General features: G+C 37.1%; 11 protein-coding genes, 3 long non-coding RNA genes and 1 other non-coding gene across 34 annotated transcripts; 8 read left to right on the forward strand and 7 right to left on the reverse strand.

Annotated features, from left to right (window-relative positions):
* Positions 1-3,929: 3,929 nt before the first annotated feature.
* Positions 3,930-59,113, forward strand: pde5ab (phosphodiesterase 5A, cGMP-specific, b). 4 transcript variants are annotated; one of them, XM_052560197.1, is made up of 21 exons: positions 3,930-4,110; positions 27,750-28,395; positions 30,204-30,293; positions 30,394-30,465; positions 30,557-30,646; positions 30,745-30,882; positions 36,212-36,279; positions 40,252-40,360; positions 40,585-40,669; positions 42,310-42,485; positions 43,009-43,068; positions 44,337-44,483; positions 50,871-50,996; positions 51,719-51,813; positions 51,909-51,996; positions 52,877-52,977; positions 53,148-53,225; positions 53,314-53,377; positions 57,053-57,127; positions 57,261-57,344; positions 57,854-59,113. In XM_052560197.1, the coding sequence occupies exons 1-21, from the start codon at positions 4,106-4,108 to the stop codon at positions 57,965-57,967; spliced, it is 2,511 nt and encodes an 836-aa protein (XP_052416157.1). In that variant the 5' UTR covers positions 3,930-4,105; the 3' UTR covers positions 57,968-59,113. The 4 variants fall into 4 exon arrangements, with proteins under 4 accessions (XP_052416157.1, XP_052416158.1, XP_052416155.1 ...); XM_052560198.1 differs by lacking the exon at positions 3,930-4,110 and adding an exon at positions 12,885-13,029; XM_052560195.1 differs by lacking the exon at positions 3,930-4,110 and adding an exon at positions 25,568-25,763.
* Positions 59,114-61,092: 1,979 nt separating this feature from the next.
* mad2l1 (MAD2 mitotic arrest deficient-like 1 (yeast)) lies at positions 61,093-70,068 on the reverse strand. Its single transcript, XM_052560223.1, has 5 exons — positions 69,837-70,068; positions 66,176-66,322; positions 65,178-65,298; positions 64,351-64,454; positions 61,093-61,430 (listed from the first exon to the last, which is right to left on the reverse strand). The coding sequence occupies exons 1-5, from the start codon at positions 69,898-69,900 to the stop codon at positions 61,258-61,260; spliced, it is 609 nt and encodes a 202-aa protein (XP_052416183.1). The 5' UTR covers positions 69,901-70,068; the 3' UTR covers positions 61,093-61,257.
* Positions 70,069-86,116: 16,048 nt separating this feature from the next.
* On the forward strand, positions 86,117-99,839 carry arsj (arylsulfatase family, member J). Its single transcript, XM_052560216.1, has 2 exons — positions 86,117-86,851; positions 98,108-99,839. The coding sequence occupies exons 1-2, from the start codon at positions 86,523-86,525 to the stop codon at positions 99,483-99,485; spliced, it is 1,707 nt and encodes a 568-aa protein (XP_052416176.1). The 5' UTR covers positions 86,117-86,522; the 3' UTR covers positions 99,486-99,839.
* A 9,535-nt stretch (positions 99,840-109,374) lies between these two features.
* On the forward strand, positions 109,375-213,521 carry camk2d1 (calcium/calmodulin-dependent protein kinase (CaM kinase) II delta 1). Of its 9 annotated transcripts, none has more exons than XM_052560208.1 (21): positions 109,375-109,669; positions 110,208-110,302; positions 145,515-145,574; positions 147,503-147,557; positions 165,783-165,848; positions 176,663-176,735; positions 180,412-180,514; positions 181,520-181,603; positions 184,584-184,678; positions 185,422-185,544; positions 186,143-186,226; positions 186,655-186,697; positions 187,429-187,463; positions 196,281-196,340; positions 198,252-198,296; positions 199,532-199,580; positions 200,934-201,239; positions 207,748-207,823; positions 207,940-208,034; positions 210,248-210,476; positions 212,253-213,521. In XM_052560208.1, the coding sequence occupies exons 1-21, from the start codon at positions 109,608-109,610 to the stop codon at positions 212,254-212,256; spliced, it is 1,842 nt and encodes a 613-aa protein (XP_052416168.1). In that variant the 5' UTR covers positions 109,375-109,607; the 3' UTR covers positions 212,257-213,521. The 9 variants fall into 9 exon arrangements, with proteins under 9 accessions (XP_052416168.1, XP_052416167.1, XP_052416169.1 ...); XM_052560207.1 differs by having other exon boundaries at positions 109,377-109,669; positions 210,248-210,481; XM_052560209.1 differs by lacking the exon at positions 198,252-198,296 and having other exon boundaries at positions 109,377-109,669; positions 210,248-210,481.
* On the forward strand, positions 123,225-123,291 carry LOC127962767 (small nucleolar RNA SNORD19). The gene has a single exon (XR_008154639.1). It is a non-coding gene; the product is annotated as a small nucleolar RNA SNORD19 (small nucleolar RNA).
* LOC127961191 (uncharacterized) lies at positions 154,861-161,864 on the reverse strand. The gene is made up of 3 exons (XM_052560193.1): positions 161,735-161,864; positions 155,084-161,612; positions 154,861-154,961 (listed from the first exon to the last, which is right to left on the reverse strand). The coding sequence occupies exon 2, from the start codon at positions 161,410-161,412 to the stop codon at positions 155,710-155,712; it is 5,703 nt and encodes a 1,900-aa protein (XP_052416153.1). The 5' UTR covers positions 161,413-161,612; positions 161,735-161,864; the 3' UTR covers positions 154,861-154,961; positions 155,084-155,709.
* A 959-nt stretch (positions 213,522-214,480) lies between the features above and the next one.
* ank2b (ankyrin 2b, neuronal) lies at positions 214,481-397,068 on the reverse strand. 3 transcript variants are annotated; one of them, XM_052560180.1, is made up of 52 exons: positions 318,859-319,032; positions 308,053-308,154; positions 298,589-298,687; positions 293,574-293,672; positions 293,380-293,478; positions 292,933-293,118; positions 287,954-287,977; positions 285,865-285,963; positions 285,387-285,485; positions 283,977-284,075; positions 282,986-283,183; positions 282,799-282,897; positions 280,345-280,443; positions 279,934-280,032; positions 279,413-279,610; positions 277,016-277,114; positions 275,623-275,724; positions 275,278-275,475; positions 274,440-274,538; positions 274,253-274,351; positions 273,960-274,058; positions 273,664-273,762; positions 273,484-273,556; positions 273,224-273,277; positions 271,108-271,249; positions 270,306-270,317; positions 269,999-270,086; positions 269,657-269,754; positions 268,067-268,102; positions 262,128-262,352; positions 259,285-259,383; positions 258,084-258,238; positions 257,768-257,979; positions 257,136-257,343; positions 256,712-256,808; positions 256,264-256,492; positions 254,712-254,837; positions 254,507-254,629; positions 253,940-253,972; positions 253,401-253,422; positions 248,186-250,660; positions 245,696-247,237; positions 245,034-245,111; positions 244,403-244,534; positions 233,259-233,408; positions 232,920-233,100; positions 232,753-232,828; positions 219,483-219,566; positions 219,027-219,191; positions 217,971-218,159; positions 217,682-217,773; positions 214,481-215,882 (listed from the first exon to the last, which is right to left on the reverse strand). In XM_052560180.1, exons 1-52 carry the CDS (start codon positions 319,000-319,002, stop codon positions 215,663-215,665), a joined length of 9,954 nt encoding a protein of 3,317 aa, XP_052416140.1. In that variant the 5' UTR covers positions 319,003-319,032; the 3' UTR covers positions 214,481-215,662. The 3 variants fall into 3 exon arrangements, with proteins under 3 accessions (XP_052416140.1, XP_052416139.1, XP_052416141.1); XM_052560179.1 differs by lacking the exons at positions 259,285-259,383; positions 268,067-268,102; positions 270,306-270,317; ... (1 more) ...; positions 287,954-287,977; positions 318,859-319,032 and adding an exon at positions 396,732-397,068 and having other exon boundaries at positions 245,696-250,660; positions 275,623-275,721; XM_052560181.1 differs by lacking the exons at positions 245,696-247,237; positions 248,186-250,660; positions 253,940-253,972; ... (3 more) ...; positions 273,224-273,277; positions 287,954-287,977 and having other exon boundaries at positions 233,259-233,405; positions 275,623-275,721; positions 318,859-319,020.
* Positions 314,910-316,471, forward strand: LOC127961213 (uncharacterized). The gene is made up of 2 exons (XR_008154398.1): positions 314,910-315,994; positions 316,128-316,471. It is a non-coding gene; the product is annotated as an uncharacterized LOC127961213 (long non-coding RNA).
* LOC127961209 (uncharacterized) lies at positions 355,665-356,191 on the forward strand. The gene is made up of 2 exons (XR_008154393.1): positions 355,665-355,976; positions 356,123-356,191. It is a non-coding gene; the product is annotated as an uncharacterized LOC127961209 (long non-coding RNA).
* Positions 397,069-400,133: 3,065 nt separating the features above from the next.
* nsmaf (neutral sphingomyelinase (N-SMase) activation associated factor) lies at positions 400,134-424,962 on the reverse strand. Its single transcript, XM_052560194.1, has 31 exons — positions 424,820-424,962; positions 423,247-423,336; positions 422,328-422,406; positions 422,192-422,256; positions 422,030-422,066; positions 421,891-421,941; positions 421,703-421,774; positions 421,565-421,612; positions 421,415-421,467; positions 420,049-420,178; positions 419,875-419,946; positions 419,612-419,720; positions 418,447-418,623; positions 418,283-418,362; positions 418,105-418,195; positions 417,542-417,605; positions 417,401-417,452; positions 417,134-417,254; positions 416,448-416,579; positions 414,966-415,008; positions 414,659-414,819; positions 413,420-413,528; positions 413,256-413,314; positions 413,050-413,114; positions 408,074-408,141; positions 407,818-407,941; positions 407,380-407,463; positions 405,205-405,355; positions 405,021-405,123; positions 404,790-404,899; positions 400,134-403,632 (listed from the first exon to the last, which is right to left on the reverse strand). The coding sequence occupies exons 1-31, from the start codon at positions 424,855-424,857 to the stop codon at positions 403,538-403,540; spliced, it is 2,733 nt and encodes a 910-aa protein (XP_052416154.1). The 5' UTR covers positions 424,858-424,962; the 3' UTR covers positions 400,134-403,537.
* A 5,225-nt stretch (positions 424,963-430,187) lies between these two features.
* ggh (gamma-glutamyl hydrolase (conjugase, folylpolygammaglutamyl hydrolase)) lies at positions 430,188-433,777 on the forward strand. The gene is made up of 9 exons (XM_052560219.1): positions 430,188-430,355; positions 430,444-430,552; positions 430,799-430,849; positions 430,973-431,057; positions 431,467-431,605; positions 431,859-431,965; positions 432,616-432,706; positions 432,812-432,946; positions 433,095-433,777. The coding sequence occupies exons 1-9, from the start codon at positions 430,208-430,210 to the stop codon at positions 433,214-433,216; spliced, it is 987 nt and encodes a 328-aa protein (XP_052416179.1). The 5' UTR covers positions 430,188-430,207; the 3' UTR covers positions 433,217-433,777.
* unm_hu7910 (un-named hu7910) lies at positions 433,560-481,083 on the reverse strand. 7 transcript variants are annotated; one of them, XM_052560206.1, is made up of 17 exons: positions 480,912-481,080; positions 471,221-471,370; positions 469,309-469,380; positions 443,999-444,055; positions 440,016-440,051; positions 439,705-439,917; positions 439,359-439,444; positions 439,140-439,226; positions 438,875-439,025; positions 438,604-438,740; positions 438,422-438,520; positions 438,236-438,325; positions 438,013-438,150; positions 436,892-437,027; positions 435,039-435,130; positions 434,627-434,760; positions 433,560-434,370 (listed from the first exon to the last, which is right to left on the reverse strand). In XM_052560206.1, the coding sequence occupies exons 1-17, from the start codon at positions 480,949-480,951 to the stop codon at positions 434,220-434,222; spliced, it is 1,869 nt and encodes a 622-aa protein (XP_052416166.1). In that variant the 5' UTR covers positions 480,952-481,080; the 3' UTR covers positions 433,560-434,219. The 7 variants fall into 7 exon arrangements, with proteins under 7 accessions (XP_052416166.1, XP_052416162.1, XP_052416161.1 ...); XM_052560202.1 differs by lacking the exons at positions 433,560-434,370; positions 434,627-434,760; positions 435,039-435,130; ... (9 more) ...; positions 440,016-440,051; positions 443,999-444,055 and adding exons at positions 444,562-448,642; positions 448,703-449,208; positions 449,753-449,791; positions 468,415-468,507 and having other exon boundaries at positions 480,912-481,083; XM_052560201.1 differs by lacking the exons at positions 433,560-434,370; positions 434,627-434,760; positions 435,039-435,130; ... (9 more) ...; positions 440,016-440,051; positions 443,999-444,055 and adding exons at positions 444,562-449,208; positions 449,753-449,791; positions 468,415-468,507; positions 473,107-473,174 and having other exon boundaries at positions 480,912-481,061.
* Positions 481,084-482,503: 1,420 nt separating this feature from the next.
* On the reverse strand, positions 482,504-503,071 carry sdcbp (syndecan binding protein (syntenin)). The gene is made up of 9 exons (XM_052560221.1): positions 502,620-503,071; positions 502,116-502,199; positions 501,910-501,997; positions 501,663-501,769; positions 496,064-496,225; positions 495,632-495,807; positions 484,181-484,352; positions 483,954-484,045; positions 482,504-483,814 (listed from the first exon to the last, which is right to left on the reverse strand). The coding sequence occupies exons 2-9, from the start codon at positions 502,164-502,166 to the stop codon at positions 483,760-483,762; spliced, it is 903 nt and encodes a 300-aa protein (XP_052416181.1). The 5' UTR covers positions 502,167-502,199; positions 502,620-503,071; the 3' UTR covers positions 482,504-483,759.
* A 766-nt stretch (positions 503,072-503,837) lies between these two features.
* On the reverse strand, positions 503,838-520,556 carry LOC127961200 (cytochrome P450 7A1). The gene is made up of 6 exons (XM_052560217.1): positions 520,350-520,556; positions 519,474-519,714; positions 516,927-517,519; positions 506,332-506,456; positions 504,745-504,923; positions 503,838-504,328 (listed from the first exon to the last, which is right to left on the reverse strand). Exons 1-6 carry the CDS (start codon positions 520,532-520,534, stop codon positions 504,020-504,022), a joined length of 1,632 nt encoding a protein of 543 aa, XP_052416177.1. The 5' UTR covers positions 520,535-520,556; the 3' UTR covers positions 503,838-504,019.
* Positions 520,557-540,679: 20,123 nt separating this feature from the next.
* On the forward strand, positions 540,680-543,866 carry LOC127961211 (uncharacterized). Its single transcript, XR_008154397.1, has 3 exons — positions 540,680-541,456; positions 541,606-541,697; positions 542,561-543,866. It is a non-coding gene; the product is annotated as an uncharacterized LOC127961211 (long non-coding RNA).
* The last annotated feature ends 9,295 nt before the right edge of the window (positions 543,867-553,161 follow it).

Here is a 553,161-nt window from a genome sequence, read left to right on the forward strand (position 1 = left end):
GTGTTCAAGTGAGGATGAAGACCACAAGTGTGTTAAACTTATATATATATATCTATATCTATCTATCTATCTATCTATCTATCTATCTATATATCTATATATATATATATATATATATATATATATATATATATATATATATATATTTTTTTTTTTACGTACAAAAACACTGTTTTGCTATGACGATTAAACAAAATTTTCTCATTACATATAACAAAAATATGTTTTGAATTATGTACAACTAATGAAAGCATGAAAACAGGTTTTGAAAGAGTGACTAGTACAACTGTGATCAGTTTAGATTTTGAACTGTACATACATGTATTACTTATGTGTACGTCCAGTGTCTGTTTTTTGTCAATAAATAAATACTTATGGTGCACAGCAGCATCCAACGCCATAATCCTAATAAACAATAATTCAGTTAGCCAAGAATAGTTGACATCACATACATAAAAATCGAACATACAGAGCACCACATAGTGATGTACCTATCATATTCTGCATGTGCTTGTTTCATCTGAGCATGGTCTCACTCAAAAGGCACCTGAAAATTTGCTTCACAGAAACCTGGTCCTTTTTCAAAAAAGGGCAAACAATATTTGGAATTGTATTTGGAAAATACATTGGCAAAAGTGTCATTGCTCTCCTCAGTAACCTGCTTCATTTTGTCATTTCTTGCCCTGACCATTTCCATCTCCTACTGGTCAGTCAATAAAAGTGAGCAACCACCAACAGATTGCCTCCTGTCAATTCTGATGTTATATAAGTTAATAATTTAAACATAGCCTATATTGAACTCTAAAAGTATATTGAACTGCAGTAGACTTAATGGTTTTCTTCTAAATGTTCCTATAATGGAGTTGATAGTTGAACATTGTAGAGCAGGCTTAGACTACTGGAGGTTTAACATTCTAACTAATAATGAAATCTGGTTGGAGCACACAAATAAGGAGATTTAATAATTTTCTTCCCTCAAATCTTAAACATGCACACACCACAAGAAATTCTGGTGCATTACACTCTGCTAGATATTATTAACAATATAGATCATCAATGACATTTTTGCGACTAATATTTACATACGTCAGCTTTCTACATTCACTCGGTTCGGTCAAAACTGAGATGATTTCAACCCAGCACTTCTCTTGTCCTTATGGTTGCTCTACGTTTTCAAAACCTTATACAGACAGTTGTGTTATTGCAAGACTACCACAAGGAATTTCATCCATCTCCACTATACAACACTGTACAGTAGCTTGTTTTGTGTTCATGCATCGGCTACTTTGAAAATACTTGTGTAATCAATCAATCAATCAATCTTACTCCTAGTAGTAGCAGAGGTAGGTGTAAAGTGAAAAGTTAAGATTTGCTCAGAAATGATTTGTTTTTAACTATTTAACTATTACTGTAGACTTGAACTGTAATGTTTATGGTCTTTTCGGGCAGGATAAGCAATATCAATCACAAAGCTCAGTGTCGTAGAATAGCCTACCACACTGTAAACAGTAATTGAATACAAAATATATTTTATGCAGTAAAATATTACATATTGTAACAATATAAAAATTTCACAATCACAGGAAGAAGGAGGCGGGAACCAGCGGACACTTAAATACATCTTTAATACTAAAATAAACACAAAACAACGTGACAGCCTCACAAAATCAACCAAACACAAAAATAAATCCAAGCCTGGTCCTCTCTCGTCATTCACTGTCGTCGCTCCTCTTTTGTATCCTTTCTATCTCCTCCGTGGGACTTGAGACGGTGAGTGGAGCAGGTGTCGCTCATTTCCCAATCACTCCACCAGCCTCGCTCTGTTCCCATGGCTCTCGGCCCTGCCCCACTCGTCACACATATGAACTGGGATTATTAAAATGAATTGAACCATTTGACATTTTGCTTGGAAGGACAGTGTAATGCTTGGAAATATTTCACGTCCATTAGTTAAAATGCCTGCCATCCAATAATCGCTAGATGTTTTGTGCTACTTTTAATCAAAAATAAATGATCAGTTTTCAAATTCTGTGAAATTTTATCATAAAAATACAAACTATAAATGTGTTTTTTCAGCCACAGAAAGACATGAAAACCCAAAATGTCACGTAAAGTCACAATTACCTCACAGGAAAGTAGTTGTACATAAACTTTAAAGATTAAAAAAAAAAAAAACTGTAGAGAAGCATTGCATGGCATTATTATATTTAATGTCATGGGAATGTGTATGGAGACTTCAGATATAAAAACGTGGACTTTTTAGGAAATGTACTAACCTGTCAGCCTCTGCCGAAGGCCTCTGTTAACCACATGGTTAATTATGTTGGCATGGACATAATTTGAAATGACAGTACGTTACGTTGCATTTTGCTTACATTCTTCTGACAACTCTTTGTTTAGTCCCATGGTCACATCTTTGGCGGGGTCCATGTATACCTTTTTGATTACTATGAGGGTTTTTCTCTCTCTTCAAGTCAAGTCCCGCTCCATGTTTGCACTTTACAAATTCTCATACACAGCTCTCATATGGTAATTCTAATCACTAGGTGAAAGTAAATAATTGCACTCTCCTGATTAAAAGCACCTACAGCAAATATAATATTATATAATATAAATATTTATATCTTACCAATACACAATAATCAGGCAGGTTGAAAATCTATAGATTTACTAAATACTTAAGTCAACATCAAGATCAGTTGGATTAAATGAGCAGAACAAAAATTGTAAAATGCATGTTTTAAATATAACTAAAACTGGATGGAAAGCATTCATTTTTAACTGACGAATCAGTTTTTTTTTTTTTTTTTTTTTTTTTTACTTTGCCTCTATTATCAGAGAATTGTACACACAAAATGCTAAATGCCCCACATCTCAAAATTAAGTGCTGCATTCAAAATATCACAATCACATCTCAAAGCAATAATTTAGCAAACACCTTTGGCATAATATTAATTCCTGTTAGATTTTTGTCTGTTACATGAAGTTTCTGCTAATTTGAAGCAGTGTGGATTCATTGAACATATTTTGTGCTAAGTGAATGGAAAATGATCTACAGTTTAGCCCACATTGTGTGAAGAGTTTTAAAAAAGTCACTCAAGTATTAATAAATGGGTCCTTGTGGTTGTAATAAATAAATAAATAAATAGTAAAATGACATGACACACTGTATGAAAAATTTGTACACTTTTAAAAATAAAGGTGCTTAAAAGGTTCTTCTCAGCGATTTCTTTGGTTCCACAAAGCTTTCTTTGTCACAAAGTACCTTTTGTGAAACAAAATGTTTCTTTAGATGTTAAAGGTTTTTATGAAACCATCAAAAAAAAAAAAAAAAATAAAAAAAAAATGATTTGGCATCGTAAAGCACCTTATTTATACTTTTGGATTCCAGAGAAAATGAATGTTAGTGTCCAAATCAGAGGGTGCTTCTTCATAATGAGAAGGCCTGCAAGGTAGATCTGCTCTCCAGAGACGGGCCTTTTCTCTACCCCAGAGTCTAGTTACCTGGGTTTGTTAAACTCAGTGGTACAAGTAGTTCCCTGGTGGATCCCAGTTGCTTCAAGCCCTTGAGAGCACTTAATGAAAGGGCATGTTTTTGTGTGTCGGACAAGTGAACATGAACCCTTTCCCTGCCATATTTCACCTGAGCATCATGGCATGAGACAAACAGAGAGCCATACACAAGCCGCAATAGTTTAGCAATGCTTTTACATAAACATATTAAATCAATGCCAGTGAATTTCTCAAACACAGGCTGGAAACGTACATGCAAACACACCTGAATGTGATCTTGTGGGACTGGTTATATCTAGTTGGAGTGGGATTCATAAAACAGAGAGAGAGAGAGAGAGAGAGATGGAGAGAGAGAGAGAGAGAGAGAGGGCAGGCAAAGTTTCTCGGGTATAACAGCAAGGGAGTAATGTAATGTTCTACAAGCTCTCTACATCTAACTCCAATCCCAAAAAAGGACATAAATAAAAGCCAGTCTGCTAGAAGCCTCTGTTAAAGAGGGAAAGTTTGAAGAGGAGAAAGAGGGAGAGCGAGGGAAAGGAAGGAGAAAAAAGGATACTGTTTTCATTGGAGACATTTAATCTGAGGATTCAACATGGGGTGAGTTGAAAATGTGAGATTGCGTACTAATCTAACTGTGACAGAAGTAAATCATGTATATGTTATGGATCAAGCTAATGTGAGTAATATATCAGCATGGAGGAGGTCCTAGAACGGTGAGGTGATTGATATACCTCTTGACATCAGGATGTGGTGTGTTTGAGTGGGTGTGTGTTGTTCCTCCCTTTTAGTTCACTAGGCCTTCTATAAAAGCTGTAGGTTATGTAACAACATAATGAAACAAATATATATTTTATTCTGTTTATGACTTTCTTAGAATCATACGAAGGATATAAAAACTGTCAAGCCTTTTTGTTTATTTTTTACAGATTTATGGTCTTTTGATTTACACTCACTGTAAGTTGTGTCATAATTATGGGGCTCTGTTCAATTGTACTGAGCTCATATATTTCACTAACAGTGTTCGTCAAACCCAAAAGCTATTTTAGGACTGTCTTTTTTTTCCTTCTTTTTTTCTTTTTTACAAATCTTCTAGTTTTCAGACAAGTTCAAAGCACAGATATGCAGCTCATAAAACGAAACTGCCCTGACATCACTTTTGAAAACTGGGTCAATAATTTTAGTCCGACATAAAACAGCTATTCGAGTCTACTAGACTAGTTTGGAAGTGAACACTCAGTTACTATTTATTGTATCTATATTTACTCACATCGTTCCAAACTGGGTGTCTCTTGACATAAAACAGGTCATACTTACAGTACCTGCGGATGTGATAAATACTGGGTGAACTTTTCTTAAAAATATGCCATATATATTTGATAAGCTAACTGGAAAGTAGTTGATACGCTAAGGAAATGTGTTAAAGAAATATTCACTCTCATTCTGGTTAACTCCAGTTAGAGCTTTATAAGAATTCTCTATGGCCATGTTTTGAATGAGAATTCTACTAGGTGTGTACATGTTTATTTTGTGATTTGCATTAGCCTTTGTTACATACAAACAGATACTTTCCAAATGGCACGTGTGTCTTCTCAATTAAAAAAATTGTGAGGTTGCCGTAGACAAAACTGTCAGGAAAAAGATCATGCATCTCTCAGATCCCTTCAGAGGAAAAACAGTTTCCTCTGTTAGTATTTGGAGATCCCCTTGTGGTATGGCAGATGTTTAAGAATTTTATTTATTCTCTTATTTGGGACTACTTGTATAAGTCACAAATTCCACAGGGGATAGAGCTGCAGTGCCAAGTTCTCATTGTGTTGATCTTAAATTTCCATTTCTAGGCAAGAGTTATTCCAAAGCCCTCTGACTAAAAATAACTCTGAAGGGATGAGCAAACACTTTGCTGAGAGCAGATTTGTTGATGGAAGTCAGAAAATTATTGAATTCTGAACTTCCAAATATTTCTCTTTCATGTGAATTGTGTATGGTATTAATGTATGTTTTTCAAAATGTTTCTTAGATCTATCTATCTATCTATCTATCTATCTATCTATCTATCTATCTATCTATCTATCTATCTATCTATCTATCTATCTATCTATCTATCTATCTGAATATATTGTGGTACCAATACAGTGGAACTTAAAAATAGGTCACAGGTTCAACATTATTTATTTTAACATCTGCGTGCTCTTGCGTTTTGGAGGTATGATTTATTATGGCCCTTGAAAAGAACAATCTAGAGAGGCTCTCTCATTAACCACTTGATCAACTGCCTGGCATGTATTTTGCCTTACATTTTGCTTTGACCTTTAAAATGTATTCCAATTAATTGTAGCATAATATTGAACACTTGAAATAATGCATTATAGTATATTGCCACTTCACAATTTTTAAGATAATCACTTAAAGCAGGACTTTCCACATGATGGAACTTTGATGGGTTTATCTGCTTCTCGTATCAACTGAAGTAATAAAGAAAGAAAATGACACAGCTGTCACAGTGGATCTTCTCTTATTTCTCTTTACACACATCTGGCAGTGTCCTCTGATTTGTCAACCAGTACTGACAACAGTATCAATCCTACTTGTACAGCAGTCTGGCTCATTATATACCTGGCCTAGAAATATGATATTTTTGACATCTTGTAATGATAATGTTGATGATTCATATTTTCTTCTCCGTCTGGCATATGATGACTGTCACTTTCAATAATTTGGTTCTTTTTCAAAAGCTCATAGGGAACACATTAATTAATTAATTATTTTTTGGGGTGGAAAACATAGCCTGCTCAATTGTGACTTTTCCTACATCCCCTCAAAAATTACTAATAACCAGGTGGATGACAGTATAATGTCAGTGTGTGTGTGTGTGTGTGTGTGTGTGTGTGTGTGTGTGTTTGGTAAAGGTTAACACAATTTAAAGACTGATATTACTGTTTTTCAACTGCACACATTTTCAAAACTTTACCCACATTTCCAATAGTTGCACACGCAAAATGTCTCACAGCTCTTGCAAAATAAAGCAATGCATTCAGACTATCACAAACATATCTCAAAAGCAAACAATTGCAAAAGCCTTTGTCATAATATAAATTTTTTCTTACGATTGCTTAGACACAATTATAAAAACAAGGTTAATTTAGTCAAAACACTACACACAATTAACAGATCAACACACAAAAAGTATCAGAACATCTCAGATCTTTTGCAAAATGAAGCACTTCATTTTAAACTTTACAATAATTTAACAAAACTTTAATACTTTAATAATTTTGGTATCATATGGCACACACATGGTTCATACAGTTGGATTCTGTTTAAACCACTTAGGCACTGCTGGGCACCATCTTAAACACTTTTAACAATCCTATTTTTGATGCAGTTTTTTGTTGTTGTTGTTGTTTTATATATTGTTAAAGTACGAGAATATATTGGCCAAACACAATACATGACACTAGTGTCGCACATTTATGAAAATATTTATTTCTCACCACATTGTAAAATCTTTCAGTTCATCATTGTAATTAGGCTGTATTTTGCACTGAAAATCTGAACATATTACAAATACAATATACAGTATTACATAAACTTTTGTGTAGATGAGAAACACCTTAGCATCATCTCTTCATATACAGTAGATGGGTATGGCCTCTTCATCCATATCACATTCAGTCTCTTCCCATGAAAAAAGCGAGATATGAATATTCTCAAATGGCAAATCCATCTTTACAGACTCTGCATCTATTAGGTCACAGGCCTCCTCCTTTGCTTGAATGAGGGGTATAACATGTGGTCAGAGATCATAAACCTTCCACTGCCATGCAGAAGGGGTAAAGGAAAGAAAGGGAGAGTGTTGTGAGAGGTACTGGAATATTGGGACCAGACACCTAGTCTGTCCACTGCTTAGTCTGTCTAAAACGTATGTGGTCAGTGTTGTGAGGACCTATTTTGGCATGCCTGTGGAGGACCCCATGCTGCGTGATTGCAGCATATATTGTGAAGTTACCACCACGTTGACCCGGACATTCAAAAGAGCTCTCTGGCCAAAGATAATTCTCCCTATTCCTCTTTCTGCACCACTGCCTTTCATTTTTGTCAACAAAAAATGTTTGTTCCCTCAATTGCTAAAGCACAATTTCTGAAACCTTGCTCCATTTTCTGAAAACATTAAACACAAAACCTCATCTTCAAGCACTATTCACAAAACCTGACTCATCTCGTAAAATGAATCTTTCACCTCAAAACAGTTTTACCTGTGTTCAAACTCACTGCTCTCAAATCATAAACAAAGTGATCAAAATGAAATATACAGTCAAGCAATAAATAAATAATACACCAAAAAAATAGAAAACACGTTGTTCAAAACATATAGATCTCAGTGAGATATACATTTTTAATCTCAAAACAAATTTCATATTTTTCCGTCATTGTCTTTTGATGAAAAAAAACATGTTCTATCATAGTAGCTTAAAACTGATTAGAAATTACTACTCTGCTTTGATCTTTGCTATTTTTGTTCTTCCTCCTCCTTGTACCCCTATTTTTAGAGTACTGAACCTTGCATCTCACAAACTGTGATAGTGTAATTTTTGTTCTTTGTTGATATGAACCTGCAACCAGTCAAAATCTATTGAGCAGACTCTTAACAAATAGAAAGCACAATGTTCAGGGCCACACAATTTGTTCATTGTACATTATACAGCCTACATGCACTGTACTACAGTATACAATACTAAAAGCGACAAAAATCAAAGGAGTAAACGTGTGATCAATGTGCTTCTTGTTTTTGGGCTGGGTATGGCCAGAGCACTCTGTCGACATCACAACCAATATTATCCCTCTTGATGCAACGTTGGAAGAAGCGTCTTGTGTGCCGTATCCAGCCCTGACATGATTCCTCACCTATATCGCCACAGGCTTAATGGCTTGCAGCAGATTTACTCTGGTGTAGGGTTGTCTATCCTATACTTCCCATCTCCAAGAGGAGCAAAACTCCTCAATCGGATTCAGGAAAGGCGAGTATGGAGGGAGGTACAAGTTCATAAACTGCTCATTGATGATAAACCATTCCCTTACCTGAGCAACTCAGTGGAAACTGACATCGTCCCACACTATCACATATGTGGGAATGGGAGTCTCATTTAGCTCTTGACCCTGCTGCTCAAAGAAAAAAAAATCTCTTAGATTGGCAATAAATCTTAGAAGGTGCTGGGTGTTATATGGACCGAGTGTAACATGGTGATGTAGAACACCTTGGTTGCTGAAAGCAGCACAGATTGTGGCATTTCCACCTCGTTGACCAGGGACTTGGCCCGCTGTCCAATAATGTTTCAGCCTCACCTTCTCTTTGTTAGACTGGAGCCTGCTTCATTGACAAAGATGAAGTCATGGGATCTGTCCAAGTATTCTAAGTCAAATATTGTCTGTGTAGATACTGTATTTAGAATTTTCTAAGTCATACAGATAGTACAATTAGGCCTACTGTATGCTCTTCTGATTCACATAGATTGTATGTACTGAAAAATAATGTCATTCACATAATATGTGTTAGTACTGTAGACATTCTGGATTACAGAAAATGTTTCTGAATGTACACTTACTTGCACATACTGAGCTCTCAGTTGTTTCACCCTTGGTGAGTTGCACTCAAAAGGTACTCTATTGTTTCATTCACATCCTGTTACAATGGAGGACACAGTCAATTGTGGAAATGCTCACAATGTTGATTCCCTTGAAGTGTGTGTTGTCTTGTATCACTCGTTCCTGGATTTCTCTGCGTCGTATTACATCATCTTGAAGGACCATGTCCACTATAACGTCCTCTTGGTTCTGACTGGATATAGCTGTCCTTCCACCTGCATGTGGCAGCCTTGCAATTCTACGAAAAGTATGTGCAGTTACAAAACATATTCATGCAGCACTATACATAAAGTGATGAACTTTACAAATGTCTATTGAAACAGCTGCATATAGTTTAGTACAGTAAATTTGCAATTACAAAAATACATTAATATACTGTACCTGTTCTCTTCTCTGAATGTCCTTATGGTGAACACAGAAAATCAGCTTAAATTGGGTTGCACTCGAAGTCCTGCTTCCCTTATTGTCAGTCCATAGACAAGAACATGGTCTATGACTGTTGCTCGAATTTCTTCAGATATTTCCACTCTTTGTTTTCCGCTTCCTCTTCGTCCTCCTCTTCCTTACCCTCCTCTTTCTCTTCATTGACCTCCTCCTCTTCCTCTTTCTTGCCCTCCACCTCCTTCTCACCCACCACTCACATCATTTCTTCTATCCATTCTCAGACTTTCTCCTTCCCATCTTCAACAACCTGTTTGCTCTCTGAACTGATTTATATTGGTTGTGTCACATCATTTAAAAATCAATTTTGAGTTGTTGTGTTCAATCAATGACATGTGTTCTCTATTTGTATTTGATTGTTGCCACTTGTGTTTACCAGTATGGATGACATGTGCATTAGAGTGCAGAATGTGTTTTGAGAATGAGAATGTGTTTAGAGAAAAGTCTAAGTGAGATCTCCAAATTGTGTTTTACCATGTGAAATGGTTTAAGGTATTGACAACAGACTGCACAATTAGCTAAATGAGTTCAAGCAACTGAGAACATTGTTCAACAAGTGGGTTTTAGTGTTTTAGCAATTGAGAAAAACGTTAACTTTTTATAGTGCTTATACCTTGATTGTTGAGTTTACAGTTAAGCATCTAAGTGTCTGCACACCCGATGGCCTGTTTGATCATTAGGTTCATGGTATTTTGAAAAGCAGTGTCTTGAAATGGCAAAGAAGTGACATTATGTTAGATTTCTGCGACTAATATAGATAAGTGTGTTTAGAGTTTTGCAAAACAATGTGTATAGTGTTTTGCAAAAAGTGTAAGGCTGAGAATGTGCTTATAGTTGTGAAGATCTGGGATGAGGTTTTGCTCTCTGAGAGTAAGGTTTCACTAGCTGTGTATTATTTTTCATTCTAGTGTGTGAGCATTTGTAAAAAAGAAAAAAAATGTTGAATAGAGAATTGTCTGTTGTGATTTGCAAAAAAGTATTTTATGAAATTTAAAACTGAGTCAAAGGCTGAGATTTAGTGTATGGGTTTGCTGATATGGTGTGGTTTGGTGTTTGAGTCAGGTTTCAGAAAATGTGTGACAAATAAAAATTTAGTTTGTAAGGAGTTGAAAAAAACCCAGTAAACTTTAAGTACTCATTATCCTTAGACAAAGACTGGACTGATTCTTCCATTAACTGACCAAGTGCACACGGTTATCAGCCAATATGTGTTACGGCACATCACAGTAAGAGAAGCGATAAACTTTAAGGTGCAAAAAGACAAAAAAACAAAATGCAGTTCTGTAAATCTATAATTATTTTGTTTCCAGATAAGACTGCTGATGTTCCCAACCATGGATCCAAATCACTGTCTAATTTCAGTCAACCATGTGTCTGAATAACAAATATACATAATTTATTACATTAGCCTAATATAGCTTTGTAATGTGTTAGTCTGTCTTTGATAAATAAATAAATAAAAACGTAAATAAATAAATAAATAAATAAAAACAGCATGAAACAACACTCATGTGGTGGTACCCTTTGTTTGTGTGTGGAAAGAAGTGTGACAAAATCTTGGACACTGCCTCAGGGAAATCAAGAGTGTTTTCACACACTGAAATTAGCTCTTCTGTTCTTTCCATCAACAATTTCCCCTGAATTAACTGCTTGCACAGAGGAATAGATATATATATACCTGTACATCATTAGAGTGGAAAAACATAGTAAACTTCAACCTCCTTAAATATTTGTTTCTATTCTGTCTACATGGTTTTGTGGTATTGTGACAACATGCTAATGTCAAGAAGTGTCATTTGCCAGAAGAAACTGGCATTGCAGGTGCAGTATACATGAAGGGCATGCTCAGTGAAAAAAAACAAAATAAACAAAATAAAAACAAAAATAAAACTATATTAAGTAGTCCATACAACTCGTGTTCTGTGATCCAAGTCTTCTGCAGCTATGCAGTGTTGTGTGCAGAAGCAAACTAATGTTAAGGTCATTACTCGCAAAACTATACTTTAAATCATATATGTCAATATACCACCAATTGCACAGGTATTGTATGTATCAGGACAAAACATCATTGATATCAAACTTGACATCCATGTTTGATTTGAGCATGTCAGTAATAAAACATTATCACACAAGTTTTTTTTTTAGTGTTCTTTGACTAGCTAATCAAACCATGAAATCTGCATTATATTCAGCATCAATCTATGACCCAAGTTTTATAAAATGGGGTTCACATAGAGGTAACCGATAATGCATACAGTGTGTTTGGACCAACAAATGTGTTCCAGATGTACTTCTATTGTTAGCAAAGACCTACTTTTCACCCTATTTTACAGCTGTTTAAACTGAGGGGATAGTTATAAATCATGATGATAATTGTGGATTTGACAAGCATCAAGACTGATTGGATGTGTAATGTATTTCCATAGCAGCCAGCAAACTCTCAAAAACAGTCTAATGTATGTTGTTCCCATTGGAAGCAATATAGGGGCTTAATAATAGTAAGAACTGCTGTAGTGTGTCATGGATTTATGTTTTTAAATTGCTCCATTATCTAAAAGTATAATTTGTATTTATACTTAGTATTAGAGTATTTGCTACATATTATGGTTTACATTGTACTTATTAAAATATACAGTTTTTATTATTATTTTAAGTATTTTAGAGGAGTATGTGCTAGACCATAATATATATATATATATATATATATATATATATATATATATATATATATTTTTTTTTTTTTTTTTTTTTTTTTTTTTTTCTTAAAAACTTGTGATAGAGATATGACAACAGGTTTTGCATCATCACTCATGGGAAACAAATATATTTGCAATTCATATTTAACATATGCATACGATTTCCAGATGGACAGAGCTGTTTTATATTCTTAATGGTGTGCCAGCAAATAATTCAATGTCATTACAGATGAGCTCATTATGCAGTGGTAATTTACATAATGTATTTTTTAATGTTAATTGAAGATGCAAATGTATTCCAGTTAAGTTAGCACATGAGATTTGCTTGACCAGTTTAACTGTTATTAATTTAAGGAGCTTTCTGCAACAGGTAGACCACAGCTCAACTCAGCTCAGGCTCTCCTGACATCCTGTTATATTTCTCATAAAACAACCTGAATGTAAGGGTAAGCCCTCCCCCTTGCACACTTTCCTTTGTGTTTATTCCAGATCTTGCTAGACCTTCGTGATGTTTACCAGGGATAGCTCTGTAGTTTGTCAAGCTCAGAAAGAAAGACTCAACCCCCTGAAACCCCCTCCACTACCTCCCAAAATATTTAACAATATTCAACCAGAGCTCAGAACTGTTCACTGGGGATGTTTTCTACTGCAGCAGATTTTCTCCGAAATACCCTGCTTGTGACCCCTTCACGGTCCTAGAGAAGATGTGATGTAAAGGAGAATTCTGTGCATGCTGGAGGTAACTATGCCTGCAGAGCATAACTAAAATCTTGATGTGCATGCCATGGCATGAAAACTTGAAAACAGTGATCATGTAGTGCATGCATTTATAATAAGAATTGTAAAGGAATAGTTCACCCAAAACAAATATTTTTCCCCATTTTGTTTTAAACTTATTTACATTTATTTCTTGTTTATGTATTTATTTGAGTAATTAGTTTACCTTTACTGTATGTAAAAAAAAAATAAAATAAAATAAAAATAAAAAAATAAATTTTAAAACAATGTTAAAAATTTTCTTTTGTAATTTGCCTTATGTTACACAAAATAAATTTTTGACGTTTCCATTTTTGGGTAAACTATCCCCATAACTGTCATTGGTCATTGGATCATTGGTCTCATGTATTGCAAAAAGGTGCAAATTAACTTCTAAAACAACTTTCAAGGGTCTGCTATTTTAAAAGATTTTAAGATTTGAACATTTTGACAAAACATTAAAACATTTTGTGATATATCTATGATATTGTACGATGATGCATTGATGTCACACACAAGATGTTATGTTGACATATTTTCTCGTTAAATTGACATCTTTCCTCATAATAACAAGATGTTTTCACATTAAAATGACGTCTTTTCTTGTAATAGTAAGATTCTTTTTCGTTAAAATGACATATTTTCTCGTAAAAACAATGTTTTCTCATTAAAACAACATATTTTCTTGTAAAAACGATGTTTTCTCATTAAAACAACATATTTTCCTCATAATAAAGATGTTTTATGTTATGTCATAAAAACGATATAATTATGCCATTAAAATGACATACAGTAGGTGGACAACCAGAATGTAAATTGCAGATGCAAACTGTTGCCTTAATTTTATTTGTTGCATCCATACAATATTTTTTAGAGTGTGAAATATAAATTCTCACAGAATGTACAGTATAGCCTATTCATTACCAATATATTGAAATATATATCTCTTTATGTTTTCTAAATCCCAAAACGGATTTATACATCAGTAAATTATCCATCTATGAACATGTTTTATAGGCTATTTTAGATTTGACAAAATACACATGCGTTACAGACGTTTGAAGACATTATATTTTCTAAACTTTCTGTGCTTTACAATGCACAAACCAGAAGAAACAATATCTACAGAGAAGGGTTAGCAATTCTGAAAACATAAAATATAAATTTTATTTAAATTTTCGTTTTTGTGTTTCAGAGGAAAAATCAGTGTTAAGGCATCTCTCCATTACGGACCGTTTTGAAAGCAGAACTTATGCAAACGCATATAAAATGCTTTAAAAACTTTAACAGAGATAAGGTTTTTCTAGTTATTAGTCGTTCATTTGCCATTATTCAACTAATCGCAGGTTTATATTAAATTTACCTCTATAATACATAATGAGCCTATATTCCGCGCTCAAGCATATGCATTAAGTTTGCCACAAAGCACAGGCAGAAGTAGCTTAATAATTGTTAAAAGGAGACATTTTAATTATTTATTAATAAACAAATTTTCCCTTTCGATACTTCACTCATACTGCGTATGGGGAAAAGCTCCTTTTTTCCTCGATACTGAAGCCTTTTTTCAATAACGCAGTGCAACTGCACTGCCATTGGTTTAATCTGTAAACTTTTTTAAACCAATGACAGCGCTGCGTAGCTGCGCGAGCCTGTGGCAATGCAGCGTGCCAAGGCCCGCCAGAATGGGCTGTGGCGAATGGCTATATAAGCAGGCAATCGCCAGAGGAAATCAGATCTTACTCCTTCAGCGACGACTTCACTTCGCTGGATCTTTGCTGAACGCCTTCGCCTGGAACGAGCTCTTGCCGTCGATGAGGCACCACAGCGGACCAGCTGAGACCGCCGACCGCCTGCAGCGCCGGCATTCTCGCAGACAGCTGCTCTTAGCGCCGATCTCGCGCCTCCGCTTCCCGCTTCAAGCCGCTTCTCAGCGATCTCCTGCCGCCATCCGGTGATCACAAAAGAGCTTTTTCCAGTGGTTTTCACCGCTCTAAAAGAGCGTTTCTAACGCCGTTTTAACGGCGGCGGCCATGCCGCGCCACAGCTGTGGCACATGCAGAGCCCCTCTGCATGATGACGACGGCCATGGTGAGTGTGTTTTCTGCCTGGGAAAACCCCACGCTGAGGCTGCACTCACTGAGACTTCATGCTGCTTTTGTGAGAGCATGAGTCTCGCCTCTCTGCACTCGCGGATTGCTTTCTTTAATGAAAGAAATGAATCAATCTTTTCCTGGCAAGCCGGCCAGGAAAAGACAGCGGGGAAGAGGGGCTCAGCGCCCGGATTTGGGTGAGCTCACGCCGGCTCAGCGCCTGCGTGCCTCACCCTCTCCAATGAGAGAGCCGTCCCCAGTCCTCTTCTCACGCCCAGAGCAGCGTCCCTCGGCTGAAGCGAGCAACCTTGTCTCTTTTGGCGGATCAGAGGATGAGCCGCTTGATGACTCCATGTCACTCGCGGCTTCTGAAACGGAGGACTGGGCCGGTGATTCTGACCCCGCCCACTTGCCGTCACTGGAGCCTATTGACGCCAGAGCTGGGATGGATGCCGAGCTTCTCCGCATCCTTTCCAAGGCCGTTGAGGAACTCCATCTGGAGTGGACCCCCCCTGAAGAGCCGACACGCAGCAGGCTGGACGAGTGGTACCTGCCAGGACGCCGCCAGACCAGCCACGGCCCAGGCCATTGGACGATCCATGGCCAACCTAGTTGTGCTGGAGCGCCACCTCTGGCTCAACCTAACAGAGATTAAGGAGAGCGACAAAGAGGCCTTTCTCGATGCCCCAGTCTCTCCATCCGGTCTCTTTGGGCCAGCCATAGAAGGTTTTACAGAGCACTTCACTGCAGCACAGAAGTCGTCCCAAGCCATGCGACACTTCCTGCCCAAGCGCTTAGACTCAGTCAATATGAGGGCGGTCATATCACCAGAGCGCACTCTGGTACTTAAGCAGCTCACAGCCTCTGTCAGGAACAAAGCCTGTTTCCATCTGAAGTTCTTTCAGAGGATGCTAGGGCTGATGGCTTCCGCCTCCCCAGTTTTACAGCTCGGCCTCCTACGAATGCGGCCCCTGCAATACTGGCTGAAACTCCGGGTCCCACCTCAAGCTTGGCAGCACGGCCGCTTTCGCATCAGGGTCAACCAGGCCTGTCTAGCAGCCCTGGAGCCTTGGATGAACCCTGTTGGTCAGTCGTGGAGTACCCCTACAGGCGGTTTCCAGAAGGATGGTGCTCTCAACAGATGCGTCCAACCGTGGTTGGGGTGCTCTGTGCGAGGGCAGACCAGCCTTCGCCCAATGATTCTAAGGTCATTTAAACCCAAGCATGGCTACGTACCTAAAGTGCTCTCGATGCCATTCAGAGCACAAGTAATTTCCCTCTCAGCTCTGCCTCCGTTGTCAGGTGAGCAGGAGCTGAATTTACTCTGCCCAGTGAGGGCTTTGAGGATATACGTTGAGCAGTCACAGCCGTTCAGGCAATCTGACCAGCTTTTTGTCTGCTTTGGTGGCCGCACCAAGGGGTCTTCGGTCTCAAAGCAACGCCTCTCGCATTGGATAGTTGAAGCTATCGCTCTATGTTACTCCTCTATGGGCCTTGAGTGCCCCATAGGAGTTAGAGCCCACTCTACTAGAGGGATGGCCTCTTCATGGGCCTGGTCTAGTGGTGTCTCTATCAAGGACATCTGTGAGGCGGCCAGCTGGTCCTCGCCGTCCACTTTTGTCAGATTCTATAACTTGGATATCCCGACCCTACATGCTTGGGTTCTTTCAGTTTGATATGACGGCCTCTAGCAGACTCCGTCATCATACCACCTCCAGGGAGCTAGCTCCCTCTTAGCAGTGTACCGTCAAGGGTTCGATGGCTCCGGCTCTCTCACTTATCCTCTGGACCCCAGGGTGTTCAAGATAAGTCTTATCGTTCCCTACCATGGCACGGCGCGGTTGAATTCGTTCCCCATATGCAGTATGAGTGAAGTATCGAAAGGGAACGTACTCGGTTACGAATGTAACCTCAGTTCCCTGAGATACGGAACGAGTACTGCGTTATATGCCGTGCCACGAGGCTGCGGGTTCAGTGTCGTCGCTTCAGTCGTACGACCTGATTTCCTCTGGCGATTGCCTGCTTATATAGCCATTCACCCCGCCCATTCTGGCGGGCTTTGGCACGCTGCATCGCTAGGCGTCGCTAGGCCCTTTTTAGGGGGGCTTCAGCCCCCCTAAACTTATGCCCAGCCCCCCTAAAAAATTATTTGATTAATTAGTGATCGCTTCAGTCCCCTTTAAAAACTCATTTGAGACGGTGGCAAGCTGCATCAAGTTCTGGCTCCTCCCCTGATCTGAGTCTGCATCGATTCAGCGCGTTTTTCAATCCACAGGGGCGCCGAGCAGAGCGAACATCAGAGAGTACAAGGTGTGTGTGTGTGTGTGTGTGCGTGCGTGTGCGCGTGTGTGCGTGTGTGTGTGCGTGCGTGTGTGTGTTCTCGCATCCAATACCAGTACGTCTTCGCTGCGTTCACTTTCAGCCTTTATCACAGTGTGACAGATGTTTTTTCTTCCAACAAAAATGAAGCGATTAACACCCATGAAAACATACTTTAGAAAACGATCATGATTTATTTTAATTTACTTTTTGAAATTGAAAACATATTATTGTGTATTTCGGCATTACATTATGCAGCCATGCAAAATAAATTATTAACGACACACATCATTGTCTGAAAGTACTAAATGGCACAGAGAGAGAAACATCATGTGGAGTTATTTTGTTTTCTATTATTAAACATAAATTTTGTATTACGTAATAATTAATCATTAGTGTATCATGATACATATATTAGAGTAAGAGTAAAGGGATCTGTGATTTTTTTTTAAAAAAAATTTAAGTAATTGATTTATAGAAGTGGCAAATTGATAATGATGTAATTTTTAATAAATATAAATAAATATAGAACAGATTAAACATATTGCCAATAGACAATTACATTAATACATGTTTTGTCTATATTCTTAATGAATATTAGCTGGTTAGTTAAATGATTTGAAATGAAATAAATGTTCAGGGGCTGACTTGATGTATAACCAACCGTATTGTTGATTATAAAGGCTAAAAAGCTAAAAATTAATAATAATAATAATAATAATAATAATAAAATATAATAATTTATATTTCATTGTAGATGGATATACAACATTTTTTTTGTCGTGCGGGAGTAGGTCTGCAAATGAGCAACAGTCAGGTGAGAATAGAACAGACAGCCTCACACACACACACACACACAATACCACTGTGTTCCCAAGATTCATTGCAGTCATTGAACCCTTATGTTGTTTTAATTTTCTGCCAATTTCCACGTACATTTCATAAGAAAAAGCAGTGGTATCATCAAAGGATAAACATGAATGTCCTAATACTGAATCAGGAAGTCTTTATTGTAAAAAAAAATAAATAAAAAAATAAAAAAATCTACATTCCCAATTCAAAATTTTCCAGTGACTGGTCACATCTAAAAAAGTGTATTAGTTTTTTTTACAGTGTTATATATGGCTCAGTCAGTACTCCTACTCCCATATATGAAATACAGGGAATACAATGGAATAGTGGATTGCAATAAGGTTAGTAGTATACAACCCTACCCTAATAGTAAAATAATATTTTTTAATCATACCCTTATTGGGGGCTGAGCCCCCCTAAAATCAAAATCTTAGAATCGCCCCTGGTCATTGGTTTAAAAAAGTTTACAGATTAAACCAATGGCAGTGCAGTTGCACTGTGTTACTGAAAAAAGGCTTCAGTATCGAGGAAAAAAGGAGCTTTTCCCCATACGCAGTATGAGTGAGGTATCTCAGGGAACCGAGGTTATGTTCGTAACCGAGTACGCTTTCTTGTCGGCTGCAAGATGAAATTCACAGTGCTGACTCTCTCCACATGGACGCACCTTTAGAGAGAAATGCAACCTTTACAGATTACATAATTCTTTAGTTTTGAATTGATTCGTTGAAAAGTAGATGTTTCAAGCTTTCTGTAGATATATTTCTCATGTATGTGAGACACCCCAATTTTCAGTTACTTAATTATCAAAAATTCGAGTGATCGACAGGGCGCCTCCCTGTCATGCATGCACATTAATAATTTTCACACAAACAATTGAATATGAATAATAATTCCCATTTTGCATATGCATTACAAAGTAAATAATTTTTTACATGCAATTATCCAAAATAAAACCAAACAAGATTTTTAATGAAGATAAAATATGTAGACAAATCACAATAAATGCTGCGAGTCGCACATCACGCACGCCACGCAAATCTTGCACTCTGATGAACGTGAGGACATTTTATTAATCAGTCAATTCTTTAGAGTTTCAAGGATTTAGCTAAATCTGCAGGTTTAATCTATTAATATCTTGTTTTAATTAGGCCTAATGGGAGCAAAATTATACAGTGCATCACGTTTTACAAAAAAAAAAAAGGAAATAATTTATAAAACGCAACAATTTCTTAATCAGTGTACAGACAAATATCTTTTTCCCAAGAAGTTATCTGTCAAAATAAAGGACAGGTAACAAATAACAAAGTAGTGTGTGACAAAAATGCACTCTGTTTTATTAAAGGAATTTTAAAATATAAATTAAAATATAGGCCTAATATGTGAGAATATTGACATTTTGCATATTAATCCATGTAGCCTAGCTCACTAAAATAGGCTACCACTTTTAATGCTCCGATGCAAAGTAAACCACAATTTCTTTAGAATAATATAACACATAATTCATATTATATTAATAATACTGCACACTTAATTATATGTTTCATATCTAAAATATGGTTTAATACTGTGTAGCTTAAGCTGCGTTTCCACCGCAGGAACTTTGGACTAGTACTCGTGTGTTTCCACCACAGGAACCAGGAACTAAATAAAATTCTGGGTAAAAAAATGCCCCCCAGAAAGTCCCTGCTGGCGAGGTGGTACTTTTTCAAAGTTCCTGAACTTTTGGGGGTGGGACTTGGGCGCTAAACGTGCTGATTAGCTCATGCAGCAATGTGATCTCAACCACCATTTATTCGGATAATTTTCAAAATATTACTGTTATTTTGTCATGAAATGTAATTTTAAAAGTATTTCAGGTGAGAATGTAGTTATTTAAAACTCAAATCTGTGGTTTATTCAAATGTTTTTTGCCGATTTCGGAGATGGTGAGCTACAAGCGATCAGCGGGAGCTCAGTGCTCATGTATCCACCGAGAGCAGACTCACCTCGGCTAGACCTTCTGACATTCACTGCTGGCTCTGATGTCTCTTTAGTGGTTAAACATAAAATAGAATTAGTTTTGGGTAAATCTATCAGGTTATCTTTGGGCTGTATTCAATTTATCTAAATGTTAAAATGAAAGTAAAAAAGGTAAAATTTGGCAAATTGATGTAAAATTTCGTTTCATTGTAATGGCTGTATAAATACACATTATTACAGTATTGTTCAAAATAATAGCAGTACAATGTGACTAACCAGAATAATCAAGGTTTTTAGTATATTTTTTATTGCTACGTGGCAAACAAGTTACCAGTAGGTTCAGTAGATTGTCAGAAAACAAACAAGACCCAGCATTCATGATATGCACGCTCTTAAGGCTGTGCAATTGGGCAATTAGTTAAAAGGGGTGTGTTCAAAAAAATAGCAGTGTCTACCTTTGACTGTACAAACTCAAAACTATTTTGTACAAACATTTTTTTTTTCTGGGATTTAGCAATCCTGTGAATCACTAAACTAATATTTAGTTGTATGACCACAGTTTTTTAAAACTGCTTGACATCTGTGTGGCATGGAGTCAACCAACTTGTGGCACCTCTCAGCTGTTATTCCACTCCATGATTCTTTAACAACATTCCACAATTCATTCACATTTTCTTGGTTTTGCTTCAGAAACAGCATTTTTGATATCACCCCACAAGTTCTCAATTGGATTAAGGTCTGGAGATTGGGCTGGCCACTCCATAACATTAATTTTGTTGGTTTGGAACCAAGACTTTGCCCGTTTACTAGTGTGTTTTGGGTCATTGTCTTGTTGAAACAACCATTTCAAGGGCATGTCCTCTTCAGCATAGGGCAACATGACCTCTTCAAGTATTTAAACATATGCAAACTGATCCATGATCCCTGGTATGCGATAAATAGGCCCAACACCATAGTAGGAGAAACATGCCCATATCATGATGCTTGCACCTCCATGCTTCACTGTCTTCACTGTGTACTGTGGCTTGAATTCAGAGTTTGGGGGTCGTCTCACAAACTGCCTGTGGCCCTTGGACCCAAAAAGAACAATTTTACTCTCATCAGTCCACAAAATGTTCCTCCATTTCTCTTTAGGCCAGTTGATGTGTTCTTTGGCAAATTGTAACCTCTTCTGCACATGCCTTTTTTTTAACAGAGGGACTTTGCGGGGGATTCTTGAAAATAGATTAGCTTCACACAGACGTCTTCTAACTGTCACAGTACTTACAGGTAACTCCAGACTGTCTTTGATCATCCTGGAGGTGATCATTGGCTGAGCCTTTGCCATTCTGGTTATTCTTCTATCCATTTTGATGGTTGTCTTCCGTTTTCTTCCACGTCTCTCTGGTTTTGCTCTCCGTTTTAAGGCATTGGAGATCATTTTAGCTGAACAGCCTATCATTTTTTGCACCTCTTTATAGGTTTTCCCCTCTCTAATCAACTTTTTAATCAAAGTACGCTGTTCTTCTGAACAATGTCTTGAACGACCCATTTTCCTCAGCTTTCAAATGCATGTTCAACAAGTGTTGGCTTCATCCTTAAATAGGGGCCACCTGATTCACACCTGTTTCTTCACAAAATTGATGACCTCAGTGATTGAATGCCACACTGCTATTTTTTTGAACACACCCCTTTCAACTAATTCAACTAATTGCCCAATTGCACAGCCTTAAGAGCGTGCATATCATGAATGCTGGGTCTCATTTGTTTTCTGAGAATCTACTGAACCTACTGGTAACTTGTTTGCCACGTAGCAATAAAAAAATATACGAAAAACCTTGATTATTCTGGTTAGTCACATTGTACTGCTATTATTTTGAACAATACTGTATGTTTAAATGAAAATGAAAGGAGGCAGTGGTATTTGATATCCTATTTAGTTTTATTGTAAATATAAAGAGAGGAAAATTGCTGTAGCCAAAGCGAGCTGACTGATGTTATCAAGTACACTGCTGTTTGCAGAATTACCGGATTTGCGTCGTCGCGGACATCACACTCCCGAGTTGAATTCTTGCGTCGTCGCGGACATCACACTCCCGAGTCGAATTCACAAAGTCTGAACTATGTACATCCAAAATCAGCATACTTTGTATTGAGAAACGTGTGCAGACCTACTTCACCAGTCTATTTGCCTAATCTTCCCTTAGATCAAGGTGGAAACACAGAAAGCAACAGGTCTGGGGGGAAAAAGTTCCTGGGAAAAAAAGTTCCTGTTACAAATGTTCCGGGTAATTTCGGTGGAAATGCAGCACTAGAGAAAATATAAGCACAGGCTCGTAGGCTTGACATTTATCCTGCTTAAATTTGTTCTAAGAAATGCTTAAAGGGGGGGGTGAAATGCTCGTTTTCACTCAATATCCTGTTAATCTTGAGTATCTATAGAGTAGTACTGCATCCTTCATAACTCCAAAAATTATTTAGTTTTATTATATTCATAAGAGGAAGATTGTACCGATTTTTCCCGGAAAAACACGAGTGCCTGGAGGCGTGACATGTGGGCGGAGCTAAAGAATCACGAGCGCCAGTAGGCTTTTGCGTTGAGAGTGTTTGGAAGCTGTGACAGCTGTGAAGGCTGAAACTGAACGAGAGCAGCAGCAGCAACGACTCGCTCCGAGCGGGGCTCGAACCCGGGTCTCCGATGGAAGGGGATGCACTAACAAGGAGGCAGAGATATTTTAAGCAGTTTTACTCACCGTCTGTGGTTCCAACACACAATCGTGACCCTTTTTCGTTGGGATTGCATCATCCTTAAGAAATAAACGATACGCAAATCCGTCGTCAAACTGGGCTTTGTTTGTAAAACAAGCATTTTAGAAATGCAGGGAACAAACACAAACACTTGCACAACTCCGTTGATGCTCTGTAAAAATAAACTCCATCCACTGGTCCCTTAATGCTGGTCCCTTAATCCCTTAAGTGCCCTCAGGACCCATATAAGGAAATTCCGCTCCATCTAACGTCACACAGAGCCATACTCGAAAAAAACTTTCCGAAACTTGTGACAAACCGGAAGGAGTATTTTTGGAACAGAAATACTCCTTCAAACGTACAACTTAATTTTTGAAACTTTGTCCATGTTTAGCATGGGAATCCAACTCTTTAACAGTGTAAAAAAACTCAGTATGCATGAAATAGCATTCCACCCCCCTTTAATAAGTACTAAACTTTCATCTGTGAATGTTAAATATTTTAACTACAGTGTTTTTCTTTAATTTTCCCCAACTGCAGCCGACAAATGTAACACATCGGCTAGGCAAAGCTGTCGGCTATTTGCGAAAATGTGCTTTGATGCGCTTTTTGATAATTTGTGGTTAAAGTGCCACTCAGCAATCAAAAGCTGCAAATACACTTTGCAGATATCACCATCTTCTTCATGTGCTTACTTGCATCTATACCATCAGGATATCATAAAAAAAGCTCTCTAGTGAAAGGCTTGATAAAACGCAAGCATCTGAACACTGTCCAGTATAATGGTATCATTCAAAGACAATCAAATGCAAGGACATTTCTGACAATATGTGTTTAGTGGGATTTTTCATGTAACTTTCATTTCTTGCATCCAGTGCACGTCCACTTGTGTCTCTGCAGTAGGCCTATTACATTGGTTTGACCCCACATTCAACCCCATTCTCTCTGTCTCTATTAAACCTGCTGTTAATAAATGATTTTACTGCCATATTTGTCTTGTTGATCGCTACACGGGACAAACTAAGCACTCAAAATTGTTTCCATTGGAAGACTGCATAGGACTTCTCTCCATCCAACGCTATCCACCATTGCACTGACTTTTGGGTTTACAATAGCAGCTGAGCTGTTTAATGTAGTGCATGGAATTATGTGAAGAAATAGAGTGTTGTTTGACTTATGACTGAAAGGTGAACCGAGTAGTTTAGTTTAGAGTGACTTGAGTGACCACATCTGGACAGTGTTTCAGCCCAGCTAGCTGACTTTGTGTGTTCATGCACATATAGTTGGGGACACTGTGACAAATGATGCTTGAAGTTTGTGAATGTTGCATGTGGTGTTGTAAAGGGGGGCAACAGGAATCCCACCATAAGCCCAGCATGTCCTGACATAAGTTCTAAGTCCCATCTTCTGTGTAAAGATAGTAGGAAGTGCCTGCCAAATGCAGCCACTGATAAATGAACTGAAAAAGAAAATATAAAAAGAAGAAGAAGAAGAAGAAAATATAAAAAATGTTTTATTGAAACATTGTCCAATACCGTTCACTCTCACTGACATACAGTCTCTCCAGAGACTGCCATTAGCTCAGCCAGGCCACCATGTATACAATGGAATCACATTTGTACCCAAGAGAGCACATATGCCTTCAGTGGTATCTCCCTCTCCCAGGAGAGAAGGAGGCACCATCTGCTGGTAAGGCTACACCATTGTGTACAGAGATGGTGTAGTGCTTAGGGGTGGGTCAGGGCTATTCAATATTAGGCAATAGGTTAGCAAAAGAGTTCAAAGGGACGAATTTCTGGTAAGGACTCTGAATTTTGTTATTTTAATAAAATCCAATGGTTTTGACATTTGCAATTTTTTAATATTTGTGCTTGACTGTACATACTGCATGCCCATTACGCAAATTGCATTTTACATAATATAGTGAACATTCAATTGCCATTAAAATGTATTTATTTATTTATTTATTTATTTATTTTTCAGTTGAAATTCAGCTTATAAAACAGTTAAATGTATAACAATTGTAAATGATAACAATGAAATATTATGTTGATTAAAATACTTTCAAATGTAGCTTGAACCATGCTACAATCACTAATTGACATGTCATGCGAACTACCCATATGGTATCCTTGGCATATTGATTCACTTGATGGAGTGGTTATGAGGAGAGTATTTCCTAATATCAAATGGCAGTAAAACATATATAATTGATACATTTTACATACAAGCGCCAAATGAATAAAAAAAAGTGATGTGATGTGACAGGATACTCATAATGTACCAAAATAGCTACAACTGTTACAAGTGTTATAATTACCTTGAGGTCTGATATTAAGGTATCTATCCAAATAACAAGCTTTAAGAGTTTTGTTTAACATTGCTTTGTGATAGACTTTCTTTTAATGTGTAAAGCCGCGTTCTCTGTGTGTGTGTGTGTGTGTGTGTGTGTAGGGAGAGAGAGAGAGAGAGAGAGATCCAGAGCGAGAGCGTGAGAGAGAGAGAGAGAGAGAGAGAGAGAGAGAGAGAGAGAGAGAGAGAGAGAGAGAGAGAGAGAGAGAGTAGTGCAGCCCGTGTAGACGCCGGTGGTGGTTGTGGTGGAAGTGTCTTTGTGACTGAACATCAGAATAGAGCAGGCGGATGATATCCACCGGCTGATCTGTGGAGGCAGAATGGAGTTCTATCCTCCAGAAAAAGAAGGGATGATGGAGGCTTGGCTTGACGACAACCTAGAGTTCGCACATTCTTATTTTGTACGAAAGGCTTCTCGGTAAGTTCAACGGCTAGTTCAGTTGAAAGACATGTAGTCCTGTAATGAGGCTGTATACCCGCTTGCTGCAGCTGCGCAACGCAGCGTTCCATTTCCTTATCATCGCCAAATAATTTCAACCTTATCTTTAGCTGCTTTAAAGTTTGCGTTGTTTGTAAAGGAAAGTGTAAGTATTTATTGCCTTTTTTTTCTTGTGAACTCCGATGGAAACATAATTTGGAACTCGTTTGTTAGAGGAATTAATCATATCTTAGGTTGTGTCTAGCAATTTCACAATGTAGCTACGGGTGTTTTTATGTGACATATTCCCGTCGTTGATATACACTACTCTGATGTATAGCTACTCATTGCTTACACTGTTTAATCAATAACAACCAACAAACAAAGGTGTGAACTTTTATATATTGAAGTGATTGATATATTGATGGATTTGATGTTCTTTATGCACTTTAATGCAGAGCTTTAAACAAATAATTTGCCTTAACTATGATATCAGATTAATTAACACACCTCCATGTCCAGACAACTATGTGCTCAGAAAATTATGTCCAGTACTGGTGAAATTTTGAGGAAGAAGATCAGACATAACACATAATGAAAAAAAAGCAACCTGCTTTCATTAGAACACATATATTTTCCAGTTCTGCAGTTTCATATGAATGTGTATGATTTGATTCATACAAAAGTGTAAACGTTTAAAAAAAAAAAAAAAAAAAAAAAAAAAAAACCCAAAAGAAATGTTGGGTGTAAGCAGATCATACAAAAATTTATGAATCATAGGAATTCATACAAATTTGCCATCTATATTGCCAAAATACAAAAGTAGTTTAGAATTAGATTGAGACTGTTGAAATTTTTTACAAATTCTATCAAACCTTGTGCTGTTCCTGGCTGTGTGTCTGCCCTTTGGGAATCCCCAAAATTAACTGATTAATTTTTACGTTTTATTTGCTTTTACTCAATTATATTTTTCTTTAACACCTGGCCAGCTGTTTGTTTGCTTGTTTAATTAATGATTAATGTATTCATTTATTACCACTGAAAAAAACAACCCATGCAAATCCTATACTATTTGATTGGTCAGAACAAATTAAGACTTCTTAGCATGAGCAACTTTAGATGAATTTACTAACTTTAGGAAATGGTTGGATGGTGTCTCTTCAAAGGGAATGTTGTTTATTTAAACTATTCTAGCCAAGGACATTTTAGGTTGGGTCCACTGAGACTATGGTGGTTTGAATATCCTACCCCAATAATAAACATTTTATTGAAAACATTTGTTACAGGCTATTTTAATGCTTTAATTGTAGTGTTAGTTTAATAAAAGCCACTACATCAGTGTTGTTTTGACAGATTTGGAAATAATCTATCAGCAAATGTTATGATTGTGGGTTGTTATATGCTCCAGTGTTTTCCATTTGAGCTGCTTAACTCAATGTCTCGTTCAACTTTCAATGAAAACTTCGAGAAAGTTACGTAGAACCTTTGCAACAGTTCATTATATAGATAGGTCCAGTCTAGCAAACTGCTCATAAAACCTTGAAATAACTGAGGTGAACTGTGACAGTTTTCTACACTGCTGTTTTATCTTGCTGGTCAACTGTTTGTGGATGAGATTTTCCAGCTGAGTAGCAGAGACATTATAAGAGGAAGCCATATGGCAGCTCTAGGAATGGAAGTTCCACCTTAAAATGATTGCGTTTGTTTACTGTATAATATGCATGCAAATTCATTTGACCAGCATGAAAGGTATAGAAAATCTTATGAGGGCAGATTTTAGAAGCCGAACTTGTATGAGTGTTATACCTACCTAGGAAATAGCTGCTTGGTTGTATTACCAAGATAAATACCTAATGAGCTTTGTGACTAGGTGTATTCAGATTAGGCAGTTACTGAGATTTAGTTTTGAATTGGAATTGTTGCTTTTTTAGGTCAAGAGCTTGCTGAGCTAATGTTTTTGGTTAATGTTTTTTTTTTTTTTTTAAGGGAAATGGTAAACGCATGGTTTGCTGAACGTGTCCACTCCATTCAGCCATCTCGGGAAGCATCAAAAGCTCTGCCTGAACCTTTATCGGCCATCCATCCACTGGGTCCAACTGATGCACCTTCTCCAAGTCCAGCTCCATCCACCCCTACACGAAAGATCTCTGCATCTGAGTTTGATAGGCCACTTCGCCCCATTGTTGTGAAAGACGCTGAGGGTTCGCTTACTTTTCTTAGTGATACAGAAAGGGTGCAAATGCCACTTCCTCCTCCCCAGCGGCCTGGCTCAGGCAGTGGGACAGATGAGGGTGGAGGCATTATGGACTCAGGAGTTCGTGAAAACGGGGACCGCTGTGCTCGTCTGTTGGAGCTTGTACGTGATGTTTCAAGTCACTTGGACCTTACTGTCCTCTGCCACAGGATCTTCTTACACACTCACGAGTTGATAGCAGCAGATCGCTATTCGTTGTTCTTGGTTGGAGAGGACAGTTCAAACAGGAAGTTCCTTGTTAGCCGGCTATTTGATGTCGCAGAAGGATCCACTCTTGAGGAGGCTTCCAACAGTGGTATTCGCCTAGAATGGAACAAAGGAATTGTGGGGTATGTGGCAGCCACTGGACAGCCTCTGAACATCAAGAATGCATATGAGGTGAGGCTCTGTCATTTCACCTGCTGTTTGCCATTTCAGTGTTTTATTCCTTAAAGACTATACATTAGAAAGCCTACATTTGTTGATATTGTGAACATTTGACCCACGTGAAATAAAAAATTGTGACATTTTAAATACATCAAATCAAAATAAATACAAATTGAAAAAAGATAAGTAGAAATTACTGGTCATGAGATGGGCTAGTTGTTAAACGACAACTAAGACAAATTTGTGTTTCTTCCATCAGACTGTATCATCACCTTTTGATCTTATAATAAAACATTGGATAGAGAAATGTTTGGATTTACCTGCATATCTCAATAATTAGATAGAATTTCTGACAGCAGTTTTATTAAAACATTCTCCTCTTATCGGATTCCTCTGTGTTACCTTGTGCATAAGGTGTCATTTGCATAAGGACCACTTTGGTTTCAGAGGCTGAAATAAAATTTACTCCTTTATAATACCCTCCAGTACTAATAAAAGTATTTCCTCAGAAATGCAATTTAGGCTATATCTCTTAAGGCCTTTGATTAGATTTAAATGTTATGCAATTCAGTTGCTAACCAACAGTTTGTATAATGATGGCTGGTATTTTTAGCTCTTTGTAATTTAGTTTAGTCGTGTTTCTACAGAGAGAGGGAAAGGAAAAAGAGGTAAAGAGAAAGATAGTGTGAAAGAGAAAGAATAATAGAATAAAATGAAGATCTTAATTTTTAACAGTATGTATCTTAAAACGCTAAAATTAAGGTTAAGATTAACCATGTTTGACAATGAAATTAAAGTGTTTAATGGTTTTGTTGTAAGACACTGTTTCATATAAAGTGTCAGTGTTTTCGCATATCACAACAGGGTAAAATTAAAAAAAGAACACTAGGTCCTCATGGTGCCATTAAACGCCATCTGTCTCTCAATCAAACATATTTGTTTACTTAAAGTTTGTAATTTCTGTGTCAATAACGGTGCAAAACAGAACTGCAGTTGCTCGGGTGTTGCACACACACACCTAGATGTTCACAATTGGAAATCTGTCATGTGTGCTCAGGAACACAGTTGTTTTTGAGCCACAAGAAATGAAGAATAAAATGGCGTCATGACAGTGATGATAGGCTGGTGGTATCACAACAACAGACACAAAGTCCCAAGGCATTCTAATCAGGCATACCCTACCCTGCGACCTGAGCTAAACACTGAAAAACAAATTCAACATATTTGATAAATTGATTATTTATGTATTTATTTATGGTAAACCATTACTTATCTGAATATTGAATAAATAAGCTTTCCATATTAGGATCGGACAGTATTTTCCGAGATAGAACTGTTTGAAAATCTGGAATCTGAGGGTGAAAAAAAAAAAAAAAAAAAATATCTGAGAAAATTCCCTTTGAAATTGTCCAAATGAATTATTAGCAATGCATATTACTAATCAAAAATTAAGTTTTAATATATTTACGGTAGGAAATTTACAAAATATCTTCATAGAACATTTTTCTTTCTTTAATATCCTAATGATTTTTGGCATAAAAGAAAAATCGATAATTTTTGGCTATTGCTAAAAATATACCCCAGTGACTTAAAAAGGTTTTGTGGTACAGGGTCACATTTATGACTAAGTTGTATTTCTAGGGTGCATAGGATGGATTTTTTATTTGTATTTTTTTAAATTGAACTATGTAAAAAAAAAAAAAAAAAAAACTACATTGTCTAACGAAATGGGCAGCTGATTTTTTAAATAGTGATATTACGGCAAGTTATAATTAGCTGGATAAATGGGAATTGTGGTTGATTTATTTCCTCTCCTTCAGGATCCACGTTTTAATGCAGAGGTGGACCAAATTACAGGATATAAGACTCAGAGCATCTTGTGTTTACCCATCAAAAATCACAGAGATGAGGTGAGAGATGAAGTTAAACATAAAAAGTGCCTGAACTGAACTGAATATTTGCAACATTTGCTATTAAAACTTAACTGCTACATTTTATTAATGCTTAAAGGTTGTCGGAGTAGCACAAGCAATCAATAAAAGGTGTGGAGAGAACAGTGCCTTCACAGAACAGGATGAGAGGGTGAAACATTTGCACATTTCAGTTTATACTGTAGTTATTTTATATTTTCTGTCATTTTATTATAATAATTTGTCATTTTTCATCTCAACAGGACTTTTCCTCGTACCTGGCTTTCTCTGGTATAGTACTACACAATGCACAACTCTATGAGACATCACAGCTGGAGAACAGGCGAAACCAGGTATTTTTCCACATTTTAGTAGAAATAAATTTTGTATAGGCATGTCTGAACAGTAACTTGGCTATAAGCAGTGATCATGGTTTGGGGTGTTTTTTTAGGTGTTGTTGGATCTGGCTAGTCTGATCTTTGAAGAGCAGCAGTCTTTGGAGGTCTTACTGAGGAAAACCGTGGCTACCATCTTGTCTTTCATGCAGGCCCAAGAATGCACTGTCTTCATTTCTGACAGGGAAACAGCTGTAAGACCAAAATATCTCATCACATTTATTTCCAAAACACCAAAAACTTTTAAAGAACTCTTATGATCATAAAACATGGAAATATCAAGCATGTTTTGCATTTCTTTGCTATGACCAAGATATTGCCTATCCAAAATATCCCTTTAGGATACTTGAAAACAATTTAAGCTTGGGCTTTAAACAGCATGCCTTTTTGACATCTGGATTTTTAGCCTAAAGCAAAAGATTTGCTTGTAGTTGAGACTAAATGTTCTAAAAGAGAATTAAATATATCAGCTTTTATCAGTGGAGGCATAGTGAGAACATTGAGGCCGCAGCAAGCAATATTTTTGAAAGAGGGTCTCTACGGTGTTTGGAGGGGAGTGGGTTTATATCAAAGATTCAGGACGAGATGAGCAGATACTGGTTCTGCTGATACTACCAAACAAAAGAATATTGTTCGCAATATTCCAAAACAATGGCTCAAAAAACAAAACACTGAGAACCACTGAGCTATGGGTTGTTTAGAAGATAAAATTTTTTTGGTTAATTTAGAAAAACACATTTTAATTAGATTAATTACATAACATTATGGTGTATCTCTGTAGGCCTAACTAATGTCTAAAGTGCAATTTATTATTTTACATTTTACCTCAATACGATTACAATTTATTTGTTAATAGTTCGCCAATGCTAATGTACTACATTTAGGCATTTTAAAAGAGAGGCTGAGGATATTTACATAGCTGAGTGCGAGAGTTAAGAAACACTTTATAGCAGACTCGCTAGCAGAGAACTTCACTCAAATTGCTTCCTTATTTGCCACAGCCAAAGAAATATGGCAACAAATACACATGCACCTCATATACCGAAAACACCTGATATAAAAAAAATAAAAATAAAAAAAATTCTGAAGGAACTACCAGTGCTTTCTGAATACATGTGCATCTCAGTAAATTAAAATGTAATGGAACAGTTCATTTATTTCAGTAATTCAACTCAAATTGTGAAACTTATGTATTAAATAATTGCTTTAATTACTGCCTCAATTCAGCGTGGCATGGAGGTGATCAGTTTGTGGCACTACTGAGGTGGTATGGAAGCTCAGGTTTCTTTGACAATGCCCTTCAGCTCATCTGCATTTTTTGGTCTCTTGTTTCTCATTTTTCTCTTGACAATCAGGTCTGGTGAGTTTGCTGGCTAGTCAAGCACACCAACAGGCAGATGCCAAATCCTGCTGGAAAATGAAATCAGCATCTTCAAAAAGCTGGCTAATAAGTTCTTGGTAAACGGGTGCAGTGCCTTTGGTTTTCAAAACACAATGGACCAACACCAGCAGATGACATTGCACCCCAAATCATCACAGACTGTGGAAACTTAACACTGGACTTCAAGCAACTTGGGCTATGAGCTTCTCCACCTTTCCGCCAGACTCCTTCAGCTTGTTTTCCAAGTGAAATACAAAACTTGCTCTCATCTGAAAAGAGGAGCTTTGACCACTGGGCAACAGTCCAGTTCTTCTTCTCCTTAGCCCAGGTTAGACACCTCTGACGTTGTCTGTGGTTCAGAAAATTCCTTGACACGTCTGTGTGGTCTTGATGCCTTGACCCCAGCCTCAGTCCATTCCTTGTGAACTTGGCCATAGCCAGGCGTTGAAAATTAGTGTGGTCCAGGGGGTTTCTATAATAACCCCCTTATTATAGAATTGTGCTTTAATAACCCCTATAAATACAACTAATTATATACACTAACACTTGAAAAGAGACAGAAATGTAGATGTTTTTGGAGGGATGCCCATTTTTAAATCATACCCCATTTTATTGTTAATATTGTGAAAAGGTTCAATATTGAAGACACCTGGTGACACATTCTGAACAGCTTATTAACTCAAAACACCTGCAAAGGCCTTTAAATGGTCTCTCAGTCTAGTTATGTAGGCTACTGCTTACTTGACGACCATTGACACCTTGCACAAGGAGGGCAAGACACAAAAGGTCAATGCAAAAGAGGCTGGCTGTTCACAGAGCTCTGTGTCCAAGCACTTTAATAGAGAATCGAAGGGAAGGAAAATGTGTGGTAGAAAAAAAGTGTACAAGCAATAGGTATAACCGCACCCTGGAGAGTATTGTGAAACAAAACCCATTCAAAAATGTGGGGGAGATTCACAAAGAGTGGACTGCAGCTGGAGTCAGTGCTTCAAGAACCACTACACACAGACATATGCAAGACATGGGTTTCAGCTGTTGCATTCCTTGTGTCATGCCACTCTTGAACAATAGACAGCATCAGAAGCGTCTTGCTTCAAAAAGGACTGGACTGCTGCTGAGTGGTCCAAAGTTATGTTCTCTGATTAAAGTAAATTTTGCATTTCCTTTGGAAATCAGGGTCCCAGAGTCTGGAGGAAGAGAGGAGAGGCACACAATCCACGTTGCTTGAGGTCCAATGTAAAGTTTCCACACTCAGTGATGGTTTGGGGTGACATGTCATGTGCTGGTGTTGGTCCACTGTGTTTTCTGAGGTCAAGGTCAACACAGCCGTATACCCGGAAGTTTAAGAGCACTTCATGCTTCCTGCTGCTGACCAACTTTATGGAGATGCAGATTTCATTTTCCAACAGGACTTGGCACCTGCACACAGTGCCAAAGCTACCAGTACCTGGTTTAAGGACCATGGTATCCCTGTTCTTAATTGGCCAGCAAACTTACCTGACCTTAACCCCATAAAAAATTTACGGGGTATTGTAAAGAGGAAGATGCGATATGCCAGACTTTAGAATACAGAAGAGCTGAAGGCCACTATCAGAGCAACCTGGGCTCTCATAACACCTGAGCAGTGCCACAGACTGAGCGACTCCACATTGCTGCAGTAATACAGGCAAAAGGAGCCCCAACTAAGTATTGAGTGCTATACATGCTCATACTTTTCATGTTCATACTTTTCAGTTGGCCAAGATTTCTAAAAATCTTATCTTTTTATTGGTCTTAAAGGTGCAGTAGGTAACTTTTGTAAAAATATATTTTTTACATGTTTGTTAAACCTGTCATTATGTCTTGACAGTAGAATATGAGACAGATAATCTGGGAACAAATCAAGCTCCTCTGGCTCCTCCCAGTGGTCCTATTGCCATTTGCAGAAATTCATCCACTCCCGGTAAAAAACAACCAATCAGAGCTGCGGTCCGTAACTTTGTTTGTGTTCAAAATGTAGAAAAATATATATAATAAGCGAGTACACCATGAATCCATTTTCCAAACCGTGTTTTTAGCTTGTCCTGAATCACTAGGGTGCACCTGTAATAAGTGTTTATATTCGGACTATTTTAGATTGCTTCGGGGGTACAGCGGGGGAGTAACCCAAGTACCTTTGTGATTCTTCTGTGTGTAATGAATGAATATAACATACAAGTTTCACTTTTTGAATGGAATTAGTTAAATAAATCAACTTTTTGATGATATTACAATTTTGTGAAATGAATTTAATACATTTCAATATATTGCCACTTTGCAAATACTGTACCAAGAAAACATTACGTATTCTGGAAAAATGCACTTCTGTTAAGATAAAAGAGAAATCTACAGTATTACATGAAAAGCTGGGAAAACCTTTCGGTGGAATCACAAAGAAGTGTAGATGAGTCATGTTTTTTTTTTTTTTAACTAATGAACCCTTCCTTCCCTTTGAGCAATCAGGAAAAGCTCTCATTCAGTAGTGTTCCACCTCACTGGGCATGTGTGTTTTTAAAGGTGTACTGACTGTATGTGCAATGTTCCCTATATTTGGCTTTGCAAACAACCCAAAATCACTGCTCTACGAATGTGCACCTATTTGTTAGGTTGGTTCATGAGTATTGCGCTTCATGTGTTAATTAAAACACCATGAATGCCTGATTGTCTGAATTATTTACAATTATTTCATTTGCAATGATGTTGAGGTAGAATCATTAATATGAATGTGGTAAAATTTTGTTTATAGTCAAAGCAGACAGGGGCATAGAATTACCATTACCAGTAACTAGAGGTGCTCCGATCACGATCGGCCGATCGTTATGCGTATCTCATCAGTAAAGCCGGTTTTCTAATCAGCAGTTAATTCCATCAGGTGCGTGATTTCACATAGAGCAGCTGTTACTACACAGAGCCGTTGTTAATAGAGAAGATGCGCAAATCACGTTAATTTTCAGCGTTTATTGGCCCATCTTCTCTATTAACAACGGCTCTGTGTAGTAACAGCTGCTCTATGTGAAATCACGCACCTGATGGAATTAACCGCTGATTAGAAAACCGGCTTTACTGAGGAGATACGCATTAACGATCGGCCGATCGTGATCGGAGCACCCCTACCAGTAACATTGGAACATTACCTTCAATTACCTAGTCCAGTTTATTATGTATTACAAAAGGTCAGACATTATAGGCCACATTTAGGCTACGCAAGTGAACCCAATTAAAGTTTCTAGTTATTAGTGTTAATGGAGAATGTCCATAGTCCATATTTGTCAACATTTCCAAAATACGAAGGAACTGCATTCTACATTTTTATATTTAAGTTGTCTAGATAGTTGAGCTGTTGTGATGAAGGTAGTATCATGTAGAAAGACTTGATCTCTTCAGAGAGAGTTCCGTTTTTTAGATGTGTATCATAATTCAAAGGTTATTTGTTGACCTAGAAACCTAGTTCTCCATACTCTGTTCATAAAAAAAGCTCTGGTTTTCCTCAACTTGACACACAGTTTTTATAGTCTTTGGAAGTAGTCCAGATATAAAGTAGAAAGACAGCTTGTTAATTTTATGAATTCATTATCCAGGTCACAGTGATAGCGAGTGTTATGGAAAGAGATTAACCATTGTGAAAAACTGAGTTCAGCAGTCTTCCTAACCATGGCAGTTTTCACCTCTTGAAGTGCATTTGAATGGCACCTTAATTTATTAAGAAACTGTCCTCCTAGTATCTTCAAATTTGGAAAGAGTAGCTGTTGCAAAGGAAAGACAAGTTAGTTGAGAAACCCATATTCTAAGTCTGTTATGATATCTGGAATGTGGAAATGAACCTTGTTTATTGCACAGAACCACTGTGAACATTTTTGTTATGACTGCTTGCAAAATGCTTTTCATACTGAACTTTGCTCCATAACTGTATACTTGTCATGAGCTGGAAATTCTAACCCTTTCAGAAATGCACAAACACAGGCACATTAAACTATGTGACTGCAGATATTCAATGTTAAGTTTACACAGGCAGCCAGACACTAATAGCATTAAAAAGCCTCAGAAATACTGGCTAAACCTCCTCAAAGTTTACCTCTGTGAGTGAAACTGCAGAGTAAGTAATTGCTGTTCTGCTTGTGTTACAGAACACTTTCTCCAGTGTGTTTCACATGGAATATGAGGAGCTTGCAGGATCCATGGACTTCCCAAACAGGTGGGGTTATCATAAAAAAGAAGATGTAATGTAAAAAGAAAATGCAAGACAAAGTCCCTTAGCTTGTAAAAACAAAAATATGTTTATAGTTCTGAATTTACAATAGGAGTCTATGGGACAAGGTGCTGCACTACAATAAATGTTAAAATGTACACTATTTCAAAACCACAAGTTTAAAGAATAGAATTGAATAGAATAGAAAGAAAAAAGAATAGAATTGTTTCATCAAATTATTTCCATAGATTCTTACATTACCAGTGTCATCACATTCAAATAAAATGTGATAAAAAGTTTAAAATAACTGGGCTAAAATGTATATATCAAAAATTATGACTGCAGAAATATGTCAATTCAGTACACACATTATCCCACGGGTCACAATTTTTATGGACCATAAAACAATTTTTCACACACTTTTTCAAAAAAAATTAAAAAAATTAAAAAAATTTTTTGGATTAAACAGTTTAAGTTGTATTGAATGTGGAACCTTACATTTACTGTTCTATAGCTCATCTAATTGAAGAAAAATAATTTAGTTTTGATAGTTGAATAATAGTACAGTGTTGAATAAAGTTATTGATTGGTTATGTAGTATGCAAAAACCTTAAAAATTTTAGATTTTAATATGCATTTTACTAGGTTAAACATCTTTTTATTTGAAAATTCAGCAATGTTTTTAGTCATAATCTTAATAAACTAGAGTAAAAGAGTAGGTTTACAAGTGGCACGACCAATCAAATCCAACCTGGTTTAGATCAGGTTCAGCAGGTTTCAGTGTATCGACTCAGAGTTTGATGCAGAGTTTGTGATTAACTCTGGAGCGTGTGCACCTGCAAGTGTTACAAGTGCAGCAAACATGGAGAGCATTGGTTTGATTTACTCCTTGCGATAACTGGCACAATTTACTTCTCTGCTGAAGATTAAAAGATGTTGCTATTTAAGTGCATTTACAAGGAAGGAATAAACACTTAAGCACAAGTTTAAGAAGGCAGCAGAAAGAAAATATCTAACGATGCAAATGAATCAGCTGAACTTAGTAATTTATATTGTGACGTTTTTTTTTTTTTACTCTAAACTGCTTTAATAAAAAGCATGAAAAAAGTGGGAGTGGCTTTATTGCATCAGATAAATGTCACTTTGTTCACAGCTAATTTTTTGTTCCAATTGGGGTTTGTGATCTCTTACCCAGAAAAAGCCCTGCTCCAGAGTAGGGTAGCTGTGTAACATAAATTACCATGGCAATGAAACTCGGTCAAAACCAACCCCTTTTTTGAGCCCGAAAAAAAAATCAGAGTTTGCTAAAGCTAAATATTATGGTGGCCGTGAGGTGACATGTATGGTTCACTCAGTTTTGTCGTGGCTTCGACATAACTCGTGGGAATGTGATAATATGTCGTGGCTATGAGATATAAATTTGAGGGAAATCATATTAACTAGTGGGAACATGATATTGTGGCGAGGCCACAAGATCATTTTGTCAATGGTAACGAAATCCTTATGTTGTGGCCTCGAGATGTTATGTTGAGGGAACGACATCCATTTCTCGTGACCATGCGTTTAATGCATAAACAAACCTGTGTGACCGTAAATTCTCGATTTGCCAATAAAGCTTTGATTTTATGAATGCAGTTTAAATTGAAAATATATATTTAATTCTATTTTGGCTACATAATAGACCATAATTATAAATACTATAGTGTTTTGTTGGGGAATTATTATTCACATAGTTTCACTTATAAATGAAAAACCAACACACTCATTTATCATCACACATGGGCATAAATAAAATCATAAAGTCAAAACTTTATTAGCATAATTTTCCGTAATTTGTTTAAAAAATATATGGTAGGCTAGAAATGCTAGCGTAAAACATTAACTATGCAAAGAGATACACAAATTGAAAGGGGAAATAAGCATCTATAACAATAAATATAAAAATATAGCCATAATGGGCCCTGTTTTAACTATCTAAATGCAAAGTGTAAAGCACACGGCGCAGGTGCACTCAGGGCATGTCCAATTCCACTTTTGCTATTTTAACGATGGATAAACGGTTGGCGCGCCCAGGTGAATGGTCTAAATGGGTTGTCTCTATTCTCTTGATGAGTAATGGGTGTTTTTTGGGCGTACCATGCAATAAACCAATCAGAGTCTCATCTTCCATTCCCTTTAAGAGCCAGTTGCGCTCATGACGGATTTGCTATTTACACGGCTGAATTTAGCAAGCGCAAGGACAGAAATCCGAAATGAAAACAGAGCTGCTCGTGTGCAAGCAAATACTGTATTTTCCGGACTATAAGTCGCACTTTTTTTCATAGTTTGGCTGGTCCTGCTACTTATAGTCAGGTGTCACTTATTTATCAAAATTAATTTGAAATGAACCAAGAGAAATGAACCAAGAGAAAACATTACCATCTACAGCCGCAAGAGGGCGCCTCAGTGCTCCCGTAGCCTTTCCCTGAAAACATAGAGCGCCCTCTCGTGGCTGTAGAAGGTAATGTTTTCTCTTGGTTCTTGGCTGTAAATATATTGCGACTTATAGTCCAGTGAGACTTACACTCTTTGAGTAACAAAGAAATAACATTGCGCCAGACTTCAGACCAGGTTTGAGCTGGTCTATGGCGCAGTCTATTTTCAGCTCCTTAAAATGGCATTGCGCCTTGAATGCGCATGAAAACACCTCTTTTTTAGACCGGCACGCCCATGGGCTCAAAAATGAGCGAAAATGGATTAGCTAATTAAACGACGTGACACTGGATGGGAAAATGTCATAGCAACCTGGGATTACGGGAAATGGATGTTGTTCCCTCAACATAACATCTCAAGACCACAAAATAAGGATTTCGTAACCTCGACAAAATGATCTTGTGGACATGACATATATCACGTTCCCACAAGTTAATATGATGTTACCTAAAATTAATATGTCACGGCCACAACATATTATCATGTTCCCACAAGTTATTATGTCATGTCCATGACAAAACTAAGCGAACTGAACATGTCACCTTACAGGCACCATAAAATGCAAACTTCCCTGTGTAAAAACCAAAACTAGCTTCATGCAACAGGCCTCAGCTGTCAGTTTTGATGTGCATAAATCATCGGCCGTTATATATCTTGCAGCCCTAACATAAATGTATATAGCTACAGCTACTTGAGAATGGATTATGGTAAATAGGACAGGACATTTCTAGAACATAGCTTTGACTTTGAGATATAGGACATTTTTTCCCAGTGTTTTTGTTTTATTCCACCACATTAGCCTTACACTTACATGCACATTTTTATATTTATTTTGGATTTTTAAGTCAAATGCTTTTTATCGTTCATATTAAAAAGACATTGTAGTATTTGAAATATTTAATCTAAAAGAATTTTGCATTGTGAGTTATTGACTAGCGTGCCAAGCGTAAGAAAATATGCAGCTTAAGTATTTGAGTCTTTTTTTTTAGAATAGTCAGATTGGAATGCCTGCTGGGAACCTAATTATTCTTGGGTATTGGTAAGAATTATATTCCACCATATTTCTGATCTTCTTTCACAAATGTGTTTTGATTGAAACCTTAAGTCTTGTGGGTAAACACAAGACAAAGTAGGTATGGATGTGTTGTGGAGGCAGTCAGATGGTGTGACCTCAAAATATGAAGGAAGTGCAAAATGTGTAACTTTGGCAGCATGGATTCAACAAATTCTCTCTTTGAATGAGGTGTAAAATTGTAAGGGTTAAAACATACTATATTTTTATATTTTAATGACCACTTATTGTCATATCAACTCATAATCACGCCATAGCCATATGGGTTAGGAAAAACATTAGAATAAGTAAACTGAGAAAGAAATTAAAAATACAATTTTATTTTGAGTGAACTATTCATTTATCAAGATTTCTGTTTAGTACTTGAGTTGTGTAGTATTAGTGTAGGAAAATTCTTAACAGGAGTGCTAAAATCTTTTCCCTATCTTTTACAGAGAATGCGATGTCAATAAGATAAACTATATGTATGCCCAGTATGTCAAGAACACTATGGAGACACTGAACATTGCAGATGTCACCAAAGACCAGCAATTTCCATGGACAGTAAGTACTCAGGGGAAAGCTGGACAGTAAAGTCAATTGGCATAGGGTCATCCCGCTCTGGGATCCCGATGTTTCTGGGATTTCACAGAGCTCTTATTCATTCAGACATTAACCTCCCCCATTTTGCATCATGAACTGCACCTTTTCCCAAAGCTGCTTTAAACTGAATTTATTTGACCATCTCTTCATTGCATTTCTTTTTTTCTTTTATTTCTTTTTAAAAGAGTGAAAATCTACAATCCTCAAACAGTCAAATTAAAAGTCTACTGTGCACGCCAATAAGGAATGGGAAAAAAGACAAAGTAATAGGTATGTGTGTTTTCTTTATTTCATTTCAACAATATGAGCTGAACAATTTTTTTTGTCTTTTTGTGTAGAGGTATGATACTATAGTGGTTACATTTAAGATTTATACCTGACAGAAAAACAACAACAACAACAACAAAATAAATAAATAAATTAATTAATTAATTAATTTAAAAATCTTACATAAAAGAGATCCAAACCATTTCTAGGGATCAGAACAAACCCTGTAACAAACACCCAAAACACCACACAGATTTTATTCAAAATTCATAAAATATATTTTACATAGCATAAATGTGATAATAGTAAATTTCAAAACAAAAAGTCCATCTCCTATTTTATAATTTCTCATGCATTTTTAATTGACATCAAGTTGCTAAACAATGGTGCTGTTCAAATTCAAGTGCACAGATCAGTATAAGTCCTATAATGAAAGTCTGAATTGATTAGAATAATTTAGGTGGTCATTTTCAGGGTTTGAAGGGTTAATATTTTCTATTGTATGCTCCCTGAGTCATTCATGTTAAAAATAAATCCAAGGCTTTCTGTTTTTTAATCGATTACTTTATCATTTTTATCAGCCTCTACACCAAACAATAGTAAATAGAAATAACAGTGAATACAAATTAAAGGTATAATTCACCCAAAAATGAAAATTTGATGTTTATTTGCTTAACCACAGGACTTCCAAGATGTAGGTGACTTTGTTTCTTCAGTAGAACACAAACAAAATAATTTAACTCAAACCGTTGAAGTCTGTGAGTCATATAATGGAAGTGAATAGGAATCAATGCTTTGAGAGTAAAAAAAAAACAACAAAACAAAACAATTAAACCCATTGGCTCTTGACGATACATTAATGTGTAAAGACACAAAAACGATCGGTCTGTGCAAGAAACTGAACAGTATTTATATAGTTTTTTACCTCTGATTCACCACAAATTCTGACATGTCCTGAGTGCATTCATGTCGTCTTTTTGAGTCTTTTTACTTCCGTTATATGACTGACAGACTTGCAGATAAACATCACATTTTAATTTTTGCATGAACTATCCCTTTAAGTTGAGACTAAGCTGATAGACCAAGTTGATAAACCATGTAATGATCTCAAATCTGTTCACCCTCATTTTTTTCTAAACCCATATTAATGTATTGATTTCTTTCATGGAACATGAGAAGTGAATTTATAATGAAGCTCCTGGACACTTTTTTTCATATAATAAAAGTAAATGGGGTCACACATTATTTTAAGGTTTAATTCTGACTATTAAAAAAACATTGTCTACAACCTTTGCCTCAATAAACTCTTAATTTGCTAATTATTAATAGGAAAGTATTTCAGTTTAACAATTTGCGTAGGATTAGGGATGTAGCATATGGTCATGCAGAATATGTTCTTTATAAGTATTAATAAACTGTCAATATGTTAATAATATGCATGCTAATAAGCAGCTAGTTAATTGTGAGAATTGGTCCCTATACTAAAGTGTTACCATAAATGGAAAATAGATTGAAAAGTACAGTACAGAAACTTTTTGGATACAATATATACATAATTAAATGATCCCTGTTCTACTTTAATAATGAGTATACAAAAATGTTAACGCTCTTGTGGTCTTTTTTTTTTTGACCTCTAAATGCAGGTGTCTGCCAGTTGGTCAATAAGATGGATGAAGCTTCAGGCCAGGTAAAAGCCTTTAATAGGAATGATGAGCAGTTTCTAGAGGCCTTTGCTATATTTTGCGGACTGGGAATCCAGAACACACAGATGTACGAAGCAGTGGAAAGAGCAATGGCTAAGCAAGAGGTCACACTTGAGGTCAGTGTGATTTCATACATTTACTAATTTAAAAAATGCTATAGCAAAATAAATTATGGCAGCTAACATCAACGTAAGTAGTCAAATCTATTTTTTAGCATTTTATTTTTCCCCTTTAAATAAATGCTCTTTTTGGACTGAGGAAGATATTTTGCGTTTTACTTTTTGTAGTATTTTAAACTCATATTTTAAAAGATTTTAAACCCCTTTAATCTGCTGCTACTGATAGGCTCCCCACTCGTCTATTTTATTTTATCCCACCCTTCTGGAGCTGTCACAGTCAGAAGCGCTGGTGGAATGCTGTCCCCTGCAGCTGACACAATGCCTGCACTTCACATTGTCATAATCCTCACTTTACATGCTCCATCACCCAGCACTATTATATATATAAGACTTTAAACAGTGTGTACCATTGTCAGCTGATCTCATTTGAGTATGTTTTATTCTGCATTCAGTATGATCTTAGAACAGAAACTTCACAAACCCATTAATTTAATGTGGGCTGTGTGTGAATATTATGCAGGTCCTCTCTTATCATGCCTCAGCTGCAGAGGAAGAGACGCGGGCGCTCCAGGTAACTGCGGTAAATTGCAATTTCTCATCATTTCATATCGAAATAGACCATCATCATCTTGAATGTGTAATTTAAACCACAATGTTGGAATATCAATTTATGAAAAAGATATTTCAAATCTGATTGGATAAGCCATAGGTTATTATAGGTATTTGGAAAGTGCAAAATGCTGAGAAGTATCTTAAAATTAGCAACCCTACTAAGTTAACTACATTTTCATTAGCACAAATTGACAAACATCTTACTGAGAATCAACATTTATTTCATATGTTGGAAAGTTAAATTCATTTAAGATAACATACGAGCACATAACAGAGTAACATATGTGTATCTTGTAGCCTGGAAAGCTGTATTTTTAAAGTAGTTTGCCAAACTCCCAAACTCAGTTGTGTTTTGTATTGTATCATATCATATCACTTTTAAAAACACTTTGTGTTGTTGACGAAAACCTCAAATCCATGCTAAAATTGCTGTCTTTCATAGCTTATTGCTTCAGTTGAGTCTTATTCTTCATAGCGTTCGTAAAGAAAACAGAAATTTCCTATCTTTAGATAGCCTCTGGGATTTTCCCAGAGAGCACAGGTTGCTTGGATACAGCACTTTCAGCTGTCGATATGGAAAGCCTGCTCTGATTAGGCCTGTGAGAGTAATCAGGCAATTAAGACATGGACAGAGGCAGAATTTCTGCTTCAATTGAGAGTAATTTGTTTGCTAATTACACCAATTACTCTTATGAAAGCTAAGGTCAGCATGCAGATTTACCATTGTTTGCATAATTCACAAGGCATGTATAAACACCTGAACATATGCTTAATTTTGTGTATGATGGAATAGGACATTAACCAATAATACCTGAATTGTAGTTAATAATAAACAGATGTAAAAAATATGTTATCTCTGCAGGTGATTGTGGTTTCTTTTTCTCTACTTAAGTAGATAAAAACAACAGGAGAGAGGAAGAGAGTCACTATTTACGTGCCTTGCATTATCTGTTGAACCATTTTCAGCAACAGAAGACAAATCAAGTGCAGCACGAGTGCTCTTCCTGTGCACTGCAAACTATGCTGATCGCAGCTCATTGATTATTTATGCCTGACAGTCAGTGATATCTTTCCTTTTAGTTTGGTTGTCTGTTGAGCGAGTGAAGTAGTGTGATTGTTCAGATGTGTGTGTGTATGTTTACAGATTAAGACAGCAACTGATTGTTTGTGGAAAAAAAAAAATCATTTTTGAGTTTCAAGGTGTAATGTAAATATCTGCCTGTACTAACTTCACAGGCGGCTACGATTCCCTCTGCTCAATCTCTCAGACTGCTGGACTTCAGCTTCAGTGATTTTGACCTGACAGATGCTGAGACGACCCAAGCAACCATCCGTATGTTTGTGGACCTTAAGCTTGTGCAGAATTTTCAGATGAAGTACAAGGTATCTGCTTAGACTTTGTTTATTAGTAGTAGTGTTATACATTATTTCTTATTCTTGGGGTTCAGTGTTTGTACAGACCCATAAGCCTCATTACAACACTAAAGCTCTTAACTCGTCTCAAGTTTGTCTTGAATAATACCTCCAAGTCATGTTTTAATGTGGGGAGGTATTTCTTGGACTAATTTCACTGGATGAAAAACAGATGGATAGACTTATGCTGAATATGAACAGCCATATAGGGATCCAAATATCAAAAAGACTTGGGCGTTGGGGATGAGCTTATTTGACCTGGGTCAAGTAGAACCCACCTAGCAAGCACCCATTACACTCTAAAGAACTGCATTATGGACTAAATAACCTCTCTGAACACCGTAACCACTTCAGAGCAACTTGGCAACCACTGACAAAAGCGTTATGTCATGGTGCATTTCTACAAAAAATAAAAAACAAAACCCCGTGAACTCATTGCATTAGTTTTACCATTGCAGTGTGTTTTAGTTTATAAACCTTTGCCAGATTTACTGTAACAAAATCACTCAGACACTGCTAGTAAATTTCACAAATTATTACAAAGAAACTAAGCAAGTAACACATTGAACTAAAAACTTTTTGAAGTGTAAAGACTGAAACACTATTTCCTTGTAAAAATTGTAATCTTGTAATCTTTGCTCTATTTTCAACTTCAGTTTTTTATATGTAATAACTGTGTTTTCGAACACCTAACCCCACAACTCGTGCCTAACAATTCCCCTCTAAAATCACTGCAATCCACTGATTAAGCCATGATGCCTAAGCAACCACATAAGAGTGCTAAAATCAGGAAACCTTAGCAATCACAATACATAGCCACCATTCTCTGGCAACTACCCACAACACCTGAGGGATAATCCACCCAGAAATGAAAATCTTTTACTCGTAATCTTTCTTTCTTTTGTGGAATGTAAAATACAATATTTTGAAGAACTAAATAGTTTTGGTTTCCACTGACTTATATTGTATGGACAAAAAAATAAAACCTGAGTCAATGGGAACCGAAACTGTTTGGTTACCAATATTCTTTCAAATATATTTTGTATGTGTTCCACAGAAGACATGATGGTGAGTAAATGATGGCAGAATTTTTGGGTGGAATAGCCCTTAAACATATGTAAATATTAAAAAAAAAATGATATATATATAATTATAATTATAATTATATATATATATATTTTTTTTTTCTCTCTCTATTATAATAGTATTTGAAGCCAAAAGTTGAGCAAAAGCAATCTTTTTGCTCAACTATAAATAAATGTTGCAAATAACTCCGTGGAATCCATTCAATAAACCCTCACAAAGAAGAAAATGAAGAACAGTCCTCTTTCTCATGCAGTTTGAACTGTAATTACCAGATCAGGTTCAGCTGTCTATTAAAGCAAAACATCAGGCTTCACTGTGTGTTTGACCGGCTGCAACAAGCTCCTTTTATGGCCTTCAGTTTTAGGCAAGTCATCTTCCTGGCAGGACATGAAGTCTCCTTTTTTTATTGGTTTTCTGGGTGTGACTTACCCCTGACTGAGTGAATGAAAGCAGGTCTACTAGAGGCCACCACAGTGCAGACTGATCAATCACAGGCTACTCTGATAATATAGATATCATATGTCAACAGAACAAAGCACACATGCATACATTCCACCAGACTGACATTTTATTGGAGAAATTAATCATGTTACCTGTGTGAAGTTTACTTAGTTTATCAGGACTGTGTAAATAATTTGTGACTTAAAAGTATCTAGTCTAATCAAACTTTTAAAGTTTAAACGTACACCGGTTCACATGTTTTAAACCTAAATAAATGAAATGCACTTTTGGCATGAATGTCAGTGCCACTGTGTCACTAGTTGTCAGTGGCCTAGAATGATCTGTTTTGTTGATATTACATGATCTCCTAAATTTATCTTGGTAACCCTCATATTTTTGGATGCTTTTGATTCCAGGGTAAATTAATCTTAGTTTTTAAATACCTTTGTGTATAGGATACTTTTAGAAATAAGAAATAAAAGCCCTCTGATGGACTAGCCATCTGTGTCCCTCTCCTGTGGCCAGAGACGCTGGGATAGGCTTGAATGGACGGCTGGATGAAAATAATCATAACATAATTATCAAAAAGCATTGACTCTGGCAAGAATCATTTTTCCATGATGATGTCCAACAACAAATATATCAACAAAATAAAACAAAAATGAAATAATGGAATGTAAAATAAATAAATAAATAAATAAAATACTTAAAAATGTACTTAATAAAATATTGGGATTCAAGTGAACATGAAATAACAACCTATGTTACTTTATTATTCACAACCCATTTCAATGTGGATAGATATCTAAAAAAAAAAAAAAAAAAAAAAAAATGTTGGCATTATTACCAGATTGAAACAACGCTTAAAAGTGAGTTTGGTAAAAAGAGGTAAATAACAATTTAGATATAGTTTAAAATTAACCCTTTGCCCATGTGACCTTACCTTTTGTTGAATGATTAAAGATTGAATAGTACATCAGACTAGGAATTTGAATTTAAAAAGTAAATTGGGCTAATTCTGATATCTTCATGACTTTAGATACATCTCAGTCTAAATCCCACCTTAACATCCTGTTTTATTCAGAGCGATTCAGTTTAATTCAATAATAATAGATGAGTAATTACCTTTCCATTTTTAAGGACCAGAAAAGATTCCACAAATTCTACAGCATTGTTATTTTAGTAGTAGTGTAATTTATTGTCCTCGAAAGGAAATTTGTTGTGGACTACATGTTGCTGCATATACATACAAGAAATAAAATAATTAAAAAGTTAAATTAAGACTTACAAATTTAAAATAAATAAGATAAGCTGTTATTCTGCATTCGTACAGATACAGGCGCAAAATAATTCTTATACCTATTAAATTTATACATAGGGACTCTATATCTTCTACTGGAGGGGAGCATTTCATACTGTGAATGCAAGAAGTGAGTTTGGTCCCCCATGATTTTCTGTATCTGATTCAGAATGCAATTCTCATATAAATGTTAAAGATTCAAATAATCTTCATGTCCAACAGTTTTTTGCGCTGTCAACACCAGGTGTGCTAATTTAGATTTAAGCTGTATAGTTAGGTTTCCAAACCATACTGCGACACCATACCTAACTATGCTTTCTAAAAAAGCTTTGTAAAACAACATCATGATTTTCTTATTAAATCCATAAAAACGTAATCTACATAAGAAGTACAGTTTCGGTCAAGAATGACCACTTGGCAATGGTCACCTATACATTTTGGATCAAATATAATATCCTCCATTTTCTTTATATTTAATATTAAATCATTTTTTTATCACACCAGTCGACAAACTGGCTTATTTCGGACTGGTAGATGTTTCCTATATTATCATCTCCATAAACAAGACTTACGATGGCTGTGTGTCGTAGTTTTTTTGAATGCTTACTTGAACATTCATTTGTAAAAAGTGTAAAAATAATTGGTGAACTGACACAGCCTTGTGGAACACCTGTGCTAATATTCTTTAGTTGTGAAAGACAATTGTTTACTTTTACACACTGAGTTCTATCAGTTAAAAAAATATGTACCACTTTATGATAGCTGGGTTTACAATGAACTGCTCCATCTTTGAGATTAACAAGGGCGGTTGAATTAAGTGATACATTGATCATAATTAATTAATTTAACAGGACTCAAAATTAAATCACACAGAAATAAATGGATTTGTATTTTATTCATTTTAAACACTTGTAAAAATAGCCTGCTTATTCAGTCGAGTCCGTTTCTGTTTATTTGTAGCCACAGTAACCTATACGTCACATTAAGAATGAATGATAATCTTTCTATTTTTCTAAAAGCTCCCGAACAAAAAAAAAAACATTATTATATTTTTATGATCTAAACTTATGATGTTTTTGAGCTAAACTCTCGAAACAAGACTTATGACAGATAATATAAGTTACTAAATGAATACATGATTGTGATAGAGATTATTGTGATTATAATACACATCGGATCAAATTATTACAAACACACGCTGCCGACTGAAAGTGAGTTTGTTAATGTTTATCGTGCATAGTCTTTTACATCGTTTTTAAATATTACTGCCTTGTATGGTGATCATAATCCACATCAGATCAAGTTATTTTAAACACTCGCTGCTGACTAAGAGTGAGTTTTGATATCAACTTATTTTAAAAAGTAATGTTAAAGCTTTTATTTTTCTGAAATGATCTGCAGCGCTGAGCTCTCCAGATGCGGAGAAACTCTGCCTTTGTTCATAACCACTCCTCTACCCCAGCTGGCCCGCTTTGGCCCAAAGTTTTCGTCGGGCCAAAAAACCCCGGCCGTTGGCCCCGGGGAAGCCACAAAGAGGCACGATCAAGCCCTGGAAGTGACAGTGGAAACGTGACTGGCCCTGGCACGTACTAGCACGCCCGGTTTAAGTTTGACAGTGGAAACACGGCTATTGACAGACATACTTAGCCTAACATTCTTTTGATCACCCCCACTAAGACTGCAGTCAGACCTTTTCCATTAAGGGACAATATTTGCCCCCTTAATTTGATTTACAGGTGCATTTTTACTGTTATAAAGTAAAAGTTTTTCGAGTCTTATTAATTGTATGTCATGTTTTATGTCATATTCTTGACATTCCTTTAAGTGTATTATTAATATAATAAAGTTATAAATGATGGCGAAACTAAGTGATAAATGTAGATTTAAAAATCGATCGTCTGTAGGTGGCGGCAAGTCACTGTCTAATGAGCAAGGTGAAGCATTAATTCCTTCATTCAGTAATGAAGCAAATATTTGTAGTTATGAAAGGTGTATTAATCAGTACTGACTCTCTGAATCATTCAAAGCTGCAGATTCGTTCACTAACGAAACACAGCTGTTGCTTGGAGACCAACACCAGTTCTGTTGTGGCTTTCATTGGAACTATTATTTTGTTATCAAATATAACAAACAATATTGACAATATTATGTTTAAAATGTAGGCTACATTTAAAATGTAAAATTGGACACTTAATATTGCCTTTTTTGTTATATAAAATCATTGCAACATATGCAGTCTTGGATATTCAGGGAAAATTGTATTCTCGTAGGTTCCAGAGCGAAATTAGAACGTAACAGTGTTCGCTTTATAAAATTTCTAATCATCTTTTATATTTTATAATCATGCACTACTGTAAGTGTGTTTTATGTTTCAGAAATGTGATAGTGCCGCCACCTCATGTGCACATATTCATTGCAATCAGTGCGGCCTGTTCAGATTAAATTTTTTGTAATACAGATTACATTTTACACAGTCAATTTAAATAATTTGTATCATAGCCTGTGCCATAGAGCGTGAGCCCCAGGAAGGCACATTTTTGTTCATTATTTTTTTTCCTGTCCATATTGGATCATACAAAGTCCAGTTCATTTGATAAATAATGGTTTAGCTTCAAATACATTGCAAATATGGAAACATTTGGATTTGTGCTAATCGAGAGTGGAATGTGAGCCAATATTTTCAGTTTCACTTTAAATTAGATTTAGGCTTATTTATAGCTATTCTAGTCTTGTCTGCTTTCCTGTGAATAATAGGTTATATTTTATTAATAAACTGTTAACCATATTTAGTTTTTTCTCGTATTCCGTCTTTGTCCATTAGCATCCTTTTATCATTTTCTGTAGACTGACGCTATTCTATTGGGGAGAAACATTGCATTATGGCTATCTGCTTTATTAATAGTAATGCTGTCTGTTAATAAAGCAGATAGCCATAATGCAATGTTATTAATAGTAATGCTATTAATAAGGTTATTAATATTGCAATTAATATTGCCTAATAGTGTTTATTAGGCCTAATACCGAATTGTGCCACCAATGGCACTGTTATAGTACATTAAGCCATATTAAGTGTTTTAGAATGTCCCAAATCCGTGCCTTAAACTATAAGCAAAGCTGACTGTATTAATTAAAATAAAACTCCATGAATTGCTCCATTGTGCACGTACAAGCTGTATGAACCTCTAATTTACAAGCTGCACAGTAAACAAGAAATGTTTGTCCGAACTCAAACGGTTTTGCAAGAGAACACAAAGTTTTTTGTAAGGGAATGCAAAATAACTTTGCAAGAGAACACAAATGTTGTGTGAGGGAACACAAATATCTTTGCGAGAGAAAATGTTTTTTTTATTTACATTGCACCCTAATTTTCTTTTTTCTTTTTTTTCACAACCATGTTCCTTTATGGGCTCTGTAAATTTCTGGATTTTAGATTAATTAATAATATATATTTTTTTATTTAATCCTGAAGCACTAAATTTTATACAGGCTAATCTTTATACCTATAAAAATAACTGTTATCCTTGTTTCAGAGTCTGTGTCAGTGGATCTTAAGCGTAAAGAAGAACTACAGGAAGAATGTGGTCTACCACAACTGGCGACATGCCTTCAACACTTCCCAGTGCATGTTTGCTGTGCTGAAGTCTGGGCGGTTTCAGGTCAGTGACTCTGATAACAAACACAGCACAGGCAAGGGTCACATCAGCATTGTGGCATCTGGCATACAAACTGATTTCAGTCTAGCATAGCATAAATCAGTAACCATACTAAATCCTATTAACATATAGCGTGTTTGTCATGTAACTAAACAGTAACTAGGATATAAGCTTGCTTATCTTTATATTAAGGTGTACAATTCTGGATCAAAGGCTCCTAGCACAAGTAGTAATGATTAAAAACAATTATTAAAAAGATTATTGTACAGCATTTTATGTGTTATTCTTTTTATTTTGTAGTAATTGCTCTTTTGAAAATGTCAAAAAACTTTAGGCAGTTTATAGTTATAAGCAAAAATGCAACTAGCAGAACAGTTTTATTATGCGTTCCACTATAAATGTCTTCTGTTGTTTACAGTGGTCGTTAATCATTTGCATTTATATACTTGTTTTAGACTGATGGAAAAGGCATGCTTTCTTTGAAATAGTAAAAGTCTATCAGGAACAGTCTGTTGAGTTATTAACTAGTTAAGTCTTGTTTTGACATGCCAGGTAAAATCTAATTGGATTTATTTTGCCTGTTTAACGGAAAGTAATAACAGTTATTCAGATTTACATATGACTGTGTTTGTTTTATCATGGCTATATTTTGCAGTGCTTTTCATTGCATTAACCAATCACATAGAAGAATGATAATTTTGTAAAGCTGTGTTTTCACTTTACAGAGTAATCTGAGCGATCTGGAGGTTTTAGCTTTAATGATTGCAACACTGAGCCATGATTTGGACCACAGAGGTGTCAACAACTCCTACATCAAAAGGTTTGTATTGACTTTAGGTTGGTGTATCAGCTTGTGTTAGCAACATGATGGATGTAAAAATGAGAATGATGCAGCATATTTGACTGCTTTCACAGAAGTGACCATCCCTTGGCCCAGCTGTACTGCCACTCCACAATGGAGCACCATCATTTTGACCAGTGTCTTATGATACTCAACAGTCCAGTGAGTATATGAGAGTTTTAAACATCTCATTAATCTAATTGAGAGTAATTCACTCCTGCACTGTAAATCCAGAGAAGCTTTTAAAAGTAATGTCTTATTTAACAGGTAATAACAATCTGTATCTTAGGAAACAATTAGCTGTTCAAATCGCATTTACACAGGGAGTAATTACTCTCATTCACATACAGCAAACTGAATAAGAAAGCCTGGGACCATGATTTTCTCATTGTCAAGGGGCTTGATGTTGTTATTTCAACATGCTGACCTTATCCCATGGTTGCCTGGCTTTGCCTGAAATATACTGTAGCATTTGTTGAAATAAAGCTTCTCTATTAGCCCATACTTAAGGTTGGTGATTTAAACAATCTTTTAATATATATATATAAAATGGCATATAACATATACACGGTAAAGATATGCTACCTCAAATTATGAATCTTTTTGATGGGATGTGCAGTTACTTGTACACTGTCAAATGATGAAATGTGTGAAGATATTTGAAGGAGGTACTTGGGAATTCTAAAAATGTCTTCACACTATTTTAACAATTTTATATTAAAATAGGAAGGATCTTTCGGTAACCCCAAATATTTCATTACTGCACCCCCCCCCCTTTATTTTAAGTGTATACTGTGTGAATATTTAAAGAACACAATTTAAAAATCACACATAGTCGGTTTAGTTATTACAAAATTGTGTTATATATTTTACCAGCTTTTTTTTTATAAATAAGAAACCCCTCATTTTACATAAAATACCCTCAAATAAATAACCATGTAAGGTTTTCATTATAACTGCATTCATCCGCTTCCATATATCTTGACATAATAATATAGACAAAAGGTTGTTTTCTTTCATTCCTACTGTCTCTCTCTCTCAGGGTAATCAGATTCTGAGCGGTCTGTCTCTGGATGAGTACAAGGCAACATTGAAGATGATTGAGAAGGCTATTTTGGCCACTGACCTGGCTCTCTACATGAAGTAGGTACCAGATGTCATATACAGCGGAGTCAAAGTTGCTTTTAGAAACCTACAAAATGTATTTATACATTTGTACTTGTATTTAGCTATTTAATGAGCTATATACAGTAGCTAATTAGTTTCTATCGGTTTCTTGTTATTTGTTCATAATGCTGTCTTTGTTTTTACAGGAAAAGAACAGAATTCTTTGAGCTGGCTAAGAACAGTCAGTTTGTATGGGAAGACGATTATCACAGAGATCTGCTAAAGTGAGTGTCAAACATTCAGGAAAGAGGAATGTGTTTATGTTTGAGTCAGTTGTATATATTTCTTTATGATGTTTTTTGTCTTCTGTAGGTCGATGCTGATGACAGCATGTGATATCTCTGCTATTACAAAACCCTGGCCAGTACAGAAGAAGGTAAACATGCAAGGATAAATATGATTACATTTACAGTAAAAGCCCACTTTCAAAGCTCACACATATAAAATCAGCACAGAAGCACAAGGACTTACAATTGCTTGTGAAATGTTTATCCATAATATAAGCGTTATTGTGTTCAGTGAATAGTGATTTGTAGAAACTTTGCCATTATGTAACTTTATTAATGTAAAGTATTTAACTTATTTTGTTCCTTTATATAGACAATGTTTCTAACCTTAAATTGGTTTAACACATTCCATCCAGTTGTTTTCCAAATTAAAAGCACATTGTATGCACTCCTATTCCTCTACTCTTGCTTCCATAGTTTATGATATCATCGCCACCGTCTCTCTTCCATTAATTTTCTCTCTCTTCAGTAATTAACAAGCTTGTTTGCCGATTTGCAGAGGGTGGAGGTGTTGCTGCAGTCCTATTCAGTTTAACCTAAATTACCATAGTTTGGACCTTCACACTCTCATAAAACATAACAAAGAACATGTTGCGTTAACAATTATGCAAACTCATGACCTATAGACAGACATATTATTTACTGTATGGAAAACAGGCTATAGTAAATAAAAATGAAGTACCTTGTTACTATGAATCTTTTCAGAAATAAGATATTGATATGCACATATTCACATACTACAGTTAAAACATACAGCACATATTGAGCATTCACACTATTACATTTTAAATGCAGCCAGATGTCCATCGCAAAACTTCTCGGTATCATATACAGGTGCATCTCAATAAATTAGACTGTTGTGGAAAAGTTCATTTATTCCAGTAATTCAACTCAAATTGTGAAACTTGTGTATTAAATAAATTCAGTGCATTCTTTTAATTGAATGCTCACATTTTAATTTTGACCATTTCACACGTGAGTTTAAAATATTCTAGCTGAAAATCAGGCGTGAGTTTTTTGTTTTTTTTTAGATCACCTTATTGTTTCCATGGTGACGCATCATGCTTGTCATGTGACACAACACAGCCACAATAGATTTGTGTGACACATGGATCGCTTTAATTTAGTTTTTCCTGTTTTATTTAAAATTTTCCCAAAACATGCTCACAATATTATGAAATATCTGATATTCTGATTCTGAAATTTGCGCAAGTAAACATATTTGGTAGTTTAAACACTTTTATATTGACTGTGTTAGTTGATCTATACCAGATGATAGGCGCCGCCATGTTAGTTTGTGCTGAATCCGAGCTCTGGGATTTACAACATTTAAATTCATCCTCTCCTCCCGCGGTAAACTGGGAGAAGAGCAGAGTAAATTTCAGTTACCTACACAATCTGTATATGATATCAATTAAAACATGTTGTCAGATTATATTTGTAAGGATCATTATTGCCATTTCCAAAGACATCAGCGTATATTTTACAAACTGTAAATGTAAGTTTTTGCTAGTACGCATGTGAAACTTTAAATGAGCATTAAATGGTTGAAAATACTGAATATGTGCGATAATATGACAAGCACTCAGCGTGTCCGAATCAGGTTCTGCGCCAGTCAAAGCGCGAAAGCAGATTTAAATTTAGCAGTTGATGACGTGATGCACTGAAAGTTCTAATCACACCGGTGTGATCGTACACTTCAGGGACCAGCCAAGACTGATCACACCGCTGTGTGTAATCCTTTAGTGTAATCCTGTGTGTAATCCGCTGCTGATCAAAAGGGTTAACAAAAACCCACCAATTTACTGTCTCAACAAATTAGAATATGGTGATATGCCAATCGACTCAAAACATCTGCAAAGGTTTCCTGAACCTTCAAAATGGTCTCTGACTTTGGTTCACTAGGCTACACAATCATGGGGAAGACTGCTGATCTGACAGTTGTCCAGAAGACAATCATTGACACTTTTCACAGGGAGGGTAAGCCACAAACATTAATTGCCAAAGAAGCTGGCTGTTCACAGAGTGCTTTATCCAAGCATTTTAACAGAAAGTTGAGTGGAAGGAAAGAGTGTGGAAGAAAAAGATGCAAAGCAACCGAGAGAACCGCAGCCTTATGAGGATTGTCAAGCAAAATCTATTCAAGAATTTGAGTGAACTTCACAAGGAATGGACTGAGCCTGGGGTCAAGGCATACAGACGTGCCAAGGAATTTGTCTACAGTTGTCGTATTCCTCTTGTTAGGTCACTCCTGAACCACAGAAAATGTCAGAGGTGTCTTACCTGGGCTAAGGAGAAGAAGAACTGGACTGTTGCCCAGTGGTCCAAAGTCATCTTTTCAGACGTTTTGTATTTAAAGCTGCAGTAGGTAACTTTTGTAAAAATATATTTTTTACATATTTGTTAAACCTGTCATTATGTCCTGGCAGTAGAATATGAGACCGATAATCTGTGAAAAAATCAAGCTCCTCTGGCTCCTCCCAGTGGTCCTATTGCCTTTTGCAGTTACGGTTAAGAACCAACCAATCAGAGCTGCGGCCCGTAACTTTGTTTGTTTTCAAAATGTAGAAAAATTTATATAATAAGCGAGTATACCATGAATCCATTTTCCAAACCGTGTTTTTAGCTTGTCCTGAATCACTAGGGTGCACCTATAATAAGTGTTTATATTCGGACTATTTCAGATTGCTTCCGTGGTACCGGGGCGGAGTAACCCAGTACCTTTGTGATTCTTCATTGACATAAACAGATAGAAGTAGCTCCGGCTACAATGTTCTTCCGCAAGATGCAAGCATTTCTGTTTATTAACCGCTAGAGCGGCAAAAGTTCCCTACCGCAGCTTTAATTTGGAAACCAAGGTCCTAGAGAGTCTGGAGGGAGGGTGCAGAAGATAATAGCCCAAGTTGTTTTAAGTCCAGTGTTCAGTTTCCACAGTCTGTGATGATTTTGGGTGCAATTTCATCTGCTGGTGTTGGTCCATTGTGTTTTTTGAAAACCAAAGTCACTGCACCCATTTACCATACAGTTTGAGCACTTCATGCTTCCTTCTGCTGACCAGCTTTTTAAAAATGCTGATTTCATTTTCCAGCAGAACTTTTGCTGCCCACACTGCCAAAAGCACCTAAAGCAGGTTAAATGACCATGGTGTTTGTGTGCTTGACTGGTCAGCAAACTCACCAGACCTGAACCTGGAGAGAATATATGGGGTATTATGTTAAGATGAAGAAAAAAGACCAAAAAAATGCAGATGAGCTGAAGGCCACTGTAAAAGAAACCTGGGCTTCCATACCACCTCAGCAGTGCCACAAACTGATCACCTCCATGGCACAGTGAACTGAGGCAGTAATTTAAGCAAAAGGAGCCTTTACCAAGTACTGAGTACATGTACAGTAAGTGAACATACTTTCCAGAAGGCCAACATTTCACTAAAAATGTTTTTATTGGTTTTATGAAGTATTCTAATTTGTTGACATTAATTGGTGGGTTTTTATTAATTGTGAGCCAAAATCATCACAATTAAAAGAACCAAAGACTTAAACTACTTCAGTCTGTGTGCATTGAATTTATTTAATACACAAGTTTCACAATTTGATCTTTTCCACGACATTCTAATTTATTGAGATGCGCCTGTATAACAAATCCCTAACCCTAAATATTGCAGATGGCATTAATAAGCAAATCTGTGAGGGTGTAAAATATTGACAATTTTGTTCAATAAAAGGAAGAACCCATTCAGTAATTTCCATTTATTTATGTTTCAACAGATAGCAGAATTGGTTGCCACAGAGTTCTTTGAACAAGGTGATAAGGAGCGGCGAGAGCTAAACATTGAACCTATTGTAAGCTCTTTACTTACTCTATGGAAAAAAAATGTATTATAAGTTTTAGAAGACTGGGGCACTTTAGAACCAGGTCATTAACTCTCTGGAGGATGGGATAAAATTACTAACCATGTGACTTGATTCTTCCAAGGATCTGATGAACAGGGAGAAACAGGATAAAATTCCCAGCATGCAAGTGTCTTTTATTGATGCCATTTGTACACAGTTATACGAGGTAAATAATATTTTCTTTTGTCATTTATATTTAATATCGGTGCTAATTTTAAGTATCTCAACCATCCAAAAAAACACCTTGGCTTAACCAATGGTGTGGCCCTACCGGTTTGGTGTCTGATGTGAAATGCAAATTACACAAGTTTTAGTTTTAACGTACATTTAGTTTCATGCCATACTGATTCATTTTTTTTATTATTATATCACTAACTGCTTTTTTGTGGATCATCATTGGTTGGGTGTGTGTATTATAAATACCTCAACCTGTGTGGGTGTTTTAACTCATGTACTCATCTTCATGTCATTCTAAACTTGTATTCATCTCTTATATTTTGAAATATGACTGATGAAATTTTGTCTGGAACACAACATTCTTTAAAATCTGAGTAAATGATGACAGATTTTTTTTTTTTTTTTTGGGGGGGGGGGGGGGTTATCTATTCGACTTCATCAGTGATAACTGTTTATTGATTGTCCTTCTGCTCTCTTGCCACGTGCTTGTGTGAACAGGCGCTGACAGGTTTCTCAGAGTACTGCTCCCCCCTGCTGGAAGGTTGTAGAACGAACAGGCAGAATTGGAAGCTGCTTGCCGAGCGAGGAGAGGAAGCTTTGCTTAATGGATGACTGTAACTTTTCTTTTGAAATGCAGACGTCCTTGGGCTATTCATATCTTTCCCTGCCCCTTTCCCATGGACTAAAGGATTACAAGACCCTGGTTTGATGATATTCACATGACTGCTCTGGCCATTCCACGAAGCATAATGTAGAAGGTTAAAAGTGCAAGGTTGGGTTAGATGCATCAGAATAAAGTCTATTTTTAAATAGAGACTGCTGTGCTGTTAAAGACTTGATGAAGAAAAGAGGGAAAGATTGATTTACCTGTGCAACCCAGCTGATAAAAAAAATAAATAACTATGACCAAATTATCTTACTAAAAGAATGTCCCAGGTTCTTTCCAAAGCATTAAAAAAAAAAAAATTAATTTCAAAATGTTTGCTAGATTGTAAAAACAAAAATGACATTTAGACCACATTAACAAACTCACAATCAAAGAGGTAAAGCATTCCAAAGACAGAAGCATACAGGTTGTATTTTTGTAACTAATTATAAAGCTGTTAAAAGTTGTAAAACTGTAGCATTGTCTAAATAATATATCTTTCTTTACTGTTCTAGACGTATTAATTTCTGTGTTAGCAGTGTAATTCCTGTGGGTGGAGTTGCTCCATGTAAACAACACTTGATTTCTGGTAACCATAAACGTGGCTGGAGTTGAGATATGAGGTATAAGACTACACAGATAAGCTTAGCTAGCAGTTCTAGCATTTTAGTTTGGTGTGTATCATGTAATGTTTACCTTGTAGTTATACATTTGAAAAGCATGAATTTGAACATTTATTGTGGTGCAGTGCCTTCCCTCATGGATTTCCTAATTTCAATCTACCTGTTTTACTCTAAGCACGATTGTTTCCTGTTTTTATAACATTTCAAAACTATTTTATTTTATAACCAACAGTATACCAGCTTGTATTGAGCCCAGAACATTCCTTATTTATTGTTGTCTTTTTTTTGTACAGCTCACTCACTGAATTACTGAAATACGCACATATACAAAATATTTATCTACATTGCTCTGCTAAAGCTGACATAAAAGGAACACATAAACACGTGTTTCACTGTTTAACCTCATCCCATGTCACTTTGTGTTACACCATTATACTATGTTGTAGATTTTATTTTTCACCTACATTGCATATAAAGAAATCAATAGCCTGTGTTATGTGAACTTATTCATCATCTGTTACACCAATGTGTTAAATTCACAACACAAAAACTGCTTGTTTTTGGAGTGTAATGGAAATAAGATGTCTTTAGAAATGTAAAGATCAAAGTGCTGTCACTGTGTGTCCATTTGGCATGTTCAAAAAGAAACCGGTTCCACACCTGACATTAACGATGCACCTTTTTTCCCTGTCTATTAAAAGGATTTTATAGTTGACCAGTTAACAAATTGGATGGAAAAGTGTACCTTTTTAGGTCTGGTCATTGTTTTGCCTTGTTTATTTTTGTATTTCACTTAAATATTCCTGTAGTGTACATAATGAAAATAGCTGCAAGCAGCAATTAAAGAACCAAGCACAACAGAGAGCTAAAATAAAGAGCTGCATTTAATTACTCAGTAAAGACCTACCTTCCTGCAGACTTACTGCGTCCACACAAAACCAGACCATTCCCTATGTGAGATATATATATTTTACTCTTGTCTCAAGAAATATCTGCATCCAATTGAAACCGCTAAACCAACACAAAATGATTTAGTATATACGCAGGACCAGTATGTGGCGCTGTAATTCTGCCACAGAGATAAAATAAAAATGGAGAAGACATGGATCATGTACATAAACTTTGCATGCAGTATTCAAGTTCAGTATACAAATTAGTAACCATGCTTTAAAAGAAATGTTTGGTCTATCAGATAACGTTGGCTACATTTTTTGCCAGCATTGTCTAAAGATGATCAGAGCAGATTTTTTGAAAATCTGACAAAAAGTCTAGGATAAGAAGAGTAGATGAATTCGCTAAACTCAAAATAGGGAAACATTTTGACCCATAGAAATGTCCATTTTGGTATGCATTTAACTCCGTAAGAGCAGGGGAATCTTGCCTTTACACTTTATGGTTAAAAGGTTATTAGCAAAAAATATGAGTGCATTGGTTGTGCTAGAGAGTTTGAGATCGAGACTCCAAATATGTCGTGGTTAATATTGAGACCATCCTCTATCTGTGTGCCAGATTTCACAACTTTCCCGCAAGCAGTTATATGGGCTTCCATGGACTTCCAGAGTGGAGGACGAAAAAAAAAAAAGAAAACTAACAGATACAGTAGGTGCTTGGGCGCAAATAATATTTCTCATAAATACAAATATTCCATGTAGAAAATATGATCATAAAATCTTTATAAGTTTATAATTAAAATTGCGTTATAAGTTTAAAAATCTGAAAAACCTTTTTAAAAATAGTTTTATCTACAAGCATAACACATACTAATCCAATTCTCCAACTAGATTACTTGCTGTAAAAGGGAAAGACTGCCCTTCCACCTCTTCTCACGCTAATGAGCCCAGCAGGTTTTTCTCTGATGTGCCTTCAACCAAGCCATCGGCAATAGAAGACTTTGATGTCCAAAGAATGACAGGTTCAAAGCAGAATGTGCCACCCTGTTTCAAATGAAACACATTTACATACTTTATTCTGCTCAAAATTTTAATAATGGAGACGCTACTCCCCTTTATTTGTGATACACACTTTTCGATGTTGGAAATTAATGCAACACTGCCATTCAAAATAAAAAACTTCACTAAATATAAGAGCTTACACCATGCATGTGGTTTGAGTAAATTAAGTTCTCATATGGCTTAAAAAATAATAAATAAAAAAAAAACATTACATAGCATGTATGTTTTCATTTGTAATTATCAGTGATCATTCTCCATACAGTAGTGAGAATCATCATGTAGTTATAGTTTTAGAACCAATATTGCCTTAACACCGATGCGGTACCAATAATGCAGTAGTAAAACTACTTATGCAACATATTAAAGGAAAGTCTTTTGAATTTGTGTTGAAATACAGACCCAGATGTGTTCTTGACAGGTTCTGTGCAAGTCACATAAGGAAATGTAAACTTAGATTTTGTCGCCATCTAGAGAATAGCTACTGAAAAATATCAAAGAAACATCAGTAATACAATCTTGGAAACAAGAAATTTATTTTCTGTATTAGGAAATGCATTCTTTAAAATGACAACAAATAAGAAATTACATTATAGAGATATATACACAAGGCTGCAAAGTTGAACACAACAACAAAACACACAAAAACAGAACAGAACACAAAACACAAAAAAAAAAGAGAAATCACATGGAATTTGTCCTCTTGTAGGCCACCATACTGTTAACCTTATGAATAGTAGTAGTAAAGGAACGCAAGCGGACCTCTTCTGATTGGTCAATTAGTTGAGGCCCAGATTCCTCCCATTGCTCAGGTACCTCAAGATCTTTGTCTGTGTAGATCAGAAGGTCGAAAGCACCTGAGTTATAAGAGACAAAAGTTATGTCACATGTAAGAGGAGGGAAAGAATAGTCAAAAAAAAAAAAAAAAGTTGTGTACCCTGCAAACACATCAGCTTCATAAAGTTTAGTTTGCTAGAATTCAGCTTTACATGAGTACTGAGTATGGAGACCAAGCAGTTATTGCTGTTAATCTGATTTAGTGGGACACATGGGAGCACAATAACTTAATATTGTTAAACTGTCTACTTAATTTAATGAACTGAATAGAAATGTTCTAAAGCAGTGACTAAGTTATGCTACTTAACTGGACTATACAAAGATTGAAAAAACAAATGCAATTTTGTCATTTTTTTACTCCAATGATCCCAGTTTGCAAATCATTAATGTTTTTGTGGTATTGTAATTAAGTAAATATAAAAACAAACATTTAAATTCACTACTGTGATTTGCAAGATGCGGAACAAAACTTTCAATTTCAGGACTGACTCTCCCACAAATTGTGGGACTATGGAAGCATATCTATAGCTAAATTCAATTTGAAATGCAAAATGGCAATGCAATATGTAAAATGGCAATGTTTTAAATTTACATTTTCGCCTACATATGTGCCACACTTAGTTCCTAATGAAAGTGAAAATTAATTTCATAATTTAAATTTGTGATTTTCTAAACTTGTTTTAATATGCAAATTAAAAACATTTTAAATTTGCAAAATTAAAATGTATTACCCAAATTGATTAGATATGTTTAAGATGTCCTAGCAAAAACAGTAGCAAAATAATATTTTAAATGCTGTTTTTCCTAAATGCATTTAGACTTAGGGGTAGGACACTGGGGACTGCATTTTCATGATACCGCATGATAGCTGTAGCAAAATGCAGTGAGATTTTCAGAATGCATTCTTAGCCAAATGTGCAGCAAAAGGGTAATTTAAATGTCTTTTATTTTTCTTAAATAAATATATTGACACTTACATATATGATGTTTCAATTGCATTTTCAAATACCTTGATATAATTTCATTGTGGATTTGAAAATGCATTCCGAGCTGATCATGTCCCCTACCTGTCAATCATTAAATCATGGCGGGGCATGGCAAGTGGAATAGGTCAATATTCACCGTTAACCAAGCGCTTTTCAGCTGCCTGAACATGTCACAGTTCATACTCCGATGGTTTGTGAAGTCAGAAAAGTTATAAAGTTGTCTGTGGTATATTTTCACTGCAAAAACAATGCTGCAAAAATAACCACATCAAAGAAATATATTTATTTTTTTATTTTAGGCCACAAATATCAGAAAAGTCATGCCAAATCTGGAGGAACTGAATTAACACTGTATAATGATGAAAATGCAATCCCGAGTGTCCTACCTTTAAGTCTAAATTTATTTATGAAAAACAGCATTTCAATGATAATTAAATTATTTTGCTACAGTTTTTGCTTGTACATTAAACATATTGCTGAGGTCGCCACTGGCAACTAGACCAGTGTATTTACATGTTATAAATTAAATTTGCATGCAATGCCTTTTTTCCTGATTGTTTTGCAAATCACATCTTTTGTTATGTTTGCTTATTAAACTGAGATGATGCGCATCGGTTTTAGTGGAAAAAAAGTTTCAAACAGTCCCCATCTCTGCCGCACAGCAACGCTGCCGCACACCTTATAAACTCAGTTGTGCAGTGTGAGGGAGAACGAAATAATGGAGACGTGCAAAGTGAAAGTAACATCTATATCATTCACAATATATCTTATATTATCTTATGTCATATAATTTGAAGAGCACCGGCCATCCAGTAATCACAAAAAGATTTGTGCTTTGTTAATAAATACAGTTTCGGAGCTCTTTAATGCGGCAGGCACAGCTGCTTTAAAGCCTCAGTTCAAGCGGCAAGTGAATCCATTTCTCTTTACTACTTTAGCACACTGAACTAAATCTGTGTATAATTTGATTGTGGACAGCCTAAGGCACACCTGTGCAATAATCATGCTGTCTAATCAGCATCTTGATACGCTACACTTCGTCTTAGATCTTTGAGTTCAGCTTATGAAAAATGGGGCAAAAACAAAAGTTGCATTTATAATTTTATTCAGTGTAAAAAGTCACCTCGTCAAATAACATTTCAGTGCTGATTCTACTCGTTTGGTCCTTTGAATTATTTGAATGGTCCTGTAGATGAGGCCACAAGCTCGTACAGTGCTCTCAGGACCATTCCGTCCATGAGATTTCTTTTCCCAGTTTATATAGTTAATAGCTTAGGGCCATTCGCGCGATTTCAGGGTGCTTTCAAACTAGCACTTTTGGTGCACACCAGGGTTTGATTGATGTCAGAGTTCGGTTCATTTGGATGATGTGAACGCTGTCTTCCAAACTCACGTGCATACCCGCGAACCCTACCAGAGTCCGCTTAAAAAGGGTTGTCTGGGTTATGGTTCAGGTCAAATAAATGACGTATTATTTGATAAAAATTTGTTTTTGTGTGTTTTACACACTTTCCTCATGAGCATAACTGACGCACTGCAAGCAGAAAGCTGTAGGTCTCATTTCTTTTCGCCTTTAGTGTTCTTTAGAGCAATCGCAGTACATTTGCAAGACATAAGTGCCATTATGTACCAAAGCTTTGTAAATAAAATGAAAAAACAAATGTATAAAAGTATAAAGAGCAATGTTATGCATTTGACACCTTCTCTCGCACTGCCGTTATTAAGCAATGGGGTAAACAGCTGCTGGCTTAATGACAAATTTTGCTACACATATGCTTCCATACGGGACAGGCAAGTCACCCTAGAACAGAGTATGCAGTTCTGTAGAAGACTTTCATACTAAATACTATTTTTTATAAAATATTATTTCATACAAAATGTATAGCACAGTATTACAATGACCTTGCGGTGTGACTCTCTATGGATCTAATGATAACAAGTGTAGTTTACTTACAGGCAGTTTCTAACAATGGCAAGAAGGTGACTGTGGCAGTGATCTGTCTGATAACAGAACGGATTTCCTCTTGGATAGCTTTTATGGACTTCTCCCTGGGTGCGCTGAAAAAGCCAAGGTATACGGTTTTTTATGCACATTCATATTTGCATTGGACAGGTAAAATACTAAATCACTTTTAGCTTCTCATCATTTGATCACAGAATGTGCTAAAATGTAAAAATTTATTATTAAACCTTACACACAAATTACAGCCCCTTTCACACTGTGATTCCGGAAAATACATGGGTAATGCGTCCCGACAATTGTTCCCGGGTCGCTTGATTTTTCTCCTTTCACACTTCCAGTAATTACCCGGAATATGTGCGTGCATTCACACACAACCCGTAAAGGTCCTATAAAGCCAGTAAAAATCAGGATGCGACATGTAATGTATGAGTCGAAAACGCTAGGCACATTAACTTTCACTTAAGCTAATGAACAATCTCAGCATCAGCGCAGAAAGTGAGGAATTAACTGATCTCTGCTTCGTTATAGTTTGCACCTATTTTTTTTCACCGCAAATGTTGATCTGCCTTCAAAACACCTGGTAAAAAAGTTGTGCAATAACGTGCGTCATCACTACGACACAGCCTTTACAGCATTAGTTCTGGCTTTTGTTCACACAGACCTCATTCCGGGACTGAAGCCCGCAATGTTACTAGGTCCCCCACCCAGGATCAGTCCCGGGACATGTTTGCGTTCACACATAAGGCAACCCGGAAATGTTCCGGCAATTCTCCAGGTCCAACTTGCAGTGTGAAAGGGGTAAAAGTTTGATTACGTACCTGCTCTCCTTTGCTGTCTTGTCACAATCTATATCAAACTGCCATCGCTCCAGCACCTCATTAGTCTCCAGACAAGTGATGACCACCACCAGCTTCTGAACTGTGCAATCGAACAACCATTCTGCAACAAAGAGGATAAACAATGCTAAAGAACTAGGGCGGTTCAGATTTCCAATTGTAGTCATGACTGTATATCTCTTTTCTACTTAAAGACTGAAAACTCAGCCAATTCAACTGTGTTTCTTCAGCTCAAATAAAAAAAAAAACAAAAAAAAAAATTATATATAGATTTTTTTCCCCCTGGTCCAGTTAACATGCGTGAGTGTTCTACTGTTGAAGTAATTGTAATATGCCGAAAATGGCTGAAAATTCGCTCACCCTCATGTCTTTTTTCTTCATCAGAACAGATTTTGAGAAATGTAGCTTAACATACAGCTTTTAACTTCAGAAGACTTAAACTGATGGACTGGAGTCATGCAGAGTTCTTGTAGATTTTTGTAATGTTTTACCAGCTGTTTGGATTCTCATTCTGGCGGCACCCATACATGACAGAGTATCCATTGGTGAGCAAGTGATGTAATGATAAAATTAACTAATCTGTTCCGATAAAAAAAAAAAAAAAAAAAAACTAATCTATTAATCTTATATGCCATTTTCAGCAAATTTTCATTTCTGGGTGATTTATTTACTTTTTAACGCCATGCCAGCATCAAGGTTTCATTTCTGGGTGAACTCTCTTTAACAAGGCAACTGAATAAATGTAAATGGGCTCTTTTAACTGTAAGGTGGGACTATCATAAATTCTACACACATTAAGTGTTGTGATACCTTGATTAAAATGGCAATTGAGCAATATATTTAGCTTTACAGTTTGCCATTTATATACATTTAAGTATTTCCGAGTGCACCTATTAAGTTTTACTACTCCTACTACACTGCATGTTAATGAAACAAACTAACTGTTCAACAAAGATGTGGTACTTTTACTGAAAAACAACCTTTGAGTTGTGAGATGACATTGGTGAGGTAGTTCTTCAGCTTTGCATCTGTGGTCAGTTGAAGGCTCATATCATATTGTGTAACTCTGGTGAAGGTTTCTGCTGGGTAGATTCCTCGCTGGTACAAGATGCTGTTGATACCAAACGCTACAAACAACAAACAAAAGGACCCATTTCATTTATTTTCTAGAAAAAAAAAAAAAAGGCACAGCACACCACTGCATACCAAAATGTATTTCATTTTCCAAATGAAATGCTCTGTAAGAGCCATCGAAGGAATCAACAATTGATAATGCTAACATAATTGTAAACAAAAATGTAAAAAAAAAAAAGCCTTCTGTGCTATATTCTCTACACAAATTTCTAAGGCTTAACTTATTGACTTTGTCTACTATTACATGACTTCTGTCATATGATTGACAGTTTATGTTATACCGTTTTTCACCCATTTCCACCGACTGATTTTTCAAATATTAAATGCAAGTAGGGATGTCAAATTTCGATTATTTCCATGATCGATCGTCGTTTAAATTAACGATCAATTAATCGATTAATCGTTAACCATAATACTGCAAAATGCGTCTATTGCAGGCACGCAGTCAGCGGTATGACAGGATGTGCAAAAGCCACACACACAAAACGCTTTCTCACTTGAATTAAAGAGGTTTTAGTCTGAATAAAATGAAGCTAGTAGCAGGATTATAAAATGAATAGATGCGATTATGATCATTTGATAAAATGAAGAGAGCGCGCCATACTTTTGAGGTCATTTTACTTTGTTGACAGTTTCCAATCCCGCACGGAGAACGCTGAACGCGCCTCTTTAAATGGTTTTGTGGTGCTCGTTGTTGTATTTTAAAGCACAATTGCAATGTTTTCAACTGACATTATTGTATAAAATTATCCGAAATGTGGAGCGCGTGTGACTGCGCTGCACATTAAGTGAACTACATCGGCGCTGCTGCACCAAAACACACTGTTGCTCACATTAATTTGATCCTGCTGGATTCTGTCCTAGAAAATGTCAGATTTTTAAAAATCCGGCATACAGCGCATTAGATCGTGACAGTGCATGCGTGCAGACGAGGATGATCGAGCGCGGCTTTGGCTAGATTTATTTGGAGGTTATTGCTCATGTCTCATTCGGCACAAATCGAAATGTTTCCATATTCGCAATGTATTTGAATGTTAAACTATTATTTATAATGTAAACTAGGCTTGTACTTAACACGCATTCGCATATAGACGGAAAAGATGATCCTCTTCATATGAGCAAAAACGTCCTTGGCATAACAGCAGAGTGGACCGGTATACTACGGTCTATTTAAACTGACCAGTGTAAGTTAACCTTTTAATGTTTAGTTGACTATTTTATTTTGATAGTGAACAGACTGCGATGTAAGTTTGAATCGCTAGAATATACGTGTGCAGCAGGCTCCAGCGCGATCGAAACAGCTGAGAAATTAAAAAAAAATATATATTTTCCGCAAAAGTGTTTACTTTCATTTGTGCACTCACAATAAAAACAGAAGATTTGTGCTCTTGTAAAATAAAGCAAACAAACAGAATGCGTTGTCATCCTTTTTTTTTTTTTTTTGTGAATTTATGGTGCGCCCACACTTCTGTTTTAAATCCGTTAATCTTAATTATTTAAGTCGGATATATTTCGCATAGCCTTTAAAAAAAAAAAAAAAAAAAAAAAAAAAACATGAAAACAAATTGTTATTTTTATGTTGGGCCTATTACTTAGTAGGCTATACATTTTCCTTAAAGCATCCCATTTTGTCGCAGGGCTTAGAACCTGTGCCCTAGTCAGGTCCATGCAGAAACTTGTGAACGATGCTCGGCGTCACGGTTTAGTGACAGCAGTGAATGCTCCAGGAATGTGTCGGTCACAGCGCCTATTAATCGCCGTTTTGAATCCAGCAATTATTTATTTAGAAATTATAAGATCTGATTATGACAAGTGTGGTATAAAAGCTTTGTTTATTAGAGGAATGATAGGTTAACTGGAAAATGTTAGATCGCGACCATGCTTTTGGACCCCATAGTCTTCATTTACGCGGCTTTGTTCTGGTTTGCCGGTTGGTCGCGAATTTCCACAAATTCAGTACATTTAGGCACTGTTTCTTTTCCTAAATCTTCATAGTCTAACCCTCTAATTTCCCAGGTTTATTTTATTATCTTTCGCTTTTAATAACTGTTTTCGCATCTCTTACTGTGGTAAACATGGGAAGGGAAATTAAAGATTTCATGAATTAAGAATTCGTTCGATTTATTAATTTGTTCCCTTATTTCACTTAAATCATGGGTTATTTAGGGAACACAATTAATGAAACATGGACAATTGCCACATTAATAATTCGTAGGAATGAATTAACAAGTTGTAGGAATGAATAGACTACCTGTCCTGTCACTGTGTCCCGCAGCCCTGCAAAGCGCACGATATAAAACAGTCATCTGATGAAATGATTAGTAACTACATTTCTATTGCTTTTAATGTTGAAGAACTTTTATGTTGTTTCTATTTTAATGTACTTTAAAGTTTAAATCACATTAAAAGCTTAATTTGTACTAGGGGTGCTCCGATCACGATCGGCCGATCGTTAATGCGCATCTCGTCAGTAAAGCCGGTTTTCTAATCAGCGGTTAATTCCATCAGGTGCGTGATTTCACATAGAGCAGCTGTTACTACACAGAGCCGTTGTTAACTGAGAAGATGGGCCAATAAACGCTGAAAATTAACGTGATTTGCGCATCTTCTCTATTAACAACGGCCCTGTGTAGTAACAGCTGCTCTATGAGAAATCACGCACCTGATGGAATTAACTGCTGATTAGAAAACCGGCTTTACTGACGAGATGCGCATAACGATCGGCCGATCGTGATCGGAGCACCCCTAATTTGTACATTGTGAATGAATGATGATGCTTTTATATATCGTCACCGTCACTCACAGCCGCTCGCACGTGTTGAGTGCGCATGAGCCGCACGCAGCCCAACATTGAATCGGTTAACCGACCATCGACAGCCTTAATCGATTGCATCTCTTATCGACAATTAATCGATCATCGATTAATCGTTGACATCCCTAAATGCAAGAATAATTTTTATATTGTTAGCAATATTTCAAGATGAACACTTGCAGAAAGTGCTCACTTTAAAATTCTCGTGACATTATAAGTTATTCTGAAGCAGAAAAAAAAGGTTCAGCTTATGAGCTACAGAATCCTAAAAAACATGATAATCAACTAATATATATATATATATATATATATATATATATATATATATATATATATATATATACACACATACATGCACACAATAAACGACACCGTTTAATATTTACTTTTTAATATGCATTTAATATGTCCTTTTAAAGCCATGCATTTGAGATTAAAACAGCAAAGCCTTGTCATAAGAAATAAACCCTAACAAAAGTCCGAGTCTTTAAAGAAACGCTTCAGACACCACGAGATTCTTTTCAAAACTGAATTTAGAAAGTTCTGATCAGTCTTGAAGAAGAAAAAATAGCTTATTAACATTAACTTTTTGAGACTAACGTTAACGTTAAACAGTTTATACAACAACCCCAGGTTAGACATCCACGATGCCATGAAACTTATTTATCTGCCCAGAATCCATTAACTGTACTTACAGAAAAACTCAGCAACGAGTTCTGCACTCCCCTTCAGCGTGATTCCTTTCAGTGTCTTAGACATCTTGTATGTTGTTTAATTTTGGTTAATGTTAGTTTCTGTGTGCCTTCGCTCCCTCCTCGCTTGCTGCCGTTGTTTCTTAACCGCCGACCAGTTTGAATCTGGACGCTGCGTCTGACGCAGGCGCATACGTCATCGAGACGATCCCGGAACTTCTTCTTCTTCTTCTTCTTCTTTCGGGTTTAATGGCGGTTGGCAACTAATCTCAAAGGTGCATTACCGCCACCTACTAGACTGGAGTGTGGGTATTAGAATGACATAAAAAAGAGGTGAAGAAAAATTTAATTAGTAAATAAAAGAAGTAAAAACTTATATAAGATCTTTACAAAAGAAAATTCCTTCCTATTAAATTCTTTCACTTAACCCAGTGTTTTTCAAAAACAAAATTAGTAAATTGTGTATACTCCCAGATGCTTTCCCTAATAAATGCTCAAGTGTCATGCTTTGTTCATCCATCTGTGCCTTTAATTCTGCCCGATCTTCTTCATATTTTTTGCAGTCTAACAATATATGCTTCACTGTCTCTTGCACATTACACTCAGTGCATAATCCAGTGTGATGTTTTCCTATTCTATGCAATGTTGTATTTAAACCAGTGTGACCAATTCTAAGACGTGCGACTAACATCTCCTCCCTAGGGCTTCTGCCCTTCCTCATTCTTGTGACTACTTGATTTTGTATGCTGTATAGATGACGTCCTGTATCCGCTGTATCCCAATATTCTTGCCATATATTAAGAGAATGTTGCTTTATGATGGTTTTGACCTCTGCTCTGCTTATTGGTACTTGTACATCTACTATTTCATGCTTTATAGAATTTTTTGCTAGCATATCCACAACTTCATTTCCTTCCACCCCCACATGAGCAGGAACCCAAAGGAAGGAGACAACCGCTCCCTTATTATGAAGTGTGAGAAGCAAGTGAAGTATTCGATAAATGAGGTCTTGTCTACATGACGCTCTCCCAGATTGAATGCTTAATAATGCTGATAAACTGTCTGAGGCTATAATAACACCTTGACTCTGATGATTTTTCCCCACCCACTCTAATGCCAGTAAAATTGCTATCAACTCCACAGTGTAAACTGACAGGTAGTCTGTAGTCCTCTTTTTGACTACTACTTCATACCGAGGAATATAAAATGCTGCACCAGTACGGCCTGTTTCCGGCTGCTTTGATCCATCCGTGAAAATGAATACTTCCTCCTGATACTGCTCTACATAGTTTTGAACTATTATCCACTGTGGCATTATTTTTGAGTTTTCTTTTAGTATTTGTTGTAAGCTTACATTTACAGATGGTTTTATAAATTTCCAGGGTGGTATATTTGATATTGCCACAGTGGGTCCTATTTGCAACTGACTGAGACCTGCATTTTGAGCCTTAGCATCCCCCACCCATCCGAAACTGTAAAAATTACTTTTATTATGCTCTGCGCATTCTTGCAAGACAGTTTTTGTGGGGTGCACCATACTATGTCCTTGTAAATTAGTCCAATATGCCAACATCATCTTGACCCTCCTAATACGCAGCGGCATCTCTCCTGCTTCCACCTGTAAAGCGGTAACTGGTGATGTTTTAAATGCCCTAGTACAAATCCGAAGTGCCTGTGCCTGCTCCACATCGAGCTTTTTAAGGTTAGATTCCGATGCCGACATATACGCTAAGGAACCATAGTCAGAGGCAGTTCTCATGAGAGCCTGATAAATGTTTATTAGCGAAGCTCTACTTGCTCCCCAGTCTCGCCCTGATAGACATCTCAACACGTTGTTGATCTTCTTGCACTTATTTCTGACCTTATCAATATGCTGACACCAAGTCAACCTCTCATCAAAGAGAACTCCTAGAAACCTCACCACCTTAACCTGTTCCAAATCCTGTCCATACAATTTCAGTGGCACTACTTTGTGGCGCTTAGAGAAGCATATAACTTTAGTTTTTGGGATTGAGAGTTTAAATCCCCATTTATAAGTCCATTGTTCAACTTTCTCTATTGCATTTTGCATTTTCTTTCTAAGATATTCTACATTTCGACCTCTAACCCAGAGTGCTCCATCGTCTGCATAAAGTGACTTACCTATATTTCCATTTACCTGATCAAAAATGTCATTTATCATAATATTAAACAGTATGGGGCTGCACACACTACCTTGTGGGGTACCATTTTCCACTATATGCCTACTTGAATACTCTGTACCAACCTTAACTTCTATTGTTCTTCTGTCCAGGAAATCTAATACCCAACCAAATAACTTACCTTTTATTCCTAATTTGACAAGTTTTATAAGAAGTCCATCCTTCCACAGCATATCATATGCTTTTTCGACGTCAAAAAACACAGCAATTACACTTTCCTTATTAGTTTGTGCTTTCCTTACTTCTGCTTCTAAGCACAAAACAGAATCCATTGTTCCCCTACCCTTACGAAATCCAGACTGATATGTTGAAACGAGACCCTTACTTTCCATATAGTAACTTAACCTATCTGTTACCATCCTTTCCATGACTTTCCCTAATTGTGATGTTAACGCTATAGGTCTGTAACTTGACGGTTCTAAGGCATTCTTACCAGGTTTGAGTATTGGGACTATCACTGCCTGTTTCCATTCAAGTGGGATTCTACCTTCATTCCATATCATATTGATCAGTCTTAATACTACCTCCAGTGATCCTTCTCTCATATGCTCTAGCATGCTATAACATATAGCATCTTTCCCTGGTGTTGTTTGTCGTGCACTTAGGATAGCCCTTTTTAATTCAAACATATTAAAAGGCAGGTCCATATCTCCTCCTGGTGCAAATCTACTGTCTTTCATTCCAGGATTTTCCAACAATGTCTGCTTCCTATACTGGTTATCTATTGCGGACAAATTTCCAGAACTGTGGATTTTCACAAAAGTTTCTACCAAAAGCTCTGCTTTTTCTGCATTACTAACTGCATTCTTATTATTGCTACATAACACTGGCATTTCGACCTTTCTACCTAATCCACTCATTCTTCTGATTGTTCTCCATATGTCTGACAACTGAGTTTCACTTCCAATTTTATTGCAATACTGTCTCCAATACACACGTTTGACTGACCTTATTGTTTTCCTAACTACTGCTTGTGCCTTTTTGTAGCTAATTAAAGTTTCCAGTGTGTGATGAGCTTTAAGCTGCCTAAATGCTTTATTTCTTTTTTTAACTGCTATTCTACAGCTCTCATCCCACCACGGCACACTTCGGAACTTCTTCTTCTTCTTCTTCTTCTTGCTTTTTTACGGCGGATCACAGACAAATGTGCGCATTACCGCCACCTATCTTGAAACGGACCGTTGACACTTCCTATTTTATAAACTCTCAACCAACATAAATTCTCCTTATTTACCCGCACCGAGGCTTCATAGAGTTTCATCCGGCGCTACGTGTTCAGCTCCTCCGTCCACTCTCAGCCCCCATGACAGAAAAAAAAAACTTATTTAAAAACGCTTATTTAACCCAGTATTTCCCAAAACTTCTACCATTAATTTTATTATACTCCTGACTTTAATACTTTACTCCTAATTGTAAACTTAACTCCTATATCATTTAATTCCTTCTTCAACTCTTTCCTTTCTACATTATATCTCCTGCAGTGCATTACTACATGCTCAACTCTTTCACTAACTTCACATGCCTCACAACATAAACCTGTTGGATTCTTACCTATTAAATGCAACTATTCAATCTTGTATGCCCCAATCTTAATCTTGTAATCATATTCTCCTCATATCTCCTCCTACCTGATATTCTTCCTTTACCCACTATTGACTGTATTTGATGCATAGCCTATGTCTACCTTTTATTTCATTATCCCAATATTGCTGCCATATTTTCAGAATATTCTTTTTAAGAATTGACTTAATTTCTGACCTACTAAATAAAATCTGTATATCTATTTTTTCTCGTTCTATTGCCTTTTTGGCTAATGCATCAGCCTCCTCATTACCTCTCAATCCAATATGAGCTGGAACCCACAAAAACTGTACCTCTAAACTAGCTTGTTTGACTGAATATAATTCTTGAATTATCTCTATTACCATATCCTGTCTTGTTTCTGATTTCATCTCCTTCAAACTTATTAGAGCTGAACTACAATCTGAAAATATTACTGCCTTGGCTATTTTAACTTCCCTAATCCACCTTATTGCCATAATTATTGCAAATATCTCTCCAGTATACACCGATAAACAATCAGTTATCCTTTTATTCTTATACACTTTAACCTTTGGAATAATGAATGCAGAACCCACATGATCAGTTTTTGAATCTTTTGATGCATCTGTAAAAATGTGCATATATTCCCCATATCTTGACCCACTATATTCCCTTACATTATATACTTCTGTTTCATATGAACCTTCCTTTTGTCTTTTTTCTAATAAACTTAAATCTACTTCTGGTTGGGGCATAACCCATAATGATAATGGAGATAAAGGAATTATTGGAACACATCCAGCCTCCTCCAATCTCATATCTCTAACTAATTTCCCCACACTCCTTCCAAAACTATTACTCTTTCTCTTCTCATGTTCCCAGCTCATTACTTTTCTTGTTGGATGGTCCTCTCTCTGTCCTCTCAAATTTGCCCAATAAGATGCCATTAATTGCTGTCTTCTTATCTTCGAAGGCATTTCACCCATCTCTACCTTAAGAGCTGAAACTGGAGAAGTTGGATATGCTCCGCAGGCCGCAGCAAATTCTTAGTGCTTGAGATTGAATTCTTTCTATTTTAGTCAAATGAGATTTATTTGCAGAACCATATACCATACAACCATAATCCATTATAGATCTTATCATATATATATATATATATATATATATATATATATATATATATATATATATATATATATATATATATATATATATTTATATATATATATATATCGTTTTTAAAGCCAATATATCTGCTCCCCATTCCTGACCTGAAATACATCTCATTACATTCACAACTCGCTTACATCTTCCCACCATTTTTTTCAATATGCTTTCTCCAATTTAATCTATTATCAAAACAAACTCCTTGAAATCTTACTGTACTTACACTCTCTAATTCTTTTTTATATAATTTTAACTTAACATCCATATTCCTCTTCATTTTAGTAAAAACTATTACTTTTGTCTTTTCCACTGAAAACTTAAAACCATTTTCCCCTGACCACTTTTCTAGTTCATTTAGCGCATATTGCATTTTCTTTAGGTTATACTCTATATTCTTTCCTCTAAACCAGATAGCCCCATCATCAGCAAACAATGATTTCCCCATACTTCTATCAATCCTTGAAAAAAACATCAATAATGATAATAAATAAAAGTGGACTTATTACACTGCCCTGAGGTGTATCATTATCAATTATTCCACTTGAAGATATAGCTCCACCCATCTTTACTCTAATACTTCTTCCAATTAAAAACTCTTTAATCCAATTATACATTCTTCCTTTTATACTCATCTTCTGTAACTTTATCAGTAACCCCTCTTTCCACAACATATCATTGGCCTTTTCTATATCAAAGAAAACAGCAATGACACTTTCCTTATTTATAAATGGCTTTCTTATTTCATCTTCTAATAATACTATTGGATCCATAGTCCCTCTACCACACCTGAACCCACTTTGATAAGAAGAAAACCAGTTAATTTTTTCAAGATGATAAGTCAATCTATCAGTTAACATTCTCTCAATTACATACATAAATGAGAAGTTAAAGCTCTCATTTTCTTACTCTGTTCAGTCAAATTTTCTGAGCTATTTTGGTTAGTAAATGCCTTTAAAAACATTTCCACTTAATCTCCATCCTCCACTGCTATTTCTCCCTCCATACTTTAAACTGGATATACATTACTCTTTTGAATCCCTTTCATTTTCTTAATCATGCCCCATACCTCTTCTACTAGTATTCTTCCCTATTTCATCACAATAAGCCATCCAATACTCTTTCTTAACTTTCCTTACAATCTTCCTTACCTCAGCTTGTGCTTTTTATACTCTTTTAAATCTTGGAAATTATTTGTTTTCTTAACTATGCTAAATGCTTTCCTTTTCCTTCTTATTGCACTTGCACATTCTTCATTCCATCACGGAACTATCTTATTCTTCCTACCTCCTTTCCTCTTTGGTATACATTTGCTGCTGCTTGAATGGCATAAACAATATCATCACTTATCATTTCTACGGATCTATCTGTTTATATTATAACATTCTTTAATCCCTCTTCACTCAGACTCATGAATTCTTCCCAATTCGCTTTATCAAACCCCCATCTATCAATATTTCCTTGATTCACCTTACTTCCTCTCGCATTTACATTAACATATATCATTATTGGATAGTGATCACTCCCAATAGTATCTTGTCGCAATATTTCCCACTCAACACTCCCTGCAATTGAATCAGACACCATTGTTAGATCTAGCACAGACTCTTTACCTGAAGCCACATCTATTCTTGTACTACCCCCATCACTCAGACATACATTTATTTGAAATAGAAATCTCTTATAAAATTATGTCTTTATCATCATATACTAAATAAAAGTATTAATTTCTATAATTTATTAAATATATATATAATGTGTTGCAAAAGCTTTTTATTTCACATAAAAATTTACTCATCTGTTTTAAATATTGATAATCAGCAAATCGGCATTTTAAGAATGATTTCTGATTAATGTGGCACTGAAGACTGGCGGAATGATGCTGGAAATCCACCTTTGATCACAGGAATACATTACATTTAAAATATATTCAAATGGAAAACAGTTATTTTAAATAGAATAAATATTTAAAAATATTACTGCTTTTGCTGTACTTTGGATCAAATAAATGCAGGCTTGTTGAGCATAAGAGACTTCTTTCAAAACATTTAAAATCTATTTGGCTAGTAGGCTATATAGACTGCAGTAATGTTATATCGTAATGTTTATATATATGTGTGTGTGTGTGTGTGTGTGTGTGTGTGAGAGATTTCTGTCCCCCTCACGTCTGAAAAGATGACTACGCCCCTGTATAAGAGCAACCCATGTGTATTAAAATAATACTTTTATAAATCTATCTATCTATCTGTCTATCTGTCTGTCTGTCTGTCTGTTTGTCTTTTTTCTTTTGTTTTGCATCCATTTTTGACCTCAAGCATATAAATGCACAACATTATCACGTTACTTGATAATTTTCTGAGTTTTACTTCCACACATGTTGCCCTTTAACAGCTGGCCAGCCAGTTTTATTTTTAAATTAAAAAAAAATCGCTGCTGTTCTTATTTACCCTTTTCAATTGCTACCTTCTCTTACCTATCAGTGTAATAACACGGCTGCAGGAGATTAAATTGTATATAATTTGCTTATGTCAGGGAGACACAATCAATATGAGACTCCTAGACCTACCTGGAGAGGTAATAAATCAAGATTAGTAACAGCGCCACCTATTGGTTACACGTGATAAGCCAATAAATCCTATTAGCTACTAGTTGTTGTGTTTATTGTTTTCAAGCCATTTTGCCTAAAATAATCTTAAAACGGTCTTAATTACTCATTCCTGCCGTTCGTCTGAAGCTTGCTTCTGTAGTGCTTGGCCCCGTTATTGCTGCTTGCTATATTTTTATATGATTTTGTTAATATATTTGGGAGGACAAGACCTTGAGTTTTCAGGGAGGTGGGGAATTTGCCTCCTACTGGTAGGTGCCGTCACTACACCATTATCACTGTAAAAGTCCATTCATTCATTTTTTTGTTATTATTATTTTTTTTATTTAGGCTATTTATTTATTTATTGTGATTTCAATTTAACAAATGCTGTATTTTCTGTATGTTGCTTGCCATTTCTTTGATCAGCCAAAACCAATATATTTTCACAAAGATAATGACCGCAGGAGGCCATGAAGTGGCAACCCAAAACAGTTCCTAAACTATTAACTGTGCAAAAGTAATCACAATGACTTAAAGGACATGTCACATAAGCTGTTATATATGCTCTATATAATTGTGTATGTGACAAATAAAAATCTTGAATCTTGTTGTTCTTTTCCTAATTTTGACAAATTAATTTGCACCAATCATTTTAGCATTTGATTGGACACACTGCTTTTGACATTAACAACAAATGGTATGAAAAACATTTTCAATGCAAAAGGACTTTTGCAAAAAAATATTCTCTATGATTTTAGTGCTGTGGATTGTCCTCATTTAACATTTATCTAAATGTACTAATTAAGAAAAGAAATGGGCCGTGAGCTTTTTGTCTCTCACATTTTTTTTTACCCTTTTAAAAGAAGCTTTATTCAATAAAAGAAATGCTTCAACTGACATTGCACATGGCCTGTGGAATTGTGTCATATTTCTTGCTGCTTTCAACCACTTAGCAACGGATGTTTATCCATCCATACTGCTGTGCAATGCTGAAATACGACTCCGATCATCTGTCATCCTGCTTGTCATCTGCCTGCTTCCTGCCTCCACTATCCTGGTTGTGGCTAGAATGTATACAGCAAAAACCAGAAACTAAAAATAAATGGAATTTTTCTACCTATTAGATTGTGTTTTATTAATGTCTTCACACCTACCCCAACCCTAAACCTACCCCTTACAATAATGCAAAAATAGTAATTATTGTGGACAGTGTGAGAAAAAATACACTTCATTGATGTGTGCATACCCAGTAGTTTTTTTACTTTATGCCTTCTAGCTTCAGCCCACTATCCCTTCTCCACAGATGTGCAGCTGTTTAGCTTCCACTATAAACTGATTTTGGATTCTGAGTTCATAACTGCCTCATAACTGCCTACAAACACTCTTTTATGAAACACAGCCTTAGACTAGAATCAGCCTTAAATCTATGAACGTAAAAATCCTACAACCTACTGTAGCTTAAAGTAAGTGCTCATTTGCAAGAAACACTTCAAGGATAAGTTCAGTTTACTACGTACATTTGCTAACATCAATGCAAAAAATATTGCTGATTAATTTAGAAAAATTGTAAACTGTGAGACTTGACACAACCAGTTATATTCGCAATTATGAGCTTCATTAACACATTTTGAGAACTGCTTACTCATCCTTAAAACAAAACTGATTAATATAAATATGTTTTTTTATATCTTTTAAAGTCATCATGAAATTCATGCTGGCAGAACTTTATCTTCCATAAAATAAATAAATAAATAATAAAACATTTACTTCGGTGATGTCTTATGAACTTATCATCCAACCAACAGTTAATGAGCTAACATTCAGTAAGAAGCAAAACAGAGTTAAAAGATCTCTTCAAATCTAGCTGAAAGACAGCTACTATATAACTACATAGTGCTCATTCATCTAATCTAGACCCAAGGCCCAGTGATTTCAGCACACCAACGCCACTAGCCAGATCTGCTAGCACTTCTGCTATAAATAGTGTGTTACCGGCTAACAGTGAGCCTTCTTTGTGCATGCATTGCATGTTTTGAAACCAAGCGGACCTTATTGGGGAAAAAGTAGGCTGATTTTGACATATGCCACGTGCCAGAGCGGAAAGCATCAGCTTTTTCAGCTGTGTCCAAGCACTCTGGCAAACACATACCTCTTGAGCCTTGTTTGTTTGTATTACCACATATTCCACGTGGTGCTAAAATATAAGTGCACTGTAGATGTTCTACCTAATAAAAATGATGCAACCTCCTGTTCTGCTACAAAGGTATTTTATAGAGCTTCTCTCTGATTTGATTTATTTATTCTGTTTTGAAAGTCACAGTTTGAGCTAGGGAAGCACAACAGGGTCTCTGTGAGGCACCAGGGACAGTGGGGAGGGTGCTGGGGGTGGAGAAAACGGATTCCTCCCTCAGGGGACTTGATGTGTTTTCGGAAGCCCAGTAAGTGGAGCTGGATATGTCCACTGAGACACTAGTGTCCACATGGGATGCAAGGGGAGTTGTGGTACTTAGGTTGTCCATATGTTACGGTTTTCCGGTCACTTAGAGCCTGACAGTTAGGTATTCTGGGAGTTTATTAGGATTAACTTTTTTTTTATTATTTATTTCCTTTACAGAATTTCAGTTATGAGCTGATGTAGTGGATAGGTTCAGCCTTAGTTGATCTCTGATGCATAATACAGGTTTGTAGGACCAGAATGTCGCTTGGTAAAGTATTTAAAGAGAGGCTGAGAGGCAAGGACTGACTTCTGACCCCTAAGATCATAACTCCTAAGTCACATGATACTAACTTACATGTGTTTAGTATAAACTGCATTAAATATTTTGACATTGAAATATATATGTGTCAGCAAGATCTTTACAGCTACTTACAGGCTGAAGTATTTGATGTTAATGTGTAACTGATGTGAGATTTTGCTTATCATATTTGCCTCCTAAAAACAATTTAACAACCTCAAACTGGTCTTGTTTTTTTTTAGATTTTTCTGATTATTCTTGAAAGTAAATCATAGCAGAAACCAATGCAGAGCTGAGCAGTGTCTTATTCCCTACTAAGGGAACCAGGGTTATGTCACTGCCGTTTTCACAGGTTTACTCAAAGCAGCACCAGGAGCTGAACTATGGGAACACTATACCAGCACCCTTGTTGCAGCCACTAAAACAAGTAAACAGTTGATCAGATTTATGGCACAGCTCACATATGATTGTTGCAAATCTGTAAATCCATCACAGCACAAATCCTGTGCACAGTGACAAACCCTCCTCTTTTGTCCAGGGAGCTGAAGGCCAACAACAAAACTATAATGAGAGGCCCCATTTAACCTTCTAGGACTAAAGACAAGTCACTAAAAGGAACATAAGCTCAACAGATGGGTCTCAGCCATCTTCTCCCATGCGTGAAATAAGAAACAATACAAAAAAGAAACACCATCAGCTGCATGTTCAGTAGCAATTGCAGCCAAGAACACATTAACTGCGGGCCGCACCCACAGCAAATCCCATGATCTGGCGTAAACCACCCTCTTTCTTTGGCATCAGAAAAAGCCGGCTGCAGAAGAGAAGGAGACACTTCCTTTAAAACTCCTTTCTTTAACAGGGAATGCAATTCCTTTCACAAAGTCTTCTCGAGTCTTCTAATGAGGCCTGTAGTGTGTGTGTGTGTGTGTGTGTGTGTGTGTGTGTGTGTCTGTTATATCTTCAAGACCAGTTCTCATTTGAGGCTGCTATACAGCTAAGATGCACACTCCTGCTGAGGCCACACTGAGGGAAGCTCCACAGCAGTCTTCTCTCCAATAGTCAAAGCATGAAAGTGTGGAAACTTATCCCTAAATGGAAGAATGTACAGTCTGACTCAACATTCGGGGCACTACATGCACTATGGGGGTTGGGGGTTGGGGTTGGTGGGGGTACAGCCTGTTGTAACACTACCATGTTGTAGTCGTGTGAAATCTAGGAACATCTCCTGTGAGTTGATGTTGTGTGGAGCTTGAGCAAGACACAGTCATTCAAAAACCCCATTTGGACTGTTGTCTTCTGGAATATGGTGGAAAGGAAGTATTTAGAGTCTGAACTTATATGAGGGCATAACTTGCACCGTAGGGGCACAATCTGTTGTAACCACACCATTGTAGTCGTGTGACGCAACTCCTGTGTTACAAAGACTTGATTTAATAGAACATGAGCCAGAAAAACCCGTGTTTCCACCACATTTTACATTTTGACTCATTTTGACTTAGAACTTTGTCATATCTCATTTGTGTTTCCTTTTATTTCTCCCTAAATAATTTTAGGAGAAACATCTGAGACAGGGATGATAATAAAATAAGAGATACATCACGATAGCAGCTACTGCAAGTTGAGATTAGAAAGACCAACCTCTGAGTGCTAAAATGTTCATAATGAAGTCTTGAAAGAGATTACAGCAAGACAATAAAGAGATCTGTACCATGGTTCTCAGTTCTTACTATATTTCTCTCAGAATCTTCTCATGTCTCATTTATTTCTTTAGTTTATCCAAAAAGTTACACCGATCACACTAAAACAAGAGCTATATCTGAGAATCACTTCTAAAACTTCCGAGCTTAAGAAAAGCAACATCTGGGCAATATTTTTTTTCTTTTGGGGGGACCATGAAGGTTGGTGTTCACTAGATGATAAACAGGGAAAAACAAGCCAAAACAATCCTAAATCTAAGGGACTGAAGCCTTATATAGGGACCAGAATATCACAGATGCCAGAGCCTGTGTGGGTGAAGGGACAAACATAAGCCGCTAGACCATACACACATCACATACTTTTGAACTTCCTGGAATCTCAAGAATCACAAGCTTGTCAGTCGTTCATGGTTCAGTGACTAAGAAACACACAAGCACACATATGCACTTAGTTAAAGGAACTTTATGCAGGTAAAAACATATGCACATTCAAATATGGCAGTGTCAACATGTCAAAAGGATTCACAATGTGTGACATCCTTGTAGACTAAAGAACTAAAATTCTGTGAATAATGCTGTTGTGCATTACTCTACACTCTGCCTCTACCTCTTAGATATAATACAATATGAAGTCTCTGTTTTCCTTTGATATGCAATAATACTAAAATAACATATGAGAAATTTAATGTGCGTACAATCTACTTCAAATTCTGGGTTCATATTAGAGTAATACTTCTTGAGATAACTTTCAAAGTCTATGTTGGTTTTGTGAAGGATGATATTTCAGTATGCTAGAACATTTCATGATATTGTCAAAACAGCCCTTGTATGGAATTTTTATGAAACAAAATGTATGTACTAATTTATTTTGCATATCTGAAAATTGCATATCTCAATACTTTTTAGTTATAGAGCCTTGATATCATTAGTGGTAGCAATCACTACCATCTAGTTGAATCCAGTAGTTTCTAAAAATAGATTATGCACTTAGTAAAAGAGATTGTTCATTGATGTAATAACAACTGATTGTAATAAATATTCTGTAACAAGACTGTATTTGGCATATGGACATTTGTATACATTAGTAGGAGCCAGAAGTAGCACCCCCCCCCCCCCCCAATAAAACTTAATATTCTTCCCCTAAACAATTATTTCTTACTGCAATTTCTATTATTATTATTCTTTTTATTATTCTTTTTGCTTGCTAAATTAAGATATTAGGCTGCTTCTAGGTAACACTTCTTTGGAATAATATGTGTTATGAACAATATAAAAGCATTTAACTGTCCTCTAGGTGTGCCTTTCCACCTGTATTCTTAGTATGCCATGGTAATGCAAAGAACTGCTTTTAAAATTTTATATGAAACATACTTTTTTCTTTGCTACAGCACCAATAAATATGGAATTTTGGCTTTAGACCGCTTCAAGCTGCTGCGGTATGATATGACAGTGACGGCGCCAGTGTTGACATGGTGTTATGTCTGGCTGGTGTAATGGCACACATCTACAACCACGAATTCATCAAAGCACTAACATAAAGATTTCATCAATGAAATGCATGTCTGACTTCGTCAAAATACGATAACAAAAAGTATTTTTTTAGGATCTGTCATGTCCAGACATGTTGAACACACAGCACATGTCTAATGCAGGTAAGGGACGTCAAAGAAGCCAGTGTTTAATCTGCAAACATTAGTATTTCTCAACTTAATGAGTTAAGCAATCCCCTGCCATTAAGGAGCCCAAGATATAGAGAGCAAAGACTTGGGATCTTTTGACAAAAAAAAAAAAAAAAAAAAAAAAAAAATTACTACAATTATAATAACAAAAGTACAAATTCTAAATGCCAGATAACTAGATACTGTAAAATAGGATTTGATGCAAGTAAAGTTTGTTTTTAGGTATAAAAGATTTAATGTTAAAACACATACTGTTATTTGCCATCAGCCAGTCTTGTAAAATCCTTTGCACTCTTTATGAGCTCATGATTAAAATGTTTACTCTTACACCGTGTCGAGAAAAGTCAAGAAAGACTTTATACACGGTGTAAGAGTAAACATTTTAACATTCTCTTTGTGGTGGGCTGCAGGTAGTGTTATTATCCTAGAAAAGTTAGGCTCATTTCAATATTTGGATAATTATGAAGAATATTTCGAACAAATCAATCCTCTCCACTAGATCTTTAAACAATTGCTACGTCTTCACTGGAGATATAGGGGGGAAACAATCATCTTGATCCAGTTTACACTCTGCAATATGCTAAAAAAATATTACTGGTCTTCATGAAGTTGTTGGAGCTTCACAAGGTGAACAACTAAGAGGGGAATATACTAAGAATCAATTGCAGCCACTGACAAGCTTTTTCAATCGCATATGCTGTGTGCAATGATTTTGATTTATGCAAATCAGTTAACATCACAAACGCGGCCAAAATTTTGCACTGCACATAATTTCCATGGTGCAGTTCCCCATCTTGCAGGTTTGGTTCTGAGTGCTAGGGACTTTTCTCAGACTTGCATCACAAAATCCAGAAACCCGAAACAGCTCTTTAAAATGGCAAAAGTGTGCTCATCTGGATATGGTTATACTCTTCTCCAGCAACTGATGATTTATTGCTGGTATGATTAACAGAAAATGTCTCTTTTAAATACACTTCTTTCTGTTTTAGCAACATTGCTTGTGTCTTGAATACACTTTGAATAAATTGCAATCAACAGTAAGCCCGTTTTACATAGAAAGGGACTTAGTTACAGGACCTAAATTTTGCCCTAAAATAACATAAGTGCTCCAAATATTTAATGTTTAAATCACCCCTGAATCTAGAAAATGAAACTGTACTACATAAAGCACCTTAGTTTATTGCATGGACATGTAGTTTAAAACAATAAGCCCATCGAGATTCCTCCTTTTCTTTCAAAGCAAGCCAAGGATGAAATAGATTCCTTCCTGAGGATACATTAGCTTTCATGAGTAATGCAATGGGAGAATTCTTTTCATTGTTCTTTTATGAAAATAAAAAGTATGTGGAAAACACACATTATAACATCTGAATGCACTTGACAGAAGGAAAAGATTTATTTTTTAAGTAATACAATAGAACTGCACAAGTAATGTAATATATGAGCACAGCACAGACTGGCTGGAATAGTGAAGTGCAGGAAATACCCTGCATAAAACTTGAGTATCAAGGGGAATATGAAATCAACTAAACATTTTTAAGTAGACTATTAGCACATAAAGTTAACAAAGGTACCATAAAGTTGTATTTAAAGGACACCCATATCAGTGCCACTATCAAAAAACTACTATGTAATACTAATACTATGTACATTACCATAAAAAATTAAATAAGGTACAGCTTTTATGGCTCCACTGACAGCTATTTTTGTGATAATAACAGAAGCCATAACACTTTATATTCATTTTTTCATGCCATGAACGAAGTTAGAAAATAGAATCATTGTTGGGCTGAGCAGATGTTTGGATATAAGCAGATGTTAGATGTAAGTTTAGGACTTGCTAGAGGAAGAGAGGACATTTTCCATAATCCTAGAATGGGCAACCATTCACACCAGAATAGTTAAATGTATACATCAGCATTAAATAATTATAATAATAAAAAAAAAAAAAAAAAAAAACTTAGGCTACTCCCCATAATCTTTGATGGGATAGACTATTATTTTCACATTTGTGGGTTGAACTGAGTAGAAATAGGCCTTATCAACAATAAGTAGAGCCAAAGTCTATAATGACCTGAAAGAAACCTGATTATTACTTTTCGAGTTTTGGAAAGAAGTAAAGGCAAACTAACAGTCTGTATAGTCATAATTACATAGTTTGTATGGTAAGTCAGACAGTATAGGTTGATAATCAGTACTTGTGTATATTCTACACATTAAAATAGTATGTGTGTAGGCATTAGGTGTTGTCCTACTACGGGCTACTACATCATCTCTTGTGTCTCTGAGAGGCAGTCCATAAAGCGTTTTGGGAAGTCCCATTCATTTTGATGAATCGGTTCGTTTAAATGAACCCGTTTAAAGATGATTCACTGATTCGTTTGCAAGACGTTAAAAGAGTTCCCAGACGCATCGTGCTATTTTGTGTTAATTTTGTTTAATAATAATTATATACTGCTGTTTATCTCCAAGTTTGAATTATTTTACATAAATCAACGTGATTTCAGTTGTAAAGGTATCCCTATCTTGGTCCCTAACAACAATCTGGTGATTTGTATAGGTGAATCGGTTCAATTGAATCATTACAAAACTCGGCTCCAAAGAACGATTCATTCGCGAATCGGACGCGAGTATATGGCACTGAAGAGTAACTCCAACGAAAGATAAGGTCTGTCATAGAAGACAGACGGATCGACCGCTGATAACGTATAATAATGACGGAGTGATGCTCAGAACTTACTGCGATCCGAGTTTGCATATACATAGATTTAGGTTTTTAGATTTTTTTTTATTTATTATATATTTTTTTATTACTAACCTGTTATATTTGGACAGTTGTTTTAATTAAAATAGATGTTCTCCGCACGACAACATTCGACACGTTTGCAAAAATATGGCTAAGTTCTTAAAAACAGGGTTGGTCGATTTGCGAACCTAATTTCCAAGCGCGTCTGTTTCCCCAGTCCGAGGGATATCCCTCCTGGAACATGACATGCAGCGGTTTTATTTTGGGCTGTGAAAAGAGTAAGACAGAGTTATCCTCTGTTTTGATTTTCGTTTTAACTTTACATTTAATTAGAGCGAATGGTTTTAGGTGCAATGTGCGGACGAATGGGAAGAAGTACGTTTCTTTTGACGCTTTTGACTACTTTTAGCGGCATTGTCAATTCAACATACGGAACATGGAAGAGCGGCTTTCATTCGAATCGTGTGAACAACTTGGAAAAGCCGTCATCTCAGCCTCACATCATCTTTATTATGGTCGATGACCAAGGATTTCGAGACGTGGGGTATCATGGGTCTGAAATAAAGACCCCAACACTGGACAGACTCGCTGCAGCAGGAGTCAAACTGGAGAATTACTATGTGCAGCCTCTGTGTAGCCCCTCAAGGAGCCAGCTGATGACCGGCAGGTGGGATATAACCTAAAGCATTCATATGAATATGTTTACGTCTCTACCAGATATAATTGCCCCCAAAAGGTTTTGTACACTTAAGAAACACTTTAAAATCAAATACATTCCATTAGATAACAAAGTATCAATGCGGGTGTCTTAGGTAATCACATTATAGTTTGATAACATGAAAGTGTTACAATACTTGTTGTCGTTATTTTGAACAGAAATCTATATAAAATAACCTTCTTTTGGGGAAAGTTTGTTCTTTGTACATTTTAAATAAATGTCACTTGATGTTTGATATTTTCATTGTTATGTAATGTAATACATGTACACATTTAGCAAGTGTGGCTTAAGTCTAGTCTTTACTTCATAGACAGATATGTAATGCTGTAACGATGTCATAACTAAACAATCTATTAATTTTTGGACAATTGTACTGCCGCAGAATAGCATCTGTGAACAGTATGTAAATTTTATGGGATACTCAGATGGGACAAGATTGTGTTTTTGTGTGCATCTTTTTCCACCGATAGTGTTAAAAGCCTGACACCAGAGTTCCCATTGTAGTGAAACATCTGGTCCACGCCTCAGGAAACAGGAAGGTTGCTATGAATCTCTTTTGGCAATTTGCTTTGCAAGTAATGAATGAATCAGCCCCTCCCCACATTCATTTACAATGAATATGCTGAACAGAATGGCTTTGTGGCTCTCTGTAACTGGGATTTGGGGTAATATATATATCACTGCAGTGCTTATGACTGTTGTGTGGTTGCCCTAGAAAATTCTGAACACATAGAATATATATATGAGATCAACATCACAAACGTCAAAAGCTCTTTGTGTAGGTCCTGCAGTTATAACACCAGTAGATAAATCCACCCATAGCTGCTACACTGTACCAGATGTTTACCATATTTCGAGGTCCCAGAACTTGATGTTTTCACATTTTATTTTAAAATTAAGCACACTACTTTTGAAAACCACAGTTTGACCTCTTTAGGATGATTTAATTTTAGGGAGAAGCACAAAGATCAGGGTTGCCAGGTTTTCACAGCAAAACCCACCCAATTCCCACTAAAAAATAGCCCAAAATTAGCCCAGTAACTTTTCAGGAACAAACCCCACGTTCCAGGTGGTAATTACATTTTCAGCTGGTTTTAGTAGTTATATGATTAAACTTTTAAACTGTTATTCTTTTTATACCCTCTATATTTGCTTAATCTTGAAATGCTCTTCAACAAAATAAGGTTTTTACCAAATAAGATTACATTACAGAAAAAGTTGTTTATGTTGGCATCTTTTAAGGGTCTAAATGTAATTGAGAGGGAAAAACATTGGTCATGTTTTTGTTGAAAAGCTTTATGCTTCTCTGATGGGTGCCTAAATTTGATGCCTTTTGATCTTAAGTCCAAAAACACCACATCTGCCCATATAAATAGCAAGCTTGGTTCTTCTTGCTAGCGTTTACCCTTTTAAGGTGTTCACTACACTGATAAAATAAATTATCATAAACTTCCAAGAACTTCCATGTTACATGTTTTGTCTTTATATGTAATATTTTATGTGATAGTTTAGGTAGCATTTTATAAAATATTATTTAAAACTGCTTATACAAAGTGTGCACAAATGACCCCACCTGTATGGGACAGTCCAGCTGTAGCTAAAAAACAAATTAGATAAAACCTAATTAAATTTTGGTCTTCAACAAGCTGCCATATCAGCACTACATCAGAATGAATAGGACTGTGCCATATGTTTGGGCCTTATATGACACACCCAATTCAGTTCATGAGCACTCTACTAACAAGCTGATGATTAATGAGAGAATCAGATTGTTTAGATAAGGGACTCATTGAAAATGTGTAGTTTTGTGAAGCTCCAACATTTGGAAACAATGCCCTAATGGACAAGCCTAAATGGTTAGTTGGCTTGTTAACTGTATACTCTTAAATCATAAAAAATAATAAAACTCCTGTGGTGACTTGGACTGTTAACAATTGTCAAAAAAAAACAAAGGCACAAAAATGGGGCCTGCCATGTGCACTATGTCCATTCAAGTCTTCTAAACCCTCTTTGTGTAAGTAATATAAGAAATATTGTGCATGTAAAATGTGCTCTAGTTCTACTTTGAGTGTTAATGAGATCTTATGAGAGAAGAACAAATTATACTTCTGAGTCAGATATTGTACATCTTGTGGTTAATTCCCAAAACTGAACTTTTCTTCTGTAGTTCAACTCACTGACTAGAAGAAAGGAAGAAAGAAGATCAACAACATGTTTGTAAAATTATGAGGTTCAGTAAATGATGAGGGAATTGTTTTGGGGGAACTCACCCCTTACAGTGAATTATATGAGAATCAAAAATCATAGGATGGCTCTACTGATATCAGACAAAAAGGGCTTGAGATTGTTAGTTACTGGGTTACTGAAAAGAGAAAGAGGGTGTAATTAATGGCTGGGGTAGTGGGAATGAGGGAACATGTTTCAATGCTCTGTGGTCTGAATTTGATTAGCTGTAGAGAGGAGTATGTCCCACTTATTGGAAGCAGATGTGGGAGGGATGTTGGAGCAAGCAGAACATGGGTCGTAAAGGCTTCCAGCACTGCCTAGTTGAAGATTTTTTTTAGTTTTTTTTGATGGATTTGGTGACCAATGTTTTGTGGGACATATTAGTTTTAGTTTAATATTAGTTATATGCTACATTATCTAAATTTGAAAGGTTACACTGGCTGCGTATACAAACCAGAATGAGATTGGACCTGTGGTGTAGTGGGTAGTTCATAAGTGCTGTTGTTTCATGGGTATGGAGGTTTAGGCATTATCCTATTCCCTCCTCTTTGTCTTCACTTGACTTGTCATATTAAAGCATCACAAGCACATTAATAAATATGCTGGTCAATATATTGTATATTCACAATATTAAAAACATTAGGAATATGCTATTTGGCCATTTAGATTCCTACAGACTCATATACTGTGTCCTTACCAAACATGATGCAATAAAGTCGACTACAAATGGTGCAAAATGCTGCAGCCAGGCTTTTAACTGGAACCAACAGAAGGGCGCACATTTCCCCGGTTTTATCTTCATTACATTGGCTTCCAGTCAAATTCAGCTTCCAGTCAAATTCAAATTTTAGTCTTGACTTTTAGAGCCCTGCATGGACAGGCCCCCCAGTACATTACTGACCTGCTGACCCCTTACTCCTCCTCCCGCGCTCTTCGGTCTTCTGGTCAGAACCTTCTAACGGTCCCCAAAACCCGCTTTAAAACTCGGGGAGACCGGTCTTTCCAAGCAGTCGCCCCTAGACTCTGGAACGCCCTGCCCCTGTCACTGCGAGTGGACGTTTCTGTTGATTCTTTTAAAAAGCAGCTGAAGACACTTTTATTTAAACAAGCTTTTAGTTGATTGGGCTTTTATGTTTTATGTTTTTAATATTTTGTGGTTTTAATTTTTATTCTCTTAGTTTTATTGTTCTTTTATTGCACTTTGTAAAGCACTTTGTGATTTATATCTGTGAAAGGTGCTATATAAATAAAATTTACTTACTTACTTACTTACTAAAGTAACAGTCAATAAACAGTAACACTTACATAGCTTAACTTCTATTTCTGTGGCATCAGGCTGTCAAGTTCCACAATTGACAATTTAATAATATTATGATAATCAAAATGATCTGTCTCTCCTTGAACAATCAAGGGCATAATTAAAGGATAGTGTACCCCAAAAAGTAAATTCTGTCATCAATTCAAAAAAAGTCATAAAGATGTTGTAAAACAAATCCATATGAACGAAGGAATGAATTAATGAATGAATGAGCAGTTTACTTGAAACCCTGTGAAGAGATATGACTGCTTTAAATGATGAGCAGATCTAATTTAGGATTTCATTTACATCTAATCAATGATAAAAACACTCTTTCATTTACATCTAATCAATGATAAACACATTGATTAACACACACACACACACACACACACACACACACACATAAACACACAGCACATTAAATGGATGATAGGGATTTATTTTACAATAACTTTATAAAGTTTTATGTGATTGGACCTTCAGTGGAGGTACAGTAAAACTTTCAGGGTCAATTAAAAATAGAACAGTTGAATTTGAGGCAGATGTAAAATATTAAAAGCTAATATTTAGTTGCAGATCCCTTGCATGCAATCAGAGCAGTGAGTCTGCAACCCATAGATATCACCAGACTCTTGGTCTTATGTTTTGAAATGCTTCTCCCCAGCCTTTAATGCAGCCAATAACAACTGTTGCTTGTTTTGGGAGTTTCTATCTATAGTCTCCTCTTCAGCTGGTGAAATTAATGTTCAATCGGATTTAAATCTAGAGATTGATTTGGGCAATCTAAGACTTTACATTCCTTTGCCCTGATAAAGACCTTGACTGAACTGGCAGGGTGCTTTGTGTCATTGTCCTGTTCTAATATGAAGTGCTTTCTAATGAGTTTGGTGGCATTTTCTTGAATATTGGTAGCCAAAATGATTTTGTACCCTTCCGAATTCATTCTGCCACTGTCATCATAAATTAAGTCATCATTAAAATTAAGAAGTCCTGTTCTAGAGACAACCATGCATGCCCATGCCATGACACCACCTCCACCAATCTTTACAGATGAGGTTGTATGCCTAGGATCATTTGCAGTTCCTTTTTTTCTCCACACTTTTGCTTTCCAATCACTTAGATAAAGGTTAATCTTTGTCCCATTGGTCCATGATCTCAGTTCCAAAACTCTACTGGCTCACATTTGTGGAGAATCTTGCCTTCACCCCAGCTTTCTAGTGATTGTTGGTGACATTTCTCGAGTGAGAACACGTGTTTACCTCTCTTCCTCTGAGGAGGTTAAGGCGGTCAGCAAGGGCTGCTGGGCGGGAGCAGTCCCAACCCTACCATGTTCCAGCCCCTCGTGCTTGGGGTGTCACTTCTTGTACTCCGCAGAGTCTAGAGTCAGAGTGGCACTCTGAGGCCGAAGGCTTCTAGTGGAAGGTGGTTCTGCTTACCATCATTCTCACTGGATAGCCTTCGTCATAAAGGATTCGAATTCTTTAGGGCCAGTTCCCTCTGGGGAAGAGCAGTGTACACCGCATTACATGGTGCCGATCTCTCCTCAGTGCCCTCATGAGATGGATCATCCCCTGCCAGCCCGGCCCCTTCAGAGCACCGAGCTAGCTGCTCTAGGTGCACCAGAGGCCAGTCTCGCAAGACCGGTTTCCTTCCAAGTGTGCTTCACTGGGTCTTGCCCGAGCAGACTCTGGACCTTTCCCACCCTGGTTGGCCCCGTTGCAGAGTATGGGTCCTAATGCTGGTACTTCATTGTTCCTCATCATAGGAAGTTCCTGAGGTTTGCTTTTGGGAGAAAAAGCCTACCAATACTGGTTCTTCCTTTGGCACTCTCTTCCCACACTTTCAAGACTCAACCACATCAGCGATTAGATGATATTAACTCAATCCGAGCGGATGGTGGTGTTGGATTCAACCACGATGCAGGCACATATGTCTCCTGCACGGATCGAGTCAATCCTTACCACAGTCACGAGAGTCAGAGAAGGCCTGTCACCCACAGTCATGCAGTTCCAGACTGCTGGGTCTGATGGCAGCTGTGACCAATATGAAAACCCTAGGCCTGCTGTACATGAGATCCCTACAGTGGTGACTCAAGACCAAGGGGTTCTTCCTGAGGGGAAACATGGAGATCCCACGTGCCTTAGACATGTGGAGGAAACCTTGGTTCTTGTCTCAGGGCCTGGTGTTGGGTGCTCCTTGTCGCTGTGTAATGGTAGCGACGAACGCGTCCCTCACCGGTTGGGGTACGGTCATGAGTGGCCACCCTGCCCATGGTCTGTGGAGTGGTCACCATCTGACATGACATATAAACTGCCTGGAGATGCTGGCCATGCTTCGAGCACTAAAACACTTTCTCCCAGACCTAAGAGGTCACCATGTGTTGGTGTGCACAGACAACACAGCGGTGGTCTCTTATATCAACCACCAAGGGGGTATGCACTTACGCCGTTTGTACAAACTAGCGTACCAGATCATTGTGTGGTCCCTGGGCAAACTCCTCTTGTTGAAAGCAGTTCACATTCCTGGGCATCTAAATATGGGAGCAGACATCTTGTTGAGGCAGGGGCCGAGTCCCGGGGAATGGAGGCTTTACACCGAGATGGTGAAGCAGAGTTGGAGACCTTTTGGCCAGGCTCAGGTGGATCTGTTTTTTAACTCGACTGATATCGCACTATCACCTCTGTTTTTCTCTGACTCATCCAGCTCCCCTGGATGCCATAGTACAGATGTAGCCTCTGTTCCTAGAAGCTAATGCTAAACGGTGGATCAGGATGTTATCCTAAAACCTTGAGTCCTCTGATCTCCCCTCTCTTGGGGGTCAAGACTCACTCCTTCTGAAGTTTGGCTAATTCCTGATTATTTGTCAGGCTCCAGACTCCTTCTCTCGCTTTAGCTGTGCTCTTCCACACTAGGCAGAGATTTGAAAGTCTGGCTGCGTGGGCATAGACTTTCCCAAAGCATCCTCTTACGCAGCTCGAGTTCCTGAAGAGGAATGTCTCAGGTTACGCATATAAACATGGTTCCTCAATTACTGCTATATTATTTTAAACATCTATAAAAGTACCGATCTGAGTCATTGCCAGAATTGGCCAGGACTCTACAGCCAGATCCGGGTGGGTTACTGTGAACAGGAATTGGGCATTAATGGATTAATCTCTCCAGAATCTCTTTGATGTAAAGCAGGAAATTCTTAAATTCTTACATTCTTGAGTACCAGGTTACACCATGTATGGTTAAGGTAATTTTGATGGAATTATTATTTGTATAAAGTAATAAATAATTATTACTGTACTTTTGTTTTCGCTTATGTTTTTAAATTAAAGACAGAGCATGGCAAGCATAAGAACAAATGCTTTGTTTTTCGTACTTACATAACCTTTGTCCAAATGTAAGGTTAGACATGGAGTAGAATAAACACTCAAAGGATGTAAAATGGAAAAACTGCCATTATTTGCAAGAATGTATACAAAGACCTGTCATGAAATAAAAACACTGAACACTCTAAAACACTTCTCAAATTTGTGTGATTTAAACATTCACTCTCTTAAAATTCCTTAGAAAAGGAATTAGATTCCTTGTTGACACAATAAGAGTAAGGATATTATATGAAGCTGAACAATAGTCAGATAATTTAGCCTTGAACCAATTCAATGAAACATTTATGTTGATAATGTGTGACTGCAGAATAATCTTTAGTACTTTGGCAAATCTGAATTGCCAAATCACAGTTTTTAGATTTCCAGTTTTAGATTATAAAACTCTAGAGGAGGCAAGCAGATGAGAGATTAAAGTGGGATGTTTTCCTCAAGAAAACAAGTAAGCTTTATTCTGACAACTCCTCTTATGATTTTAACATGGTAATGGATATGGTATTTGTTCTTGACAGAATAGAGCTGCTATTCTGCTTCTGCTGAATTGCTGCTACTGTTGGTAATTGCTGTTGTTGTAGTTATTTAAGACATACTGTTGCTGCACAAATAGCATATAAAATAGCCTGTAGCAGATCTCAAAAGAAGAAGTTTCAGAAGAACTCTAAAAGTGCACTGCAAAATACTCAAGTGGATGCTAACCTGCAATTTAGCAGTAAGCTCATTGGTTGCATATGTAACATGAACCAATCAGCTTGTGCCAAGTCATTTAATGCTGTGATTATAATCACTTTTTTTAAGAACCCATCAGCCTGTTTCAATTATTTTTTTTAAATAACTAGTCATTTAAGCTAGACATTTAAGTCATACTTTTGCCCTAAATTGACCTCTCTGCTGTTTAGAACAAGACATTTGATTTGACTAGATTTTCATGAAATTATATTAAAACCAAAATATCATATAACCTGATATAGCATTGTTTAATATGACAGGAAACTTTTACCATAAAATTTAAGCTCTAGAAGAGGTTGCAAACTCTTTTCTTGTCCTTTTCTATGTCCTTTAAACAGTGTGTGTACTGTTTGGTACTGTGCTTGTAAAATGAAGAAACAAGTCAAGTCAAGTCACCTTTATTTATATAGCGCTTTAAACAAAATACATTGCTTCAAAGCAACTGAACATCATTCATTAGGAAAACAGTGTGTCAATAATGCAAAATAATAGTTAAAGGCAGTTCATCATTGAATTCATTGATGTCATCTCTGTTCAGTTTAAATAGTGTCTGTGCATTTATTTGCAATCAAGTCAACGATATCGCTGTAGATGAAGTGACCCCAACTAAGCAAGCCAGAGGCGACAGCGGCAAGGAACCGATACTCCATCGGTGACAGCATGGAGAAAAAAAAAATGGAGGAAAAAACCTAAATATTAGCGTAGATGCCAAGTATGTTTGTGTTTATCCAGGTGTAATAAACACTTTTTTCTCACTTCTGCTGACAAAGTTTCCTTACTTTAGCAAAGGAAAAACAGATTTATCTTGGCTTATATCGAAATCCTGTGACATTTTTCTTTACAAATCCTTGTTTTGTGCTTCTAATTCATGAACGGCATTTTGTTTTGTTTTGTCGCTGTGTTCGTCATTAATCACACAAGGCTGACGTCTTACGTCATCTGCTAGAATGGCTTCCACGTATGACGGTCAAAAAAAAAAAAAACAATTTTTATATATATATATTAGGGGTGTAACGATACGCGTATTCGTATTGAACCGTTCGGTACGACGCTTTCGGTTCGGTACGCGGTACGCATTATGTATACCGAACGGTTCGTTGGAGTAATTAATTATATTTGAAAAAAAAAAAAAAAGAGAGAGAAAGAAATATAATGATATGCGTTCAACAAGGTAGCCCAATAACCCAAACAACGTAACAGGCAACGCCCCTGACACTCCCGAAGAAGAAAAAAACACCATCTTATATGTTTATGTTAGGCTACTCAGCAGGCGCTCGCTCACTCAGTACGCGCTGAAGGCTCGTTGCAAAATAGCCAATGCGTTTAACAGACTAGAAATGAGAAGATCCTCCAATAACCAACAGGTCTGGTGTTTGGGTGCACTTTGGATTCCCTTTAAGCTATAATGGTGATGGCAAGAGAGTGGTGGATAAAAAAACAACGGTATGTCGCATCTGCAACATGACAGGGTACACCAGCGGGATTACAAAAAAAAAAAAAAAAAAACCAGCGGGAATATCTGGGATATATGCGTCAGTACTATCTGGGAAAAGACGAAAAAAAGGAGAAACATGCACGCAGCAAACTATCCCTGCAGCATTTAGACACTATAGCTTACAGGGAATCCAACCCAAACACCAGACCTGTTGGTTATTTTAGGATCTTATATTTCTGGTCTGTTAAATGCATTAGACATTTTGCAACGAGCCTTCAGCGCGTGCTGAGTGAGCGAGCGCCTTAGGGGCCGTTCACATATCGTGCCTAAAAACGCGTGGAAAACGCTAAGCGCGTCTTTCTCCTCCTTTCCAAAGCGCTCGGGCAGAAGCGCTCATGAGGCGTCTGTCTTTGCTAAGCAACAATGACGTGCTCTCTCCATGAGACGCGGAAATTTCAGCGAAGGATAAATGGATTTGCAGCTCTAAAAATCGCTTGCAGTAGCTCTGCTACTGAATTTATTTCAAAATTGCAATCCATATACAACTATGATCAGCTGTTCCTTCATCTTGGCTGAGCTCTCAACGTTGTTACGGGAAAGGATGAAGCTGATTGGTTGGTTCTTGTCACATGACCCGCGGTGCGCTTGCGGCATTCTGAAAAGTTGAGATGTTTTTACATTTTGCTGTATCTAAAACGTATCGAACCGAACCGAACCGAACCGTGACATCAGTGTATCGTATCGAACCGAACCGTGAATTTTGTGAACCGTTACACCCCTAATATATATATATATATATATATATATATATATATATATATATATATATATATATTAGGGGTGTAACGATACGCGTATTCGTATTGAACCGTTCGGTACGACGCTTTCGGTTCGGTACGCGGTACGCATTATGTATACCGAACGGTTCGTTGGAGTAATTAATTATATTTGAAAAAAAAAAAAAAAGAGAGAGAGAAATATAATGATATGCGTTCAACAAGGTAGCCCAATAACCCAAACAACTGTAACAGGCAACGCCCCTGACACTCCCGAAGAAGAAAAAAACACCATCTTATATGTTTATGTTAGGCTACTCAGCAGGCGCTCGCTCACTCAGTACGCGCTGAAGGCTCGTTGCAAAATAGCCAATGCGTTTAACAGACTAGAAATGAGAAGATCCTCCAATAACCAACAGGTCTGGTGTTTGGGTGCACTTTGGATTCCCTTTAAGCTATAATGGTGATGGCAAGAGAGTGGTGGATAAAAAAACAACGGTATGTCGCATCTGCAACATGACAGGGTACACCAGCGGGATTACAAAAAAAAAAAAAAAGGAGAAACATGCACGCAGCAAACTATCCCTGCAGCATTTAGACACTATAGCTTACAGGGAATCCAACCCAAACACCAGACCTGTTGGTTATTTTAGGATCTTATATTTCTGGTCTGTTAAATGCATTCGACATTTTGCAACGAGCCTTCAGCGCGTGCTGAGTGAGCGAGCGCCTTAGGGGCCGTTCACATATCGCGCCTAAAAACGCGTGGAAAACGCTAAGCGCGTCTTTCTCCTCCTTTCCAAAGCGCTCGGGCAGAAGCGCTCATGAGGTGTCTGTCTTTGCTAAGCAACAATGACGTGCTCTCTCCATGAGACGCGGAAATTTCAGCGAAGGATAAATGAATTTGCAGCTCTAAAAATCGCTTGCAGTAGCTCTGCTACTAAATTTATTTCAAAATTGCAATCCATATACAACTATGATCAGCTGATCCTTCATCTTGGCTGAGCTCTCAACGTTGTTACGGGAAAGGATGAAGCTGATTGGTTGGTTCTTGTCACATGACCCGCGGTGCGCTTGCGGCATTCTGAAAAGTTGAGATGTTTTTACATTTTGCTGTATCTAAAACGTATCGAACCGAACCGAACCGAACCGTGACATCAGTGTATCGTATCGAACCGAACCGTGAATTTTGTGAACCGTTACACCCCTAATATATATATATAAATATATATATATATATATATATATATATATATAATATATATATAAGTAATAGGTCATCTAAACTGAGGACCAAATACTGTATATGTTTTATCCAATGCTTATTATTAATTGTTACTAACTGTTGTTGTATTTTTAATGTCTTAGATATCAAATCCACACTGGCCTCCAGCATTCCATCATCCGACCCAGTCAGCCAAATTGCCTCCCTTTGGAGAACGTCACCCTTCCTCAGAAACTGAAGAACGCTGGGTACTCTACTCATATGGTGGGGAAGTGGCACCTTGGCTTCTATAAACGGGGCTGTATGCCTACACAGCGTGGCTTTGATACCTTCTTTGGCTCTTTGTTGGGTAGTGGCGACTACTACAGTCATTACAAATGTGACAGCCCAGGAATGTGTGGGTACGATCTTCATGAGGGGGAAGAAGCTGCCTGGGAGCAGGACCATGGCATCTATTCGACCATCATGTATACTCAAAAGGCAATAAACATCCTGGCATCTCACAATCCTAAACGACCCATCTTCCTTTACTTGGCCTACCAGGCTGTACACTCACCCTTGCAGGTTCCTGCCCGCTACCTTGAACGCTATAAGTCAATCCCAAACTTGCATCGCCGTAAGTATGCTGCAATGGTCAGCTGCTTGGATGAGGCAGTACGCAATCTAACTCTCGCTCTCAAGCAGTATGGCTATTATGACAACATGGTTATGGTGTACTCCTCAGACAATGGAGGTCAACCAATGGCAGGAGGCAGCAACTGGCCACTAAGAGGCAGTAAAGGATCCTACTGGGAAGGAGGAATACGAGCGGTAGGGTTTGTACACAGCCCTTTACTGGTCAAAAAGGGAACTAGAAGCAGGGCTCTAATCCATATTACTGATTGGTACCCAACACTGGTGATGCTTGGTGAAGGTACTTTAGATGAAAACCAGAACCTCGATGGTTATGATGTCTGGGAAGCGATCAGTGAGGGACGTCGCTCACCTCGACTGGATATTCTACACAACATAGACCCTGTTTATACCAAAGCCAAGAATGGCTCTTGGAAAGCAGGCTATGGAATCTGGAACACGGCCATCCAGGCAGCACTCCGTGTAGGTGACTGGAAGCTCCTGACTGGTGTGCCAGGATATAGTGACTGGATTCCACCACAGACTTTCTCCAAACTGCTGTTGGCCAATCGTTGGCACAATGAACGTGTGAACTGGGATCGAGGCAAATCTATATGGCTCTTCAACATTACAGCGGATCCATATGAACGAGTGGACCTTTCTCTACGATACCCACATGTGGTGAAGAAGATGCTAATCAGGCTTCTACGGTACAACAAGACAGCTGTGCCATGCCGCTACCCTCCCAAAGACTATCGATCCAATCCTCAGTATAATGGGGGGGTCTGGGGTCCCTGGTACACAAATGATGACGAAGATGAGGATGATAACCTTCTTTCATATGATTTGGAACAGATGAAGAGTTGGAGGAAAAAGAAACGAAGAGGAAAATTCAAAAGAAAGACCTGAAGTCTATAGAAGTTTATGTTAATGTATGCTTCCATTTTGACTTTTGTGTTAAATTTTGTGGCATGAACTCAGGGATGACTGTAATCTTTAACTTCCAGCACAGTCATTTTCACTGATGTATAGATTTACCTCCAATTTCAATTTAAAAGTCAGTAGTGTGTAATTTAAATATTTTCTATTCCAGTTCAATGTGCAGAGAACTATAGTTGATTCATTCAACTTTTGTCTCAAACAATGCTGCAAGTTTGGGTAAGGACAACTAGTTGCAGAAAAAGTGGAAAGAAATTATTGTTTTTGCAACTGTGGTGCTAAAACAAACAAATTAAATAAAAAATTGCATGATGAGGAAGGAAACCACTTGAATTACTACTGTACATCTTACAGCTTGAATAAAAAAAATGGGATTGCATAGGAAAGTTCAATAAAATTGGTTATTGGCAAAATGTCTATTCTATTACAGTATATATGTTTTATTTTATGCTTTACCTGGTCTGGCACCATTGAAACTTTAATGTAAGATCAATACATGTTTTTCGTAATCTCCTGTTTTCTTTTAATTTGCTGTGTGTCACATTTCAAGTATCATTATGCTTAACCTAGCACTAATACTTTAGTATTTACTGTTTTACAGTAGATACTGTATTCAAAGTCAAAATCAAAGTCACCTTTATTTATATAGCACTTTAAACAAAATACATTTCGTCAAAGCAACTGAACAACATTCATTAGGAAAACAGTGTGTCAATAATGCAAAATGATAGTTAAAGGCAGTTCATCATTGAATTCAGTGATGTCATCTCTGTTCAGTTAAATAGTGTCTGTGCATTTATCACATAAATACACACATATTCACACACATATATTCACCCATAGGTACACATATTAAAATACATGCAAGCAGTCATTATTTTCCTTTTGCAATAGTTCGAAAAAATGAAGAATTCCGCTCATTTGAATGACAAGTGAATACTAAACTTTTTTTTTTTCTGCAAAATGGATTGTCCTCAGCAAGGATTTTAGAAGTCTGAACATAAAAAAATACAATAATGAGATGAATATGGTCTCAAAATATTGGTAAAACTTTATAAATAACATTTATTTATAAATCACTGTCAAACATTACATAATGCTTAACAGATCATTAGTTAATATATATTCACATAGCTGGAAATGTAAGATAATGTTCTTGTTAATGTTTACTAATGAACATACGAAACATTTCCTATAATGATTAACATATGTTGATTTAATGTAAATTTAAATGCTTACAGATCTTAGTAAACTTTCAGCTTACATGAGCTTTGTTTGATGGTCTTTGTTTGTTGTGTAGACCTCTATTCACACCTCTTTACTAATAATTTATTAATCCTTTGTACCTTAATGAGCAGTTATTTCAATGGCAAAAAAAAAAGTGTCCGGAAATACCTGAATTTACCCTATTCACACATCTTTACTAATGATTTATTAATCCTTTGTACCTTAATGAGCAGTTATCTCAATGGCAAAAAAAAAAAAGTGTCCCGAAAGACCTGAATTTACCCTATTCACACATCTTTACTAATGATTTATTAATCATTTGGTCAGGTTTTTAAAGTTCTAAAGTTGAAACTATTCATAATTTGTAAATGTTTATAAATAATTAATCATTTATTATATTTATGGGCATTGGACCTTTAGCTACTGTAACACGGTTTGTGTAAAGGCTGGCTGGTTAAATTTAGCTAAATGCTTGTTAAAGACTACAACAGATTATAATTTTGGTGCATTTTTTTTCTTATTGTCTCAACACTCGTAATAGTAAACTACACTTGTGTATATCATTGAACAGAATATTACATGAATCATACATAAACGGGGAAAAAAATAATTCATACTTTATATAATTTAAACAAAATATTTGTTAATTCATCAAAATAATATAATATATAAAGACTGAACTGTGTTCCCTTATACAAACCTGATTCCAAAAAAACTGGGACACTGTACAAATTGTGAATAAAAACAGAACGCAATGATGTGGAAGTTTCAAATTTCAATATTTTATTCAGAATACAACATACATAAGATGACATATCAAATGTTTAAACTGAGAAAATGTATATTTTTAAGGGGAAAATAAGTTGCTTTTAAATTTCATGGCATCAACACGTCTCAAAAAAGTTGCCACAAGGCCATGTTTACCACTGTGTGGCATCCCCTCTTATTTTTATAACAGTCTGCAAACGTCTGGGGACTGAGGAGATAAGTTGCTCTAGTTTAGGAATATGAATGTTGTCCCATTTTTGTCTAATACAGGCTTTTAGTTGCTCAACTGTCTTAGGTCTTCTTTGTCCCATCTTCCTCTTTATGATGCACAAGATGTTTTGACTGATCTAGACTGCAACCTGCCATGTTGTGATTTCCGTTACAGTAGCATTCCTGTATGTGATGTAGTGCTGTCTAAGGGCCCAAAGATCACAGACATCCAGTATGTTTTTCCGGCCTTGACCCTTACGCACAGATATTGTTCCAGATTCTCTGAATCTTTGGATGATATTATGCACTATAGATGATGATAACTTCAAACTCTTTACAATTTTTCTCTGAGAAACTTCTTTCTGATATAGCTCCACTATATTTCACCACAGCATTGGGGGAATTGGTGATCCTCTGCCCATCTTGACTTCTGAGAGACATTGCCACTCTGAAAGGCTCTTTTTAAACCAAATCATGTTGCCAATTGACCTAATAAGTTGCAAATTGGTCCTCCAGCTGTTCCTTATATGTTCATTTAACTTTTCTGTCCTCTTATTGCTACCTGTCCCAACTTTTTTGGAATGTGTAGCTCTCATGAAATGCAAAATGAGCCAATATTTGGCATGACATTTCAAAATCTCTCACTTTCAACATTTGACATGTTATATATATTCTATTGTGAATAAAATAGACGTTTATGAGATTTGTAAATTATTCCATTCCTTTTTTACTCACCATTTGTACAGTGTCCCAACTTTTTTGGAATCGGGTTTGTAGTAATCAAATTGAACCCTCTACACTGTTGACTCCTTAACCAACCCTTAAACCTACCCATACCACCAAACCTGTCCCTAACCACACCCGTATCACACCTCATTAGCAGCAAGTGTTGTGCATTAACACAAGCTTTTAAACATTTTATAACATTTGTTAAAATCATTAGTAGACTTTCAATTAGATCTTGATCATATGGGATTGAAAGTTTCATTGACATTTGCAAGCATTTTAAATTACATGAAATAATGATTTGTTAAACATTATGTAATGTTTAATAAGTTAATTAGTACAAGCACATTATCTCAAGTTCCTAACTCTTTGAATATATACATTAACTAATGATCCATTTAGCATTATATAATGTTTGTTAATGATATATTAGTGAAAGTTATAACAGTGTAACAAGTTATAAAAGTGTTACCAAAATATTTAAGAAAGAAAGAAAGAACATCCTTTTACATCCTTGCACACTTACAAAAGCAACGAGGAGATTTTGTTATTAACTTTGTTTCAATACCTGTGGCATTGCAATGGCTTACCCTGCCAAAAGTTAAATCTCTTTGGTCCAAAATCACTTTCCACATAGCTGTGTGATAAGCAACACATACATATTGTATATTACTGTGCCATGTCACACAGCTCGTTCATTGTGCATGGTTTAATAACTCGTTACTTGAATCTTGTTGCATTGTGCCTGTTTAGGACATAACACTTTCCTGCAGTCCATGTTTTACTGAGATTGTTACAGTGGCTTTCAGCTGTGTGGTTATGTCAATCAATAAGCCAGATGCATTTGAAGCTCAGAACATTCCAATAAATAGAAAAAAAAATGAACATGAGTTTTATTGTTTGGTGCTACCCTAGAGCGTAACAAAATGACGCAGCTGGATTATGTAATCTGGACCATTTCCTTGAGAACAATCCGATGTCCCTGGCCAATACTCCACAGCTGTCTTCATAAAACTCATGTGAAACAAAGCTGGAACAGATTACAATTCCCCACATTTAATGTACCAAATAACTAGCAGAATGACACTCTACCAGCTTCATATGTCAACAGGAGGTATTAAGCTTGCCTGCAGGGCTGGATTTCATGGCAGTGCTTTGCATTCCTTAAGGCTGAGCTATTCCATTTTTTTTTTTTTTTTTGTATATATGCTGTTGGTTGGTTCACATTTGTCCATGCTTCTCCTGGCCTGTTATACCTTGTTAGAGGAGGCCCTTTCTGTATTGCATAATGTGCCCACATTAAAAATCCTAGGCATAGTTCTACGTTTTAATAATACCTGCCACAATATTTACTCATGGAAATGGAATAATTAATTATTAACTGGCAAAGCTCTCAGTTGACTTGGAAAATGTTCCACACACAAAATGCTAATGGGCCATAGTTACTGGAAGATAACGTTAATTGCAAAATGCTTGGCTGATATATGTTGGTCTGTGCTATGTATTGATATTGATATACATAAACATGTATTATGTGTATTTCTCTCTATGTAAAAGTCATTCACCTTTATATATTGCAAACATAACTTTGATAAAGTTTGTTGGCTTGCATATTTGTATAAATTCCTGTTTCCTGTAATGGCCAGTGTTAGCCAAGCATTTCTGGAACTCTTTGGCAACTGACAAAGGTTCGGCAGGTTCATATTTTTTACTCTGTATCTTCTTTATCCCTGTCTTTTCTCTCTAAGTTGCTATTTTTATTTTTGTCTCTTTCACTCAAAATCTATTACTACCTCTCAATCTTTTGGTTTCCCATCAAATTTTTTGTAAAAACATGCATGTGCAAATATTAGTATATATGCTTTATGGCCATATATAACTTGCACTCCTCCTCCGACTCTGAACCCAAACACAAGAAATTGCATACAGCAAAATAGGCTATATAATTCATGAAGCCTTTAGACTAATAGTAGCCTCATTTAAAAGAAGACACTTGGGAACTTGTTGGCACAGATTCTAAATTAATTACAATCGTAAACAGAAATAGTTATTATAAAGGCTTAAATGTGTTGTAAAGGTTTTAGAAAAATGATTGTCACAAAATATTTTACTGATATTTAATAAATAAAATTGGCCTTGTTGCAGTCTAAACCATATGCTGCTAAAGACAAGGCTTTACTATGTTCTTTAAAATCTGAGAATGTGAGAATGATACATCTAAATCTTTCAATTTCAGTACTTTTCATTGATCAAATATCTCACTGCTTGGTCTCTTTGTCTCACTGCCTTTGTCTTTTTGACTTTGCATCAAAGCCTTACTTAAAAAAAGAAAAGAAAAGAATCATTCCAGTGATCTTACTTGGATTTATCGCTCAAAATCAATAAGCCCTTTTTCACATGACATCAGGCAACTTTCTTCTTGACTCAAGAGAATTATGTTTATTTATGACAGCATAGTAAAATGCTGGAGCCAACAGAACAGTTCACTCAGTCTCTTGTCATAAATTTGTCTAGAGAATGACTAGAGCATCTACTCATCGACATAAAAGAGTGATCAGTGAGATTTGTCATTTGCAATCATAGAAACAGTTTTTTTTTGTTTTTTTTTCAAAAGGAGCCTGACAACATCCAGTGCTCCACACAGAGATCTGATCTGGAATAACATGAAGAAACAGAACAAACTGAGACAGACTCAATCCAGAAGAACTGTTGCAATGATGCTCCAAGAAACCTACTTGCGTAATGTTAAAAGTTTTAGGCACTTGTGAAAAAATGCTGTAAACTGAGGATGCTGTCAAAAATTATCTCACACATAGATTTTCTTTATAATTTATCTTCTATTACTCAAATGAAATCAACATTTGGAGTGACCATCCTTTGTGTTTAAAGCAGCTTTTGCCCTAGGTGCACTTGCCCATAGTTTTTCAGGTTGCTTTGCAGGTAGGTTTCCAGAAGCATCTTGGAGATTTTTGTTGTTGTTGTTGTTGTTGCTCAAACTCACTATATTACAACAGTAAAGTGTTTGAAATAACACGGTTATTATTTTATAGTAGGGGTGAGTGGGACATGAACTAACTTGGGGTCAGTTGTAACACATATGGTTTAAACATTTCCACACATGCTAGCGTAAAATGCTATCAACACTATATAAAGAATTTTTCTTTTACAAAAAATCAATAATCTTTTGAAGAAGAGCCGTAGCAAAATTAAATTTCTGGCTAAAGTAAGTTTTCCATCTAAGTGTTTGTTTATTTAAAAGGAGACAATTCTGCTATTATTATTTTATCTCCAATCTGTTATCTAGAAGTTTAGTTTCTTTAATTCTTTATAGCGGATGACAGATTAGGGTTGGAGCAAAACTGTGCAGAGCTGTGGCCCTCCAGGAATTGAGTTTGAGACCAATGCTTTAACATATCTGTTTGATATAAAGTCTGCTTTGTATAGTTAGCCTAATTTATTACCTTTACTATGATGGCCAATATGTTCCAAGTAATAAAAAAGAAATCATGCCAAAATTTCATATCCATAAAAAAATGAAATAATTTTAAAATAAATAAAAATGAGTTCAAAATAATATACTTTTTATGTGTCTCCTGTTCTGTAAGAGCTGTGTGTGAAGGGAGGGGAGTGTTGTGTTCATCTATGCTTTTTTTTCCCTAAATGTCTGAATGTGTTTCTTCATCTATTTGCTCATGTTGTTTTGAACTATGCTGTACATTTGTTTTGTAATCAGGACTTCCCCAAGTAACTAAACGGGACACATTGTAATGTATATATATATATATATATATATATATATATATATATATATATATATATATATATATATATATATATGTATATATATATATATATATATATATATATATGTATATATATATATATATATATATATATATGTATATATATATATATATATATATATATATATATATATATTTACTATAATAATTACTAAATGTAAAACTAAATTAAAAAAATCTAATAAATATTAAAATAAATTGAATAAATCTAATGAAATATAAAATATATATCTAGTAAAAAACAAACAAACAAAAAAAAAAATATATATACACACACACACACACACACACACACACACATACTGTATATATCAGATAACATTTTAAGCTGTCATATGGTCATGTTACAACATGCCCATCAGTTACTATGTTCCTCACCTATGGGAAATGTTGTCACATTTTAACCCATTTTTTAGGGCAAATAAAGAAAAAAAGTATACACTGTAATTATAAATGTTGATTTATACAAATTGAGAATGCCAAAAAATGATACTCTAAATGATAAAGGCTATGTTGATTAGTACCGCATTAAAAATATACTTTATTCTTATGAATATACCCAAGATGGCATGAAGAACTTGGATAAATTTTTATCATAATCGTATTTATTGTCTTCATTAGATTTTTGCTCTGCTTTTAACCCATCCAAGTGCCCACACACAGCAGTGAGTAGTGAACACACATACAGACACACACCTGGAGCAGTGGGCAGCCAGTGTTGCAGAGAGCAGTTGGGGGTTCGGTGCCTCGCTCAAGGGTCTCACCTCAGTCGTGGTATTGAAGGTGGAGAGCACTGGTCATTCACACTCCCACCTACAATCCCTGCCAGATCCAAGACTCAAACCTGCGACCTTTGGCTTTCAAGTCCAACTCTAACCGTTAAGCCACGACTGTCCCCAGGTACGGAAGGTTCAGCTATAGGTGAATGGTTTTTATAAGATATTTCCTGGAATGTCATATGATTTTTATTATTATTATTATTTTATTTTTTTTGACAGGACATCATCCATTCAATTTACGTCTTTAATGAGATTAATGCATTGCATGGGTAAAACACCTGTGAAGAATCAGTATGAAAAATAATTTTATATTCATATGTAAGAGAAAGTAAACCATTTCCACCTCTGAAATGTATTTCCTTATGCTGAGGTCATCTATAGGCTATGTGGGCTATTGGTTAGTGTTGGAACTGGAATCCAAACAGCCAGTTAGACTACTTGAGATCATCCTCTGCATCATTGTCTGGTTTGGGAACTGCAGTGTCTCTGACCCCCCAGAGAGACTCCTCTCAGAGAATTCATCAGCAAACACAGCATCTGCAGTGCATCTAGAATTATTGCTGACCCCTCACACCCATCCCATGAATGTAACCCGCTGCCATCTGGAAAAGGGTTTAAGAGTATCTATAACGCCACTACCAGACACTCTAACAGCTTTTTCCTGTCAGGCTGTTAAAGTCTCTGTCACTCCCTCCTACCCCACATCCCCACCCCTTCTGAACAGTTTAACTCTTAGTTTACATTACACTCATTACAAAAATCAAATACAGCCCAGTGTGCTCTTTTAATTTGAAGGAATTTTCTGTACTGATTTTTACAGATAGTATTTTACACATATTTTAAAAGCATTGCATTGTATAGTGTTTTATTTGTACGTTTAACAGAAAACAATTTACTGGTCATTTTCTGCCAAGACATTATCTGTTTTTCTACAGATGTTTGTTGTTGTTGTTTATCAATTAAACATTTATGTTGACATACTATTTATTATTACATCAACTTAATATTGTGAATTTTAAACTTCTTTTAGAATGTATTTTTCTTTTTTTTCTTTTTTTTTTACTGTTTATTTATTTATTTAATTTAATTGTATTGGTGACGTTAAATATTGGGCAGTGGATTTCTATTTGCAGTTTTCTGTAATTCACTACAAGAGACCACTGACAAAAGTAGTGTGCGTGTACTTCAAAGTAAATTCACTTTCATTAAACAACCCTACAATAAATATTCAGGTGTTTAAAGAGAGACAAATAGACCTTATCTGAAATGCCAAGAGAGGGAAAGGAGCTTTTTATCATCACATTGATTTTTAAGACAGTAGTAGATGAGGAAGAAACGCTCCACAGGATTTACAAGATTAGTAATTTAAGAGGATAATTGGTCATCCCGTTAACTCAAGGTGACAGTGCTTAAGGATGAACAGTACTGTATGATGCTTCATTTTAGACTAGCGTTATCAGTCTATCAACAAGTCTACCGTCACACATTTGCTAATTTCCTGCGATTAAAATAGTCTATACACCGTGGTCTTTCCAGACACTCGTACACGCGTGTTTGTGCCGCCAGAGGGAGCTCTTACACTAGATTCAACAGCCGCTGTTACAGCAGGAAGCGAGATGTGAGCGTGTGTGTGTGTACTGTTGGGAAACTCGATTCACTCGGTCAAACGAAATGATTCTTCTTTCTATGTGAATCATCAAACAATTACAGATTTGCAGTTCTTTTTTAGTAGTAAATGAATAAAGTTAAATAACCTAGGCTACTATTGTTTATCATAGGCAATATCTTTGTAATAGGTTTTGGTAGTTCACAGTTACATTTCAATTCATTCCAAATGTCATTTATATACAAGTCTTGATATAAATGTGTTTTTTAAAACTTGATTGTAACACAAAATGTTATTTATGATATTACATCGAGAAGTGAATAAGAGATAATTAAGACTGCAGTGTTACTAATTTCAGACACATTTTATGTTGGCTGTATAAATTATAATGCAACCTTTAGAATAATAGGCTATTATAAAATAATGAAAAGTATAAGCAATATATATATATATATATATATATATATATATATATATATATATATATATATATATATATATATATATTATGCTGGTTTCATCGTATAGCCTCCGTAATTTTGGTATTCTTTCTATGTATATGACGGACAAAATGAGCTCGCCATTTATTCTTAAATCTATTCCATCCTCTACGCGTTTGTGACTAGAAACACTGGCGTGTAACCTAATGAAAGTCCCCCAAAACTCGAATGATTCACATACACCCTCTAATCGGTTCTATTGAATCGTTAAAAAGAACCGGTTTAAAAGAACACGTTCGCGAATCGGACATCTCTTGATCACAAGAGGTGCGGCGCTTCAACTTCAAATAGGTGTCAAAACAGTGCCAGTCACCATCTCACACCTGCAAGAGCATTTGTAGTGACAGACTTGGACATTTTCATTTCTTTCCAGAGTTGAAACATTTACTTTCGCTCTGCAGTGAGGATATACAGGAAGAGGTAACCGCAGATTTCACTTTTGCGCTCAGATTGTTCTTCCCGTCGCTCTCAGCATGGCTTCAACAACCTGCACCAGGTTTACCGACGAATATCAGCTGTATGAAGAACTGGGGAAGTAAGTATTAGTTATGCACACGCTTCCAATAACAATCTGAAACATTTTTTTTTTTTAGAAAAGTGCAGGCTGACAGTGTTAGCCCTTACCTGATTCTGTAACCTTACCTGCGGTCGCAAGTCTCTTCTCGGCTTCTTTCATGTGCTGTTTTGACGATAATACTGTTCTATTTGTATTATTCTTTTCCTGTTTTCGGCGGGAATAGCAAACAGCGGAATTCCCCTATTTAAAACGCCATGCTTATTTACTTAAAGAACGGAGTTTCGTTGATGTTGAGAAGCATGTTCTTAAACATCGCATATTCTAGAATATTCAGTGGGGATATTCAAGACAAGGTTGTAAAAATGCTTAACTTTTTTTTTTCTTTAAAAAAAGGCAGAGGGGGATAGGAGTAGAATTTTCACAGTTATGAACAGGACAGTTCTGCATTATCAGAAATATACACACAAAAGAAAACAAATAAATGAAAATAAACGTAATATAGTGTAAATAAATGAAACAAAGTTGATTATATGTGTATGTGCTTTCTGATTTCCAGAGGAGCCTTTTCTGTGGTTAGAAGATGTATGAAAATCTCTACTGGTCAGGAATATGCTGCCAAAATCATCAACACCAAAAAGCTGTCTGCCAGAGGTGAGTTCTCTCTGTTGAGAATATCATATGGTGAACATAAGAACGACTGCTTCAGCTGAGTATGGTGTTGAACTTGAACTTTCATTAAGCGTGTTATTGTGGTGATACTGTAACCACAGTTAGGTCATTGCTTTTGAATACATGTACAAAACCACAGCTGTTCTTGGCCATATAGCGTAAATAACGTAGTTGCTAGAGCAAACATTACTATTGCTACTGTTTATTTTTAGGGTTAAGTAGAACGAACCCCTAACCCTAAGTATTAAAGGGGTCATGAAATGCATTTTAAAATGCATAATGTCTCCTGAGGTGTTCTTATTATGTTTGAAGGATTTTTAAATCAAAGTTGTTAACAACTCAGAAATAATAATTTGTATATAATAAAATAATTAAGTAATATTCCAAATTTAGAAAATAAAAGGCGATTCCTACCCTGATTTAAACAATCTGTTTAAATGTGCAGGTCTCCTTTAAGACCTCATTGCAAATGTCCACTGATTGGGTAATATCTCTGCATATGAAATAATTGTCACATGTGGAACTCATTTACTCTGTTTTTACTATCAAAGCTGCTGAGATGAACTAATCCTTAAATGTGCTGTTTAAAGCATTAAATTTAGACCCCCATTGCAGTACTAAGCATTGTGGTCTATCAAAGCCTTATCTTTCGAGCATAGGAATGCAGTAACCTCACGATTTCTGCAATCTCATAAATGCTTTCATCATAACAGTGCAGACACAATGTAAATAAAGTATTCAATATGCTAAGTAGACATTGCCATTGGTTTTACTGAGAGTTTTGGCCAGAGTGCAAAGCTCTATGTCAATAATAAACTTGTGCTATGTGATTGACAGATCCACTGCTTATAAAGGGAGTGTTTATTGATCACTCTCTGTACTTTTACAGACTTTTAAATTAAATGTTCCCTTCTGGTGGAATGAAATCCCCAACTCAATCCGAGCAGCTGAGTACTTAGCCATCTTCAAGAATCGCCTTAAAACCCATCTCTTCCATCTTTATTTGACCCTCTAACTTTAACACTCACTATTTTAATTCTATTCTTTAAAAAATCTAACTACCTTTCTAATCTTTTTGTATTCTATTTTCTTTTAATTTATTATGCAATTGTATATGTATGTGTGTGTATGTGTAAAGACCTCTAACTAGCTTGCTCTATTCTTTTATTTTTATTTTTTTATTCTATCTGTTTTCTTTTTATTTATTATATTATTTAAAATCCCATGCTACGTGTACTGTGTTAACCTAACTGAGACTTGTTATAGCACTTATATATCATTGCTCTTTTTGTTGTTTTTGATTGCTTCCACTGTCTTCATCTGTAAGTCGCTTTGGATAAAAGTGTCTGCTAAATGAATAAATGTAAATGCAATGTAAATGTTTCATACATAAAATGCCACAGTGATTTTATATATATATATATATATATATATATATATATATATATATATATATATATATATATATATATTCGATTTCGATTATCTCCCCATTAATTGACTACTAACAATTTATACATGTTGATTTACATATCTGAATGAAAAAAAAACATGAATTCCTTAACATTGCAATATATGTTTATTGCTCTTAAAATTACAAAATAAAAGACTGACTAAGAATGCATTACTTTGCACTTGTATAGAGATAGCATTCAATAAAACCTTGAAGCCTTGAAAACACATAGCTTACTGAAACAAGCTTACTGAACACATAGGGCCTAGTTTATTGAAAATTTTTTTTTTTATTGATGTCTATCATTCAATAAAAAAGGTCACCCAAAATACTTGTTTAGAGCAATTGAAAGAATACAGTAACCAATGTAAACTTGAGGGCTTTAAGCTAATACAGAGAGTGCTTTTCCAAAAAAATAAATAAAATAAAATAACTAGAAAACTCCACGTGAGAATGCTCCACGTGATACTTTGGCGTTCCACCCTTTTTCTATCGTGTCTAATGATTTTGGTTAATATGCATGAGGGAGGGAGGGAGGGAGAGAGAGAGAGAGAGAGCGCAAGACAGCACTCGTGTAGTTTGAAGACTGTGAGTCTGCGAGCGCGCGTGAAACTTTGGTGTTTCGCCATTTTTCTATCGTGTTTAATGATTTTGATTAATATGCACAAGGGAGAGAGAGAGCAAGAAGTGCTCGTGTTGTTTGAAGACTGTGAGTGCGCGCAGCCGGGGCTCTCTCTCTCGTATGCGACTACGCGCCCTGTCAGGCTCGGCAGTCATTCTATTCTACATCACTCACCGATCAAATAAGGCTTTGACAGCCGCCAAAAAAAAGATCAATGCAGAAAAACGTCATTTGCAAACGTCATTTGCAAACGTTTTTAGAGAAATAAAAACAGGTCGACGAATCGATGCGCATATTTTGCGTCAACGTATTTTTTGTGTCGACATCATCGATGACCTCGACGCGTTGTCCCAGCCCTAATATATATATATATATATATATATATATATATATATATATATATATATTTGTTAGACAGCCTAGAAGTATTCCTGATGTATTTCAATTAAATGTTCCCTCCTGGTGGAATGAGCTGCCTTGCCTACTCTGTTTTCTTTTCATTTATTATACAATATTAATAAAAAAATACCTCTAACAATAGCTTGATTTATTCTTTTTCTTTTCTATCTGTTTTCTTTTTAAAAGCCCTAGCTACGTGTACTGTGTTTAAGCTAACTGAGACTTGTTATAGCACTTGTATATCATTGTTCTCTTATTGTTTTTGTTTGCTTCCATTGTCCTCATTTGGATAAAAGCATCTGCAAAATGACTAAATGTAAATGTAGATTTAATGTCATAGAATAGATATCAATATATCTTGAGCTTCTGTTAACCACAGACCTTATTTCAGATATTAACAACCCATTGACTTCAGGACGATGGATCCAGAAGTGCTAAAATGCTTACGTGTTTCCATTTTTTTACCTACAAAAAAGTAATCTCTGCAGCATTTTTTTTTACTGTAAAGGTCTTTCTGTAAAAGTCTGTCTGCAAAGCCTGAGTTGAATTGGGATTGGTTGATCAAAGAATTCATAGTGAAATGTACCCGAACAAACAAATATTACTCTACTGAGACAATCGCGTAGTTGAAAATAAACAGCCACGCCACTTTACAGCCTAGCATTACCTTCCAAAGGATCCTAATGTTATTATTAGTACAGTGATCCTGTTGTGCTTCTCCTGCCTGTCACTTCACTAATGCATCAGTGGCTGGGATAAAGAGACTATGATGGGGAAGCAGGTGTTGATCTGTCTCTGTGTCGACAGTCTCGTGCTGATTTAACCATCTTTATTACGTAATAAAATCCTGGATGTAGAAAGTCAGCAGCATGGCTTCATTTAAAGCTGTTTTTAGCAATGTAAATGTTTCATACATAAAATGCCACAGTGATTTTATATATATATATATATATATATATATATATATATATATATATATATATATATATATATATATATATATATATATATATATATATTCGATTTCGATTATCTCCCCATTAATTGACTACTAACAATTTATACATGTTGATTTACATATCTGAATGAAAAAAAAACATGAATTCCTTAACATTGCAATATATGTTTATTGCTCTTAAAATTACAAAATAAAAGACTGACTAAGAATGCATTACTTTGCACTTGTATAGAGATAGCATTCAATAAAACCTTGAAGCCTTGAAAACACATAGCTTACTGAAACAAGCTTACTGAACACATAGGGCCTAGTTTATTGAAAAATTTTTTTTTTATTGATGTCTATCATTCAATAAAAAAGGTCACCCAAAATACTTGTTTAGAGCAATTGAAAGAATACAGTAACCAATGTAAACTTGAGGGCTTTAAGCTAATACAGAGAGTGCTTTTCCAAAAAAATAAATAAAATAAAATAACTAGAAAACTCCACGTGAGAATGCTCCACGTGATACTTTGGCGTTCCACCCTTTTTCTATCGTGTCTAATGATTTTGGTTAATATGCATGAGGGAGGGAGGGAGGGAGAGAGAGAGAGAGAGAGCGCAAGACAGCACTCGTGTAGTTTGAAGACTGTGAGTCTGCGAGCGCGCGTGAAACTTTGGTGTTTCGCCATTTTTCTATCGTGTTTAATGATTTTGATTAATATGCACAAGGGAGAGAGAGAGCAAGAAGTGCTCGTGTTGTTTGAAGACTGTGAGTGCGCGCAGCCGGGGCTCTCTCTCTCGTATGCGACTACGCGCCCTGTCAGGCTCGGCAGTCATTCTATTCTACATCACTCACCGATCAAATAAGGCTTTGACAGCCGCCAAAAAAAAGATCAATGCAGAAAAACCCCTGGATTGGTTATATAACGTGGGACAGAATGTTGATCCTGCCATCGCGTATATTCAGCGCACATAAAGTTAACGTTTTGCAAACGTTTTTAGAGAAATAAAAACAGGTCGACGAATCGATGCGCATATTTTGCGTCAACGTATTTTTTGTGTCGACATCATCGATGACCTCGACGCGTTGTCCCAGCCCTAATATATATATATATATATATATATATATATATATATATATATATATATATATATATATATATATTTGTTAGACAGCCTAGAAGTATTCCTGATGTATTTCAATTAAATGTTCCCTCCTGGTGGAATGAGCTGCCTTGCCTACTCTGTTTTCTTTTCATTTATTATACAATATTAATAAAAAAATACCTCTAACAATAGCTTGATTTATTCTTTTTCTTTTCTATCTGTTTTCTTTTTAAAAGCCCTAGCTACGTGTACTGTGTTTAAGCTAACTGAGACTTGTTATAGCACTTGTATATCATTGTTCTCTTATTGTTTTTGTTTGCTTCCATTGTCCTCATTTGGATAAAAGCATCTGCAAAATGACTAAATGTAAATGTAGATTTAATGTCATAGAATAGATATCAATATATCTTGAGCTTCTGTTAACCACAGACCTTATTTCAGATATTAACAACCCATTGACTTCAGGACGATGGATCCAGAAGTGCTAAAATGCTTACGTGTTTCCATTTTTTTACCTACAAAAAAGTAATCTCTGCAGCATTTTTTTTTACTGTAAAGGTCTTTCTGTAAAAGTCTGTCTGCAAAGCCTGAGTTGAATTGGGATTGGTTGATCAAAGAATTCATAGTGAAATGTACCCGAACAAACAAATATTACTCTACTGAGACAATCGCGTAGTTGAAAATAAACAGCCACGCCACTTTACAGCCTAGCATTACCTTCCAAAGGATCCTAATGTTATTATTAGTACAGTGATCCTGTTGTGCTTCTCCTGCCTGTCACTTCACTAATGCATCAGTGGCTGGGATAAAGAGACTATGATGGGGAAGCAGGTGTTGATCTGTCTCTGTGTCGACAGTCTCGTGCTGATTTAACCATCTTTATTACGTAATAAAATCCTGGATGTAGAAAGTCAGCAGCATGGCTTCATTTAAAGCTGTTTTTAGCTGTTTTTATTATTTTTCTAATTAATCAGACTAGCGATTTGAAATAATAATAAAAATTGGTTGACAAAAACAGTGACAAAAATATCATAGAAACTCTGAAGTAAGCCAGTAAATAACCACCTAGCAACCGCCCATAAAATTCTAGCAACTGCATAGCAAACAAAAACCAGTCCAAACATAACTGCATAACAACGCCCATAATACTGTTCCATTGTGGCTGTGAGCTTTGCATGGGCAAGTACCAGAAGATATAAAATCCTGGTGCAGCCTTCGAGCCGTAGGACATGTATTAAGAGACGGAAACTAAAGCTCTTGGTCATACAGTTTTATACAATTTAGACAGTTTATACATTCCTTAAATACTGTCATTTTTGAATCTCGCCAAAAATGTTCTGTTCTCAATTTCTGTCATTTTGAAATTGTAAATCTTTTGGAGTATATAGCATGTCTACCAGGGTTGCATTTCCCATAGCAACTATGGTCACAAATTCCATTATTTATGAAGTTCAGCTGAACTTGTGACCATAGTTAGCTAACAATACTTTTGGGAAACGCACTCCAGATTACCACTACTGATTTAAACTGCTCAGTAAAATTTGATCATATAGCCTCATCAAATCACAATATGGACTAATATCTGTAAATATTAAGCCGGAACAGTCTATTTAAATATGAATCCTGCATGTACTGTGTGTCTCTGTTAATGAATGGAGCAGAAGTGCGTCTCCCTTTATCACACACACTGAAGCGCAAGTGACGCTCCGTTGATTTCAGCGTCTGCTGTCTCACTAAATAAGGACTTGAACACATGAACAACATCTCCAGAACTGCTCTGACAGTCACTTCATGAGCATTTGACCGTTTGATTTGAGTAAAACTAGCGTCACATCACATAAAAATTGATGAAAGAACTGTGAAAATAAAAGTCCGGTTAAAGACTATTGTTTAATTATTTAGCAGAATGTACATAGCCTACTACAAAAAAAAAAAAAAAAAAAAAAAAACCTTGAATGTTTAATGTGCATCTCAGAAAATGCTTTTTTTAAAACCCCAACTGAATGGCACTTAAATGCACTTAATTCATGTCAACTTTATTGTCATTGTTCACAGAACAAGTACAGACAGAGAAACAATGGGTACTAATTAAATGTTTATTTTTTATAGTATAGTTTTTTGTTATTATTTTATTATGGTTTCCAGTATTCTTTAGACTGTAGCGTTGCTTTAATCATGAGCAAGTTGGCCTATTTTTATTTTTTTATTACTTGTAGTAGACTTGAAAGGTAGCCTACCTTTAGAAACTTGTGACATCACTTGCCACCCACTGTAAAGCAGGCCCATTTCTTGCGTCTTTGGTCCTTCATGGGTCAACCTGTCAATAGCATAATAGACAAGGGGTGTTGTGGAAGCCTTGTGTTTCATGTCTGGCTGAGCTTTCAGAGGCAGCTGTTTGCTGAGTGCAAGCGTGGGATGGCTATAGTGTCCCAGTATTGACTCATACTCATACCAATGGAAATAAATAAATAAATCATTCCTTTGTGCATGAGACCCCGGTTACTGTGAAGGGTACAAAGAAGTGTACAGAGAATCTAACAGTAAAAGCTGAAAGTTGACATACAGGAGAAAATGTTGGAGTGGGGTAGTTGGATGTGAAATTTTCCTCAAAAAACATCAAAATGTAAAATTTTTATACCATAAAAACTTATTTTATTATTATTATAATTTTTTATGTACAAAAAAAATTTCATAGAGAATTGGACCTGAAAGTTAAGACTCCCCTTTTAGATACAATGCAAAACTCTGAACTTCAATGAACATCAATATATATATATATATATGTATATATATATATATATATATATATATATATATATGTAGTGGTGGGCATTGGGCATTTCAACAATATTACACTAGTGCAAATGTGATACTCATCTTATACAACAGTTCTTTAAGAACTTATTCTCTGGTGCTATTGGAAAAATAAAAGTAATAGATGATATTAATTATTATTTAAACATACTACTACTGCTTATTATACTACCATACTAAAAATATGCAATGCACTATGGATTAATGAGCTGCTGGGTTCATGAATATTGACAGTAATAAATGAGCACCAGCCAATGAGATTGCCATTCGCGCATTAGTTCTGCCCACTACCGGTAAAACCTGCATATCTTCTGCTTGTTCTAAAAAGCTGAATAATTCTAAATGAACTCCATTATTTTGACAGGAAAATACAAATAATATAGTTTACATGTAGCACATCGATTCAGCATGGTAAGACTCTCGATCTCTCTCTTTGCATGTGTGAGAAACAGCGCAAAGCGACGGCGAGTTGTGCACCTTCACAGAGTTTACAGTGCATCAAATACAGGTCATCCCTGTTGCTTGTGCACCTTTTCCTACTCTCAACTTTAAATTTAATATGCTTTGATACAGCACTCTGTGAACAGCCACCCTTTTCAGTAATGACCTTTTGTGACTTACCCTCTTTGTGGAGAGTGTCTATGATTGTCTTCTGGGCAGCAATCAGATGTATTTTCCATTATTGTGGTTTCATAGGAAAAGAGATACCCAGAATTTATACTGTAGGAATAATTAATGAAACTCAAATGTAAATATTGTAATATTTTGAGATACTGGATTTTTTACTTTCATGAGCTGTAAGTGCTAATAATCAAAAATGTTATTCGTGATTTAAAAAAAAAGAAAAAAAGATATCTAATTAGTATGTTGTATATATCGGGTAAGATATGTGAGCATGTGTGTCTGTTCACTGTTTAAATGTGTGTCAGAGAGAGAGAGAGCTAGATAGAGAGCAAGCGAAGCCCATTTAATTTCCATCATCCGCTGAAGGTCACCGCTGAATAGGGATTCCCTCTTCTTGACTTTGGGGTTGCACTCTGAATATTAAAGGATCTTGAGTTGGAAGCCTCTCACCACAGGGATTTATTGGCAAGTTGATTCTGAATTAATCTCTCCCCCTTTCTTTTTTATCCTTCACAGGTAGTGGCCCATGTATACTCATGTAATATTGAGTGTTAAAAGAAATGAAAGAAAAAGCAGTGAGCTCATTTGATTCCATTAATTCTACTTAGGCTTTGACAATTCCAATGGATGTGTCTCTATAAAAGTGAATATTCACGGTATCATGTGTGCTTGTGTGATCTTAACATCCAAAAGTTATTAAGAAACAAAAGAAATTCCTAATTCTTTAATTTGGTTGAAATCCATTGGTCTGTCAGCAATGGGTAGAATATAAAATGCCAATTGTACAATATGGGTTTGTTAGATCAATAATTTATACTGTACTGGCATATTCATTTCTAGTGTAATTTATAAACTTTTTCCCCCTGTCAATAATAACACGTTCAGAACATTTGTATCAGTGAAAGGGGCTCCCTGGTCTGGAGTATTTTATATAATTTGTAGTCTCATTACAGGGGATCTTTAAGAAGTGATTTTGGGAAAACAGTGGAGAATTAATGGATAGAAATAGCAAGGTTAAAACCGAAGTGCCATTAGCTGACTAAGATATTGACAAATATAATTCAGGATTCTACAAGAGATTACAAAGCTTTGTAAAGAGAATGATCACATAAAGCAAGAGCTTTATAACATAAAGAATTAGCCATCAACAACATATTGATGCTATATGGAAGAAACAACTGATCTTTATAAGACCACACACTCCAAAATCAGAAGTAAAAAGAAAACATATCAAGGCTTAGGATATTAAATTAAAGAATTTCAATGATTGCTAAGAAAGGTCTGGATGTGGTCTTTTGGTTTTTGCTTGTGCCTGGCCATTTTAAAGTGCCCCTATTATGCCATTTCCAATATTGCCTTTCATGCAGTGTGTAATGTATCGGGATGGGTATCGTTAAGGTTTTAATGGTATTACTACTCTTACCGATACTGCTTAATGGTCCAGTACTTTAACGGTATTCTTATCGGTACTTTGTGTTGTGTTACTTTGTGTTGTGTTAGGCAGTCGAAAACTTTGCATTTCTCTGTCTGCACATAATGGACTTTTTGAAAGATGCTTTGACAGATTGCTTTTGTTTCCGCCCTTACATGCAAATATTGGTTGCACTTATGACAACGAGCGTTGTCTGCATCAACTCTAGTGAAGTATAACCACACTTTGTAATGTTTTGCTCTCTCCACCATCGTCACTCTTTGTATTAAGGGGGAGTTTTCATACTGTAAGGGGCCGTACATATCACGTCTAAAAACGCGTGGAAAACGCTAGGCGCGCCACTTTCTGATTTTCCCAAAATGACCTGTGGTGCGCTTGCAGCATTCTGAAAAGTCATGATGTTTTTATCTGAATGTGGTACGGACGCACCTGAAAAAGACGAGCGCATCACACTGCGTGCGCATCGCGACCGCGTCGCTTCCATTATGAGTGCGCATACCGCGCGCCTACATTTGAAATAATGAACTTGAGCACGCAAAATTGCGATATGTGAACGGCCCCTTATGCGTGTGTGTGCGCCACGCTCGTTCTTGTTGTGTGTGTGTGACTGACAGACAGTCTCTGCGGCGCGCATGAGAGATCTCGCAGATCTCACAGACAAACATCTTAATAATATTTCAAATTAGAAATGTTTGGTAAGATAAATTGTGCACGAAAAAAATTATTAAGCAAATCTCTTCGCCATTGTCACTCTTTATTATTAAGTGGGAGTTTTCATACTGTGTGTGTGCACTGTGCTCGTTGTGGTGTGTGTGTGACTGACAGACAGCCTCCGCGGCGTGCATGAGAGATCTCACAGATCTCACAGCCAAACGTCTTAATATGATCGCACATTAGAAATGTTTGGTGAGATAAAAATGTGCACGATAACATTATTAAGCAAAAATACATAGTACATATTTTTTTTCCCTCCAGTACCGAAAGCAGATCTTACTGATACTACGGTCTTTCATAATTTAGCCCCGGGGCCATTTTAATACCGGGTCATTATCGTATCTATATCTAGATATGAACTTTCAAGATATTACTATCTATTAAAAACAATACACCCCCCCCCCCGTTCCAATGTCTATGCACACTGTACAGAGACAGGGGATAAATTAGAAAGAAAGAAAAAGAGTGTGGGAGATAATGCGGCCGGTGGCAGTGCAGAATCTGACTTGGTGCCAAAAGATAAATCATCTTCCATAATTTGGAAGTATTTTGGATTCAGAAAAGACGATATGAACCAGAGTGACGTGTTGTGCAGGTCGTGCTTAGCAAAAGAACACGTAGTCATATCGTATTGTATCGATATCGAGATATCTGGCATGAAAATCGAGATATGAAATTTTGCCCATATCGTTCAGCCCTAATGTGAATGTAAATGGTCTGCAAAATAGTAAAGCTGAAAGTGCAGGGTAAAAAAGTTATTGCCTCCAAAAATAAAGAATTGACTCTGTACAGCCTATTACAAGTCGTTAGTACGGCTACACGCCACAAGGTAACACATTTGCATAATTCGCATCTATGTTGGTCAGCTGCAAACAACTTGACCCCGCCCACAAACACGTCCTTCTACTGACGACTGCTTCTCTAATCTCTGGGAGTTCAACACAGGATTCACAAAACGCTTGCTGTTGAAAGATGGATTAGTATCCTGTTTATTTGGACCAGCTGCTGACCACTGAATCACAACTTGCAAGTATGATAAATAATAGATGTGTCAATCTATGTGTTCAAAAGAGTTTCAAAATATAAAATACAAAAATATTGAAATAGGCATATGATTTCCTACACTGCTGTACGCTATAGACTAATCGCAACAGACTAGGCCATCAATTGCTATTAAATGCATATTTTGAAAAAAAAAATAAAAATTTTTTTTTGACCTTGTATGCATGTAATGTTATTGTAGGAGACTCCCAAAACAATATTAGGAACCATAAAAATTGCATAATAGGGACACTTTAAGTCTATTTTATTGATTTAGAAGGATGAAACACCCCACAATCCTTTCATGGCTGCATTTTTTTCTGAAAATGCACTGGTATAATAGGAGCACGGGTGATTATTGTCCTCCAACCTACTGTATGTGCTATATGGTCACCAAAGAGTCCAACTTTATGGACCACTCTTAATAGGGCACACATTTTACGAATCAATTAAATTCTGATTCACATAGTCTTGATTAGTTTTGGTTTCAGTTGGTTTATATTCAACATCAGTTGATTTGGATATGTATCGGGCACATTGCATGTCTATTATAGATGTCAACAATTTTTCCGACAGATTTATTTAAACATACAATAAATTTGACTGACCAATTTGGTTAAAAATATGCAATCCAATGCAATTATTAAGAAAAATGCTGCTCTCCAGATTAGTTTTTGCTAACTATCAAATTATGGCTATTGAATGTATTTTCTTAGGTAAATGTAATGTTATGTTACATATTGTTTGCAAGCTGATTTACTGACATCTTTGGGATGTTATTAAGAATTAATTTGTCTTCATTTTGATGAGCCGATATAGATTTGACATGTACTTCACCTGATATAACCAAGCAAATCTATATCAGATCTACTCAAGATCTTGTGAATTAGAATAAAATAATTTTGTGACGTCTGTGTAAATATTTAAAGCCCTTGTTAGAGACACATCTACACATCTGTTGTGGCCAGTGGGTTGTGTGATACCGATGTCAGCAGCCAGATTTGATACATTTGTGGCAAACAACAGATAATGTAAGGCTTAAAAAATACGTATTATGCACCACATTAAAAGGACAATGTAAATGCTACGAATATGGATGCTGATATTTGAAAACTTTTGTGTAATTGTGCCTCAAATTCAACCAGATAATGGAGAGATATGTCCAAGAGGGTTTTGTAAGTCGAGGAGCTGGTAGTTTGATAGTAGCCAGACATTTGATGATCAACATTAAACATGGTCCACTTATTAGCTAATTTCGGCCATGAACCACCCACTTAGACTGAGAGGGGCTGTTTGACTAGCATTTTAAGTCATGGTTCATTTTCTCGTGATGTTTAGGGGAGTTTAAAGGCAGACATGGAACCAAATAATGTGGAATATGAATGTGTGCTCAAATATTTCTCATTTACTTGCAGTGTCTGAACAGAATGTATTTCAAAGCTAGTTTACACCAAAATGTCTTATGTCATGATAGCACCTGTAGGCTAATGGATCATATTTGAAAATAAATGTGATGATGATTATGAGTATGAGAGTATGTTTAATCTTTTGACTGAGGTTTAGATTACTTTTCAAACATATGGCGATCCAGCAGCAAAAATGCGTGCACAAAACAGAAACAGCAGATTGGCTGAATGAAAATTCAATTCACAGGTGGAGATTATGGAAAGAGTAGTGATGTAGCTTTTCCTTGGTTACCGCTGTAAACAAAGCAGCACTGCGCTTAGAAACATTACATTAATATGCATTGATTATAGAGAGGTAAGATGAAAAGAAAATACAATCTAAACCTTTCTAAAGACAGTCAGATCCCCTCAGCAATACATTTATAGAAAACCCCAAATCAGTATTTAGGACTCTCTTCCAATGTTTTGTATGTCATGAACAGTGGAGTTGCTCTGCTTGCTACAGTATTTTCCCAACTTTGCATCCATCTCCAGTGCCTCTGGCCTCTGCTAGCAGCCATTTAAAGACTTGTTTCCACACAAATTACATTTTGGAAAATGTTTGCAATGCAGTTTGTGCAAGTCTTGAACAGAGTTCAGCTGGGGGGGAAAAAAAAAAAAACGTCTGGTTTCCGATTGTGTAAGTTCTAGGGGTTCACCTCTTTACAGACAAAAACATTTATCCACTTGTACTTAATTTTATTTAAACAGATTTCAAAAATGGTTATACAAACTTAGTGTCATACACACACAGGCCAAGTCTTACATAACAGTGATTAGCTACCCAGAGAGAAAACAACAGCTTACACGTGCTTCGAGCACACATAAAGACAAAATCGGAAAAGCCCCACAATTTTTTGTGTTTGGGCAACCGTCCATTCTTCCAATGAATTCACCACTGTCATGCTGCAGATACATCAAACATTTCATCAAGCGTTTCACAAATGTTTGTGTTGGTCAAATTTTACCAGAGGCTTTCCAGCAGCACAGTGTGTCTAAAATTAGCTCAAGGCAAACCATGAGAGACAATCCCATGTTTACCCGGTTTGAAATAAAATTATGATGCATTTCTGCCATGATTCTGCCATTACTTCCCACACATTTTCCCACTTTTGTCTTTCAGTGTTAGCCTTAGGTTAGCTTCTTTTCGTGCCTTGAACATGTCTGTTTATATCCAAGAGGTTGACTTTCTCAGGAGCATTGCCAATATATCAGAGCAAATGTCATTGTTATGTAACCCAAGACTCTCCATTCACAAATTTATCATACGATTTATTGTGGATGCTGTCCCTCAGTTAAGATCTGATTTGGCTAGAAATCTCTATTAGGTTTCTTAAAATCATTGTTATGCTTTTCCAGAGAATTACCATTTGAACGTGTGAACAGGACCTTTTTAAAAATACTGGTAAATCTTTTGGCAATTTTTCTGGCATTACTGGTACTTCCAGATCATGTATGAGGTTTGGATGTGCTGAAGTGAGGTCTGGGCCAATCATAAAGATTATGTGATTATTATGTGTTGTTTACACTAGAGAGCTGTTAACACAGAACACATTGTTGTTTAATGTGCTGCATTTTAATAGTTTTTTTTATGTAAACATCCCAGACAAATGTCTTTGACTGTTGTGCCATGTTTCCCTGCTTTTTCAGCATCTTGTTCATGAGCTTTCAGAATCAGAACATTCTGTGTGATCTGTCCCTTAATGCTGTCAAAAAAAAAAAAAAAAAAAAAAAAAAACATAGATCTTTTCACATATCTTTTCTAACATCATAGGGTTTTCTGGTATTTTGGTGCTGGTGTGTGAATTGCATGTTAAAGGTACAATTTGTAAGATATTTACAGTAAAATATCCAAAAATTACTAGGCTAATGTTATATATTTTGTCCAGCTGATTATTAACAATATCTGTAATGTTTTCAACTACTTGTAAATCATGAGAAAATTCCCATTCTAAATAGTGACACAGGCAGTGCAGTCGCATGTCAATGGCTGCATCCGAAAACTTAGGCAGGTGACTTGCTGCCTTGCTGTCTAATCAGGCAATGACTTTGCAGGCAGCGTTTTTGCCCTAAGGCACCTCATGAAATGGATTTCGGACAGGCTTCTGAGGCTGAGTAATGGTTTACTGATCTACAGCAAAATATAGAGAGCTTTGGTGATAACTGAGTAGATATTTCATTACTGCTATATTAATTTCTCACTAGAAATTACATAAAAAGTGGAGAAGGTTGTTCAGAAACATACATTTAAACACAAACTGACCACCGACCGCAACTTTCAGACGCCATCTTTTTTTTTTGGCTTAACTCTCACAGAATGGAACGCACAGGACTGTGGGATATCGAAGGCAGCGAAGGATACATCTATGTTGCCTTCAAAAATCGGCCCGATGAAGACATCTCAAGAGACAGGAAATGAAGCTGACATTGATTTCGGACGTGCCTTGATGCCTTATCAGGTGCATACCGCCACCTACTGTATCGGAGTATGTAGCATGGCTATAAATCTAATGACATTAGTTACCCTTTGTTACTGCCTTTACTGGTGCGAGGATGCGTCTGATCCATAGTCTGATCGTGTCTTTGCAGTGACTTTGTATGTATTCTACTCGCGAAAACCGTTGAACTAGCGTTAAATGCATGATTTATGTTTCCGTCTGATTTGATAGCCATCAGTGGTTGGGTAGAAGCCAACAAATCCCATCATTCCACACTCCTTCTTAGTGTCATCAAACCACGCAATTGTTATTGTTTTGATAGTGCGCCCTCTCGTGGCAGGTCCTACAACCTGTACTTTTAACTGTAAAAAAGATGTTAAGCCATTGCTTATCTGAACAGCAATGCCTACCGTAATTTGTATTATTCGAATAGAGATTGTTGATGGGTATAATGCAACATTTTTTAAATATTATTTTATATATTGATTTTGATCTTGGTTACATACATAACCCATCAGGGAACGGAGATGTTATTTTGTGACAACATATTGGGGTCTCACTTGGGAACACAATCATCTCTGAGTTTAAGAGAAAACACCAATGAGAATTCGGCTAGTGGATTTTGCATACTGAACCACTTCCTGTGCACATAGGTATATAAGGCGACAGCGTGCATCAACTCATTAGGTTTTGGGCTGAGGAGATGTGAACGTGTTCCAGCAACAGCGAATAGTTCAAGGTTGTGGCAAAGGGACATAACGTCTCCATTCCCTCCATCAGTGAATGAGGGTTACTTAACCGAGACATTCCCTATCTGTCAGCCACTACGAGTTATGTGGTGGCGACCTATTGGGGTCTATGAAAAACTCCACAACTTAAACACTGTCACAACCCTGTGGCACTACAATTGTTGACAAGCCATAGAAATGGTAAACGGAGCTAAACCATGTTTCCCTTTGTTTATGTGCCACAACATAAAATGGCCCCACCCCCTTTGTTGCATGGTCCTGGGTGGCAGAGTTAAAAAATTTCAGGGTTTGTGATGTCACTAACCAAGGAAGTATGCTCTTTGAAATCTATGACCCCCTTAACAATGTGAGGTTTTGTTTTTTTCTCTTCCAAATGCTTGACAAAGGCATAATTTTATTGACAGACGGGTTCTTTCAAATGCTCACATGCAAATTGCGTTCATTGTGAAACTGCTCATGACTGAGCATATTCTGACCTACAGCTCAGAAAATGCATAGGTCTATATTAATTTAACAAGTTACTTGTTTTTTGATGCTACAGATATATTCTTCTTCTCATGTTGGTTTTTTTGCAGTGCTGGGATATATCCTGGCAAAATACAACCTTCCAGTTCCATTAGTTTTATTAATAAGCAATATTGGAAGGAAGTCAGGACTGTACATTATCCCTTATTATTATTTCTGGATATATCCGGAATATTCTGGATAAATACATTATTTATTTGTACACCATTTTTTGGATTTCATCACCGGCCTGAATGGATTTGAGTGATACTTTTTTGCTACTCACATAACTTGGACAGAAATTGGATTAAATAGATACTAGTTAGATAGTGATAATGTTGATATTTAAATAAGATCGATTGCTAAACAGCATTATACAGTATAAGGCAAACTATGCTATAGTGCTAAATGAGAACCTATTCATAAGCAATGGTTGTGTGTGTGCCCTCAGATGCACATTTTTTTGTTATGCAGTTAGCTGAAGTTTTTGTCACCTGAAACGAGAAACCTTAAATAAGAAAAGAAAAAGAAATAGTAGGTGAGACTGGCCTTACTAGAACAAAGACATTGACAGGTTTTAGGTTGTGATATTAGAATGGTTCTCGTTTGTCAGTTTATAAGCAAATATTTGAGAAATGTCAGGGTCATATATCACAATGAAAAGGAGTTTTGAATTCAGATTGGGTTTCCTCCAACTGCCACTAATCATTCTCAGAGAAACTGAGTAGAGTGCTGTAACTATAGACTAACCACCATTATCAGCTAAAAATGTCTATATTTGCATCATTTAAACAAAAGCTACTTTACCACACCACTGTCTCCTCTGTGCTACATACAAACTTCTATCTAGGTAATCCATGGACAATTTACCCATCACAGAATACTGTCCAAACAGGCTCTTCACTGCATCTATTCTGTCTGTCATGTACAATATTTGATGTAATGTGGATCCCTGCAGACTTACAGACATGGTTCCTCTAGTAATTACACCTGTCTGAATGTCTTCCCATGTTAAAAGAGATAGGAGAGCTCAAGAAGACAACATAATGAAGTGCACTGTTTAGAGACCACAATAATGAGGCAGATTTACAGGCTGTTCTTTTACTGTCATACTTGCAGAATAACATATAAAAGGGTTCATGTTGGTGTTGACAACTATGGTTGTAATATCAGTTTTCAGAAGCATTGCGAGGCATTTTAATTGGTCTAGAGGCCTATTAGCAGTAAAGACAGTTCATACTAATGACTGATTTTTGAGCAGTCTTAGCATCAGATGGGTTTTTAAGTTCTACTTTTTATTTAAGTTTATTTAGCCTTAATTAAAAAGTAGAACTTAAAAACCCACCTAATGCTTTCACTACTCAAAACATAATACAAATGGAGGGAAAAAAGCTTAAAGCATCATCATTTTGGGATTATTCTGGATAATGTAAGTAATACATAATTTAATGCTTGTCTAAATTCCATTAATTAAAATTAGCATAAGCATGATTCAAATATCAATATAAATAACCAACAGTAAAAGTGAATTTGATGTTTTTCAGCAATAAAAAAGTAAAATCATTGTAAAATCACTGTAAAATTACTGCACAGATTCAAGTGACTTGTTAAAATGAATGATGTTCCATAAATTATAAAATCTAATCTAATTAGCTATGCTGTTTACTGTTTTAGTGATTTGTCTCAGGATAGTTTGGTATGTTTATGGTTTGTCAGTGTTAATATAATTTATCTTAGCGGACTAGATCTGCTACACATTTTGCTGTTGTTATTGCTTCTGTATAGAGTTGTTCCTGGCAATACATAAGATGAGCTTGTAGTCATGGCTCTGTTGCTCATATAGAATACATGGAATTACCTGTAGCAGGTCTAGACAGGTGGAACTAGTGGATGTGAAGGGTTTAAGAGAAACTGATTTGAAAAGTAATGTTGTTCTAATGTATGTGTTAACATAAGTTTAACTTTGGTTCGTCCTCCTGATCCGCCCACTGCTGCTCACTGGCGATAGAGGAGGGTGAGTTGATATGACACTGGTGGTTCACATGCCACTGCTTTGCTGGATGCTGCTGCATTTGCTGTGCGGGAGTAAGGGCGGTGGCAGCAGGCCGCTCTCGGCGATGAGCAGGCTGAGGCGCTGCCGTCGGCAGCTGGGTGGAGGCAGCAGCTGCACACAGGATGTGCATGATGGTCTCTGTCTGCTTTTGGGCAACAGAGAACTGCTGGGCAAAGTTATCCACCGTGTCGTCAAAAAGGCCGGTCTGGGACACAGTGGCGTTCAAGAATTGTGTCTTGCCGTTTCCCACATTTTGGCCAGACACAGCCAGAGATGGCACTCCTGGAACACCATAGTGTACATCACACGACCGAGAGACCCCGGGGTAACCTTCGTCACTTGTAGCATGAGGTCTGTTGCGGTACAGAATTCTTTGAGAACTTCCGGGTTGTGACCATCCTCATGTAAGTCCCTCAGTGCCTCAGCGTGGTGCACTTGCAACAACGCCATAGTGTGTAAAGCAGAGGCAGCTTCTCCACAGGTCATATAAGCACTGCCGATTAGATATAAGCACATATAAGCACTGCCGATCTTAATGTCCAGACACGTGAGTGGTTCAGTGATAGTGACCATGACTCGGTGCCAGGTAACGACCGCATCCAGAAAAGGCATCTTTAAAAAAGACATTCCACCCATGAATGCTCTTTTAGAGAAATTTCTATTTTAGTGTGATGATGCACACAGGGGATAGTGCAGCCTGCTGTGTGCAACATAATCGACACAGGAAAACCTCAGCTGGACCACCAACTCGAGAGTCCCCAAAGAGCGTGCTTGACTCGTCTTGGAAACTCAAAGCAGGAGATCAGGAGCAGAACGATAGAAACGCTGGGCTCCGAAGCAAAATCTGAATATGAGGTGCACCTGCTGCCTACTTATACTCACTTTGTGATCAGTGGCAGCTGGATAAAATAATCTCATGCCTATGTGCATTGGTTTGTTTAGTTTACACTCAAAGTAGATTGGTCTATCTAAGCGATATCCCAATTTGTCGGTCATCCAAAGTGACGTTGAGAGTGAACGACTGAAAGGGAACTATTAAAAATCTTTGATTGCACAGAAAAGTATTATAATACTAAATGCTCCCATGCAGAATGATGTGTTTGAAACTAAACAGAGCCACAACACGCAGCCTGCACAGCCCTCTAAATCCACATCGAAAAGTTACTAAAAAGGGAAGAGGCATTGATAATGTATTTAATTTGTATGTTCGTTTATTGAGCCTTTTCTTTTAATAGTTTTAAACCTCAGTTACTGTGCACACTTGAAGAGAGTTTCATCATTATGACTGTAGTAACCGAACGCAACATGCAGATTTGACTGCTGAATGGAGGATGTGAACTTGAATTTAATGACTTAAATATTTGTCTATACATCACATTTAACTATGGAACAGCTACAGAACACTTGAAATATACTGCACAAAAACTTTTTGGTGCTTTATCATGTTTTTGTGCCTTACGTGCTAATTCAAATTATGCTAATGTGAAAACAGTGTAACTGGTGCCCACTCTGCCCAGTGCATTCTCAGATTGGCGCTAAACTCACAGCACATTCAAAAAGAAAGTTCACTGCATTGCCAATGGAGCCATTCTGGGATGTGAAAAAAAAAAACAAACAAAAAAAAAAACAGATCACAAGCTGATCGCATGAACAAAGTTTGCACTTGGTTTTGTCAACACTTTAGTTCAAAATCCCATTCCTAGTCTAAACTTCAACACAAATAGAATAGAATAGAATAGAATAAGATTGACTGATGTGATGCTCTAATAAATGTAAACAATATTGTCTGAAATTGTTCATTTTAAATAGATTCAGTGTCCAATAATGAATTTGAAAATTTACACATTATAATTCATTGTCTTATAAGTGACTATAAATTAATAGAAATGTAATGCAGATTAAATCTATTGCCTTTATTTTTGACACCTTTGATTTGTTATAACACTTCAGGGATACCCTACCCCAAAATGAAAATGTTGTCATTAATCACTTAGCCCCATTCAAACTCGTAAAAGCTTTGTTCGTCTTCGGGAACACAATTTAAGATATTTTGGATGAAAACTGCAAGGCTTGTGACTGTCCCATTGACTGCCACGTAAATTACACTGTCAAGGTCCAGAAAAGTATGAAAGACATTGTCAGAATAGTCAATTTGCCATCAGTGGTTCAACCATTATATTATGAAGCAATGAGAATAATTTTTGTACACAAAAAAAAACGAAAATAACAACTTTATTCAACAATTTATCTCCTCTGTGTCTCTCCACATCATTGCAGCACCATTTTGGAGAATATGAGCTGAATGCATACAGTGTACGCTGCCCTTGTTTCCTTGTGGCGCGGCTGACACAGACAGAAGCGTGTAAGTGTTCAGCTCATTTTCTCCAAAATGGTGCTACAGTTACAGTTTTTACAGCTACGTTAAAACCATTACATTACATTATTAATTTGTTCCTCTTCGGGAACTCGAGCTGCGTCGGGCGCTTTTGGGGAACGCCTTTGGCAAGAACAACTCTGAATATCGTGTGCAATCAGTTCAATGGAAGAGCGTGACGTCATGGACGGGGTGACGTAGCGACCAGGAAGCTACAAAGGAACGTGCCATGCAGCTAGCTTCAGCTTCGCGTCTTTCAGCAAGCGCTCTGTGTGTGCATGTTCATAAGTCTGTCTTGTAAGTCTTATTTACTGTTGTCTGTCCAGTATTATTAGACTAAGATGCCTAAGTCTAAAGCGAAGACCAGACATTTGAAGGGTGAAACCAAATCGCCCTATAAACTGTGTGTTCCTCCATGCCAGCGCTACATCATGGCTGGAGACACACATGATTTATGCTTGGTTTGCCTGGGGTCGAAGCACGCTGAGTCGGCTCTCGAGAAAACGATTGCCAATGCGGACGCTTCGATCCCGGAGGGCTCTCTTCGAGGAGGGAGCCTACGCTAGCGTTCCCCGAGGCTCTGGCCCCGCTTCTGCTGAGGCAGAGCGGCTGCTGCACTCGTGGGGTTCGCAGGTGGATCTGGCAGAGGGAATGGAGACGGGCCAGTCCTTATCTCCTTCCTCATCTGCTAGATCCGGCGCCCAAACCCTGGGATCGGAAGCATGCTCGTCGGTTTCTTCCCCCCAGGGCGAGGGGTCGACACTCCACCTCTCTTCGTCTGATGAGGTGGATATGGAGACAGTTGGTAGGGATTCGCCACCCCTTTCGCCCCAGTATGAGGAGCTGCTGGAGGTGGTTACTCGCGCAGTCGAGAAGTTAAAGATAGACTGGCCCCCAGAGAAAAAACATGAATCGCAGAGAAGTAAACTCGATGAGTGGTATCTCAGGCCCAGACAACCACCTCCAGCCCGGAGCCTTCCCTTTTTTCCCGACCTCCACGATGAAATAGCGAGGTCGTGGAAACACCCATATTCCACCCGTCTCTTCGGCCCTGATTCGCAGTATTATGGGAATGTGACAGGGCTCGATGAGCGTGGATACAGAGTGATGCCACGGGTCGAACAGACGCTTGCGGGCTATCTGTCACCCGGTTCTGCGTCGTCTCTGAAGGCTCCGGCTTTGCCTACAAAATAACATAGAGCAACATCAGCGTTAGTGGGCAAGGGCTATGTGGCAGCAGGTCAGGCAGGGGCGTGCCTTCACACCATGGCCGTCCTTCAAGCATATCAGGCCGACCTGCTGAGAGATGTAGACGGGGGAGAGGGGATCAAGTCCGACGATATTGCAGAGCTTAGACGGACCGCTGATCTCTCCCTCTGAGTCGGGGGCTCCTAGAATTAAATCTGATCTTCGTACAGTTATCGAAGCTAGGAAGTCCTCGACGAAGAGGTCCTGATGCCAGTACTCCAGTGACCTCGAGGGTAGCCCCTACGGGGTCAGAGCGGTATCCACCTCATTATACGGTGCCCGCCTCTCCCCGGTGCCCTCTGGAGGCCGGTCTGCCAACCCTGCCAGTGTTTCAGGGCGCAGCGGTCTCCCGCGAGCGTCCCTTCCAGTTATTTCCGCCCGTGAGCGTAGCGGAGCTGGGAAGCTCACCTCCCCTTCGGGGGCCTCTTAAACCAGAGATCAGTCTCGAGAGACTGATTCCCTTAGTACATTATCGAGCAGCGTGGAAACTACTGCCAAATGTATCTCAATGGGTCCTGCACACAGTAGAAAGAGGCTATGCTATTCAATTCGGCCGTCCACCGCCGAGATTCAATGGGGTTACACCGACAGTCGTCGGCCCCCAGTAGGCTCTGGTTATGGAAGTGAATACCCTATTAAGGAAGGAGGCCATCGAGGTGGTCCCTCCTCTAGACAGGGAATCCGGGTTCTACAGCCGGTATTTCATAGTTCCAAAGAAGAATGGGGGGGTTGCGTCCGATCTTAGACCTACGAACATGACGCTATGAACGAGACGCTGCGTCGTCGAGCCATACTCCCGGCACCCCTGCCTGCACTTGCTTCCCTACTCGAAGCTGAAGCCAGCTGCGTGGCACGTGCCTTTATAGCTTCCTGGTCGCTACGTCACCCCGTCCGTGACGTCACGCTCTTCCATTGTACTGATTGCACACGATATTCAGAGTTGTTCTTGCCAAAGGCGTTCCCCAAAAGCTCGACGCAGCGTCTCGTTCCCTCGAGGAAACTAGGGACGTTTTCTTTACTTTCATTAATACTCAGGCTACGAACTTTCATCTTGGCACATCAGTGAATTTAACATCCAAAATGAACTTAAATTACCAAATTACTTTATGTCTTAAATCAGCTCGTTCCTCCATTACACTAGTTATTCACTCAGTGAAAATGACCTAAAAACACTAACACCAGTTAGACAGTATTTAATTTTGTAGCTTTGGAATGCATTTCAATATGTAGAAATGTGGCAAAATGCTGTCTTAAATTTTATATAATGTTAAGTAACCTAGGTATTGAGAACTGTTGCAAGCAAACAGACAAAATTTATAATGAATAATGTTTAAGTAAACTTGACTGGAAGAGATTCTCAGAAGTTCTTTGTTTCCATTTGAATATAATTAAAACCTTGAGAGATGCTTTATTTTCCCTTTCATCCATATATACAAATATTTGCATTTTTTTCTATATTTATATAGTAGAAAAAAGTTCTGAATCACACTTGTGAGAGATATGTTATCTGCCCATTGTTTTTGGAAGCCAATCTCTTATCATCTTAAAATAAAGACCCTGTTCTATGTGCAGTTATTATGCAAATGTAACAGGAGATGTCCATGTGGTTTTTTTTTTTGTTTTTTTTTTTACGTGAATGGAGATCTGAACTTTGAATACGTCTGTAATTGGCTACTGTGCATGTAAAATTTATGATTACCTACTAAGCAAAAGCAACTTTAAAAAACTCATGAATGGATAATTCTGTTACTTTACAGAAACCTTGAAACTTCTGTTGGTGTGCTGTCAACATTTGAATCATATCTATTTCATGTTTCATTGTCATTTCTTAATGATTTCCTGAGGCAAGTGAATCTTAATTATTTTTGCATGCTGGATGATAAAACAGGTGAAAAACTATTACATTGAAAAAGGAATGCAAGTCATAGCTATGGCCAGAATAGCATACACTTGATAGTATTGTACACTAAAACAAGTAGAATTAAAATGTTGAGCTAAACATGGGACATGAAAACACATGCTTTCTGTTTGCCCATGGCTTCACTAAAACTGATAATAATTGCAGTTATATTTCAACTCAATACGTCATTCAGTTATCTTTAGCTTTCACCTTTAAGAAACAAACAACAAAAAACACCCATTTTTTAAATAGAATCAACATGCCCTCTAGCATCTAGTGAAGAATGAGAGGAATTTTTGTTTGTTGTTCATCAACAAGTCAGAACATTTAAAGATAGACAAAAAATGTGTATGAAGTATACATCAAAGGGGGACGAGGCCTAGTCACATTCATGCTAATCCAACTCAACAAATTTCCTCATGGTTGCTATGGAGACTGCACTGGATTCCTTTGGGGGTTTGGATGACGTAATCCCAGATTCTACACACCAAAACACGCACACACACTCACTCTTTGGCTTTCATCGTAAAACAGAGCTCTCATTCAGAAAGCCTTTGCCTGGAACAATGGATTTGATGGCACAAATGTCACACACATCATCTTGTACTAGAAGCGTTGCTCTCAGACTTTGGTCATGTCTTACAATATGTATTGGAAAGGAAATCTATTTATTTGAAGCAAAAGTCAGAAAATATGTCGCATTATAAATACAAAAGTCATTCCTACCATGTAGCACATGTCATCAATATACAATATGTGTAGCAATATTAAATATTAAACTGACAGATATTTTAAAGAAGGAAATCATCCGTTACCTTTTATCATAATATCACACAACAGTATATATTTTTAAATAATTATTGTAAATTCTTTGTTTTGTTGTATTACTCCATTTCATCAAATTCAATCCTGTTCAATAAAAACTTACGGAAGTTCTAAGCGGCCATGCATTATAATTTTTTTTCCTTTTTGTTTTCTCGTTATAACGACTTAATTTTCTCGTTATATCGACATAACGAAAATCGTTTTCTCGTTATAACGACTTATTTTTCTCGTTATCTCGACATAATGAAGTTCGTTTTCTCGTTATAACGAGTTATTTTTCTCTTTATCTCGACATAACGAAAGTTTGTTTTCTCGTTATAACGACATGGCAGTTTTACTGTTGCTATAGTAACGAACTCAACTTTGACAGGCATCTGATGGACAACCATGCAGGTGCTCTTACTGTAGCCTATATTTCAGCAAATTTAGCTTTGCCTAGGTAATAACGTCTACAATACTGTATATAAATAAAGGCTGATCAATCACTGTTGATTTTTCCAGAGACAGTACAACGAACGTTTTGTTTTTGTAATTAACATGTTTAAATGGCAACACCGCGAAATTAGAGCTGCTTGGATTAAACTCACTTTTCATTTTCCCTTTATTTGAAATAAAATTATATATACTTTGTAATGTGTAGTAGTCATTATATGATGTGGCAGATATCATGTGTGTTACAAGCTTCTGTTTGAAAAGAGCGTCCATGTGTAGGACAACGTGTAGTGTGTGTGTGTGTGTTCCATATGTGTGTGTAGAAAAAAACGATTAGCTACAACTTTATAGAACAAAACTTAATTAAATTAGCCTATGGATTTTACATATACATCACATTTCTCATCAATATGGTTAACAATAAAGATTAGTAATAAGGAAAAGAAGCACATCAGCCTACATCGTTAAATCCCGTCCTACTGTAGATAAACAGAATACAGTGATGTCAACCTTGGTTTTGATAAGCAGTTATTTTATGACACAGAACGCGTTGGTGAAACTCATGCATCTAGCAGGAACTTAATACACAAAATATTCATATTGATTCAAGCATTTAACATTTATGAATTAATTAAATGTCAGTAATGAAGACTGCACAAATTATAGCAATCACGAGGAAGGTCCGCGTACAGTAAAGTGGATAGTGTAGAACACCCCATCAGTTATATTCAGGTCTATAGTGCCGCTAGATTAATCAGAAAGCACTTCATATTTTATCAGGACAGTGATCCAAAACACCCTGCCAGTTCAGTCCAGGAGTTTATCATGGCAAAGCAATGGAAAGTCTTAGATTGCCCAAGTAAATCTCCAGATTTAAATCCATAAATTTCCAGATGAAGAGTAGACTAAAGGCAGAAACTCCCTAAAATAAGCAACAGTTATATATATATATATAACCGAAAGCCTCGTACCGAACGGTTCAATACGAATACGCGTATTCTTACACCCCTAATATATATATATATATATATATATATATATATATATATATATATATATATATATATATATATATATATATATATATATATATATATATATATGGTACGAGGCTTTCGGTTCGGTACGCGGTACGCATTATGTATACCGAACGGTTCGTTGGACTAATTAATTATATTTGAAAAAAAAAAAAGAGAAATATAACAATATGCGTTCAACAAGGTAGCCCAATAACCCAAACGACGTAACAGGCAATGCCCCTGACACTCCCGAAGAAGAAAAAAACACCAACTTATAGTTATATGTTTATGTTAGGCTACTCAGTCAGGCGCTCGCTCACTCAGTACGCGCTGAAGGCTCGTTGCAAAATAGCCAATGCGTTTAACAGACCAGAAAAAGAAGATCCTCCAATAACCAACAGGTCTGGTGTTTGGGTGCACTTTGGATTCCCTGTAAGCTATAATGGTGATGGCAGTGAATGAACAGCGCTCTCTTCCACCCTCAATACCCATGGCTGAAGTGCCCTTGAGCAAGGCACTGAACCCCCAGTTGTTTCCTTGGCGCGGGATATATAGCTGCCCACTGCTCTGGGTGTGTGTTCACATCTCAATGCTGTGTGTGTGTACTTGTATGGGTTAAAATGCAGAGCACTAATTCTGAGTATGGGTTACCATACTTGGCAAATATCATGACTTTCACTTTCATATGGCATTGAAAGTATAAAAGTCACTAGCTTTTATAAAGTAACACTGTCAAACAGTGTAACCCGCAGGTAAAGTCACAGCCCCCCCTCATTCCATAGACTTAAAACAGAGACCCCTTAGTGCTATGACTTTTCTGGGTTGTAATTGAGAAAGTGGAAAGTTATGATAGAGAATGCAATGCCTTCGCCCTATAATTGGATATGATCATATGATTGAATGCGATTGGTTTGTGCGATAAATCTTGTTTTTGTGCGAGCTCTCAAGCTGAATGATGAAAATGATGGCATTATTGACTAATTGGGGAAGTCATGGCCTAATGGTTAGAGAGTCAGACTCATCCGAAAATTTCGGGGTTTGTGTCCCATACCGGCAGGGATTGTAGGTGGGGGTAGTGAATGTAAAGTGCTCCCTCCCACTTTCAATTCTATGACTGAGGTGCCCTTGAGCAAGGCACCAAACCCCCAACTGCTCCCCACGTGCTTTCTGGTCAATGTATCCCTGCCTCTGCTTAATTGTTTTTATCCCCCCCTCAAAGTGATCGGTGCTACTACACTAGTGGCTAGAGGGATCACAAAACTTGATTAAAGTCAATTTTATTTTAAAATGCGCTACTTTGGCTGGCTCTGATATAGCTGCCGGACAGCCTCTCTGTATTCACCACTCAATGTGAGTGTCCCTCAATGTCCCGCCCACGGCGCTATCTGATTGGTTACACCTCACGAGTAATAGCCTATCAACACTTGCAAGATGGTTGAAGCCGGTCCGCTGTGCAGTGGAGTTGCTAACTTGGTGAGTTTTTTGCTAGATTTAGCAACTTTTTAACAAAAAAGCGACTAGCGACAAATCTTGCGACTTTTTGGACAATCATTATTTAGTCTCTGAGACTCTTTGGTGCTGCCGCACGAGCGTGAGGTCTCTCTTTCCCAGCACGAGCCTCTCTCTATGCATCTGCTGTGTTCAGCGAGCGCAGAGAGGAGCAGCACTTTCAGTAAAAAAAAAAAAAGATATTCTGTTGTTTCTAACTCTATTTTACAAGCAAGTATAGCCGACATCAGTGAGCTCTGCACAACCACTGACTTTATCGTGTGTATTTGATTTCATTAGTGCAGATTAATGTTTGAGAGCTGGTTAATGCTGCACAAAGTGACTGGTGCATGCCATCGTATGTTAGTGGTGGAGGGGCGAGGGGAAGGACCTGGGGATGTGGGATCTGGGGGGGGGGGGGGGTGTTCATAGTTCAGTGTTGCCAGGGGCAGAAGAGGGATGGGGGGGCAAGTTCAGGAGCGAATTCAGTTTCCTGACAGCCTGATGGATGAAGCTGTCCTTCAGTCTGCTGGTCCTGGCCTGGAGACTCTGCATTCTCCTCCCTGATGGCAGCAGACTGAAGCAGCTATGTGACGGGTGGGTGAGATCACCTGCAATGCAGAGGGCTTTGCGAGTGAGACAGGTTCCGTAAATGACCTGGAGGGAGGGGAGAGAGACATCAATGATCTTCTCAGCTGCTCTCTCTATGTGTTCTAGAGTGCGTTGTAGAGTTTGTAAATGAGCTGTTGAGGGTTGATTGTGTTGAATGTTAAACTGAAGTCTGTGAACAACATTCTGATGTATGAGTCCTTTTTGTCCAGATGTGTGAGTGCTGAGTGGACGGCAGTGGCGATGGCATCATCGGACGACCGGTTGGACCGGTATGCAAACTGGAAGGGGTCCAGGGATGGGGGGAAGGGCAGACTTGATGTGGGGCATGACTAGCCATCCAAAGCACTTCATGAGGATGGGAGTAAGTGCAACAGGACGGTAGCCATTGAAGCAAAAGGAGATGGCTTCTTCGTGGCCTGGAATGATGATGGCAGTTTTGAAACATGTGGGAACAACAGCCTGACTAAGTGAGATGTTGAAAATGTCTGTGAAGACATAAGTGAGTTCTGTTGCACAGTCTCTAAGTACATGCCCAGGGATGTTGTCAGGACGCGGAGCTTTGCATGCATTGATCCTGCTGAAGAATCTCCTCACGCTGTCTGTGGTCAGCGACATCACCTGGTCATCAGGAGGAGGTGGAGTCTTCTATGCAGTGTTGCTGTTTTGTAGCTTAAAGTGAGCGAAGAAGGTGTTCAGCTCATTCAACAGGGAGGTGGTGTCTGGCATTGTCATGTTGGAAAAGGCAAGGTCTTTCCTGAAAGAGACAACGTCTGGATGGGACCAAATGTTGTTCTAGAACTTGGATATACCTTTCAGGATTGGTGGTGCCTTTCCAGATGTGTAAGCTGCCCATGCCACACGCACTCATGTAACCCCATACCATCAAAGATGCAGGCTTCTGAACTGAGTGCTGATAACAACTTGGGTTGTCCTTGTCCTCTTTAGTCCGGATGACATGGCATCCCAGTTTTCCAAAAAGAACTTCAATTTTGATTAGTTTGACCACAGAACAGTTTTCCACTTTGCAACAGTCCATTTTAAATGAGCCTTGGTCCAGAGAAAACGCCTGCGCTTCTGGATCATGTGTAGATATGGCTTCTTTTTTGACCTATAGAGTTTTAGCCGGCAACGCCGAATGGCACAGTGTTTTTTGTTCACCGACAGTGTTTTCTGGAAGTATTCCTGAGGCCATGTTGTGTTTCCGTTACAGTAGCATTCCTGTATGTGATGCAATGCCATCTAAGGGCCCGAAGATCAGGGGCATCCAGTATGGTTTTCCAGCCTAGACCCTTACGCACAGAGATTGTTATTTATTTATTTTTTTTGCAATTTTTCTCTGAGAAACTCCTTTCTGATATTGCTCCACTATTTTTTTGCCGCAGCATTGGGGGAATTGGTGATCCTTTGCCCATCTTGACTTCTGAGAGACACTGCCACTCTGAGAGGCTCTTTGTATACACAATCATGTTGCCAATTTACCTAAAAAGTTGCAAATTGGTCCTCTAGCTGTACTTATATGTACATTTAACTTTTCCGGCCTCTTATTGCTACCTGTCCCAACTTTTTTGTGTAGCAGCTCTCATAGAATACAAAATGAGCTACAAAATGTCTCACTTTCAACATTTGATATGCTATCTACATTCTATTGTGGATAAAATATAAGTTTATGAGATTTGTAAATTATTCCATTAATCTTTTACTCATAATTTGTACAGTGTCCCAACTTTTTTTTTGAATCGGGTTTGTATTCTAACTATTCAAATAAGCATTTGCGGTGAAAAACAATGTAGGGTCTGAGTCTTTAGCTCATTTGAATAGGGCCGGAGTTATCAGATGCACATTTGCATTTACAGACACGGGGGAGGTTGCCAAAAAAAGAGGATTAAAAAAAGAACCATAGATTCATAAACAGATAGCGGTAGTTTGACTAATAGATTGACATTGCCTAGGGAACATCCAGAGAGACAGTAAATGAAAGATGGACAGCTTGCTAGAGAATCAAAACTAATGAGAATTCACCATAGTTGTAAGTAATATGAAAAAAAAAAATATGGCATATGATTCAATTCTTGGTATCTAAAGAAAATCTAAAGTTTTCAAGAAACGAACACTGGAATAGTAGAAATAGGTTCCAGCATCTACAGGTCCTTGCTGTGTGTAGATTTCTTCAGTGCAGTCTATAAAGTACTAAGTCTGTTTGTCCAGCCACTTTAACATGTTAACAGCCAGTGGTTTTCTTTTATACTTTTAGCAAACTGAAATTTCCACATCCCCCTTTTGTCTTCGACCCCATAAAATGAGGTTACTGCCCTGCCTACACAAGTTGTGTCTGTATAAAGCAGTCTAACACTTTGTCCTTATGAGGTGTAACAAGACTATTTCCAGCATCAAGTCATTTTTCTTCCACACTAATGTTATTTTTTTCCCCTCATTAAGTGTTTTCTTTTGTCCCTTTAATGTGTAATGTAAGTAAATTTTAACACATCAACACTACCATCGTTTTGTTAGGGATGCCCACATCCTTTTACTGATATTTTTTTTTTCTAAAAGAACACATTTGAGTTAATTGATTAACTGATGATTCACATAAACATAAAAATCTTAAATTTTATAATTTTAATTCACCCACATGTCGCTCTAAACCCATATGGTTTTCTTGCTATTACTGGTTGCTCTTTTTCATGCAGTTGCAATGAATGTGGTCTGCTTCTTTTACGGAGCTTTTTTATGACTTGTGAGGATTTTCCTACTTACATGATTCAGTTGTGTTCATGCAAAACAAACACACACACAAACACACAAAATATGATTCTTACCTGGTCTCATGGTAAAACCGTACCTGGGGGCACTTTTTTGCGAGACGTGAAATACGTACCAATAAGCACATATTACTGCAGTTAAAAAGAACACTAGAGTCAGCGAAACTGACACCTTTTAGTCATTTTCACACAAATTTACAGAGTTTTAATAAAGTGTTATTTTCACACAATTTCTTGAAACATATTATGTTATGACTTCAAAACAATTTTAATATGCTGAGAGATTAAAAAAAAAAACTGATGCTTTTGAATGTTAGCATCACACATATCCAGCTTCATATCTAAGGGTTTTCATAGACAGTAGGTTTGTTCGGTAGCTCACGGAGTAACGAGACATACTTGAGAGGTGAGGGACTCCGATTTGAATCCTGTGTAACTATAGTTCGACAAAATAGTTCAGATCTGCATATAAGGAAGTTAAAATGGTACGGATGCATCAACAAATTCATTTTGCATTTGTTAACACTATCGGGTTTGATGTAGGGCATATTTCTAAAATGATAGAGCATTAACTTTTAGCGACAGTCCCCGGATATTTGAATTCTTAACCGCTGCAATATGTACTTTACCTGTAGCAAAAACGCAGCAATATGTACCTATATCAAAGTAATAAAAAGTTCCCAGAGGTACGTATTTTTATGAGACCAAATTGCTTAACCCATTTATATCTAAAACTAGGACAATTTAACATTAATAAAAAAGAAAAGAAAATATAGGCATAAGTTTCTGAAATAAATACAGTTGTTCATTAATGATTGTCACATGACTGCTGTATGTTTATTTCAAATTTACAAAATGAGGTCAATATAACAATATAGTTTGAAATATTTATCATTACATTCTGCATGTTTCACAAACACAAAGCTGTCTCTGGGGCAGTTACCTAAGGTACAAAGCTAAAAGCTATTTATCCCTAAATATTATATTAAAAGTGCATATTAGTACTTAAAATGTACATATTTACATACAAAAGTGTACCTTTTGAAAGGGTATTTCTTTCTCATTTTGTTCCACCACTCTATTTCAAGTTTCTCTTTCACCTCTTTTGCACTAATTTGCTTCTTATGCAAACTTTGTACCTGCCAAGCTGCTTCCTCTGTTGACCTCTGTTTACTTCTGTTAATGTGATATTTGAATAGATTAAACTTGCATTAGCTGGAGAGAACGATGGCTGTGGATATCTGCCTTATACAGTAACACCACATCAAAATAATGAATACAATTTATATCTGTTTTTAATGTACTTTATTTACTTGCTTTTTATACTGTTTTTACAAATAGTGTTTTAGGAGTTTTTGAAAACAATAATTCCTTTGCAGTTTTGTCGGGTGTCAATACTATTGCAGATATTGCACACAATTCAAACTAAAACAGGATTATATTTCATTATATTTCGTTTTCTGCAGTACTCTGAGCTCCATCTACTATTTTCCATTTCATAATTTTTCAATTACAAAAAATCTATTTAAAAAAAAAAATATCCATTTGGACATGATAATGACTTATTCACCTATTTTTATTTATTTGTTCTTCTTGCACTATGCATGTCAGCGGACAGTTGACTTGATATGACAACTTTGAAAATAGCTGCCCCATTTCTGGCATTTGCTCAAATTCTGTCAGATGGGAACTGACTGAACTGGGTCAATGCAACACTTAAAATATGCAAAAACTAGATTTGAATGAAAAACTCTCCATCTGGGACATTTAATGAAGAACATGGAATTTGGCCAAACTTTTCTAGTAATGAGGATAGGACAACATTTATAACACTTGTCCAGAATGAGTTACAGGCAATTACGTTACATGAACATGAAGCCACAAACAGAGATGGGCATTTTAACTCTCATTGCTATTGCAAGCAATGTTTAAACCCGTTTTGTCATAGGTTTCCCATCTTCCTTTTAGACATGTACCTGATTAGACAGACTCTAGACTGCATGCTGTGCCTCATTAATGGCTCAAGCGGTTGAGATTATGGCGGCAAAAGCACATCTTATTGGAGCTCTGGGATTAAGACTTCAGAGACAAACAATCTTATTGGCTAAAGAGCATCTAAAGGGATTGATGAATTCCATTTCCAACACCCATCCTACTGCTGCCATCTCCCTGTGAGCAAAGTGCTCAACTTACCTGAGGCCAAAAATATCAAAGTATTTTGTGTTAATAGTGGTGTACAGTATGGATCAAGAATATAACATTTTAAATTAAAATGCAGTCAAATTATAAACACAGGGCACATTCTTTCATATTCTTTACCGTTTTTTTTTGTATATAATTTTTTTTTTCTCAATAGCTAAAATGCATTGGGCAAAACTGAATTTGTATTGACTTCTGTTTCACTGACTGTGTGAATACAATGCAAGTTCAGTTTTGTTAAAATGTTTTCATTACTTTCACATGAAATGATGCCATCTTCCAAAATCTGGGAACTCTTCTGTAAATCATACTCTGTCACTCGCAAAACACTTTATATTTGTACCATTTTTTTTTCCCAAAAACTATAACACACTGCTTTTAAAACTGATCAAATATCCTTCAAAATAGAATTATGTCAATCATACAACACTAATTATATTGAAATATACTGTACAGAACACCTAGTATAACATTTACATTAAAAACAGTAATAATAATTCCAAACACAGCTTTTTGTAATGTCAGCTGAAAACCTGTCTACCATCATTTTGTAAAAGGGTACAACTTCTAAATAATTTTGTTTGGAAACATAAATAAGACAGGGCAGTACATTTTAAATATGAGGATTTTTTTCTAAACTAAATTTTTTTCCAACTAAACTACTAAATGGAAGAATTAAAATAATAATAATAATAACGATAACATATCTGCATTTCTTGTTACATATGTTTCATTAAAGTCAGTCGATTGGAATGGTGTTATTCATATTCCATAAAGACTGATTTATGTGAAATTTGCAAATATAAAAGGTCATCAATTATGCAATGCTCCATGTTGTTAGTGTTTTTAGGTTAGTGTGTTATGAGTGACAGTGTGTGCCTTCTGAGTGTAAATTGATGCCAGTGTAATGGTTAAATGAACAAACTTATTTTGAGTCATGTATGAAGTATTTTGGTGGTTTGAGTGGGTTTTGGAAATGAGGTTGACTGTTTGCCAATATGTATGTTGGTAATTCATAGTGTATGAAAAGTTCTTAAAAGATTGGTGCTATTGAGTATTATTATATATTACTTTACCACATTCACAAACAGCACTCTTTGTCTATATCAGTTACATTTGCAGTGTATTGATTCCGGTTTATCAGGTAAGCCGCAAGGTTTTCATCTCAAAGCCCCCGGCAATCACAGGCCCCAGGCTGCTGGTCCCATTAGCCTGGACCATAATCCCCCCATAGTGGTATCTTACACATTTATACAGTTAGACACATATATACACCAGAATGTTCTATCTTTATTTCCATCTTCCACCTTTCCTTGATTTGCACAACAGAACACAGTGGTTTTAAAAATGTCAGTATGTGAAACTTCACATTGACCAGAACTTCTGCACTTTCAAAAGACATTCTACTTCCTTTCTACAATACTATTCACTCTTTTACTGTATAATTTCTTGTCCTCTGTCAGTGTGAGTAAAAATACAATATAATTCCACAAATTTTACTTTTACACAAAACAGATGTCTTAATATGCTATATGATTGATAATACATAAAAAAATCTAATTATAATATATGCTTTCATTTTTTGTTTTGTTTTATCTACAATATTTGCATACAATTCACCCCCAAAAAGCTTTTAAGACTTTTTATGAAGTAAAAATTAAATATTACATTTCATCATTAGATTATAATGACTGATTGTTTTTGTTTGTTTGTTTTTATATCATTTGTATATTTTGTCTAATCACTTGACGTCAGAGGAATCAGCAGAGACAACATTTATTCCCTTTTTTGGTTTTCCTCATTTAAACCAGCAGGGCAGAGTTCAGATTCAAAACATTTATGTCCTGTTATATTTACTGCATTTCTATTGCTTAACAAACATTTACCTTTTACGTCATTCAGCAAAAACTTTTATCCAAAGACAAGTTAAACAGTGAAGTGCTTCCATAAGTGTCAGTGTTTTTATTTTTAACAAACAAACATGTTTTTTATTTTTTTTGTAGATCACCAAAAACTGGAACGAGAGGCCCGAATTTGTCGTCTACTCAAGCATCCCAACATTGGTAAGTGCGGATACTCACTCAACATTCTCCAGTGAAGGTTCACTTGGTATGGCCTAAAACTGCCACTTTTTTATGAGCTGTTTTATTTACAGCATTTAAAATATAATAAGAATTAAAACCAGATGTGACATGACAATGTTCAAGCTTCACAGTAATTTTTCTGTCCTCAGTGAAAGCAAAAATGACCTAGCTGTCTGGTGAGAGTGACTTTGGTGCGAGTGAGAAATCCCGGTGTGGATCCAGGGCAGAAAAGTGATTACAGAATACTGTTAGCATGGATTGAAAGCCTGCAGAAGCCCATGAGGACAAAGAGCCAGTGGCTCAGACCATTTAGCTTCAACTCCCTGTACACTTCCTTGGCTTGCGAGGCTACCAGATGTTTCAATGAAGCAACCGACAAAACGCTCTTATCAATTGTTTTAGCTAGTTTGGAGAAAACATTATTTATATAGCATCGCTACATTGCATTGCAAGAGTATCGAGTATGGATTTTCACTCTGGTTTGAGCATGGTACTCTGTTTTAAGTTACATTAAGACAATTAAATTTATTTTATAGTCCTCACATTCATGGATTTTTTTTTTGTGCTGAGTGATTCATCCTAATTAGGTCATGCAAATCTGACCTCTAGCTGTTAAGGTGGTAACAGCTAAAAATGGCTGTGCTTTTCTGCCCACACTCAACCACCACCTAGCCAGCTGCAAGATTACAAGCGTGGGTGAATTCTAGCAGTAATTATGGCTATAACACAAAGCTACAGATAAGCTGAAAAATTTAGCATCACATTCCCGCCCCCGTATGTTCATCCATTACATGAGAACACTAAGCCATTGAACATATTCAATCTGTTTTTGTTCCAGAGTTAACATCAGACAGAAAGTATGTTGTGCAAAAAACAGAATACAATGAAAATCAAAAAAATCTACTCTTTTTGAAACAAAAATGACAGCAATGCACAATTAATATGTCAATGTTTGTGATTCCAAATTTAAAGTAATAACATGTTAGGGCATTTGCGGTCAACAGTCAGACTTTCATTATTATGACATCTAACATAAAACCCAGTGGCTTTCCTAAACTAACAGAGGGATTTCTCCTCTCCAAAGCAACTATCAGCTGGAAAGCCATTCTCTTTCTGTTACTATGGCAACAGGTTTGAGCAACCATCTGTATCATAGATGAGAGAAGATGCATGAGATATTTATACAGAGGGGATTCCTCCCCATCTCTTTTGCCCCCCATGCAATACATCCTTATTTCTAAATCGAAAGGTCAAGGCTTTCTATTCATTTGATAAATTACATGAGGAATTCCCTCTTCTCACTTTAATCAAGTAGCTGTCATGACCTCTTCGGTTTCATTACAAGATTTTCACTTTTCATTTTGATGTGTAGCAAGACTGAGTTATTGTTAATAATGATGTGCAAAGGTCTGAATAATGCATACCTAGACAGCATTTTTAGGCACCGTAGGCGTGTTGTTTATGTGAAGGATGTTCCAGTAAGCAACAAAAGATGTCTACCATTTAAATACCTATTTTTATCCATTTTAAGGTAGCCCTTTATGTATCCACCGTTTAACGTATGAGCGGGTGACATCTCTGTAGTAATGTGTTTTGCTGTGTTAAACTGGTTGGCATCCCACCACCAGAGTATTTTCACTGTTCAAGAAAATCACTTGACAGTGCCTTATAGAATGTGTCTGTATATCAAGGAGGGATAGAAGAAATTATTTTAACAGAAAGCTTCAGCTTTAATGGATCTGCTCTTTCTTCATCATTGACAATGAAAGGAAACAGAAGTAGAAATAATTCTAATTTGTGGAGTAATGAGTCTGTGAAAATCTCACTCCCTCTTTCTAATGAGTATGAAAGTGAGCTGCTCCATGCAATCTAATCAGTGTCTATCTCTCTCTATGCTTTCTCGACAGTGAGGCTCCATGACAGCATTTCAGAGGAGGGTGTTCACTACCTCGTCTTTGATTTGTGAGTGATTTTTTTGTGTGTGTGTGTGTGTGTGTGTCTCTATCTGTATGAGGTCATGTCTCCGGTTCTCCTATTAAACAAGTGTGACTGTTAATGAGAGCTCCTCCACACCAAACAAATGAGACTGAACCCAGATCAGAAAAGAGCCACAGTAAGTGAGCTACTTACACTGTAGATTGCCATGATTGCGATATACTAACATTGGACATAAACTAACATTCAAATGCTTGGGATACATGTGTGTATGTGTATGTGTATGTGTATGTGTATGTGTATGTGTGTGTGTGTGTGTGTGTGTGTTAATAAGATTTAAGAACCTGTGCCATTTTACAAAGATAAGCTGACTGAAATCATATATATATATATGTGTATGTGTGTGTGTGTGTGTGTGTGTGTGTGTATGTGTGTGTGTGTAAAATAGTATCAGTTTAGAGAGTAAACTGAAAAATTTTACTAGACAATGGTGATTATATTGCGAAGGTTATCATTATTTGCTAGACACCATTGTCTAGCAAATAAGATTTAACTGATTGAAAATCAAATGTTACAAAAGATTTTATTTCAAACAAATGTTGTTCTTTTTTTCCTTTTTTTTCTACTCTACTAAAAAATAAATAATAAAAAAATATTAAGCATTAAAAACATTTTTTTTAATTTATGGTAATAAGAATCAGTTTTAATAACTGAGCAAAAATAATTATTGAGCAGAAATTCAGTATATTAGAATTAATTCTGAAGAATCATGTGACTCTGTATACTGGAGTAATTATTCTGAAAATTCAGATTTACGAAACAGAAGCAAGACAGAACTACAAACTAAAAGTAACATTGCAAATGTACAGACTAAATGCATTACAGTATAATGCAACATTTATACAACAGTCTGTGTCTTCTGGTTTGACTGGCTAACAAGGCATGCCATTTTTTCACAAAAATTACCTAGACTTTACATTTAATTGACAGTGCAGTTGAATTACAATAGTAATATATTATCGGTCTTGGGGTTAATAATAATATAGAAAATTTGTCATTTTAGTGTTTGCATGGCATGATGATATACTGCATCTGGTCATGTAAAATGGCCTCTTTTTACTTGCTTGTGATGCAAACATGCAGAAGAATTGTTGGAGTTAATGACTCCCATGAGGAAGATGGCCATACCATTTATGAAGAGTAGGCAACAGGCAGTGTGGGTGAAGGCATCCGTTGACTTTGTCCAAAGATGAATCATCAGACACATATTACTTTTTCCATGGCTCAGTATTTCAGCTCACTTTGAGGTTGTATTACTGAGACAGTCTACTTATTAGGCAGCATCACAACTTAAAATATACTCATGTGACTGAATTGAAACTTCCATAAAGGCAACTGATGGATTAATACTCACTCAGTGCTCTCATGGTCATGCAAATAGTGTTATTCACATGATAGACTTGACTAAAAATCACTAAGTAAGTTTTGACTTTGATTTTTTAAATATTAAAGTAATATATGTTTGAAAACTGTCCATTAAAATGGGAGTAACTAAGGCAGATTTTATTTTCCTGGATGACATGTATTCACAATTTATTTTAATTTATTGCAAACTAGAGGTAAATTATTATTATTGAATTATTTTATTTAAACAAACATGAAACATTAATAGCCTGTACATTATATACTGCCGTTGTAACTGCAGACAACAGGGTTTACACAGCCATCATTTGAGAAAAATGTATACAAAGTGATCAGCTAACTAACTGACTACATATAAGGGCTGCACGATAAATCACATGCGATATTTAATGCACATTTTGTCGGTAAGTCCGGTTCTGTAATCAGCTGTAAAGCTCCATTTAGTTCATGTTTTCATATGGAGCAGCATTTACTACACAGAGCCATTGTTCACTGACAAGCTATGCAAAACACGCGCCAACATTTGATTGTGGTTTTGCGCAGCTTGTCACTGAAGAACGACTATTGTTGCTGTTTGATTAATATAAAAGAAAGTGCTGTCACTTTAAAAGAATGAACTGAATCAGTGCCACTGATCCAGTACATTCAGTGGCTATGTCTGCTATAGGATACTTTAATTTGTGTGAGAATTTGTCCATTTAAACACAATATTTCAGAGAGAGCTTTTTATTTGTGAGTGTTTTTGAGGCGCGAGTTTGTGCACTTTGGATGAGCGCACACACAAATCTTCTCACGGCGCACACAAGTTTGTGTCCTCTGACTCTTAAATTTTTAAAACTGGCAAAGCTTACATGAGTTTAGTTTAACCACAGATATCAGTGTGTGCTGTTCAGGTCTCGCACGCACACCTCAGCACCCGGGTGATGACGGAATAAATGCTCATATTCAAGCATACGGCTTTCACATTGAACGAGAGTGAATGGTTTGTCCACAATGTTATTTGATTTTTTTTCATCACTGTTGTTGTAATGTATTGGGAAGCCAGAATGCGCATTCATCAACAAACGTATATTAGCCGAACCCTGTTTTGTTTTACATGTTATTTTTATCAAACCGTATTACATAGGCGTTGTCAGAATTAAATTGAACCATGGTCCCAGCGCATGCCAAACTGTCTGTGGCAAACCATACAATTCGAATTCCATACACACACACACACACATACATACATATACATACATATATCTTATAAACATACATAAAAACCTCTTATACATACACACTGTACATGTCCACTCAAACCGTGTATACTCACAAATTCTTGAAGTCATATACACACAGTGGGTACACACAGCACCGCATATTGACAGAAACACAGAGAAGTTTGTTGACATTTTTGCACATTTATTAAAAATATATATAGTGACGGGGGGAGCAAAAGACAGACACAGTGGGCGTGGCATCAGCCTCAGAGAGGCTTTTATTGATAGAAAAATTAATGCACGGGGAAGAGACCGGTCTCCCAAGGAGAGGCGCGTTGGGCTTTTAAACAGCGGTGGTGATGAGGCTCCATTTCCCTCAGGTGTGCCCCATCACAGGCCGCCAGCCCTGACTCGTCCAGCGCCCCTCCTCTCACACACCCACTCCAGTCGGGAGCCTGGTGAAGGGGGGGGGGGGCGATTTAGGACGGGGTGCCGATGACAATCAGGGAGGAGGCAGCTGACTCATCACATTCCCCCTCCCAAGCGACAACCCCGTCATTAGGGCGCTGCCCACACGGGAGTGCTACCATCCTCAGCCAGGCTCCAAACGGTCGGAGTTGGAGGGGATTCCTCTCCGGGCAGTTCTCCCTCTCGCAGCGCGCCGGAACAGGGACAGAGAAACCGGGTTTTAGTGATGGCCTCAACCAACCAACCACAGGGTAAAATGACAATAACAGAGAAGTCACTTACCCCTTTGGTGGCTGGGAGGCTGTCCCCGGTTTTCCTCTGTCCCAGTCCGGGTTCTTACAAACATTTGGAAGCGAGAGGGAGTGACATCACCAGATGTTTCCCAACTGCGGTGTCTAGGCTCCGCCTTGCCCGCATTCTACACCACTGTGACGGGAGGAGCACAAGACAGACACAGTGGGCATGGCGTCAGGCCTCGGAGAGGCTTTTATTGAAAGAAAAAATCTAATGAAACAGGTGGATAAATGGTGGCCAAAGGGGAAAAGTGTCCAAAACAACAGGGAATCTGGTGTCCTCGTCGTGCTGCGGGATTCGTGTGGGTCGGGCAGTGTTCATGGAGGAAGGGTCCAGGTAAGGGGCGGAGTCCGGCAGCCCACGCGCTACCCTCTTCGGTCCGGGGCCCGAGGGGCGGTGACTTCCTCTAGCGGCCGCATCACTCTCGTTGGGCGCAGCACTGGCAGGGGGTGGACGGCCTGGGAATCCTGGCCAATCGGCTGTGTAAACGGGTGCGGTTCCCATCCGGATCGCAGGTCCGGCAGCTCACGTCTTGGTGGCGCGGGAGTCCCTCAATGCACCCTTCCTGGACCCCCGAGGACACCAGTGTGTGTATATATATATATATATATATATATCCCACATATGTCTCTATTAAAGGAACACTCCACTATCAACCCTCTGTGCACACCTTCGCAATATAATCACCATTGTCTAGTAAAATTTTTCAGTTTACTCTCTAAACTGATACTATTTTACACACACACACACATACATACACACACACACACACACACACAATCATATATATATATATATATATATATATATGATTCCAGTCAGCTTATCTTTGTAAAATGGCACAGGTTCTTAAATCTTCGCTTCTTTATCTGTCAGTCAAGCATTATATTATGGTATTAAGCACTATTTAATGATAGAACTTTAGTGATTAGAACTAAAACTTGGTAAACATGTATTAATGCAAATTTGTCTTTTTAACTGAATTTAAGACTAGTGGTGATGCTAAAGATATTGTTGGTCATTCAGGGTATCTGTAAAAAAAAAATAATAATAGTAATAGATCATTTTAATTATAATTAAAAGATAATACTACTACTAATTCTACTACCATACTAACAATATACACTATGGATTGATGAGCTGCTGGGGTCATGAATATTAATCAGGTTGTCTGTGTTCGGTCAAACTAATTTGCTGAAATAAAAAAAGGGATGTAACAGATAAGCCCCAGCCAATGAAATTGACATTTGCGCATTAACTCCACCCACTACTGAAGAAACCGGCTTATCTTCTGCTTGTTCTAAAAAGCTGAATAATTTAAAATGAACTCTGTTATTTTGACAGGAAAATACAACAAAGAATATAGTTTACATCGATATAGCGCATCGATTCAGAGTGGTAACACTCTCTCTCTTTCTCTCGCTCTCTCTGTCTTCTCATGTGTGGGAAACAGCGCTATCAGCAAAGCGACAGCGAGTTGTGCTCCTTTACACAGAGTTTACAGAGCGACAAATACAGGTGTACTGTGCGTCCATTGAGATTGAAAATTTTAAAAGTACAGATCGCTTCATGGAGAGCAAAACTCTGAAGCACTCAGTGTTCAGCGAGTGAAAATGTGCTAATCTTATAATACCCTCGAACACACACTGGCAAGTAAAATACTAACGATAGACATAATTTAGTCGCCCAGAGTAAAATTTAGTCGCATATGCGAGTGATTTACTCACAATTTATAGGGTTGACTATTTTGAAAATAGATTCATTTCCCCACTCCCCTAGAGTTAAACAGTTGAGTTTTACCATTTTCAAATCCATTTAACCAATCTCCAGGTCTGTAGATGTAGCTTAGCATATATTATTAAATCAAATTACACCATCAGCATCTTGCTCAAAAATGACCAAAGAGTTTCAATATTTTTCCTATTTAAAACTCAACTCTTCTGTAGTTACATTTGTGTACTTAGACCGACGGAAAATGAAAAATTGCTATTTTCTAGGCCGATATAGCTATAAACTGTACTGTCATTCCGGTGTAATAATCAAGGAACTTTGCTGCCATACCATGGGTGCAGCAGGCGCAATGATATTATGCAGCACCTGAAAAAGTCCCCAGCTGACTTCCAACGGTAGCCTATTTTTAGGTGCTGCGTAATTTCATTCCGCCTGCTGCACCCGTGTTAAGGCAGCAAAGTTCTTTGATTAAAACTCAACTGTTTAACTCTAGAGGAGTTGAAAAATTTGCTTATTTTTAAAAATAGTTGAGTGTTCCTTTAAGATACTTGACAGTGAAATAATTTAACTAATTAAAACATTAATTAATTGCTTTTTCCCTTAACATTAACATAATCAAGAGCTAAGCAAATGTGGTAATACAATAACCTATTTGTCGGATATCTTATAGTTCTTTGTTGAATGATTAACAAGCAATATATATGATAAATTATGAAATTATTTAAAAAGAGTGCACCCCTAATCTTGACACATGCCAATAAGAAGTTATCTCAAAATTGTTAATTAAGAATTTTATTGGGTTCCATATTCTTGAAAATATGTTTTATCTATCAAATATCTTATATCGTAGCTCTTCTAGGGGTAACAAATAACTTTGGTCTCTTATCCAAACTTCAAATACAGGCACAGATTCAGACTTCCATTTCTATAAAATTGGATTCTTTTTTTTTTCTAAGATCATGCATAAAGAAACCGCTTATGACACACATTTACTTCCTAAATCCGAGGTTTCTCCAAAATACCCAATTTTGGCTCAGGTGCCAAATCAATTTTATATGCTTCTGAAATAAATCTGAATAATTTGACAGAATGGTCAAATTTTATTACATGTCCAAAATAAATGAGACATTGCCTTCTGAAATTTTACATTTGTTACATATTGAGGATACATTTGGGGGAATCTTATGTAGTTTGGTCTTCGAATAATGAACTTTGAATTGAATCACACTATGCCTTGTGGTAAAAGAGCATTCATGAATTTATTAAGACACTCTTTCCCATGACTCATCAGACAATTTTATACAGAGTTCCTTTTCCCATTCTTACCTAATATGATCAGTGTTTACGTTTACATTATACTGTATTAAAGGGACACTGAGTAGGAATTACTCCCATCTAGTGGTGAAATTGTATTTTGCATTCAAACTAATTTTGCTCTCCAGCGCCTCGCTTTTTCAAATGCGCGTTGCATCTACGGTAGGCAATATGTACTAAAAAGCTTTGACAGGATGTATTCTAATAGCACTTCGTCGAGTTTTCCTTCAGGTGAACAGGTGTGTTATTTCAAACAAACTGCAACATGACAACTAACAAACGAATGTTACAGTATGAATTACTGACTGTGGAAAACATGAAATATTGTAATTAGTAGTTATGTCTAATTTATTCGTTATATTTTCTGAATTATATGCATTGTTAGATATAAAAAAAATATTATAATATAGACTGTAACACTGACTTACCTGTCGAGAAGAAAACTGGCCACTTCAGCGTCTCTTTTGAAATCTTTATCAAGCATTAGCTCTTTCCACCTAGAAAAAGCTTCCCCGACATTAACTCTTGTTTTCTGTAATCTACGGTCACGTTTCCTTTTACGTTCTATTTTTGACTGTTTTGGCGACGATGTTTTCTTCTCCTGTGGCGCGGCATATGTATGGTCCATAATAAGAATGCAATCCAGACTTTTAAACTTGCCGGTGCAGTTTCAAGCGCCTCTCACTGCTCTGCACCTGCGTTTCTGGCTCTGACCGAAAACGCGCTGTGGAAATGCGTTGGCTTAGTACTTTTTGTCCCTCTCTGCTATTATAGTTTTGCAAGATGGCGGAACTACATGGAAGCCTCCGTCAACCTACCCGTCCCATGTATATAAAGATAATAAATTCTTCATTTACAAGGATTAGTTTAAACATTGGCATAGGTATTTGTACACTGTGGCAGGCCCCCCGTAGAAGAATGAGACTTTTACTGATGGTTTTATGATGTTTAATCCTTCTTTTTGAACTATAAACCATACACCATATCACCAACGTAAGAGCTGAAATGCATACAAAACATGTGACCGATTAGCTAACATTGTTTACATACTGCTGTCTTACATTGATGCAAAAACGAACACATTATCAAGCAAAATGATCATATCTCATATTATTTAAATACCTTTTGCCTCTTTGGAGGGGCTGCAAATATGAATTTAATGTTCATCACTGCTCCGTGTTGAAGTTACTACCGTATTTGGGCTAACAAGCTGTATACTGAAACTGCGCTAACCAGGGTGCGCGCGCTTCCCAAAGGAAGAGGGAATGCGTGTAACTTAAAACCGGAAGTCAACCATTTCACTATATAAATTTCAAAATAAAAGACTTTTCTATAACAAAATATACTAATGGTTATTTACACTCCCACCAAAATTATGAATGATTTGTTATATCAAGATAACAACAACGAAGAATTTTCAACAGGAATAACCATTTCTCGTATCTCATGAACATTCTAATATCAGAATTAGCTTTTGCACAGGACGCTCTACACTAGTGAGCTTATTACTGCGTTGACCTTTGTTGTTCAGTCTCCTGTCTCCAAAGGAGATTTTCACTCTTCGCACGAGTCCGTCCTTGCTGCTAATGGTCTCCAGGACTCTGGCGAGTCTCCATTCACCTCTGGGTGACAGTTCGTCAATGTCCAACACAATGTCACCTTCTCTTAGATTTCTTTTTGGTGAGTGCCAGCGCTGTCTGGCAATAATGTTTTGCAGATACTCACGCCTCCATCTGCACCAGAACTGCTCAGTCAAAAACTGCACACGACGGCCATCTCTTTGCTCCATAGAGGTCCTCTTTTGAGAAGACACCAGGTGGGGGCAGTGTTGTGCTGGATTTCATGTGGAGCAGATGGTTAGGGGTAAGCGGCTCCAAGCTGTCAGGGCTGTTAAGATTGTCTACAGTCAGTGGGCGACTGTTTACTATGGCCATAGCTTCATAAAATAAAGTCCTTAGTGAAGCATCATTTAATCTACCATGTGCAAGTGACAGAGTAGTATTCAAAACACTTCTGACAGTCCTTATCTGGCGTTCCCACGCTCCACCTGCGTGACTGGAGTGAGGTGCGTTCATCACAAAGTCGCACTGCTTTTGGGACAGATAAGTACTCAGTCTTTGAGTGTCCAGTTCACTTAGGGCAGTTTTAAACTCATTCTTTGCGCCAACAAAGTTTGTTCCCTGATCACACTGGATTTGTCGAATTTCACCTCTGATAGAAATGAAACACCTTAGTGCATTAATGAATGTGTCAGTGGATAGGTCTTCTAACAGCTCGATGTGAATGGCGCGAGAGCAAAAACAAGTGAACAAAAGTCCATACCTTTTATGTTGTTTTCGGCCTTCTGTAGTTACAAAAGGGCCGAAACAGTCCATACCGCAATATGTGAAGGGTGGAGAGGGCTCCAAGCGTTCTGCTGGCAGGTCGCTCATTCTCTGACCCTCCGGAGCCTTGCGAAGTCTACGACAAATGATACACTGGCGGATGAAAGAAGCAACGGTTCTGCTCATCCCGGGGATCCAGTAGCCGCTGGATCTGATTTCGTTTGTGGTGAAGCCTTTTCCTTGGTGTTTTACTTTGTCGTGACAGTGAGCTATTATGAGTTTAGTCACGTGATGTTCTTTTGGAATCACGATAGGGTGTTTGAAAGAGTCTTTGCTAGATGAAAGTCTCCCTCCGACCTTGATGAGACCATCCGTGTCCCTGAAAATGTCTAAGTGGAACAGTTTGTTGTGGTGTGGGAGCTGATTGCCTTTGTTTAATAGCTTTATCTCCTTTCCATACGTGTGTTTTTGTACATCCTGAATGATGACATGTACTGCACTTTCTTGTTCACTCACTGTAGCCGGCGCATCTGATTTAACTTTCTTGGCCCTTCTTATGAGACGTGCTACAGCTTTGACTGCTTTGGACCATGACGAGAACTTGGACAAACGTTCTGCAAGGCTGAATGTCTCTGTAACATTGGTTAACATTGCCTGTGTTTTTCTGACTTCTGGATCACCAAGAGACAATTCTAGCTCTAAACTTTGTGGTGTGGGCAGGTCTCTCTCCCAGAGAAAGGAGGGGCCTGTGAACCAGTTAGACGAGAGAAGCTCAGTGACGGATTTACCCCTAGATGCACTATCGGCTGGATTCTCTTCAGATGGCACGTAAAACCATTGCTGAGGGTTTGTACTTTGGCGAATCTTTTGGACCCTATTCGCTACAAAAGTGTGGAAACGCCGTACCTCATTGTTTACATATCCCAAAACTACTCTTGAATCAGTCCAGAAATACTCTTTGATTTGAGCATAGCAGAGTTCATCTCTCAACATGTTACTAACTGAGACTGAAACTACAGCTGCAGTTAGCTCGAGTCTGGGGATTGTAGTTAGCTTGGTAGGAGAAACACGGGCTTTGGCTATTACTAATGAACAGTGGATCTCCTCTTTAACGTTTTTGGCTCTTAAATAGGTGCATTGTCCATAACCACTCGTACTCGCATCAGAAAAGTGGTGCAACTCTATTTCTTTAAGTTCTCCGAAACTAGCAGGAAAGTAACAGCGAGTTATGTTTACCTTGTCTAAGTTGGCAAAGTCACGTTGCCAGCTCTCCCACCTTGGCCTCAGTGCTTCTGGCAGAGAGTCGTCCCAGTTGATACCTTGATGACACATTTCCTGCAAGATCCTTTTTCCATGAAGCACGAATGGCGCCAGGAAGCCAAGGGGGTCGTAGATGGATGCAACAGTAGATAAAATACCTCGACGTGTTGCTGGTTGGTCCTTTAAAGTGTTATCAAATCTGAAACAGTCTCTTTCAACGTTCCATTTGATGCCTAAGGCCCTTTCTTGTGGCATGTCTTTGAATGTCAAGTCCTTTATTTTTATCTCTATTGCACGTTCAGATGGTGGGATGCTTTGTAGAACAGCAGGGCTGTTTGAGATAAATTTGTGTAGACGGAGCCCTCCTTGCTTGCATATCTCTGTGGCCTCTTGTGCGAGCTGTATTGCCTTTTCAACTGTATCTGTGCTTGTGACTCCATCGTCCACATAAAAGTCCCTTTCCATGAACTCAGATCCTGCAGGGTGTGTGTGACAGTGTTCTTTAGCCAAATACCTTAAACCATAATTTGCGCACCCTGGAGATGATGTCGCACCGAAAAGATGTACCTTCATCCTGTATACCTGTGGCTGAGTCTCTGTGTTGCCGTTTTTCCACCACAGAAAACTCAGGTAATCTCTGTCGCAACTCTGAACGTGAAACTGGTGAAACATCTTCTCTATATCGCACATTAAAGCAACAGGATGTTGTCTGAACCGAAGGAGGATGCCGGTTAGATTGTTAATCAGGTCTGGCCCTTGGAGAAGATAATCATTTAGACTTGTACCATTGTGTTTGGCTGAACAATCGAACACAACACGTAGTTTATTGGGCTTTTTGGGGTGATAAATCCCGTGATGGGGAATGTACCATCGCTCACCTTGTTTTCCTTCATTGTGTACTTCTTCGACATCATTCCTTTCGGTCATGTCTTTCATGTAAGCTATATAGTCTCTTTTATAACTTTCATCTTTGTTGAACTTTCGCTTTAAGTGTTCGAGTCGGATTTCAGCAAGCTTTCGGTTGTTGGGCAAGTGTGGCCTTTGTCTGAAAGGAAGAGGCATCTCATAGTGTCCTTGTTCGTTTTTCCTTATTCCTCCCTTGAGTTTGTCCAAAAAGATGAGATCCTCTTGTGAGACTGTGTTGTCACTTGCCGTTGTGTCCTTAAAATCTGACTCTAGCACATTAATCACGTCCATGGGAGTTACAATGGGTAATTCCTTTATTGTGATTCGATGACACAAACTTAACTGAGTTTCATTGAGCTCTGGTGCGGAGCCTCCAACGATACTCCACCCTAGGTCCGTGCGGATAGCATATGGCTCCTCACCTTCTCCTAGTAGAACTTGTCTTGGAGCTAAAGTTCTGGGACAGTTAAATCCTATAAGGAGTCCAACATCACAACTCAGAAGAGGTGGTATCTTATCAGCAATTTCTGTCAGGTGGGGCCATTGCTTTGCTGTGTCACTAGTGGGTATGTTGTCATAGTTAACTGGGATAAAATCTTTGGTATATGAGGGGGGTAGGTCGATGCAAATGTCTGAGTCATAACCCCTCACACGCATTCCAGTTACTCTGTGACTCTTAACAATAGAGTGAACACCCAGCATGGTAGTTAGCTTTAACTTTACGGGGTGCGTGTCCGCTCGTAGCTGTTTGCTTAATTCTTCACAGACAAATGTGCTGTCACTCTGTGTGTCTAGTAGTGCGTAAACTAATTGCTCTTTGGACGGGCTCTGAACCGTAGACACCCACACAGGAACAATCATGGATGTGCTACTTGACTGACCCACCTTAGATATGTTGAGAGCTGTGACTGCCGCAGTCTCATTTGGAGTGCTTGGAGTGGTGTTTCCATAGCTTTGAGACCTTTCATATGCCTTGTAATTGTCATTGTGCAGACAAGTGGGATGCCTTCCTTCGCAAATGTCACAAGTGTGACGATGGCGACAATCTTTGACATTATGACCCACCTTTAAGCATCCATAGCACAGTTTATTGTCCTTAACATATGTGCGTTTCTCTTCTAAGGGATGATCTAAAAAGTTAGAGCATTTTGACAGCTGATGGGTTTCATCTTTGCAAAACATGCAGGGTACCTTTACCTTTGTATAACTTGTCCTTGCCTTGTTGTTTTGTACCGTGGCTTGCGTTGTGAAGACTTGTGTGGATCTGTTTGGTTTTGAGTCTTTTGTGGACCTTTTCTCGTTAGATGCGTTGCATGAGTGTAGAGCATATGACGAAGTGATCGGGTTGCATGCGATCTCCGCTTCGACTGCCACAAATTGTGCAAAGTCTTTAAAAGAGGGAAAATCCTTGCCGTCCATAAGTGTAACTGTGACATGTCGATTCCAGCGGGCTGCCAGCCAGTCAGGAACTTTCTGTAGTAACTTTTGATTTTCCTCACAGTCACTTAGTATTTCTAGGCCTTTTACGTATGGTGTGGCTTGGAGACATGCATTTAAAAAGTCTGAAAATGTTCTTAATCCTTCAGCGTCTTTCGAGCTTATTTTAGGCCATTTTGACAGTTTGTCTCTGAAAGCTCTCTGGACGATAAAGGGCGGTCCATAACGTTGGTCAAGTTTTTGCCATGCGTCCTTGTATGCCTCTTCATCGCTGCGAAAGAATGTGCCCTCAAGACAATTTTTAGCTGGGCCTGTGACATACCTTTTAAGCAAGTGCAGCTTATCAGCAGGTGAGATGTCTTTGCAGTCGACAAGTGAAGAGAATGAAGCCTTCCATTCAATGTAGTTAATTGGATCTCCGCTGAACACTGTAAGCATTGGCACTGGGATTCTGTTTATAGCTATACTGTTTTGAATTGCTTGGGCCAACTGAGAAATGTCTGTGAGAGGCGTTTGAGTTACAATTTGAGGGTTTGGGTTGTTCACCGTGTGACTTGACATATGGATAGACACATTGTTTTGTGGCATTAACGGAGGTAAGCCACTAGAGGGAGCTGGCGCTTCATGAACAGATTGGTGGTCAACAGAGAAAGGAATATTGTTTGGTTGTATTTGCTGACTGTCCACGTCCATGTTCATTTCTCTGTCGTAGATCTCAAGTTTTGCGCGAGCAGCTTGCATTTCCTTTTCTGCCTTTAAACGCTCAAGTTCGGATTCTATATCTTTCATTTTTTTCCTTTGTTTAATTTCCTCCTGCACAATCTTATATTCTGCTTCCTTTACAGCTAACTCCGCCGCTGCATCAATCCTTTTGACTGCGATGCTTGAAGTGTCAGACTGCTTACTGACGCTAGACTGAGAAGCGGTGCCGTAGATGGAGTGGGCATACTGATGTGACAGTAGCTGATGAAGGCGCTGCCTTTCTCTACTTACATCGAAATCACCGTCTATTGCTGTTATACGTTCATTAAGTATTTTCATAATGTCCTTAGTTACTGCTTCACAAGAGTCCATTTTGCGTCTTGTTTCAGAGGATGGCATAGTACGCTCCCTTATTTCACTGTACACCTTCATCATGTCATTCAAACCCTTTTCAATATCATCGGCCATTACACACAACTCGTGCTCTGATAAGTCAGTTTTTAAGCTTTCTCTGGATGTTCTGATTAGCCCTTTCCATTGTTCGTAGAGACTCATCAACTTTCTGTCCTTTTTCATCATTTCGTCTTTTTGGTAGGCTAGCATTTTCTCCGTTAGCACACTAGGCCGCTCTGAACGCCTGGGTAACGATAACTCGGTCGCAGCCTCCATTTTAAGAAGTTCGGCTAAATGTTTTTCTTTACGTTCAATATCTTCCTTCAATTCCTGTCTTGACATGCTCTCTACATCTCCTTGATGTAATAAAACTCTCATTTCATTGATTTCAGTTTGTAGCTTACGTGTTTGCTCTTCGATACCGTCCATTTTCCGTGTCGTTGTAGCTTACTGACTGTGCAATTACCGTTGTTCTTTACGTAGCACGTGCCGTTCGATGTAGCTCGCTGAGGAGAAGCTCTTACTGTGGCAGGCCCCCCGTAGAAGAATGAGACTTTTACTGATGGTTTTATGATGTTTAATCCTTCTTTTTGAACTATAAACCATACACCATATCACCAACGTAAGAGCTGAAATGCATACAAAACATGTGACCGATTAGCTAACATTGTTTACATACTGCTGTCTTACATTGATGCAAAAACGAACACATTATCAAGCAAAATGATCATATCTCATATTATTTAAATACCTTTTGCCTCTTTGGAGGGGCTGCAAATATGAATTTAATGTTCATCACTGCTCCGTGTTGAAGTTACTACCGTATTTGGGCTAACAAGCTGTATACTGAAACTGCGCTAACCAGGGTGCGCGCGCTTCCCAAAGGAAGAGGGAATGCGTGTAACTTAAAACCGGAAGTCAACCATTTCACTATATAAATTTCAAAATAAAAGACTTTTCTATAACAAAATATACTAATGGTTATTTACATACACCATTGAGGGCATATTTATGAATAAAAATATTGATTTTAGATAATAAAATACCTAAAAAGTTACTTATTGTCCCTTTAAAACATAAAAGATAAAAATGTGATTACATATAATTTACTGAGTTTGATGTATAGCCATGCTTCAAAACCAGTGCAATTTTTCCTAGTAAAATCTCTAATTTATAAATACCAGAAAAAATCTGTAGATAAAGCATCAATGAAATGTGCAGGTAGATGGAACACCTGCTAGGCTTTACTGCCGGTTGCACCTTCTCCGGTGCCCACAGTTAGCTGCAGGGTCATCAGCCAGGAACCACAATTCACCATTTCGCTTTTTTAATCCTGGGATGTCTCCTAGGGGTATTGTGAGTTCAATGAGCAACATGTATTTTACCTTGGAAGACCACACCACTATATCAGGGCGGATAGATGAATCAGTTGGTTGTCAAGGGCGACTTTCATATTCCACTACTGGTCAGGGGAAAACGGCCTAGGTGCTTCTCTTGGGTCTGATGTTTCTTCTCCCCCAATCTTCATAAACAAAGCTGATGTGGTTGTGGTTCTCTGCTGGTTTTACTCCTTTGCTGCCCTGTCACTGCCCCTCTAGCACCTCGGCTGGCTTTCTCAGGACCAGGTCGTTGCTCCATTTGTAGCATCCCTGGGAGAGTGCAATCTTACAGCATGACGAGATGTGCTGTCAGCTTGCATTAGGGGTATTGCAGAGTGTGCAGCCTTCCTCACTCCCGAACCAATGGTGAAGTTTCTTTTGATCAAGGAAGTGTGTCATAGGCAGATGAGGAAGCTGAGCCTTGCCTGCGGGATCTGACCAGGTGATGTTTCGTTTGACAACTCCCTCCCAGGTTGTCCAGCTTCCTTGCCGGCCCTGCGACACGGCCTTGATCCTGTAGCGCTCCTCCTCCATTCTTGTCACCTCCACCACCACCATCACATTCCTCTCTTTGTGATTGGCCTTGGACCAGAACGGTGTCGATTCTCCCCACCCTAGCCCTGCTCTAACTTTCTGAACTCTGCCGACAATTTCTTAATGTTGTAAACGACTGACGGCTTGGTCAACCTCAGTTTGGGCATTCCAAAGAACCTTGAGGATTGCATTGCTTAGAACATGGTCAACGAACTCTCTCAACTCAGGAACAAGCCTAGTCTTTTTCTGCTTGTAGCCCAAACTGATGGATTGAAACAGTACCTAGAAGATGTTCCTTATGAAGAGGCCCATTTCAGAGAGGCACGATGGTAGCCCCAACCAATTTTGGATGAATGCGCTTTCTTTTCCATCCATCTTACTTGCTGTGGATGAGGGGATCTCACTCATTTTCAGTGGCCAAATCACCCTCCTGTACAGTGTAAATTGGAAGCACCAGACCTTACACTTCCCTGGGAGTTGGCTTTTGTCGATCTTTGCTATGCCTTCTGAGAGCTGTTTCATCACAGTTCTCCCCATGTTTTAGTCTGTATGCGCTACTGTGTACTGTCTTCACAGGCTTTTAAAGGGTTGCTCGGAGAGGAGAGCGATTTTTCTCTCCCCCCACAACGAAAGAGGTGCTGTCAATTCTGACTCCTCTTCTGAGAGACAGGCTCCATGATTAAGATTGCTTGATCTTTATTCGTGCCCATGACATCAACTTGTCCATTCTTTTCAGCAGTCTTGATGTGCATGTTGCTGTCTGAAGGAGGCTGTTGATGTTGTCCATCTACGTCCTCAATGGGGGTAATCTCTGCCCAGATGGTAACTTAATCCCTCCAACCATCTGTCTTGCTCCGATGAGGATTACCTCAAAGGCTACCATGAACAGGATGGGAGAAATAGCACAACCCATTGCAATTCCTACTTCTAAGCTTTGCTCTCCAAGATTTCACCACCGGGTGGCAGCAGTTAGGCAACATCTGCAGGTCATTGAAGTAGGATGCCACCATGTTCTTTATGCAGGACGGCATATAGAAGAACTCCATGACCTTGTTTATAAACTGGTGTGAGACGTGCAGGTTTGTCTTTTCCCACTTGGCCTTCTGGATCTGGTCCCAGATCATTGTAGCATGATCTACGCACCCTGAGAAGCCTGGGACTCCTGCCTTCTGGCAGTTGATGTCGATGTAGCCATTTTAAAGCAGGTAGGTGGTAGCACCAAGTACAGAGAAGAAGCTGTTCAAGTTACTCCCTGGTGGTTTCGAGCCTCCCACTCTTTTTCTCCTCCAGCAGCTGTCTGGCATGTTTAAAGGGATCTTTGAAGAAGCTCACTCGTTCTTTCTGATTCCATTTGCTGCACTTGCAGATACGTTCAGCCCTTTGAAGCCTGGACAGTCTTTGCCTGTCCTCCTACCACAAAGCTTTCAGACCCTCTTTCTCTTCCACTGTTGCCTTCCTGCAGTTCTTTCATAGTTGTTGGTGCCTTCACACTAACTGGTCAATCTCCTTTTCACTCAATGTTTGCCATGCCTCTGATCTCGCTTGATTTTGGTCATTTGAGCTTTCCTCTTCTAGTTGATTTCTTTGTCTCTGCTTTTGCCTCTGTCCTATGTGATTTGGTGGCGACTGGGTCTTGGTACTCACGTGGGGGCTCTCCCTCCAATAGAGTCCTTCTTCCTCTGTGACATCTTTGCCTACAGATCCCCTGTAAAGACCTTGTCTCAGATGACCGCCGGGACAAGTCCACAAGAAACAGATGATTCTTCTGCACAATCTGACTTTGCGGCAGCCTGGAATTGAACTGCTGGTTTCGTCTGGTCAGAGGAGAACTGGCCCCCCAACTGAGCCTGGTTTCTCCCAAGGTTTATACCTTGATACCGGTAATCTGTCACATTGCCATATCGTTTTCAAACAAAAAGTATCCAATATTTTCTTTTCTTTTATGTAATCACAGACTCTAGTTTTTAACAAACTAGAATGTATAATAAAAAGTAAAATTCTATAATAGGACTTGTGTACTGATGAGTAAAACAAATATTCTCAAGCTGATGGGTTTAAACACAGCCAGATGTCTATTATGTTGAATTTTCTCAAATAGTTATGTAAAGTGGCTGCAGATTCACTTTTTGTGGTGCAACTAGGCCGTTCATCTTTAACTGGGTCAATAACACTGGCCAGCTTTGTGATTAAAATGTGTGATTGAATTTGTTTGGCAAAGATGAACCCTGATGACCAACACTCATCATTCAATGGACGACAATTATTTGTCTTGAACAACAATTATTTGGCGCTTAGACGAAAGCGGCTTTCTCCATGCAAATCGGTCAGAAGTAAATTATTTAAGATACTAGCGGATTTTTAAATAATGAATTAATAAATCTGAAAACAATGTTTGCTATAGCATTCTGAACTGCTATAATACATTTTGCTGCTGTGTTGTCAAGGTAACATTCTAATTCAAAAGAAAGTGGCAATGACATATGTGTTCATGTAAGTATAAATTACCCTTTAGAGTACTCACTTTAAGTGCTTTGCCCTTCAGAGTGAGGACGGCAGGGTGATGCTCAGTTTTGATAGAATTTGCCACAAGTTATTTGTGTCCAGTGTAGAGACACCCTTGTAGGTTAGAGTTTTATTTATGTTATTTATTGATTGATTGATTTTTAAAATTCTATTATCTCTCTCTCTCTCTCTCTCTCTCTCTCTCTCTGTGTGTGTGTGTGTGTGTGTGTAAAGACAAGAGATGTATACTTAATACACTCTTGCATTCTCATCATTCATAATGTCATAACAAGAAGAACATGTAAATCAGACCTTCCTGTTTATTAAAGGTGCTGCAATTAGACTGTTTGATGTGTTAACTCTGAATGTGAACTTTTTTTTTAGAGTCACAGGAGGGGAGCTGTTTGAAGATATTGTTGCCAGAGAGTACTACAGTGAGGCCGATGCCAGGTTAGTGCTTGTATCCAAATGTAAACCCCTTTAAAACCCACTCATTAGAATGCATGAATTAAACATCTCAATTAGCTTAAATAGACAACACACTAAACTATAATATAAAGCATATCATATAGGCCTATAATATATGAAGCTCTATAGACAAGTCTGTCAGTCATCAGAGAAAATAATTTTGTGGTATTTTTTCAACAATAATGGACTTACAGTGAAAGTTTATGGGGCAAGGCACTTCATCATTACAGTATAACTGCTTCTACACCTGCCATTCCCTCCTCCCACCAAATGAGGGAGCCATCACCAGAATACTAATTTATGGGTTTACTTCACACCTGAATCTCATCCCCTCACTTTATTAGACTTATTTTATAGCCCAGCCTTGCACTGCTTCTTTGCAAAGTTTTGTTTATTGTTTATGTTGACAATTCTGAATGTTCTTTTTTTTTTACTTGTATGTAGTGTTATGTTGAGCCTATGTTGAGTATGGGCTGCATTACAATTCACAGTTTTGGCTGCTCTCTGTTTATAACCAATTTCTAACCCTGTTAAATATACTGCAAATGCATCTTTCTTAATACAGCATTGAGTTGCTGTGAAAATGACATTAGATCAGTAACATGTTGAAAAATTATTCTGTCTAGCAAAGTAAAATGCCGAAGAAAAAAAAAGTTTAGAGACCTACAGCTCAAACACATAGAGCAAAAGGGTTTAATTTATGAATTATATTATTAATTTAAATTTACATTTTACATTTTACATTTAATCATTAAGCAGACGCTTTTATCCAAAGCGACTTACAAATGAGAACAATAGAAGTAACCAGGTCAACAAGAGAACAACAACAGTATACAATTTATATTATTAAATTATATTATTATTCATATAATTAAATGCATGCTTTTAAACACTCCAGAAAACCTTGCCCTATAGACCTCCATTGTAAGTGCATTATTGTAAACACGTTTTTAGCTTATTTTTACAAACTGACCATAAATACAAACTATTTTCTGTGGTAAGAGATTAATATGGTTGTTTTTTTTCAGTCAGTTATGGGGGCAATCATATCTGTAACCTTACCATAGAACCAGTGAATGAGCAAATTTTTTTACAATTGCTCATGTATCATAAAAAAAAATATGTTTTCCAATGTATTTATACTTGCAATGTCTGTCTGTAGGTTGTTGTTGTTGTTTTGCTTAATTCACATTCTTTTCTTTCTATGCTGCTTAATTGCTGAGAGTGTTATCTTAATTTGGGTTGTTTAGGTTGTCTTTTTGTGTGCTTCTGTGATATCTTTGTTATTATTTTTAAAAGAATAGTTCACCCAGAAATGAAAATTGTCATCCTTTAACACCCATACATCGTTCCAACCCCATTTGACTCTTCTATGTAATGCAGAATGAGAAACTAATACTTTTTCTGTGTTCTTTTCTTTGAAATTACAATGAACAAAGACTAAAGCATTCAGTCTGCACAAAGGACATAAATGCATCATAAAAGTATCATAAATGTAGTCCAGATGACTCAATATCCTACTTTATCTGAAAAAATACAACCACCAAGGTGGTTATTTACTCCTCCATTCTTCTCAGCCATTCATGTGAGATCATACAGTAACATGAATAAGTTTTAAATACTTTGAAAATATCTGGATTTTTGGGCTGTTTAATTTAACTCAGAATTATAGACAAACAGAATCTAATAAAACTAATAACACAAAAAGTAGTACCTTTCACATTATATGGAGTAATACATAGTAATTGTGTACAGTACAGGCCTTGAGGCAGTAAAGCAGCACTAAATCATGATGTTCCTACAGCCATTCTTGCCAGTTGAGTTGAGGTTTTGGTGTGGATGAGCAGTGCCATTTTTCCTTTGAATAATAACATTTTTCTCAATTGTCCACAGAACATTTTCCCAGAAGCACAATGGAACATCCAGTTGTTCTTGGGAAAACAACACATGTATTTTTGGCAGCAGTGGTTTCCACTGTGTTGTACTGAACAACATTTTTGTTCAGTGCTTTTTTTCTCTTACAGTGGGACATGTGTCATGACTTCCAGAGTTTTCTGGAGGTCTTTTCTTGTTATGCTGTGGTTCTTTCAGAATTGTCCGTTGTGCTCTTAAAGTGATCTTTGCAGGGAGAGTAACAATAGTCTAAAATGTACCATGTTTGTAGACACAGTATCTTACCGTGTATTCAATACTCACCTTTAGCAATGCTTTATATGCACTGCACAATTTTCAAACCCGTTGGATCGCCGTTGTTTTCACACTGCGTGACTATCTGGGGTAGCATTCAGTTGCTGCTGTGTTCACTCTGCACGATGGATCGGCGATGGGGGTTTCACACTGCATGACTTCACAATAGGAAGAATCACAGACAGCTCTGTCTGGTCCGCAAACTACAAGTTTCACAAGAAAATAACAGGAGAACCCACGTGCATCAGACTGGAGTTCACAAGCGAGACCGGAATTTAATACAAATATATATAGCCTGCAAATTGTCTGTGAGCTGATCACCAGCTACAAGGAGAAAAAGAAAAACAGATTATGCAGGAGGGAGATGCAGGGAACAGGGATTGGGTGTTCTGTAAAGAGAGTTGTGGCTGGTCAAGCAAATGTTTGTGCATGTTTCTGTATGATATAATTGTTCATATATCTGTTAAAATACTGATATTCTGGTCTATAAGTCCTCCCCGAACTTCCCTCTGTCCTGTATCTTGGTCTCTCATTGGCTGTAGGTCATCACCGTTTTCAGTCGGAAAACATTGCACACAGCACGATTTTGAATCAGCGACAGCTGCAGATATTTACCATGTCAAATATTTTGTGGGCGTCTGCGACGTGTCGTCGATTCCCTCAGATCGCATCTTTTGATAATTCATTAATCATTGACACTTGTGTGAACAAGCACCGATTTGCCTCCAATTTCGGGCATTTGTTGGTGATTCCACAAAACCTGTCGGCAAGTGAGCATCTTCCTGAGAAGAACATATTTGTCAGTGAAAAGACTTTGCATGCTCTTTTTTTAAAAGGGCATGGTACCTGTGCAACCCATACTTCCCAATTTCATTTGCATAATGACCAATTTTTTTAATGAGTAATCAATGCAGAAATCCACATATTTTCAAAGGGTTCTCTCAAACTTTTAACTGTCACTGTGTAAGACACACACACATTCCTCCTTTTCATTTCACAGAAGAAAGGAATAAGAAAGAAAGTCAACAGGGATTGCAAGCAGGGTTGGGCAAAGATACATCAAAATGTATTTTAAAACAAAATACCAAATACCTTAATTTTAAGTGTTTCAAAATAAACTACAAAATACAGCATACCACACCATGTATCAAAATAAACTTCTGTATTTCTGTATAAAATAAAATAAAATAAAATAAAAAAACCTTGCATGAAGGGTGCATGAAATTTCTTTGCAAAACTTCCATTAGTTTGCCTATTTGACTAGTTGATAAAGTAAACATGCTTGATAGCAACAGCTTTTCTCTGCTCGAGTCCTGCAATAAATCTGACATACTGTATGCAACCAGATCAAATATTCACATATCCCTGTGATTTCCCATTTGAAGGTTAGTTTTCAAATAACCAGCAGTTTAATGTTTAACAGTTTAACAGTTAATATATTCCTGTATGTGTCAGGCAAGCAATGGTATGCAAAATCATGTTCCTTCTGAATAGCAACTTCAGTTAATGTACAATATTCAGCAATCAAATATTTATCAAGCATTGGACACCTATTTGGAAGTTGAAAACAAACATTTTAGCATTTCAGCAATTATTAAAATTATTTAATTATTGTTTTGATTTTAAATCCAGAAACATAATCAGAAAGTAGCAGCAGAACTTGTCAATGAGTATTAACCAAACTCCAACCACTGAATCTGTCAAGAGACATAGAAGTATAGAGGAAAGATACACATTAATAGTGTAGTAAAAAAAGTCTGGACAAACTACTGAATAGGCACCAATCAGATGCTGCCTTTTTTTTGATATCATCATGTGGACTTCTTACAAAGTATATTACCGTATTTTAAACTTACATAAATACGAAACACTAAAGTTTGATACAAAATATAAAGCCATTTTCATTAACTCTATCAAATACAAATGAGAAAATTCTATTTTATAATTTAAATACATGTATCATAAATAATGCCCATCCCTGGTTGCTACGCTATGAGGTTAAGCTAAAACTGGCAAAATTTTCATTTCTGGGTGAAATATTGATGTCTTGATCTTTAGTCTTTGTTTAGAATTATAACAAAAATAACACCATTTTCAACAGCCTAGTGCTCACTGGAGTACAGTATTTGCTCCTGCCCATGCTAAATTTGCTTTCTGGTTGCATTGTTTGTTTACCAGCTGCATTTATTTTCTGACTGTGCTTGCTGAACTGTTCAAACACTCTTCTTTGGCTTCCTCGCTTTGTCTCTCTTTCTCACAGTCATTGCATACAGCAGATTCTAGAGAGTGTTAATCATTGTCACCTAAATGGCATTGTACATCGAGACTTGAAGGTTAGTATAACAGGCTTAAGCCTCCAACCTGCTGGCAATGTTCTTTAAACCAACTATAAACCGTGGGTTCGCATTGTGGAAGCCTCCTCTGCTCACCCCAACCTGGTCCCATAAAACACAGCTACACACCAAGATATTTATGTGGCAATGGGCTGAGGGGTAACAACACAAATTATGACCTCAGAGCAAAGTTTGTGCATGTAGCACCTCATATGTGCATAGTCAGGGCTTTGTGTTTGACTCTATAGGACTGTCTTTATGTGGGTTGATGGTGACTGTGCCCTTTTTGATTGAAATGCAAAACGGGTATCAAAACCCATAACCCATAAGCACACAGTCACCCAAGCAAACACCGCTTCTGGATTGAGATTTGGAGAGCAAGGCAAGAGAGGTAATGATGACGATGGATGGGCTATATATATAGTTTTTTTACTAATGTATAACTACATTTGATAGCAATTAAAATATTTCAAAACAAAAGTTTGTTACTTCACAGTAGGGGTGGGCAGTAATTCATCTATTCATTGTCACAGTTTGGATGTGCAGACATAAACACAATGAATGCAAATAAGGTTCTAACTGAGGCTATGTCACTACAATCTTTTTTTTTCCTCGTCTGAAGAAATATCTGCGTCCACATGAAGCCACAAAATGATGTAATATACATGCCAGACCAGAATGTGGCGCTGTAATTCTGCCACAGAGATACACTAAAAACAGAGAAGACTTGGACTATGCGCATAAACCTTGCGCGCAGTTTACAAACGAACATGAAACAATACATTTATGAATCTGTGTTAATGTTTGTTAATATAAAGACAATTGGGTAACACTTTAGAATAAGGTTCCATTAGTTAATGTTAGTTAACTACTTTAGTTAACATGAGCTAAACAAGAAAAATCCTTCTACAGCATTTATAAATCTTAGTTGATGTTAATTTTAACATTTACTAATGCATTATTCAAATCAAAAGTTGTGCTTGTTAACATTAGTTAATGCACTGTGAATTAGCATGACCTAACAATGAATAACTCTATTTTCATTAACTTACATTAACAAATATGAAGATATACAGTAATAAATGTATTGTTTATTGTTTGTTCATGTTAATTAATGAATCAATTAACATTAACTAATCGACCATTATTCTAAAGTGTTACCGACAATTGTTCAGTGTTTGTTCATGTTTTTGTTGCTGTTATGTGACGTAGCGGTGTTTGACTAGGGGTGAGACGTGGGCTGATGGCATTGTTTCACTCCCCCAAAACGCCGGATCCGTGTGGACGAAATGGCTATACAATACAAACTTAATGCGTATTTAGGGAAATGCATCTCCGTGTGGACGGGACCCCAGTCTTTACTAGATAATCCACAAAATGTACAACAACAAAAACCGGAGAATGCAAACCTGACATATACACTGATTAGGCGGGATAATGAACTGAAGAAAACAGGAAGTGCTTATACTGGAACTCAGACAGGGGACAAATGAGTTGAATAGGACACGTGAATAGGATTATTTTTTTTTTTCTAATATCTCATTCAAGATTCAAGATTTTTATTTGTCACATACATGGTTATATGGAGAGCATATGACCAGCAGTGAAATGTAAGTCAGGCCCGCTCTATATATATATATATATGCAGGACAGTATACTGTATATTCAAACAAATCAGAAAAAATAAACATCAACAAAAATTATAATTAGGTTATCCAGTAAATACACATTGTATACGAGTAAAAGTCTGGGGAATTTTTTTTTTGGATAGCCTATTGCTTATATTTGGGAAAATACTGACAATAGTTTAGCTCACAGACAAGTAAGTTTTTTTTTTCAGGGTTGGAGCTTAACTCTGCAGGACATCAGCACTCCAGGCCCAACGTTGCCTGATGACCATCTTTTAACTCCTCCCCCGCCTACAGCCAGCAGATCTCATCAGCTGTAGCATACCTAGTATAGGTCATTTCGAAAAAGCTTTATGTAAACAAAAACTCTGACAGTCATATTGATCTGTTCAAAATGTATATTTCAAATGCTCTGAGAATTTGGATAAATACATCTGCCAGTTGCATGAATGTAAACATTTGCAATATATATATATATATATATATATATATATATATATATATATATATACATACAGTATTGTTCAAAATAATAGCAGTACAATGTGACTAACCAGAATAATCAAGGTTTTTAGTATATTTTTTATTGCTACGTGGCAAACAAGTTACCAGTAGGTTCAGTAGATTGTCAGAAAACAAACAAGACCCAGCATTCATGATATGCACGCTCTTAAGGCTGTGCAATTGGGCAATTAGTTGAAAGGGGTGTGTTCAAAAAAATAGCAGTGTCTACCTTTGACTGTACAAACTCAAAACTATTTTGTACAAACATTTTTTTTTTCTGGGATTTAGCAATCCTGTGAATCACTAAACTAATATTTAGTTGTATGACCACAGTTTTTTAAAACTGCTTGACATCTGTGTGGCATGAAGTCAACCAACTTGTGGCACCTCTCAGCTGTTATTCCACTCCATGATTCTTTAACAACATTCCACAATTCATTCACATTTCTTGGTTTTGCTTCAGAAACAGCATTTTTGATATCACCCCACAAGTTCTCAATTGGATTAAGGTCTGGAGATTGGGCTGGCCACTCCATAACATTAATTTTGTTGGTTTGGAACCAAGACTTTGCCCGTTTACTAGTGTGTTTTGGGTCATTGTCTTGTTGAAACAACCATTTCAAGGGCATGTCCTCTTCAGCATAGGGCAACATGACCTCTTCAAGTATTTTAACATATGCAAACTGATCCATGATCCCTGGTATGCGATAAATAGGCCCAACACCATAGTAGGAGAAACATGCCCATATCATGATGCTTGCACCTCCATGCTTCACTGTCTTCACTGTGTACTGTGGCTTGAATTCAGAGTTTGGGGGTCGTCTCACAAACTGCCTGTGGCCCTTGGACCCAAAAAGAACAATTTTACTCTCATCAGTCCACAAAATGTTCCTCCATTTCTCTTTAGGCCAGTTGATGTGTTCTTTGGCAAATTGTAACCTCTTCTGCACATGCCTTTTTTTTAACAGAGGGACTTTGCGGGGGATTCTTGAAAATAGATTAGCTTTACACAGACGTCTTCTAACTGTCACAGTACTTACAGGTAACTCCAGACTGTCTTTGATCATCCTGGAGGTGATCATTGGCTGAGCCTTTGCCATTCTGGTTATTATTCTATCCATTTTGATGGTTGTCTTCCGTTTTCTTCCACGTCTCTCTGGTTTTGCTCTCCATTTTAAGGCATTGGAGATCATTTTAGCTGAACAGCCTATCATTTTTTGCACCTCTTTATAGGTTTTCCCCTCTCTAATCAACTTTTTAATCAAAGTACGCTGTTCTTCTGAACAATGTCTTGAACGACCCATTTTCCTCAGCTTTCAAATGCATGTTCAACAAGTGTTGGCTTCATCCTTAAATAGGGGCCACCTGATTCACACCTGTTTCTTCACAAAATTGATGACCTCAGTGATTGAATGCCACACTGCTATTTTTTTGAACACACCCCTTTCAACTAATTCAACTAATTGCCCAATTGCACAGCCTTAAGAGCGTGCATATCATGAATGCTGGGTCTCATTTGTTTTCTGAGAATCTACTGAACCTACTGGTAACTTGTTTGCCACGTAGCAATAAAAAAATATACGAAAAACCTTGATTATTCTGGTTAGTCACATTGTACTGCTATTATTTTGAACAATACTGTACACCTGAGGGAACCAATCACAAAGAGTAACTACAAAGAATTAACATAATAAGGAACAGAGGAGAATAAATATTTAAGTAAACAAAGAAGGGAATGCATAACTGGATCTTAAATGTGTCTAAATAAATACTGCTAATACCCTAATATCCCATCCTTTGATTTACAAACCAATTGACCCTCCCCGAAACTGCCCTGCTCCCTCTTCTGTTGCCATGTCTGACAAACTATGCCACTCTCACACTACTGACAACACGCTGACAGACAATTCAAAGCAAAATGTAAATTTCTGGCATGAAACAAGGTCTCGGCTTTCAAATTGTTACTTTTAAAAATGTTAAGAATTCAAACAGTAAGTACCATTTTGTGGCTCTTTAATGTGTCGTGAAAGATCACTATATTGCTTCAGCTCAAACGGCATGTGAATCGATCATCTTTTCATATTTACTTAAAGCAGAAAATAAATATTTTATTTCAACCTCAGAAAGACATACTCAATATAAACTATTTTCCAAGTTTAAGTGCACTGAAGTTAATGTACAGTGCATCTGGAAAGTATTCACAGCACTTCACTGTTTCCACATTTCCACATTTTGTTATGTTACAGCTTTATTCCAAAATGGATTAAATTCATTATTTTCCTCATTAAGTATTCACAGCCTTTGTCATGATACACAACATATAGCTCAGGTGCATTCTGTTTCCAATGATCATCCATTAGATTTTTCTACAACCTGATTGGAGTCCAAACATGGTAAGATTTTGTAAGGCACACACTTGTCTAAATAAGGTCCCATAGTTAATAGTGCAGATCAGAAGAAAAGCCAAGTCGTTAGGTCAAAAGAACTGCCTGTAGAGATCAGAGACAGGCAGTGGCAAGGAACAGATCTGGGGAAGAGTTCAGAAAACAAATCTGCTGCATAGAAGGTTTATAAAAAGAATGTAGCTTCCATTATCCATAATGGAAGTTTGGAATGATAGGAATCTTCTTAGAGCTGGCCTCCTGGCCAAACTGAACAGTTAATGAAAAAGGGCTTTGGTTAGAGTGGTGACTAAGAACCTGATGTTCACTCTAGTTGAGCTGCATGATTGTATATGCAGATGGGAGAAACATCACTGCAAAACTCCAATAATCTGGTCTTTATGGTGGTGTGGCCAATCTCAATTCTCTCGTTAGTGAAGAAACATTAAAACCCACTTGAAATTTGCAACAAAGAACTCTAAGACAAGAAACATGATTATCTGGTCTGATGAACCTCAATTCCAAGCATCAAATCTAGAGGAAACCAGCAAACATCCCATCGGCTAATCACCTGGCCAATACCATCTCTACAGTGAACCATGGTAGTGGTTTTTCAGCTACAGGAACTGGGAGACTAGTCAGGATCAAGGGAAAGATGAATGCAGCATTGTACAGTGACGTCCTTGATGAGAACCTGCTCCAGAACGCTTTGGACCTTAGACTGGGGCGAAGGTTCACTGTGAATGTCCTTAAGACTTTAACCTGATTGAACATCTCAAGAGAGATCTGAAAATGCCTGTGCACTGATGCTCCCCATCCAACCTGATGGAGAGGTCCTACAAAGGAGAATGAGAGAAACTACATAAAAATAGGTCTGAAAAGTTTGTAGCATCAAACTCAAAAAGACTTTTGACTATTTGGTACCAAAGGTGCTTCCACAAAGTACTCAGCAAAGGCTGTGAATACTTATGTATGTGTGTGTTTTATATAAATTTGCAAAGATTTCAAACAAGCTTTCACATTGTCATTATGGGGTATGGTTTGTAGAATTGGGTAAAATTATGAATTTAATCCATTTTGGAATAAGGCTGTAATATAACAAACGTGCAGGCCTGTGAATACTTTTCTGATGCACTGGGCTCTCTTGTCTGATCTGTGTTTCGGAGAAAATAGCAGATTTGGTGTTATGATTGGCCAGATCTCCTGTCAATCAAGCACTTTGCAAAGGGTCAGTTGTAGTTTTGAGTCAGTGAATCAGTTCTGTTGAACTGTCCTTTTCAATGAATTTAACAATTCCAATGTTTAATAAAATATGTTGTTAATGCAGTGTTTTCCAACCCTGTTCCTGGAAGCTCACCATAACACTATACCCAATCAAACAACTTATTATGAGAAGAGACTCCAAGACCTGAAATGGATAGGTAAAAAAGAGACATCCAAAATGTCTGTTGGTGTCCCTCAAAGTTGGGAAATACTGTATAAATATTCCATGCATAGAAATTATTTTCTTCATTATTTTACTAGGATTTTACAGTACAATGTATTTTTTTTTTGTTCAGTAGTTAATGTACTTTTGAAAATATCACCCAGCCCTACTGCAAAGTGTCACTCATAATCATGCAACACTGAGACTTTAATTAATGAGAAGATCATTTGGGTCAGGTTCATCACCTCTAAGCCAATGCTCCCTTACTCTCAATGCTGTGCACAGATAGTGAGTTTGTGCTTGTCACTAACCCACATCCCCTGGTGTTTGCATGCAGTCATTGCATTCAGCAGATCCTTGAGGCTGTTCTCCACTGCCACCAGATGGGAGTGGTCCATCGTGACCTTAAGGTGAGTAGTGACGCAGAGGGTCTTAAACGCCAAGTCCTACTTCTTTGTCCTCTTATACAAATCCAGTATCTTGTGTGGCCTTTACTAAGGACTACACATGGCTTATGATATTAAGATTATACAAGTGCTTAGTAACATATGAAGTCTATGTTTGTCTTGGAGTTGAGAATCAAGTGATCAGTGGTATAAAAAAAGAAAAAGAAACCTACACAGGTTTAGGTGGAAATGGTGTTTTCTGTCCATCTTTAAACCAAATCCACCACAAGCTCCTGTCAGTGCTAATTTGCCAATCAAATGAGCCAGGTGCAACCAGGAGATTGTTTTCCTTCTTATTATCTTCACGTGAATTTGCATAAGCCTGAATTCTGCTCAGTGATTGGCTGCTGCCATAGTTACCATGGTGAACAGTGACTTTGAACCATAAAAAAGAACACAGAACAAAACAAAAACAGAAGATACAAAACAGTAATATATACTGTATATTTAAAAATATGTTTTGTGTAATATAATTTGAAATATTGAAACTCATAGGCCAAGAGTCTGGCATCATACCTCAATTTCGCTCCTATTAGCAAGCCTTAAATAATATGTACTTATTAAAGAAAGAGTTCACCCAAAAATTTAAATGTAATTTACTCACCCTCATGTCATTCTAAACCATTTGAATGTGCAGTCTGTATATTGACCACAGCCTGTCAAGGTCTAAAATGCTCTATAAATTGTTGAATAGAGGCCGGCTACAAGACAGATATTTGAATATGAAGATGCACAAAGTGCCAAGTTATTTGGAACAACATGAGTGATACAAAGCTAACAAGCGATATATTGTCTTCCATGTTAATTAAAATTTTCTTGATCCTTACCAGGCATGTCAAGGGACAAATTTGGATCAAACAGCATACAGTTTTGTATGTGTTTCTCCTTCCCTGTTTAGGAATGTCACTTGAAAGCGTGTTAGCAAAAAGGAGGTCTATCTTATCTTGTTATGACTTGTCCAAAAATTTAAAGAATGAGCTTTTTGAAGTTTGCACTCAGAAAGTCATGTAATTGAATTTTATTGAAGTTATATATGGTTTATATATATATATATAGCCCCTAAAAAGATTGTGTAACAGCCATTTACAAAAAGCAATATCATATAATTATGAGGACAAATTGTTAGTCATGTAGGGCAGACCTTATGAAATGGGGAAGGTTTTACTATGCTAATATGTAGGGCAACAAAAGAACACTTGCAATAATGCACTACCAAATTCTGTTGTTCAAATTATTCTTAGGGGAACCATAGATCTGCTGTTTAAATCTACTCAATTTGTTATTATCTTTCTCTTGCGCGTACTTCTCTAACAAAGGACAACATCCAGCTATTCTTTATTTTATCTTGACACCTCTGTTATTAGCTTCCGCAGTCCTTAAGTTTCCTCCCTTGCCTCGGGCATTCAATGCTGAAACTTGAGTACAATACATGTAGCTTCTGTCTCTGTAAAGAACAGCACTTCTTAGCTGTGGTTTTTGCGGAGTCAAGATCTGATTCTAGTTTGCTAAGTTTGGAAAGACCAGACACTGATATTACAATTCGTTCTGGCCACCCATAATTAGTCCCGTGAATAATTTTGCTGTTGTCACCAATTTTGGCTGCACAATTGGTGACAATGGCACACCTCATCAGCAATGCTTTGTGTAAATTTAAAACTAAGTGTTGCCTGTCCTGCTATCACCACTTATTTATTTTAAAGATGTTTGTGGAAGTGACATGTAATTAAAAAAATATATAGTAGCAATGGAGCAGCAGGGTGCTTTTGAAGACCTATCATCTTGTATAGTGTAGTTCCAACTCAAACACAGTTGAACCAGCTAATCAATGTTTTTAGGATTACTTATAAAAAATAAAAAATAAACCTTTGTGTGTTGGAGTAGGGTTGAAACTGATGTCCGAAAGGAGGTTGCCTTCCAGGCGCTTGTGTGTTAGCTGAAAAGATTTACGGATGTAGGATTGGTTTCAAGTTGGCAAAACCAAATCAATCTATTCAGTCTTTGTTTGTACCATGACACTGGTCCTCAACTTCCTCTGTAAGCTTTGATTTTGAGTTCATGAATAACTGTGGAGCAAGTGTGCATGAAAAATGTTGTATCTCAGTGGGGTATTTTCCTGGTTAAATCAGTAGCAAACAATCACTTGCTGTGAAACATAATGAAACAGCAAGCCATGGAGCTCCTTGTCAATCATTTACAAGGCCACCAAACCCTAGCCTAGCATAATGTCAGGGCAACTCATTCTCACTCCCAACTTGTCACATACTGACATTTGGTCAGGATCCCTCTCTATCACTTTCTAACCATTTAGCATCAGATGTGCAGGGTGCTCCCTTGCTTCGAATAAGAAACCTTTGTTGTCATACACAAACGTGATGGACATGGGAATATCGTTATGATGAAATTACATATTACTGTAAATAATTTTTTTTAGCAAAATATACCTATATTTTATGATGTTGAGAAGTGGGTAGGTTTAGGGTAGGATTGGGGTTTGGGTTGTTTGTAAGGTATGGGAAAGCAATGACTGCATGACAGTTTCAGTTGCACTAGCATGTTAGCACCTTGATCATTCCAAGGCATAAAGTGAATGCTGAAACAACTAACTGCACCTGACAAATAGTCTTGTGTCCTTTGCTAATGCCCTGGTTTTAAAATAGTCACAAGAAATTGAGTTTTTAGTAAAGTTTTGACTTCTCTTTCTAGACTCCCCGGACATAAGAGTCCTAATAAATGTATAGATTATTGGATATTCAGGTCTAAACCAAATTAAATATATTTAAATAATAAAAAAAACAATACAAATATAATTACTATAAATAATACATTTATGTCAGTAATTGCATATTTAACGAATGTATTACAAGGCTCATATGAAAGGGGTTGTCTGAAGTTCTTCAGTTTGTTCAGTTCTGTCTATGGTTTATAATTAATTTATAAATTGTCTTTCTTTCTTTCTTTTATAACAAAAGTAACAAACATAATTTGTCATGTGTAGATTTAAATATCATATATTTATTTCATCCAGTCTTAATGGTTTATGCAGAGACTGCTTGTGACCTATAACATTTTATGTACAAATTATGCTTTTTGCAAAGAAATGTAAATATCATTCACATGCATATTATAACATTTATGAGAAATATATATATAAAAATAAAATGAAAATCACTTAAACACAAAACGTCATTTTTTCCCCAGACATTTCTAATGCAACATCATTTGTTTCTAACAATTACATCACAGTTACAACATTGTAGTTTGTGTGATTATTCATTTTTAAATGAGTTTTAATGAACTGTTTTTGCTCAGTCAAAACATTGTTCAATGCTGCATAACCCAGGAGGCTGCACTGATGTTTTTCAAAAGACTTGGTTCAAAGTATGTTTTATCAGAGGTTGTCTATTTAAATCATAATTTTAAATCAATTTTTAGAAATCTGGGGGAAAAGTAATTATCTTTCTTTTCCTAAAACATGGTATTCCTGTACATTTTCTAAAAACTCTCAATTTTGACCCAATTCTTCTACGAGACATCAGTTCATTGATGATGAGTGATGTCATTTGTTCTCTATTATACATAAAATTGTATTATACATTTTTTCAATATATTTTGAAACTACTGTTTTGCCTGTTACCCAAAGCCAGAGAATCTTCTCTTGGCCAGCAAACTGAAGGGCGCAGCAGTGAAACTGGCTGATTTTGGGCTGGCTATCGAGGTGCAAGGAGACCAACAAGCGTGGTTTGGTTAGTATTCACCAAATTTTACTGGTTTAAAAATTGTATATACTAGTACTGTGATGAAAAGACAAAATGTGCTGTGACATAATCAGAGAATGTTAAAATGCTTAAAATTTTTCCAATTAAGATTCCTATGGTTATAGGAATATGGTTATATGCTTATATCTTTATTCTGAAAAATGGATGTGAACCTAGTCCGCTTCTATTTAATATTCATGTATTCCTATAATCAGCATATTCCAAATAAAGGAAGACATGCTATTTTTTTCCTGCTTTTCTCTTCTAGTAGTATTGAATTTAATCTAATTATATTATGCAAAAATGTCAGTAATAGTTTTTTTATTTTTTTGTCTTCAGACTTTGATGTTCATACTTTTCGGTGTAATTTTTTTATATTTTGTGATGTCAGTGGATGTTATGGGATAGTCTGTAGAGAAAGTGTTTTTATAATAATAATAATAATAATTATTATTATTATTATTATTATTATTATTATTATTACTGTCAAATTATGTATGATGAATTTTTTTTTTTTTTGAACTTTAATGACTTGTATCATTCAGACACTTCAAGACGTGTTAGTCATTGGTCTTTTCTTAATAATCTAAATAGTTTTTGCCTCTTCACTAAAATTAATTTAATTACATAAAGGATGATGATGATTATTATTATTATTATTATTGTTGTTAGCGTAAGTTGTATGTGGGGGAACAGGGGGGTGTGATTAGTCTTACTTTTGGACGAACCCTGATGGTGTTAGCATTTAATTACAATGATCTCAAGGGCTTTACACTCAGCTCCAGTTTTCCTCTTTGGCTGCTCTCTCATTATGGGCTTTTTGCCTCTGAGGGCTTGATGGGACGTCAGGGACTGAAGTTATTTTAGAATTAGGCTGCAATCCAAAGACAAAAATGCCTTAAGTAAATTCTTAAGAGAGAATTTAGGGGGGAGCTCATTTTGTAGACTGTTAAAAAAAAATGGTTTAATTGAGGTCTGTGCTATATTTTGTAGGGTTTGCTGGAACTCCAGGTTATCTGTCTCCTGAGGTGCTGAGGAAGGAGCCTTATGGCAAACCAGTGGACATGTGGGCTTGTGGTAGGTTGCTAATTACAAGCATTATGTGGATATTTTCTGCTGCCAATTAGATTGTATTTCTGTACATAATGTTCATAACATAACAGATCCTTTTGCTTAATAGTCAGAGTTGTACTTTTGTTTTGTTGTTTTCACTAAATAATGATATGTGAATTGGCAAAAGAAAATCAATGAATATACATTTATGTACATTAAGTACATTAGAGTACAGCATACTTGAATTTATAATTATAACTGAAGAGTTACAGTTTTTTTTTATTTTTATTTTTTATTCAGTTTAATTTTGTTGGCATTATGGTGATCATAATGGGCCAGCTGTCTAAATAAAATACTTTTTTCATCTGATTTGCAGATTTAAAGCTTGCCATAAGCCTCTTGCAGTGAATATTTGATAAAGTGTGAAATTAAATCTAGAATAATATGAGAGTGCATGAAATCATGAGTAACCAGATAGCAAATTATGTTTTCTATACTTGCTGTAATGGCAAACTAATTCTGTAATTTAATGAGCAAACAATTGCATTAAAAGGAGCCCGGTTTCAACCTGTGTCTGCACTTAAATTTGTTTAGATATTGAAAAAAACAGCTTTTTTTGAATTTCCCAGTAGAATCATGCTTGAAAAAATACTTTCATTAAATTTAACGTACAGAGTATTTTTGATCATGATTATTTATATGGTTAGTATATGGTTAAATCATGAATGAACTGTGATTAACCACATTATTTTAGAAAGCTGAATTAATTTTCACTAGCCACACTCAGGTCTGATTACTGCCAGACCTGTTGAATCAAAATATCACTTAAATACAAAGTGAAGCATGCTTAAAGAGTAACATATCATGCCGTGATCTAAAGAAATTCAAGAACAGATTAGAAACCAAATATTTGACAAATATCAGTCTGGAAAGGATTATAAAACCATTTTTAAGGTTGTGGGACTCCAGTGAACCACGGTCAGAGCCATTTTCCACAAATGGAGAAAACTTGGAACAGTGATGAACCTTCACAGGAGTAGCCGGCCTACCAAATTTACTCCCAAGAGCGCAACAATGACTCATCCAGGGGGTCATAAAAGAACCCAGAACAACATCTAAAGAACTGCAGGCCTAACTAGCCTCAATTAAGATCTGTGTTCATGATTTAACAATAAGAAAGAGACTGGGCAAAAACAGCATCCAGGTGAGATTTCAAAGGGCAAAAGCCACTGCTGACCAAAAAGAACACAAAGGCTTGTCTCACATTTACAGCCTGGAATTGAACTACCGGTTTCGTCTGGTCAGAGGAGGACTGGCCCCACAACTGAGCCTGGTTTCTCCCAAGGTTTTTTCTCCATTCTGTCACTGATGGAGTTTCTGTTCCTTGCCGCTGTCGCCTCTGGCTTGCTTAGTTGGGCTACAGCGATATCGTTGACTTGATTGCAAATAAATGCACAGACACTATTTAACTGAACAGAGATGACATCACTGAATTCAATGATGAACTGCCTTTAACTGTCATTTTGCATTATTGACACACTGTTTTCCTAATAAATGTTGTTCAGTTGCTTTGACACAATGTATTTTTTTAAGCGCTATATAAATAAAGGTGACTTGACTTGACTTGACATTTTTTAAAGAAATATCTTAATTATCCCCAAGACACTTTGAGCAAGTATTCTGTGGACTGATGTGACAAAAGTTTAACTTTTTGGTAGGTATGTGTCCCATTACATCTGGTGTAAAACCAACACAGCATTTAAAAAAAAGAACATCATACCAACAGTCAAACGTGGTGGTAGTGTGATGTTCTGGGGCTGATTTGCAGCTTGAGGACCAGGATGACTTCCTAAAGGAAAATGTCTGGCCATCAGTTTGTGATCAGGTTTTTTGTGACCTCAAGCGCACTTGGGTTATGCTGCAGGACAGTGATCCCAAACACACCAGCAAGTCCACCTCTGAATGGTTCAACAAAAACAAAATTAAGGTTCTGGAGTAGCCAAGTCAAAGTCTGGATTAAGGGTGCTTTCGCACTAGCACTTTTGGTGCGCACCTGATTGATGCCAGATTTTGGTCCATTTGGATGATGTGAATGCTGTCTTCCGAACTCAGGTGCGCATCCGTGAATCCTACCCGAGTCCACTTAAAAACGGTGGTCTGGGGTAGGGTTTATGGGAACACTGGTACGGTTCGATGATGATGTGAACCCAATCATACCAAATCGCGGAAGTGAACTGCTATTAATGACGTATTATTTGATGAAAATATGTGCTTGTGTGTGTGTTTCAATCACTTTCCTGACAAGCGTAATTGACACGCAGCAAGCAGAGAGCTGTATATCTCAATTCTGTTCACCTTCAGCGTTCTCTAGAGCATTTGCAGTACATTCGTAAGACAGTCGCAAGTGCCGTTATGTACCGAAGCTTTGTAAACAAAACAAACAGTTCAAAAATTTAAATACATAAAAGTGCAGAGAGTAATGCTATGCATTTGCCGCCTTCTCCTGCACCATCGTTACTAAGCAACGGGGTAAACAGCTGCAGATTTGATGATGCAAGCGAACTGCGGTTCGGATCCATATTAAATAATATAAACACAGTCCAAAGGACCAGTCAAGCGAACCAAGTGTGAAAGCACCCTTAAATCGGATTGAGATGCAGTGGAATGAGATTAAACATTCCATTCAAGAAAACCCTCCAAAAAATGAAAACAATTCTGCAAATAAGAGTGGGCCAAAATTTCTCCACAGTGAAAGAGTCGTTGCCAGTTATCGCAAATGCTTGATTGCAGTTGTTGCTGGAAAGGGTGGCACAACCGGTTATTAGATTTAGGGGACAATTACTTTTTCACGTAGTGCCAGGACGGTTTGGGCAGCTTTTTTTCCCTTAATAAATTAAATCATGAATCTTTTTAAGTGTGACAAATATGCAAAAAATATAAAACAGGAAGGGGGCAAAAACATTTCCACACCACTGTACATATTTTTTTTTTCTTTCTTGAATAGGTGTTATTCTGTACATCCTTCTTGTGGGTTACCCTCCTTTCTGGGATGAAGACCAACATCGACTTTACCAGCAGATCAAAGCTGGTGCATATGATGTAAGATTTCATACACAGATTTACTGTATAAGTTACTTAACAATACCATACTTGATTCTTAAAAAAATGCTGAATTTGCTTCATTTATTTTTCTTACAATACTATATTGTCCTGACATATTTACAATTACAATTTTCCTCATTTAACTATTTATTTGATACCCTCTGACAGCTAATAAAGAGAAAGAAACACAGATGTAGTAACTCAACGCATATCAAAATTTTGTGTAATATATTTGGTGTTAGGCAAATCATACTTTTCCATCAGAGAGTGAAGGAGAAAGTAACAGCAAGTGAGCAATCCATTGGCTTCTGTCCGTTTTGGCTTAGATGCTCAGCTATTGACCACGAGTCTAAACACCTTCCATGCATTGCCTCATTTGGCTTCTTTGGACCTGATCTTCTGAAAGGCTCTGTTAGTGTTAGTTAGATCTGTTAATGATAGGACAGTCAGAATTTTTATTCATACAGAACAGTATAATATAATGCAGCAGCATCACTTTAGACAAATCTTTGGTTTTCAGTAATGTTTTTGCATTGGACATTTTTGTCTCTCTTATCTCACACACTCAGTTCAGTCCATGGCGCTCTGTCATAGCTGATGATCCGAATCACTTGTGAAACATACTGTGGCTCCCCAGATCCAGGAATGAAAACCACTGTCCAGTGTGCTATTATAGCACAGCCCAAGGGTCTGTTGAATCTGTGAGCGTTTGTGTGCATGTGTGTGTGTTCCTTCCCTAGTTTCCCTCTCCTGAGTGGGACACAGTGACACCAGAAGCCAAAGATCTGATCAACAAGATGCTGACTATAAACCCTGCCAAACGCATCACAGCAGCTGAGGCCCTCAAACACCCCTGGATCTGTGTATGTGTACTCACTTTCTCATACACACACACATTTGCAGTCTATCTAAAAGTGGATGTGGACTGCATGGATTTCTAACGTGTTTTTTTTTTTTTTTTCACATCTTGACCCTTAAAATATGGTTAGGGAGTTACAGACATTCATTAACACACACACACACACACATTTCTATCTACACTGTATTTACATACTGTCACCAGTGTTGGGGAACATCACTTAAAAAAAATAATGCATTATATTATATTTGATTACTCCTAATAAAAGTTGTTTATTCCATTTTAATTGTTTAAGCCAGTTATCTTTATTATTATTTAAATTAATTAATAATGAAGTAATAATTCAAATTATTTTAGCACTCTCTATGCACAGTTACTTTAGTTCTGTGTTTAGATTCTGCTAAGATAAATTAAAAGTGGTACAACTGTTAAATGAATGTGCACCAAATTTTTGTTCCCGAAGGTTCCCGATTTTTGTCCTTTTCTTTAATTGATTCTAAATATTGTGCAGGGTTTGTATGCTTTTTCCCTCCTGCAAAGATAGATTTCAAGAATAGATCTGAAACCGTTTTTGATTTATTGTTTACCTGTCTGTATCACAGCAACGTTCCACAGTGGCATCCATGATGCACAGACAGGAGACAGTGGAATGCCTGAAGAAATTCAATGCCAGGAGGAAGCTTAAAGTAAGGAACAGAAACACAGAGTCATGTAAATGCACAAACACGCAGCATTCTAAGTGAAAACATATTTAATGCAGACTCATAACCACAAGCAGCACTTTTTAGCACTTCATGGGGCTGTTACCTATTATAAATTGATTTGAATCAAAAGAGTTGGATGGAGGCTAAAGGTTGAATTTCTATTAAAGGATATAAAGATAATTGTTATATTTAGAATTGTGTGCATTAAATGCAAAAAGGGCAGGGACATTGAATAAAAAAGTAATGTAAATTTTGTTTCATATTGACTTTAGTCTATGTAGATTTTTAACCTGAATTACGTAATTTAAAAGGCTTACCTAGATTAATCGTTATCCACTAGCACTGACTAATATTTTACACAGCCACCAAGACTCATGATTAAGTTGATCTTTCTTTCTGGACTGTTTTAGGGTGCTATCCTTACTACAATGCTTGCTACACGGAACTTCTCAAGTAAGAAACTCTTTTTACTTTGCATTTGCTTTTTAATAGTTGTTCTTTGAATCATATCAAAAGGTTGAAGTTATGCTCTTTTTATATTTGAGACGATGTTAAGCATCTTAGATAATGTCGAAGATTTTAACATTTTCATTGCAGAAGGACTGTAAAATCAGTGGGTTTAAGGTCAGAATGGCCTTGTCAAATTATTAAACTGTAAAAAGTTAAGATTAAATTTAATAAAATGTTAGTGTGCAAATAAAATTTTAATAGCCCATAGTAAATGGGCTATTTCAGTGTCATGTTTGTATTTTCGTGCTATTCGTGTGGTGTCCAAAGCACCTGCAAAATTCCACAATTATCTCATGGTTAACATGGTTAAAATAGAGATCACAATGCATATCAAAATAATCCAAATTTATCTTATTTGTATTATTAAATTGTACAGCCCTTTAACAAAGTGTTTCAAAAGTAGCATTTCACTGTATAGTAAATATTTTTTGTCTTATTACAAACTCAGGGTCTTATTGACACAAAATATTTAAATACCTTCTTAATCACATTTCATTACATTATGCAGATATTTGATTATGATTCATTCACGGGGTTTGATTTTGAGGCCGATGGGTCATGATTGCGTGAAACACAGTGATTGAAACTATCATATTACATACTATTTTAGACATTAAAACCCTAATCCTGTCCCACTTTATGTTCAAAATTATTCTTTTCATTTCACTCAACAGGCAAGAATCCATACAAGAAACCTGATGGTGTTAAGGTAGGTAACTGTATGTAAGCTAAGTATTAAACTTTGAAACATCTATATGAGCCATGGACATGAACTGTTATTTTTGTCTAGCAAATGACAAAAAAAGGTGACAAAAAATATCAAGAATATTGATTAGGTGACATGCCTTTTACCCAGTTGTATTTAGTAACTGATTTGTGGCAGGTAAATGGACTTGAACCATAGATGGACATTCCCACTACGTGTATGAATTGATGCTGTACCCTTGGACCTACACTAAATATATAACACAGAGCTGTTTTGTTTGATTCCTGGTCAGAAACTGCACATGCATGTTTGTTTAGCGTGTTTAATGAGTGAGCATGTGCATACATAAGTACTCTTTTGGGTCATGGCTTTAGAAAGCATTACTTGAGGATGGCTCAGCTCCAGTGGGGACATAGAGACATATTTTTTTTTAGCTTGAGTATGTACTGTAGGACTATGTATATAATGTAAATCTGTCCTATAATCCTGTAGCACCTTTTTTTATAAACAATGCTCATTGCCTTTTTATAAACCATTCTCATTGTCTACATACTTGTTTGCTTTCAGTATTCACATTATTTAAATAATAATAATAATAATAATAATAATAATTTTAAAAAAGATTATGTGAAAGCAGCAACTGTGCTGAATGAGTTTTGGAATGGTGTTTTAAGTTATAGGCTGTATCCAAACTTTATTCAAGATTACTATATAGTGTCTGAAAGTATCAAAGCAGGCCAGTGTTGGAAGAACTTGTGTCAAATGATTTTTAGGGGATTATCGAAAATTGCCAGCTAAAGTTGGGAATGTTTATAATAGTTGCAAGTTACAGTTATAAGTTCATTATGCAGTAATGTGAAAATCTGTATGTTATGGGAGATATGAAATCTTTTTTTTTTTGTTAAATGGTATGACATGTTTTGTTACATTTATAAAAGTTTTGATTACATCAGTAAGCAGTACTTTCACACTGGCAGCATTTGTCACGCACAGCTGAACCGGGGCTTGTGTGTATTCGGCTTTTCAGGTGTTCTCTGTCGTGTGCTTTGATATGGACAGCATGTTGTGATGCGGCCGTGTTCCACTCTGTCAAACACATATCATGCACAACATGCTGTACATATAGTTTAGATGATAAAAACTAATCTTAAAGTTAATAAATGCCTCTAGTTTTAATTATTTAAAAAGTCATTTGAAGTTTGGGTAAACTCCTGATTTTAATAGTTTCAGGTGAAATTGTATAGAACACTCTGAACTATGCTTAAAGTTGTCATATGATGCGATGTAAATTTTTATTTTCTCTTTGGAGTGTTACAAGCTCTTGCTGCATACAGAAGGTCTGTAAAGTTGCAAAGAATGAAGCCTCAAATCCAAAAAAATATTCTTTATAAAAGTTAAGTCAACCACACCCTCCTAAAATGGCTCGTTCTAACGTGCTCTTACATGTCTACATCACAATGTGGGAAGATTTGCATAATGCTACCCAAATGTTCATGCAAAGAAGGAAGTCGTAATTGTATTCTCGCTGTTGCCAATGCTGCCATGTTGTGGAGGCGCTGTGTGTTTCGTAGTAAAAGCAAAACTTTTTTGTTTGGCCTTCTAAAAGAGGACACAACTAGAAATCAGTGATTAAGTTGTATTTGCAACACTGTTCCGGAACAGTTCAACCCAAATATTTAGATGTGTGCAGCGCATTTTATGGAGGATGAGGATTCCTGAGAGAGTAGCCTACAATGCCGGTGTCTGTTTCTATAAAGCAGGGCAATTCCTACTTTGAAAGGACAGTCTGGTGCTTCTAACTCACAGTTTATAAGTGCACTTTCATATTTAAAGAATTTGCCACTGACTTTTCAAAAGCGAGTTTTGAGCAGAGTAGAGTAGCGCTTGCTGTTTGTCGTTTTGTCTGTATAAGTCGTTTCTCTGTATAAGTAATTATAATTGGTAATTATGTGCCAACTGAATGCAACAAATGGCTTGTTTATAATAAGTATTATTTGTTTGGTCTCATCGCACCAGTACATGGCATCAGAGTATGGTAAGGGGCGTAACATTTCCATCACACACTTGAGGAATTCAGCCAATCACAATGCACTGGATAGCTTTTCAGAAAGATGAGATTTGTTAAAATCAACGCGTTTCAGAAAGGACGGGCATAGAGGAGCAACAATAATGTACATTACATGGAAAATGTGTTTTTTGAACGTTAAATCGCATAAACACATAACATTACACCAAATACACAAAATAATGTTATTTTTAGCAGCGTCATATGATCCCTTTTAGTGTTGTCATGGTTTCAAAATTTCAGTATTCAGTACCGATACCAGTGAAAATCCATGGTTCTCAGTACCAATTTCGGTACCTATCAAATTCTACTAAATATTCTAGTAATATTTCTAGCACAATGCCTTTATGAAAAATTAACTTTTATTTTGACAGGTTACTTGCTTGTGAAGTGACTCAGAACAGTTCTGGTGATGCTGTTTATGTATTTATTTCCTCATTGAGACAGCAGATGCTGAAATTACTGCAAGCGTTACACGTTTCAGTCTATGTAGTAAACAAACCCGCATGTCTCTGCGATTCATTCATTCACACAGAGACGTGCAGAACATGCAGGATTCATATTTCAAATAAATTTTGTGGCTTAACATTTACAGATACTGGTCCAAATGGAGATTTGATTTGATTAATTTATGCTTACTTTGACAAATTCCGTGACTCTCCATATTAGTCAAAGTCAAAGTCACCTTTATTTATATAGCGCTTTAAACAAAATACATTGCGTCAAAGCAACTGAACAACATTCATTAGGAAAACTCAATAATGCAAAATGATAGTTAAAGGCAGTTTTTCATTGAATTCAGTAATGTCATCTCTGTTCAGTTAAATAGTGTCTGTGCATTTATTTGCAATCAAGTCAACGATATCGCTGTAGATGAAGTGACCCCAACTAAGCAAGCTAGAGGCGACAGCGGCAAGGAACCAAAACTCCATCGGTGACAGAATGGAAAAAAAACCTTGGGAGAAACCAGGCTCAGTTGGGGGGCCAGTTCTCCTCTGACCAGACGAAACCAGTAGTTCAATTCCAGGCTGCAGCAAAGTCAGAATTGTGCAGAAGAATCATCTGTTTCCTGTAGTCTTGTCCCGGTGGTCCTCTGAGACAAGGTCTTTACAGGGGATCTGTATCTGGGGCTTTAGTTGTCCTGGTCTCCGCTGTCTTTCAAGGCTGTAGAGGTCCTTTCTGGGTGCTGATCCACCATCTGGTCCGGATCCGGGTGACTGCAGTGACCCTCTGATCTGGATACAGACTGGATCTGGTGGCTACGGTGACCTCGAAATAAGAGAGAAACAGACAAATATTAGCATAGATGCCATTCTTCTACTGATGTAGCAAGTACATAGGGTGTTATGGGAAGTGTTTCCGGTTCCGGTTTACCTAATTAATGCAGCCTAACAATCCTTTAATGGATTTGGATATTAAAAGCATATTAGTATGTTATGTGTAAGCCAGGTTAAAGAGATGGGTCTAGATTTAAACTGCAAGAGTGTATCTGCCTCCCAAACAATGTTAGGTAGGTTATTCCAGAGGCAATAGGCAATATTATCCAATTGCCTGAGTTTTGAGAACGTAGCGGACGTAGAGGATTATAATGTAAAAGGAGCTCATTCAAATACTGAGGTGCTTAACCATTTAGGGCTTTATAAGTAATAAGCAATATTTTAAAATCTATACGATGTTTAATAGGGAGCCAGTGCAGCGTTGACAGGACCGGGCTAATATGGTCATTCTTCCTGCTGCATTTTGGACTAGCTGTAGTTTGTTTACTAAGCGTGCAGAACAACCACCCAAATAAAGCATTACAATAATCTAACCTTGAGGTCATAAATGCGTGGATTAACATTTCTGCATTTGCCATTGAGAGCATAGGCCATAATTTAGATATATTTTTGAGATGGAAAAATGCAGTTTTACAAATAGAAACGTGGCTTTCTAAGGAAAGATTATGATCAAATGGCACACCTAGGTTCCTAACTGATGACGAAGAATTGACAGAGCAACCATCAAGTCTTAGACAGTGTTCTAGGTTATTACAAGCGGAGTTTTTAGGTCCTATAATTAACACCTCTGTTTTTTCAGAATTTAGCAGTAAGAAATTACTCGTCATCCAGTTTTTTATATCGACTATGCATTCCATTAGTTTTTCAAATTGGTGTGTTTCACCTGGCCGCGAATAAATATAGAGCTGAGTATCATCAGCATAACAGTGAAAGCTAACACCATGTTTCCTAATGATATCTCCCAAGGGTAACATATAAAGCATGAAGAGTAGCGGCCCTAGTACTGAGCCTTGAGGTACTCCATACTGCACTTGTGATCGATATGATACATCTTCATTCACTGCTACGAACTGATGGCGGTCATATAAGTACTATTAAAACCATGCTAATGCACTTCCACTGATGCCAATAAAGTGTTCAAGTCTATGCAAAAGAATGTTGTGGTCAATTGTGTCATACGCAGCACTAAGATCCAATAAAACTAATAGAGAGATACACCCACGAACAGATGATAAGAGTAGGTCATTTGTAACTCTAAGGAGAGCAGTCTCAGTACTATGATACGGTCTAAATCCTGACTGGAAATCCTCACATATACCAAATGTACATATTAAAGTGTACATTTCATTTTCATGACTGGATTTTGAGATTCCGTCTGCGTTTTCTGCTTTGTGGAAATCATACTGCTTCACGGAAATTAAGTACTCATTCATTACAGCTTCTATACTCATCCTTAATTGCTCCATATTTAACATACTGTACCAAAGTTTGGGGTAATGTATGCACCAGTTATACAGAAAGGCTGTTCTTACTTCAGAAGAAAGCAATAAGAATTGTGACTCACAAAGGTTTATGAGACCACACAAATAAACTGTTTTTTTTTTTTTTTTATTACCTTGAAATTTAAATATTTGGTCAAATTTAGAATATTACAAATTATGTGGAGAGTGAAAAATAATTTGGTGCCAATACATATTCTAAACAAATGTAAGTTAATCATAGACCGTAACAACAGAAGAAAAGGAAATTTTTGTGTACCATATTCAAGCACCTCACAAAAAAAGAGGGTTTCTTGTAATTGGGATCAGTTTATGGAATTCTGTGAACATTGTTCAAAAATCATGTAACACGATTGTTCAATTAAAAAAAAAAAAAATTATAAAAAAATTTGAAATTGTTCGTTTTTTAGATGTGAAGTAATATTGACATAAAAAAAAAAATCTGTTCAAAAATCAGAGCCATCTGTTCAGTGCCAGATCAGATTATTGAAAACAAGGGGCATGAAATTATAAGACTATGTCTTCTTCAGCATTAAATGTTATTTTGTTGTGGATGTTATTTTTTGTAGTGTCTGTAATAACTTGACTTGAACTTTAATCAATAGAAAGAAAAGTAGAAAAGTAATGGATCTAATACTGAGCCCTGTTTCACTCCATATTTTACTTGTGTTCTATCAGATACTGTGTCATCAATGCAAATAGCAATTGAATAGGGAGGACATGAACAATGCTAATCTCTGCCCACAAAAGAAATGGTCAGTTTATATACAAAATAATGTCATAGTTTACAGCAGTGGTTCCCAACCATGTTTCCATGTTTCTAGAGCTCATCTAACACTGTACATGCTTAATAAATTGACACTGCAGTTGACACCCTTCGGGTGGGACTGTTGTCTGAAGCCTAGTTCATTTGCTAATGATGCACACACTGCCCTCTGACGCACTTTGTCACTAGAAGACCCACAAAAGGTTGCATTAACACCATCACTCCTCAAGTTTCTAATTTTCTGGAAGACATTTTTTTCAAGCCATGGTTTTTGACAAGCTTTTGGATGGTTATTTAGATTATTTAGATTTCATGTTTTATCAACCCACATCAAGTTTATCTTTTTTTCACTGAGGAACTTGATAGCTTTCCGTAAGTGTGTGCTACTGTATGCTCCTATGAGTGAAAACACACATGTATTAAGTGCGTTGAGTGATTTGACTTTAAACATGTTAAAGCAGTGCTTAACAACTGTTCAAACTGCAAACACTATGATAATATCAAGATTAAAGTGCTTCACTCAAGGCTGGCCTTCTTATGGAGAAAAGGAGAACAATCAGTCATCCCCCATCAGCACATGCTGAATATCTGCTTTGTCGGACAAACCCATTTCACGTGTAGGCGTTTTTAATGATGAGCTGATGATCTGAATTAGATGTGCTTGATTAGGGAGGTATGCAAAATGTGCAGCGTTGGGGGTCCAGTTGTTCTGCAGTTGCTGGGGCACTGCAAAAGCTACGTAGAATTGTAGGGATCTAATGTTGTGTTTGAGGCTATGGAGGAAGACAGACAGATTTTTCCCTTTTTTTGTCATTCTCACCAGAATGCAGCATATTTATCCAGTGGAATTTGCATGTGCCCAAGCCTGAATGATTGTGATGCAATCTCCTTCAGGCTTGATTTTCTCTCTACTGCTGCTTCAGACTCTTCACTGCCAGGCAGGTGTTCTTCCTCCAAGTAGTCAGAAAATGCACAAGCCCGCCCACCCAGAGGAGCAGTCTAAATTAGACAAACTCTCCTTGGCTGGCAAAAAGGTCACTGGCATTTTTTTTTTATGATCTCCTGGAGGTCTTTAAAGTCTACACATTACTGATCATGCTTCAGACTTTACAATTTTCAGTTTGTTGGAGCAAGGGTATACTGAAATCCCCACAGTTGAAGAGATGTTCAAAGAGAGACAGCCCCCTCAGAAAGACTGGGGTTTGCGGACTCACGCAGTGGCACATTTGTACCCACTCAGGCGTATAGACCTGAGGTCAAAAGCTACAGCTCCTCAACCATAGGTCCCAGAGGGCTGATCTTGGTCAGATGGCTCAAAAACAGACTGAGGATTATGTCAAACAGCAGAAGAGTATTTGCCTTTCCCCTCACTGTCCTCTGGATTCTGTTTTGTCAGTGCTGTCATGTTTCACATTTCAGGAAACAGTTTATTGACCGTGCATCTTAAAAAATGGTCTTAACACTTGTACTCCACACAATAAATGAAGTTATTTATTTGAAAAAGTAACATGATATTTTATTGTAGTTTCAAAATAATTGTTTTACTTAATCTGATTATGTAACACACATTATTTGTAATGTGTATAAACTGTAATACTTAGGCCTGGGCTTTGAACAGACTAGTCAAGTACTTTCCCAATAGTCTTTATATATATATATATATATATATATATATGTATGTATGTATGTATGTATATATGTATATATATATATATATATATGTATGTATGTATGTATGTATGTATGTATGTATATATATATATATATATATATATATATATATATATTATTTTTTATTATTATTATTATTTTTTTTACAAAGCTAGCTGCATTCACATGGGTATTTCCAATTTATATTTCCAATTTTATGAAATAGCCAAAACTTTTAATTATAAGAGAAGGTCCACATATATAGCGCAAAAATATACTGTATAAAATGGGATACAGTCTCTTCCCAATGAAACATGGCAAAGCTGAAACAAAAATAGACAAAGTTTAAATGTTTTTTTCTGTTTTATACAGTATGCTTTGATAAAAGCCTTTCCTTTTCATGAGAGGATAAGATTAATGTTGTCACAGATTTTTTTCTCCAGAATTAGTACAATGAGAAATGCATCATCTGGTAGCATGGTGATAATAAGGATTTATTTTTATGATTTACTACATCTAACTGCAGAAAAGGAAGCCTAACTCTACAGAAGTTGCAATGGTGAGACATTCTAGTTATAATAATCTCATTATATGTATATTTCTCTTTTTGCCATTACTATAGTTATCTTCTTTATAGCTATTCTAGATGTAGACTAAAAACCTTTTCAGTTGTATACTGTTCTGGATTATTATTATTATTATTATTATTATTATTATTATTATTATTATTATTATTATTATTTATTTTTTGAACATCCAAGATTTTAATATCATAAGGACCCAAAGGCATGATTCCTGTAAAAATTTATTACATGTCTGTTTCATGTGCTTTATGGTTTTCTTCACTGATCCCAAAAGTAAAATAGGGGTAGGTTTTATTGGCTTAAGAAGAATGAAAGTCATATTGACATGATTGTTACTGGAACATTATATTCAGGGTTACTTTAAATTCAGTTATAGATTATAGTCTCTGTAGTCTGTAGGGAACGCTGTATGTATTTGATAAGAATGTGTTTTTCTTTTTCTTTGTCTTCTTACATGACACATGTATAGTCCATCAAAAAATTAATGACTGCCTCAAAAGAAGAGGATTTTGAGAGGTTTGGTAGGATAATTTGATGCCAATGAAAAGTCTTTTCCGCTTCATACTGTTTAATGATCTAGCTGTTTCCCTGGGAATCTGTGAATTACATTAACTCCTCTACAAGATTATTCTGTTGCAAACTTGAGAAGTCTTAAAACTTTTATGCCTGTTAGACTTTAATGGCTTTTATATAACTTGTCATTTCCACAGCATAATTCAGACAGAATTGTAAATTCCATTTTGTATAAATTACCGTTTCCAATGAAAAATCTAATTATTTGAAGGCCCAATTTTTCTTAAGTTGAGGAATAGTTAATAGTGATTATTATCAAATATGCAAATTAATTATTCCTTAAATATCCATGGAACGCAAACTGTGTAATATCGGTTTGATTTCTAGATTTTAGATTAACAAAATTTGACGTTTCCCTTGCTGTTCTAAAGCTTTGCTTGTCTGCCTTGTCCCCTCCCACCTATAGATCAACAACAAAACCAACGTAATCACCAGCCCTAAAGATCCTGCTCCCTCTCCAGCTCTGGTATTTTGTTTGTATGACTGTTTGTCAGTTGCTCTTTCTTACCACTGGCTTCACATTTCTCTCTTTTTCTTTCATCGTTGGCATGCCCTTTCTTTTTAAAATCAATTCAGCACCTTCTTCTATGTGAAATCCTAATAATTAGCAATATTCTGAAATTGTGGGTATGTATTCTGCATTGATATATCAATGCAGAGAGAGACTAATTCCAAAGTAAGTATTTAAAATAATGGTAACATTTACTGTGACAAAAATGTGTAGTGTGGACTAGAGTGCTAAATGAATTATTGTTTTATTTTGTTTGTATTACAACATTCAAGTTAATGTATATAAATAATCAGATATATTTATATTTTATTACATATAGAACAGTTATATTTAATAATTCTATGTTTTTATGAAGGCTATACTTTAATGGATGATTTTTATTTTATTTATTTTTTATCCTAAAATGCTTAATCAAATATATCCATTGTTTTAATTAGTCTATACATATGCGAGTTCTGTGTATTCATTAGTCAGTAATCAGTAAATATTAACACTGTGTGTTCAAAGAACACCTGAGTGGGGTACTAAATAAATAGACTGCTCCATTGTAAAGCTGTTGTGTACAGGGTATAATATATTTACAGACAAGATTTTTTCCTGTTTGCAAATTTCTCATGCTGATAGTTTTGTTTATAGCTTAGTAAGGGTTATGTGCTGGTTACTGATTACCCCACTATAAGAAAAGTTTTCATGTTCTTAAAATTGACCCCATAGAGTGTATTTTTGGGAAGTTCACTTCATGCTGTGCTCAAGGCCTCTCCATGTAACCTTTGGCCGGTGCTTGTGTGTTTGCTAACTGACTATTCTTTCCTTGAGCATACATGAGCTAACCATGTTTTTAAAGGGTGCATCATTGTGTGTTAAAGAGTTAGTTCACCCAAAAATGAAAATTACACCATGTTTTACTCACCCTCAAGGCATCCTAGGTGTATATGACTTTCTTCTTTCAGACGAATCCAATCGGAGTTATATTACATCTTGTCCTGGCTCTTCCAAGCATTAGAATGGGCGTAGGCGGGTGTTTTTGTTCAACAGTCCAAAAGTAGTTAAATAAAGTGTGTGCATCCATCATAAAAGATCCATCACATGGCTCTGGGGTAAATAAAGGCCTCCTGTAGCGAATTGATGCCTTAAAAAAAAAAAATTCATATGTAAAATGATATAATGCGTGTAATGCATGTTTTAATATGAATGGATTCAACATATGTTTTACATTGATCCCACGTATGAAAAATATGCAATAACAAAAAATTAGCAACACTTGAAACAAACCCCAGAGACTGAATGAAGGTTTTGAAAGATTGGCTTGTGTTCTTCCTGATACGTTCTTGTGTTACTGCATGCTTTGGCTGGGTATGCTGTACTTTTGCTCTAGTGAAAATGTACTGTAGTAATTATTACCCATATTTCCATCTCATAATTACATGACCAATTGTCTAAACCAGTATGCTCATCTTCTTTTCTAAAGTTCACCAAGCTTTGTTAGAAAAAGTTACTTTAAGATATTTGAATCCTGACTTAATTTCAACATCGTCATTCATTTCTGTCAGCTGAACTTGTGATTTATGTAATTTTTGCTAATTAAAATCCAAATATTTTTCAGTAAATACTTTCCATGAATATGGTTAAACATTAGATGCATTATCTTGCACATAATTTACATGGGAATTTTTTAAGATAAACTGCTATCTACCATTATAAATTTACCTGAGCACATTCAGGACAGTAACATCTAGGTTATCACGACTCAGCGTGTAATGCTTGGTGTCCTTTAACTCTTTAACTCACTATTACTTATTCTGACACCCTTTATCTCTTGTTATTTTGTTTTATCTTCCTTTCTCTCCTTGCACACCTCTATGTCAGGAGCCTCAAACTACTGTTATCCACAATCCCACTGATGGAAATAAGGTATTAAGTGTTCAATGAGGATCAAGTGTTTTTTTTTATTTTTATTTTAAGATACAAGGGATATCATGAGTTATTTTGAACTTAATGTCTGTAGTGCATCTGATGCATGCTGTCTGTTATCTCGGAGGTAATAATTCAGTTTGTAAAGATACAGCCTAGCAAGCAAGATGGATGGAAGGTTTAAAGTCTGAAATGTTAAGCTTGTTTACCCTCATTTCATTCTTTTGCAGAATACAAAAGATGATATTCAGAAAAATATTTAAACAATTTTTCCATATAATGAAAGTAAGTGAGGTCCAAATATTGCTAGAAGAATTGAAAAGGAATACATTAAAAAAGGATAATATTACTTAATTTAACAGTGTCAGACAAGCACACTCTGTCTACAGTAACACAAACAATTGTACTTTTTAGATTATTATTTAATTCATTGATTGATATTCAGTGCATTTTTAAGAACAACTCTTGTGTTATTAGTTATCAGAGAGTGACTCTCTATAATTGTGACTTTGTGCCTAGTTGCAAGCACGTTTTTGGTTTAAAAAATGTAAAGGGTACACTTTTTTCAGTGTATGAACAACATTTATAGCATGCTGTTGATAACCAGAGTATAAAACTAGAAACTTTCAGAGTTCACAAACTTATTTTTGGCACTGTATGTTTGCTAGGGCAGCATACTGTATACAGTACAGTACTTGTCAGTGACAAATTGTTATCATTATATTGTGTTTATCCCTGCATGTTTCAGCAGATGTTTTCTTCAGATGTTTCTCTAGTTTCTCAATAGTTTAGTTCACTTTGCACGGTGGAAATAAGTGCTGTTCTTGTTTGGTTAGGAAATAGAACACATGATGTTGAAATTGTATACTCAAACTTCTTGGTCAATCATCACATCAAAATTGCACAGTTTCTGTTTTATCAAGAACAAGTTTAATTAAATGCATCAAGTAAGTTATTCTGCAATGAGAAATAAGTTTTGAAGCTTCTGGAAAAGGCGGTTTGCTGGCCAAACCAGTGTTTATCTAACTAACCCAAAGCACCTCTATCAATACAGCGAGGTCAATTAACCACTTCACACCACAGACTGGTTTCAGCTTCTTTTTACAACAATTTCTGACTGCTTTAATAATCATTCAACTTGAGCCTATTTAAAATTCTAATTATTAGTAAATTACTTTTTAAATTATTCAATTATATGCTTGTTTGTTTATGTGTGTATTTTTGTTGCCTTCCAGGAATCATCAGAGAGTGCCAACACCACTATGGAAGATGAAGACATTAAAGGTAGAGTTGAACCTTCATTTGTACAATAAGCTCTACATATTAATTTATATTTATATTCATACTCACCAGTTTAGTAAAAAAAAACAAAAAAACAACAACAACAACGAGTAGTTCTCAGACAGGAAACGTTTTGTGCTTCAGATTTACAGGATTCTTAAGAAATCTTTTATTTGAAAACACTACTGTTGAACTGTTCTGCTTCAGGCCTAAAGTACCACCATAGGGGGATGCCCACTCCACCCCCATAGACCCCACCAGTTTTTAGATTAGTGGTCTATAATTGTGGGTTTTCAGTAGAGAATTCTTTAACTACTACTCTCATGTACCGTGTCATGCTATTAAAGTGGAAACATGCAGAATGAACATCGCTGACCACCTGTTTCCTGCATGTGTACTTTATTATTAGTTTTGCCCGCTGTACCCAACTCGGTGGTCATGGTTGGTGAATATCTATTGAGATGAAGCTTCTTATTTTAAGCTTTCTTTTCACATGCCTGCTAACTTTCTGTTCCTCTTTTTTTTGCTGTTATGAGCTTTGAAGGTAGAACAATGATTATGTCTCTTTATTGCAGGTGTGTGATCTTGTGTAATCATGTGTAGATTAGGTTGTGTGATGTAAATGCGGGTGGTGCAGTGACAGTTTGTGTGTGTTTTTGTGCCATGATTTTTAATAGCATTTAATGGTATTTTAATTTGTTATATATTTTCAAGTTGTGTGAGGTTGAGTCTCATTACACCTGTATATAACTACATTTTTTAATGTATTTTAATACCCAATATTTTTCTTTGCTTAAAGAAACCTAGTTTCAGTAGGATCTTTAAGATTTGTACATACACATCCCCCTTACTGCTTATATGAACTACAAAAATGATTAAATTGGTTCTTGTGTATTTTGCAAACTGAACAACATTATGTCAATAACTGTGAAGAATGGTGTTTTTTTGATAGTTTTTTTTTTGTTTAAAACATTTAAAAAAATCACAAACATAGAACTCACATAAGTCCGCAAAGAGTGAAAGATGAATACGTTTAAAATGGAGATATTCCTGTACCATCTGTCTTTCCTTTGCTGTTTCATTAATGTCTTTGTTTTCAGGGGATGCCCTGCAAACAATATGTCAATCTGTTATTCACCTTATGTCATTTCTACTCATTTTATCCTTTTTCTCCTCTTTTTACAACCTTACCCTTGCTTTTTTACCCTAACACTATCAATCCGTGTCTTAATTTATTTGCTTTCCTGTCCACCAATCTGTCCACAAAATCATTCATCTGTCTTTCTATCCATCCTCCCATCCTGTCCTTGATGTTCTTCCCATATTAATATACCCTCCAAATGGCACATTTACTAGGACCAGTATACCACCTGCCTACCGCTTCTCCTAGAATATACAAGCGCGAACAGTTTAATTCCCAGCAGTCTTGTTCTTCCACTTCCTCCTCTGTCTCATCCTGCTGGTACCTTCCAAACATGTGGCCTGAAGAAGTCTGCTGTGACCGCATTCTCAAAGCCCTCCTGGCACTCTACCTGCTTGTTTTTCTATTTGCCTTTTTGGCCTTCGTCTACGTCAACTCAACATCCGATTGTGGCCAGTGCATTAATCCCAAGGCTGCTCCCAAACGGTCTCCGCTAATCCAGAGCCACATCACCATTCAGTGTAAGTGACAGGGGAGGGAGACAGGAAGTCAATACACAGTTTTAAAATGGTGTACACTGATAGCCGAACCTTTAGACATGATTGCAAATGAGTAAAAATGACTTCATGTGTTTTTTTTGTTTGTTTGTTAGTTTTTTTTTCTGGAATTTGCACACACAAGACCTCAGCTGTTGTTAGTGAAGCCAAGCAATAGCTTATTTTTAGATGCTGGGTCTGGCTTTCTATTGAACTCTGTAACAGTATTTAATGTTGTGTGATTCAGTCTGTAATTTATTTACATTTTGTCAGGTCATATATATCCGGAAGAATATGTTCTGTAAAAGTAATTTCGAGATCAAGGAGTAGCTAAACATGCAGCTCCAAAAATAGTGCAATATTCATTTTGTCTTTAGAGATATTTTGTCTTCATAAAACATTTTTTTCTTGACTTCCAAAAACAAGTCTGTTGAAAACATTGATCATGGCACTCTACGTTTATGAAATTAAATTTATTTGTGAGTGAGCCTGCCCTGTGCTTAATTTGAACGAGATCCTGTCAGATTTTGGATTTTTGTGTTCGTATTTGTTTTTAAAGAGCCGGCATTAACAAGGGCATTCGATTGTGACATAAGAGACAGAGCAAGTATGTAGATGTATTAGGAGGTTGTGTCCTCAACATATTTTTGACCAATCAGATTTCATAAGTTCAAAATCGCTCTCAGTGATTGGTGCTTACTGCTTATTTTGTGAGCAACGGAACATTTAGAGAGAGGGTATGCATGTACAAGATAATATACTTAACAGCACAGTGGACCGGTGCTCATGCTGAATGGCACAGATTATATATGGACTATTTAAATTGACCAGTGTATCTTTTTATTTGATTGGTTGACTGTATTTTATTTTGATAATGAACAGACCGCGATGTCAAATTTCAATTGCTGAAAATATGTGCAATCCATTTTTGACCCAGGGTTTGAAAACCTGATCCCTAGGCTAGTTAGGTCTATGCAGAAACTTGTGAACAATACTCTTATGGCTGTGGCAATACAATTTTAGTGACATCATTGAATGTTTTGGGAAAACCGAAGTTTAATTTAAAATAAAATTAAATGTATGCATTTTGCAGACGCTTTTATCCAAAGCGACTTACAGTGCATTCAGGCTATCAATTTTTACCTATCATGTGTTCCCGGGGAATCGAAACCCCAACCTTGCGCTTGTTCGCTTGCTAACGCAATGCTCTACCAGTTGAGCTACAGGAACACTGTAGCTGTGTTGTGATATCAGTCACAGCGCCTTTTCATTGCTGTTTTTGATCCGGCAATTATCCATTTACAAATTAAGCACTGAGTCTGTCCAACATTATACAACAGAACCAAGCAAACAATGAAATGACTCAAAAATTGTGGTGGTTGCTGGTTAAGACAAAATCTTAAAGGGGTAATCAACTCAAAAATGAAAATTGTATCATTTACTCAACCTAAGGTTGTTCTAAAAGTGTATGAATGTTCTTTATTCTTTGTTAAAACTGGTTTGTTAACCAACATTCTTCAACATATGTTTTATTAACATTCCACATCCACATAATAAAGAAATGCATATGTTTAGAATAACAAGTGGTTGAGTAAATTATGACAGTATTTAAAAATTTGAATAGACTATCACTTTAACATTAAAGATCCCAGATTAAAAACTGCCATTGACGGTGAGCTACAAAGCTTACAAAGATGCTGTATTGTTGATCAGTAATAAGCATTCTGCTCTTTTGGTTTGTTTCTTTATTTTTGGGCTGCAGAAACCATGACTATTAAACCACTGACCACAAAGGCATTTACCACTAAACAAGAGAGCATTTAATTCTTACTATGTATCAGGTTTGTAAAAAAAAATTAAAAAAATACTTAATGTATCATTTTGTGACTAAACAAAAATAAATTAGTCACATGAATCTTATTTATCTTGCTTACAATCAATTACATTATGTTTCTGTGCTGTCATTGGTTGTCTTAGCATTGTGTTGCTCTTTCTTCTCATTTGCATTAGTCAAATCAACACCTCTCATTGAAATCAACTGATTTTCAGTGGCTCTTGAAACCACTGGGCAAACCTTACCATGAGAAAGATATAAATTTGTATGATTTGTTAACCTGGTTGGACACAGTGAGTATACTTACTCTCTATAACATTTCATTTTCTTTCTTGTCATATTTAGAGTTTGAAAAGATTCAGTGAGTGTGAATTTGGTGCTGTTATTTTGTCACTGTCACTGAAGCAGTGAAGCATCACTGCAAACATCTGGGGTTGTTCTTCATTTTGATTGTAAAGTGTCCCTTGAGGTGCTGGTTTAATAAGACGTTCAAGGCTATTGTGATGCATTAGTGCCCTCTAGTGCCAATTAAAATAAATGCACAGTCAAAAAAGAAAAAAGGTTCATGTCAGAAAGCACAATCCCGCTGTCTGACTGGAATTTTACAGGTTTTTTTTTTTTCTGTTCAGCTTAGAAGATCTAAAATAACTGGATAACCTATTCTTGAGCATTTCCATTCAATGGCAGTTGTTAGGCTGGCACAAGACTTCATAGGAAACTGCCATCTTTTCTCATGCGTGCTTTTTTGTGCTGCCAGGTTTTTTAAGCCAATCATTCTGACTAATCACTCTAGAGCTGCATGAAAATGACGTCAATGCTGATGACTCCACAAGAACACATAATCCCGAACCATTTACTAGCGCCTGTCTTGAGCTAAGGACTAAAACAGATAGGGCAACATAGCTATTCTTTGTGCTTTTAAGAGCCCTACAAAAATACTATAATATAATGAAATTGTGATTATTTTGAATTGTGATTGTTTTCTGACTGTCAGTGGAGAAAGAATGTTTTTCAGCCCAAAAATGCAGCACTATTCACCCCCTAACTATTCCAGTCTATGATATAATAACATCGGTTCAAAATCACACTCTGCGTGGCAGTAACAAACACTACATATGTTCTGCTATGGCTGTGATTTTGTCACTTCACTCAACATTTTGTCTTTTTGTGAGGAAGGAGCCATGTCACAGAAAACACAGTGTCTGATTGGGACATCCTTGAGATGTGGGGGTGTATGTGAATGAGTTTGCTTTTGTGTGGGTTCATTCATGCATGTGCTGATGTTCACATATATAGCATATTGTTCATGCATTGTGACAAGTACTTTACTAAAAACAAAATGGCAAGTAATTCAATAGTTTACATATGCTGATAAAAATATGGTTTGAGGACAGTCTTGTTTGTGAATTTTTAAATGTGCACTTTGTTGTTGCATGCAGCTTGATATCTATTCATTTCATATTATACAAACTATATTTAGACAGAAAAAAAAGATGATTTTGTTGACAGTTTTCCTGGTTTTGGAGAAAGATTCTGTTTGTGCTCCTAGACAGCATGGCCTAACTGGATTTATTTATTTTTTTCTGATAATTGTTATATCTTTTTTGATTTGGTCCTGAAATGTTGCATCTGTGTTACCTTGCACTTCTGAAGTTTGTATTAATTTGTCTTGTTTTCTAAAAATAGTAGTTAAGCATGTTGAGTTGCAATCCTTTATGTACACACTAAGCCCCTGGTTTGGTTTAAGAAGGCTTATTTTAACCTTAGATGCAAAGAGTTGGACAACAACAAACTGCCCAAAGACTGTTTGGAGTCTGCTAGGAAAAAAACCCCCTTTGTGTTATAATGGCTGTATTCCATATCTGAGCGTTATAGTGACATTAGGCTGAGCAGTTGCAGCAGCAGTGGCACCAGTTGTAGGTACTTGGACTTGGGATGGTACTTCTGCAAATGAAGAGCAATACTTGAACATGCACTATGAGATGTCAATTATGTATATGTACTGTGTGCCTTTGAGAGGTTATCACTTAGACGTTGGGTTGAGGAGTGGTGCCCTGTGGAACCAGCTGTCTGCATCCTTTACAGTCTAACTTAGTTGTAAAGGCAGGAGTCTGTGGTCATTACAGTCATAATATTATTAGCTTTTCTGTCTCTTCCTGACCAGTATTGCCTTGATGTTGAGGCATACAAAAAGTCAGCCTGCCTTGAGCTCATCTCAGCCCGTGTGCCTAGACAGGAGGAGTTAGGCAGGGGATGGCAGGTCATTCCATGAAAGATTATGCAGATGAAGTAAAGCAGCTTTTATGTCACTTCATTCCCTACAGTACTTCTCCAGCAGATGTTTAGCAGATTGTCCTGCACACTCTGCAAGGCCATTAGAGAGTAGTAGTGAGGGCTACTCCAAATGTGCTCGAAATCCTGTGTATGTACAAAATTAAAAGAAAAGAAAAAATTATTGCAACATTCTGAACTTGCATTTATTGAAGCTCATAGTTGAGAAAAGATTCTCACTCAGATATGTGCATTTTGGTCACACAGGTCACTGAATTCCTGTACCCCAGTTTACTTTTTCATCATAGAATGAGGTTTACTTGTTGATCAGATACAGTAATGTTGCATTTAGCTCCTGTGTCAACTTTCTTTTTAGTTGCCAGATCCATGTTTTAGTTGCAGTGCTGTTAATATTTCACTTTTCTGAGTGACATCATCCACGGTTTCACAATAGTAGGTTTCATCAGGTGCTTCAAGAGATGTGTCCAGTTCATTCACCCAGTTGAATCTGGTATCTATTAATTTCATATTATACAAACTATATTTAGACAGAAAATAACATTTATAATTTAAGGTTAATGCATTATGATTTCTGTGATGCGGAGTGATTCCCAGAATCCAGTCATGACAGTGAATTTACAGTAGCTAGCTATTCTGCAGATGTCACATAAAATGTGTGATTTTATGGGTTGATGAATAAATAAAAAACAAAGCTGTAAAATAATGACAAACGCACTGCTATATAAATATGTAGGCTAATCTGTTTGTTTTGCATGTCTCTCTGTGAAAGAGCGGCGTTGTCATGTATTACATACTCAAGTATATGCCTGCGTGGTTTAAAGTGGCAGGTTTAACAGTGCCTGCTGTCTAACTATCTGAGGACATGAACACAAACAATGAGAGAACAATTAATAATCATTTCATTATTTTATTAGTGAAAACCACTGTCAAAAACAAATTAATTGACACTCAAAGCTGTCCAAATAAAAGTCTGCTTTTTAACTCAAAGAAATTGACAGAAATTACGATTGTACTATGATGTAGCCTACTTCTAAAATAATAATAATAATAATTTACATAAACATTAGGGAATATAATTTTTTCACTCATTTTAATTTAGTAAATCTCTTTTGTGTAGCCCTTTGTGAAAACAAAATTTTAAAACATCAATTAAATTGTTAAATTTGTATGCATTTTCATTCCCACCATTTTTGATAGTATATTTGTATTAAATCATATACTGTACAGAGTCCAGCAAAATTAAGTCAAACCAGAATTTATGAATTTGTATCAATTAATGATAAATATAAGTTATTAAACTAATAAATAATCAATGGTAAAATTTTCTTGTTTTTGATTAATGAAATTCGAATAAACACATGCTTTCAAATATTTATTCTACCGCCCCCCCCCCCCCAAAAAAAAAAACTTGTTTTGATTGTTTAATACCGTATACCGTGAAACCATATAACCGTGGTATTTAAGTAAATACTCCACTTTATCCATGTGCCGTTTATATTCTCTCCCTTATAATATATGGTGGTATTATTTTACCGGAAATTATTTATTACTGAGTAAAGTGATTCAGACCAATTTGGATATTTTTGCTAACTGTATGATGCATTTATTGAGAAGAACTGTCTCAAAACAATGAAGAAATTGCTAATAACTTCAGGCATTGCTAGTTTATATTATATGTTAGGCTGTAGTTGCAGTTTAGAATAAAACTGCTGGTTTTGTCTGTCCACAGGAGAAAGGCACACTATTTTGACACACTATTTCCTGGTTTATTACTATAAAGCTGTTTTGGCATGATCTGCATTGTAAAAAGCACTTTTTTTGTAAATTGTAATTATTTATGATTATTTTATTGGATTTACAATACAAGTATCAATAAAAAGTTAATTAATTAACATGGTACTATACACATTCTTACTGGCAACCTAAAAATGCAACACCCTGTTTTATACAATACGAGGTACCTGGGGTCCATTTTTCTGTTCATCAAGATATCCTTGGCTTGGAAAAGGTTGAATCAATAAACTGCTTTCTAAAGGTATACATAAGACAGTACAGTTCTCCACATAATTAAACTCACGTGTTTAAGTGATTCACTTTTCTTTTACATTGATATGGTTGAACATACAATAAATATTTGATTTGCATTGATGGCTGGCCAGTACCTTTCAGACATATTTGTGAATCTTTTTGATTAATTTTAAAGTACAGACTCATAAGTCTCACTGGATAATCTAACATCACAATCTTTTATGGTTTAAAATTAATGTATTTCACAGTCTGTTTGTTCACCAGCTAAAGGATAATGTTTACAGTCTTCTGCGCAGTTCTTCACTGTTTTTTTTTTTTTTTAATTTTATATTTGGCCAGCACGGAAACAGGAGATAATTAAAGTCACAGAGCTGCTGATCGAAGCCATAAATAATGGAGATTTTGAAGCATACACGTGAGTGTTTTTTATTATTATTATTATTTATTTCATGCAGGTATTAAAAAAAATATACTCTGATAAACAATGCCTCTTTTTGTCTTTAATGTTTCATATTATGTTGTATTTTACAGGAAAATTTGTGACCCTGGATTGACATCTTTTGAACCTGAAGCTTTGGGAAACCTAGTCGAGGGGACAGAGTTCCACAGGTTCTACTTTGAAAACTGTAAGACATGACACAATGTTACAGTACGTTCTGATGCCATGCTATAGCTTAATGTAGTGGTTTTCAACCTGTGGGCCGTGACCCCCTAGTGGGTCGCTGTGATATTGCAGGTGGGAAGGCAATTACTTTTAAATTAAATAATAATATTCTTAATATATGTAAAAATGTCTAAGTCATAACATAACATCATTTCTTATATGTATAATTACCGTATTTTCCGGACTATAAGTCGCACCTTTTTTCATAGTTTGGCTGGTCCTGCGACTTATAGTCAGGTGCAACTTATTTATCAAAATTAATTTGACATGAACCAAGAGAAATGAACTAACAGAAAAAATTACCATCTACAGCCACGAGAGGGCGCTCTATGCTGCCAGAGACGCTGCTCAGTGCTCCTGTAGTCGACACTAAGCAGCATATAGCGCCCTCTCGCGGCTGTAGACGGTAATGCTTTCTCTTGGTTCTTGGGTCTAAATAAATGCGACTTATAGTCCGGTGCGACTTATATATGTTTTTTTCCTCGTCATGACGGATTTTTGGACTGATGCGATTTATACTCAGGTGCGACTTATAGTCCGAAAAATACGGTAAATGACAAAAAAGAAATACTAAACTGTTTGTTACTGTGCTTCCACTATTTGAGCACGCTGATTGGTTTAAGAATAAACCACCAATTTATCTTAGATATTTTTGCTGCATATGGTACAGAACAACAAATTCAAACATGCATAAATGGCTTTCAGCATGTCCCTCCTGACTGCTTGCTCCGCTGACTGCCGCTGACTGCCGCTGCTGAGCTCTGCCTGGATCTTTTCCCATTTTGATGAGCGGTGCCAGCCTGAGATATTTTCTGTTAATTTCCAGTCCATTCTAGGGCTGTGTGATTAATTGAAATCACCATAAAATAACGATTTGTGTGTGATTTTCTAAATTGCTTTATAGCACCATTTTCCACGGCCCTGACCTCCCGCAGTATGCTATCTGATCCAATCAGAATGCAGCATGCCTAGCACGAGAACAGAACAGACTGGCATATACCTAACTCCAGGTTCACACACTGTCTGTGATGCACCTTTTCCGAGCCCATTTTAACGGATCAGAGCATTCACACTGCACACGGTAAAAGGCTAGAAATAAAAACGTGCAAAAATAATTAATATCTAGCACATGAGCATAGAGAGAGTTGTGAGTGCACAGAACGCAGTTTGAGTGAGAGGAGACACGTTTTAAATGCTTGCACTCTCTCCGCGTGACAGCAGCGTGTATCTGAGCAAGCACGTCTGGTTTTATGACAGAGCAAAGGAAATCTGTGTGCAAACAGAGAGATTCGCGCTCAGGCATTATTTTAATGTGCTTTCGTGTTACAATATCTTGTTGCTGCTTCTGCACCGCTCACACATATTGTATACACACTGCAAATGGAATATGTGTGAACAAATCTATTTCAACACCTGAGGCACCACTACAATTAATGAGCTCTATGAACAATGCGTGGCAAAAAAGAAACAAAAAGTCCCTGTACACAGGATGTATTTATTTATATTTTTTGCCATAAGTCTATAAATTTTGTTACACCTTTACTATAGTGATTATTTTGACTATTTTGTCTGTTTTAGAGACGTTACAACTTTTTGATAAGTCTCTAATTGGTTTTCTTTTGGAAATATGCTTCAAATTCATCCGGAATACATTTAGCATATATGTGTGTGCCAAAACAGTTAACAATCTAGCTTCTGAGTGCTAAATTATTAACTTAATAATAGTGGGGTCAGTTTTTTTGCAGTGGGCCGCTCAAACATATGTGTTTGGTTGTGTGGGCCGCGAATTGAAAAAGGTTGGGAACCACTGGCTTAATGTTAGGATTAGTGCAAACTAAAGTTCACAAGAACAGTGAAAAAAATATTGTTGTAAGATTCACTTAAAAAAAATTTTGCTAGTCAATTTTACAAATTAAAAAGAAAGTGAATTACACTAATTACAGTATTATAGTATTTGACTTATAGTAAATGTAAAATTTAGAAATGGAAATTCAAATGTGTTTGGAGTGATATGAAGATGAGTTTCTAAAATCTAGTGCATTTTACAAGTGTTGTGACTAAAGTGGATATGTCCTTTAGTTTAATTAAATGCATCCACATCCATACATATTGTTTTATAATGGGTGAAAGTGCCTTGAATGACACAAGCATAAGTAGTATTGTCCTCTGCTCTAGCTCTCTCCAAAGGCCACAAACCCATCCACACCATCTTGCTGAACCCTCATGTACACCTGATCGGAGAGGATGCTGCATGCATCGCTTATATAAGGCTCACCCAATACATGGATGTCAACAATATGCCTCGCACCATGCAGTCTGAAGAAACACGTGTCTGGCACCGTCGTGATGGCAAATGGCAGAACATCCACTTCCACCGGTCTGGCTCACCAACTGTGCCCACCAAGTGAGGTTTGTGTGCGTGCATGGTCCCAAACATCTCTGTTAGAGAGACCTGTTTGTCCAGGCTAGTAAATGATGATTCATGTTGGTCTGGTTCTGGACTAGCTTTTAAAGAAAAACAAGTATGCGTTGTATTCTGTGTTACAGCAGAAGGGAACTACACTGTAAAAACAATGATTCCAAAAGGAGATTTTCACAACAGGTGGTTCTATTGTAAACCATTTTGGGTTCCCCAAAGAACCCTCAGTGAAAGTGAAGATTTTAAAGGGATTGTTCATCCAAAAGTGAAAATTGCTCAAGTTGATATTGTTCTAGTGCCCTCCTTTGTTTTACGGACCACAAAAGGAGAATCTGTTCGCGCTCGTCCATATAAAGGCAGTGGATAGTGACCAGCATCAAGTTTTATAAAAATGTCACAAAAAAGCATTTCTCTAAAAGAGCGAAACGGGTGATTGCATCTTTTTAAAGATGTCTTATAACTAGGGGTGTAAGAAAATATTGATACACGTATCGCGATATTTTGTTTGGCGATACTGTATCAATTCTCAAAAACGTAATATCAATATTAAAAAAAAAAAAATCATACAAGATTCATGTCAGTTGTTTCGTTTTGAGTGTAACAATAAAAACTTCATTATCATCGGGAAGAAGGAGGTGGGAACCGGCGGACAACCAAAATAGACTTTAATAATAAAATAAAGACAAAACAGTACAAACAAAATCAAAACACAAAATAAATCCCAGGCCTGGTCTCTCTTGTCCTTCACTGTCGTCGCTCCTCTTTTATATCCTTCCATCTCCTCCGCTGGACTCGGTGGGTCGAGCGGGTGTCGCTCATTTCTCAATCACTCCACTGGCCTCGCCCCGTTCCCATGACTCGTCACATACCCCCATCACCCCTCGCAGGCCAGGAGGTACTCCCGAGACTGTGCTCTACAGCCCCCCTCTTCCTCCGGGGGGAAGCTCATGGTGACCTGCGGGAACCTAGTGGTAGGACAGGTGAGGCGAGAGGAAAGGAGATGGAAGGATGAGGAGCGACAGAGATGAGAGAGGGGAGAGAGGAGAAAAAAAAAATTCCGGTTCCCAGACGCACTGCCGCTTGGGTGATCTCCTCCACGGTGCCTGCCGGTGGCACTGGACAACCCTCGGCGGACAGCACGACACTCCTCCGCTGCCAGGTGGACGGCGACGGCTCCTCCAGTTTTGGGCAGCCAGCCGGAGTCACCGTTCCCTGCTCCTCCGGATTCCTTCACGGAGGCAGCAGGCTCCGGCCCCCTGGCGAACGGCTCCGACTCCTCCGCTCCCTCACGGACAGTAGCTCCCAAAGCTGCAAGAGATCTTTATCAGCGCATCCCTCCTTCTCCAGGGCTTCAGCACCAAGTAACAATATTAAAACTTCATAATCATCTGGCAGAAGGAGGCGGGAACAAACTTTAATAATCAAATAAGCTATTTTTTGAATAATGAGAAAGTTTTCAGTTCTAAAACTTTCAGAAGCCAATTATGATTTCGCAACTAACCCTGTAATAACTAGAGTACCCTTTTTCCAATATTTAGAACCTTTTCTGTAATTGATCAAAACCTTTTTAAGAGTTAAAGAATTAAAACATTTTTTTTTTAAGAGTTAAAGTGACAATTAGTGGATTTTTTTGTTTTGATACAGACCTATCCCTTAAAAAGTCACACTGCATAACTTTGTCAGTGTATAAAAATAATATTAATAATAATGATGATAATGATGATGATACTTATGATGAGGTCATTTCTTCTTTTTTTTCAGTTAATAAAGTCTCCAGAGCACAGCCTTTCCTGTCAACTGAGCTTCAACAAGTGTCTGGCCCAACTCAATCATGATCTTCATAGTTTGGTCTACTGTACAGAGTCTTGTTTACATTTACTGTTGGACTAATAGAATATAAAAGGTTGGAAAATCATTTCAGATCAGGATGTGGTGTGTTTGTATGCGAGTACATGTACATGTATTGAGTATGCAGTTTACACACTATACTCATTTAGATGAAAAGCATGTTCTTTCTTAGTACTTTAATCTTTTTTAAAGGGTTACATTTTTGTATGACAAAATATTCGGAGCCATTTGTTAGTAATCTGTGGTGTATGGGTACAGGGGTACTGTGTATCAGAATATAATTAATCAAAGTTTTTATTTTAATTTTTTATTTTATTTGTTAAGATCCAAAATGTACTTATTTCTTAAAATGACAAATATGAGCTTGCTTATGTTTTTCAGTGATGTACATTTTGTGAAGTAATGTGAAGTGCTATTTCTGCTTTACAATTTGGAGTATTACCCGTTTAATTTTAGCACAATACTGTAGGAAGCATTGTGCTATTTTCTTGGATAACCCAAAATTCTGAGAAGGGAAAAGTTTTAGTTTTATTTTATTTATTTTATTTTATTTTTTTGCTCATACAGTTATCGTGCACCTGAATATATGAAAAAAAAAGATTGTAGTAACACAAACTTCACTACAACAGATAAACTCAGATGCTTATTCTATAAAAAAAAGAAATCCAAATGGCTTGCAAAGCCAGATACGTTTTTCCTTTATTTTCAATCATTTGTGTGAAATTTAGTTTTGTTGTGGTAACTTGTGTGCAATTTCAAATGTGTCTGCTTCTCAGTGGAATTTGTGGTACTCTTTGAGGAAAATCTAACTGGTTGGTTTCTCATTTTTATCTTTTATGAATAATGCATGACATTTCACTCTTAGTCATCTCTGATAAAGATCCAAAACCTTCCTCCCCTTTTCTTTTGGGAGTCTGTCTTGAAATACCTTGACTGAAGATCTCGTGCGGAATAAATTAATCAAAGTCAATGTTGTGTACACATAATTCACTACATACTATTACTTACACAATACAAAGAATGTAACATTATGACAATTTTTATTCCAGTTTGAGTCAAGTTCATTATGATAATATATTAAGTTACAGTACAACATTATATAATAGGGATATTACTAGAGGAATTGATATAATAGATTTCTAAAATGTGAAACGTCTAATAAAATGTGTGATTTCTGCAAAATACTTGTGTTGACATCCATTTGATTTTATGCTTTTCAAAAATCAATTCCATCTAAACTATCAAACAACAAAATGAGCTTTGTGTAAGAATTTTAAGTATATAGTAAGCTTTATTATTAAAGTAATATTTTATTGAAACTAAAGCCTTTATGATTCCACAAACATCTGTGGTATACAGTTGATTACCTAGATACATAACCAGAACTTCATGTGCCTCGAATGATGATTTGGGCAGATTTGCAGATCTAATTGTGTAGAGATTTGTTATTGTACTGTACAATTTTGTAACTGACACAAGCTGCTTAAATTGAATTACCCATATATTTTTTTAAATAGAGTAAATCTCCTTTTTTTTTTTTTTTTTTTACTTAAATCTCACTTTACAGTACAAAGTAACATACCAGCCTGGATGGGATTAAATAATCCAGAGTTTGCCCAAACCATTTCTGAATCCTTGAATGTGTGCATGCTATGTTTCATTACAAAGAACGCTATACATACCTTATGAATATGGACATTCTTGGTCATGCCATTATCTAAAAAACCTGATGCTTTTCAACAGTATTAAATTAGAACACTTGGCTGCTTTTCCTATAGGATTTGCTCAAATTCATATATACAAAAACACATTATTTAAATATTTGACTAAAGACCGTTATATCTACAATTTATATGTCTACAAAATTCAGGCATAATTCATTTAAGTGCGTCTTTGATTCAAACTTATGAGAAACATAAATTTGTAAAGTACAGTATAACCAAACTTTTAAATCATAGTGTATGTTCTCAAAACATTTACAAAATTTAAGTTCAATTGTTAAAATAAATTGAATCAAAGATCAATTAAGGCAATATTTTCCTGTCTCCTATGAAATGTCTTTATTCAGCCAAACATAAAAAATATAAAATTACTTGAATTCGTCATATTTTTCCTAATAGAAGATAAAGTAACAATGAGAATAAAGTTTCATTTTTTTTATTATTATTATTGTTATTTTACATCATTGTAACAGCAGAGGGGAAAAAAATCAAAACAGGCAAATTTTTTATCACTTTCCCTCCCTGTTCTACTGTAAGCACCTAGAGGAGCATCACAAATAGGGAAGATACAAGTCAAGCACACAAGCACAGTTTTGAAGGGGAACTCAGATTATCGGTGAATTCAGTCATATTAAAAAAAATAGACTGCACAGAACAGAAAATGGGATTAATGTAACATTCATTCAAAAATAACAAATAAAAAAATTCAATAAACAAACATAAATGCATCGTCACAGAGGGGATCTGAGAATACGCTCATATTCTGTACATAGGTTAGACAGTGAAAACAAATAGGCCAATGACACAAAAAAACTGGATGTGTAGATAATGACAGCATTATTTAACTTAAAACTGATAAATTCTCGCGTAATCTGTGTAAAAACCTTTCAGAAGCATTCTGGGATTAAGAAAGTCTACAGCATGATATTTATTTGTTGCTTTCAATCATTTCAATCATAGCCAGTATAAATACATAGCAAGTTATATCAGATAGCTGATTGCTTGCGCATTGATTAACTGTGGTTACAAACTCACATGCCCCAAAGATATTTTGATGATATTTAATCAGGTCTGTTGTGAGATTTTAAGCAAGTAATCTGACATGTTTTTAATTGCAGCAGTCCATTGACGCAGTTGTACAGCAGTTACAGGAGACAAAAGAGTATATATGACAGTGTTTTAAAACATTTTCAAAGTCCATTATTTACAAATGTCTTGAGCTCAGCATCCAAACTGACCCATATTAATTTTTTTATTATTATGTTTAGTTCTGCTTCTACAGTACCACAGCAACCAAAATGACACGCACACACAAAACATCTATGTTTCATACAAATCACTCAGCAATTCAGGTAACACTATCTTTGGTCACAAAAAGAAAAAAAAAATTCAGAAAAATCAGAAAAAAAACACATTCAGCTACAATGCGGTTACAATGTTTCCATTATTTGCCATGAATGAAAAGATCAAGCAATAAATAATATAAGGGGATCTGGTAAGCAAGTGAAGAATTATTTTGTGTTATTAGAAAGGGCTACAGACATAAATATGCAGAAATGTGTATTAAATGCCTGCCACAACCAAACACACATAGGGCAGGAGTTATTGTTTGTCCTGCTCTATGTCTGAATCTTGTCCTACATCAGGCTCTTCGGTCACCTCTGGAGTACAGTAGCGTTGAAGCAGCTGATGCAGGTGCTGCTGTAGGTCATCAGGTCGCAGGGAATCGGGGGTGTCCTCCAGTCGTTCCAGATGGGTTTGTTTGGCTTGGCCATCCTTCACTATTGTGCTTTTCTGAGTGCGCGTCTTATGCATCCGGGTCCTGAGAAATCAACAATGGCAGAGTCACAATTGGTGTAAAAAGATGTGAACATCTTTGAAAATTAATTAATAGTTCATTATATTTTAACCTTGTTAGCCATTCTTTTGAGTAACAGTTTAGTTACACTCTTCGGACATTAAAAATATATAACTGCAAATGATTAATCACTTAGCCATATTAACCAGTTTTACTTTAGCAGCTGTTTACCTTCGATTTATCTTTAATTAATTTATACATGAATTCAGGTCAAAATAGAGGATATAGACAGCATTTTTTGCATGTTGCGAAAAAAGAAAAGAAACTGGTGCAGTAAAAACAAAAAAAAAAAAAAACACATTGAATGCATACATAAAAACTGTTCAAATCTGATGTTCTAGAAAATCTATCAGCATGCAAAAAGTAATGGAGGTGGAGCTTGGCAGTGGCTCAAGTGAGTATGAGAATATGTCAGTAAAATAACACTGTAGCTTAGAAGGATACAAAGCAGGTTAGATTTTATCACAAACATGCCCCTGCAATGACATTTTTATCAGCATAACCTCATATTTTAAACAACAAATCCTTTTTTAAATCATCAATAAACTGTGAAAACAGTCTGTCATGTTAAAGGAAAACCCCACCGTTTTTCCATATTCGACTATGTTCTTCCCTCAATTTAGACTAGTTGATAGGTACCTCTCCCATCTCAGTGTGTGCACTCAGTCGCTTAAAGGTTGAACTGCAGCAAAGTGCTCTTCCGCCATACAGTACATTATAGTTTTCATGTTTTTATTCGCTTAGAAAATCGCCACATTTTATTCATTTTATTTAAACAGGCAAGTGTTTGGTGGCTTCTAAATTTACCCTGTTTGGATCCTAAGGAATGAATGGTGCTAAACACTAGCACAGTGGCGCCCCCCGCTGCAGTGACTGAGTGCACGAGACGGGAGAGGTGCATTCAGCTCGTCGAAGTTGAAGGAAGAACATAGTGGAGTTTGGAAAAACGGTGGCATTTTCCTTTAAAGTGATCCTGTTATGCTTTTTTACATAACAACTTCCTTTTTAGTGTGTAATGTTGCTGTTTGTGTATGAAAAAGTTTTGCAATGCACAAAGTCTACTCTAAAGGAAGTTATTCACTATCAATAATGGCGCTGTTCCACTGTATGGTATGGCTCTGTAATGTTACAGTAATCGGTAATGTTACAGGTTTCGGTTACAGTAATGTAACCCCTCACTTTTGGGGGGGTTTCCACTGGGTAGAGTACTGGTACCTGGTATCTTTTTTAGTACCACCTCGGTTGAGGTCCCAAGTGAACCGTACTGTTACCAAAACATGACATAAACTCTGCTGATCATGGATTGGCCGGAGAGAATCGTCACTACCTGCATCACTGAACTTGTGACACAAACAGAACCGCTAGATTAAAATCAGCACAGCCACCAAAGGATCGACTTGGCCTGACAACCAAAAAGTGGCTGTTTCATTGCCTTTTGAGGAAGTACAGATGTTCCTCTCGTTGATAGCAGAGGAGTGGATCCAGCAAGAGCTTGATGGGTCGACGCAGAATTAAAACGTTTTTCAGGAGTCATGGCAGTAGAGGCGGCGCAACTATAACAATGTGAATAATCTTCTCTAATGTGATACTACACTGAAGTGGAAATGCAAACTGAGCCGAGCCGAGCAGAGGGGCAATGTTTGCCATCTTTAAAACATTAATTTTGTTGTAACACTTGGTGGGTTAGGTATTAGTTTGCTCTTTTATTATCACACCATTCTCCTAAACAGCTACACGTTAAACGGACATGCCAATGTCCAGACCTTCTGACCACTGATCCATCCTCTTTGACCATCTCTCTCTCAACTAAATGAGGCAGATGCACTTTTCCAAAGCTTCCTACATAGCTTAAAGCCTAGATATATGAGAAAGAAATTACTGATCCAAGAAGAGAATGCAAACAAGACATTTAGTACCTCTTTAACAGTGAGCTAGTGTTGAAAATAAAGATATATTGCATACATAATATTAACTATGATCAATAAAGTATTTGGATACCATCCATAAACTGTTTAAATGTCACTGCATTAGACAAGACGCAAATATATAGACCTTTTCAAAGTCGTCTTTGGCTGTTGGGAGATCTGATGAGAGTGAAGGGTCTCCAATTTGTTTTTCCATTCGTTCACCTTGCACTACCATAGTTTTGATGACTTTGCTAACCTTCCGACCTTGGACAGGCTCTTCCTCGAACTCAGAAGATGTCGCCCCAATGTAAGATAAAGGTTCAGAGAAAGTTACCTAAAATGCATAGAAGAGATGTTAATGATTAGCATTACTTTAACAGAGGAGACCTATACTATATGCGTGGTAATGAATTAGCAGTTTTTAACTAGGGTTTTCTTTCTTCTGCTGAACACAATTATAGAAATTAACTTAAAGAATTTTCATAACCAAACAATTTTAGTTCACATTGACTTCCATTATATTTTTGTACATACAGTAAAAGTGAATAAGACCTAAAACTCTTTAGTGACCAACAATCTTCAAAATAACTTTTTTGTGTGTTACAAAAAAATACAGAATGTCATACAGGTTTGGAACGACACAAGGTTGAGGAAATGCTGACAATATGAATTTTTATGTGGCCTATCCCTTTAAGAAGGTCTATAATGTAAATGCATTTACTTCAATTAGGTCCAATATTCAAATCTGTATAGTTTTTGCAACACAGAGATGCACATGTTGAGCACACATCCCTTTACTCACTCAAATTACTGGCAAGTTTGTAGTTAAATTGTTCGTACAGAAATTTAAATTGCAATAATGTATGTACCTGTATAATGAGTGGTTTCCTACAATATGACAGAAAAATGTCATCTGATTACTGAACCGCTGCACTGGAGCAGCTCTAAATGAGAACTGATGAGTCATTAAATGAGCCATTAAATGAAAGAAAATTAAAGACTGAATATGACAGAACAATGGAAATAACAGTGAAAGTAACAGAATCACATCATATTTGAACAAAAAATTAAGCATGGAAATTACTAAACAAAATGTCTATTCATTAAACAAATATGACTGATATACATGTTTAAAATGGTTGATTGATTCATATTATCATATTACAGTATTGTTTTTACAAATCCAAATGAGGTTTCACACCTCTGTCTGCTCTCCCCCGCTCTGCACCACTGTCCTCTTCACAACTTTAGAGAAACCGTCAGCCTCATCCACAGTGACAGCTTCCTGCTGTGGACCCTCCAGCATCACTTCCTCTCTCTCTACTCCATCTGCTGACACATACTTACGGATGACTTTCCTTGTTATCTGTGTGAAGAAAAAGACGTAAGGATGGAAATGATCAAGGTTATCATATACACTTTAAACATAAGTTATACCGTCTGTGTTACCATCTTCAAGCATTTTAAGAAAAAAAAAATAACGAAAATGGTTTTTGTGTGTTTGCCATTGGAAGCATATTCTCTTCAAAATGACTGCGGTCACTCTGTTTGTGTGAAGCTTAAGGCTAAGACTAAAGGCCCGTTCAAGAACGATTACCGTATAAGCATCCACACTAGCAGACAATATCACAGAAAATATGAAAGTTAAAGCATTTACCTTTTTGACCACCATGTTCCCATACTCATCAGTGTATTTCTCTTCTGTCACAGTCTGAGGAGGGATTTCAGGCATCTCGTCACCCTAAAAGATATAATAAAAATACATACATGTAACAAAATTAACTAATGTGCTTGTAAAAGATGTTTTGATTGAACATATTACTGACAAAGAAATGTGTTCTGATTCACTGATTCATTAATGAGTTTTTCTGTATGAAGATAACGGAAACCGATTCCAAACATATTTAAATTGATATACAGTGAAATTGTTTAACTTTTTACTTAGTATATATTCACTTATAATTCATATAATAATAATAATTATTATTTATTTATTTTTATTTTGAGCTGTTGTTGTTGTTGTTTAAAACTATGAGATTGAAAATGTCAGTGGAAAGTCCTAAGACAAATACTTTTTATGTAAATATATATAATTGTACCAACAAATGAAAACAATTTTGTTCAATATAACACCAAAATATGGAAATTGGGGTCCCAAGACACAAGCGCGCACACCCAAAACAGGTACCTGAATTACAACTCTGCGCCGCACCACCCTGGTGGTCAACACCTCCTCCTCTGAACTATCAGACAGCAAACCTAGTTCTTCAGCTATTTCCTAAGAGTAGCAGAGATGCATTGTGGTTGCATGTCTTAAGTACTGTTGTATATCTCGTATATTTTCATGTCACACCATGCAAAGCCTGTACTCTGGAAGTTATTTTTACATGCTGTCAAGAAGAATATTGCTGCTTGTCCTATATCACATTATATCCAACACTCTAAGTTACTTTAGTGTATGCATTGGGGTGCATACATATAAACTATGTTCATAATTTTTTATCAAAACACCAAATATTAGTTTGCTGGTATTAAAATGCTTTAAAATGTTCCATTAGGGCTCGAGTGAGTTTGTTAGAATAGGCCAGGGAGAGACAACCTTCAGAAACTGAGCGCATACATCATGCTAGATTGCTTACCCTCCCTAGAGAGTCATCATCGTCATCATATTCTGCTCCCTCTATTGTAGGTAGCTCTTCGGCAAATGAATGATCACCTGTATAATCATAAGGGAAATCCTTCTCCTCACCAACCTCACTAGTGTATTCATCCTCTGGCTCAAGAACTATGGGTAGGTCCTCACTGGCCCAGGATAAGGGCCGCTCATCCTTTTTCAATTGTGTTTCCTCTCTAAGTTTAGAAATGCCTGTAAGATATTCTGGGCTCACAGATAAAGATGGAAGTTCCTCAACATGGTAAATTGTTTGAGGAACATCTACAATTTCTGATGATTCGACCTCTGGCTCAGATGTATCAGAAAACGTTTGTCTGCAATCAAAAAACTCAGCCTCTGACTCAATGCTATCTGCATGAACAGGTCTTGGCATGGCTTTAAGATTAAGACTGTAAAGTGGAGAGTCTAAAACTGCAGTGGCATCTAACTGCATCTGGTCACCTGTCACCTCCTGAGTCACTTCCAGAGTACAAGGTGACATAGCAGCTACAAGTGTAAAAGTTCCAGGAAAAACTAAACTTAATTCAGGATTATCACCACTTAAAGATGGTGATGCCTGTTCAAATTTAGAAACTACACATTTAAAATCTGACGAAAGCTGGACAGTCCCTGTAGAACAAGATATTCTCTTGCCTAGAAATTCATGGGACTCTGGAGAATTCCCTTGGTCAGAAGAGGATGAGTTAAATACAGGTAAAATGGGAACGCCTGTTGATGGTGTTTTCAGAGATCTTGAAGGCAAATTTTTATAATCACTTGATTCAAGACCCAAACTTAATGCAGAGGAATCAATTCGATTTAGTTCAACTCTTCTGTGAGAGTCTTTAAGATGAAACTGAAAAGAATTTACTTCTTGCAATCCACTTAATGCTTTAGTTTCTTCAGGTGATGAATCATGAATGGATTTGTGGGCCTCCAAATCAAAGACAGGCTGAGATCTGTTGTGCTCAGGTATGTTGGAGACACATGTGGCTAAATATGGCTCATTTGATGATTCACTGTTCATCAAGGATGCTGTTAAATTTAAACTTTTTGAAACTGATGGTGTATCTCCTTTTCTTAGACTTGAATCTTTCACTTGAGGCACGAAATTAATTTCCACTGAGACACTGTCCTGTGCAAAATGATAGGAAACAAAACAATGTTTCTCCCTATTTGTATGAATACATAAAGCATATTCAACAGATTTTGCATTCCAATGCTTGGAAACACTGAAAAAATGTACATGCCTTAACATCAATACGGACATCGCTTAATACTAAGATTCAAACATGCAGTTGAAAATAAGTCTCATTACAAACAATGCAGTCTTAAAATGACATAAAAATAATTATGGTGAATTAGTAAACATTCTCAAAACTGACTATTCTCTTGTAAGCCACACATTCCTCAAGAGTTGTCCATTTAGTCTTGATTTGTTAGTAGATCAAGAAATGTGAAAATCTGTTTTAGGGCATATCTGACACTACATTCCTCTTGGTTCATACATTGTTATGAACGCACAAGATTCACATCTGCATGCTGATCTTCTTACCATTTCTTTGTCATCCTTAGGGGCGAGTTTTCGTAAATCATGTCCTAGATCTTCTTTTTGTTGCTGTGGACTTTCCATGTGTCCTTTTTCATCTATTTTATGGATTTTGCTAGTTACTTCATTTGCAGATTCACTTGTTGCTGTTAATATGTCCTGTTCTTCACAGTAAGTAACTGTCTTTGTTACACTTTGTGTGTCCTTTTGTGTTTGCTCAGATGCCATATCGTGAGATGCATTTGGTTGTAGTCCATCATCAAATGAATGCTCAATCTTAGTTTCAGAAACAGACGGAAGCTCCTCTATTTCACTTGGAGTCTCGATTTGTTCCATGCATTGTTCAAATGTCACTAGATTCAGCAAAGCAGGATCATTTTTGAGGACAGGTAAATTTTCCTTGATCTCATCAATGTCAGAAAATGAAAAATCATTCAAATTCTCATAAATCTCATCTTCAGGTTCAATTATCACTGATTCAGGAGATTCGGGTTGATAAAATCTCTCACAAACTAAAGGTTCTGGAGTAATAGTTTCTGTTAGTTTTGTGTCTAATGTTGCTGCTTCGGGTGATGGGTTTCGTACATCCGTTTCAAGACAGAACATCGATGTATATGATTCTGGTGAAGTGGCTCTCCTATCTGAAGAGTTCATTAGACGTGCATCTAAACTTGTACAATAAAACAAAGATTCAGTGGATAATGCTTGATTTTTTACAAATAAATCAAATGTTTCTGTTTCAGGATGTGTTTGCAGAGAATGGGCATCAAAAGTTGAGGATTTTTCACTATAAGATATAGCACGGTTGGAAATGTCATAATTTTGTTGCTCAGCACATTCATTATTTGCCTTCTTTTTACATCCAGCATACTCAAACACACCTGGCTTTGGACAGAATGTTTCACCTCTATATTGAGGATCATACAAATGGGAGATTAATGCTAAGGGAACAGCTTTGTACACAAGTTTATATTGAGACACCATTCTAAAAGTTTTGTTTAATGGCAGATATGTCCCAATGTTGGATAGCCCTTGGCCAAGTAATTTTTGGCTTTGATCATCAGTCTGATTATTTTTTATTTCTAAAAGACATTGATCCACAGGAGATGTTTCACCTGACGCAGGAGATAAAGGTCTATTTTTAGTCCATGTAACATCCTCAGATGCAAAGCTTGCCATGTCAGATTCTACATCAGATACAATTGATTCTAGGGAGGATGATCTGTATGTGGTTTTTGTGGCAAAATTTACATACACTGATGAGTTAAAGTCATAAATAGGTGAGTCTGGTGATAACGGTCTTTTTTCATTCAAGGATATGATTGATTCAGGGGAGGAGAGTCTCTGTTCGGTAACTTGAGATGCAATTACCCAAAGTTCAATGTCAATGTCTGATGTAAGTGACTCAGGTGACTCTGATTGGTGTCTGTAATCACTTAGTGAGCCAGCGGAAACTGGTCTAGGTTCAGTTTCTGATATTATTGATTCAGGAGAGTTAGGTCTTTGCCCTGTTCTAAAAAAATCTGATGAATATAATTCATTTTCATCACTCAAAGAGACTGAGGAATTTGATATAGAATCTGATTCTGGTATGAAAAATGTGAATGTGGATGGTGTGAACTCAGGAATAGGCGAATCAGGGGACAGTGATCTGTTTGCTGTTACCAATGTCATTGATTCTGGTGAGGATGTTCTAAGATCCATCAGAGAGTCATCAAATATATCTGTCTGCATTTCTATTTCTGATAATATTGTCTGATTAGATGTTGACCTATATCCTGTTACCATTGTTGGTTCAAAGTCTGAAGCATAATACTGAAGTATTGGAGAATCTGGCATGGGTATAGGTGAATCAGGGGAGAGAGATCTGCCTTCATTTATAAATTGTGGTGAACATTCTGAGGTTAAAACATTAAGTTCATCCTCTGACAGTCCAGATTTAGGGGATGAGGACATATAACCTGATAAAGACCTATAATCTGGAACTGATTCAAATAGTGCTGGGAAATACTGTGGCACAGGTGATTCAGGTGAGAGCAATTTAAAGTCATTAACTATGGTGTCAGAGTCTGTTGAGGATGCCCTAAAATAAGCCAAATGAGATTGAATCTCACCTGAAGTGGGTTCATTCTCTGATACTAAATCCACTGAAGGAAGCATATACTCACATTTTGATACACTAATCTCTAGGTCATAACCAACATCTGATGTCATAGACTCAGGCGAGGATGACCCATGTCCTGTTATTGGCCTTTGTTCAATGAATAATTCTGAGTAATGTGGTATAGGTGAGTCAGGACATCTACATTCATTCAGGGACGCAACTGACTGTGGAGAAGAGCCTCTGATAAACAGGTCCTCAAAAGAAGTTTCAAATTCTGTAGTCCCTGAGCACATTGATTGAGGTGAACAGGATCCACATCCTAATACTGGCAAAGTAATCCCAGAGAATAACACACTGAACTGAGGTATAGGTGAGTCAGAGGAAAGTGGTATACCCCCAGTTTCTGCTATTATAGACTGGGGAGAGTCAGGTCTTTGTTCTGAAATAAAGTCAGTTTGATCAAATGTATTTTCATCATCCACACAGTCCATTTCTGGGGAAGTTGAACAGGAGCCTGTCACTGGAATGGTAAATGATTGTGTGGATACTGTGAAGTCAGGAAAAGGTGAATCGGGGGGGACTGCGCTGTTTTCATCAGTTGATGCAATTGACTCCAAAGAAGATCTTCTAAGATCAATCACCAAGTCATCAAATACATCGGTCTGCATATAATTACCTAATAGCATTGATTCAGGGGATATTGATGTGTAACCTGTTACCATTGTTGGTTCGAAATGAGAGTTACAATATTGAAATATTGGAGAATCAGGGGATAAAGATCCAAAGTCAGGTCTTTCGTCATTTATAGATTCTGTTGATTCTGGAGAAGAAACTATGGTGAAAACATTTAATTCCCATTCATCTTCTGATAATGCAGATTCAGGGGATGAGGACCTATAATCTGTTACAAAAATTGATTCAAAGACTGCTGGAAAATACTGTGGTGTAGGAGATTCTGGAGATAGGGGTCTACATTCATTCATAGACCAATCTGACTGTGGAGAAGACCCTCTAATGTCTTTTAAAAGCATGGCAGCGTCAGGTGACATGGGTCTCCATTCAGGCAATGAGTCTGGAGAAAGTGGTCTTTTGTCAGTATCTGATAAAATTGAATCAGGGGAATCTGGTCGATATTCTACAGCTACCAAATCTTCAATGCAAGGTTCACATTCTGTATTCTCTGAGCACAGTGACTGAGGTGAACATGATCTAGGTCTTGTTACTGGGAAAGTACTCAGTGGGAATAATGTCATGAATTGAGGCACAGGTGAGTCAGGGGACAGTGGTCTAATCTCAATCTCTGATATTATAGACTGAGGAGAGTCAGATCTTTGCTCTGAATAAAGGTCGGACTGACACAATTCGGTTTCAGCATCCATAGTGACTGATTCTGGAGTGGATGGTCGAGAGCCTGTAAATGGCATGCTAAATGTGTGGGTGGCTATTGTGAAATCAGGAATTGGTGAATCAGGGAATAGAGGTCTGTTTTCATTAAGTGATGTGATTGACTCTGATGAGGACCTTCTAAGATCAGTCACTATGTCATCAAATAAATCGTTCTGTACATCTGTGTTTGATAGCATTGATTCGGGGGATAGTGATATATAACTTGATGCCATTGTTGGTTCAAAAATAAAGGCATTATACTGATTTATTGGAGAATCAGGGGACAAAGATCTAAATTCAAACCTTTCATCATTTATAGATTCTGTTGAATCTAGAGAAGAATCTAGGGTGAAAACATTTAATTCCCATTCCTCTTCTGATAATGTAGATTCAGGGGATGAGGACCTATTGGTTTTAAAAGAAATTGATTCAAAGACTGCTGGAAAATACTGTGTTATAGGTGAGTCTCGAGAAAGGGGTCTACATTCATTCATGGACCCATTTGACTGTGGAGAAGACCCTCTAATATCTTTCAAAAGCATGACAGAGTCAGGTGACATCGGTCTCCATTCAGGCAAGGAGTCTGGAGAAAGTGGTCTTTTGTCAGTATCTGATAAAACTGAATCAGGGGAATCTGGTCGATATTCTATGGTTAGCAATTCTTCAAGGTAAGGTTCATATTCTGTATTCTCTGAGCACAGTGACTGAGGTGAACATGACCTAGGTCCTGTTATTGGTAAAGTACTCTGGGGGAATAATGTCATGAATTGAGGCACAGGTGAGTCAGGAGACAGTGGTCTTATCTCAATCTCTGATATTATAGACTGAGGAGAGTCAGATCTTTGCTCTAGATAAAGTGTGGACTGACACAATTCGTTTTCAACATCCAAAGAGACTGATTCTGGAGTGGATGGTCGAGAGCCTGTAAATGGCATGATACATGTGTGTGTGGCTATTGTGAACTCAGGAATAGGTGAATCAGGGGACAGAGGTCTGTTTTCTTTAAGTGATGTGATTGACTCTGATGAGGACCTTCTAAGATCAGTCACTATTTTATCAAATAAATCATTCTGTACATCTGTGTCTGATATCATTGATTCGGGGGACAGTGATGTGTAACTTGATGCCATTGTTGGTTCAAAAATAAAGGCATTATACTGATTTATTGGAGAATCAGGGGACAGAGATCTAAATTCAAACCTTTCATCATTTATAGATTCTTTTGAATCTAGAGAAGAATCTAGGGTGAAAACATTTAATTCCCATTCCTCTTCTGATAATGCAGATTCAGGGGATGAGGACCTATTGGTTTTAAAAGAAATTGATTCAAAGACTGCTGGAAAAAACTGTGTTATAGGCGAGTCTGGAGAAAGGGGTCTAAATTCATTCATGGACCCATTTGACTGTGGAGAAGACCCTCTAATGTCTTTCAAAAGCATGGCAGAGTCAGGTAACATCGGTCTCCATTCAGGCAAGGAGTCTGGAGAAAGTGGTCTTTTGTCAGTATCTGATAAAACTGAATCAGGGGAATCTGGTCGATAGTCTACGGTTAGCAATTCTTCAAGGTAAGGTTCATATTCTGTATTCTCTGAGCACAGTGACTGAGGTGAACATGATCTAGGTCTTGTTACTGGTAAAGTACTCTGAGGGAATAATGTCATGAATTGAGGCACAGGTGAGTCAGGGGACAGTGGTCTAATCTCAATCTCTGATATTATAGACTGAGGAGAGTCAGATCTTTGCTCTAGATAAAGTGTGGACTGACACAATTCGGTTTCAGCATCCATAGTGACTGATTCTGGAGTGGATGGTTGAGAGCCTGTAAATGGCATGCTAAATGTGTGGGTGGCTATTGTGAAATCAGGAATAGGTGAATCAGGGAATAGAGTTCTGTTTTCTTTAAGTGATGTGATTGACTCTGATGAGGACCTTCTAAGATCAGTCACTATGTCATCAAATAAATCGTTCTGTACATCTGTGTTTGATAGCATTGATACGGGGGATAGTGATATATAACTTGATGCCATTGTTGGTTCAAAAATAAAGGCATTATACTGATTTATTGGAGAATCAGGGGACAAAGATCTAAATTCAAACCTTTCATCATTTGTAGAATCTGTTGAATCTAGAGAAGAATCTAGGGTGAAAACATTTAATTCCCATTCCTCTTCTGATAATGTAGATTCAGGGGATGAGGATCTATTGGTTTTAAAAGAAATTGATTCAAAGACTGCTGGAAAATACTGTGTTACAGGCGAGTCTGGAGAAAGGGGTCTACATTCATTCATGGACCCATTTGACTGTGGAGAAGACCCTCTAATATCTTTCAAAAGCATGGCAGAGTCAGGTGACATCGGTCTTGATTCAGGCAAGGAGTCTGGAGAAAGTGGTCTTTTGTCAGTATCTGATAAAACTGAATCAGGGGAATCTGGTCGATATTCTATGGTTAGTAATTCTTCAATGCAAGGTTCATATTCTGTATTCTCTGAGCACAGTGACTGAGGTGAACATGATCTAGGTCTTGTTACTGGTAAAGTACTCTGAGGGAATAATGTCATGAATTGAGGCACAGGTGAGTCAGGGGACAGTGGTCTAATCTCAATCTCTGATATTATAGACTGAGGAGAGTCAGATCTTTGCTCTAGATAAAGTGTGGACTGACACAATTCGGTTTCAGCATCCATAGTGACTGATTCTGGAGTGGATGGTTGAGAGCCTGTAAATGGCATGCTAAATGTGTGGGTGGCTATTGTGAAATCAGGAATAGGTGAATCAGGGAATAGAGTTCTGTTTTCATTAAGTGATGTGATTGACTCTGATGAGGACCTTCTAAGATCAGTCACTATGTCATCAAATAAATCGTTCTGTACATCTGTGTTTGATAGCATTGATTCGGGGGACAGTGATATATAACTTGATGCCATTGTTGGTTCAAAAATAAAGGCATTATACTGATTTATTGGAGAATCAGGGGACAAAGATCTAAATTCAAACCTTTCATCATTTGTAGAATCTGTTGAATCTAGAGAAGAATCTAGGGTGAAAACATTTAATTCCCATTCCTCTTCTGATAATGTAGATTCAGGGGATGAGGATCTATTGGTTTTAAAAGAAATTGATTCAAAGACTGCTGGAAAATACTGTGTTACAGGCGAGTCTGGAGAAAGGGGTCTACATTCATTCATGGACCCATTTGACTGTGGAGAAGACCCTCTAATATCTTTCAAAAGCATGGCAGAGTCAGGTGACATCGGTCTTGATTCAGGCAAGGAGTCTGGAGAAAGTGGTCTTTTGTCAGTATCTGATAAAACTGAATCAGGGGAATCTGGTCGATATTCTATGGTTAGTAATTCTTCAATGCAAGGTTCATATTCTGTATTCTCTGAGCACAGTGACTGAGGTGAACATGATCTAGGTCTTGTTACTGGTAAAGTACTCTGAGGGAATAATGTCATGAATTGAGGCACAGGTGAGTCAGGAGACAGTGGTCTAATCTCAATCTCTGATATTATAGACTGAGGAGAGTCAGATCTTTGCTCTAGATAAAGTGTGGACTGACACAATTCGTTTTCAACATCCAAAGAGACTGATTCTGGAGTGGATGGTCGAGAGCCTGTAAATGGCATGATACATATGTGTGTGGCTATTGTGAACTCAGGAATAGGTGAATCAGGGGACAGAGGTCTGTTTTCTTTAAGTGATGTGATTGACTCTGATGATGACCTTCTAAGATCAGTCACTATTTTATCAAATAAATCATTCTGTACATCTGTGTCTGATAGCATTGATTCGGGGGACAGTGATGTGTAACTTGATTTCATTGTTGGTTCAAAAATAAAGGCATTATACTGATTTATTGGAGAATCAGGGGACAGAGATCTAAATTCAAACCTTTCATCATTTATAGATTCTGTTGATTTTAGAGAAGAATCTAGGGTGAAAATATTTAATTCCCATTCCTCTTCTGATAATGCAGATTCAGGGGATGAGGACCTATTAGTTTTAAAAGAAATTGATTCAAAGTCTGCTGGAAAATACTGTGTTATAGGCGATTCTGGAGAAAGGGGTCTACATTCATTCATGGACCCATTTGACAGTGGAGAAGACCCTCTAATGTCTTTCAAAAGCATTTCAGAGTCAGGTGACATCGGTCTCCATTCAGGCAAGGAGTCTGGAGAAAGTGGTCTTTTGTCAGTATCTGATAAAACTGAATCAGGGGAATCTGGTCGATATTCTATGGTTAGCAATTCTTCAAGGTAAGGTTCATATTCTGTATTCTCTGAGCACAGTGACTGAGGTGAACATGATCTTGTTACTGGCAAAGTACTCTGAGGGAATAATGTCATAAATTGAGGCACAGGTGAGTCAGGAGACAGTGGTCTTTTCTCAATTTCTGATATTACAGACTGAGGAGAATCAAACCTTTCCTCTGGATGAAGGTCATATTTCCACCATTCATTTTCAACATCCAAAGTGACTGATTCTGAAGAGGATGGTCGAGAGCCTGTAAATGGCATGACAAATGTGTGTTTGGCCATTGTGAACTCAGGAATGGGTGAATCAGGGGACAGAGGTCTGTTTCTATTAAGTGATGTGATTGACTCCAATGAGGACTTTCTAACATCAATCATCATCTCATCAAATAAATCGATCTGTATATTTGTCTCTGATACTACTGATTCAGGGGGTGAGGATCTGTATATTATTTGCTGACCATGTAAAGTTGTTGAAGCATCTCCAGTGTTGTCCAAAACAACAAGCTTGGAGCCGCCTTTGTAGTGTGGATCAAATATTTTGGCAATACGATTGCTGAGTATAGCTTTCGACATAAAAGTATCTTTTGTTTTTGGCAATTCTCTTACACTTTGTTCTTCAGTGTATACTGATTCAGAGGGCTCAGTGGCTAATATTTGAGTGCATGTTTTCTCTATTGGCTCACTTTCAAAAGTAACACTTTCCATTACAGCCATGGACAATGGAGCATATTCAGGCTCTAAAATTAATGATTCTGTGGATTGAGATCTTGGCTCACAGATCAAGGGCTCACAATGCGAAAATATAAAATCAGATGTGTCTAATTCAGGAGACAAGTCTCTTTGGCTCCCAAATTGGATGACATTAAAGTTTAATGTGGTTCTATATACAGGCACAGGTGAATCAGGTGAAAGGGGTCTATGTTCATTTATCGATGTAAATGATTCAGGAGATGATATTCTGGTTTCAGGCAATACTCCTGATATTGGTTTGTTTTCATTATCTGAGAGGCCTGACTCAAATGAATCAGATCTATACAGTTTAGTGGGCATGAAACATTCCCACACTGTTTGAGTAAAGCTGGGAAGAGGAGAATCAGGGGAAAGGCATCTCTGGTTATTGAGAGATGCAACTGATTCAGGGGATGATGGGCGACTTCCAGCTAGACACTCTAATGATACCAGATCACAGTCTATGTCTGAAAGCTCAGATTTTAGTGATGGTGATCTGTATCCTGTCATGAGTGCTAAATAGCAATTTTGCACTTCTGTTTCAAAACATGGAACTGGGGAATCAGGGGGAAGTAGTCTATATTCATTTACAGATACTGTTGATTCTGGAGACAATGGTCTTAATTCAGTCAAAAATCCATAAGGAGATGGAGTATAGCTTTCAAAACTTTTTTCAGTTGAGTGTTCACTATCTAAAATGTCAGAACCGATGGACATAGGAGACCAAGATCTATTTGATTCAGATGATGTTTGGCAGAAAATCACAGAACCAGGTGAAATAGGTCTTTCTGTGTCATCAGTCATCTCCAAATAATATGCTCCAAGTGAATCTTCTGTATATCCTGTAAGAGGAACCGTTTTTTCGCCAGTTGCATGCAATGTTGTGTATTCTTCAGCATGCATTGTGAATTCAGGTGTGTAATATTCAAAATTTGGCAAAGGCGTAGCTGGCCTAAAATCAGGCAATGGAGAGTCAACAGAGAGAAGAGTCCAGTCATTCACTGAAGTTACAGATTCAGGTGAAGATGTTCTTAATTCAGCCATTAATATGAATGAGTCTGGTGAAGACGGTTTATATTCAAATGGTACTGGTGAGTCTAAAGGCAAAGAATCCACTGATTCTGGTGATGATCTATATTCAGATGAACTCATTCCAAAGTTATCAAAATATTCAAACTCTAAATCTGGTGACAATGATCTTAGCTCAACTGGGAATGTTAAAGATACAGGTGTAAGAGGTCTACACTCCACAGCTTCAGCTGATATTGAGGTGGTATATTCCATTTTTGTGCATTCAGCATCTATTGGTTTGGTTAGAGTGATTGGATTGGCTATTTCAACCCTATCTTCTGAACAACCTGAATCAGTTATTGGAAGTGATAACATATGTGGCTGCTTAGTTACTGAATCAAGTGACATTTGATTGAGTGTAGAAGGGGTAATCTTCTCTGAAATGTCTGTTCCACTTACAAGTGCAAAAGACATGCTATGTTGTTGAAGAGGACCAGAAATTATTTGAGTTATGCTTTTTACTCTGTCAGTGGACAATTCTGTGATTCCAAACTGATTAACATCACTATCTTTGGAAAGATCTGAAGATTCTTGTACACAGACAGGTGTTGTGTTACAATTCCCTTCATCCACAGAAGAAATCTCATTTTCAGGGAACCTATACGTCTCTACAATTACACTATTTTCACATAGCTCAGGTAAGACATAACTTTCACCAAAAAGGGTTCTATAGAATCTGTCAGAAACTTCCTCAACGTGGCGCAGAATATACTCCTCACTCTCACTTTGTATCTTTGGTATTGAAACCTCACATTTATTTGATGAGGTAGATGCAACTTCGGTCTTTTCATTTGATGGGGATTTAAAGAAATGTATTGCACTGGAAACTGGTGAGGTTATATAATCTTCAGAATCTTGCTTGAGTTCCACAGACAACTCATTGAAATCTGGCTCTGCATTCTCAGATTCCAACAGGGTGTGCCCAAAATCTGACAAGGTTGTCTGTCTTTGTCTCAGCTTGGACTCTTCAGTTGAACTAATAGCTGGGGCATTCTGTTCATCATCCTGTTGGGTGGATACTGGGATCAACTGACCCCCAGTAGCTCCTAACTCTTGGAGACGATCGTTCAAAGTTTCATGTGTATTGTCTGAAGGTTCGTTGAAAATAGTACCACCTTTGCAAACATGAGACTGCAGTTTCCAGGGAACAGCTTTGTACAGGGTAAAGAAGGGACTTACTTTTTTGATAGTGCCTGGGAATTGTTGCCTTAGTCCAACCATATCAACAGAACTATGTGTTGAGGTTCCGACCACCCTGACAAATAGAGAATCACATTTAAATAATTTATTACAGTATATATTTAATACATTTTTAATGGTGTAGGTCAAGAATAGAATTAACGTACTCTGAACCCATCTCTTTGTCTGCCAGCAACCTCTCTTTTTTGGTATCATCAAGGGATGGTACATTGCAGGAGAGATCCTCAACAGATGCCACCAGAGGACCAAGTTCTGATCCTTTTTGCCTGACTTCTGTTCGCCGACCTGGCCAGGGGCTGTCCATGTCCTCCTGCAGGGCTGAAAAACCTGCAAGGCCAACAAAGTTTCAGTTGAAATGTTGTAAAATTACTGTGAAAGTGAAGAGATTTATCATCTGCTGGAAAAGTGATAAATAATATCATGTGCCTTTCTAAAAAAAAAAAAAAAGGCCAACCTAATAGGTGTCAAGTCATTAACATCCATACCTTCACTATGATCCAATGATATGGTTTGCTCAATTTCTGCATAGGTGTGTGATGATTGGTCTTCACTGGACTGGATGATTTTTGTTTCGATCAGATGAACAATGTCCATACGATTTATTTTTGTAAGTGTCTTCATCAAAGTGGCCTCTGCTAATAAGGAGATAAATGTATATTTTTTGTCCACTAGAATGCAACAGTCAACCAGACAATGTTGTTGATCCTCCATATTTGGCAGACCCTGCTACCACAATGACATAATATTGTTTCCTTTTAATAATCACATAACACTGGGCATTACTTTATTGCCCCAAGTCAAATGAGCCCAATGTCTCTATGATGTATTGGTGGTGAAATATATTTCATATTACATGTCTGATGTCTAATTTTTCACCCAATTTTCAACCAAATATTATAAGTCTGATAACTTAAAGGTGCCACAGAATGCAAACAATATTTTAAATTGTTATCTGATGTCCCCAGAGTGTGAAAGTGAAGTTTCATCTTATAATACCCCATGGAAATTTTTTTATAGTTTGCTGAAATTGCCACTTTTAGGGCCCTATCATACACCCGGCACAATGTGCAGCATGGTGCGGTGCAAGTGTTTTTGCTATTTTCATCCCGACACAGTTCTAACTTTCCCATCCTGTGCCACATTGTTTAAATAGCAAATGCATTTGCACCCATTTGTGCGTTTAGGGGCGTGCTGGTCTGAAAATGAGGTGTGCTCAGGTGCATTGCTATTTTGATGAACTGAAAACAGACTGCGCCATAGACTCAAACCTGGTCTATAGTCTGCTGCAATGTTTTTTCTTTGTTATTTAAAGAGAACGTTAGTATAGGCGTTCTGTGGTAAGGTTAGGTTGGAGATAAGGTTATGGGGGTGTTGGGAGGGGTTTAGCAGATGGAGGGGTTGTGTGGAGTTTCAGAGGAGGGCAGGGTGATTTGAGTTCAGGGCTCTCACAGCCTGGGGGAAAAAGCTGTTGAGCAGTCTGGCAGAGTGGGCTCTGATGCTCCGGTACCATCTTCCTGATGGTAGGAGCTGGAAGAGACTATGGGAGGGATGGGTGGGGGCCTTCACCATACTGTTGGCTTTGCTGGAGCATTGTGTATGGAAAATGTCCAGGATGGATGGGAGAGGGGCACCGATGATCTTTTCTGCTGGTCAGCATGCTCTCTATTGTGCCCCTGTAGAATGTGGTGAGGGTGGGTGGAGGCAGACTTGCTCTTTTCAGCCAGCTGAGAAAGTGTATGCACTGTTGTGCCTTCTTGGAGAGTGACATGGTGTTGGTGGTCCAGGTTAAATCTTCTGTGATGTGCATAACCCGGAATTGTGCTGCTGACTCTCTCCACAGTCAAGCTGTGGAGTCAGTGGGGGGTGGTCAACAGAGTTTCTCCTTAAGTCCATCACAACCTCCTTTGTTCTACTCACTCTGTGCTACCTTCTCAGGGACAGTTTATTAGTGCCATGCCATTTAGTCAGCTGTGCCACTTCCTCTCTGTAATGCAATTCATCGGTGTTCTGCCATGTAAATAGCAAATCCTTCATGGCACAAGTGCAACTGGCTCTTAAACTAAATGGGAGATGAGACTCTGTTTGGTTTATTGCACGTTACACCCCAAAAACACCCATTTCTCATTAACCCTCTGGAGTTCAACGCAGATTTGCGTTTTGTGGAATCTTCTCCTGATAACCCCGAAAATAACTTAAATTAAACTTTCAGTTTTGATCATACAGATAAGAGCAATACATCAATCGAATCTGTAAAGGGTATACTTTTATTTGTATTCACACATAATAACAACAAAACATTGTGCATTTATGAAATAAAGAAAACAAACAGGGTGCATTGTCTGCCGCCTTGGTTCTGCATGATCTTCAATTAGAAACACATAATTAAAATTAATATTATTATATATTATTATATTAAAGTATTATCAAAAACAAAAATTATGTTATAAAGTAATCCATATGAAAACAATGCGATGTCCAGTCTTTTACGTCTCCCTTAAAGGGGGGGGGGGGGGGGGGGGGTGAAATGCTATTTCATGCATACTGAGTTTTTTACACTGTTAAAGAGTTGGATTCCCATGCTAAACATGGACAAAGTTTCAAAAATTAAGTTGTACGTTTGAAGGAGTATTTTTGTTCCCAAAATACTCCTTCCGGTTTGTCACAAGTTTCGGAAAGTTTTTTTCGAGTATGGCTCTGTGTGATGTTAGATGGAGCGGCATTTCCTTATATGGGTCCTAAGGGCACGTCTGCCGGAAGAGCGTGCGCTCCCGTATAGCAGAGCAGAGACGAGACATCCACTGATCAGAGTGAGAGCGTCGCGAAAAGTCACAAAAGAAGTGTGTTTTTTGTTGCCAGGGCAAGACAACCCTGCACAGATTACCAAAAAAAAAAAAACAGCATTAAGGGACCAGTGGATGGAGTTTATTTTTACAGAGCATCAACGGAGTTGTGCAAGTGTTTTTGTTTGTTCCCTGCATTTCGAAGATGCTTGTTTTACAAACAAGGCCCAGTTTGATGACGGATTTGCGTATCATTTATTTCTTAAGGATGATGCAATCCCAACGAAAAAGGGTCACGATCGTGTGTTGGAACCGCAGGCGGTGAGTAAAACTGCTTAAAATATCTTTTTTTTCTCACAGTAATGTCACAACTTCCAAACGCTCTCAACGCAAAAGCCTACTGGCGCTCGTGATTCTTTAGCTCCGCCCACACATCACGCCTCCAGCCGGTCGTGTTTTTCCGGGAAAAATCGGTACAGACTATCTTTCTCTTATGAATATAATAAAACTAAAGACTTTTTGGAGTTATGAAGGATGCAGTACTACTCTATAGGTACTCAAGATTAACAGGATATTGAGTGAAAACGAGCATTTCACCCCCCCCCCCCTTTAATTATATCTTATGCGACCACACCCATGCGCTGAGCATGCTATTGATATTATAATAGACAACATGAAGCTTGCAAAATATGTAAATACCCACATGACAGCAACCAAAGCAGTGAGACTGTTCAAGTGTTTTTTTTTTTTTTTTTACTGTCCATTCATGATCATCAGCTGGAGTGCCCATGAACCTCTATAGAGGACACTCCACTCAGCACTCTGGCATTTCGTATTTCCATTTCCCACTCCATTCCCCAGAATCACATGCTTAAGACTAATCACCTCCAGGTGTTCCCCATTACCACTCCACCGTGTTTGTGTTCGGACTCTCATTAAGGGCAAAGTCTTGTTTAGCCTGTCTGACATTTCAGAGCGTTTTTCCCTGTGTTTGTTCCTTCCATGTCTGACCTTTGGTTTGTTTATACCGACTCTGATTCTCTGCTGCCTGCCCCATTCTCTGTGTGCTACTGTTACTGATCCTGGATATATCTGACATACCTGATGCGTTTCTGATTACTGCCTGTCTGACCATCCTTATAATAAAGTTTTGCGTATGGATTGTCTCTGGCTCATTGTTACAGTCCGCTTCGTGCTGAGAGGATTAAGAAAACAAGAAAACATGCTGAGAGGAATAAGATTTGGATTACCTTAAGAATTAAGAATTATTGAGACACTGTTTTCCAAATGAATGTTGTTCAGTGCTTTGACGTAATGTATTTTGTTTAAAGCACTATATAAATAAAGGTGATTGATTGATTGATTGGTTTTGCACATTTTACTATTTAGACTTTTTCCAAACTATAACTGACTAAATCTATAATCAAGTGAAACATTATGAAGTTTCACATCATCCAAATGTTTCATGATGCCAGGAGTTTTTTTTATTTATATTATTATTATTATTTTATGTCCTTTAGTGCACATAAACAATATACACTTTGGAAATGCTAGGTATGTGATGTTCATTTATATATTTCAACGTGACACGATACCAGTCAAAAGCTTTTGAACAGTAAGATTTTTTTTGTTTTTGTAAATAATTGAACTTCTGCTCACCGAGCCTGCATTTATTTGATCCAAAATACATGCATTTGCTGAAGCAGTAATATTGTGAAATATTTTTACTATTTAAAATAACTGCTTTTTCTTGTCAATTTGTCCCATATTGTCATAAATATACATACTGACTTCAACTTGGACCACTAAATAAATAGACTACTAATGGGGAATTTAAAATGGGGAAACCACTCATTGCATCACACCATCTCCTGATTACATTATTAATTGTGTACATGGTTATAAGTATAACAGTTTATATTTCATTAATTTAGGGAAATGAACAATGTGTCTAAGACCTCAAGAGACTATTTGGCCAACCAGCTTATTCCTGCTTAAATAGCAAAATGTTATTGATAGTTTAAAAAAAAAACATTGATGGACTAGCATTACTCAACATTGTTTAATGATTTTAATGGAACCGGAATCAGAACTGGAACCATTAGGCAGAACCAGAACTGGAAAATTTCTAATGATTCCCAACCCTACTTAGGGTATGAGCCAAAACACTGTTTTTTTTGTGTGTGTGTGTGTGTGTGTGTGTGTGTGTGTGTGTGTGTGTGTGTGTGTGTGTGTGTGTGTTTGTCCCACTTTAGTGTGTTTACAACACAGATAAATGAAACCTGACCAAAAAGAAGAAATAATCTCATGAAAGAGAAATTCATCTTACTCCAAATACTCCTGTTAACCTTGTAATTGCTATTAGGCTACATTGATTTATGTAATTTATATGTAGGCCTATATTTAAAATACTGTTAAATATATACAGCCTATTTAGTTCCCCTCACACTACAACAAGTATTTTAAATTCAATGGTATTCAGAACAAAACAATAATGAAAACAGTAATTATAAAAGAATACATTAAACTATAAAATAAAACACAAATTAGGCTATAGTGGCATTCATTATAAACAGTATAAATGTCAAGCAAAACTGAAATGTCATTGGGCTCATGAGCCTGTCTCACACCACAAGAATCCAAATGTTTCCATTTTTGTGATATTTGTAGGGGACAGCAGGGGTGAAAGTACAATTTTTCAGAAAATATAATTTTAAAAGATAATGTTGTAGACAGAGATATATTTCTGCTGTGGCCAGTAACTCAAAAGTGTGGTCTAATAATACCAGGTGGTATCTTGTAGAAATGTAGAAAGACTTCAGTATAATTTCACTTTGAACATAAGTGGCACATTGTTACTTTCGACCCCATCGGTTGGGACGAAAGTAATACACAGGTGGGTCAAAAGTAACACAACAATATTAGCTAGATTTTTTTCTGTTACTCTTATTTTTATTAAGTAAACCTGACTATGACCTTGTTAATATGTAACTGCAAACATATTTTGACCTTTATTTTTGCAAAAAAATATTAAATTACATTTTTATTTTAAATTTAAGTTTCATCAAATGTCTCAAAACCCGACTGTAAAAACTTGATTTTTTTTCAGTATATTTTTATAAAACATTTTTTCATTAGAATTAACAATATAATAATTAAATTATATTAGCATAATATAAATCCTAAACATAATGTAACAGTAGGCCAATTCATGTTTCCATTGATTTTTTTTATGCGCGAAAATGTGCATTAAAACATCTGTAAACACTGCAAATTCATAGGTGGAGGTGTAAAGGCTAAGATATGGCTAAAACCTAAACATAACTAAGGTAAATATGAGGTAGGAGCTGCCCAGATGTTCCTCTATGTCCAGAAATGCCCTCTCATAAACATCTGGATAAAACCATACCTCCGTCTGTCTTTCTGAACCTCACTCAGACATATACTTTTGGTATAATATGACATTAACATTTTAATAAATGATGCAAGACACAGAAATAGCATGTACCGGAACAAAATAAATACTTTATGTCACTGTAGCGGGACAAAAGTAACAACTGCTACTTTCGTCCCGCCAGAAACTCCTGACATTTAAACCTGATTTACTTTTATACTAAAAAACTTTGATAATGCAAACTTTAGGATGTGTTAAAGCACTAAATAACCTGTAGATTGATCATTACGGTGACACATGAAACAACAAAAACAACACAACACAACTAATTAAAAAAAATTACCGCTTCAATAATTTACTTTTTGTTGTCGAAAACAGTTTTACGGACCTAACTGCGGGAAATGATGACGAAATCACGTGATATTTCTCAGCTCTGTGAAGGGTTGCGTGTTGAACATGCTGGCTAGCTTGGCATGCAAATGTAGTAATAGGCTCAGAGAAAATCGCTTTGTTACTTTTGTCCCACGTTACTTTCGACCCCGCTCTCCCCTAACATTTGTTTACATAACTATTATTCATTATGTAGCCTAAACATGGCTTTATACTTCACTCATGTTCTAATATCCATGTAAAATCCTGCACGTACGCAAAAATGTTTGTTTGGGTGCAGCACGCTGACCTTTTAAAATAAACAGTAACTTTTATGTTTGGTTAACTACATTTTAGTTTGATGATGAATGGCTGAAATGTTAGGCAATGGTAGAACTAATGTTGTTTGTATGTGCATAAGGGGACTGTGTGATCAAATGGATTAAATTAATTAAAATATAAAGAAAATAAATAAAAATCATTAAGAGAAAACTAGCGTAGCCTATACTTGCACAGTGTTTTTTCTCCTTTTTTTAATCTGTTATTTATATTATAGCCCATTATATATTTTGTGAGATCCTATTTGATTCCTATTTATTTTATTCCTTTTATAGACTTAATTTCAGATTTTCTTCTTTCACAGATGGTCAGAGGAAAAAAAAAATGCACAAAATTCTGTCATTCTACAATTCTTAACCATATTTACAATGCAGTGCACAAGTTCAGGTAATTCAGAAATTTGCGTACATGAGCTGAGACCAGACATGAGATTTGATCGTAGCCACCGCTCATGTCCATTCTGATAAATTTCAAGTTTTGCACTGAAACGACCTTGACCTTAGTCAAAAGTTTTTGAACATTAAGATTTTTTTATGTTTTTAAAGAAATCTCTCCTGCTCATCAAACCTGCATTTATTTAATCCGAAATACAGCAAAAACAATCCAATTTGAAAAAATTTGTATAATATTTTTGCTATTTGAAATAAAAAAAATCTATATTTCTATTAAAATGAGTTATTATTATTATTATTATTATTATTATTATTATCATCATCATCATCATCATCATCATCATCATTATTATCTTAATACACTGATGACTGGAGTAATGATGCAGAAAATTCAGCTTTGATCACAGGAATAAACTGCATTTTAAAATACATTCAAATAGAAAGCAGTTCTTTTAAATTGTAAAAATATTTCACATTACTCTGTTTTTGCTGTATTTTGGATACAAAATAAATGCTGGCTTGGTGAAAAGAAGAGACTTCAAAAAATAATAAAAATCTTAATGTTCAAAAACTTTTGACTGGTGGTTTTATAATATTTATTTGTAAAATTGTACATGTAATTATTTTTTGTAAAATAGTAAATATAAAAATACCCAACGAAAAAATGGATGCCTTTTTCATTCATCTTTAAGTATGTGGAGGACCTGGACACATTTCATATCAAGTTGTGATGAACAAGGCCTGAAGGTTAATGTCATGTTACTTATATAATCTCTCAATGCAATCTTTATTTAGTCTAAGTATGTGTAGCCTACTGCATATGGGGAACTGTTGATTCTATCATTCAAATGTTAACACTTTATGATAAGTGGAATCAATTTTTAGAAAAATAATGGTGAAATCACATGAGGTGACGTATTTTATATGCACGTGGCTTTCGTTTATGTCACACTTGCACGTGGGCGGGGTTGTGTCAAGGATGGGCATGACTTCTGACATCACACTTGGATGTAGGCGGGGTTGGATGTCCACCGCAGGCTGCAGCGACCCCTACTTGCACAAATGGGCTGGACTTTACCCCGCTATGTCGTCATAGTATTGAGAAATCTGGAACTGCTCATGTGGAGAGACTGTTTATGAATTATTGGGATTATAAAACAATGATTGGCTGGATTTTTACCATTATAGGCTGGTTGTTTTCACACACTGCGGCCACACACCTGTTCAAACAGCTTATAAAATAGATTTTTGCATTCTGTGGCACCTTTAAAAATAAGTTATATTACATATTTCCTCATTTAGTAAATCAGTTTAAAACAATGGTGAGTTAAGTGTCAGAATACGGAAGAAAAAATAAAATAAATCTACGGTACAGAATATTGTCCTCTCTATTTCCATGATATTGAAACATACAGTTGCATGTTTCTTGCAAAATATTTATTTAACATGAGTTGTTTTTTGGCACTTCTGTACAGCGTGGATGAAGATGATAGTTACCCCATGGTTGCTGGTGCTCTTTGTATCAGAGCAGATTTGTCATGCTGCACCAAATAGTCATACGATATTCCGACAAAGACTATATCAGAAAAAAAAGTCATCAGAGCAGGTATCAAATCTGCCACTGTGGTTTGGATCTTGTTTTGACACAGGCTCTGTTGCTTTTCCTTTTTGATTACAGACTGTCTGGAGTTAGATTTTTTAATGATTCCACAAAGGTCAAAAGGTGTTTCTGTTTAGAAAGTTCCATGTTCATTACGAAATAGCTGATAATTTCAAATTCAGTGCTGTTTTGGGTGCTGGGTTGTTTTTTAACCAAAAATGTCCTTTCCTTGTATAAAGTTTATTGAATTAAAATTACAAACTTGATTCCAAAAAAGTTGGGACATTACAATAAATAACCACTGGATAAAAATTAATGCAATGATGTGGAAGTTTCACATTTCAATATTTTATTCAGAATACAAAATAGATGACATAAAAACGTTAAACTGAGAAAATGTATTATTTAAGGAAAAAAATAAGTTGATTTTAAATTTCATGGCATCAACACATCTCAAAAAAAGTTGGGTCAAGGCCATGTTTATCACTGTGTGGCATCCCGTCTTCTTTTTATAACAGTCTGCAAACATCTGGGGACTGAGGAGACAAGTTGCTCAAGTTTAGGAATAGGAATGTTGTCCCATTCTTGTCTAATACAGGCTTCTAGTTGCTCAACTGTCTTAGGTCTTCTTTGTCACATCTTCCTCTTTGTGACGTGACAAATGTTTTCTATGAGTGAAAGATCTGGACTGCAGGCTGGCCATTTCAGTACCTGGATCCTTCTTCTATTCTAGCGATGATGTTGTAATTGATTCAGTATGTGGTCTGGCATTGTCATGTTGGAAAATGCAAATCTTCCCTGAAAGAGACGACATCTGGATGGGAGCATATGTTGTTCTAGAACTTGGATATACTTTTCAGCATTGTTGGTGCCTATCCAGATGTGTAAGCTGCCCATGCCACACGTACTCATGCAACCCCATACCATCAGAGATGCAGGCTTCAAATTTTTGTTTCGTCTGGCCACAAAACAGTTTTTCACTTTTCCACAGTCCACTTTAACCCTTTCGCACGTGAGTTTAAAATATTCTAGCTTAGCCCTCGGTGTGAGTTTTTTTAGACGACCGTTATTTTTGAATGTATCACCTTATTGTTTCCATGGTGACGCATCATGCTTGTCATGTGACACAACACAGCCGCAATAGATCTGTATGACACATGGATCGCTTTTGTTTCATTTTTCCTGTTTTATTACAAATGTTCCCAAAACATGCTCACTATATTATGAAATATCAGATTTCCCGATTCTGAAATATGTGCAAGTAAATATATTTGGTAGTTTAAACACTTTTATATCGACCGTGTTAGTTGATCTATACCAGGTGATGGGCGCCGCCATGTTAGTTTGCGCTGAATCCGATCTATGGGATTTACAACATGCAAATTCATCCTCTCCTCCCGAAAACACATAAAAGTAAGTCCGCGGTAAACTGAGAGAAGAGCAGAGTAAACTTCAGTTACCTACACAATCTGTATATGATATTAATAAAAACATGTCGGCAGATTATATTTGTATGGATCATTCTTGCCTTTTCCACAGACATCAGTGTATATTTTACAAACTGTAAATGTATGTTTTTGCTAGCACTCATGTGTATTTAAATGTCTGAAACTTTAAATATGCATTAAATGGTTGAAAATACTCAATTTGAAGCGCGAAAGTGGATTTAAATTTAGCAGTTAATGACGTGTTGCACTGAAAGTTCTAATCACACCGGTGTGATCATATGCTTTAGGGACCAGCCAAGACTGACCACACCGGTGTGATCGTAAGCGTCAAAGGCTTAAATGAGCCTTGGCCCAGAGAAAATGCCTGCGCTTCTGGATCATGTTAAGATATGGCTTTTTGAGTATAGAGTTTTAGCCGGCAACGGCGAATGGCACAGTGGATTGTGTTCACCCGACAATGTTTTCTGGAAGTATTCCTGAGCCCATGTTGTGATTTCCATAACAGTAGCATTCCTGTATGTGATGCAGTGCCGTCTAAGGGCCCGAAGATCATGGGCATCCAGTGGTTTTCCAGCCTTGACTTTTACTCACAGAGATTGTTCCAGATTCTCTGAAACTTTGGATGATATTATGCACTGTAGATGATGATAACTTCAATGCAATGCAATTTTTCTCTAAAAACTCCTTTCTGATATTGCTCCACTATTTTTCGCTGCAGCATTGGGGGAATTGGTGATCCTCTGCCCATCTTGACTTCTGAGAGACACTGCCACTCCGAGAGGCTCTTTTTATACCCAATCATGTTGCCAATTGACCTACAGTAATAAGTTGCAAATTGGTCCTCCAGCTGTTTCTTATATGTATAATTAACTTTTCCGGCCTCTTATTGCTACCTGTCCCAACTTTTTTGGAATGTGTAGCTCTCATGAAATCCAAAATGCGCCAATATTTGGTATGACATTTCAAAATGTCTCACTTTCAACATTTGATATGTTATCTATATTCTATTGTAAATAAAATATAAGTTTATGAGATTTGTAAATTATTCCATATCTTTTTTACTCACAATTTATACAGTGTCACAAGGTTTTTGGAATCGGGTTTGTAATTCTGTCTTTTAAGCAGTTGCTGCTGAATTAATTACAGAAAAGAATTCAGAAAGGATGCTACACATTGGTGCTGGCTTAGTGGAAAGCTTAATTATTTAAATTAACTGATCTACAATTTAATAATGTTTACTACCTCGTGAATAGAGTAATGCAAATATAGATATAAACTAAAGGAAAACACATGATCAGTTATCTTACCTGTAGCATTTTTACCCTCCCTTTCTTTCCATAGCCTTATGAGGGCATGGCTTTGGTCTTGTAGAGAATTTGGGTTCTCATTTCTTATCTGATTGATCTGTACCTCACTGAATTCAAGCTCTCGAGCCAATTCTGATTGAACAAAAACACATTGGTAATAAATCATGTATTCAATTCAGACCAACAAAGTATTATGAAACAAAAGTGTCCTAACTGCAAGGCATGTGTTGAAATAAGTTTACAATAATAAAATGTAGGCATGACAATTATTGCAAACAAATGCAACTACAATGAAAAAATTAATCCAACATCTTAAACAATTCTACTGTTTTAACTACAATGTCTTTTCTATTATTGCTGGGTGACTCTTGAACCGTATGATTAGGTATTGTACTACATACTGACCTTTAAAAAAAATGTCAGTATGGAGCAGTGGTGCCCAGATGTTTTGAAACCATAGGCACTTGTTTAAAGTTTATATAAATACTTTCTGTCTAACTTTTGTATATTTATACATACTGTATTGCTCTGTCAACATCTAAGCTCTCTGCTCGCAAGTCACTATACCCAAATTAGCGTAATGACAGCATCTCGGAAAGCTGGTTAATTGATATTTTAAAAAGCCGCTTACCTGACCAGCTGAAACCAAGGTGATCTGCTATTATAGCCAGACGCCCCTCTTTCCTGTCAGCCTCATCCTGTGGATCTACTGCAAATTCCAGCAAAGCAGCAAAAGCCACATAAGCACATAAATATAACACTATTTTTATTTTATTTATTTTTTTATCATTTAATGTTAAGATAAATAAGGTCACTGGCTTTCTCATGTAAAAAAATATGTCAATTCATATTTTTAACTATAGTTTTTAAACCAACATTTCTGACTAATTTCAACTTCCAAGCAGTGAGCAAACACTAGCTAAACTATCACTCATGAATAAATACTATGAATAACTCTCCTAAGATTTGCTAACATTGTAAATGTTAAGCATCTCACAGCATCTCACAACTCACGTTTTAAATTTAACCAGTTCTGTCATAATTTATATTACTGGCTAAAAAACAAACAAACAAAAAACACTATAAATACTAACCAATGCATTTGGTTTTATATAAATGTTGAAATTTAAGTCAGATAAAAAGAAAATAGACAGTCACAAACATAACCCATACATCATAGAAACACCACAAAGAGTTGAAGCATTAGTTACAACACAGAGAAGCAGCACTTTTATCACTGAGGTTCTGAGGCAGATGAGAAAGAGATAATGGGCCCCAAGAGATGGGGGATACCTTGACTTAGGACTTTATCAGCAGGGATTCGTTCCATCTGGGTCTCAACAGGGTTGTCCCATCTGGGCTCAATGACCAAGGAATCCTCAGGGAAAGGCATTTGCATGTCAATTAAAGGTTCACTCTCTATTACTGAGGCATTAATGGTGCTTCTTTCATCATCAGACAAGGCAGCAGCCACATGTTTGTCTTTCTCTGCCTGAGCCAAACTCTCCACTACCTTAGCTGCTTCTTGACTAATCTCTTCAAAAAACGCAATGGACTGTTTGTTTGTGTCCCTTGGCTGACACTTTTTTTGTTTTGCTGGTGTGGAAGTTTGAACTGGCTGACCAGGCTTTCCCCTGACTGGTAATCTTGATGGAAGAGTCTTAGTTGTGCTGGATAGGTGAGTGCTTGTTGGACGATTCTGGTCCTTTTTGGCTGGTTTCTTGGTGGAATCACTTTCACAGAAGCTCTTGGCTTTGGAAGACTTTGTTAAACTGGAGGTTAAGAATGGGCTTGTGTCCGTCTCAGATTTTCGCCTTGATTGAGGTTTTATGGGCAACTTTGACTTTTTGCCCTTAGCAGGTTCAACACATTCAGACCTGACGGAGCTTGCCTTAACAGGGATTCGGGACTTTGGTTCCTCTTCCTCTTTGGAGGTGGACATATCTTTTCTAGCCTTAGATGATTGAGATGCTGCAGTGTAACTTTTAGAGACAGCTTTACTTTGGGATTCTGTCTTTTCAGGGGTTTTGGTTTGTTCTATAACTGAGTGGGGATCTTTTGGTGAGGAATCTGAGGACTCCTGATCTTGTTGGGAATGAGCTGATCTAGAAACTGTTGACACTGCTTTTTGGACATTGACTATTACAGTGTCAGAGGAACCAGGATCAGATACTAAATGTCCCTCACTCATAAATTTGTCTGATTTAACCTCTAACATTGTTGGGTCCTTCTCTAAGATTTTGGTTGAGGCAGAGTCATCCAATTTAATGGGGGTTTTAGCCATTGAAATATCTGACTTTGTACCTGCAGCCAGATCATCCCCAGCATGAGAATGTACAAATAAATCTTTAGCCTCTTTAAGGAGGTCTTCATCCTCCTCTGCTTTTATTTGCAAAGACAGGTTGCAACCAATCTCATTCTCAGCATCATTTGATGCTCTAACAGGTTCATTACCTTCATCTTCTGCTATGCCCTCTACAATGGGTTGCTCTATTTGGTAAAATGCAAACCCTTCCTCCTCGTAACTCCTTTTTGTCATGTCTATTGCACCACTTCTTGTCATCTCAAAAAGTTTTCCTTCCTGGAAAAGGAAAGGATTCTGTTCACTTGTTGGTGTACCATCCTCAGTGGGTGTCCTTGCTGGTGTTGTGTCTGGAGTCGCCCCTTGGGAATGCCGATCTACAGCCAGACCCAAGATTTTTTGCTCTTCCTCTTTGAGTCTTGCTGCAAATGCATCATCATCTTCTCGCATTGAATTCCAGGCGTCTGTCTCTGCTTTTGCTGTAACTCCTCTAGATTCAGTCTTAGGAGGTTCCTGCTCAGCATCATCTTCCTCTGTGTCATCATAAATACATATTTCTGGTTTAAATGTTTCTTTTTTTTCCCCAATAATAATTGGAATAGTATCAGTGTCTAAGCTGTCACTACAAATATCAACATAAAATGTCCCTGGATTCCTCATGTAATCCCCTTTAATCTCATCTGTTACATTAGACTCTTCCTGACTATTTTGATAATTATCTGCCGCCTCCTGCTGTTCATGACTGTACATTTCTTGATTTCCTTTTGATCTTTTTAAGCTTTGCTCTTTTTGTTCATCAGTTATATTTTTGCTATTAGATGCGGTTTTGTTTAGCTGTACTAACTCTGAATCAATATAATTTTTGTCCTTAAATTTCTCACTATGACATTCTTGAAGGTTTGGCATTATGGTATGCTTTTCTGAGACAGACAGAGGTCTCCTCATTGCTGATTCAGCTGAAGAAGCTGCACTGTGGGCCACGGTTTGTTGAATGTCGTCAGATGTTTGTGGGCTCTTATGAATACCTGCTGGAAAAGGAGAGGGAGGTTGTACTTTAATGATCGGTTCAACAGACCGTGCTATCTCTGAGGCTTGTTTGAGTTCACTAAACCCAACATCATTCACAGAGGATCTTTCATTTTTGGATGTATGTTCAAACAATTTGAAGCTTTCATCTCTTGCATCAGACGCTACCAAGGTCTGAAAGGATTCACTATCTTTTCTATTGTCCTTTTTGTCTTTTTCATCTTGCTCCATTTCATCAAATGTTTTTATTTTGGCAGCCATTTTAAACATCTCTTCCTCTGGAGTAATTTTCCTCTGTGTCAGGCCAAACTTCAACTCAGCATCTTCTACTGTCTCCTCAGGAATTACTGATGGCCTAAAGGGAACAATCAGGACCATGGGGTCTGGGGTTTTGGGATTGACCTCATAACTTACCTCTTCAGAACTTGGTGTGTCAGGTGAGAGAGGACTCTTACCCGAACTTGTCATCAGGGAAGTCTGCTCACAACCGTCATCGTCAGCATTACCCTCCTGTTCTTTGAGCATTCTACTATGCAAACTGTCTGGGGGGATTTCAGGGGCTTTGGAGGATGTCAGGGGCCCTGTGGTCACACTGGGTTGTTCTACTGTAGGGGGAAAAACCAGGTTGGTTTTCATCTCTATGGGGCTGCTTTCTAAAGAGTCACGGCATGGGGATTCTTTTGTTGGACTAGGCTCAATAGAGTCTGGGGTTTTATGGGAAGAGTCGTCTTCCATCAGTGGACTATCCTCTAAAGAGTCCTTGTGGCTAATAGTAAAAGAATCATCAGCTACTGGACTAAGGTTCTCTGAATCTTGGTGTCTAAGCGGTAGCACTAAACCACCATGATCCTGTGTAGCTGCCCTTGAGGCCAGAGAGTCAGCAGAGGTAGGTATTAATTGACCATCAAAGGATTCCTCATCGCTCAAAAAACACTCTAGTGTTTCAGATGTTCTTTTCGTCAGTTTTCGAGATTTAGATGGTTTGGATGACACAGAAACAATGTCCTTATCCACAGAAGTTTGTTCACCCTCAAAGTTCAGCCCCCTATTTCCAAGAGGAATAGACACAGACTCACTTTTTGTTGGTTCATCCACTGCTTTGCTCAATGCTGGATGAACTGTAGTTTCAGATGCCTGTTCATTGGTTGTCTTCATCTCAGTAGAAAAGGAAACAGATATTTTACTTGTCTTGACTTTAGGAGTGACTGCTACTGATTTTGAGGTCTTTGCAAGTATAGACTGAGCTGGTTTTTTCGGTGATAATGAGAGGCTCTCAGGGCTTGTTTCTGGAGTCTCAGCCATGCCCTCATGTTTGTAACTTTCCTCAGAACTCAATGGGGCTTCCACTTCAGCAAGGCTTGCATTGGGCGAGTCAACCAATGCTGCATGTCTAATGCTGTCAGAGCTGTCATCAAATGCAATGTTCTCTGTACCGTTGTCAGGTAAAAGATCTCTGCACTGATCTGACGAATTTTGAGGAATTGTTGTTGCCATGCTTGAGTGAGTAAAAGGACCTGCTGACACTATTCCAGAAACCACAGCCTTACCACTCTTTTCCTGTGGACATTGATGACCCCTTTGACTTGCTTCTGTATCTTTTTCAGTGTCTTCAGATTTTTTTATGTGTGGACAAGTTTTGACTTCTTTTTCTTCATGGTGATCTTCAGGCTTTAAAACATCAAGAGACACGTCTTCATGTGAGGGTGCTTGGGCAAAACATTGTGACTTTGTGAGGATAGCCTCTGGTTTACTCACTGTAGTGTTTTCTGTTTTGGAAGGACCTGTGTGCTCAAAGAGCCCAGCCTTTCTTTTTGAGGGGTCTTGGCCAGTTTGAAATGCTCTCATTAGTTCTCTTACAGACATGGTTTCTTCTAGTCTCACAGGCTCAGAGCCTGTTGACCTAGCAGGAGACTGTTTCTGGGGTGAAGAAGTCTGTTTTTTCATGCCTGATGTTTTCTGATCTTTCACAACAGAAGATGCTTTGGATTCTGTTGCTTTATATGGAGGTTTTTGGCCTGTTTGTTTTTTCTGACCTTTTTGTTCTTCCTCTACTTTCTTTTGAAGAGCCTTAACTTTCTCTTTGATGGAACCGATTGGTGTCTCCTCAACCACTGGTGAAACAGGAGACTTTTTCTGATCTCCAGGGACGGGTAGAAAGGCATGCCCTTCGGAAGACTTCCCAGTGCTTTTACTAACAATACTTTCTTTTGTGCTAGATGAGTGGGTTTCATCTGTGTGTCCTTGAGGTCCTTTTCTTCTTATTGGCTTTTTTACATCTGTTGTATGGGCCTTAGTGTCTTTTGCCACTGTTGGGACTATTTTCCGACCACCTCTGCGCAGAACAACCTCAGTGAACCTTTGCTGTGATGGAGACTCTTGGGATTCAGGCTTAGATGTATCAGACACATCCAATAAGTATTCCTTAATTTCACCCCTGGGACCAGTCTCTATGCCAGGCCTGTCCCTAGCACCCTTTGGTCTCTGTGATCCTCTGTTGACTCGAACTTCCTTTAGAAGTGATTCTTGAGATTCAAATGCAGCCATCATTTTTGCCTCTTCGATTTCACTTTCTGTTAGTAGAACCCAGCCCTCATCCTTCCTATATGGGTGGCTGTCTGTTTTTGCAGACTCTTCCTTGTCACATGTTCCACTTCTCAGAATTTCACTAACTTTTTCCAAATCCTCTTTGACTTTTTCCATTATCTCAAAAGGCTCTGCTGACACCTCCTCCACCCCCTTATCTAAATAATCCCCTTGCATGGGACCTGCTTTCTCTGAGGAATCAGTAGTCAGAATAACAGTCATTTTGATAAGGTCTTGTTTCATCTCTGACACTTCAGAGAGTAAATCTGGACTTGCTAGGGCAGGGGAGTCTCGGATTAGTTGTGTTTTCAGGAATGATGTTTCAGTTGTTTCAGTGTCTTCATCATCTTCCATTTGGGTGACATTTAAGGAGCAAATTAACCAAAATTTAAATTAAAGGGACAGAGATTGGAAAAGGAGATAAGGGATAAATTCAAGTTTCAAGGACCAGAAGGCTTCAAGATGACAAAAAACTAAGTGGATTGTGGGATAATGAGTGGTGGAGAGTCTACTGGACTCATGGGAAAATAACAACTGCAAAGCAAATACTAACCAAATCTTAAAGACAACAGAAGTATAAGCAAGTAACTTGCTTATTCACATTTGGTTCAACAGCACACTCACACACAAACAAAAAACAAACTAACGCAATATTTCCAAAAGGGACACAAAAATAAGCCAACCCAAACACTTGTACATGTACTGAAGAACAGTGACACAAAGTAGACATTGCTCATGTAGAACTCATGACTACAGAAGAAAGAAAAAGAGAGAAAGAGAGAATGCAACTTACTAACTTGTTTTTTTTTTTTTTTTTTTCAAGAAAGCCAGTGATATGCAACTAAAATGCAATGACAAATAAATAAATAAATAAATAAATGTGTTTTTAGAATGTGGAAATAAATGCATTTGAAAAACAACATAAGCTATATTCTTTTAATCATAATTGAAAGTGTTTATATATATTAGTAGTGGCAATGATGAATAGTGTTAAACAAAGAGCAGTTATGAAAAATCATTCACACACACAAGACAGCATTCAAAATACTCTGTTTAAGCTGTTATTTCCTTAGTAAACTAACATGTTAGTGTATACTAAGGTAAATGTTGAAATAAATCTGGATTCTAAGTTTTACTTATACCTAAACATTAACCTCATGTATACTATACTTATAGGTCACATTACATAGTGTGGTGATTTGATATTGTCTAAAGCAATAGTAAGAAAACTGTACAATTTTAATATCCAACTGATAAAGCAACACATCTAATAAATAAATGCATACAAACTGTGCAATGACTAGTTTAGCTACAGGTTTATATCATATGCTCACTTCAGTGTTTTGTACATTCTTACAGCATATCAATAGAGGGAAGAGTATTGCTAGGCTGGCTTATTTTTTTTTTTTTAAAGGCACTAAAAAGGTACTAATGAGGGTGACTCATACAGATTTAGATGGAAATCATAATTTGCTTTGCAGATTGTTATTGTGCAATGGAAGGGAATAGGGCTCTAAAACAATGTTGAAAACATAAACATCACCACAGTATGAATGAAATTCACATTGTACATAAAAAGTGACTATTTAAAACCCCTCCTTCTATCATGATCCATAAACCGATCAGAATGATTCTTACATGAAAAAGAAAGCTACACTCACTATCACCTTAAATAGGAAAATGGGAAACCACAGCTCTGCACATGTTTCCCCCTTATTCAACATACTAGATTAGGGTCATGAGCTTGTTAGAAGAGAGCCGAACTATACTGTGTGAGATAAGAGAAACATACAAAACATGTAGAGCAATGGTTCCCCAGACCCAAAAGAATAGTTCACCAAAAATAAAAAAATAATCCACAAGTAATCCATACAACTCCAGCCCATCAATAAATGTCTAGTAAAGTGAATATCTGCATGTTTTTTAAAAATAAGTCCCTAATTAAGACATTTTTGACGTTTTTACTTGTTTAACCACCTCTATACATAATATTGCTTTCTCTAGTTAAAAAAGACATTTCGTCTAAATCAGGAGAGAAATACCCAAAGATCAAGAACAGTTTAGAAGCAAAATCAGTCCAAAGCAATTCAAAACAAATATGTCACTGGATTTTGATGTGAGAAGACAACAATGGATGGGCTTTTTGAATGGAGGAAGTGTTATTATTGTTTATGGACTCGTATTTTGACCAGAAGCAATGGTTTGAAGTTAAAATGCCTTAACAAAGGGTAGATTTGATTCTTACATGCATGCAGCTTTTTACTTCACAAGACCTTAAATGATGGACTAGAGTTGATGCAAGTGATGCAATGTTAAATTTTGACATGTTCAATTTTGGGGTGAACTATTCATTTAAAAACCACTGGTTGAGTAGTCATTATAAAATGGGTGCTTTTGTGTCTCAAATGGGTATATTAATTAACATAGGACAATGCAATTAATTACCACTTAAAGATAGATGTTAGATAGAATGTTTAAAAGGACACTACATAACTTTTGTGCTCTAGAGGTTAATAAACAAAATAATTGCATCTTGTGAAAAACACTGTAGCCAGAGCTACTTTGCATACTGTGCTACTCCTTAGCATCCTGCTCGGTCTAAAATAGTACCAATACAAACATTATAGGTGTACCTTAGTGAGTCAGAAAAAGACAAAAACATGTTTGGGTAGATTTATTCATAATCTACCTAAAGTCATATAAAGTAAACAAAAAAATTGTGAACAAAAAAGTTACATAGTGTACCTTTAAAGTCTTATAGAAATTGACTGTTAAAATGTGCTTTTTCAATAGCAAAAGGAACCCATTTTATATATTTTATATAGACTCTTTATGTTTATAATGTAATATAATGTGAAAGAAATCTGAGAATCATTACCCTGAAGCTAACATTAATTTTAATTTAACTGAGAAAAGTATTTTACAACAGGCAAATAGTTAACTCACTCAGACACAAATAATTGTTTTTGGAATGTTAATACCATGCTTTGTAAGTTATTTTACAGTGGTGACATTCTCAGTTAGTAAGTTAAGTGGAAAGGTGCCCCGTGCAAGAAAAAAATAGTTTAGTTAAACTAGACTTCTTACATTTCTCAAGTGTCCGGCTTGTCTGTTAAAAACAACAACAACAACAAAAAAAACAGGTGAAGAAAATTCAGTTGTATACATGCTATGCATTAACAGACATACATATTTTTAGCTTAAAACTGCTAATTTACTTTCTGATTTCATGCTATTTGACCCCACATAAGTTGTCTGGATGCTGACATTATATCTACTGTATCACTGCTGGTGCAGCAAACAATATATAGCTATGAGAAAATGTGTGTAAACCTGTTATAATGATATGTATTTTATGCATCAAGCCATTGCTACTAAAAACAAGCAAACAATCAAAATAATAATAATAATTTAAGGGGCCATACATGAGATCCTAAGGGTTTCAAAACATTTTCTAAGTAATACTGTTCACACAACAGCTTTTGTCTGTGCACTAACAAAATGCTGTTAGTACTACTCATAATACTGTAATTAAAGCCAGTGAGACTGCAGACTGGAGTTTTAAACTGAGATAATGGAGGAAAGCAAAAGACATTTTGTCAATTAAAGTGCAAAATTGCAGTTACCTCCTCATCAGGTTCTTGTTCTGAATCTGATTCCTTTGAGGAGCAAAAAGCAGCAAAAGAGGCAGAGAGCGCCGGGAAGATAGAAAGGACAGAAGTACAAGAGAGACAGAAGGGGACAGAGAGAGCAGGCAAAGCAGTTACCAAAGCAACAGAACATATCTGAAGCCAGCCAGTGAGGTGTGACAAGGGTTAAGTACAACAGAAATGCATGAAAGCATTTATCAATTTTAACCCCAGTACACTGCAATATTAAACAAGGAAATAAAATAAAGAAATAGAAGGAAAATGTGGCACTAATGATGAGGCTTTCCAAATAACCACAGCAATGATATGTGTAATAGTCTAATTAAATGCTGTGGTGCTTCATCTATGTCTGATAATGTTACTCACTTATATAAAGCTATGTAGATATTGTGGCCTGAAACAATCATATAACAGCAACAAAATGAATGTAATGCATGCAAACCTGCCATAAAAGCTGACAAAACACAAAATAAATGGAAATTTCAGTGGACAATGCACTTTGCAGCTCTGTAATGTCAGTAATAGCAAAGGCCATTAACTTACCTTTGAGTAAACTGGCAGGGTGATGTTTAAATTGCATATTGCACTATGAGTCAAAGTCCTGTAAGATCTTGGTTCTTTTGTGAAGGACAAACGTCCACAAGGCTCTTGAGCGTTGTCTCGTATCTACAAGTGATTTACCAAGTGTGCAGTTAAACCAGTGTATGAATCAAATTCTTATTCTTCAGATGTATCATAGTTGACTTACTTTGATAAAAAGAGCCAGTCGATTCTCTTTAAAGGCATAGAAGCTGAAGACATGATGCTGGCCACTTTTTGTTAGAGGAACCAGGTTTCCAAAACAGTCTACATAGATTGGTTTACCTTCTAATACCTAGAATGCAACATAACATAACGATAACAGTCTCTTTGTTAAAAAAGCATTCAAACGTGTGTATGTGTGGTTGGTAAATAATTTCCTAAATGCTGATGGTAATCAATTTTGGAGAGAATGTATAATATTCTTTTTATAGAAATCATTACTAAATTATATACTGCAAGAGCAGGATGATCACGAACCATGTGACTAAGAAAATAACATGTTGATTAATTTGAGGGGAGGAGAACAAAGTTAGGATAGCTACATCCTAAACTAAAGAGAGTGTCTAAATAACTGCTCAGAACCAGAACCAGCCATCTACTGTAGTTGTCTAGTCTAATTTAAACTTTGCCCCAAAGCTTAAGTTTCCCACTCATTTACAAAATGGTTTGTTCAGGTCAGGTCTGTGAAATAGATATTTTTCAAGTCTGTACAAAGCCATTTTTTATCTGTCTTTCCTTCTTTCTTTCAGCTTGTTAGACGTGTGTTAAAATTCACATGTACTAGAATGAATAAAATATATATTTTTTTAATAAACTACAGTCTTAAAAGAGTACAGTATTTAAAGAAAATGTTTATTGTGCTCTGTGCTTACAAGTTAATGTCTTAATCTTTTTATCTTACTAATAAATAGTGATTTTACTGTACTATTATTCTAGGTGGTCAACAAAAGTAATATACTTTCAGAGTTGATAATTATGGGAAGTTCAACTGATTGCAAGATGATTCATTTGATCAGCTGTAAGACAATAAATTTGTTATTATCTCAAATTCTCTGTAATTTAAATGTTCCCTTATAAATATGAGATGGGCTTGAAGCTGCTGTAAACCAGTATTCATTAAAAAAAAAATATAAAAAAATAGACAGTTTATTCTGTCAAGTTGCATCAAGTTACTAAACACTTTACAGTTTTTTTTTTCAGTTAACACTGCAGCTGTGAAAAAAGTTGAATTCCAGTTCCAAACAACAATTCCAATTAGTTTATTAATTAATGTAAGCATTCATGGTATACTATTTTGTAAGGAACACCTCTTTATTTGTGGTAAAAAAAAGAAAGAAAGAAAAAATCACTGCAAATAGTCTAAAAATTATAAATAATAATAATAATATTCACATGTAGTTTCTCAGAATGCTCCAAATGGTCAGAACCAGCTGATAATTACTTCCCTTCTGGTAATAACTTCCACCTTCATTTAATGTGTGTGGTCTCTTGAAGCTTGTCGATCAAATAAACCAGCCACATTTTTTACAAAAATAATGTGGTTAAAAGGTATGTGTAATTGAAATTACTTCATTAAAAATAAAACTCCCAAACAATTACTATTTAAGGCAAATTGGTTGGGAAATACTAGTTTAGACAATACAATACCGAGAAATATCTACCTGGGCTACACTGAAGTATATTAAAAAGAATCCAGTGTAGCAATACCCATGACTGACCTCCACATCTCGGCTACGTGCCACTTCTGTGAAGTTCTCTTGCTGCTCCAAAGTTTTGTCCATTTTATCGTCAGTCATACAGAAACAGCGCAATCGAGCCTCGATAGGGTCATGTGTTTTGGCAAAGATGACGAATTTGGCCATGTAAGGTACACAGATGATCTCACGATACACCTGAGTGGCGAAGTTCACCGACTCCTGAACCTGCCTGCAGTCTATAAGCCAGAATCTAATGAAGAAAATATAGGAGATATTGGTGCAATTTAATCAATTAATTCATTAGTTTATTGACTGTTTGTTTGATTGTGGGCTTCACTGAGGATTAGGTTTTAACGGGAAAATGTGTAATTCAAAAACAAGGAATACTTTCAAATCAAAAATACATAATAGTATGCATTTAACATAAACTGAGTAATGCTCTACCAGGCAATGCTTGTAGATAAAATACCTGGCAGACACATTTGTCGTGAAAGACACACAGTCACTGGTGAATGTTAATGGTGTAGTCCCAGTGATATCCTCCCACTGAGCAGGAGTGGTCCCACCTAAACATGCAAAAAAATGGTCTTTGGTTACAAAATTCAAATATGTTTATAAATTAAGCAACAATGTTTGTACAACAATAACAACAATGGCATATTATAAACATTTATAACCAGAAAATGGTAATTATTTTTATTTCAAATCAGAAGTACACCATTAAGCTCAGTGCAAGTAGATTATTATAGGCTCTACATGACTTAACATATGCAACTAGTTGTACACTGTGCTACAGTGTTACGCTTAACCTTTAATACACTTTCGATGCATATTGTGCTACAGAATGAAGAGCATTTTGTTTGGTTTCTGTACATTCCTGTGTACTTTCTTACCTGTGATGCTGCATAGCAAACGTAATGTAGGAACATCTCCACCTCCAAAGCCGCCATGGATTGGGTCAGCGGAGCTCTTTGGGATAGGGATGGTCATGGTTATGGGTTTATGGAATTTCCTCCTCCGTGGTTCCAGAGTGACTATAGGGCTGAATGTGGCTTTATTGCCCAAATTCTTCCTCACTACATCAATACTCATTGGTTGAGCCTGGCCAAAAAGCAAAGGCAATAATGATACAAACTATCATAATAAACCCGAACAAAAATTACAATTCTGTCATCATTTTCTCACGTTGTCCAAAAGAGTATATGTAATACATTTTATCAAACTAAATATTTCTTTCTGAACCTACTTTTTGTAATGTACTCTGTTTGATGACTTTAAATGATCTTTTCAGAGTAATTTCTCCAAATTTGATGTGTAATTAATTAGATTAATTAATCACCACATCATGTAATTAATTAGATTAAAAATTGTAATCGCTTACCAGCCCTAAACATTACCATTATTATGTTATAGCTAAATGAACAGCAATTACTGACAAATAAAGGAAAATAAAATAAAACTAAAATACAGCTGTGTGCACTATGATTCTACACTTTAATATTTTTTTATTTAATCTCCATGCTACCTGTAGGCCAACACGGATGCGTTTAGTGAGAGCTCCCTCTGGGAAGACAGCCTGTACTTGAGGGACCACAGTGCTACTCAGAATACCACCTTCTGGACCAATCAGATTACTGTCTTGCTTAATTCGTGACACCACAGCAAAATACTGTGGAAAGTCTCGAGTGATAATGCGACAGATTCGCTTTTTCTCCAACTCTTCTGGTGGGTCTAGCCCTAAAAAAAACAAAAAAAAAAAAAAATGTTGTACATAATGTATAGAGCAGCCAATAAGACATGCAATGCTATGCTTATATGTAGATGATGTGTTTTTTTCTTACCCTCATCCATGCCGTTGAGGATCTGGTTGAGCTCTTCTTCTGTGTACTCACAATGATGCTCTTTCCAACTCTCTCCCGTTTCACTGCGTAAGATCACCAGCTCCCTCTCTTTTCCTCTTAGAGCCGCAAAGTGAGGGATCTCCACAATCACCGGCCTAACACCCAGCAGGAAGTTAAAGAATGTTATTCATAAAAACGTGTAAGTGTGTGCGTTCATGTGTTTTGAATTCTATGTACAAAGTCTATATATCTACCATATTATCTACAGTTAAGCTAATAATTTTAGCTCTGAAATCACTGTAACAAATGATCTTGAGAGGCTTGCTGTTTTAATGTAATGCATTTGGTATAAAAACATTCAGGAATGGGAATTAGATATTTCCGATTACATTTACTTTTCACTAATTCAGTAATAGTAACTGCAAAGATTAAAATCAACTGGAGCCAGTAAAGTTTATATCATGCAGGTTATGCATTAATAATGTGTATTGTATTGTATATTATGAAAAGCAACTGGACTTGGCTTTCAATTCGTTTTAACTTAATTGCTGAAACACCTTGATATGCCCAGATATCTCTTGATGCAAGTCTAAATACTTCATTAAAATTCTACTGGACATGCCTACTAGACTGAGGCCTAATGAGTAAAAAAAATAATAATAATCACAAATATACAAAAAGTATTTGCCACATATAGCAATATTCATATTATATTGATACCTAAAAATGCACACAACCACTGAAATTCATGCTGCAACAAAAGTAGCTCAGCAAATGGCATAAAAAAAAGGATGAGCACATAAAGCTGGGTACAAACATTCATCTAAAGGAGCTAAAGGAAACACATGATTTACAACACATTTCACTACAAATAGTATGACAATCACTACAAATAGTGTGATTTTGGAATGTTTTGATCATGAATTCCCAAACCTGTGAGATTTTGATAGCGATGTATGTAAGTATATCCACAATTTGTTAATCAGTTTCAACAAGTTTGGAAACACTCATGAGTAATCAAGACTAAAATGAAAAAAAAAAAAAAAAAAAAAAAATGACACTAAGGTTCACATATGGTACCATACACTACTATAAAGAGACACTTTACAAGCAGAATACAACCAAATACAACACAATTTAAAAGAAGATAAAGTGGGGTGTGGGACTGGCATCCATCGGTTGTTTTATGTGTTACTCCTACCCCAGAAATTTTGTCCCTGGTGGGCCCAGTTGCAGAATGCGGCTAACCAAACTCTCACCCTCATTCAGAGGGGGTGGGGCAGTAGGGAGGTGGAGCTTACTGTCATCCAATAGCAGCAGTGAGAAAAGAGAGCATAAATGGGATATTGTCGAGTTTCCTGTGTAGATCCATTTCCATTTAGAATAGAGAAGTCAGAAGAGCTTTTCCTTATGGTTATCAGAAAAGAACTGTAAAATCTCTAGTTTTTGTAATACATATGATTATTTTGACAAATTCTGCATGATTTATTGTCAAATGCTGGAATTTTTTAATAAAATAAATCAGCAAATAAATCAGCAATATTATTTTGTTGTTGATATAAATGTAATAAGCAACTAATATTATAGTTATCTCCTAGTTTAGTTTCTTAAAAACCATGCTAAAAGCCTGTTCCATGCAAACTCATTGGAACTCCAATGACTCATGGGAGCATTAAAACAGAAACATCATTATTACAAATATTTTCAAAAGTTCATTTTCCTAGAAAATCTGAAATGTTCCAAATATTAATTACTATATTATTTAACTATTTGCTTACATCAAACACGTTCATGCTAGTCTCCAGTTGGGATTTTGTTTGCATTCAAATATATATTTGACCCCTGACCCTGGACTAAATTTATACATACTGAATAAATAAGCTTTCCATTGATGTATGGTTTATTAGGATAGGACAATATTTGGAAGATATACTGTAAAACTATTTTAATATCTAGAGTCTGAGGGTCCTAAAAAAACTAAAATAAAGTCCTTAGCAATGCATATTAGGTTTTGATATATTTATGGTAGGAAATTTACAAAAAATATATTTGTAGAAAATGACCTTTATTTAATATCCTAATGATTTTGACATAAAAGAAAAATCTGTAATTTTGACCCATACAGTGTATTGTTGGCTAGTGCTAATTCTACAAATATACCTGTGCTACATATAACTGGTTTTGTGGTCCAGGGTTACATATATGTACTGTATAGGTATATTTCTTAATTAGGTTTATTATTACAATATGTTTTTGCCTATAAATGTATAAATTTTTTTACACTAGATTTTCACATACAAATTTGAGTCTGTAACCCTGTCTTAAATAACAAAGGGGGCGCTTGTGAGAACACATTTAATTGAAACAATTTCCCCATTAAACCATGTGCCCCTATGGTACATGAAGGGTCCCCTGATATTAAGTCAAGCTTGTACGTTCTCTCAGTTTCAGAATGGCTAAATTGAAAAACAGTTTTCGACCACTGATGCATAGTAAAAGGCTTCTTCTTTATTGTCCTTGATGGCAAGCAACTGTGTGCTGGGTAACAAGTGAACACAGCTACATCGTAACCTTCCCAACACCCCATGTAACCTGTTTAGTAAATTTATATATTTTCTGTTCCATTTTTCCCACTGTCTGCAGACCAGAGCATTAAGGAAATGCTCTTCCTCCCAAATGGGAGAAGGAAAGAAAGCTACTGAGACCACATCCTGCCCAAAGGAAGGTTCATATGTGTAGAATACATCACATGAACGAACACTAGAATATGAAGATGCAGATGCCATCTTTTTGCGACACTGAGGAATTTCAGTTGATGCAACGACAGTGCATGGGTATTCTTTAGCGACTAGCTGTTGAGTGTAAGTTGGTTGTGCACTTGCTGAGGTGTATTATTGAACTAAATAAGTGCACTTTGTAATGTCCAATATGGTTTCACACTACAAATGGCTGTCCCCTCAAATAAGGCTCTATATAAGGATGTGGAGCAATATCAGACACAGCCCTGTAATTGCAATATATGTAGATTTTCATTAATTAATTGTTAGTCAGCCAGGGAAAAACATATAAAATCATGAAGCAATTTAAGAAAGATAAATTTTTGCTGGTACATTACATTTCACTGCAAGCCATTTAGCAAAATAAATAAATAATAAAAAATTAACAAAGCTTAAGGTGTTGCAACCTTTGTAAATACAGAAATGCAGGAGCAACACCAGCCATTTTGATAGGAGATGAATAATAAAGCAGCAAACAAGTCCATAACAACATTGTACAATATTTCATCAAAGCACTGTTAAAGTTGGAAAAAGTTTTTTTTTTTTTTATATATATACTGCCAACAACATTTTATCTAATTTGGAATTAAAACTAATGTATAGTTCAGTCATAAATCTCTCCTGGGTAGCTGACTGCATCTTTAAGTTGGCAACACAGTAAATCAATATCTATTTCCTTTCTAGTCTTTATTTATTTCCACCCCAACTTGGTCCAAGCCTTTAGCCCTCCTCCACCCCAGCACCACCTTTCTAGATCTGCTTCAGGGGTTCCCCTTATTTTACACTGAAACAGTAACATGTACCCATTGCAATTCTAAGTATGTTTCAGTATTAAGTAAAAGTGGAAATGTATACATTAAAGCTGAAATATAGATTTTAATTAAATGTGTATTTTTTTAAATCAATCAATTTTGTTCGAGGGGTATACTCATAAACAAATATTTTATCACGTTTGCTGAAAAAACATTTTAATTTTTACTTTAGTCTATTACCCACCCCTAAATGTCACTTAAAACAAGAAAAGTGTGATGGGTCATTTAACATGTAGATTAGACTGCCTTTTGAGATCTTTTATACAGAAATGTTTCCAGTGTAGACCAGTGCACCAGACTACTTTCAGAATTGATTAAAAATTAGCATGTTATTTTATGATAATTTAATAGTCAATATAAAAAGATAACCTGTTCAGATTTTAAATCGTACACATTATTTTGTGTCTAAATTGAACTAACAGTTCGATCTACCAAACAAAACAATAGCTGCTTACCCAAGGAATTGAGCTCCAGAGGGTCCAACCTCAATTAGCCTGCTAGCTAGACCGTCACCCTCAACCATGGGGGGCATGGTGGCCAGTCGGTGCCTTTTCACGAGTCTACAGGTGACTCGAGTAGGGGCACTGCATTTCCGTGGTGGAATGATCAGCCGTAGACCATTGTGGCGGCATCCACGCATGGCACCTCCACGGGCATCCACCATGAAGCTGACTAGAAAACTGCATTGAGGATGTACAATGTTAAAATGCATTTTAAAAAGGCACCATATCTTCAGATGAAGTAAGAGTTTAGTAATGTTTAATAAAGAACCACTTTAATGAAAACCATATTCATGTCATGAAATCACAAGTCACTTCAAAGGGTGATCATGATATTCCAGCCTGGTATTATTTAGTAGGTATTAGTATGTAACATTTACAGGTACAAATATATTTTTGTATGTTTGAATAGATACTGAAATGTACAATAGAGATGGACTCACAACATCTAAAATGTAAACATTATTTGTGTATTTACCTATAAAAACTGTAATATTTAAATAATAATTACTATATTATTTAACTATTTGCTTACATCAAACACGTTCATGCTAGTCTAAAAGTTTAAAACTAAACATAACAACTGTTTATAAAAAGAATATATACATTTAAATTATAAATATAAATGTAATATTTGTATCCTATGGCAAACACATGTAAGTCATAGTTAAACAATTCCAAAAATCGTATTAATTTTTATGCTTTAAAATGACGGATTTATTAAGATACATTTTGAATCAAGTTAAACTAATAAATTAAATGAGCAACTGGCATAAACAATTTCAACTGAAATCATAACCTCCATGATCATAAGTACAATATCAAGCATTAACTCCATTAATTTTATATTCATAAATAATGGTTTGTAAATATGTATGCCTATACAGTTTTCATGTGTAGTTAGCAACATTTTCAGATACAATCAATATGTTTATATTGTACATTTTATTGTCTATGCAAACGCAAGTAAATGTATGTGTGGTAGAACGTCACGGTTTCGTAAGTAGCCCTCGTTCCTTGATGGAGGGAACGTAGAAGTTATGTCGTGACAAGATATGGGGATTCACTTGGGAGCCCCAATCATGTCTGACTTTAAGAGAAAACGCCATTGAAATTTGGCTAGTGGATTTTGCATACATGAGCCACTCCCTGTGCATACAGGTATAAATAGACGACTGGTGCATTCACTCCTAAGGTTTTATGCTGAGGAGCAGAGAACTTGTCCCTGGCCACCAGCAATGGTTCAAGGTTGTGGCATGGTGACATAACGTCTCCATTCCCTCCATCAGGGAAGAAGGTTACGTATGTAAGAGACTGACAGAATGATCTGTCAAAGGAAGACACAGGTTCACAGAGAGGGAGACCTTACTGTGGAGAATACACATATATGATTGTCCAAAAAGAATCAAGCAATATGGACACCTAACAAGTAAAGGGGCTGCTAATGCAAGCTAACACTAATACTGGGCCTGGCGTCAGACTGCTCTGCCCAGTCGGACTGCCAAGGGTGCAGGAGGATACTGAACCAGGGTTCGCCATGTGGGGAACTTAACTGGAGGAGGAAAAAAAGGCACTCACATCCCCAGGTGAGGGGGAATGGCGTAGCAAGCATGACAACAGCTGGCTTTCCCTACCACTTACTTGTTACCCAACATACAGGAAGAAACTGGCTCAACACAGTGGCTGTAAAATCTCACTAAGGTGTTCAGACTAAGGTAGCTCTGCAGATGTCTGCAAGAGAGGCGCAATGTGCCAATGCATAGGAGGAGGCAACACTCTGTGTGGAGTGAGCCCTCACCCCCAGGGACATGGCTTGCCTTGGGATTGACATCCATTGATCACCGTAGCAGACAGAGAGCTGCTCAGAGCTTCTAAAGCTCCAGGTGCGGTCCACGAATATGCACCATGATCTTAAGGGACACAGCAACGCCCAAGGCTGGATCTGCCTCCACCAAGAGCAGTGCTTGCAAGTTCATCCAAAAAGGTGTGGTGTGAACCTTGGGCATGTATCCAGGCCAGGGTCTCAGGACAACTTAAGAGTAGGCCAGCCTGAACACAAGGCACTCTCCGCTTACCAAAAATGCTTGGATGTCCCCGACCCTCTTGATTGAAGTGAGCACGGACAGCACTGTTTTAGCAGATTGGAATTTATGGTTGACCGAAATGGCCCTCTGAAGTCCAGCAATATGATCCCAGGAGAGCACCCGTGGTTGCCTAGGAGGGGGTGTAAAACCTCTGCCTCATTTCGGCTGGAGGGACCGCCTCAATTGCATCCTTTGTCAGGAAGATTTAACCTTCTGGCACCCCCTAAGAACCTGACGATGAGATTGTGCTTTCCCAGGGAATGGCTTTCCACTGCAATGTTATGTGCTGTGATAGCAGCCACATACATTTTCAAGGTGGAGGATGACAGTCTATGCTCAACTTTCTTGTAGAAAAGAAGGCACTACTCCAGTCGTTCATCTTCGGTTGTCTTCTCGGCAAGAAGAACCACAAATCACAAACAGACTCCATGGCAGGCAAGTTTGTGAAATGTGGTGTAATCATAGACAACCCTGCCAGTTGATGGTCGCAGTGTTGTCCATACGGACCAACATGTGCTTGCCAATTGGCAATGGCCAAGACCACCACACCGCCAGCAACTCAAGGCAGTTGATGTGCCAAAAGAAGTCGAGGCCCTGTCCAGAACCTCGATGCTGGCTTCCCCTTGCATGTAGCACAACAGGCCGCACTGGAGGCATGCATTGTGACAATAATATGCCAAGACACTTGTTCTAAGGGCACCCTGGCCCATATAAAGACAAGGTCCATCCAGGGGATGAATGAGTGGTGTGAAGGTCACACAAACAGTACCGCGCCACCATGCCCACCTCATGACTCGGGAGTGTAACCAGTGCTGAAGTGGTCTCATATGAAGCAGTCTAAATGGCATGACTGCAGCTGGGGATGCCATATGCCCCAGGAGCCCCTGATAGTGTTTCAGTGGTACCACTGTCCTGCCTCTGAAGGAACTCAAGCAGTTCAGCATGGAACGGGCATGCTCACTGGCAAGACATGCCGTCATTATCACAGAGTCTAACTCCACACTGAGAAAAGAGAATCTCTTCCCAGGAGCCAAACCCAAATACCCAACTGGCTGAGGTGCCAGAGCACCAGGTGCCTGTGATCGCACAACTGTTCTCACGTGCACGGGCCATGCTCGAGATCATGCTGAGGATACCGATGCCCAATTCCCGTAACGGGACAAGGGCGCCTTCCAAAACTTTTTTAGAGACACAGGGGACAGAGAAAGTGTCCAGGAAGAATAAAAACATGAAAAGTAAGAGTCCTTCAGGTTAACCAGTGCAAACCAGTCTTGGTGTTGGTTGCATCTAATAATGCACTTCTGTGTCAGCACCTTGAACGGGAGCTTGTGAAGGATTCAATTCAAGACTCACAGATCCAAGATTGGCTGAAGGCCACCGACCTCCTTTGGTATGATGAAGTAGGTGGTGTAAAACCCCTGCCTCATCTCGGCTGGAGGTACCACACCCTTTGCCAATAGGTCAGAAATCTCCTTGCATGATTCATGTGCATCTCGCTGAGGTTTTTCCACGATTTATAGGGTGGCTGGCAGACGGGGGGTGCCGCACTCCTGTGAGAGGCTTGACTCACTGGCCTAACTGTTACTTCAGCATGGGGTGGAGCAGCATTGAAGGATGTAGGAGGATGCAGGAGGGCACCCACGGCAACGAGCAGAAAGGGGTCTGGGCAAGAAGTGTTTAATGGCCTCTATCTGCTTCTCTACTGCAGAGAACTGCTGGGCACAGCCATCAGAACAGCTGCTGCGAGAGGAATGAGAGGTCAGTGGGGACTGGCCCAGCAGTGAGTCTCTCACTGTAACCCTCAGATGGCCCGGAGCACTAGCCGATGGTTCTCTTTTGTGGCAGAGAAGCCAGGGAGGGTAGTGACAGAGAGAGCCCATACCATCCCTGGTGAAGAGAGAGAGGCGCAATTGTAGTGCTACCATGGTCGTACGCTTACGTTGAACACATGAACCATCCAAAAACACAGCTTTAGCATGCTGGATGCCTAGACATTGATTGTGGCTGTCGATGAAGGATAGGAAACGACCACAACCAAGAGGACATGGATGGAACGGCATCTTTAAAAAGATGTGAGTCATCCATGATTTGCTCTTTTAACTGAAGTGCCCAGGGGAATCGCTGCAGACAGGGGCACAGCTGTTCGCACCATCACAACAACCAGAACAGCTTCCAGACAGAATGATTAAATGGTTTTGTGGAGATCAAACACGTTCATCGACTCAGCTCTGAAGCAAAAATCTGAAGAGTGGATGCACCTGTTACCTATTTATATCTGTATGCATGGGGAGTTGCTCGGGTATGTAAAATACACTAGCCAAATTTCATTGGCATTTCCTCTTAAAGTCAGAGATGATTGGGGCTCCAAAGTGAATCCCCATAAGTCGACACAACATAACTTGTAGTGACCGTGAGACAGGGAACTACATTTACTACAGAACTACAAAACAACACTATGTAAAATACATACAAATACCCATGAGATACCGGTGGATATTAAAATACATAAACATTGTCACAACAACATATATCAGTGTTTGATTTTCATGCAAACACACACACAACACTTGCACAAATTGTCTGGAAATGTGTATATGCAATCCCAGAGACACAACATGCATAGCAAACATGTTTATGTATATGAAAATTCTATTTGTGTAAAGGATACATAACTATATATATGCGAGAATTTAAATTCTTATGCAATCAATTTTGTGCTAGTTATGGTAATGCACTTAATTCACTTTCAGTAATTAACTTGGTTAATCTGGATCTTTGTACACCAACACAAACATTCTTATTCTTTAAAATCAATCCTTAAAGAATGCAGGTCATGATTAAACAAATTATCAGAGACTATTATATACTATATATATATATAAACAATATAATGATAATAATAATAATAATAATAATAATAATATGCTACAGTAATGGTGTAATATTACATTATACTTGGTACGTTTTGACTGTCACAAAATTCATGATTAAACAGATTAAAAACAAATGAGAAACAGACAAATACTGTGTTAGTCTCAAAAAAATGTTTGTGAAATGACAAATAACATTCAATGACTTCAAACTTGCAGTGCCTTTTAGCATATTTAGGCAGTAAATATGTGTGTGTGTGTGTGTGTGTGTGTGTGTGTGTACACACACCAGCGTTTCCCACAGACTTACACTCTATGTGTGGCAGCACTTCTCTGGGGGGAAAAATATATGTATATACTGTAAATGTAAAACAGCAGATGGGTTTACTAAAAGTGAAAATGTATTCTTTGCCAACAGGAAGCACTTTTGAAGTGGCAGAAATAGCAGTTTCCATGGTAAAGGCTGTAATCAAAACAGTACTGCACTCACATGAAAGCTAATTTCAGTCATTATAGGAAAAGTAAATCGAGGGAACGCAATAGTAATCGTGTGCACGTTTTAGTACATTGAGGGAACGAATTAGTAAATAGTGCACACGATTTAGCCTAATATTTTTTCCTGCATGTCATGTGTGGGGCTCCGTAAAGAAAAAAAAATGACATCAAAAATTTTCTGAAGACAATCAGTTTGACTTTGAAATATGCGGTGCTCATGTATATACAATTCAGTCAAAGTCTTTTGGCAGTCAGTGTTGATATTGCGGCAGGCCGCCACAAATAAACTAATGCATGGGAAACCCTGCACACACACACATGCCTATTACAAATTGTAATAATCCAAAAGGCATAGCAAGAAGATAGCAGACTTGATGATTCCTGTGCAGAATGCACACTGAAAGGAGCAGAAGAGGTCTGAGGTCAAATGACACGCTGGAGTCACCTGCTATTGTCATGGTCATGACATGGAGAACAATGGCTGAAGACCAAAATACCATCCATCAGAGAGAAAAGGTCAGAAAGAGAGAATGAAGTTTGAAAAACTTACAGTAAGTGAGAAGTGACATAGTAACTTTGCATTTTCAAGACCACAATCCTACAAGTTTCTGGTTGTTAAAAATGTGTAGAGATTATGTATAAATATTATTTAAAAATATGCCATTACAAAAGAAGAAAAACACAATGAAAATGAAAAAAATGAACTCAGTTGCACACATTTAACAGGCTCTTCAAATATGCTTCATTCTTTGTTAATATTTTTCAAAGATTTGTTTTCGCTAATCATGGATTCTAAATGCATTGCCACAGATTTCGCTTATGCTTCTCTGTTTTTCATTTGGTGTTTTGACACAAACCTCTCGTGGGGGTGGGCTTAACAGTGATCTACTCTGATTGGATAGTGAGCTTTTGATGGACAGGTGCTCCTTGACCTGGAAGTACAGACGCGGCTAGTGATGGGCATTTCGGCTCTTTTTCGTGAGCTGGCTCGTTTGACTCAGCTCACTGAAAAGAGCCGGCTCTTTTGGCTCACAAACGGCTCTTTAAAAAACAATGTTTTGACTATGATATGTGTGAAACAATTCTAATTAAATTATTAAATGAAATCATTCTCACAATTTCTCGGCGGGAGTAGGTGGCTGCAGTAAGGGGAGGGGTCAAAAGAGACCTTTTAAGTTGGACACTTCCTGAATCTCGCTGCAATGGAGTAGACGCAGATGAAGTGGATGTAATCGAAATACCACTGTTTTGTCATCATGTGCATCAATTCCTGTGTTCCGCTGAACACAAAGGAGGAAATTTAGAAGAATATTTCCAAACAAGCAGGTTTCTGCCACCATTTCACGTCCATAGTATTTTTCCATACTATACAAGTCAAATCTGTTTTTTTGCAATTTCTTCCTTTGTTTTAAGCCAGACCCTGACACTTCTCAGATGAAACCACACAAAGATGAGGCATAATGGATAAACAGTCCATTTAGATATATATGTGTGCATTTATATTTTTAATGGATTGATTTATTAATTCACACAAACATACAATAGAATAAAGTGAAAATTATAACAAGGAAGAATTCTAATTAAGAGAAAAATTTAATAAATAAAAAAACAATGTCATGAACATGATGCTATGTCTTCAGTCAGTTATTTCCCATCATGCTTTTGAATACACTGTTAAGCCCACCCCCACGAGAGGTTTGTGTCAAAACACCAAACGAAAAACTGCGAAGCATAAGCAAAATCTGTGGCAATGCATTCAGAATCCACGATTAGCGAAAACAAGTCTTTGAAAAACATTAACAAAGAATGAAGCATATTTGAAAAGCCTGTTAAAAATGTGTGACTGAGTTCATTCTTTTCATTTTCGTTGTATTTTTCTTCTTTTGTATTGGCATATTTTTGATAGTTTCTGAAAAAGTTCAGTTTTATAAAGTTACGTTCATTTTTTTTTAAGCAAATATAATTCCATGGAGTAACAGTACTTGTGTGTGTGATTAATGTGTTTGATGGGGAGCATGAAGTTTTTTTTCCGTACCCGGAATGAGCAGGACTTGAGGAAAGTGCTATGTTGTCCAAGTTTTCCGTTTCCCAGCTATATGAGTCCTTTTCATTTTCTCTTGCAAGTGAAGACACCTGGAGTGGATAAAGACATCAGACATCTTTGTTAAAATTTGGGCTTTATCTACTAATACACACAAGAAAAGGAAGCCAGAATCTTTAAAAACTGAATATTTATATAAAAAAGCTGACTAATCATATCATTATTCCTATCAATTCTTGAAGGCCACCACAGGGTATCACAAATGAAGGCCTTCATATAAAATATTATTTTATAGAAAAGAAAAAATGCATGCACCAAAAAAATCCTCGACTTTACCTGGTTGCTGTATATCATATCCTCCATCATCCCATAGTGTCTTGCGGGGTAGTAACTTTGGTGAGTGGGTGTGTAGGACCTGTCCAAACTAAAGAAAAAGATTTCATAGATTGTCGTCTTTTACCTTTCTTTAAATACCACTTTATACAATACAGATTGTGTCAAAGTCATGTTAGTATCATTACTGATAAAAATCTCTCCATTCAAGGAGCACCTGATTCTAAAATACACTGTATTGGAACAAAAATTGTGGGATCATCTTTAATATAATCACTGATATGTAGAGAGTGCAGAGTTCCTCACATACCTTTGTAAGCGACTATGTCAGCATTAGCAGAAAGAAGAATACATGAGTTATAATTAAATTTATACATTAAAATATAAAAGCATTTAAAATTATACATTGTTATGTTTGAGTTATATTAAGGAACTGTGAGTATTCTGAAAGAAAGAGAGAACTGGATATGAAAAGTGACATTTAGCCAATTTTATGTTTGACAAATTTTACTATAAGAAAAATAGCAGGTTTTCGAAACAAGTATAAATATATAGTTCATACATGAAACTCTAAATGGTGCTGGCTGACTGTGTGTTAAAATTACTGATGATATTCAGAGAGTTCATTTGACATAAGCTGATTGGTTCATGCTGCATATGCAGCCAATGAGCTTACTGCTTTGTATTTAAATGCCTGGCTAGTATTCACTGGAGATTATTGCAGCATGCTTTTAGAGTTCCCCAAAACCCTCCACCTTCCCCAGCTCCACCTGTATACAGCAGATCTGCTAAGGGTTATTTTATATGCTATTTGTGCAGCAGCAGTATGTCTTAAATACTCATGGCACCATATAGCCATATGCATTGGCAGTAGCAAGTTCCTGTACTTGCTTGTAGCAGCAGCAATAATCTACAACTAAAGCAATAACCAATAGCAGCAGCAATTTAGCAGCAGCGTAGCAGATCTGTTCTGCCAAATACATTAACATTGTCATTAAGTCCAAATACATTAACATTGTCATATCCATCACCACGCTAAAATGTTCAGAGAGTTGTCATGATTGAACTCTGTTTATCAACTTGTATTTCATTAAGTATCAAAACTAATGTACCTGTCTGATCGGCCTCCTTCTAAACTGAAGCGCAAGTAGTTCATGCCATCCAGGTACTGCCCAGGTAGAGAGTCGTCTCCCAGCTCTCTCAAATCCTCTGCTCTCAAATATTCTCCACCATCACCTGTCATGGTGTCATCACCTGTTGACAGAACGATGGTTATTACTGTATTCCCATATATCTACAATTTACAATCACATTTAAAGCATTTTATATACATATATAATAAAAGAATCACTTGTTTAAAACGTTAGAGACCTTGAGAGAGAGAGAAAAAACCTGGACCCACATAAATGCACAAAACCTTTACTTTACAGATTCTTTATTCTTTCCATTTATATCTGTCAATGAGTGCATATATTAGCAAAGCCTCTATGATTTGGTACGACAGCAATCTACAGTGAAGCAGTTCTAGGGCAATAACATCAAGGGTAGACTAAATAAAGCAGCTCTGCCACAGTATGGCCAGCAGGGGCAGTGTCTCTAGCCTGTGCTGTAAGCCAATGAGCTGACATACTGTAGACCGACATTGGTGTTTGGCTTTCAGTTGCATATTGGCTCCCTAGAGTGTGGAACAATGGGAAAAACAACACAAATAGTATGCAATATAATTAACTATTAAAAAAAAAAAACTGTCTTGTTTTAGATAGTCAGATCTCTCAGATCTTATATGTGTTCAAACTTCCACACTTTTAATTTCACCCTTAAAAATCTAAACATTTGTGTTTTGTGGTTTTTAGGTAATGTCTCTTAGCTTCAAAATCATTTGCTGCATATGGCAGTGTACACCAAAAGGTTGACAAAACACTTTTTAATACATATATACAATATTAAAATGTACAGTCATCATGGGAAAAAAGGATGAAACTGGAATGTCTCAAAGCACAGTTAAATAAAATAAAAATTAATTTAAATAAAATGTGAAAAAATATATATTGAAATACAATAAAAAGTAATAAAAACTATATATATATATATATATATATATATATATATATATATATATATATATATATATATATATATATATATATATATAATTAGTAGTAGTAGTAGTAGTGACAACAATAAAATAATAATGATAACAAAAAATTACTAAATTACAAAAAGTTTAAAACATGAACAGAAACTCTACTAGTGTGATACTAAATTAACTGCTAAGTAACACCTGCTTCTGCCTAGCCATAGTCATCTTACTGGGATATTGATGTGTTTAATTAGGTTGGCTTTGCCAAGATATGACAATCTAAAAGGTGATATTTATAAATTTAATGCCAAAAAAATACCAACCATGCCTTTATTGTGTCAGTATGTAGGCTACACATTTTACAATTTCCACATATTATACAACTTCCAACTGGGAATTATTTGACCTTTTTAAAGAAGAAGCTGCTATTTTCAAATTATAAAAATACACAAATGTTTAGTAGACTGCTTATTAAAGCTGCGGTAGGGAACTTTTGACGCTCTAGCGGTTAATAAACAGAACTGCTTGCATCTTGCAGAAGAACATCGTAGCCGGAACTACTTCTCTCTGTTTATGTCTATGAAGAATCACAAAGGTAGGCTACTGGGTTACTCCGCCGCGGTATCCCCGAAAGCAATCTAAAATAGTCCGAATATAAACACTTATTATAGGTGCACCCTAGTGATTCAGGACAAGCCAAAAACACGGTTTGGAAAATGATTGGTTATTTTTTACCGGGAGCGATGGAGTTTCTGCAAAAGGCAATAGGACCACTGGGAGGAGCCAGAGGAGCTTGATTTTTTCACAGATTATCCGTCTCATATTCTACTGTCAGGACATAATGACAGGTTTAATAAATATGTAAAAAATATTTTTTTACAAAAGTTCCCTACAGCACCTTTAACTTACTGGCTGCACTACAATTCCAATAAATTACTGCAACAATAAAACATTAGATATAATGCATAGCATTATGTTTCATGAAAAATAATAAACCACTACAAAATTTAGACAGTCATTAAGTAATATGGATTTAAAGTTGCCAATTCCATCATGCCACACTATTGTTAATATCACTAAAACCCACAAGATCATTAAGAAAGGTTGAGCTTTTACACCACATCAATCCATGCTCTGCCACTCTATACCTTCAAAATCAATAGAGTCATCAGACATAGCCCCATCATCTACATGTCTTGGAACTGCAGGAAATTCCATGTAAATATACATTAGAAACCCAATCACACTAGATTACACACATCTGAATATCATATTACAAGTGAAAACTTCAGACTTGCCAACATACTTCAGGAAGTATTCTGGGATTGAGTGACTGATTGACTGACTGATTAAATAAAGCAGTTTAATAAAAAAATAAAGCGATAAAATATAAGTTTTCCACACTCACCCTCTTCGTCAGACACATCAAGGACTTCTGTCATGGTCTCTGGCACATTAAGCTTGTGTTTCTCTGTCACTGTCTACATAGAAACAAATGTGTTTGTTGTTGTTGTTGTTGTTGGTTAAAATCCGCAATACATATATTTTTATGACCTTCATATAAATGCACAAGCTTGGGTTAACTTACTGTTGTTGTAGTTATAATTTCCTCTGTGACTACCCTCAGAGTGTCAACCACAGAGATGTAACCAAGGCGACGTGCGATGGCAAGAGCGGTGTTTCCATTCTACACAGTAGAGGACATAACATCAACAACGATATTAGACATTTGCTTTCTTTTTCTTTGAGGCTTTTTTTCTCCATTCCAGGGGAATATGTATTACAAACGTCTAAATGGTCCATTTTATGCTGATTTTATTGAATAATGTTTAAATGGAGTACACGTTTGCATTTTTGTGTGTGACTGTGATTATATTTACTCACCACAGTGATGGCATTGGGCTTGGCTCCATGCTGGAGTAAGACATTAATGATGTGTGTGTTGCCTTGTTGTGCAGCCTGGTGTAGAGGTGTGTAACCATTCTGACAAGAATACAAATGTTATATTTCACAATATGCCTATAACACATTGCTATCTTTTGTCTAATTAATATATAGGTATATTACACGCTTTTTATGTGGATATCAATGTATACTGTGGTTATATAGCTATTTTTTATTTAAATATAAAATGGTCTTTATATTATTATTTAAAAAATTCATAGATTAAGAAATACCTTTGTTTTAGCATTGACACTTGCCCCACTCTTCAACAGAAAATTAACCATCTTTGCATTTCCATAGTGACAGGCAACAATAAGAGGTGTGTATCCCAACTGAAATAAAGATCATTTTGTCAGCATCAGTAATAGTTATTGGGGAAAATTTTATTTTTATTTTGGGATACAATAATAATTTTCTTACTTTGGTTTGTTGGTCAATGTTGGCACCGTGCTTAACTAAAATCTCACCAGCACCTACTTTATCTTCTTGGGCAGCAAGATGAAGGGATGTAAGTCCACTCTGAGAAAACATTACAAATAATAAATAAATAAACAAACAAATCAATAAATGATCAAATCAAACCAGAGACCTTAACAAAAACAGAGCTGGAGTTCATCATCACAAAAAATCTGAAATTAAGAGCGAAATAATAGTCTTGGACCTGGCTATTCTTAAAGAAATACAGGGCTTATAAGTGAACAAAGAGTCATGCACAATACACATCCATCAAGAGGTCAGATTAAATGGAAGAACGGCTCCTAATAGGTACAACATTTCTTACCTCTTCTTCCATTTTCTTTTGTCATGTAAAACCACAGTTTTACATACATGACCACTGAGTTATATAGAACTATTAAAAACCACATAATTTTTGCATTGCGTTGTCTCATTGTTATTTGTTATATTTGTTTTTTATTATATATATATATATATATATATATATATATATATATATATATATATATATATATATATTTGCTCTTCTGTAATGTAAATTATTCCACTTGATTCATTTGATTTTGTATCTTTGTCTTATTTCAAATTTAATTTGCTTTATTGTGATAATGTTTCAAAGTATGGAAAAACACAAAAGACCCCATAGCTAATTTTATCATATTTTAAAGTGATGGAGAGCATATTTAATTATCATTCAATGTTTTTAAACTGCCTAATGCAATTTTGCAAAAAATGTCTTTTTTACAGTGTTTACATTTATTTGATATTTGAAGAGATTTGAAGTATTTTCATAATCATTCACCTTAGTGGTTGCACTGACATTAGCTCCTCTTTGCAGAAGCAGAGCTGCCATCTCACTGTGTCCCTCTTGGGAAGCCAGATGGAGCGGCATCACACCCTGTTTGGTCTGGATGTTGGTCTCAGCTCCATACTGTAGGAGTGTTGTAGCTATTTCCATTTGATTCTTTTTTGCTGCTATATGAAGGGGAGTGTATCCATTCTACATGAACAGAGAAAAGACACAGAGGACAGTTATAGGCTGGTGAAGCTACAGAGAGTTTGTAACAGAAAAAAAAGAAATGTTAAATTAAATTTAAAAGAAAAAAAAAAAGCATGTCATATATATTTTAAGATGACATCATCTCACCTTGGCTGTGGCATGGGGAGATGCGCCTTTGTCCAAAAGCAGGAGCGCCACCTTCTGGTTATCATAGTGAGCAGCGACATGTAGAGGAGTAAGACCATTCTGCTGGGATGATGGCCAGTGCAACATGATTAAGGGAGAACTGTTAGCATTGCAAAAAGCATTAAATCAAACCTGATGACACATGGAATATTTGATGAAAAAGCAGTGTTAACAGGGATTGTTACAGCGTGGTAAGTTTGAAGGTAAAGTTATCGTCTAGATTAGAGTGCAAGCTCGAGAGAAATCAAAACCTGGTTCCTTATTAAAGAAAAAAGGAAGAAAACAAATTGTTTCTTTTTCTTAACAAAATGTTATCAGTAATGAAACAATGCTTACCAGTACTCTTGCAGTCAACATAGCCTCAATGTATTTCTTTTAAACAACATTCCAAAAATTCTATGAATTAGGCTAAAACCAACCAGTCATGTAAATATTTATATATATATTAGAGGTGGGCATAGATTAATTTTTTTAATCTAGATTAATCTCACTGTGATCTTGAAATTAATCTAGATTAATCTATGGCTCATTCGAATTCTGCCGAAGGCATTCAGAATATGTGTTACCCAAATAAAATTGACAAACAGTAAGTCTTTGAGAAGGGGTTTATCAAGTTATGTGGTGCATTAGAAAAGGGGCTCATCTCCTGTTTACAAAATGAATCACAGTTTGTAGGTGTCAAGGTACAGAAACCAAATAATAGCACTGGATAGACTTCAATGTAAAAATGAAATATAGGCTACAATCAAACCTACATTTATTCAGCAACCTTCAACATTTCTCACATTATTACAGTTTTGCTATATATATCAAAAATTATATCTGGTTTCTGAATGATTTTTGGTTTGACTGTTAAAACTACAAAGAAATTCAGTCAAGAGCAGTGAGTGATTTTCTTTCTTTTCTTTTCTTGGATTAACATTACAGCAGCCAGTGGCTAAATAGGGCGCGGTCCCTTTAAGAGACGATGAACGCATCTAATATAATACACATCCCATTTTTGGCCTCAGCCAGTCGGTTATATAAAATATCAAGGTGAAAGTCATCATAGCTTGCTTAGTAGAGACCCAGCTCCCAACCCAACTTTGAGAATAGATTAACGGCGATATTTTTTTTATCGCCCGATAAGAGTCTCGCGTTAACACAGCACGTTAACGGCGATAACGGCCCACCACTAATATATATATATATATATATATATATATATATACATACATACATACATACATACATACATACATATATATATATATATATATAATACTGCACACTTAATCATTTTGTCTTAATCTTAATATTTGCAACAGTGTTTTAAAAACAGATTGTCAGTTCAGTTCAGTTTGCTTGGGCCTACCTTCCCAGCACAGTCAGGGGGTGCCCGCCGCTGTAGAAGTAGTTTTGCCACATCCAGGCTACCATATTTTGATGCCACGTGTAAAGGCGTGAACCCTTTCTGCAAATATTTAATTGCAAAATACAGATAAGTCAACTGATCCTTGTCAAACATATTAAACTAACTATATGTATATTACATTATACACAATACTAATATACTGTAAGCCAAGCATAAATATATTCTAAAGAAAATCATTAAAAGCTAAAGCATGTCTTGAGGCACAATGAAGCCTATTAGAATACAGGTAAAATAACTGTATAATTCAAGCAATTAAAGAAAAAATACCCATGTATGAGTTTTTATGTTTTTATATACATTGCATAAGCAATGTAGCCTGGTAATACCAGACTCTGCTACTTCACTTTGCTTCGTAGACAGAGTTTGGAATGGCATAATAGAGAAGTGTTTTCTCTCTCGCTAGGGGGCGCTTGTCTGAAGTTTAAAATTATTGGTTACCGTAAGCCAATCAGATACATTTAGTTATGACGTATGTTATGCGCCTGTACAGCCGCATCAAAGCACAGACATCATGCATCAAACTCAAATCTATGATTGAACTTCCACTGTAAACCTGTTGTAAACATGATGATGCGAGCGAAATACCGGAGTGAACATGGCTGTAAACGACTTTTGCAGATTATGCGAAGTTAATCTACGGATCTACGTCACGGCTCTCAGCCCGCCCTCTGTTCGTTGATTGGCCCGGCTGTTTCCAGACCGGTGGCAAACAGAAAGCTCTGACGCTGAGGCAATTTACTTTTCTGAATATCAATAGGCTTACATGCGCAAGCACAAAATCTGCTATTCATTTTATACAACAGTGCATCTATACACAGTGTTTCATTCCTTGAACGAATCAGGTGAGCCAGTGATTCAACGCCCCATTCAGATGGACACTTTCCCTGCATCCCATTTGCATATTATCCAGCCTGTCTGCCCTGAATAGTATTAAAAATTACTTATATCACATAGAATTTTGGAATGGATATTATGCACATTGGGACACAGGCTTGTTACGTTTCTAATTGAATTAACCATTTTGAACAAGTAATTTGATTTGAATGATTCAATAAATCATTTATCAAAACAAGGGCTTGCTGCCACCTACTGGTGGTTTTATTGTCATCATTATTTTTCCATGAAGGCTTAAACCAGCCCAATAGCAGCCAAAGTTTCAACACTAAAGCTCATTTAGAAAAATATTGTTTAGTTATCAATATTGACCAAAATTCCTCCATTTGAGGCCCAAGGGAAAAAAAAGTTTATAAATAATATTTCATTTACTAAGGCAAATTCTTCACTAAATAAAATCCTTTTTAAAAGATATACACATTTTGCAATTATTATGTAAGGGATAATGTACAGAATAAACCCCGACATGGTGATCAGGTCTTGTACCAGTCTGAAGGGGTTTATTCTGTGAGAACAACCAGCTGGATGTACATTATCCCACTTATTATATAGCTATTTGCTACATAAGTAAATAATTAGACACAAAATATTTGAAATATTTTAACACAAAGCTTCCGCGAAGACAGCAGCTGCGACCAAGCGGCAAATTCAATCTAAACGGAGATTTAAGGTGCAGTCAAATCACGTATTACACAACATTTCACCACAAAATAATTAAGGCAATAAAAGAATTAAGACAAAAATGTTTTAAAACCTTACCAGTTTGTTAGTTATCTTATAATCTAAAACAATCGTAGCAAAATGGCAGCAGCTGCGTTCGTATTAAACTAGAGCCACTCCGCAATACCAGGATGACATAATTAAACAATTGTACATCATTTTGAATCAAGTTTTAATATTTTATTAGCGAAACAAACGCAAAGCTTCCACCAAGAAAAAAATATTTCAAGCAAGAGTACAGCGCCGACTGCTGTTACCCAGATGAGCCTGTGTTATTAGCTTTTACAAGTTGTTATCGAGGGATAGCATACTTCAGAATGTCAATTGCTGGTATAAATAGTTTTGGTAACACTTTAGAATAAGGTTCCATTAGTTAATGTTAGTTAATGTATTAATTAACATGAACAAACAATGAATAATACATTTATTACTGTATTTATTCATCTTCGTTAATGTTAGTTAATGAAAATACAGTTATTCATTGTTAGTTCATGGTAATTCACAGTGCATTAACTAATGTTAACAAGCACAACTTTTGATTTAAATAATGCATTAGTAAATGTTGAAATTAACATGAACTAAGACTTATAAATGCTGTAGAAGGATTGTTCTTGCTTAGTTCATGTTAATGAAAGTAGTTAACTAACATTAACTAATGGAACCTTATTCTAAAGTGTTACCATATTTTTTTCATCAGGGAGGTAAAATCTGGCTATCACTCACCTTGGTAGCTAAAGAGTGAGAAGCGCCAGCCTCCAACAGCACTGAAGTAACGTCCAGATGCCCCTCGCGTGCAGCGATATGAAGGGGGGTGTAACCATTAATGGTTGCTGCATCTGGGTGAGCCATGTGTTGTAGCAGGAGCTGGACAATCTCTGTCTTACCCAGACGAGATGCAATGTGAAGTGGAGTCTGATCTTCCTGATGGGTGAGAAGTGTGATATTGGTACATAGGTTCATATAGGCACATTTTGAGAACAATGTGTTAAAGTTTTAAGTTTAATTTCAGCAATTTCTTAATCTGTTGTCATTACATTGTATTATACATGGGCTAAGCATCTGCATTTTATCAGCCTCTGACCACCTTGCTCTCACAGACCCCTAAAAGCTTATAGTAGTAACCCACTACTTTTGGCATTGTAATACAGTTGGAATACCTATTCCCCCTCAAATAAAACCGAAGGATTGGATAAATATTAATATTACGTGAACACATGCAGTGTTGAAGTATGCCTTTGTCTTACCCTTGCTCTTGCATCCACCATGGCTCCATTTCTCAGAAGACAGCGAACAACTTCCATCTGTCCAGCACGGGCAGCCATGTGCAAAGCAGTCTCTCCACGCTTAGAATACAGATAGAGTACGATATTTCATGCTCTAGACCAGAGATTTTGTAACCTTTTTTCTTAGCTTAACCGCCAGGGTTTAAATAATTGAAACACAAAGCCAGTTTCAAAAGGTGGGCATAGGTATCTTAAATTATTCTACCTTTAAGCCATGAAAAGGCATTTCTAGAATGCTTTGCACCAAAGTTAAATTTAATTAAGTATGCTGATGGATATTAATAAACTATATATATTTATGCATAGTTTATTAAGCGCTATGTGTAAGTCAAGTTTGAGCACATTTAAGGTTCCATGATGGAAGACACTCACTATATTGCTGACATCAGGGGAGGCTCCATTCTGCAGTAGTAAAAGAGCAATGTTGAGGTGACCCATGAAGGCTGCCACATGGATTGGTGTGAGACCAGACTAGACAGAGAGAGAGAGAGAGAGAGAGAGAGAGAGAGAGAGATGAAGAGATGACAATGACATCAACCTAATTATCTATATCAAATAATTAATCAACACACATAATCTACTAACTGTTTCTATCAAATAAGCACAACATCCACATATGAATATGAAGTATATACTGGTATTGTCATACAATTAACAAAAAGCATTAACAAAGGTAACTAACACCAGCTTGCTCTGTTCTTTTTCTATTAGATCTGTTTTCTTTTTATTTATTTTATATTGCTATGTGTACTGCATTAGGCTGAGACTTGTCATAGCACTTGCATATTGTTCTGTTGTTGATTTTGATTGCTTCCATTGTCCTCATTTGTAAGTCAGTTTGGATAAAAGCATCTATTAAATGACTCAATGTAAATGTATTGTGATTATATTGATATACAGTATTGATCAATAAAATGAATAGACCCAAAACAGATCTATTGTGTTCTGAATCTATGTTGTACTACGCTGACTGTACAGAAATAATTAATGGACTTGATCTGAATTTGCTAAAATATGTTGAACAAAGCTAAAACAAAACATTTATTATTAACTTTCAGTTATGTGAACCCTTGTTCCCTGAGTAGAGGTAAGAAGTTGCATCAGTAGCTGACACTACGGAAACAATTGGTCAGTCAAAAAATGGTGATTTTGTCCAAATTTGCAGTAAGCCATAAATCTATTTCCTATTTGAACATGTAGAAACAGGATGGCATACGTAAAAAAAAAAAAAAAAAACATCAGGATATATTTGACAGAAGTCTCCATGCTGGCAGATGGACAGAGAGAGGTGTCAGGTGCTCTTTCACTGAAGCCTGTGACACAGGGATCTGAATGGCCACGTGTCTGTCTGATCCTGAATGAGCTGATACGATCACCTGAGAATGTGTTAGAGGGATAGAGCCTGCAACGTCTCTAACTGTGTCATAAGGGGTATAAAAAATGTTGGACTGGATATTGAGGCCAGCGTGAACGATCAGGCACCGCTTGAAGGAAATACAATGCCGCAGGCATATGGAGAGATGGACATAACTCCTAAGGGGTCGGTGGGCTGCACTCCTTTTCCTTACCAACAGGTCAGGGATGATTTTCTTGAATTAAAGACCAGGAAGACTTATCAGCCAGGTCAATTCCCAATGCATGGTTGTTGGACACACACCCCAGACTTTCGGAGGTAGAGGGAAGACAATATCAAAACTCTTCTGCTCCTCCTTATGACACTGGAGAAAATTGCAAGAACAACTTGCAGACATTACAAGCTCTCAAGTGTGTAAAGGAATGAACAGCTTGAACATAGTTGAGTGCTGCTTTGCCTTGGAATTTCTTGATGACAGCGCTGACCATGTTACAGAAAAGCACAGACAGAGATACTGGACAGAGGCATTCAGCAAAAAGGTCTTCTCATTTCCTTCTAATCTCTGTGAGATTTAGCCACAAATGCCTTTTTGTTGCAAAAAAAAAAAAAAAAAAAAAAACCTGCAATGGAGAGACTGACTGTGCAAACCATGTGATTTGTGACTTGAAGCACCAGATCTGTGGCACACAGGCGATTAGAGTTTAGAGTTCAGACAAGCACCTTTGAACATATCCTTAAAGACGTCCTCTTAGCACAACTGTAGTACCGCCATGGCCAGCAGTACGTCTTTCCCTAATCAGGATTAGATGGAATGGTAGGATTTGTTTTCAAAGATAGGACCAATGACTGTGTTAAATTTCCTACAAAAAGGAAATAACCTTTGAAATATCCATATACCCTTGCTCCACTAACTCATGATGGTGGTAAAGTTAGAAGTAGCCAGATTAGTGATACGATCTCAAAGCAGCTGCTTTGAAGACCTTGATGACTCATCTTGGAAATCTAGAATGTGGATGCAAATTAAAAACCGAGCAGAAAGCACTCATCCAACTCGGACTGCTCTTCCTGCTGGTCAGTATCTAGCCAGTTCATATTAAGCCTGTCCAAAAGCACATGAAACCACCTAAGTAGGTTCTTGAAAGGTAAAAAAAAAGCCACCACAGAAACAGATTGATTCTGATCTTCCATCTGTCCTTAAAAATAAAGTGAGTAGGGAGCGAAGCACTTTAACTCAAAAGTTGTCACAGTGCACAAATTAAGAAATGCCACCAACGCTAGTGCCTTCTGAGTGAACCTATAAAAGGGAACTGCAGAGCTTTCTGAGAAATTCTGCACAGATTCTATGCAGGCTTATAATTAAGATTATGGCAAATAACTAAACTGAATAAATAACTGAAACGTTATTATTATATCAAATGAGACAAAATTCCTCCATGTTGTTCATGTGGTAGTGGTAGTCTCTGTGCCCATACCTCAGTGATAGCTTGAATGAATGCTCCATACTTGATCAAGAGCTCCATCACTTTGACTCTGTTTTTCTTACAGGCAATGTGCAGAGGAGTGAAACCATTCTAAAAAGAAGCAAACAAGCAAGACAGTGTAAGATTCTTAAAAGCTTTATAGAAGAAACAGGACCCACAATAATAAGAATGCATGTACCAATGCTCGGGCATTCGGGTTGGCTCTCTTGTCTAATAGAAGTTTGGTAACTCTGTAGTGACCACAGTGGGCGGCAACATGGAGGGCTGTCAGGTAGTCCAGTGTGACATCATCAACAGGTGCCTTGTGCTGCAGCAGGTGTTTGACACACTCCACATGGTCACCCTGCGCTGCCATGTGGAGTGGAGATAAACCGTTCTAGACACAAAAGTAAATTGAAAAAGAAAGTAAGAGAAAACTCTATCATTGACACATCACATATTAGTCTGTATGTGTTTGGTGGTTAAACATTTGTAAAATTCGAAAAGTGGTATGTGATGGGTTGAGCTGTAGTGTTACGTAATGTATTAAATTATTGAGTAACTTTTACTCACAGTAACTAACAAGGTTTTTCAGCATTTAGAATTTAATTGAAAAAAGTTTCTGAAATTAATACAAATATGATTACATTTAAACAATTTAAGAATGTATTTCATGTTTACTATGATTTACCAATCCATGTTATCAGAAACACAACACCATATCATTAGATAATATTAATAATTTTTTTATACGCCTAACAAAATTAGCATTTATTTCATTTATGTTATTGTGTTGATTTTTTTTGAAACTGCTATTTCTTTAAATTTCCCTTTTCTGATAATTTTCTTTACCAAATGATCTTGCTACTCCTAAACTTTTTCTTGTATTAGCTGGTTGACACCATCTCTAACAGTGCTTACCTACTTCTAAAATACAGATTATTATTATTCCTAAATTACATATTACTAAATATTGTTTGGTAGTGTATCTTTGGACATGTTGCAGTGTATGCAAAACAGCATGTTATGTGAAGGGAAAGACTTTCAAAGCTATAACAGACAATACAGTAACATAAAGCTTTACCCTTTACCTTCAACAACACATTACAGTTAACGTCCAGAATTTCTATTTATTATTACACAAAAACAATAGCATATTTTATTATAAAATTCATCATTTCGATAACTACCTTGGTTCTGGCCAGCATGGGGGCTCCTCTCTCCAATAAGAGCTCCACTGCTGTGTCATGGCCACTTCTTGCTGCGCAGTGTAAAGGTGTGAGGCCATCCTGCAACATAGACATTCTCACCTTAAGGTCTCATCAGTAATTTCATTACAAAACACTTTGGAACCTGAAAAACCTCACAAATGTGACGTTATCTACATGTACTGTACATTCTCCTTAACCCGTACACTTTCAACCATAGTCTCTCTCCTGTGTCTTTTATACTACTGCAGAATAGTGTATTCGTCATTGCTTATAGGACATAAAAAGCACTGCTGAAATCAGTAACATCAGAGCATGAAAGGGGTGTGTGTGTGTGTGTGTGTGTGTGTGTGCGTGTGTGTGTGTGTGTGTGTGTGTGTGAAGGATGATACATCAGACACTGCAGGAGGGAGACTGCAGAAGAAAGGGACAGAACACAACCAGCTGGACTCCACACTGCAGTCAAAATCTGAAGAAGAACACAGCCGGTCATGGCTTTAATCAGACCACACACACACACACACAGACAGCTACAGTGACTCATCATCACTGGTGACTGCAGAAAGGAATTGTGGTTTCCCCTAATATTACAATTCAGGCAAAAATAAATCTTTGTGCATTTGAATATATAAATACACATTATATTTGCAGCATTTTAATATTTTGACAAATTAAAGTCTATGAAGTTTAACTGAATTATGTAATTATAATGGGATTATAACAATGCATGTAACAAAGGCTTTAAAGACTTCTGACTGCTTATTAGATCATCTGACTGCTTTCGGATTGAGACTTTCAATTATTGAAGATTCCAGTAGGCCCTTCTGTGATGATTTTGTATGTTTTCCCTGTGTTTGCAAGGGTTTCCTTCAGGTGCTCTTGTTTTCTGCACAAGTCAAAGACATGTAGGGAACTGGCAACACTCATTTTCTTATAGATTCAGAGTGTAAATGTGTTTGTCTGTGTTAGCCCTGTTGTGAACTGGTCATTCATTTTCTGCATTTGGCCCAAGACAGTAGTTAGCAAATACAATGTTTATTTTAATAATTTATGTTATATTAGTTATTTTCAACAAGAAAGGTCATCCTGTGTAAATTGTGCCAAAATAATTTGCTGCTAATACTGCTGTGGTGCAGACAGGAGCAGTCAAAGTAGAGAGAGAGTTTCTTAATTTCAATAGGCAATTTTTACTGTTTATTAAGTAGTTTGATATAAAGCTGATTACACTTTTAAGAGCAACTAAAAAAAAATTGATCTAAGCATGGCATTCCTTTTTCTATTGCTAACTGACATTTGGCTTATATCAGACACATAAAAATGCTAGCCATAAGCCATCTCACCTATGTGTATACAGTATGTACAAAACAAAAGTGCTAACACATTGTTACTAACCCTTGTTTTGGCATCAATCTGAGACCCTCTGTCCAACAGCAGATGAACCATATTAGTGTTTCCCCTCTTAGATGCAACGTGTAGTGGCGTGATCCCATTCTGTAAAGACAAAAGAAACAAATATAATATATGTTGTCTTTAGAAATTAATGGAGCTGAGAATCATCTTTTTATATTTTATGGATTTCGTAAATACTACTCTAGAATCACAAGCATTGTCTAAAACTTGGACTGCACATCATTCTGTAACTACATAATTTCAGATAGTTGTTAACTTTGGTTCAGATATGAACTTTCAGTTTCATAAATGCAGAAAACTAAATTAAAATTAATGACCATTTAGCCCTTTTTAAATTATTTATTCTTAATTTTTGTATTGTATCTTTTTGTGGTATTATGAAGTAGCTTTAATAGTAAATGTACAAGTGCTTAAGGCAGTCAAGCTTATGTACATGCATGTAAAAGCTGTAAACACTCACCCTTGCAGTGAAGTCCACAGCAGCCCCTCTATTGAGGAGGAGTGTTGCAACATTTACATTTCCATAGTGAGCAGCGATATGCAGGGGTGTAAATCCACTCTACAAAAAGAATCAAAAAAGGGGATGGGGCACAAGAAAAAATAAAATATAAAACATGAGATTTTAGACAACATTCCTACAATGCTTTAGATCCAAGCTGTCAATAAACACAGATCTGAAAACAGCTAACCTCGCCTATACAACCATGTTAATTCACAATTAAAAGGCTGGTTTCAGATCTGCAATTAGTGGCATCTTCAACTCCAAACAAAAACTGCATCCCTGACTTTATCTTGTTTGTATAGACTATATTAGCATGCAGCAATCACATAAAGTACAAAATGGACAATTATGAATATGGATTGAGCTCATTGTTGCCTCAAAGGCACCTTTGGTCCCATGTGAAGAAGTCTGAAAAGAAACCTTAAACATGAATTTTGACAACTAAAACATACATAAACATACACATATAAACTTTAAGAGAGGTCAAACTCCTAGACATAGGCATGCAAACAAATAAATATACTAAAATGACAAATAAATTAACTTAAAATAACAAGAAGCTGTTGACAGAACATAAAAGACACAACATTTCAGATGACATACTGTAATAAAAACAAGGGAGACATAATCGAACAAGACTAAAGAAAACATAAAATTATCAAAAAACAAAAGTGCAGTATGCAGATAATATCAGTAATAAAATCATGTCTGGACTATAAGAAGGTAAAGATTGTAGAGGAGTTTAAATATGTGAAATTCTTGCCTTACCTTCCCATTCTGAAAGTCACGGTCCGATTTAATGTGAAAACATCATTTACAAAAGTGTGAAGAATATATTGACTGTGTGAAACACGTTCAAAGCTGGTGCAAAATCAAATATGCGATGCAGCATGCTGTGCAGTGGATAATTACATTAAAACCTAATAAAAACTTTGCAAACAGCAAATTTCCTGCAAAGGTTAAAGAAATCCGATAATTTCGAAGTACATAATTATATAGACCACTAACTACAAAAAAATCATTCTGAACATACTTTTGTAACATGTATTATATTGCATTGAGCTGTTAGCATTCATACATCCAGCTGTGTATCACATAATAATCATTCCATCAATAATAATAATAATAATATAAATAATATTCAGAATCATATCAAAACATCATAACTGACAATGCTAACACAACAACAGTTTAAGAATGTACTGTATATGCCACCTGCAAACATTCAAACACTATTTCTAGTGGATGTATGGATGTTGAAAAAGAATGATTAATCAGACTTAGCACAGCGCATATATATGTATTATTAAAGAGCTTAATGCAATCACACTAAGGTGTGCTGGAAGTCAAGTAATTGTTGTTGAAAGGCAAATTCATGCCACTGGGGTCTATTTGACCTTAAGGTGAGAGTAATGATTTTTTTTTTTTCATTTGAGTAAAGCCATGTGACTGGCTTCCCTAGGCTTGTGTATATTTTAGTAAAGGCAGCTACAAAGCCAATATAAGACAGTGTTGTGCACTAAATTTTATATTTTAGGTATATATATATATATATATATATATATATATATATATATATATATATATAGTTTCAACTCAACTGAGAATGCATCACTTTTGCATTAACAGTGATGTTAAAGTGCCCTTCCAGCTTAAGTTATAGACTGTATATACTGTATATAGACTGTAAGTTATAGAGCTAATAGATGTTAGGAGGATAGACATTGTCTGCATTGACCTTATCTATATCTGATTATAATAGCTAAAATTAAACATCAGCAGCAATCATGGCACTACACATACCATAATATTCTCAATCAATAAGTTTACAAATAAAACTGAAATTTCTGATGTGACATATGCAAAGGTGTTTGGATGATGCTGTGAATGAGACTAACCAGCCATGCAAAGGTTTAAAGGAACTAAAAATGCTGAGTAAACAAACAGAAAAGCTCAATTCTGCATGACAATAAGAGGACCAAAAATGAATACAATAAATCAATAGTTTTTATTTGCCAAAAAAAAGGAACTAGATAAATATCTCTACCTCAGTTGTCCTATTGACCATCATCTGTTGCAGCAAAAACAGGGAAGGAAATAGCCTGGTTATATTTCATTCAAACACATTTGGGGTTGATAGCGGCAGCATGCAAATTGTGCCAGAGAAGCAAGAGGTCTTCATTTTTCTTGGAGTGACCATATCTATTACCCAGCCTGCCACTAGAAACCCAAGCTTAAAGGTAAATACTCTTGTAAATACTGTGGTGCTCTTGGCTCATGAATTTGCTTTTGTGTGGTACAGCATATCAATAGTTATCAAAAGACAGGACAACAGGCAAAACAGACAAAATCACACATTAACACGTCACACTTATAATTTAACATTAATTAATTTAATGTTCTATATTTACAGGAATTTGTATGAAATATTGTAAATTAGACTAGACTAAAATTATCTTATGTTTCTCAAAAGTTGATAATAGCAATACATAAAAATTAACATTTCATATGGCATTTATGCCGACAAATGTCTAAAATTATTTTGAAATGAATCACTTTTTTTGGTTTGAAACTAAAACTAAAATTAAACTGGCACATTTTTAATTATCAGAGACATTCTTAATGTTGCATGCTTTCTTTGAACTAAAATTAAAACCACACTTACAGTATAAACCGTTGGCTTTTTTTTTTTAAGAAAAATAAATACCTCTATTATCATTTCCAAAAAAAAAAAAAGAATGAAATCATTCAGTCTCAAACACATACCACACACAACAGACATGCATGCACACTTTCACACAAATGAAGGCTACATGTATTTTGCAAGTGCATGCTGTTTCTGCCTATTTACAGTCAGTTATGGTAAGTGAATGTTTCTACGACTGATCAAATAAAGTAATGTGTAAGAAGGTAAAATAGTGAAACCCGGATAGCGTTGGGATGGAAACACAGGATGCAGGCACATTTATACTGGAGAGAGAAACAGAGAAATGCAGAGAGACAAACACAGACAAAAGATTTCATCTGGCACAATAATGGAAGACACTAAAATCATCCTCGAATCACAGCAAGTCACATACAAACATAACCATAAACAAGACAGTTTTACAAGATGCTGAATCTGTAATGTTCTGTTAGTAGCAACATGCAAGGTAAGTATAGGAATCTTAAGATATGAAATTAATCTGATGATTGTTTCAATTGGTGCTTACAATATACCTAAAATACAAAAACTACTACTTTTTAACATCAGAGTTTTTAATTAAACCAAATTTTATTATGACAAAATCAATGTGAATGTGTTACTTCCAATTCGATCATTGAACAAGTCATTAGCAGTGTTGGGTGTAAATAGTTACTAAGAAATTATTTAATGTAATTTAATTGTTTTTTCCTTGAAAAAGTAAAGTAAAGGATTACTCTTATTTTATTTCTGTCGTTTAATTACAGTTCTTTTTCAGTCAGGTCGGATGACCAACGAATTGTGATCTTGCCTAGAGTGTAAACTAAATGAGCCAATGCACATTGGCATGCGATTATTGCATCCAACTGCCACTGATCACAGTGTGAGTATAAGTAGGCAGCAGATGCAGCACAAATTCAAGTTTTCGCTGAGGTGCTGAGCTGGTGACTCGGCCGTTCAGCAGTGGTACTGGGGCTGTGGCAACAGGATGTGACATCTCTGTTCCCTCCTTCAGGGAACGAGGGTTACCATACATAATCCAGATGTTACTGATCACAGAGTGAGTATAAGTAGGCAGCCGATGCAGTGCATATTCAGCTTTTCGCTTAGGAGTCGAGCAATTCTGTTCCAGAACTTCTGCTTATCGAGAGAGAATCTACAGTTTGAGTTCAAGCACACTCTACATTAGGCTGCACTACCCACTGTGGGTGTTGCAGGCAGCCATCTCCACTGTGTGCTTCAGCACATTAAAAGAGCATTCAAGGGTGGAACATCTTTCTAAATATGTGTCTTTCCATCTGTGTTTTTCTGGATGCAGTCGTTACCTGGCGCCAGATGATGGTCACGATTGCTGCCTCTCGTGTCTGGGCATTAAGCACACTGAGGTGGCTTTCATGGATGAGGCATGCTCCCATTAGGGGAGAATGACCGTCTCGGAGTTGCGGAGCAGACTCTGTTTCCTGCCGAAGTGCCTGTGCCACTGCTTAGATCTAGGGTTCCCTCTGGAGGCAGCTGGGGGCACCCTACTTCTGTCACTGGCCGGACTGGTCTCATGGTGAGAGTGAGGAAATACCCTCTGAGGAAACTAACCTCCAAGGGCTCCTCCTTTCACTGGCACTTTTAAGCCAGTGGAGTTGTCGAGAGAGCAGGCTGGACCCTCCAAAGGGGTACCACCAGTGTTTCCCAAGGCTACCCCCAACGATCGGATGTCAATCGCTACATCGGAAGGTGAGCCAGAATTTTCTGGGAAGGAAAATTCAGATCTGGAAATGATGGCTATGCTTTCCCGGGCCACTGAGAGTGTTGGGCTTGAGTGGAATTCCACCGCTTCCTGAACCCTCAAAGTTGGTCGATTGGTTTCTCAGGGTGGCTCGCACTGGCTCTCAGGGCCCCACCCCTGTGCCTTTCTTCCTGGAGGTGCATGATGAGCTCACTGGGTCATGGATGTCACCTATCACTGCCAGAAACAGCCCCAGTGCCTCATCCTCCCTCACCACTCTCAATGGTGGCGCAGCACAGGGGTACACAGAAGTCCCCCAGGGGCAGCAGTCGGTTGCAATGAAATTCTGTCCAACTTGGAGGGGCAATCCATTGCTCCCCTCCCTGGCACTTGGCAGCTCTGATTGCAGTGCTATGGTACTTACATGCTATGGCTTTGATGCAGGTGCACCAGGCCAAGGCACTGAGGGACTTGCACGAGGGTTGGCACGCCCCTCTGAAGTTCTCAAAGAATTCTGCACCACAAAGGACTTACGCAACAAGCAACTAAGTTTACGTTGCGGTCTCTGGGTCATGCGATGTCAACTATGGTGGTCCAGGAGTGCCATCCGTGGCTGTATCTGGCCGACATGCATGAGACATGATTTTTGAACATCCCCGTGTCCCAGATGCCTTTTTGGCGACATGGTGGATCACTTTGCCCAGCAGTTCTCCGCTGCCCAAAACTAAGTCCATCAGGTTCATCCTGCCCCGGTGTGCAGCTACTGCCTCCATGTAGCCGCCAGCAGCAGCACCTCAGCCTGCTCATCGCCAAAGGGTGGCCACCTGCCACTGATATTACTGATACACCAGATACCCCTTTCTTGTGTGCAGAGATCGCAGTCCTGCTGGCGAATGATGTACCTGTGGCCCTTTGTTAGGCATCCCAATTCATTAGTCGTCGTGATGTTGAGAGTGACCAATTGAAAGGGAAAGTCTTGGTTACGTATGGTAACACTCATTCCCTGAAGGAGGGAACAGAGATGTCACATCCCGTTGCCACAGCACCAGTACCACTGCTGAACAGCCGAGTCACTGGCTCAGCACTTCAGCGAAAATCGGAATTTGTGCTGCATCTGCTGCCTACTTATACTCACACTGTGATCAGTGGCAGTTGGATGCAATAATCGCATGCCAATTTGCATTGGCTCGTTTAGTTTACACTTGAAATGGATTGGTCTCTCTAGGTGAGATCCCAACTTCTCTATCATCTGATGTGATGTCTCCGGTCCCTTCTTCAGGGAGCAAGGGTTACCATACATAACGGATACGTTACTTCTTATGTACTTACTGTAATACTGTGTATATACTGTAGTACATTTATATACAATACAATAGTGAATTTAACATCAAAATGTAATGTCTAACCAAAAAGCATGCTTTTTACGTACACTTCTCACTTTAAATACCTTGGTTAGTTTATAAGCATAATGGAATCATTTCTCATTATGAACTAGTTGGTTATTAACATTATATTAATAATATATTGGCTGTTTATTATCACTTAAAAAGCATATATTAATGTCTTACCTGCAAAACCTTATTCTAAATTGTTAATCCTACCCAATTCTTATCCAATAATTAAACTTTACAACTACTTTACTAAGCACCAACAAGCCGATGCCAGGAGTATATTGAGACAAAAGTCATAGTTTATAGTGAGAAATTGACCTTAATTTAAAGTGTGATAACAATAATTGATGTAGTTATCTATTATTTATTTGAAAGAAGTAAATGAACCGTTTAATGTCTATCCTTGTATCATTTACTTGTCAAGGTTGATATATGATTTAAAAAGTAATTAGTAATAAGTAATACAATATTTTTTGGAGAGAGTAATTTGTACAGTAATCTAATTACACTGTTGAATATGTAATCAGTAACTAGTTATTAATTACTTTTTTAGAGTAACTTACCCAACACTGGTCATTATTCTAATTTAAATTTCAACTGTATTCACATGCAAAGCATGCAAAATTACGGACCCGACAACTCGCATTGAAACATGCTGCTTTAAATTTAGTGTTATTTTTTTATTTTATTATTATTTTTTTTTTCAATTTAGCTGAGGGATTGGTCAAATGTCTTGTCACAGACATTTTTTTTTTTTTTTTTTTGCAGAGCCCCCGTCCCCTGAGAAGCTGCAAAGTTTGTGAAAAAATGTGTATGCAGCAGAATCCTGATAGCTCCATTCAAATGGAAGTCAACAGATGTAATACCTTTAAACAGCTAAACTTTTAAAGTTTAGATGGTAGATTTGTAGTGCTAGAATGATAGATGTGTAGATAGATGTAGTTGTATTTGTATTATTTGACAGTACACAGTCTGTATTTAAAATAATGCAATTTAGACTGCTAGCACAAGACTGCCGTTAAGAACCGTTACCAGAACAAATATTGTGTCCCAACACCAATGCAGAGATTGGTAAAACCCATCAAGGACACCCTCAGTGTTATCATTCATTATGACATTATTCATCATACAAATAAACCTTATTTTTAGCTTGGATTTCAATATATATTTCCTTACATTTCCTTCCATCCTTGAACGTACTACCCTCAGTCCTATGTTCCGCCCATATTTACCTTAGACTGCACATCAGCATTGTGGTCATTTTGGAGCAGCAGGGCAGCAGATTTTGTGTCGTCCTTGCGGGCTGCAATGTGCAAGGCAGGCAGACGTACTTTGCCCTTTGTGTCATTCTCTAAAAGGATGGACACCACCTGATTATGGCCTTGTTGCAGTGCAATAGCTAGAGGTGTGAAGCCATCCTGAAAAAAGAGAAAAACTAATATTTCAAATAATGCACTTAACCTTGCATTATGCCAATAATCCTGACACAAAAGCATTTGGATGTTATCTGGATATATTTTAAAGATAAGCCTATGGTGTAATTTAGGTTTAGGGGTTAGTATTTATTACAGCATATGGACAATGGTCATTTTGGCATAAGCAAAGAAATCTTTAGGATCATTTTAATATTTTATTTTATCATCATTCTATACAATTTTAGAAGCACTTGAACTTTTTACCTCTGTTGCAGTGCTCTGGTTTCCACCATTCTCCAAAAGGTAGCGCACCACATCTAAATGGTTTTCTTGAGACGCCATGTAAAGGGGAGTGAATCCATTCTATAAGAGATTTTAATATTTTTTATTGTATTTATTTATTTATTCTTTTCCTTTGCTTGAACGTTTGCTCACATAAATGTCAAACTTGTACCTACCTGAGATTGTGAATTAATGTCTGCTCCCCTCTTGACAAGGATCTTTACAACCTCTCCTTGTCCTGCTAGTGAAGCGATGTGGAGAGCTGTATTTCCTTTCTGTAAGACAAAAAACATAATCATAATTTACTCAAACATTTCGCATTCCACAAATGATATTAAGGATCTGCCCCAAAACCGAATACCTTATTCAGAAAGCCATGGATAATAACTTCAAAAAATGTTAAAAAATTCTTATAAATAATAGAACAAAAACTATTTGCTTAATACAGTCCTTCCTTGTTCCTGCTGGACAACAAAGCTCGGTCATGTTTTAGATAAGCTTCTGAATTTGCAATGCAATATTGAGTGTGCAATGTTAGTAAAACAAAATTAGTGCAGCATAATCAGCCGTTTTGCCATTTCTTTATATTGTGCATCTATCAGAAATCAAGAAAAACATCAACATACTATACAGTACATATTTTCTATTATTTGATATGTCTTATTGAAAGTTTAAAACCTTCCAAGAGAGACATATGATAGAATGTTTCTCTATCCATTTAATTAGCCGTGTGGCGCTTGTCTGGCATACAACCGGTTTAACAAATTGCAGTAAACTGTCTCAGTTACAAAGTAGTGTGCTTATGATTACAATTACATCAAGCAGCAATAATGAACTGTTTTTGCACAGCTAAAACTATTGCAAGCGGCTGACAGCAGATGTCTTGCCAATTCACTTTCACTTTCATGTATAAATGGCTGCATCCACTCTTAAATGCTGTAAATATAAATACAAATACAAATACAAATGAAAGACTGAATCATTTCAAAAGATCTAGTCTTCGCATCTGTTTGTTTCAGGTTTGAATCAGGTCTCCTGTGATGGAGTAGAATTGGCCAGTTGGTGCTGTGTGTGCCGTACCTACTTAAGGCTGTACCTTGAACTACCCATCCATATTTGAATTCAAGGGAAGTACTTTTGAAACAGAAATACATACATACATAGTACGTACATGAATAGATGAATGCTCCTTTGACCATTATTTACCTTAAATAGTGAAGTATATGTGGAGGGTTGAAAAATTATCTGGCCATCATATGCAGTGACATTTGAAAGAAAACTCAAAAAGCAGTTGAACTTTTAAGCTATTTTTGAAGCATTCTTTAGGAAGCTTCTACACAAAATTCCATAAATGATGTATGGAATGTATGTGAACAGAGCTTTTCATGAGTACATGTCTAGTAGCCTGGAGGAGCCTTAGTGGTCCTGCCTTTCAGTTCTTGTCATACTGAATGAAGTACTATGGCAGTCTGTCAGAGAAGGAAAGCACAGCCTCAAAATTTCTATATTTAAAATGACAACATTTTTGTTTTAATACAATATCTCACAAAAGTGAGTCCACCCCTCACATTTCAGTTACCATTTTAGTATATTTTCTCAGGGTACAATACTATAATAATAAAACTTGGATATATTTTAGAGTAGTCAATGTCCTTCTAGTATAGCAGTATAAACTTACTATCCTCTAAAAAATAACATAGAGCAGTTATTGCCAATATAGCTGGGAACAAAAGTGAGTACAACCTAAGTGACAACAAAGCTGCATTTCCTATTCATTATGTTAAGTTTTTTTTTTTTTTTTTTTTTTGTCTGCTTGATAGGACCATACATATTTGTGTATCTTGTATTAGAGCAGTTAAAATTTGGTGCTTTGAGTACATTTCTCTCATACTGACCACTGGATGCTCAACATGGCACCTCATGGCAAAGAAATCTCTGAGGATGTTAGAATTAGAAATGTTGCTCTCCACAAAGATGGCCTTGGCTATAGGAAGATCGGTTACACCCTGAAACTGAGTTACAATACAGTGGACAGGGACATACAGAGGTTTTCCTTTATGGGTTCCACTTGGAACAAGCCTTGCAAGGGTCGATCAAAGAGACTGAGTCCTTGTGCTGTGCATCAGGTGCAGAAGCTGGCTTCAAATATAGATGCATGAGTGCTGTAAGCATGGCTTTAGAGGTTGCAGAAGTGGAAGGTCAGAAGCTCCATTCAGAAACTGGGCAGAAAGTGACGTGACATTCAACCAAGTATGGTGACCCATACTCAGAATTCGTGCTCTGCATTTAACCCAGCAGAAGTGCACACACACAGAGCAGTGAACACACACACACACACACACACACACACTGTGAACACACACCCGGAGCAAAATGGCAGTTTTCCAAAATGATAACAACCTCAAACACCGCCAAGATCACAACTGCCTTGCCGAGGAAGCTGAAGGTTAAGGTCATGGTGTGGCCAAGTATGACTCCACACCTGAATCCTATTGAGCAGAAGGTGGAGAAGCAACATGTGTCTAACATCCAGTAGCTCTGTGATGTCACTATGGATCCCAGCAACAACCTGTGTAGTTCTGGTGAATTCCATGCCCAGGAGGATTAAAGCAGTGCTAGATAACAATTGTGCTCACACAAAATATTGACACTTTGGACACAGTTTTGACATGTTCACTTAAGGTGTACTCACTATCTCTCTATTAGTGCTATTGGACCAACATTATTGACCACAACATTCTTTTGCATAGACTAGAAAACTTTGCTGGCATTAATGGAAGTGCATTAGCATGATTTAAATCATACTAATATGACCATCATCAATTTGGGGCAGTGAATGAAGAGGTATCATATCGATCAAAAGTGCAGTATGGAGTACTTCCAATGACTCAACTTCAGTGTGGAAAGGGTTGAGAGCCATGACAAACTACAAGACACCATCCCCCTGCACTGAGGCAAATCAATGACTTGCTAAACGACCTGAATGAGTTTTAATGTAGATTTGAAACCACCCACACCCATTCTGACCATCTTCCTACACAACTATTAACACCTCCTGCAACCCCCCTCTTACTGGACAAAACAGGTCCGTGTATGATGCAGTCAACATGGGATTGCACTTCATCATGGAACATCTGGACAAAACAGGGACTTATGGGTGGATCCTGTTTGTGGACTTTAGTTCAGCTTTCAACACCATCACGCCAACAGCCCTCCAGACCAAACTGACCAAGCTCTCTGTTCCTAGCTCTATCTTTCAGTGGATCACCAGCTTTTGACAGATAGGCAACAGCTAGTGAGACTGGGGAAATAAATGTCCAACAGCTGCTCCACCAACACTGGTGCCCCTCAGGGATGTGTTCTCTCCCCACTGCTCTTCTTCCTCTACACCAACGACTGTACCTCAAAATACCCCTCTGTCAAGCTCCTGAAGTTTGCAGACGACACTACAGTCATCGGTCTCATCCAGGACAGTGACAAGTCTGCTTACACACAAGAGGTTGAGCAGCTGACTGTCTGGTCCAGTCTTAACAACCTGGAGCTGAACACTATCAAAACAGTGGAGATTCAGGAGAAACCGTGGAATGATCGTGGACTTCAGGAGAAACCCCCCTGCACTCCCCCCACTCAGCAACATAGACAACACTGTGGCTGCAGTGGAGTCATTCAGATTCCTGGGAACCACCATCTCTCAGGACCTGAAGTGGGACAATTACATTGACTCCATTGTTAGAAAGGCCCAACAAAGATTGTACTTCCTTCGCCAGCTGAGGAAGTTTAGCCTGCCACAGGAGCTGCTGAAACAGTTCTACTCAGCCATCATTGAGTCTGTTCTGTGCACTTCAATAACTGTTTGGTTTGGTTCAGCTACAAAATCAGACATCAGAAGACTATTTGGAGCAGTTTGGACTGCTGAAAGGATTATTAGTGCTCCCCTGCCCACCCTTTAAGAACTGTATACATCCAGAGTGAGGAAAAGGGCTCAGAAAATCACTCTGGATCCCTCACATCCAAGTTACCCCATCTTTGAACTTGGCGCTTCCAGGACAGTTAGACACTAGAACAATTTCTTCCCCAAGGCAATCTACCTCATGAACAGTTAAATGTTCCCCACTTATGCAATAAAAATGTACCATATCATTATATTTATTTGTTACCCCTCCATCCTAGTACATCCCTGCATCTTATTTAATTCTATTCCAATTATCATATATAGCACAACTGTTTATACAATTAATTATTTATTTTTTTCCTCTGTGTGTTGTTGTGTACTGGAAGCTTATGTCACTAAAATAAATTCCTTGCATGTGCAAGCATACTTGGCAATAAAGCTCTTTCTGATTCTGATTCTGAATAATGGCTGTATGTTAAGTTATTTTCAGAGGATAGAAAAACTATACTGCTATACAAGTAGCACACTGACTACTCTAAAATATATCCAAGTTTCATTTCTATAGTATTGTCCCTTTAGAAGATATACTAATATGGTTGCTGAAATGTGAGGGGTATACTCACATTTTTTAGATATTGTACATGCTTAAAGGGTTAGTTCACCCAAAAATGAAAATTATGTCATTAATGACTCATGTCGTTCCAAACCCGTAAGACCTCCATTCATCTTCGGAACCCAGTTTAAGATATTTAAGATTGTATGTACGGAATACTGTCCGTGTCCAGAAAGGTAAAAAAAACATCATCAAAGTAGTCCATGTGACATCAGAGCGTCAGTTAGAATTTGTTGAAGAATCGAAAATACATTTTGGTCCAAAAATAACAAAAATAACCACTTTATTCAGCATTGTCTTCTCTTCCGAGTCTCTAGTGAGCGCGTTCACAACACTGCAGTGACGCTGCTGACGTATGACGCTGCTGACATTTTATCTTTGTTATCAGGTGCACGAGAAAACATGTCAGCAGTGTCATACGTAAGCAGCATCGTGAACACACTCACAACAGACCCGGAAGAGAAGACCATGCTGAATAAAATCGGAAATGTGTATTTTTTTAAACAAAATGTATTTTCGATGCTTCAACAAATTCTAACTGACCCTCTGATGTCACATGGACTACTTTGATTATGTTTTTATTACCTTTCTGGATATGGACAGTATACCGTACATACATTTTCAATGGAGGGACAGAAAGTTCTCGGACTAAATGTATCATTTGTATTTTTATTGAGAAACTCTACCTTGGTTGCAGAATCAACTGAAGACCCCCTGTCCAGCAGCTCCTGGACCAGGTCCACATGTCCTTCCTTTGCTGCCAAGTGCAAAGCATTGAGTCCATTCTGTTGAGGTCAGAGACAGTAGTTAGAAATGCATTCACTATTAAAACAAACATAAAATGAAAGCATCCTAAAAACAATGTACAGGGTAAAGAAGACTCAAGTATAGTGTTTTCTGTCTTTGAGATTACAAACTTAAAATATGCAAGTGTTAAAGAGAGTTAAATGTACCAGGAGTTGTGTAATGTCAGGTTTATCCTATTAAATACAATGTGCAGCAATTTCAGTCTCAAAAAAGCCAAGTACAGTCTCCAAAACGTTTAATAAAGAGGTAATAACAAAATGAGTGTCGCAAAAGACTTTAGAAAAGACAATCTTAAAATCACACTGATATGTGCTTCCTCATCCTCCTTACCATTACAGTTACTAGTTACCTTTTAGAAAAAAAAAGATATCCAGAACTTAGATATATTATATATTACAGGTGCATCTCAATAAATTAAATAAAAACCCTCCAATTCACTATCTCAACCAATAAGAATACTTCGTAAGACCAATAATAAAAAAAATAAAAAAAATATTGAATTGTTGGCCTACTTGAAAGTATGCTAATTTACTGTACATGTACTCAATACTTGGTTGGGGCTACTTTTGCTTTAATTACTGCCTCAATTCGGTGTGGCATGGAGGTGGTCAGTTTGTGGCACTGCTGAGGTGGTATGGAAGCCCAGGTCTCTTTGACAGTGACCTTCAGCTCATCTGCATTTTTTGGTCTCTTGTTTCCCATTTTCCTCTTGACAATACCCCATATATTCTCTATGGAGTTTGCTGGCCAGTTAAGTCATTTAACCAACTTTTGGTGCTTTTGGCAGTGTGGGCAGATGCCAAATCCTGCTGGAAAATGAAATCAGCATCTTCAAAAAGTTGGTCAGCAGAAGGAAGCATTAAGTGCTCCAAAATTTCTTGGTAAATGGTTGCAGTGACTTAGGTTTTTAAAAAACACAATGGACCAACACCAGCAGATGACATTGCACCCCAAATCATCACAGACTGTGGAAACTTAACACTGGACTTCAAGCAACTATGAGCTTCTCCACCCTTCCTTCAGACTCTAGGACCTTGGTTTCCAAATTTAATACAGAACTTGGTCTCATCTGAAAAGAGGACTTTGGACCACTAGGCAACAGTCCAGTTCTTCTTCTCCTTAGCCCAGGTAAGATGCCTCTGACATTGTCTGTGGTTCAGGAGTGGCTTAACAAGAGGAATATGACAACTGTAACCAAATTCCTTGACACGTCTGTATGCCTTCAACCCAGCCTCAGTCCATTCCTTGTGTAGTTCACTCAAATTCTTGAATTTATTTTGCTTGACACTCCTCATAAGGCTGCCGGTCTCCAGCCCAGATGGTGGATCAGCACCTAGAGAGGACCTGTACAGCCCTGAATGTCAGTGGAGACCAGGACAACTAGATGAGCCCCTAGACAGATCCACAGTCAATACCTTGTGTCCTAGACCAAAGGAAACATACTTCTTTTGCACAATCTGACTCTGCTGCAGCCTGGAATTGAACTGCTGGTTTCATCTGGTCAGAGGAGAACTGGCCCCCCAACTGAGCCTGGTTTCTCCCAAGGTTTTTTCTACATTCTGTCACCGATGGAGTTTTGGTTCCTTGCTGCTTAGTTAGGGATACTTAATTTCCAGCGATATCATCGACTTGATTGAAAAGATACTATTAAAACTGAACTGAGCTGGATGATGACATCACTGAATTCAAAGATGAACTGCTTTTTTGCATTATTGACACACTATTTTCCTATTTAATGCTGTTCAGTTGCTTTGTCACAATCTGCATTGTTAAAAGTGCTATATAAATAAAGGTGACTTGACTAGATACTAGTACTTTTTAAATTTGCATTTTTGCCCAGTATGGTAATCATATGTTGAATATTAATTAGCCAGCAACATATAGGAGAGAGATTAGACATAAACTAAAACTTAGAGACGGATGCACTTTTCTTTTGAGGAAACCACGTAGAAAAAAATAATTTGTACATAAGCACATAGAAAAGTATTTTTGTCAGCTTTGTAAACACAGTAATTTCGTAAACTTAGTAGCCTAAGGCCGATGACACACTGGATGCGTGGCGCAAGCGTCTCAGCCGCGTGGCGTGTCGGTTTTTAATTCGGCTCCCATGTTAACAGGTTAGAGCATACAGACCGCCTGCGTGAGACGCGCGTCTCAGGCGCGGCTCGAGCCGCGCGGTAAACGCTTGCTTGCTAGAAATAGAACCGACGCCTATTTTTACCGCGACACGCGCGCGTGTTGGAAGCTTTTCCAGGCTAAATATAATAGGAAAATGTGTTTAAATGTCATTTTGTACACAAATACATATGAATTCCTGATATTTTGATATTTGAAAGTCTATAGGTTGACATAAATTCAGATATAAATGTAATAAAAAAATAATAATAATAATTATCGATTTTCAAATATTGCACCTGTCAAACATAATCTATTTCGCCTTCAATACTGTTGACGGTGTCCTTTATCAGTAGGCGCGTAGGTGTAGGTGTGTAGAAAAAAGTATATATTGTTGTAATGAAGACATGAGCCTGGTCTGTCAACGGTCTTCCTCTACAGCAGCAGCGCGCTAGCGAATTCATATGTATTTGTGTACAAAATGACATTTAAACACATTTTCCTATTATATTTTGCTTGGAAAAGCTTCCAACACGCGCGCGTGTCGCGGTAAAAATAGGCGTCGGTTCTATTTCTAGCAAGCAAGCGTTTGCGCCACGCATCCAGTGTGTCGCCGGCCTAATGCATTTGTTTTTCATTGTACGAGTGACCTCTGGTGACAGGATGGAGAAAAGACACCAGTTTTATTATCTATTTTTTTCCCTCTTTTTCTTCCAGTAAAAACAATAAATATCATATCAGGGCTGTACGTTAACTTTTTTGCATATACCAGTGGTATATAGAATGTTTTTACATTATAGTATATTAGGAACAATCAAAGCTGACTTTCAAACAATTTTTTTGGCATCCTTCAGTCACACAATCCTTCAGAAATCCTTTTAACAATCTTATTTTCTACCAAATAAACCCCATTTATTTTCATCATCACCATTATTATTATTATTATTAATGTTGAAAAGAGCTGATAATATTTTTAGGGGGAATAAATCGAAAGAACTGCATTGTTTTTACATTTGTTAGAGTTATCTCTATTTGTCACATTTATATTATTTACATCAAGCTTTTGAATGGTATAGTATTGTATATTGTTATTGAAACTTCATAATGTTTCACTTGATTATACATTTAGTCAGTAATTATAGTTTGGAAAAAGTATTTGGAAAAAGTCTAACTAGTAAAATGTTTACACTTTATGTGAAAACTAGTACAAATAAATAAAAAGAGACTTACTCATGTTTATGATCTCTGCTGAATAAAGTGCTTCATTCTTTTTTCTGAGGAAATCCATTTCTCAAATCCTCAACCACATCACATCTTTTTGGGGTGAATTATGTCTTAGTCCTCTCATCGTGAAGCAAACAGTAAAATAAAATAAAAACTTGGAGAACAGTCTCGCTGCCTTTTCTTCTGTGTGGGCGTATTCAAGCCGCGCGCTTCAGTTTGAATCTGAATAGCGCGTTCAGCACGGGGTCGTGGTCACATTAAATATAATGAAGGGAGATATGAAAAACAGACATTGCGTTGTTTTCATATGGATTACTTTATCTCAGAATATTTGTTTTCAAGTAGACATTCCAGGCTTTCTATAGATATCTCTCTCATGTCTCTTCGTTGAGTATTCACGGAGTTACAGTTCATTTTAATGAAATGTTTGTACATGACGATCAGCGGAGACAAAGACTGTAGACAGCGCACCTTGTTTGTTATCTTTATTTTATAAGTGCACAAAGGTTTTTTGTTATTTTGTCTGTATCCAAAAAAAACTAGACCCTTTACAGATTCGATTGATGTATTGCTCTTATCTGTACGATTAAAACTGAGAGTGTAATTTAAGTTCTTTTCGGGGTTATCAGGAGAAAATGACTCAAAACGCATATATGCGTTAATCGACTCGAAAGGGTTAATGTTCTGTACAGGGTACACAAAATCCAAACCTTATGCGTTTCAGACAAACATTTATTTAGAAAAAAAAACAGGTTTGCTGTACTTGTAGGGCTGCACAATTTGGCCAAAATTATGTTTTCAGCAATACAACTAATAATGATTTTGTTAATTATCTCTAAAGAAAAACATTACACAAAATAAGGAATATTACTTTTGTAATAACACTATTTTGCTATAATATACAAAACTTTGTGTTTAATAATAAATATGCTAAAAAATATAGTTTATAATTTTTACCCAAATTAGGGTTTTGTGAGCAAAAATTAGTACTCAGTTGTAATTTCCTTTTCATTCATACTCGTCGCTGGAGGGCACCATCACGCAGAGATTCCACAAGTGATACTTGTGGCGTTCCAGGAACATCACTTATATGGACAAAGACCTTTATTGTTTTCGATATAATACCAATACTTTTAATGTATTCAGTGTCTTCAATATCGATACAATACTTCTAAACTGAACTTTTAAATTATGAAAGTTAATTTGTTAAATTATTAAATTATTAAGAGTACAATGTGTAATAATACCTACTTAACTTTATATTTGAAATGTATTTTAACATTCAATATGCATTAATTGCAACTTATTAGGTGTTTTTGTTTGCACATGGTTAAAATACGTCTACTGTACTACAAATCCTATAGTTAAACAATGGTCACTTTAGGAAAACATTGTCATAAGGGACTGCCAGTAATATGCTGTTGCATGCATAAAATGCAACCTTTTTATTCGGAGAGTGTATGATTTATATTAACAATAGACAATAGAACATGAGCAATATGAACTTTTACAATTCAAAATTAAATAAATATGCTGCACAAACAATACCTCCTCCTCCTGCTGGAGCAGGGGGAAAAATTGCTTGGGGCACACACCAGGCTGTTCTGGGTACTGGCAAGCCTCACCAACTACCCGGACGACATGCGTTCTACGATGCCAGTTTGAACATTGTGTACAGAGCAAAGTTGTCCAAGGATGGTCCCTGACCAAATTTCGCCACCTTTGTGGTGGACACTGGCGAAAAATGGATCTCCTTGCCACTCCTGACCCAGAGCCCAGCCCACCATCTCCCCGCTGTGCAGAGTTTAAGCCCAAAACAAGCGCAATACCGAGGAACTGAGTGGAAAATCACCCTGGTTTTAGTTCAGAGAAGAGCTATGCTTGCCCTCAGACCACCATCACTGCGGTGCAAGCCCCACGGGACTGCCATCCTCCAACGTCACCATGGTCAGATTCTCTAACCTCCGCCTCCAGCCTCCTCGGCCTGTACTCCGCCTCGCCCCAAAGACCCAACCGCTCCACCTCAGCTCCTAGCTTCCTTGCCTCCACCGTAAACCATTCATCCACCAGCTCCACCGAGCTCCTTAGTCCCTCCGCCTCTGCATTGGTTGGGTGTCGACCCACCATCTCCTCTGGACTCTCCTCTTGCTGCGCCTCGTCACTCCATCGTACCATCTTTATTGGGCTCCTTCCTCACACCAGCTCCACATTGATCCTCAATCACCTGAGCCCTTGGTTCCACCCTGGCCCCCCGGATCCTCGGTGTACCCCTGGCTCGTTGGCTCTCCATCTCCGCCTCAGGCTCATACTCCACCTGCTCCATTGGTCAGCGGCCATTCCTCCTTCATTGTTCCTCCCTCCAACGGCTCCACCATGGGTTGACATCATGGATGTGGCCTGGGTCCGGTTGGACTCCTCCTGCTCCAAGCTCCTCCTGTTACCTGCCTGGCTCCTCCTTCCATCGTTTCCTCACTTGACTTTGTATGCCAGTCCCCTCCTGAAAATAATTTCCTACATCTGAACCTCCTACCTAGTTCCTACCCACTCCCCTCCCCATGTTGTTATTACAGTGCGAGGTAGCTCCCTCTGGGAGGAGGGAGTAATGTCACACCCCTTAGCTCAATATATTGTGTTTTCCCTCCACATATTTTCCTTGTCTCTGTTAATTAGTTATTATATGCACCTGTGTTTTCCCACAGGTGCATAGAATGTTCCTGGCTCTTTGAGTCTTCGTGTAGTGTGACAGTTACGTCTTAATACCTGCGTATAAACAATGAGACCAGGCTGAGAAATCTAACTGCATACACCTCGCTTTCAACAACCTAATTTGGAAAGCACAGTATGCTTTTATAATGTCATTATTAATAGAAACACTACCTGTCAAAGGTTTGGACATGTCTTGGTTTTTTTATTATAATTTTACATATTCTATATTAATAGAAAATCAATAAAACTACAAAATGACACAAATGTAATTTGTGTAAATGCAATGGAAATACTGTAAGTGATGAATGTGTAGTGAAATAAAATGAATAAACAGTTTTTAGAAAGACGAAAAAAAAAATCAACACTTTTCCCATATGCTCCTCTCAATCACATCAAGCCAAATTATGAGTACTTCTTGAATATATCACGTAACAAATGCTGTAAACTGTTCTCTAGACTCAGGGGGTGGCTCAATTACAACTTGTCTTATGCAACCCTGTGAAATTACTGCTTGTTACAAGCCCAAGTATGGGCTGTTATTGTACATTTAAATGTGAACATGCTAGATTAAACAGAACCGTCTGTTTTCATTTTATTTAAAGGGACTTCATGTAGAATTCAGAACCCCTTGTTTTGAGTGACACCGGTAGCCGTTCAGTGAGTTGCAGCCAGCAACTAATTTGCTAATTTAAAGATGTTCACACATTGGCAACAAAAAAGTTATTATCATTTATTATATACAAATTCTTGCACATAGACCCATTAAAATGAACGGGATAAAAAAACAAAAACTATAAAATATAAAATATACTCTTTAAATGTTCAATGGAATATGTCACACAATTTTTTTTTTTTTAACATGGTTTGTCATTGTTTATTTCTTGTTCAAGCTGGTCTACATACAATAGTTGATCAGGTTAACTACTTTGGTGGGGTCAAGGTCAACCTGACAGACAATTCTCTAGACAACCTAAGATCAGCAACAACACCATGCACATCTACTATGCTACCCCAAATAAACAGCATGCTTGTCAAAGGGGAAAAAGCCAAAGAACATTCGATACTGGAGACGGAATGGTCATGTGCCTGCTGTTTACCACACTAGGCACACACTGTTGCCATAGCAGAGCTGTTAATAAGCTAACATCCTTTGCACGAGGTAGGCACTTGATAATAGAGCTCCTAAAATAGCAACAAATTCTCTGAGTGCATGATGAAGCACCAAGAAATCAGTGGCATGAAAAAGTGTCAAAATTTGGTCTCTTAAAATAATAAACTCAGCAAATAAATAAAAGAAACAGAATATAGAATATAAATATATGAAATGTTGCAACCCACCAGTAGATGGCAATGTCTTAAACCAATCATTGAAACAAACCAGCTGATTCATTCATGAACGAAACACCACTCTTACCTTGTTCCACATGGGATAAATCTGCCTCTAAAATACACTTTGGTGTGAGGATAATCCTGATTCCTATATTGAAGTGTCTTTCCAAACTTAATTTATTAAAACTGACAACTTCAAAGGGCCCTTTGATGGGTACAACTGATGGACTCTTAACTTCCATGAATCATGCAACATGATTTACAAAGGTTTGCGGTAATTTACCCACATTTGTGCCCCCCGCCCCCCAAAAAAATCAACTTAACCCATTATGTGCTTCACGTGGTTGAGATTATTACTACCAAAAGGCACTGTAGAGAACAGAGAAATGTTTCCAATTGTATTATGCTTTTTTGCCTTCTTATGCTAATTTGTGCTGCTCTTTGTAGATTGAATTGGTCATTATGAAAAAGATATGGCTGTTTCTGTGGTACTTTTTTTTTTTTTTTTTTTTTTTTTTGGCACATAGATCACCCCACAAAACTTTCCCCTTCCATTGGCACTTTTTTGGAACTGCACTCTCATTGATAATTTGAAAATTAGGGGATGAGCCCTTGAGAATGGAATGCAGCATGTTGCAGGTAGAAAAAACTTTTCTGTCTGGAAAATAGAATAAAAAGAGTCAAAACGTACTGAATAATGTTGTGTCTATAAAATTGACAATTAGTATAATTAGGTTATTGCTTATTGAACTGCTGTGCTGTATAAAAGTAATATCACACTTGCAATCCTGCTGATATTTTGATTATATTGCGTAACTTTATTATGTTAAGAATTTAGATTCAATTACAAAGTGCATGCCAAAATATGCATACATTAGGGGTATAATCAAAATTATCTATTATTAGCCTATTTGTTTCCATTTGTTATTAATAAATCATTTATTTATTCCATCTGCCCTAATCCCAGGAAAACATGTATGTGTTAAATAGGCTGAATATGAGCACCAATCCAGCCCCAATGATTTTCCTCTTAAAGCCTGAAAGAAAAAAGTTATAATAATACAACTATTTAAAAAGGTCATATGTTGTTGCTAAAAATTGCATTTGATGTTGCTATTAATGCATTTAACGAAGTCTGCCTCAGTTTCTTACATTCCATGCAATTGACAACATAATGATGACTAACTCCATGTAGCCTATTAAGAATGCCTGTTTGTCCCGTATTTTACAGTATATCACAAGATATAGTTTAGTGATATCACACAAGCAAGAATATTGTTTTTCCACAGAATACCTGCACGACTGCATATTTTATATTGATTTTAGAAAATGGTTCACTATACAAATTAATATTGTGTTTTAGACACAGTCTTGTCAGTATTATGCTTTTGCTCAATTTTGTCAATAAAATGTGTAATGTGTAATTTTTCTAGCAACACAGCAAAAACTGTTTTGTTACTGAATGAATCCACGTTTTAGAACAAATTGAGTGAGTCAATGATTCAGTGATCCATTCATTAAGACAACCAGTTGCTTTTTTTCTTGAATTAATTAGCTCTTTGTATTTGAATATGTTGAATGATTGACTTATGGTTTTTTCCACTGTGAAGAGCTAACCCATGCATATGCCCTAATCCCTTTGAAGTGCTTGAGCTTTGAAGCGATGAAGGGTGTAGGGGACCAAAAAAACTGTTCCTTAGAACACACTTCTGCATCATCTTGCAGAACCAATTGAAGAGGCGCCGTTGCCACACAATGCATCTTGCGTAAAGAATCATGGGAGTGTCCATCACTTTTACTTAAATCCTTCATTCTGAAGTACACTTACAAGTTGCCAGTTTTACCAGAATTCTAAAGCACCCCTCAAAACCTCCAACAAAACCATTCAGGAGCTGAACATGTTCCATTTTGTTAGAAATTCCAGTATGAAACCTATACACATATACAAAGATTTTAAAGAGACTCCTACCTGATTACAAGTGCTGATGTCTACTCCACCCTTCAAATATTCCAGAACCTTGTCAAGATTTCCTGCTCTTGCTGCTCGAAGGAAACTGGTATTGCTGTCCGACTAGAAAAAAGATAAGAAAAAGAAAAATAGGAAAATCACATTATATGTACAGGTTAACATCTTTATTTACTTTTATTAATTTACCAGTTGCTTTATTCTAAAACAACATACAAATTCAGAATACAAGTGATTCATCTAAGTGCTTAGAAATATGTCCTTAAAGGTTTCAAATATTTTACAGGATAGTACAATCTAGAACAGGGATAAGGGATAAGGGATATAAGAAAGTGAAAACATTTTTTATATAAAAAAAAAATATCTAGCAGTATACAGTTAAGTGCTCACAAAAGAGATGAGTTTTCAGCTGTTTGTCAAATATTGTCAGCATTTTAATATATCTTATCTCTGAATTATTAGTCTGTAGTAACTTTCTAAACATTAACACACTTTAATTAATTCAGTGAGTGAGTTTATGAGCAAAAACAGTACATGCATTGTGCATTTAATTAAAAACAATTATATATGTGTGTGTGTGTGTGCGTGCGTGTGTGTGTGTGTGTGTGTGTGTGTGTGTGTGTGTGTGTGTGTGTGTGTGTGTGTGTGTGTGTGTGTGTGTGTGTGTGTGTGTGTGTGTGTGTGTGACCTGTGCTGGCAAAATGAGTCACAATGAGCAAACTGTCAAAATGATTTTCACATTCTCAATTTAAAAACCTTCAAAATGAAAAATGATTTATTGGAATTGGACAAAATATGTTTCAAAAGTCAGTTCTGAGGAAAATCACCTAGCATTGCCTTTATGTGTGCAATTTTTATGTCAGTCATCGGCAGCGTGAGAAGCGAGCAGAAAAAAGGTAGGCAACTCATCTCAGAAAATATACAAAAAAAAACATAATTTTACATGTTTATTTGCTATTTGGGACACTGGGATTGGTAGACGAGGGCTTAATGAACAAATTGTGAAAACCTGAAATTCGACCAAAATCGACTTTATACACACCCCTACTTTCTATATACTCAAAAGTATCCACTTTCCTATAACCCAAAATAAATAATTAAATAATAAAAACATAAGTGAAGAAACCATTTTTTTTTCTTTTTTCTGAATGTGCTCATTTTATACTTCTTTCCTCTGCAGTGTCCTGTTCTGAGTGTGATGCAACCTGTTTGTGTTTGTAAAGTGTCACTTCTCCAGGGGCTACAGCAGGCGTCAGTCTGTCTGGTTCCTACAGTACAGTGTGTTTGTGCCTGTTTGTGATCTCTATATATAGGAGGCATCTTAGGATAACACTCTGGAGAGTTAGGTCTGTGCTCAGGGAGATTGTGCTTTATGAGAAATGTAGCTACCTTAGTAACACCTTAATTCAAAATATAAATCAAAATGTTTAATTTAATGACAAAATGACCTTGTAGAATTCATACATTAGACAATCAAGTAAATACTGCATATTGTGTAATTAATTTGATACATGTCATATAATGGTACAATGTGAAATAGTATTAGACATTTAAACTAATGCCTATAATTTAAAAAAGGTTTGTATATTTTGAATCATTTTAATCATCAATTATAAGTGCTAAACAATAAAATTTTAAAAACTTGTTAAAATAATATGACATTTTTAAGTCAGTGGATCACTAGTTGGGTATTTGAGCATAAAACATTCATTCAGCGAGTGCTTCTCTGCTTTAATCCATACACTGTGTGAAGGATTTATGAATAATTCATTATCCCATGACAAGTAAAGCTAGAAACATTGTCATCCCAGCCCAGTAACCAAGGAGACTGGCAGTTATGCCCTTCTCTGAAACCACACAACACAAACTCGTCTGTCAAGACGGATAATTAATTTAAAATAATTTCCCACATTTTAAGATGCATTTCCTGAACACACACACACACACACAAAGAAGGCCAGATTAGATTAGCATGATCCAGCTAGTGTACCAATATGGCCATACTATGGCATAACTAGTGAAACTAGGTAACCAGCCTTATATAGTGACACTAGTGAATTAAGAAACTATTGCTGGTTGAGTTAAATAAAGAGCTAGGTTGGGCCACCTGTTTTGACGATCTCTAATGAAAAACATCTCTAAAACCATCAAAACAAACAAGGCTAATTAACTTGCAGGTATCTGCCTATTAGCATGTTTCTAATTGTTATCATTAGCAGTGTTGTGGGTAACGCGTTACAAAGTAACGCGTTAGAGTACTCTAATTACTTTTTTCCTGAAATGTGTAACTTAACGCGTTAGTTTCGTGCGTTAGTAATCAGTAACTTCGTTATTTTTTAAAAAAAGTAATCCGTTATTTTAAGGAAAGGAAAATCCCGACTGCAGCCTGCTTTTTGTCAGACAGTATGCCTAGCTCTACTGTGCCACCTGCGGATGTATCAGCGGAGCCGAAGATCTGTGATCGTAAAGTCAATGGCTGTGATGCGTCTGTGCCCTGCGCCTGACCCTGTGTGTGGGTGTGTGTGTGTGTGTGTGTGTGTGTGTTTTTTTTTTTTCGAACTCCCGGCAAGATGGCAGAGAGGACAGCGTTTGGTTTATGGAAGTACGCACATTATTTTCAATTTGTCAACGAAAAAGAAAAGAACATAACGGTAAAATGCACACTCTGCGTTGGTGAAAAGCTTCTGTCGACCGCCAAAAATTCTACCTCAAATTTAACGCTACGTTCTAATCACTACTTTGAAGAGTAAATGTAAGAGGACTGTGTTAAAGCGAATTTAGGCTTGTGACTGTGAGTGACACTTTAATAATAATTAGTTCGGCTATTAAGCGATTTGTCATTTGCCTGTGTGGGCGGTGAAGGATTTAATTCGGTTTGTTATCATTTTTGTTTGACAGGCAGCTGTTAATTTCTGTTAGATCATTGGCTGGCTGATTGTTCATCATTTCTAAATGGATTTAAATCTGCAAGCCTGTTTAAGGTTGTGTTTACAAGTAAGCATAATTGTACTTTGATAACTGCATTATTTAAAGTTAAAGAAAAATCAGGAGTTTTCTTGTGGTGCTCATAATATACAGTAGCCTAGGCTACCCGGGCTGGGTAGGTGCAAATTTTGATTAATAATATGTTCTTTGATAATAAATAAATAAAATGCCATGTGGAATAGCCTATTGCTGACTGTCTTTCCTGTTATTGTTATTCTGCAGTGTTTATATAGTCGGATGACTGACGTTTTCATTGTCGGGAGTCACGACTTCTAGGTGCATTTAAAGGGGCCGGGGGCTGTGTCTGTCGTGTGTGAGCCGCTGCAAACGGCTTTTAATTTTTGGTAACGCATGAGTACTCTAACGCGTTACTTTTATGAATAGGTAACGCTGTATCATAACTGATTACTTTTAATTGATGGTAACGTTGTAACCTAACTAACTACTTTTCAAAGTAACTATACCCAACACTGATCATTAGTACAAATCTATAATTTACAAAACCTGGTGAAGGATATATATTTGATCCAGAAATAACCCTTTTGAGTCACTGCCTCAGAAAGATATTTTCTAGTGAAGTGTGTACTGCCATAAGAATGGAGACATTGTCATTAGGATATGTCCCCAAAACCTTCAAACTGGCTGTTATTAAGCCTCTCATCAAAAAACCACAACTTGACCCCAAATAACTAGTTAGTTATAGACCAATCTCGAATCTCCCTTTTCTGTCCAAGATACTAGAAAAGGTGGTATCCTCAGAATTATATTCCTTCTTAGAGAAAAATGGTATATGTGAGGATTTCCAGTCAGGATTTAGACCGTATCATAGTACTGAGACTGCTCTCCTTAGAGTTACAAATTATCTGCTCTTATCATCTGATCGTGGGTGTATCTCTCTATTAGTTTTATTGGATCTTAGTGCTGCGTTTGACACAATTGACCACAACATTCTTGTGCATAGACTTGAACACTTTAACGGCATTAATGGAAGTGCATTAGCATGGTTTAAATCGTACTTATATGACCGCCATCAGTTCGTAGCAGTGAATGAAGATGTATCATATCGATCACAAGTGCAGTATGGAGTACCTCAAGGCTCAGTACTAGGGCCGCTACTCTTCACGCTTCATATGTTACCCTTGGGAGATCTCATCAGGAAACATGGTGTAAGCTTTCACTGTTATGCTGATGATACTCAGCTCTATATTTCTTCACGGCCCGGTGAAACACACCAATTTGAAAAACTAATGGAATGCATAGTTGATATAAAAAACTGGATGACGAGTAATTTCTTACTGCTAAAGTCTGAAAAAACAGAGGTGTTCATTATAGGACCTAAAAACTCTGCTTGTAATAACCTAGAACACTGTCTAAGACTTGATGGTTGCTCTGTCAATTCTTCGTCATCAGTTAGGAACCTAGGTGTGCTATTTAATCGCAATCTTTCCTTAGAAAGCCATGTTTCTAGCATTTGTAAAACTGCATTTTTCCATCTCAAAAATATATCTAAATTACGGCCTATGCTCTCAATGTCAAATGCAGAAATGTTAATCCATGCATTTATAACCTCAAGATAAGATATTTTAATGCTTTATTGGGTGGTTGTTCTGCACGCTTAATAAACAAACTACAGCTAGTCCAAAATGCAGCAGCAAGAGTTCTTACTAGAACCAGGAAGTATGACCATATTAGCCCGGTCCTGTCAACACTGCACTGGCTCCCTATCAAACATCGTATAGATTTAAAAATATTGCATATTACTAATAAAGCACTGAATGGTTTAGCACCTCAGTATTTAAATGAGCTCATTTTACATTATAATCCTCTACGTCCGCTACGTTCTCAAAACTCAGGCAGTTTGATAATACCTAGAATATCAAAATCAACTGCGGGCGGCAGATCCTTTTCCTATTTGGTGCCTAAACTCTGGAATAACCTACCTAACATTGTTTGGGACGCAGACACACTCTTGCAGTTTAAATCTAGATTAAAGACCCATCTCTTTAACCTGGTTTACACATAATATACTAATATGCTTTTAATATCCAAATCCGTTAAAGGATTTTTAGGCTGCATTAATTAGGTGAACCGGAACCGGGAACACTTCCCATAACACCCTATGTACTTGCTACATCATTAGAAGAATGGCATCTACGCTAATATTTGTCTGTTTCTCTCTTATTCCGAGGTCACCATAGCCACCAGATCCAGTCTGTATCCAGATCAGAGGGTCACTGCAGTCACCCGGATCCAGTACGTATCCAGACCAGATGGTGGATCAGCACCTAGAAAGGACCTCTACTGCCCTGAAAGACCAGGACAACTAGAGCCCCAGATACAGATCCCCTGTAAAGACCTTGTCTCAGAGGAGCACCAGGACAAGACCACAGGAAACAGATGATTCTTCTGCACAATCTGACTTTGCTGCAGCCTGGAATTGAACTACTGGTTTTGTCTGTTCAGAGGAGAACTGGCCCCCCAACTGAGCCTGGTTTCTCCCAAGGTTTTTTTCCTCCATTCTGTCACCGATGGAGTTTCGTTTCTTTGCCGCTGTTGCCTCTGGCTTGCTTAGTTGGGGTCACTTCATCTACAGCGATATCGTTGACTTGATTGCAAATAAATGCACTATGTTAGTAAACTATTTAACTGAACAGAGATGACATCACTGAATTCAATAATGAACTGCCTTTAACTATCATTTTGCATTATTGACACACTGTTTTCCTAATGAATGTTGTTCAGTTGCTTTGACGCAATGTATTTTGTTTAAAGCGCTATATAAATAAAGGTGACTTGACATTGGACAAAAAAAAAACAATGTACCAACATACATAATTAAACGTTATATATATGTACAGGATTGAAGAATATAAATTGTTTTAGATGCACTGCAAGCCATGCAATTTCAGAACAAACATTCATACAACACATAAAAAGAAACAAATGAGCATCTGCTTTAATGTCAACTGAAAATATCCAACCCAGAGTTTACAAAAACATATCTGTACTTAGTGTAAGAGAACTGTTTCTGTTCCTGGGTTCTCTTAAGCCGCATTCAGACTGCACGGTTTTATCCCAGTTTTTGGCTCGCCGACAGGTTTTGAGAAATTCGCCGACAAATGCCTGAAATCACAGGCAAATCAGTGCTCATCCACGCGCGTGACAATCACACAATGTGAATGAGCAAAGATGCAATCTGAGAGAATCGCTGACAAGTCGCCCATGCCCATGAGATATTTGGCATGCTAAATCGTGTGAAAAGTGTTCTGACTGAAAGCTACATAGTCGATGACCGACAGCCATGAGAGAGCAAGATACAGAGCAGCTGGGAGTTTGGTGAGTAGTTATAGACCACAATATCAGCAAGCATGATATAAGAACACACAATCCTTTTTCCCCAACCATTTCGTCCTCCATAATCTTCTTTTCTTTTTCTTGTTTTCGCTACAAATCAGTGCACAGGCAATTCTTACTGCAAGCTTCTTGCGGGCTACCATTTTTAATAATAATCACAGTTTCACATGAGAACTCCGGTCTTGCACGCGTGATATCGCATTGTTTTTCTTGTCACATCTTGCGTGTGTTGGGTTGTGAAAAGTAGTTTGCATGCCAGACAGAGTTGTCAGCAATTCTTCCTATTGTAAAGTCATGCAGTGTGAACACAGCAGTGACTGAATGCTGGCCAATATAGTCATGCAGTGTGAAAAGAACAGTGACCCGACTACTTTGAAAATCGTGCAGTCTGAAGTCGGCTTTATTTGTTCATTTTCCTGTCCTCGTTTAGTTTAATTAGTCATTCAATACACCTGTGTTTGTTAATTATCGCTAGCATTTAGACCAGACTGCCAGACTGTTCCTGGTCCTCGCTGCTCTAACCAGCTGTGCATTCTACAAAGCCAGTTTAAACATCTTGTGCAGAGCGATGTCGTCCAAAGATTGTCCTAAAGCAAATTTTGTCACCTTTGTGGAGAGGACACTGACGAGAAATGGATCTCCATTCCCCGCCTGTTCCCAGAAGAATGTCGCCAGTTGCACTGCCAACCCAGTGCCCAGCCCATCATCTCCCTGAGACACCTGCAACCGACGAGCCATTGCCACACAGATGAATAGAGCTGAGGATCACCGTGGAGCCGGAGTGATGTCAGTCAAGATGCGAGAGCCTGCAATGGAGCACGCCACGAGGGAGAATGTAATGGACAGACAGAGCACGGAGAGGATCTCCGCCCACTGCACCATGGCTGAGGGTGAGGGGGGGACCTTCTAGACTAGGTCCTGGTCTCAAGTTAAGGCTGGAGGACCACAAATGTGCACCCACCCTCTCCTGCCTCCTCTACCGCTGTCGTCAGCACGTCAGCACCATCAGCACGGTGTTGGCTCCACGGGACTGCCATTCTCCAGCGTCGATGGGGCTGGAGTTTCCCTTGACTCTGCCTCCAGCCTCTAAGACCAGGACTCCACCTTGACCAGTGGACACGTATGCTCGACCAAGGCTCCTAGCTCCCTCCTTTCCGCCATGGCCCGGCAGTCCACTAGCTCCACCAGGCTCCCTCGTCCCTCTGGCTCCACCTTGGTCTAGCATCGACCATCCTGTGCCTCATCCCTAAATCCCTCCAGCTCCTTCATCCCTTCGGCTTCTCTTCAGTCCTCTGTAGCTCCAGCTCCAGCATGGCCTTTCAAATCCAATCGTCCGCATCAGTCGGTGGCAACCTCTGCTCCGCCTTGGCCCCCCAGATCCTCCCCTACACCCTGGCTCATCGGCTCTCCATCTCCACCCTGGGGCTCCTCCACCACCTGCCCCACTGCCATGGCTCCTCCCTCTGTTAGCACCACAGTGGGACACCATCATGGCTGTGTCCTGGGTCCAGCTGGACTCCTCCTGCTCCAAGTCCTTCCTGTTTCCTCCCTGGTTCCTCCCTCCATCTGATCTGCACTGGCACCTCCTGTTTCACCTTGTATAAAGGTATACATAAATCTACTTGACATGACAACAGCTGTAATATTCAGTGTTAATAGGTAAAGGTCTGATGATTGCACACATAAAAAATAACATTTAGTATGGATAATTGCAACTGTGCTATTTTACTTTTTTTCAGCCACTGGCTTAAGGGTTAGAGAAGAAAAAACAACCTGGCTTAGACAGACTTGCAGAACTGATTTGATAGTTTTTCTGCAGTGCTCAAGGACACAGGAAGTCAAGAGGGTAGAGTTGTGTACAACAGCAGTTTTGAATACTGCAGCCAAAGTACTTTATTAGTCATGCTCAGCTTGATGCAGGAAACTAATGTCACAGTTCGCAGGTCAAGACGCACAAAAATTCAATACTATAAATGCACAATAGCACACACACCGATTTACAAAAATAAAACAAAAACAGCTGTCATTCAAGGCCAGATGACCCAAATGAACACTAATAAAGATATAGAAAAACAACAATAAACATGTTTCTCTCTCCTTGTACTGAGTGCTTATCATGCATTGTTTCATGATATTCATACAGGGTTTGCACACCATTTTCTGTTATGATGTCAAGTTTATTCATACAGTGCTTTTCATATTACACACTGTTCCAACACAGCATAATAGAAATTACATTGAGGACTTTATGTCCACATTGAGCACTTTAATGTGGACTAAACCAACTGTTGGTTTACATTTTTGAATAACCAAAGATCGGGTAAGTCTAAGTTGGGTTGAAACAATTTTTTTTTAGAGTGTAGCACTGTCTCTGTTGTCTCTCCTGGAGGAGCTTTCTTGGGAGATCCAAAATTGAGTATATATACTTTCCCAAGTTTGGGCCAATGTACATCCCTGGCTGGAAATTTGTCCTCTGAGTTATGAATTTACACTGACCGTATAAGCCAGTAGTCTTAATCTTATCAGCTGTTTGCTTGTTTTGGTGACCACAACAAGGGACAACAGGGTTGTTGCTGCTACAAACAAAGGACATTGTATGATGTGTGTGGGTTAACTAAGCACACTTTTTTTTAAATAAATATTTTAATATATAAATAAATATGATTTTTTTTTGTTTTTTTATTATACAAGGGCTTGACTTGATGTAGCTTCAAGTGAATCTATGAAAGAAAATGTCTTGGTTAAGTGTATAATCCTAGTTACCAGAGTAGGGAACAAAATGCTGCACAGCTGCCATATTTACATATTACTGCTACAATTCCTGTGTAGAAAAATTGAAGAAGTATGGACCTAAGATGTGGCTAGACAAAAAAGAAAAAAAAAACTAAATTTTTTGCATTGGGATGAATAAAAGTGCATCATGTGAAGCTTTCTGCTGGAATTCTGTGGGTGTACAGTCTGTGCAGACTACTCACCCACAAGATTAAAACAAGCATTTAATTCACCTACTGCTTATATCTGTGTCTGGCTCAATCTCAACCCCCCACCCCCCTCAATTCTTCATAAATTAAGTAGATACAGCAGATCCAACTATAGCTGTTTATAAATTCAATCTCTGTAACTATCACTAATTGCTTTTGAAATATTGCACAAAACGCAGTCTGTGCAACAGAGATTTAGCCAACATCTGTGGCCTCAGCTAACCAATAGCTGTATTTGACTCCACAAAATACCTAGCATACTTATCTACTTTAACTTGACATCACAGTTTTGATCCCACTCACATTCATATAAAAGGTCATGCCAGGATTATAGCTGCCATGGAAACAGCCTTTTTAAAACCTTACAGCACAAAGAACAAAAACCCATGTAGCCTGCTAAGCAGACTATGCTACTGCAGGTGAAAACAGTGTTGATGACTTTATTCAAAAACTGACATCAGAGCCAAAACAAAGTAGTCAATAATTTTGTCAATGAGATGTATTTTAACATTTGACTAATTGCTTAACTAATTATTGTTATTATTATCATTAATATTATTATTATTATTATTATTATATGAAATTCTGTATCTCTCTTTTAACAAAATTAAAAATCTTGCCATCCATACTTATCTTCAAAGCCCCAGAGGTTTATAATGCTGCTTCCTTGACCCAATCCACAAAGCAAGCCAAATAAGTTGAATGTCAATAGCTTAATAACTACACACTCGTGAAATATTAATATAATACATAGTGTTATCAAAATACAAATTAATCACATTGCCTAAAATAACTCTCAGATAAATTTTCACATATTTTAAATACCATTTAGGCATGGTTGGGAGCAGCTGTAGTTTACTAACATCTTGAAATTATGAACACTTGAATGAATCAAAAAATTTGAGTTTTACAAACTATTTACACAAATTCATTCTGCTAGTGTTTTATGAATGAGCCTCAATGTATTCAGAAATTATTTCTGCTCACGTTTCAATAGTAAGGCCTAAAGAATCTGAATATGGCAAACATAACTGCATATTGAAAACACATACAGCAAAATAAACCAATAGGGGACACCATATACATTAATTTAAATGTATGCATTTAGCAGATGCTTTTATCCAAAGCGACTTACATTGCATTCAGGCTAACAATTTTCTCCTCTAACGTGTTCCCTGGGATTTGAACCCCCAACCTTGCACTTGCTAACGCAGTACTCTACCACTTGAGCTACAGGAACACACATTTATAAGCTGCTGAAGTTTTGCTACTGGTCAAGAAGAATCTGAAATGTCACATTCCGCTTTGTAGCAAAATCTATTATGAACATCAAGGTGCTAATTCTGCACTTCTGAAGATCCAGATTTATCAAACAACTTCATGTCTGCTCAATAATAGAATAGAAACATTTTGAAAAAATCTATCTCACTTAAACTGCATATGAGACAGGTACCTAAGCAAATATGTCTAAAAAAATATTAAATCTTACCAGGGAGTCCATGCTTTCACTTTGACCTGATTCAATGTTTGTAAGCATATCATCTTGTGGAGGATTTTCTACAGTATGTGCCTTGCGCATTGCTGCATTGCCCATGGTGGATATAAATGATGGAAAAAGAAATCCTGAAACCATCAAATAAGTCTATTCCTTTGGGTTCCCATTTCAGAGCACAACAGAGAAGCACCACACTGTCCTACCAGTTAATCTATCACTTAGACAACTAGTGCCTTCCATAACCAGTGGAGATTTTCCGCAGTTAACTGCTGGGTGCTAATGCTTCTCCTTCATTGCTAATTTGAGCCCTGGCTATTTTTACACCCACAAGCCAAGCTATGCATTTCAGTGGTGGCATGTTTGGGATTTGGGAACAGGGAGAATGACATGGCCAAAACAGGGAGGTAAGGTGGGAGATTGCAGGGTCTCCTTCTCAGTGCCCAGTGCTCCAATGGCCACCAAGGATCATGTTAACAGAAGTGCCTCTATCCAATGAGCATTAAACAAACATGTTGGTTTCAGTATTCATGATGTCAGAGGTGTGGGTGGGGGGTAAAGAACATTCAAGGTTATTTGCTCAAATTACTGTAAACTATTCAGTATTACTTGTTTATACAACTTTGGTAAAATAAATAACATTGCACTTACATATGTGCTTGCTAGTGTCATGTTTACAATTTTAATAAAAATTTCAAAACCAGTATGTGTGTATTGATTAATGTATTGATTTAACCGTTGTGATCAATGACACAATTCATTTGACATTCATTGTCCTTTGAGTTGCCATTTCTTGGTGTGTGTTTAAAAGAAATGGTTGGAACTTGTGTGCATTTGTGAATGCATGACATGTTTAACACAGAGGCAAATGTCCTTGTTCTCCTTTGAGCTGACATTTAAGGAGCTCAACAACAGACCTTCTCTACACAATGAACGAACTGTTTTGGTAAAAATATTTCCCATTCAATGAAATATTTGAACATGGAGCTCATTCAACAAAGAGCCAATTTGAAGGTCCATCCACTTTAGCTAACCACGAACCACATTTTCAGTATGGTGTAAAGAGACATTATCAGACTGTCGTTGCTATCAAAATACTCTACATAAAATTTTCATTCTGGTCCCTACATCAAGCGACCATATGGCTTCAAAAGACATTCTTCTTAAAAATATTTACAAGAACCTTTATCCGTTTGTGACCATCTTTACTTCCTCATTCTTTGGCAGTTAAATTATCTATTTAGAAGACTTAAATCTTGATATTTGAGTAAAGATTTGCTCTAAGCTTCAGAAATCCCAGATGAAGTTTCTAATGCAAACCACCAATTACAAAGACCCCACCGATCATGCACCATGTCTCTCCACTAAGCAAACATTACGTTCCTGCACTGATAGAGGATTTTATTTCAATTTTCCCCTTGCTGCATCCAAACTAGAGGACATAATCTTTTGGTCTGGACAGACAACAAACTCCTTTAATCTCTCGTAAACCATATGGCCAGGGGGAGTGCGGTGGAGCAAAAGAGCTACTCAGTCCTGCTGTGGGGAACATAACCACTTTATGCACAACAGGCAGAATACTTAAGAACCACTTACATAAATTTACCATAATGCATTAAACTCAACTCACAGTTTCTTCCAAAAATAACCTAGTTCTGTTGTGTTTTGCCCATACATTAGTCATCGCCACAATGCCGAGGTATTGTAGGTGGCTGTAAAGTTTTGCTGCCAGGTTGCTAAGGTTCTTATTTAACACGGCTTTATGTGGTTGCTTGGGTAGTTCTAGGTGGTTGTCTCCCTTTAAATCTCTATGATATACTGGTCCTAGATATACAGTACCTGTTCTGTTTGTGTTGGTCTACAGTACGTGACCCCACCCCACCCCCATCCCCTTTATTTTCCTTACTTACTTTTCCTTACTTTTCTAGGCACTCAAAGTGCTTTACATTGTCAGGGGGTATCTCCTCATCCACCACCATTGTACAGCATCCACCTGGATGATGCGACGGCAGCCATATAGCGCCAGAAAGCCCACCACACACCAGCTTATCGGTGGAGAGGAGACAGTAGCAGATATGGGGATTGATCGGAAGCCATGATGATAGGAGGCCAATGGGTGATTTTAGCCAGGATGCCGAGGTCACACCACTACTCTTTTCAAAAGACATTCTGGGATTTTCAAGGACCACAGAGAGTCAGGACCTCGGTTTAACGTCTCCTCCTAAGGACGATGCTTGTTGACAGTATAGTGTCCCCATCACTACACTGGGGTGCTAGGATCTACATCACCACACTCACTAGCACCACTTCCAGCAGCAACCTAGTTTTCCCAGGAGGTCTCCCATCAAGGTACTGACCAGGCTCAGCCCTTCTTAGCTTCAGTGGGAAACCAGTCTTGGGCTCCAGGGTGATATGGCTGCTTGTGCAAAGAAGTCATAAAGTCATAGAGACATAGAATGTTTAACAAGGATTCCCAACTTGGACAAAAAGGGGGGTGGGGGATTGAATAATCACAGTTTTTCTGTTCAATCAATGATATTTAATTTTAATATCATTCCTTTTTAACGTGATGCTGTAGCATTACAATCCATCGTTGGATTGCTGTTTGACAGGACCCAAAAAAGCCTGTGCAAACTCTGGCCTAATATGAACAGAAAGATATGTATTTAATAACCCTAATAGCACTGGCATCATTTAGAGACATAATTGTTTAAAATGTCACAAGCACAACACTGATAGGAATTAATGGCAGTGAACTTTCAATAGAAATTTGATGTCAGTGAATCTCCCTATAACACACACACACAAATCAAACAAATAAAGTGTCTGGGGCTATGTTTCCATAGCAACTCAGACATCTCCACTGCAACACATAAAACACTAAACCAATGAATGCCCTTGATGTTGCTATAAAGCAGAAAGCCTGAACTGATGATGCACATTATTACCTCTGGACAAAGATAAATGCATATTCTAATCTCTTCTGCAATGTTATGTAGGTCAATCATTTTGCATAGTTTCAAGCAGTACTATTTAAGATGAATAATGTCACATTTTTAACCATGAGAGAGTGTTTAGAATTAATTAAATGAACAGAAAACATGAAATACAGTATTTTATTTTTTTATTGATTTTGACTAAATTATTCAGTCATGCTTTGTTAGAACATTTAGAGTATCTTCATTTGGATGTTTTTTTACACCCAGGTTAGAGAGTACTCTGGTTAAAATCTCTATTGTGAAAGCGGTCTTCAAAAAAGTGCTATAATGTTCTAATGGTGAGTAAATTACAACAGAATTACATTTTTGGATGAACTATTATTTTTATTCTAACTAAAATGACTGGATATAATATTATAGAGTACTTTGAGAGCACACTGAAAAAAAGTCAATTTTGTCTCCTTTCTTGTTTTGTCTGGATGTTGGTGATTTGTCTGTATTGGTCTCTGAGCGAGACAGCTGTCACCTGAGAGTTCATTTAATTTATAAATTGCATACGCTTGATCAAATATCCTACAGCTCAGTGAACATCACATTAAAAAAAACAACCACCACACAGTTAGTTAATCACACTTAGTGGACCCAGGTCATTTTGCAATTATACAAAAAAAAAAAAAAAAAAAAAAAAAAGGATTATAAATTACCTGCACTGTGATGTACTGTATTATGCCACCACCATCAACCCACAAAATACAAATAAAATCTGCACATTCTCAAAAATGATAGTATGCAGTATGCTAAACAGTTGAATTAAACTAACAGAAAAAAAATGAATTAGTAATGTTCTTCTGCCATGTTCCTATATTTTCCTGAAGATTGTCTAGTAACAGTAAGGTAATGGGTGTGATTCCCAGGAATTTATTTATTTATTTATTGGTGGGTAATAATACAACACTGTCCTATTTATTTTAAAGTATACTGAGGTAAATATTTAGTGTTGGTATGTCCAGCTTTTTTATATGTATTTCAGATTATTTGTTTTTATAATTTTCCTCCTGCACCACCACCACAAACTTGATTTAAAATCTAAACTAGTATCTGAAAAAAAAATAATAATAAATAAACTAACTTCCAAGACATCAGATAATAATAACAAAAAATAATGTCCCAGATATCATGATGACAAAATTATAGACCAGCATATAATTTAATGATAATAAAATGTGCATATCCTCTCACTTACTAAGTTATAGGCCATTGATGGAAACATTCTTGTTGAGATAAAACCAGTCAGGAGACTTTAGGTGTATTCAACTTTGGCTGCAGGTAGATGTAATGGATTGGAGAGATTTCACACCTGCGGTCAGGAGAGGAATTGAACACTGTGTGGTAAGTCTGGATGTGCTAACATACACTCACAAAAAAGGGAACAAAAGCTGTCAGTGGGGCAGTATCTTTTCAAAAGGTACACCATATTTATTCATACGGGCTGCATTGTACCTTTCAGGTAGATATTTGTACCTAGATTGTACATTAGTACATTTTGAAAGGTTCCTGTCCCAATAATAGCTTTTGCACCTTTTTATGAGAGTGTACCAGTTCTAAGGTTAAAGGTTAAGGTTAGGGTGTAGGTTAGGGCAGTTTAGCATTTTTTGCATGTCTCCTGAATCAAATACACCTGACTCCAAGTCATGGAATTGGTGTGTTAGAGAAAGGAGACATGCAAAATGTGCAGTGTTGGGGTGCCTCCAGGACCAGGGTTGGGAGTATTTGTTTTCATCATTTTGTAGACGGATGTTAACTTCAAACCCTGCAGTTTATTTTGAGCAACATTAGGCAAAAACTACAGAGTGTTTCACACCATTTCACTTTCCTTAGCAATGTGAAGTATTGTATAATCGATTATGCTGATTACAACTGCTAAAAAAAAAACACTAATCCTTTTTACGACTTGTCTGACTTGTTTATGACGCAGACCAATTACTATTGGTATATTTCATTAAGACTGATCTCCTGTACAGAAAAGCATTGCTTGCCAAACATTTCAAGGATCAAGGATTACAACCATGTAATAGAAAATTGATTGCTGGTCCTAACACAAACAGCAGTTCTGGACATAAAGCTTGCCCACTGCTTATAAATGTTTTGTTGTATCTGATAGGTTGTTATACAAATGGCCATGTTTTACAGCATAAAAACCTCATTGTAAAAAAGACAGATTCTCAAGGGCCAGTCATTCAAAGACACTGACAAATACACACAAACACGCACACAAAGATGCATAAACAGACACTCCTCTGTGCTATCATATTCAGAATGCATGATAGATACACCCAAACACACATTGCTTCTGAGTGCCAAGTCTGCGCTATTAGACTGCAGCTCTGACTACAGGACTGAGACATCCTTAATTTCTCTTTGCCCTATGCAGATAAAGCCTTTTGGTTTCTCACACAACAACACAGCACTGTATGGATACTGTTAAGATGCAAAAACATAAAGATATGTTTCATAGACATGTGTTACATTAATAAATAGGTCATGATTATTACTAGATGCCGTGCATTAAAATGCCAGAAAAGTATGAAACATAAGGACATCCATATGTCCGATACATGAACTACAGTATTAATAAATATAAAAGATAATCACACATGGTTTTGGGTGCAACATCAACCTGAAAAGGTAAAAATAAAAAGGATTTTAAAGATCTGAGAGATGACAACTGTAGTGGACATCATGCATCAGTGGATTTACTCCTAAATAGTGTCAAATAAAAAAAGCCATTTATTAAAAGTAATGACAATAAACAACAATAAATAAATAAGAGTGCATCCTCATATCCTGCTGTAATGCTAGTGTTCTTTCTCAGGTAGGTGCATCTTGAGCCAGACTTGAATGCTGATGGATGGTTAATGGATGGTTGGATGAAAGGGTGGAGGAGGTTTTTTGAGGGCCAGTGTCCCCGGTGCTCTGGTGGAAGTAAGGTGAGATGGAAAATGCCAACGCCTGCATTACCTTACACCTGCGCTCGGCTCTTTCACGCGAGCGCCTTCTTTTCTCACGGGCTTTCTCCAACGCTTTCAAATCGGGAGCCTGTTCCATCTCCACTCGGGCCTTTTTGATGCTCGCTGCAGCATGCGCCATAGCAACAGTCCCTCAATATTAGTAGCAATACGCAGAAATCGAAGGAGGAATGATGTTAGCAATCAAGAAACAGATCTTAGGTGATTTTGAAGCCCAAGGGCAGATGAGTAACACCCACTGTCACAGCTCTGGAAGTATGCAGGGAGGTAGAGAGAGAAAAGGGAGAACAGAGAGAAGCAGTGACGCTCAACTCCTCCCACGTCAGGTTTAAATAGACAAGCAGTAGCAAGCAGCATCCTCCTTCTCCCTCTCTCCGGGAAACTACATTTAAGGTGTGAGTGTATGTGTGAGGGAGAGAGAGAAAGAGAGAGCGCTATAAAAGGGGTGGGGGAACTATATGAGCTTAGATAAAATAATCAGAGGTAAACAGGAAGATGGAAATAGGGCAGACCCATCCCCCCCATGTCTCCTCAAGCTGCCGTTGGCCGCTTAGCTTTGGATTGTGGCACAATCAGTCATTAGACAACACGCCTTCCTGACCAATCACATCTTTTCAGGGGTCTCTGGGCAGGGTGGTAGGGATGGAAGGGTGTGGCTACTATACTGTATCTCTCACTGTTGCTGAAGACGAGAAAATGGGTGCAGCCATGCGAGAAAAACAGGAGGGGGAGATAAAAGATTAAAGACACCTCTCATTCTTCTGCAATTCCCATCCCCTCGGCGTTCCCATCTCCCTCCCAATCGTCAAAAGAGGAATTGGTGCAGTCCGCCTCTGTGTGGTAATACTAGCTGATTTATACACTCATATATGCTGCTTTCTTTCACTGAGCTGTTTTCAAATCCATATACTCGTATTGCTGATTACTGTACAATGAAACAATGGCAAAATTTTGGCAGAAGACAATATACCAGAGAAACGTTCAAAAATAAGGAATAAATATATATATATATATATATATATATATATATATATATATATATATATATTTTTTTTTTTTTTTTTTTTTTTTTTTTTTTTTAAACATAATAGGAGATACATACATATCTGTTATGTCCCATTGGTTTCTGAGTGTTTGACTAAAAAATAAACAATAATAACAATATACAGTATTATTATTATTATTATAGTCTATGATATAATATTTCTATCGGGTGGACTGTACACAAAAAAACATGGCAAATTCGAATTTTGTACATTAATTATTGCAGTAAAACTATTTATTTAAAAAGGATATATACATTATATATATATATATATATATATATATATATATATATATATATATATATATATATATATATATATATATATATATATATACACTGAAGGTGTAGTAAACAGAATTAATAAAAGTTAGCTATGTGAAATACTTTGCTAATTGCAAAACCCTCAGAGGACCTCGGATGATGCCAACCCTGAAACAACATAAAGTACCAAATTTTGCAAGTTGATTGCAACATATAGTTTTCATTGTCTGTTTGATTACGTGATTAACTGAATTTTACTGTATATTGCTGCCATATTTACATCAATTTGACATGGTCACCACTGACAAGCTACAACTAAATATATTGTAGAAACTTATTTACTGTAAAGCTGCTTTGCAACAATATGTATCGTGAAAACCACTATACAAATAAACTTAAATTGAATTACATGGAACAGCATAGTGCTAACAGTGGAGCATGTTTTTTTTTTATTTTTTTCAAGAAAACAGTATATAAATAGTAAACTATGAGTATATTGTAAACTTCACTAGAAAACTATAAAACTAGCAGCACACTTGTAATATGACTGAAAGACCAAAGAAAGAATTAGATCTAAACTGCACTTAAAGTATGGGCTACTGTTACACTTAAAGTACACTGAAAAGGTACTGAAACAGTACACATAATAGTATGCTACTGCATGATTTTTTTTTCTCTGTCTAGTGATGATATGGCAACTACTGTGGTAAATACTTAAATTTAGGCATGCTTGCATGTAAACTTTTAAAGCATGCATGTTTTAACTAGCCTCACATTAAGTGTTATCCCTTATATACAACAACAGAAACAGAAACATAGATTTCTGAAAACTTTTGTACCAACTAGCCTGGTAACACAACACCACTGGCTCAGCTATTACTAATCATTCTCCAAAAATATGACAATCGTCAGTAAATCTTATTGCACAACAAATAGTGTTACACCTAAGCAAATTTCCAACAGTAACAAACAGACCACTATGCCTTATTGCTATGTTCATGTGGAAGTGTTTCATGTTAAGCACATGAATATACAATAGCTCAGAGTAGCAGTTCAGTTCAGAGCATTGGCTATTTAGTTGTTTACTGTACATACTTTAACGTGGCGCCATCTGCTGGTTATCTATTCTCTAGTCTTGAGCCATCATCTACAACCTCCTTTTTAACAGAAGTTGAACTAAAGTGTTTCAACAGTTCCCAAGAGTCTTCTGCAGTAATAGTGTACTTACTGCTTAAGGATTTCATTTAGAATTTAAAAGATGTTCCAAGTACAACCATCCAACAAGGCTTATATTATCAAAGCAGGATTGTGATTTTATTTTTCTTCTTTTAAAGTTTGTACTTAACACAGGAACTCACAGCAATATGTGGCCAGTTATATTTCAGAGCAGAGAAAAACTAAATTTCAGTGACTACTGAAGATTTTACTTTTTTCCATGACAGGTTTTCCATGTATTGTTGGCACATTTATTTAAAAGATGATACTAGAAGGTATTAATTAAGTGAAAACATCTGCATTAGTAGAGACGGCAACAATGACAGTGCTTTACATTGTGTCTGGGTGTGAGCTACACAAACACATAGCAAGACACACCAGTATAACTAAACATTTTGCCCCACACAAACAATCACAAGCTATATTTTTCTGAAGCAAATTTAAGCAAGGCTCTTTGACAAATTTCAAATTACAAAATCAGACTGGGAGAAAAATAAGCATGACATCAAGCAAGTCCTTAAACAAGATGAGGATTTTCAATGTTTTTTTGTTGTTTTTTTTGTTTCTTTGTTTTTCAAAATCTTGCAAAATGAAGCACTAATTCCTGTTAGATTTTGGTGTGTTATGTTTTGCAAAAGGTGTTTTATGAAATTAGTCAAAGGCAGTTAGTGTATGGTTTTGCAGATTTGGTGTGTGGTTCGGTGTTTGAGTGTCAGGTTTCAGGAACTGTGTGACAAGTAAAGATTTTGTGTGTAAGTAGTTGAAAAAAAAAAAAAAAACTACAAAAACAAACAAAAAATAAGTTAGGCATTGGTCTCGAGCTGGTAAAATCAAGATTCCTCACACGAGTATGTAAATTAGAGTATATTTCTGTAGCTCAAACAATAGTGAATGGTACTATCAAACCCAAGATGTTTCGAGGGAATACATGACTGAATAAAAAGAATAAAAAGTGTCTGCCATAATGAAATTAATGAAAAAAAAAGAAAATTAATAAATAAAAAAAACAATAAAAATTTTATTAAGATATATATTTTTTTAAAGTACATAAGCTTTTAATTAGTGTCTTCAAATCATCATTCACAACACTACTACATGAAAATTGTTTCTTAGAATGGAGTTATTAAAAGTACAAATGTCAGTACCAAAAGAGGAAGCATTGTCATTATAACTTGATCTGTAATAAAAGTTATTAGTGGATGATTATTTTAAGCAAACATTATTATGGTAAATAATTACATCCTTTAATGTGATATCAGGATTTAGAGAGGGTAGATGACAGATCTGTAAGTCTCTGTGTGTCTGTGTAAAGTGAGAGTGTATTTGTATGTATTTGAGTGTTTTCAAGTGAGTCAGTAGGCGTACAGGGGTGACGCACAGATTACACTAGTGATGCCATCTGTTTGGTTTTTCGTACACACGCTCACACACATGCAGAAATCCTTGGCAGGCCTAACAGCAACCTCACACAAACCTTGCTTTAGTCATGGCCACATTTGGCAATAGATGGTTTTCTGTATGCATCATCCGTTTTTGACAAAAAAAAAAAAAAACTCATTGAAAAAATTGTTGGTCCTTTTTGTTGACAAAAAGTAACACTGCACCTACATGTCAACTTACTCTCTAATTAGAGTATTAATAGACTTAATATCTGCAAACTCTTTATTATGATAACTGATAATTTCCCAAAAGACATTCTACTCACTATAAGTAACTTTTCAAGTATATGTCAACTTATTCTAAATCTAACCATCCCAGTCTCCTTATACACTACTAGCACTCTAATGAGAGTTAGTAAGTAGATGAGAGTTAGTAAATATGTAGTAAATATGTAGATGCAATAGTATAGTGAACAGAATGTGTTAAAGGGACCATCAAAATAAGGTGAAACCAAAAACTGTACATCTACCAAAATATTACCTATACAAAGAACTTGCTGCAGTTTCCAACAGTAATGAAAACTAGAGGCAGTCAAAATAACTTTTATTCCTTTTCACATAAATTGTAATTGCAACAGCAGATTATTAATGAATGAATACTTGAATACGTTTTGTGTGACTCCTTGCATAATACTATGTTATGTTCTCAAAACACATTCATCATAGTGCATAATTTGTAAACTAAAACATTTTAATGTTTGCATCACATATCCAGGTTTCCAGCTAGCAGGGAACATTTTCAGAACTTAGCTTATTGGCTATTATGGGCAAGGTTCTCTAAAAGTTATGAACAAAAATTGTCCATGCAGTAACGTAAATTAACCAACCATGCTAATACCTTAATGAAATTTATACATAAATACGATTTTAGTGCATAGGAAGTTTATTCTGTAACCTTTCTATTTCAAGTTTCTCCCAAAATATCATACAAGATATTACTTAAGTATATGCAAATTCATCTACTATTACACACTTAATAATTTACAAGTACCTGCAGTTATTGCATGTGATGCAATATGGTGTAACAAATTTCTATGGCACTGAGCATGTCTTTTTTTTTTCACTGTGTGCCATGAAGATCTCTAAATGTGATTATGGACCAATTGTAGAAATTCAATATGACATTTAAAAAAAATAAACAATGACATGTAAAAAAAATAAACAACAATAATACTACAAAGTGCCATTTTCCAGTGTGTTTTCTCTGCAACATTCCCTGCTACTTTACAAATCATAATGGAAAACAGTTTGGAATAGGTGGGATACATAGAATTTGTAAGCTGTTTAAAAAAAAAAAAACTAGGGATTTTAATTATATTGGCAAATAGTGACTATTCTGGTGTTATCACATCTGTTCAAGATGATGTTATCACATCTGTTAAAAAATCATATTTAACATTTACAATACAAAATACTACTACAGAAGTTATTTCAATCTAAAGTCATCTGGGCACTTCAGTTGGGCATTGTCAGGATTCTGTACTGTCTGTGTCATGTTTTGCCTGTTTCTGTTCATTTTTGTCCTTATTTGGTCATGTTCATGTCCTTGTTTAGTTTGATTATTAGTAATCCCATACAGCTTTGTTTTCCCCGATTATCCTGTGTATTTAAGTCCTAGTCTGTGCAGTCTGTCGTGTCTTCTATGTGTTTGTGTCTTGGATTTAATAAAATGCTATTTTGTGTATTCCACAGCTCTGTGTTCCTTCAAGCAGCAATCGTGACACAAGACCAGACTGCAACAGTTACACCTGTGTATTTCCTTCATTTTTGTTTCCGTTTTCTCCTTAGTGTCCTTTGTTTGTGTTGTGTCCATGGATTCCTGGAGCAGGGGAAGAGATCGTTAGAGAGCCATACCAGTCTGTTCCTGGTGCTTGCCAACCTCTCCAGCTACCCAGATTCTATGATGCCAGTTTAAACTCTGTGTACAGAGCGCCGCCGTCCGAGGAAGGCCCTTGAGTGAATTTCGCTGCATTTGTGGAGTGGAGTGTAACCCTGGACCCAGTGCCCAGCCCACCATCTCCATGTTGCACGGAGCGCATACCAAAGCCCACCGTTGACACAGAGCCTAAGCCTGCCACTACTGATGAGCCATCGCCGCACAGAGTAACATTTCTGAGAATTGCTGCTGAGCCGGAGCCACTGAACTAGTCAGACCAGGTGCAAGAGCCGGCAACCACGCCCGCCACGAAGTAGAGTGCTGTGGACTGTGAGAGTGTGGAGGGGAGCTCTGCCCCCGGTAACCATGGTTGAGGGTGAGGTGCCACACTGGAGAAGAGAAGGTTCCTGTTCCAGAGTTAAGCGCAAAGAAGGCTCCCATTCCAGAGTTAAGCCCTGAGTGGGCTTAACACTAGAACTACCAAGGCAGTCATTTTGACCGTTTTAAAGATTTGCAATGTAATAACTTTGTTGAAATAAAACCCATATAACTACAGTTCCATGACTTTTCTTAAATTAATGTAAATTTTATTTTAACATTGTTATTTTATTAAAATTACAAAACACAAAAGAGTTCTGAGTATTTCTACCTTGAATGGCCATAGCGGTCAATTTGACCGCACATATTACAGGCGTTGTATCTCCTCAGCGCTTTTTCCCGCCGTTAAAGATGTGCGTAGCTGTTGCCTAGCAACCTTTCTCTGGCAGTTTTGTATGCTTTTGCTAAGCTAAAACTTAGCTTTACCGTCAAAATGGCAACAAGAAAGAAAATGACTGTCACTGAGGTTTTAACCTTGCTTGAGAACATTGATGATGCAGAGTCTGATGGAGGAGCAGAGAGCGATGTCTCTTGGTCTCTTGACAGTTCGTCTGACACTGATTCTGAGAGTGATTCAGAGTTTATTATCTGTCCTAATATAACAGAACTATTTATTCATTCTAGATTTCATTAGAGGCGGCATAAAATTGTTTCCGATTCGTGTGGTCCAAACATTTCTGATAATGCTAAAGCATTGTAAACTCCAAAAGTCAAAATGTATTGAATAAAGACAGATGTAATCATTTCCAAAATTCACAATATGTTTTTATCTAACGAAATATCCTGCTTAATTTTATATTTGTTGACATTTTGACTTTCAAAAACAACATTTTAACTGCGGTGAAAAACTTTGATCTCCAGCTTGCCGGATGCAAATTGCGGAAAGCAAATTGTGGCATGCACTTTTGTGGTAGGTCTAGTAGCTCTTACACAATAATATCACGAAGATATTATATTATGTATGCTTAAATTACCCCACATTTTTCATAAAACATGACCATAGAAGCTTTGAAGTAAATATAACATGACAAAAATGACATTCACTGCTGTCTGGTATGAACAGTCAAAATGACCGCTATTGGCAGTTCTAGTAGTTATAGAATTCCAGTGCTAGTGTTAACCAGCTCCGCTTTGGTCTGACATCTACCATACTGTGCCATGGGACTCCACTCCTTCTGCTACGGATCGTCTATTTGGCTCCAACAGGCTCCATCCCTTCGGCTCCTCCTTAGTTCTCTGTTGCTCCGGCTCCAGCGTGACCTTTCAGATCCCTGCCTCCAAGTCTCCATGTGCCTGCAGACACCATCTGTTCTGCCATGGCCCCCCATATTCTCCCCATCACACTAACTCATCAGCTCTCTATCTCCACCTTGGGCTCCTCTGCTACCTGCTCTCCCGCCATTGGTCGGCCCCCTGGAGTCTATGGCCATTCCTCCATCGTGGGCCACCATCATGGTTGTGGCCTGGGTCCCGCCCAGCTCCCTCCCATGTGTCCGTCCTCCTGATGAGCCGCCTTCCAAGTTCCCACCCGTCACACCCCCACCCTCCCCATGTTGTTTCTATGGCACAAGGATGTGCCTTCCGGTAGGGGGAGTAATGTCCATCTGTGTTGTGTTTTGCCTGTTTATGTTCCTGTTTGTTCTTATTTGGTCATGTTCCTGTCCTCTTTCGTTTGATTATTAGTCATCCCATACACCTGTGTTTTCCCAATTTTCCTGTGTATTTAAGTCCTAGTCTGTGCAGTCTGTCTCTGTCGGGTCTACTATGTTGGTTAAAAGTGCCACTCCTCATTTCTAGTTCCTGAGTTTGATTCACCCGTGTCTTGGATCTAAGAAAAGACTATTTTGTATATTCCACAGCTCAGTGTTCCTTCCGGAAGCGTTTGTGATAGGCCCTTTGGCCCTTGTCTTTTAATAAATTAATGCTATTTTAGGAATTGCTGATAATGTATATTTTCACTATTGTTTAAAATATTTTATACTTCTGTCTGCAATGAAACCTTTACTATGAGCACTTTTTAGAGATAGTGGCTGCCAACAAAAATGTATGACATTAAAATTCTTAAATCTGCATGAAACATGTATTATGTTGTTGTTATTAATCATAACAGTGAAAGACCTCTTCTTTTAACCCGTTATACAAACTCCATGCATGAGCGTGGTTTTAGTTGCCATTTTCTGCATGTCTCAAAATTGTTTTGTTTTTGTTTTGCAATGTACACATGCTCTTTTAAATTGATTATGTACAGATCCTTTGAAACATTTTGGCATTTCTAAATTCTATGTGTAAAACATTATGCACTCTGTGCATGTTAGCACTATATTGTACAGTTGTCAGTTATGTTCTATGAATATTAAGAAAACTTTCTGCAACAAAGTGTAACACAAAACTGTAGTAACACTGCTGATGTTTATTTTGTCTTTTGGATATACTAATGTATGTTTTACCAGTTTTGACACGTTTTATTTATTTATTAAATGTTATTAATAAATATAACGTCCTTATTACATTTTACATTTTAACTTAAGATGACATTTAATTTTTTTTATTTTGCAATGTATGTTTTTACCACTGTACATCATTAATGTATTAAATGTAGAAATACACAAGCAAAATAAATAGTTGTCTACACTACGCTGCTTGCATACAGATAACTGGCTTTCTTATTCCAAAACCAGCAGGACTGTCTTGGTCAACCATCTTCACCTGAAAGTCTGTGCTAGTGAATCAGATTCACCATCTCTATTTTTTCCTGAGAAAAGCATTGCTTCTCTGGTCTAGCACTACCAACATAAACCAGCCCGGACCAATCTGGAATTCATGCTGTCGTATACTGTATTTTATTCAGTGGTATTGTATTTTTGTATTTCTATTCATCTGTATTTTTCATCTCTATTACATCTGGCAGAAAAAAATCTGCTCACTTAGAAAAGTAACAGTGCACTTCCCCATAACAAATTTACATGTATAACAAAAATGCTGGTGGAAGAGTTAAGAGTTAGAAGTTTAACCCTTAATGTTAGCAGTTTGTTCAAATTGTTATGAGTAATAGTAGCAACAACCACCAGCAGTTAATGTTTTAACAGAATGAAGCACTCACAGATTGTGTTTGAGCATTGGAATAGTAAAACAAAGCTTTTAGTAGTTATAATTATGCCAACAAGAAATAAGTTGTGTGATGACTGTAAACTGAATTGACTGGTCCGATACTTGTTTCTTTAACTTGTAATGCAAGGATTACATGTTTCATGTAGACAGACAAATACACGTTCAGCTTTACTTTTTGTGCAGCTGATGTTTCATAGACAGTGCAAACTTCTAATTAACATGATCCTGTCATCATTTATTCACAATTATCCTTCCCTTCCAAACCCATACAACTTTATACACAACTGTCACTGGGACAGTACCTTTTCAAAAGAAATTACAGGGTAATATTAGTACCTTAGAGGTATGTATTAGTAGTTTAGCACCACCGCAGTGACAGCTTTTTGTAAATTTTTTCTGAGAGTGCATTTGAGGGTGAGTAAATGATGACAGAATGTTCATTACTGGGTGAACTATCCCTTTATTGTTGTTAAAAAAAACAATGAATGTGCTGACTGGTTAACATTTAGATGCAGTTATTTGGACACAGACAATAAATGAAATAACTATTATTGTGGGCCAGCAGGTTAAAGGCTGCAGATGATGATAAAGCCTTACCTGAACTGTTGCTCTGGTCACCATTCCAACACTCATGGGTGTTTTTGGGAGGTTTCAATGAGGTATATCCAAAACCAGGAATAATGAATAAAGAAAATCCCAGAATATTGAAATACAAATAGAGAACAAGGAGTTTAAGTCTAGTGAAGAACGGCCACTGTGGATAGATGGATTACTGAGCACCAGGCTAGAGGTATTAGTGCACTGTGATTACACACACACAAGCACACACACAAGCACTGAGATGGTGGCAGGAAAAAAATGCTTAAAGGATTAAGTGGCTAGAAATAGTGGAGTCTTCAACTGACCCAGAATCAGATCTTAGTACAGGTATGCGACAGAAAAGCCCTCAGGGAAACACATGCTAATACACACACTGTCTGCAAAGACGATGTCCAGTGTCCAAACTTTCAGTGCAGAGGAGCGTATCCACACCATTTTCTCCTATTCTCTCCACAAGAGAGGGGCGACAGTATTTGCTTCTTGTCTAAAACTGGTTCAGATTAAACTTGGACAAACCCGTTAATCAAAAAAGACAAATCCACTGCAGTGGATTTGTGTGGTTTATGGGCATTAAATCTTACCAACCCTGAGCCACAATCTCTTTCAGTGATATTATGTCCTATTATGAAACAATAGTTGGTTTGACCGAGAGAAGAGAGAAAGAAAAAAGAAAAGAAGGCAAAGCACATTTTTATTTATTTTATTTGCATGTGTGAAATCTCTCTTTTATGAACATGATGATGTTTGTTTTGGTTTTTAATGCACATATGAACGTCCATCTGTACCGGTGTTAAGGCGATAACAAAGATCAGAGTCTTGCGAAACAACAACAGCAATATATTAGGTGGGCCTGTCAATTTTACACATTACAGCACAAAATAATAATAAATAAATAAATAATGCTGTTTTAAAAATAACAACAGTTAGAAGTATGGAGTCATTCACAGAGGTTTTTCTTTTCTTTTTTTGCAATATTGTTTTATTTTTTGCAACCAAAGACAACAGGATCTATCAAAGTGGAGCTTCATACAGCATATTAAAATTAATGATAATAAGAATGAAAAGCTAAAAGCTAAAGCTAGAAATGATGCAGTGGCCAAACACATCTGTCACCTTATCTCACCCAGTTCTTCTGGAATTGTATTATGTATTGTGATAATGGAAATGAATAAATAAACCCACACTGACACAGATAGAACATGCAAACTCCACACACAAAGGCCACCCATCACTGCAAGGGCTTCGAGAAGAATTGCTAAATAAAGTTGTTATTTTGGTTTTGCACACAAAAGGTTTACTCGAAGCTTCATAAAATTACAGTTCAACCACTGATGTAACATGGACTATTTTAATGGTGTCCATACTACATTTCTGTGCCTTGAGTGGCAGCACCCTTGCTGTCTATGCAGGGTCAGAAAGCCCTCAGATTTTATCAAACATACCTTAATTTATGTTTCGAAGATGAACAAGTCTTGAGGTTTTGTAATGATATGAGGGTGAGTAATTATTGATACAAATGACATTTTGGGGTGAACTATCCCTTTAAATGTGTTGAGCTCAATATTAGATCATTTCTTGTGGTGTACAGTATCTCCTGCTTTAAACTGTCAACTTGAGATTTGATTCCATGGCAAAAGATTTTTCTTTGTCATTTCTCATAACCCACACACAAAGAGAATTCCTCAACAATGCCATGTTACAGCATCTTTCCCTAAGAAACAAGCATACTGTGTATTTGATGGGCTCAATAATACCACTGTCATTATTCACACTGAAAAAAAACAACAACTTGATTTTAAACTCATTTCAATTATTTATTTATTATTTTGCAAAACAGTTCTGTAATAAGAGGGATGTTTATTAAGGTCTCTAAAGAGAGTCAATTTTAAAGTGCTGTGGGGAAAACCAATAGAAATGCTATACAGAGATCCTCCTACAGATTCTATTAGCCAGTGCCGTTTTGCAAACTTGGAACAAAATCAATAACAGCCCAGGGGACAAAGTGTGCTGTCGAACAGAGCAGAGCCTTATGCAACCTTTTACAGCTTGTTTCCAACTCCATTCCAACTAGCTACATGATGGATACATTAAACAATATATGCAATAAAATCTATTTTGTCATACTGAACAATTCAAGACTTACAGTATTAGCATTATGAATGTGTATAATGTTCCGAAATGCTCTGAGCTGTTGTGCATGGAACATAGCAGTTTACAGATGGTATTCACTGAAAACCATGACTGACAGCTGTGTTCAGCAGCTTGGGCATACTGCTGTGAAGGTATCAAAAAAACATAAGGGTCTGTAAATTAATTTTGTTTTGGGGTAACTATATTCCTTGCTTAAAAATATATACAAATAAAACAGACATGTTTGTTTTAAACATCAGGCAGGGGGATCACCAATACTTAGAGAAAGCTAATCACCATCTGAAAAGTATTCATACACATTTGAAGAAAAACAATCGGCAAAATGTCATCTGCTCCACCACACAGGTCAGTTCTCTTCCTAACCATCAGATACGAATAGTAATGCAACATAATCCCCTTTCTCAGATGAATAATTGATAAAGCCCTAAGGGGATGTATTGGTCCATTATTCAGCCTGAAGCTCACCAAAGCGTGGTTCATTAAATGAGGATATGATTTCCATATTTTCAGTTTTGGACTGAGACAGTAGTTTGACTTTTTATACTCTCTTTTAGGTGGCAATAAGGAATAACTACAACATGAACAAAAGATATATGTCTGCTTTAAAGATTATTGACAACAAAACTATAAACTGAGATAATATAAATATACAATAAAATGTGTTCTATGTTAAGATTTTTAAAGTTACATTTGTATTGTTTGTACATTTAAAAACTTGTATAACCTAATGTTCAAGGCCAAGTCAAAACTCTACCCATACTGTACTTTAATAAATCTTTGCAATGCTTGATAATATTAATATTCAAATTGCTTGTTGCTGAACATGCAATTCTAAAGATACAGTGGGTTAAATAGTACAATGCAATGTTAATAATGTATTTTCAATATATTCTTGTTTTAAAGTAGCCTAAAATATTAACTAGACTCGCAACACCCACTGCTATGGTTTTCTGGTAGTAACCAGGGAATCGCCACTACTTCACTATTTATATACGGTGTTGTTTTTCTACATTTTTTGTTTGATTAATCACGGATTCCTTCTTACATCATAACCCAAGATTACCCATATGCATTTATGTACATGCATCAAAAAAGGTGCTGACTGAAGACATGCTACAGTATATAGAGAATATGTATAACATGTAGTGTAGTGTAGCACGTGTAGAATATAGTATAACCATATAGTTGGTTAACGATGCTGTTAGGAAATGCACCAGCGACTGCTTCTCAGCTTGTTGTTGCTATGCGGTTGCTAGGGGAACTTATGAATGAATTTGAATTTATAAACGTATGTATTCTCATATTATCAAAAATCAAAAGACTACATACATAAACAGGTCATGTTGCAGGTTTTCTAATCAGATATTAAGTAAAAATCACAAAAAATAAAAAATAAAATTGCAAATAGCAATGGCAAATTTAATTACTTTGGTGTCCAACTAGGTTTGAATTTTGACATAGACTTTATTCTCACACTATACCAGCTTTAAAAAACAGTGTGTCAATCTTTATATAATCTCATGAAGCAGGGATGAATTATCAACTGAAAGGCTTGTAGTATGCAATAGAAAGCAATGCTCTATAAGGGGAAAAAATGATCCATGAGCAAAAATGTATTAACTAATGTGGAGACATTGTGTGGCACTGTTGAACAAAAAAAGACTATATAAAGGGAATGGAAAAGACATGAGTGGAGAAATGATATTCCCAAACATTAGGAGAATGTTTCCAGGATCTTAGTCAAAGATTCCAGTCTGACACTATCTTCACTGTTTCAGCTTCAATAGCTCTTTCTTAGAGAACCGAAAGCTCATAATCGATCCTTTCTTTAGCAGTAAATAGAGACTCTGTTCATCATACACTCTCTCTTCCACCCATCCCCAAAATCTACATTTTAGTTCCTCTAAATTTTAGTTCATCATTTTCTCCTTTTTTCTTCTTCCCTCTCACATTTGAACACAACACTGACCTTGTGATTATCTTTACAAATCTATTATATTTTGTTTTATTTTTATTATTTTTATTTATTTACTGGTGTCGCTCTAATCGCTACCACAAAAGTGGTTTATACAACTTGAGTCATATTCAAGATTATTAAAAAAATATATACTTATATGTTTAATGGAACAACAACATGTGTCAGTAGAACTGTTCATTTACTATTCGTTTAAGTTAAAGTATCACATTTAAGGCACATAATAAATAAAAATGGATTATTATTGCTTAATTCTACTGTGACTGTTGCACAATGTTCACAATGTGCTTTGTCTTTGTGTTATCTGGGTGGCGACGAGGGAATGACTCTGGGATAAAGCAGAACTTAAACTGTAACAATCGGATTAGGAGGACAAAAGATTTGGCTGAAACAGTGAGGGGAGCAGCGGGGTTTGATGGGTAACTGGATTTCCCTCTGTCTACAAGATTCTGTAGTCAAAGAAATGGGCTTTCCAGGCCACAGGTACGTAGTAAGAGAACAGCTGGAAAAGGAGGAATATTGATGGTAAATTTAAAATGAATGAATTTATAATGATTCTTAGTTTCACTGAAATTACTGAGACAAGAACAGACAGGGAGAGGATGTCAGAGAAAACAAGACCAATGTAAATAAAGAGGAAATGCATGTAATTGGCAGTGTCGCCATGCATTTCATCAAATGCACTGTCATGCTTTTCTTGCATAGTTATTGTTTATGTCTGATGTAAACAAATCGTTATAATATTAAACCATTCTTTCTTTGTATGAACATTCTTATTTTGTGAAAGGATTATATGGCATATCAGTTTCAATAATAAACAGCATGGGTGAGTAGTTACAGAGCAACCTATTGGCTAGGCAGTTAAAGGGTTAGTTCTCCCCCAAATTAAAATGATGTAATTAATTACTCAACCTCATGTCGTTCCAAACCCGTATGACCTTCGTTCGTCTTAAGAACACAAATTAAGATATTTTTGATTAAATAGGAGGGTGTCTGTCTCCATGTAACAACAGTGGCTCAACTTCAGTTTTGCAATGCTATGAGAATTTTTTTTTTTAGCGCAAAGAAAACAAAATAATATAATTTACTCAACCATTCCTCCCCCCAAGTTACGTCTTCTGCCATTTTGGAGAGTCCCCAAGAATGTATTGGACGATTTAATCAAAAACAACTTAATTTGTGTTCTGAAGATGAAAGGTCTTAAGCGTTTGGGGCGAGTAATTAATGACATATATTAAAATATATTTAAAAATATTAAAATATATGGCATAAAATTAATAATAATAATAAAAAAACTGGTTATTGTATAAAAATAAGTGAAAAGTGAAAGAGAAATCACATAAAACCATATTGTTTTGAAGCAATCTTGGACTATATTGAACTATATACTTGGATTTGTGTTTGTATTTATCAGTTTTCTTTCTGTTTATTTCTTTATCAGCTTTTAAGGCAGTCCTGGCCTAATGGTTAGAGAGTTGGATGTGTAACCCAAAGGTTGTGGGTTTGAGTCTCAGGTCTGGCAGGAATTTTCAGTTGGGGGAGTGAATAAACACTCCCAACTGCTCCCAGGGTCCTGCTCACAGCTCCGGGGGTGTGTTCACAGTGTGTGTTTGTTTGTTCACTACTCACTGCTGTGTGTGTACACTTGGATGGGTGAAATGCAGAGCACAAATTTTGAGTATGGAACACCATACTTGATCACACGCCACGTCCTTTCCTTTATGTGAAGATATGAAGCAGCAGCACACTTGATTAATGCCTTACACATATATAGACACTTATTGTATATTAGCACAAACACAAAATTACAACCCTCAACCCTACTGATGCGCAGTTTCTCTGGCCATTTCCAGCCCCCATCTGTCATTGCATTTCGCTTCATGTAACACCCACCACTGACCAAAAAAGCAATCTAAGTGAGAGGAAGTGTATTCAGCCAGAACAAACAACAAACTTTTACAAACGATTAAGTACAAACCACAGTAATTCTACTGACAGTTTTATTATAACTTGCAAAGACTGCATGCATGAATATATGTTTATTATTCTGAATAGTTAAAGATTTTAGTTATTCTGCTTAATGAGCGGAAAATACAATACAACCAACATAAAACTAGACAACAATTTTTTCAACAAAATATGAGTAGTGCATGTCTGCAAAATTCACTGTAATGATGCAAAGGTTTTGTGTGTGATCGGCAAGGTGTTGCTATGCAGATTTATCATAGGTTTCTAGGGATATAAGGTTTTACTGTCTGGTTCAAGTAAAAAAAGCCCAAACCAATGTTGAAGACATAATAGATTTGTCTTATTGCCTAATATATGTTTGGAATTTTCTTTGATTCAACAGATTGGGTTCTGATTAGAAAAGTAAAAATAGTTCAACAAGCCAAGATTTGAGATATCATTCATATAATGTTCATAGCAATACAAGTTGCACAGTTAAGAGTCTATTCAAATCACTCCTTCAATTCATGCCACTAACATTCTCACCATGAAAACAGCAATTTACAAGAAAATACCACAATTGCCAAGGTTCAGAAGCAGTGAGTGCTAAACATAGCCCTCTTTTCAAATTCCCTTAAGCACGGGTTAGTCTGAAACATAAGGAGTGCCTCAAAACCACAGGTACCATGGGAACAAGATGAAGAGAAAATGAAGTTTGATGATAAAGCAAGAGTGAGAGACAGAGTGAGGGTGAGATCGTTGTTCGTTGTGCTTTACTGCTTGAAAATACTTATTACAAAAATTAAAAAGTGAATCTGTTTTTACAGAATATGTAAAAAAAATTATGAAAAAGATTAAATGGAAAAACAGCAATTTGCAATTAGATAGATTAATAATAGATTATATAATCAGTCTTTAACTGGGTACAAATTTGCATTTTGCAAACAGCTGGACAGGGCACAATGGAATGAAATGTGATACATTTTAACACGGTGGCTAAAACATGGAACTCATGCTTTGAGACAAAAAAGCTGTTAGATGTGACACAACAGCCTGGGTGGTTCATTTAAAATGAATTACCCTAATGTCGTTCCAAACCCATTAGACCTTTGTTTATCTTCGGAACATAAAAATATATTTTCTTATAAAATCCGAGAGCTTTCTGACACTTTCTGAACAGACACACTAAAATGTTTCCAGGCCCAGACACAAAAGAAAATAATTGCTGAATTATATTTATTTATCATTATCATTATCTTTTTTTATTACTTTTTTCTTTATGCACAAATAGTATTTTTTTCCCCTGACCTTCTATTTCCTGTCCCCATTTACTCTCTCCTACATAAATAAATAAATAAATGAAGTCTGGCAAAAAAAATAAAATAAAATAAATAGAATTCAATTAAATCAATTAAAATCATGTAGGATTTAACACAATAAAAACTCATTAACTCGTCTAATCACCCCACTGTGCCCCTTAGCGTAAAACTGTATTAATAATTAAAAATCATTATTAAAAATGAATGCTGCTTCACATGTCATTTAAAGATTTTTTTTTTTTTTTTCAGGATGTTGTTATCTATTTATTCACTGACAGACATGTTTGATTTTTAAGAGATTTGGCATTACATTCCAAATTATGATTTACTTTACAAATTAATCGTTTTACAACTTGTAACTTATTGTAAATTAATCGCTCTGTACCAATGATTTATTCTAAATATTACTGATATCAGTTACTACAGTTATGTTTACCACTGAACAATGCAATGATGCCTTCCTACTTTTTATCAGTCAATAAAATCTGTCTCTGCAAAAAATACCATTGCCTCCACTGACTAAATTCATGCCCACTGAGGCATTTGTAAATAAATCCTTCATTTTAAACACACATTAAAGGTTCTGCTATCACTACTCATCAAGGTCTCTTGTCTACATCCACATCTTTTTATGTCTTTTTATACAAAAGAGCTGTTCTTCTCAGGCAGGGGATTAAAGGGTGGGGTTTTATTATGCCTCTTTCTCTTTCTCTCTCTGTTTCTGCTCTTATATCTAGTCTTGTATCTGGTTTAAAAACAACCATTCATTAATATCTCTACACTTACAATAAGCACCTTGATTTCTCAGTCTTTCTCTCATTTCTTACCCCTTCGTGTTTTATTGTCTAATCCTGTCTTCCACCCCCACCTCTCTTCAACCTACTAGATTATGGAACCATCCCCACAGAGTGACTGTTGTCTTGGTAACGGGCCCCACCCAGTCTAATTCAGAGGTGGCATCATGTACACTGAAAAATCAGGAAGAGACTTATTCCTCGTCTTACTCAATATAATTTATCCCTAAATTCACTGTACATTCACAAACAACATAACTTGATATATACAATAGCATGTTATTTTGTTAAAATTATATATATATTACATATAATTCTCAAGCTTTTATTTTACCTCTTAATTAATTGAAGTGCATATTTCAAAAGATAAAGATGCCATAATATAAAAGTGGAAATCTGCAATTAATAATGCATAAGATAAGTGTTATGAATACAACAGTTCCTTTTTTAGATTATTATTAGACTAATCATTCTATGCCCCCCCCCAAAAAAAGTCAATAGCAAAGGGGAAGCTTATTATTCCTACATATACAGTACACAAATTCAGTATTCTCATACAATAATAAAGTTAATACATTTTGCATTTCACAAAAACAACATTATGTCAACACTGGACCTTTTAATAAAAAGGTTACATCTCATGCTCAAGGACCCTTTTTTCAACCCCTTGTTGCTGTGGTAACAGCTGAATGTCATTTCAGGAAGCGTTTCCCATCTATGAAGCCGTTCGGCATCCAGGAGACACCCCAGGCATTGAAGCAGAGACAGTATGTGTTGATCTATGGATTTTCACTGGTAAACACACCATCTTGCATCATCTTTTACATGACAGAGACATTCTCATTGTTTGGTCTGCGAAGCTGCCTTTAGGCATAACATAAATTAATTCACAGAAGCTCTAAGCAGGTAGTGGTTGACAGTGCAGGGCTCTGGTGTAGTCCTGGAAAGCCAGTTTCCTTCAGATTTTAGCACCAATACCAAGGTTACCCATTTGTCTGTTATCTGATTGCAATTCTAAACACATTATGTACTGTAGCTTGCTGGGTTGTGTTTGGTTAGGGTTAAATCTAAACTCAGCAGGACATTGGTAGTCGTCCACAGACACCCTAAACATAGAAATCTTCTACATTGATAATGCTAACATGATTAGCTAATGATAACATTAAAATATATTTAGTTGAACTTCTTTTAATTGCATCAAGTAATAAAAACTGGACAAGTAAGTATAATATGAGGCAGCTTGTAATTCAAGAGGGATATTTGATACAAAATTACTGATTTGCTGATTTTGTGTCATTTGTTTTTTAAAAGACGTGTCCAGTTAAAATGTAGGTCTTACATTATAGAAAAGAAACAACACATTTCTGCATTTGATGGGGTTAGGGTTATTTGATGTGCATTGCAATGAGCCTTTGAGGAAATATTAGTGGCGCTTGCCTATGCAAAACTTGCTGCCAGGATGCTAAAGTGTCTTAGGAAGATTTATGTGGTTAATTTGTTTTTTGAGTTTGCACAGAGGCTCCATTTTTAAGTTTATGGCATTTCTTTCACTGGGAAAATCATAAATTCAGATGCTTTGGAAAGCAATAGCCAGACTTTCCTCAACAATCTGCACAATTTGATAACTTAGGGCTGCTTGATTTTGATAATATGTCATAATTGTCATCTATTCCCTTTAAATTGTGATTATTAATTATGATTATCACAAATTACATTGAATGAAGTTTATACCATTGTTTGGTGCAACTGCATGCCGTATTTTTATATGAAAATAAACAAGCTGAAAATACTTGAACTGAAAAACTTTGTGCTTTTCTATAGTATTAAGCCTCAAATGTATGTACAGTATACATAGGATTGGTTTCTTTTTTAAATTATAAAAATATGAATGGTATTAAAATGTTATACTAAAACTAAATTTGGGAAAAATCCTTAAGATAACCTTTAGAAAGAAAAAACGCATCTTAAGCACATGAATAAGTAGACCTTGAACAATTAATTGGCGCTTTGAACAATTACGTAATTGTGTCATCCATAATTGTAATCACGATTAGAAATTTAATTAATTGTGCAGCCCTATGATAACTGATAATTGTATCACTCATGTTCATACTGTAACACACACATACGACAAGAATGATGTGTTGTATTTATTATGTAGGCTCAAGGGTTTTCAAACCCCACTAATTCCAACAATGGTCCACATTAATAGCGATACTCACTACAAAGCACCACTAATTATATTACAGTGTAGTTTTTTTTTTTTTTGTCAGGATGCTTCTGGAAGAATGAGGTAATGCTCATAGGGGAATGGTCTTTGTTTGCAGAGTTGCATTTCTCATCTATCAAACCTGAGCTTTACGGGCTTTGTGCACATTCATCAGAATATGAGAACACCTTCCTCAGCAGCATCCTCATCATCTTTGAAAGCATGTGACTCCGTTGAGTGCTCTATATTAAAGTTTCAATAACTCCCTGTGGATATTACCAATGATGACAAATAACCTCAGATAAAAGACCCCATACAGAGAAAGTGCTACATAAAGATAAAGACAGTAATTGTCCAGGTAACTGAGACAATGTGTTGATCACCTTCATGAACTCTACCAAATGGAGTATACTTTGAAAGACTACTCATTTGATTTCACGCATACGCTAGGATAGTAAAGGGCAGCCTGACAACAGGCCCATCCCACCTTGACTTTGGTCTGTTAGGACACAAAGAGGCAAACTCAGACACGGCTAACATTTACTCTTTAGTCCACAGCAGCATTTCAAGAGGAAGATAAGCTAAAGTCACAATCATATGCCCCAACATCCTGTGAAAAGTCCTGGTGGTGAGAAAATGCTCAACCTTGAGGATGATATCCCAATGGTGCAATGCCAAAACTCTATGAGTGGGCCAGCACCAATCAATCTTAGACGTAGGCCTAATTTATGTTTCAGATGCCCTCAAGTCTTAACCTAGTTAGCATCCTTACACCTATTGACCAGAAGAACGCGAAACTAATATTAGAAACTCAATCTTGATTAATATTTATTTTCTGGTGTTTTGCACGCGAATGGAAGATGGTGTGATGGGGAGGGGCACACTGATTTTCTACTACAGTCTCAGCTTGTACAATGGGGGGATGGTATGAAGTGCTTGTGCTAGAGTATGTCTATTAAACACTGATGTATGCACCAGGATGCCTGAACATGGGGGCAGAGCCCGATTTTTACATCTTTGTGGGTTTGCTCTCCAAGCAAACTGTAGCGAGAAGCTAAACTGAAGTCTTTACAAAGGCAGTTTGAAAAATCCACCCTCCAGCAATCTCCAGCGCGACACTAAGGGGGAGAAATTCAAATGATGCAGTAGGCTTCTCTCTTGGTGATGAAGAATTAGTTCACACACTCATGGGTTTTTGTAATAACAGTTTATTGAATTATACATTGCTTATCTGCTGTATGCAAATGTTGAACAAAACATTAAATTATGCTACAAATGTTGTACTACCTTCGCCAGCTGAGGAAGTTTAACCTGCCGCAGGAGCTGCTGAAACAGTTCTATTCAGCCATCATTGAGTCTGTCCTGTGTACTTCAATAACTGTCTGGTTTGGTTCAGCTACAAAATCGGACATCAGAAGACTACAGAGAATGGTTCGGACTGCTGAAAGGATTATTGGTGCTCCCCTGCCCAGCCTTCAAGAACTGTATACATCCAGAGTGAGGAAAATGGCTCAGAAAATCACTCTGGATCCCTCTCATCCAAGTTACCCCATCTTTGAACTTTTTGCCATCTGGCTGGCACTTCAGAGCGGCAAATACCAGGACAGTCAGGCACAAGAACAGTTTCGTCCACCAGGCAATCTACCTTATGAACAGTTAAATGTTTCCCACTTACGGAATAAAAATGAGCAATATCTTTATATTTATTTGTTACCCCTACATCCTAGTACATCCCTGCATCTTACTCAATTCCATTATCATCTATACCATCTATACCATATATAACTGTTTATACAAATAATTTATTTGCAATCTTGTGTTTTTATTTGTTTTTTGTCTATGTGTTCTGGTCTCTGTGCACTGGAAGCTTTTGTCACTAAAACAAATTCCTTGTATGCGCAAGCATACTTGGCAATAAAGCTCTTTCTGATTCTGGTTCTAAATGGTTTCATAAAGAACCCTTAACATCTGAAGAACCTTTACGTTTCAAACCAAAGGTTCATTGTTGCAAAAGAAGGTTGTTCAAATTATAAAAAGTTGAAAAATAGATGGTTCTTTAAAGAAACTTTGACTGAATGGTTATTTTGGAATCAGAAATGGTTCTGTGAAGAACCTTTTAAGCACCTTTGTTTTTAACAGTGTATGTATTTCACACTTTCAGTCTGATGTAGTAAAATGCAATTTTATCGGAAGAGTTGAATCATGTAGACAACAGGTTAAGTAAAAAATATTAAAATGCAACAGCACATGAATATAGCAAAATGCTCTTCTTAATGGTTATTTTTCTAGCTGGCTGATGAGCTTATGGACACTGAATGGTTATTTTGACGTCAATGCATATATGTTCACAAGCGTTCACATACAACGTTTACAAGCTTTACATGTTTTCCGCAGTCGTAAATACTGAATGAGCTTTTACATGAGACACTTCAAGTAAGTTGTACTGTAGGCTCTCTTATAAAATAACCTACCTTTTGATGTTAATTCATGGACATTTTGTACTATAGTAGTAAAGAGAAAGATTAAATGGGTTCACTTGCTACTTGAACTGAGGCACTAAAGCAACCGCACCTGCCGCATTACAGAGTGCCAAAACTGTATGTATTGTTTGTATTTCGTTATGAATTTTGAATAATTTTAAAGCTGATGCTTTGTTTATTAAAAAGGAACAAAGCACAAAGGTTTTTGCGATTACTGGATGGCAAGTGAGCATCAAATAATGAAGTTCACGCATTAACAGAACACAGCATAGACCTAAAATTTTATTAAGAAAAAGCCATATAATTAATTATTATAAATGAGAATTGTTAACAATAATGCCAATATCCACACAGCTGCCAGCTTTACCTGTTGTAGTTTGTTGCATGAAATAGATGCTGCTTTTCCTCATGTTCACTTCTTACAGCATGTCTCTGTCATGTCGTTCTCTCTCGCGCTGCACAACAAAGCTGGGTTTATCAGGTATGTTAGCGCTGCTGCACAAGCAAAGATGAGGATGGTCTGAAACTCTTTTTTTCCACTAAAACTTTTATGCGCATCGTCTTTAATACACAGTTTAATAAAATACAGTTTAATACACTAAAAAATGTATTACATCCAAATTTTTAAGTTATAATATGTTAATACATAGGCCTAGTTGCCAATGGCGACTTCAGCAAAAACTTCACTCGCAATTTAATATTTTTGGGCGCAAATGCAACCATTTTAGTCGCAGTTTTGAGCCCTGTATTGTGAGTGTGTAAAGTGATAAACTATCTGTAAACTATACAACTGAAAATGAGTGCAGTATTATTAAATCAATTATAATTAAATAACAGCTGAACTGAAAAGGTAGCTAAAGGGGTAGATAGATAGAAAGCTGTTTGTTTAAGGTATTAGGACATCAGCGTCAATTCTTAGAGCATGAGTACATCTGCAATTGTACAATTCACAGGACATTTCGGCACAAATGTATTTCAAGTTTCATGTACTGTATGAATTAAATTACAAATATTTTAAGATATTTTAAGAGATGTTTTATTTGTGTGCTTTACAAGGGTTCCATAAGCTATTTCAATGGTTTTCAAAAAGTGGCGAGAACAAAGTTGACTTGTGGTGGGGGACATGTACCACCCATTCTATACACAAATTATGCTTGTACCATAAACTGTTTTTCCCTTTATTTATATTTTAATTAGAATATATTTAAATATATTTTGTAATAGCAATTTATTGAATTATGCATGGCATATCTGCTGTATGTAAATGTAAAACATTAAATAAAAAAATCCTTACTGTTTAAGTCCCACCCTCATCTGGTTTGATTCAAACAAAAATAGACAGGTCTATAACTATTTCACTCGCCCACACAGAATTCACAAACCCCTTGCATGTAAATTTCTATCTTTTTTCTTTTTTGTTTTCATTTTATTTTCCAGTGGTGGGGGTGGGTTCATTGCACTACAGAAAATCAGTCAAATACTCATTAGTACAGTCAGCAGAAAAACAGATGCCTGCTCAACAAATCCCTGCTTGGATTAAACTTCAATCACCCTGCATCCTCCTTCACCACCCCATCCACCACCGCCCAAGTGGGGCTGGGATAGAAGGGGAGACATATCAATAATGCAAACATAATTGAACTTGCATGGTCCCTTATTGCCTTCCTGAGTTCCACCTAGAAAGCTAAACCACATTGTTTAATTGCTGCTAATTCAGCTCAAAGTCAGTGTTCCAGTAGCATATTACAAAACAAATTTGAAAAAGTGGTGAAAAATTCCTGTGAATATACTTAAGCTATATCAGAAGTACCCTAATATTTTCACCCATTATTTATATTTCTTTTTAGTCGGTTTATATTATTAGATGAGGTACAAAGATTACATTTTTATCTAAAGATTGAATTTTACATTTTTACACTTAGTTTTGGTTGTTGATGTTAAACTTCAAGCAGCACTAAAAGGTTTGTGCAATAAATAATTGCCAGCTGAGCATTCAAAACCAAATTATGGATGCTTTTAAATCAAAATTGTTAATACTGTAATCAACCACAACCATATTTGTTCATATGTATTTTATGGTGATATTATATTTTAATGTTTGATTGTAGTGTTATTTTATTGTTGTTGGTAATGTTGCCACTGTTTTGGATAAATATTTGATGACTAATTTAAAATATGGGTTCTGAAGAAAAACTATTTTTGAACCATTGTCTTAATTAATTATATGTCCCTATATCTTATAAGCTTTCTCTTATCATATGAGGTGTACCAATATTATGAAGTTATGTGGGATTTTACAAATCTCTAGTTGCTTTGCTTGTTTTTATTAGAACTGTTGGTGGAGGTCAAAGTCTGTGTAAAGCTATGTTAAAATATGTGTTCAGAGTTTGTCACACAATAGAAAAAGGTGTTATTAACCACCCAGACACTCTTGAGAGACAAAACTCTTGGAAAAATAAGCAGGACTCTCTGCTCTCAAACACTGTGGGCGTGTCCACTGTCTGCATTGAAACCACGCCCACTCGCGGGAAACCTGCCTTCTTTCTCAACAGTCAAAGATCACTAAAACCTTAATGGATTTTTCATATCATTGTTTTTGGGAAATTTAAATAATGAGACTGAGCTGTTTTGTATATTGTTGCAACCAGGTAATATGCATTTGCGTAAATGGAAGGCACAGCTAGCTAGCAAAATGTAGACTGTAGTAAAGAATGGTGACAGTAACTCGAGAGTGAACAGGAGAAACAGTGACGTAATACACAGTAGTTATTATAGTGTTGGGGCGGGGAAGTCATGGCCTAGTGGTTCGAGAGTTTGACTCCTAAAACTAAGGTTGTGGGTTTGAGTCTCGGGCTGGCAAATGACTGACCACTGCTCTTGATGTGTGTTCACAGTGTGTTCACTGCTGTGTGTGTGTGCACTTCAGATGGGTTAAATGCAGAGCACGAATTCTGAGTATGGGTCATTATACTCGGCTGTATGTCGCGTCACTCACTTTTTTTCATTGGGTAATCGAGCCACTGTTTTAGCCCCGCCCAAAAAAATCATGAACATATAATTGTGAAAAACTGTTTAACAGTTTAACTCCACAATTCAGTACTTAATACTTCGGAGTCTTTTTAATGTGTTTCAGCAATACATTTCTAACATTTATAATAGGTTTAGAAATTGTTGTTTTTATTAAAATGTAAATTATGTTTTGGTCTCCTAAATCTCACAAACATCCTTTTCCTTTTTTAAATAATTTTTAATAGCCATTATATAATATGTTTATTAAGGACCATCAATTAGCGCACACAAGGTAGGCTGTACTACCCTTGTGGAGACAAACAAAGACATGCATGCACACACATCCACATAGGGTTCCATAAAAATCCTGTGGTAAACCATGATGTTGTTTCTTATATTGCACATATATGTGTAGAGCCTACTCAAGCATACACACAAAGGGCAGCGGACCCGCCCCACACTCAACGTCAGACACATGGAACAAAGGTGTTCCACATCAAGAGATGCTTAATGCTTTAGATATTATTACACTCACAATAGTCTTAATTCTACACTATTAAACACCCTAAATATGTGCTGTATGTTGCATTTTTGACATTTTTTTTTGTATAGATCTTTTTGGGGGGGGCGAGGGGGGTATATTCATTGGGTAGTAGGCTAATACAACATCTATACTGTATCATTTAGAATTTTATTGTGTTATTATTATTTTTTTTATTTATTTTTTTTACGTGTGATAAAAGATTTTGAACTTGATTAAATGGAACATACCCATGGAGGAAACAAAAGAAAAAAAATGGAAAGGGTGGGCACCTGTCAGTCCAAAACACTGTAATCAGCAGATTAATAGAAATATAAAATTCTTGTATAGACTTCTCATGTTGTGAAGTGGGAGGAGATTTTATGAAATAACAAATAACAATAAAAATGAGAAGAAACCTGCTAAGCACTTCTCCTGAACAAACACGCCCATCTTCATCTCAACACAGATTACTCATAAAAACAAAACCATAAGCATGCCTTGAAAAATCAAGGATCCAACCCACGGCAAAAAACAAATACAAAACATAAACATGCACAAGACTTGCCACCTGTCTCTCAGCCAACCTCTTGAGAATGATATCAGGGTTGCACATTTAAGCTGCAGTTACAAAGAAAACCAACACCTTTACTTTGTTTTTCAAATCAACAATACTTGCTCAGGTAGATCACCAACAACTACAGCTCACTCAATTCCAAACTGTACTTATGATATACATATATCAAATAAACTGTATTTAACTGTAAATACTGGAATTTTAGCATAAACAGAATCAAGAACTTTCACAAATATTTAGATCCTCTGATACTACGTCTAGTGAAGCCCATGTTTACCTTTTTTGGCCGCCTCCTCCTTCCTCCAAGCCCATTGAGTTTGTCTGTAGCCTCCATCCTGAGATGGGACTGAGTGTCTTCATTCATTACGCTCTGAAAGGAGTCAGCGTATCACTCTTGTTGGCTTTTCTGAAAAGTTAAGTACTCAATAAGTCCTTGGTTCAACCATCCAAAGAAGATCCCCTCCACTCTCTGTAGTCTCCTAGTTCACAGTGATGGTAGTAACAAATAAAGAGCAAGGGACTGGAAAGGGGGAGTGGCCAAAAGAGGGAGAGAGAGAGAGAGAGAGAGCGACAGAAGCTGGCCGCTAAAATAAAGAGGGTGATGGGTTTGGAGGGAGGAGGGAAGCACAATGGTATCACCATGGTAACATCTCCCACCAGTGTTTATTGGGAAGCACAGCCAGTCCCCGTTGCCACCCATGTGTGTGTGTGTGTATATGTGTGTGTGTGTGTGTGTGTGTCTATTTTTTTATATCTTAATGGCTACAAATGGAATAACAGGCTTGAAAAAGGTAAAGGGTGAATGTCAATTTTGAATGTTAAACTATATGTATAATAGTATACAGTCTTTGTTGTGCTGTGTTAAAATGAAACATTATATTTCCTTTAACTAAAAGTGAATACGTTTTTCATTACAGTTAGGTGAATATTATAGTTATTCAATAAAGAATTACTATTTAGAATAAGAAGAACTACAAAAAGTACAAATGTGCAGATCCATTAAACAAAAACATACCCACAATAGCAAACAGTAAAACCGTGAAGGCAAGATATTGTCAAAATAACCTTAGTAAACTGTGAAATGAGCTCTGTGTGATCTTTACACAGAAGAGATGCTGCTCATGTTAATGATTGCCCCTGGTCATGTCCCATTGCAACACAGCTGACAGAACATCATTACAAATCACAGCTGCTGCTTTAACAACAGTAGTGCTGAGGAGGTTATTATACTATTATTCTAAAGTGATATTAAAATAGACATAAAATTAAGCAGTCTTATTAGTTAACAAAAACATAACACTTTTGCCAATTTAGTTTTTATCAAATATTTTTTTTTTTTAAATCATATCCCCCTCAGCCCTCCCGATGAGGGTTCGACGCCATTGGCAGCCAGGGGAAGGCTGGTGCTCTAATAAGGAAGCTAAGGACAGCAGTCTCTAGCATCAGTACTAGAGTGGTTCTTGAGGCCAGGCCTTAGGTCTGCATGCACAGCTCTTAGCTGGCCACCGTTATTCTTATTTTGACTTTGTTTTCAATTTGAATTAAGATCTACCATACTGGGAAATGGGAATTGATAAAAAATAAAAACCATATCAAATTGTCTGTAAACTTCGAGCGCCAACTTCCCGCTCTCTCTCGTGATACCAGTAAGGAAGTGACTAAAACTGCAATTCATCAACTAACCGCTTGAGGCTGGCTGCAGAAGGGAGTCAGTCCCATAGACTCCCCATGTTAAAATGCCCAACTTTACAGCAGAAAAGACATGTTTACAGCCTGGTGCTAAAAATTATTTTGGTCTAAAAAGCAAATTTTGCCCTTCAAGACAACTGTGAGGGGGGTTGAATTTTTTTATAACTCATCCGTTTAAATTATATTAAGACTTAAAGTTCTGCATAATTAAGGGTGTGGTCACTTGAGTGACAGGTGGATTGCCATTGCTGACACTGCCGTCATGCTAAGTGGGCGTGTCTTCAGCAAGTAGCTCCCGCCTTTTTTCCCAATTTTTGATTGTCCTGGAGAGTCACGCGGTGACGCACTGCCAAGATGGCAACGGCTCGCTCTGCACACTTTAGGCTTCAAAGACACACTTCAGGAGTCCACAGGTGACGTCACGGACACTACGTCCATGTTTTTATACAGTCTATGGTAAACTTAGAACAATCAGTCAACTAGACACATTCTCTGTTATAGATAAATAGAATAAAGTCATTTTTATAAAGTGAAAATTTATTTAAGCAATGAGGGCTAAAACATTTATATTTGCCTTTCATTTAAACGCTGAATGAATGCTGAAAGGAGATTGATATTGACAGACAAACAGTAGACTGCACAAGATTCGATATACAGGAATTTAATTGCCACGCTTCTAAAAGTTTCCAACAAAGTGACTTTGTTGTGTCCGCCATACCAGTCAGACCACCTGAATTTTCTGGCACCCAAAGGTTGTTAGTATCATGCTTGGGATTACAGACAGATGGGAAGGTGGATGAGAGTGTGTGTACATCCACATCATAACCACATCAAAGACAAATTTTCAGTGATGACAATTTTTAGACTACCAAACATCTTGCCTTTCTATCTAAAACAAAGTAATGTTGTGGCAGGCTCAAATGTAATAAAACATTTGAAACTGTATTTGAAATTTGTATTGTATATGACAGAGCAGATTTTCTAGCAAACCACAAAATATATAATGCATGCATTAAAAAATGTTGGTATATTAGGAATGAATTAGTGCTTTCAAATGATTGATCACATCCAAAATAAACGTTTTTGTTTACTTAATATATGTGTGTGCATTGTGTATATTTATTATGTACAGTATATATAAATACATACACATACAGTATATATTTTGAAAATATTTACACGTTTTATACATTTCAATATTTATATTCTTATATTTTATATATAAATATATATTAAATATATAAACATATTATATTTTTATTAAATATATACATGTGTTTGCATTTATATATACATAATAAATATACATCGTAAACAGACATATATTATGTAAACAAAAAACTTTTATTTTGGATGTGATTAATAGCAATTAATCATTTGAAGGCACTAGAATGTACTAATAACAGTTACTAAAGTAGGCTAAATGAGGCCTCAATAATTGTGTAACTTCTCTTCAATTAATATAGTGCAGCTGTCATGCACTCAGACACACATGCTCCCCAAGGTTTAGTACTATTACGTGTGCATCAGTGAGCCTATTCATCGATTTCTATGGGCTCAATACTGAAAAGCAATAAAAGATAAAGTGCAGTCCCCACTGCATTCAAACAGTATCTAAATGAGTAACTGCATACTTAATGTGTTTCAACAGAATCAGTGTAAATTGATGTGATCACTGCTCTGCATGTTCAAAAAAGCGGATGTAAGAAATGGAGATCAAAAACAGACAATATATATATATCACATCAGCATTTTTTCAGTAAAACATCTTAACATTCCTAAATAATGATAAATTAAATTACATAGGACAAAGTATTTTTTATTAAAACTAAGTGACTTTACGCTTGAAACATAAACATATTTTAAGCATAAACTCACTTAATTTGTATAATTTAGTTGGTTCTTGAACAGCTATTAACAACACCGCACATCAGAAACCCTCTACTTCAGGTCAGACTGTTTTCAAGAGGTCTGATTAAAGACCTTAGGGTAACAACAGAGTGAACAATGTGAAAAGTTTGTGTATAGCACAACACAAACAAATAAAGATGCAGCTTCACCTCCCCCAGCTTACTCGACAGAACGAACCCCATGTTTCCCTTCCCCCTTTCTCCCCCACAATCAAATCAGCTAAACCAAATGGGTTTAGGGGGCTGACCAAACTGGACTACCAGCCATTAGCGGCTTATGAGGTTGACCCAACAACTAACTGGCTACCATGTTTGTAGCTGACACAGAAAAGGTGTATTTCTTGCTGAATATTTTGTTACCCTTTTTAAAAGTATTTGTTTGTTTGTTACAAATGTTGTTTAATAATTGAATGTTTATTTGAGTATTGTATATGTTTAACAATTGCCAATAGTGACACCTACTGGTGAAAATATGTAGCATTGTACGTATGTAGGTCACGTGGTTTGATAAGCTGCATTGAGCATTGGGAAAGCACGAGGTGATCACGAACGGAGAAGTGTAAGATCGTAAGAAGTAAAAGATTAATAAGATTGTTTGTTAAGAAGATCTCTAATGTCTCCTGAATCCTGATTGGAAAGCACACGGTATGTTTGTTTGTGTTTTGGTTAATTTTGTGTATAATTTAAGGTATTTTGTGTATTAGTATGTTTAAGCCATATGATTAATCTACAATGTAATGTAAAATGACTTCATCACAAATGTAATTGCAATTTTATTTTTTATTCTTTAGTTTTTCACGGTTCTCAGATGTTTGTGATGACAAGGGGACAGACATTAAAACTGAAAATCTGAATCTGAAGGCATCAGTTGAAGCGTGTTTATTTTCTAATCACGGAGAAAAACTTCAGGAGCCGTTATAGTGAAAAACGTGCATTCACGTCCTCTAAAGTGCAAGAATTCATCGTGAAAAATTAAGAGTTGCCAGCCCTCGTGGTGATCCAGTTGACCCGGTGGAAAATAGCAGCCGTCAGTGGAGGTGAAGATGTCGTCATTCAGGGAGCAACGCGATTTCGTCGTATTGAAACTCCATCTTGCTTTTCGCGTGACTGAATTCCTTTCTGTGTAGAAGAGCAGCGCAAGAAGTAATTTTGCAGTGACAACCGATAGCCACAAGGCGGCGACATTGCAAAGTTTGGACAATTCAGTCATCAATAAGAGTTGATACCCTTGGATTTAGAGGTCAGACTGTATTTTTTCAGCTTGAAAAATTAATTTCTTGGTTGATGTTGCATTAACATTTATTCTAATTGAAATTGTATGCAAATGGTTGAAAAAAGTTTTTGCATTTAATACTTTTCTGAGTTGAGATTAATGTGTAACTTGTTTAATAATTGACATTGTACAATTTCAATGTGTTAGTACAGCTGGCTATTAGAGTTTAAGGCTGAATAATTTTGTGGTTTAAACCAAGTTACCAACATGGATGTAAATAGATCAGACAGTGTCTTAGACCAAGTCATTCAAGCTCTTGAAGATGAAAAAGCGCAATTAGAGGGGAAATTAGAAACTGAAATTGATGTCTCAGAAAGACAAAAATATGAAGAACGCCTTGCAGAAATTAATGCAGATTTGCAAGCTAATAAGACAAAACTTCAAGGGTCATCATCACAAGTTGAGCAAGAAGTTAGGCGTTCAGAAAGAGAAAGACGTCCAACAGAAAAAATGCTTGAGTTAAGACGTGATGAGTTAGCAAAAAGAGAAAGGAAGTTTATGTTCACATACTTAAACTTTAAAGCTGAAGCTCAGTTTATCAGATCTAAACTGAAAGAACAATGCTCTAAAACCGAGTTAGGTGATATGATAGTGACTGCAGAAAAACGTGAAGCAGAGTTAAAACAAACCTATGAGAGTATTCGTGCAATGAACGTCCCATCTCAAGATATAAGAAGGAAAATGGATAGCTGCACTTCAGTAACTAGTGAAGTAACTGTACTGTTGAAAAGACGTTGCGCAGAAGTTGACACTAAAGAGTTTGATGCGGAGGCTGTAAAAGAAACACTCCTCCAGTTACTGCAAAGAGATGACGCCAAGTCAATTTATGGATCAACTGTGTCGAGAGCTGAAAAAGAAAGTCAGCAGGGAAGTCATATGTCAGTAAAAAGAGCGGAAGCAGCGGCACGCTTAGCTGCAAAACGTGCTGAACTAAATTGAGAAAAAGAAATCTCAGCTCAAAGAAAAGAGGTGCTAGCCCAACAGGAGAGGTTAAAAATGCTGGAGGAACAAAGGGATCTTGAAGTCATGGAAGCTGAATATAGTGTGTACGCAGAAGAGGAATCAAGATTGAACGCTGAAATAAGAGAAACAAACGAAAAATGTGCTTTGCCTCCATGTCAGCATCCGCTGCAACACAATAGCCATTCATGCACCAAGGTTTCAACCTTTCAACCTTTAGCTCAACCGTGCTCTGAAAAAAAGCTAGAGACTAAAGTAGATGAGGTTGTATTAGTGAAAGCACTAACAGAATCCCTGGCAATGACCAAACTTCCAGCTCCAGAGCCATTCACCTTTACAGGTGACCCACTCAAGTTCATTGAATGGCGCACTTGTTTTAAAGCTTTAATTGAAACAAACTGCACAACTTCAGCACATAGGCTCTTCTATCTAAAAAAGTACATAAGTGGAGATGCTCTTAGTGTACTAGAGGGAACATTTTATAGGAGTGATGAAGATGCATACACGCAAGCTTGGGATGCCCTGAATAAACGCTATGGACACCCTTTTGTAGTTCAAAGAGCATTTAGGACAAAGCTGAGTAACTGGCCAAAAATAGGACCTAAAGAATCACTGAAATTGAGGGAGTTTAGTGATTTCCTTATCTCCTGTAAAAATGCAATGCCTCATGTACATGGTTTGGGAGTTTTGGACGATTGTGAAGAGAACCAGAAATTGCTTCAGAAACTTCCTGACTTTATAACAACTCGCTGGAATAGGCATGTCAGTAAAGCACTCGATGATGAAAAGCCATACCCAAGTTTCGCTGAGTTTTCAGACTTTGTGGCAGAAGAGGCACTTATTGCATGTAATCCTGTTTCCTCTCTACATGCTTTAAAACATGCAGATGAAAGGTTTGGAAAGGAGCAAAAACGTTTCAAAGCCAGTTCTCTGATGCAAAATGTTAAACCCATTGCAAAGAACTTTAATGCATTGGAAAGAGAAACCAGTACCAAACTCAACCCTTCTGCTACTCGAGATAAAAGACAACTAGAATGTATCTGCTGTCAGCAAAATCACGTCATATACAAATGTGAAAAGTTTGCGGCAATGCCTCTTGAGGAGAAGAAAAGGTTTGTCATCAACAACAAGATGTGCTTTGGTTGTCTGAGAGTCGGCCATATCTCCAAAAACTGTAGAAAGCGAGCAACTTGCAACATCTGCAGGCAAAGTCATCCCTCTCCACTTCATGAAGAACGTTTTCAAGGAGGAAAACCAGAAGCTTCATCTGACGAAAGGGCTTCCATTGGCTTATGTAGTGTGGGAATGGACAACTATAATCGCACTTCAATGATAGTTCCAGTATGGCTCTCTTGTGCAACAAAGGACAGCCCAGAAATTCTAGCCTACGCATTGCTGGACACGCAGAGCAGTAATACATTCATCAATCAGGACATCTGAGACAAACTTCAAGTACACACAGAACCTGTGAAATTAAAGCTGTCCACAATGACTGATCGCGCTACGATAGAGGATTGTCAGAGAGTAGATGGGCTAAGAGTGAGAGGCTATAGTTTGCAAGAGTACATTGAGTTGCCACCAGTTTACACTCAAGACTACATTCCCTTGGAACGAGATAGCATTCCTACTTGCAAAAAAGCTCAGAAATGGACCCACCTGCTCAGTGTTGCAGACAAAATGCCAGATCTATTGGATTGTCCTGTAGGGCTTCTAATTGGCTATGATTGTCCAAGAGCTCTAAAGCCAACCCAAGTGATATCAGGGAATGATAACGAGCCTTACGCAGTTAAAACAGACTTAGGGTGGAGTATAGTGGGATCCATAGCTCCCAATAGTTGCTCTAGAGATGTAACAGGGTTCTGTCATCGCATATGGGTGAAGGAACTCCCAGCTATAACACCTGCCTCTATAATCAGGACATTAGAAGCTGACTTCCGGGATACAGATTCAAAAGAGAGGACAATATCTCAGGAGGACATTCAATTTCTTCAACAGTTGGATGAAAGGGTTCAACACAACAGAGAAGGACATGTGGAAATGCCCTTACCTTTCAGAAAGCGTCCTCAGTTGCCGAACAATAAGAAGCTTGCTGTGGTTCGTTTGAGATATTTGAAAAGGAAAATGGAGAGAAGTCCTAAGTACAGAAAGGACTATGTGAGATTTATGGACAGTGTCTTTAGAGATGGAGATGCTGAAGAAGCAACTACCACTGGAAAAGAAGACAGTACATGGTACATCCCACACCACGGGGTGTACCACCCAAGAAAACCAGAGAAAATAAGAGTGGTATTTGACTGCTCAGCCAAATTTGAAGGCACATCTCTAAATGACCACTTACTCACAGGGCCAGACTTAACAAATACTCTGACTGGAGTGCTGTGTAGATTTGGTGAGCATCAGATTGCTATTGTTTGCGATGTGGAGAAGATGTTCAATCGCTTTCATGTCAATCTAGATGATCGTGATTTCCTGAGATTCCTATGGTGGGAAGAAGGGAACACTGAAAAGGAACCCAAGGAATATTGCATGCGAGTTCACATTTTTGGAGCAGCATCCTCTCCAGGGTGTGCGAACTATGGCATGAAATATCTAGCCAGCAAATATGAGAAGGACTACCCACTGGCAGCAAGCTTCATTCGCAAAAACTTCTATGTGGATGATGGTCTTGTCAGCATTGATTCCAATGAGAAAGCCAACAAGTTGATTAATGAAGCGAGAGATGTTTTGGCCAAAGGAAAACTGCGCTTACACAAGTTTGTGTCCAATAGCAGAGAAGTTTTGAATGCAATTCCAGAGAGTGAACGTGCCAGTGTAGTAAAGGATGTTGATCTGAACTACAATGAGCTTCCAATGCAGAGTGTACTGGGAGTAAAGTGGAACATAGAGACTGATACATTCTCATTTAAAGTCGACCTTACTGAAAAGGCTGCTACTCGAAGGGGAATTCTATCAGTGGTTGCAAGTGTGTACGACCCATTAGGTTTTCTTGCTCCCTACGTCTTTGTTGGAAAAAGAGTGCTCCAAGAGATCTGTAAACGAGGAGTAGGATGGGATGAACCTCTTCCCTCTGATCTGAAGCCAAAGTGGGATACATGGCTCCATGACTTGGAAAATCTCCAAAGGATTCGAATACCAAGATGCTTCATTCCTGAAAATATGGGCAAAATCCAGAAAATTGAACTGCATCATTTTTCAGATGCCAGCAGTGAAGGTTATGGACAGTGTTCATATATCAGGACTGTTGCTGATGAGCAAGTGCATTGTGCGCTGGTCATGGGAAAGGCCAGAGTAGCCCCTACAAAGGTTTTCAGAATACCACGCCTTGAGCTGACTGCAGCCACAGTTTCAGCATCAGTAAGTCATCTTCTTAGAGAAGAGCTAGATCTGGAGATAAATGAGTTTTTCTGGACGGATTCCCAGATAGTATTAGGGTATATCAAGAACGAAGCCAGACGCTTTCATTTTTTTTGTGGCTAATCGTGTCCAGAAAATAAGAGACTCTACAGATCCAAAGCAGTGGTTATATGTGGAAACCAATCAAAATCCAGCAAACTGTACATCTAGGGGTTCCAAGGTGGCAGACCTAATTGACTCAAGTTGGTTGAAAGGCCCAAAGTTTCTATGGGAAAAAGAAATTGTTACTCATAAAACTTCACCAAAGCTTCTTGTAGGTGACCCTGAGGTAAAGGTCCTGAAAACAGATGCCTGTGTAAGAGACAACTTTCTTGAAAGACTAACAAGGTTCTCAGATTGGAATACAGCAATCAATGCTATAGCTAGAATCAAAAGACTTGTGAAAAGAGACAGATCAGGGTTCATTAGTGTAGAGGAGAGAGAGAAAGCGCTTTTGTGCTCATCAAGGCAGCACAACAAGAAGCCTTTGAAGAAGAACTGAAATGTCTCAGTCAAAACCCTGCTAAGCTACCAAAGAATAACAGGTTATACCAACTTGATCCTGTTCTCCAGAATGAACTGCTCAGGGTTGGAGGACGGTTAAGAAAGTCTAACGCAGCATTGGAGTTGAAACATCCAATAATTCTTCCTAAGGAAGGCATTGTCACACAGCTGATACTTGACCATTGCCACAAGAAAATTCAACATCAAGGTCGAGGTCAAACCTTAAATGAGCTCAGATCCAGTGGATATTGGATAATGGGTGCAAGCAATGTAGTGGCCAAATACATCAAAAATTGTGTTACATGCAGAAAGCTGCGCAGACCAGTTGAAGAACAGCGCATGGCTGACCTTCCAGCTGACAGAGTAGAACCATCACCCCCATTCTTGTATTGTGGTATTGACTGTTTTGGTCCCTTCTACACGAAACAAGGTCGGAAAGAATTCAAACGGTATGGTCTGTTGTTTACGTGCCTGAGCTCCAGGGCTGTACATTTAGAAATGTTAGAAGATCTCACTACTGATGCATTTCTGAATGCTTTAAGATGTTTCATAGCAATCAGAGGAGCCGTGCGACGGATCAGATCCGACCAAGGCACAAATTTCGTGGGAGCAAGGAATGAGCTGGAGAAAGGTTTGAAGGATCTAGACCAAGAGAGGATCTCTACCTATCTTGCAAGCAAACAGTGTGATTTCCTTATGAATGTTCCTGAAGCAAGCCACATGGGGGGTGTGTGGGAACGCCAGATAAGAACAGTAAGGAGTGTGATGAATGCTGTTCTGGCACAAGCTAAAGGTAGACTGGATGACACCTCATTAAGGACATTCTTCTACGAGGCAATGTTAATCGTGAATAATCGTCCGCTTACCACTAACACAATAAATGACCCAGAGAGTCTTGAGCCCTTGACTCCTAATCATCTGCTTACGATGAAGACATCAGTGCCTCTGCCTCCTCCTGGCAAATTTATTTGTGAAGATCTGTACGCTAGGAAAAGGTGGAGAAGAGTGCAATACTTGTCAGAGCAGTTTTGGAGCAGGTGGCGTAAAGAATACCTGGCCAACTTAAGCCTCAGACAACAATGGCACAAACCTAGAAGAAATGTTCAAATTGGAGATGTAGTTATTGTCAAAGAGGACAATGTTCACAGAAATGAATGGAGGTTAGCTAGAGTTGTTGAGACAAGTGCAGATGATGATGGGCTTGTAAGAAAGGTTAAACTCCAAATGGGACAAAGTAAGTTAGGTATAAAGGGTGAGAGATTGACACAAATAACTCTTTTGGAACGTCCAATTCAAAAAATAGTGGTAATAGTTGAGAACAATTCCTAAACTACGAGTATACACACAGTTGTCTTAACATACAGAATAGTGTTGTTCAAAGAAAATGAAAATAACTCTTATGTTGAAAGTGTTGAAAGAAGAATGAAAGTTAACTGACAGCTTATAGGAAAATTACAGGCTTAATTGATTTCAGTTAAAAGGTAGTAATTTCATAAATCCTTGTAATTTTGGTGGCAGTGTAGCTGACACAGAAAAGGTGTATTTCTTGCTGAATATTTTGTTACCCTTTTTAAAAGTATTTGTTTGTTTGTTACAAATGTTGTTTAATAATTGAATGTTTATTTGAGTATTGTATATGTTTAACAATTGCCAATAGTGACACCTACTGGTGAAACTATGTAGCATTGTACGTATGTAGGTCACATGGTTTGATAAGCTGCATTGAGCATTGGGAAAGCACGAGGTGATCACGAACGGAGAAGTGTAAGATCGTAAGAAGTAAAAGATTAATAAGATTGTTTGTTAAGAAGATCTCTAATGTCTCCTGAATCCTGATTGGAAAGCACACGGTATGTTTGTTTGTGTTTTGGTTAATTTTGTGTATAATTTAAGATATTTTGTGTATTAGTATGTTTAAGCCATATGATTAATCTACAATGTAATTTAAAATGACTTCATCACAAATGTAATTGCAATTTTATTTTTTATTCTTTAGTTTTTCACGGTTCTCAGATGTTTGTGATGACAAGGGGACAGACATTAAAACTGAAAATCTGAATCTGAAGGCATCAGTTGAAGCGTGTTTATTTTCTAATCATGGAGAAAAACTTCAGGAGCCGTTATAATGTTCAAAAAAGCGATTATAATTTTGCTTTTAAGAACTGGTATCTCCAGCAAGATGGTCTACAAATTTAGTAGTCCAGCTAGTTAACTACACTAAATAGCTAATGAGGAGCTTGTTTCAAACACAGCTACATTACCACAGTAAGGTGATTTCAGTTATAATTTCCAGTGAGGAAAAGTGCCATTTGAATGCATTGGACTGGAGTGAAGGACCAATCTACAATAGGATTCTTTGTTAATATTGCACTGATGTCTTATATGACCTATAACCAGACCAAAATGGAAAAGTTAATTGCATTTTCTGTGCTGAAAACATTTTCAGACATTTTCAAAATCTGTGCTTGGATAAATGAAAGATGGTATGAGACAGACTGTGTATGTGTATATGTATGAGCATGTGTCTGGGCACCTTGATCCCTGCTGGAAAACTTTCAGGCCCGGGGAAAATGTGTTGCCATAGAGACACATCTAGGTGAATATCCATAGCAACTGCAGCTGAAATCCAGAGTCAATATCATAATATGAGCAATATTAGGGAAATATGATGGGGGAGCAAAGCAGAGTGTGTTTTAAGAGAAGATTTAGTAGCCTAAATGGTTAAACATTTTTTAGTTAAATCTCAAAATTGTCCTATTGGTTGACTGTCCCAAGCATTGTTCAATAGTTTTTTTATATAAATGAAAAAAAGCAAAAGTTACTTTTTTTGTCCTTTGGTGTGACACCCATAAATTATATATATATTTTTAAATTAAAAACGTCTCCAGGTTACATATGTAAACCTAGTTCCCTGTGGGAATGAGATGATGCGTCGAAATGCTATGGAAACGGCTCGAGCGTGACCACGCTCTGAATCATATGTGTAATCAGTCCAATGGAAGGGCGAGACGTCATAGGCAGGTGTCACTACATTACCACAGGAAGCTATAAAAGCACATGATGTGGAACCGGTGTCAACTTCTAGGAATGAAGCAAGTGCTCACAGGGATGAAGGAGGTATGGCCCTGAGATGCATTGTCTCATTCCATCCAGGAACTAGAGTTACATATGTATCCTGGAGATTTTCCCCTTCAGGAACTCGAGCTGCGTCGAAAAAGCTATGTGAACGAGAATGCCCACACCGCCAGACTTGCAAATCCCTGTCTAGTGTGGAAGATCACAGCTAGGATAAGAGAACAGAAGAGCCAGGAGTGGCTCGCATATACAGGCCACGGAATCTGATGATCGGGTCGACTGATCCTTGACCCCCAAGGAGAGGGGAGATCAGAAGACTCAAGGCTATGGAATAGTGTCCCAATCCACCACTTATCATAACCTTCTCTGACCAGAGGCCTTGACCTCAGTGACCATGTAAGAAACATGTAAGAAGAGGGTGTCTTCCCACTGAATGGCCACCAAGAAGGGCATGGTAGGCCGCAGTGGCCGCCACAAAGACTTCTAGGCAGGAGTGGGTCAAAATTGCGGATAAATAGGCCTGCAGGAACTCCTGAACTGTACCAACCAGGCAGTAGATTGGGTCAAGCTGGCAGTCTTCCGTGCATACAGTTTTCTCATTGAGGGAGCTCTGGATTGGAGGATGGTCTTAACAACCTTGGTTGAGAAACCGAAAGCTACAACTTCCACAAATCTGTGCGGGGTGGAATATCCTGCCCTGCACCTGTGAGAGGAGATCCCTCCTATGGGAATCTCCCATGGAGAGCCATCGGGAAGGGAAATCAGGACCAAGACTCAATAATACTATTTCAGAAATGTTTCAGTGTGCAGACTTCACTTCTTTATTTGTCTAAATCAGGACCGAGAACCATACTCGTCTGGACAGAACGGGGCTACTAGCAGCAGATTGACCAAGTCCTGGCGCTCTCTCTCTCCAGAATTCACGAGAGCAGAGCAATTGGGGGAAAGGTGTACAGACGAAGCCTCGGCTGTGTTTTAGTGCCCTAAGCATGGCCAGCATCACCATGCAGTTTATATGTCATGTCAGATGGCAACTACTCCATAGACCGCGGGCAAGGTGGCCACTTATGAATGCACCCCATCTGGTGAGGGACACATCTCTCACTAGCGTTATGTGAGGACAAGGAGGACCTATCACCGGGCACTGAGATAGAAACCAAGTTTTCCTACACATATCTAAGGCACGTAGGCACCTCTGCGTGACCTTGAGCATGCAAATTAGGTTTCCCCTCAGGGTGAACCCCTTGGTCTTGAGCCACCACTGTAGGTGTCTCATGTACAGCAATCCAAGAGCTACCACAATGCAGCTTATTTCTGTAATCTAAAACCTGTGGAATGTTCACCATCTATTCGCATGTCAAAATTTTCATTAAAAACGTATCTGTATTCTTTATGTTTTGACGGTATTTATATTTTTACATGTTTTCAAAGTTTTGATCCAGTGTGCTAATTTACGAGCTATCACTCAGAGGGGGGGAGAGACCACAGCGCAGGCTTCCAAGCCTTGAGAACAAGCTCTAGATCTAGGGAATGCACATGGAGATAGGAAGTGCTGTCTTCAACCCGTCCACCAGATCATATGCGATCCCCGCAAACTAGCCGTCGTTACTCAGCAGTAGAGGTACCAGAATCAAAAGATCACAGGCACCTTTTAACCTCTTAACAGCGGCAAAAGCACAATCAGCCACTCATTATAATATTAGACATAAAATGCTTGTATAACTGTGCATCTGTGAGCTCATTGATGCCCTCCATATCAATCTCCTCGGAGAAAGACAGGCGGAGCGTCTCACCCTCATCTACGTTGGGAAGGATTGTAGGACGGGCTTCTGAAATCCCGAGAGCAGGCACTGGATTTGGATGTTGGGGAACAAGATAGGGATTTGCCTGTCTTAACCCTAGGGAATGATCCCTCCTCAAAGAGAACCCTCTGAGAGCGAAGCAGTGGCAGTAACAAAAACACTCACAACTTTTTTGAGGGCAGCCAGCTCCCTTGAGAGCTGACTCTGTGTGCTTCACTTCAAGCAGACAACACACGTGTAACCACACCAGTCCAGGACCTACATATCCAGCATCTTCACCTCCAAGACCATCTGAGAACAGCCACCTGAACAGCTGCTGCAACAATCAGTTTGCATAACCAAAGAATTTCTGTCAGAAACAGTGTCAGGGAAGCTCATCTGCATGCTCGTCAGCCTCATCTGGGTCTCGACCTGACTGCAGTTCATCGTCATAACCGACTTGAGTGGGCAAATGCTCACATTCGATGGCATCTGGCACTTTGGAGAGGGGTTCTCTTCATGGATAAAACCCGGTTTTCACTCACCAGACATATCACCAATTGAGCATGTTTGGGATGCTCTGGATCATCATATAAGACAGCGTGTTCCAGTTATTGCCAATATCCAGCAACTTCGCACAGCCATTGAAGAGGTGTGGACCAAATGGTGGTCACATCAGATACTGACTGGTTTTCAGACCCCCCAATAAAGTAAAACTGCACATTTTAGAGTGGCCTTTTACTGTGACCAGCCTAAGGCACACCTGAGCAATTATCATGCTGTCTAATCAGCATCTTGATACGCCACACCTGTGAGGTCGATGGATAATCTCGGCAAAGGAGAAGTGCTTACTAACACAGATTTAGACAGATTTGTGAACAATATTTGAGAGAAACAGGCCTTTTGTTTACATAGAAAAAGTCTTAGATCTTTGAGTGCAGCTTGTGAAAAATGGGGGCAAAAACTAAATTGTTGCATTTACAATTTTATTAAATATAAATCATATTTAGCCTTGCCACACATGCAGCGTGGGGGGGGGGTAGAAGAGTTTCAGTAACATACTGATTGACTAAGTCAATTTTGTTGATGAAAATTATTTTTTGTTTTGTACATTGATATTGTTTGTATCAAAATTAAACTTTTTCTCCTTTGACATAATCAAAATTAAATAGAAATCCCTTAATATCTTCCATTTCTGTTCTGTAAGAGTGACGTAATGTCCTAGGCTATGAACAAATATAAAAAAAAAACTCTTGAGCATTGCAATAGGGAACATACAATATCACTCAAATTAAATTGGTATAATTTTCAGCATTTGGAATAGATGACAGCAAAATTTGTCTGATTGTCAACATTTGTCTTGAAATTGTCCAAAAAGTCATGGGGAAAAAAATATGTTAGTTATCATTTCTATTAAATAAATAGCACTATATGAAAATAAGTGTCTAACAATAAAGATAAATGTCTCTCATGCTATATATGTATTACTAAGGGTTCTTTTACCCTTAATTTTTGCTGCCACACCATAGTACAAATTAATGGTACAGTTAAATAAATAAATTAAAATAAATTAAAAAAAAAAACCTGTGAAAGAATTGACAGTCTGTCAGTGACCTCAAAGATCAGACTTCACACTACATAAATATATGCATTTCTTTTTCAAAAAAAGTATTTTACAAAAAAAAAAGAAATAATAATAATAATAATAATAAAAATTGTAATTACTGCCTATTTGTCACATACTCATATATTTGTTGAGTACTTTCAAAATTATTTGAGAATGTCCCATTTTATCTATAAATATCAACCACTGTTAGGAAAAAAATATTCTTGCTTTTACAACCAAAATTATTGTTGAACTCCCACAAATAACATTAATGAATCATGGCCTTTCTGTCCAAACAGTAAGCACATGATTTCCTCCAAATCTAATTAATTCAATATTTCACAAACAGAGTCAGTGGGTGTGTGTCTGCATTAATGTGTTGTATGCAAGTCTACTTAAAATCCACAAGAGGGCAGCACTACCTTTGCTTTCTGCTTAAATCGTTATTTCAATGTTCCTTCTATGACCTTGCTCACAAAAATAAGCATTTAGCTTTGTTTTATGCAAACATTTACAATAAGACAGTGGATCTGAAGTGTAGCACTAATGGTCTCTCAAATAAATGTATTAGTGGACATTCCCTTGCAAAATAAGAGCATAAGTAAATAAATAAATAAATAAATAAATAAATACTTTGAATCGAATAATTACCTTTTTAAAAGTCTACTCCACAGATATCCCTGAAATAAATGCTACTACTACTACTACTACTACTACTGCTACTACTACTACTACTAATAATAATAATAAAAATACAGTCTTCAAATCAAGCAGAGGTAGAATAGAAGACATGAGAGTACTTTGGGAGGTTGAATATCAGCCGGCATCAATATAAGATGTCATCTGGTAATTCAATGACAGTCATTTTGAGTGAACTGTTCTTGTAAAGAGGCTTATGTTCCCCTCTTTCATTTCAGTACCCATATAATCCTTTGTGTAATTAATATTCCTGAAATACACATTATTATCCCTTTAAATTCATGTTTATTTTGGTCACACGCAGCATAATTATACAATTTAGTACTGATAATATTAATGTACTTATTTTTACTTACAATAGGGTTGGTTTTATTAGGTTTGCTGGTCTAGATTAATGCCTTGGTAACACATACATCACTTTTTAAGACTAAATCAATGCAATTCAGGTTGATTCAGTGCAGTTTAACCTAGCACTTCTACAGGCATGGGAATGAGTCTCAAAAATCTGACAGCAATATCTAGGTTTTTGACAAATATTATTATTTTCTTACTTATGGCACAGGAAAAATAACACAAGAAGCACAGCAGCAATGTTGAACAGTGATTAAAAAAAAAGAAAAAAATGGTGCCTGCATTTGGCATTCTGCTAATAGAATATGTACTGTATGTGTATGTTTAAAAATGTGATCACAAAATGATCCTGTCTATTTCCCATAAATAGAATTTCTGGACTGCATATCCTATTTCTAATTTCTTCCTGTTACTTATACTCACTAACATAGCAAAAAGCTAATCTTATCACCCTTGGGTAAGATCAGGTGTTTTCAGAGAAAGTGATAGGTCTGACTATCACAAGTGGGTGGGAATGGTCGGACTGAATGCAGGGGTGGGGGGTACTACATGTTCATCTGTATTTTAAAGAAAAATAGTATCCATATTTTCCACCAATTGTCAGCTGTCTCTCCAATGCACATTACTGATTATGACCTATGTTTACAAAAAACTTTTTTAAGTAACACTCACAGTATGTTGCAATGTGCAAAGAAAATCCTTCACATGATTTCATTATTTCCTTATGAGATACAAAATTTATATTTCATAGATATTTACATACAAAAAATGAATGTAAATAATAACATTTTAAAAACTGAAACGCATGACTAGAGCAAACAACATTCTTACATGGATCTCATGAAGTGATGAAATCTCAGATCATTATTTAGTTCTGTGTAAACTTCATATGGCCAAAATTGTAAATTCTACTTCTTGTTACAAGTATCGAAGAACCATCACTTCTACCACAAAAGACTGCTTTTTAAGTTATCTTCCTGATGTATCCGAATTCCTTAGCATATCCAAAACCTCAAAACAACTTGATGATGTAACAGAAACTATGGACTCTCTCTTTTCTAGCACTTTAAATACAGTTGCTCCTTTACGCTTAAGAAAGGTTAAGGAAAACAGTTTGACACCATGGTATAATGAGCATACTCGCACCCTAAAGAGAGCAGCCCGAAAAATGGAGCGCAGCTGGAGGAAAACAAAACTAGAAGTATTTCGTATTGCTTGGCGGGAAAGTAGCATATCCTACAGAAAAGCGTTAAAAACTGCTAGATCTGATTACTTTTCTTCTCTTTTAGAAGAAAACAAACATAACCCCAGGTATTTATTCAATACAGTGGCTAAATTAACGAAAAATAAAGCCTCAACAAGTGTTGACATTTCCCAACACCACAGCAGTAATGACTTTATGAACTACTTTACTTCTAAAATCGATACTATTAGAGATAAAATTGCAACCATTCAGCCGTCAGCTACAGTTTTGCATCAGACAGTGCACTATAGACCCCCTGAGGAACAGTTCCACTCATTTCTCTACTATAGGAGAGGAAGAATTGTATAAACTTGTTAAATCATCTAAACTTACAACATGTATGTTAGACCCTATACCATCTAAGCTCTTAAAAGAGGTGCTTCCAGAAGTCATAGGTCCTCTTCTGACTATTATTAATTCCTCATTGTCATTAGGATATGTCCCCAAAACCTTCAAACTGGCTGTTATTAAGCCTCTCATAAAAAAGCCACAACTTGACCCCAGAGAACTAGTTAATTATAGACCAATCTCGAATCTCCCTTTTCTGTCCAAGATACTAGAAAAGGTGGTATCCTCACAATTATATTCCTTCTTAGAGAAAAATGGTATATGTGAGGATTTCCAGTCAGGATTTAGACCGTATCATAGTACTGAAACTGCTCTCCTTAGAGTTACAAATGATCTGCTCTTATCATCTGATCGTGGGTGTATCTCTCTATTAGTTTTATTGGATCTTAGTGCTGCGTTTGACACAATTGACCACAACATTCTTTTGCATAGACTTGAACACTTTGTTGGCATCAGTGGAAGTGCATTAGCATGGTTTAAATCGTACTTATATGACCGCCATCAGTTCGTAGCAGTGAATGAAGATGTATCATATCGATCACAAGTGCAGTATGGAGTACCTCAAGGCTCAGTTCTAGGGCCGCTACTCTTCACGCTTTATATGTTACCCTTGGGAGATATCATCAGGAAACATGGTGTTAGCTTTCACTGTTATGCTGATGATACGCAGCTCTATATTTCCTCGCAGCCCGGTGAAACACACCAATTTGAAAAACTAATGGAATGCATAGTCGATATAAAAAATTGGATGACGAGTAATTTCTTACTGCTAAATTCAGAAAAAACAGAGGTGTTAATCATAGGGCCTAAAAACTCTACTTGTAATAACCTAGAACACTGTCTAAGACTTGATGGTTGCTCTGTCAATTCTTCGTCATCAGTTAGGAACCTAGGTGTGCTACTTGATCGCAATCTTTCCTTAGAAAGCCACGTTTCTAGCATTTGTAAAACTGCATTTTTCCATCTCAAAAATATATCTAAATTACGGCCTATGCTCTCAATGTCAAATGCAGAAATGTTAATCCATGCATTTATGACTTCAAGGTTAGACTATTGTAATGCTTTATTGGGTGGTTGTTCTGCACGCTTGGTAAACAAACTACAGCTAGTCCAAAATGCAGCAGCAAGAGTTCTTACTAGAACCAGGAAGTATGACCATATTAGCCCGGTCCTGTCCACACTGCACTGGCTCCCTATCAAACATCGTATAGATTTTAAAATATTGCTTATTACTTATAAAGCCCTGAATGGTTTAGCACCTCAGTATTTGAATGAGCTCCTTTTACATTATACTCCTCTACGTCCGCTACGTTCTCAAAACTCAGGCAATTTGATAATACCTAGAATATCAAAATCAACTGCGGGCGGCAGATCCTTTTCCTATTTGGCGCCTAAACTCTGGAATAACCTACCTAACATTGTTCGGGAGGCAGACACACTCTTGCAGTTTAAATCTAGATTAAAGACCCATCTCTTTAACCTGGCATACACATAACATACTAATATGCTTTTAATATCCAAATCCGTTAAAGGATTTTTAGGCTGCATTAATTAGGTAAACTGGAACCGGAACACTTCACATAACACCGTACTTTCTACATCATTAGAAGAATGGCATCTACGCTAATATTTGTCTGTTTCTCTCTTGTTCCGAGGTCACCGTGGCCACCAGATCCAGTCTGTTTCCAGATCAGAGGGTCACTGCAGTCACCCGGATCCAGTACGTATCCAGACCAGATGGTGGATCAGCACCTAGAAAGGACCTCTACATCCCTGAAAGACAGCGGAGACCAGGACAACTAGAGCCCCAGATACAGATCCCCTGTAAAGACCTTGTCTCAGAGAAGCACCAGGACAAGACCACAGGAAACAGATGATTCTTCTGCACAATCTGACTTTGCTGCAGCCTGGAATTGAACTATTGGTTTCGTCTGGTCAGAGGAGAACTGGCCCCCCAACTGAGCCTGGTTTCTCCCAAGGTTTTTTTCTCCATTCTGTCACCGATGGAGTTTCGGTTCCTTGCCGCTGTCGCCTCTGGCTTGCTTAGTTGGGGTCACTTCATCTACAGCGATATCATTGACTTGATTGCAAATTAAAACAGACACTATTTCAACTGAACAGAGATTACATAACTGAATTCAATGATGAACTGCCTTTAACTATCATTTTGCATTATTGAGACACTGTTTTCCAAATGAATGTTGTTCAGTGCTTTGGCGCAATGTATTTTGTTTAAAGCACTATATAAATAAAGGTGATTGATTGATTGATGAAGCTGTTTAAATGTGCAGAGCTAGAATCTAGACTAAGGAGGGTGACTTTCAAAGATGCTTGTCTCAAATCAAAATAAATACATCTGTGTTTTTCGCTTTAATCTTTGCCACAGGTCATTAGCTGAGTTCTAATCAAATCATGTGTTCCATGTTTTGTTACTAACAAAGGAATTTAATGGACAAAGTTTTGGCTGACTCCAGTAAGACCACCACACACTTACAAAAATAAAGAAATATAGCCTAAAGTAGCAATCAGTGGGGTTCAAGCACCAACTGGCCCTTGAGGACGAGCCAGTTAAAATGTATCCTTTCAAAAATGCAATGTCCATCTTGAATTTTCCTTGATATTTAGGGTTTGATGAAACAGGTTACAACAGCACACATGTATTAAAAGGAGGAATGAACTTTCAAAGAAACTCCCACCTACTATTAGACTGTAAGAGAAGTCCAAAAATGTCTAATATTTTTGACTATCGTAAGCTATGTGATGGATTATTAATGTTAAACAAAAATTTAGATGAAGTGCATTTCAAGTTTCAAGTTATCATAAGCAGAAGTTATCAATTCAATAATTATTTAACTTAAAGCCATTTATTTTTCTATTCTTTATTTCTATACTATGTGTGTTATTCTGTAAGCTGCTATTTAAACCACAACAAAAAAAGAAAAAAAAAAAACATTACAACCTCAAGAGTGTACACAGCTTTCGTGTATGTACTTTTATTTCTTTCATAACACATAAAACTGCTTTCTAGATTACAAAAAGGCAGTTGTTGACTGGTGCACTATGCTTATATTTTGTCAGGACCACTGTTGTCAAAGTTGATTGACAATTAGCATGCAGTTTGGATTGGCGGTATGGTTCTGTTCTGGGCAAGAACTCCCTGCACATCCATGCAGTCTAGCATGGATGAGAGCAAGGAGAGCGGTTATAGCCCCCCAGAACATAGCTGAATGGATTAAAAAAAAAGGGTAAAACACAATTGTTTAACTCTAGGGGAGTTGGAAAATGAGCCTATTTTCATATAAATGCATATTCCTAATACAACTACAGCTTAAAAGGGACCTATTATGCAAAAAATACTTTTATAAGGGATTTGAACTAGGAGTGTCGCGATATACCGGTATGGACGATAACCGTGATATTCAAAGCAACAATTATCGATATTGCGTTAATTATGTGTGACAATATACCCCAATATTTAAAATGAACAGTTCTCTTATGATAACACCACATGTTAATACTCGAGGACCAGTACCTGGTTGAGCTCCCAAATGGCAGTATTGTGCTTAACGCTGACATCTGTCACTCGTCATAGAATGGGAAACGTTATATTAACCTGTTAACAATGTTTTTCTGTGTTTATAAATTTAAATAAAGGGTGATTATTTTAATAAGTACTGCATTTTCTTTACTCGTCTTATTTTTGTATTTGCAATCAATACGACCTGTGCATAGTAACACTTTAGTTCTTTGTTCAAATCTATTAACAATTACATGATTAAAACTGATCTTGAAAAACTGAAGGACCACCATAGGCTGTGTGTAAGGCTGGGGAAGGCTGGCCATGTATGGGGACTTGGGGCAAAAATGCCACTTTATTGGACAAAAAATGCCCCTGCACAAACAAATATAACCTATTAGCCTGCATCTATTTCTAACAAAGTGAATATGGAAAGAAAGGAAGATCTTCTCATGTTGCGCCGTATTTTATTTTAGGCATTTTTAACGTTTGGACAATTCTGTTGAGTAATGAATGCAATGGCATAAGAGAAGGGTTCAGATAAGTCCTCGCTGAAACTCATCAGTTTTTTTGAGCATGTTCGCTGACTGAATTCCGGACTCTTTCGAAATTCCATCATCATAAACAACAAATCGCAGATGTATGTACAAAGAGATTCATTTCACAGTTTATACAGCTTTAGTGATTTTAACAACAGTTGTGTTTTGTTTTTTGAGAAAATCGGCAAAAAAATTATACTATAGGAATAACTTGAATCTTGAGAGTGCTTAAACTCGCAATAGATCAATGTTAGTGATAATGTCACTCTCTATATATAATTTATTCGCTGTTGGAATAATCGTGGAAAGGAAACATTCTATAATTATAAATTTCTGATGTTATTATTAAATTGTAATCTCGTTAAATACAAATTATGTCCCATTAAAAAAAAAAGTAATTCCCCTACATGACACCCATGTCTGGTTCTTGCCAAAAAAGACGTGTTTATAATGTTTAATACACAGTGGCGGACCAAGGATGTTTTTCATAGCGGTGGCCAGGGAGGGGCCAGCAACCAGTCTGGGATGGCACAGAAATCTTCATTATTTCAATATAAAAATGTTGATTATAATGTACTGGATTGTTTTAGTGCCTAAAACACAACTGAGTACAATTTATTTCTACTTAACTGTAATTGAGATATTGTTAAATTAGATCAAGTAATACTAGGTGAATATGTAAATATTTTTGTATAATATTCCTCACCTTCAGGTAATTTAATAAAGGGGCTCACTAAAAAGTGGCAGAATATAAAATGAGTTCCCTATCTGTCGGTCACTACGAGTTATGTCGACCGAAAATGGGGTCTCACTTGGGAGGCCAATCATCTCTGAATTTAAGAGAAAACGCCAATGAAAATTGGCTAGTGGATTAACATACCTGAGCCACTCCCGTGCCGACGGGTATAAATAGGGCGACAGGTGCATCCACTCATTAGATTTTTGCTTCGGTGCCGAGTGGTTGTATGAAAGCTGTTATACTCCACAAAGCCATTCATCTGCTGTGTCGGGAAGCTGTTCTGGTTGGCGGTACGGCGCAAACAGCGGTGTCCCTTTCAGCGATTCCCCTGGGCGCTTCAACTAAGAGAGCAGATTTCCTAAAAGAGCAAATCGCGGACGATTCGCGTCTTTTTCAAGACGCCGTTTCGTCCGCGTCCTTCTGGATGCGGCCGTTTCCTGTTCTCTGACAACGACCACGTTGGCTCTCTTCCTTGTCTGGGCATTCAGCACACTGAAGGCGCGTTCGTGGATGGTTCATGCACGCACTGCGTGTGTGACCATGGCAACGCTGTGATCGCGTCTCCCCTTTCTTAAAGGGAAAGGAGCAGACCCCTCTGTCACTACCCGTTCTGGTTTTTCTGTCTCGTCGGTGTGGAGCGCGACTCACAACCGCGTTTTACTCTGGTTCCTTTCTTCCCGGATGTGCATGGGGAAATGATGTAGTCATGGATGGCCCCTTTTACGGCTGGAAGCAGCTCATTTCGTTCCTCCGTCCTCACTACCCTCGATGGCAGGGCAGCTAGGGGTGCGTTGACATTCCCCAGCAGGAGAGTGCGATTGCGGTGCACTTGTGTCCGCAAAACGCCGCCACTGGGAGGGATAGTCCGCGCCTCTCACCCAAGGCCTGTAAGCTGTCGGCCGCACTCGCTATCAAGGCTTACAGTGCTGCGTGCCAAGCTGTCTCTGCTTTGCATGCCATGGCTATCCTGCAAACCCAACAAGCCAAGGCTTTAACAAATGCACAAGGGTAGGACCAACCCGAGGTTGATGCAGGAGCTGCGCATGGCGACTGACCTCCCCCTTCCGGGTGACGGAAGTCACTACGCAGTCCCTCGGGTAGGCGATGTCCACTCTGGTGGTCCAGTAGTGCCGTTTCAGGTTCAGCCTGGTCTGTATGAGAGACATTGACAAAGTGCATTTTCTCGATGCTCCCATGTCTCAGGCTGTCCTGTGTGGCAAACGCTGTCAGGGGCTGTGCCCAGTAGTTCCTGACAGAACAACAGCAGACTGAGGCCATACAGCACATCTCGCCACGACGTGATCCTCCGGTTGCCACCATTCCGTCGCAGGCGGTGCCTCAGCCTGCTCGTCGCCGTGGGAGCCCCCCTGCGTCCTCCACACCAGCTCCGCCCCGTGCTGAGAGTTCTTCGAGGCCAGCGTGTCGAGCCCCGCGCAGGAGAGCGGCGCCCCCCGTGTCACTCCCGGCTGCGAAGTCCTCGAGGAAGTCGACTAAGAGGCCCTGACACGGGCAACTCGGAGATGCGGAGAACTGCTCTTCAGGAGATGGCGAAGACAGCGCCACTCCTTCCCCCGGAGGAGGGCCGGGTGGAGAATCTTCAGGTTCTGTTCCGCCGCTGGTCAAACGGCCAGTGGCACCCACATTTTCATTAAAAGAGCAATTTCTCCTTCCTCCAAGTTGCAAGGCTCGTGGGCTGACACAGCTTCCTCATTCTCACCCACGACGCCCCTTTTCGCCAGCGGCCAAGAGGTCGTGGTTCGGAGACGCAAAGCCTCTCCACGCATCTCTGGCCAGTTCCTCCGGGAACACGGGGAGTGTGGTTGTGATGACCCAGGACGCATTGCCTTCTGGGCCTTCCGGCACGACTCCCCATCGCTGCACCACTGCGGGTATGTCGACTGTCCCTTTGGTGCCACTTGTACGGAGTTTGGGAGCGTGGCTTGCGCTGCCCAACCCGTCACGTTGGCTCATCCGGACGGTCCGACTCGGCTATGCGATTCAGTTCGCGGAGGGCGCCCTTGCCCCACTCTGGGAAGTGGGCATCAGGATCCTCAACTATCTCGACGACTGGCTCATTATGGCCCGGTCCCGAGAAGAGTTGTGCGATCACAGGGACTTCGTGCTCCGGCACCTCAGTCAGTTGGGGCTTCAGGTCAACCGGGAGAAGAGCAAGCTCTCCCCTGTGCAGAGAATCTCTTATCTCGGTATGGAGTTAGACTCGGTGAGTATGATGGCGCGTCTCACCAGCGAGCGTGCCCAGTCAGTGCTGAACTGCCTGAGTTCCTTCAGAGGCAGGACAGTGGTACCACTGAAACATTTTCAGAGGCTCCTGGGGCATATGGCATCCGCAGCCGCAGTCACGCCGCTCGGGTTGCTTCATATGAGACCACTTCAGCACTGGTTACACTCCCGAGTCCCGAGATGGGCATGGCGCCGCGGTACACATCGTGTCACCGTCACACTGATGTGTCGCCGCCTATTCAGCCCCTGGTCGGACCTTGCTTTCTACGGGCCGGCGTGCCCTTAGAACAAATGTCCCGGCACGTTGTTGTCACAACAGATGCCTCCAACTCGGGCTGGGCCACGACATGCAACGGGCAGGCAGCTTCAGGGTCCTGGACAGGACCTCGACTGCTTTGGCACATCAACTGCCTGGAGTTGCTGGCAGTGCATCTAGCTATGCGACAGTTTCGTCCGCTAGTGCTGGACAAGCACGTGTTGGTCTGCACGGACAACACTGCGGCTGTTTCGTACATCAACTGACAGGGCGGTCTATGATCACGTCGCATGTCTCAACTCGACCGCCATCTCCTCCTCTGGAGTCAGACGTGGCTCAATTCACTGCGCGCTGTCCACATCCCGGGGGAGCTCAATCGTGCAGCCGACGCGCTCTCACGACAGCTCACTTTCCCCGGGGAATGGCGACTCCATCCCCAGACGGTCCAGCTGATCTGGAGTCGATTCGGGGAAGCCCAGGTAGACCTGTTTGCTTCCCACGAGTCTTCCCACTGCCAGCTGTACTATTCCCTGTCCCAGGCCCCCCTGGGCACAGATGCACTGGCACACAGCTGGCCTCAGGCTTTACGCAAGTATGCGTTTCCCCCAGTGAGCCTGCTCGCACAGACACTGTGCAAGGTTAGGGAGGACGAGGAACAGGTCCTGTTGGTTGCGCCTTACTGGCCCACCCGGACCGGGTTTTCGGAACTCATGCTCCTCATGACAGCCCCTCCCTGGCGCATCCCCCTGAGGAGAGACCTTCTCTCTCAGGGGCTTGGCACCATTTGGCACCCGTGTCCAGATCTCTGGAACCTCCACGTGTGGCTTCTAGACGGGACGCGGCAGACCTAAGTGATCTGCCCCCAGCGGTGGTAGACACTATCACTCAGGCTAGAGCCCCTTCTACGAGGCAGGCCTATGGTCTGAAGTGGAGTCTGTTCACGAATTGGTGTTCTTCTCACCGAGAAGACCCCCGGAGATGCCCGGTCAGAGTCGTGCTTTCTTTCCTGCAAGAAAGGCTGGATCGTGGGCTGTCACCCTCCACCCTGAAGGTGTATGTGGCTGCTATTGCAGCCCATCACGATGCAGTGCACGGCCGGTCCCTGGGGAGGCATGACCTGATCGTTAGGTTCCTGAGGGGTGCCAGAAGGTTACATCCTCCTAGGACACCCCTGATTCCCTCCTGGGACCTCTCTATTGTCCTGGCGGGACTTCAGAGGGGTCCCTTTGAGCCGCTGGATTCGGTCGAGCTGAAGTTCCTGTCTCTCAAGACAGCGCTCCTGATCGCGCTCACTTCCATCAAGAGGGTCGGGGACCTCCAAGCATTTTCGGTAAGTGAAGAGTGCCTTGTGTTCGGGCCGGCCTACTCTCACGTTGTCCTGAGACCCCGGCCTGGATACGTGCCCAAGGTTCCCACCACTCCCTTCCGAGACCAGGTGGTGAACCTGCAAGCGCTGCCCCTGGAGGAGGCAAATCCAGCCTTGTCGTTGCTGTGTCCCGTAAGAGCGCTTCGCATATACGTGGACCGCACCCAGAGCTTCAGAAGCTCTGAGCAGCTCCTGGTCTGCTTTGGAGGTCAGCAGAAGGGGAAGGCTGTCTCTAAGCAGAGGTTGGCCCACTGGATAGTGGACGCCATCGCCTTGGCTTGCCATTCCCAAGGTGAGCCGTGCCCCCTGGGGGTGAGGGCCCACTCCACACGGAGTGTGGCCTCCTCCTATGCGTTGGCGCACGGCACCTCTCTGGCAGACATCTGTCGAGCTGCGGGCTGGGTGACACCTAACACCTTTGCGAGGTTTTACAACCTCCGTGTAGAGCCAGTTTCTTCCCGTGTGTTGGGTAACAGGTAATTGGCGGGAAGGGCTGGCTGGGTGTCTTGCTTGCTCCGCCATTCCCCCTAACACGGGGATGTGAGCGCCTTCTTCAACCAGTAGAGTTCCCCGGTTGGCGTACCCTGGTCGAGCATCCTCCAGCACCCTCGGCGTCAGACTTGGCGGAGCAGTCTGTCGCCAGGCCCAGTACTGGCGTTAGCATGCCCGGAGCCGGTCAGCCCCTGTACTGGGCTAGGTGTCCATATGGCTGGGTTCCCTATGGGTAATCCCATATGTGTATTCTTCCACGGTAAGGTTTCCCTCTTGGCAAACCCGTGTCTTCCCTTGACAGACCGTTCTGTCAGTCTCTTCTGGCAGCCGTTCCATCCCTACTCCAAGGTAGGACCTGCCTCAGAGACCCTTTCCTTATGTAGTACTGCCCCCTGGGTCAGTCCATATCAGTATATCCACATGTCACCTCCCTACGGGTAGGATGTGGTCTCCGTAGCGACCTTTCCTAAGGCTCGCTTCCCCATTATCTTGCCAGCTGAAAGAACAAATAGGGAAGATTTAAAGCAATCTTTCACTGAAGGTTGAAATCCCTTCCATTTACTTTATGTGGGCGGAACAGCAGCATGGCCTTCTCCAGCAGCGATGTACTCACCCTTTGGCCCCTTCGGTACCAAGGTCAGTAAATTTGCGCTGGGGCTTTGGGAAGGTTACGACCTTAAGTGTAGCTTTTGTGGCACGCCAGGGCTTGTCAACAATTGCAGCGCCACAGGGTTGTGACGAGGTTCAGGTTGTGGCGTTTTCCATAGGACCCCATTTTCGGTCGACATAACTCGTAGTGACCGACAGATAGGGAACGTCTCGGTTACGTACGTAACCCTCGTTCCCTGATGGAGGGAACGGAGACGTTATGTCCCCATGCCACAACCTTGAACCATTCGCTGTTGCCGGGACACGTTCTCGGCTCCTCAGCGTAAAACCTAATGAGTGGATGCACCTGTCGCCCTATTTATACCCGTCGGCACGGGAGTGGCTCAGGTATGTTAATCCACTAGCCAATTTTCATTGGCGTTTTCTCTTAAATTCAGAGATGATTGGCCTCCCAAGTGAGACCCCATTTTCGGTCGACATAACGTCTCCGTTCCCTCCATCAGGGAATGAGGGTTACGTATGTAACCGAGACGTTATTTTATCCATTTAAATGTTTTCATTTTCGCATATTTTCTAGTATAAGTGCACTGTGCTCACATTTATTTGTGCATTAAATTACAAATAAAAAATACATATCATGTTGTGCCTTATATGGTAATCTCGAATTGCAGAATATATTTTAGTACATGCATTTGAGAGACGTTCTTGTGTGCTGTATATGCAGTTTTAATTGCCTTTTTGGTGATTTCATGACTTAGCTGATGACAGAACGAGGTATGTAGCCTATGCTCAAAGTTTCTTGTGTGGGTTATTTATGATGAAGTCATATAGAGCGGGTGCCACATATCTGCGTACTGTTGAAGAGTGTGCGTTGTGAGCACAGTAAAATGGCTGATGGGACAGGGAAGTGTTTTTTTCTGACAAATAGTCTAACAATATCTCATCAGACCACAGTTCACAGTAGTTCTACTGAAGCTCATTTTGCTGTTGTAGCTTTTCTGCGCTCGTTTGCCTGACGCTGAGGTGAAGCTTAAGTGCATGTCTGAAAATTCTCCCGTGTGATGTGGTCACAGCCTAAAGAGTGCTATGAAAACTGCAAAGGAGTGGCCATGCTTTCGTTAGTGGTGGACACCCTGTTAATACATTTGGTTACTTTTAGCCTTACCCTGGAATCTGTTCACCCTCCGCCTATGTGGACCACATAGCTACATTAAACTCTGGAAAATGTTAAGTTGGTTGCAGTGCCATTCAATTAATGCCTCATCTGCGGTCATTCTTCAATATGGTTCAATAGTTAACATTAGTTAATTACATTAGTTAACATATATAAATAGCAAATATTAATGAACAATATTACTACAACATTTTTTAATCTTAGTTCATGTTAATTTCAGCATTTACTAATGCATTATTAAAACCCCAAGTTGTGTTTGTAAACAATATTGCACTGTGAACTAATATGAACAACGAACGACTCTTTTTATTAACATTAACAATGATTAATAAATTGTGTAATAAATGTATTGTTCATTGTTCATTCATGTTAGTTAATACATTAATGTTAACAAATGACATTGTAAAGTGTTACCATTAATATTTATTCATCATACTGTTGAACTTCACAGTATTTTCTCTCTTGTTATTTCATAGAAAACACTTTCAAAGAAGACGGAGAAAGCCAGAGTCTTGTGCCCTGCGTTTATCACTATTTTTCCCCAAGGTTTCTATAGATATCATAATATATCGATATTGTAAATTCTTATGTCCACAATATCCATGATATGAAAAATCGAATATCACGACAGCCCTATTTTGAACAGTTGTGTGGCTGCGGTGTGTAAAAGAGAACAACCAGCCTTTAATGGTAAAAATCACAATAAATCATAAACAGTCTCTCAGTCCAGATTTCTCCCTAGGAACACATCACCACAGAGAAAAAGTCCCACCAATTTCTGACGCTTTCTGCCCTATAAGCATAGACACAGGCCTGAGAGAGATGCAGCAGTTCGACCTTACTGGAAATATACTGTCAGCACCAAAGAGGCATTACAAGTGTTGTGTTTCGGGATGCACCAATGAACAAAGGGGCATAATAGATCCAATTTAAGACTAGCATGTTCCTAATCCACTCTACAGTTTAAAGGGGTCACTGAATGCAAAATTAATTTTTCAAATGTAGTTTGAATTGAAATATGTCTTGGCAGTGTGTACACAACCACTCTAAAATGTAAAAAATCCTCCCAGTGGATTTTTTAAATCCCATTAAATTATAACCCCTTTCTCAGATCAAGCTGATATTAGATTCGATGTAGAAAACGCGCACGAAATCGCGGAATCCAGTCATGAAAATGGAATTTACAGTTTAAAGTGGAATGTCACGGAATTTGTCAAATCTTGAATAAATTAATCAAAAGTCTGCCATTGCACTCACATAAAATCACGATATGAACTAATATCTGTAAAAATTAAGCCGAAAAAGTCTATTTAAATATGAATCCTGCATGTTCTGCGTGTCTGTGTTAACGAATGGCACAGAAGCACGTCTTCGTCTATTACACACACAGAAGCGCGTGTAACGCTCGCGGTGATTTCAGCAGATTTCAGTCGTCTCACTAGTATTTAGGACGTAAACACATGAAGAACATCTCCAGAACTGCACTGAGAGTCACTTCATGAGCATTTGACCATTTGATTTGAGTAAAGCTAGCGTCATATATCACATCATAGACTGTAGTATCACATACACAGAACTGTAAAGGTACGGTAACCCGTCAAAATAAAAGTCTGGTTTAATGTAATGACAACTATTTGCCAGAAATCTATTACTATTGTTCAGCAGAATGTACATAGCCCACTTCTACTACTATTAAAATGAAACAAACATAATTTTTTTAAGGAATAATCACACAACATTTCTTCTATGTTTTATTTTAAATAAAAATCCCCTTTGTTTACCAAAATATAAAGTTTGCTTAATTTCAATAATTAAAAGATAAATTAAATGAATGTTTTATGCCTGCATTTGATAACCAAAAAAATTTTAATTTCAAAGGGAAAAAAAAACATTCCATAAGGCTATTTTAAGACAAAAAATTAACAAATTAAGTTGTTTTTATGCTTTTAAATAATTACACATGCTAAATAACAGAATTAGGTAACAATAAAACATATGATGAACAAAAAATTTTCCTGTAAAGATATTGAGATATATATCATATATGGAGATATATCTAAATATATCGAGATATATGCTTTACTCCATAACGCCCAGCCCTAGGTCTGTGTACTTTTGCATCTATTCGTTTTATTTATTTATTTTTTTAACCCAGAAATGAAATATGGAAAATGCGGTTTCTTCTTGAATGGTTCAAACACTGATGAACAGAATAAGCAGACACAAACTTATTTTCATTATTCAAAATTCATATTTCATTAAAAGTAGTAAAAATTATATAAAGCTTGTTTTTTTTAGCGTCTCTATACAGACGCTAGCCCCATCTCACTCTACTGACGTAGCTACCATAACTGCTTTATAAGAACTTTTAGCTTCAATATTTTTTATGATCTTAAACATACTGGTTAAAAAAATGAAATAAAAAATGTATAGCCTGAATGCACTGTAAGTCGCTTTGGATAAAACTGTCAGCTAAATGCACAAATGTAAATTATCTTAAAGTGCCCCTATTATGCAATTTCTAAGAATCCTAGTATTTTTTTGGGAGTCTTCTACAATAGGTTTACATGCATGCAAGGTCAAACAACCCCTTTAGTTTTCTCAGAATATGCCTCTAGTTCTCATCTGAACATGTGAGAGAAGCATCAGTAAATTTGGCCAAAGAAAACTTGACAAATTGACATTTTTCTATATTAATTTGTGCATTTTTTCAAATGTTCATTTAAACGGCAAAAAATTAACAATTAAAATTTACACAAATTTGAAAATAAATCAATATTTTGCGTTTCGGGCAGCATTTGTGTGTACAGTTCTAATTTCAATTTTGGTTTTCAGCATAGCATTTAAAAATACAATAACCATTCTTTTTTTGTTCTTTTTTCCCATCTTGGTTAAACAACGAAAAAGGAATGGACGCAACCGTACAGTATTTTTGAGTATTTTTCAATGAGTATTTTTTTATGAATCTTTGCAAATCACCTTTCCTAATAATGTGCTAGTAAGCAAGTTCTGCAGTTAAATGCAACTAAAGTTAACAGTCTCATGCGAACAGATTGTCATTCCACAGAAGAGAGGGGCAGGGTGAGCAGAGCTCATTAGCATTTGAAGGGACGTGCAACGAAACAGCCTGCTGTGAACAGCATGTTATAGACTTCACATTTACATTTAGCCATTTAGCAGACACTTTTATCAAAGCAATCTACAAATGAGGATATATATGAGGAATATACACACACACACACACACAAGAAGTATACAGAATAGAAATAAAAATTTAAAGCTAGTTTTTTTTTTTTTTTTTTTTTTAATAAAGAAGACATGTAGATCAAGTAGAATTGAGAGAGTACAGAAAATGCGAGAGTTAAAGAGTCAAATAAAGATGTAACAGATATTTTTAGTCATTTCCTGAAGATGACTAAGGACTCAGATTGAGTTGGGCAAGTCATTCCACCAGGAGGGAACAGTTAATGAAAAATTTTGTGAAAGTGGAGGGCGCATAACTCTGAAGTAATGAATTTAGGTTAAGGGGTGCAGAGTCAGTGGTGGTTTTGTAGGAAAACAATAATGCCTTAAAAGGTTACTCCACCCCAAAATGAAAGTTTTGTCATTAATCACTTACCCCCATGTTGTTCCAAACCTGTAAAAGCTTAATTCATCTTAATGGTTAAATATATACATTTGTTTTTCTTTTTATTATTTCCACGTAGAGATGACTATGGAGCCATAGAGAGGACCCCATGCATGGTTCACACAGTACAGCTTGTAGTAAACATGGTCCAGAAGGAACCCCCAATCCGAAGGCTGTCAGAGAAAGTGAGGCACTTGGTGAATAGCTACTACAGAAGTGTGCTCTGGTTCTGGTAAAAGACTGTCCCACCAGGTGGTCAAGTTGCTTTGCTATGATTTAGCACTGTCTTAAAGCCAAGGAGCACCTCACAGCTGTGACTGAGTCCATGGGCTGGGACAGCCTGCAGCCCAGTGAGTGGCAGAAGAGCGGGATGCTGAAAGTCCCTTGAAAGTTACACTGAATCACTTTCCCTTGTTGTGCCTACAAACATTACATTATTTAGATTTATTTTGTCCTCACATTCTTTCTTGTAACTCCTCCCTCTCAGTGACACAGCTGACTGAAAAGCTCATTATGCAGCTAATTATGCAGGCCTTTGTCTTCTCAGGTGTAAATCACAAGCCTAAGTAGTAGTTAATGGCTGCCATGAACAGACATGCAAGAAGCATATGTATGTACATACATACACACACACACACACACACATAATCAACCTTTCCCCTCCATGCCAAAAAAAAAAAAAATCTCAAATTGTTGATTCTGATTTGGTTGTGAAGAGCTGACTTTGTTTTATTCATGAAGAAATATATTCAGGTAAGTTCAAGCCAATCAAACAGAGACACTCTATCTGTGCCGGGCACCAAAGAAAAGAAAATCTGATGTCAAAAATATAGCCAAAGAGTAATGTGTACTGGACAGTTTAGTTTTTCTGTTGTTTGTGACAACCAGTCTTAAAATAACACATCCAGGAGGATATAATTTATCTAGTTGCTGTTGAGACTGCTGGTTATTTGGTTCAGTAGTTCACATAATACAGTATAGTTGATTTGCACAAACGTTCTTAAATACCACGCAAAAAAATTCTACAAAATGTATGCAAAAATGCATGTGAGGCTATAACTCCACACCGGTTTGGCGTATAGAGACAAAACTTGGTGTGTTATAACAAGCATGACCTGAGACTACCTGCAGTGTTTCAACGCATTGCCACCTATTGGTCAGGAGATATTTTTTTTGCTTATAACTTCTGAATGGTTTGGCCAAAACTGGTCTCTTTAGATTCGGCAAAACACGTCAAATCGCATTATATCCAATTTTCCCAATGTCGGCTATTTTAGGCATCGGCCATTCAGAATTTTGTTCTAAAATGCTGTATTTTTGAATGCCTTAGCGTATCGTTACAAAAATAATTACAAAAATAATTGACTCAATGCCCTGATGGTACTCAAAAAGTTTGAGCGCAGCGCCACCTTGTGATCAAATGTTATGATGAAATATCTAAAAAATGCTTTTGCTTACATTAACCTATTGTAATGTAACTGATGTTGATAGGTTCCATGGATCATGCCGACAACATCAATACCAATTTTACCATAATTAACTGAACTTCCTGTCCTTCATTTTGATTCATGTTGAAAACCTACTTTTATAATCGAATTTTGAAGCACTTCGTTTGGCCCAGATTAAGTCTGATGTAGCAAAATAAAGCAGGACTTGTAGTACTTGCCAATTTTCAGTTAAACCTAACCAAGTAATTTCACGTGCACCACTTGTTCCTATACATGTGATGGGGGAAACTTTCGAGAACGTTATTGTCGATTGCGTTGGTCCTTTGCCTAAGACCAGAGCTGGTAACCATTGTTTGTTAACAATAATGTGTGCGGCGATAAATTTTCCGGAGGCGGTCCCGTTGCGGAAAATAACTGCTCCTGAAATTACTTGTGCACTCATGAAATTCTTTACAACGTTTAGGTTATCGAAAATTGTACAAACTGATAAGGGTAAAAAAATTCTCTCAAAACCCTCTGCACAAGTGTTAAAGACTTTGAAAATTTTCCATAGTGTCGCAAGTGCGTACCATCCAGAAAGTCAAGGGGCGTTAGAACGATTTCATCAGACACTGAAATTGATGCTTCGTAAACACTGTATATAGACTAGCAAGGATTTGGATGAGGGCACACCATTAGTTTTATTGCTGTTAGGGAAGCAGTACAGGATAGTCGGGTTTAGTGCTGCTGACCTAGTGTTTGGACATACTGTGGGGCATGGGCGTAGGTTTAGGGGGGACGCTAGGTACTAGTCCCTATAAATATTTTGAGATGACAAATTTGTCCCCAAAAAATATTTAGCAAGCTCCTTTGAACTGCTATTTGTATCTTTGCACTGCTATTTGGATCTATTCTAACGGCCAGGACGACGACAGTACAAGAAACGCCGGAATTTGATTGGCGGCGGGGTATCTGACAAGCTACATGCGCGGGCCGGGACTACTTTTGTGCTTGCACTAGCAGCGAGCGGGTGGTTTGTTCGCGCGCGCATGTTGACGACGCTGACGGTAAGTTACAAGGACTGTCTCTCTGCCACATATAAAGGCCAGAGTAAAAACATTTTAATATTCCGGGGGGTTTTTTGCCCCTTTTTGTACTTTGTAGATGCCACCCAAGAAGAAGAAAGGGGACATATGAAGCTTTTTCATTAAGCAGAGTCAGAGTGTAAGTAGGCAAAATAACTAACTACCCACAAAAAAACTAGCAGTAGTTACTGACCAGGCTTTCAAATGCATATTCTGTGGAAAAGAGTATTAACTGGTGATAGTATTACCCAGACAGAATGCTACGTTAGCAAGTAACTGAATGTCAATTAGCCTGTAAGTTACCTTAACTTAGAATCTTGAAGTCAACATAAACGTGAGTGTACTGGAGGGTAAATAGTGTTTATAATAGAAAAAGGTTATTATATTTATTTATTTAGATTTGTTTCCTTGTGGCAGAGTATTTTTTGTTAGTGTGAATACTAATTTACATAATAATTTATCTTAATAAAACGTTTGGTTGTTCAGCATTACACAGTCTCAGATTTTAATTTTTTGAAAGTGCATTTTTGAGATTATACAGTTATATGAAATCACCATTAAATCACTGGTATCTTACAACAAAATAATTCCGGGGGGGGGGGGGGGGGTGTTATGGGGTTATGATGGGGGTTATGGGGGTGTCCCCACCAAGGCTGAGACCAAACCTACGCCCATGCTGGGGGGGTCCATTAAAGGTGCTTAAAGAAGACATGTTATCTCCTGAGACTAATGCTAAAACGACTGTGCTGCAGTATGTGAACAAATTTTGTGAACGTTTGCATTGTGCTTGTAAAATGGCAAAATGAATCGCCATTGAAAGCACAAGTCACTATGAAAGATCACTTTGATCGTAAATCTGTGTCACGCCACTTCAAAGAAGGAGACCAAGTGCTAGTTTTTTTGCCAGTTGTTGGTTCAACTACGTAATTCGAACACCTGATCACAGAAAGAAGTTTCGTGTATGTCATGTCAATATGTTAAAGGCGTATTGTGCTAGAGAGTCATCACAAAATGCTGTGGGTTTAAATGAGTTAAATTCTCATTCGCCTATTGTTACACTTACTTGTGAGATTGTTGCTGATGCTCCTGATGATGATGATGACGGGGTGGTAGTTTGACATACAACTCAGCAATGTGCCAGACTTAAGAATTCAGAGGTTTTGGCTGATTTATCCTCTTCCTCATCTCGTCTACCTGATTTTCAGAGATTTGACATTGAACAGTCAATTCTGTGGCTGTGCCGTACACCCGGAAACTCCAAAACAGGCCCCACGGGCGGAAGTGAAGATAAATGGACGTCCGGTCTTCGCCCTCCTGGACTCTGGCAGCGAGATCACCCTCATCAGGCTGACCGTCCTTCCTCCACGGCCCGAACCCAAAGCCAGACTGCCCATCACTTGCGTCCATGGCGAAACCAGGGAAGTGCCAGCGCGGCGCGTCACCATCACCATGCCACCTGGCTGATAGAAGTCGGGATCATCAGGGATCTGCAAGTTCCAGTCCTCCTCGGCAGGGATTGGCCTGGATTTGACCACCTCCACTAGCCAGCCTGTCAGCCCCACCGGGATCCGCCCACAGCATTAGGCGGCAAAGAAGCCCCGAAGGCACCCCGTGCTGCTGGCCTCGGACAGCCCCAGAGAGGTTGAGACATCCCATCATAACACTAACCACTACTTTGACCTCTTCAAGCAGATAACTGGGGCTGGGGCCTTCGCCAGGGAGCAGCATGAGGAATACAGCCTGAAACACTGCTGGGCCCAAGTGAGGATAGCCACTTGGAAGGAGCTCCAGCCGGCACTTCATCCAATGCCTCACTTTGTTGTGAGAAACGGCCTGCTTTACTGTGTCGTGCAGCGAAAGGGGGAGGAAAAATCCTGCTGGTAGTCCCGTGGACCAAGACAAAAGCGGTGATAGAGCTGGCATGCCCATCCCATGGCAGGCCACCTGGGAGCCCAGAACACCGTCCAGCGCATACGCGACCGCTTCCACTGGCCAGGCCTGGAGGCTGAAGTCAAACACTTCGGTCAAGCCTGTCCTGCCTGTTAGTGGACGTCTTCATGCACCCCTCCCCCCAGCCTGCTGATTCCGCTGCCAATCATCGAGGTGCCCTTAGAGCGGATTGGGATGGACCTAGTAAGGGCCGCTGCTGAAGTCTGCCCAGGGACACAACACACATCCTGGTCATCCTGGACTACGCCACACGCTACCCTAAGACCATTCCCCTCCGTAAGGCCACTGCAAAAGCCATCGCCTAGGAGCTTTTCCTGCTGAGTAGTCGGGTCAGCTTACCATCCCAGATACTGACTGACCAGAGCACCCCCTTCATGTCCTGGGTGCAACAGCCCGCCGTCCACCGGTCCACGGTGGAGCATGTCTGGGAGATGCGGGAGAGGATCCACAGGGTTATGCCCATCGTCCGGGAGCACCTTGCCAAGGCCCAACAAGCCCAGCAATGGCATTATAATAGGGTGGCCCAGCCACGGGAGTTTCAGCCAGGAGATCATGTCATGGACCTAGTCCCCACCACCGCCTGCAAATTCTTGGCCAGCTAGCAAGGTACACCTACACCATCACCGAAAGGATCGGCCCTGTCACCTACCGAGTCCGGCAGCCCAGAAGACGGAGGGAAAATCAAATATACTACGTGAATCTCCTGAAGCACTGGGTCGGGACCAGGCCCCAGCTCTCTGCCCTCGCTCATCTACCTGCTGTGGCTGTTGACATGGACCCCCACCTCTCAGCCACCCAAAAGTCAGAGCTGCAACATCTGGTCAGTCAGTTCACCGATGTGTTCTCTCCCCAGCCTGGGCGGACCCACGTACTCAAGCACCATATCCACACAGCCCCCGGAGTGATCATCCCGCAGTGGCCCTATCATGTTCGGGAGGCTTGGCGACACGCCATCAAGGAAGGGGTTCAGGAGATGCTGAGGTTAGGGACCATCATGCAGCCCCTGGTACAGCCCCATCATCATGTTTCCAAAGCCCGACGGCACCTTCCGCTTCTTCAATGACTTCTGCCGCTTAAACGAAGTCTCGGAGTTCGACAGCTACCCGATGCAGTGGGTTGATGAGCTGTTGGATCGCCTGGGAAGGGCCTGGCTCATCTTGACCCTAGACCTCACCAAGGACTACTGGCAGGTCCCATTAACTGAGCAGGCTAAGCCGAAGACAGCGTTCTCGACCCCTAGTGGCCACATGCAGTACCGCATCCTTCCCTTCGGCCTGCATGGGGCCCCCGCTACCTTCCAACATCTGATGGATGTCTTCCACCGGAGAAGAAGGTGGCTGCTATCCTCTCCACGCCGCGGCCCGCCACCAAGGGGTTTGGCGGGATATTAGCGCTGCTTTATCCTTAACTTCTCCTCCTTAGCCTCTCCGCTGACAGACCTGACCAGGAAGGGCCAACCAGAGAAGGTCCCGTGGAACCCGGAGACGGAGAGCATGTTCCAGCGGGTAAAAGCAGCCCTCACGTAGGAGCCCATGCTCAGAGCACCTGACTTCAACCGCCCTTTCCTGTTGCAAACGGGTGCATCCGATACCGGGTTGGGGGCCGTCCTTTCCCAGGTCCTCGATGGCGAGGAACACCCAGCAATTTATATCAGCTGAAAGCTGACCTTAGTGGAGCGACAGTTATTCTCTCCTCGGCCACCAGTTCACCCTGATCACTGACCACGCCCCTCTACAGTGGATGGCCCGAGCGAAGAACACAAATGCCAGGGTGCTTAGTGGTTCCTCGCGCTCCAGGACTTCCACTTCAACATACAACACTGGGCGAGGACGGCCAATGCAAACGCCGATGGTCTCTCAAGGATATGGTCAGCTTTCACGGGTCTGTCAGGCTCCACTCCCCGCCCTCCCCCAATCTCCACACTTCTCCACAGGGTCAGGACGTTGCTTGGGGGTAGTGTGACACGTGTCCCGAGCTCTCATCAGTGTCACATGCACCTACTCATTACAGGCTGAGCAGTCACACCTGTGCCCCATCAAGCTCTGGCTTCATAAGCTGCACCGACGAATACAGAGGTGAGAGATGTCTCCAAAGACTCGGCTAATGTATCGCTGTTATTTTCCCCAGACAGCAGTGTGTGACTGCCAGCCCTTACTATACACGGACCCACACAGCACTGCGCATGGAGAGAGAGGAAGAGAGAGAGAAGGCCAAGCACCGAGCACCGGAAAACCTCTCACGTTGGCTATTTCCCCCACATTCTGGTTAATAAAATCCACCCTTCGGGGAACTCACCTTTATCCTTGTGTCGTGTACTTCTTCACCCCTTCACAATATATATATATATATATATATATATATATACATATATATATATATATATATATATATATATATATAACCCCTCTCACCCAGGTCCTCTCTGACACTCCTCGCACTCGCTCCAAGCAGGGCTCAAACCCGGGTCTTCAGCATGGGAGGCGGACACACTAACAAGGAGGCTAAATGGCTACAGCCACTAGCGTCTGTCGCTAGTGCGTCTCTTGAGATCGGGGAGTGAGGTTTACCTGCACAGCACTACTCGCTGGCCTCCGTTACACTCACCCCCCTAAACCTCACTCCCGTACGGGTCACGGCACCAATGTAACCCCTCTCACCCGGGTCCTCTCTGACGCTCCTCGCACTCACTCCGAGCGGGGCTCAAACCCGGGTCTTCGGCATGGGAGGAGGACGCACTAACAAAGAGGCTAAATGGCTACAGCCACTAGCGTCTGTCGCTAGTGCGTTTCTTGAGATTGGGGAGTGAGAATCATATATATATCAGTCTGGTGAGTAAACTAAAATATGTACTAGCCAATGGCGATTCAATTGCCAAGGTGTCCGTAGAGGGTTGCAACCTATCTAGTAGTCATTATTAGGGCCTGAGCACAAAAATGACACAAACTGAAATGTTTTCTTTATGATGAGAGGAACGTTCCCCTGAAATTTTAATGAAGATAAAAGCAACTTTGTCCGAACCATGGCATGCATTTTTCTACTGACCTACTTTCCATTGCAACTTGTAACAAAGAATTTCCCAGTGGTTTTATTTAAAAAAGGAGCTTTAAATACAACCTTATTAGAGCTAAGGATAATGACCTGTATTGTTGTACATTTATGTATTCTTGATTTGGGTGTGTACAGTGGTTTTACATTTAAAAGTGTTGTAAATCTAGTTCAAGTAAATATTAGCATGCCACAGTCAACAGGTAATTTCACAACAACAAATATGTGGCTAGTAAAAATGCTGTGTGGCTAGTAACTTTGCAAAAAAGTTAATGTCAAGCCCTGCTTAACAAGACTGATATTATCAGAGAGAAAATTATAACCATGCAGCTGTCTGCTGCAGAATTACAGTGCATTATAGATCCCATGAGAAACAATTTAATTCTTTCTTTTTTATAGGAGAGGAATAATAGTATTAACTTTTTTAATCATATAAACCAAAAACATGTAGGCCTATGTTAGACTATACAGGTGCTGGTCATATAATTAGAATATCATCAAAAAGTTGATTTATTTTATTAATTCCATTCAAAAAGTGAAACTATTATATTCATTCATTACACATAGACTGATATATTTCACATGTTTATTTCTTTTAATTTTGATGATTATAACTGACAACTAAGGAAAATCCCAAAATCAGTATCTCAGAAAATTAGAATATTACTTAATACAAAGAAAGGATTTTTAGAAATCTTGGCAACTGAAAAGTATGAACATGAAAAGTATAAGCATGTACAGTAATCAATACTTAGTTGGGGCTCATTTTGCCTGAATTATTGCAGAAATGCTTCATGGCACGGAGTCGATCAGTCCATGGCACAGGTTTATGAGAGCTCAGGTTGCTCTGATAGTGGCCTTCAGCTCTTCTTTATTCTGGGGTCTGGCATATTGCATCTTCCTCTTCACAATACACAAAAAAAAAAAATCACAAAAAGGTCAGAGTTTCCTGGCCAATTAAGAACAGGGATACCATGGTCCTTAATCCAGGTACTGGTACAGTACCTTTGGCACTGTGTGCAGGTGCCAAGTCCTGTTGGAAAATGAAATCTGCATCTCCAACAAGATGGTCAGCAGCAGGAAGCATGAAGTGCTCTAAAACTTCCTGGTACACGGCTGCGTTGACCTTTCTGACTCAGTTAGCATGGTAATGTTTTTTTCTGAATTTTGTGAAGTGGTTGTGTACTCTGTTTCAAAAGTGTACACAAATGCATTTGTTGTGTTAACTATTCAGATTGTTTACATGACTTTGATTAGAAAATATCTGTTCTGATCTGTTACCACACACGGATGGCATTTATAATGTCAAAATTCACTGCATAATTCTAGAAACTTAATTTCATAATCAGAAAAAAAGTGAATGGGATAATTATGCATTCTGGGACAAATGACTAAAGTCGTTTGTTCCTCTGTCTCATTGGCACTGGTGACAAACTGAATCCGTTGTCAAGTTAGTCAGTGGGAAAGAATTTTCACAAAACAGCAGAAACAGAAGAGCCAAGAAGTCTTGACCTACGAAATGGTTTTACAGCTAAGAAGACAAGGCTGCATCTTTGTTCCGGAAAGGAACCAACAAGGAGCCATTCACAAACACACATGCATATGTACTGTACAGCACTGCTCATGAATGCTTCCTTCTAACAAGACAAATGCACCTCGTCTGTGAACTTTATAAGTGGGCTGTAAACAATCATGTGAAAAATTTGAGATATTCCCGACTAACAATAGGATGGATTAAATAATTGCCTAAATCCCAAACTAATCTGTTTCCCCTTCATGGTAAATATTTTTTAGTCTAGAAATTAAAGCAGCTATTCAGATGACCTGCAGGTGAACTACAAAAGGATCAAAATCTTGCACTGAAAAATTACTTAATTATTTTCATAGCAGGTTAACGCTCATGGAGAATGAGAAATCTAGCAGAAAATGTATGCTGCTCTTTTCTATAGTGAATTGACCTTGTGAGAGATAAATGATTTGACAAACACAGGGGTTCACTGAGAGGCTTTTTTGCTGTTAAGGCCATTTTGTTCATCAAGTTTGAAAGCTGACTAAACTGTGATTGGCTAGTTAATGGAGTTTAGTTTGTTCTGTTCTCAAACGCAGGCAGTAATCTAAAAAAAATCCCTTGATTTATTTTACACTTTTGTCATTTACACAGTTTTCTTCAATTAACAAAAATACAGTGTGAATAAAGCTTGTGTTTGAGCAGTTTTCATTCACAAGATCCATATTAAGTGATTTTTTGAAACTGTATAAGGCAGAATGTTTTGTCATAAATATTTGATGCATATTTATATATATATATATATGAGATATATTTATTTGTTTCCGGAGTGAATCTCCTAATGTAAAAAAAAAAAAAAAAAAAAAGAGTTTTAAGAATTTTTTTTTTTTCTGTTTGCATCTGCAAAGCATCTGTTAAACATTTTTTGTTTAATTTTGTTTTGTTATGTCAGTGGTTTTGACACATTAACCATCCATCTTTACACTTGGTACCCTTGTAATTTTACTTTTTCATCTTCACCATTATATTTGTCAAAAAAAAAATAACGATACAAAAGCTACTGGTTTCTGATTAGGTATGATAAGTATGACAAACGTATAAACCTATTTTGTTGAACTGACAGAGCACCATTCCTTGAAAAGCAGCTGGTGTAACGTAACTGTTGTCTTAAGGTCAGTTCTACAATAAGTTTTGATGGTAACGTCCATCTAGAGGGCAAAACAATGCTTTCCTCCACTGCCCACCAGATTTGTACTAAATAATAATGTACTAAGATACTTATAAGACTAAATTCAATATACACTTTATTGCTTAATTGCACATTAAGCTTTTTCCATTAGAAAACCACTATAAAGAAAACGTTAATATCGCTTAATGCATTAAAGCTGTACGTTCATATTCTGGGCTCTCTGCTTGCCTGTATATAATATGCATAATCAAGGTGTATAAAATGAATTTGAACTTGTAAAATCACTGCCTTATAAAGCCACATTAACCATAGAGTAGAAAATGACTACACATGATGTTGGCTAGACAAGACCGTGTCCCAATTCACTTTCACTGTATGGTAAAAGTGCAGCCTAAACATTCTGCCTAAAAGAAGTAAAAAAAAAAGAAAGAAAGGAAAACACATGTGGATGATAAAATGATGACAGAAAAAGATTGAAAAAATGACTTTAACCAATTTAAATAGAAAAAATAATATATAAGTAGAAAATTTTTGGTGTAGATCTTTCAAACATCTTATGTATCTATGGATATTCATGTGCCATCACTTTGTTTGTTTGTTTGTTTGTGTGTGTAACAGTGCCTTTGACAGACAGCCCTGCCAAACAATCTGCTACCATGGTGCGAAGCACAGGCTCCTCCTTATGAGACTATAATGACTGTGCCATCACCTGCTGAAACCCACATGACTCACAGATCAGCACAGATTTAACCCTTTAAATAAAAGACACAAACAACATCCAACTTGACACCTAAGACAGCATCTCTAAATTGATGAGGCATGTGCATCACTAAATATTTCTTAAATTCTGAAACTACTAAGAGATTAGGAACCTGTAATCTACTACTAATAAACTACTAATATATGTAAATATAAATACATTCTTTAATATTAATTCAATACATTTTGACAAAGGCATTTTCATAAACAGATATTTTTAGAAAATGCACATTGTCCTGCTATCCCAATTTGACCAACGACCAATGGCAGTTGTCCATCATGAAAAGCTGCACTGCTGTTGGATTTACCTATATAATAAATTGGACGTTTGTAATAATGTTTGCAGTTCTTTATAATGTGAACATTACACGCCTCTAATAGTGTCATGTCATTTCTCCCATTATGTACAGTATGACTACGGTGTGCCATAAACGTCCCAGGACAAATGGGTGTCATTATTTAAATAATTAAATTGTTATTTGTTGGGTCAACAAACTGAATGCTGAATCGAGATAACTTCAGCGCCAACATATAATAACATTCAAAATGCACAAAATCCACATTCTGTAACAACCATTACAGAACGTATTGCATTTGAATTTGCACAGCATTTGTAAAGTCAATACAACTTGCATGTCGTCTACCTTTGGAGGCTGATCGTGTGCTGTTGGAGACCGGAGGTCTACTCCGTACGATGATGCTGGAGAAGCCATGTTCCTCTCGGTGCACCTTCAAGAGCGGGACACACCACTGCAGTAATTTCTTCTGAGCACTTTCAGAGCAGTCTCAAAATGCCACAAATATCCCCTCCATCTGTTCAGCTGATACGGTGACCTACAGTAACAGTGTTACAGGGACAGTGGGCGCTAATTGCGACACGTAATCTTCCGTCGCCGGTGCTTTGGTTTGTTATTGAGTGCGCCCTTCCACACCCTCAGTGCAACAGTTTAGTCACCAAATCACAGCGTGCGCACGCACACACACACACTAGGAGATAACTCACACTGGGTGGACAGCAGTTGCAGACATTTCAATGTCATTCTTAAATAGCAAAATATCACAAAGCTATGGAAACTCATGCAAGTGTCAACTTTTAGTGAATATTTCATAGGTTTATTTATATCTATCGCTATCAGTACAGAAAGAAAGCTTAAAGTCTTGGCCACAAAACAACTTAACATTTCCAACCGTCAAACTGACCATGCTCACCACGAATGTATGCCACTGTAGTTAGTTTGTTTACAGCTAGAACAATTAAAATATTTTACTATAATAATAATAATAATAATAATCTTAGAGTGACATTTTAGCTTTTAGTGACATGAAAGATTTGCACAAAATATAATAATTTAAGAGGGCTTTCAATTATAGTACTTTGGAAACGTGTAGTTATACTTTTTACTTTAACTACTTTCTACTTAGAAGGTTTGAAGAATATGTGAAATGTAATTTGCACATGTCCATAGTTGTGATAAACATCTGTGGAAATTACATCTGTGGAAATTACGACATTATGGAAAACAGACTCCAGGTGTAACACTGTGGGCATCCTGACTTTGCAATGTAAGACATGTTCCTGGATAAACATCTTTTGATAATCCTAGATCAACATTATTGTCCAAAAATATAGACTTAACCCAATCCCTACCACTAAACCTATCTATAATTTATTCCTAAAATTGCTGATTAACTAGGGTGTAGAAGCACCTAACCCTGATTGTAAGCCTAAATCAGATATTTCCTGAAAAGTTATATCTCAGTTCTGATTGGTTGATTGGAATGTTCTTCCAGTATCAACAAGGATGTTGATCCAGGAACATGTTGTACTTGTTGTAGCATGGATTTGAAATCTACTTAAACAGTTTAATTACAATGTAATGTAGTTTGAATAAGTGTAGTCATAATTATTTTTAGGCACAAATCTTGTTCCAGCTCTCTGTTACACAGTATTGCAGTCATTTTCAGGATGCTGAGAGATCAATCAATCAATCAATCACCTTTATTTATATAGTGCTTTAAACAAAATACATTGCGTCAAAGCACTGAACAACATTCATTTGGAAAACAGTGTCTCAATAATGCAAAATGATAGTTAAAGGCAGTTCATCATTGAATTCAGTTATGTCATCTCTGTTCAGTTGAAATAGTGTCTGTTTTTATTTGCAATCAAGTCAATGATATCGCTGTAGATGAAGTGACCCCAACTAAGCAAGCCAGAGGCGACAGCGGCAAGGAACCGAAACTCCATCGGTGACAGAATGGAGAAAAAAAAACCTTGGGAGAAACCAGGCTCAGTTGGGGGGGTCAGTTCTCCTCTGACCAGACGAAAACCAGTAGTTCAATTCCAGGCTGCAGCAAAGTCAGCTTGTGCAGAAGAATCATCTATTTCCTGTGGTCTTGTCCTGGTGCTCCTCTGAGACAAGGTCTGCCACATGTTTTGTCCTGTGAGGTCATTATAATATGCAAGTCACCTTTAGCACTTCAGATTGCATTAAATAATAATAATAATTAATTATAATAATCTTGGGGAAAAACAGGTTCAGTCAGGGTACCAGATTATTAAATCCATAATCTATAATTTTAACCTGCATTGTAGGAATTAACTGAATTAATAGCAAATAATGACATTCATCTAATGTCCTGGCAAGCACAATGGAAAAAGTCACTACTTGTCCGTTGTGTAACTTACTGCCCTGTTTGACCTCTGGACAAATATAAACCTCATATAGCAGGTGTGGAGAAGGACTGTCACATTTCTTAAATGTGTTAACCACTTGACCAGGGGACGCCAGACTTGGTCCTGGAGGGCTGGAGTCCTGCAGAGCTTAGCTTCAACCCTAAATAAACACACCTGAACCAGCTAATACAACTAGTATGCACATTGGTATGCAGGGTAAATGTCTAGACACCGGCCCTCCACACTTAAGATCATTGACCCCTGCACTTGACCCTTCCTTCCCATTTTCCTGACAATTGTCCAGCTGTTATATTATTGGAATAAAGTGACTAAGGCTGGTTGACTAGTCAATCAAACATTTGTATTGCCATTCAAAAGAATTAAGATTAAGTTCACACAAGAATACCAAAGTGATAATTCACCATTAACACTTCTGTCTAAATTCTTTTTGTCTTAATTTTGAAAAATAGAGTACATTATATGCCTACACATTGATCTCAGTTTAAAGAGTGATTGAAATACTGTAACACTGAACATAACCTTTTTGAAATGCAGTGTTTATGGCTTATGTACATACTAACAATAAGTTTCTTGCGTATATTTGATCCTTACTGATGTTAAAAAAAAAAAAAAAAAAAAAAACTCCAGTCACTATTTTAAAGTCTCTTGGACTCCAAAGAACCACAGTGACAGACATTATCTCTAAATGGAAAACCATAAGAAACCTTCCAAAATACCTCCAAGAACACAGTGACAAATCACCCAGGAAGTCACAAAAGACCCAAGGACAACATTGAAAGAACTACAGTCCTCTGCGGCGTCAATAAATGTCACCATTCATCACTCCACTATCTGAAATACATTGGCCAAAAATGGCATTCATGAAGAGTTACGAAGAGAAAAACAACGCTAACCAAAAAGCAGATTAAGGTTGTTCTGAATTTTGCCAAAACAAACCTTGATGATCCTCAAACATTTTTGTGAGACTGTATTGTGGACTGATTAGTTGAAAACAGAACAGATTACAATGGCATAAACAGTCACTACAGTCAAGCAAAGTGGAAGGAGTGTGCTGGTGTGGGGATGCTTTGCTGCTTCAAATCCTTGGCAACTTGTAATATTTAAAAATAATATGAATTGTGTTGTTGTATGTTGAAGCTCAAATGCGACTAGACTAAGTGGCAAGACAATGATCCTAAGCATAGGAGTGAGTAAACCTCTGAATGGCTCAAACCATTAGGGTGTAGGAATGGCATGGTCAAAGTCTTGAACCCAACTGAGATTCTGGACCTAAAATGGGCAGTTCACGCTAAACCCCCAAGTGTAAGACACCCCAACCCCTCAAGTGTAAAAAGCTGTTTTTTGACAAATTTATTTTAAGAGCTTCATAACGCTAAATAAATGGGCACACCAAAGGAGAGTTTTGAACAAGGCAAACATATAATCAGACTAAGGATAGTTTTAATTTGTATCTTTGCATATTTAGTCATGTTACTATTTAAAAAAATAAAACAAACAAAAAACAAAGAGAAAAGGTTTTAAACTAAATAACTGTCCAGTATAACATAAACGGAAAAACAAACATTTGTGCATTTGTAAAGACATTTTGAATTTCCAGCAGTTTTCTTCCAAGAGGCAATAAAATACATATTATAAAAAAAATTAAAAAGAAAAAAGAAATTATAATAATAAAAACACATTAAAACCTAAAAAATACAGAACAGGAAAAGAGTCCACTACATAAACCTATATACTAAAACATGTAGTCCACACATAAAATGCCACTTTGTGTAGAATTATTCATCCAAAAATGAAAAATGCTGTTATAATTTACTCACAATCTTGTGGTTCCACAGCTGTTCGCATTTCTTTCTTCACTGAACATAAAATATATTTTCTATAACACTGGAGCCAAACAACATTTGACCTTTGAATTTTTGAATTTCATTGTAAAATATGTAGAAATCATATATATATATATATATATATATATATATATATATATATATATATATATATATATATATAAATAAATGATTTTACCAAAATATCTTAAATTTATGTTCCAAAGCATAAAGAAAGTTATACATGCTTGGAAAAAAACATAAATGATGACAGTTTTCATTTTTGAAAGAACAATCCCTTTAATAACCTGTGAGCTCATTGAGGTTTTACATAATATTGCATAATCTTGTGATTTTGATTTAATTTCTTTTTTTTTATACATAACACAAAGTGTTCTTCACTGAAGAGCAATTTTTCAAGGCATTGTTGAAACATAAATAAGTGTATGAAATATAAAATTTGTATATACACAAATGCATCCATAAACTTAAGACATAACACTACAGTTTATTATATTGCAGAATGTTTCACTCAAATATATTGTCATGCATAACTTGTATGTAATAATTTTTGGGTATATATTTTAGCTAGAGATGCAAGCATATTTAAAGAGTGGGCATTAAAAGAAATGCTCATGTTCAAACTATTAAAAACTAAGGCACATAAAAGAAAAAAAGATCCCCATCGAATATTTATTTATCGCTCAAAAAGACTGCAGCAAACCTTCAGTACATCAAACATATACTATATATAACTACTTAATACTTCTGAACATTCCTCAGTCACCCGTAATAAAGGTGTCTAGAACTGATCTCATAATTTTGTACAATTTGCGAGCATGATGTATTATGAATTTTTAATAAGTATGATTTGGCGGTTACATTCAAAAGCAATAATAGTAAGGACAATCATAATAACTGATTGTCTTTCATGAACCATATGAATTGTTGCTGTTTTATGCACATTTTGAAAGAGATTTGACATGCCAAATGTTATACATGTATAATATTTAAAATAAAAAGAGAAAAAAAAAATTATATATATATATATATATATATATATATATTTCACTGAGCCAAATAGGACATCCATATCTTTTGTTAAAATTCCAGTTACTAAACAGAGCTAGCTTTCAAAAAAAAAAAAAAAAAAAAAAAAAAAACTAAACAATAAATGTAAAACTGTTGTGGTGAGGTGTTTTTAAAACTCTGCTATTTGTATAACCAACCTTATTCTAAAACTTTGACCAAATGTACAGTGGGGAAAATATTTATTTGATGCCCTGCTGATTTTGCAAGTTTGCCCACTTGAAAAAAGAAATGAAGGGTCTGTAATTTTTATGGTACATTTATTTTTAAATAGTAGAGACAGAAACGAAAAAATAAAAAATAAATCCAGACAAAAACACATTATATAAAGGTTAGAGATTGATTTGCATTTCAGTAAGTGAAATAAGTATTTGATCACATACCAACCAGCAGGAATTCTGACTCCAACAGATTGGTTATGTGCCCATGCGGAACAGAGATTAGTCCGGTCACTTTAAGAAGTTACTCCTAATGTCAGCTCATTAGGTGTATAAAACCATCTGTATCTTGCCTCTACCACCACCATGGGCAAGACAAAAGAGCTGTCAAAGGATGTCAGATACAAGATTGTAGATCTGCACGAGGCTTGAATGGGCTACAAGACCAGAAATCCAAACCAATCGGCCTTGGTCTGGAGCTCCGTCCAAGATCTTGCCTCATGGGGAAAGGATGATCATGAGAAAGGTGAGGGATCAGCCCTGAACTACACGCAAAGAGGTTGTTAATAATCTTAAAACAGTTGGGACCACAGTCACCAAGCAAACCATTGGTAACACATTACAATGCAATGGACTGAAATCCTCCACCATCCACAAAGTCCCTCTGCTCAAGGTGGCACATGTACAGGCCAGTTTAAAGTTTGCCAGTGAACATCTAAATTATTCAGAGAAGGCTTGGGAGAAAGTGCTGTGGTCAGATGAGACAAAAATTAAGCTCTCTGGCATTAACTCGGCTCGCCGTGTTTGGAGGGAGTGAAATGCCAACTATGACCAAAATAACACCATCCCTTTAGTCAAGGACAGAGGTGGAAACATTATGCTTTGGGGTGGTTTTTCTGCTAAGGGTACAGAATGACTTCACTGTATTGGGGGGCAAATGGACGTGGCTGTGTACTGTAAGATCTTGGATGAGAAACTCCTTCCCTCAGCCAGAACACTGAAGATGGGTCATGGATAAGTCTTGAATGATTACAATGACCCAAAACATACCACCAAGGAAATAAATGAGTGGCTCAAGTAGAAGCACATTAAGGTCATGGAGTGGCCTAGCCAGTCTCCAGACTGCAAACCTATAGAAAATCTGTGGAAGGAGCTGAGAATTTGAATTGCCAAACAACAGCCAAGAAAGCTTAAGGAATTAGAGAGAATCTCTAAAGAGGAGTGGATCAGATGTGTGCAAACCTGATGACCAATTACAAAAAAATGTCTGTGCTTGCCAACAAGGGTTTCAGAACCAAGTACTAAGTCATGTTTTGCTTGGGGATCAAATACTTATTGCACTGAAATGCAAATCAATTTCTAACCTTTATATAACTTATATAAAATATTGTATTATATATAACTATTTAATATAATTATATAGTTTAATTTCTGGAATTTTTGGTTGTTATTCTGTCTCTATACGTTAAAATAAACCTACCATAAAAAGTACAGACAATATACAATATCAACAGGGGATAAAATAAATATTTTCCCCACTGTATCAAACACATTGTCAAGATTTCTATTTTAGAGGTTTTTTGGTACGGTTAAATTGTCCCATGAAATCACATGGTGAAAATTGACCTTGGTCCGAATGGTCTGAAAAATGAATTGTTTTATCGAACATAGAAATGTTACTGTTAATACTCTGGTTTCCAAAGAATGATCTGTTTGTCCACACCACCTGTGATGATAGTACTGCATTGTCCATTCATCCACATACACGTTACTGCACCTGCATTAAAGATACTCAATCAGGTTAATACGAAGGGCTGAACCAAAATCTGGAATGTTAAAGAGTGCTACATACAACATTTTTTACTAAACAAAAATTTAGCATTTTGACTAAATTCTTAAGGGGGTCACACACCGGACGAGAAGCACAGCACCACATCGAGTCTTTAAAATTCAAACATTGTTTTCTATGAGTATGCACACCGGTGGCACCATTCAGCATCTGTCTGTGGTGCCCAGCTACGACTCAGGATGCCGTTCAAATTCCTGCCGCGCCACAGAGCGCCATCTGCATTATTTTATATTAAATAAGCTCAGAATTGAGCTCGCGCATATAGAATGTGCGCGTGCGGTATGTGATACCTCACGATGTCCTAGACGCGGCGCTGTGGGGCACTACGCTTCTCGTCTCGAGTGAGACCACCTTAAGCCACTATCCTTAATACAAAAAGCTATCCAAAATGCAGACAATTAAGAGAATGTTCAGAGAGAGAGATTTCAATATTTAAAAAAAGCGAAAAATACCTCAGTGTAATCAAAATGAACATACAATATTTAGTAAGTAAAATATTTATGTATTTTATTTATATAGAGTATTGCATTGTTTGCTTAGTAATAAACTAATGTCCAACAATTGGAATTTGTTTTAAGTCAAAAATCTTGTACATCTCACATGGAGTGTGGGTGGCTGAGTTTCTGGCAATACAGAGCATTTAAAGGGATCGTTCACCCAAAAATGAAAATTCTGTCATAATTACTCATCCTCAAACCCGTAAGATCATTGCTGACTATGGAAGGTCAGAGAGCTCTCGGCATCCTCAAAAATATCTTAATTTGTGTTCCGAAGATGAACAAAGGTTTTACAGGTTTGGAACGACATGAGGGGGGAGTAAATAATGACAGAATTGTAATTTTCGGGTGAACTATCCTTTTCAAATGATTAAAGTCACTCCATTTCAGTTAGGATGCCTTGTTCACCCCAACATGAGTTACAATGACAGTTGCTCAGACAAATGGGGGGGGGGGGGGCTTCCCAAAGGCAACTATGGTAACAAATTCCATCATTACCAACAGAGTTCAATAGAAATTGTTACCATAGTCGACTAGAGATGCTTTTGGGAAACGCACTCCTGGTAAGACTCCCTGGTGTGTGTTTACCTGAGTGAGCAGGTATTTTGTGGACGACTTTACTGCTAAGGAGGTCCCATACACTGAGATCTCCTGACATCCCTCCAGATAACACAGTGTTACCATCCCAACAGAAACACCTAAAAGGAGGAAAGTGATCTTTGGCTTAGAAAATAAAGGAAGTGGTACATGTTGATAAAATAGCTCCTTAACATAAAACACAGTCCAATATATATATATATATCAGTGTGTTCGGTTCACCTCTGCTCTTCCTCTGAATGTACAGTAGCGATGAGCATGCCTGTCTGCACATCTGTAACCACCAAACACGAATCCTCCCCAACACTCAGAATATGTCTGCTGTCTGAACACAGAAACAAAATTATACAAAATTAGCCCTAAAAAAAAAAATATTTTTACATTAATATGAAAGACACACACTCACCAGGACTGAAGGCCACCTGATGAATCTTTCCAGAATGGCAGGTCAGTTGATTTAGTGGGACAGGGTTGTCAATGTCCCAAAGAGTTAGTGTTCCTTCTTTAGTACCCGTTGCCAAAAGTGTGCCACCTGGGCCAAGATCTAAAGTATTAACCTGTAAATATTTATTTACAATATATAAACTACATAAATGTTACATTTTTCACAAAATAATATAAATGCACTTTTCTTCATTAGGGCACAAATATATCAGTGCACTCATACTGTAAATGTACAAGTTAACAACCATTGCTTAGTGAGAGAACTATTATATATGCCACATTTTATATTTACAACTTATTACAATTATTATATTGTAATAAGTGATTATAATGTTTTTTTTTTTACTAATTACTTTAATAAAAATAAAATTAATTCATCACTTATTTTTATTTTGTGCACAACCCTACATGAATTGCATTATTAAAAAAATTTAACTCTCCAAAAATTGTGGCATGGAAATCATTTAGACACTTTGTATAACATGGTGGAAAGAACAGCAAATAGTAACTTTTTACATACTAAATATGTCAGGCTCAACCAGTTAACTTTGTTACCCAAGATCTTATAATGTAAGAAAATATAATACACAATCAGAGCAGCTGATTCCATCTTCAAGAATCACTAAAAACACATCTCATCCATCTTTTTTCCATCTAGCATTTTCGAGTTCTGTTCTTAAAAAAAAAAAATATATATATAATTTTGGACTTGCACTGTATTCATTTACTAACTGCCTGTTTTTTATATAGTGTTTTTTATATCACTGGCTTCTCCAATCTTTTTGTATTCTATCGGTTTTCTTTTTATTTATTATAAAATTAACAAAAGCAAAAAAAGGCCTCCAACACTAGCTTACTCTACCTTTTTTCTATTCTATCTTTTTTCTTTTTATTATATAATAATAAAAAAACATTGCTATGTGTACTGCATTAAGCGAACTGAGACTTGTTATTGCACTTGCATATCATTAACTACATTAACATGGACAACAGTACTCTAATTATTTACCTTATTCTTTCTGAATAACACAATATTATGATTAAGGTGTTTACATGAGTAGCTTTTAGAATATTCCTTTCATAGTGCCTCTGTCACTGAATACTTTCAATGTACCTTTTTCATGCTATGAGTAAACAGACGATGGCGTTGTTGAAACCATCCTTTTTGTTTGCTGTCAAAAGGTTGAACACTGCCATGTGTGTATCCTGTCCATAATGTGGCAAAAAGTCCTACAAGATGGTAATATGATTAAGGTGCGTACATGTCTGTACTGCACTTCAATAATGTGATTACCTTGATTTGTGTTTACTTCGTGTATGATTTTAGCCAATTTAAGGTAATCAAAAATCTTTTTACATAGTAAATTCTTAATCCGAGTATTGTGACTTTGTTAAAATGAGAATATTGTTGTCCATGTAAACATACTCATTGCTCTTAAGTTGATTTTGATTGCTTCCACTGTCCTCAACTGTAAGTAACTTTGGATAAAAGTGTCTGTTTAATGACTAAATGTAAATGTAAATCAAACAATTACATTTTAGTTAATTTATGGGAATTGTATAGCAATAACTAACCAACATTTAGTCCAACCTAGCTAGAACAATACTAGCTATTATACTAATAACAAAATGATAGCTTTAAGCAAAATATTCAATCCTGCAATCAATGCAATAAGCAATTATTTGGGGCAAGTATGATACAATTTAAATGTACATGACTTCACCATAGGCTTAAAGATTATTAGTTTGCACATTTTTCCATTAAAAAGCTTACCTTTCCGTATTTATATAGAGATATAATAATAGATTGCTTCTTATTCCATTTGTTTTTTGTTTTTTTACATTGTTCAAACTCAACTATAGCACTTTGTTCACTTTTTAAAAAATAACTCATTGTTAGGTATGTGACTGGCTCTAGGCAATAGTACAGCTTAGATGTCTCTGCTACAATTTGTCATACAGCCTGGCATAAAAAAAATTAAATAGCCATCTATAGTAGGTTTATGAGACTTAACATTTAATTTGATAAACTAAAGAGACTAAGCTTTTACACCTCAGTTCTGAAACGTGAAAAAAATGAATAATCAGTTGTTTGACAGTTGCCTATATAGTTTTTTAAAGATTTCACAGCACTAACCCCAGCCTCATGTTCAAATTCAGAAAGCAGGTCAAACTGAGTCCTTTTATTACTGGAGATGTCATCTGCTACACATTTCCAAATCTGTTGAAGTAAAACAGAGAAAGTAGTCAACTGAAAAGTCAATTGAAACCGTGATTTAAAAAAAATGCTGTGTTTTGAAATGTTTAATCATTTGTCCCTTATAAAAGGACAGATAAATTAGTTAAAATATTCCACTATCATTTTTCAGATCCTACTGAAATCAGCAATTTTTTATTGGATTTTTTCAAGTTCACCAGAAATAAAAATGTTAATAAGGTTTATTTGAAACCAAGTAAACAAGGTGTCCTTAGTAACTGCACAGTACATTCAGCTGTGCTCAGAGGTAAAACCAAGACTTATCCATCCCTAAATGTGCTGTAAGAAAGCAAACTTGGCTAAATTAATTTACAATACCTTCACAGTAGAATCCCAAGATGCTGTGTAAAGTTTGTCATCCCTCCAGCAAATATCACTAATTGCATCATCGTGACCCATCAAAGTGTCTTGTTTTCTTCCATATGCTACGGAGTAAAAATATCTAAAGGAAACATGAAAATATGAACAGAAAAAAGGGGCTGAAGAGTGATAAAAATGAGAGAAATTCAGAAATGTATTAAATTACATGTTTGTATGGATATGATATGACTGTGGTTACTATATAAATGCTTACACATTGTTGTCCCAGGAGGAACACACAACAATCTTTTCATCAGGAAGCATCAGACAGGAGGACAGTGCCTTAAGGGTAATTTGAGAAAAAAAAAATTGTTTTAGTTAGAGGTAATAAGATCATACGCTTTTCGCCATTGCACTCCAGAGGCCTGCGACCTGGGGTTCGGATGTGGAACTTGAAGCGATGGAGAGTGAGCAGACGGGCCTCGCTCTTTCTCTACCTCTCTCGGCCGAGCATGTGCATAGTTTCGCCAGTTGAATTTATGCATGATTATTTACACTTAAATTTATAAACGCAACACTTTTGTTTTTGCCCCTATTTTTGTGAGTTGAACTCAAAGATCTAAGACTTTTTCTATGTACACAAAAGCTTCAGGATCTTTTCATGGTATCTCGGTGCATTCAAAATGCCATCAATAAAATGAACCTATGTTCGTTGTCTATAATATATGCCTGCCCATACCATAACACCACTGCCACCATGGGCCACTTGATCCACAACGTTGACATCAGCAAACCACTCACGCACACGACACCATACACGCTGTCTGCCATTTGCCCTGTACAGTGAAAACCGGGATTCATCTGTGAAGAGAACCCCTCTCCAAAGTGCCTGACACCATCGAATGGGAGCATTTGCCCATTCAAGTCGGTTACGACAACGAACTGCAGTCAGGTCGAGATCCCGATAAAGATGAGGAGCTTGAAGATGAGCTTCCCTGAGACAGTTTCTGACAGTTTTTTGCAGAAATTCCTTGGTTATGCAAACCAATTGTTGCAGCAGCTGTCTGGGTGGCTGATCTCAGACGATCTTGGAGGTGAAGATGCTGGATGTGGAGGTCCTGGGCTGGTGCGGTTACACGTGGTCTGTGGTTGTGAGACCGGTTGGATGTACTGCTAAATTCTCTGAAATGCCTTTGGAAACGGCTTATGGTAGAGAAATGAACATTCAATTCACGGGCAACAGCTCTGGTGGACATTCCTACAGTCAGCATGCCAATTGCATGCTCCCTCAAAACCTGCGACATCTGTGGCATTGTGTTGTGTGATAAAGCTGATAAATCTAAATTTCCTTTAGAGAACATTTACTCGGGCCTGATGCTTTCACGTTTAGCGGCCCTTTGCAACCTACTCTGAGCTTGTAGACATGCTGGCCCGACGACCCCAGTGAATCCCAGTCATCTAAACTTGACAAGCAGTTCCTGAGCGCCCAAATTCAAGACCTGCACGGAGAAAGCCCTTTTTCGGGAATCTGCAGGAGATCTGCTCCAGACCCTGGAAGCTGCCATTCTCTGTCCACAGCCGCTGACTATACCAGCCTAGTGGGTTCTGTGGAGCAGGGCTATACCATCATCCTGGCAATCGAGGATACGCTAGCTATGAACCTCTCACCATCTTCAGCCTCTTCCTGGATGTCCCACCCCCTCCTTCCGACTAAACCATGTGGGACCACTTCCACCCTTATCGGAAAGACCTACATGGCAGCTGGTCAGACAGGCATGGTCCTTCATACTATGGCCATTCTCTAAGCCCCCCAAAGAGACGAACAAGGGGGGGTCTAACCCCAGAGGCAGTCAAGGAGCTCCACGGAGCCACACTCTATAGGTCGCTCTGTGGCGGGCTCGGTGGCTGCAGAGTGTCACCTGTGGCTTAATCTCACAGAGATCCATGAGAAGGAGAAAAGTTTTTCTCCTTGCATCTTCCAGATTTGGCCCCTCTACACTAATTCTTATCAGATCTTCCACTGTGTCTAAATGAAGGGATGCTCTAGTGTCTGATTTGAACAGCTAAACAGTCCCTAAACAGCTTATACTACTGATTATAAAAAGTGATTATATGTTGATTCTTTATTTATTCATTTAGTAAAACGTTTGGAGCAGTTTTTGTTTGTTAAATATAAGTTTATTTATTATATAAGTAACGACCAAACGTCCAGTGGTAGACAGTCTATGTTTGATAAATATAGCCTTCTCAAATCATTACGACTTGCCTAAAATAAAATCAAGAGATGTAAATCAGTTCAAGCATATAACAATGTTTAAATGTGCTATATACAATAGTTTGTGCAGAGATGCTTCAGAACATGGAGATGCCAGCGTGATCACTTGCATTTTTTTCAGTGGATACGCAATCATTTTAGCTAATAAAGGTAAGAGTAATACATCATAACTGCAAAGGATCAACTTTTATTTGTGTGCACTCACAATATCAACAAAACACTGAGCTTTCTGCCGTCTCGTCTTTAACAGAAGTACAAAAATTAACCAACACTGTGAAAACATGCCTCACAGACATGATAAATATATCAATAGAAAGTTTTAAATGACTACTTAACGAAATAGAACAAATCGAAAACAAAATCACTTTCATTATAATCTGTGAAGATGCATTGCTCTCTAAAAGGTATGTCTAATGAGGAAATGACGAGTCAGGATCGGCAACTTCATCCTTGCGACACAGACTCCGAAAACACTAGTTTATTAGTAAATAATTAAAATATCTCCTTACTATTTCCCCCATCACATTTATTATATGCAAACTGAAGCCTATCGCATGTATTTGAACGCAGAACTGTTTAGCTGTGCTACTGTTGCAGGACAATAAACACCATCCAGTCGCTCTTGACAGTCACAGTAGCATGGTCTCATGTTGTTTCCACCAGCATTTTTTTCATCACTAATTGATGGATGTCTAAAATATAAAAAAATAAGGAGAAGTCTAAAACAGGTTGGAGGCCCGGCTAATTTTGGTCCACTCCAGGGAATTAGTGAGTCACCACAGGGATGACCTCCTTCAACACATGCGGTCCTTTTGGACTCAGAATAAACACCAAGAATAGTATTTTCATCCCATCTCAACAGACAGTTTTCTTGGGGGTTCACTGGGATTCTGTTAAGATGCAGGCCCGTTTTGCTCCTGTCTGGATTTCCAGCCAAAATGCATGAATGGCCCGCTTCAAGCTAGGCCATCATGTTTCTGTAAGCACCTGTCACAGGCTTTTGGGCCTCATGGCTGCAGCCATGTGCTGTGCTGCTCCTGGGGCTGCTTCATATGAGGCTGTTCCTTTGGTGGATGAAACTGTTAGGGGTCCGCCTGACGGCACCAGCTTCTCGCTTAGTAAGGTTGGTCTCACACAGTTGCTTTCGCACTCTTTCAATGTGGCGGGTCACTCTCTCCTCAGAGAGGGGTCAGTATGGGTGCTTTTCACCGTTGCTGAATGGTTACTACAGATGCCTCTCTGACAGGCTGGGGCATGGTCTTCGAGGGCAGGCAAGCTTGCAGAGTTTGACCGGAAGAGTTCCTCTCCTGCCAAATAAACAGCCTGGAGCTAAGAGCCGTCTTTCTGGCACCGATACATTTTCCACACTCTTTCAAGGGGTGTCATGTGATTGTCAGGATTAACAACATGTTGGTAGTCCTCATATAAACTGCCAAGGGGGTTCAAGGTCATACACCCTGGACAGGTATGTGCGCAGTCTTCTCCATTGGTCTCAAAGCAGATTCCTCTCCCTGAGAGCGGTTCACGTCCCGGGAGTCTTGAACCTCGCAGTTGATTTTCTTGTCTAGACAGAAGCTCAGATCAGGGAAATGGGTGCAGAACCACCAAACAGTAGCCCAGATTTGGGACTTGTTCGGCAGGGTGGAGGTGGACCTCTTTGCGTCACAGGAGTTGTCCCAATGTCCACTTTGGTTCTTCCTGAGTTCCCCAGCACCTCTACGTATAAGATGAGTTCACTCACCCATGGCCGAACCTGACACTGTATGCGTTTCTGCCTGTTAAGCTAATTCTGGCGGTAAGGTTGCCCTTTTGTTGGCGCTAACTTAATTAAAGCGAGTTGGGGATTTAAAAGCTCTCGGTCATCAAGGTGTGTATGGCTTTTGCCCCTGGTCTGGTTAAAGTAACCCAACAAACCAGGCCAGGATATGTTCCCAAGGTTTTGTCTGCATCTTTTCACTCTCAAGTGGTCACCTTTCACTATTTTCTTCCTCCTCCTAATGCTTCAGGGGAGGATGAGAGACTTAACATGCTCTGCCCTGTCAGAGCTTTGAAGCTGTATGTGGATAGTTCTAACCAGTAGAGGAAGTCTCCCCAGCTGTTAGTATGCTTTAGTGCTGGCTGCTGTGGGTGTACCGCGTCAAAGCACAGAATTTTGCACTGGGTTAGGGTGTCTGTTTTTCACCTCTCAGCATTCAGGTGCATTCCACCAGGTCTGTGGCATCCTCTAACAATCTTTTTATGGGAGTCCCCCTAGAGGATATTTGTGTAGCGGGAGGAAGTTTCTCTCCACACACTTTTATCAGGTTCTATAATTTGGATCTTGACACGGCCCCTGGTTCCCGGGTCTTGTCCTCTTGAACCAGCCAGGGATACTATCAGGTTCTTCATCGGGCCAGATACGGCAGCATCTCGTTCCCTACTGCGAGAACTTGGGTTGCACAAGTAACCCGAGACGATTTCATTCTAACCTGGCAGTGGTATACAGTCACCCCCCAACATTTTTTTGACTATTACACCACGCTTAAAACAATTTGTTACACTTCAATATGAGATTTTTTTAATTTTCCACTTTCCACTCGCTGGCGGATAACACAACCTAAACAAACTAAACATGCATCATCATCTTCAAATACGTTTTTTTCAGACTAAAACAAAAACAACGTCTTCAGAAAGCTTGGATTTTGCTGGACAAAAACATCATCTCAAAGTAGATGAAAGTGAAAAAAAGGAAATTTATCAATATTAATGTGGACAGAGCCTGAGACACTTTAGTTCATAGAGCTCTCTCTTAAACAGTTGATCTGAATCAGGCGTGTTAGACAGACAGAGCAAAGCTTCCTCATGAACAGGATTGAAAAAAAAATGATTGTATAATTTATGTCTAATGCAATTAAATAGACAGATTTTTAAAGTGTGGCTTAAGTTCAAATACCTTTTAGGACCACTGTGTTTACTACAATCTCTAGAAATCTTACCATGTTCGAGAAGGACACACTTCTTTGAAGTCCATTTTCTTTCGAGAACATCTTCAATGTGGAGTCTACGTGATGATAAAGGACATGTTTACTTAGATTTCCTTTGAGAGGTGATCATTTAATAATTTAAGTTCTGCGGAATTAAACTCTAATTTATAGGAATCTGTCCCTCACTAATGAGACTAAATAACCGATGAATTCCTAACCTTGAGAAGTTGAGAAGATGGAATCCCCACTGAGGGTCACAGCAATGCCTGTTACTGCTCTGAAGAACCAAAATAAAAGGGTCAAAGGTACATTTAAAAATCTGACATTAATCTTTGTTTTAAAACACGCAATTACAAGGACACACTACTTAACAGATACTCACTCTTTATGTATTTTGTGGCAAGACTGCAATGTAAGTTTGTTCATGTTGCTCCAGGCCATTTTCTTACTTTCCTCAGTCAGGTCCTCAAATGATTCCATACTTGGAGATGCTACACAAAACACTCATGTTGGTAGGATTATATCATAAAAAATTTACACAATTTACAAATAAAATTACACTTTCAAATATTAATTTGCACATTAATGGCTCCACATATACAAAAAAATTTTAAAATCTTTAAAATGGCAATTTTGCTTAAATTATGGGTTGAAAAAATTATCACATCCTTGATTAAATTCAACAAATCAGTACAATCGAATGTCCAACCATGCTGCTGCAGATTGTGTTTCAATGTGTGAGATGAAATGGTCACCCTCTTCATATATTTTGCCAGCTCTCTGCTTGTTATTTTCCTGCTTTTTTCATATATATATATATATATATATATATATATATATATATATATATATATATATATATATATATATATATATATACACACATACACACACACACTGTACATACATACATGAAACGAAATCAACACTCCAAATGATCATTTCAGGAACCTTGTTTTTAGGACAATTTCAGCTCTGCATAGCAAGGGTTGGAAGATACGGTTGGATAAGGTCCATTTTAAGTGGTACATTAGGCTGGAAAGAATGTTGTTTGATTTTAAAGGAGAAAACAAGCACCAAGCCATTTCCCTGACAAACAGCTGGAAATTTGTTTGTGGTGAGTGGTTTAAGAAAAGTTTAGGTCTTATTCAGACTGTCAGTTGAAATCTGATTATTTGGGTTTCTGATTGGAAATATGATCGGATTCTAACCAGACATGTACGGAGCCCCACGCATGAAATGCAAGAAAAAAAATTAATTGTGCGCACGATTTACCAATTCATTCCCTCAATGTACTAAAACGTGCACACGATTACTATTCTGTTCCCTCGATTTACTATTGTGTTCCGTCAGTTTGCTAAGTCATGCGCACAATTTATGAATCGACTGAAAGAAATAGTAAATCAAGGGAATGCAATAATAATCATGTGCACTTTTTAGTACATTGAGGGAATGAATTAGTAAATCGTGCACACAATTTAGACTACTATTTTTGTACTACTATTATATGCCGGGCTCCGCAGACATGCACAAAAATCTGTAAAAAAAACCCAAAACAACGCACTGACAGTCTCAACAAAACAAACACCATTAGTTCAATGCATGTGTGATTATCTCGTACATGGTGATAGCTCACTGCTGCTGAGGCTGGGGGTGGCTGACAGGTTGTGGAAGCGTGGAGTGATCCTCTGAGGATGAGGAGTGACAAAGAGTTGTCGAGGCGTCTGTCCAAACTCCAATATCTGAGTTAGCATGGCTATTTTCTGATCTGGGTCCTCAATACTGCAGAAACACAGACATAAACACTGCAAAATGTACTTTGACAAATATATAAAAAAAAAACTTAAAATTGCATCAAAAAGCATTCAGGCAGTCAAGTACAGTATGAGCTATTTAATAAGGGATATATTTAAATTTAATGAATTTACCTATCGCAGTCAACTCCTCCCTCATATGTTAATGGATGGAAAACTGTAATATAGTAAACAATTGTTTTATCAATATAAAATATCAATAACACTAATCCATCATACTTTAAATTAGGGCTGCCCTCAATTAAGAATTTTTCTGGATGACTAGCAGTCATTCATTTTAAGCATTAGTTGGCAAAATCGCATGTTTATAATAAACAATTTAAATCTTTATAATGAGCCATTAATTGTCTAAATAGCCTAATAAGTGCTCAAGCATAGCATAGACATAAAGCTTGTCACAGCGCACGGGCAGAAGTAATAATTATGAATGTATCAGGGAAAAACAGTAAGGAGGCTGCATTTACATTTTAATAATTTGGTAAACTCATGCTTTCTTTGTTTTCGATTTAAAAGATGAACTTGACAACACCAACTCTCTATCATGGACATGGCTGTTTGCATGTTTCATACAGATAACAATGACAATATTTGTTTTCCATTTTAATTGGTTCATTTGGAAGTAGACATTTCACTCTCTACAGATATATTTTTAATATTTTTAATATCTTTAAGGCAAATTTTCAAATTCTTGAATCAATTTTGCATTACAATCCTCATAAAGCTGCAGTTCTCTCGGTTGGTTGTGCATCTTTTTCTTCCACACTTTTTCCTTCCACTCAACTCTCTGTTAACATGCTTGGATACAGCACTCTGTGAAAAGCCAGCTTCTTTGGCAATTAATGTCTGTGGCTTACCCTCCTTGTGAAGGGTGTCAATGATTGTCTTCTGGACAACTCAGATCAGCAATCTTACCCGTGGTTGTGTAGCCTAGTGAACCAAACTAAGAGACCATTTTGAAGGCTCAAGAAACCTTTGCAGGTGTTTGGGTTGATTAGCATGTCACCATATTCTAATTTGTTGAAATAGTGAATTGGTGGGTTTTTGTTAAATGCGAGCCAAAATCATCACAATTAAAAGAACAAAAGACTTAAACTACACGAGTTTCACAATTTGAGTTGAATTACTGAAATAAATGAACTTTTCCACGACATTCTAATTTATTGAGATGCACCTGTATTACTTTAATCTGAATGACCAAAAATGACAAAATATTTAAGGAGAAAGTGAGCACACCAGCGCCTCCATCTGTCCTGCTGTGAGCATTGTGCAGCTTACACACTCTGCATAGACACTTGAACAACACACATTCTCTAGGTTAACGTTGCATTGAGCAGCCATGTAATACTTACATCTTTCAGATGATAAGCCATATTTGTGGTGGGTGAATGATAGGCGGGCGTTAGGATGTCCTGCCCGATGTATTGTATTACCATGGAATAGAAGTAAATGTTCTGTCTGTGAATTACATACAATTTTGGTCGACCAAGCCTTTTCTGGTCACTAATGATTAGTCGACTAATAGGGGGCAGCCCTACTTTAAACACTGTTTTATAACTGAATATTTGACTGATGCCAATCTGTGTTTGTCTATTTTACCATTATAGGCAGCCACAGCTTCACTTCCCCTCTGTTTGTAGCCAAAAATCAGATCAATCCACTCATGCAGGTGTTCAGACACATACTGACACTCCAGTGCTAAACGCATTTTCTCCAAGAAGTCGTCTGGATCTGTGTACATACACAACACAGAGAAATGTGAACAAAATATCAGATGCGATTTCATATATAGAGAGCCTGAAGCAAGATGGGTGGCACTTATTTGCACATGGCAACTGAATTTCATTCATCCTATAACGGTCAAATAGTTTGAGCTATATAAATGGAGTCTTTACAAATTAGCTGAGTTGAATCAGGGCATTTAATAAGGAGGACTAAAATGTGCGGTGTCTGGGGTTCTCCAGGACCAGGATTGAAAACCACCAAGTTAGAGGGTGAGAGTGAAACGGTAGTTAACTGCAGCAAGCAGTTATTTCTGGGTTTAATTAAATGCATTTTATAATGAGCCTAATTTACATTAAAAGAAAGCAGATGCACACAATGACATGAACAATAAAAATGTGCTATTTCAGCACATTTAGCACTTGGTGATTATCTTAATGATATATTATTACTTTTCAGCTATGATGATATTATGCAGATCTTTCAAAATCAATACTTTTACAAATAAGAAGTTGTATAATTAAAAAAAGAAAAAAGTGAGAAGGACAAGAAAGAAGGATCACCTGAAGCCCAAGGAGGAAGTTCAACATTTTCAACTCTGCCTCCTCCCTGCCTCCTGCCCAGATTCAAACCTAGCAGATTCTTCAGAAAGCTGCTGTCACTTCCATAGAACTCAGGAATCAGCTGTAAATACACAGATAAAAACACACCAAGGACTTTATTGCATGACCTACAATTGGACCGCTTCACAAAATAGTACATTTTACCAGACTAAATTATCAATTTTGCAATACAATAGAGAGGCAGGAAACTAAATTCAGAAAACTCACCTCTTTGAAATCTGTGCCTCCCTCTAAACAATTCTTCCACGTCTCACCAACACTGCATACACAAATGCACATTAACGTAAGCAAATGTTTTTTTTCAGTGTGTGTGTGTGTGTGTGTGTGTTTGCTAGTGTGTGCAAATACCTGTTGAACATCCTGTCTGCCTGATCAAATCGTCCATTCTGTAGGCAAAGCATGTGCTCTGGAGCTGCAGGAAGGCAAAATACATCTCATCAAACACTACAGCATACAAAAGCTATCACTAAGTGCATATTCAGATCTACAGATTGCATGCTTTGTTTTGTAACATGGACATAAATCTTGTTTTCTCCTTTGTTTTGCTTTCACAAGTCAACATTTCAAAGCTACCAAAGTTTATGCAAGTCACATGTCACTAAAACCGTCAATTCACTGGCCAGAGCACACCCGTTTATGCTCCAGGACTCCACTCATTCCCATCTAGATGGATTGTTTATATATTTATGTTTTTAATGCCATATCAGCAACAATGGCTATATTCATGGTAATATTAACAGTAATGGATTGACAAATTAGCTTGAATTTGCTTGCTCAAATATAAGCAATAGATGCTCATGTATCAATTCCATCTAAATCGGTATACAGAGGTTATCCATTAAATAAATGAAACTCAAACTACTTTTGCCCGAATACTGCTACAGAGGCATAAAGCTGAAACAAATCCTTACCGACTCTGACAAGGTAGAAAAGCACATATCCAGGTGATGAATAATGACTACCGTACATAAAATGAGGCTCAGGCATGTCTCTGTAGCGTTCCTGTAGCACACACACAAGAGATTTTTATATGAAGATAAGGAACATTCGAACATTAAAAAGAATGTCTGTGATTACTGGATTTCTCACCAGTAATCTCTCCAGTCTCTCCGTGTTCAAAGCTCCAATTGGTTTACCGAGATCTCGAAATGAAGCAGGGTTCAGCAAATCTGAGAACAAAAAAAGAAAGTTTTTTTTTTAGCTTGAATGTGTGTGATGTATGATCTGTGTGTCTGTGTTAGAGGGAGACTGACCCAGCTGTGTGCTGCTGTAGTCACTGATGACCCAGGGGAACACTGGATACTGGGATAGGTCATTCACACTGCGGTCTGCTAAATTGTTTAGATGAAGTAGGTACTGATAGTTGGAAATGTGACCTCTCTGCCACTGCAGCATGTAGCTCTCCGCTGTGCACTCCGCTATATGGTTTTCTGCATCAAATACACACAGATCTTCAGTAAATACAATGCGTTTAAACTGGAACGTCCAAACTTACAGATTCATTTTATTTTAGACCCTGCTGGAAAACCAAGATCTGGTTTTTGGAACATGGTTGTTATTAGCTGGTTTTACATGCTTTTAAGGTCAGCCTGGTAGAACAGGTCCCACTGCGGCTCCTGGAGACTAACTTCATGCTCTGTTCAAGTCATACTTACAGTTAAATAACAGGAATTCCACAACAATATCATAATTCAGAGGTGGATTTTTTTTTTTAACTCCCAGCCTTCTGAGTTGGGGGTGTGTCAATTAAAGTCAATGAACGCTGACTCCACTTTTTAGTTTGTTGACATTTTGTGTACTATTCATGAAGAAAAAAATACTAATGGTTGGTTTGAAGTGACAGGCTTACACAACCAAACTACATTTACAAAATACATCTCAGAATTTCAACCATATATGTGCTTTACTACCCAATGCTCAAATGATAATGTGAAAATAAATATAATAATATGGTTATCCTTTATAAATACCTTTATACATTGAGGATAATACTGACAGGGCTGGCTGCGACACCTTTTACTCAATCAAATATTTTAGATAGCTTTATTTTGGTTATAAAAAAATAAAAACCTATGGTGGGTAATTCTGCGTTTACGGACACTGATTTGTAAAACAAAACAGAATTTATGAAATAGCAAAAAAGGAAAAGTATTACAAATAATAATAATAATAAAAAAAGACACCACTATTTTAATACAATTAAAAATACAAAAACAAATTTGGGATAAAAATGTGGTTTTATGATGTTCACTACTGCAATTTACCTAACAACTATTTCAAAAATATGATAACTTTCTAATTTTACATATATAAACAGCACCACTGCTAAACACCCCTATATTTACAGAAATACAGCCCATGTGACAACCTCCCAGTAAATCCTTGATTAAAACTATAAATGAAAAAATAAAAGCTTACCGAGGAAAGTTGCAATGTAGTAATAAAGCTCATCTCTTTCTTTAGTACTGTAGAACTTCAGGTAGATATCAGAGCAAAGATCATTCTCTGTGCAGAACACTTCAAGGCCCTTAACACACACACACACACACACACACCCAGTAAATACACAAATTCACTTATGAATGCATCTCTGCAAATTATATCTTTGTCTTTGTGTGTAAATTTCATAAACAAAACTAGAGAACAAATAAATAAATGAAGAACATCAAACAAACACTCACCAAAGGCCTCAACCCATGTCTCCGTTTGTAGATGCGTCTTACACTATGTAGCCCAATCTGCACCACTAAATCCTTTTAGAAATACAGAAACACACATAAGAACTGCAGTCAAGGAACTGCACAGTTGATAAAAAGATATGTGATAAAGAAAGCATGGCTTGCAGAAAAACTCACAGGATAGCCGTTCATTGGCTGGAAGTAAAGATTGCAATCAGTGATGCAAACGTGACCAGCGTTTGTCACCAAAGGAGAAACCATTTCTGCAACACACTCCATGTGTGGGTTTTCTGTTACATTCTGAAAACTGCAGACACGAACATTATAATTAATCCATCTTTCAACGTGAACACAATTCTGAAATACTAGAGGTTTGGGATCTGTTAACTCTGAATAGGCAAGGCAAGTTTATTTATATAGCACATTTCATACACAATGGTAATTCAAAGTGCTTTACATCAAAGAAAGTAAAATAATCATGAAGAATAACAAAAAAAATAAAACAAGCAATTTTAAAACTTTTAAAATGATTAAAACGTTTACTTATAATCATTTTAAAAACAGTTAGAAAATGATTTTATATAAAAAAAAAAAAAAACTTTGAAAATATAGTGCAATCAGTTCGGACATAGCACATGATAGTACTGCAACCTAATACTGCAACCTAATAATATCGGAAAGACATATACTACCATTCAAAATAGTTTTTTTGTTTGCGGCCACATCAGAGCCTTAACACACCACAAGATGCGTGCAGTGTACATAAGGGTTTATATTCAACAAGGCTGCATTTATTTCGGTTAAAAAAAAAGAATATATTACTACAATTTAAAAGAACTATTTTCTATAGTAATGGCCAAAATTATTAGAACTAGAATTTTCACCAGCTAAAAATGGGAAAGTAATAAGTAAGCTGTTTCTGTCTTTTGCTGTAGTGTGTCAGTATGAAATATCAGTTTACATTTCCAAACATGAATTTTGAAAATGATTGTAATAATCCAGTGAGATTTTTGTTTGCACTGACAGCAGCCAGTGCTCGCACAGAGATCTCACCATCATAAGTCTGTCTGGAATGACACGAAGAAACAGAACAAACTGAGACAGACTAAATCCAGAAGAACGGCGGTGACGTCTCCAAGATGCTTCAAGAAACCTACCTGCAAAACTACCTGAAAAACTATGTGCAAATGTACCTAGGGCAAAAGCTTTAAACACAAAGAGGACGGTCAAACCAAATGATAGAATAACCCAATCATAAATGGTAAGGAAAATCTATTAATTATATTATTTTGGACAGCATTTGCATTTTACAGCCCTGTAGCTTTGGAAGAAGGTTTCTTGAAGCATCTTGGAGATGCTGTTTATAAAAAAAAATAATAATAATAAAATAACTCTCTAAAAGATCCCAAACTTTTGAATGGTAGTGCATGTACTGCTTATGTACTACTTCTGTATGCAGTGTGAAACTCTAAGATCATCAGCAACTGAATGAATGAATGAATAAATGAATGAACGAACAGATATGATACTTGTTGGTTCTTACCTGTTTTTATCGAAACGTGTCCTTGCTAACCTGGACTGCAGAATAGCTGCAACCTTCAGCAGAAAAACAGATCAAACACCAATCACTCATAAATATTCCAAAAAGTACGCAAATGATAAAATAATGAAAATTTGTTTCATTTTAACTGACCATTGCTGTCTGGTCACCCTGCTTATCCAGACAGGATGCTCTGTGTAACTGCAAAAAATGCCAAATTACTTCAAACAATCAAGATGAAAGACCCCATGAAAACTTGAAATATCAACGTAAAGGAAAAGGGGGGGAAACCTGTAATAACATCTGAACAACATCCTCTGTTTTTCCCGGCACCTCCAATTGGAATGTGACCTTTTTTTCTCCCTGACATGCATAAATGAATCAATACATAAAAAAAAAGAATAAATATTATGTCTTGAAATTTGCCAAAACTATAACATAAACAACAGATATTTTGGACGGAGACTCCATGAACTCACCCTTTCATATTTATATGGAGCAACCACGTTTTCTTCTTTAATTAGATAAATCTGAGAAAATAATAATAATAATAATAATAATGAAACCTGCAAGACTACAGATATTAAAGGTTTAAGAGGAACTGTAAGGCGCACTTACCTGCTTGGTTTCTATAAGAATACAGGCAGGTTTACTTCTGCAAACACACATAAAAAGGAATTGAAAAAGAAAATAATTAAAATGATATCAATGCAAAATTGCACTAAACCCAAAAACATCAAACAAAACATGATTTTTGTGAACATTAATCATCCGTATTACTCTATAAATGGGTTGTGGCCTGTTTCTTCCACTGCTCCTATTCCTTTGCAGTCTTTCAGAAGAATCTGCAAGAAATACATTTTCTTATTGCAGAGCAAGAAATAAAGCAAGCTTGGTGATAATATGAAGATAATACCTTTAAAATAGGCTTAACAGCATCATCGGGTTCAAAAATGATTGATTTGGAACAGATTTTTAGTGAGCCACTGGTTCGTCTGTGTATAAAAAGAGATATTAAAAAGTCATCAAGGACTATCTTTGTTGAGTGACAAATTCTGACTCCAACAGAGGAGGGGAAGAATTTCAGCAAACAATGAACACAAAACTATTGTAAAGGTTCGGAAGATCTATAATGTGCCATAAAAGTTGCTTTCTTTTTTTTTATGATGCTCTCTTTCATTTTCAGAACTTGACAGAACAAGAAAAAAAAAAAAAAAACTTTTGTTTTCCATGAAGAGAAAAATCATAGGGTGAGTAAATGATGACAAAAGTAAATTTTTGTTTTAACTATTCATATGAACTTACTAAGGTGTGAACTGAGGGGAGGAGGGATTAGTGAATTAGAAGAAAAAAAAAGAAATTATATAAATATATATAATATTATAATATTTATAAATATATATATATATATATATATATATATATATATATATATATATATGTGCCTTCATATAAGGGTTCAAGGAATCATCAATAAAAACTCTCTGCTATTACTATAGTGTAGGAAAACATATGTGAAAAAGTTAGCTCTCCAACAGCTCCAGCTCTCTGATGTGCGATGTGTCCAAATACCTGGTATCGTGAACTGAACAGGGGTCAGTAAATGAGTAAACAAGTAAACTACTTCAGTCACATCAACAAACTCAAGAATCGATTCCTGTTTTACAATTGACTCTGGCACAAGGGCTATTCAAAGTCAAGGAATCAACCTTTTTGGAGTCAACTCCCCATCACTAGACAATCGTACAGCCAAGCAATTCGGTGTCATATTCTGAAAACATATTGTATTCCCCAAATAAATTATTCAAGATCAGTTATTCAGTTAGTTAGCTCACCTGTTTGCCTCCTGACCTCTGGCGGTCAGATTATATGCAGTGTGGTGTTCAAAATAATGTTCTTCCAGATCCAGCAGCAGCAGCGAAAATCTGCACATACACATTAACAACTGGCAAATGTTTCAAATGTTTTTCTCCTTTGTTCAAAGTGATACATTTCTAATGGAATATGGAAAGGTTCTTTAATCAAAAACCCTACTTCTTGTTCTTCCAATGCGAGTTTTAGTAATTTTAAAGGTTTAATCTTTCAATGTTTTGCAGGTATCTTATGATGCCATTGGACATCTATCCTGTATTATTGGCAACTGTGTTACAAGATCTATTTTTTTTGTTTGTTTGTTTGTTTGTTTGTTTCATGTTATGTTGGAATCCTTTAAAAAAACGTTCTCATTAGATTTCTTAATTAAAAGGATGGTCTGACCATCATTTCTTCAACCTCATCCCGTCCTAGATGTATGGGGTACATTCTTTAGATGAACTTAAACACATTACTAGAAGAAAATAAAATAAAATAAAATAAATACCTTTCCATCTCTGTGCGGCCATATAATTCAAATTAAGAGCTGTTCAAAAGTTTATAAATGCTTTATAAACAAAATGATCCCAATGGTAACACATACAAAGCCAGAGGATAAAATGAAACAATAGGTGTGCAAGAAAAATAATATTTTAAACTATAAACCATGACTTCTGGCAAACTAATTCTCTAAATGATGAGAGCATTTTTAATGTTGAGTAAAGTATCTCTCTGGTTTCAAATTATAATGAAAAATTCAGTTAGTTTCAATGTACACTAAGTAAAGGTCTGTTCAAACCAAGGACGATAATCAGATATGTTGCTCCAAAGGAGCAAGGAAGTTAATGTTTTTAACTAAATATTAGTAGGGCACTTTTTTTTAAATAATGATGCAAGAGATAAATTATAATAAACACTGCAAAGCTCTATAAATAAATAAAACTAGTCAATTTTAATTTCACAGTGACTTTAAGTAAAGTGCCCTGGTCTCTGCCTGAAGGAACGAAACAAATTAATAAATAAAGTCTGTAGGACACCTCTGGTCATGTGACATCAACAGTCCTCATCATGTGAGTGCAATCAGAATTTTTGTAAACTGCAAAAAAAAAAAAATTTAAAAAATTCATTTCCAAATTAGGTCAAAAGAAGAACGTATTGCGATCACAATGAGAATGTGAGTCTTTACTGCAATAAGATGAGTATCCACGCGCTTGAAACAAACAAGGGACTGGTGTTGTTCCCACCGTTCTCTCTCTATCTCTCAATCCCGATGCTATGAAAATGTTAATTAAAGTCGAAATAAAAGTATTAACAAGAAAAGAAAAAAAACTGAGTTTACTCTAACATAAACGCTACACGTAACAACACGTATAACGTACATGTGTTAGATGTTTTTTACTGGCCTATGAAGAGGATGACCCACCGAGCTAAATTGACACAAAAGGCCTGAAGTCAGACTCCTACGGGACGGACATGAGAGAGAATACCCTCCTGATCCGTCTGGGATGCCGGTATGTCAGTTAAAATATGAAATATGAAAATATGAAAACACAATACCGTTCTTTGCTGCGATCCTTCTTCGTAATGAAAGCCATGAGGGATCGGTGCCTGCTGCAGACATGTAAACACGGAAGTCCTCTGAAACGGAAGAACCGGCTGATCGCTTCTCATGCTGCTTGCGCTCATGCTGCTGTGGAGAAATAAATAACTATATACGTTTTTGGAATTTGGGTGTTTATCCATTCATAACATTCTGTTGACGCGACCAAATTTAAAAATCTACTTATAAAAAAATAATTTCGGTCCTTGATTATGATTGGCTGGTCCACGTGACCTGCTGTGTTTTATTAATGAAATCTTGCCAGGACAGAACATAGCCAAAAAATAGGAAAAAAATAAAGGTAAAATAAATTAAAAGACAGAAATATATCCAGTTATATAGCCTAGTAAACTAGTAAAAAAATATTTTTTTTTAAATAAACCACACACCACACCCCTTAGTGTTTCTAAAATTCCTGTGAACCATGGCTTCTTCTGATCTTTTTCATTCTGAACCAGCCTACATAGAAAATACATTTATGCTATTTTTTTAATCATCACTGATGACACATCTCTATTTCCTTCCACTGTAGAAAAACTAGGCCAAATATGAAACTGAACCTACTTCACAACTGTTAAAAAGTTAAAAAAAAAAAAAAAAAAAAAAAAAGGATGTATCAGGGGTCTCCAACCCTGCTCCTGGAGAGCTATACAGTCCAGCAGATTTCAGTTCCGACACCAATCAAACACAGCTACTGTAAACCAGCTAATCAAGGCGTTCAGGACTACTTGATAAATACAGACAAGTGTGACAGAATATGTATTTGTACTGAATTCTACTGAATTAGACAGGTGTTTTATCCATATTTTCAATTACAAATTGCATTGTGGGGTAAGAATTCAAAGGTGCAAGAGGTGGGGGCCGGACTAGTTTGTTCTGTGTCCCAGGTGTGCTGGTCACTTTTTGAGCACAAAACTTTGAAAGCAGCTCCCATATGGAGTTAGACTGTTGAGCAACCATTGTTGTTAGTTGGTGCATTATATGGTTAAAACTTTGTAGCAAACAATCACAGAAGTCTGATGATCCTGCAAGAAAGGCATGGAATTAGATATGAGTAGGTTAATAAAAAATATTGGGTGACATGGTAGGAAACAGAATGCCAATACGTAGGATTTTAATGCATACAGAACATTACAATAGGAACAACAACACACAAACCAAACTGCTTATTATTAATGATTTTTAGGGAAAAAAAGCAAGCCTGTGGGTCCACCCCTAAACATAACCATCACTCCAGATGCAAAATATTGTCTGAAATATATTTCTAAGACTTGGATAAAACAAATGTGTGTGTGTCCCAGCAGGGTTGCACGCACTGGTTGCATCAGAAAGGCCCTCTGGCATAAAACCTGTGCCAGATGGCTGTGCGGATTGTTCTTCTGTGATAAGCCTTAATGTCAGGTACACAATTTTAGGCATGATATCTCCTTGCCAACATTTATTTTTTTTTATTTTTTTTTTGCAGAATGCAGACCAAAGCTCGAAATCTGAGGCAAATTGGTGCTCTTTCACATGAATGATCACATAGTGTGAATTACCAAAGAGATAAGCGTCGATGCCAAAGGAATATTTAGCAAGCTAAATATTTATAGGCTGTTTGCAACCCAGAGACTTGCAGTATGAAATGTGTTTTGACTGGAAATGGCATTGGAGATGACTTAGAAATTTTTTTTTGCCATCAAATAAACAAGGATACATGGATGCAGGTAACATGGAGAAAGAGTATGTACTGGTCATTTGCATATAGGCTACTACTAGTGTTATAACAACACAAATCTGGTTTAAAATCAGTCACATTGTCCTTTAAATACCCAGTTAATAACTAATAGAACATAGGTGATGACAATGAACTGACATTTAAACCATAATGAACTGGGAAATGTAAATGCAGACACAATAGAACAGAATACAAACTAAGCTCCCAGAATGACTTAAAAATAAACAAACTATGTCAGTCATTTTAAAGCATGGGAACAGATTACATGTGACAATATTAACAAGTTCAAGCTAAGTAAAGGCAAAGCTGACAATGAAAAGGCAAAGCTGGCAAACATTTTGTATTAAATTGGTACTGTAGATCAAAATCTGTGGGAGATGTCTGGGGATTAGGAGTGTGAGAGGAATCAGGAGAAAATGGAAATATATCCCATCTGGTGATACAGGAGAATGCAGCAGTCTGACAAAGAGAAAGCAGAAATGATAGTGAAGGCACGTACTGAAATTCATGCTCCTGATAACAAGAGTGAATAAGGGAAAAGGAAAGGGGATTAACAAGATCAGTTTACCTTAGAGAGAATCGATCAGATGAACATCACATTGAAAGTTCCATTACCGTTGGAAGAAATGAAGAGGGCAACATCTCATGTGAAAAAAAAAAGAAATCTGATACATGTTCTAGTATCTATGAAGCTCTAAGTTTTTATAATGAAGTGTAGAAAGAGGTAAAATTACTAATTAGACATAAAGAGGCAGTAAACTAGGAAACCTAGTTGCGCCTCTGTGTGGGGCACGGGATGATGATGCAAAATGGCACTTCAAGTTGTTTGGTCCCCTACATCCTTCAACCCTTTAAAACAATAGTTTCCGGAGGGTAAACCCTCTGAAGGGATTAGGACATAGGGATGAGCCCTTCTGAATGGAACGCAGGGTTTTATTTGCCCGCCTTATTTTGTTGTTTGACCTTGTTTCTGTCACCCCTTTGATTATGTTAGTTAGTTTACCTGTGTCTCATTAATTATCCTTATTTGCCTGTGTATTTAAGTTCCTGTCTGCTCAGTTTTAGTTTGTTCGTTCTCATCGACGTACAGTATATGTGTATTTCCAGGCCTCCTTGTTTGGATTACATTAGTTGGTTTTATTAAAGACTATTACCCTTCATATTCATATGTGTTCATTTCAAGTGTCTGTGACAGACCCATTAGATTCATTGAACTAATTCAATGTGTAAATAACACTGATGTCACACATAAGAAAGATAATGGAAAGAATGATACCAAAAGATTAGCATAAAGTAAAGAAATTCTGCCACCAAATGGTTTTAGGAGAGGGAGATAATGTACTGAAATATTGACTGGAAATATTGACTTATATTAGTACTATACTTTACTATAGTACTATACTAATTATGGAAGGATTGGTTTGCATGTTACTCTTGTCCAGTTTCATTAAACAAACAGACAATGTACAGGTCATTTTCTGCCAGGACATTATCTAATCATTTTACAGACATTTCTGTTAACTCTAAAACACATCACAATGCAAGATTTGTGCTTGTAATGTTTCCACAAAACAAGCAAATTAACTATTTAGTTTACTCATGTTGGTGAAGAGGGAATACAGAAAAATAAAATAAAATACATGATGCTATCATTTCCAGACTGTGCACTGGACCTTTGAGATTAAATCAGATTCTGCACATTATAGGGACATTAAACTCCTTACTGTGATAAATGTGGTCATCCAGAAACAGTAATCCTAAACTATGCTGCATATGTAAGAGAAATATTTCATCTAAACCCATCATCACGAGCACACTCCAGTCCAATAGACATCTTCTTTGTTGGTTTAAAAAGCACAGTAAAACGTCACATGAAGAAGAATGCATATCATAGCATAGCAAAAGCAAAAACCATGCAGTCAGTCGTCTGCCTATGAAGCTCAGATATAGTATTGTGAGACTGCATTGAAATATCCCGAAAGCACATTGGTCTCTATTATTTATATAACAGAACTAAGTTAGTTTTAGAACTAAGTAATCAGGGATAAGGACCTGAGAGAGATGAGCTAGAACCTGATGGTCACTCTCAGAGCTTCAGAAATCAAGCATGGACAAGGAAGAAACTTGCTTATGGACAGCTATCACCAGTTGGAAGCCTTTTCTCAGTGGAAGACCCATGAGTCCCGTTTGGAATCTGCAAAAGACTCTGAGAAACTATATTCTCTGGCATACTGAACCTCATTCACACCACAGAGTCAGACGGCAACAAACGAGTTAGCCGTTACATTTAGAATTTTATGAAAAACAGCTCCCACCTGAACACTGAACATGTTCAGTCGGGTGAAAACAAACTCCAACCAATGGCAACAGATGCCAACAGTGCACACTGATTCATCAAAACTCAACAAACGTGTTTGTTGGCATTGCAGTGTGAATTGGCCTTGAGAGTCATGTCTAGAGAAAACCAGGCATCACTCATCTTCTGCATAACACCATGCTAATGATATAATTTGGAAAAAAAACTAACCCATGCACTCAGGACCTCAGGAAAGGTTCGCTTTTTCAACAGGACGATGACACTAATTACAAGAGAATGCAAGCGTGGCTTAGGAAAGACTCTATGAATGTGCTATAGCCCAACAAGAACAAGTACAGTTGAACATGAAACTGTAAGTAGAAGAGCAAATATTAGGATATAAAGCACTATTTGTTCCCAACATTACACTGCTTAACTGGCTCAGCTGCATTTCAGTGGAAGGCCACATTTCTAACTTTGCTTAAGGTTCTAAGCGTGTTATAAATTTGAAGGGGTTATGGTAAATCATAGTCTGTTTGTACGGTGTGGCAGATGCATATTGCACAAAGAACGGCTAAGTATAGCAGGGTAAACATATTAACAAGATATATGGGAGACCATAGCAGACATATTTTTTAATTTCTCTTTGTTCGAGTGTAAACATATCCACTTTTGCATTTCCACAACTTTTCAAAACAGGACAAAATAGAGAAAAATGGGTTACAGTACAGCAGAGAATGATGTATAATCACTCACTCAGCCTATTAAGGGAAAACACACAAACCCACACACATACACAAATTATGTAGTATAAGAAACCCCATCACAGCAATTTTTTTTTTTAATGCCAAGGTAAAATGACACAAAGTTACTATAAATGTTACATCACAGTAACAAGGATCTATTCCTAATGTTTTACAGTTTTGCGTGCATTAAGGAAAGATGGTCCTCACTGCAGAGAAAACAAGAACCTGGGGGCATGATTTGGATCCAGATCCAACTCCTCCCACCTTACAGCAACCAAAACCTACCAATCTCCACCCCCTAGATGTGGATCCAACCACATCCCCTATTTTGTCTTCTGCAGTGAGGAGCTACTGTGAGCGGGCTGTCACTCAAACAAATGACAAATATAATTACTGAGAAAATAACGACCCTACTTTACATCCAATAATACTATATACCGCCCCCCCCCCCCCCCCAAAAAAAATGTTATTTAATATGTTAAATATAATGATTAGCCTGTTTTTATGTAACACTCGCTATACCTTTAAAAAAATACCTAAACATATGACGTCATAAACGCGGAAGCGACCTGGAACAGTCTGTCACATGCATAGATCAGATGAGGAACCACAACATTTCCAGTCTAAAGAAAACATGATTCACATCTACCTTGCCTGCCTTTTTACATTTTCAAATGCCCTGTTTGCTAACCATATCGGTACACCAATAAAAACAAACGAAAGACCAATAATAGGTGAGTTGCAACGCTGCATTAAATAAAGTGCATGCTACTTTAAATTGTACATATTTCATGAAGTAAACCATGTCTAAATCTTGTCTAGGTGTTCTTGCCCAGGAAGTGTATGACCCGCCGCCTCATAGAAACTCATATATCGCGGCGTCCTACGTTAAGTTTCTGGAATCTGCTGGCGCTCGTGTTGTGCCTCTGATGTAAGATTTTTTTTTATTACGTAATATTTATCGCAATGGTATTACATTGTTATACTGTTTATTTTGGTTGAGAAATATCATTCATATAAGAAAATGGGACTACAACTTAGCCATGTCTTAAAGTTAAGGTTAACATACATATCTCTGATTTGATTAAATAAGTAATAAATTAAGCAGCATACAGAGCCATCTGCTCATCTGCAATTTACACAAAATTGCAACTTTTTTTTTTTTAAATGTCTTTAGGATAAATAAGTCTGATGATGAGTACAGAAGGCTCTTCAAATCCATAAATGGGTAAGTAAAGCATTTTCTAATAATATATATATAAGCATTTTCTAATAATATATATAAGCATTTTCTAATAATATATATATTATAATCAATAAGGGATTTGTGACACTTTTTCTGTCTCTCTAGAGTCCTTTTTCCTGGAGGTGGAGCCAGTTTAGAATCATCTGGCTATTCCAAAGCAGCTAGCATTTTCTACAGACTTGCTCTTGAGGTTTGTGTACAAACCACCCATTTGGTGCAAATATTCAGCATGACAATGTATCCAAAGTACATTTTTAAACATTAAGAAACACCTGTTCAGCACTGATAGTAAGGTAAAACAGAAATAAATTAAATAAGTAGAAATTGTGAAATAAAGTACAATTTTAAATGGAGCTGCAGAGGTCAGACTTTGAATTTATGGGTTTATAGTCAACTTTGTGATTTATGTTTATGAGCTATTAAAGAGGGCTGGCAAAAGATTAACTGCTGAGCAATGAAAAATTCATGAAGAGCCATAATGATGACACTGCATTTTGTTGTTTGGCATTGGTGTAAGTTGAATACAATACAATACAATACAATATGTTGGTGTAATTAAATTTTCCAGCCAATTTATTGATATGTTTGTGTGTTAACAGGCCAATTCAAATGGTGATTATTTCCCTGTATGGGGAACCTGTTTAGGATTTGAACTTCTCACATTGCTAACAAGTGGAAAGTTGCTGTTGTCCCACACCAACACCAGTGGTATTGCCTTGCCACTGAACTTCACAGATGGTAAAGACATGTTTTATAACAATTAACTGTAAAATACATATACTTAAATTATGGTTAATTCAAGTAACATTGTCAGCTAACTACCAGTTGTGAATTTCACAGAAATTGACTATTAGCTTGGTAACCTGTAATTATCATGGTGCCACTGAGGTGCACCTAGTATACATTTCTCAAACAAGTGAAAACATTTTAAGAATAAGTGTATAAATATCATAGATGTATAAATATTATTAATTTATTCAATGCTGTTTAGATGTCAGAGACAGTAGACTGTTCAAAGATTTTCCTGAAGACCTTATGAAATCACTGGAAACAGAAGCCCTCACAGAGAACTCTCATCAGTGGAGTCTTTCTACAGAGGTACAGCAGACTGGCCAATTCAACCACTATTTCTTGAAATCAGTTGTTGTTTTCTTACAACTGTGGTACTACTAGATGCTTGCTTTAAAATACATTGCTGGCATAAAAAAATAAAGCTCTTGATTAAAATTTTAAAAACTAGTGCTTAAATTAACATTATTAAACTAAAAATGATTAATAAGTTAGTGTTACCTTTTATTAAACTTAGAATTTAATATTGTATGCTTTACTGGTAACCAGTTGTAAACAACAGAAAAATAATACACCTAATAATACACATCTTATAAAACAGTTTCACAGAATGTTAGTTTATCACTTGACAGTATCACCAGATATTATTTAGTATACATATGCCGATGCTCGGCATCATGTCTGTGATAGAAATATGGTCAAACAGAGGTGACAGTTAAATGTTTTAGTTCTCACAGGGAAATATATTAAATACTGCAATATTTATATGTTTCGAATTATAATTCATAATATAATTCATACAATTCGTATATAATTCATGGCAATGTTAATTTTAAAGGGTAATGTACAAATAAATAAATAGATAAATGAACATATCACATGTAATGGATTTAATGTATATTTTTATTTTATTTTGGTTGAGGAAATAAAATTAAGCCTTTTCAAACCTCTAAATCTAGAACTTTACCAAGAGTGAGACCCTGAAAAAGTTCTACAGAATTTTGAGTACCAACACAGATGGACAAAATGAGTTTGTGTCCACAATGGAAGGCGAGTGATAATAATCAGATTTATAGAAGACACATATAGACTGTGCTTTTTGCCTCTTTCTGTTGAGCAACATTGTCATTGTACTGTTTTTATGCATACCCTCAGCATATGATTTCCCTATCTACGCTACTCAATGGCATCCAGAAAAAAATGCTTTTGAGTGGACTCGGCCCTATATTCCCCACTCACCTTCTGCCATTAAGACCACATTCTACATGGCTTACTTTTTTGTGAATGAAGGTACAGTATGGTTAATAATAATGAGCAACATACAATGTGTTTTTATTAGCTCCTGATTAAATTTGATTCATTTAATGCAATGAATCAACACATTAAGTTGTTGAACCTTCACAGAGTAACCTTTCTCCTCATTTTGTTGCTTTTACAGCAAGGAAAAGTTTTCACTGCTTTCCTAGTACAGAAGAAGAGGAAAAAGCTTTGATCTATAACTACAAACCTGAATACACTGGACCTAAAAGTGCATTTGAACAGATCTATTTTTTTGATTAGATGAATTATTTTAATGCACTGATACCAATCCTTTTAATGCACTTTACTACTGTTTTTTTATTTTAATTAGTATTTAATTTTCAGTTTAGAACTTCACGTACACACGTGACATGAAAATGAGTCAAACTGAATTATAATTGAGATAAATTATTATTGTTCTTTTCAGACATATCAAAACTGAATACTTACCAGACAATACAAAAACAATACATTTTCACATGATGAAATTATGTAAACAAACATGTATACAAAAATCGTGTAGAATTTGTAGTGTTAATAAAATGCGTGCTTGCAGTGAATCTGAATTTCACAAAAACATTTTTTTTTTTTTTTTACACTTGACCTTATTGGAATAGTTTCCAAGGTTGGAGAAGGCACAAAGTGATTTTTTTTATGGCTGTGCACTCATCTCTTAAAGCTAACACATCTGCTCATTTATGTATACACCTGGACACACATTATATAAAGTAACCCACAACATACAGTTCGATGTTCAATCATATTTCTATAAAAAGTGACTAAGGTCTCCTTTTTTCAGAAATAAAGAGCAAATGCAACTCATTCTCTCATATTCTGATCTCTTCATTGGTCCCATAACATGCATTTTATTACTCATACTGTTAATTTACTATAGGTAACCATTTAATCTAACCTAAGATATAAATCTCAAAATGTATGTTTTAATGCTTATTGTAGCTTTCATTTGACTCTTTACTGTTGTGCCCTAAAAACGTGCTTCTGAAACATGATTACAAATCGTATTTGCTTTATCAGAAATAAGATATTGAATATTAGGTGAACTGTCTTTTTAAAACCCTCGAACTAAATCCATCAATTATATTATTTACAACTATCAGCATGGTTGTTTTTCATAAGACTTATACATTCACATTGCCTTGTAATCATAAACAGGACAGCACAACAGATATTTGTGATTAATGAAATCTGTGATTGGTTAAGGACAGTAAATCTCACTCCGATTGGCGGTTTTTGAACAAATCGTCTATATTGGTGACAGAGTCTGCCTCTGTAATTGGGTGAGTTCTGGATGCCAGACATCAACAATAAAGATGAGTCTGAAGCTTTCTGCTTCCTGCCAGACTTCATGCTCGAATGAGTCATCAAATATTAACACTTTTCCTTCTTCCCACTCCCTGAAAGACAATCAACATTCAGTGAATACATTATGAAATAGTAAAAGCCATGCCACACATGAATTCCAAACATGAACTATCAAAGTTCTTCTACTCGCCAATTTTTTATTTACATTTGATGCTTGTCATGTGTTCATTTAAAATCCTGTAACTTGGAGTGGAAATGGAGCTGGCAATAGTGAAACATTTTAAAAGCTTTGCTGTTAATGCAGTTTAATCGATGTGTATAAACGTGTGTTTCTATCATTTAACTGACCTGGTTTGGTTCGTACAACGAATCCTGCATCCTTTAGAAGGGATGATAAGGCCTAGATGCATTCGTAGACGACAGTTGGTGGGACCAGTGTGAGGCCATACATGAGTACCAGCTTGCATTACTGAAAACTTGATCTAAAAGAGGAAGATTTAAATGAGTAGGCAGCAGTTAATAAGCAACAGTTATTAAACAGAAATAAGCATTGTAAAAAAGTTATTAATTTGGTAAAGCTAAATTAATGTATTTATTTGAGATGGACAGAAACATGGACAAAAATGTTTCATGTTTCATTCATTCCTTGATAACCACTCATACCTCACCCCCCACTTCCTCCCTGCCGACACAGTTTGTCATAGGGCTCCAGAAGTCTAGGATCGGCACTGACAACTGTAATTGATTTCTGGTGACTGACCTGGCCTCTTTTGCAGCTAGTGGTCTCTGGGTAACGTTCCAGCAAACCGCAGGTTTTAGGCACATGGCGACATGAAGAAGCAACCTTTCGACCTGAGAAAGAGTAAAACTTGCATTGGGAAACAGGTGGATGGATGTATATCCAGTGCAATTATATAAGCAATTTGATGGTAAACCTAAAGTACATGCTGGTGGATATTATACAATAATTACAGTATTGTTCAAAATAATAGCAGTACAATGTGACTAACCAGAATAATCAAGGTTTTTAGTATATTTTTTATTGCTACGTGGCAAACAAGTTACCAGTAGGTTCAGTAGATTGTCAGAAAACAAACAAGACCCAGCATTCATGATATGCACGCTCTTAAGGCTGTGCAATTGGGCAATTAGTTGAAAGGGGTGTGTTCAAAAAAATAGCAGTGTCTACCTTTGACTGTACAAACTCAAAACTATTTTGTACAAACATTTTTTTTTTCTGGGATTTAGCAATCCTGTGAATCGCTAAACTAATATTTAGTTGTATGACCACAGTTTTTTAAAACTGCTTGACATCTGTGTGGCATGGAGTCAATCAACTTGTGGCACCTCTCAGCTGTTATTCCACTCCATGATTCTTTAACAACATTCCACAATTCATTGACATTTCTTGGTTTTGCTTCAGAAACAGCATTTTTGATATCACCCCACAAGTTCTCAATTGGATTAAGGTCTGGAGATTGGGCTGGCCACTCCATAACATTAATTTTGTTGGTTTGGAACCAAGACTTTGCCCGTTTACTAGTGTGTTTTGGGTCATTGTCTTGTTGAAACAACCATTTCAAGGGCATGTCCTCTTCAGCATAGGGCAACATGACCTCTTCAAGTATTTTAACATATGCAAACTGATCCATGATCCCTGGTATGCGATAAATAGGCCCAACACCATAGTAGGAGAAACATGCCCATATCATGATGCTTGCACCTCCATGCTTCACTGTCTTCACTGTGTACTGTGGCTTGAATTCAGAGTTTGGGGGTCATCTCACAAACTGCCTGTGGCCCTTGGACCCAAAAAGAACAATTTTACTCTCATCAGTCCACAAAATGTTCCTCCATTTCTCTTTAGGCCAGTTGATGTGTTCTTTGGCAAATTGTAACCTCTTCTGCACATGCCTTTTTTTTAACAGAGGGACTTTGCGGGGGATTCTTGAAAATAGATTAGCTTCACACAGACGTCTTCTAACTGTCACAGTACTTACAGGTAACTCCAGACTGTCTTTGATCATCCTGAAGGTGATCATTGGCTGAGCCTTTGCCATTCTGGTTATTCTTCTATCCATTTTGATGGTTGTCTTCTGTTTTCTTCCACGTCTCTCTGGTTTTGCTCTCCATTTTAAGGCATTGGAGATCATTTTAGCTGAACAGCCTATCATTTTTTGCACCTCTTTATAGGTTTTCCCCTCTCTAATCAACTTTTTAATCAAAGTACGCTGTTCTTCTGAACAATGTCTTGAACGACCCATTTTCCTCAGCTTTCAAATGCATGTTCAACAAGTGTTGGCTTCATCCTTAAATAGGGGCCACCTGATTCACACCTGTTTCTTCACAAAATTGATGACCTCAGTGATTGAATGCCACACTGCTATTTTTTTGAACACACCCCTTTCAACTAATTCAACTAATTGCCCAATTGCACAGCCTTAAGAGCGTGCATATCATGAATGCTGGGTCTCGTTTGTTTTCTGAGAATCTACTGAACCTACTGGTAACTTGTTTGCCACGTAGCAATAAAAAAATATACGAAAAACCTTGATTATTCTGGTTAGTCACATTGTACTGCTATTATTTTGAACAATACTGTATATATTTTACCCTGCTGCCACAGTGTAAACTGGCCCCAGTCTCCTGTCTCTCTTAGATTTTCATCTTCAGGCAAGAACTGCCCACGGTTGCTGTCTAACACTGACAGTGCTTCATCCCTGATGGTCAACCAGTTACGTTCCAGCATCTGTAAAGACATGTGAACACAATGAAAGCAAAGCAGAGAGACAAGCATACAAAGTGTACTTCCTTCACAGTTAAACTGATGAATAATTATAGGGAGAGTTGTGGCCTAATGGTTAGGAGTCAGACTAATACAGTGTTCCTGTAGCTTAATTGGTAGAGCACTGCGCTATGAAGCGCAAGGTTGGGGGTTCGATTCCCCAGGAACACATGGTATGTAAAAATTGATAGTCTGAATGCACTGTAAGTCGCTTTGGATAAAAGCGTCTGCTAAATGCAGAAATTTTTAATTTTAATTAAATTTTTAATTTAATAACCCGAAGGTTGCAGGTTTGATTTTTAAATACTGGCTGGAAATGTAGATCAAGTCAAAAGTTTTTTAACTGTGCGATTTTTTATCTTTTTAGCATTATAAATACTACATTTAAAGCATCCTTGTTAAATAAAAGTATTCATTTATATTAAAATTATTAAATTATATTTAATAGAAAGCAGTTATTTTAAATAGTAAAAATATTTCACAATATTACTGCTTTTGCTGTATTTTGGATCAAATCAGTGCAGGCTTGGTGAACAATAGAATTCTAAAAAGCAAAACAAAAAAAACAACTTACTGTTCAAAACATTTGACTGGTAGTGAATGTGTGTTATAAATGTGTAATTGCATACAGTATAAGATTGGAACAGAACTGGGGTGGGTGCTTTTAATGCATTTAGTTAAAAGATGTTTGACATTGTGTCCTGAGACACTGCAATTCTGGTTTAGACGGTGTAGACAGCTACTGCGGTTCAGTCTGCAGGAAGTGCCGATTAACAGAGACAAAACAGTTTAACACATTTGCTATTTGATGGTTAACAATGTTTTTTTTGTTGTTGTTTTTTTAAAATGCAGTTGCTAAGGTGCTTCCAAGTGGCAAGTCAAAAGGTCCCCACCCTCAAACTTGATTTAGACTCCTTTGACTTTCATTGCAAGTAATTATAGTCTTTACCTTGACTAAAGCTGTATATCCAGTCTCTTCAGCAGTCCACCAAGGTTGAGCACGAAGCCCCGGGACATTATACAGAGATCTCTGCCATACAGAGGCAAAGTGACCTCGCCGATGTCCAGCCTCATACCAGTCATAGGCCTAAACACATGCAAAAAACACCAACTTCATTTTTTTTTCTCTGTAAACTTCCTTTTAATAATCTTTACTCTTACTTTCATCTTACACTCTTGTCTCCTGTTCTCTGTAAAGCATCCCCGAGATGAAAGTAAAATCTTCCGTCATCAGTTCCTGGCTCTCCAGTTTCCAAACCCTCCTGAGCACACACAAACATTGAGAAAATATTTAAATACTTGTATGTGTGTGAGTGGAAGTATATGCTGTGCATTTTTGTTCATAAAATCAGACTTACCCTGAGGTACGGAATGCTCTCTGCAATCTTGTTTTCGGATTTAAGTATGAACCCATAATGCACTTTAGCAAATCCATCATGTGGGGCTCGAGCTAAAACCTGAAGAGAATTTCAAAAAAGGGGAAATTAGTTATCCACATTAAATTAGTAAACATAATAACAACATAACAGCGTTATCTTACCTCCTCATATATACGTTTTGCACCCTTGTTGTCACCCAGAAGCAGATGTGCAACTCCCAAGTCATTCTTTAAGCTGATGTCTTCTGGGAAAATCTGAACTAGCTTCTCCAAAGTAGCCAAAGATCCCCTTGTACGACCTGAACAGGAAAATGTCAAAGGAACATGTTGTATCATTTTCCACATAATGTTATGGACAACAAACAATAGTTATTTTACAACAGTCAATGAGAAGTCACCACAATTCTATACTGTAGCTGCATTGCTTGTATACCTAAGAACTGTTGTCTGTCTGCACATCTCTTTAATGTGGCTTTGACGAGGTCAGGTGGTACGTCTGGAAGCTCAGCTACTTCTCTGTATGAGTTCACTGCCTTCAGCAGCATCTCATTACTGCGCATTTTCTCTGCCAAATCATCTTCTGCCTGGACACATATCACACTTCTCAGAAAAAAACTATTTTTCTACTGAAGCTAAATAATGAGAGTGACCATTAGGTGATGTAAACGGTAATGTTAACTTTAAGGATTATATGTTACCTGGGCTTTACCGTATCGGCATCTCGGACTTTGAGGGAATTTCTGGACAAGAGCTTCAAAAGCATGGAGAGATTCCTCAAGTTTCCCCTGAAAAAAGAAAAAAAATGACTTATTTATTTATATTTTTGAAAAATACTATCTGCCAGATTTGACCAAAAACATTTTATTCTTCCAGTAACATAATAAAAAACTATTTTTATTTACAGTATAGAATCTTACCTTCTTGCGTAATTTCTCTGCAGCATTGATCTCAGATTTTATTGTTTTGTCAAATTTATTAAGAATTTTTGGTTTCTTCTTTTTAGCTGAAAAAAAAAAAGAATTCACCACAGCATTAGACTTAGAGAACTTAAATCAAAGAAGTGCATAATGTCTATAAATAGTGTTTTTCACAAGTACTTTTAAAGAATTTCAAAACAGACCAATTAAAAAAAAAAACTTAAGCAGAGACAAAAATAGGTTGATTTCCCCTGAGAAGTGTGCTGCTGACTGTGGTTGTGTGGTGCTATTAGAACATTGTTCAGTTTGTTTAAACAGAACAACATTAAAAGAAAGCTCAACATACCTTCTTTTTCTTCTTTGGATTCTACTGAGGGTTCTTCTGTAAATTCAGTTGTCTCAGTAATTGATTCAGGTGTGGAGACTGATGTAGGCACAGGCTGAGTTGCAGATGGCAGCTCTGGTGAAATTTGGTTTGCAGGTATTGATTCTTCTATTTTGACCTCTAATGGAGGTTCGGCATCGGATGTAGACCCATGTGGAGAGTTTGATGTGGATTCTTTACAGGACACATATAGAGTACTTTAACAATCATAATACAAAAACTAAACATTACATAAACCATGCATAAATATTTAATTAAAATATTTATCTTACCTTTGTTTTCACTAGGTAGAGATTCTACATGTAACTCTGAAATGTCAAAAAAAGAAAGAAAGAAAGATTGTTTAGCAAAATACTGCATATTCATGCACATTGATATACTCAGGGGTAGAAACAAAATAAAAACTAATTTTTGTTTTCATTCCAAGTTTCATTAGTCTTTTCCATCATATTTGATTTGTCAAAGATATATAGGAGTTAAATAGTCTAGACGTTTTATTTTTCATGACCTGACCTTTATCTTCACCTCGCACCATGCAAATTTTTACAAAACTCAAAACAGACACATAAAAATGACTCCTACAACCGAGGGTGCAAAAACATGTCCAACAGGAGCCAAACAAAATTCAGTAGCTTAATACTTCCAATCTAAATTGCTGACTGATATAATATGCAGAAGGAGTCTAAATTAATTAATTTGTTAATAAATGATAATAATTAATAAAATTTCTAACAAAGGAAATAGCAGGGGCAAAAACCATTCTAAATTGGATCTTTGATATTCTCTCAAATATGCGTAAGTGTGATTCACAGAATGAACGTATGTACAGAAAATTAAATTACACCTCTCTTGTAGATGCGAAACCTGTGAATTGCAAATGATCTTGAACTTGCATGCAATAGTTTTACTATCAGCTTGTGCCAGCGCAAACCGTCTTTTGGCATAAAAATAGTACATACATATATGCATATATATATATATATATATATATATATATATATATATATATATATATATATATATACACACACACACACACACACATACATATATATACATATTATATATATATATATATATATATATATATATATATATATATATATATATATATATATATATATATATATATATATATATATATATAGGTAGTTAATTAAAAAAAAAATAGAATTAGAATAGTGAGTGTTACAGTTAGAGGGTCAAATAAAGATGGAAGAGATGGGTTTTAAGCCGATTCTTGAAGATGGCTAAAGACTCAGCTGCTCAGATTGAGTTGGGGAGGTCAATCCACCGGGAGGGAACATTTAATTTAAAAGTCCGTAAAAGTTACTTTGTGCTTCTTTGGGATGGCACAATCAAGCGATTTTCACTTGCAGAACGCAAGCTTCTAGAGGGCACATAAGTCTTAAGTAACAAATGTAGGTAAATGGGTGCAGAGCCAGTGGTAGTTTTGTAGGCAAACATCAATGCCTTGAATTTTATGCGTGCAGCTTTTGGAAGCCAGTGCAAATTGATAAACAGAGGTGTGACGTGTATTCTTTTTGCCTCATTAAAAATTTATCTTGCTGCCGCGTTTTCTGGACTAATTGTAAATGTTTGATAGAACTGGCTGCAAAACCTGCCAAGAGGGCATTGCAATAGTCCAGTCTGTACAGAAAAGAGCTTGAACAAGGAGTTGCATAGCATGTTCCTTGATGTTGTATAAAGCAAATCTGCAGGATCGGACAGTTTTATCAATGTGGTCTGAGAAAGTCAGCTGATCAATCAATCATAACTCCAAGGCTTGAAAATTTAATTTGAAATTGTCATGAAACGATGGGTTTGCTGGAATCACAGGAAGTTCTGTCTTGGCAAGGTTGAGTTGAATGTGATGGTCCATCATTCAGCAAGAAATGTCTGTTAGACAAGCTGAGATGGGAATAGCTACCATCGCATCATCAGGATGGAATGAGAGGTAGAGTTGAGTTTCATCAGCATAGCAGTGGTATGAAAAGCCATGTTTCTGAATGACAAAAATGATGATGCCATGTAGACAGAGAAGAGAAGTGGTCCAAGAACTGAGCCCTGAGGCACCCCAGTAGTTAGATGTTGTAGGATCTGGTGGTTAACCGTGTCAAAAGCAGCAGACCGATGAAGCAGGATAAGTACTGAAGATTTGGATTTCACTCTTGCCAGTCTTAGAGCTTCAACAACTGAGAGCAAGGCAGTCTCAGTTGAATGTCCACTTCTGAAGCCAGATTGGTTGCTGTCAAGGAGGTAGTTGTGTGTGAGAAATGTCGAGACTTAGTTGCACACAGCTCGTTCAAGTGTTTTTGCAATGAAAGGAAGAAGGGAAACTGGTCTCTAGTTCTCTAAAAGAGATGGGTTGAGGGTGGGCCTTACCAAATGCCTGTATTTACTTTTTCATATTTAGTGACTTTTTGTGAAAAATTTAGACTTTTGATGGTAGTTCTATAGATTTTCTGAGGGAGGGGTTTGGCAACACTGGAGGAAAGTATTCAAATGAATCACAAAATTTCACAAACATTTGCGCTCATCAAATTACTGATATTTGCACCATTATTTAACTCCCAAAAAGCTTAAAAGACTTTAATGGCTTCTTTATTCTTTATTTGCAACTGCTCTAATTTGCACTGTGCTTGGTATATTGCATTGGTCGATATGTAAATGAGATGTTGCATCTGTGTTCTTCAATTTGTGCACTGTCAGTAAATCACTTGCAGAAATTTCCATTTGCGACTGCTCTAATATGTGCTGCAATTGATATATCATGTTGGTCGATATGTAAATGAGATGTTGTGTCTGTGTTCTTTAATTTGACATCCATTGGTGCGCTTTTGGAATTGTGCTCTCACACTAATTTCTCACCCTGTTTAGTTAAACTGGTCCTAAATTGTTTCAGCTCTCTGCTTTGTAAAATACTCTTAATTAATGTCTGCAACAAAGATCACCAGTCATCTTCCAAATCCTTTCATTTAGAACAGATTCCATTTCCAAAAACTTGCAGTACTCCGACAAGAAAAAGTGTGTACATCTGCTCAAACCCTTACGTGACACTATGCACTTTTCCACGTCAAAATTAGTTTTTACAAATATGAGCTCTGGTGTGGATTTAAGTGCACACTTAATATGAGAAAGCCCCAAAGATGAAGGCCATAATACTAACATTGTCAAATTTTTTAAATCCTGTAAATTCTCAGATTAAAATTGGTGCAAATGGTTCAATAGATTGACTTTAAAATACATAAACATCATGAATTAGTTTAATATTTTTAATTGACTATTTGCAAAGAAGATCTGTGGTCATCTTGCAAAGAAGATCTGTGGTCAAGGGTTCTCAAATCTGGTCTTCAAGGTCCACAGGGTCCTGGTTGCTAGACTAAAATGTTTCTGGGACTCGAACTCAGGACACCCAAAGTACAACGGGATGCTGCTCATGAGGCTATTGGCGCCAACACAGCCTGTCTGCCTTTTATAGTTATTTTTCCTCCTTTAAATTCTTTTGCATTGTAGGATAAATGTAAAAATGTAGATTTTATGTTACAGGAAAACGTCAAAAAAGTTTGACAGAGGCTATTTACACTGACTCTACCCACCAACATGTAATTGGGTTATTCAACAGTACAAAAGACAGTTTCATACCTTTTTTCTTATCTTTTATTACACCTTTTTTCACACTTAATGAAAAGAGTGGCTGCCAAAATACTTTTTTCACATTGCATAAATAGTTTCTATTGCTATTTGCACTTGAAAAATAGCATGACTGGGCCACTTGGTGGTGCTATAATGAATTAAAATATACAAATGTACTGTAACTACAGCCAACTACTGATTGACTACAAAATTGCCATGAGTTTTATAGACCATGACATTGGTGTACCTTGAGAAGCAAAATTTTATTTTCATTGCAAGATGTAAAAAATTATCTGAGGCTGTATCTCTGGAAGGTGCTTTGGCATACTGACATTTTCATACTGACACATACAATGAAACTTAATATCCGCAATAGTAATCTTCCCCTAACAACGTTGCATCAAGTTCAACACCAAAATTATGCTCAGATGACATTTCTGCCATTAGTGTGCCAGAACCCTGTTTTTGCACAGAATTTTTTCTCGCAGACCCCAAACTTGGATGGTTCCAAATATGCACTTCTATTGAGGTGCACAGACACCATCTATCTGACACTAGATGCCATGTCATGGATTTCATGATATAATGGCATGAAGAATTGCTTCGATCATTTACTTACCTTTTTCTCCTAAGGGGTTCTCGTGTGATGCCACCGTAACAGGTTTCTCAGTCAGACCTGTATGAATGTTGAGTAAAATCAGACACATTCCAAACAAAGGTTCTTTCTGCAATGGAATTCTATAAAAAGTTCCATAAAAAAAATTAAGTATTGCTATCATACAGCATTACTTTATATAAAAAGTCTATTCATCTTGGGTTGTTAAGAATACAAATAAACTCATCTCTTTAACGCATACACAAATGATTAAACCTGACCATGTATTAATCACACCATATATTTAAATAAGGGAGAATATATATATGTGAGGCAGTAACCCTGATACTTTTTTAGAACATTTAACCAAACACATAAGTATCAGTGAACATACTCAACAAACCATGTCAATTAATATATTAGCAAATAAAAATTACTTCACTTTCAGTGTCTTATCCTAGTTAAATATACATGTCTTTTCCATGTCGTTTCCCTGAAGACATTTCTTCTGTAACAATATCAAAGCATTGCTGTATGTTGAAACAAACATGTTACTTGAGTAGTTTGAGTAAAGGCAGATGGGAAAATTGCTTAGCAGGCTTTTTATTTATTTTCAGAAATCTATCTAGAAACATTACTTTTGTCTGTTTCGTAGCACATGTGGTAAAGAAATAACACACTTCAACTTCAACACACTAACAAAATTCTACTATATAAATATAGTTACATTATTGACATAATTAAACTTTAAAATGTTTCACACAACAATAAAATGTTTCACACAATAATAAATCAAAGAAATTATAAGATCAAAGTCTTACTATACTGAACAAAATAAACCCAAATGTAAAAACTTAAATAAAACAACTCAGTTAAAAAATAACAACAATTGAGCAAACATAGTCTGATCTGAAAAAAGAAAAGAAAAAAAAAGAAAAAGAAAAAGATAGTAGGTTAGACATCCGACTACCAACTGCAGACAACTGCCAAATAAATAAGCACATGTTAAAAACTTGATCCTCATTGTAGCTGCATAGCTTCACTTCCTGAACATAAGTAGTGTATTCTTTCCTCAGCTCTTTCTCTGGCTCAGAAAAAGCAGAACTGATGCTTGATCGTAATCTGATATTTTTTTTAGCATTTTAAACTTTGTTCACACTGCATTCAAGTATAATTTTTTTTTTGTCAAATATGACCTTTTAGGTCAGACTGTCTTCACTGTCATTTTGCAATTAATCAGATGAAATTGGATCGATTTGTTCAGTGTATCTGTAACTGAATGTCATAGTAATGATTTAATTGCCTGCAAGAGACTTTCTTCAACAAGAAGTGAGAGCAGCTGTCAGTGTGAAGAGATGATAAAAAAAATAATAATAATCATTTCACAGTAGTGCTGAACATAACGCAATTGAAAAGGAAGTGTTTTACACAATCATGAACACAAAATGTTTAAAACCAGTCAGTCATATGCTTATTCAAAATTTGTTTTTTAAATAACAATAATAATAATACAAAAAATCACTACAATGTAGTAGTTCACTATATGGACAAATTTAGGCAAAACTGAACACATTTGTGTTGTGTAATACACGACGTTGCAAATGAAAAACTACAGCTAAATATAATGATTTTTCAGATTCAAGTACAATTTCAAAACTTCTAATTATTACTGTATTCTAAGTCACTAAATGGATTTGAGTTAGCATCACCCTTACATTATGGATGGATGGATTGATGGATAATTCAACATGCTTTGACAGCTAAAAAAAACCCAAAACAAACAAAAACTCTAGACAATCTGGTTTCAGTTTCTTTTCTTTCGAATGTTTCTACAATAAAGGATGTTATTAATCTCATTGAGCCAAAAGTGTGTTTGATTACATCTGAAACAAATGAACTTGGCAACATTTTATTACCTTGGTTGTTGTACATATTGTGACAGTTCAGAAATCTCCACCTACTGGAAACGTTTTCAGGCTTCTGACTGGCCAACATGGCTTTAAGGTTAAGATCATATTGTCACCTGTTGGATTCTTTCTTTCTTTCTTTCTTTAGCCCTATATAAACACAAAGTGCTTTACAAGGTGAACTCTGGTTTGGCATGCTCTTGACCGTGCTTCGTAGTATGAGTTTTAGAACCAGGCCTAAACTAGTTTACCATCTTAACAGCTCTTGTCTAGTTATTATATTACAGTTATTTAAGTTATAGTTAAGTTCTGTGAACATGAATGGACATTTGGCACTCTCTGCTCTCTATACTGGTCAAGGAAACAGAAAAGTTAAAAGAAAATGTATTTACATGTTCATTAAAGAGAATCAAAAGTCTACCCCAAACCAGACCACCACCAAACATTTGTGGTTTAAGAAATCTTGGGTGTGTTTACTTCATTTGGATTTCAATAGTGATTTTGATCCTCAAAAAAAATTAAATAATGCCATGTGTAAAGGAGCCCTAATTAGTGTACAGTCAAGATAACCTTAAAGTAGTTAGCGAAACAAAAAGCTGCTAACTACACTGAAGCTAAGAGTATAAAAGTGATAAATATAAGTTTCAACTGATATTTAATTCTGCAACTAGCAGTTTTTAAACAGGCATTGAAATAAAGAGTATAATAAATTATTACAAAATATTAAAAGGTAAAATTATTAAAACACTATATAACTCACTATATATATTCTCTGTTCCTGGAGTCCCCCAACCCTGCACATTCTGAATGAGTTCCATTTCAGATCTTATCGTCTCTACTAACGAGGTGATGACTTGAATCATGGGGGCTGATTAAGGAGAAATGCTAAATGTGAACAGTTGGAGAGGGCCAGAGGGACAGGGTTGAAAACCACTGGCTTGTTGGATCTAAGTAATTAGGTTACATGAAACATCCAAACAAACCGATTCACGGAGTCAAACCTCTCAACACAGCGAGTTGACAGTTGGGTTATTACCTCCTTCACTCAGCTGTACCATGGGACCAACAGCAATGTAGTGTTTTGTATAACTACACCACTAGTTAAAAAGTAGCTTGTTACCATTCTGAACAGCTGTCACTCAAAAAAAAGTTAGTAGTAACATTACTTGTAGTTATTTACTTGCAACGCTGTTCCTACTAAATGCCTTAGGAGTTTTTATTCCCGATCAAATCTCACAGTTATGGCAGTTTACTATTATTTCTTGATATTTTTTTTCGAAGATTTAAGTAAACCACGAGTAGATATTTTTTCATCATTTTCTGATTGATCAACTTTTTGTCCATGAGCTTTTTTATTTAATTTTGCCTCTTTTTCTTGTTTGTAATTGTTCACATTTTCTATTTCTTCCTTTACGTCTTTCTCTGTTTGCCCCTTTGGTGCATTATCTTTTATTTTGCTAAGACTTTCTTTCTCTGATTTCTCCGGTCTTTGTTTTTCAGCTTTTTCTATATTGAGTCTCTTTTTTTCTCCCTTTTCTTTGGCCAGTCTTTCCTCTTTTGCCTTTTCTTTCTCAAGCCTTTCTTTTTCTGTTTTTACTTTAGCATTTCTCTCTTTTTCTGTCTTTTCTTCAGCCAACCTTTCTTTCTCTTCCTTTTCTTTGGCTAACCTTTCTTTCTCTGCTTTCTCTTTCTCCAGTCTCTCTTTCTCTACTTTTTCTTTGGCCAGTCTTTCTTTTTCTGTCTTTTCTTTCTCCAGTCTTTCTTTTTCTGCTTTCTCTTTCTCTTGTCTTTCTTTTTCAGCTTTTTCTTTAGTGAGTCTTTCTTTTTCTGCTTTTTCTTTAGCCATTTTTTCTTTTTCCGCTTTCTCTTTCTCCAATCTTTCTTTTTCTGCCTTTTCTTTAGCGAGTCTCTCTTTTTCTGCCTTTTCTCTGGCCAGTCTTTCTTTCTCCGCTTTCTCTTTTTCCAGTCTTTCTTTTTCCGCTTTTTCTTTAGCCAATCTTTCTTTTTCTGCTTTTTCTTTAGCCAATCTTTCTTTTTCGGCCTTTTCTTTGGCCAATCTTTCTTTTTCGGCCTTTTCTTTGGCCAATCTTTCTTTTTCGGCCTTTTCTTTCTCAAGTCTTTCTTTTTCAGCTTTTTCTTTAGCCAATCTTTCTTTTTCTGCCTTTTCTTTTTCAAGTCTTTCTTTTTCTGCCTTTTCTTTAGCCAATCTTTCTTTCTCTGCTTTTTCTTTGGCCAGTCTTTCTTTCTCTGCTTTTTCTTTAGCCAGTCTTTCTTTCTCTGCTTTCTCTTTCTCCAATCTTTCTTTCTCTGCTTTCTCTTTAGCCAATCTTTCTTTTTCTGCTTTCTCTTTAGCCAATCTTTCTTTTTCTGCTTTTTCTTTAGCCAGTCTTTCTTTCTCTGCTTTTTCTTTCTCCAGTCTTTCTTTTTCTGCTTTTTCTTTGGCCAATCTTTCTTTTTCTGCCTTTTCTTTGGCCAGTCTTTCTTTCTCTGCTTTCTCTTTCTCCAGTCTTTCTTTTTCTGCTTTTTCTTTAGCCAATCTTTCTTTCTCTGCTTTTTCTTTCTCCAGTCTTTCTTTTTCCGCTTTTTCTTTGGCCAGTCTTTCTTTTTCTGCTTTTTCTTTGGCCAGTCTTTCTTTCTCTGCTTTCTCTTTCTCCAGTCTTTCTTTTTCTGCTTTTTCTTTCTCCAGTCTTTCTTTTTCCGCTTTTTCTTTAGCCAATCTTTCTTTTTCTGCTTTTTCTTTGGCCAGTCTTTCTTTTTCTGCCTTTTCTTTCTCAAGTCTTTCTTTTTCTGCTTTTTCTTTGGCCAGTCTTTCTTTTTCTGCCTTTTCTTTGGCAAGTCTTTCTTTCTCTGCTTTCTCTTTCTCCAATCTTTCTTTTTCTACCTTTTCTTTCTCATGTCTTTCCTTTTCTGCTTTTTCTTTAGCCATTTTTTCCTTTTCTGCCTTTTCTTTTTCAAGTTTTTCTTTTTCTGCCCTTTCTTTCTCCACTTTTTCTTTAGCAAGTCTTTCTTTTTCTGCTTTTTCTTTGGCCAGTCTTTCCTTTTCTGCTTTCTCTTTCTCCATGTTTTCTCTCTCTGCTTTCTCCTTGGCTAGTTTCTCCTCTTGTTCTCTTTGCATTCGTTCATCTTGAAGCTTAGCTTCTGCCTCTTCTTTAACTTTTTTTGCAGCAAGAGCAGCTTGTCTCTCCTCTTCTTCTTGAGCCAAAACACTACGGACCTCAGCAAGGGCTAGTTTGGCAATCTTTTTGGCTTCAATCTTCTCATGAATAATTCGTAGCTGCTCCTTCAGAGCTGCTTTCAGCTTTCGCCCAATATCCCTGGTAGGATGTTCTGAGAATGAGTCGGACAAAAAAATTTACATCTCAGAAGGCTCCTCATTCCCATGTTCCATGCAAACACACATATTATTTGATTGAGTGTGTGAATAACTGTCTTACGGTCTATAATTCATGAGAAAGGAAAATTCACATTCAGTTCTTTCATTTAGAATTAGGATTTATTTTTGATGATGTTCAGTATGTTTTTCCATTTTAAGAATATACTTGCAAGCTATCAGTAATTTTAGTTCAAGTCTGTACTGCTTTAGTGATTTATTAAGTGTAGTATGAAATACAAAGACGCCAATAGTTTTCATTCATGCATCTGATGAAATCGCATTTTTGTGCAACTGATGTCCCTTGCACACAAACACACACACACACACACAGAATTTGTATGTATATAGACAGAAACACATGTATCATGTGTTATGCAGTAAAAAAACATCATGCAGGCTTTGGAACAACATTAGGGTAAGTATATCATGACAGAATAATTTTGAGCATTACTGAAGCTAATTTAATATGCTACTAACTCCATAACTCATGCTAAGTACCTCTGTCTTTTTTAAGCCCCACTTCTTTAGGTCTCTCATCTGCATTGGAAGAGGGGCAAACAGAACAGAATAAACAGAAGAAAGAATGACCTGGAAAGATGTGTAATTGTTGCAGCTGCCAAGTTAAAGAACACAATCATGCTCTACTAAAATCCAACAGTTATAATATTTGGAATATGTTGCCAGTTTTACCGAACTTCGATGCATAGTGCAGTGTTTTACATGGATAATCATAGGTGTTATCTAAAAGCTCAAATAAATGTATTTTCCTAGGTGACGTTGGATGAAAATTCTGAATTCAAAAACATATTCATTAGGACCGGGGCTTAAAGTGACCAAACTCCTCCGAGTGCGATTTGAAATGTAGGTAACGTTATGTTCGTCTCCACTTTTCCCTTTTTAAACACTGGTTATTACACTTGTATAATTAAATTCACTTAAAATTTATTGGACTGTATGTTTTACTTTCAGATATACACTGATGGTCTGAAATATCGTATGTACCGCTTAGTGTGCTTAGTATCCCTCATTAAAACCCTGGATCTCCATATATAATCACTTTTGAATAAATTATTTCTGTTGGTTACCCTTTATATCGCCCTAAGGGTTAAGCAAATATTTAATGTATTAAAATTATTTTAAAAAGCTGTTGACTAAACCCATTCCAGTAGGCCGGCAGCAGTAATCGTAAATGGGAGACAGACCAAATCAACAAGGCAGACAACAGAAATAGTAAACGCTCAGAAATGCAAACAGTAGTAAGACAAGACATGAACACAAGAAAGCTGGCAGCTTAAATAATAAAATCCAATTAGCTGCAGCTGGAGAGTAATCAGAGTGCAAGGATGTGGCTTGAGTGAAATGAAGTGCAATAGTCACTGTAGTCGAGGATGCTATTAACAGCCAGCTTTTGGAAATTATTTTTTTTTGTGACTTACAATCCTTGTGAAGGGTGTCAATGATTGTCAGAGAACATTTTGAAGGCTCAGGAAAACTTTGCAGGTGTCTTGAGATGATTAGCTGATGTCTGATTAGCCTGATTGAGGCATGTCATCATATTCTAATTTGTTGAGATTGTTATTTGGTGGATTTTGGTTAAATGTGAGTAGGGGTGCACCGATATATATATCGGCCGATGATGTACTGCGATGATCTCATCAAAAAAGCCGGTTATCCAATTACATATGTAAATTGTCAAAACTTTATAATTATGACATTACATATTAAAATTTTAATGTAACAGCCAGTATTTGTGTCTGTAACAATCACAAAATATTTTGTATCTGCATTCAGATACAACGTTGTACAGTTACTTGATAAGACCATTATGGCTTTTTATGGCATTATTATCTTTTTTTCGTGGTTATGTAATACTTAGTTAATGCATACTTTTTTAGTAAGTATGCAGTTGTATGCTAAAATAAATATTAATTTCTAAAATAATATTTATCATACAACCAGAGAGATGTCATGAAAAATGTTTAGTGATCATTTGAACGCGACTGAATCCGTTCAATGCGTACATTTTCATTATGCAGAACTCTTTAATCAAGTCTTAATGTTCAGTGAACTTTACTAAACAAATGTGCGTGTGCCGCACAAACCAGCAAAAGGTAAAGATTTAAACTAGGGCCGGGACTCGATTAAAAAAATTAATCTAATTAATTAGAGGCTTTGTAATTAATTAATCGAAATTAATCGCATTTTAATCGCATATAAATATTTGACCTGAGAACAGTGAGAAATAATAGTTTTTTCACATGGATTTATAGTATACCATTGAATAATGACTGAATACATAAGCTTAAGCAACAAAATATTGTTTATTTTTGTTCACCCAAGTCTAGCAGACCAGTTCAATTTTTGCCATTAAGTGTAGCTATAGCATATTTAGAAACAATTTAGAAATAGAACATTTCAGAAATTCAGGTAGCTTATAGGTGCTGGAACCTTCTGTAAAGTGTTTTTTTTTAAGTAAAACACAATACTGTCAATTACATTCAGAACATTGGAAACCATGACTATTAGAAAACATCTCTCTGTTGCTTCAGAGGCCATAACATACTAAGTCCATCTCTCAATAACCTTGGCCAAAACAATAAAGAGTTCAACATAAACTGCCAGTTGCACCAACAAAATAATACATAGTTCAACATAAAGTGTAAAGTCCACGCTAGCTGCTATATGTCTTGAGGTGATACTCTCGGCTAGATATGCTGCGGTGATATGCGAACGCTAGCTGGTGCTCCAGTATAATCGGTCCGCCAAAACTCATCCAGTGAGAAACGTTCCGCGGTGCAAAAAGAAGTTATTAAAAATGCGGGACATTTTTTTCTGTGATTAATTAATCTTAATTAATGCGTTATTTTTTCTGTAATTAATTAATCTCAATTAACGCGTTAAAGTCCCGGCCCTAATTTAAACATGTAGGCCAAATAGAAAATTAATCCGTATCTAAACTGATTATTAGCCTACTCTTGAGAGAGAACTGGTTTTTGAGAGACTGATTCACAACGTGGCTGTTTGATTGGTGAGCGCGCTGTGCTTATTCCATTCATTCGTATCATATCGTAGCCTAAGTTTTAAATCATTGCCTTTTAAATATATACAAATAATATAATGTGTATGATGTATTATTATAGGTGATATTACTCTTGCCAATCTCCAATTTCTAAGAGATGCACGAGAGACAACAGCAATGCTGTTTTTGATTTGCGCTCTTTTCACTCATAAAGTTTACATTCATTCACTTCACACAAGTGACTTTAGAGGTCTCTGTATGCGCTGATCCCCTGGCTCACCTGTTATCTAGAAAACACTGGACTTTGCCAGCTTCAGCCGAGTATTCAGGCAGAATTATTACTTGTCTGTTATTTGTTTTTGAAGCCATTATCCGTGCCATTCGGAATAAGGTATTCGGCTTCAGGCACACCCCTATTTACATATTTTAATTTTACATGCAACATAGACAAGGTCATAGAAAGTAACAGCTACAAGCAATACTGTAATCCTACAATTTACGTCGTACTTGCAAACTCTTTGTACGAATTATGGTTAATGCATACTCAAGTAGTCGATTGTTTCCGACAGCGCCGACAAGTGGTTGAAGTAGTCGATCACTTCACTACTCGACAAGTCTATGCAAGCCCTCCTACACGGAGCCGTTGATAACTGAGAAGATGCGCAAATCAACCTTCATTATCATCACCATTGATTTGTGCAGCTTGTCAATTAACAACAGTTCCGTGTAGTAACAGCTTCTCTATGTGAAATCAGGCACCTGATGGAATTTACCGCTGTTAACCAGCTTTATTGACTAGATGCGCATTAATCATCGGCCCATATATACACTCACCTAAAGGATTATTAGGAACATCATACTAATACTGTGTTTGACCCCCTTTCGCCTTCAGAACTGCCTTAATTCTATGTGGCACTGATTCAACAAGGTGCTGAAAGCATTCTTTAGAAATGTTGGCCCATATTGATAGGACAGCATATTCCAGTTGATGGAGATTTGTGGGATGCACATCCAGGGCACGAAGCTCCCGTTCCACCACATCCCAAAGATGCTCTATTGGGTTGAGATCTGATGACTGTGGGGGCCATTTTAGTACAGTGAACTCATTGTCATGTTCAAGAAACCAGTTTGAAATGATTCAAGCTTTGTGACATGGTCAGAAACAATGATCAGGTAGGCCGTGGCATTTAAACGATGCCCAATTGGCAACATTTTTCCAGTCTTCAACTGTCCAATTTTGGCGAGCTTGTGCAAATTGTAGCCTCTTTTTCCTATTTGTAGTGGAGATGAGTGGTACCCGGTGCGGTCTTCTGCTGTTGTAGTCCATCTGCCTCAAGGTTGTGCGTGTTGTGGCTGCATACCTCGGTTGTAACGAGTTGTTATTTCAGTCAAAGTTGCTCTTCTATCAGCTTGAATCAGTCGGCCCATTCTCCTCTGACCTCTAGCATCAACAAGGCATTTTCGCCCACAGGACTGCCGCATACTGGATGTTTTTCCTTTTTCACACCATTCTTTGTGAACCCTAGAAATGGTTGTGCGTGAAAATCCCAGTAACTGAGCAGATTGTGAAATACTCAGACCGGCCAGTCTGGCACCAACAACCATACCACGCTCAAAATTGCTTAAAATCACTTTTTTTCCCATTCTGACATTCAGTTTGGAGTTCAGGAGATTGTCTTGACCAGTACCACACCCCTAAATGCATTTTAGCAACTGCCAGTTGATTGGTTAATTAGATAACTGCATTAATGAGAAATTGAACAGGCTTTCCCAATAATCCTTTAGGTAAGTGTATATCGGTCAGTGTTTGGAATAACGACGTTTAAAAGAACGGCGTTAGGTAACGACGTAATTTTTTAAGTAACGGGGTAATCTAACTAATTACTTTTCCCGTCGTTACAACGCCGTTAACGTTACTGAACATTAAATGCGGTGTGTTACTATGCATTGATTTAATAAACTATGCAATCTGATCGCACCCCTGGCTCACACAGCGAGTGAGCAGGTGGGTTAATAACGAGATAAGCGATTATGATTGGCTAAGGCAGAGTCATGTGTTTTTTTATGGTAGCCAATCAGGGCCAGTGTTTTTACACACATGCCAGCACACGCGGCGGCGCCAAACACACACACACACACACGCAACAGCTACACAAAGATTCGCAGCAGCAGCAGAAATGGCGAGTCAGGAGCAATCCGATGAAAAGTTGGCATTTTCAAGGTGGAGATATAAGCACTACTTCAAATTCATTGCGGTCAAAGGCAAGAATGTGCATGTAATGTGTACATGTAATGCATGACGCGCATCTACAAAGCTAGTGGCCAAAAACACTTTTCTTACAAAGATAATAATTGAAGTGCAGGATAAAACTCTTGCTGTCTGTTGACGTGCAATAAAAATCGAAAGTTATGTACGAACACCTGCCTGTTGTACTCATTTCAACTGACTTGTGAAAACTGCAAAAAAAATAATAATAATCTCTGACATAGCAACATATATTTTAAAAAAAAATTTTTTTTACAATAACGCAAATAGTTACTTACCCTGGTAACGAGTTACTTTTATTATGGAGTAATTCAGTTACTAACTCAGTTACTTTTTGAAACAAGTAGTGAGTAACTATAACTAATTACTTTTTTAAAGTAACGTTCCCAACAGTGATATCGGTGCACCCCTAAATGTGAGCCAAATCATCATAATGAAAAAAACAAAAACAAAGACTTAGGGCCCTATCTTGCACCCAGCGCAATTGACTTTGTACACCGACGCATGTGTCATTTCTATTTTGCACCCGCGCAAAGCGCGCTTTTCCCTCCATAGAAGCACGTCGCTAAACTAGTGAATGAACTTGCGCTCCCTGGGCGGTTCAGCGCAAAAAAGGAGGCGTGTTCCGGCGCAAACAATCCCTGGTGCTATTTTGCTGTTCCATTAAACAATTGCGCCACTGACCAGAAAAAACCTAGTCTAAAGTCAGTGGCGCGTTGCGCGTTGTTCATTATGCTATTTTAAGGGCGCATGCTTGACCATAATGTATAGCGTGCACAACGCGCATACACTTTGCTCATGTAATCTACACAGATGCAACAGTTATTTTTGCAAATCATAAATTGTTACACTAAAAAAATATTAACACATGAGATGACGGAAATCATGACGCTATTTTGGGTGGGTTTCTCCCATCCCCATACAACACAACTTCTCTGTCTTTCACTGCTCTTACAAGAACATCAGTCTCCTCGGCTGTGAACCGCTCCTGGCGTGCGCCTGGTAAATTACGCCATAATAATAGCAATCCATAATGGAACTTGCGCACCTGCTTTTAAAGGGAATGTTGGATGACGCTCTGATTGGTTTATTTCACGTTACGCCCAAACCACACCTATGAATAATGAAGCTACTTCAGACCAACCCATTTCAGATTTGCGCCGGGCGCAAGAGCCATTTATCCCGCCGGGAAAATAGCAACAGCGCCGAAACCCGCCCACAAAGTTACTTGCGCTTTGCGCTTTGACACTTGCGTTTCAGATCGTTAAAATAGGGCCCTTAGACTACTTCAGTCTGTGTGCATTTAATTTAATACATGAGTTTCACAATTTGAGTTAAATTACAGAAATAATTTAACCTAATTTATTGAGAAGCATCTGTATAAAGCACTGTTACTGAAGCTGATAGGGATTATTGATAGGGACTCACTGATAGGGATTCACAGGGGACACAGATAGGGTTCAGAACTATAGATAAAATACATTTGTCAATATATTTATTTGTTTTTGAATATTGCCTAAAATGTCATATATTTAAATGCTTTTTTTTCTCCTTAAAGATAAGTTCTGTGAGCAGCTAAAACCAAGGTCAGTGTGAAAGAATGAGAGTTGCACAATGCAAAGATGTTCACAGATTACACTTGTAATAGTTGTAGTGTTTCTGTATACACTTTAAAAGGTTATGTACAACATCAAGAGCTAGACAGAAATTAGGCACATTACCTATTAGCTTGTTGCATAGCCTTTTGCAAGTTAGGGTTCAGAAATTACAATGCATTTAAAAGTCACGATTACCATCATCATCTGGTACTATCTTTTAAGTCTCTGCAGGGACCATTTTCATCTTTCTAACTGTGTGTGTGGTATGTCTGAATATTTTTAAAAGGAAAACTATTTCATATTTGCAGTAAGTTTATCACAGTGTTACTGATCTCTTCTTTTCTTATGCATAACAACAGGAAGTTCCCCTTTGACCACAGACAACTTTATGTTAAGTTAACAGCCACATCACCATCTTCTGTGATGCTCTGAAGTTGTTGTTTGCTTCATACTACTATTTGAACATTCCATACCCAACAGACCAAGAAGAAATGCTAGAGTTTGTGCATTATCCTCACATACACACTTGCACATTCTCACATACTACACACTCTCTCGCACACATATACATTTACATAGTCACACTTGCATCCTCACACTCTGGGGTGAATGAACAGCACTCTCTTCCTTCTCAATACCCATGGCTGAAGTGCTTTTGAGCAAGGCACTTAACCCCCAAGCAGTGTTAATTTTGACACGAAATTTTAATTTAGTTTTAGTCTTAGTCTTTTGACTATAATTCTTTTTAGTTTTAGTCAAGTTTTAGTCATCTGATTTGTTTTAATTTTAGTCTTATTTTAGTCGACTAAAATTGCTTGGTATTTTAGTCGACTAAAATTGCTTGGTATTTTAGTCGACTAAAATTGCTTGGTATTTTAGTCGACTAAAATTGCTTGGTATTTTAGTCGACTAAAATAAGACTAAAATCAATAACAGATTTACTAGACAATTTTCTACAGCTGGTATAGTTAACAAACTTAACCAAAATATATAAAACACAAATTCAACTTTATTTCAACACAACTGTGTCTTTATTTCGATTCAAAAGCTTTTATGCAGCAACAAACACTGTGGTGATAATGTAAACAATAACTAGCTGCCAATTGACCATCAATAAAAGAAAAATAAAGTTAGGTCCAGGACCTTAAAGCTCACAGCTGAGCTGAACAATAAGTGCATGCATTTAAAGTAACTATTTAATAAGTTGGGTGGATAAAAAAAGTAACAAGATTTTATAAGGTATTCATTTGTCTAGCAATATTGTATGTTTTAAATACTACAATATTGCTAGATTAGTATGTATAATGATAGGATGTGAACATTCACGTTTTACATGACTAATATAGAAACATTTGTGATATTGTCAACAAGTAGAACATTATAAAATATACTAAACATTAGTATTAATCAAATGTATGTATCATAATATTACGTATTAGTATTGTGCTCTCATCTAACTTGAAGAAGGGGCTATTTTACAGTACTTTTCAGTTCGTAATATTTAATGCTACAACATCTATGCACTGCAGTCTTCCAATTTTGCTTAGCTCAATAAACAAAAGAACATCGTTGTGAAATTATATTTGAGAAAATGTCCGGGTGGCTCGTCTGTAAATGTCTTTTCAAATTGGTTGTGTTCTTGCCACGAATGAGCGCTCCGCGTGCTTTACACTTTGTTTTGTTTTGTTCGTCGTCAAACGTGAAGTGAGCTGTGGACATTTTGTCGCTCTTTTAGACATTACCTCTTCGAATGCCGACTTCCCGGGAGCTCATTTAAAAACTGAAAACCTTCGCTTCACGTCTCAATAAGTCAGGCTCGGATTGGTTCCCTTCTCTCATGCAGTCTCGCCTGTTATGTTTTGCCGGTTCTTTTGTTCATTCCTCGCATCTCTCCCGTCTGCTGATTTGATTTTCGTCACAGTCTATTTTCGTCTCGTCCTTTATTCGTTGACGATAATGTCAATCAATTTAGTCATAGTTTTAGTCTCCATCAGTGCCTTCTTTTTTAGTTTTCGTTTCGTTTTCGTCCGCAAAAATATATTTGTGACGAAAATAATGACGAAAATATTTAGTCAACGAAATTAACACTGCCCCCAAGTTGCTCCCCGGGTACTGGATATAGCTGCCTGTGCCCACTGCTCTGGGTGTGTGTTCATGGTGTTCACTACTCACTGCTGTGTATGTGCACTTGAATGGTTTTATAAGCAGACCACCAATTCTGAGTATGGGTTACCATACTTGGAAAATTTCACTACACATATGATAATCATTAAACAACTATTAAAAATAGTGGCAAGGAAAAATGCACAATACTGTTTATTACTTACTGTCAACTTAAAGTTTGGAAATGTCAAAATTCAACATATATTACAGTATACGGATCTTCATAGGGTTGGGTATTGTTAGAAAGTTTCCGGTTCCAATTCCGGTTCCATTGAAATGAACTATAATTATGTTTTTTACTATTTTACCTTCATTGAATGTAGTGTTGCTGGAAGGTAGTAATTAATGTTGAGTAATGCTAGTCCATCAATCAGCATGTGCTTCAAAGTTTATGTTTTTTACACGATCAATAGCATTTTGCTTTTCAAGCTGGAATAAGCTGGTTGGCCAAATAGTCACTTGGCACGAGATTAATCGTGTAGCCCTACATGCGTCCTCACACTCACATCCTCACATATCTCTTACACGGTCACAATCTTCTCAGTCTGCCTCACAAACAACAACTTCTCACATACATATTCATAGCAAACGTCCACCACGAGCATGCCCTTTGCAAGTTCTTATTATTCTGCTTTTATTTTTAATATATTCACAGCATATGTTACAGTCCATTTTTTATTACTAAGGATTTTTTCCCATTCAACAGATGCCTTTCTAAGATGAACCCTGAGAAGGGTTCGGAAGTGGAAAATACAACATCAAGAAAGCAATTGGCATTCAGTCCAAATATTTCATTATTTATATATTTCACTGATTAAATAGATTGCTGTCAGATCTTCCTACATTGCCCAGCAAAAATTATTGCCAGTGTCACAGGCTTAAAATACTTGCTGATAATTTGCTTTTATGGTTCAATTACTTGTTTTTTTTCCATGCCTTATCTGTTGTCAGGATTCATTAATCTGTTCACAGGTGGTTCAGTATTAAAAACAATTTCATTATAAATTCTTATGTTTACCAAACTGCTATATTGATGCAGTTTTGACCAATTCCTTTTATTGTGTGTTGTTGCAGTTATGATCATTTTTTTTTTTTTTTTTTTTATACTGTTGCAGTTATAAAAAAAACTGAATTGGTATGTTGTTGCAGTTATATGGAGCCCCTAAAGGTTCATAGTGGTGGAAAAAAAATAAATTCCAAATTAATATATATATATATATATATATATATATATATATATATATATATATATATATATATATATATATATATATATATATTAGGGGTGTAACGATACGCGTATTCGTATAGAACCGTTCGGTACGACGCTTTCGGTTCGGTACGCGGTACGCATTATGTATACCGAACGGTTCGTTGGAGTAATTAATTATATTTGAAAAAAAAAAAAAGAGAGAGAAAGAAATATAATGATATGCGTTCAACAAGGTAGCCCAATAACCCAAACAACGTAACAGGCAACGCCCCTGACACTCCCGAAGAAGAAAAAAACACCATCTTATATGTTTATGTTAGGCTACTCAGCAGGCGCTCGCTCACTCAGTACACGCTGAAGGCTCGTTGCAAAATAGCCAATGCGTTTAACAGACTAGAAATGAGAAGATCCTCCAATAACCAACAGGTCTGGTGTTTGGGTGCACTTTGGATTCCCTTTAAGCTATAATGGTGATGGCAAGAGAGTGGTGGATAAAAAAACAACGGTATGTCGCATCTGCAACATGACAGGGTACACCAGCGGGATTACAAAAAAAAAAAAAAAAAAAAACTAGCGGGAATATCTGGGATATATGCGTCAGTACTATCTGGGAAAAGACGAAAAAAAGGAGAAACATGCACGCAGCAAACTATCCCTGCAGCATTTAGACACTATAGCTTACAGGGAATCCAACCCAAACACCAGACCTGTTGGTTATTTTAGGATCTTATATTTCTGGTCTGTTAAATGCATTAGACATTTTGCAACGAGCCTTCAGCGCGTGCTGAGTGAGCGAGCGCCTTAGGGGCCGTTCACATATCGTGCCTAAAAACGCATGGAAAACGCTAAGCGCGTCTTTCTCCTCCTTTCCAAAGCGCTCGGGCAGAGGCGCTCATGAGGCGTCTGTCTTTGCTAAGCAACAATGACGTGCTCTCTCCATGAGACGCGGAAATTTCAGCGAAGGATAAATGGATTTGCAGCTCTAAAAATCGCTTGCAGTAGCTCTGCTACTGAATTTATTTCAAAATTGCAATCCATATACAACTATGATCAGCTGTTCCTTCATCTTGGCTGAGCTCTCAACGTTGTTACGGGAAAGGATGAAGCTGATTGGTTGGTTCTTGTCACATGACCCGCGGTGCGCTTGCGGCATTCTGAAAAGTTGAGATGTTTTTACATTTTGCTGTATCTAAAACGTATCGAACCGAACCGAACCGAACCGTGACATCAGTGTATCGTATCGAACCGAACCGTGAATTTTGTGAACCGTTACACCCCTAATATATATATATATATATATATATATATATATATATATATATATATATATATATATATATTTATTTTATTTTTATTTTATTTATTTTTTTTTTTGCGTTCTCTCGCAAAACTTTGCGTTCTCTTACAAAACAAGTTGAGTTCGGACAAACACTTCCTGTTTACAGCTTGTAGTGGTTCATACAGCTCCATAAGTTCACAGTCGAGCAGTTCATAGAGTTTTGTTTTGAACTTGGAGAAATAGTCAGTGCATGCTTATTAAGCCACAGTTTTGGGACATACTAAAATGTTTAAAGGCCATGTTGCAGGGTTAATTTTTCAACAAATTTGTGCAATTTGCTTGTTGGTAATAAACATTTAAACTGTATGTTATGTTGTTGGGTATCACAAAACGAAATATAATACGAAAAAGTAGGTTCTATCTTACAGCGGTTTGCAACGATTCTCCTTTTCCCCACAATGAATTGCATTACATCACGTTGAGGAGAGAATTTACCAAAGCCTGCCTTGAGAGCATTGAGAGTGACTAGAGAGACGAGTAGTAGACGAGAGTATTCAAATAGTACAGATTATAGATAAATGCATAGATATATATATAGATAGACAAAATATTTATATAGATAGACAAACAGACAGACAGACAGACAGACAGACAGACAGATAGACAGATAGATAGATAGATAGATAGATAGATAGATAGATAGATAGATAGATAGATAGATATCGACTAACAGGGACCAAAAACGCACTCACTTCCCTACAGCACAAGCTTTCCAACGCAGTTTCCATGGGACGGCAACGCCCACACAAGCACCTGCCAAACACAGTGACAGGCACGCGGCTATGTTTGCAACAACATTTTCACCGGAGGAAGAGATAAACGCAACGCAAGAATATAGCAAGCATGATGCCTTTTATTTCTAGAAGACAAAGACAAAGTTTACCAGTACTATGACAAAGGTCACGATCACTGCCACTATATATAAAGAAAACGTTGATTTTTCTATCCAATGGCAGTAATTTATATATATATATATATATATATGTATGTGTGTGTGTGTGTGTGTGTGTGACGAGTGGGGCGGGGCCGAGTGATTGGAAATGAGCGACAACTGCTTGACCCACCGGTCTCAAAGCTCACGGAGGAGATGGAGGGATATAAAACCAGAGCGATGACAGTGACGGACGAGAGAGGACCAGGCCTGGATTTTAGTTTGTGTTTGGATTTTGATTTGTGCGCGTCAGTCGTCCGTGAGGGGATGACGGCTGTTTTGTCTTTATTTTTGTAATTAAAGTTTTTATTTGATTGTCCGCTGGTTCCTGCCTCCTTCTTCCCATGATCATGGAGTTTTAATCATAACTATATATATATATATATATATATATATATATATATATCAGGCAGTATTATCCGTAGGGGCTGTCATTGTTGTTTCGCGTCCTGGGTGATGGCGGAACTCGGGGTACATCGATCTAGTATGAGTTCACGGGTGGGAAGTCACGGGTTTGACTGCCGTTCCAGTGCACTTTCACGGGTTTAAGGTTGGAGAAACACAGGTTACCTGGAAACGCGGCATCATACAAGGCTGAGGCTACCTTTCCTCCACTTCTCCTCAACGTGACATCATCACATTTGTAAAAAAATATTTTTTGCACGATATCAGTTATGAACAAATTGTGCTATAATCTTTATACTGGTATATAAATGCAGTTTTGAACAAAGAATATTAGTAAATTGTAGTCCTGAATAAACTATTGGTCTATACTTGCATTCTTGAACAAAGAATATTAGTAAATTGCAATTCTGAAAAAAAAAATGTGTTTCTTTTGTGACATTTCGCGACACTCTCGCTCTGGTCAGTGAATGTTTTGTCTCTGCTCTGCGCGCGCTCCCGTATATCAGAGCACTGAGAGCACAGACATTCACTGATCAGAGCGAGAGCGTCGCGAAATGTCACAAAAGAAGTGTGTTTTTGGTTGCCAGGGCAAGACAACCCTGCACAGATTACCAAAAAAAAAAAAAAAACAGCATTAAGGGACCAGTGGATGGAGTTTATTTTTTACAGAGCATCAACGGAGTTGTGCAAGTGTTTTTGTTTGTTCCCTGCATTTCGAAGATGCTTGTTTTATAAATAAGGCCCAGTTTGATGCCGGATTTGCACATCGTTTATTTCTTAAGGATAATGCAGTCCCAACGAAAAAGGGTCACGATCGTGTGTTGGAACCGCATGCGGTGAGTAAAACTGCTTCAAATATCTCTGTGTTGTTAACTTAGCTATCGGCGCGTAAGCACATCAAGTAAACAACATGCGATGTTGTCATCAAACTGCACTTTCCACATGTACAGCTTAAAAAAAAAAAAAGACGACATAAAGTGGAACTTAGTCATTTTCCAAAACCGCTAAGCAAATATATACAGTTTCAGTACATACCACATAGAGACGTCGTTGCTGATGCTGCTCTTGTTAAATTTCAGCCTCTGGATCTGATTCTGGATCATAAATATACGCGGAATCTGACTGTTAGCCATGGTTTGTTTTGGATGTTTTTTTCCTCACGGTAATGTCACAGCTTCCAAATGCTACACGTCACGCCTCCAGCCGGTCGTGTTTTTCCGGGAAAAATCGGTACAGACTATCTTTCTTTTATGAATATAATAAAACTAAAGACTTTTTGGAGTTATGAAGGATGCAGTACTACTCTATAGGTACTCAAGATTAACAGGATATTGAGTGAAAACAAGCATTTCACACCCCCTTTAATTATTACAAAATTGATTTAAACTTCTCAGGGGTACATGAGAATGAAATGGGTTTGGCTGACAAAAAAAGTTCAGGAATCCCTGCATTATTTCTTTTTACACGTAATGTATTTACGGTTTTAAAAGACAAAAGCCTTCCAAAGGCAAATTAATAAATGATTAAATAACCCTTTGCATGTTCATCAGTAGTTAATTTTATGTTAAAAAGCTAAGAAAACACTTCTTAAAACTAAAATGATTCTTGTAAAAATCTGATGGTCGTGGGCTAATGAATATTTTAACTTTAATTAAATATTTTAAATGTATTTTTAAAAGTAATTTATGCTAATTACAAGTATTTGAGTTTTTAAATCTGATTACACAATGCAAATTCAATAGTTCAGTTATGCAAAAAGACTTTATGAAGTGATTTGACTTTTCCGTCATCAATGCAAGATTTTAATAAAAAAATTTACCCAGCTCTGGACAGAACTAAGTGTTGCAACATTGCATATGGTTGTCAAAACACTGCCACAACTAATGTGCACCATAATCATATAAGACAGGTATGCAGTGCATCCCACTAATTTGAAATATCTCAATTCTGATCTACTCTTTTAGCTGAAATGTAGCTGTCTACAATTGGATGCCTGTCACAATCATGGATTAAGAATTAAAAGTAAAATAACTGACTAAGACATACACGGAGCAATGAACATACATAGAGCACATAAAATCCTGTAGACGTAAACTCAAAAGCATGCTTGACAAGAACTAATGAGGTTTGTTTGCTTCTGTATACACACTGAATAATGTTTATGTAATTTCTGCAGATTAATCAGTACCAATAAATAGTTTCTGAATCAATCATTTATCGGCTTGGGTTGCATCCGTTGCTGGAATGGCTGAGAAGATCAGACTCTAGAGATGGAATTACTGATGCCTCGAGCTGTTTGTTTTGTAAAGCTTCAGATGCCAAATTAATATAGTCAATGAAATGTTATATATTTACACAATACACTACTGTACATGTTTCATATCATTATCAAGATGCTGAGTCTATTGTATGCTGAAATATACTGTAAATAAATCAATAAATCCACTTCTCTCTTGTTTCGTAAATGAGTGTTTGTAGTATTAAGCCTATCAGCAAGTAAGTATTTTGACTCAATTGATCCATTAAAATCACTGATTTGTAACAAATGAAACTAGTAGACTTAAAGAAAATTATTTGTTCATTTAGACCTATATTTGTTCACAAACAATTCATCAATGACTCAAACCACAAACTGTTATATCTTTTTAGTTATAATTACTATAGACTATTAATGACTTTACATTTACTGTAGTAATTAATACAGAGACACTCATTTGGGCAAATAGCAGTAACGACTTTAGGACTTGAAACTTGAAGTTGAGGACTTGAACTTGCCCGTCTTGACTCAGGACTAGACTTGGGACTTGACTAGAGACTTACTTTTGACTTGGTCCCACCTCTGTTAATATTTTATTCTAAAAAATACCGCTCATTTTCATGGTCAAATACTTTTTTTGGTTATAACCTTTAGCACTACTTTGCTTGGACGTAACGTTTGTTTTCATTCAGTATCCTTTTTAAAAACTACTGGTTGATTAATTGGTTATTATCAGTTATTGGTAAAATCCACTATCTGCTGATAAATTCAATTCAGTGCAAAAACTTGCACATGCAATTTAACAAAACATTTACTTGTTTAAATCTATTATTTTTAAGTTAAGTTATATTTAAGTTTTAAGTTATTGTTAATTATCATTAGCATCTAACATACTTATAGAAATCCATCCTACAAATTGTATAATTTTTAATGTTAATGGTTCTATTTCCATTTTTATTGTAAAAAATTTTTTTTAAGAAAATGACACTCAATACTGTTAAGAAAAATAAGCTGAACTACACTGGCTTGTGACCTCTAGAATGAGATAAAGGTCAAAAATGTAACTCATTGTAGGTATGTCATAGCAGTTTAAACATTATTGTTAAAAATCAGTTTGGAGAAAAACGTATGTGTCTTTAAAAGGAAACACTTAATGTTGTATGTAGGCTGCAAAGTAACTTGTAACACTGTATGTGCAAATTAAAATGTGTTCATTACTGCTGTGACTGCTACTGTTGAAGCACATTGCATTACACACCTGGCCTTCTCTATAAATGCTGAAACACAGACTGCACCATGCAGGGATCAACAAAGTGATGGATCAGACAACCATTACAAGCGGTGCCACTTCAAAATAAATGAAATGAAAAACAGAAATTATTTTTAATTTATTATTTTATAAACATTAAATTAATTCAAAGATAAGTTGAAACATCTTTTCAAATTGACAAATAGATTTAAAATAAATTGTAATAAAAATGTAGCTAAATGTACCATTAATAAAAATAATATACATTGATAATTTTAATTGCTTGTTTTAATCTATTTATAAAAAAAACTATTATATTTAAAAAAAAATAGATATAAATAATATTATTAAACATTAAGTAAGTTATTTTAAAATTGAATTTATTTGTTTTTATTGTTTCAAATAACCATTAATTTTTCAATTTGAAAAGTTTGTTTTTAACCATACACTCTCATGAATCCACTTCAGTCAAGTATGGGTGCCAAGAGCCAAGTCAAAATAAAATGCATCTTGCTTCTTCAAAGACCTCAAACAACACACCAGTGGATACATTCCAACATGCCAGTGCAAGAGAAAAGCTACCGTATTTTCCACACTATAAGGCGCACTGGATTATAAGGCGCACCTTCAGTGAATGGTCTATTTTAGAACTGTTTTCATATATAGGGTGCACCGGATTATAAGGCGCATGGAATAGAAGATACTGCAGTCAAACGTTTGACTGGGTTTGCGTTATGCATCCACTAGATAGAGCTGTGCTAAAGGGAATGTCAACAAAACAGTCAGATAAAGTCAAACTTTATTAAGCGTTCTGACATCTCCATTCACTCCCATGATTACCTTGTTCAATTGTTGATGTGCATATTATATCTCCCAGTAGGGCTGGGCGATATGGAGCAAAAAATATATCTCGATATATTTTGCTATATCTCGATATACGATATATATCTCGATATCTTTACAGGAAAAATAACCCCCAAAAAACTACTGCAAAAACAAATATGGCAAATATTACATGTTAAGGGGCCTATGAAACATTTTATTTTTTTCTTCACCATATGTTTTATTGTTACTTAATTCTGTGTTTTAGCATGTGCAATTATTTAAATGCATAAAAACAACTTAATTAGTTAAAAACAATTCTTAAAATAGCCTTATGTGAAATGTTTTTTTCCCTTCAGAAATTCTGTGTATTTACATTTTTCTGATTATCAAATGAAGGCATAAAACATTCATTTAATTTATCTTTTAATTATTTAAAATTAAGCAAACTTTATTTTTTGGTAAACAAAGGGGATTTACTATTAAAAATAAAACATGGGAGAAATGTTGTGTGATTATTCCTTAAAAAATTATGTTCGTTTCATTTTAATAGTAGTAGTAGTGGGCTATCTACATTCTGCTGTACAATAGTAATAAATTTCTGTCAAATACTTTTATTTTGACGGGTTTATCTTTACAGTTCTGTGTATGTGATACCACAGTCTATGATGTGATATGAGCTAGTCTTACTCAAATCAAACGGTCAGATGCTCATGAAGTGACTCTCAGTGCAGTTCTGGAGATGTTCCTCATGTGTTCACGTCTTTATTTAGAGAGAGGAAAGACAATGAAATCAGCGCGAGCGTTATGCGAGCTTCCGTGTTTAATGAATGAAGACGCGCTTCTGCTCCATTCGTTGACACAGACACGCAGAACATGCAGGATTCATATTTAAATAGACTTTTCCGGGTTAATATTTGCAGATATTAGTCCATTTCGCGATTTGATGTAAGTGCATTACCGACTTTTGATTAATTCATTCAAAATTTGACCAATTCCGTGACATTCCGCGTTAAACTGTAAATTCCATTTTTATGACTGGATTCCGCGATTCCGTCCGCGTTTCATTGGGCCCTACAGTAGACATCTGCCTGCCGTTCGCCCTACGCCTTAAAACTGAAGTATCTCCATATAACGGAGCCAGTTGTCTTTTTTTTTTTTTGACTAGTTCTCTACACGCGAGGTGAGAGGGGACAAAAGCAAGGAGGCGGGGGGCGAGCGAGCGGGGGCGAGCACAGCACAGGGAAGGCAAACAAGCAAAGTGGCGGAATCGGAATATAAACAATATATCGATATATACGATATGTCAAAATCCATATCGTGTTTAAAAAATATCTCGATATATTTTAAATATCGAGATATCGCCCACCCCTATCTCCCAGGCTTGATCACTCTTCTCCCAAACGTGGAGGGGAACTTTTCCCTAATTCAGTAAACACGTAGTAAAAGAAACAGTCTGATACCACTAAATCAAACGTTAGCGCATAACTCAACATTGTTCAGTTACGTGTAACACGTAAAGCACACTTTTTCAGTTCATTCCCCGTCCACAAATCCCTCGAATTCTTCACAGTACAGCACAGCTGTGTTTACTGACTACGTTAGCCGTAATGCTGCAAGAGGTGCAGCTTTGTAGTTTACCATTCGTACTGAAACATTTTATTATTATCAAATTGGTTTTACTGTTTTTTTTCATACTGAAACATTTTGACAGAGCGCCTTGATCCATATATAAGGCGCTCCGGATTGGCACTGTCGTTTTTTGAGAAAATTAAAGGCTTTTAAGTGCGCGTTTTAGTGCGGAAAATAAGGTACATCTTTTTGGAGCTTTCTCAGTGCAAGCAAACCCAATCGACAAACACAAACACGTGGCCATGATAGGCAAAACATTTCTTTACACGTAAGCTTGGAATGGACAGCTTGGATATGGTCTCCCTCTGTTGTGATATTTTTTCTTAAGGTTTTTTCCTTAGCAGCCACAGTAGCATTTTCTGAAGGGAAGAAAATTATACGAATGATACCAATAAATAGAAAGGCATATATGCACATGCATTTAAAGATAAATAAACGCTGACTATCAGCAGACTTATTAATAAACACTGTATTTTAGCCAAACATTTTACACTTACGTGACATTCCCAAAAGAAGAAATAATAATAATAATTTTATCCACAGATTGTAATAACGAATTCTGGGAGCAAATCTGTGTGAAGCTTGCAGAGTAGGATAATTTGTGGAGTCACTTAACCCTGCGATGTGAGTTTACTGTAGAAAGCGTATGTTGTTCATGTGAAGCTTCAGTGGAAATTATTTCCTGTCAATAAACAGACCACTATGTCACCACATTCATAATTGTTATTTTTTTTAAATAAGAATTTAAAAACATGGTTACAAGATTTTGGTAACAAATCTGCCACACCAAATGCCAGTGATAATTCTGAACTATATTTATATTTGAAAAAAAAACAACTAACTATGAGCTATGAGATGCCAGCTTCACTAACAATAAACAAAATAGTGTCATGCTAAGTATTTGCCAACCCCGTCATATGACAGGAAACCTCAAATGCAGAAACTCTACTGCATTTGAGACAGAGTTCAGCAGTATGCTACCATGATCATGGCATCCTCACATTTAAATTAAGTGACACAGGAACAACTTGTTCAGACCGCTTAAGTCTGAAAATAAATAAGAGAGATAAAAAAAAAACAGAAATAGAGAGACAGTTTTGAATAGGTTGTCACCTCAGTCAGTCAGTCAGTCAAAAAAGCCACAAATAAATCTCGCTCACCCAATAAAACTTTGGCATCTTCTACATCAAAGTCTCCATCGCCATCAGCATCATACACTCCTCCAAGAGCACCTTGATAAAGGATAAAACAAGGATAAAAGAAAATACTTGTGAAACGAGCAAGTAAAGATGCAGAGTAAAAAGGGTACAACACAATAACATGCATTTCCAAACATAATTTCTTGGCCCAGACCCTGTTTGTGCTTTTGTTGTACATTCTTTAACATCCACAATGAAGCATGAGGTTGTAAGGGATCATACACACTGAACTTGACTTAACAGTATACATCTCTGGTTTGGGCAATAAAATATTGATTCCTGAAGGGGGGGAATTTTCTATTCTGTTTGTCACCTCACAAAATCAATCAGCAAACCAAAGACTGATTTGCAAAAACCTTTACATTTATCTCCAGTTATTATTATCAATAATTATGACAGTAGGCTAGAATAACTAGATTAATTTATGGCCTATGACCCATCTCTATAACCTGGTGTGTATGATTACTGGTCCTACCATTTAATAAGACGTTTTTATCAACCAAGCAGTGCAACAAGATAATCAATATTTGCACACTCATATTTGCATCAACTGTGATCAACAGTAGTGTCGGATTCTGACAGAAAATAGAAAAGTTTGTCAAACTTTGCAGTTCATGCTACAGTTAAAATAATGTCTTATATATTAAACATTATATAGAAAAAACTTTTTTTCCTTAGCATTAAATAAACGCTCAGCGCTTTGTCACGTTTCTGGCATTTAATAAAATGTGGAGCTCTTATTGAAAACTGGGGGAAAAAATACATTAGCCTTAGGAAAAAACACACTAGTGGACACGGCAGTTATATCTCTTAAAGGTGCACAAAGCAATTACACACTTGCAGCCATTCAGTAGTTAGGGTGCATGTCCTGTGTAGAGAGAAGAGAGTGTACAGGACAGATATTAGCAGATCGAATATAGATATAGAACTGGAAGATAAAAAAAAAAGAGGAAAATATCAGAGGAACAAAAGATTTAATAGAATAGTAACAATCAGGCAACAGGTAGGACCCGCATAAATGTTGGAGCAGCTTTTCATCGGTGGAGAGAACTCAAGGAGCGGGGAGGCCTGAAATAAGACGCCATGGTTGTATTGCTTCTTTGTGATAGGTAAGTAATGTTGTTTTTGCATTGTTTCACGCAACTCCACGATCGACTTTATGCTATGGCTTTGTACGTATGTGTGGGGTGGAGATTTCAAAATAGGAGCAAGGTCCTGTTGAGGTATGGTTATATTTGTTTTTGGTTCTTTTTAAATATCAACATTGTTTGGCAAAAATCGCTTACTGCACATTTAAGCACCTGTCGGGGATTTTGTATAGACAAGTTGAGCAACACTGCCTTTTAAAGGAGGGCAATTAAGGAGGTTGTCCTCCTGGAGTTAAACAGGAAAGAAGTGACAATTTGTTATGAACTTGTACACTCAATGCCAAGAAAGGAAGGACAGTATACTTAAAGTTATGAAGTACATGCCAAGTACTAAAACATTACACAGTTATCGTTTTCAATCAAGGGTGTTTCTGCAACTCTTTAAGCAATATAATTAAAAATCCAAAATGCTGTTTGGAAAATGGATTGAGAGTGTACGCTTATTATAGAAATTTTGTAAATTTTGAAAACAAAAAAGTTATGGACTGCAGCTTTAAGGGAGAAAAATAATACAAGAAAAAAAAAATGAAGAAAAAAATACATGATTTAAATGCAGGGGATCTCAGATAAACACACACTTTTACAATACTATAAAAAAAAAATAACAAACACTACAGGGATCTGCAAGAATCATTTAGGTGACAATTTGTTTATTAAAAAAAATAAATAAAATAATTTTACCACAAAATGTGAGCAGTCTACATTCCTGCAAGACATTTACTTACCAACCACACTGTTGTAGTCAACTAGGTCAAACCACATGACACCCACAGACAGCCAAGCCCCCAGCAAAGCCAGCACCAACAGCCAGCTAAAGAAAGAGTTTCCCCCTGTCTTTTTTTCACTCTTAATGGCTGTATTTCCACCTGGAGAGTCTGAGAAGACACACATACAGAATCGGATATGAGATACTCAAAACTACGGTACTGTCTTTGTCAGAAGCTATCATTAAAATCAGTAAAATGCAAACTAAATGTACACTGAAAAGCTGAATTCAGAATTAGAAACAGATTAGGTTTTCAAAAATGCTAGTAAAGCAAATACAAAAAAGCTATGAAAAAAAAAACCCTTCGTAAAGTATTAGTTTACCCAAAAAAGAAAATTATATTAGAATTTTCTTAACCTCATGTCATTCCAATTCAATAGGACTTTTATTCATATTCAGAAAATGTATGATTTCCCCCACTCAAAAAAATAAATAAAAAAAAATGGTACTATGGTTTGATAAATATGTGAATATGTGCTGAACAAAATTAAACACAAAGAAAAATGAGTGGGAAGAAAACAGCAGTTAAGAAAGCATCTGATCATATCTATGTGATCACACCAGTACAAACTGCTGAACAAAATGCAGTCATTTTAAACCTCAAAGGCGCATTTTCATTTCTGACAATATTTAAATATTGCACTACTCTGGTTAATGCTTGTTGGATGAAGACAGAGAAGTTCAGCTAAGCTAAAGCTTCAAAGCTCAAATCACTGGTATGCTGTGCTATATCCATCTGGAAGCTATGTCATATTCACGTGTAAAATTAGTATTGCCTGGTCTTTATTGGAGAAAATATGAATCTCAATATGCAAAGGCCATTTGATTAAGTGCACTGTTGGCTACAATGTTTACTTGCTTTTAATTCATGTTTTTGGTCATTTTATTATTTTTAGATAAAATGGGCGATGTTAATATGTTACAGAGCTGGGTGGATAAGCATATACACGTATCCACCACCCATCGCTGTAACATATCAGCATCAGCCATTAAACAAAACCTATATCGGTCCAACTTTAGTTTTATAGGTTTGGTACAACATGAGGGTGAGTACATGGCATTGTTAAGTTTTGAGTGGACTAACAAAACTAGCAATTTAATATCATCTTGTTTCATTTGTCACCCCTACTGGGACTATGGAGTTTTCAGTTCGGTAATACTAGCTCTTCTGGTATTGTGCATGTATTATTTTATGAAAATACCTGTGATGTCCTGAAATGAGGTCAAATGGTGAATGTAAAAAGCCACAGGGAATGATTATGTCATAGGCAAATAACAAAGGGTTAAAAAAAATAACACGATTATACAACAGATTGTATTACACTTGACTGGCAAGGTCGTCTGTATGTTACATGCACATACAGACATGTGATCATACTCCAACGTGTCTAATTTTCAGCCCAAACTATGAATAGCGTGTAGCTACCTATATGATGGTGTGACCTCACAAGATTGAACAGGGCCAGTGTAATTAGTATCACAATGATTAGTCAGTCCAAAACACAACCAATTATCAAACTATCAAACATAAAACATTTTTTTTTAATAAAAACAATTCAAATGTAAAAATAAGTACAAAAAGTTATTACAACCAAAAATACAGTGGCATGTTATGAATGAACTATAAATGGCATGACATAAACAATTTAACAAGCTCACACTTCATGAAAAATGCAATACACAAACACACAAAAAGATTAACTTTAAACTTCATGCTCAAACCAGCACTGAGGTCAACAACCCCATGTGAAATGTTACACTATATCCGACAGATATAGATTTTGCTCAAACCACACCAGTAAAAGCACCAGCAAAAACAGCCCATGTCTAAACATGTCAAAATACCTGTCATTTTGGCTCCATCTACACTGGTTTCATCCATGCTTGGAGGTTTCTAGTTTTTGCAAACTAAACTGCAAAAGAAAAGCAAAGCTTTTTCTGCTCACATGAAGTACAGCTCATTGGTTTAGCTGCAACACTATATATGCACAGCTCCTCCTGGGTATTTTTAGAGCTGCTGTACACACACGCTCTTTTGGACCTCATATGGAAACAACAGTTATAGCCAACACACACATACTAACACAATTGACTCTCCACTGAGCCCACCTGCCTACTTTACTGTTTCATTTAAGAAAAAAAAGGGTAGACTTAGCTGCAACTTTTATAAGATTTTTATTTTATTTTATTAAATGTTTAAACAACTAACACCTAAACTGGATTTTTTTTTTTACAAATTCGAACAGTGAAAACACAGACCTAACAAAACCAAATAACCATGTAATTGATATAGCTATATTGATATAGCTATGAGAAATGCTGACCCCATACGTCATGCTCCCAGAACTGCTTCCGTTTTTCAACAGTGAGCGCAAGCTAGATTAAAGTGATTATTATATTTTGAATATGGATATTTTTCTTACAAAATGCATTGATTCGCAACAGAAGGCCCCCTGGAGTCGTGTGAAACACTTATTTTAAATGGATGCACTTTTTATTAAAATTCTCTTGGACTGATGCAGTCTAACACCCACCAAGTGGCATCAAACAGCTTGAAAGATCAAATAATTTTTATTTTTTTCTAAATCCGACTGGATTCGTCTAAAAGAAGAAAGTCATATACATCTAAGATGACTTCAAGGTGTGTAATTTATGACTTAATTTTCATTTTGGGGTGAACGAAGCTTTAAACCTGACTTTTAAAAGGGATCATGACATACATTTTTTTTAACATTTTAATATGTTACTCAAGGTTCGCTTACTTGTTAATAAAGTTTAAAAACATTAAAAGGGTGGTTGATGGTGATTAAATTTTTTTAACTCCAGTTAGTGTGTAATGTTGCTGTTTGAGCATAAACAATATCTGCAAAGTTACGACGCTGAAAGTTCAATGCAAACTGAGATTCTGGGTGCGTCTCAATCAGCTGCCTAGCTCGGGAACCAGTAGATCATGTGCACAAATTCAGTCACTGGTAAGTTCCCTGACTCACTGCACGGTGGGACAGTGATCACTTGAATTCTAGTGACATGATTACGTACAATGTCAACGGACAACATAGTAGAGAATGTCACTGCATGAATTAATAAACAACAGTCACTCAGGACAATATACTTTTTTATTCTCTTTAAACACATTTAAACACTGTTACATGTTCTTACAACAATTCAGCTGAATATTAATTATAAATGTCAACAGATGTGTTCAATACCCGTCTAGCAATGTGTGTTTATGTTAAAATATTAAAAGAAAAAAAAAATGATTTTTCAAATCTTCTATCGCATCATTTGTGTGTAATTATAATTGGCTCATGTGGTTCATGTTTCGTGCTTCAGAAATGTGACAGTAAGGGAGCATAGTTAGCGCTGATCATAGACAGTAAAAGAAATAGACACAGCGACCCCATTGGAACTCAACTGAGACAAGTGAAGCCCATTTTTAGCACTTCTGTTTCTGACGCGCAGACTCAAACTAAGCTTTATGACGTCAGCAACCTGTCTGACAGAGGTAAATCTTATAGTAGCTGTGCGTGCAAACTGCCATCGTTAATCTTGCAGAGACGGCGAGCTTGAGCGGGGAGTTCTTTGGCGTGAGTGAGCAGGAGTAAGTACTGTGATTAATTATTTTGTATAGTATTTTAAAATGTAATGCCAGTACGACCATATTAAGTTAATTGCCCGCGAGCTTCTCCTCCTGTCTGTACGGTAATTTCTCTACTGTGCGACAGAGAGTCGAGTGGTTATGCAATCAATCGTTAGTCAATCGCAGGCCCGTCGCGACAAGGCAGGCAAACCAAGCAATTGCTTGGGGCCCCGAGCTAGCCTGGGGCCCCAAGACAACGACTGGTTAAGAATAAAATGCAACGACACTGTTTGAGAGCCTATTTGACTGTCAATGCAGTAACGTCCAATGACACTGTTATCGGGATCCCCCTCAAGGGGGCCCCTCTCAGTAGTCGCGGACAGCAGCCAGCCAACGTGATCTCTGCAGCCGGTAAAATACAAAACCTCCTTGGCAGTCATGAAGCGGAATTATGCTTCAGGAAGCCAGAAGAGAAAAGAAGAGGAGGATAAGAAAAGAAAAAAAAAAAAAAAAAAAAAAAAAAAACAAGATAGTGGTAAGTGATAAATTACACTGGATATAATAGCTCTACCTTGTCAGTCTTGTACAAATGGTGTAATTTTGCAGCAGGTAGGCTTGCAAAAATATGTTTGTGTTAGCTACCTGCCTGAGGGCAAATGCTGCTCGTAACGAACATTTAGTGCATTTTTTTTCGAAAGGAAGGAATATGGTTACTGTAACGTGTTTTTTAACGGGATAAGGAAGACGCAGAACAGAAATCGCGTACTGCAAGGAGTCAGCAGTGTTTTGATTTGAGGGGAGGGCAAATGTAAAGAGAACGTCGTGGCGTGTTTCGATTTTGAATGAATTAATTAAAAATAGGTAATTGCACTTACATCAAATCACGATATGTACTAATATCTGTAAATATTAAGCCGGAACAGTCTATTTAAATATGAATCCTGCATGTTCTGCTCGTCTCTGTTAATGAATGGAGCAGAAGCGCGACTTCCTTTACACTGAAGCGCACGTGACGCTCGCGGTTATTTCAGCATCTGCTGTCTCACTAAAGACGTGAACACATGAACAACATCTCCAGAACTGCTCTGACAGTCACTTCATGTGCATTTGATCGTTTGATTTGAATAAATGGTACGTCAACCCGTCAAAATAAAAGTCCTGTTTTAGACAAGTATTTGCCAGAGATGTATTACTATTGTTCAGCAGAACATAGCCTACTGCTAAAAAAAAATCTAACTTTTTTTTTTAAAGGTTTAATCACACAAAATTTCTTCCATGTTTTATTTTTAATAGTAAATCCCCTTTGTTTACCAAAAAGTTAAGTTTGCTTAATTTTCAATAATTTAAATATAAATTAAATGAATGTTTTGTGTTTAATGTTTAATGTGCATCTCAGAAAATGCTTTATTTAAAACCCCAACTGAATGGCACTTAAATGCACTTAACACTAGCACTACCGGAATTCTATAACTACTAGAACTGCCAATAGCGGTCATTTTGACTGTTCATACCAGACAGCAGTGAATGTCATTTTTGTCATGTTATATTTACTTCAAAGCTTTCTGTGGTCATGTCTTATGAAAAAATGTGGGGTAATTTAAGCATACATAATATAATATGTTTGTGATATTATTGTGTAAGAGCTACTAGACCTCCCACAAAAGTGCATGCCGTAATTTGCTTTCCGCAATTTGCATCCGGCAAGCTGGAGATCAAAGTTTTTCACCGCAGTTAAAATGTTGTTTTTGAAAGTCAAAATGTCAACAAATATAAAATAAAGCAGAATATTTCGTTAGATAAAAACATATTGTGAATTTTGGAAATGATTACTTCTGTCTTTATTCAATACATTTTGACTTTTGGAGTTTACAATGCTTTAGCATTATCGGAAATGTTTGGACCACACGAATCGGAAACAATTTTATGCAGCCTCTAATGAAATCTAGAATGAATAAATAGTTCTGTTATATTAGGACAGATAATAAACTCTGAATCACTCTCAGAATCAGTGTCAGACGAACTGTCAAGAGACCAAGAGACATCGCTCTCTGCTCCTCCATCAGACTCTGCATCATCAATGTTCTCAAGCAAGAAAAAAAAACCTCAGTGACAGTCATTTTCTTTCTTGTTGCCATTTTGACGGTAAAGCTAAGTTTTAGCTTAGCAAAAGCATACAAAACTGCCAGAGAAAGGTCGCTAGGCAACAGCTACGCACATCTTTAACGGCGGGAAAAAGCGCTGAGGAGATACAACGCCTGTAATATGTGCGGTCAAATTGACCGCTATGGCCATTCAAGGTAGAAATACTCAGAACTCTTTTGTGTTTTGTAATTTTAATAAAATAACAATGTTAAAATAAAATTTACATTAATTTAAGAAAAGTCATGGAACTGTAGTTATATGGGTTATATTTCAACAAAGTTATTACATTGCAAATCTTTAAAACGGTCAAAATGACTGCCTTGGTAATTCTAGTGTTAATTCATCTGTCAACTTTATTGTCATTGTTCATAGTACAATATATAATTATAGCTGATATCCTGCACAGCCCAGAGTTTAAATTGATAAGCGTGTGCTGTCATATTATTGCAAATCACTATTGAATTCCCACCAAACTATTTTTTCAAGCAGTATTTGGACTGTAAACCTTTTTTTATTTATATAAAGTGCGGGTGAACAAACTGTATGGCTATGCTGTGGTTCCTGTAGGCTTTGCGTGCGTGCAGGGGTCGGGGGGCCTCTATGTCCATTTTGCTTGGGGCCCCCAAATTCCTTCAAACGGCCCTGGTCAATCGTTAGCCTATTTTTACAAAAACTGTTTCTACGGGGCCATAATGTAACAAAGAAAGTAATGGAGCCCTTTATACATTGTCGTGTATCTTTAGAAATAAATAATGGACAAATTTAATCTTTAAACGCCTCAGATGTGAAGTTATTCGCTGTCAAAGTGACGCCAAAATGAATGGGATGTCAATGGGATGCTAACGCAAGTGAAGTTCTGCTACAAGATGGCGGCACGCGGCCGACTTCAACTTCCGGTTGACTTCCTTGCCGCCTGGCGCTGATGCTCCCTAGTTTTTGCAGTGCATTGTGGGATTTTTCAGGGAGCGAACGTTACAGTGCACTGGAAGGATTTTGCGATTGAGAAAGCCCTTAAAATGGCAGACTCCCTTGCCTGATCAGTGTCCTTACTATTGAACAAGGGAGATGATTGAGACACACCTATTGTCTTTTAGAATTATGGCAGTTTAAGCCTACAGTTACAACTGGTGGGGACTACAATGTGCTACTTCCCTGAACAGTTAAATCAATCATCTTTGCAATTATGACTGCACACACAAATCATGACATGACTTCATCAACAAAGAAGAATAGTAAATGATAGGAACAGTCAAATACTAAGAACTGTGTCTAAACAACACATAACTGCTGCAGCAAAGTGACAAAAAAAATTTTCTGCAAAAACAGACCACGGAAAACCACACAAAGCCAAAATCTATAAAAGAGCTGCAACTGGTAAAACTTTAATCACAAACACTAATGGCTTAAATATTATCAAACAACTGAGGGAAGCTTCTTTCATTTGCAGTCTCATTTCTCTAGTTTAATCTATGAGATAATGCTGCATATATTTGTCTATGCCACAGTACTGCCCTAAGCAGTATGTTTTCATTTTTGTTTGCTATTGTTAGATGTGTCCTTATTTCTGGTATTATGATGCTATCGGAGATACTGTGTTTTGTTTCTCCCTGAAGCCACTGGCAGATGTTTTTATAGCCAATATTCAACTGGAGACTACACAAAAGTTATTTGAATCTATTCAAAGAAGGTTAGAAGCTGTATTAAATGCAAATGATACTCAAACACCTTAAAGGGGGGGGTGAAATGCTCGTTTTCACTCAATATCCTGTTAATCTTGAGTACCTATAGAGTAGTACTGCATCCTTCATAACTCCAAAAAGTCTTTATTTTTATTATATTTATAAGAGAAAGATAGTCTGTACCGATTTTTCCCGGAAAAACACGAGCGCCTAGAGCCGTGACGTGTGGGCGGAGCTAAAGAATCACAAGCGCCAGTAGGCTTTTGAGTTGAGAGCATGTGGAAGCTGTGACACAGATCCAGAGGCTGAAATTTAACAAGAGCAGCATCAGCAAAGGCGGTATGCTATGTGGTATGTACTGAAACTGTATATATTTGCTTAGCGGTTTTGGAAAATGACTAAGTTCCACTTTATGTCGTCTTTTTTTTTTTTTTTTTTTTTTTTTTAAGCTGTACATGTGGAAAGTGCAGTTTGATGACAACATCGCATGTTGTTTACTTGATGTGCTTACACGCCGATAGCTAAGTTAACAACACAGAGATATTTGAAGCAGTTTTACTCACCGCATGTGGTTCCAACACACAATCGTGACACTTTTCGGTTGGGACTGCATTATCCTTAAGAAATAAACGATGTGCAATCCGAAATGCAGGGAACAAACAAAAACACTTGCACAACTCCGTTGATGCTCTGTAAAAATAAACTCCATCCACTGGTCCCTTAATGCTGTTTCTCTTTTGGTAATCTGTGCAGGGTTGTCTTGCCCTGGCAACCAAAAACTTTTGGCTTTTCGCGACGCTCTTGCTCTGATCAGGCTGTGCTCAGCCTCTCAGTGCTCTGCTATACTATAATTTCCTTATATGGGTCCTAAGTGCGCGCTCTTCTGCCGGAAGAGCGCGCACTTAGGACCCATATAAGGAAATTCCGCTCCATCTAACGTCACACAGAGCCATACTCGAAAAAAACTTTCCGAAACTTGTGACAAACCGGAAGAGGTTTTTTTGGAACAAAAATACTCATTCAAACGTACAACTTAATTTTTGAAACTTTGTCCATGTTTAGCATGGGAATCCAACTCTTTTTAACAGTGTAAAAAACTCAGTATGCATGACATAGCATTTCACCCCCCCTTTAAAAATGGCATATTGCCTGTTCAACAGGTATTCACGTTATTTTGTCCAACCCCTGTGCATGTATGTGAAATTAATTCTTGAATGAGGAATAAATGGAGAGTGGGACTTGATTTTGTCCAATGGGACTGTTGTCATTTGCCTCGGAGTGGGAGAGACTTGGTAGAGGGCAGAAACCTCCAAGCAATTCACTACAGAGGTGTGGTTAGAGAAAAACTTGGCAATGGAAGAAAACAGTGACTATTTAAAACAGCCATTTAAAACTTAATGTCTTGCACATTTTATTGTACTTTACATATTTAATTTCTAACAACTGTATTGTCATCACTGTGTTTTTGTCTAATGTCATTAAATTTGCCTAAACATTTAGGCCAACTGTGTCTGACACACTCAGTATGTACAGCTCTCTCCTACTGATGGTATTGATCAGAATTAGATGTGTTAGATAAGACATATACAAACTGTGCAGAGAGTTGGGGCACCAAGACTGAAGCTAAAAACCAGAAGCTGTTTTACACACTATGTTTTATTTCAACACTGCTAGATGGCTGAAACTGCATGTTGTTTAAATGCCTGCAGTTTAGGGGTTCATTAACAGCACAACTGCATTATTTTATTAAACGTTTAAATGTTAAGGATGACCAACCCATTAGGAGCTTTGAATCCTGCTACTTGTTGTTCTTTCTGCTTGGAGCTGACTTCAACTCTGTCAGGATCTTCAAATCAGTAAAAATCACTGCAGAACATTTTAAACTCGTTATTTAAAAGTAAGGTAAATATATTAAGTACCAATCAAATGCCTTAGCTTTACTATACTGCTGTTATAGATTCTGGTAAGATTCCGACAAGTTACACATAGTATCAGAAACGGAGTGTATACAGTATTGCTTTCATCTCTGCAACCTTTTTTTTCATTAAAAATCCAACCCGTTCTGTAGGAAAAACATTCTCTCACTACTACGCGGATAAAAGACTGAAATTCTTTGATCAAATGTAACACCTGAAATGTGACATTTAAATATTGCGTGATAAGAAAAAAAGAAAGAATCTGAATCTATGTATTGGGGCCCACATAAAGAACAATTTACTTGCTTGAAACGAAATCTTATTTAACGTTACCTTTCCTGGCCTGTTTGCGTGCCGCTTTCTTCTGCTTCATGATGACAACGGGGAAAAGTTTGAAGAGGCTGGTTAATGACTGGTTAATCTCACAGCTTAAAAGTTCTGCTTTTCTTGTGCAGTGCAGTAAGATTTCTTCCTCTTCTTCGGGTCTTACAGCAGATTGGTGTAGTAAGCACATACCGCCACCTACTGTACATTGGCGCTCTTATCATCATGAAAATACTTCAGGCGCTTCTCAAACGGAAGGCTGCATCTTATGAGGACGCATGGAGACAATAGTACTAATCAGCATTAACGCTTGTATGAGCCAGTCTAGTAAGTGTGGATGGATATGAAACAGAAATACAATCAAAATGATAATTTGTAGAGTACTTATTAAAAATCTTTATATTAACTGGAAATACAACCAAACAGTACAGACAACTGTACTGATTTCTCAGTAGTTTACAGTTAGCATTATGAGTAACTTACAACAACAACAATAAAAAAGAAAACAATGCTTTATTGTCTAAAACCATTTATTTATTTTTTTGTCTGAGGTTTGCATTTGCAATAAGGTTGCTCTCCAGGAGCAAGGTTGAAGGTAATGAATGCCTGATGAAGCACTATACGGTCAGCTGTGGAAATTCCACTCGCCCAATAGGATTCAGTGCTGTATTTTCAGTGTCTCATGTTCATTTGTCATGTAGCTATATGTGATATTATGCCTTGGCTTGCAACCTTAAAAATGTGGTTTGCTTTTATGTATTGAACACTAATTAAAATATATGACCAAATCAACATTATCTAGCTGGCTATTTTTATATTTTGTCAGAACTGCAAAACGTTTCATGAAGACAGTTAAGACAGATTTTATAAGCATCAACAAATTAGTATTGCTTTTGACTCGATGCCACTGTTTAGCTATACAATTCTGAATTTATAGCTGTGTTTGGAATTATATTAAAACAGTAGAATTTATGATTGCTATTACTAATTACTATAGAAATTGAAATCTAGAATAGAAATCTAATTATTTTATAAATATAACAACATAATTATCTTATATTATTATTACATTTTTATTTATTTATTTATTTTTACACTTATGGACGGAAAAATAGGTTGCTAAAAATTAAATATATCATTTTATATGAAAACAGTGAAAATAATAGATTTTTTTAGCTGTAATTCACAGCCTGATACTGTCAAATGAGGCTTTAGATGAACATGTAATAGCAAGATAGCACAACAAGTACCAAACCACACAGGCCACACAAACATAAACAAATGTAAAGAATAAAAACAAGAAGAATGCATGGGCACAAAACTGTACTGCAATTATAACTCAGTACAGAAAACATAAAGTCATCACATAATTAATCTTTGAATTCTGTAATGTTATATATATATATATATATATATATATATATATATATATATATATATATATATATATACATATATATATATATATATATATATATATATATATATATATATATATATATATATATATATATATATATATATATATATATATATATATATATATACATATATAACTCTTCAGCAGTGCATAGTTTTTTTTTTTAATGGCTTTTAGAAAGCAATTTTAACAGCATTATTTATTATGACTGATTTACAGCATCAGCATTCTGTAATGCATGTTGACGATAATTCAGAATGCTTTTTGTGAGATATATGTTGCAAGTAATTGAATTTAGCTTTAAGCTTAACAAAAATATCTAAAGATGAAGGAGATGAATTAAAAGCATCACCCAACAATGAAAATTTGTCAACATTTACTCATTTTTATGTTGTTCCAAACCTTATTCTTAGCCCAAGTGGATGCTAAGCAGAATATTCACACTAAAATGAGGACATGAATGGGGACAGAGTACTTCAATTTAAAATAGCACTATGAATAATATGTCATAAAACTAAACCATATGACTTATGTGCTGTAAGTCTTCTGAAGATATATATAGCTTTAAATAAGAAAACATACTGAAGTTTAAGTTGTTACTTGCTGAAAATCTTCTCCACTTCAGCTCCCTATTTGCATTCATGTTTATATGATTATGAAGTGTGAAGACGCAAATCTGCATTGGTTGTTGCTCGTGTTATGATTGATCGTGATGAACCAGTTTTAATATGCAAACGTAATAATGGCATTTGACAGCTATGGCAGGAGAGGATTAGTGAATTTTATCAGTTAATGAATTATACTCTAATGTGTTCCACACTATTTTTACCTTCATATGAGTTAGAATATAGCACAGTAAGTTGGTTCATGGTTTGCTGTACTTTTTAGGTTCAAAAGCATCGAACCCCACTTTCAGTGAAAGAAAAAGAGCAGTGTGAACATTTTGCATATGGCCTAACATTTTCTCTTGTGTGATATGTCAGAAAGCCATATTGGTTTCACTGATTTTTTTAGTACTTTTATTTTTCTTCCTCTTTCTCTGTATAAGTGGACGGCTTCATGGCATCTGTTTGTACATAGTTCTGTTGAACCTTGACTTGTGATTTATTTCTGAAAGTGAAATTAATCTGAATAAAAATGTTGTTGTAAAAAAAAAAAAGAAAGCCATATTGGTTTGGAACAACATAAAGGTAACTAAATGTAACTTGTTATTTTTGGGGTATACTATTAATTTAAAGGAAAAACTGAAACAAATAACTCTCGGGTTCTCCTTCCTTTGTCTTTTTTTGCCCGTCAATAACTTCTTAAACTTAAATAAACAAACATAAAATCAAATGATTGTGGACACACTACTGAACTTGTACTCCAAACAAAATGTGAGCTCTCCAAAAACTGTGGCCAAATCATCCTCAGCTGTACAGTTTGATCCAAACGATCTCACACCTCAGGAATAGAATGGTCCATTAGTGACTTTACAATACTGCTGGACATCCTGCAGCGAGAAAAAGAATGTTAAGAATACATTTGTGAGATGCAATAAAAGAAGGGGAAAAAGATACTTTCAGTAAAGTTGCATGAATAGACTGCTGATTGGCATTGAGTTCTGTCCACCCGCGGTTTCTTTTCCATACCTTTTCATCATGTGTTCAAAGATGACCACTGGCATCACAGTTACTGTGACAACTCCTCCGCTGGAATTAAGGATGTCTGTGATTTGGGAGTCCTAATCAAAGAGATGAAAAGAGAAGAAAGTGTCTTAAATTGAAATCAAGTGCTTTAAAGGGCCATGTTGTGATTAAGGAGACAGCAAAAGAGAAAGAAGGAAAACCAACAAATGCAATATACTGAAGTCATTTACCTTTAGTCCGATTATATTCTGACCATTGATCTCACAGATCTGATGATCAGTAAGGAGGCCGTTACGTGCAGCTGAGCTGTCTTTTACTATTGAGGTGATTCGACCCTTTTTAAAAAGAAAGCCGAGCTGGCCATTCATGTCCTTGTGAAGAGTGACAGTTCGCTCCAATGGCCTGCAAACAGTAAAAGTATTTTCAGTGCTGGTTTATAATTGCATAATGAACATGCATTTGTTAGTATTTCAGGCAACATTTTTGTTTTTACTTTTTTTATTATATATATATATATATATATATATATATAATACCAATAACGGGATATTTAGCCCCTAAAATGCAAATTTTGCCAAGGCAATCATGCCATAAAATGTAAATTTTAACCACGGAAAGCAATTTTTTATCTGGGAACTTCCTGGAAACGCGATTGGGCTAGTTTTGAACTAGTATTGTGAAGCAACTGGGCAGGATTTGTTGTGAAAACCAGGCAACCATGAGATGTGCATGAAAATCGCATTCGATTTTTTGCACAGCCCTACCTCAAGCCAAACAGAAGAAAATGGAAGAGGCAGGCAAAGTTGAAGAGTGGATGTAACCCTGTTAAGATTTCCTTGACACACTCCTCCATGGGAGCCAGAAACTTCCTAGGATGATATCTGATGTTGAGCCCTCCTGAATCAGGAAGGTGATGGATTCAGAGTGAAAGCATTCAACGTTCAGATTGATCAGAGCAGTGTGGTTATACAATAAAGGCAGTATATTTACAGTTTTCCATTGTCATTTGGCCTGAGTGAGACAGAAGGAATTCATCTGCTTAGGCTCCCCCAAAGGCTCTGGAGGGTGTGATGAGCATTCCAAGGGTGGTGACTGCAGGGCTGGCAGGTTGGTGACTGCTGGCAAGCACTGTGACCATGGAGCTTACAGTATGACAAAACTAATTGAATATGTATTGTTTAAATTTGAATTATTGACAAGTGCCATTTAACAAAACTGAATATTTTGTGGCATTTAACATGGTTCTGAATTAGAAATTTGAAACATTTGAAATTTAACACTACTGAATTTATCAAGACGTTATTTTTAAACAGCAATTATTTTTTCTGAAATCTTAGACCGCAAATATCCAGTTTTTTAAAATACAGCTTCAAGTTTTAAAGATGAAGAGGAAATTTGGAACATCAAATTCAATATTATAAAATTCAATATGGAGAAAGTCAGATAGGTCAGAAGTAATCCACAGGGAGGAGTAGTTGATCTCCAAAAAGTCAAACAGAATTCTCAGAATGTGAAATATTTGTCTAGGCCAGTGGTTCTCAACCTTTTTTATTCCAAGGCCCCCCTCCTCTCCAAATCAATACACACTTTGCAAAAATATCACTGCAAATTGTTGAAAACTTAAAAGTAGCTACTTAAAAGTATTGTAAACCTTAATTATAAAGTAACTTTAACAAATAAGCACGTCAACCTGCCAAACCAAACAACACCACAGGGAAACGCCAAAGAACTGCATACTGTACACAGATCCATGCAGCATAACTAAACACACCAAAGCACAAATGAAAAATTAAACTTTATGAATTTGTGGGGACACGACGATCGTAAGGCATTGTCATCAGTAAATAGTTCCTCTGTCATAATAAGTGAATTTAGTGTGAATGAAGCGTTTGATGCCCATATGTACTTAACTGATCCTCAGACACTTCACCAAAACACGGTTCTGTACATCTGTTATAAAACACTTGCTGTACATTACAGTATTTCACAACTGCTAAAACACTAAACCCCATTCTCTGAACCCTATGCTCAGTGGCCTAAACCCATTTGTCGAATCAGTCACTTTGAAGGCAAAATCTTAAACTAGTTCAGGTAGTTAAGACACTGTTTGCACTGTGTTGCAAAATGGTAAATACATGTGGCAAAAGTTAAACACAACTACAACACAACTGTCATCGTTTACACACAACAACTCAAAATTGTTCACACTTGTTTCTAATGATTTGACCAAATCAGTTGTCTAGAATAAGCCAGTCCAGGTGGCCCAGGTACGTTGGGTGTTGATACCACGATGGGCGGAAACAATGTGAGAGGAAGAGGAGGAAGAGTTTGTGTAAGAGGTCGTGGACGAGGAGGAAGAGTACAAGGACAACTGTGGCCACCATAATCAAGACATTCAGAGAAGAGAACAGGTAAATTTATTGTTTTTCTAATTTGACATTTGATATAGCACATCAGTTTGTCAATAGAAAGGGGAGTGTGGAAAAAAGAAAAAAAAAATAGAATACAATTTACATATGAATGTAATTTCCATTACTATTGTTTCTGTATGTATACATTTGTAAGAGCATTTTCCCTTTTGTAGAATTGCAAGACTACCAAATGAGGGTGCAAGGACTCCTTCGTTCTCCCAACAGCAAGAGGCTCTCATTGTTCATATGGTCCATTAAAACAATGTCTTCCGACTGCATGAAATACAGCAAAGACTTGTAGAAGACAATGTAAACTTTGAAGCTATCAACAGTGTCAGCCTTTCTACCATTTCCAGTGGCTCTCCACCATCAGGATGCTGAGGCAGAATGAGTCTCTCATTGACTTTGATTTTGCATTTGCACAATGTTTTGTGTAATACACTTTGCATTTAGAGTTGTCTTTGTTCTTTGAGCTTACTTTATTTTTATGCTGAAAATACAGTATAGAATTTCTGTATTACTTGCAGTACTTACAGTATGCAATATATTTGCTGTACTGAGTTGTAAATTATTTACGTATATTTATGGCAAAATTATTTTCAATATGCAATAATATATATATATATATATATATATATATATATATATAATCTGTAACTACATGCCCTGGACGCTGTGTTGTCAATTTTTTGATGTAGTGTCTAATGAATGCTGATGAGTGTTTATATATTGACTGGATGGGTTTATGTTTTTGAAAGCATTGTTTGATTTTGAACACAGATCAAATGGTTTTGAGGCATGTGTTTGATTTTGCCAGAAGAGTCAGGGGTTTTGTGTATGTAGTTTAAAGAATGGGTTTTGTGAAATACTGTAATTTTGACAACTATGTGAATATACAGAACTGTTTTCAAGCAGAATTAAGATGTTATAGCGATCCGTTCATCATGAGTGCAAATAGGTTTGTTTGCACATCAATAATAACGGACACATGCACACCTAGTCTATGACTCTTGTATGTCACTATAATAGCACCCCCATACCTAAAAAAGATTGAATAAAATAAAAACATTTGACTCACATGGATAAATAGGGAGTCATCTCATTTATCATCAGTAAAATATGGAGTGCCACAAGGATCCGTCATAGGTCCCCTTCTATTTTCAATATACATGTTGCCCCTTGGTAATATTATTAGAAAATACGGAATTAGCTTCCACTGTTATGCTGATGATACTCAGCAATATATCTCAACGAGACCAGATGAAACCTCTAAGTTATCTAAGCTAACAGAGTGTGTAAAAAATTTAAAAGATTGGATGACCAATAATTTTCTCCAATTAATTTAGGATAAGACAGAGATATTAATTATTGGACCAAAAAACACTACACAGAATCTTGTAGATTACAATCTGCAACTAGACGGATGTACTGTTACTTCTTCTACAGTCAAAAATCTGGGTGTTATATTGTCTTTTGAAAATCACATTTCCCATGTTACAAAAACTGCATTCTTCCATCTTAGAAACATTGCCAAGCTATGAAACATGTTATCTGTTTCTGATGCAGAAAAGCTAGTTCATGCATTCATTACCTCTAGACTGGACTATTGTAATGCACTTCTAGGTGGTTGTCCTGCTTCTTCAATAAACAAGCTACAGGTAGTCAAAAATTCAGCAGCTGGAGTCCTTACCAGGTCAAGAAAATATGATCCCAATTATAATAGTAATATAGATATTACCCCAATTTTAAAGTCTGCACTGGCTACCTATTAAGTCCAGTATCAGTTACAAATTATCATTACTTACCTACACTGTTAACCCTTGCTGTATTTTCTAGGGTAAATAACTGTAAAATAGCCAGTGTTTTGCTGTATCTTCTGGGAACAATATCTTACTGTAATATGAGGTGCATCTTTAAGAATGTATGCAGCTCAAATAATAAATTACAGTAAATTACTCTATGTACCCATTACAGGTACCAACTGTCACATTAATCAGTAAATTACTGTCCTCCGACACTACTCGAGTGCATTACGGCACATTATATTGTGAAGTATACACATATTCAGGCAGAAACCAAGGATTTATGCAATATGCATTAACACACACATACACACGCACTGACGCACTTATTCTAAAAGTGAAGGTGTTGCCTCTTTAAGGCAGCCTGGAGGTCAAGTCATTTGTTTACTTTTCAAGTGTGCATTGTTAGTCCAACAGTTGCGACGTTTTCACGTTTTAAGCCTTAAAATGGAACCTTACACAAGAAGTAAACTGTTCAAATTTAAGTGTGGTTTCTAGAATACTTTATGTGAAGTTTAATCGTTATTATTTGTTCTTGGACTTCCTTTGTTTCCAGAATGCTATATTGTTAGCTGAGTTTTGAGCCTCTCCTTAAAACTTTGAGTGACATCCCTTGGTGTTGCAAAATATTTAATTGATCAAAAATTTACCAACTCAGATTGTTTATTTATTTAGTAATGTTTTATTTATTCATTTAATTGGTTAGTCAACATTTGCCACAATGTACAGTTGCAAACTGTGCAATGTGCCTTTCCACCAGCTTAGTGTTTTTTATGCACATATAAAAAGACACCAACATAGAGCAAATTTTCAATATGCCTGTGGAATGCAGAAGTGCCCTTGTGCATTTAAGAAATTTGTTTAGGTCTCATATGCACAGAAATCACAGGCAATCAAAAACGATATAAAGTTATACATAGGCATCCACAGGCGAACACTGTCAGGTCCTAGCGTGTGCATTTGTGACTTGTAATTTTTCAGAGATGTGCTTCCACTTGCGAATTCATGAGATGGTAAAAAAGTTTGCTCACTCCCTTTAATTCACAAATTTTATTTAAATAATTAAATAAAACTATTAAAATAAACCCTTTTAAAGGGAATATTGCTACGTTTTTGCTGAGTAATCTATTTTTTATGTTGTTTTCAAGGAAACTATTGTTGACTAACCAATTAAATGAATAAATAAAACATTACTAAATAAATAAACAATCTGAGTTGGTAAATTTTTGATCAATTAAATATTTTGCAACACCAAGGGATGTCACTCTAAGTTTTAAGGAGAGGCTCAAAACTCAGCTAACCATATAGCATTCTGGAAACAAAGGAAGTAAAGGCCTAGTGGTTAGAGAGTCGGACTCTCAATCGAAGGGTTGTGAGTTAGAGTCGGGCCGGCAGGAATTGTAGGTGGGGGGAGTGCATGTACAGTGCTCTATCCACCCTCAATACCACAACTTAGGTGCCCTTGAGCAAGGCATTGAACCCCCAACTGCTCCCTGGGTGCTGCAGCATAAATGGCTGCCCACTGCTCTGGGTGTGTGTTCACAGTGTGTGTGTGTGTGTGTGTTCACTGCTCTGTGTGTGTGCACTTTGGATGGGTTAAATGCAGAGCACGAATTCTGAGTATGGGTCACCCTACTTGGCTGAATGTCATGTCACTTTTATTTTTTAACTTCCACCAAGATGTCAATAGAGACTGAGCAAACCCTACCAGCCACACTAAGGCTAGTCATGCTTGGTAGGCATAAAATATATAGTAAACAACCTATATGTTTCTTTGCAGTTTTCATGGTAACTTTTCATTTTTCAGGAGATAAACTTCTAACCTCATCTAAGTGGATGGTCAGCATTGAGGGGAAAGTGACACATTGCATTGAAGAGAAGCTGGTTTTTGCTGCAGCACTCTCTGTGCTTTTTGGTTGCTTATATGTTTTTAATATTGAGTACCAAGAATCAGCCAGTGCCACACTTGAGCTTATTCAAAGGTAAGTGTTAAAAATCATTATGTCCAATCATGGTTTTATTTAAGGAATATCTTTTTTGCCAATGTGTATTTGTTGTTGTACTTGGTTCTCATAATACAAGTATATATATATATTTTCCTTTTTAAGCCACAAAACTGAGTCTACAGTTAAAAGAAAGGTTCAAAATGTGAATCCACATGTCCATACATTTTTGCAGAGCCTTACCGAATTTGAATAGAAAAAAGTAAGCAAAAGCAGTATTTCTTAAGACTTTCATTATAAAGACATAAACTGGTCATTTAATATTTGTTGAATTATTACAGGTTTGGAACAACATGTGGGTCAATGGTGAATGAGTATTATATTTTGTCACTACTTATTTTGTGTGTGTGTGTAATATTGTAAAGGAAGAAAAAATTATTTCTATTCTGTTATAATTTTATTGTAAATATTGATTTCATTAATTTGCTTTTATTGAAAATATGCTTGATTAATTAAGTTACTAAAATACACTGGCGTTGTTGTTATTTATTTTACTTTTGTTATTATATTGTTAAGGAAATAAGAATACTTGTATTTTGTTTAGAATTTTTACTGATGTTGTAAGATGTTGTTTAGCCAATTCTATAGATAATGTGGTTGTTTTTGTGTTTTAGTATATGTTCTGATTTGTTTAATTTTGTGATACATTTCATGTTATGTATTTGTTTTTCCCAAATTAATAAAATATATTTGTATGAACATTTTATATGCATTCTCTTTAAAAAAAAAAAAAAAAAAAAATATTGTCATTCTGGTGTTACACAAAATATTATATACAGTAAATTTATATGCAGTATTATACTGAGTGGTTTCGTGTAATTACGGTAAATAACTGCCAACACTCCAGCCAGTTATTCACTGTAAATCTTTATTTACAGTATATAACTGGCAACACTGTTGCCAGTTAGTCACTGTAATGGTTCAGTTACAGTAAAATACTAGCAACACTGTTGCCAGTTAGTTACTGTTAAAGATTCATTACAGCAACTAGCTGGCAACAGTGTTGCCAGTATTTTACTGTAAAAAAACCTGGTAAGGGCTAACAGTGTATAAAGCACTAAATGGTTTAGCTCCTGCATACCTAACTAGCCTTCTACCACGGTATAATCCATCATGCTCCCTAAGGTCACAAAACTCTGGACTTTTGGTAGTTCCTAGGATAGCAAAGTCCACTAAAGGAGGTAGAGCTTTTTCACATTTGGCTCCCGAACTCTGGAATAGCCTTCCTGATAATGTTCGGGGTTCAGACAAACTCTCTCTGTTTAAATCTAGATTAAAAAACGCATCTCTTTCGCCAAGCATTTGAATAATGTATCTTAAATTGTGAGTATAGTTGTATCTGATCAAATGTGCATTCTTATTCTTTAGCTTGGGTTAAACTAATTAATTTTACTATGTTGGAACAGCAGAACTAACAAATATTGCTACAAGTGTGACTGCATCATATAATAATTACTAATTATGAATAATAACAGAAGCAGCGGTATCCGCTCACAGTTGTCCTAAGGCAGCAGTCTGCTTACAAAGCTCCAGACATGGCGGTGTCCCCTCAAGGTTCCCCCGAGGTGACGGTGTCCGTTCACAATTCCCCTGAGGCAGCAGTGTCCACTCATAATGCTCCAGAAATGGTGGTGTACGCTCATGTTTCCCCAAGGTGGTGGTGTCCGCTCACAGAGCTCCAGAAGCAGCGGTATCTGCTCACTGTTCTCCTGAGGCAGCAGACTGCTTACAAAGCTCCAGACGTGGCAGTGTCCAGTTCCTCCGAGGCGGTGGCATCCATTCACAATTAATAACAGAATGCATAGGCGATATAAAAATCTAGATGATGAGTAATTACTTACTGCTAAATTACAAAATTATTATAATTATAGGACCTAAAAACTCTGCATGTAAAAACCTAGAACGCTGTCTAAGACTTGATGGCTTCTCTGTCAATTATTCGTAATCAGTTAGGATCCTAGGTGTGCTATTTGATTGCAATCTTTCCTTAGAAAGCCACGTTTCTAGCATTTGTAAAACTGCATTTTTCCATCTCAAAAATTTATCTAAATTATGGCCTATGCTCTCAATGTCAAATGCAGAAATGTTAATCCATGCGTTTATGACCTCAAGGTTAGATTATTGTAATGCTTTATTGGGTGGTTGTTCTGCATGCTTATTAAACAAACTCCAGCTAGTCCAAAATGCAGCATTTAGAGTTCTTACTAGGACTTTGAATCTTGAATCTTTGGGTAGGCAGCGATTCGATTCGATTCGATTCACGAATCATGATTCATAGGTTTTCGATTCGATACAAGAATGATTTTTGCAAATTTAGAATGATTCAATTCGATTCGATTCACAATTAGAAAAAAAAAAAAACTTTTGTCCTTTGTTAGATGCTAGTTTAATGATGCTATTGCATGAAATGGCTATACGTAAAAATGTATGTTAGCCAAGATTTAAAAAAAGAGCTTTAAAAGTATTATGTATAAACTAGCATTTTGTCACACCAAGGGCGTAGCCATCAATTCGGAAGAGACAAATGTCAAATACAATAATTTTATGTATGTAGCCTATGCATTATTATTATTATTTTTACAAGGAATTCTCTTATTTTTTTATTACTTTTAATTTGCTCTAAGAAATCAAATAAAGCACTGCTCGACAATAATCATTATTTGTAATCGATAATTGTTACCTAATGCCAATTTTATGATTGTTTTATATAGGCTACTACATTTAATTAGCTATTGTTTTAATTTTCTGCACAGAATAAGGTAGAAAATATACTTTATAGCATCTGTACACATTTATCATTCAATGGAACTGTGCGTATGATTTACTGACACTTTAATGACACTTACATATATGCTCCGTCCATGCAATAAATTTAATTTAATAGTGGAGCGTATTAAGGAGAGATGCGAGGCACAAACATTTTTCAAGGTCTCCATTAATTTTTGCGTGTAGTAATTTATTGTGTATATATTTTGAAAGCACTGAATCGCTATAGAAATAACGATTCATTTGATTCTTAGCATTTTAAATCAATTACTTAAATCATGTTTCTTATTGGTTCTAGAAAGAACTAGGGGTGTAACAATTCACTCGTTTTCTCGATGCATCGATTACAAACCTGGACGATGCATCGAGAAAACGAGTGAATCTTTACACCCCTATTTCTTACTAGAACCAAGAAGTACAACCATATTTGGGGAAGTAGTGGCCTAATGGTTAGAGAGTTTTACTTCTAACCCTAAGATTGTGGGTTCGAGTCTTGGGCTGTCAATACCACAACTGAGGTGCCCTTGAGCAAGGTACCGAACCCCCAACTGCTCCCTGGGTGCAGCAGCATAAATGACTGCTCACTGCTCTGGGTGTGTGTTTACGGTGTGTGTGTGTTCACACTTTGGATGAGTTAAATGCAGAGCATGAATTCTGAGTATGGGTCACCAGACTCGGCTGTATGTCATGTCACGTCACATCATTAGCCCGGTTCTGTCAACACTGCACTGGCTACCTACAGTATTAAACATTGTGTAGATTTTCAAATGTTGCTAATTACTTATAAAGCCCTGAATGGTTTAGCACCTCAGTATTTGAACGAGCTCTTCTTACATTATAGTCCTCCACGTCCACCGCATTGTCAAAACTCTGGCAATTTGATAATACCTAGAATATCAAAGTTGCCGTGTCTGCTCAGAAAGCTCCCCACAATTCCCCCGCCATTGATGTTCCATCATAGCAGCTCCACACTGGTTCTGCCCTGGGTGCCCATCCCGCCGGCTCTGCCTCAGTCCTAAGTTCCCCCTCCAGCACACAAACCTGACCGTATTCTAGTTATTATCCTGTTCTTGTTTGAGTGGTTTTCAGATCTTGTTTGATCTGTTTCTGTTTCTGTTTGGCCTTGTCTAGTTTTGTTTTTTGTAGTATACCTGCATTTGGACCCAGACCCTGTGTACACAGTTTTCCCTGCACCTGACTGTGTCTTTAGGGTCTTAATAATAAAGTCTATAACATACTTTGGTAAAAGAAAGTTTCAATGGTAGTGTAAAAACAACAAAATTTTTACCTTGTCAAAAATAGCTTTTTTCACAGCAAGCAGTTTCAGTGCATTTCCCTTTAAATGCTAATGAGTTCTGCTATCCCTGGCCATTTCCCTCTGTGCGGTGATGTGCAGTTCTCTGAGAAACTGTACACTTTAGCTACATTCATCATGAAACTTGCTAACTATCACAGTATTAGGAAAGGCGATTTGTATAATTCATTAAAAACTTATACTCACTTCTTCTGGAGGTGAAGCTGAATCATGAATGATTTGCACAAACATAAATGCATTTAGGCAGATTGAAAAAACAAAAGAAAAAACAAAACATCTTCAGTGGCTCAGATGTTGGGAGTAAATGATGAATGCTATATTCATTATTACATCCAACAACAAAACACCTGAATCACTTGTCTACAACTATGAAGAATCACAATTCTTGTCTACAACTGCTCCAGCATCTAAACAATGGCAGAATGATGACAGCTCACTCAGGGCGGGTCTAAGGTAAAACGCTAGTGTCAATCAACAATCGTGGGAGGGGTCTGGATCTGTGTGATGTCAGCTGTCTTAACCGTCCATGCTTGTGTACTGCAAACACATAGCTTCATCACTGTGTATGTAACACAACTCTGTTTAATGTTTTGAACATTAAAGCATGTCAACATATTATGTTACACCAAATACACAAAATAATGATCTTTAAAAAAGCATCATATGACCCCGTTAATAAAACAACAAAACACAGATAGAAAAACTACCCAATAGTCATGACTGAAAAACTTCAGGAAGGAAACAAGGATCACTGGTAGATATGGGAGAAGACTCAGGTGGTGCTCCAGTACAAAACTAAACAAAACATACATATAAACTGAGATATAACTTACAATTCAAAAGGCTATGGTTTAATTTATTATTATTAAACATTAATTGTTGAACCCTTCTGCTCTTTGTTTAGACCAAAACGACTCTTATTTTTAATTATATATATTTTTAATTATAATAAAATAATACCCCTCTCCCCTCGTACTTTAGTACCCAAATGTTGACAGGTATGATCGTGTAACAGTGCTTGGTGTATACCCAAGCTTGAATTCTGAATCAAGGTCTTTTCCCATTCCCCTGTCTCCTGTTATTACTGTTGCTAAAATTCAGGCCTTGCCCAAAAAATTAATTGGCTTATACAATTTGACAAATTAAAACTCTTTTCATGAGTGTCTCTAATACCTACTTAATTTTTTTTATTAATAATGGTTTACAACAATAGTTGCTGTGCAGTTGTAAGGCTTAAACTACATTCACACACCCTCCGGCATCTGATCTCTTCATGAATAATTAATGACAACCTGATCCTCATAAATTAAACATCATTGTGCAGAGTATTTGAAACCTGCACAAATGCTCTATGTATGATGAATGTGTGCATGTGTGTGTGTACCTGTCTCGCACAGCCAAAGTGATCTTCTCTGGGTTGGCATTCTTGAGCTCCTTATGTGCATTATCACTACTCCAGCCTGCACATGATATGCCATTGATCTGCAGAATCTGATCACCAAAACGCAGCCCTGCCAGTGCTGCAGGAGTGTTAGCCTGCACTAACTGCACAAACACGCCCTGAAACACACATTTGGAAATGTTAATCAGAGATTACAAATATACTTTTGGAGTGTACTGCTATGATGTGAATGTGGATGTCATTAATTAAAACAAAATATTTGGAAATTATTCAAATATCTAAATGTTATGTATATTTTCACTATTTCACTTTTTGATTATTGATATGTTGCAATAGATTGTATCTTATTGGATTGCTAGATTATTAAATTATATTAATTCAAGTGTAAAAGTATTTATAACATTAAAGAAATACATTATCTATGACTTTGAGGCGGAGTCCAATCTTCCCATCCATGTCTTTGCACAGCACCACCTCCCGAACACCCTGTCGAATCTCTGCCCGCTTCACCCCCAGGTCACTTCCTGTTATGGGGGCTGCCACCCAGCTCATTCCATGTGTGCAGACACTAAGAACCTAAAATGAATTGGGGAATATATAATAGTGTAAAATAAATATTTTGTCAAATGACTCATAATATACTTCATGTGGTAACATCACAATTAATTGGTTTAATTCAAGGTGAATATATTGTTTTAAGTGACTATAATCAAGATGATATTATGTTATAACTATGAAATTAAATTTCAAAGATAAGTACAGCTTTATAACCCTGTAAGAGCAAATGTTGTGATGTTACAACATCAGTTTTAGATTCACTAAAATAATGCTGCTCATGGTTTTTTTTGGAGATTCAATCAAGATTTTATAATTATTAATTGGTAAGTTCAAGTTGAAGAATAAATTATTTCTTAAATCGTTTGAAATTATTTGTGTAACATTATGGTAGCACTTTATTTTACAGTCCTGTTTCTCATGTACATACTATGTACTTATTATAGTAATTACAATAACTATGTAATAACTATGTACTAACCCTGAACCTACCCCTAAACCTAACCCTACCCCATTGTAGTTACCTTGTGTTACCAGAACTTTCTTAGATAAGTACACTGTAAGTACACTATAAGTACATGTTAGTACACGTACTGTAAAATAAAGTGCAACCAACATTATTTTAAACTACCGGTCTCTTATAATTTATAAAATGTATTTAACTGGTTCTTTGCTTGTTTGCCCAAATATCTGCTTGCTGCATGAGGGACAGGTGATAATGTTTTGGAATGTGGGGGTTATAGGTGCTATTAGCATGATAAGTAAAGGGCACAATAAGTTCCCAATAAATCAGAAAATATTTTGTGAATTCAGTAGAAAGTGTGAATTCCATGTGAATGTGTGAAAGTCTGGCACAGATGAAAAGTAATGAAAGTGAATTATGCGATATTTGTCAAATAAACTGACGTTTCAGTAATGTTTTCATGAGCAACACAATCACTTTTTATATACTGCTTAATACAGTGACATATTTTCGAGAATAAAGTTCAACATGATCATATACTATTTAAATACTAATAAAGTGGGGGGATATATGCTTTTATCAGTGTTGTATGATAAACATGACTCAATATAACAGTGCCACTACAGTAAAAAAGCTTTTACCATTCTTAAAACATAGATTTGTGGCTATTATTGGAATTGAAAAGGTTAGAATAAACCCAAAAATATGTGATCGTTGTCATGCGGTTAATCTGGCAAATCGTGAAAAAGCTGTTTCGTCATCATTGTTCCTGCAGTCGCTCTGGAGACACTGCATCTGAGTCAGCCGGCTGGTCTCAAAATGCTCTTGCGTTACTTTGATGCCACATATGACAGTTAAGTGGCATCAGTGCCATCTCAAGTCAGACAAAATTTCTAACCGGCATGCACTGCTTCAAGTGGGAATTTTATTGATTTGTGAAGAGCTGCATTAAATCGAACGCACCTTTCGTGACTGGTTGCTTTAGTCATGTGCCTTGTTTTCCATTGGTTGGTTTGTCTCGTGTGACCCTTATTGTTTGGTATTTATAGCCCTCATGTTGCCATTGTCTCTCCTTAAGTATTGAATATATAACCACTTTTTGGTGAGTTGTTTCATGTCTGCTACTCCAGGGCCTGCTCATGTCATGCCTGCCAAGCCAAAGCCTGCTCAAGTCATGTCTGCTACTCCAGGGTCTGCTCCCATCATGTCTGCCAAGCCAAAGCCTGCTCACGTCATGTCTGCCACTCCAGGGCCTGTTCTGGTCATGCCTGCCAGAATCTGCTCACGTCACATCTGCTTTGCATCTTCACATCTTTACGTCATGTCTGCCAAGCCATCGTCTGGTCACATCATGCCTGCAAAGCCAGCACCTGTTCACATCATGCCTGCACAGCCAGCTACTCCAGTGCCTGCTCATGTCACATCTGCTATACCAAGACCTCTTCATGTCATGTCTGCCAAGCCAGAGCCTGCTCACGTCATGCCGGCCACTCAAGAGACTCTTCACAACATTGCCGCCACTCAAGAGCCTTTTTGCAAGATGGCCACCAGCTCAGCGTCTCTTTGCAAGATGGCTGCCAGCCCAGAGTTTCTTCGCAAGATGGCTGCCATGTCTGAGAACCCCGGCCAAGATGGCCACCACGCCTGAGCCTCACCATGCCACAGCAGTCACGTCAGAACTTTGTCATGTCATGGCTGCTGCTTGCTTCTCCTGAATCTCGACCCATGTTAAGAGAGAGCCTTGTCATGCCATGGCCACCTTTCCAGAACCCTGTCATGCCATGGATGTCATCCAAGTTTCCCCTAATAATTTTTGAGAGGGTGGGTGGGGGCTATAGTACCCAAGCATGGATCCACCTCTGATGTCAGTGCGAGCGGCTGGAATCCTACTGGTCTCTACACTTTCAAGCCTCACAACGTCAACACACTCAAAACGCCCTGTCTGCTGCGCTGCCCGTGACTAGATGTCTTCACAGTGCACCCTGCAGGTTCGGGTCCAGCTTTCAAATAATATACGGGTCCTGGTCGGATCCGGGTAGGCATTTCTCGGATCTACACGGGACCAGGTCCAACTTTTAAAATAATAGATGGGTCCGGGTCAGTTCGGTGTAATACATTACGGGTCTCTTGCGGATTTTGGACCCATGAAGACCTCTACCCGTGATGACGAGTGTTTGGGTTACACACTGCACTCCTGAGACCTCTCCTGTCCACGAGTCTGCCCCAGAGGCCTTTCCTGTCCACGAATCTGCCACAGAGGTGGTGGCATCCGCTTTCATGGAGGCCATTCATGAACTCACAGACTGCCCTGTCAGGTCCAAGTAGGCCATTCATGAACTCTCTGCTTGGCCTTTTATGGCCATTGAGGCCATTTAAGAATAGTCTGTCTGCTATCTCATTGCTATTGAGGCAGCTTAATTCTCTGCCTATTCTATAACATTCAAGTTGTAACATTTGGCCCTATTGGTAAAATTTACAATTGTTCAAATGGGGTCAGATTATATTGCATGAGAGCTTTGAGTGTTTAAAAAGATGAGACAGAAAACAATTTAAAAGTGACAATCAAAGATGTATTTACAATTTTCACAAGGAACTTAAAACAACACAATAAAACTAAAATAACTTAGGCAGTTAACCTGTTGAGCGGTATGTCCTTGCCCCTGAGAGTACAGTCCCACATATGGGATTTAGAGCGTTCAGTGACGTCAACTGCCAAATTCAAACTGTGTTTTCACACTTTGGCTGGCCTTGACCCTCCACTGTTTAACAGTCTGTCATTGCTCCATGGTCCTGGCTCTCCACTGTTCCACAGTCTACCACTGTGCCATGGCCCAGGTCCTCCATTGTTCCACAGTCTGCCTCTACTCCACAGCCCTGGTCCTCCATTGTTCCACAGTCTGCCTCTACTCCACAGCCCTGGTCCTCCATTGTTCCACAGTCTGCCACTGCTTCACAGCCTATACCCGCCATTACACCATGGTCCTGGCCCACCACTGCTCCACAGTCTAGACCTGCCTCTGCTTCACGGCCCAGGTCAACCATGGATCCACTAGCCAAATCTGCCATTGCCAGATGGTCCAGGTCCACGGCTCCACAGTCCTGTTCCTCTGCCATGCCATGATCCAGGTCCTGTTCCCCTGCATGGGCTTGGCCTGCCATCCCTCCCCCAGTTCCACCTCCACTCTACTACACTCCTGGACTTTTAGGTTGGGTGTTACCTAAGGGCATCTGGAGCTGCCCTTAGAGGAGGATATGTAACATGGGGTCTGGGTTTCATCTCATGTTTATGTTTTCTGTTCTTTTATTTTGATATTTTTCATGTGTTTCTTTCCTCTAATGTGATCATGTCATGTGCTACTCTTGTCTGTGTCTCATGTTGTGATTGGTTGCTTTAGTCTTGTGCCTTGTTTCCCATTGGTTGGTTTGTGTCATGTGACCCTTATTGTTTGGTAATTTTAGCCCTCATTTTGCCATTAGGTTCGGGGTCTAAACAGCATTGTGTAGACCCAGGTCAGCCAAATTCACCACATGACAACAATCATAAGTGTTTGGGGTTTAATCTAACCTTTTCATTTCCAATAACGCCCACAAATCTGTGCTTTTAGAACAGTAAAAGCTTTTTACTTAGTTGCACTCTTTTATTGAGTCACGTTTATCATAAAACACTGATAAAAGCATATATACCCCCACTTTATTATTATTTAAATAGTATATGATTATGTTGAACTTTATTCTTGAAAAGATGGCAAATATTGCATTTAATTTACTTAATCTTTGATAGAGTATGCAATCACAGCATGAATGTCACTAACGGGAGCAGAAAGTGTCTGGCTAACATGTCTGTTTTCAACTACACTCCTGACTGCAAGTGGCTGCTCTTGTTGACCACCACCTGTACCCGTGCTTCAAGTCAAATGCTGAATGTATTAACCTCTGTTTGGTGAGTTGTTTCATGTCTGTAGTCAAGTTAAGTTAAGTCAAGCCAAGTCTAATCAAGTCTTTGTGTTTTGTTTGGAGTTTTGGATTTCACTCTGTATAATAAAACTGCAAATTTCCATTCAGTGGACCATCATTACAGGTGTGTTAAGTCCGTTCACACCAAAACTGATAACTATAAAGATAACGATATTAGCGTACACACCAGTAAACGATATCATATGTTTATTCTAGGCGCACATGTGTCAGTCGCTTTAAATTCTTGAGCTTGTTAAAGCAGGATGGATTCTGATTGGCTGTCAATGTTTGTATCATTTACCAGTTGGAAAAAAATATTCTGAAAAGGATTCCAATGATATCGTTTCTCTGTGCCTTTATCGTCATAGTTGTAGTGTGGACTCTACTATTCTTTGATAATGAGAATGATTTTTAGAACTATATCTTTATCGTTATTTTTATAGTTATCGTGCTTGGTGTGAACGAGCCATGACAGTATATTAGTTTTACCATAAATGTTTGTCTGTACTTTCGGCAATAATCATTAACCTTATTTGACAGACCATGGATTTAATTATGAAATTACATATAAAGTTTTACTTGAGTCCGAAGTGTGATGTATCCTCTGTTTTCTAGGACTCTGTTTTCTTGGATTCTTAAGTTTTATTTTTGTTTTTTCTCCATTGTGGTATATTTACATTTCCTGTTGCTTTTATCCTGGTTAATTGGTTAAAGAATAATATTCACCTGAATATAGTTTTGTTCCTTATTTTATTTTGTGAATATACACCCTCAGAATTTTGTGAGTTATTTTTCTTAACACAACCTGTTTTATTAGCAATAAAAATTTTGATTCATGCCTTCTTTTTGTTTATCCTTTAGTCATGGATTGTTTTCACTTGTAAATGAAAAAGCAAAAAGTAAATAATTTCTGTAGTAACTACTCTTTTTTTAATACATGCAAAGTGTACTTCTTTTTCACAAGAGAATGTCTTGTTTTTGTGTGTTATTTTGAAAAAGGATATAAGCCGATGAGCAGTTTTCAGGCACAAAAACACTCACCCCACTGGTCTCATCAGGAACTGCAGAGGAAAGACTTTGTTGAGCTTCTGCACTGAGATTTAGACCCATAAACTCATTCAGCCCAGGGTACAACCTGCTAGAAGTAGCTAAAGAGAGACAGACAACATTACAAATGGTCTAAGATAAGTGGGAAAAATCTGATATCTCAAATTGACTTATATTTTTCAGTCTCTTTTCTGTCATATATGTTATCATGCATATGTACAACACAGAATCTGATTCTTACCTAGCTCTTCTGATTTTGGATCAAAGTAAGGCTCAGTTTCTGGAAGAGGTAAAGCCTTTAATGGGCTCGCAGGAGGGGTGTTCTGTGCCTACATAAAATGGGGGGTTGTGGGGGGGGGGGGCGTGGTCATTTCTGATAGGTATATATATTTAAATACACACATGCACACAAAAATACATACACACATAAATAAATCAATTTCCAACCTTCATGAACTTATCCACCTTCATGTCTTCTAGAGATGGATACAGTGACATGGTTATTATTCTCTTTCGAGCCACTTGAATTTCCTGAAGAAATGTTAATGTTTTAGCTATTGTAACAACAGAAATATAATTTACTGTCTAAAAGCATAAAACACTATAGGCCTGATAGAAACTTAGACTAATTATTATTATACTATTTATTTTTATTTATTTTTCTTTAAACATTTCCTTATTTCCACATTTCCATGTGTAGTTTTCGCTTTATAAAGATACTAGATGACAACAAATATCCGCTTTTAGGCTTCTGGTCGTTCGCGGAAGGAAGATTTGTTTCTTGAATGTACAGGTTGCGCGTTATTGGAATATATAATAAAAGACAGCACGATTTAAGATATGATGTCGCAATGATTAATATTTATACATGATAGCTGTGACTGTGACAAGTCAACATTAGCTCGTTTTCAGGCGCTTTGTAAGAATGCGGCCAGGATGATGCGCACTCACCTTGACGCTGCAGAAGTCTAGGCGCACCAATAAAGTATTATACGGCTTCAGTGCTCGTCGGTCCGTTTTATTGGATAGTAAACGTATGACAGCTGATTTAGTTCACTGGATCTTAGAGGTAAAGAATGTAATGTCCTCGGGTGTGCTGGATGAGGGAAATACAGCCTACACTCGAGCGCAAGTCAGCACATCTCCCCTGAGTGAGCGCCCTCGTTCGACTAAAATAGCTTACTTGCAGTACATGAAAACGCGAGGGGGAAAAAGCATTGGACTGTGCTTTTTTTGCTGGACTGTAACCGTTTAAATAATAACATTTTTGAAAATAGAGAAAGTACTGCAGTGCACTAAACCAACACAGACAAAATAATCAAATAAACAATATACACAGATCTTATGAGCATATTTCAGTCTTCCAAAGTCTTGCTTTTGAGAAGAAGAATTTACCTTTGTGACATAGGCTGCTATGTAAAATAATTGCATAATACATAGCAACCTGATACACAAATACAACACACAGATCTAAAGTGTCACAGGTTACTCCAATAACCATCTTAAACCTTCTGTAGAATAATTTGCCTTTGTGACATAGGCAACTATGTAAAATAAATGCATAATACATGATGGCAACCTGATACATACACACACTCACACACACCTAAAAGTGGCACAGGTTACTCCAACAACCCTCTTTACTCTTCCGAAAAAGGGACATTGGATGTCTTTATTTATTTATAGTCATTTACATTTTTATTTACGTGTGAAGATTTTATTTATGTGTAGGTCTAAATAGTACCATAATTTGATGGTGGAACACTGTTAAAAATTTGATTTTAATGTTAAGTTAAAATATATTCCGAGTTACACTTTGCACAGTAGGATTTCTCTTGGATTTAACTGCACTCAGAAATTTCTTGTAAACAAATGGCATCATACTGTGCTTCTAACCTGTCATTATTTTGACAAAAGCTTTCGTTTATCATACTTCTGACACAAGTAGATTAGAAATTTTTAATATAAATGTGCAATGTCGAAGAGCCCAAACAAATGGGATCAGGTAAGGTCGGCACAATGCTATTGGAGACCTCTATACCTTATTTATCAAATAATTATTTTTAATATAGGCTAATTCGAGTCAAATATGCAAATATTCATCATATAGAAGCTGTATTGTAGCTGTTAAGCAGTTTACTATTGTGTTGATGATTTATAAAGGCCACGTGAGCAACATGCTAAATTTTATTGATTTCAGTCCATCATACAAAGTCCAACAAGAACAAATCAAATCATCATTTAACATATAGAAACTAGAAAGACTGTTATTTCACTCGTCCTACAGACCAAGATCTTTATTTTCCTTCTTGCATCTTATACTTTCCATATACTTCCATTTCCTATCTTAACTATTCTGTGGTGGTGTTGGTTTTCCTTCTGTATCTGAGAAGGACATCTCGTGATGGTGGCAGTATACCCAGGCCTGCACGGGTACCATCTGGAACCAGAGTTGCATCAGGGTCACTGAGCTGTAGGTCATAATGCCACAGTGTCAGTGCGAGGAACTGTTTAATCTCATTTACTGCAAAAAAACGGCCAGGGCACTCGCTAGCACCAGAGCCAAACGGCATCAAGAAATGCTTTAGTCGTCGCTCATTTTTGAAGAAATTACTCTTTCGTTGACCTTTTTCATCCAGGAAGCGGTTATATTTGAACTCCTGGGAAACAGAGGAACATTTTATTTACTGTACATGGCTGTTTGTGTTTAAAAAGTCAATGTAATGACTTAAACATTGCAGTATCAAAGTTACTACTGTATAATGTGCATTGAGTGACATTTTATAATAATTGCATGTTCTATTGGAACTGTGCAATAGGAACACTGCATTAGGAACATCTGCAATCTTTGTAATCTTGGATAAATGTAATCTTGGTGCATGTGCTAAGCTACATACATACTACTTCCATACTTCCATACAGTAACCATAATTAACATAATTAAATTTCAAAAAATTGTAAATATCTTACAGATGGAAATTATCTTAAATCTGTCTAATTTGTATAAGCTTGTGGTTTGGGAGAGCTCATTGGTTAATAATAATAATAAAAAGACATAATAAGTTTGAACACATACCGTAGGATCTGGGTAGATTTCAGGATCCAAGTGTATAAGTTGGGGGTAAAGAGCAATGTAATCTCCTTTCCTCACATCAGCTGTCTGACCTGAATCCAGTGTCAGCGTAAAGTCATTACTGGCAACACGTATCATAATGGAGGCACTAGACAGGCGAAGCGTTTCTTCAATAATACTTTCTGAAAACAAACAAACAAAAGTATTCTAATCAGGTACAACTTTAACATAAAAAAAATATATTATTAACATTACCAATTATTAAAATATCACCTAAGCAGTATCATACAAGAAAGAATGTTGTTGTTCCTTGTCAAGTGAAAAAATACAAACAAAGACAAAATTCTTGATGCTGTTGGTCTGAATATCTGCATGGCTGGAGTCTAGCAATTTATCAAAAGTTGGTTGCTTCACCATTTTAATTTTCCCATTTGTATTGAGTGATAACTTGTATGTATTGATATTGAAAAAAACACCATGTTTATTTTTTATTTTTTAATGGGGCCATAATGATTGAGAATGTGCAATTTTGTAAAATTCACAACTCTTTCAGGTAATAATCTAGTGGGAGAAGGGGGAACTTCTCATTCGTTTTCTCTTGCAGGGATCAATCAATCAATCAATATGTTCACATGTTACAATGCAACAATTCCCTGAGCAGTACAGTTCAGTACAGTATAGTACAGTATGCAATTATTTCAGTTTCCATTATCAGTACCAAAAAAGCGAATCGTTTCATACCACCTTTTTGGTACCCTTACATTGGTGTACCTAGCACAGCAAAAGGTACTAAAAGGGTGGAGTATATTTCATGTATTTTATATGTATTTTATAATTTTATATTTTTACACAGACAATAGCCGTTTCTTAATATGATTCTTGTCTGTACTTGTGAATAGTCAAAACCTGCATAATTTTCTAAATATTAGTGTTATTGTGTCATGAAATGTAATGTTAAGAGTTTTTCAAGTGAGAATGTAGTTGTTAAAAAAAAAAAAAGAGGTTTATTTATAAAGATAGTGCTTATTTGAAAATTTGCTTCTCCGATTTCGGAGATGTGAGCTCCAGGTGATCCCCGGGTGCTCACTGCTCCTGTATCCGTGTGAGAGCAGCCTTAACTCGGCTAGTCCTTCTGTCTCTGATGTCTCTGTAGTGGTTAAACATGAGATTCAATTTGTTTTGGTTATATAACAGGCACTCATCTATTATTTATTCCAGGTCATATCTTTTTGGCTGAGCACAAAGTTATGTTACATATATAGCGCTGAATTTGTAGCATTCATTTGACTGAATTGTTTGCTTTTGTCTTTATATAAGCTTCTTACACTTTGTACTTATACATTTATAACGGCTATTATTGGTGAAGCTGACATTCAACAAAAGAGGCAGAGTTGTGCTTTTTGTCATATTGAGAAACAGCTTGTGCTTTCTTCTTCTCGCAAAAATGATGTCGACCCCTACTTTTCAGCATACAAAATTCCTGAGAAGTATGGTATTGGCAATGGAAACGCAAGATGGATCAGGGTGTTCCATCCCAAATTGTACCATACTGTACTCTACTGACCTGTACCGCCATAAGAAAACACCTACCTAATACAGTCATAGAGTCCAGCTGCTCTCTAGAAAGGCCGATTGTTTGGTCCTGGTTGTTTATTAATTGACCTGACAAAACCTTATTGACCTCTGTGCAAGCAGCGGTGAAAGCATCAACAGACCTGAGGGTCAGAACACACAAACAAACATGTACACACATACACACGTTTTAATTTAAGTAGGTCCTTACTTCATTAATTTTTACTGTGGATATTTTATCAAACAGGCCTAAAGAAAGATCACAATGAAAATATAGTATTCTAATAAAACATGTGTTCATTGCACATTACATCATCCTGTGACTCAGTCATTTATTTTGTCCTCTGTAGAGGACATTCTATTTTAGTTAATTTCTCTGTGACCATACACTTGCCAAAATTCTAAATCTGGATGTCCTGTACAGGGTATATTTATGACTTTTCAGAGATACCAAATGGTTAGAAGTTGAGCTCCTCCTGCTTGGTCTTTAAAGGGGGGGTGAAATGCTCATTTTCACTCAATATCCTGTTAATCTTGAGTACCTATAGAGTAGTACTGCATCCTTCATAACTCCAAAAAGTCTTTAGTTTTATTATATTCATAAGAGAAAGATAGTCTGTACCGATTTTTCCCGGAAAAACACGAGCGCCTAGAGGCGTGACGTGTGGGTGGAGCTAAAGAATCACGAGCGCCAGTAGGATTTTGTGTTGAGCGCGTCTGGAAGCTGTGACACAGATCCAGAGGCTGAAATTTAACAAGAGCAGCATCAGCAAAGGCTTCTCTATGTGGTATGTACTGAAACTGTATATATTTGCTTAGCGGTTTTGGAAAATGACTAAGTTCCACTTTGTCGTCTTTTTTTTTTTTTTTTTTTAAGCTGTACATGTGGAAAGTGCAGTTTGATAACAACATCGCATGTTGTTTACTTCATGTGCTTACGCGCTGATAGCTAAGTAAACAACACAGAGATATTTGAAGCAGTTTTACTCACCGCCTGCGGTTCCAACACACGATTGTGACCCTTTTTCGTTGGGATTGCATTATCCTTAAGAAATAAACGATGTGCAAATCCAGCGTCAACCTGGGCCTTGTTTGTAAAACAAGCATCTTCGAAATGCAGGGGAACAAACACAAACACTTGCACAACTCCGTTGATGCTCTGTAAAAAATAAACTCCATCCACTGGTCCCTTAATGCTGTTTCTCTTTTGGTAATCTGTGCAGGGTTGTCTTGCCCTGGCAACCAAAAACACACTCCTTTTGTGACATTTCGCGACGCTCTCGCTGTGATGAGTGATTGTCTGTGCACAGCCTCTCTCTGCTCTGCTATACGGGAGCGCGCGCTCTATGGCTCTTCCGGCAGACGCGCCCTTAGCACCCATATAAGGAAATTCCGCTCCATCTAACGTCACACAGAGCCATACTCGAAAAAAACTTTCCGAAACTTGTGACAAACCGGAAGGAGTATTTTTGGAACAGAAATACTCCTTCAAACGTACAACTTAATTTTTGAAACTTTGTCCATGTTTAGCATGGGAATCCAACTCTTTAACAGTGTAAAAAACTCAGTATGCATGAAATAGCATTTCACCCCCCCTTTAAATGTGATAGATATGAATACATTCAGCACTCTTATGGAAATATGAAAATATGATTTTGTAATTAATTATTTAAATCATACTAGTTTTCTAATTGTTTATCACAAATAAATATGTCAGAACAACTTTGGTTGTTCTGGGGTTTTGAATCAGAAAATGACTTTCTGTTCTGCATCAATTTCATACATGTCCACCGTAGTGGACACCAGGACATACTTCATGCTTATTAAGCATTTTAAGTAGACATAATAAGTGAATAGAGAAATAAACTGCATATATGCCGTGTGTTTCTTATGCTCCAAATAATGTAATGATCAATTCATTTAAAAACTTTTTTTCTATGGCTCTCAGGGTAACATAAATAATTTGAATGAACAGCAGAATTTTTGACTGTGTTAGTATTTGAAATGGCCTGCTTTAATGAAAGGAGCATTCAAACTTACATGAGCTCCACACATGCAAAACCTGATGATCCATGTAATATGGTATATCTTAAAGTTTTCAGAATACAAGTACAAAAGTTTGTACAAAGTCAGTATCAGTAGTCCTATCATACACTTTATCTCAAGTCTTGATGATTTATGACCCTGATTTATGGCCTGATTTATGGCCGTACAGTCAGTGTAGATTGACAGGTAGTCAGAAGTGTGCATGGTCAGTTTGGATTGATTTATGACTATATGGCCTGTCAGTCAAAGCGGTTGCCATGCCACTGGGTCCTGTGACCCTTGATTGACATGGCAGAGGTGTGTAAATCAAAAGATCAAAGAGATCTCAGATTTGACTTGTGTTGTGTTTATTACTGGATATATGATGGTTGTATCTGTTACCAGAGCAGTGGGGGGTTTCTTATGATGGTTGTATCTGTAACCAGAGCTGTGGGGGGTTTCTCTGAAGTCCTGTTGTTCACACCTAAAGACAGTGGGAGGTGTTTGGGTTCTTCCTGGAAAAAAAAAATGGCTGTGCAAAAGTGAGGGTTTTGACATCTTGACAGGATCAGTGTTTGTTTGATCTATATGGTGTTGATACCTAGGCACCAACAGGCCACATGCTCCCCGTCTACAAACACATTTGAAAAGGAGGACGATGTCTGGTGTCTTTCCAGGTGAGAATTTCAAAGAGTGAGAGAGACAATTATCTAAATCATCAACTAACCAAGCCGCTGAAGAGATAAATAATTGAATGTTATCTGGAATTAATAAAATCAAACAGGCATTCCTTAATGTTAAGAAAATACTATCCATAATATGTGATGTGTAAAAGGAGTTGAAATCTCACGCTAATTTTAAAACCGACTTTAAACACATACACACACACACACACACACACACACACACAAATTGGTTTTCCATGTTCTATGGGACATCCCGTAGACGTAATGCTTTTTTAGACTGTACAAATTGTATTTTGCATCACCATACACCAACCTTACACTTAAACCTACCCCTTACAGAAAATTTCGTTAATTTTAAGATTTTCAAAAACACTTCATTCTGTATGATTTATAAACTTGTATCCTCACAGGGACAAAAACAATCCCCAAGGATTTTGGATATTGCCATCATTGTTCCCCATAACATGGGGTATACCTGAACCACACAAACACACACACACACACACACACACACAGACACACACAGTAAAACTGAGTAAACTAAATTTTATTTATGAGCAAATTCGTATTTGTTGTTTTTACTTTGTGTTATGTGAGAAATGTTTTAATTTAATAATCTAACCTGTAGTATGTGTACTGTAAATGAACAAATATACATTTAGCTTAAACTCAGTAAAATAATTACACCTACCATTTTAAGCATGTTTAAAAGATTACACATTGTGTGTCACTAAAGCAAGGCACACTGTCTATTGTCTTAAAAAATGTTTAAATAACCTGATGACCAGCATTGTTTCTTTAGATCATTTATGCACACAAGTGCTTTTTTCGCACGAGTAGAAAACTCTTTGGATGTGTTTGGCAAAAACATCATTTCTACATCTTAAATGCATGACTGAACTTTTCTCATTCGACAGAAATACTATTTTCTAATTATTTACCCGGCCTATAACACTTGGTGTAAATGTTCTTACCTAGAACAGAAAACATACACTTTGACTATTTGACTATTTTGTAGGCACTATGTAATGTTAAATGGTTTACAAAAAAAAATTTAGCACCAGCAGCTGTGATTTTCAAAATGAAAGAAATGTACAAGCTAAGGATGTTTCAACTATTATCATCATTTCCTTTTGACTCTGATAAACTGGTAATGAATTTTCTATGCAAGTGACACGATATACAGTTCTCATACTATTTGTGTAGATAGCTGTGCTAAAACATTTATGACTATTTTTGCATGCCAGCAGATTATGTCAAGGGTGTTTCACATCTAAGAATCACAATGTTTTTTAAATGACATTTTTCTTACACCTCAAGATTTAGCCATATCAAGATTTTGGACGGCCGTTCACAATTTGTTTGTTGGACTGTACGTTTTTAGGTGATCTCTGTGTGGTGTCATCATAATAGGAATAAATGAAAATTAGGAAATTAAGTTACAGTTTTTCTCTTCGAGATATTTCTTTTAGTGCAACTTTGTGTCTGTCCAAAAAGTGTGATCACATGAAGCATCGACACAACAAAAAATTAAGTCTAGCTGTTTTACACTTAAAACTATTACAACCTAAACAAATTAAACGGTTCCACTGAAAGATGCCCACTCGTTTAAGTTTGAGCATGTTAAAGTTTCCACACTCCTGTGTAGAGATAAATTTTATCCATAACCTTTTGTGTATTCACGTGACCAAATCACTAAGAAAGAGAGTATAGCAAGAAAGCAAATGTTTACAATGCATATAAAATTCATGATACAATTGTTAAAAAAAATATGTTGATTTGTAAATGGTATTTTTATTAATCCACTAGATTAAGTCATCTTGGTCAGATAGCAGATGAAACCATTCACATTTTGTTTGTTTGGCCGTTTTTGTTTGAAGACTCCTGTAAGTTCATGCTAACTCTCGCGTGGGAAAGAGAGCAGGGTGAGCACATCCTATTCATTTAAGAAAAAGTATTAAACATTTGACCAAACTTTTTTAATATTTTGACAAAACACAACAACATTAAAGAATGTTATCCGTTCCTATGGCCATCTTCTTTGACTCAAATGAAGCAACATCTCTGGTGTACGTAAGCATCTACAATGTGTGTATGTGCTAAACATCTGTTTCTCCACTTCTGCCAGATTTGTAAGACGGGCTTTTGTTGTAATACAGACACATTTGAGAACTATGATGTTCTCACTTTTGTAATGGTTATAGAAAAATTCAAACATAACTTTTGCATACGGAGCAAAACTGACTAAAAAAATCACTGAATTAAAAAATGCAAAAGTGTGTACAGCATTTGGCAAAACAGGATTTTAGCTGTAATGAGCACATAAGACAAAAATTGTCAATGTGTGACTTGTAAATATATTCTATTTTATTTTATTTATTTATTTATTTATTTTTACCAGAGATAGTCGACTGATCTGTTTACATGTTGTTTTGCCGTTTTCTGATGAAGAGTTTTCTCTGACTGTAGTCAAACATACAGTGCCTGTTCATAGGAATTTTTACAGCATAACTACAGCATAAAAATATCGTCCCTACATCTAGAGCTCTTGTTCATATAGCTGATGATGATGTTCACATTTTTATTTGTCGTACTCGTTAGTTTCAACATTTCTACTGGACATTAAAGAGTAGGCCTATGTGTACTCCCTTTATGTCAGAAGCATTAACATCTACTGTGCGCTAAGAATTTTCTGCTTTCTCCACTTTTGGTGGATTTACTAGAGGGACTATGTGACCTTGTTGTAATGTGATTACGTTTAAGATCCATATGATTGCACTAAACCCCCTTGAATAGGTTATAGACATACTCTTTTATACAGGAAATGTTTCCACAACAGAAATATGTATCAGAATAACAAATACCTAATTTGAAAATATGAAATCCTCTCTTCTAAACTATTGTGAAAACTTTTCATGTTGATCCGGCCCACCAGCCGTGTATCTTTTTCATTGTTTTTTAGATAAAGACTATTCTCAGAGTTTGGTAAACAGGCAAAAACATGAACAAAATGTAGTACAAGATGATTAAATGATTGTCAAGAGACTGTTTAAACTGAGATTGTGATGCACTTTAGAGCTTTTTCTGGTCTACCAGTGTCACAAAGACACAAAATTTTCAATCAACTTGAAAATGAGTCCTGCCATTTTCTGTTCTGACTGTTACACTTAATACAAACCCATCTATTACACTTAAAGTTAGACATTAAAAGTCATGGATGCCACAGGAACTATTTCCTTTCTCTGTTTCTCTAAACATCACACCTTGACGCCTGAAAAACGTCAGAAATGAATTTTCTGGCTAACAACTGAAATGTGGACTGATGCTAAACCCGTTTTTCAGGCGTCAAGGTTTGGTGAAATATACGTTATAAAATTTAAAAGATGATAAACTATATCAGATGTTCTTAAAAATGTAAACGTCAGACATGACAACTTTGTAAACACGTAATAACTAATATTTTAAGATAGATAAATGTTTAGATATTTTGTGAAAACAAACATATACTACAACATTTCAGGGGCCCATGCTGTCGAAGACCATAATTTCACACTGTGTTGTTTTAAAAGTAAAAGTAGATCAATTATAAAGACATGACAACACTCGAATCCGAGTCAAACCTGTTAGTCTGATGAATACCTAAAACATCTAAAACATGTGTTGGTGCAGACCATCTAAAATGGACTAAAACATGCCCCTTTCAATGAATTCTTTCTACATGTGATCTCTGGGTTTTTTTAGTGTGATGTTTAGAGAAACAGAGAAAGGAAATAGTTCCTGTGGCATCCATGACTTTTAATGTCTAACTTTAAGTGTAATAGACAGGTTTGTATTAAGTGTAACAGTCAGAACAGAAAATGGCAGGACTCATTTTCAAGTTGATTGAAAATTTTGTGTCTTTGTGACACTGGTAGACCAGAAAAAGCTCTAAAGTGCATCACAATCTCAGTTTAAACAGTCTCTTGACAATCATTTAATCATCTTGTACTACATTTTGTTCATGTTTTTGCCTGTTTACCAAACTCTGAGAATAGTCTTTATCTAAAAAACAATGAAAAAGATACACGGCTGGTGGGCCGGATCAACATGAAAAGTTTTCACAATAGTTTAGAAGAGAGGATTTCATATTTTCAAATTAGGTATTTGTTATTCTGATACATATTTCTGTTGTGGAAACATTTCCTGTATAAAAGAGTATGTCTATAACCTATTCAAGGGGGTTTAGTGCAATCATATGGATCTTAAACGTAATCACATTACAACAAGGTCACATAGTCCCTCTAGTAAATCCACCAAAAGTGGAGAAAGCAGAAAATTCTTAGCGCACAGTAGATGTTAATGCTTCTGACATAAAGGGAGTACACATAGGCCTACTCTTTAATGTCCAGTAGAAATGTTGAAACTAACGAGTACGACAAATAAAAATGTGAACATCATCATCAGCTATATGAACAAGAGCTCTAGATGTAGGGACGATATTTTTATGCTGTAGTTATGCTGTAAAAATTCCTATGAACAGGCACTGTATGTTTGACTACAGTCAGAGAAAACTCTTCATCAGAAAACGGCAAAACAACATGTAAACAGATCAGTCGACTATCTCTGGTAAAAATAAATAAATAAATAAAATAAAATAGAATATATTTACAAGTCACACATTGACAATTTTTGTCTTATGTGCTCATTACAGCTAAAATCCTGTTTTGCCAAATGCCGTACACACTTTTGCATTTTTTAATTCAGTGATTTTTTTAGTCAGTTTTGCTCCGTATGCAAAAGTTATGTTTGAATTTTTCTATAACCATTACAAAAGTGAGAACATCATAGTTCTCAAATGTGTCTGTATTACAACAAAAGCCCATCTTACAAATCTGGCAGAAGTGGAGAAACAGATGTTTAGCACATACACACATTGTAGATGCTTACGTACACCAGAGATGTTGCTTCATTTGAGTCAAAGAAGATGGCCATAGGAACGGATAACATTCTTTAATGTTGTTGTGTTTTGTCAAAATATTAAAAAAGTTTGGTCAAATGTTTAATACTTTTTCTTAAATGAATAGGATGTGCTCACCCTGCTCTCTTTCCCACGCGAGACTTAGCATGAACTTACAGGAGTCTTCAAACAAAAACGGCCAAACAAACAAAATGTGAATGGTTTCATCTGCTATCTGACCAAGATGACTTAATCTAGTGGATTAATAAAAATACCATTTACAAATCAACATATTTTTTTTAACAATTGTATTCTGAATTTTATATGCATTGTAAACATTTGCTTTCTTGCTATACTCTCTTTCTTAGTGATTTGGTCACGTGAATACACAAAAGGTTATGGATAAAATTTATCTCTACACAGGAGTGTGGAAACTTTAACATGCTCAAACTTAAACGAGTGGGCATCTTTCAGTGGAACCGTTTAATTTGTTTAGGTTGTAATAGTTTTAAGTGTAAAACAGCTAGACTTAATTTTTTGTTGTGTCGATGCTTCATGTGATCACACTTTTTGGACAGACACAAAGTTGCACTAAAAGAAATATCTCGAAGAGAAAAACTGTAACTTAATTTCTTAATTTTCATTTATTCCTATTATGATGACACCACACAGAGATCACCTAAAAACGTACAGTCCAACAAACAAATTGTGAACGGCCGTCCAAAATCTTGATATGGCTAAATCTTGAGGTGTAAGAAAAATGTCATTTAAAAAACATTGTGATTCTTAGATGTGAAACACCCTTGACATAATCTGCTGGCATGCAAAAATAGTCATAAATGTTTTAGCACAGCTATCTACACAAATAGTATGAGAACTGTATATCGTGTCACTTGCATAGAAAATTCATTACCAGTTTATCAGAGTCAAAAGGAAATGATGATAATAGTTGAAACATCCTTAGCTTGTACATTTCTTTCATTTTGAAAATCACAGCTGCTGGTGCTAAAAAATTTTTTGTAAACCATTTAACATTACATGGTGCCTACAAAATAGTCAAATAGTCAAAGTGTATGTTTTCTGTTCTAGGTAAGAACATTTACACCAAGTGTTATAGGCCGGGTAAATAATTAGAAAATAGTATTTCTGTCGAATGAGAAAAGTTCAGTCATGCATTTAAGATGTAGAAATGATGTTTTTGCCAAACACATCCAAAGAGTTTTCTACTCGTGCGAAAAAAGCACTTGTGTGCATAAATGATCTAAAGAAACAATGCTGGTCATCAGGTTATTTAAACATTTTTTAAGACAATAGACAGTGTGCCTTGCTTTAGTGACACACAATGTGTAATCTTTTAAACATGCTTAAAATGGTAGGTGTAATTATTTTACTGAGTTTAAGCTAAATGTATATTTGTTCATTTACAGTACACATACTACAGGTTAGATTATTAAATTAAAAAATTTCTCACATAACACAAAGTAAAAACAACAAATACGAATTTGCTCATAAATAAAATTTAGTTTACTCAGTTTTACTGTGTGTGTCTGTGTGTGTGTGTGTGTGTGTGTTTGTGTGGTTCAGGTATACCCCATGTTATGGGGAACAATGATGGCAATATCCAAAATCCTTGGGGATTGTTTTTGTCCCTGTGAGGAAACAAGTTTATAAATCATACAGAATGAAGTGTTTTTGAAAATCTTAAAATTAACGAAATTTTCTGTAAGGGGTAGGTTTAAGTGTAAGGTTGGTGTATGGTGATGCAAAATACAATTTGTACAGTCTAAAAAAGCATTACGTCTACGGGATGTCCCATAGAACATGGAAAACCAATTTGTGTGTGTGTGTGTGTGTATGTGTTTAAAGTCGGTTTTAAAATTAGCGTGAGATTTCAACTCCTTTTACACATCACATATTATGGATAGTATTTTCTTAACATTAAGGAATGCCTGTTTGATTTTATTAATTCCAGATAACATTCAATTATTTATCTCTTCAGCGGCTTGGTTAGTTGATGATTTAGATAATTGTCTCTCTCACTCTTTGAAATTCTCACCTGGAAAGACACCAGACATCGTCCTCCTTTTCAAATGTGTTTGTAGACGGGGAGCATGTGGCCTGTTGGTGCCTAGGTATCAACACCATATAGATCAAACAAACACTGATCCTGTCAAGATGTCAAAACCCTCACTTTTGCACAGCCATTTTTTTTTTCCAGGAAGAACCCAAACACCTCCCACTGTCTTTAGGTGTGAACAACAGGACTTCAGAGAAACCCCCCACAGCGCTGGTTACAGATACAACCATCATAAGAAACCCCCCACTGCTCTGGTAACAGATACAACCATCATATATCCAGTAATAAACACAACACAAGTCAAATCTGAGATCTCTTTGATCTTTTGATTTACACACCTCTGCCATGTCAATCAAGGGTCACAGGACCCAGTGGCATGGCAACCGCTTTGACTGACAGGCAATATAGTCATAAATCAATCCAAACTGACCATGCACACTTCTGACTACCTGTCAATCTACACTGACTGTACGGCCATAAATCAGGCCATAAATCAGGGTCATAAATCATCAAGACTTGAGATAAAGTGTATGATAGGACTACTAGTATCACTAATTTACATATAAATATTGTGGAATTCTAAAATATATTCCCCATTTTATATCATAACATTTCATATAATTTTATATGATTCATTTTTTTTGTTTATTTCCAAGTTTAAATAAAAACATGGATTTCAAACAGTTGAACACTTCAGAATTACAACATCACAAAATGCTTTAAAGTTTTAATCTGACAAACAATATGTCCCCTTTTACGTATTTAACACTACCAACACTATATTTTATTTTCCTTACAGTCATAGTAATTAGTGTTGTTGCATTCTTGACATATACAATTTAACATTGATTTTATCAGTGTCTACACTCTATGTAATGTGCCAACTTACCTCAATGTGTAGTACAGACTCCAGAAAGCTGCTGGCAGAGTATTAGCCTGTGATGCCCATAGCATGCACACATGTGTCCTTGCTTTTCCAGTTTCATCCAAATGCATGCGGTCAAATGCATCCATTCTGCGCTGAATCAAATCTGAGATGCATTTCCGGTGATGAAGCTTATCATGTAGCAGTTCCTCTGCTAAGGCTTCCCTTGCTTTCCATGCTTCAGCACACAGACCAATAGGAACCCCTGCAGCCAGTACAGGGAAAGAACGATCGAATGCCAAAAAGTCTCGCACCGCTTTCTGCATGCATATTTTGGTGCCTGACATGCCATTGGCCTGTAGAAACCCTTCATCCTTTCCAAAAAGTGTGAGAAACCCTGCCTCAAACATGATGCGGTTTGTGAAGCTCTGAAGACCCTCTTCAAGCCAGTCATGCTCATATGGTAGACCACGTTCCAAAACCATCTGCAGATTGCCTAGCATAGTCTCCGTTAGCTGATGCAGGGACAGGCCTTGAAGTGTCTGTCGAAAAATGCTGTGAACTTCTCTATAGCTCTCACTGAACAGTGAAGCGCTAAAGTCAGCATGACCAAAGACCTGTGTGTGTGTGTGAAAGAGGAATAGAAACAGATAAGAAACAGAGGCAGAGAATCAGGGTCAAACCCAGTTATTAGCCTTATGTTTTACATTAAATTTACATTTATTCCATTATATTCAAACTGACTGAAATTAGAAAAATCACAAAACTTGTCATAAGATCCAAAGGTTTCTAAGTTCTCTTTCAAATATATACACTCATCATCCTCACATCCAAACTCCAAAGGGGTCTGTCATTGTTGGGAGATAATTACAGAGGTTGGGTCTCCTGCTTCTGACAACCAGAATTACCAGTTCAGCAGAAACACCTTCCCTTTTTATCAGAATGCTTGGAGAGAGTGTTCTGAGGGCCTTGGATTTTCTCAAATGTAACTTAGGGCTACAGTCTTCAGGTTGCAGTGAAAACTGTGGTTTTCAGCTGTGGATGGTGTTTTTGCCAAGATATTGCATGGGGTGAATATCACCGCATTGGAATGCACCTGGTCTTTCCAAGAACGTTTTAAACACTATCCAGAGTCCATTAACATGCTACTTGTGTGATTTTTAGTGGAATAGTGTGCCACACATCTGCCCTTCCCCACAAAATGCTGCATGATAAGGATGACATCCAAAACCTGAAGTGGTGGAGGGGCCTCCAGTACAGGTTTGGGAAGCACTGTCCTAGAGAGTATTCTTAAATTATAAAAGCTCTTTCATTGAAAACATTCTTACTCCTCGTTTTAGTACAGGGTAGTGTGGGTAAGTTTTGTTTTTGAGGTCAGTGATTTGTCTGATACCTGCACTGACTTGAAATTGCATGCATTTAAGTTGGATAGGCAATTGCTATCTGTGTCCATGCTTAACACTTGTAGTGTACTAAAAACTTAAAAGTAAATTTATAAAGAAGAGGTCCCACTTTATATTGTGTCCCTGATACATGTGTACTTACACAGTAACTAGATGTGTACATAGTATATAACCACAGTGTAAGTACACATTGGTACATAATATCTATAGCACTAATGTTTGTGTAACTACACATATGTAAGAACCCACTGAATGGTATTGTTAAGTACAAATGTGTAACAGGACATTAATAACAACACTTTTTGCCAATATAAGTACAAATGTGTAACAGGACTAACAGCACTTTTTTTGGTAAAGAAAGCATTACACTTTATATTAGATTTATCTTTTAATTACTCTGAAGTTACACAACAGCTGACAGTAAGTTATTTTTTACATATAAATTGTGGTTGGTGTCCAGAATGTTACACTTTATATTATGTGGACAGTTCCTGAGGAGTTACTACGTGAGTACACTGGTATTAAAGTGCTGCACCAACTCCAACTTGAAATCCAACCCCTCCCACTTTACGTATCCCTAAATCTACCAACCCCTAGATCACATTTCCACCCATAAACCTACCCATCTCCACCCTCTGGATCAAATGGTTCCAATTACTTTTATACAAGTTGTTACAAAATGTAGTTAAATAATTTCTGTTACACAAGTACTTTGTGAAGTGAAAAAAGTGTTGTTACCAATGTCCTGTTACACATCTGCACTTACACAAACCATCCTGAGGGTTGTTACATGTGTGTAGTTACAGAAATATTACACTTGTAGATGTACCAATGTGTACTTACACTGTGGTTACATACTACTTACACATTTAGTTACTATGTAAGTACACAGGTATTAGGGACACAACATAAAGTGGGACTGTGGTCAAGAAGTGCACTTATTTAAAAAAAATTATGTGCTGACTAACATACTAAAGCATAGGCAAAGAACTTGATTATAGTTTTAATATTATTTGATATTACATTTAAACTTAATATATTTTTAAAGTACTTAATTGGAATTTTTGCAACATAACTTTTTTTTGCTACATTACAAATATATTTAAACACATGACATTCAAATTTCAATAACATTATGTTAAATTATTTTAAATTATTTATCACTTACCCGGTGTGAAAAACCAACAGCAAACTTCTGAAAGTCAAGATTTTTGCTTTGCCGCATCACAATGGAGAAAGAAAAAGGGTCTGTTACAAAAGTGAAGTATTTCCCAGCAATCGTACAAGTGAAAACATTCCCATATTTTTTCTGAGTCTCTCTTAAGAAGCCTAAAGGGTTTGAGACATAATCCAACGTGACACCAATGAATGGCAGCCAACCAGTAATCAATGGTGGCTCCCCTTTTCGCCTGTGAATACACACACACAATGAAAAAAGATCATTGTTAGCCATTGAAAAAAATTCATATGGACATCTGATTTTTTTTATAATAATAACAAACTTGTCACATTTCCTGTAGGCTATAAAGTAATGTACGCAGTTTGCCACATGCATCATGTATGGTTGTCTGATATATTTCTAAAATCTCTACATGATTTATTATATATACATACACACACACACACACACACACACACACACATATATATATATATATATATATATATATATATATATATATACATACAGTGTGTGTGTGTATATATATATATATATATATATATATATATATATATATATATATATATATATATATATATATATATCGTTTGTGTGTTTTTTTTTATCGTTTGTTTTATGTTCTGTTTGCTTTGTTGTATTGTAGCCTAATCCTTCAGCTGCGATAATAATTAACAATTTACCAGGGATTCTACCATACGTGACCTCAAACTTCAGTTCCTCCTGTAGTAAAATAACGAACAGATATAACATATCTTACCTTTTACACTTGTTATACTGTACGTGCACTAACTTACAAACGTTAAGCGTGAATACTGCGTTTTTCAAAAGAGACTTCTGTTAATGACCGCCAGTTCATCTCACCTTTTCCGGCCGCATATCCACACTATCCAAAATGTAAGAAGAATTGTCGTAATAATGACAAGAAAGGTAGCCATTTCGGGTAACCTGCGTTTTTCCTTCCCCACTAACCTACATATTGATAGTTTGTTCCTTGACCTAGCCTTTAGACGCGCCCCGCAGCAGGCTTGACGCAACACAATGAACATGCACACACAGGTTTCCAGTGGTATTTTATTTTGTACTAACTTTAATCGCGCCTGCCCCTCCGGAGGTCTGTGCACGCCACTGCAATGATGTGGCAATCTGATTGAGCAAATTCATAGGCAGTTAGTGGTCAGGATTTAGACATTTTCTGAGAACCATGAACACTTTGTAACAGCAGTCTTATGTGGTTAACTGCAACATAACATATCAAAAAACAAAAGCAAATTATCAATAAAGAAAATATAAAATAGATTAGTCCAGGAATGTTTTAATACTTTTTGATTTAATAATCCAAAACCTGAGAAATGTTTTCAGACATTTTTTTTTTTTTAGTTTCCCAATATGACTGCAGGAACACAAAACACAATCCAAACATCCATTTACACTTCAGCAGCATTACATTTCAAATTAGCAGGACAGACCTGTGGGCAGACAAGAACTCTTTTATTTGCAGACTAGCAAACTCACCCAAACTGTACTTAACTCACACACTACAACTAGCTCACACTGTCAACAGCTGCATAATTGCTTTAATACATTGTGTCTATGTGTATGTCAGTCACAGATCTAGCATGTCTGTGTTCCTATCACAGAAAGATGACACATTTCTTCTACAATATCATATTTTATTTCAGTGGCTATAATCTGATGTGGTTATCATAAAATTAAGTTATATAAAGGGTTTCTCCACCCCAAAAATTAAATTTTGTCATTAATCACTTACCCCCATTTCGTTTCAAAACCCGTAAAAGTTTAGTTTAAACAAGAATCTTATCTGGAGCCTCCATGCACCAGCAACAGAATGAGAGCCATTGTTTTAGCATTGAAAGAAAAAGTCAAGGGAAATCCTTTTAGGACTCGTGTTGTATCTATAAATTTTCCCTTCCATTTCTCCCTTATCTTATTTGGCAATGTTGCTTGTTTCATTTTTCAATTCAATTCAAGTTTATTTGTATAGTGCTTTTCACGATAAAATTGTTGCAAAGCAACTTTACAGGAAATCAAGTTTCTACAATAATTAGTAGTAACTTATCAGTGGTGACTTTCAGTTAATGTACATATGGCAGAAATGTATGGAAAAAACAATTAAAGATGTTATCAAACAGACGATGAACACTGTTAACAGCAATTATTATACAATACAATAAAACTTATAGCAAAATTAGGTAGGTCTGTGTATGTAGTTTGAGGGTTGACATCATCTGAGGGGTTGGCATTATCTCTTCTCAGGTGTTCTGGATCCATACTGAAGCTTACACAGCTGGGAACCAAATGTGAAAAAGCTCTACCTCCTTTATTAGACTTTGCTTTCCTAGATACTACCAAAAGTGAATGCATGAACTAGCTTTTCTACATCAGAAACAGGTTACATGTTTCATAGCTTGTTTCAAATATGTAATAATGCTGTTTTTGTAACATAGGAAATATGATTTTCAAAAGACCAGCTGCTGTTTAATATAACACCTAGATTTTTTACTGTAGAGGAAGTCACAGTACATCTGTCTAGTTGCAAATTGTAATCCAAGATATTCTGTGTACGCCTTTTCTATCCCCATCTATCATCCATCTATCCCCACCATCATACTGGCTAACGTACACTCTTTGGACAATAAACTGGCCTACATCTGACTACTACGTTCAACTCAGAGGACTGTAAGAGACTGTTGTGTTCACGGAAACATGGCTTAGCAACAGCATTCCAGATGGTGCTATTCAGCTCGATCAGCTGACGTGCTATCGATTGGACAGAGCTCTCGTCGCGGGAGGAAAAACCTGCGGTGGCGGGCTTTGTGTTTACATCACTGATGCAAGGTGCCATGATGCTGTTTTGATCTGCAAACACTGCTCACCCCTGCTGGAGTTTATGATTATTAAGTGCCGGCCATTCTATCTGCCGAGGGAATATACAGCCATAATGCTCATTGCTGTTTACATTTCTCCGAACTCCAACAACAACAATAGGAGCAGTGCACTAAATGAACTGTACCAGGACATCAGTGAGCAGCAGACAGCCCACCTTGATGCTTTTCTCATCATAGTTGGGGATTTCAACCACGCAGACTTAAAGAGTGTGTTTCCAAAATACAACAACACATTAACTTTCCAACACGAGGTAAAAACATTTTAGACTTTGTTTACACCACACAGAGAGGAGCCTACAAAGCTCTCCCCTCCCCCACCTCGGTGCCTCAGACCACATCACTGTTATGCTAATGCCTACATACAGACCGCTCATTAAAGTCGCCAAATCAGTTCAAAAACAGATTCAAGTGTGGCCGGAAAGGTTGTCAGAGGCTCTTCAGGACTCCTTTGACCGTCTGACTGGAATATGTTTAAGCAGGCTGCCACATACAATAACACCACAGACCTCCAAGAGTACTCCGAGACTGTCACTGCCTACATCACCAAGTGTATTGATGATGTCACACACCATCACTGTCCAGGCCAATCAGAAGCCGTGAATGACAGGGAAGGTCTACAGACTCCTGAAGACGTGAAACGCTACCTTCAGAGCTGGAGATGAGGTGGGGAGAACAGCCGGGGCCAACCTGTCCCGTGGCATCAGAGAGGCTAAGAGACAGTACTCCAGGAGGATAGCCCATCAATTCAGCGACAGCAGAGACAACCGGAGCCTGTGGCATAGAATACAGAACACACTCTATTAGCATATATAATTTTTATATAAGTTTTATATATGGTTGAGTATCATCAGCAGAACAGTCGAAACTAAACCAATATTTTCTAATAATATTACAATGGGGCAACATGTATATTGAAAATAGCAAAGGACCTAGGACAGATCTTTGTGGCACTCCATATTTTCCTTGTGATAACTGAGATGATTCCCAATTTAAATAAACAATGTGGTAGTGATCGGACAGGTAGGATTTGAACCATCTTAAAGCCTGCCCTTTAACTCCTGTATAGATTTGTAATTGATCTATGAGTATGTTATGATCTATAGTATCGAACGCAGAACTAAAATCAAGTAAAACTAGCAATGCTGGTATCCTCAAAGGACAGACCTTTACCCCCCACCCCCAAATAAATAAATGTTTGCCAGAATAATTATCAAAAATACATACCACAAAATACAAACACATGTACCGAACAACCTTTAAAATGTACAGTATAAAACTTTTATTTTAAACCAGTAAATTTAGCAACACACACTAATACTAAAATCTGTTTCCTACCTTATCTTACCTTATAACATATTCTGACAGGTGCAGGTGGTAAAAGAGAAAGCCAAATAAAGAATAATGAAGAAGGTTATCATTAGCAGCTTTTCCACAAGCTGAAGTATATACTCGTATAAAGATGGTACACAGAGTCATATATGCAAACACAAAACTCCATCATAGTAATACACTTGATACTTAAATAAACTGTACCGTTTATAGCCTTTTTCTGTAAAATTACATAAATGTTCAGTTAAATATTTATTTTGCAGTTTTCCCCAGTTTTCTTGAAGTGAAGTAAGTAAAATAAAATAAAATAAAATAAAATTGTAAAATATTATTATTATTATTATTTATTTACTAGTTTAAATGGTTGTACCAAGTTGTTCCTCTCATGCTTCTTTAGACAAATTAGGATTTAAAGTGGGGATACCCTGATTGATAGGCCATCATTGTTATTTGTCTGATTTTCATTCTAATCCTGTGATTGGAGATTGGGTAATCCTGGCTACTTTCTGAGTCTATTTTATTAAAACTGCAGAAAAGTGCTACTATAATGAATGGAAACTTGATGAGCCCTTGAAGCATGATATTATGACCACTAAAGATTATTGGTATTTATTGGTAACTGAAAAAAATACGACTTCAAAAATTCATGAGACTTTGGACATTAAAAAGTCCAAATACTTTGCATGACCACTGCATAAATAATTACTTAATAAACGACTATGGATAATTAAGAATAAGAAGTGGATAATTAAGAATTACTTTACATTTCGGAAAGTAGGACAAAAAAAATAAAAAAACTACACAATATGCTGTAGCAATCTCATTGAGTAAATTCAGAGGCAGTTAGTGGTCAGGCTGTAGACATTTCCTGATAACTAATATGAACAAACAGCTTAAATAAACACTCTGTGTAACATAACAGTCTTATGTGCAACAAATTAATTTCAAACCCAATGACATAAATACATTATCAGTGACATAAAGAAATGATAGTATGAAATAGGAAAGACTGGGAATGTTGTAATATGCTACTTTTTGTTTTGTTGTCTGTATCCTATTGCTGTTGTATTATTCTCAAAATGTTACTATACTTCATTAGAATTATTTGCTAGGTACAGATTAACTAAACACACTTTAACTGAACAATGACACTTGCTTGTTTTTTATTTTTTATTATTGATCTCTGTTGCTTCACTAAATCATTATGTTCTTGTTTATCACTGTAAAGCTTATTTGAAACAATCTATATTGTATAAAGTGCTATATAAATAAAGGTAATATGTAGTAATTAGGGCTGCAAAACGATACATTTTTATTAATTGATACAAAATAAAAGTTTATGTTTACTTACTATATGTGTGTGTACTTTCTATATTTATATGTATATATAGATACATACATGTATATAAGAACGATAACTATGTTACATTTATATATAAAATATTTATATTTATAAATATAAATTACATACATGTGTTTACATAAAAATACATAAAATACATAATTACAAATATATACATAGGCCTATATGTGTGTGTGTGTGTGTGTGTGTGTGTTTATACATAATATACACAGTACACATATATATAGTATACAAACATATATAGTAAACTTTGATTTTGAATCGATTGATCTGTACATAAAATACCATCTATGTTTGCTACTGTCCACTATGTTACCTTTACTGGGTAACACAGTTGACAGGTAAGTTGATATTTTTAGTTGTTTTGGGCCTACATTCAGCCTGGAACTACTGAGCATATTGTATGTTTAGAAATCTATTTTCATAAACAAAACATACATTTTTGTTTAATTGTCTTGTTAAAATTTGGAGCAATGATACTTGTGTAACACAGGTGACAGTCAATCAACTCTTGACTCAGGTTTGTGGAAAAGAGAACGGGGAAAGAGAGAGAACATACATTAGAGTGTTTCCTCCATGTAGTTCTCAATGAAATTACATCATACTGTGCAAGTTATGCAAGAATGGGACAAACCATTCCTTTTTGTGAGGTTTTTTTTCTAGTGGGTAACTTAGTTGACAATGGTTTTTTGGAACAAAATAATACAAGTTATATCGCAATAAACACTTATTATTTTTGAAGAGCACACCCAAATGTCTTGATTACTTAATCTAACTGAAGGCAAAATTATGAAATTTATTTATATTTGAGGACATTTTCATGTTTAAATGCAGAGTATAATGAGCAAATTCGGTGTACAAATACTGCTGAATAACAGGGTTCCCTTTCATAGGTCACTTCGATGCTGCGGTGACGTCACCACGTATGGGAACACCTTCGGTGTGACGAATGTCTGAAGCCCTATACCATCCCACCAATCCTATCGGCCAAATGGTGCATGGCACCACCCTACGCATGCGCACGCATGATATACCTGGGTGCAGCGCGCCATTTCGCTCAGATTTCATTCCTTCAGGAATAGCGAATCATCTGTGCCCTATCATCTCGCGTTCTCCAGCGATTTTCTTCGAGCAGTGTTTAACTCCTCTTTCGCGGACGCGATGAGTCAACGAAAGGTAAGAGCCGTATAATGGGTTTATCACAGGGAGGCACTCATGAGAGATTCGTTTGCAGCCTCTCTACATGTTCTCTCTGTGATAGCCTACGGCTATGGTAAAATAAAGAAAAGTATCCGCGCTCTGGAGTCTATTTCTTCAGTCGCCTCGCGTCTAACCCCCACCGTTCGCTTCTGCGGTCGCCGAGGCCCCACACGAGGTGTTGGTTAGGGGCGATATGTGCGGCTTGACTTGAATACAGTGATGCACTGGAGTTTTTCCACTTGCTCGCTCTTCCCTACTCGAGCGAGTTAATCAGAGCAGTTTTGCTTTTATACTATGTTGTCTAACCGCAGCTTCGAACTCAGAGTAGGCTCTGGCCGGCATAAGCGGTTCTCTCCCTCCGAGCGGACAGGAGAAACGCGCTTCCCCTTCCTCAGTGTGCTATTATGTGGCTATCCGCGCGGTGGATAAACTACCCTTCTCACGGACCTCCACCAAGAGGTTTCGAGGTCCTGGAAGCAGCCTTTATCAGCGCATATCACGAACGGCGCGGGTTTTTGCCACGATTAAGTGACATGGCGGACTGCTATTATATAGCGATGCCGTTTGACTACCTCTCTAGCCGAACGGATCGCGACCTAGTCTCGTCGAAGACGTATCGAGTCGTGTCTATTTCGGCAAATTTTATTCTCTTATTACGGTTCTTTACAAGAAGCCTCTCGTTCTTAACCCCCACACTCTAACATTGACTGTCTCGCAGCACAAGCACTTCGAGCGTCACTGAACTGAGCTGTTATTTGAGCGCCCCTCAGACACTGCACAATTCAGTCTTCAGAGTTTGAGGAACGGCATAGAGACTGGCGAATATGGCCAGTTTATGACGGCTCACACAGCTGCCGCGTTCTCGCTAGCGGCGTGGCCCTATGTTTATCTTGTTGGATTAAATCCTGCCGTGGACACGCTTCAGGATTATACACAACGAAACGCAGCGAGTTTGACGCATGCATTTTCCTTCAATGTTTGCCGGGGTCTGTGCCCTCCACTAAAGAGTGCTGTTGGACTGCTAATGCACATCCAACCCTCTCACTGCAGTCCCCACGCTCTAACATTGACTGTCTCGCAGCAAAGGCACCTCGAGCATCATTGGATTGAGCTATCATTTGAGCGCCCCCTCAGACACTCTGCACTATCCAGCCTTCAGAGTCTGAGGGACGCCACAAGAGGCTGGCAAATATGGCCAGTTTATGACGGCTCACACAGCTGCCGCGTTCTCGCTAGCGGCGTGGCCTAATGTTATCTTGTTGGATTAAATCCTGCCGTGAACACGCTTCAGGATTATACACAACGAAACGCAGCGAGTTTGACGCATGCGCTTTCCTTCTATGTTTGCCAGGGTCTGTGCCCTCCACTAGAGAGTGCTGTTGGACTGCTAATGCACATCCAACCCTCTCATTGCAGTCCCCACGCTCTAACATTGACTGTCTCGCAGCATTGGCACCTCGAGCATCATTGGATCGGGCTGTAACGCCAGGCGTAAATAAATAAATAAATAATAATCCCTCAGACACTCCAGCTTTCAGATTTCGAGGGGCGATTCAAGGGTCTTACACAGACGACCCGTTTATGACGGCTCGCACAGACGCCGTTTTAGGTAGCGGCAGAGCCTGAAGGCGGTCGCACACCGGACGAGACACATGTAGGACAACTCGAGGTATCGCACACTGGACGCGCACATTCTATATGCGTGAGCTCAATTTCGCAGCAAGATGGGAGAGTTTTAACTTCATCTATTATTTTAATTTTAAATATATGATTTTAATTGATAAAAGCTGAGTTTTTAACGTTAATTAATGAAAAGAATCTGTGTTATTATAATAAGTCTGTTATTGTTTTGTTGTATCTGTTGTCTAGGCAACTGTGCTGCTGAAAACGTAACCAAACACTTTGTAATGTTTTATTTGAATGAAACAAGTGTGCTGTACTTTAATTTCAGTTTCAGTTTATAACATCTGGGTTTTTTAATATAAAACTATGCGGATGGCGCTCTGTGGCGCGGCAGAAATTTGAACAGCGTTCTGAGTCGTAGCTGGGCGCCGCGGACAGAGGCCGAATGGCGCCGCCGGTGTGTGTACTCACATAGAGAATAATGTGTTCGAATTTTAAAGACGTGGAGCGACGCGGCGCGGCGCTGCGCTTCTCGTCCGGTGTGCGACCCCCTTGATGTTCAATTCGTTGGTCTAATTCCTGCCGTGGACACGTTTCAGGATTATACACAACGGGACGCAATAGCTCTTATGCATACACTTCCCCTGTGCACGAATGCCTCAGGCTTTTCCGTGCACGGACATTTATGTGTATGACAGCGTTGCAGAAAGCGGAAATTTGAGACTGCTAGTATTGTTTTGGGTCACGTGGAACGCTTGCCCGGCATTTCTCAATGGGTGTTACGCACAATTGTCACGGATACACCAATTCGTTTTTTAGAGGCCCGCCTCTTTTCCGCTGAATTCTTTCCACGGTGGTAAACTGATGGTAATAGCAGTGTTGTGACAGGAGATGTCAACTCTGCTAAGCAAAGGGGCTATAGAAGACGTACACCCCTCTCAGATGGAGGCAGGGTCTTACAGCTGTTGTTTGTAAAAAAAAAAAAAAAAAAAAAAAAAAAAAAAAGAGACGGCGGATTGTGACCCCGTACTTCTCAAAATTCAATGGATGTAGCTCTGGCCCCGTTGCGGCTCCAGGGCGTCCGTCTGTGAACCACTTAGACGATTGGCAGCGGCATTCCCCGTAATTTGTCTGGGGTTACTTCACATGCGCCCTTTTCAGTGGAAAAATGGGCGGAAAGACGACATATTTCACCCCGTTGTCTTCCGCATCAGACGATTTCGGTGAAACGGAGTTGTGTGATGTCGTTAAAACTATGGATGCCAACCGAATTTCTCCTACCGGGGTTCGGCTGGAGATTTGAGCTTTCCCAGAGACCGTCACGACAGATGCGTCTTTGACCGGTTGGGGAGCTGTTTGTCAAGGGCTACCAGCCCATGGAGTGTGGACAGCTGCACAACGCAGTTGGTATATAAACCGGTTGGAATTACTGGCAGTTTTCTGGCTCTCCAGTAATTCGCGAATCTGCTGATCGGCCGTCTTGTGCTGCTCAGATCAGACAACACAGCGTTTGTCTCATACCTGAATCACTAGGAAGGATTACGCTCTCGCCCCCTGTGCAGGCTGGCGAGACATGTTCTTCTTTGGTCTCAGAACAAATTTCTGTCGATCCGAGTTGTTCATGTCCCCGGACGTTTGAACTTCGGAGCGGATATGCTATCCAGACAGGCTCTGGAACAGGGAGAATGGAGATTACACCCCCAGACGGTGAATCTTTTATGGCGGATATTCAGTAAAGCGAAAGTGGATTTATTCGCGTCGAACATGACTACGCATTGCCCGCTATGGTTCTCCCTATGCCCCCCATCGCCCCTGGGCGTGGATGCATTAGCTCACAGCTGGCCCAGGACCAGTCTGTATGCTTTTCCTCCGATTCGTTTGATCCCAGTGGTATTATGCAGAATACGGCGGGACAGAGTGGAACAGCTGCTGCTGGTGGCTCCGTGATGGCACACGCAGTCGTGGTTTGCGGATCTGATCAGTCTGTTAGCGGGCTCTCCATGGGAGATTCCCCTCAGACAGGATTTATTATCACAAGCACAGGGGCTGATTTGGCACCCGAGGCCAGATCTGTGGAAACTGTGGGCGTGGCCACTGAGCTGAGTGCATTAGTATGTCCCGGTCTTTCTGTTGAAACCACTGACACTATATTGAATTCTAGAGCAGCTTCTACGAGACGCTTATATGCTTTCAAGTGGAGACTGTGGAGCCTGGTGTGGCAATCGTAATGTGGATCCAGTTTACTGCCCAGTGGCTTCAGTGCTGGAGTTCCCCCAGGATCGTTTTTCGGATGCCGTAACACCAGCCACTTTAAAGGTTTACGTGGCAGCCATTTCAGCTTACCACGAATACATAGACGGTGCCTCTGTGGGGCGTCATCCACTAGTTTCTCGTTTCATACAGGGTGCGCGACGGCTGAGGCCTTTCCGCCCTGTGCGAGTTCCTTCATGGGATTTATCCATTGTGTTGCTAGGTTTATCAGGGCATCCGTTTCAGCCCTTGGAGACTGTATCGGATAAATTCCTGACACTGAAGACACTTCTTCTCATGGCTTTATCCTCCCTCAAGAGAGTTGGGGATTTACAGGCTCTTTCTGTTTCACCCTCATGCATGGAATTTGCACCGGGCTCTGTGAAGGTGCTGCTGCGGCCCAGGCCTAACTATGTTCCTAAGGTCGCATCTAACCTCTTTCGCTTTCAGCATGTGGTCCTGGAAGCTTTTTCACCTGCTGAGGCTGGGTCAGGAGATCTAAGTCTTTGCCCTGTGAGAGCTTAAAGACTTATGTGGATCGTACAGCCCCTTGGCCTGAATCTGACCAGCTGTTTGTCTGTTTTGGACATAAAAGTAAGGGCCATGCGGTTACAAAGCAGCGCATGTCCCATTGGCTGGTGGAGGCAATTTCTTTGGCCTATGAGGCGCGCGGACTCGCTTCGCCCTTGGAAGTTAAAGCTCATTCCACTCGAGCTGTGGCTTCTTCTCAAGATTTTCTCAGTGGATCTTCTATGGATGATATCTGTGCTGCGGCAGGAGGGTCCTCACCGAGCACTTTTATCAAGTCCTACAGTCTAGATGTGAGAATGGCTCCTGGCTCCCGGGTTCTCTCCGCTTGAGCAGATGCTTCCTCGGATCTCAGTTATCAGGTACGTCAGGCGTTTTGGTATATCGTTCCCATACGTGGTGACGTCACCGCAGCATCGAAGTGACCTATGAAAGGGAACATCTCGGTTACGTATGTAACCATGGTTCCCTGAATAGGGAACGAGATGCTGCGGTTCTGGCCGTTCCGTACCTTGATAATGTTCTTCATCTTCAGTCATGAAATCTGAGCGAAATGGCGCGCTGCACCCAGGTATATCATGCGTGAGCATGCGTAGGGTGGTGCCATGCGCCATTTGGCCAATAGGATTGGCGGGATGGTATAGGGCTTCAGACATTCGTCACACCGAAGGTGTTCCCATACGTGGTGACGTCACCGCAGCATCTCGTTCCCTATTCAGGGAACCATGGTTACATACGTAACCGAGATGTTTTATATCATTTTGAGCTTATTGTAGTGTGATTAGGAAACATATAATTTTGTACTAGAAAGCATTGGGTCTTTATATTGATGAATATATATATATATATATATATATATATATATATATATATATATATATATATATATATATATATATATATAAATACTTAATGGACATGAGATGTACCCACAATTTTTACTTAAATGTGACAGTGGACCACAAAACCAGTCTTAAGTCGCTTGGGTGTATTTGTAGCAATAACCAAAAATACATAGTATGGGTCAACTTTATTGATACCAAAATCATTAGTCAAGTCAAGTCACCTTTATTTATAAAGCGCTTTAAACAAAATACATTGCTTCAAAGCAACTGAACAACATTTATTAGGAAAACAGTGTGTCATGCAAAATGACAGTTAAAGGCAGTTCATCATTGAATTCAGTCATGTCATCTCTGTTCAGTTTAAATAGTGTCTGTGCATTTATTTGCAATCAAGTCAACGATATCGCTGTTGATGTAGTGTCCCCAACTAAGCAAGCCAGAGGTGACAGCGGCAAGGAACCGAAACTCCAACGTGATCTCATGAGAATACATGTGTATTTTTACGTTAAATGTGGTTCTACCACACGTACATTTACTTACGTTTTCATGCACATAGAAACGTACAATTTAGACGTATTTATAGCAGTAAAACGTACAAATACTTACGTGTTAGCAGCTAAAAAAAACATAAATATTCTAACGTAAAGTGTGAATGTATATGAATTCCCATGTATTAATATTAAAATCGTGGCTTTTATGTTGTATTTAATTGTCATATCAATACGTTTTTATTCAATTTATTGAAAGCAGTTTACTCGTCTACTTAATAGGAAATAACATTTCTGTGCATGAGTCAATATATAATTGAGGGAGTTTTCATGTCCATGAGATTTATCTCGCAAACATGCTTATTAAAATAAAATTTTTAAAATCTTCAGTGTTCTTCATGATCTTGTCTTTACAAATTCGATAGTTAATTATTATGTAAATAATCATTTATTTATGAAAAATGTAATAGATATCCCTAAAATGTCAACTAAATAACCGTCCGAAATGAATTACAACCATAATCTCATTACCTAAAAAAACATTTTAAAAACTTATTCAAAAACAGTTTTAATTATATTATTTACATTAAGTTGAGGTAATTGTGAACAATGTGTCTTTTTGGGCAATATATCACATTTTCAATAGAAATTAACAAATTGAATACGTGTCCGAGAAGTCGCTGTCATCTAAGTTACCCATAGCAAATACACCACTCAAGGAAGAGTGTGTTTTCCAAATCACATGATCTGCTCCACATGATGTCATTTCCTCCTGAAGAGAAAACTAGCAAGACTCCAAGGTATGTTCTCCCTCCACATTTTCAGTTATTTCACGTAAAGTAGTGCTTGGGGCAAATGTGTACTTAAAATATGTCAACAATGTTACTACAATGAATTCATAAATAACTTTGAATTTCAATTTTACTCAGTTGTACATATGATATTTAGAAGAACCTCTCCGTAAAATGCCATGTGGTGTCTGGTGCTAGGCAACCATTTTGATTTTATCCCTAAAAACAGCAAAAATGTCAACTAGGTTACCAGTCACCTATGTTACTCTGCAACGGTAACTTAGTTGACTAAGAGTAACATAGTTGACATTCATGACATGTTCTTATAGTTTTCAGGAGTTCATTTAATATTCTAATTGTACAGTAACTATAAAATACTTTGCAATAAATATGATAAAAGTAAACTTGTTTTCAGGCAAATGCCACGATTATCTGCTGCAGAAAAGCAGCGCCGTTACCGTGCACGGCGAGATGCTGATCCTGCAAAAAGGGAGGCATACTTGGCAAAAGGCCGGCAGAAATGGAGAGAAAAGAGGGAGCAAGGTGCATACTATAAGCCCATATCTGAACAGAGTGAGAGGGAAAAACGTGCAAAAAGAAAGGCCTGGAGAAGAGCCCAGGAACAGAGCAGACGCAGAAAGAAACAGGCTTCTGCTATTGTTACCCCACCACTGAGTCCTGACAGCGAGGAACAACCAGTTCCACAACCAGGAAGGTTAGAAGGTTATGTAGAAAGAACCTCAAACAGAACTATGTAGGCAGGCTATGTAGAAAGTACCTTAAACAGAACAATGTCTCATGAAAAAGTACTTGTTAGATTATAATGTTAGATTAAAATGCAAAATTTCATGGTGGCATGGTGACTATTAATTTCAAATGCTTTTAAGTGACACCTGCAATGTTAAAAAATAATAAAAAAATGTCTTCATGTAATTTCAGACAGAGAATACATGGAAGAAGGACTAGAAGAAGACGGTACCAGAAAATATACATTGAGAATCAAAAACTCAAGGAAAAGCTTAAAGCTCAAACAAAAACATCAGACAAATACCGTAAGCGCTATGAACGGCTACTGTGCAGTGTCGACTCTCCTAGGAAAAGAACAAAAAGGATGCTCGGAAAAAGTCCAGTCAGTAATGATGTGCGGAGAACTCTGGTCTATCATCATGCACTTGTGAAAAGCCTCAAACAAAAATTTCTGTGTGCAGCAAAAGAAAAGACCAGGAACCTAATCGCCAGAATTGTATCTGGAAAAATATTGAAAAAATACAGGTTCCAGAAAATCATTCATGACACACTGGGTGTCTCAGCCAAACGATTCTGCAAGAATGTGAACACAAATGGGGATGAAATAGCCTGTTTTGCCAGGAAGAAATACATATCCACACACTCAAAACTGCAAGACCAGGTTGTTGCCTTTTACACCAGGGATGACGTAAGTCGTTCAACAGCCGGTAAAAAGCAGACTGTAACAAAGGGAAAAGTAAAAAAGCAGAAGCGGTTTATGACCGACACCATGAAAAACCTCCATAGGAAATTCCTGCTGGAAAACGTCTCTAGCAAACTTTCCTATACACTCTTCTGCCGAATGCGCCCATATTGGGTAGTCCATCCAACCATTGCAGACAGAGATACGTGTCTATGTAAGGTGCATGAAAACTTGGAATTTATTGTGGAGAAACTTCATGGACTTAAACTTCTGGAGAGAACAGAGTTGGAATCTCTTGCTGAGGAAACTTGCTGTAATCCAACATTTAAGCCATGCATGTATGTGGAATGCAAGAACTGCAAACTACAAGACCTCAAGATTCAGTCTGGCTATGATGGTCAAACCCAAGTTTCTTTTGTGCAGTGGACAACTGAAACTGTCCTCAGAGAGAAGAAAAGTGGTGACAGCAAAGACAAGTTGCCTGTGAATATCACCGTGAAGAGGGAAATGGAGAGTTCTTTGGAGGACCTGATTGAGACTTTCCAGAAACAGCTCAAAAAGTTCAAAAGGCACTTGTTCAACATCAAGACCCAGTTTAACTACTACAGGGAATTGAAAAAGAACATGAAGAGTAATGAATGCCTCATACACATTGATTTCTCTGAAAACTACTCTTGCAAGTTTCACAAAGAGATTCAAGCTGTCCATTTTGCCTCTTCTCATCAACAAGCAACTCTTCATACAGGGGTCCTCTACATTGGTGGTGAGGAAGACCACTTGTGCTTCACAACAATTTCGCCATGCAAAGAAAAGGGTCCACCTGCCATATGGGCACACCTCTCCCCAGTACTTAACCATCTCAAGGAAACATACCCAACAGTGTCAATTATCCACTTTTTCAGTGATGGTCCCTGCTCACAATACAGGCAGAAGGGCAACTTTTACTTGTTTACAACTGAATTGTACAACCAGGGCTTCACTGCGGGCACTTGGAACTTTTTTGAGGCCAGCCACGGAAAGGGTGCCCCTGATGGGGTAGGAGGCCTTCTGAAGAGAACAGCTGACAGATTGGTGAGCCAAGGTGAAGACATTTCCACTGCTAAACATCTTTTCAATGCATTGGTAAACACCAATACAACTGTCAAGATCTTCTACATTGAAGAGGCTACAGTGGAAAAGGCCATACAGCAGATGCCACAACGACTCCCCGCTGTACCATGCACTATGCGGATTCACCAGGTCATCACGCAAGCACCAGGGAAACTGACATACCGTGATGTGAGCTGCCTGTGTTCAGCAAGGCAGATTCTGCAATGTCAGTGTTACCAAGCTCAGGCCTTCGACTTCAAAGTCAACTCTACTGTTCCTGCATTGCACCAAGAACAACCAGACCTTGAAGTACAGTGGGATAGAGATGACATTGTTGGTCAGTGGTGTGTCATCAGATATGACGATGAGGTTTACCCTGGAACCATTGTTGAAGTGAGTGAGACACATGTTCATGTTAAGTGCATGCACAGAGTGGGACACAATCGTTACTACTGGCCAATGCGAGAGGATGCTCTCTGGTATCCATTTGAGGATGTGCTCAGGTTGATTCCTGCCCCACAGCACGTGACAGCACGTCATGTTGAAATAAAAAGAGATGTGTGGGAAGATATTGCCAAATCATATCTTAATGGCTAAGGACATGCGCACACACACGCACACACACACACACACACGCTGACAAACACGTGGCACAAGCACACCGTTAAGCACACACACATATAGACACCAGACGTGTATAGTCCAGGTGCCAGAAAGTAAAAATCCTGTCATGTTTTTGGATCTGCCTCTACATCTAGAACAGGTGTTTTCACTAACGAACTCATCTACTTGGTAGAGGAGCTGGTTTAGTGATGGTTGGAACAGCTGCTGGACAGGATTTCTACTTTCTGGCACTTGGACTATACACCTCTGATATACACAAACGCACAGATAAAGGCACACACACACACACACACAGACACAGACACACATGCACACAAACAAACACACACTCTAAGTTTATTTGATTGAGCTTGACAAATTCATTGTAAAACAAACCATAATTGGCCATGTTCTTGGTTTAAAAAATGGGGAGTGTGTTCTGTCTCCACCGGTTTGGGTGCCTGGAAGTTGGAGGGTATGCCTATGTTTTACTTGGGTTGTGACATATGAATGTTTTTGAGAAACAACTTTTTGCACTATTAAAATTTTCATCCAATGCATCACACTTATTCTGTTAACCAACAGAATAAAACACTATTTGGTTATTGTTACTTATTGCAGTGCACTGTTATTTTTTGTTCAATACAATACACTGCTGTATTTCATTCCACAAACAAGATTTTCAAAATGTTTACATGGTTGAATTTTTGTTGGTTGAATTTTGTTGAAGTGCTGTTTTTTATACTTTTGTTGTTTTTGTTTTCTATGTTAGGATCTCTTGCTTATGATATATGTGCTTGTTAATAAAGTTGTGATTGATCCTTGTAAACTGATGTGTGTCTGTATTTCTCCTTTTATGTCGTGAAATATTAAACAGGTCTTGATTAAATGCAATAAACGATTAGCTAACATATAATAATTGAGATAGTTTAAGATTGTTTTTGTTAAATACATCATCCTTCTTCGTCATGTCAACTATGTTACTTTTGTCAACTATGATACTGGGCTGTCAATTAAGTTACCATTATGTTTTTAAAAATATATATATATTTCAATGGATCCCTAATCTCCAAGTAAATATTTAGAAACTGAGTAGCTGTCAAATATATACCTCAGCATAATTTCATCAAGAAAATTATCATGAATCAAGCACTTTGGAAACAAAATATACAGACCGGTTATTTCAGTACTTGAAATTTGGGGTTTCAATTGAACAAAATGCGTATTTTCTTAATTAATTGGGTATTTTAATTGAAAAGGTAGGTAAATAGACACATATTCTTCCAAGAGTAATGATTTTTTTAAATGTCTGCCATTTACTTAAAGTTAAAACTTATAGGTTTTGTCCGTAACATAGTTGACCAAATAATGAGTAAACTTCTTGTTTTTAAAACTAAATATCTGAAATCAATTATCCCTGAGCTTGGCAATGACTAAAAATAAAATATTTCAGGGATGATTTATCAGGGAAGATAATAATATTTTGTAAATAAATATATTTTTTTCCCAGAATTATTCAAACCCAAAATCTCCCACAATTATATATTGACCCGCATGCTGCAAACCATAGATACACAAAAGCACAGCATACAATTACAAATCACATCCATTTTATTTGTTTGCTGTACTGCATATCTTTAGAATGCAGATGTTTGCAAGGAACATATCTAAATTCAGCCCTTTATCAATCGAGCTGCGTCCGAAATCGAATACTGCGTACTGGGTAATACATTTGAATTTGAACGTACTACTCGACCGTTAGAAAAGTACGTTCTATATAGTAGTATGAATGGAATTCGGACGTACTACATCCGCCATGTTGACATTGTCACGTGACATACGTCGTCACAACAGCACGTAAATTTAAAGAGCCCAATCTACTGAGCGAACATCGGTGATGTTTTTCGTTTTTCTTGCCGCTTTCGTCTGCGTCGACAGCTTGTAAATCCTTTACTAAAATAAATTTAGCTTTTAATTTTCTACCTCAGAAGCAGCTACAGCTGTGAACAAAATGACAGACTGATTTTATGTAAGGATATAAAGTAATTTATTGTAATAAATAAATACAAATAAAATTACACAAAACGAACATAAATTAATTAATAAACTTGAATGAATGCTTAGACAAATACACACACATATATACACATAAATACACACAAATACATTATAGAAATATACACAAGAACACACACACAATATCACAATATATACATAAATACATACATAATATATACATTATAGACAATATACACACATATATAAATATACATAGTTAGATATAGATATATCAGCAAAAAAATGTGTAACCTATTGAAATTTTATTCTAAAAAAACAAAAACTACATATTTACAGACTGTGAACAGCATCATACAGGCTGCTGTCACTGGCCTTCGACATCCAAGAGCTGCATAACATTGTGGACAGAATGAGCACGTCTTTTATGGGGATTTTGAGGAGGCTGATTGCCTTCTCCACCACAGATGACCTGGAGGCAGTGGAAGCATCTTTTCTTCTGGTAGCTGACACAATAGATGGCTGTCACATACAAATTGAACCTCCAGCAAGTGTTATTTCAACAGGAAGTGGTTTCATTCTGTTCAGCTGCAGGTCACCACCATGGTAAGTACCTTGATATCTTTGTTGAGGTAGGGTCTGTGTATGATGCCAGGGTGCTGAAGAACTCTGGAGGCCTATCCACCTGCAGGAAAACACATCCTGGGAGATGGTGTGTGTCCTTGTTTGAGTGCACACATCTGCCTCATCACAGCAGACAGAGAGCCTGAACACAATCCTGCACAGCTTTGATTCAACACCAATGATGCTCGTGCACAGAACATTGTTGAGAGAGACTTCAGGATTATGAAGACCAGTCACCAGCTGTGCTCCATCTTCTTCTTCAAGGCCCTGGAAGTGAGTTCTGCTTTTGTGCAGATGTTGTTGCATGCTGTGCAGTGCTCCACAACCTCCGTCTTCTGAATGAGGACATTGCGGATCCACAAATTGTAGAGGATCATGACGATGATACACTGGAACCCCAAAACACAGAAGTCAGCACAGAAGAGCATGTGCGGGACAAATGGACCACAGCTGTGTCACAGCAGACGACCGTGTGCAGCTCTTCAAGAGCAGGATTACCTGTAGGACAGTCGAACAGGTTAAGACTCTGCAAATCAGTTAATGTTCTCATAGTGCTATTGTTTAAGCTTGTGTAAGTTGTGAAGGTCATTTTAAGACTGTCAAATCAAGATATACATATATTAGTTATTTAAGAAATATAAATACTATAAAATCACATAAATATGTATAAATACACATGTAAGTATTTAAATTTAAACGTGTGTGTATTTATATATACACAAATATATTACTTTCATAACTGGGAATTCATATTACAGTTGAAAATGAAAATTTTACAATTTGAAAATCTAGAGACATATCACATAACATAGCATACCAACATATTTACAACAAGTTTAATTTTATAATATGTATTACTTTATCCCTGGGTTATATTTTTGAATTCCACTTTTTTTCACTCATTTTTGATTCCCAAATTGAAAGTCCTCATCTACAGTTACTGAAATGAAGCTGCTGAAGTTTATTTTCCTGACATTATTATAGAAACGTCTTAAGAAATTCCCTTTTGCTGTTGCTTTAAGCTCTATTATACTACTTTATGAAAATGTTAATGTGGTTTTGTCTGAAGCTTTGTGCTCTTATCCATGTAGAAATGAAAAATAAATAAATAAATACATAAAGAGAATAATTTGTATGGGTATTTCTCTTAAGTGTGGCACCCATTCTCAAGACAACATTCTTCAGATGTTAAAAAAACAACTGAAAACTGCTACAAAATCAGTGCACACAACTGCTTCAAAAGTTATTTGCTATTAAGTACTTTGCAACTGACAAAATAGCAACTGGAAATACCTGGAAATTCATATTATAATAAAAAAACAGCATAAATCAGTGATGATCCTAACATAAATACATGTAAAGAGTGTGTGTGGTTAAGATTAATTTTCATTTATATACTTACTGAATTACGCTTTACGCGAGCTCGCGGGCAGTTGCGCTGCCGCGAATATCATTTTATTACTTTAAACAGTTCAGAAACATCTGAATTTCTTGGTGTGTTCTAACGTGTGGATTGCGTGCAATCGCCGTTTTAAAAGGTCTTAACCCTGCTGAAAAAAAACAATAGAAACCATTACAGAATTTGTAATGGTTTTAATGGTTCTCATTGGAATTCTAATGGTTTTAATGGACACTGTAATGGTCTCTGTGGGTCTCTATTGGTAATTTGCTTTCTTCTATTGGTGGCGTGTATTGTCTATTGGATACCATTAAGGACCAATAGAACACCTTTAGAAACTTCTAGTGGTATCTACTGGACACCAGTAGAAACCATTATGACTCCAATAAATTTAGTGGTTTCTTTGGAAAACTGTAATGGTCTTAGTGGGTATGGCTACTGCTGAAAAAAAAAATGAACACACAAACAATAGAAACCATTACAAAATTTGTAATGGTTTTAATGGTTATAATGGGAATTATGTTGGTTTTAATGGTCACAGTAATGGTCCCTGTGGGTCTCTATTGGTAAATTGCTTTCTTCTATTTGGCATGTATTGTCTTGGATTGCCACCATACGTCATTTGGAAAGGTTATTTTTTATTCATTTTTTTTTTAAATCAACTCGTCATGGCCTTCAAAATTGACTTGAAAGTTGGTATATGTTTTGTCTGTCGGATTTGGTCCAAATTTAGCCCAAAAATAGATGTGAAATAACAGTGAAATTCTGCGTGACTTCCACGTGCTGTAATGTGCGCGCGCGCAGAACTGGAGCGGAGGACGTCACCATGGAAACGAGGCGGCAGCCCAACCGTCAAGCAGCTGATCGCTGACACTCAATGTGGTTTCACTTTTTTTTTAGGTAAGTTTAGTCTATTAAATTACACAAATAGTACATTAAAGTGTTCCTGACACTTTATTTCATGTAAATTATACGCTTTCGTTTTAATATTTACTTTATAGAAATGGTTTAGCGTCGTCAGAAAAGGTCCGTTAGCATCTCAAAGGTAAGGCTAACTACAAGAGGTAACGATAGACATGAGCTCTTATTTATTAAGTTTGGGCTTTTAATGTCATCTTGTGTGTAGATGCTCTCTCTCTCTCTCTCTCTCTCTCCATATATATCAATGGATGAATGGAAGTAACTTAACCGAATTAATTTAACCTTAAAAGTATGCACTGTTTAATCCTAAAATGTTTAGTAACGTAACCGGATAACGTTACATCACTTACATAGAGCGTGAAAATGGACTGAAACCTTCAGGTTTTGATCTTTCATGGTAAACACATAAATACAAACTTGTTCTGTGATTTCAGAAGTGCCAGAAAAAAACCTCTATGACACGGGAGAAGTTCCTGATTTTAACATTTCTGAAGGGAGCTGATGACAGAGAGGATGAAAACACACACATTTTGATGTCCACGCTGTAGGAGCATTACTAAATAAGTAAAACTAAAATATATATATTTATTGTAAATGATTATATAAATTATATATTCTGTGAATTATTATTTTTCTTTTCTGCATTTCACCTCTGCTATAGTTTATGCCTTATACCTGGCATTGTATAATAAATATTGTTGTCTCTGTGACAGTGCTTATGTTCCTAGGTTCTTCCATGCTGATGGCTGTGCTCTAGTCATATCTCCTGTCGAAGAACATTTTTAGACATTATGAACCATGAATAGTAAGCAATTCCTCAAACATACACTACCATTCAAAAATGTAAGGGTTAGATTTGTCATGTATTTCAAAGACATCTTTTATGCTCACCACTGCTGCATTTATTTGATTAAAATACAGTTAAATTGTGAAATTACCATTTTTTAATAACTATTTTCTATTTAAGTTTGTTTTAATAAGTGATCAAAGCTGAATTTTCAGCATCATTACTCCAGTCTCCAGTGTCACACAATCCTTCAGAAATCATGCTTTGTGAAAACAAGAATAAAATTGTACAAAATATTCACATATAAAGCAGTTATTTGAAATTGTACTAATATTTCACAACATTACCATTTTTATTTATGATCAAATAAATGCAGTTTTCTTAGTGTACATGAGACTTATTTCAGAAACATAAAAAAATCTCTATCTCCAAGCTACACACTCTCACACCAAAGTGACCAAAGTTAAAAATCATTCAAACTTTGTGTCAGTACATCATAAATAGGAAAAGGCATCAGATCACCGTCTGTGATTTGTTGTTTTGTTGTGCTGTCCAGTGACGACACAGTGTTAGAACTCTTGTTAAATATCATTACATGATGTATGTATGATGCCATTCAGCACTGATAGATCTTTTCTATTTCAGAGACTGAAAATCATTGATAAAGCACAAGGTTACTGTAACATATTTAAACAATATTAATAAGAATTAATAAAAATGCATCTGTGACTTAATATTGCTTCTTATTTTTCAGTGGGTTGAAAGTTCTCATTAAACACATAGCTTTCTTCTCATCTTTGTGCATTTTCAAACGTTGTGCATATTTCTGAATCATTTTTTTTTTTTTACTTCATAATATTGGTTGTCTTCTCTTGTTTCAGAGTTTAGCTCCAACCCCAGTTAAGCAGACCTGAGCAGCTGATCAAGGATCAGCAGAAACTCTGCAGAACGGTGGTCCTCCAGCCCAGGACTGGACACCAGTGTTGTAAGTCATTCTGTCGCTTTATAGTGCATGTTCAGAACATATTGCAGGAGATCTCAACATTGTCTCTCAAGGTCCACTTACATGCAGAGTTTTGCTCCAACCTGCAGTGCACCTGAACACATTAATTGAGGTCTAACTATTAGTGTTGTCACAGTACCAATTTCAGTACCAAAGCAAAACACAAAAACATGCTAATTATTATTTTTTTAATTATTATTATTAGCCGCACTTATTCAGTATCCCAGAAATTTTGAATGTTGTGAAAAGGTTCAATATTGAAGAGACCTGGTGCCACACTCTAATCAGCTAATTAACTCAAAACACCTGCAAATCCTTTAAATGGTCTCTCAGTCTCGTTCTGTAGGCTACACAATCATGGGGAAGACTGCTGACTTTACAGTTGTCCAAAAGACGACCATTGACACTTTGCACAAGGAGGGGAAGACACAAAAGGTCATTGCTAAAGAGGCTGGCTGTTCACAGAGCTCTGTGTCCAAGCACATTAATAGAGAGGCGAAGGGAAGGAAAAGATGTGGTAGAAAAAAAGTGTAGAAGCAATAGGGATAACTGCACCCTGGAGAGGATTGTGAAACAAAACCCATTCAAAAATGTGGGAGAGACTGACAAAGAGTGGACTGCAGCTGGAGTCAGTGCTTCAAGAACCACTACACACAGACGTATGCAAGACATGTGTTTCAGCTTCGCATTCCTTGTGTCAAGCCACTCTTGAACAACAGACAGTGTCAGAAGCGTCTCGCTTCAGGAAGGACTGGACTGCTACTGAGTAGTGATATATCAGACCCAAGAATGCAGAATAGCTGTAGGCCACTATCAGAGCAACCTGGGCTCTCATAACACCTGAGCAGTGTCACAGACTGATCGACTCCATGCAACGCCGCATTGCTGCAGTAATTCAGACAAAAGGAGCCACAACTAAGTATTGAGTGCTGAACATGCTCATACTTTTCATTTTCATACTCTTCAGTTGGACAAGATTTCTAAAAATCCTTTCTTTGTATTGGTCTTAAGTTATACTCTAATTTTCTAAGATAATGAATTTGGGATTTTCCTTAGTTGTCAGATATAAATAAATATATCAGTCTGTGTGTAATGAATGAATATAATATACAAGTTTCACTTTTTGAATTGAAATGATGATATTCTAATTATATGATGAGCACCTGTATACACAGAATGACTAATTGAACTGCTTTTATAGTTTTAATAATTAATTTATTTGTAATGAATAAAGGGATTTTACATTTGATTATTTGTTTTCTTACTTGAATGCTTTTGTTCGGATGTAAAATAAAAAAGTGAATTATTATTAAGAAAATAACTGCAGGAAAAGATGCAATGTTGCTCAGTGTGTTTGGTTTGGAACCTTTAGAAAATAGAAAAGAGTTGACTTTGCCAACTCTTTCAACTTCAAACGGGTGTAGCTCAGTCATTTTTATATATATATATATATATATATATATATATATATATACAGTATTGTTCAAAATAATAGCAGTACAATGTGACTAACCAGAATAATCAAGGTTTTTTGTATATTTTTTTATTGCTACGTGGCAAACAAGTTACCAGTAGGTTCAGTAGATTCTCAGAAAACAAATGAGACCCAGCATTCATGATATGCACGCTCTTAAGGCTGTGCAATTGGGCAATTAGTTGAATTAGTTGAAAGGGGTGTGTTCAAAAAAATAGCAGTGTGGCATTCAATCACTGAGGTCATCAATTTTGTGAAGAAACAGGTGTGAATCAGGTGGCCCCTATTTAAGGATGAAGCCAACACTTGTTGAACATGCATTTGAAAGCTGAGGAAAATGGGTCGTTCAAGACATTGTTCAGAAGAACAGCGTACTTTGATTAAAAAGTTGATTAGAGAGGGGAAAACCTATAAAGAGGTGCAAAAAATGATAGGCTGTTCAGCTAAAATGATCTCCAATGCCTTAAAATGGAGAGCAAAACCAGAGATACGTGGAAGAAAACGGAAGACAACCATCAAAATGGATAGAAGAATAACCAGAATGGCAAAGGCTCAGCCAATGATCACCTCCAGGATGATCAAAGACAGTCTGGAGTTACCTGTAAGTACTGTGACAGTTAGAAGACGTCTGTGTGAAGCTAATCTATTTTCAAGAATCCCCCGCAAAGTCCCTCTGTTAAAAAAAAGGCATGTGCAGAAGAGGTTACAATTTGCCAAAGAACACATCAACTGGCCTAAAGAGAAATGGAGGAACATTTTGTGGACTGATGAGAGTAAAATTGTTCTTTTTGGGTCCAAGGGCCACAGGCAGTTTGTGAGACGACCCCCAAACTCTGAATTCAAGCCACAGTACACAGTGAAGACAGTGAAGCATGGAGGTGCAAGCATCATGATATGGGCATGTTTCTCCTACTATGGTGTTGGGCCTATTTATCGCATACCAGGGATCATGGATCAGTTTGCATATGTTAAAATACTTGAAGAGGTCATGTTGCCCTATGCTGAAGAGGACATGCCCTTGAAATGGTTGTTTCAACAAGACAATGACCCAAAACACACTAGTAAACGGGCAAAGTCTTGGTTCCAAACCAACAAAATTAATGTTATGGAGTGGCCAGCCCAATCTCCAGACCTTAATCCAATTGAGAACTTGTGGGGTGATATCAAAAATGCTGTTTCTGAAGCAAAACCAAGAAATGAGAATGAATTTCTGGAATGTTGTTAAAGAATCATGGAGTGGAATAACAGCTGAGAGGTGCCACAAGTTGGTTGACTCCATGCCACACAGATGTCAAGCAGTTTTAAAAAACTGTGGTCGTACAACTAAATATTAGTTTAGTGATTCACAGGATTGCTAAATCCCAGAAAAAAAAAAATGTTTGTACAAAATAGTTTTGAGTTTGTACAGTCAAAGGTAGACACTGCTATTTTTTTGAACACACCCCTTTCAACTAATTGCCCAATTGCACAGCCTTAAGAGCGTGCATATCATGAATGCTGGGTCTTGTTTGTTTTCTGACAATCTACTGAACCTACTGGTAACTTGTTTTCCACGTAGCAATAAAAATATACTAAAAACCTTGATTATTCTGGTTAGTCACATTGTACTGCTATTATTTTGAACAAAACTGTATATATACAGTTATACATCATTTTGAAGGACTTTTTAATGAGAAAAAAAACCTCAACTGATTTTTGCTCATTGTGACTAACTTTGCCAGCACAGGTCACATATGCTACTTAATTAGGTGACGTTGACACCGAGATGTCATACATAAAGCAAACCACGTTGTATGCCTTGTAATTTCTGATCCATTGTGTGCTAAAAAAAGCTGGAGCCATCGGCATAAACCAGGAGTTGATAACGAGAAAGTTGAGAAAGTTGGGGTTAAGATTAAATGCCAAGAAAAGTGTACTTTCCTCATTAAAAAGGACCACTTATCTGGGCGTGGAGTGGGATTCGACCACAATGCAGGCACAATTGTCCACTGCTCGGATCCAGTCGATCCTTACTACAGTCACGATTTGTCAAGGAAGGCTTTCCTTTCCAAGCAGTTTCAGAAACTATTGGGGTTAATGGCAGCTGCAACTGCCTGGAGATGCTGGCCATATTTTGACCTAAGAGATCGCCATGTGTTGATGTGCACCGACAACACAGCGGTGGTCTCTTATATTAGCCACCAAGGGGGTCTGCGCTCATGCTGTTTGTACAAACTACCATATGAGATCCTTGTATGGTCCCATGGCAAACTACATTCACTGAGAGCAGTACATTTTCCTGGGCATGTGAATATGGGAGCAGACATCCTGTCAAGGCAGGGGCTGAGGCCCGGGGAATGAAGCAGATATGGAGAAAAAATTTGTCCGGACTCAGGTTGATCTGTTTGCGACTCAGATGACATTGCACTGTCCCCTTCAGTTCACCCTGACTCACCTGGCTCTACTGGGAATGGATGCCATGGTACAGAAGTGGCAGATGCTTAGTCTGTATGCTTTTCCCCCTGATCGCTCTGCTCCTGGGAGCTCTGGAGAGAGTGCGCAGGAAGGGGTCTATCTTCTATTTATAGAAGATGTACTGGTCAGGCCGAGTATGGTTCTTGGACCTGATTTCTTTCCTTGATGGCATTCCATGGGAGATTCCCATCAGGAGGGATCATAATGGAGCAAAGACAAATGGTGTGCATGCTTTTATTTCTCGCAAAAACCTCTCAAATTATACCACTCAAATTATAAAACATTATTACAAGCTTACTTTTGTGAATTAGGATAAGGTAAGGAGATAGTTATGAACACTGGCTGGTTATTTACTTGCCTAATAAATGAAAAAAATGATTTTGGATGAAAATGCCAAAACCAAAAAAATTTTAACCAAAAAAAGTTATGGACTTCAGCAATGTATAGTGTGGTGGAAAAAAATTCATTGAACATTGCTTCTGTATACCTATATATGCATGTGTTTTCTTAGAATTGCTGTGTGGGTTCAGAAAGGTGACACCTGGGGGAAAACAGATGTCTGAGTATGACCTGAGAGGGTCATTGGGCCATATAGTGGGGGGACAATGCCTGAGGATGACCTGAGGGGGTCACCTAAGTCCTAAATGTGTGAGAAACAGCCCATAGAGAGTGTTCCTTGTTATGTGTGGAAAGTTACAGCTGTTCAGACTGTATAACCTTGGAAGAGCAGAGGTATAAAAGGTGGAGGACTGCCCTCTTCCTGGGTCGGTTTCACTCTGCAGGAACTCAGTGTTGCTGTATGACTGTCTGACATTCTTTGCAAAGAATAAAAACTTTCTTTTTAATTATAGCTGAGAATGAGTCTGTCTCTTATGCTGATGAGAGTTGATTTAAATTTTGCAATTAGCAATACATTTTTAAATAATATTTAAGAATAAAATAATAGAGACCTAAAATAAAACATACTTATCCTTCCCATCACACAAATCCATTCTATGATTATTATTTTTTATTTGTGTATTATTGTTGTTGTTTTACTGTATTTACATTTACATTTAGTCATTTTGCAGACACTTTTATCCAAAGCGATTTACAATTGGGTGATATAAGTGATTCTTCTTAAAATGGCAAACAGACACATGAAGTACTTATAATACCAAGTTTTAGGCATTGGTCAAATAAGTTTTTTTGTATTTTTGTATTTGTCAGGACAGCTCACACTAAAAGAAAGGATTAAACTCGAAGGAGTTTAACAAACTATAAACCAACTGTGGCGGCGGAGGCGTGGTTCAGCGAGGTCTGCGACGGGAGAGAGAGTGAGGAGACGAGCGGTGGTAAGTGGCTCAAGTGAGAAACAAGTAACACCTGCTGCTCGTTGCAGTGATTGGCGTGGGGAATCGGCATTTAAGCCGCCCGCAAACCGGCAGAGGGAGAGAGAGCTGAGGACTCGTGGGAGAAAGCAGCAGATGTGCGAGAGAGACCGTAAACCAGAATAGTGTTCAGTGAACGTGATTGATGCGCATGTGGCGCGAGTTTTGTTTTCTTTTTGAGCTAATAAATATTCCCACGAGCCTCAGAACGCCGTCTCCGTTCTCCTTCCTTCTCAGTTGATGTTGAGTTTAATATCTCTACACCAACCGTGAGAAACAAAATCAAAAAATCTGAAACTGAATTTCATGACCTACGATTGGTGTAATATATAAGAGCTCATGTACAGACATTCTTAGTCTTAAAGTAGTAACTGATGTCCATGCTTTCGTAAATCAAGCCTTAACACAGTGAGCCTCACATTCCCTGACAAGTGAAGACAAAATATTTTGATTGCACGCTGTTGGCTGGCTGTAGTATAGTTTAACCAATCGCTGTAAACATGTTCCAAATATAATTACATATTTTAATCAGTGTCATCAAATCTTATTTGAAATGGGCATGAGAGGGTATTAATGGTGAATGACAAAATAACTTTATATAATTCATACACTAGACAATGAGCATAGTGCATAGAATAAGTGCATAGTGTATAATGCATCATTTGGGACGTAACTGTCAGGTCTCGGGTATGATCTGTCAATCAGGGTATCTTCCGTCCATTCCAAATCCGTTTCCAATTAAAAAACAGAAAACGAAAGACTCAAGAGGATTCAAGTGAGAGAACATGAATTAAATAACGAGAAATTGAAAAATGGCTTGTTTATTCGTTATTCCATCTAGGTTAACAAACGGAAAATGAGTTTTTGACTTGATTTCTCATTTTGTCGTTTGGGGTTTAAAAAACGGTTTATGGCTTCAATATTTCATTCGCACTTGTAGGCGGAGCTGAAACGCTCCTTTCAACTGATTGGTCGAATCGCTCCGCCTTCAACTCGGTCTCCTCAGTCTTTCAGAATAAGAGTCTTACAAGAGTAATGTCTGAAACCAGATGTAGCTGGACACATAATTCGTTTTGCTGCGACTTGCAAGTCACACCTTTAAATTATTTCTAGGTTATAGTATTGTATGAATATTCAGTCCCACTGTAAATACAGTGCAAATAGTTTTGTCTCCTTGGATAAAAGTGAAGTGGAAATAAAAATCAATAATAGACTGAACAGTTCCATGTTAATATGTCTGTAACATTTACCACTCTCGTCTTTTAAGTCTAAAGGCACTAGGTAGGTGTGTGTGTGTGACATTAAAAATCAATTTGGAAAATTAATATAGTTCAATTTATGAAATAAATTTGTAATATTAGTTTTATTACATACTAAATTGAATGACGTTTTTCTTTTAGTCTTCTTTGTTGGCCTTGAGAAAGCCGACATATATTTGAACATTATTATCATTTATTATGAGAGTAATTGACAACGACTAAAATTTTAATGTTTCTCCAAATTCAGCTCAGATCTTCAGACTCGTCTGACTCGTTGCTGTAACTGGTCAGACTTTGTCCTTCTCAAAGAATCCTAGTGACTTTCATTATCTGAGAAATGAAGGTCTTACACTTAATGTCCACTAGAGGGGGAGACAGGATTTCTGTTTATGTAAGTTTAAATGACAGATAATTACATGAATTTCATGTGTACTACCATGAATATGCCATATCTGTGTACAAGAATAAACTTCACACTTCAAGTTGTACTTAAAACTTCCCATTCTGGCTTTTTCAACCTACCTGCAAATTTATTTTAACATTTATTTTTTATTCACACTGGTTTATGCATTTAATGTTTGTCCATCTGGAACTTTTATTTTTCATGAGCTGTACATTTTAAGATGTACTCGGTGTTGATAAATTAAATGCACTGAATGTAAAGTGCTAATGTCAGGACTTTCAGTCCTCCTCCTGGATGGCCAGTGTCCTGCAAAGTTTAGCTACCCCAAATAAACACACCTAAGCTAAGCAAGGTCTTCAGGATCAGTAGCAATGTCCAAGTAAGTGTGTTGGAACTGAACTCTGCAGAACATGGTTCTCCCGGTTCAGGACTGGGTTTTAAATCTATAAATGAATTTGTACAGTTGGGTGTCTGCATGCAGAGGTGTACTTCAGTAAGTACAATGTAAACTGTCTCTATAAAGACAAAATCTTCAGATCAGCATTTAGGCCACTGCCTTGAGGTCTCCATCCATTGGTCAAAACAGACCTCGCACCCCACCACACTCCTGCTAGCTGTCAACATAAACTGCGGCTGGTGCCAAATAAAAATTATTAGGTATCCCTTGGGCATTGTTCAAATTCACTACCCTTTCGTTATGTTTGGGATCTAAACATCCACTCAATTAAACTGCTATAAGCATTAGATTAATTTCCCCCCCCCTAATTTATTGTTGGTGGCTGTTTTTGCTCCATTGACTTCCATTATACTTACCTTTTTGATTGCAAAGCCATGACACATAATCATGCATTCTTTTGTGGTTTTCCCTGTTGGGAAGAGGTAAAATTTGTTATTTTTTACAGTTGATCACTAGGTGGGACCATTAACCCTTTAGATAGGCCTGTGCAAAAAAAGCTTAGTTTCTGACTTGTCTATGAAGCTATATGGAGTATAACAACATATTATATTGTGTGTATGTGTGTGTGTGAGAGAGAGAGAGAGAGAGAGAGAGAGAGACCTTTGCGCACTTACCTTGATGTATTTGAGAAAATCTAAATGTACATCTCAGCTCTCAGAACTACATGGAGTAAACAAATGTGTATTTATGCACCTGCTGCCTTTTAATGGCGGTGATAAGTATAGACTATACAAAAGCAAAGTACATGGACTTAAACACTTGCATGCCATCCTGCTGGTCATTTGATGGTGAGAAGAGCAGTAAGCAATATGAGAAAGGGCTTGACTTGAACCAAAGTTTTAGAAATGATTATGCAGTTTGACCCCTCCAGCGAGCTGCAGCTTATTTGAAGTTGGTATTGTATTTTGGTCCATAATAAATTATGTTCAAAGTATTTTTTTCTTACAGGATTTAAAGGTTTTAAACTGGCTTTACCATCAAGAAAAGACAAGCATTTCACACATAGGCCATCCGTACTTTTCACCATCAAATGGCAGCAGCACTTCTTTTTTTAATTGTTAACTCCATGTAGTTCTGAGAGCTGATGTGCATATTTGGATTTTTTCAGATACATCAAGGTAAGTGCACAAAGGTCTCTCTCACACTCTCTCTCTCTCTCTCGCTCTTTCTCTCTCTCTCTCTCTCTCTCTCTCTCTCTTACACACACACACACACACTCACACTATAATTTGCTGTTAAACTCCATATAACTCCATATACAAGCCAGAAACTAAGCCTTTTTTTGCACATTTTGTGTGTTTTTTCTCTTCCCAAATCAGTGACATAATTTATGAACTTGGTAATTAAAGAGTTAAAATCTTGGATTTTGTTGAACATTTGGTAGTTTTGATCAGGACTGAGGTTGATTAATAGGTTTACGCAAAAAAAAAAAAAAAAAAAAAAAAAAGTGGGTGTTTTCATCCCGAAGATAACGAAAGTATAGTGTATTGTCCCAAAGTGTACTGTTGAGTTTTTTTTAAATATCAAGCATTTTCCCAAAATATGTGTCAAAATAAGATTTGTCACCAAAAATCATTCCATTAGCTGAAACACAGAGAAAGTTGTGGCCAAAATAAGACTCAACTTTACCCCCTTGTGGACGAAAACGTCCCCAACAACGCATTAGGGGTATTATGTAATTATGCAAGTAATTTGTGCAAGTACATTTGACTTGCAGTTTTCCAAAACGTAATCATTTTTATTTGGCACCAGCTGCAGTAGTTAATGTTGTTTTATATTATACAGCTGTCATTGAGCTAAGGTATACCCCCTTACCACCCCATCTATCATTGAAGAACCTGTGTTACACATGAAATTCATGTATTTATCTGTCATTTAAACTTACATAAACAGAAATCCTGTCTCCCCCTCTAGTGGACTTTAAGTGTAAGACCTTCATTGCTCAGATAATGAAAGTCACTAGGATTTTTTGAGAAGGACAAAGTCTGACCAGTTACAGCAACGAGTCAGACGAGTCTGAAGATCTGAGCTGAATTTGGTGAAACATTAAAATTTTAGTCGTTGTCAATTACTCTCATAATAAATTATAATGATGTTCAAATATATGTCGGCTTTCTCAAGGCCAACAAAGAAGACTAAAAGAATAACATCATTCAATTTAGTATGTAAAACTAATATTACACATTTATTTCATAAAATGAACTATATAAATTTTCCCAATTAATTTTTAATGTCTCACACACACCTACCTAGTGCCTTTAGACTTAAAAGACGAGAGTGGTAAATGTTACAGACATATTAACATGGAACTGTTCAGTCTATTATTGATTTTTATTTCCACTTCACTTTTATCCAAGGAGACAGAACTATTTGCACTGTATTTACAGTGGGATAATATTAATACAATACTATAACCTAGAAATAATTTAAAGGGGTGACTTGCAAGTCGCAGCAACACGAATTATGTGTCCAGCTACATCTGGTTTCAGACATTACTCTTGTAAGACTCTTATTTTGAAAGACTGAAGAGACCGAGTTGAAGGCGGAGCGATTCAGATGAAAGGAGCGTTTCAGCTCCGCCCACAAGTGCGAATGAAATATTGAAGCCATAAACCGTTTTTTAAACCCCAAACGACAAAATGAGAAATCAAGTCAAAAACTAATTTTCCGTTTGTTAACCTAGATGGAATAACGAATAAACGAGCCATTTTTCAATTTCTCGTTATTTAATTCATGTTCTCTCACTTGAATCCTCTTGAGTCTTTCGTTTTCTGTTTTTTAATTGGAAACGGATTTGGAATGGACGGAAGATACCCTGATTTCTGTCCTTTATTTACTCTTTCTTTTTACTTTTTGTTCTTTTTGTTTATTTTTGGTTTCAGCTCATTTTTCTATCATTTCATTTGTTTTGTTTCAGTTTTTTCTCTCTCATTTATTTTTCTCTATTCTCTCTGGTTTCCCTTCCCTTCGCTCTAGAGCCAGCTGATTAGCAATGTCTGACTCACCTGTTCCCTCTATCTCATTACTCACCCTATTTATTCTGCTTGATTTCAGTACTCTTT

Source organism: Carassius gibelio, chromosome B7 (assembly GCF_023724105.1).
Source record: "Carassius gibelio isolate Cgi1373 ecotype wild population from Czech Republic chromosome B7, carGib1.2-hapl.c, whole genome shotgun sequence".
In the NCBI taxonomy this organism is placed as follows: Eukaryota; Metazoa; Chordata; class Actinopteri; order Cypriniformes; family Cyprinidae; genus Carassius; species Carassius gibelio.

Excerpts from the sequence above, each read along its gene's own strand:
- pde5ab (XM_052560195.1), top strand. The coding sequence starts at position 25,666 with ATGGAGTTCTATCCTCCAGAAAAAGAAGGGATGATGGAGGCTTGGCTT. Across the intron at positions 43,069-44,336 it reads GGGCGCTCCAGGTAACTGCG|GCGGCTACGATTCCCTCTGC; the intron begins GTAAATTGCAAT and ends CTAACTTCACAG. Across the intron at positions 53,226-53,313 it reads TATCACAGAGATCTGCTAAA|GTCGATGCTGATGACAGCAT; the intron begins GTGAGTGTCAAA and ends TGTCTTCTGTAG.
- ggh (XM_052560219.1), top strand. The coding sequence starts at position 430,208 with ATGCATAGATCAGATGAGGAACCACAACATTTCCAGTCTAAAGAAAAC. Across the intron at positions 430,356-430,443 it reads AAACGAAAGACCAATAATAG|GTGTTCTTGCCCAGGAAGTG; the intron begins GTGAGTTGCAAC and ends AATCTTGTCTAG. Across the intron at positions 432,707-432,811 it reads GTTTGTGTCCACAATGGAAG|CATATGATTTCCCTATCTAC; the intron begins GCGAGTGATAAT and ends GCATACCCTCAG.
- LOC127961200 (XM_052560217.1), bottom strand. The coding sequence starts at position 520,534 with ATGTTCATTGTGTTGCGTCAAGCCTGCTGCGGGGCGCGTCTAAAGGCT. Across the intron at positions 506,457-516,926 it reads AGTCTGTACTACACATTGAG|GTCTGTTGATGCTTTCACCG; the intron begins GTAAGTTGGCAC and ends TCTGACCCTCAG. Across the intron at positions 504,924-506,331 it reads GGACTCTATGACTGTATTAG|AAAGTATTATTGAAGAAACG; the intron begins GTAGGTGTTTTC and ends GTTTGTTTTCAG.
- nsmaf (XM_052560194.1), bottom strand. The coding sequence starts at position 424,857 with ATGGCTTTCATTACGAAGAAGGATCGCAGCAAAGAACG. Across the intron at positions 418,363-418,446 it reads CTACAGCAGCACACAGCTGG|ATTTGCTGAACCCTGCTTCA; the intron begins GTCAGTCTCCCT and ends TTTTGTTCTCAG. Across the intron at positions 413,115-413,255 it reads CATCTTCTCAACTTCTCAAG|ACTCCACATTGAAGATGTTC; the intron begins GTTAGGAATTCA and ends ATCATCACGTAG.
- mad2l1 (XM_052560223.1), bottom strand. The coding sequence starts at position 69,900 with ATGTCTAAGACACTGAAAGGAATCACGCTGAAGGGGAGTGCAGAACTC. Across the intron at positions 66,323-69,836 it reads ACTCGTTGCTGAGTTTTTCT|CGTTTGGTATCAACAGCATC; the intron begins GTAAGTACAGTT and ends TGTTGTTTGTAG. Across the intron at positions 64,455-65,177 it reads AAGACAGCAAAGGAGAGCAG|CGCACCCAGGGAGAAGTCCA; the intron begins GTACGTAATCAA and ends TGGCTTTTTCAG.
- arsj (XM_052560216.1), top strand. The coding sequence starts at position 86,523 with ATGGTTTTAGGTGCAATGTGCGGACGAATGGGAAGAAGTACGTTTCTT. Across the intron at positions 86,852-98,107 it reads AGCCAGCTGATGACCGGCAG|ATATCAAATCCACACTGGCC; the intron begins GTGGGATATAAC and ends TTAATGTCTTAG.
- camk2d1 (XM_052560208.1), top strand. The coding sequence starts at position 109,608 with ATGGCTTCAACAACCTGCACCAGGTTTACCGACGAATATCAGCTGTAT. Across the intron at positions 147,558-165,782 it reads CACTACCTCGTCTTTGATTT|AGTCACAGGAGGGGAGCTGT; the intron begins GTGAGTGATTTT and ends CTTTTTTTTTAG. Across the intron at positions 196,341-198,251 it reads CTGCTCCCTCTCCAGCTCTG|GAGCCTCAAACTACTGTTAT; the intron begins GTATTTTGTTTG and ends CCTCTATGTCAG.
- LOC127961191 (XM_052560193.1), bottom strand. The coding sequence starts at position 161,412 with ATGGACGGTATCGAAGAGCAAACACGTAAGCTACAAACTGAAATCAAT.
- sdcbp (XM_052560221.1), bottom strand. The coding sequence starts at position 502,166 with ATGTCACTGTATCCATCTCTAGAAGACATGAAGGTGGATAAGTTCATG. Across the intron at positions 495,808-496,063 it reads GCCTCAAAGTCATAGATAAT|GGCGTGTTTGTGCAGTTAGT; the intron begins GTATTTCTTTAA and ends TGTGTGTTTCAG. Across the intron at positions 484,046-484,180 it reads AGAATATAATCGGACTAAAG|GACTCCCAAATCACAGACAT; the intron begins GTAAATGACTTC and ends CTCTTTGATTAG.
- ank2b (XM_052560179.1), bottom strand. The coding sequence starts at position 396,800 with ATGGCTTCTCCAGCATCATCGTACGGAGTAGACCTCCGGTCTCCAACA. Across the intron at positions 279,611-279,933 it reads TGGTGGATGCAAGAGCAAGG|GAAGATCAGACTCCACTTCA; the intron begins GTAAGACAAAGG and ends CTCACCCATCAG. Across the intron at positions 233,409-244,402 it reads GGAGGGTAAAAATGCTACAG|CAGAGGCCACTTTGATGAAG; the intron begins GTAAGATAACTG and ends TCTCCTTATTAG.
- unm_hu7910 (XM_052560199.1), bottom strand. The coding sequence starts at position 480,951 with ATGAAGCAGAAGAAAGCGGCACGCAAACAGGCCAGGAAAG. Across the intron at positions 449,792-468,414 it reads TGTCCATTCCAAGCTTACGT|ATGAGAGACCTAAAGAAGTG; the intron begins GTAAAGAAATGT and ends CTTCCAATGCAG. Across the intron at positions 449,209-449,752 it reads GGGGCTTAAAAAAGACAGAG|AACATCCTACCAGGGATATT; the intron begins GTACTTAGCATG and ends ACTCATTCTCAG.